The 551,728-nt window shown below is 43.1% G+C and overlaps 3 protein-coding genes and 1 long non-coding RNA gene across 5 annotated transcripts; 2 read left to right on the plus strand and 2 right to left on the minus strand.

Moving 5' to 3' along the window:
* Positions 1-32,530: 32,530 nt before the first annotated feature.
* rab35b (RAB35, member RAS oncogene family b) lies at positions 32,531-162,962 on the minus strand. The gene is made up of 6 exons (XM_063040919.1): positions 162,728-162,962; positions 119,666-119,716; positions 114,824-114,947; positions 52,659-52,783; positions 35,207-35,331; positions 32,531-35,099 (listed from the first exon to the last, which is right to left on the minus strand). Exons 1-6 carry the CDS (start codon positions 162,777-162,779, stop codon positions 34,971-34,973), a joined length of 606 nt encoding a protein of 201 aa, XP_062896989.1. The 5' UTR covers positions 162,780-162,962; the 3' UTR covers positions 32,531-34,970.
* A 72-nt stretch (positions 162,963-163,034) lies between these two features.
* Positions 163,035-190,314, plus strand: LOC134342599 (uncharacterized). The gene is made up of 3 exons (XR_010017048.1): positions 163,035-163,565; positions 172,976-173,101; positions 188,480-190,314. It is a non-coding gene; the product is annotated as an uncharacterized LOC134342599 (long non-coding RNA).
* On the minus strand, positions 185,542-363,768 carry gcn1 (GCN1 activator of EIF2AK4). Of its 2 annotated transcripts, XM_063040917.1 has the most exons (58): positions 363,750-363,768; positions 358,212-358,314; positions 357,330-357,393; positions 354,342-354,473; positions 352,452-352,560; positions 351,035-351,133; positions 347,515-347,649; positions 345,488-345,556; positions 345,084-345,192; positions 344,323-344,397; positions 343,932-344,060; positions 341,966-342,016; positions 338,716-338,814; positions 336,268-336,441; positions 334,797-334,949; positions 333,177-333,269; positions 327,937-328,000; positions 324,677-324,836; positions 323,763-323,952; positions 320,305-320,429; positions 316,725-316,903; positions 315,648-315,741; positions 315,131-315,244; positions 301,258-301,456; positions 297,257-297,412; positions 295,292-295,470; positions 290,707-290,787; positions 286,418-286,561; positions 281,180-281,307; positions 280,198-280,387; positions 279,286-279,356; positions 277,950-278,115; positions 274,711-274,905; positions 273,584-273,830; positions 272,463-272,584; positions 272,127-272,241; positions 262,968-263,147; positions 261,585-261,805; positions 257,542-257,610; positions 255,789-255,927; positions 252,433-252,629; positions 247,763-247,905; positions 236,116-236,233; positions 234,481-234,696; positions 221,337-221,501; positions 219,380-219,541; positions 219,039-219,131; positions 218,334-218,477; positions 217,689-217,958; positions 216,350-216,463; positions 212,039-212,269; positions 209,531-209,724; positions 208,321-208,435; positions 207,677-207,773; positions 205,598-205,746; positions 190,389-190,496; positions 188,049-188,267; positions 185,542-186,375 (listed from the first exon to the last, which is right to left on the minus strand). In XM_063040917.1, exons 1-58 carry the CDS (start codon positions 363,765-363,767, stop codon positions 186,250-186,252), a joined length of 8,001 nt encoding a protein of 2,666 aa, XP_062896987.1. In that variant the 5' UTR covers position 363,768; the 3' UTR covers positions 185,542-186,249. The 2 variants fall into 2 exon arrangements, with proteins under 2 accessions (XP_062896987.1, XP_062896988.1); XM_063040918.1 differs by lacking the exon at positions 345,488-345,556.
* Positions 363,769-363,821: 53 nt separating this feature from the next.
* Positions 363,822-465,106, plus strand: LOC134359841 (phospholipase A2, minor isoenzyme-like). Its single transcript, XM_063073570.1, has 5 exons — positions 363,822-363,926; positions 386,050-386,120; positions 433,719-433,875; positions 454,211-454,335; positions 460,354-465,106. The coding sequence occupies exons 2-5, from the start codon at positions 386,105-386,107 to the stop codon at positions 460,470-460,472; spliced, it is 417 nt and encodes a 138-aa protein (XP_062929640.1). The 5' UTR covers positions 363,822-363,926; positions 386,050-386,104; the 3' UTR covers positions 460,473-465,106.
* Positions 465,107-551,728: the final 86,622 nt, after the last annotated feature.

Raw genomic sequence — 551,728 nt, forward strand, 5'->3', positions numbered from 1 at the left:
GGAAAAAGAACCCTTAGGAGACAATGATCATAATATGATTGAATTCATACTGCATTTGAGAGGGAGACGCATGTCTCCTGTATTGCAGTGGAATACAGGGAATTACAGAGGCATGAGAGAGGAACTTGCCCAAGTGGATTGAAGGGGGATACTGGCAGGGATGATGGCAGAGCAGATAAGGGTGAAGTTTCTAGCAATAATTCACAAGGCGAAAGACAGATATGTCCCACAGAAGAAGTTCTCAAATGACAGGGGTAAGCAACTGCGGCTGACAAGGGAAGTTGAGGACTGCATAAAAAACAAGGAAAGGGCATATGATGTAACAAAAGTGAGTAGGAAGTTGGGTGATTGGGAAGTTTTTAAAATCCAACAAAAGGTAGCTAAAAAAGCCATAAGGGGAAGATGAAATATGAGGGCAAATAATATAAAGCAGGATACTAGAAGTTTTTTATTTCAGTTATATGAAGAGTAAAAGGGCGGTGAAAGTTGATATTAGGCCACTGGAAAATGACATTGGTGAGGTACTAATGGGGCAAAGAAACGGCAGATGAACTTTGCATCGATCTTCACTGTGGAACACACTAGCAGTGTGCCAGAGGTCTGGTGTGTCAGGGAGCAGGAGTGAGTGCCATTGCGATTACAAAGGAAAAAGAGCTAGGCAAACTGGAAGGTCTTAAGATGGATAAGTCATCTGGACCAGATGGGCTACATCCCAGAGTCCTGAAAAGAGGTTGTTGAAGAGATGAGAGGTGCATCATTATGATCTTTCAAGAATCACTTGATTCTGGCATGGTCCCGGAGGACTGGAAAATTGCAAATGCCACTCCACTCTTTGAGAACAGAGGAAGGCAAAAGAAAGGAAACTATAGGCCAGTTAGCCTAACCTCAGTGATTGGGAAAGTGTTGGGGTTTATTACTAAGGATAAGGTTTCTGGGTACTTGGAGACTAATGATAAAATACGTCAAAATCAGCATGGTTTTGTAAAGGGAAATCTTGCCTACAAATCTGTTAGAGGTCTTCAAGGTAGTAACAATCAGGGTGGACGAAGAAGAGGCAGTGGTTGTTACTGTATTTACTTGGATTTTCAGAAGGCATTTGATAAAGTGCCACATGTGAGGTACCTTAACAAGATAAAATCCCTGGAAAGATATTGGTATGAATAGAGGAATGGCTGACAGGTAAGAGGCAACGAGTGGGAATAATTTGGACCTTTTCTTGATGACTGCTGGTGACTAGTGGTGTTCCTCAGCGGTTAGTATTGGGACTGCTACTTTTCACATTGTTTTTCAATGATTTTGATAATGGAATTGATAGCTGTGTGGCAAAGTTTGAAGATGATCTGAAGATAGGTGGAGAGGTAGCTAGTGCTGAGGAAAACAGTGTGATTGCAGAAGGACAACTTGGAAGAATGGGCAAAAAAAGTGGCAGATGGAATACAGTGTTGGGAAATGTATGATTAAGCATTTTGGTAAAAGGAACAGTAGTGCAGACTTATCTCAATGGGGAGAAAATCCAAACTTGAGTGGTGCAGAGGGACTTAGGAGTCTTCATAGAAGAGTCACAGAAGGTTAATTTATGAATTGAGTCTGTGGTAAAGAAGGTAAATGCAATGTTGGCATTCATTTCAATGGGAATAGAATATAAAAACAAGGAGATGTTGTTTTATGAGTCATTGGTCAGGCCACACTTGGAGTATTGTCAACAGTTTTCTGCCCCATATCTCAAAGGATGTGTTGCCATTGGAGAGAGTCCAGAGGAGGTTCACAATGATGATTCTGGGAATGAAGGGGTTAACATATGAGGAACGTTTGACAGATACGGGCCTGTACTCAGTGGAATTTAGAAGAATGCAGGGGGGATCTCATTGTAACCCACTGAATGTTGAAAGGACTAGATAAGTGGAGAGGATGGTCCCTGTGGTGGGAGTGTCCAGAACTAGCCTCGAAATTGAGGGGCGACTATTTAGAACAGAGGTAGGGAGAATTTATTTTTAGCCAGGGAGTAGTGAATCTGTGGAATGCTCTGCCACAGACTGCGGTGGAGGCCAAGACCGTGGGTATATTTAAAGGCAAAAATTAATAGTTTCCTGATTGGTCAGGGCATCAAAGGTTATGGCAAGAAGGCAAGTGTATGTGGTTGAGTGGGATCCGGGATCAGCCGTGATGGAATGGCGGAGCAGACTTGATGGGCTGAATAGGCCAGTTCTGCTCCTGTGTCTGATGGTCTGATGGAGCCAGAATGTGGAACGAAACGGAGGGAAGGGGAGGGGGGAAGAAGTTATCAGAAGTTGGAGAAATCAATTTTCTTTCCTTCAGGTTGGAGGCTATCCAAATGGACTATGAGGTGTTGCTTCTCCAAACTGAGGGTGGCCTCATCTTTTCAGTAGAGGAAGCCATGGACAAACATGTCAGAATGTGAATGGGGAGTGGAATTAAAATGGTTGACCACCAGAAAATCCTCTCTGTGTGGAAGGAGCAGTCCTCAAATGTACATTGGGTCTCACTGATGTAGGGGAGCCATGTGGGGAACACCAGATATGGTAGAAGACCATGACATACTTGCAGGTGAAGTGTTGCCTCACCTGGAAGGACTGTTTGGGCTGTGAATGAGTGGTGATGAGGGAGGAGGTGAATGGGGAAGTGCAGCATTTGTCCTGCTTGCAAGAGTAAGGACCAGGAGGGAGTTCAGTTGGGACAAGAAGAACTCGATCCCTGTTAAGGTAGCGGGAGGATGGGGTGAGGGTGGAGGACTGGAAGTTAGAGGAGATGCAAGTAAAAAAGGCAGTATCAATGGTGGAGGGAGGAATGCCCCACTTTTTTTCTTGTTGAAGGAGCAGAGCATCTCAGATGTTATTGGAAGGAAAGTCTCATCCTGAGAACAGATTTGGTGGATGTAGAGGAACTGAGAAAAGGAATGGCATTTTTACAAGTGAAAAGGTGGGAAGAAGGATAGTCAAGATAGTTGTGGGAGTCAGTGGGTTTATGAAAGGTATCAGGAGATTGTCTGTCCCAATCAGTACATCTTTGGACTGTGGGAGGAAACCAGAGCACCTGGAGGAAAGCCACGCAGTGATGGGGAGAACAAAGACGGCATCGGGACTTGAACCTGGGTCAACTGTACTGTAATGTGTTGTGCTAACCACTACACTATTGTTGCACAGGGTGGAATTTAAGGGCAGGGTGGAAATCCGAGGCAAAGTTTATGAAATTGATGAGCTCAGCATGGGTGCATGATGCTGTACCAATGCAGTTGTCAATGTAATGCTGGAAGGGTTGGGGAACATTACCAGTGAAGGTTTGGCATATGGACTGTTCCATGTAGCCAACAACAAAGATATACGTAACTGGGGCTCAGAGTGCCCAGAGCTACATCTTGGGTTTGGAGGAAGTGAGAAGAGCCAGAAGAGAAATTGTTGTGTGTGAGGACCAGTTCTGCCAGTTAGAGGAGGAGGTGGGTGGTGGTGGTGGTGAGAAACGGGTTAGGTTTGTTGTCTAGAAAGAAGTGAAGAGCTCTAAGGCCTTCTTGAAGGGAGATATAAGTGTACAGGGACTGGACATCCATTGTGAAAATGAGGCAATCAGGGCCAGGGAACTGAAAGTTGTCGAAGAGAGCAAAAGCATGTGAAATGAGTGGGAAGGGACAGAACCAAGAGAGGATAAAATGGAGTCTGGATATGCAGACGTGAATTCAGAGACAGTGGGCCTACCAGGCCCTGAAGTATGTGGATCTTGGGTAGGAGGTAGTAACCAGTAGTGTTGGGTAAAGGAACAGAGGCTCGCTGCTCTGGAGGGGAGATCTTCAGAGTTGACAAGGTTGGTGACGGAGGCAATGGCCTGATGACCCTGAGTGGGGTTCTCTTCAAGGGGTAAGTAAGAGGAGGTGTCTGAGAGTTATTGCCTGATCTCAGGAAGGTCTGTCTGCCAGACTATAACAGCACCCCCCCCTCCTTTTTTGTGGGTTTGATGGTGAAGTTGGGAGTGAGGCAGAGAGAGTGGACGGCAGTGCGTTCATAGGGGGTAAGGTTCAAATAGGAAGGAGTGGTGCTGAAGTCGAGATGGTTGATGTCTTGTAGGCAGTTAGAGATGAAAAGATCCAGAGCAGAAAATACTGAAATGTTGCAGAGAAAGTGCAGTACGTGTGGATATACAAGGCTTAGGAACCATGAAGTTCAACTTTACTGTATCAGAGATCTTTCAAAAGTCTTAACTGTGGGGGAGGATCTGTCCTTGCATTGTGTGTTTTCAAACTTTTATATCTGCTGCCTGGTGGAAGGAGAGGGGAGAGAATGACATGGGTGTGATGGGTCTTTTGATAATGTGGGTGCTTTCCTGAGGCAGCGAGAAGTATTGAGAGAGTCAGTGGAGGGGATGCAGTCTTGAACAAAGCAGTCGCTACACCAAGTATACAAATAAAATGTGGTTCTGTGTGTAATCAGAGTAACAAGAGGACTACACAGGAGACAAGAGACTGCAGATGCTGAAAATGGAGTTGTTACTGTGAACTATTCACTTGAGACACTGATACAGAAGTTTTTGTTGAATACAACAAGCAGGCATCATTCTGGAGTCACTCTCCTTAAGGCTCACAAACACAAAGGCACATCACATTTTATCCCCTTAAGATCAAAGGTTACAGCAGATGACTCAATGCAATTTCATAGGTTACAATGGCATTGTTTCCTTTGATGTTTTGGGATGACAATGCTTCCTTTGAATTAGATATTCAATTCTGCCATTGTGTGTAAGGAGTTTGTTCATTTTCCCCATGATTAGATATCTATAAGGACAGACACCCCTGAATGTTCAAGCACCTTTATCACAAAGTAATTCAGAGTAATGGCCATGTTGCCTGGTTTGATGCAAGCCAATTAACACAACCTCATTGTCTTAATGTTTGGCTCTTGCATATCCAATCTCTTACTCTGTGGTGTAGCCTGTGCTTTTATCTTCAATTTAGACCATAAGACATAGGAGCAGAATTGGGTCGTTTGGCCCATTGAGTTTGGTCACCATTCAATCACGCTGATCCTTTTTTTCCCACCTCAGCCCAACTCCCCAGCCTTCTCCCCGTAACCTTTGATGCCGTGGCCAATCAAAGATCTATCAGTCTCCACCTTAAATACACCCAATGACCTGGCCTCCACTGCTGCTTGTGGTAACAAATTCCACAAATTCACCACCCTCAGGCTGAATAAATTTATCTCCATCTCTGTTTTAACTAGATGCCCCTCTATCCTGAGGCTGTGTCTTATTGTCCTAGACTCTCCACCATGGGAAACATCCTTTTGACATCTACTCTGTCTAGGCATTTCAACATTCAAAAGGTTTCAATGAGATCCCCCCACCCATCCTTCTGAATTCCAGTGAGTACAGACCCAGAGCATTAAAACATTCCTCATATGATAACCCTTTCATTTCCAGAATAATTCTTCTGAACCTCCTCTGAACCCTCTCCAGTGCCAGCACATCCTTTCTTAGACAAGGGGCCCCAAACTGTTCACAATACTCAAGGTGAAGCCTCACCAGTGTCTAATAAAGCCTCAGCATCACATCTTGCTCTTATATTCTAGACCTCTTGGAATGAATGCCTAGTCTGCCTTCCTCACCACTGACCTGACCTGCAAGCTAACCTTTAGGTTATTCTGCACGTGGACTCCCAAGTCCCTTTGCATCTCAGATTTTTGTATTTTCTGCCTGTTTAGAAAGTAGTCTGCACATTTATTTCTTCTACCAAAGTGCATGACCATGTGTTTTCCAACAACGTAATTCATTTGCCACTTTCTTGTCCATTCTCCTAATCTAAGTCCTTCTGTTTCTTACAGCATAAAAATAAGCAGTCCCAACACTAGTCTCTGGCAACATCCACTGCATCCCCTTTATCTATCCTACTTGTAATTTTCTCAAAGAATTCTAAAACATTCATCAGGCAAGATTTTCCATTAAGGAAACTATGCTGACTCGGTCCTATCTTATCCTGTGTAACTAAGTACTCTATAAACTCATTCTTAACAATTGACTCCAACTTCTCCCCAGCAACTGAGGTCAGGCTAACTGGTTTATAATTTCCTTTCTGATGCCTGCCTCCTTTAGCGTGGAGTGACATTTGCAATTTTCTAGTCCTCTGGCACCATGCCAGAGCCCAGTGATTTTTGAAAGATGATTTCTAAGGCCTCCACAATCTCTACCACTACCTCTTTCAGAACCCTAGGATGCAGTTCATCTGGTCCAGGCGACTTGTGCACCTTTAGGTCTTTCAACTTTTTGAGCAACTTCTCCTTTGTAATAACACCCTTTAACACCTGGCACACTGCTAGTATCTTCCACAATGAAGACTGGTGCAAAATACTCATTTAGTTCATCTGCCATCTCCTTGACCCCCTTTATTATTTCTCTGGCCTCATTTTCTAACAGTCCTCTAACAGTCCGCTCTCATCTCTCTTTTATTTTTTATACTAATAAAATCTTTTCTGTTCACTTTGATATTATTTGCTAGCTTGCTTTCATATTTCATCTTTTCCTTCCTAATGATTCTCTTAGTTGTTCTCTGTAGGTTTTTAAAAGTTTCCCAATCCTCTATCTTCTTACTAGTTTTTGCATTGTTGTATGCCCTCTCCTTTGCTTTTATATTAGCTTTGATTTCCCTTGTTAGCCACGGTTATACTGCGTTGCTATTTGAGTATTTCTTTGTTTTTTGAATGCATCTATTTTGTACTTTCATCATTTTTCCCAGAAACTCAAGCCATTGCTGCTCTGCTGTCATCCCTGCCAGCATCTCCTTCCAATTTAATTTGGCCAACTCCTCTCACAAGGAGATGACTAATGAACTAAATGAGTATTTTGCACCAGTCTTCATTGTGGAAGACACTAGCAGTGTGCCAGGTGTTGAAGGGTGAGAAGTGGGTGCAGTTACTATTACAAAGGAGAAGTTGCTCAAAAAGTTGAAAGATCTAAAGGTGCACAAGCCACCCGGACCAGATGAACTGCACCCTAGAGTCCTGAAAGAGGTAGCAGTAGAAATTGTGGCGGCATTAGTAATGATCTTTGAAGAATCATTGGGCTCTGGCATGGTGCCAGAGGACAGGAAAATTGCAAATGGCACTCCATTCTTTAAGAAAGGAGGGAGGCATCAGAAAGCATATTATAAACCAGTTAGTCTGGTTTATGCAACACACACAAAAAATGCTGGTGAACGCAGCAGGCCAGGTAGCATCTATAGGAAGAGGTACAGTCAATGTTTCGGGCTGGGACCCTTCGTCAGGACTAACTGAAGGAAGAGCTAGTAAGAGATTTGAAAGTGGGAGGGGTAGGGGAGATCCGCAATGATAGGAGAAGACAGGAGGGGAGGGATGGATCTAAGAGCTGGAAAGTTGATTGGCAAAAGGGACACCCGGCTGGAGAAGGGAGAGGATGATGGGAGAGGAAGCCTGGGGAGAGAGAGAAGGGGGGAGGGGAGCCCAGAGGGTGGAAAGCAGGCAAGGAGAGGGACAGAGGGAGAAAATAGAGAGAGAAAATAAAGGGGGGGGGGAATAAAAAATATGTTTAATAGATAAATAAGGGATGGGGTGTGAAGGGGAGGAGGGGCATTAGCAGAAGTTAGACAAGTCAATATTCATGCCATCAGGTTGGAGGCTATCCAGACGGAATATAAGTTGTTGTTCCTCCAACCTGAGTGTGGCTTCATCTTTACAGTAGAGGAGGCCGTGGATAGACATGTCAGAATGGGAATGGGACGTGGAATTAAGATGTGTGGTCACTGGGAGATCTTGCTTTCTCTGGCAAACAGAGCATAGGTGTTCAGCAAGACGATCTCCCAGTCTGCGTCAGGTCTCGCCAATGTATAGAAGTCTGCATCGGGAGCACCGAACGCAGTATATCACCCCAGCTGACTCACAGGTAAAGTGTCGCCTCACCTGGAAGGACTGTTTTGGGCCCTGAATGGTGGTAAGGGAGGAAGTGTAAGGGCATGTGTAGCACTTGTTCCGCTTACAAGGATAAGTGCCGGGAGGGAGATCGGTGGGGGGACGAATGGACAAGGGAGTCGCGTAGGGAGCGATCCCTGTGGAAAGCAGAAAGGTTGGGGGAGGGAAAGATGAGCTTAGTGGTGGGATCCCGTTGGAGGTGGCAGAGGTTACTGAGAATTATATGTTGGACCCGGAGGCTGGTGGGGTGGTAGGTGAGGACAAGGGGAACCCTATTCCTAGTGGGGTGGCGGGAGGATGGGGTGAGAGCAGATGTGCGTGAAATGGGAGAGATGCGTTTGAGAGCGGAGTTGATGGTGGAGGAAGGGAAGCCTCTTTCTTTAAAAAATGAAGACATCTCCCTCGTCCTGGAATGAAAGGCCTCATCTTGAGAGCAGATATGGCGGAGACGGAGGAATTGTGAGGAGGGGTTATCCCCCCTTGTTGAATCTCTTCCCACCTATGTTTGCGACACTTCTCACGCTCTGAATCTTTTCAATGATTTTAGGTTCCCTGGCCCCCACCGCTTTATTTTCACCATGGATGTCCAGTCCCTATATACCTCCATCCCCCACCAGGAAGGTCTCAAAGCTCTCCACTTCTTTTTGGATTCCAGACCTAATCAGTTCCCCCCTACCACCACTCTGCTCCGTCTAGCGGAATTAGTCCTTACTCTTAATAATTCCTCATTTGGCTCCTCCCACTTCCTCCAAACTAAAGGTGTAGCCATGGGCACCCGTATGGGTCCCAGATATGCCTGCCTTTTTGTTGGCTTTGTAGAACAATCCATGTTCCAAGCCTATTCTGGTATCTGTCCCCCACTTTTCCTTCGCTACATCAATGACTGCATTGGCGCTGCTTCCTGCACGCATGCTGAGCTAATTGACTTCATTAACTTTGCCTCCAACTTTCACCCTGCCCTCAAGTTTACCAGGTCCATTTCCGATACCTCCTTCCCCTTTCTAAATCTTTCTGTCTCTATCTCTGGAGATAGCTTATCCACTGATTTCTACTATAAGCCTATGGACTCTCACAGCTACCTGGACTATTCCTCTTCTCACCCTGTCTCTTGCAAAAATGTCATCCACTTCTCACAATTCCTCCATCTCCACCGCATCTGCTCTCAGGATGAGACTTTTCATTCCAGGACGAAGGAGATGTCCTCCTTTTATAAAGAAAGGGGCTTCCCTTCCTCTGTCATCAACTCTGCTCTCAAATGCATCTCTCCCATTTCATGCACATCTGCTTTCACCCCATCCTCCCGCCACCCCACTAGGAATAGGCTTCCCCTTGTCCTCACCTACCACCCACTCCGGGTCCAACATATAATTCTCTGTAACTTCTGCCGCCTCCAACGGGATCCCACCACTAAGCACATCTTTCCCTCCCTCCTTCTCTCTGCTTTCGGCACGGATCACTCCCTATGTGACTCCCTTGTCCAATCGTACCCCCCATCCCTTCCCACCGATCTCCCTCCCGGCACTTATCCTTGTAAGCGGAACAAGTGCTACACACGCCCTTACACTTCCTCCCTCACCACCATTCAGGGCCCGAGACAGTCCTTCCAGGTGAGGCGACACTTCACCTGTGAGTCGGCTGGGGTGATATACTGCGTCCGGTGCTCCTGATGCAGCCTTCTATATATTGGCGAGACCCGATGCAGACTGGGAGATCATTTCGCTGAACACCTACGCTCTGTCCGCCAGAGAAAGCAGGATCTCCCAGTGGCCACACATTTTAATTCCACATCCCATTCTCATTCTGACATGTCTATCCACGGCCTCCTCTGCTGTAAAGATGAAGCCACACTCAGGTTAGAGGAACAACACCTTATATTCCGTCTGGGTAGCCTCCAACCTGATGGCATGAACATTGACTTGTCTAACTTCCGCTACCCCATCCCTTACTTATTTAATATATTACCCCCCCCCCACACTTTTTTTCTCTCTCTTTTTTTCTCCCTCTGTCCCTTTCACTATAACTCCTTGCCGGCTCTCCATCCTCCGGGCTCCCCTCCCCCCTTCTCTCTCTCCCCAGGCTTCCCGTCCCATCATCCTCTCCCTTCTCCAGCCTGGTGTCCCTTTTGCCAATCAACTTTCCAGCTCTTGGCTCCATCCCTCCCCCTCCTGTCTTCTCCTATCATTTCAGATCTCCCCCTCCCCTCCTACTTTCAAATCTCTTACTAGCTCTTCCTTCAGTTAGTCCTGACGAAGGGTCCCGGCCCGAAACGTCGACTGTACCTCTTCCTATAGATGCTGCCTGGCCTGCTACATTCACCAGCATTTTTTGCGTGTGTTGCTTGAATTTCCAGCATCTGCAGATTTCCTTGTAGTCTGGTTTATAATCAGTGGTTGGGAAGATGTTGGAGTCAATTGTTAAGAATGAGTAGTATCCAAATTGGTATATTTACTATTGAGGGGAATGATCATGGGGTACTCCGCACTAACTGCCTGTTGACATTTCCATTTGTCCTGACGGTCACCCAGCTACCTGCCTCTGCAACTTAGGGGTGACTACTTTCCTGTAACTCCAATCAACGATGTCTTCACTATCCCATACAAGCTGAAGCTCATCCAGTTGCTGTTGCAGATCCCTAACACAGTTTTCGAGGAGCTGCAGCCGGATGCACTTCATGCAGATGTAGTTCCCTGGGAGACTCCCAGTCTCTCAGGACTCCAACATCTGTCATGAAGAACACATAATGACCATTTAAACTCGGCTAAGTACCTGGCACAGTAAGAAACAAGGGAAACTTAACAGAAACTTACCCGGTCACAAACAAAAGGAAATCTACAGATGCTGGAATTCCAAGCAACTGAGAAACTTACCCGCAGCCAACGCCTCTTCCGAGCCAAAGCCTGACACTTGCACTCTCACCACTGGCCCACTCCCAACAATGGCCGCTCCACTTACCCCTTCTGTGCTTTTACTTACTCCTCTCTGTGCTGCTCCCACCGCTGGAATGACACCAGGCACCTGTGAAGCTCTCCTTTTAACCGAGCACTGCCAACCTGGGAGAACCCCTCCTCACTTTGCGCTGCTCCCACCACTGATTGGGCCACTGCAGTTTACTGCTTTCAATTTACAAAAAAAATTCTAAAATTTTTTTTAAAAATGCAAGAATCAGTGGATCGAGTGAGCAGAAAACAATTGCCAACATTTTGGTTTGGTCTGAAGCTGCCCGTCTTTTCCACTGCTGACCCCTCAATTCAGACAGATGTGTTCTCCTAACCTTCCCTTCCAGAAGCCCACAATCAAATCCTTGGACTTTCTGATGTTGAGTACAAGTTTGTTGTGATACCACTTGACCAGTCGATCTATTTCCCTCCTGAATGCCACCTTGTTGCTGTTTGAGACTCTGTAAACAGTGGTGCCATCGGCAAATTTATCCGTGGCATTTGAGCTGTGCCTAGCCACATGGTCATGAGTGTAGACAGAGTCGAGCAGCAACTTGAGGTATGCCAGTGTTAATTGCTGGTGAGGAGGGGCTGTTACCATTCTCCTGATTGGGAATTAAGAATCCACTTGCAGTGGATTCCAGAGTCCAGAGACCGTGGATCTTGAAGCTTATTGATTAGTACTGAGGGGATGATGGAATTGAACGTCAAGCTATAATCAAACTTCAGCCTGCTATAAGATGGCATTTTAATGTTAAGTTGTATTGCTGGGGCTGAAAACAAAACTGCTGATGTTTGAAATTTAAAATAAAATCAGAAAATGCTGGAAAAACTCAGCAGGTCAGGCAGCGTCAGTGAAACAAACAGCTAATGTTTCAGGTCAATGACTCTGTATCAGAACGGAGAACATCGGCAACACATTACATGGACAGGAGATCAACTGCTCTTAATGGCTTTACTTCAGCTGATCACAGATTCCATATCTTTACATCTCCGTCTCTTTCCCCTTTCCACAGGGATTACTCCCACTGTGATTCCCTTGTCCATTCGCCCCTCTCCATAAATCTCTTTCCTCTACATTGGTGAGAACCACCATAAATTGGGGGACTGCTTCATCGAACACCTCTGCTCCATCCACCAAATGCAGAACTTCTCGGTGATCAAACATTTTAATTCCAATTCCTATTCCCTTTCCCATTTTGACATGTCTGTCCCTCAGTGTGGAAGAACAACATCTTGTATTCTGCCCGGGTAGCTTCCAACCTGATGGCATGAATATCAATTTCTCCTTCGGGTTTAAAACAAAATTCCCTCCCCTTCCCCTCTTCTATTCCCCAGTCTAGCCCCTTACCTCTTCTGCCTATCACCTCCCCTCCTCTTCTTCCTATGGTCCACTCTCCTGTCAGATTCTTTCTTCTCCAGCCCATGACCTTTCCTACCCACCTGGCTTCACCTATCACCTTCCAGCTAGCCTCCTTCCCCTCACCCTTTTTATGTTGGCATCTTCCGCCTTCCATTTCAGTTTTGAAGAAGGACCTCAGCTTGAAAAGTTGACAGTTTATTGATTTCCATAGATGCTGAGTTCCTCCAACATTTTGTGTGTGTTGGTACAGATTCCCTTTGACCCACCTTCTGTTACTACAACTAACTTGCTTTCACTTTCTCGGTTCTGATGAAGAGTGTTCGACCCAAAACAGTAACTATTTCTCTTTTCACAGATGCTGCCCAATTTGCTGTGTTTGCAGCTTTTCCTGGCTGTACCTCAGTATTTCAGAGGAAGATGGTAGGTGCTCGGGACCATATTTCAAGTGTTGAATGTGGTAGGCAGGAGGCTTTCTGCAAGCTGCAGAATGTAGAACAGGGAGGCAGAGTTTCAGCCGGGAACTGTTTCTGACAAGGCAGGTACTTCTTGAAATTGGAGTGGTAACCAGGAATCAATCATAATAGGGGGATAGCTCGATCTTCCCCAGTCTCACTATGCTGATATCACTAATTATGTTGCTATGGGTAGGCAAGTCATTAGTCATAGTCATACTTTATTGATCCCAGGGGGAAATTGGTTTTTGTTACAGTTGCATCATAAATAATAAATAGTAATAGAACCATAAATAGTTAAATAGTAATATGTAAATTTATGCCAGTAAATTATGAAATAAGTCCAGGACCAGCCTATTGGCTCCAAGGGAGGAGTTGTAAAGTTTGACGGCCACAGGCAGGAATGACTTCCTATGATGCTCTGTGTTGCATCTCGGTGGAATGAGTCTCTGGCTGAATGTACTCCTGTGCCCAACCAGTACATTATGTAGTGGATGGGAGACATTGACCAAGATGGCATGCAACTTGGACAGCATCCTCTTTTCAGACACCACCGTGAGAGAGTCCAGTTCCATCCCCACAACATCACGGCCTTACGAATGAGTTTGTTGATTCTGTTGGTGTCTGCTACCCTCAGCCTGCTGCCCCATCGCACAACAGCAAACATGATAGCACTGGCCACCACAGACTTGTAGAACATCCTCAGCATCGTCCGGCAGACGTTAAAGGACCTTAGTCTCCTCAGGAAATAGAGATGGCTCTGACCCTTCTTGTAGACAGCCTCAGTGTTCTTTGACCAGTCCAGTTTATTGTCAATACGTATCCCCAGGTATTTGTAATCCTCCACTGACCCCCTGGATGAAAACAGGGGTCACCGGTACCTTAGCTCTCCTCAGGTCTACCACCAGCTCCTTAGTCTTTTTCACATTAAGCTGCAGATAATTCTGCTCACACCACGTGACAAAGTTTCCTACAGTAGACCTGTACTCGACCTCATCTCCCTTGCTGATACATCCAACTATGGCAGAGTCACCAGAAAACTTCTGAAGATGACAAGACTCTGTGCAGTAGTTGAAGTCCGAGGTGTAAATGGTGAAGAGAAAGGGAGACAAGACAGTCCCCTGTGGAGCCCCAGTGCTTATGATCACTCTGTCGGACACACAGTGTTGCAAGCACATGTACTGTGGTCTGCCAGTCAGGTAATCAAGAATCCATGACACCAGGGAAGCATCCACCTGCATCACTGTCAGCTTCTCCCCCAGCAGAGCAGGGCGGATGGTGTTGAACGCACTGGAGAAGTCAAAAAACATGACCCTCAGAGTGCTCGCTGGCTTGTCCAGGTGGGCGTAGACACGGTTCAGCAGGTAGACCATGGCATCCTCAACTCCTAGTCAGGGCTGGTAGGCGAACTGGAGGGGATCTAAGTGTGGCCTGACCATAGGCCGGAGCAGCTCCAGAACAATATTGTAATCAATGTGAACGTCAACAAGATCCCATATGGCCTATGGGATCCAGGGCAAATTAGCAAGTTGTATCTGAAGCTGAGTTGGTAATAGCTGGGTGTTGATTTTGAGATTAGAAGCCTATGATCAGTGGTATAATGTAGGGATAAATATTGTGACCCTTGTTTGTTATAAACTCTAATGATTTAGATGTATAGGTACAAGGTTTGATGAGTAAATTGCCAATACAAGGTCGGAGCACACAATGGGTATTTTGTCCAGCCTAGTCCTTGTTGAATGGTTATTCTGCCCAGTCCGTTAACCCATAACCCTCCATACCTCTCCCATTCACTACTTACCCAAACTTCTCTGCAATGTTGAAATCAAACCCATATCCACCACTTCCACTGGCAGCTTGTTCCACACTCTGAATCAAGAAGTTCCTCCTCGGGTACCCTTTGAATATTTCACTGTCACCGTAAAAAAGAGCAAATTTGCAGATGCTGGAGACCCAAGCCCCACACACAAAGCTGGAGAAAGTAAGCGGCCAGGTGACATCTATCGAAAAAAGTACAGTTGACATTTCAGACCGAGACCCTTCATCAGGACTGGAGAAAAAAAATGAGAAGTCAGAGTAAGAAAGTGGGAGGAGAGAAAGAACCACAAGGTCAGAGGTGAAACTGGAAGGGGGAGGGTTGCAGGAAAGAGTTGGGAAGTTGATTGGTGAAAGAGAACAGAGCTGGGGAAGGGGGAATCTGATAGGAGAGGACAGAGGTCATGGAATAATGGGAAGGGGGAGGAGCACCAGAGGGAGGTTGATGGGCAGCTAAGGAGGTAAGGTGAGAGAGGGAAATTGAAATGGGGAATGGTGAAGGGTGGGGTTTGAAGTTTGAGAAAGCAATGTTCATGCCATCAGGTTGGAGGCTACCTTGACGGAATATAGGGTATTGCTCCTCCAACCTGAGTGTGGTCTCATCACAACAGTAGAGGGGGCGATGGAGTGACATGTTGGAATGGGAAGTAAAATTAAAATGGGTGGTCATTGGGAGATTCCACCTTTTCTGGTGGAACATGGGTGCTTGGCGAAGCGGTCTTCCAATGTGCTTCAGGTCTGACCGACGTACAGGAGGCCACACCGGGAGCACCAGATACAATAGATGACCCCAACAGACTCACAAGTGTCACCTCACCTGGAAGGACTGGTTAGGGCCCTGAATGGTGCTGAGGGAGGAGGTGTAGAGAGGCAGGTGTATTACTTATTCTGCTTGCAAGGACAAGTGCCAGGATCAGTGGGGAGGGACGAATGGATGGGGGGGTGGGGGTCATGGAGACAGACTTCCCTGCAGAAAGCAGAAAGTGGAGGGGGAGAGAAAGATGTGCTTGGTGATGGGATCCCATTGGAGATGGCAGAAGCTACAGAGAATTATGTGCTGGATGTGGAGGCTGGTGGGGTGGTAGGGAAGGACAAGAGGAACCATATCCCGGGTGGGTGGTGAGAGGATGGGGTGAGGGCAGACAAACACAAAATGGGGGGGATGCATTTGTGGACAGTGTTGATGGTGGAGGAAGGGAAGCTCCTTTCTTTAAAGAAGGAGGACATCTCTTTTGTTGTAGAATAAAAAGCCTCATCATGAGAGCAGATGCAGCGGAGATGGAAGAATTTAGAGAAGGGGATGTCATTTTTAAAAGTAACAGGGGAGAATAGTCCAGGTAGCTGTGAGAGTCAGTGAGTTTATAACAGACATCAGTAGATAAACTGTCTTCAGAGATAGAGACAGAGAGAGATTGAGAAAGGAGAGGGAGGTTTTGGAAATGGATCAGGTAAATTTAAGGGCAGGTTGGAAGTTGAAGGCAAAGTTAATGAAGTCATCAAGCTCCACAGGGGTGCAGGAAGCAGCACCAATGCAGTCATTGATGTAGCGCAGGGAAAGTACTGGATGGTCACCAGTGTAGGCTTGGAACTTAGACTGTTCCACGTAGCCGATAAACAGGCAGGTATTGCTGAGATCCATGTGAGTGCATATGGCTGCACTTTTTGTTTGAAGGAAGCCAAAGGACAAATTATTGAGAGTGACGGAGGAGAGTGGTGGTGGTGGAGGGGAACTGGTTGGATCTGGTGTCCAGAAAGAAGTGGAGAGCTTTGAGGCCTTCTAGTGGGGAGGTGGAGGTATATAGGGACTATCACCCTTAACCCATGACCCTTAGTTCTAGTCTCACCCAATCTCAGCAGAAGAAACCTCCTTGCATTTACCCTATCTATCCCACTCATACTTTTGTATACCTCTATCAAATCTCCTCTCATTCTTCTACACTGCAGGGAATAAAAGGCTTAATTTAATCCATAAAACATGAGTGCAGAATTAGGTCATTTGGCCTATCAAGTCTCCTCTGCCATTCCACCATGACTTATTCTCCCCTCAACCTTTGACATCCTTGCTAATCAAGAACCTATCAACCTCTATTTTAAATATACCCAATGACTTGGCCTCCACAGCCACTGGTGGCAATGAATTTGCTGGCAGAAGCACTTTAGTGTTGTACAGCACTTCATGCATAAGGCATGGCAGAACTAGTAAGCCACATCTCACGGAAATATTTCCTGGTCTGTTTTCACTTTCTCTTTCATCATAGGAGCTTCTGTCCTTTCAGAATCAGAACAGGGCCCAAATAGATAAAGATTTGCTTGCAGGGAGAGCAGTGACAATCCAAGCAATGCTGTAACAGGCTGAAGATGCTAAACCGCTATTTCCAAGGCTGTCAGTTTGCAAACACCAGCTCATTCATTTTGCGAGTGATTTGAGGGCATTCTCTGCTTCCAGCTACTCCAGTGTGGGAGTGTGAAGCTAAAGAGATGCCTGGCACTAGCAGCCTCAATGACATCTATGCTATTTAATTTTCCATTTACTCATTTTCATTTTCTAGACTCAGGTTGTTAATTTAAGGGTCAAGTGCAGATTTGAAACTCAGGTAATGCTGGTCATAGTGATTTTTAAATCACAAATTAGTTTCAAACATGAGATTCTGGAAATTTAGAGCAACACACGCTAGGACACTTTGAAGAATGCTGACAGTGCATTTCAAGGCCAATTATCTCAAGATCCATCCAGCACCTGATACACCAGCTCTGGATTTGGGCTGGATATACAGTAATCTCCCTGGTGTCCTAAGAAATGCTTCAAACTTCCCAACCTAAAATACTGACAACCTGTTTCGTAAGCCTGTTGCTGTCTGTGGGTCTCAGCTGTAGAAAAACTGGCTAATGTGTTTTCTACCGTGCTTTAATAATGTGGAAATAGTTCTCCATCGTTTCCCCATCTTTAACAGTTCAGCTATATTACCATTCGATGTTTTCACTCCAGAATACAAGTCTTCAGAATTCGTCAACTTGATAATTTAACTTTTTCACCCATCAGCCCTGACCTTCACCAACCTTGTCTATTGCATTTGATGCTTTTAATATGACCTCCTCTACATCATGGGCCGGGTGACTGTTTGGCAGAGCAATGATTTTTTCAAGCTTTCCCTGTTACTCAGGTCCTCAAGTCATGGCAACGTTCTTGTAAATTTCCTGAGTACTCTTTCAGTCTTATTGATATTTTTCCTGTAGGTAGGTGACCACACTGCACACAGTAACTCAGCACTCCACATTAGGTCTCACCAAATGTCAACACAACATCCCACCTCCTATACTAAGTACTCTGATTTACGAAGGCCACTGTACTAAAAGCTCTCCTTACGACCCTACCTGCCTGTGATATCACCTCCAAGGAATTATGGATCTGTATTTCCAGATACCTTCTGTTCACTGTGCAAGGACTACCTTGCTGTGTCCTCCCAAACTACAACACCTCACAATTGACTGCTTTGTTGTTTATACCAAGGCAGGTAGTTTGTGGCTGCAGAATAATGTTGATGAATTGGTCAACTGGGCAAAGAAATGGCAGATGATGTTTCATTAAATTCTTAGGTGATGCATTTCTGTAGAATGAATGGCTAGAGAAGTGTTTCCCAACCTTTTTGAGTGCAACGCCCCTCCTAAAGCACCTTCTCATTTGCCAATACCCCTCTTGGGCACCATATACTTTCCTGTGTTCCCATAGCGTAAAAACATGTACCATATGCTAACATGAGAAAAATGATTCTGCTTTAAATTTTATTTCTTTAAACCTAGTTTACACAGTCAGCTTCAATATGTATCAATGTGATCCCTGAGCTTGATGGATTTTAGCAAGAGTTGAAACATTTGGTTCAAGTTCTGACAGCAAAAGCTGTTCCCACGTGTAACATGTTCATGTGGTTTCTGTTCTTTGTGAGTGTGTGGTTCACTGCACAACAAGGTAGGAGGATGGAAATGCAATGACGAGCAGTTTTGCCTTTTCTCCAAAGATCAGGAAAATTATATGACAGTGTAGTCACATACCACAAAAGCTGACATTTTTGAAAAGCATTTTTTCTTGTTCATCATTCTGAATTTCAATGATTTCTTCTTGCAAGCTCTCTTCCTTTTCTTCCACCTTGCAAAGAAATTGGTTAATTATCCATTCTGGAATTTCCAGATTGTTCAAATCCTTGAATTGATTCTGAACATCCTTCTTCAGTGACTGCAGGTGCAGATGGAATACTTTTATCCTCATTACACATTTTGAGCTTGTCATAGATTGATTCCCTGTTGATATTTGTTTTTCTCTTTTTACAAAAGAGAATCTCTTCATAAACTTTTCCATTTTTAATAAACTGTACATATGCCATTTGCAATGCCTCGTTGTCTCACACAGTTGACTCATCCTCTTGTATCCCAGGTTGTTTTTCGTAGCTCTGCATAGTTGATACTTAATGTCTTTGCTCAGTTTGTCAATACGATGAGCTACAGCGTTATTACTCAGAGGAATTGATTTTAAAATAGTGGTGAGCACTTCTGATACAGCAGGTACTATTAATCTTTCACCAATTGTATGAGATTTTCCACACTTTGCTATCACTTTGGAAGTGTTACAGGAAGCAATGAGACCACTATCAAGGTCATTTTTAGCTTTCTTGGCAAATGACTCGAGTGTGCAACGCTTTTCAAATGCTTCTTTCATCTTCTGGAACTGAGTAATACCATGAATAGCCTTTTCAGGTTGTTCTTTGCTGAAGTGTTCCTGCAATCATGGCTTCATTAGACGGTACAGTATTACAAATACTGTACATGGGGATCTGACGGGACAGAATAAAACCATACTCCAGGTCTGTAACATTGTATTGATGCACTTTCTGTAGTTTGTTTCTCAGCAGCATTAGAATTCATGGCCTCACTGCCTTCAGACTTGTAGAGATTGTGCCGAACGTATCTATGAATCATTAACAGGACTAAATTAAAACAAAAATAACACAAACTGGTAATGCCTTTTGGATGTCGATGTGGGCGAGTTGACACAGTTGGTCAGGCCTCCTGTCTCAAGTTAAGGAGTCGCTTACCGTTTTCCCTCTCCCCCACACCGAAGAATCTAGAGAGGACCTGAATTATGGACGATCCCCAGGGCAGACAGTGAGGAAGCGGCTCTACCAACTGCGCCACCCTCAGTGTGTGGAGCAGGCTGGTACACTCACGATATTTTAACAGGGAAAAGATGGACAGGCGCACTCGTCCACAAGGACACTTGGTGGCGGCAGCAGGTGGTGAGGAGAGGGAGGTGGGAGAAGCTGAATTTTAGGCGAACATCCCAAGGACCTGCAGCCACTGGCCACGTATGGCCCCACACCACCCATCCTTGTACTGCTTAACCCAGGGCAGTACGGGAGACGCAGCATCGCGTCACTGGAACTCGAGCGCATTTTCTCTCTCACACGCACATGACAAATGCACCAGGACCTAATGCGTGTCAGGAGGAAGGCAGGATGTGGATCCTGGAGGTGAGTTGATCCCTTCGTTCCCACAAGGACCCAGAACATGGTTTTTGGCTGCTTCTCTGGCGCCCCCTCACTGTGATAACTCACAGTGACACCATGCTGGTTGTTCTGCCCATGTTTTTCCTTCTGCAGCAGTCCCAGAAAGAGGCCAAAGTTCATAACCCAGGGCTTGGTTGCAAGGGGAGCCATGTGGAGACATGCGGCGACAGCTCGGAGAAAGGGACTCCCTCGTCTGCCCCCAACCACTGATCCTTCAGGTCCAGCGTATGGGACCTCTGCGAGAGACGCATTGAAACTGCACACAACCACTGCAAAGGGCACTACCACACACAAAGTGTTGGACCTTGCGTTAATACCTCATAAACAAAGCAGAAAAGGTTAGACACCATCTGTTGAACAAACAATCAGTTAATAGTTTTGGATTTGGAACCCTGCTGCAGAACAAGACACTCAACATGTAGTTGTAGTAAATGTTATATTGCCCATGACAGGATGAAAATATTGATTAAAAGATTCAAAGTCCATTTATTATTGTGTAATGTATAAATTATGCAACCTTGATGTGTTTGCGTACAGGCAAAGGAACCTGGAAGAGCCCTATTTAAAAAAGTGAGACCAATCTCCAGTACCCACAGAGAAAGAGGGAAAAAAACACGAAAACAAATCATGTAAATGGTAGCAGTGAGCAACAACAGCAGCATTCTGAACCCAGTCGAGTCCTTGGATCCAAATCGTAGGGCAAAGCTTGCAGACACCAAGCACAGCAGCCAGGGGCAGTCTCAAAGCCTTAGCTATTGAATTTCACAATCATAAAACGGTGGCTCCCAAACTATTTTTCTGTTACCGCCTACTTGGCTCCCAGACGACATCCCCAGTGCTCCCTCTCCCTTTCCGGCCATCCCATAGAACTATAAAGAATGTTTACTTATGGCGCACAGTGAAAGAAAATAGGAATGCAAATTCAAAGCAGTGACAAATAATTGGGAAGAATATTCAAATCTATTTAAAAGCTACAAGTAAAATTATTTAATAACAGTAAAAATAATTTATCAACAATTTGAGCTTACATTAGTCCAACTGTTCACTACTTCATTGCTTTTTCACCTTTGAATGTGATGGATGGGCTTGATGCAGTGATATCAGCTGCTCAACTACAGGCTAAATGACACTCAGCAGTCTCAGATCCCCATGTTCAGTAATTTGTAGCCTTTCGTTGTTTGGAGACAGGCTGGGCAACTGCACTCGTCTACTCGCCCACTCGTCTAAACATAATGTTGGAGAGGCAATAAAGAACATTTTGACCTTTCCACAGAGCAGGATGGCATTCAGAGATTTCTTTCTGCAATCACAAGTCTTGCCCTCACTTCAGCGAGTTCAATTCCTCCTCAATCCTGGAGGTTAATTCTTCATTACAAGTGTTCAAGAATGGATTTATTACCCAATCTGGAATGAGGATTGAGAGACGATCCTGAAATCTCTCTTACCACACTCAGAATGCTGGAGGACCTGTGCAGCCCTAGGGAAAGTACAGTGGATGTTTCGGGCCGAAACCCTTTGCCATGATTGCCTGGCCTTCAGATGCTGCCTGGTCTGCTGAGTTCCTCCGGCATTTTGTGTGTTGTTCTGATTTCCAGCCAGTGCAGATTGTCTCTTATTTCTGAAATCTCTCTGATATATCTTTATACAGCTCACCCAGGTGGGCACAGTAGACTTGAAGATCACCATCTGGTATTTTTTCTTTCTCTTACAATTCAGAGAGGCTTGGAAATTGGAAAAGGTCACAACTGCCAAAGTTGCACTTAAATGCGTTTGAGGTGGAAATGGGTGTTTTGACTTTGATAAGGTTCACATCATTTCCTTGTAAATGAAGATTTATTTCATTAAACTTTACAAATAATTCTGACAAAAGGGCAACTTCACGCCCAATTCTTGAGGTGATTACTGATGAGGCATTTCTTTACTGAGTTTTCAAAGAATTTTATCATAGTTTCAAAAAGTGCATAAAGGTGTCTCAGGCAGATTCCTTTTGAGAGCCATTCGACTTCTGCGTGCGACGGCAAGTGTTCAAACTGTTCATCATTCTCAATACAAAGCTCTCAAAATAGTCAACAATTGAGAGCATGGAACTGGATTTTATTTACTGCTGCAGTAATAGCATTTATCGCCGCTAATCGGCGCATCAGTGGCAGACCAATTGATTTGAAGGGAGAGAGCTTTGCACATATCGAGAAGTTTTAAAAAGTGTTTGTCGGGGATCAGCACATTAACAGCGGATCTGCGCATTAGCAGCAGACCAATCGATTCGCGGTTTATTAGCAGGAGCAAATAAAAATAAAGCAGGGGAGTGGCCATTGTGTGAGTGGAGCAGTGTAGGAGCAACACACATAAAAGTTGCTGGTGAATGCAGCAGGCCAGGCAGCATCTCTAGGAAGAGAGCATCTGCAGATTTCCTTGTGTTTGCAGTGTAGGAATGTCGCTTGCCTGGTGCCCGAATTCAGGACATCTTATCTGACCTGCAGAGGAACTTGCAGCGTGAGGGGAAAGATCCAGTTGTCGTGGTCCATGTGGATACCAGAGACATAGGCAGAACAAGGAAAGAGGTTCTGCTGAGGGAATTTGAGCAGCTAGGGACTAAATTCAAAAGCAGAAACAAAAAGGTGGTAATCTCTGGATTACCTGAGCCACATGCAAATTGACATAGGGTCAAGAAGATTAGAGTTAAGTGAGTGGCTCAAGGATTGGTGTGGGAGAAATAGGTTTGAATTCATGGGAAATTGGCACCAGTATTGGGAAAGGAGCAAGTTGTACTAATGGGACGGGCTCCACCTGAACCGTGATGGGACCTGGATCCTAGCGAATCACGTAACTAGGGCTGTGGATAGGGCTTTAAACTAAATCATAGCGGGTTGGGTTCAACAGATTGGAGTAGTATGGATAACATAAAAAAACAACAAAAGTGTGGATAAAGATAAAGAAAAAACAAAAGATAAAAAAGTAAGAGTGGAATGAAGGAAAGTTAAGTGTAAAAGAATAAAAGAGTACAAGATTTAAAAAAAACAGCAAGTGCAAGAGCACTTTATCTGACTGTCCTTTATTTGAAACAAGGTCAGTGAACTTGTGGCACAAATCAGTACAAAGAGATAATGATTTAGTGGCCATTACAGAGACGTGGTTGCAGGATGGACAGGATTGGGAATTAAATATTCAAGGATGTCAGGTAATACGGAAGGATAGGCAGGAAGGTAAGGGAGGTGGGGAAGCGCTCTTAATTAAAGATGAGATCAGGGTGACAGTGAGAGACAGTACAAGATCTAAGGAGCAGAATGTTTGAATCCATCTGGGTAGAGATCAGGAATACTAAAGGGAAATGATCACTGGTGGGAGTTGTCTATTGGCCACCGAATAATAACATTACATTGGCACAGGCAATAAACAGAGAAATATCTGAGGCATTAAGAATAGAACAGCAGTTATCGTGGGGGACTTTAACTTGCAATAATGGGGTGAATCAAGTTGGTCGAGGCAGTCTTGAGGAGGAATTCATAGAATGCAACCACGATGGCTTTCTTGAACAGCATGTTACTGAACCTACAAGGGAATGTGCTACCTTAGATTTAGTCCTGTGCAATGAAACAGATAAAATTAGTGATCTTGTAGTTACAGATCCTCTTGGAAAGAGTGATCACAGTATGATTGAGATTCTCATACAAATGGAGGGTGCAATAGTTCGATCTAAAACCAGTGTATTATGCCTAAACAATGGAAACTACAATGGGATGAGGGAGGGTTTGGCTAGTGTAGACTGGGCACACAGGCTATATGGTGGGACAGTTGAGGAACAGTGGAAGACTTTCAAAGAGATTTTTTGTGGTGCTCAACGAAAGTATATTCCAGTTAAAAGCAAAGGACAGCAAGGGTGGGGAGAGCCACCCTCGGATAACTAAGGAAATAAAAAAAAGCATCAAATTAAAAGCTTGTGCGTACAAATTCGTCAAAAGTAGCAGGAAACTGGAAGATAGGGTAAACTTTAAAAGCAACAAAGTAGCACTAAGTGAGCAATAAAGGAAAGGAAGCTAGATTATGAAAATAAACTAGCACAAAATAAAGTGAGTATAGGTCCCTTGGAGGACAAGAAGGGGGAATTGATATTGGTAATAGTCATAGTCATACTTTATTGATCCCAAGGGAAATTGGTTTTTGTTACAGTTGCACCATAAATAATTAAATAGTAATAAAACCATAAATAATTAAATAGTAATATGTAAATTATGCCAGTAAATTATGAAATAAGTCCAGGACCAGCCTATTGGCTCAGGGTGTCTGACCCTCCAAGGGAGGAGTTGTAAAGTTTGACGGCCACAGGCAGGAACGACTTCCTATGACACTCAGTGTTGCATCTCGGTGGAATGAGTCTCTGACTGAGTGTACTCCTGTGCCCAACCAATCCATTATGTAGTGGACGGGAGACATTGACCAAGATGGTATGCAAGTTAGACAGCATCCTCTTTTCAGAAACTACCGTGAGAGAGTCCAGTTCCATCCCCACAACATCACTGGCCTTACGAATGAGTTTGTTGATTCTGTTGGTGTCTGCTACCCTCAGCCTGCTGCCCCAGCACACAACAGCAAACATGATAGCGCTGGCCACCACAGACTCATAGAACATCCTCAGCATCGTCCGACAGATGTTAGAGGAAATGGCCAAGGCTTTGAATGACTATTTTGTGTGAATGACTATTTGTGTATTTCATGGTGAATGATACATCTAACATGGCAAAGAGAGACGTTATGGATGCGATGGGAGGTGAGGACCTCGATACAATAGCTATCACTAAAGAGGTAGTGCTGAGCAAACTTGTGGTCCTGAAGATAGATAAGTCCCCTGGTCCTGATGGAATGCATCCTAGCGTACTGAAAGAAATGGCAGAAGTTATAGTACAGGCATTGGTGACAACTTACCAAAATTCTCTGGAAGACAGCGACTGTCATGCCACTGTTCAAAAAAGGATATAGATAAAAGGCAGGTAACTATAGGCCAGTTAGTTTAACATCTGTAGTTGGGAAAATATTTGAAGCTATCATTAAAGAAGAAATAGCGAGGCATCTGGAAAGAAATGAATCCATCGGGTATGCACTGCATGGATTCAACAAAGGCAGGTCCTGTTTGACAAACTTACTGGAATTATTTGAGGATATAACGAGTGCAGTGGGTAGAGGGCAACAGCTGAACGTTATTTAATTGGATTTTCAGAAGGTGTTCAATAAGGTGCCACATAAAAGACTTATCCACAAGATAAGGATACATAGAGTTGGGGGAGATGTATTAGCATGGATAGAGGATTGGTTAACTAATAGAAAGCGGAGAGTTGGGATACGTGGGTGTTGCTCTGGTTGGCAACCAGCAGTGAGTGGTGTGTCGCACGGGTCGGTGCTGGGCCTGCAACTGTTCATGATATACATTAATGATCTAGAAGAGTGGACCGAGTATAGTGTATCTAAGTTTGCTGATGAAACTAAATTGAGTGGAAAAGCAAATTGTGCAGAAGATATGGAGTTTCTGCAGAGAGATATAGACAGGTTAAGTGAGTGGGCAAGGATCTGACAGATGGAGTACAATGTTGATAAATGCCAGGTCATTCACTTTGGAAGGAATAAGCCAAGTTCTTGTTTGCTTTACAGAGTGTATTTTCTATAAATGTTCAAGGAGTCTGGATGGTTTCATTTACCTCATTTGAGAAAACATTTTCACACAGCAGCTGCTGTAGCTTGTTTGGAGCTTGTATAAATCCATATTTCAGATACTCTATACTACTTTTTCATTTTGTCTGCTTCTGCCATTTTCATTATGGATTAATAACCATGGTCAATTAACTATTGTTTCAGTCCAACCTCAAGTACTGCACTCAATAAGGGTGAAAATTGTGACACCATCACAGCTCAGGTGAAGTCTGACTCTCTGCCTCAAGGTACATAAAGTGGGGCAGCAATATCACGTTTGGGTCGTGGGCTGGAGAAATGCAGTTAAGACCATTCAAAAGGGCAGATTCAGAACTTTACCCCATTGAATGCCATACCCTAATTCACAAGAATTGCATCACTGAGTATGGGGATTGTACTAGCTGGCACTGTACTACAGTAGTGAACAGCAGTGATGCGTGGGTCAGTCCAGATTTATCATTATATTGCAAATATAGAAGTGTCACATTGCTTGAAGCACTTTATAGTTGTTGAAAAACAAAGTCTTAAGAGGGTGGTGGGTTAGCAAGAGATGAGGTGATTACATGATCATTGTAATCAATTATGAGGCACTTAGCTCTTCTAAACACTCCCTAATTCAATTTAAAGTTGTCCATAGAGCACATATGTCTAAAGATAAGTTAGCTCATTTTTATTCTCATATTAACCCTCTTTGTGACAGATGTCATGGGGAGATAGCTTCCTTAACTCATATGTTTTGGTCCAGTCCTACTTTGGAAACTTTTTGGAAAGTCATTTAATATTATTTCAAAGGTATTGAATATAGATATTTCTCCCCATCCTATTACTGCTATCTTTGGATTATCTAAAATTTCCAGTAATCTTTCCCCTTCAGCCTGTAGAATGATTGCATCTTACTTTAATGGAGAAAAGATGTATTTTACAACATTGGAAGGAGATTAATGCTCCAACTATGTTCTTTTGGTTTTCCCAGACGATACTATTTTTAAATTTGGAGAAAATTAGAAGTAATCTTTATGATTCTTCAGTTAAATTTGAACAGACCTGGAGATCTTTTATTCAACATTTTCATTTAATGTAACTTTTTTTCTCTCTCTGTCCATATTTACATTCACTTCTTGCTTTATAACTGTTTTTAATGGAGGTCGGGTTTGAGGATGTGATTGTTTTAAGTTGTTTAACTCTACTTGATACCTAGTTAACCCATTGCTTTGCTTTGCTTTTTAGATTAGTTGCACGGTGGGTTTTTTTGGGTTTTTTTTTTCTTTTCCTTATTGACATGTATGAAAATTAGTATACTATTATATTACCTTGTTATTTTATATCTAAACTGCACTGTTTGTACTAACTTCTTTTTGTGTATTAATATCTCTTGTAAAGTTATATTGCTACAGTGTACTAGTGCCTACATGGTTTACCTTTTGTGTACTAATTCAATAAAGAGATTTAAAAAGAAAACAATTATGAGTCACTGAGGATTAAACGCTTATAAGAAATAATTCATTTCTTAAATTAAGCCGGTAATCCGTCGTCTACCAAGTGTCCCCCACCGCCTCCTCTCTTTATTGAAACTCCTTAGAAACTCCCACTGCCTTAAGGGGGAGGGGGCAAATATTGCCAACTTTGGGAATATCTCTGATCTAAAAGTTACAATGTGGAACTAGCTGACCCTGAAATTGGCATGATTAAGCATGATGGTGCAGAATCAGGTTTATTATTACTGACATATTCCGTTAAATTTTGTTTAGAGGCAGCAGTACAGCACTACATAAATATATGAAAAAAGAAACATTTCAAAAAACATTAAATGGGTAGAGTAATGCACAACATTCCTAAAATGTTGAGCCTGTGGCTTCAGGCTCCTGTACCTCCTCTCTGATAGCAGTAACAAAAAGAGGGCACATCCTGGGTGGTGGGGTCCTTTCTGAGATATTGCCTTTTGAAGTTGTCCTCCACGGTGGAAAGGCTCCCGCTCATGATGGAGTGTCTGCAACAGTTCGTGCTGTTACCACCACACACTAGGTGGAGTTTGTACATTTGCCATTTCCCCTCCAGTATTTGGGTTTCATCCAACACCACAAAAATGTGGTGAATCGGTCACTACAAATTGCTCGTGGTGTAAATAGGTGGCAGGGCAAGAGGCAGCTGATGGGAGAAGAGGTTACAGGGGAATCAATGGGGAGTGGGGCTGGATTGAATGGGCTTCTGTAAGGAAATATGAGAATGAGGAATTCCATGTGAATTGACCTTGTGAGGAGATGCAGAGATTTGAGATCATAAGTCAATGAGCAAGCAAATCAAGTTGATACAACCCCAAGAGGACTAGAAAACAAACACACACACACACATACACACGATGGGTACAGTGAAGGTGAAGGCACAGAAACTAGAGAAGGTTGGATACAACAGAATGATTCACAACTCCTTTGCTGATATATTTTCTTACAAGTACAGAAATTTAAAACTGAATGCTAGGGAAAACTGAAAATAGTTGTCTAAACACAAGCCAGAAAACCTATTTAAGACACATAAGAAAGATTACCAAAAATGAGATAATTCTCAGATAGATCATCTCCTACAGGATTGATACCACAGTCACAGATTTGCAAGATCAAATTACCCATGCACTTCAAGAACCTTTATATACTGTATCTTGCCAACACGGGCTTGACTACAAATACAGATCAGCAAGGTGACGGCACCCTAGAAACACACTGATATAAGTGTCCATCCTGTAAATAAAAGTTTAGGCTGTTTGGAATGAAAATGAAAGACGTGTTCAGTCAGAGTAGTGGATCTTTTGAAATCTTGAGCCTGCAGGATTAAATTGGTTTAGCCATTGATTGCATTGATAGAGCTACTACCTAAGAGGTGTTATATCTTAGGACTATTGCATATGTCTTGCAATCTGAACCAAGGCACATTTACCCATAACATAACACTTGCAGAACTCCCACTTATTCATGAGTGCTATTCATATTAAGTAATGACACCACTCATTTGTCATTACAGTAGGCATCACTACCAAGGAGATTTGCTTAAATGTGCATTCAGGGCCATCTCTTGTAGGTAGCTCAAGCCAGGACCATTTTCTGCAAAAAAAAACACCTTGCAATTTCAATTCAGCACTGGGTTAATGTTCATTAGTTTAAGGAAGAATTCAATTAGACTCTTAAAAACTTCGGACTCTGAGCTCTTTGTGGTTATTTCTGCTTTGAATAATAGTACTTTTACCACCACCATCACTAATCCCAATATATAACATTAATTTCAGATAGTAATTGTTCACCAGGATCTTTCAAGCCTACTTACCTAGATTGTGAAATACCCATCTGGTGCATATAACTTAATATTCTCTTGCAGCAATACTTTCTGAAGCCTTCCTCAAACTTTGGTAGCACTCATCAGTTTAGTAGATGAACATACCTACTGCATTCGAGGTAACTATACTTGCGGACCCATTGGTCTCAACATTTGAGTGTTGTCCATTGCTCACTTTTGGAACCTGAGATGGTTATGACACTGAGGAACACAGCTCCTTTAACATGTCTGGTGACACGAAACTCTTCAGATCCCATGACGGATGTAAAAGTCACAACCTCTATGTGACCTGTCAACATTTTGAATGCTTCTGATTATCCTGTCATTGAGAAAGAATTAAGTTAAATATGTTTCTTAAATATTATTCTGAAATCAATTAAAACTACTTTCAAGCTGAAGTTAACATTAAATCAATGATAAATAATATTGCTAGTCATGTAAAATAGGTAGATGTGGTCACATGAGGAACCTGCGAAACAAAGAGAATTATACTCATGGACAGATGTCAAAGAACATAACTAATTCTTCAAATTCATATCTCCTTATTTTTCAACTTTTGTCTCTACAGCTGTACATTAAGGTTAATAGAGTCTTGGATCCTGTTGTTGGTCTGAAATGGGACAGGTTCCAAGAGCAGATTCTGTGGTGTAAATTCAGCCTGCTCCTGCTCCATTGCTGGATAGCACATGAGATTTATGGCACATACTGGATTCCCAAACCTGCCATCCCTTGTGATGAAAAATGCCAGCAAAGGTTTTGTGGTGCAGTGCCATAACAGCACAGTAAAACTCAGCCCCAGTTTGCATCAACATCTACAAATTTCAAAAATGCCTTGTGGTATGCAACGCATTTGTAAACACAATAAGGAGTTTACAAATGGCTTGAATGTAAAGACAATGCACTACATTTAGAAAAATGGACAGACAAACCACAAACAATAGCTGTTGGTATATGTACACAGGAGGCATTTGCAGACACCTGCATTCACCACAGTCCAATAATTACTTCCTGTGACTGTAAAATGGTGTGTGGACTGTCCTGAAATTGAAAATAGCACTGTAGAAATTAACTTCTCTTTAATCTGCCTCCCTCCACATGAACAACTTACAAGCACAGGCAAACTAAAGAGGAAACACAAAACGAAAGCACTTTCTAAACATGGACAATACTAACACACATGTACTTCGTCAAATAAACAATACAGAAATCATGCACAAATAGACAAAGGTAATTTTTATCCACATCATCATCACAGTATAAATGATATAAAAGCACAATCCTGGGATAAAACAAAATACAGATGGCCTGAGAAAACGAGGTCTGGACATGCACTATGCATACACAGATACCCAAAATACACATGCTCAACAATACAAATACGAATTGGATTTGCAAGCATGATTTGAACATGGAGATATGAAGTAGGGATGAGTCAAATAAGGTCAGAGTTCAAGAACATACTCTAGGTTAGAAGCTTACACGAACCTTGCACACAAAGGCATACACATAAATCACAAATACTGAACATTGACACTTCATACCTTGCAGGGTTGGTGCATGCAAACAGTGTGCATGCAGACCTCCAGTGTGATTGTAAGCACATCTTCCTCCCCCTCCCCACCCATAGGCATTTAGAAAGGACCATCCCTGGCTCGCTCTTCAGTCACCTCCCCATCACAAATCACCTTCACATTCTAGAAGAGGTGATATAACACCCGTTATCTTACTTACTGTTCCAGATCCATGCCCTCCAAAAAGGGCCACACATTATTCAAACTGAATTTTCTGCCATTGGTTTTTAAAAAAAAAAATTAAGATCTGGGTTACGTTGCTAAGGCCTCCATTCTGCCTGCGGGTTTGACCCTGAGATTCTATTTGATCCCCATTTTAAATCTCTCTTGCAATCAAACTGATCTCTATGGCAACACAAGCCCAAGTAATGATACATTGTGCTTGATTAGGTGCTGGCTTAAATTGAGTTCAATAATTTCAAACTATTCCCACCATTCCTATGTTTCTGCTTCTCTCTCCTACGCACCCTCTACCAATCTTTTGTTTTTAACTTGTACCATGACAATTTCCTTCCATTCGATTTACCACTTCACTGGGACTTGATGAGCATTGTGTACAACTTTGGTCTCCTTACAAAAAGATACACTTTCTACAGTGAGAGTACATTAAGAATCACTGGACTGACTCCAGGGATGATGGGTTTACTATGTAAAAGGAGGAGGCTGATTCTGCATTCTCTGGAGTTTAGAAGAAAGTGAAATCTCATTGAAGTGTATATTTGTGCTGGGTTTGACAGCCTGAATGAAAGAAACATGTGCTCCCAGACTGAGGAGTCCAGAACCAAGGGTCACAGTCTCTGAATAAGGGTCAGCTGTGAGAAACTCCTTCAGGCAAGTGGTGACCATCTGGAATCCCCTACCTTTCAGTAATCCAGGTCATACAATACAGAGTTCTAAACTTTGATATAATTACAGGATAAGGAACAGTGCAGGAAAATGGAGCTGAGGGAAGTTAACCATGATCCTGCTTAAAAACAATGGACCAAATTTGAGCTACTTGATCCATAAAGGACCAGTTGGTTTTCTCCCACTCCTACTTTTATGTTCATATTTAATCTCCTGGGACTTTTACCCTCTCACAGAATTTTCACGGTTCAAAATCCATATTAAAGAAATACTTTGTCCCATCTTGTTAGAAGAGGTACAGTACCTAATGAGCTCCACTCCCTCATGGTCCACTAAAAGTCTATTCAATTCTTTCTGAACATTGCTGGCTTACTCTCACCCTCTTTCAGGGCACCTCTTTTGCCAATTGTAGTTCAGTGTTCTTCTGCCACCAAACCAACTTCTCTTAGCTGCTTTGTTAAATCCCACACTGAATTTGAATGCTTCCAATTAAACTAGTCTTTTCTACTCCAAGAACTTTCTCAGATTTTCCCTGTCATTCAATCCTCCGATCTAGCCACAACTCTTCTGCATGCTACCTAAAGGGCAAAATGTTCAGAATTAACCACAATACTCCAGCGGGAAGAATATATATGCATTTAATTTTATAAGATCACAAGACACAGGAGCAGAATTAGGCCAATCGGCCCATTGAGTTTGCTCCACCATTCGATCATAGCTGATTCATTATCCCTTTCAACCCCATTCTTCTGCCTTCTCCCTGTACACATTAGCTAATCAATAACCTATCAACATCCACTTTAAACATACCCAGTGACTTAGCCTCCACAGCTGTATGTGGAAATGAATTCCATAGATTCCTTCCTATTGACCCCAATCCATCCCCACTGGCCCGGTTCCTCCAATCCCCATCATCCCTCCAAACACCACACCTCTGTCTCCTCACTGAGCCCTCCCCATGACACTATAGACCTACAATGACCCCCTTCCCCACAGATACTGCCTCCAGTGATACCCACCATCCAATAGCACACCTATCCCCCATCTCCCTCACTGACCCCTCCTACTGATCCTAACCCCACCTCCACAATGACCCTGCAACAACTGCCTCTCCCATTGACCCACCTCTCAGTCCCTCTTCCCTACTCACTCACCCTGACCAATAGGACTGACATGCAGTCACTCCCACTTCCCTCCCATTTCAGTACAACACACACATAACCAAGATGGACACCTTCCAAGCTACATTCACAAGCATCCAAACAAGGGAACAGTGCAGGTCAGGCACTTCTGCAGAAATTTTCTCAACCCGTACACAGGCACAATGGATGTACAAAGCGAAGAGCAGATGAAAGATGCACATACTGGAAAAATTGAGAGGTGCACATGTATTGCATGCTGGTGGCATACATAGGGACACTTGTCAAACAGATTTTGTAACCCGCACATTTTGTAATAACTTCTGTGTTTTAATACATAATCGTCATCACAAACAGTCAAATAACCAAGTGCCACAGGATTTCAGATATTTTAAGATACACCTTTGAACAGATGGGCCTCCACAATATAACACCATATAAAACAGACCTTTTCCTTTGATGTAATTACCAGTATGTGCACAAATACATGATATCCTTTCTTTAAAACTGTCAGTAAATAGTAACCCCAAAACAAAGGTTATTTAAGTCACTTTTTATCCTACATACCAATAAAAAATTCATCCGCTATTCCTAATCAAGCATTTACCAGGTCAGGTAAATCACAGGATTACTTCAGTGTGATTGATGTGGTATTACCCCTTATTCAGAGTGTTTAATTCCTGCACCGGGTGACCCTTCCACACCCTGTACTAGCCATCTCCATAAGCATTAGACTCTTCACTTAGTGGCAATTACTGTCTTTCTCAATTTTGGGCAGTTTTATTTTTGCAGATTCCACCCACCCTGATTGCATTCAGATGAGAGGCAGCTCACCACACTGTCATCATAAGGGAGATCTGTACACAGAATGAGGCAATGACAGGCTGAACTGTAATATGCAGAGCAGAGGTTGTTCATCTATCAAGGTGCAGGATGTTAAAGTTTGGGAAAAGGACACTCCCGTTTCAGGCACCCAATGTCAACGTCAAGTATAGAATTATTAGATGTAAAACTGCTATATTTTCTTATCAGCTCTCTGTATCATAACGTGGGGCACACAGAATTGTGCTTCAACTTTAGTATTGCGTACCACACTCCCCACGACAAGTTTCATCCGCCTTGCAGCTTCTCAGGTGAAGTTGTCAAACTAGCAATAAACTGGGGTTTCTCAACTGGATTGGGATTGCAGAGACTCACTCCAAGCAAGGGTCCTCACACCCAGTGGCAGACTCCAATTGCCCTCAACTCCCTCACACATCGCACAGATCTGATGATCTCTCCCATTGTGAAATGCAATGACCTCCTTCCTCCCAGTACAAGATGGGCTGTTGCATTTATTTTGCAGTAGGACAGACACTATATGCTGTTTAGAAGAAGGCACCATCAAAAATCGAACACTTGCCTTCTACATTGATGGGCTGAGGCATTCATTAACAGACACGATTGAGATATTAAAAACACCGTTCATTCACCTTACCTGATTTCACACTTTATTTTGTTACTTTTTTCCTCATTACTTCCCTGCCCCCACCCCTCCCACCCACCCATCATAGTAGAAGGCTAATTACCATCCTAGAGCTGAGTCCATAGTCAAAATCTCTGGATCCATTTTTAATATAAATAATGGGAGTAGTTAATTGATGATTTAAAAAAAAACTCCAAATCAAAATAGGTCTCTGATTCCATTCATAAAACAGCTGAGCCCAATTAGCAACTCAATGTCCCTTTCTCCCTTCATAAAAGTTGCCTTTCCACATTGCCCACACCTCTTCCCCAACCACAAATAATGAGTCAGACAACAGTGCGAGTAACAGCAGAAACGGTGCAAAATTGGAAGCAGCTAGTGGCCACCGTGCATCAACATTAGTCAGCAGCTTGGAGAATTTTACTTATTAAAAATCAAAACAGATGAGAGAATGAAGGTGCTTCATGATTTCTTGGCATTGGAAAGTATTAGGCGAAGCGATGAGGAAAAGGGTGGCATTAAAGCTGTACATTATGTACAGGGTTTTTAAATCCCTTAAGCGAGACAAGTCACTCATTTATTTTCTCTGTAGAACTGTAGAAATCAAATGGAATGAGACGATCTGCTCTGGTCTTGGCACTGAGCTCCATTGGCGCAGTCACTTTCAATGGAAAAATAATAATTCGGAATCTGAAATTGAGGAGCAACAGCACCGAGCCAACAAGATCCCACGTCTGTTCTCAAACATTACCCTCCCAAGGCTTGGGGTGAAGGTGTGGGTGTGGGGACAGTTGTGGGGGAGAGATGGGGTGGGGGATGAAAAATAATGTTTGTTTCTGAATTTGTGATATACAAGTCCATGTGAAAGGGACTGTTCATTGCAAAGAAGTCCATTTATTTTGTTCCTCGTTAGCAACACTTCCTCTTCTTTTTACTGGTTTTCGACAGTTTGATGACATCGTTCTGCTGCTGTTGCTGCTGTTTGGCTAAGTTTTCTTTCTTGGCACGCAGCACGAGCTCTGTGATACAGTTGAACATCTGAAAACAAAAAGCCAGACTGTGAACCAAGCGAGCAGCACCTGGAAGGAAAATAGCAGCAGATAATGGCCAAACAATCACCAAACCCCGTCAAGGTCAAGGCTTACCTCTTCGACATTGAGGTTCTCCTTTGCACTAGTTTCAAAGAGTTGAATGCCCATCTGTTCTGCAAACTTCTGTGCGTCATTGGTCTCTACCACCTTACGTGCAGGATCGTCATTCTTGTTACCAACTGAAATAGAAGAGAAGGTATAAATATTCATTAAAAAACGGGTTGACACTGGTGGGAACAGGATAAGGAAGTCAGTGAATGGGAAGCAGCACACATGTGAATGGGGGTGGGTGGTGGGAGAAACAGTATGAATGGAGGAGTTAAGTATCTATATGACTAGAGGGTAGAAGAAAATGTTATTAACAGGGTAGGGTAGGGAGGAAAGCAGTATATGGTGAGGGGACTGTATACATACATGCACACTAATGTGGTTGGTGGGAGTGGGAGTTTTAAGTACACATAGCTTAGGGATCTGGCCATGAACAGAGGTCAAGTATGGCCTGCATTGGCTCTCAGATAAGCAATTGAGCAATGAAGTTAAGCATTTTCAAGCGATTTCCATTCTTTACAATGACATTAAGGCCTTGTCTCGTATTTCACAATCTTCCTTAGCCCTACATGTTATATGATAGAAACATAGAAAACCTGCAGCACGAGACCCCGCCTGCTGCCCAATGGAGTGACACACATTTTGTGTGGCTGCGTTTAATTTCTTCCTTTTCCCCAGTTTTAACTGCAACTTTAACTTTTATTTGTCAGATCTTAGAGGGGAATAGTTGTTATGTCACAATCTTTAAGAAGTGGGAAGCAGCTCTCTGAATCCAGCAATGGAAAGGGGAAAAGCTTCGAAAGAAAAATCAGAGGATATGCCTGTTTGGGCTGAGCGTTTAGAACATAAGTTAATGGTTCTCGACAAGAAAATAGATTACAACACTTCTGAGATGAAGTCATTACGAGACAGTCTTCAATTTGTAGAGGAAAATATTATTTCCTTGAATTCTGAACTTAAAGAGTTGAAGCGTCAGATAGTGGATATTTCAGCCTGCTTGGAACAGTCTCAATTTAAGATTATCAATTTGGAAGCTAGATCTCGTCGGAATAATATTCGGATTGTTGAATTGAAGGAAGGATCTGAGAGTGGGGATTTATTGGACTATTTTGCTAATTTGTTTCAATCTCTGTTTCTGGATATTTTACCTCAGCCTCCTGATATTAAAAGAGCGCATAGAATTTTCACTTCGAAATCTCGAGATCCGAATAAACCACGGTCAGTTTTGGTCTGCTTTCTTCGTTTCAAAGTTAAAGACCAAATCATGAAATATGCAAGGTACACAGAGTTTTTAAATTTAAGGATTCATTTTTATGAAGATTATCCACGGGAAGTTATGGACCAGCAGTTCAAATTTGCTTCAGCTATGAAGATAGCCTTTGATAAGGGATTATTCCCATCACTTCATTATCCAGCCCGATTAAAAGTATTTCCTAAGCATTCGACTCAACGTGTTTTTCTGGATCCCAAAGCGGAATTGGACTATGTTAATTCTACTCTGGAGGTGGCTGAGGTTTGAATGGCTTCAGGTCTGCTGAACAACTGTTATTTCAAAAAGAAAACAAGCTTTGAAGATTTCTGATCTGTTGAAGATGTCCTTTGATTGATGGACCATTTAAAGATGTGAACTTTTTGATCTGACTGATGTATGACCTTTCCGAAATCTGTTTGGTTTACTGAGTGAATTAACACAGCCGACAGATTGTTAACCGGTTTGATTATCTGTTACTATCCTCCTTTTTTTTCATTAATTAAGTGATAATTCTCATAGCTTATAAGGACTTATATATATATATATAGCGGGGAGTGCTTAGTAGATAGATAATTAGTATTTCTTCTAAAGAGTTTTTTTTATTGGGTGTGTAAGTTAAATGGAAAATGGCGCCAATTTTTCTTCGTTAGAGATTACATAGACATTTTTGGAGACTGTTTTTGCATTCCCCAGTTTATTTTTAATGATTAAGTATAAACATCTCTTTTTCTTTCTGCAGGGCTTTCTTATTTTAGGGCCGTGTGTTTTTTTTTTGTAAATGAGGGTGGGGGGGAGAAATTAAGGAAAACTTTTAAAATTACTATTATAAAATGGGCAGCTCGCACAGTCTGCTTCTCTTTTCTTATTTCTATGGGAACGCATTTCGGCTTTTTTTTTGCCGAATTTCGGGCTTTTGGGGTGGTGGGAGGATTGGGGTTAGTTTTGAGTTATAGGATTCATTGTAGGATCAATTTTAGTGGTTTTGATTTTATTTTTTTTCCCCATTACAGAGTTCCGGAGCATACGTATTTTGTATATGGTTATATTTATCACCGCCAGTTTTGATTAGCCTGTGTTGGTATGTGTGTATTTATGTATTAAAAAAAATAAATTTTTTTATGGTAGCTAAACAGATAAACGTTATTAGTTGTAACGTACGTGACTGGAATCATCCTATTAAGCGAAAGAAGACTTTTAAAATCATTAATCGATTCCAACTTGATATAATTTTTGCTCAAGAAACACATATCAGAACGGGAGATCAAAATGGATTTTTTAAAATGTGGAAGAGCCTTCAATTTCATGCCACTTGTCAAACTAAAACAAAGGGAGTATCTATTTTTATTAAATCTAATATTCTATTTATCCAAGAAGACATTGTGTCAGATACTAATGGTAGATTTTTAATTGTTAAAGGAACAATTTGTAAAAGAAAAATTGTTCTGGTTAACCTAATGTAGATGATCCTTCTTTTTAAAAAAATGTATTTGCTTTATTGCCGGATTTAAATGAATATATATTGTTAATGGATGGTGATTTTAACTGTTGTTTAAATCATCTGATTGACAAGAGTTCAACCAGTCAGTGGCTTCCAAGTTGTTCTGCACCACTTATTAACTCTTTTTTAAAAAATCGATTATGGCCTGGTTGAAGTTTGGAGACATCTACATCCTAATGACAGAGATTATTCATTTTTTTCCCCACATGTTCACAAAAAATATTCAAGAATCAATTATTTTATAGCTGATTTTCGATTTTTGTCCAAACGTCCAGAAATGTGAATATGATGCTATCGTTCTTTCGGATCATGTGCCTTTAAGCTTAGCTTTTGAATTGAATGATGTTGGTATTGCAAATTTGCCTTGGCATTTTCCAGAAAATTTATTACCAAGTTTGGACCTTGTCAAATTTATTGAGACTCAGATAAAAGATTTTTTTCTTTTTAGCGATACAGGAGATGTGTCAAAATTGATTATATGGGATACATTTGAAGCATATTTGCGCGGTCAGATAATCTCCTATTTAGCTGAACTTAAGAAACAGACAAAAAGGGAGTTACACAAGATTTCAAAACAAATTAAAGACTTGGATAATATTTATGCAATCTCTCCTAACATTGATTTATTTAAACAAAGGATTGAACTCCAATCACAATATACTTTATTACTAACTTACCCTATTGAAAGAAATTTGCTTAAATTGAAAAGTCAATTTTATGTGTTTGGAGATAAAAAATAATAAGCTATTAGCATCTCAATTAAAAGCAGCTAGAGCCAAAAGACAAACTTTTAAAATTCGTAAGGGAGACAGTAGTTTAGCATGTAATTATGAAGACATTAATAAAATTTTTCAAGACTTTTACATTGAACTTTATAAATCCCAGTTTCCAGCTGATCCTTCCAAAATGAATGTCTTTTTACAAAAGAGTGATTTTCCTTGAATTTCTGTTGAAGATCAACAAACTCTTGATACTCCTATTACTGAAAATGAAATTCAGAAAGCTATTCTTTCAATGCAATCTGGTAAAGCTCCTGGATTGGATGGTTATTCTGTAGGATTTTATAAAAAAATTTGAAAAATTGCTTTCTCCATAAATGTTGGAAACACTTAAAGATTCTTTTTTGTTAGGAGAGTTAACTCCCACATTTTATGAAACTTCTATTTCTTTAATTGTTGAGAAAGATAAAGGCCCTACTGACTGTGCTTCATATAGACTTATTTCATTATTAAATGTGGATGCTAAAATTCTTTCAAAAATAATGGCTAATCGACTAGAGAATATTCCAGCTAAAATTATCTCTCAGGCCAAACAGGTTTTGTAAAGGGCCGTTACTCCTTCTCTAATATTCAGAGACTGTTAAATGTTATATACTCATCCTTTTCTAAGACTTCCCAATGTGTTGTTTCTCTCAATGCTGAAAAGGCATTTGACAGAGTTGAATGGAAATACTTATTTAACGTTTTAGAGAAATTTGACTTTGGTATTAATTTTAATAAGTAGATTAGAATGATATATAAAAGCCCTATTACTACTGTTGTTACTAATAATTGCAGATCTTTTTTCAACTTAGGAATGTATTATTGGGCTATTAATATACATTGTGTGTGTTTTTGGTTATATTGGGCTGATAAAAATGAACAACCACCTTGGGCTAATTTGGAATTGAAAGCTGTGAAACAGTTTCACTTAACCTCATTATAAGGAGCTTCTTTACCTGTACGACTGGCCAAAATTGCGAATCTAAATTTATATCCTGTGATTAAGCAGTCATTACGAATTTGGTACCAGTTTCGTAATTTTTTTAATCTCAAAAAATTTAAACTTAGTTTAATTTATCAAAATTATTTATTTAAACCTTCACTTAGTGATCCTACCTTTCTTCTTTGGAGGAATAAAGGAGTTTATTCCTTCATGGATCTGTTCCAAGATGGTCGATTGATGTCTTTTGAGAAATTAGTAACTAAATACTCTCTCTCGTATTCACATTTCCTGCAGTATCTTCAGGTCAGACATTTCTTACAAGGATATTTAAGTAATTTTCCATATATACAGGATTCTGACCTGTTAGATATTATTTTAAAAATGAACCCTTTAGTGAAATGTTTTATTAGGAAAATTTATAATTTACTGTTACAACAGCACAATTACCCTTCACTTAAGATTAAGCAAGATTGGGAAAGAGATAACAGAGGATTGGTTGCGAATTTTGAATTTGGTTAACTCTTCTTCGATCTGTGCCAGTCACTCTTTAATTCAATTTAAAGCTGTACATTGTTACTATTTGACAAAGGAGAGACTGTCTAAAATGTTTCCTAATGTTGATAGTCAGTATGATAGATGTAAAACCGAGACAGCTACATTAACACATATGTTTTGGTCGTGTTCTGTATTGAAACATTTTTAGAAATCTATTTTCTCTACAATTTCTAAAGTTTTAAAAATTAATTTACTACCTAATAAATTGACAGTTTTGTTCGGTATAATCCCTCAATATATTCATGGTATTTCTATATCAGACCAACATGTAATTTCATTTGTTACATTATTGGCTAGAGGGCTATTTTATTGAAATGGAAAGATGCCTCTGCTCACACTTTGATACAATGGTTCTCTCAGGTGATGCTATGTCTTATTTGGAGAAAATCAGAAGTCGAACTTTTGATCCTCGATTTGATTTTGAGAAAAGGTGGGGTTCATTTGCCTGCTACTATCATCTGATTTGAGTTAATTAGGATGGTTTCCTTCTGATTTTTGTTTAAGTGAATTTGAGTTGGCAGATTGATGTTTTTCTTTTATGGAAGCTTGTATGGCGTATAGCTCCGGGGTTGTGCTCCCAATGGTTTTTTTTTCCATTTTTTTTTGAGTTAGTAGGGTTTTTTTGTTTTAGTTAGTAGGGGTTCTTTTTTTTTCCTTTTTTCTTTCAAAAAAATATTCTTAACACTATTTTTTCTTATTATTATTGATATATTGTTTAGGTTTGTTAATCAGTTATTTGGAAATTTAATTTTTCATTGTACATTATTTGAACAGAATCTGAAAAGTTCCAGTGTACACATCCTGCTTTAATCACATCACCATCCCACCCCAGACGTTACTCCTTAAACATCTCCAGCTCTCTTCTCCAATATAACAATTCTTAAATCCTACATCTTGACTCTGCATTGCTGAAGAACATTGTAGCCTTCCTGGACTATAGTAGCTCTCTTAGAAGGAACATTGAACATCTTTGGGTAGAACTCAGAAACAGGCCCCAAATAGTCAGCAAAAATCAGAGGAACAAATACGTCATTAAAATTGCAGATAATTTTAGGAATAATAGGGGATTTTAATTTCCCTAATATCAAACTGGACATCATAGTGTTAAAGGATTAAATGAGGTAGAACGTGTCAAGTATGCCCAGGAAAGTTTTCTGAAGCAATATGTAGATGATCCTTCTGGAAAAGGGGCTGAACCCAACCTCCTCTAATGAAATGAGGTTGAGCAAGTAACTGAGGTGTTAGTGGGGGAGCACTTTGATACCAGTGATTGCAATTCCATTACTTTTAAAATAGTTTTGGAAAAAGACAGGACTGGTCCACAGGTTAAGTCTTAATTTTGATGGTATTGGATAGGAACTTGTAAACTTGATTGGGGGGAGGGGGGGGGGGAATTAGATGGTAAAGCAAAGTGGGATGTCATTAAATGTATGATAGAGAGAGTTGAGTTCCAGACCAGCCTGCTCCTGAAGGGCAAGGCCGGCAGAATTCATGAACCCTGTTTGACCCTGAGGAATACAACTTCAGGAAATTAGGAAGGTGAAATACAGACACAAGATACTCCTCACAGGTAGGGTAAAGGAGAATCCCAAGAGATTCTGTAAGTATATTGACCAAAAATATGCAGTAACTAGGGAGAGAGGAGATCCCTTAAGGATCAGTGCAGTAATCTATGTGTGGACGCAAAGATGATGTGAAACTTGATGGTCAGCTAGAACTCGATGAAGAGCAGGTGGATGGAATTAATAGGGGAGATCAACTGTGATTTTATTGGATGTTTTTTCCCCTTCAGGTTGGGTGAGACTAGACATGGAGATAATATGGCTTATGGTGAAAGGTCAAATATTTAAAGGGAACCTGTGGGGGAACTTGCTGACTCAGAGGGTGTTGACTGAGCAGCCAGTGGAAGTGGTAAACGCAGATTCATTTGTAACATTTAAGAGAAATTTGAGTAGGTACGTATATGGAAAAGGGCTTGGAGGGCTATGGTCCAGGTGCAGGCAGATGGGACTAAGCAGAATGGGCCTAAGGGCCAGTTTCTGTGTGGTCGTACTCTATGGCTCTAATACTTCTCATGTGTTTTCACCGTGGCATTAGTAAGCTCAGGCAACAGTGCTGTCTTGAAGCACACCGACATTACAAAACAGGAGATGTCGGTCTTGAAATCTATAGAAGTTAATAAAGCAGATGAATTGAAGGATGTTGTGGGATGCAAAAGATGAATTACTGGGGAATCTGGAAGAGATTTTAGAACCTTTGCTAGCCATAGTGGAGTACTGGGAGACTGGAGCATGGATAACGTTGTGCCTTTATTCAAGAAAGGCTGGAAGGGCCAATCAGAGAACTAGTCTCACTGAGTCTTATGTCAGTGGTGGGAAAGTTACTGAGAGACAGGATTTTTTAAATTTGCAAATAAGGGATCAGCAATAGTCAGCATCTTCGTGCATGGGAAGTCTTGCCTTATGAATACGAGTCTGATTTTTGAAGAGGTGACAAAGCAGGTTGAAGAGGGCAGGGTGTAGGCACTGTCAATATGGATTTTTGCAAGGCCTTTGCCAAGTTCTCGCATAGTAGGCTGATATGGTAGGCTAGTACCCAGATAAGCTAGCAATTGGTTACAAAATTAGGAGGTACAGGGTGCTAGCTGAGGGTTGTTTTTCCAGATAGGAAGCCTGTGACCAGCAGTGTACCCCAGGGATCAGTGGTGGGTCCACTGTTATTTGCTATCTATGTTAAATGATTTGGATGAGGAAGTACATGGCCTGATAAATTTGTTGTTGACAGGATTTTGACCAACTAGGAAAGTGGCAAAAGCATGGGAGATGGAATTTAATTTGGACAAGTGCAAACTGATGCATTTCGCAGGTTAAATAGGACCAGAACATACATAGTGGATGGCAGAGTCCTGGGGAGTATTGAACAGAGACCTAGGGGTAAAAGTACACAGTTGAAAGCAGCAGCGCAGGTAGATAGGGAGATGAAGAAGGTGCATGTCAAGCTCACCCTCATGAGTAAAGGAGTTGTAAGAGTATTATCTTGCAATTGTACTAAATGTTGGTTCAGCCACACTTGGAGAAGTTTGTGCAGTCCTACAAACGTGGTTACCAAACTACAAAAAGGATGTAGATAGGATAGTGAAAAAAAATTATTTAATTTTTTTAAAAATGTAAAAATTGACATTGCTGGGACAAAAGAAATTGAGTTATAAGGAGAGACTGGATGGGCTGAGGACAAACAATCACAAACAAGAGAAAATCTGCAGATGCTGGAAATTCAATCAGCACATACAAAACGCTGGAGGAACTCAGCAGGCCAGGCAGCATCTAAACAGTAAACAATTGATATTTTGGCCCGAGACCCTTCATCAGGACTGGAGAAAAAAGATGAGGTCAGAGTAAAAAGGTGGGGGGAGGGGAGGAAGAAATACAAGCAGTAGGTAATAGGTGAAACCAGGGAGCAGGGTGAAGTAAAGAGCTGGGAAGTCGATTGATGAAAGAGATAAAGTTCTGGAGAAGGGGGGAATCTGTGGAGAGGACAGAAGGCCATGAAACAAAGGGAAGGGAAAGGAGCACCAGAGGGAGGTGATGGGCTGTAAGGAAATAAGGAGAGAGGGGGAAATGGGAATGGGGAATGGTGAAGGTGGGGGTAGGGTGGGCGGGGAAGGCATTACCAGAAGTTAGAGAAATTGATGTTCATGCCATCAGGTTGGAGGCTACCAGACAGAATATAAGGTATTGTTCCTCCAATCTGAGTGTAGCCTCATCGCAGCAGTAGAGGAAGCCATGGACCGACATGGAGTAACCTTATAAAATTTCATAAAATAATGAAGGGCACAGATAAAGCTTGTCACAGACTCCTCCCCCCCCCGGGGTAGGAGAGTCCATAACTAGACAGCATAGGTCGAAGATGGGAAGGATTTAAGGGAGAAACGAGGGGCATGTTTTTCCCTATACAGAGAGTGGTGGTGGATGTTTGGAGCAAGCTGCCAGACGAGATGGTAGAAGCAGATACAATTACAATATTTTAGAAACATTTGGACAGGTACGTGAATAGGAAAGAATATTTCTATTTAACTGCATTTACTTGATCTGTCATACTCGTTGACTCCATTAGAAACTAACTACCTAATAACTAATACCTAATACCTTCTCTCCTCTTTTTTGCCTTTAATTGGCCTTGTACTGTATATCCTTTATACCAGGGGTCCCCAACCTTTTTTGCACTGCAGACCGGTTTAATATTGACAATATTCTTGCGGACCGGCGGGGGGGGGGGGGTGTTCAAGTAGGGTTAAACTCACCTCAAAATGTCTTTTACAGTTAGGATTGCCAACTTTCTCACTCCCAAATAAGGGCCAGAAGTAGCAGTCAAATTCCGGGACACTTTACCCCAGGAAAAACTACCATGACCACGAAGCCTTGCACAGGCACCGGTGTGCGCATGTGTAACGTGCTGCGCGTACGCCCCCATTTTCTCCCACAAATTGGCTTTGCCTTCATCTTCCCGACTATACTGTACATACATTTCTACTTTATATAGGCTGTGTATTTATCATATAATTCCTGCTTTTACTATACCTTAGTTATTTATTTTCAGTTTTATGTATTATTTGGTATGATTTGTTAGGTTAGTTTTTTGGGTCTGGGAACGCTCAAAAATTTTTCCCATATAAATTAATGGTAATTGCTTCTTCGTTCACGCCATTTCGGCCGACAGGTTTCATAGGAACACTCTACCTTAGCGGGGGAAATACGGGACAGTCAGCAACCCTATGTTCAAGTTCAACAGTGCGTGACAGGGAATGAGGAAAGGTGCAGCTGACTCATATCGTGTCCTCACGGCCCAGTAGCACATGCTTTGCGACACGGGACTGGTCCGCGGCCCGGTGGTTGGGGACCACTGCTTTATACTAGTCAAATTTATTAGGCTTCCATTTAGTTTCTGGTCTTCCTTTGATGTTAGCCATAATGCTATTCTCATACTCCCGTTTTCCATTTTCTTCCTGTAATTGCTCTGGTTAGTTACTACACATCTGTATTTATCACAAAGATCCTCATTTCCTCAAGTTCCCGGGATCACTGAGGAAGAGTTTTGGACAAATGCATTTTTCTGATTTGCACCTCATTTCAATCCATCATTTGTTTCTTTTGTTGCTGTGTTACTTCCCCTTTTGCCTTGCACCACATCCCCATCATTTAATCTCTCCACCTTCCACTTTATCACACACCTTCCTGCTTCTTCTTTCCTCCTTTTTTTCTGTGCAACTCAAAACTTCTTATAATGTAATTTTTTCCCCTCCCAATTAAAAAGTCACCAATTGGAATATTATATCTGTTTTTCCTTTCACATATGTTTCTTAACAATTAGCATTTCTACCATTTCCTACTTTGATCACTGGTTTTAGGAAATATCAGCCAAGCCAGAGGCAAGGTGAGAGAAAGCTGCTCTGAAATACATGGGGTATTGAACAAACAGATTCACAATAGTTCCCCAAAGAGAATTGGATAAACACAGATGAAAATATTTCTAGACTGATGAGGAAAAGCAGCAAGTCTGGTGAACAAAACGGCCACCTTCTGAGATAACTAGTTTGTTTCTATTCTACAATTTACCAAACTTCCTTCATAGTCATAGTCATATTTTATTGATCCTGGGGGTAATTGGTTTTGGTTACAGTTGCACCATAAATAATAAATAGTAATAAAAACATAAATAGTTAAATAGTAATATGTAAATTATGCCAGTAAAAGTCCAGGACCAGCCTACTGGCTCAGGGTGTCTGAACCTCCAAGGGAGGAGTTGTAAAGTTTGATGGCCACAGGCAGGAATGACTTCCTATGACGCTCTGTGTTGCATCTCGGTGGAATGAGTCTCTGGCTGAATGTACTCCTGTGCCCAACCAGTACATTATGTAGTGGATGGGAGACATTGACCAAGATGGAATGCAACTTAGACAGCATCCTCTTTTCAGACACCACCGTCAGAGAGTCCAGTTCCATCCCCACAACATGTTGTTGTTGTTGTTCGTCCATCGTAGACGTCGAAGGGGACCTCGACACCATAATGATGGTGTCGGACTAGCGCATGATTTGGATTTAAGTGAGGGAGAGTTGCGCAGTGTCAGCCTCACTCTCTCTTCCCAATTCCCATCTGGATCCAGTGGCAAGACAGAGTCTAGACGGCTGGAGATGGGGACTAGGCGCAGTGGATGACCAGGACGTCTTCTGTGTCTTGTCCTGCTCTACACGTTCCACGACGCTTGCAGAGACCGCCTTCTTGACCGTTGGACCTTCCGCTGGTCTCATCTGCTCAATCCGCTGGAGTCTGTCTTCACATGCTGGGATAGACAACTCCCTATCTCACCGAGGGTTTGAGACCCATCGGCTACCCTCACCTGGTTTAGCCGGCTTGTCCAGATGTTAAAGGACCTCAGTCTCCTTAGGAAATAGAGACGGCTCTGACCCTTCTTGTAGGCAGCCTCAGTGTTCTTTGACCAGTCCAGTTTATTGTCAACTCGTATCCCCAGGTATTTGTAATCCTCCACCATGTCCACACTGACCCCCTGGATGGAAACAGGGGTCACCGGTACCTTAGCTCTCCTCAGGTCTACCACCAGCTCCTTAGTCTTTTTCACATTAAGCTGCAGAAAATTCTGCTCACACCATGTGACAAAGTTTCCTACCGTAGCCCTGTACTCAGCCTCATCTCCCTTGCTGATACATCCAACTATGGTAGAGTCATCCGAAAACTTCTGAAGATGACAAGACTCTGTGCAGTAGTTGAAGTTCGAGGTGTAAATGGTGAAGAGAAAGGGAGACAAGACAGTCCCCTGTGGAGCCCCAGTGCTGCTGAACACTCTGTCGGACACACAGTGTGGCAAGCACACGTACTGTGGTCTGCCAGTCAGGTAGTCAATAATCCATGACAGCAGGAAAGCATCCACCAGCATCGCTGTCAGCTTCTCCCCCAGCACAGCAGGGCGGATGGTGTTGAACGCACTGGAGAAGTCAAAAAACATGACCCTCACAGTACTCGCTGGCTTGTCCAGGTGGGCTAGACCCGGTTCAGCAGGTAGACCATGGCATCCTCAACTCCTAGTCGGGGCTGGTAGGCGAACTGGAGGGGATCTAAGTGTGGCCTGACCATAGGCCGGAGCAGCTCCAGAACAAGTCTCTCCAGGGTCTTCATGATGTGGGAGGTCAATGCCACTGGTCTGTAGTCATTGAGGCCGCTGGGGCACGGCATCTTCGGCACAGGGACGAGGCAGGACGTCTTCCACAGTACAGGAACCCTCCAGAGCCTCAGGCTCAGGTTGAATACATGGTGAAGTACTCCACATAGCTGAGGGGCACAGGCTTTGAGCACCCTGGTACTGACACCATCCGGTCCTGCAGCCTTGCTTGGGTTGAGACGTTTCAGCTGTCTTCTCACCTGTTCAGCTGTGAAGCCCACCGGGGCGGTTTCATGTGGGGAAGGGGTATAGTCATGAAAGCAGGGTGGGGGACTGTGAGGAGGGTAGGAGGGGCGAGTGGAATATGTGTTGGTTGGGGGAGGGGGCAACAACAGATAGCTCATGTGCAGGGGCAGGGATGGGCAGGGGCCACAATGTCAAATCTGTTAAAGCAGGGGTCCCCAACCATTTTTGCATTGCGAACCGGCCAATTGGGGAGGGGGGTGCGGGTAGGGTTGCCAACGGACAAGAGTAGAGCCAAATACATTGTTTACACAGAGAGACTACAATGACCATGAAGCCTTGCGCGGGCACCAGTGCACATGCGTGCTGTGCGTATGCGTGTACGTGCCGATGTTTTCTACAAATCGTTTTTGGCGATTCTGTTTGGGGGGGGGTGGGATGTTAATCACGTCCAGAATATAGGTGATAAGTGGCTAATACACTCAATTTCGTTCCTAAAAGGGTTTATCTAACGAATTTAATATTAAACACACAGCGCATATTTTCCTCGCATGAATATAGCAATGTCAATTATCAGGGAAGGACAGGGGAACTTGAAGTAAGTGTTGAACGAACTTCCAGTAGAAGTGGTAGAGGCAGGTTTGATATTATTTAAAGAAAAATTGGATAGGTATATGGACAAGAAAGGAATGGAGGGTTATGGGCTGAGTGTAGGTCGGTTGGACTAGGTGAGAGTAGCGTTCAGCATGGACTAGAAGAGCCGAGATCACCTGTTTCCGTGTTGTAATTGTTATATGGTTATATAAGCAAGTCAATAGCATCATAACATTTTAAGTAACGTTTGGATATTAAACACACAGCACATATTTTCTCCGTATGAACATATAAAATCATTGCAACGCACCAATATCGCTGAATCAGTGGGAGCCCTGGACTGAATACTTGTTTTCCTGCAACAAGATGGTCCCATCGAGGGGTGATGGGAGACAGTGATACTCGAACGGGGTTCCTTATGTCCAGTCTATTACGCAATTTGGTTTTCGTTCCATTCATTGCAGAGATATGTTGGAAATGGAAGCAACGTTTTCAGTGCTTTCGTGGCTATCTCAGCCTTGACTTTGATCCAGAATGGCGGCAGAGATCTTATGTCAAACATACTTTTCAGCCCACCGTCATTTGCAAGCTCGAGGAGTTGATCTTCTTCCCGTGCTGACACGGATGACGCGCGGGTAATGACCTCGCATGCGTAATGGCTCAACAGTGGGCATGACAAGCAATGAGGAAAGGTGCAGCTGACTCCTATCGCCAAATCATATCGTTTCCTCGTGGCCCGGTAGTGCATGCTTTGTGGCCCGGTACCAGTCCGCGGCCCGGTGGTTGGGGACCACTGTGTTAAAGAACAGGTTAAGGAGCAATAGAGCAATAACCTGGGAAAGTTTTCTAATGATGTAACATTTTTAAGATAGCAAGAATTAGGGAAATTCGAAGCTCCAGTTGTTCACAAAATTAAGTGAAAGGCTGAGAATGCTATCACTAAAAAAATCAGCTGGTAAGCGATTTAACACACTGACCCTTCAACCAAGGTTTGAGTCCAGTGCAGATGAAACAAAGACATTCTGTTCAGTGTCAGCCCATGTTGATTACAAACACTCTCAATACAGCGAAAGACCACAAGGAGGCCATTTGGCCTATTGAGTGTGCTTCACCATTCCATCATGCATGATTTATTTTTCTATTAAATCCCACTCTCTTGCCTTCTCCCCATAACCTTTGATGTTCTTACTTATCAAAAACCTATCAACGTTTGCTTTAAATACACCCAGTGACTTGGCCTCCATAATTGTCTGTAGCAATGAATCCCACAGATTCGCTACCTCTGGTTAAAGGAAACCCTCCTCATCTCTGTCCTTAAGGGACATCTCTCTATATCCACTCTATCTAGGCCTTTCAATATTTGATAGGTTTCAATGAGGTCCCTCTTATTCTTCTAAATTCCAGCAAAAGCCACAAATGCCAACAAGTGAGTGCCGATGGCAATTTTATCTAAAGCCAAAAGTACTCCGAGTACACAAGTGAGACAAGTGCCAGGGTGAGCACACTTTGAGACTGCACACAATGTGGTGTCACTGCATAATAACTTGGTAGTGGGAAGGGGAATGCTTGAAGAGTTTGCATTGATGCATGGATCACAAAGCCAATTCACTCTGCTAACCATGATAATACAATAAAACCGTAAAGGTAGAGATAAATGGTTCCTAGATTACAATTGTAACAAAATAGAGAAGACTTTTTACATTTAACCCATAACTTTACAACATTGACTCAGAGGCCCTGCTGATCAACCCTTTGAAGATTAAATCCCTTTGATCCACATGTTCAGTTGTTCATGTTGTTAGGATTGAATGGGCTGAAGGCATCTTTGTCTTATTGGTGTACGATTCCAAAAATCAGATAACCAACACCCCTGTCAAGATGTGCAGACTGCGATATATGAAAATTAATAAAAGCTGAGATTTCAAGTTTATTGGTGGCCCCGAATAAGAAGGTACATAGTCATCATAAAGCAATAGTTCAAAGTTTAAAGTAAATTTATTATCAAAGTACATATATATCAATAAGCTTCAAGACCTTGGCCTCAATACCTCCTTGTGCAAGTGGATCCTCGATTTCCTCACTTGCAGACCCCATTCACTTTGGGTTGGCGACAACATCTCCTCCACAATTTCCATCAGCACAGGTGTATCGCAAGGCTGTGTGCACAGCCTCTGCTCTGCTCACTTTATATTTATGACTGTGAGGCTCCAATGCCATATTTAAGTTTGCTGATGACACCACTGTCATTGGCTGAATCAAAGATGGAGATGAATCAGCGTAAAGGAGGGAGACTGAATATCTGGCTGAGTGGTGCCACAACAACCTCTCACACAATGTCAACAAGACCAAGGAGATGATTATTGACTTCAGGAGGAGGAAACTGGGGGTCCTCATTGGGGAATCAGAGGCAGAGAGGGTCAGCAACTTAATTTCTTGGTGATATCATTCCAGAAGATCTGCCCTGGGCCTAGTACGCAAGTGCCATTACGAAGAAAGCATAGCAGCACCTGTACTTCCTGAGAAGTTTACAAAGATTTGGCATGTCATCTAAAACTTTGACAAAGTCCCAACAGATGTGTAGTTGAGAATATGTTGACTGACTGCATCACAGCCTGGTATGGAAAAACCAGTGTGTTAAGTATCAGCATGTGAGCCACTTCCATCAGTTTTTAATGAGTGTAGGAAAAATAACAAAGGAAACACATTATCTAAATGGCAAAAGACTGCAGAATTTTGAGGTGTAGAGACATTCGGGGGTCCTAGTGCATGATTCCTGAAACAATAGTAGGCAGGTACAACAAGTAGTTAGAAAAGATTATTAAATGTTATTTACTGCAAGTAGAGTTGAATACTGAACTGGGAGGTTAAGCTTCAGTCCTTCAAGGTCTTATAAAAGGCATTGAGTCATAGACCTCGGAGAAGGGCCTCCTAACCCACATCCACACTGATCATTAAGCTCTTGTCTACATTAATCTCACTTCCCCCACCCTTGCAACCCCATTAATTCTGATTCTCCGTTATTTCCCTAATTTATAGTGGGTAATTAACTCAAAATCAGCATAGCTTTGATATGTAGAGAAAACTAAAGCATCTCGGGCAATGCAAACTCCACACAGGGAACACTTAGAATGCTAATGGTTTGCAAGCAGTTCAAAGTAAATTTATTATCAAAATACATATTGTATATGTCACCATATAAAACCCTGAAATTCAATTTCTTGCTGGCATTCATAGTAAATACAAAGAAACAACAGAATTAATGAAAGACCACACAAGACGGACAAACAACAGAGAAATAGAGAAAGAACCACAAAAAAACAAATAAATAAGCAATAAATATCAAGACCATGAGACGAAAAGTCTTTGAAAGGGAGTCCGTAGGCTGAGGGAACAGTTCAGTGATGGGGTGAGTGAATAAGTTATCCCCTTTGGTTCAAGAGACTGATGGGTAAGTAGTAATAATCCTGGAAGTGTGGGTCCTGAGGCTCCTGTACCCGCTTCCTGACAGCAGCAGTGAGAAGCCAGCATGTCCTGGATGGTGGGGGGGGGGGGGTGGGGGAAGGATCCTTGATGATGGGTGCTGCTTTCCTGCGACAGCACTCCATGTGGATGTGCCCAATGATGGGGAGGGCTTTACCTGTGAGGGACTGGGCTGTATCCACCACTTTCTGTCGGCTTTTCAGTTCAAGGTGTTTTCATACCAGATAAGGTTTGCTACAGCAATTCTTAGGGTGGGCAGGCTTCTATTCAGAGATATAGCACAGCAATTGGCCCTTCTGGCCCAATGAGCCTATGCCACCCAATTACACCCATGTGACCGTTCTATACATCCAGTGGAAACTCACCTGGCTATGGGGAGAACGTACAACTCCTTACAGACAGTGACAAAATTGAACCCTGGTCACTGGTGCTGTAATAGCATTATGCTACCTGCTACTCTACCATAATACTCTACTCCCATCATTGAAGTTTAGGGAAGTAGGATGCTATGTTTGAAGAGTAACATCCCAAGGGGTCTTGACAGGGTGGATGTGGGGATGTTTCCTTTGGTGGGAGATTCTACAAAAAGGGGTTACTGCTGTAATATAAGGGGTTGCCCATTTAAGATGGAGATGATGAGAAATCTCTTCGAGGGTCCCAAGTCTTTGTTTTCATCATCCTTTGAGGAACAGCTGTCCAAAATTTCTGAATATCTTTAGGACTAAGTTTGGTAAGCATAGGGTGCGCAGATGGGAATACAGAGTTAGTGACACTCAGGTCAAATACAATTTTATGTAATGATGGAAGAGAAGGGCTGAGCAGTTCTATGTTTGTAAAAATGCCGCATCTTCCCTTGGGAAATGGAGCGACGTAGGTGGACAATGGCATTCTCATCAGGTGAAAAGTGATTCAAATAATTTCCCGATTTTATTCCAATGAACGAAGATCATTATTTACATACCCAGTATCCGACACACATCGTCACAATTCTGATTTATTTCATGTAACCACCGCTTGACGTTAACAAATGATTCGGCGCTGGTGACGTCATATACCACTATAACCCCGTGAGTGCCTCTGTAATACCTGCCAAACAAAATGAAATAACATTTGAGTTACTTGCAAACAACAGGAATTCTGCAGATGCTGGAAATTCAAGCAACACACATCAAAGTTGCTGGTGAACGCAGAAGGCCAGGCAGCATCTGTAGGAAGAGGTGCAGTCGACGTTTCAGGCCGAGACCCTTCATCAGGACTAACTGAAGGAAGAGTGAGTAAGGGATTTGAAAGTTGGAGGGGGAGGGGGAGATCCAAAATGATAGGAGAAGACAGGAGGGGGAGGGATAGAGCCAAGAGCTGGACAGGTGATAGGCAAAAGGGGATACGAGAGGATCATGGGACAGGAGGTCTGGGAAGAAAGACGGAGGAGGGGGGACCCAGAGGATGGGCAAGAGGTATATTCAGAGGGACAGAGGGAGAAAAAGGAGAGTGAGAGAAAGAATGTGTGCATAAAAATAGGTAACAGATGGGGTACGAGGGGGAGGTGGGGCCTTAGCGGAAGTTAGAGAAGTCGATGTTCATGCCAGCAGGTTGGAGGCTACCCAGATGGAATATAAGGTGTTGTTCCTCCAACCTGAGTGTGGCTTCATCTTTACAGTTGAGGAGGCCGTGGATAGACATGTCAGAATGGGAATGGGATGTGGAATTAAAGTGTGTGGCCACTGGGAGATCCTGCTTTCTCTGGCGGACAGAGCGTAGATATTCAGCAAAGCGGTCTCCCAGTCTGTGTCGGGTCTCGCCAATATATAAAAGGCCACATCGGGAGCACCGGACGCAGTATATCACCCCAGTCGACTCACAGGTGAAGTGTTGCCTCACCTGGAAGGACTGTTTGGGGCCCTGAATGGTGGTAAGGGAGGAAGTGTAAGGGCATGTGTAGCACTTGTTCCGCTTACACGGATAAGTGCCGGGAGGGAGATCAGTGGGGAGGGATGGGGGGGACGAATGGACAAGGGAGTTGCGTAGGGAGCGATCCCTGCGGAATGCAGAGAGAGGGTGGGGAGGGAAAGATGTGCTTAGTGGTGGGATCCCATTGGAGGTGGTGGAAGTTACGGAGAATAATATGTTGGACCCGGAGGCTGGTGGGGTGGTAGGTGAGGACCAGGGGAACCCTATTCCTAGTGGGGTGGCGGGGGGATGGAGTGAGAGCAGATGTACGTGAAATGGGGGAGATGTGTTTAAGAGCAGAGTTGATAGTGGAGGAAGGGAAGCCCCTTTCTTTAAAAAATGAAGACATCTCCCTCGTCCTAGAATGAAAAGCCTCATCCTGAGAGCAGATGCGGCGGAGACAGAGGAATTGCGAGAAGGGGATGGCGTTTTTGCAAGAGACAGGGTGAGAAGAGGAATAGTCCAGATAGCTGTGAGAGTCAGTAGGCTTATAGTAGACATCAGTGTCTGATAAGCTGTCTCCAGAGACAGAGACAGAAAGATCTAGAAAGGGGAGGGAGGTGTCGGAAATGGATCAGGTAAACTTGAGGGCAGGGTGAAAGTTGGAGGCAAAGTTAATAAAGTCAACGAGTTCTGCATGCGCGCAGGAAGCAGCGCCAATGCAGTCGTCGATGTAGCGAAGGAAAAGTGGGAGACAGTTACCAGAATAGGCACGGAACATAGATTGTTCCACAAACCCAACAAAAAGGCAGGCATAGCTAGGACCCATACAGGTGCCCATAGCTACACCTTTAGTTTGGAGGAAGTGGGAGGAGCCAAAGGAGAAATTATTAAGAGGAAGGACTAATTCCGCTAGACGGAGCAGAGTGGTGGTAGAGGGGAACTGATTAGGTCTGGAATCCAAAAAGAAGCATAGAGCTTTGAGACCTTCCTGATGGGGGATGGAAGTATACAAGGACTGGACATCCATGGTGAAAATAAAGCGGTGGGGGCCAGGGACAACTCCCTTGTCCATTTGTCCCCCCCATCCCTCCCCACTGATCTCCCTCCTGGCACTTATCTGTGTAAGCGGAGCAAGTGCTACACATGCCCTTACACTTGCTCCTGATGTGGCCTTTTATATATTGGCGAGACCCGACGCAGACTGGGAGATCGTTTTGCTGAACATCTACGCTCTGTCCGCCAGAGAAAGCAGGATCTCCCAGTGGCCACACATTTTAATTCCACATCCCATTCCCATTCTGACATGTCTATCCACGGCCTCCTCTACTGTAAAGATGAAGCCACACTCAGGTTGGAGGAACAACACCTTATATTCCATCTGGGTAGCCTCCAACCTGATGGCATGAACATCGACTTCTCTAACTTCCGCTAAGGCCCCACCTCCCCCTCGTACCCCATCTGTTACTTATTTTTATGCACACATTCTTTCTCTCACTCTCCTTTTTCTCCCTCTGTCCCTCTGAATATACCTCTTGCCCATCCTCTGGGTCCCCCCCCCCCCGTTTCCCAGACCTCCTGTCCCATGATCCTCTCGTATCCCCTTTTGCCTATCACCTGTCCAGCTCTTGGCTCTATCCCTCCCCCTCCTGTCTTCTCCTATCATTTTGGATCTCCCCCTCCAACTTTCAAATCCCTTACTCACTCTTCCTTCAGTTAGTCCTGACGAAGGGTCTCGGCCTGAAACGTCGACTGCACCTCTTCCTACAGATGCTGCCTGGCCTGCTGCGTTCACCAGCAACTTTGATGTGTGTTATTTGAGTTACTTGGGCTGATTTCAGTGGAGTTAAAGCCCAATTTATTCAAAACAGTTAATTCAGTCTAACGCTGAGGGAGTGCTGTGGTGTCAACAGTGTTATTTTTCCAGTTGAGAAGATCCCATAGCAAAATTTGAATAGCAGAGAGATTTGCTTAGCCAACATCTTTCAAGATCAAATACACATTATCTAATCAGCGCTTGTTTGTAGCACATTGAAATGCTGTGCTTTTTGCAAGGAGAAGCACTAGAAATGTATTGGCTGTCAAATGCTTTAGGGTTTCAAAGTTGCAAAAGACATTTTGAAATGTTGAGTTCTCTCAGATTTTGAATGCCTTAAAATAAGGGTATTTTTATCCAATTTCCATTTCCTTGTCCTTTTGCACCACTTCTGACCATAAGACCATGAGATGTAGGAGCAGAATTCGGCCATTCAGCCCATCAAGTCTGCTCTGCCATTCTATTACGGCTGATCCTGGATCCCACTCAACTTCCTACACCTGGCTTCTTGTTATATTCTTTGATGCCCTGACCGATCAGGAAACTATCAACTTCCGCCTTAAATATACCCATGGACTTGGCGTCCACCGCAGCCTGTGGCAGAGCATTCCACAGATTCAGTACTCTTTGGCTAAAATATTCCTCCTTACCTCTGTTCTAAAGGGTCGCTCCTCAATTTTGAGGTTGTGCCCTATAGTTCTAGATACCCCCATAATAGGAAACATCCTCTCCGCATCTACCTTATCTAGTCCTTTCAACATTCAGGAGGTTTCAATGAGATCCCCATGTATTCTTCTAAATTCCAGTGAGTACAGGCCCAAGTCTGTCAAACACTCCTCCACGTCCACATGAACCTCCTCTGGACTCTCTCCAATGACAACACAGCCTTTCTGAGATATGGGGCCCCAAAACTATTGACAATACTCCCAAGTGTGGTCTGACTAGTGTTTTATAAAGCTTCAACATTATCTTCTTGCTTTTATGTTCTGCTGCAAGAAGTTTTAACAGGTTTCTTTGTGTGAGCAGATGCCAAAGTGTTTGTTTAAAAATTAACCAGTCTACCTTGACTATGGATGTGCCCATCTCTGGCTTGCTCTGAACATTGCAGTAGAGGGTAATATCTCTGAGAACTCTAAACTCCAACATTTCCACATGGGTAGGCCCTGCCAATGAACAGTAAACTTGCCATGACATTGTGAAGATAAAGTGAAAGTGCTGTGTATTATTAAAACTCATTTATTATAAAAATAAATTATGTTACTTTTACAGGAACACTATTCAATAAAACATATGCCAGCAGGATGGGAGTCAGATCTTGCAGAGGCGTATTTGGGCAGAGAGTAGCACTGTATTTGCTGGTGGCAGTACAGAGGATTTACCCAACCACTGTTCTCTTAAATTGCAAGGGTGCATGGCTGCACGGCAACTGAAATGCTCCCATGCACAAAGCTGTCGCTGCCGTATAAAAATTTCTTGCTCAGAGAAATGGTTGGTCCATATAGCCATAAAACAAATTAGAGGGACCATTGACCTCAACCTATATTTTGGATATTATTCAGAAGTGGCTCCATAGCATTTGGTAACATCCTGATGTTATGAAAAGTACTATGTAAACAGAAGACTTTTTATTACAATTATTACAACACAACGATTAACAGCATTTCAGCATCTTCTACAAAATCCCACACAGCAGAAAGACAAACACACCACCATCAATGCCACAGGGTCACAGTTACATGGAAATAGGCTCTTCAACTTGTCCAAGACACCAATGTAAGCCTGTCTCATTTGCCCCTTGTTTGGGGTTCCCAACCTTTTTCATGCCATGGACCTCTACCACTAATTGAGGGGTCCGTGGACCCCAAGTTGGGAACCTCTGTTCTAAACCTTTTCTATTCAACTATCTACCTAATTTTTTAAACAAATTGTTGATGTACCAGCCTTTACCGCCTCCCCTGGCGACTCCATATACACACCACCCTCTGTGTGACAAGGTTGCCCCTAAGGCTCCTCTCACCTTAATCCTATGGTCTCCAGTTCTTGATTCCCCAGCCCTGTGTACATTCACTCTATCTTTCATACACTTCTCTAAGATCACCCCTCAGTATCCTATACTGAGAAATTCCTAGCCTGACCAATCGCCCTCTATAACTCAGTCTCTCAACTTCTAGCAGCATCCTTACAAACAATTTCTGCACTCTTTCCAATTTTATGGCAGGGTGTCCAGAACTGAACAGTATTTCAAGTGCAGCCTCATCAACATCTTGTACAACTGCAATACAACATCCCAACGTCTATAATCAATTTCCTGACTGAAGGCAATATGCCAAATGCTACCTTTGTCAACTGTCCACAATCCAAAATCTTATTTTCCATGTTAATATTTTTCTATGATTCTATTGACATGGGGTTTGGTGGGGGCAGAGACAAAGCAGAGATTGGGCTTCAAATGGGGGGTGTGGGGAGGGTAAAGAGCTTGGGTTATCCAAAATGCACAAGAGAGTTGTACAACCTAGCAACTGGAGTATCCCAGATGGCTCTTGGGTTGTGTTTGCCATCTGGCGTGGTACTTACTGAGACCAGATGGTGTCAGATTTGACTTCTGATCTGTGCTGAGTTAGCTGTTCTGCACAGAACAGAGTTGAGGATATACAGTTTGCAACAGTGCTCAAAACTAATTTATGTTTTTCTGGTGATGGTATTGGGGATCAGGGAAGTAGACTGCCATGGTTCTTAACTAATTAAAAGGATTTGAAACACCCCAAGTTCCTGGAAATAAAATCAAAAATACACTGATCATTTAAAGTAACTAGTGTGACAAGCAGAGATAATCAACTGATGAATTAATTCCAAGCCATGGTTTTCTTGGTGTGCTTGTGGCTGTGAGTTTCACAGGTGCTGTCACAGTAGCCTGGCCAAGTAACTACTCAAGAGGTTACGGGGAGAATGGGGTTTGAGAGGAATAATAACTCAGCCATGATCGAATGGCAGAGCAGACTTGATGGGACAAATATGCTCCAATGTCTCATGGTGATTTCCCAGAAACACTGATCTCCCAGCTACAAAACCTGCATCAAGCTGGGGAAGGGAAACCCTGTCAGCTGTGGCTTAACTGAGAAATGATGAATCACCTGAAGGTAGGGATTGTCCAACTTCCTTAATGAGCTTGCAGAAGGAGGCTCTCCATGCTTGGCTCAATACAGCAAGCACAACTCAATCAGTTTCTCAAATCTGTTCCATCATCCAATTAGATTTTGTTTAGTACACCATCAACTCCACTTATCCTTTCCCATTATCTTTAACTTACAACTCTCCTTCTCAAGCCTTGAATTTCAAGAGCATTCCTCCCTACACCTGCCTATCCACAGCCTTTTGGAGACAAATTTCAAATATCCATTGTCCTGTGGGTGATACCAATGCTTTCCCATTTCACCCCTGAATGCTAGAGATGTAGTTTCAGAACTGTGTCCCTTGCTTTGGACATCTCTCACCAGATAAAATGGCACCTGATCTGCCAAATGCTATTTTGAACAGTTCAGCTTTACCCTGGGAATTCCTGTGCCACTAAAGTTTGGACCAATTTGGCATAAAATTTAAAGTCTGTTCAAGACCTCAAATGAATAACAACATTGGATAGGATTTTCCTATCTATGCATGCTTATATTTTTAATATAATCACCTATTTACATGTAATTGTTCAGTGAATTTTCCAATAATTACAGTATAGTTACTTCTATACAGTGGTATGCAAAAATTTGGGCACCCCTGGCCAAAATTTGTGTTACTGTGAATAGCTAAGTGAGTAGAAGATGAACTGATCTCCAAAAGTCATAAAGTTAAAGATGAAACATTCTTTTTAATATCTTAAGCAAGATTAGTGTTTTATTTTTGTTTTGTACAATTTAGAGTGGAAAAAAAAAGGAAAGGAGCACCATGCAAAAGTTTGGGCACCCCAAGATATTTGAGCTCTCAGATAACTTTTACCAAGGTTTCAGACCTTAATTAGCTTGTTAGGGGTATGGCTTGTTACCGTCATCATTAGGAAAGGCCAGGTGATGCAAATTTCAAAGCTTTATAAATACCCTGACACCTCAAACCTTGCTCCAACAATCAGCAGCCATGGGCTCCTCTAAGCAGCTCCCTAGCACTCTGAAAATTAAAATAAATGATGCCCACAAAGCAGGAGAAGGCTATAAGAAGATGGCAAAGCGTTTTCAGGTAGCCGTTTCCTCAGTTCGTAATGTAATTAAGAAATGGCAGTTAACAGGAACAGTGGAGGTCAAGTTGAGGTCTGGAAGACCAAGAAAACTTTCCGAGAGAACTGCTCGTAAGATTGCTAGACAGACAAATCAAAACCCCCATTTGACTGCAAAAGACCTTCAGGAAGATTTAGCAGACTCTGGAGTGGTGGTGCACTGTTCTACTGTGCAGCGATACATGCACAAATGTGACCTTCAAGGAAGAGTCATCAGAAGAAAACCTTTCCTGTGTCCTCACCACAAAATTCAGCGTCAGAAGTTTGCAAAGGAACATCTAAACAAGCCTGATGCATTTTGGAAACAAGTCATGTGGACTGATGAAGTTAAAATAGGACTTTTTGGTCGCAATGAGCAATGTGCAATGGAGAAAAAAGGGTGCAGAATTTCATGAAAAGAACACCTCTCCAACTGTTAAGCACGGGGGTGGATCTTGTTGCAGCTTTGGGCAGTGGCACGGAGAACATTTCACTGGTGGAGGGAAGAATTAATTCGATTAAATACCAGCAAATTGTGGAAGCAAACATCACACCGTCTGTAAAAAAGCTGAAGATGAAAAGAGGATGGCTTCTACAACAGGACAATTATCTTAAACACGCCTCAAAATCCACAATGGACTACCTCAAGAGGTGCAAGCTGAAGGTTTTGCCATGGCCCTCACAGTCCCCCAATCATCGAAAATCTGTGGATACACCTCAAAAGAGCAGTGCATACAAATCGGCCCAAGAATCTCACAGAACTAGAAGCCTTTTGCAAGGAAGAATGGGTGAAAATCCCCCAAACAAGAATTGAAAGACTCTTAGCTGGCTACAGAAAGCGTTTATAAGCTGTGATACTTGCCAAAGGGGGTATTACTAAGCACTGACCACGCAGGGTGCCCAAACTTTTACTTCGGGCCCTTTTCCTTTTTTTGTTATTTTGAAACTGTAAGAGATGGAAATGAAAAAGTAATCATGCTTAAAATATTAAAGGAATGTGCCATCTTTAACTTTATGCCTTCTGGAAATCAGGTCATCTTTTACTCGCTTAGCTATTCACAGTAACAGAAATTTTGACCGGGGTGCCCAAACTTTTGCATGTCACTGTATTTTTCTAGAAGCTGCTCTTTCTTGTTTACTGTCTGTTATAAAGCTAATAAACCTTATTTCTTAGAATTGTTTCCTGCCTCATTCTTGATTTCCCAAGAAATTTTGGATCACAGAACTATCAGGATCCAACACTAACACAAGGAATTCTGCAGATGCTGGAAATTCAAACAACACACATCAAAGTTGCTGGTGAACGCAGCAGGCCAGGCAGCATCTCTAGGAAGAGTTAGACTGTACCTCTTCCTAGAGATGCTGCCTGGCCTGCTGCGTTCACCAGGATCCAACACTGATGATTTAGACAGATCTGCAGAGAGTGGAACCTGCATTGTTGCTAAATGGTGTATGAATTTCAAATTCAGCAATAAGGGTTGTTTCAAAAAATCTTAAGGTGGCATAACTCCCAACATTTTGGAATTAAAAATGAATAAGTAAACTGCTCATGTCTTGGAAGGATTACAATCTGTGTTGTGCGCCCTTCCTGGCTTCCTGGACTAGCATCTAATAATTTGCTTGCCTTTCCTCACACACATTAGCTTGCCCCATTCCAGGGATTTCTAGTATGATGGGAGTCACATTCAAGCAATAGAAAGTAAACGGGGCTGGGAATGGAGATAATCAAACCACCCCACCAAGTGAAAAAGTAACCCGAGACTTAAAAAGTTATTTTTGGGATCTGGATGCCACCATCAAGAGCAACATGTTTCTTGAACTGCTGGAATCCTCATTTTTTCCAGATTCAGATTCATCACATGTACATCAAAATATACAGTGTAATAACCAACACCCCCAAGGACGTGTTGGGGGCAGTCCACAAGTGTCACCACACATTCCAGTGGCTATATAGCATGCCCACCATGCTCGGCAGTTCAATACAGAAAACAAACAGATCACAATTAAACAGAACCTACCAAATGACAAAGCAACAACAGTAAAACAAGCCCCGTTTCTCCCTCCCATCTACCCACATATACAGTTCTCCAACCCCAGGACAAGCCACCTTCTTCAACCTCCAGCAGACTCACAGGCCTTTGCTTCCCCAGCAGATTCACAGACGCAGGGCTCCGACCATTGGGCCTCGACTTCCAACCGACTTTTGGGCTTTGATCTTCAGTGTCAATCCACAACTCGCCGATGACTACAAATGAAGATCCAAATTCCAGGCCTTGAGTTCCAATGATGGTACCCCAAACAGACCTCAATCTCCAGTCTCAGAAATTTGTGTACCTTCTGCCTCCTGCCCACATAGAACTCTGATCTCTGAACATGCCAATGATGCACTGAACTGGGGGATGGGAGTCACCTGCCTTCAATGTCACAGGTCTGCTGGCCCAACATTCAACCACATTGCTGGCTTTCAAACATGGAGCGGAGGCTTAGACTCTAACCTGTCCTCAATTCCCCCATATTCCTGTTGCTAAATCCTGACTACACCCCATCACCATTAGAGATGAGACAACCTACAGAGAGGAGGTGGAAGAGCTCGAGGTCTGGCACCAGGTGAATAACCTCTTCATCAATGTCAACATGACAAAGGAGATGGTTATCTACTTCAGGAGAACTCATACCACTCACACACTCTCTTTTCATTGGTGGTACAGAAATCAAAACTGTGAGCATTTTCCAACTCCTGGGAGCGCACACCTTACAGAACTTTTCATGGTCCCAGATTGAATCCTACTCAATCAAGAAAGCTCACCAAAACCTCTGCTCTCTGAGGAGGGTGAAAGGAACTGGACAATGCATAACAATACTCACAACCTTCTACAAAGTAGAAAAGCTACATCACTACATGGTTATGGAAACTGCCCACTGCAACTCTGGAACCAGCCTACCTGCCATCAGACTTAGATAAAGAAAGGTGCAGGGAAAAGGTGAGCAACATCATGAAGGATCCCATCCCATCCACCCTGTTCATGGACTGTTTGTTCCACTCCCATCAGAGAGGAAGCTACGTAGCATGCACGCTAGGAACATCAGATTCAAAACAGTTACTTTTCCCAAGCAGCAAGACAGATCAACATTTGTACCTACTAACCCACCCCACCACGTTATCATTTCCTGTCAGTCACCTGATGTATACAGATATATAATAACTGTGTGCATTTTTTTGTTATTGTGTTATCTTACAGTGTTTTTTTGTGCTGCATCAGATGAAGTGCAACAACTATTTTGTTCTTTTTTACACTTGTATACTGGAAATGCTGTTAAGCAATCTTGAACTCCCCTCCTTATCCCCAAAGCCACCTGTACAAATCTGAAAAAAACCTGCAAGTCTGAGCTGTGACCTTGACGGAGACTACAGTTCGGCACCATCTTGAGTGGTGAAAATACTACCACAATGCTGTGAGGCAGAGCCTTTCAGACATTAGATGCATTGTCAACAAAGAACTGGTTTATTTCTTATATATATATTTCCAAGCTAGGATTGTGTCTGAGCTGGAGCAGTACCTGTAGGTTATTGCTTTCTCATGTCCTCACTGGCAATGTTTTGTCAGTTGGTCACTTGTGTGGGACTTAACACGTTTGAATTTGGTGCCTAGATTGATGCCGGTGAACTGTGCATTTTATTCATTTTCGGTTTAAATGGAGCATGACTGGTATGACAAAGCAGCTTGCTTGGCCACTTCAGAAGGTGTTTAGAAGTCAACCACATGAGGTGGATCTGGAGTCACATGTAGACCAGAATGGCAGATGACCAGCTGTGAACCGGAGGTGGTCTGACTACAGTCAGGGAGATTTCCATGGTCTCCATTACCAACCAAGTTTTGGGTTATCAACTGAATTTAATTTCCACAGCTGCTGTTAAGGGACTGAGTTCAAGTCTTTCTGATGTCTGGGTCTGTAAAATATAGCTAATGCAAAGTACATCAACACAAGGGGGACATCTTTGTAATTGTTTATCATCAGAATACCCAAAAGTCTGAGGACTGCGAGTTCAAATCATACACTAAAGATGTCTAAGATAACACCCCATTGATTATTGCACTTTGTATATTTGCAGGTGATGTCCTATATTATTACTAGTACTAGTTGCCATCCAAGGATTGTCACCCTGGTGTGGTGGAAATACTTGAATTCCTGAAATCCTGAGAGTGATGCCATCTGAAGCTGAGGTCCTGGTAGGGTCTAAGGTCAAGGGCGAGGTTACAAACAGGACCTAAGGTGGAGCTGGTGCAAGATGATGACACATCACGATGGCAGCGAAGACGGAGAAAGGCTGCAGCAGTGAAGAGTCCCCTGTCTTTTTGCATTTCATGCCATTGACCCGGACCCCGATCTGTCAAGGGTAGTGTGGCAGCTGCCTGTGCATCAGCCTCTCAACATTAAACAAAGTCATACACAAGTGTTCTACATTAAGAGATAACTTCTTAGTAGAACATCGTATTTGACTGAAGTGGTGGCATTACACTACTATCTATATCATTAAACAATACTTGCCCGCACTCAGTTGTACTTATTCTGAGGCACTCCCAAAGAGGAATCCTGGCCATTATTCATCCATCAACAATTGTTCATTATCTTGGATTTACTAATGAGAACTTGGAGTGAGCAAATCTTTTGCCAAATTTCCAATGCTGTAACAGAGACTTTTCAAAAGTATGTCATTCGTGCAAAGCGCTTTGAAAGGTTGTTACAAAGGCTGTATAATTGCAAGTCCCTTTTTTTTCTGATATGCAAGATCCCTATCTATCAATTCTAATTATCAAAAAGGCAAAACTGATCAGAAACCAGTTTTTGCTTAAATCATTTATGAAAGGAGATTAACCAGGTGTACATCTCCCACAACAAATTTTTCCCACAACTAAAGGTATTTAATGTACATTTAAAAAATGGTCCTAACTTAATTTTTGTTTCCATTTAGACTGTCACAAAATAGTCTCAAACTCACTAAAGGAAGCTGAGCTACGGGGGAAACCACAGAGACTGACTTTACATTTTACAGCAGCACAGCTGCAATGAACATCTCTGGCACACTGTGAAACTAAAACCTGTACATGCACCTGACCACATTCACCATTGAATAGCAGCCAGAAAACAAAAGATCACTGCAGATAATTATCAGCAATACAGGCATTTATTGGGCATAATGAATTACTCAGGAAGACGGCAGTGAAACAACTCTTGAAGCACTGACATCCTTCTGATGGGAGTATTTTCACAGTGCTGCTGGAGAGGGAGTTCAAAGATCTAGATCTGGTAATGAATAAACATTTATTGCCCTTGTAATTTGAAAGACACCAAGTATATCTTCCAGCTAACTTTTCATCTATTGTATACACTGCAGATAGAGTGTGGCAGTGCTGGAAGGATTTAGTCAAGAGATGAGTCACTTGCATCTGACCAGCTTTTGTACCAGTAGTAGGTTTCTGACCAGGATGGTGATGGTTGGAAACCCACTCATTGTAATGCCATTAAACATTAATGGTAGGTGTTTTGCCCTTTGTTTATAGTCATAGTTATACTTTATTGATCCCGGGGGAAATTGGTTTTTGTTACAGTTGCACCATAAATAATAAGTAGTAATAGAACCATAAATAGTTAAATAGTAATACATAAATTATGCCAGTAAATTATGAAATAAGTCCAGGACCAGCTTATTGGCTCAGGGTGTCTGACCCGCCAAGGGAGGAGTTGTAAAGTTTGATGGCCACAGGCAGGAATGACTTCCTATGATGCTCTGTGTTGCATCTCGGTGGAATGAGTCTCTGGCTGAATGTACTCCTGTGCCCACCCAGTACATTATGTAGTGGATGGGAGACGTTGACCAAGATGGCATGCAACTTAGGACAGCATCCTCTTTTCAGACACCACCGTGAGAGTCCAGTTGCATCCCCACAACATCACTGGCCTTACGATTGAGTTTGTTGATTCTGTTGGTGTCAGCCTGCTGCCCCAGCACACAACAGCAAACATGATCGCACTGGCCACCACAGACTCGTAGAACATCCTCAGCATCGTCCGGCAGATGTTAAGGGACCTCAGTCTCCTCAGGAAATAGAGACAGCTCTGACCCTTCTTGTAGACAGCCTCAGTGTTCTTTGACCAGTCCAGTTTATTGTCAATTCGTATCCCCAGGTATTTGTAATCCTCCATAGATGATCAATGCGTAGCCTTGTGTGACACAATTAGCCCTTACTATGTATCTGCCCTTGCCTGAATACTGTTTAGGTCTTGCTGCATGCTGACATGATCCACTTCATTTTCTGAGGAGCCTCATTTGGAATCAGAGGGAATTCCTCCTTCTGACTTTGTCAAGGAGAGGTCATTAATGAAACAGATGAAGATGGCTGTACCTTCAATGGTGCTCTTCTGCCACAAGGACCTGGGGTGGGGGGGGGGGTAGGATGACTGACATTCAAAATCAACCAAGTTCCTGTATGCAGATAATGGCTCTATCTTATGGAGAATGTTCTCTTTGATTCCTGTTGATTTCGATGTTACTAGAGCTCCTCGAGACCACTTCAGTGTTAATACGACTTTGGTGTCAAGGCTGTCACTCTAACATTGCTTTTGAGATTCAACTTTTTTTTACTGTTCGAACGAAGGCTTTAATAAACTGGTCCTGATGTAACCCAGACTGAGGATTGGTGCCACATTATTAATTAGTGTGTGGAATTTGACAGCATTTTCAATGCCAACTTTCTTCATTTTCATGACCAGAACCGAGAAAGTAAGTAATTCAATTAGATTTGATCTTGTTTTTTTCTGGATAGACATGCCTGAACAATACCCCACATAGTCAGGTACATATTGTTCTGGAAGAACCTGAGTAGAAGTGAGTATCTCCTGACTAGGAAATTTTCATCACAGTTATGAGTATGCTGTTTGGTCCTGTAACTCCAGATTATGCTCAACCCAATATTTATAATCACATGCCGCCAACTGAATTAGCACAAGGCCTGGATTCTGTGATGATAGGACTGAGACTGACCATTTTATAGGGGGTATGGTATGTTGGCAATACTTGTTGGCTGCCCATCACAATCCTCGCTGATTTGACATAAATGAATCATGCATATTTCAATGTACATGTGATGTGACAAAGATAATATAATCTCTGACCACATTCAGCTAGACTTTCTGGTGGGCAAGTTGTTGGAGAAGATCCTGAGAGGTGGGATTTATGAGCATTTGGAGAGGCATAATCTGATTAAGGATAGTCAGCATGGCTTTGTTAAGGGCAGGTCATGCCTTACAAGCCTGATTGAATTCTTTGAGGACATAACAAAATACATTGATGAAGGTAAGGCAGTGGATGTAGTGTATATGGATTTCAGTAAGGCATTTGATAAAGTTTCCCATGCAAGTCTCATTCAGTAAGGAGGCATGGGATATAAGGAGACCTTGCTTTGTGGATCCAGAATTGGTTTGTCCACAGAAGGTAAAGGGTGGTTGTAGATAGTTTGTATTCTGCAAGGAGGTCGGTGACCAGTGATATTCCACAGGGATCTGTTCTGGGGCCCCTTCTCTTTGTAATTTTTATAAATGACATGGTTCAGGAAGTAGAGGGGTGGGTTAGAAAGTTTGCTGATGACAAAGGTTGGGAGTGTTGTGGATAGTTGGCGGGTTGTCAGAGATTACAGTGGGACATCGACAGGATGCAAAACTGGACTGAGAAGTGGCAGATGGAGTTCAACCCAGATAAGTGTGAAGCTGTTCACTTCGGTAGGTCAAATTTGAAGACAATATAGTATTAATGTTAAGACTTTTGGCAGTGTGGAAGATCAGTGAGATCTTGGAGTCTGTGTCCATAGGGCAGTCAAAGCTGTTGCACAAGGTTGAGTGTTAAGAAGGCATATAATGGTCTTCATCAACCGTGGGACTGAGTTCAAGAGCCGTGAGGTTATGTTAAAGCTGTACAAGACAGATTAGAACTGATTTGAAGTACTATGTTCAGTTCTGATCACCTCACTACAGGAAGGATGTGGATACTAGAGAGAGAGTGCAGAGGAGATTTACAAGGATGTTGCCTGGATTGGAGAGCATGCCTTATGAGAATAGGTTGACTGAACTTGCCCTTTTCTCCTTGGAGTGACAGAGGATGAGAGGTGACCTGGTAGAAGTGTACAAGATGATGAGAGGCATTGAATGTGTGGATAGCCAAAGGCATCCCCCCCAGAGATGAAATGGGTAACACACGAGGGGGCATAGTTTTAAGGTGTTTGGAAGTAGGTAGAAGGGAGATGTCAGAGATTAAGTTTTTCCACACAGAGCGTAGTGGGTGCACGGAATGCACTGGCAGTGACAATGGTAGAGGCGGATACAATAGGGTTTTTTAAGAAATTGTTAGATAGGGACATGGAGCTTAGAAAAATAGAGGGTTAGGCAGTTTCTAGGGTAGGTTACATGGCTGGCACAGCATTGTCTGGTGAAGGGCCTTTAAAGTGCTGTAGATTTCTATATTCTACATTTGTCATTTATGATCTGGGCTCTTTCATTAGGCAGTTTTGGATTCACTCCCTCCTGTAAAAGGTAGAGGGCAGAACTGGATGCAGAACTTGGTTTTAAAAACACCATCACGAGGAAATCGGCAGATGCTGGAATTTCAAGCAACACACATAAAAATGCTGGTTAACGCAGCAGGCCAGGCAGCATCTATAGGAAGAGGTACAGTCAACGTTTCAGGCTGAGACCCTTTGTCAGGACTAACTGAAAGAAGAGATAGTAAGAGATTTGAAAATGGGAGGGGGAGGGGGGAGATCCGAAATGATAGGAGAAGACAGGAGGGGGAGGGATGGAGCTAAGAGCTGGAAAGTTGATTGGCAAAAGGAATACGAGGCTGGAGAAGGGAGAGGATCATGGGATGGGAGGCCTCGGGAGAAAGAAAGGGGGAGGGTGGATGCCCAGAGGATGGGCAAGGCGTATAGTGAGTGGGACAGAGGGAGAAAAAGGAGGGGGGGGGAAAAAAAAAATTAATAATAAATAAATAAATAAATAAACAACGGATGGGGTACAAAGCAGAGGTGGGGCATTAACGGAAGTTAGAGAAGTCAATGTTCATGCCATCAGGTTGGAGGCTACCCAGACGGAATACAAGGTGTTGTTCCTCCAACCTGAGTGTGGCTTCATCTTGACAGTAGAGGAGGACGTGGACAGACATATCAGAATGGGAATGGGACGTGGAATTAAAATGTCTGGTCACTGGGAGATCCTGCTTTCTCTGGCGGACAGAGCATAGGTGTTCAGCGAAACGGTCTCCCAGCCTGCGTCGGGTCTCGCCAATATATAGAAGGCCGCATCGGGAGCACCAGATGCAGTATATCACCCCAGCTGACTCACAGGGACTCGGAGCTGGGACCCATACGGGTGCCCATGGCTACACCTTTAGTTTGGAGGAAGTGGGAGGAGCCAAATGAGGAATTATTAAGAGTAAGGACTAATTCCGCTAGCCGGAGCAGAGTGGTGGTAGAGGGGAACTGTTTAGGTCTGGAATCCAAAAAGAAGCGGAGAGCTTTGAGACCTTCCTGGTGGGGGATGGAAGTACATAGGGACTGGACATCCATGGTGAAAATAAAGTGGTGGGGGCCCCCACTTTCAAATCTCTTACTATCTCTTCTTTCAGTTAGTCCTGACGAAGGGTCTTGGCCTGAAACGTCAACTGTACCTCTTCCTATAGATGCTGCCTGGCCTGCTGCGTTCACCGGCATTTTTTAATGTGTGATGCAGAGCTTGGTTTGATTTGTTGGTTGTGGAATTGAATAGTGATGTCTATTGACATCTGTTCCTGATGTTTAACAAGCAAAGGTTTTGCTTTTCATTTAGGTAGGTATCTTTCTTTAAAGTATGCCTGGTGCTGCTCCTGACAATTCTCACTGATCAAAACTGCTCACCTATCTCAACAGATAGCAGCCAGACTAAAAAAACATAAAAGACTGGTGCCAAGGGTCCATGATCTCTTGCGCCAATACACCAGTAATGTCTTCACTAGAAGCCAAGGAACATAATTATAGGTGTCCTCACTGTGACAACCCTTTTCACAAGAACTCTACAATGGTCACTCTCACAATCACTGCTCTGCAGAGATACAACTGCGACTCCTTTCTGACTGGGGGCAGTGCAGTCATGAGCACAGGGATATAATGGAGGAGCTTGGGACACTGGCCAAAGCAATCACATTGCCAGTGATTCGATCAAACTGCCTTTTTTAAAACCAACTACTGGTTTCATGGTTGAATTAGTAATGCTCCCTTTTTTTAAAAAAATCTAATTAAGTGAAGTTAAATTCCTTCACTGTTGCATTGGGATTTGAGCTGGTGATAACAGCCCAGGTCTCAGGATAACTAGCTCAGTAATTAAACCAAAATGGAACCATTCCCAGGGAGGAACGTATGTCTCCTATGCAAGTTAGTTCCTGGGTACACTGAAACATTTTCTATGTAAATCAGATCTTAAATAAATCACAGACACCACCTCTTTAAGTAGATCCTGAGTGTATTGTAGCCAGCACAACAGGGCCAATTTTGTTGTCAAAAGCAAACGGTGAAACTAAGGAACTCATTGTTAACTAAGCTTAAATGGTGTAACAACTTTTGGAAAGGGCAGATCTTCAAATAAATATGAATATGTAAACAGTGGTGTACCAGTTGTTCTGCTGCACTGATTGCTTTTTATAAGCAGTGTTGCTGTTTTTGCCTGGTAGGTATGGATTAAGCCTGAGGTTGATGAGTAACTACCAGCTTTTTAACAATCTAATCAGGTGTTAATGACTACCAAGGGACTGTATTGATAGTGACATAACATGCCATTGGATCTACTTTTACTGGTGATCCTTAATGCTCTGTCAAAACTGCAAAGTCTAAACAGAGTTGAAACCCTACGAATTTAGCAAATGAGTGAGAAATCCAGTTGCGTTTCCCTGAACCATCAGGGAGGTGACGCAAAGTTCGAAGTAAAAATAGATGCAAGTTAATAAATAGAATCTGCAGGTGATTTTCTCCCAACAAAAACACACCTTTTATAGTTAGAGATGTTTTTCCCTTTGTTTTCTATATTTTGGCTCTGAGGCAACATCAGAAGCAATCAGCAGTGACGGATGCACAGCCACACACTGTTAAATATTGGCACTGGCTGATTTCAGTGGAAGCTCTACAACATGACTGATGCAATGCCAGTGCCATCAGTGCAATCCCCGAGCTGCTATCATGTTGTGGTGTCAGCAACAACCAGAGAGGGAGGTGCAAGCATCCAGCCACCATTTTGCAGGACAGGAAAAACTGTAATGCTGAAAAATCCCTCAACTCCTCCCAAGATAACAAAAAACATCATCTACATCTGGTGACTATGACTTTCAGAACATAGAACATTACAGCACAGGCCCTTTGGTCCACAGGTGTTGTGCTGACCTTTTAACCTACTCTAAAATCAATCTAGCCCTTCTAGCCCTCCATTTTTCTATCATCCATGTACCTATTGAAGAACTTTTTAAATATCCCTAATGTAACTGTTTGCAGCACCCCCCTTGACAGCACATTCCATGCACCTACCACTCTGTAAAAAAAATACTTACCTCTGACATCTCCCTATACTTTCCTCCAATCACCTTATTGTTCCCTCCCTCATAATCAGCAGATTCTTTAATCTGCCTTGCAACACAATGAAAAATAAACTTTGCAAACCCAAAATAGCACAAAATAATTTGAAACTCAAATCTGTCCAAGTAGCACAGGAGGTAGGAATCTAATGAAAGGAGTAAATGCAAAAGACTTAACGTGCTGAAATGCTAAAAAGGTAGGGAAGAAGCACGGATAAACAGGCTCCATTTTAAACTATTGCCAAAGGAACAATTCCCAGCTAACTTACATAACACCCATATCATCACTACTTTTAAAAACAGAAGCCAACAGTGATAATTTACTGAGGCATTGCTCTCCTTTCTGCTGCGAAGACTTCTTGGATCTCAGTCTGCCTTTTAGACCATCACTGGTCAGATTTTCGCAATCAAGCGGATCCAGAAAAGAGTGCTCAGAACAACAATTACATGGCTTTTGATTTGATGTTCTTTAACATAGCTATTTGAGAGGCTCTATGAAAATTTGCATCGAAGTCTGGTGCATAAATAACTTTACCACTGTTTTAAGTTTCTTCCTCAATTAACTGACTGCGTCCATATGGCGGATTTACTTTGAAGCCCCTTGCCATCCAAACTTGGGGAAAACAGATAGTGGTACTGCTGCCCTACCCTCTTCTCCATTTTCCAAGCAGTTGGGGAGGTTTTAGTCCCAATTCAACATCAGATTGAGCTAATGGCCAAATTCACAGGCCATTAGCAATCTGGTGTTGGACTGAAAGCAACTTCAACTGCTCACAGCTCTGTAATGCAATTACATTGACAACAATGAGCAAATTCCAGAAGACAAGATGACTACGCTCTGGTTACACACACAGGAAGACCCACAGAGCCCTTAACTATATCCCTGATGCCCTTAACAAATTTGAGCTACCCCTAAATTTCAGTAAAACAGGACTTTACCAGCCTTCCCCCTTCACTCTTTTTCCATTCCTCATTCCGGCTCCTCTCTTACCTCTTCTCACCTATATATCATTTCCCTTAAGTGCCCCTCCTCCTCCCCTTTCCCCCATCATCCACTCTCCATCTCCCATCAGATTCATCTTTTGGTAAAGATGACGCTGGTGAGCCAGGGCAATGTTTTACAGGCAGCAAATAAAACTACCTTTTCCATTAATTACACTTTTTTCTGGACTATGATCACTGCAATCCACAGACTAACTTATTGTTGGAAGATGTGCTTTTGAATCAATTGCATGACCTGGCGACTTTGCAGTGTTCTGAAAGATCCAGTGAACTGGACTCTATGGCCCCAGTGGCCATTGCTGGAGCGGACTTGGTGATGGGTCAAAGGTGTGGGGCTTGGGCCTGAGAGCGAAAAATGAAACAATGTTTGGCCATTGCTGGAGTGGACTTGAAGGCGGATCAAAGCAACGGGTCCAGACCCAAGAGCGAGAAACAAACTTATGTTTGGCCAACTTAAGTGCCAGGCCAATTAAAAAGCTCAAGGCAGAGGGTGAAAGATGAACCAGTATTCAACTCACTAGTCTGTGAGGTCTACTCGCCTCAGTGCCAAACTGGCTCCGTGGTTTGTAGAACCGGGTCCCTGGATCGTTTCACTCGCCTCAGCGCTGAGTATTATTATTTTGGAGGACTCATCCTGGCTTAGCATGCAAGTACAATTATGTGGAAAGCAGAGCAGCGCTTCTACTTCCTTAGGAGTTTGCAAATATCTGGCATGACATCTAAAACTTTGACAAACTTCTATAGATGTGTAGAAGAGAGTATATAGACTGGTTGCACCACAGCCTGGTATGGAAACACCAATGCCTTTGAACGGAAGATCCTACAAAAAGTAGTGGAGTTGGCCCAGTCCATCACAAATAAAGCCCTCTCCACTGTTGAGCACATCCACATGAAACACTGTCGCAGGAAAACAGCATCCACCATCAGGGACCCCCACCACCGTGGACATGCTTTCTTCTCACTGCTGCCATCAGAAAGAAGGTACAGGAGCTTCAGGACTCACACCACCAAGTTCAGGAACAGTTATTACCCCTCAACCATCAGGCTGTTGAACGAAAGGAGATAATTTCACTCAACTTCACTTGCCTCATCTTCAAAATGTTCCCACAACCTGTGAACTCACTTTCATCTCTTGTTATTGGTATTTATTGCTTATCTATTAATTATTTCTTATTGTATTTGTACAGTTTGTTATCTTTTACACATTGGTTGAATCCCAAATTGGTGTGGTATTTTATTGATTTTGTTTTGGCTATTATTCTATAATGAATTTATTGAGTATGCCTGCACAAAAATGAATCACAAGGTTGTACATGGTGACATATGTGTACATTACTTTAATAATAAATTTACTTTGAGCTATATCAGTGACTGTGGCCAGCAACTATTGGGTTCCTGGACTGGCTTCACTCACCTCAGTTCTGAACTGGCTCTCTAATTTTGGACTCTCTTTCAGGGGCTCTTGGACTCGTGTTCTAGTGTTAATTGTTTACTTTTAATTGTTTGCACAATTTGTTCTTTTCTTGCACATTAGGTGTTTGATGGTCTTTGTGCATTTTTTTAAAAAATGCCTGCAAGACATCGAGTCTCAAGTTGTATACAGTACACATACTTTAATAACTACTTTGAACTTACTTTTTCTTCAGCCCTTTAACTTTTCATCTACCCAGCTTTTCACTTCAAATCTCCCCCCCCCCCCAATCCACCTGCCTTCTCTCTCATCTTCCAGCTTTTATACCTTCTCCCCCTACCACCTTTTTATTCTGGCTTCTTCCCCTTTACAGTTCTGAAGGAGGGTCTCTGCTTGAAACGTTGACTCTGTATTCTTCTCCATAGAAGATCCTGGATCCATAGAGTTCCTCCGGCATTTTGTGTGTAACTCCACCAGCCTGCTTCCTGTCATTCATTATTCCCAGTGAAAGACAAATAAGTAACAAGCTCATTTGACTGCCTGCGACAACATTTCCAGAGGACGTTTTCTCTTAGCAGCTCTGCAGTTTTTGAGACTGTCCTGCAAATCACATGGCTGCCTAGACAGTCAGATGTATCTAGTCATATAATTTCAGCTGTGAAGCGTGTAGGACGGGCTAGATGATAGAACTGGTATTTTGCAGATTATATTTTTAAACAATACTTGAGGGAAACATTTCCACACACACAAAAAAAAATTAATGATGATTTGGCAGTTCTTGGACACTTCCTCCAAAACCCTCTTCCCCAACTTAGTCAGTGAACTGTTCACAGCCTAGCCTTCCATATTAGGGTTAGTTTAAGTGATATGAAACTGGCAGAGAGCATTAATTGAAGTTTTTTTCCCCTCAGAACTGTCTTGTCAGCTTTGTCCATTAACGTAACATAAATGTACACTTAGTCCATAACCTAAAATAAAAACAAACAGGTACTTGGGTCACATCCATAGGAAGGGAACCAGAGTTAACACTTCAGGTCAAAGGCCCTTTGTCAGAATTGGGAAGGAGAGAGCGGGTCAGGTCATTAAATAACTTGTGGCGGGGGGGGGGAGGAGGAGAGGCTGGGGTGCAAAACCAAACGAGCCATGAGACCCTGATAGACATTGGCAATATAAAATACTGCAAGTCCGGTTCATTGGAGAGACTGATGGTGGGAGACCATGTGGCTTCCATTGACCAGGCACTTTGGATTGGCGAGTCTCACATCAGTGGTAAGGGAGTTGCTGGATAGGATTTATGAGCAAATGGAAAAGCATGCCTAATTAGGGACAGTCAGCAAGGCTTTGTACAGAGCAAATTGTGTGTTACAATTGATTGAGTGTGTTACAATGGATTGAGCTTTTTTTAAAGGAGGTGATTGCAGCTAGAGCTGTGGGTGTTGTCCACATGGATTTCAATAAGACCTTTGACAAGTCCCTTATGGCATGCTCATCCAAAAGATTAAAATGTATGGGATCCACAATGTATTGACCAATCAAATTCAGAATTGGCTTTAAAAACAGGTAGAAAATTGGTAGAAAACAGAGGGTAGTGGTCAATGGGATTTATTGTTTGTAGGCCTGTGATTAGTGGTGCTCCATGGAGATCCATAGTGGAAACTTTATTGTTTGTGATAACAAGTGAACTGGATGAAAATGTAAATGGTTGAGTTAGTAAATTTGCACATGACGCAATGATTGGTGCTGTGGATAGCAGAGAAGACGGTCAAGGATATAGTGGGATAGAGATCAGTTACAGATGTGAGCAGAGAAGTGGCAAATGGAGTTTAATCTGGCCAAATGCGAGTGTTGGACTTTGGGAGAGCAAACGTACACAGCCAATGCAAAATCCTAAACAATGTTGATGTGCAGAGGGATTAGTTTAGTTGGACATTTGATTCCTAATTTAATTAGTTCTGCACAACATAGTGGGCCAAAGGACCTGGTGCTATTCTATGTTGCCTCTATAGTCTCTGTCTGGGTTGAATATGGGAATAAATTTCATTTTGTTTCTCTTTCATAGGATCTGCATTCTCATTCGTTAACTACTCCCGTTCACACAGTGAACAGATTAGCTTCTTATTCCCATGGTCACCCAAGTTTCAACTCTCAGACCACCTTCCTGTCAACAGCTCAACAAGCTCTCGGCCTGAAACGTCGACTGCACCTCTTCCTAGAGATGCTGCCTGGCCTGCTGCGTTCACCAGCAACTTTTATGTGTGTTGCTTGAATTTCCAGCATCTGCAGAATTCCTGTTGTTTGAGCTTTTCTCTTTTAATGGTTTTGACAAAAAGCCTTCAACCTGAACCGTTAACTGTTTCATTTCACTCAGATGCAGCCTGGCCTGCAGAATTTTCCAGTATTTCATGTTTTTATTTTAGATTTCCAGATTCTGCAGCTTTTTTAAGCTTCCATTTACTGAGACCTGTACTATATGTGAAGTTCACAGTAAACAGTATACGTAATAATCCATACAGCAACGAGCACAAAACAGAAAAATGGTGCAACGATTGTAGTGCAGTCTGAAGTAGTGTAAAAAGAACTGTTAAGGTGAGAATAATGGAGGAGGTAAAACTAAGAGTCCAAGAAAGTGGCAGCACCACTGAGGAGGGGATGTGAAAGAGGTGATTAGTTCAGGAAGTGTGACAGAAGTGGGGGGAAGAAGCTGCTCTTCTAGCCAAAACAGGTTCTTATATACACAGCAGGTAATTAACAGTCAGGCACAGGTCTGTCTTGATATGACCCTTGATTTTATCATGTGATAATCCTGGATTTCAGTCTCTGAGGCCTACATGCGAGCAGCCTTCAGGAGGGCAAACTCACGAAAAGCACCCGGCCCAAATGTGTACCTGGGCAAGTACTAAAGACTTGTACTGATCATCGGGCTGGAGTGTTTACCGAGATCTTCAACCTCTCGCTTAGGTAGTCTGAGGTACGCCCCTGCTTCAAGGCAGCTTTACTCATACTGATGCCCAAGAAGAATGTGGTAACTAGCCTCAGTGTGACCATCATTCAGTAGCACTTAGAATACATTCACAGTCATAACACGCTGGAGGAACTCAGCAGGTCAGGCAGCATCTGTGGAAACGATCAGTCAACATTTTGGGCCGGAACTCTTCATCAGGGTTCCAGCCCAAAACATTGACTGATCATTTTCACGGATGCTGCCCGACTTGCTGAGTTCCTCCAGTGTGTTGTGAGTGTTGCTTTGACCCTAGCATCTGCAGATTATTTTGTGTTAACATCCACAGTCATGTTGTTTTGAGAGATTGATGTTGAAATACCTTGACTCCTGCCCGAGAAATGACTTGGATCTGCCTCAATTTGCCTCCCGGAGCAACAGGTCCCCAGCAGATGCCACCTCATTGGCTCTTCACTCAACACCAGAACATCTGGATAGTGAAGATGCATACATAAGGATGCTCTTTATGGACTACAGCTTGGCATTCAATACTATCACCCCCTTAAAACTAATCAATAAGCTTCAAGACCTTGGCCTCAATAACTCCTTGTGCAATTGATTCCTCGATTTCCTCACTTGCAGAATATTGACTTTAGGAGGAGGAAACCAGAGGTCCACGAGACAGTCCTCATTCGAGGACAAGAGGTGGAGAGGGTCAGCAACTCTAAATTCCTTGTTGCTATCATTTCAGACAACCAACCCTGGGCCCAGCATGCAAGTGCAAATATGAAGAAAGAACGGGATCACCTCTGCTTCCTGAGGATTTTGCGAAGATTTGACATGACATCTAGAACTCTGACAAACTTCTATAGATGTGTGGTGAAGAGTATATGGACTGGCTGTAACACAGCCTGGTATGGAAACACCAATGCTCTTGAACTGAAAATCCTACAAAAAGCCCAGTCCATCACTGGTAAAGCCCTCTCCACTATTGAGCACATCTATATGAAGCATGGTCAAGGAAAGCAGAATCCATCGTCAGGGACCCACACCACCAGGTTGTGGAACAGTTATTACACTATCAGGCTCTTGGACCAAAAGGTGATAACTCCAGTCAATCTCAGTTGCCGCATCATCGAAATGTTCCCACAACCTATGGCCTCACTTTCAAGGACTATTCATCTCACATAATTGATATTTATTGCTTATATATTTACAACTTTGTATTATTATTTCTTTCTTTTTATGTTTGCACAGTTTGTTGTCTTTTGCATAATGGTTGAATGCTCAAGTTGGTGCGGTCTTTCATTGATTCTATTTTGGTTAGTATTCTATAATAGATGTACTGAGTATGCCAACAAGAAAAAGAATCTCAGAGTTGTATATGGTGACACATGTACTTTGATAATAAATTTACCTTGAACTTTGAAAGGAAAAGAAAAAATATCTTTAAAATGAGAAAGAAAAATATCAAGTGGTGGCTTACTGTGGTAGTTAAAAACAGGATTAGAATGTAACAGATTAAATAATTTTATTTGACTATAGTTCATTTGCAACACCAGCAACATTCATTGGCTTATTGCTTTCACTCTGATATCATGGCGTTGTCATGGAAACAGATTATTCATTCCTACACCTGCAACCAATAGGGTCCTCTTATCATCGACAACTTGCAATAGGTATTTGCACCACACAAAATGAGGAAAGCATAATACTTTGTACTGAGCTGGTGTTGCTGATACCTGGTGGGCCAGAGATAGCAGGAAAACAACATCTGCTGGATCTGTTTCAGCTTTGTACAAATACAGAAGCACCTTTACTCACAGGACAAGATAAGTAAAGGTGGACAAAGGATGACCAGAGCAACGAGGTTCTGTAGATTGGGAAACATGTTGTAAATCTGAGTTTGAGATGTGCACACTGATCTGTCATGTGTTCTTTGCAGTGGACCACCAGATATATTGACTGAATGGTTCTATACTTCTGAATCAACATTAAAAGTTTACGTTCTCTGGCTAGATCATGTCCACCAGCTGACCTCATATACCATTGCATGTACTCTAAGACCTATGACCCTATTTGAAGATAATGACAAGTTTCTGTTTTTACAAGTTGGCAGTCTTTGATGTTGGTACCAAGTTGGACAAAATAGCATAAGATTATTCCATCAAATTTGAAAATCCATTTTGGGTCACCAAGTTTAAAATCTCCACCCCCTCCCCCCCATTTACTACAAACAATCAAAAGACTGATTGCACTACTCAGCATTCAGTTAAGGGAGAAAGATGAAACAACTAGTTAACTGCAATTTAAAAATTCCCTGGACTGCTACTAAAAAATTGCCCATACCGTGGAATTTCTATCAACTTGTAGAATAAAAGGCTTTTACTAATGATATCTTCTGCAATTTGCAATTTAAAAATAAACATCTCATGCATATTAATTGTGTTGGCAAAATCTGTTCTTTGAGAAGTTTGCTGCTTACTCAAAGAACAGATAAAATAGGTTGCTCTGGTTAGCTTAAAGTATATTCTTACTAAACTAGAACCAGGAATACATTGGGTGGGAAGAAGCAAGGGAGGAAACTACAGAATGCAGAATGAAAAGCCAACATTTTAACAGCTGCACATGTATTGCAAATGCAAGACAAATGTACGTTCAATGACTTTCACTCTATTGATCTGAAGAGAGTGCTTATAAATAACAACACATACATTTACTTATGTATGATGCTGTAGAATGATGGGTGCAGTCAATGCTGTGTGCACGGTTTGAGGAGTCAAGTCAAGTTTACGCATTGGTTGGAAAGTTGTTTTGGATTACAGCCCAGACTGTCAATTACTGGACAGGAGATTCATAACCAGTGACTCTACTAGGAACTGTCTGAGGAGGCTAAACATAATGGCCAGCATCTGCAGAATTCCTGTTGTTTACATAATGGAGCTGTACGTTTTCCCTGCTAATCCAACAATGGCTGACTGCAAGGCAGCATAAATAAAAAAGGGCTATATGACCGACTGCAAAATGATGATGCATATATACAAGGGCCAGCAAGTAACCTCATATGTAAAACTACGACTACTGGCACACTTGTATGCAATACAGGAGCAAGGCATTTAGCAATCCCATCCTTTGCTTGCTTGCTGCTATCCCGGTGGTTCACTTTAAATACTACTCGTTCAAACATATGTAGGTTTTCATTAATTGCCTCCATCCTGTATTTGCTTCTCTCTGGTTGCCAGATGATTCAAATGTTGAATTCATCTTTTAAGTATTGTTCAAATTTTATACCCAGAACCAGTAGTGATCTGCACTAACTGAATGGAAGTAACAGGTTGACATTTCTCACAGGCATGTTACTATGGCAATTGCCTGATGCAGGATGGCAGGTCTCCAACTGGTGCTTAAAGAGCAAAGTAACCATAATACATAGGAACAGAATTTGGCCATTCGGCCCATCGAGTCTACTCCAAAAGCCTTATCCAAAGCGTAGTTTGCAGGCTGCGGAGTGAGCCGGGAGCAGAGTGAAGGCTTAAGGGCTTCGGCTCAACAGGCGAGGCGAGGAAGGTTTGGTATTCATTTTCTGTTGTTATTTGAGGAGGGGGGCAGTATGAGTGTGAGGGCAGTTTGTTGTTCTCGGTGTCGGATGTGGGAGGCCCTGGAGTCTCCAAGCCTCCCGGACGTCTACATCTGCGCCAAGTGCATCGAGATGCAGCTCCTAAGGGACCGCGTTACGGAACTGGAGCTGCAGCTCGATGACCTTCGTCTGGTCAGGGAGAGTGAGGAGTTGATAGAGAGGAGTTACAGGCAGGTGGTCACACTGGGGCCACAGGACGCAGACAAGTGGGTCACGGTTAGGAGGGGGAAGGGGAAGAGTCAGGTAATAGAGAATACCCCGGTGGCTGTGCCCCTTAACAATAGGTACTCCTGTTTGAGTACTGTTGGGGGGACAGCTTACCCGGGGGAAGCGACAGTGGCCGTGCCTCTGGCACAGAGTCCGGCCCTGTAGCTCAGAAGGGTAGGGAAAGGAAGAGGAGGGCAGTTGTGATAGGGGACTCGATAGTAAGGGGGTCAGATAGGCGATTCTGTGGACGCAGTCCAGAGACCCGGATGGTAGTTTGCCTCCCTGGTGCCAGGGTCCGGGATATTTCTGATCGTGTTCAAGATATCCTGAAGTGGGAGGGTGAGGAGCCAGAGGTCGTGGTACATATAGGTACCAATGACATAGGTAGGAAAAGGGAAGAGGTCCTGAAAGGAGAATAGAGGGAGCTAGGAAGGGAGTTGAGAAAAAGGACTGCAAAGGTAGTAATCTCAGGATTACTGCCTGTACCACGTGACAGTGAGAGTAGGAATGCGATGAGGTGGAGGATAAATGCGTGGCTGAGGGATTGGAACAGGAGGTAGGGATTCAAGTTTTTGGATCATTGGGACCTCTTTTGGCACAGGCGTGACCTGTACAAAAAGGACGGGTTGCACTTGAATCCTAGGGGGACCAATATCCTGGCAGGGAGATTAGCGAGGGCTACTGAGGTGACTTTAAACTAGAATGGTTGGGGAGTGGGAATCAAATTAAAGAGGCTAGGCGAGAGGAGGTTAGTTCACAACAAGGGGATGGGAACCAGTGCAGAGAGACAGAGGGGTGTAAAGTGAGGGTAGAAGCAAAAAGTAGTAAGGAGAAGAGTAAAAGTGGTAGGCCGATAAATCCAGGGCAAGCATCAAAAAGGGCCACTTTGCAACATAATTGTATAAGGGTTAAGAGAGTAGTAAAAGAGCGCCTGAAGGCTTTGTGTGTCAATGCAAGGAGCATTCGTAACAAGGCGGATGAATTGAAAGTGCAGATTGTTATTAATGATTATGATATAGTTGGGATCACAGAGACATGGCTCCAGGGTGACCAAGGATGGGAGCTCAACGTTCAGGGATATTCAATATTCAAGAGGGATAGACATGAAAGAAAAGGAGGTGGGGTGGCGTTGCTGGTTAAAGATGAGATTAACGCAATAGAAAGGAAGGACATAAACCAGGAAGATGTGGAATCGATATGGGTAGAGCTACATAACACTAAGGGGCAGAAAACGCTGGTGGGAGTTGTGTACAGGCCACCTAACAGTAGTAGTGAGGTCGGAGATGGTACTAAACAGGAAATTAGAAATGTGTGCAATAAAGGAACAGCAGTTATAATGGGTGACTTCAATCTACATGTAGATTGGGTGAACCAAATTGGTAAAGGTGCTGAGGAAGAGGATTCCTTGGAATGTATGCGGGATGGTTTTTTGAACCAACATGTCGAGGAACCAACTAGAGAGCAGGCTATTCTCGACTGGGTTTTGAGCAATGAGGAAGGGTTAATTAGCAATCTTGTCGTGAGAGGCCCCTTGGGTAAGAGTGACCATAATATGGTGGAATTCTTCATTAAGATGGAGAGTGGTGACATAGTTAATTCAGAAACAAAGGTTCTGAACTTAACGAGGGGTAACTTTGAAGGTATGAGACGTGAATTAGCTAAGATAGACTGGCAAATGACACTTAAAGGATTGACGGTGGATATGCAATGGCAAGCATTTAAAGATTGCATGGATGAACTACAACAATCCCAGTTCATCCCAGTTTGGCAAAAGAATAAATCAAGGAAGGTAGTGCACCCATGGCTGACAAGAGAAATTAGGGATAGTATCAATTCCAAAGAAGCAGCATACAAATTAGCCAGAAAAGGTGGCTCACCTGAGGACTGGGAGAAATTCAGAGTTCAGCAGAGGAGGACAAAGGGCTTAATTAGGAAGGGGAAAAAAGATTATGAGAGAAAACTGGCAGGGAACATAAAAACTGACTGTAAAAGCTTTTATAGATATGTAAAAAGGAAAAGACTGGTAAAGACAAATGTAGGTCCCCTACAGACAGAAACAGGTGAATTGATTATGGGGAGCAAGGACATGGCAGACCAATTGAATAATTACTTTGGTTCTGTCTTCACTAAGGAGGACATAAATAATCTTCCAGAAATAGTAGGGGACAGAGGGTCCAGTGAGATGGAGGAACTGAGGGAAATACATGTTAGTAGGGAAGTGGGATTAGGTAAATTGAAGGGATTGAAGGCAGATAAATCCCCAGGGCCAGATGGTCTGCATCCCAGAGTGCTTAAGGAAGTAGCCCAAGAAATAGTGGATGCATTAGTGATAATTTTTCAAAACTCGTTAGATTCTGGACTAGTTCCTGAGGATTGGAGGGTGGCTAATGTAATCCCACTTTTTAAAAAAGGAGGGAGAGAGAAACCAGGGAATTATAGACCGGTTAGCCTAACGTCGGTGGTGGGGAAACTGCTGGAGTCAGTTATCAAAGATGTGATAACAGCACATTTGGAAAGCGGTGAAATCATCGGACAAAGTCAGCGTGGATTTGTGAAAGGAAAATCATGTCTGACGAATCTCATAGAATTTTTTGAGGATGTAACTAGTTGAGTGGATAGGGGAGAACCAGTGGAAGTGGTATATTTGGATTTTCAAAAGGCTTTTGACAAGGTCCCACACAGGAGATTAGTGTGCAAACTTAAAGCACACGTTATTGGGGGTAAGGTATTGATGTGGATAGAGAATTGGTTAGCAGACAGGAAGCAAAGAGTGGGAATAAACGGGACCTTTTCAGAATGGCAGGCAGTGACTAATGGGGTACCGCAAGGCTCAGTGCTGTTTACAATATATATTAATGACTTGGATGAGGGAATTAAATGCAGCATCTCCAAGTTTGCAGATGACACGAAGCTGGGCGGCAGTGTTAGCTGTGAGGAGGATGCTAAGAGGATGCAGGGTGACTTGGATAGGTTGGGTGAGTGGGCAAATTCATGGCAGATGCAATTTAATATGGGTAAATGTGAGGTTATCAAATTTGGTGGCAAAAGCAGGAAAACAGATTCTTATCTGAATGGTGGCCAATTAGGAAAAGGGGAGGTGCAATGAGACCTGGGTGTCATTATACACCAGTCATTGAAAGTGGGCATGCAGGTACAGCAGGTGGTGAAAAAGGCGAATGGTATGCTGGCACCTATACACCAGTCATTGAAAGTGGGTATGCAGGTACAGCAGGCGGTGAAAAAGGCGAATGGTATGCTGGCACTTATAGCGAGAGGATTCGAGTACAGGAGCAGGGAGGTACTACTGCAGTTGTACAAGGCCTTGGTGAGACCGCACCTGGAGTATTGTATGCAGTTTTGGTCCCCTAATCTGAGGAAAGACATCCTTGCCATAGAGGGAGTACAAAGAAGGTTCACCAGATTGATTCCTGGGATGGCAGGACTTTCATATGAAGAAAGACTGGATGAAGACTAGGCTTGTACTGGTTGGAATTTAGAAGATTGAGGGGGGGATCTGATTGAAACGTATAAAATCCTAAAGGGATTGGACAGGCTAGATGCAGGAAGATTGTTCCCGATGTTGGGGAAGTCCAGAACGAGGGGTCACAGTTTGAGGATAAAGGGGAAGCCTTTTAGGACTGAGATTAGGAAAAACTTCTTCACACAGAGAGTGGTGAATCTGTGGAATTCTCTGCCACAGGAAACAGTTGAGGCCGGTTCATTGGCTATATTTAAGAGGGAGTTAGATATGGCCCTCGTGGCTATGGGGATCAGGGGGTATGGAGGGAAGGCTGGTGCAGGGTTCTGAGTTGGATGATCAGCCATGATCATAAGAAATGGCGGTGCAGGCTTGAAGGGCCGAATGGCCTACTCCTGCACCCATTTTCTATGTTTCTATGTTCCGCCAATGATCATTGTAACATAAAACAAAGTGATTTTTAAAAAAAAGATCACTTGTCCAATCTCCACTGTGATAGGAGTTCTTTCAATCAGAAGTATTCTTCTGTGATCAAATATCAAAGTGCTACAAAGATCTTTGATGTTTAAAATGGACTCTTAGCAAAGTGGCAAGACTTTTGCAGAAATAACATTTGCAGACCAAACAGCTCAAGATATAAACAAAGAAATGTGTAAATGAACAAAATACAAGAAATAGAAGCAGGTGGCCATGCACCCTAAGCCATTCAATGACAACAAAGCTAGTTCTGTTCAACACCTACTCTTCTAATTAATCGTCAGATTTCTCAACTCCTTTAGCATCCAAAATAAAATAGTCAAAGCCCTGTGTGGTGAATTGCAAAACTTAACAGCGCTCAGCATTTCCTCCCATCATTCTATGGGGCTTGGGAGGGACAAGCTTGCCCCTCTAACCAGCCTCAGAGTAAAAACTGGCAAGAGAATTAAAAGAACTGCTTTACTGAAAGGGTCAGAAAATTCTGGAATACTCAAAATAGACAAACTCACTCAGTATATTCGAGCAGAAAATAAGTCTTTTGAAAATTAAGTGAGGGTTAATTAATTGAGGGTTCCGGGTTGAAAAAGGCAGCACTGAGGTAGAACGCTAGCCGTAATGACAATGAAAAGCACAGAAGGTGTGAGGGCCAAATGTCATTTCCTAGTTATACTATTCATATCCTCATGTTTTGACACAATGTGTAGAAGTTGATCTTGTTCTTTTTCTTCTCAAACATCCCCAGCTCTTATTGCCTCCCACTTTGGTTGGGGGTTAGGGGTTAGGGGTTACTTTCCATTACAAAAACAAAGCATTAAATCCAATGGCAGAAAGATCAAAGGCACAAAAAAATCTGCAGAATCCAAGGCAAAACACACAAAATGCTGGAAGAACTCAGCAGGGCAGGTAGCAACTATGAAAATGAATAAGCAGTCAATGTTTTGGGCCTAGACCCTTCATCAGGACTTGCGAAAAACAATTGAGAAGGTGGGGGGAGGGATGAAGTAAAGTGCTGAAGGAGGGGGAAATCTGATAGGAGAGGGTAGAAGATCCTGTGGGCGAAGGGGGGGGTGGCAAGGTGGGGGGGGTGAGAGGGTGAGAAGGGGGGGGTGAGAGGGTGAGAGTAAAGGGTGAGAGAAAACAGTAATGGGGAATGGTGAAGGAGAGGGGGCAATTACCAGAAGTACAAGAAAATGATGTTCATGCCATCAGGATAGAGGCTACCCAGATGGAATATGAGGTGTTGCTCCTCCAACCTGAGTGTGCCCTCATCACAGCAATACAGGAGGCCATGGACTGACATGCTGGAACAGAAATGGGCGGCTACCAGGAGATCCCGCTTTTTCTGGCGGACGGAGTGCATAGCTACTTGGCAAAGCAGTCTCCCAACCTATGTTGGTCTCACTGTCTTACAGGTGGCCACACTGGGAGCACCAGATACCCGGATGACCCCAGCAGACCTACAGGTGAAATGTTACCTCACCTGGAAGGACTGTTTGGGGTCTTGAATGGTAGTGAGGGTGGTGGTGGTGTAGGTCAGGTCACTTGTCTGAGTGCTACTGGTACCATGCAACCCAGTACTACTTGTCGCATGGTCGGGTGATCGGCAACTAAACTGGTACCCCCACCAGGCTTGCCTGGTGAGGAGGGTGGCTAGACACCCTGCAGGATGAAAAACAAGACCTGTCAAAGGGCAGATGAACCCTCTCGTAGGGTTAACGGCCATCTAGCAAACACGTGCTGTGAAGCGCAGAAAGGGCATCCCTTGCATTGAAGCTTGGTCTGGCTATTCACTGCAACAGAACTTCCCCCAGCCATCTTGGACCCCACCATGCCGCTGGATCTAGGAGGGGACGTCGAGAGGGTGGATCTGGACCTGTGCAACCCCCTACTCACCTAAAATCCACTCATGCACACGCTGTTCCTGAGGAGTGGGGTACCACCCCACTAATTGACTGAAAGGAACCATCATCATCCTATGGGATGGATAGCCAGACAGACAGAGAGAGGGGCAGGTGTGGCATTTCTTCTGTTTGCATCTTCCCTTTCCTCCTGGCACTTATCCTTGCAAGTGGATCAGTTAGTAGCAACCCATTTCAATTCCACTTCCCATTCCCACTTTGACATGTCAGTTCATGGCCTCTTCAATTGTTGTGATGAGGCCACACCCAGGTTGGAGGAGCAACACCTTATATTTCATCTGGGTAGCTTCCAACCTGATGACATAAACATCAATTTCTTGAACTTCTGGTAATTGCCACCCCAGTTTCACCACTCCTGTTTCCCCCTCTCTCTCTCCCCCACCCCCATCACCTCCCTCTGGTGCTCCTCCACCTTCCCTTTCTTCCATGATCTACCCTCTCCTATCAAATTTCCCCCTCCTCCACCCTTTTATCTCTTTCACCAAACAAATTCCCAGCTCTTCACTTCACCATTTCCCCCTCTCTAGATTTCACCTATCACCTGCCACCTTGTACTTTTTCCTCCCCTCCCTCCATCTTCTTGCTCTGACTTCTCATCTTTCTTTCCTAGTCCTGATGAAGGGCCTTGGCCCAACATTGACTGTTTGCCCATTTCCATAGATGCTACCTGACCTGCAGAGTTCCTCCAGCATTTTTTTTGTTTTGCCCCAGAAAAAAAAATCAAAGGTTTTGAGATGCGACAAAGCAATTTCCAACTCAAGAATAGCACATATCCCCCTTCCCACCATACCACACTCACACCCGCTGGTTTACCTGTTCTCTATCAGTCTCTGCATTTAATATTAGAAAGCTGGAGACAGCATCACATCTGGGTTTGTAGCATATCTACACACACAGGTACACCCAGTAGATCAATAATTTCATAACAGCCACCTCAGAAACTGTTTAAAATCAAGGTATTCCAGCCAAAACAAACTCTCTAAATGTTGACAGATCTAAAACCAGTTGCTTTAGAAAATTCTGTACTCTAACCATCAATATATTATCACATATTCCATCTTATTGTTTAAAGCAAACCTCCAGCTGATTCCCACAACCCATTCTCTAAACATCATTTATCTGTAACAGTCATTTTCAAGTTTGATCTTTCTAATGTTCTCCTTTCTGGCTTCTCAACCAACACCACGTATAAATTCCAATTTATACAGAACTCCACTGTACAAGTTCCGTTTATTATCATCCTTAGCGCCAGGTAAGGTACTGGAGAATTGGAGGATAGCTAATGTTGCTCCACCGTTTAAGAAAAGCTTCAGGTAATTATAAGCCAGCAAGCCTGACATCAGTGGTGGGTAAGTTAATGGAAGGTATTCTAAGGGGCCAGATATAGGAGTATTTGGATAGACGTGAACTAATTCGGGATACTCAACCTCGCTTCATGTGTGGTAGGTTGTGTCTAACCAACCTTAGAGAATTTTTCAAGGAAGTTACCAGAAAAATTGACGAAGGTAAGGCAGTGGATGTTGTCTATATGGTCCTTATCATGCTGTCTGACTAGGTCCCACCTGGGAGGTTGGTCAAGAAGGTTCAATGGCTTGACATTCAAGAAGAAGTTGTAAATTGGATTAGATATTGGCTTTCTGGGAGAAGCCAGAAAGCGGTACTAAATGGATGCCTTTTTGACTGGAGGTCTATGACTAGTGGTGTACCGCAGGGATCAGAGCTGGGTCCGTTGTTGTTTGTCATCTATGTCAATAATTTGGATGATAATGTGGTTAACTGGATCAACAAATTTGGGGATGACACCAAGATAGGGGGTGTAGTGGACAGCAAGGAAGACTGTCAGAGGTTTCAGTGGAAGAAATGGGCTGAAAAAGGGCAGATGGAATTTAATGCAGACACATGTGAGGTATTGTACTTCAGTAGGACCAACCAGGGTAGGACTTACCCAGTGAATGCTAGGGCACCAAGGATTGCTGTAGAACAAAGGGATCTGGAAATATAGCTCCATAATTCATAGACAGTGGTGTCACAGGCAGATAGGATCATAAAAAAAAGCTTTTGGCACATTGACCTTCATAAATCAAAGTATTGAGTACATTAGATGGAACGATATGTTGATTGGTAAGGCTTAGAGTGGAGCATTCCATGCAGTTTTGGTCACCTACCTACAGGAAAGGTATAAACAACGTTGAAAGAGTACAGAGAAAATTTACAAGGATGTCACTGGGACTGGAGTACCTGAGTTTGCCTGAACAGAGAAGATGGGGGGGGGGGGGGAAGAGAAGATAAGATTTGATAAATGTATACAAAATTATGAAAGGTATAAATAGGGTAAATGTAAGCAGGCTTCTTCCACTGAGGTTGGGTGGGACTACAACTAGAGGTTATGGGTTAAGAGTGAAAGATGAAAAATTTCAGGGGGAATACGAGGAGAAACTTCCTTAGAGGGTTGTGAGAGAATGGAATGAGTTACCATAACAAGTGGTGCATACAAGCTCGATTTCAATGTTTTAAGTGGTCTGGATAGGTACATGGATGGTAGAGGTACAGAGGGCTATAGTCCCAGTGCAGGTCAGTTGGAGTAGGCAGTTTAAATGGTTCAGCATTGACTACATGGACTGAAGGGCCTGTTACTGTGCTGTACTTTTCTATGACTGTACTGTACATATAAATTAAACAACCTTCCTCTGCACCAACGAAACATACATCACAGGTAAACAGTAAACAGGGTCCATGCCGCAGCTCATACTAAATCCACTCATCTAGTCTTGTCCAACTGACCTCCACTGGCTAAGGGTGCTATGGAAATTAATATACAGGTGTCCCCCGCTTTTCGAACGTTTGCTTTATGAAACCTCACTGTTACAAAAGACCTACATTAGTACCCTGTTTTTGCTTTCAGAAGGTGTTTTCACTGTTACGGAAAAAAATCAGTGTGCGATAAAAGGCAGCGCACTCCCCGGATTCAGAACTGCATTCTCGCCAGTATTGCTTAAACACGTGCCTGTGAGCAGTCGTTTGCAAGATGAGTTCTATGGTATCGGAAAAGCCTAAAAGAGCTTGTAAGGGTGTTACACTTAGCATAAAACTGGACATAATTAAGCGTTTCGATCGTGGTGAACAAAGTAAGGACAACGTGAGTTTGGCTTGTGAAAGTTGACGAAGATGATGTTGAAGAGGTTTTGGCATCCCATGACCAAGATCTGATAGATGAAGAGCTGATGCAATTGGAGGAGGAAAGGATAACAATTGAAACCGAATGCAGTAACAAACTGAACGTGAAGCAACTATGTGAGATTTTCGCTGCAATGATGAAGTATGACTTTAATTTTGAAAGGGTATGTAGGTTTAGGGGATATTTGCAAGATAGTTTTAGTCCTTACAAAGAATTGTGTGATAGAAAAATGCGCGAGGTTCAGCAGTCAAGCAAGCCTTCCACATCAGCTACAGCAGACTACGAACCTTGATCTTCAACATCGAGGCAGGCAGAGATAGAAGATGACCTGCCTTCCCTAATGGAAACAGATGATGACGAGATGACACCCCAGTGTCCCACCACCCCAACACCCAGGCCACGGACAGATACCGATTCGCGGAGAATGCAGCGGTAGCCGGGAAGCACACAGCACATCTTTAAGAAAAAAGCCGAAATAAACATGCTAATTAGTATGTTTGTTTCGGCTTTTTTCTTAAAGATGTGCTGAGTGCCTCCTGGCTACCGCTGCACCCCTGCGTGCTTTCGCGGATCAGTATCGTTCGGTGGCCAGGAGGGTGGGGGCCACTGCACCACCCCAACCTGTGATGACTCAGCCTAACACACCATCAGTGTGCTTGGCGCTGTCCCAATTCCGGTAAGTGATACTACACTGTACACACATTATTTCTACTTTATATCGGCTGTGTATTTTTACGTGTTATTTGGTATGATTTGGCAGCTTCATAGCTTAAAGGTTACTGGAGAGCGCTTGCGCCATGTTTTTGCCAACAGCGCTTGCGTGTTCTGCCGACGGCACTTGCATGAGATTTTCGCTACGGAGAACAATGCAGTAATGATTGTGGAAAAGTATTTCTACTTTATATAGGCTGTGTATTTATCATATCATTCCTGCTTTTACTATATGTTACTATTATTTTAGATTTTATGTGTTATTTGGCATGATTTGGTAGGTTATTTTTGGGTCTGCGAACGCTCACAAAATTTTCCCATATAAATAAATGGTAATTGCTTCTTCGCTTTACGACATTTCGGCTTACGAACCGTTTCATAAGAACGCTCCACCTTTGGACGGCGGGGGAAACCTGTATCAACAATTTGCATTTGGTTGTATTGCCCCTAAAGTATGAGCAAGAATGGAATAGGAGAAGGCAGTTCAAAAATTATGGAAAGACTTGATCAAAATATACTTTAAAATTTCCACATGCAGGAAGAAACAATTGCCGAGATATGTTTGGCAAAAGCTGCTAAAATAGTCAAAAATGAAAGCGAAAGTGCTCTAAAATGAGTAGATTTGATGTGTAATATAGTCAATTAATAAAAAGAGGCAAAATTATACAAGGCAAAGGAAAATGCAATCGAAGTGGACTTCAGTTCTGGTTGCCAAGGCATGGAAACATTACTGTAATAGAGAATCCAATCCTTATCATCACTGGTCAGACCTAGGAGGAATACCATAGACTTTGTCCTTACAATAAGGATTCTATTACTGACAGTGAAGAATATGGTTACGGAAGTGGAAGAGTGTAAATCCAAACCATAGTCCTTAAATAGCAAACATCAGACAAGTAAATACAAATTAACACCAGTGAAATGACTAAGCAAGAGCAGTATAATCAACACGTCAACCAGGAAGACGAAGATTACATTTTTTAATTGTTTAAGAAAAATTAGAACACAGCAAAGCAAAATGTTGGATATTTCTGAATGAACTTAGATGAATCAAATTCCTTTCCACAATTCTGTGTGTGTTTACTTCGGTCACCCACCAATTACTGTTTGATGCCTGATGCCCTTGGATTTAAAATCAATCTACAACATAATCTGCACCATATTACATAGGGTAATATGTCCAGATTATATTCTTATGCTCAGCCCAACAAATGGAACCCTTTCATCATGACTTCAATGTTTTGAGAACATTAATGAAACCCTTTCAAAGCAACATACACAAAATGCTAGAGGAACTCAGCAGACGAGGCGGCATCTATGGAAGAGTACATTCGACATTTTGGCCCGAAACTTCCACTGTACTCTTTTCCTAGATGCTGCCTGGCCTGCTGAGTTCCTCCAGCAGCATTGTGTGTGTGTTCCTCAGATTTCCACCATCTGCAGACTTTATCTTGTTTGTGATTGGAACCCTTTCATATTTCACATTTTTAAATGAAGTTACTAAAAATAATGTGGCAACACCAAGTAGGTTCAGACATCTATATTCTTTTTCAAACTTCCAGCTCCAACAGTTAAAAATATATACCTAAATTCAATATGCTACATTTTTCTGCATTCAGACTGTGAGAGAGACAACCACAATCTACAATCACTCAAACCTAAAAATGCAGCAGCTGTGGCTCAGATGATAACACACTTACTGTCAAAGGCAGAAGATTCCTGCTTCAACTTTCAATGCTGAAGTGTTAACACAACAGAGTAGGGCAACACTCCTGTACAGAACTGAGAGAACTCCACTAAGATGGTGTCATTTTTAGGTTTATTAGTAAAGCAAGAATTACATATCTACCATCTTGTGTGGACATGGAAGACTACTACAGATTATAGATCACATGATTTCAAAGAACAAGACTTCTCTTTGCTGCTCCAACTAATACAGGGCCTTTATTAAAAAGAAACATTTTTTGAACAGTATCAGTCTAGTACTTGTGCGAGGTGGCTGTGTGCAACAATGATTGATGCTAACTTTATATACAAAACCTTCCTTTCACATTTTTCTTCTCTGAAGGTGACCAATGGAGCTATTTTCCCCTCTTTGTCTAACAGTGCAAACTGGTGTTTCTTTTAAAATTTCATTTAGAAATCCAAATAATTAAGAGTCCCGCCACCACCCCAGCATAAAGACTAATATAAAAATTAAAAGTTTGTCTGGAGGCTGACTGGCGTCAGCAAAATGCACCCTTCTAATGGAGACTTAACTTCCTGTCAGTGAACAAGTGTGGTTTTCACCAGCGGATGTCTACAACAGGGAGTGCCTTTGAAGCCATTGTGCAAAATTAGAATAAAGTGCCGTAACAGCAAGTGTTGAAATATTGTTTAAAACAACCACATCAAAAAGTTCTCCACTGACAACTGATGAAAAAAAATTGTAGCGAAATTCCAATTCCACCCCCTGAATGATTTGCATCCTACCAACAGTCATATTAAAAGCATCAAATAAAAACAGTATGAGGAACAATCTAGCAAGATAAACATATCACTATGCATCAAGATATTGTCACATTATTACAGTTTACCAGTCCTATTTGCTATAAATACATATTGATACAAGTTGGTCTTTTCCGTGATCACTTCAGCAGTGAGCTTTTACACATCTTAAGTAGCCACTTCATGCGATACATATGACAGAAAAGGAGGAAACAAACAATTGCCCTAGCTACCAAAAGAGATCTTAATATAGCTACATTTTATTCAAACTTTCAAGCAAATTGTGCAAATATTATCTTGTGTGAAATGTTGCTGGGACTTGAGGACCTGAGTTATAGGGAAAGGCTGAATGGGATAGGACTTTATTCCCTGAGCGTAGGAGAATGAGGGGAGATTTGATAGAGGTGAACAAAATTATGAGGGGTATAGGTAGAGTAAATGCAAGCCGACTTTTTCTATGAGATTGGGTGAGACTATAACTCATAGATCACAGGTGAAATACTTGAGGAGAATCTGAGGGAGAACAGCTTCACTCAGAGGGTGGTGCAAGTGTGGAATGAGCTGCCAGCGAAGTGGTGAATAGGGGTTCAATTTCAACATTTAAGAGAAATTTGGATAGGAAGGGTATAGAGGACTATGATCCAGGTGTGAGTTGATGGGACCAGGCAGAATAATGATTCAGCATGAACTAGATGGGCTGAAGGGCCTATTTTTGTACTAATAGTGCTCTATGACTATGATCCTACCAGTGCACCTTTCATATTGTATGAATGAAGTATAATTAGATTAAACCCATAAATTTATCTTCACCATAATTCCAAAGCAGACCTTTCAAAGAAGCTAATTTTCAATACATTTTTCAATTCTCATTCAATGGGCCATGGCTCAGTGATGGGACTCTAAGTGGCAACTCAGTTGTAGTGGATTTTAACCCAATTCTGGAGCTTCCTTATGATCCAACATGACATCAAGAGAGTGCAGCACTGCCACCTTACTAATGAGTCCCCATTTACCATTTTGGATGGATGCAAAGGATCCTACTGTTCTATTTTAAAAAGCAGTGCGATTCTTTGTGTACTCAGTCCAGGCTAAATCTTATTTCTTAATTGTCAAAAAAAAAACAGATAATCACTTCATTCCTTTCATCAGCATTTGCAGGACTTTTCTGCAGACAATCTGCCTGCTAGGTTTTCTATATTACCACAACAAATAATCTTCAATGAGACTACTTTAGCTATGATGAGCTTCAGAATATCCATTGGTCAAAGATGGGCCTAAATTCTTACTTCCTTATAGAAATTGTTACTTCCCTATTCTGTCCTTTGACAATAAACAAATCAGCTGTGAAACACAAAAATATAAAAACAGACATTTATTTACTCAGTTTCAAATTGCATTATGTTTTGGAAAAAAAACTTTAAACACATATTTTGGTGAGAAAGGAACTCTCAGAAGTGCACATATTAGAGAACATGGATGGGAGGGGTATGGATGGTAGGGCGAAGGAACCATGGTTGGCAAGGGATGTAGGACTTTTGTCAGGAGGAAGAAAGTTGTTTACTTAAATTTTAGGAAGCAAGGGTCAAACAAGATTCTGGAGAGTTACAAGATATCCAGGAAGAAACCGAAGAAAGAACAAGGCAGAGAAAGGACCCGGCAAATAAGAATAAGGAAAACCAAAGGAATTCTACATGTGACAAACAAGAGAATGACTAGAATGAGGGTAGGACTAATCAAGGATAGAAGAGGAAACATAGCTGGAGTCAGAAGAGGTAAGGGAGGTCCTTAATGAATACGTTGCTTCAGGGACCTTGACATTTGTGACAAAAGTGTAAAACAGGCTGAAATGCTAGAAGAAGTCAATGTTAAGATGGAAGATGCACTGGAACTTTTGAAAAACTTTACGGTAGATAAATCCTCAGAGCTGATGGGATATAATCCTAGGTTACTAAGGGAACCAAGGGAAGAGACTGCAGCACCTTTGGTGATGATCTTTGTCTCCTCACTGGCCAGATGATTACTGAGTGACAACTGTTATTCCTTTTTTTATGTAAGGGAGTAAGGAAAAATCCTAGGAATTAAAAACCAGCCAGTCTTATATCAGTGATGGGCAAATTATTGGAGGAGATTCTTAGGGACAAGATTTACGAGCATTTGGAGATGTACAGTCGGCATGAATTTGCGAGGGGCAGGTTATGCCTCATGAGCACGACTGAATTCTCTGAGGATGTGACAAAGCCCAATGATGACAGTACAGCAGTGGATGTAGTGTATATAGACTATAGTAAGGCACATAAGGCTCCCAGTGGTAGGTTCATTCAGTAAGACAGGAGGCGTGGGATCTGAAGAAACTTCGTTGTGTGAATTCAGAATGGCTTTGCCCATAGAAGACAAAGGGTGGATACAGATGAAGCTATTCTGCCTGAATGCTGGTGATCAGTGGTATTCTGCAGGGATCTGTTCTGGGAACCCCAATGTTTCTGATTTTAATAAAGGACAGATGAAGTGCAAGAGTTGGTTTGTAAGTTTGCAAATAATACGAAGGTTGGTGGAGTTACAGATAGTATAAAAGGTTGTCATAGGTTACAATGGGACATTGAGAGGATGCAGAGCTGGGCTGAGCAAATGGAGTTCAATCTGGAAAAATGTGGAATGATTCACTCTGGAAGGTCAAATTTGAAGGCAGAATACAGGGTTAAGGGCAAGGTTCTTAGCAGTGTGTAGAAGCAGAAAGATTGGAGTACACGTCCATAGATCCAAAGTTGCTGTGCAAGTTTAGAGGGTGGCTAAGGTGTATGGTGTGTTGGCCTTCATTAATTGGGTTCAGGAGCCATGAGGAAATGTAGCAGCTGGAATTAATTGGAATATTGTGTTCAGTTCTGGTCACCTCATTATAAGGGTGCAAAATGCCTATGAAAGTTCTCAGTTATCCAGGTCAAGCAGTAGTGAATCAAGGCAACTCGACTTGTTGTGTTGCCTGGAAGACATTTCATCACTCATCTGAGAGGCTTCTTCAGTTTTGATCAATGGTGGGTAGTTTTCTGGCTCATAAACTCTGAGTTGTTTAAAGGCATAGCAAACACCTGAGAGTCGTTAAAGAGTCATAAAGGTCATGCAAGGGTTATTAATCTTATCTTTGCATGAATGGAAGTGTAAACTGTGGTGGAGACACCAGGGTAGAGATGTTAGGACTATGGCTACGTCTATACTACGCCGGATAATTTTGAAAATGCCGGTTTCGAGTAAAAACGACAGGCATCCACACTAAGTGTTTTTCAAAATATCTCTGTCCACATTAGACGGATATTTGGGCAAATCTCCTCCTACTGGGCATGCACAGGACACACAGAAAACAAGCGAAGAGGAAATGATATACTTGGTGCACGTTTGTCCAGTTACGGAGTAGAAAAAGTTAAAAGGAATTGCTCTTGGCTCTCGCACAGGTGGACTTCAAACTAAAAAAAACAAATACTGCAGCGTATGGAGGCAACCGAAAGGGAGTTCACAGACAGTACGACCCGGCTGACGACGAACATTGAAAAACTGACCAACTCTGTTGCATTAATAAAGTACCTTGTTAAATGTATAAAAAACGTCTGCATCAGTGTTATCTTGTACTTCCATACAATGTTACATTAGACTGTTACACATCTATTGTCAGAGAAGTACTTGCATAAGTAGGTAAACCACCTTGGTTCTTGATCCTCCAAAATATCCCACATGGAATTTAAACTGGAGGTGGTGGAGGGTGTTTTCTGTCCTTACCTTCATACAAGCAAGGACAGAAAACAGGGCAAAGTGAGTATACTTATTTATTCAGTAAGCTGTGGGTCAAAGTATTTGGTTGGTACATTTCTAACTTTTCTGGCTTCAGTTTCGTTGCCGTCTGTTCTTAAATTGTTAGGTTCTGCAAAGCGCAGAATCAAATATTGCTGTGATGATTGTACGCTCTAGTATCAACTGTTTGGCGACAATAAAGTAATCATAATAATAATAAAACAATGAAATGCCGTGCTGCCGCCATCTGTTGCGGCACGTCATGGCAGCGGTTTTAAAAAGCTCCGGTTACCCCATACACACTGCTACGGATATTAGGTGTTTTCAGATTTATTCAGTCTGGAGACCGTTTCTGAAAATCTCAGTTTTCAGAGGCTGAAAACGCCGTTTCAGTGTGGACGGAAGGTCAAAACGAAGAGAAAAGGCTTCGTTTTCAAAATTATCTGGCATAGTGTGGACTTAGCCTACATTGCAAGTGGCTGGTAGGTGGTGTCATACCCCTTTATTCAGAAAAGTGGGATTCAAATTCCTACACATGCCCTTACACTTCCTCCCTTACCACCATTCAGGGCCCCAGACAGTCCTTCCGGGTGAAGCGACACTTCACCTGTGAGTCGGCTGGGGTGATATACTGCATCTGGTGCTCCCGATGTGTCCCTCTATATATTGGCGAGACCCGACGCAGACTGGGAGACCGCTTTGCTGAACATCTACGCTCTGTCCGCCAGAGAAAGCAGGATCTCCCAGTGGCCACACATTTTAATTCCACATCCCATTCCCATTCTGACATGTCTATCCACGGCCTCCTCTACTGTAAAGATGAAGCCACACTCAGGTTGGAGGAACAACACCTTATATTCCATCTGGGTAGCCTCCAACCTGATGGCATGAACATCGACTTCTCTAACTTCCGCTAATGCCCCACCTCTCCCTCGTACCCCATCCGTTATTTATTTATATACACACATTCTTTCTCTCTCCTTTTTCTCCCTCTGTCCCTCTCACTATACCCCTTGCCCATCCTCTGGGTTTTTCCCCCCTCCCTCTTTTCTTTCTCCCTAGGCCTCCTGTCCATGATCCTCTCATAATCCTTTTGTCAATCAACTGTTCAGCTCTTGGCTCCATCCCTCCCCCTCCTGTCTTCTCCTATCATTTTGGATCTCCCCCACCCCCTCTCAAATCTCTTACTAGCTCTTCTTTCAGTTAGTCCTGAGGAAGGGTCTCTGCCCGAAATATTGACTGTACCTCTTCCTAGAGATGCTGCCTGGCCTGCTGCGTTCACCAGCAACTTTGATGTGTGTTGCTTGAATTTCCAGCATCTGCAGAATTCCTCGTGTTTGCAGACAGAAACTCGTCCACCCTGAGGATCCTACACCCAAACATAAATTGCTATCCAATGCAATGAGAACTGCACAAATTTGTACATCAGTGAGACAAACAACCACTTCACAAACGGATGGCCCAATACAGATCAAGATTGGACTGTATAGCTACACCTAGAGGACAAAAGAGCACATTTTGGACAGGGAAGACAGAATATTTGAAAGAAGGGTTAAGGAAGCCATCTTTGTCAAAATGGAAAACCCATCCCTGAACAGAGGGAGTGGAGTAACACCACCTATCAGCTACTTACAATGCAGTTCTAACATCCCTTCCCCAGTGTCTTCACAACAGTACACACCTCCATTCATGCAAAGATACAACTAATAACCCTCTACTGTACTCTATGACTCTTAATGACCCTCATGTGATTGCAATACCTTTAAACAACAGAACCAGAAAACTACCCACCATGGATCAAAACTGAAGAAGCCTCTCGGATGAGTGAGAGTCTTCTAGACAACACAACAAGTCCAATTGTCTTGATTCAGTACTGTTTCAAGGGTGCAAAAGCTTTAGAGGGGGTGCAGAGGATGCTGCCTAGATTTGAGAACATATCTAACGAAGATATCTAACGAAGATAGGCTTTTCTCTTTGGAGCAATGAAGAGTGAGATGTAATTTGATAGAGGTATACAAGATGACAAGAAGCATAGATCAAGTGGCTAGCCAGAGACTTTTTCCAAGGGCAGAAATGGTTAATACCAAGGCGTCATGGTTTTAAGGCAATTGGAGGGAAGTATAAAGTGGGATGTCAGAGGCAAGTTGTTATTTTTAATAAACAGAATGGTTAGTGTGTGCATCACCCTACCGGGGGTGGTGCTAGAAGCAGATACATGAAGGGCATTTAAGAAATTCTTAGATAGCACATGGATGATAGAAATATGGAGGTTTACATAGGAAGCTGGATCAATCTTTGAGTACGTTAAAGGTTGGCACAACATCGTATGCTGAAAGGCTTGTACTGTGCTGTGGCATCCTATGTTCTACAGTATTCCTTTATTATTTATGCTGAAATACAAAGTAGCTTTGGGAAAATACCTAAGGATAGGGAACAATAGTTTAATAAGCACAGGCCAAAGAGTTTGGATGTTGCAACCAACTATGGTGTGTGAAAACAAAGTGTGGAAAAATGCTATTTTAAGTAATAGCTAGAAAGATTCTTTGCTCATCTTCATAGACTAAACAAAATAGGAATTCAGATAAAATACTCATAACTTTCACTTCAATATCACTACAGCTGTTGGCAAGCTAAGCAGGCAAGAGATTTTGGTAATGAGAAATACAAAATAAGTAGCAAACAAGACACTTTCAGCACAAGTATAACCAATCTATTTTGCCTGTCACGATCATAATCAACTCTAAATTCCAAATGCCATCTATATGAACCTTGAACATGCAAGAGACTTCACTTTCCAGTAAATAGTAAGTACACACAAAAGACCTTCCTTCAATAAATTCAGGGGTCAGCCTAGTTCTCCAATCAGGAGAAAAACAGATTCAAGTCACCATTGTTACATCTGATTACCAAACTATTGTCCAAACAGGACAGATTTAAATGGTAGAAGTCTTGAAGTTAGTTCTGACTATTATTACCAGCAGTCAGCCCTCCTTTATCAATCGTGGTCTCTTTGCAGGATGATCATCTAACAGTGAACACACAGTTTTTACAGAACTAGTTTCATCTTAATTTGCAACTGTTATGATAAACTGGACCATTATTTAATGCAGCAAGTGAAATTTAAAACCCTGGTCAGAAAGGCAGACAAAGATGATTGCAAAGGTCATGTTAAAGGAGACAGACAATTCAGGGAACAATTTAAGTTAACAGTTCGAAAGACTCAATCTGCTGTCAATTTCCTGCCTGTTGTCCTCAACAAGAATGCCAAAGGAAATGACATCATGAAAGTTAAACCACAACCAATTATAACCAAATTAAGGCTTGTAATATCTTGCAGGTAAAACAGGATAGCTTACCATTCATAGGATTAAATCATCACCTAAAACACTATTTAAACTAATTGTTTTTAAACTATAGGGAAATCAATGATGACCTGTAACAATTAAGCACAATACTGGCCATAAGATTGTGAACTGAACAAGGGATCATAGATCAGATAACAATCCCCGGTATAGATTGTACAGAGAAACCCCCCAAAAACTGATGCAACATGCTTAGTTGGATTACCCCTGCTCTATAACTGAAATACGTTTCTCATACACACAAGTCATAGAGAGCATCACATAGTTATGACGGCTTATTTCAACCTTTGTTTCTTTAATTTTAACAACATAAATGTTTCAGTGCATGTGTCTGTTCACGCCTTCATCGTATGCTGGAGAAAGTGGTTAGGAAACCACAACTCAATAACAGGAAGGTCATACTTAGCTGATTTTGTCAGAGTCCAGCTTATGGGACACTCTTAAAATGAGCTACTCTACTTGGAGAAGTCAATAAGCATTTCCTCACACAAATGATGGAAATAGGAAAATCTCAGCTACTCAAAATAACTGTGGAGATTGAGTTCAAAATCAATTTAAAAGGAGCTTTCTGTTGTTAGGGAGGCAAGTAAAAACTTTGGAACCAAAACTGCCACAGGAAACTAATGGATCAGGCAGGATCCTGGTGATGGCATGTATATTGCGAGGCTCAGTGTCTTATCAGATTTTGAAAAATAGTGTTAATTTATCTGCTTGTTTCCTGCGTGTTCACTCGATTCGGCAATGCGAATTACACTTACAGCAAACAGTCACTTTTGGACATGAACTATCGGTGCACCAACACAGTTTTGGACTATTCATTCAACTTCGACCAACTACCTCTGAAGTAAGGACACCGCGGACCTGCATTCAACTCACTCCAACCGGAAGGGCCCGGCACTGACTTTGAGATCGTAAACAAAGACGGGGAAGCGTGGAGGTCTGCGTGCTTGGCTAAGGCGAAATCCACACCGGCCAGTGCTACCTAGCATCTTCCTCGCCAATGTTCAGACTCTGAAGAACAAGCTGGACGAACTAAGGACTTGGACCCTCACACAAAGAAGGCTTATGAATTGCAACGTCATGTTTTTTATGGAAACATGGCTAAACAGTGATGTCCCAAACAATGTGGTGGAACTGGACGGGCGCACGGTCTTCAGGGCTGACAGAGCTGCAACAGCGACAGGTAAAAGTAGGGGAGGTGGTTTATGTATCTACATGAATCAATCATGGTGTTAACTTTACCACTGCTGACACTTATTGCTCTGCTGAACTGGAATACCTGATTATTAAGTGCAGACCTTTTTATCAACCTCGAGAGTTTACATGCATCATTGCTGTCGCAGTTTATGTTCCACTGGATACTAATGCTAAAGTAGCCATGAAAGACCTTAGTGCCACCATTGGCAAGCTGCAGACATTGTATCCAGACGGAGCCTTTATTGTCGCTGGGTACTTTAATCATTGTAACCTACGTACCGTGCTTCCAAGATTTTACCAAAATGTATCATGCACCACAAGGGGTAATAAAACCTTAGATCATGTCTACACAAGTGTAGCTGACACTTACAAAGTCACTACCCTCCCCCACCTGGGACAGTTGGACCATCTTTCATTGTTTCTGCTTCCCAAGTAGAGCCGGTCAATAAACATGTGAAAGCCACAATGAAGACTATTAAGATCTGGTTGGAGGGTGCTGACTCTGCTCTTCAGCACCAATTCCAGCACACAGACTGGAGCGTGTTTGCTGCCCATGCCACCACAGACTCTCAGACTAACATTGATTTATATACCAACTCTGTCCTTGGGCACATCAACAAGTGTGTAGATAGAGTGACATCACAAACACAAAAGTTTTCCCCAATCAGAAACCATGGATGAACAGAGAAGTTCCCCTCCTGCTCAAAGCCAGAGATTCAGCCTTCAGGTCTGGAGACTGGAAGGCTTACAGCTCAGCCAGGGCCAACCTGAAGATGGGAATCTCTCAGGCTAAACACATATACAAACAGAGAATCGAGGAGCATTTCAACTCCTTGGACCCCCGGCGCATGTGGCATGGAATACAGGTCATTACAGACTTCAAACCACCTAGTGCTGTGCCCCCCTTCCAGCTCTGCTTCCCTCCCTGATGAGCTCAATTACGTCTACTCTCGTTTTGACCGAGAGAACCAGGTGGGAGATCCTCAAAGCGGATCTCCCACCTGGTGAACTGCCTCTCTCACTTTCCACCTCCGATGTTTGCGCCACCCTGAGCAGAGTGAATTTATGGAAGGCAGCTGGTCCAGATGGAATACCTGGCCATGTGCTCGGAGTCTGTGCACATTAGTTGGCCAGGGTCTTCATGGACATTTTTAATCTGTCCCTGGCACAGGCAGTTGTCTCCACAAGCTTCAAGGTTGCCACCATCGTGCCAGTGCTGAAGCATTCCACTGCCACTGGCCTGAATGACTTCTGTCCAGTTGCATTCACCCCCATCGTTGCAAAGTGCCTTGACAGACTGGTTCTATCACATCTGAAATTCTGTCTACCCACTACCCTGGACCCCCATCAATTTGCCTATCACACCAACAGGTCAACAGAGGACGCCATCTCCACAGCACTTCACTCTGCCCTGACCCACCTGGACAGAATGCTGTTCATTAACTTTAGTTCAGCATTCAATACTGTGATCCCCTCCAAACTTTGCCAGCTTGGTATCAGCTCATCCCTCTGCAACTGGACCTTGGACTTTCTGACTAACAGACTCCAATCAGTTAAGTTAGACAACCTCTCCTCCTCCACTCTCACCCTGAACACCGGCGTGCCTCAAGGCTGTGTGCTGAGCCCTCTTCTGTACTCCCTTTTCACCTATGACTGCGTTCATGTACATGATTCTAACTCCATAATCAAGTTTGCAGACGAAACCACTGTGGTTGGCCTGATCAGAGGGGACGACGAGACAGCCTACAGGGATGAGGTCCAGCATCTGGCCGCGTGGTGTGCCGAAAATAATCTGGCCCTTAACACCCACAAAACCAAAGAAATCATTGTGGACTTTAGGCATGCTAGGAGCCACACGCACGTCTCCATCTACATCAACGGAGCTGTAGTGGAGCGCGTATCAAGCTTCAAATTCCTTGGTGTCCACATTTCCGAGGATCTCACCTGGTCCCTGAACTCCTCCATCCTGATCAAAAAGCTGCAACAGCGCCATTATTTCCAACGGAGCATCAAGAAAGCTCACCTCTGTTCCAGGATACTGACGGACTTTTACCGCTGTACCATTGAGAGCATACTCACCAACTGCATCTCAGTGTGGTATGGCAATTGTCCCGTATCGGACCGCAAAGCACTCCAGCGTGTGGCGAAAACTACCCAGCAGATTCTCAGCACCCAATTGCCCACCACTGAGAACATCTACCATAAACGCTGCCTGGGCAGGGCGAAAAACATTATCAAGGATGCATCTCACCCTAACCATGGACTTTTTAACTCTCCTCTCATCTGGTAGGTGCTACAGGAGCCTCCGTTCCTGCACCAGCACGCACAGGAAGAGCTTCTTCCCCGAGGCTGTGACCCTGCTGAACCTCTCATCATAGTGCTAAGCAGTATTACGCCCATATTGTACCGTCTCAGTACTTTTATATTTGTGTGCTGTAGCACTTACTTTTTATTTGCAGTTATTTTGTAAATAACACTATTCTTTGCATTTCTGGTCAGATGCTAAATGCACTTCATTGGCTTTGTATCTGTACTTGGCACCATGACAATAAAGTTGAATCTAATCTAATCTATAGAAAGATGAGGAATAGAACAGCAACGATATAACAGTCAATATGCTTGAAGCAGTGAACTTTTCTCCATTTCACACTTTCATGTGCCTTAAGACCAGTGAATTGCAGCACGTTATATGCAGAAACCACTTCACTCAGTGATAGGCTACTGTCAATAACGCATTAATGAGATGGAATACAGACCTCCAGAAGCAGGGGATCAGAACACAGTTGCAAGAAAAAGTTTATGAACCCTTTGCAATTACCCAGTTTTCTGCATTCATTACACATAAAATGTGGTCTGATCTTTATCTAAGTCACAATAATAGACAAACACAATCTGCTTGAACTAACAACACACAAACAATTGTACTTTTCATGTCTTTATTGAACACATTGTTTAATCATTTGCAGTCCAGGCTGGAAAAACTATGCGGACCCTTGTATTTAATAACTGGTAGAACCTCCTTTAGAAGCAATAACCTTCACCAAATGTTTCCTGTAGCTGCTGAACAGACTTGCACAGTGTTGAAGAGGAATTTTAGACCATTCCTCCATACAAAACTGTTTCAGTTCATCAATATTTCTGGGATACCTTGCATGAACAGTCTTCCTCAGATAATGCCACAGCATCTCAATTGGGGTTAAGGTCTGGACTCTGGCCATTACAACACACAAATTTTCTTCTTTTTAAACTATTCTGTTGCTGATTTACTCTTCTGCTTTGAACCACTGTCTTGTTGCATCATCTAACTTCTATTAAGCTTCAGGTGATAGACCACTACCCTGACATTCACCTGTAAAATGTTTGACACAATTTTGAATTCATTGTTCCCCAAGGATTGCAAGCTGTCCAGAACCTGAGGCAGCAAAGCAGCCCCAAACCATGATGCTCGTTCCACCATGCTTCACAGTTGGAATGAGGTTTTGGTGTTGGTGTGCACTACCCTTTTCCTTCCAAACATAGCAATGTGCATTTTCTGCCAAAAAGTTGACCCAGAAGCACTCTGAAACATCCAGGTGGCCTTTTGCAAACTTGAGATGTGCAACAATGTTTTTGTTTGGAGAGTAGTGGTTTCCTCAGTGGTGTCCTTCCATGAACGCCATTCTTGTTCAGTGGTTTTCTTCTAGTGGGCACCACTTTAACAAGTTCTAGAGATTTCTTACAGTATGTGTCCTTTTTATAGGGCAGGGCACCTCTACAACTCACACCTCCAATCTCATTGATTGGAACAGGTGACTCCAAATAGCTTTTGTAGAAGGCATTACTCCAGAGATTCACATACTTTTTTTGAACCTAGGCGGTGATTGTTTAAATGGCATTCTCAGCATTGATGAGAAGTAGTACAATTGTTTGTGTGTTATTAGTTAGGCAAAGTGTTTATTATTGTGACTTCGATGAAGATCAGACCACATTTCATGAGCAATTAATGCAGAAAACCATGTAATTGCAAAGGGTTCACAAACTTTTTCTTGCAACTATAGCTATACAGTCATTGAAAGTGGGCATGCAGGTACAGCAGGCAGTGAAAAAGGCAAATGGTATGCTGGCATTTATCGCAAGAGGATTCGAGTACAGGAGCAGGGAGGTACTACTGCAGTTGTACAAGGCCTTGGTGAGACTGCACCTGGAGTATTGTGTGCAGTTTTGGTCCCCTAATCTGATGAAAGACATCCTTGCCATAGAGGGAGTACAAAGAAGGTTCACCAGATTGATTCCTGGGATGGCAGGACTTTCATATGAAGAAAGACTGGATGAACTGGGCTTGTACTCGTTGGAATTTAGAAGATTGAGGGGGGATCTGATTGAAACGTATAAGATCCTAAAGGGATTGGACAGGCTAGATGCAGGAAGATTGTTCCCGATGTTGGGGAAGTCCAAAACGAGGGGCCACAGTTTGAGGATAGAGGGGAAGCCTTTTAGAACCGAGATTAGGAAAAACTTCTTCACACAGAGAGTGGTGAATCTGTGGAATTCTCTGCCACAGGAAACAGTTGAGGCCAGTTCATTGGCTATATTTAAGAGGGAGTTAGATATGGCCCTTGTGGCTACGGGGGTCAGGGGGTATGGAGGGAAGGCTGGGGCGGGGTTCTGAGTTGGATGATCAGCCATGATCATAATAAATGGCGGTGCAGGCTCGAAGGGCCGAATGGCCTACTCCTGCACCTATTTTCTATGTTTCTATATTCTGAGGGAAAGAGTTCAATAGCAAAATGTGTGATAAAGATAATCAAAAAGAGCTAGAGATGACTAAAAGTTGTAAGTGAATTTAGACTGCAATATTTGGGCAATACCAAAAGTCAAGATCTAATTGATGGTTTCTTCAACCTTTGTAATTATTCATATTTGAACAAAGGGTGGAAACTATTTTTACTCAGTCCTTTGATTTTTTTTTGTTCAATATACATCTAATAACCTGTAAACATTTATGGGCTTTCTGAATCCTTCTGAAAGCAAACCTTTAATAAGCTTCAGTGATATTCGCCAAATACCTAATCAACTCTAGAACAAAAGGGCATACCTATAAAGCTCTACCTCCTGAACTCAATAGTTACTACAATGCCCTAGCATCAGCTCGCTTTATTTATTTATTTATAAAAAATCTTTTTATTAAATAAGTATACAAAAAGGTAAGCCATATAGACACTAATACACTGTTAGAATATAATAAAATTACAGAAGATATTAATACAAAAAAAATACTACAAACAATGTAATTTAAACATAACATACCAAGGTAACATAATAGTATACTAATTTTATATATATATATCAATAGACAAAAGGAAAACCCCCCCCCAAAAAAAAAACCACCGTCCGAATTTGAACGAGTTTTCATTGATTTGGGGCGGAGATCTTAATACCTGTTTATCTCCAGCTTTGGACCGTTCGGCTCCTTTACGGACTTTACCTAATAAATCTGCAAATTTGATTAATTTTTTCCTTTCTGATTCTGGGTCGACGGACATTTGGCGTTTTCTGCATCCTCAGGAAAAAGATTTTTCCTTTTTTTCACATGTTCATCATTCCTATTCAAGAATTGATTATTTTTTTATTGATTCTCGTCTCATTCCTTCAGTGATTAAATGTGATTATGATTCTATAACCATTTCGGATCATGCTCCACTTAAGCTTTCTATTAAAATTATGGCCAATATACCAAACAATAGACAATGGCGTTTTAATTCGCTGTTGCTTCAGGACTCGGACTTTGTTAATTTTATGAATGAACAGATTGAGCTTTTTTTTACAATTAACCATACAGAAGATATTTCGGTTAACACTCTTTGGGACACTTTTAAAGCCTATATTCGGGGTCAGATTATTTCGTATTCCGTTGCTTTGAGGAAGAAACAGAAGCAGGAGGAGATGGCAATTGTGGACAAGATTAAAGAAATTGATAAGAAATATGTTATGGCTCCTTCTGAGGAGCTATACAAACAAAGAACTGAACTTCAAATGGAACACAGTTTACTACTCTCGTCCTCGATTATAAACCAATTAAAGAAAACAAGAACAACAGGAATTCTGCAGATGCTGGAAATTCAAGCAACATACATCAAAGTTGCTGGTGAACGCAGCAGGCCAGGCAGCATCTATAGGAAGAGGCGCAGTCGACGTTTCAGGCCGAGACCCTTCGTCAGGACTAACTGAAGGAAGAGTGAGTAAGGGATTTGAAAGCTGGAGGGGGAGGGGGAGATGCAAAATGATAGGAGAAGACAGGAGGGGGAGGGATGGAGCCGAGAGCTGGACAGGTGATAGGCAGAAGGGGATACGAGAGGATCATGGGACAGGAGGTCCGGGAAGAAAGACAGGGGGGGGGTGACCCAGAGGATGGGCAAGAGGTATATTCAGAGGGACAGAGGGAGAAAAAGGAGAGTGAGAGAAAGAATGTGTGCATTAAAAAGAGTAACAGATGGGGTACGAGGGGGAGGTGGGGCCTAGCGGAAGTTAGAGAAGTCAATGTTCATGCCATCAGGTTGGAGGCTACCCAGACGGAATATAAGGTGTTGTTCCTCCAACCTGAGTGTGGCTTCATCTTTACAGTAGAGGAGGCCGTGGATAGACATGTCAGAATGGGAATGGGATGTGGAATTAAAATGTGTGGCCACTGGGAGATCCTGCTTTCTCTGGCGGACAGAGCGTAGATGTTCAGCAAAGCAGTCTCCCAGTCTGCGTCGGGTCTCACCAATATATAAAAGGCCACATCGGGAGCACCGGACGCAGTATATCACCCCAGTCGACTCACAGGTGAAGTGATGCCTCACCTGGAAGGACTGTTTGGGGCCCTGAATGGTGGTAAGGGAGGAAGTGTAAGGGCATGTGTAGCAAGCTGCTGGCTAATCAATTGAAATCTAATTATGTTAAATCTCAAATCAATCAGATTTATAACCAAAATGATCGATTGATATTGGATCATGTGGGGATTAATCAAACCTTTTGTGATTTTTATTCTTCTTTATATCAATCAGAGTCTCCTCGAGATTCTAAATATATGAATGATTTTTTAGATAAGTTAGACTTCCCTCAGATTTCACAGGATATGTCTTCTTTATTAGATACTTCCATTACAATGGATGAGATTAAGAATGTTATTTTTTCTATGAATCTGGGGAAAGCTCCTGGCCCTGATGGGTTTACCGTTGAATTTTATAAATGTTTTGCTTCTTTATTGATTCCTTGGCTCTATAAGGTTTTTGAGGCTTCTTTGAAACTTGGTAAACTTCCGGAATCTTTTAATAGAGCATCAATTTCTTTAATACTAAAGAAGGATAAAGACCCTGCTCAATGTGCATCTTATAGACCAATATCTTTATTAAATGTTGATTCTAAAGTTTTTTCTAAGTTATTAGCAAATAGACTAGAAAAAGTACTTCCTTCTATTATTTCGGAAGACCAAACGGGTTTTATTAAAGGTCGTTACTCTTTTTATAATATTCGTACATTGTTAAATATCGTTTATACTCCCTCACAAAATGTTCCTGAGTGTGTTATTTCTTTAGATGCCGAGAAAGCTTTTGATAGAGTAGAATGGCCTTATTTATTTAAGGTGCTTGAAATGTTTAATTTTAGCTTGAAATTTATATCCTGGATTAAACTGTTATATCACTCCCCTGTAGCCTCGGTTCGTACTAACTCTTTAAACTCACCTTTTTTTCCTCTCTTTCGTGGTACTCGACAAGGCTGTCCTCTTAGTCCCCTATTATTTGATATTGCATTAGAACCTCTTGCAATTGCTATTCGAGAATCTTCAAATATTACTGGGATAACTCGGGGATTAAAGTCCCATAAATTATCACTCTATGCTGATGATTTACTTTTATATATTTCTAATCCTGAGAGATCTATTCCTGCTGTTTTAGAGTTATTAGCACAATTTGGTCTTTTCTCAGGTTATAAATTAAATCTTAGTAAGAGTGAACTTTTTCCGATTAATAAACATCTTCCCTTATATTATAAATTTCCATTTAAATTGATTAATAATTACCTTTCATATCTTGGGATTAAAATTACTTGTAAACATAAAGATTTATTTAAGACTAACTTTTTACCATTAATAGACCATATTACTCAACTTTCATCTAAATGGTTTCCCTTATATTTAACTTTGATTGGTTGTATTAATGCAGTTAAGATGTTTTTTTTGCCAAAATTTTTATATGTGTTTCAGGCATTACCAATTTTCGTTCCTAAATCTTTTTTTGATAAAGTCGACTCTAAAATTTCTTCATTTATTTGGCAGAATAAGAATCCGAGACTGGGTAAAATACATTTACAGAAAGCTAAGAGAGATGGAGGTTTAGCATTACCTAACTTTAGATTTTATTATTGGGCTATTAATATTCAACATATGAAATTTTGGTTACTTGACCGGGACATACTATCTATTCCTAAATGGGTAGCATTGGAATTACAATCTGTTCAGGGTTATACACTTGGTTCTATTTTAGGTTCATCTCTTCCTTTTGATTCGAAACGCCTCAAGCAGGTCTCTAACCCGATCGTTAAATATGCTTTGCGTATTTGGTTTCAATTCAGAAAATTTTTTGATCTTAATCAATTCGGGTTAGCGATTCCTATTTTAGGTAACATATTTTTTCCTCCCTCTTTTACGGATCGCGCTTTTCAAACTTGGAAGACTAAGGGTATTTCACGGTTTTTGGATTTATTTTTAGATGGTTCCCTTATGTCTTTTGAACAATTATCTAATAAATATAACTTATCAAGAATACATTTTTTTAGATATTTACAAGTTAGAAATTTCCTAAGTACTATACTTTCTTCCTTTCCAATGCTTCCTCCTATATATATTTTAGATTCGATAATTAACCTTAATCCATGTCAGAAAGGTGCATCGGCTATGATTTATAATATTATTATGAAACTTAGGAAAGCTCCATTTGATAAGATTAGGGTAGATTGGGAACAGGAATTGGGGCTTACCATTTCTGTGGATGATTGGGGGCAGATTTTACAATTAGTTAATACTTCCTCTATCTGTGCTAAACATTCCCTAATTCAATTTAAAGTGGTTCATAGAGCACATATGTCCAAAGATAAGTTAGCGCGTTTTTACTCGCATATTAATCCTTTCTGTGATAGATGTTCGGGGCAGATAGCCTCTTTAACTCATATGTTTTGGTCTTGCCCTACTTTGGAAACTTTTTGGAGAGATATTTTCAATATTATTTCTAAGGTATTAAATATAGATATCTCTCCTCACCCTATTACTGCTATCTTTGGACTACCTAAAATTTCTAGTAATCTCTCCCCTTCATAATGATTGCAGTAGAATGATTGCATTTCTTACTTTAATGGCGAAAAGATGTATTTTACAACATTGGAAAGAGCTTAATGCTCCAACTACCTTTTTTTGGTTTTCTCAGACGATTTTATGTTTGAATCTGGAGAAAATTAGAAGTAACCTTTATGATTCTTCATTTAAATTTGAACAGATTTGGGGACCTTTTATTCGATATTTTCATTTAATGTAATATTTACCCTTCTTGTTTTTTTTTCACTGTTTTAATGGAGGTCGGGATTGAGGACGTGATTTTAAGTTTAACTCTGTTTGGTTTCAAGTTAGCCCATTGCTTTGCTTTGCTTTTAGTTAGTTGCACGGTGGGTTTTTTTTTGGGGGTTCTTTTTTCTTTTTTTCCATTGATATATATAAAATCTAGTATACTATTATGTTATCTTGGTTTCTTATGCTTAAATTACATTGTTTGTAGTATTTTCTTTTTGGTATTGTTATCTTTTGGAATTTTATTATACTTTAACATTGTATTAATGTTTATATGGCTTACCTTTTTTGTATACTTACTCAATAAAAAGATTTAAAAAGAAAGAAAGAAAAAAAAACCACCGTGCAACTAACTAAAAGCAAAGCAAAGCAAAGCAATGGGCTAACTTGAAACCAAACAGAGTTAAACTTAAAATCACGTCCTCAATCCCGACCTCCATTAAAAACAGTAAAAAAAAAGGGTATATATTACATTAAATGAAAATATTGAATAAAAGATCTCCAAGTCTGTTCAAATTTAAATGAGTCATAAAGATTGCTTCTAATTTTCTCCAGATTCAAGCATAATATCGTCTGAGAAAACCAAAAAAAGGTAGTTGGAGCATTAAGCTCTTTCCAATGTTGTAAAATACATCTTTTTGCCATTAAAGTAAGAAATGCAATCATTCTACGGGCTGAAGGGGAGAGATTACTGGAAATTTTAGGTAGTCCAAAGATAGCAGTAATAGGGTGAGGAGAGATATCTATATTCAATACCTCGGAGATAATATTAAAAATGTCTCTCCAAAAAGTTTCCAAAGTAGGGCAAGACCAAAACATATGAGTTAAAGAGGCTATCTGCCCCGGACATCTATCACAAAAAGGATTAATATGAGAATAAAAGCGCGCTAACTTATCTTTGGACATATGTGCTCTATGAACAACTTTAAATTGAATTAGGGAATGTTTAGCACAGATAGAAGAAGTATTGACTAATTGTAAAATCTGCCCCCAGTCATCCACGGAAATGGTAAACCCCAATTCCTGTTCCCAATCTACCCTAATCTTATCAAATGGAGCTTTCCTAAGTTTCATAATAATATTATAAATCATAGCCGATGCACCTTTCTGACATGGATTAAGGTTGATTATAGTATCTAAAATATATGTAGGAGGAAGCATTGGAAAGGAAGAAAGTATAGTACTTAGGAAATTTCTAACTTGTAGATATCTAAAAAAATGTATTCTTGATAAGTTATATTTATTAGATAATTGTTCAAAAGACATAAGGGAACCATCTAAAAATAAATCCAAAAACCGTGAAATACCCTTAGTCTTCCAAGTTTGAAAAGCACGATCCGTAAAAGAGGGAGGAAAAAATGTTACCTAAAATAGGAATCGCTAACCCAAATTGATTAAGATCAAAAAATTTTCTGAATTGAAACCAAATACGCAAGGTATATTTAACTATCGGGTTAGATTTTTAAGGCGTTTCCAATCAAAAGGAAGAGAGGAACCTAAAATAGAGCCAAGTGTAAAACCCTGAACAGATTGTAATTCCAATACTACCCATTTAGGAATAGTCCAGTAACCAGAATTTCATATGTCGAATATTAATTGCCCAATAATAAAATCTAAAGTTAGGTAATGCTAAGCCTCCATCTCTCTTAGCTTTCTGTAAATGTATTTTACCCAGTCTCGGGTTTTTATTCTGCCAAATAAATGAAGAAATTTTAGAGTCAACTTTGTCAAAAAAAGATTTTGGAACAAAGATTGGTAATGCCTGAAATATATATAAAAATTTTGGCAAAAAAAAACATCTTAACTGCATTAATACGACCAATCAAAGTTAAATATAAAGGAAACCATTTAGATGAAAGTTGAGTAATATGGTCTATTAATGGTAAAAAGTTAGTCTTAAATAAATCTTTGTATTTACAAGTAATTTTAATCCCAAGATATGAAAAATAATTATTAATCAATTTAAATGGAAATTTATAATATAAGGGAAGTTGTTTATTAATCGGAAAGAGTTCACTCTTACTAAGATTTAATTTATAACCTGAAAAAAGACCAAATTGTGCTAATAACTCTAAAACAGCCAGGATGGATTTTTGAGGATTAGAAATATATAAAAGTAAATCATCAGCATAGAGTGATAATTTATGGGACTTTAAGCCCTGAGTTATCCCAGTAATATTTGGAGATTCTCGAATGGCAATTGCAAGAGGTTCTAATGCAATATCAAATAATAAGGGACTAAGAGGACAACCTTGTCGAGTACCTCGAAAAAGAGGGAAAAAAGGTGAACTTAAAGAGTTAGTACGGACCGAGGCCACAGGAGAATAATATAAGAGTTTAATCCAGGATATAAATTTCGAGCTAAAATTAAACATTTCAAGCACCTTAAATAAATAAGGCCATTCTACTCTATCAAAAGCTTTCTCAGCATCTAAAGAGATAACACACTCAGGAACATTTTGTGAGGGAGTATAAACGATATTTAACAGTGTACGAATATTATAAAAAGAATAACGACCTTTAATAAAACCCGTTTGGTCTTCTGAAATAATAGAGGGAAGTACTTTTTCTAATCTATTTACTAATAACTTAGAAAAAACTTTAGAATCAACATTTAATAAAGATATTGGTCTATAAGATGCACATTGAGCAGGATCTTTATCCTTCTTTAATATTAAAGAAATTAACGCTCTATTAAAAGATTCAGGAAGTTTACCAAGTTTCAATGAAGCCTCAAAAACCCTACAGAGCCAAGGGATTAATGAAGGAGCAAAACATTTATAAAATTCTACGGTAAATCTATCAGGGCCAGGAGCTTTCCCCAAATTCATAGAGAAAATAACATTCTTAATCTCATCCATGGTAATGGGAGTATGCTTTATTTATTGAGATAGGTCCTTCAGCCCTTTGAGCCTCGCCACCCAGCAATGCCAAATTTAACCCTAACCTAATCACGGGACAATTTACAAGGCCCAATTAACCTACCAAGCAGTACGAGTAGCACGAGGGCTACAGGAGGAAACCCACAGGGGGAACGTATAAAACCCCTTACAGACAGTGGTGGGAAATGAACCCGGGTTGCTGGCATTGTAAAGAGTGCTAACCACTGTGCTTTCACCCACCCCTTTAGACACACTGCTGCCAGATTTTGCCTTTCATAGTACAGCTATGGAATTAAGGCCAATTGGATATTTGGGATTAGAGGATGAACTTTGTTCAGCACATTTGAAGTCTGCTGTCCTCTCATTAATATACCTGATTTTGCTCGTAAGATTTGCCATCACAAGATCAACATAAACTCACATCAATTAACATCAACAGTTGCTTAACACTGAGTAGGAGAATTAAGGGATGGTTGTCCAAGGGCAGTTTCAATTTACCTGCCACACCTGAAGGGTGTGTCACAATGAGAGAAGGCTCCAAGAACACTGGTTGACCGAACTAAAAATTCCTGGTTTCAATTCTGGAAGTAAAACTTTGAGGGTTCTGATTCTGATTATGTTCAGATCTGGTCGCTCATTATAGGAAGGAAGTAGAAGCTTTAGAGAGGACACAGAGGAGTTTTAGCAGGATGCCTGGATTAGAAAGAGTGAGCTAGGGCTTTTCTCTTTGGAGAGAACGATGACAGAGAACTTAATTTTAACTTTATAATTTATAGTATATTTTATGTATTGCACTGTACTACAGCCACAAAACAAATGTCACAACATTTGTCAGTAATAATAAACCTGATTTTGAAACTTCAACCTTTTCTATTCAAAAAGGTAACCATGTCTGTAATTCGGTAATGCAAACTGCACTACACTTCTCAACTCACTCAAAGAAAGAATGAGATTTGATTCCAAATAATGCCTATTTTTGTATATTTTGTTAAGTGCTCTTGATACAAGCATTCTTTTACATAGTAGAAATATTAAGATGAGTATTTTAAATCAACCTTCTATGCTTCCATATGGAAGCAAACATGTTCAATTTATACAATGTGAAAAATTGTGTGTTTGGATTCCCTTTGTACTTTGTAGAAAGCACAATCCTCCTAGGCAATGATAATACATGGCTCCCATAATTCCATTACAACTCAAGCTACAACATTCAGATAGCAAACAGTCAACTGCCCAACCCATCAACATGAAATCTGCTTAAGGGTTAACAGCACAAGTCTACAAAGTGGGCTGGTTGGGAAGTGGACTCACGTGGAGGTGATGGTTCGAAATCGTTCTTGCCCAGCTGTGTCCCAGATCTGCAACTTAACTTTCTCGCCATTGATTTCCACTGTTCTTATCTTAAAATCCACCCCTATTGTAGTTATGTAGCTGCCTATGGATAAAGGAAAGTAGAGCACAATTGCTTAAAATTCAACAGAGATATTATTCTGGTCCAAGTAGAGAAGTCAAAATAGACTAGTGAATAGCTGAAGGAAGCAATTAGAATCATTACATTCTAGCATAAACAGTATTTCTGCAGATTGTAGCAAGGCTTTTCATCGAATGTTATGTATAAACATTGGCATTCCATTCCCCATAAAGTATAAATCATTCTAAATAATTGAAGTGGCTTAAGAAAAAGAATCCTATAAAGATTGCAAATTTGAAATAATGGAAAATGCTGCAAATACTTTGACTAGGCAGCATCTGAAGAGAAAGAAACTACATTAACACATCAAGCTGTGACTTTATATTGAAAGATAATGGATCTAAAATTTTAACCGTTTCTTTCTCACATATGCTCAACTTTGAACATTTCCAACATTTTCTACTTGAAATTGGCTTTTGACCAGATCAAGATAATGTTCCACAGTAGTTGCAGCTACTGTTTTGGGAATCTTACACTCATACAGAGGAAAAGAGAAAAGTATTGATTAATCCATAATATTTCTGGTCAAACTGTTGCTCCTACACTAGAAAAAGCTTCTTCCACTTAGATGCTGGTACATCATTTGGAAATGCCAACAGGATCAAAATTTAGTTTCAAACGAAGTTTAAACATCACGTACATGTGCCAGTTTTAGAAAGTATTTCAGCATTGACAGTACACAGGTGAGCCAAGATATAGCTGCACAAATCACTGTGGAATGAATGAATAAAGGAAAGGAACAAAATGGCCAGTGGGAGGCTTTTAAGAACGTGATCCCAAGAGCCCAGGGGCAGCATAGGGTGAAGGGTAAACCTGGCAAGTTTAGGAAACCCTGGCTAACAAGATACATTGAAGCTCTGGTGAAAAGAAAGAGGCACATATTGGGTTTAGATCAGGGATGAGTGATACCCTGATAGATATAAAAAAAATTAGGAATATACTCAAGATAGAAATCAGCACCATGAGGTGGATCTAACAAGGAAGGTTACAGAAAATCCCAAGATGTTCTATAGCTGTATTTATAGTTGTTGGGGAGGCCATAATTGGAGTAGTGTGTAGTTTTGGTTACCATGTTATAGGAAAGACGTAGTTAAACTGGAAAGAGTACAGAAAAGATGTTGCAGGGATTAAAGGGGCCTAGGTTACAGGGAATGGTTAGTTAGGCTCAGTCTTTATTTTCTTGTAACATAGACATTCTACAAGTATGTGAAGAACAAGAGGATAAGACCTGAGAGAATAGGACCAATCAAGTGTGACAGTGGAAAAGTGTGAATGGAACCGGAGGAGATAGCAAAGGTACTTAATGAATACTTTGCTTCAGTATTCACTATGGAAAAGGACCATGGCGACTGTAGGGATGACTTACAGCGGACTGAAAAGCTTGAGCATATAGATATTAAGAAAGAGGATGTGCTGGAGCTTATGGAAAGCATCAAGTTGGATAAATCACCGGGACCGGATGAGATATACACCAGGCTATTGTGGGAGGTGAGGGAGGAGATTGCTGAGCCTCTGGCAATGATCTTTGCATCATCAGTGGGGATGGGAGAGGTTCTGGAGGATTGGAGGGTTGCAGATGTTGTTCCCTTATTCAAGAAAAGGAGGAGAGATGGCCCAGGAATGTTGGTAAGGTGATGGAGAAGATCCTGAGAAGCAGGATTTATGAACATTTGGAGAGGCATAACAAGATTAGGAATATTCAGCATGGCTTTGTCAAAATATGAGCCTGATTGAATTTTTGAGAATGTGACTAAACACACTGATGAAGGTAGACCAGTAAATGTAGTGTATATAGATTTTAGCAAGGCATTTGATAAGGTACCCCATGCAAGGCTTATTGAGAAAGTAAGGAGGCATGGGATCCAAGGGGACATTGCTTTGTGGATCCAGAAATGGCTTGCCTACAGAAGGCAAAGAGTGGTTGTAAACAGGTCATATTCTGCATGGAGGTTGGTGAGCAGTGGTGTGCCTCAGGGATCTGTTCTGGGACCCCTTCTCTTCAAGATTTTAATAATTGACCTGGATGAGGAAGTGGAGGGATAGGTTAGTAAATATGCTGATGACACAAAGGTTGGGGGGGGTGTTGTGGATAGTGTGGAGGGCTGTCAGAGGTTACAGCGGGACATTGATAGGATGCAAATCTGGGCAGAGAAGTGGCACTAATCAACCCAGATTAGTGTGAGGTGGTTCATTTAGATAGGTGAAATATGATGGCAGAATATAGTATTAATGGTAAGACTCTTGGCAGTGTGGGGGATCAGAGGGATCTTGGGGTCCGTGTCCATAGGACACTCAAAGCTGCTGCGCAGGTTGACTGTGTGGTTAAGGCAGCACACGATGCCTTGGCTTTCAACAAACATATGACTGAGTTCAAGAGCTGAGAGGTAATGTTGCAGCTGTATAGGACCCTGGTCAAACCCCACTTGGAGTACTGTGGTCAGTTCTGGTCACCTCACTACCGGAAGGATGTGGAAACCATAGGAAGAGTGCAGAGGAGATTTACAAGGGTGTTGCCTGGATTGGGGAGCATGCCTTATGAGAATAGGTTGAGTGAACTCGGCCTATTCTCCTTGGAGCGGCAGAGGATGAGAGGTGACCTGATAGAGGTGTATAAGATGATGAGAGGCATTGATCATGTGGATAGTCAGAGACTTTTTCCCAGGGCTGAAATGGTTAACATGAGAGGACACAGTTTTAAGGTGCTTGGAAGTAGGTACAGAGGAGATGTCAGGGGTAAGTGTTTTTTTGAAAACTCAGATAGAAGTGTGTGGAATGGGCTGCCGGCAACTGTGGTGAAGGCGGAATCAACAGTGTCTTTTAAGAGGCTCCTGGATAGGTACACGGAGCTCGGAAAAATAGAGGGCTATGGGTAACCCTAGGTAATTTCTAAAGCAAGTACATGTTTGGCACAGCATTGTAGGCCGAAGGGCCTGTATTGTGCTGTAGGTTTTCTATGTTTCTATAGAGTAAGGGACAGCATTATAGAAGTGTTTAAAATTATGAGGCATAGATTAGATGGATGGTAACAGTCTATTTCCAAAGCAGAGGAGTCCAGAACAAAAAGCACAAGTTTAATTGGGAAGGAGATAGTTTAGAAGAGACATGAGGGGCAACTTTTTCCACACAGAGGAATGAGCTGCCAGATAAAGTGGTTGTGGTAGGATAATAGATCTGGAAAGGAACAAAAGGAACAATAATGAGGAAAAAAAACTTGCATTGACAGGGCCGTAACTTTCTGAAAAAAAAATTCAGTAATGTTAAGATAATGCTGATGTTGGGACTGATGACTTTGTTGCAAAGTTTGTAGACGAAATGAAGGTAGCTGGAGGGGCAGGTAGTTTTGAGGAAGTAGTGAGGCTACAACATGACTTAGATTAGGAGAATGGCAGATGGAATACAGTGTCAGGAAGTGTACAGTCATGCACTTCGGTAGAAGAAATGAAAGGATAGACTATTTTCTAAATAGAGAGAAAATACAAAAACTGAGTTGCAAAGGGACTTGGGAGTCCTTATGCAGGATTCCCTAAATATTAATTTGCAGGTTGAGTCTGTGCTTAGGAAGGCAAATGCACTACTAGTATTCATTTTGAGAGGACTAGAACATAAAAACAAGGATGTAATGTTAAGACTTTGTAAAGCACCGGTGAGGCCTCACTTGGAGTACTATGAGCAAGTTTGGGTCCCTCATCTTAGAAAGGATGTGCTGAAACTGGAGAGGGTTCAAAGGAAGTTCATGGAAATGATTCCAGGCTTGTCACATGAAGAGCGTCTGATGGCTCCACTAGAATTCAGAAGAATGAGGGGTGACCTCATTGAAACTTATCAAATGGTGAAAGGCCTTGATAGAATGGATGTGGAGAAGAGGTTTCCTATGGTGAGAGAGTCTAAGATCAAAGGACACAGCCTCAGAATAGAGGGGCATCCATTTAGAACAGAGATGAGGAGGAATTTCTTTAAACAGAGGTGAGGAATCTGTAGAATTATTTGCCATAGGCAGCTGTGGAGGCCAAGTCTATGTATATTTAAGGCATAGGTTGATAGATTCTTGGTTGGTCAGAGCAGGAAGAGATGTGGGGAGAAGGCAAGAGATTGGGGCTGAGGGGAAGAATGGATCAGCCATGATGAAATGGTGGAGCAGACACGATGGGCAAAATGGCCTAATTCTGCTCCTATATCTTATGGTCTTATTATGATTAAAATGTGAGGAAATTTCACTTTACATTTAATAAAAATTATTTTACCCTTGTAGTGCAGTCATTGTTGCAAACTAAGGAACGATAATCCATGAATAATAATAATATTAACAATATATTTATAGAGCACTTTTCACAAATGATGTAGTTCAAAGTGCTCTACAATGGCATGAAGTGCAAACATGAAAATAAATGACAAAATGTTAGTTAACTGCAAGGTTAAATGGATTTCGATTTGCCGTTTTAAAGTGTCAACAGAGTCTGCATCCCTTAAGTTTTAGGTATTGAGTTCCACAGTGTAGGAGCATAGTTCAAAAAAGCTGACCTGCTAATGAAGAACTCTACTGTGATTAAAAACAAAAGGACAGAGAGCAGACAAAACCTGAAAGGAAACTGCGAAATGCAAGTGCTATAAAGGGAAAACTCCTGTTCATACAGGAATGAAGTGCTGCATTTTACAGATGAAAATGAAAAACCAGCTGTGCTTACCTGAAAATGTGTTATCTGCAAACCGTAGTAGAAGACTACTTTTCCCTACACCTGTAACACAGAGCAGAACAATCAAGAGATGCAGCCTTGATCAAACACACATTTTATAGAATGAGAAGCAACTCCATACATACGATTTCTTCAAGTGGAAACTGATATTTTACCGCTGCATTGAATTATAACCATAGGAAGCTGCACATTTAATACACCAGAACTGCATCATCTATATGCATATACATTCAGCACCCACTGTAATGTACCTCTTGTACCCAACAAAGTGGCCACAGACCAAATTCATGGTCATCTACTGCTGTAGCCCATCCACTTCAAGATTCAACATGTTGTGCATTCAGATATGCTCTTCTGCACACCACTGTTTTAACTCAAGGTTTTTTGAGATGCTGTCACCTTCCTGTCAGCTTGAACCAGTCTGGTCAGTCTCCTCTGACCTTTGTCATTAACAAGGCATTTTCACCCACATTACTGCCACACACTGGATGTTTTCTTTTGTTTTTTTTGCACAATCCTAAGTAAACTCGACTGACTGTTGAGCATGAAGATCCCAGGAGATCAGCAGTTTTTGAGATACTCAAACCACCCCATCAGGAACCAACAAACCATTCCATGGTCAAAGTCACTTGAATCACATTCCTTCCCATTCTGATATTTGGTTTGAACAACAACTGAACCTCTTGACAAGTCTGAACGCCTTTATTCATTAAGTTGCTGCCAAATGATTAGTCCATTAGATATTGGCATTAGCGAGCAGGTATCCATATGTGCCTAATAAAGTGGACACTGAATGTATACAAGTACAATGTCTAGAAAAATATGTATATAACACTTCACCATCAGCTACCAGTCCTTTATAACAAGATGAATAAAGTTTAATTTTTGGATGACTTCCACAGGGCAAGCAGTGCTAAGAAAGCAGAGATTTAACCACAGACATGAGACAATGCACATCAACTCCAAACTGACAGGCAGCGGGTGTTATAAACTGAAATGGATATTAAAGGCAAGCACAACATGGGTAACTAGTTTGAGCCTTGAAACAAGCAGGATTAAAAAAAAGTTAAGATAAAAGCATTAGCTAATTACCTCAGCTACAAAATGTATGCCTGCACAAACAAAATGGCATGGTCACATTTAGTAAACCAAAATAAATTGTTTCAATCTTTTAATGATTAGTAATTTGGTCCTATAATTGTCCACAGGAGAATAATTATTTCCTCAAGTTCGAGGACAAACAATATGATCCCAATTATCTATGTGGGAAACTGTGCTTCCAATTCACGCACCAACCTTTAAACCAGGAACAGGAAGGAAAATGGGTTCGACATGAGTTGGAAAAGAACTAAGGCATTAGAATCGAGGGTAAATAAATTAAGAATGACTTTACTTAAGGGTAATCTAGGAGAGGCAGAAGGGTAAGAGTGGCGGGAAATTCAAAGAGACACATAAGTGAATAATTGTTCTAAATCAAACACCAATTGGAAACACTCATGCCCATAAATGAATTAACCTATGAAAAGTGGTGGCTAGAGCCCAGTCCATCACAGGAAAAGCCATCCCCACCACTAAGCACATCTACAAGGACTACTGCCACAAGAAAACAGCATCCATCAAGGACTCCACCAACCAGGTGACACTCTCGTCTCACTGCTGCCATTGGGAAGGAAGTATAAGAGCCTTAGGTCCAACACTACAAGGTTCAGGAACAGTTATCACCCTTCAACAATCATGCTCCTAAACCAGTGAAGATAACTTCACTCACCCCAAAACTGAACAGTTTCCACAAACTATGGATTCACTTTCAAAGACTCTACAACTCATGTTCCATTTACTTATTCATTATTGTCATTTGTTATTTTTGCATTTGCACACTTTGTCTTCTTTTGCACATTGGTTACACGTCCATCTTTGTGTGTAGTAGTTTTTCATTGATTCTATTGTTTTTTTGTATCTACTGTGAATACTGCAAGAAAATAAATCTCAGGGGAAAATATGGTGACATACACTTACTTTAAATGTTATAGGAATAAGGTTGAAGTCAGAAATTACAGTGCAAGGGAGACATTGAAGATTGAAGTCAGCTGCCCAAGTAAGCATTCTTCACCTAAAGGTGTATGAAACAAATTTAATAAACAGCAGGCACAAATTTACATGCTCGATGCCATCTGCGAGGAGAACAGTGATGGTTGCAAAACAGTCAGGACTGGGAATTAAGTATTGCAGGTTTAGAGTTTACAGGAACAAATATTAGAAAAGTAACTATAATCAAGCATACATGACTTCATTGAAAAGGAAGTAGAAGAGTGAAGACCAAGGTAGAATTATAATTATTTAATATTGTAGTGGAGGTTACATACCCCTTGGTAGCATCTTTGTAGATTGGATGTACAAGGTGAAAATTAGACTTCTTTATGGCAAAAGAAAAGTTGCTTTATTGAGGTATTTTAATTTCCATATCATTTGAGTTAAGCACACTAGCTCATGACAAAGTAAACACAAAATACTCTGCAGATGCTGGGTTCAAAGCAACACTCACAACACGCTGGAGGAACTCAGCAGGTCGGGCAGAATCTGTGGAAATGATCAGTCAACGTTTCGGGCCGGGAACCCAGTCCTGACGAAGGGTTCCGGCCCGAAACGTTGACTGATCGTTTCCATGGATGCTGCCTGACCTGCTGAGTTCCTCCAGCATGTTGTGAGTGTTACTCATGACAAAGACAGTAAATCAAAGAGAAAAGAATAAAGGTTCTAAGGCTAACCGTTTTAGATTAAGAAGTGAGTTAGCAAAAGTGGACTGCATCAGCTATTTGAGGAAAAACCAGTATCGGATCAACAAAAGGCATTGATGGAGGAGATTCAAGGGTTTCAGGCAAGAACGTTTCCCAGAAAGAGAGTTGATTGCGGAATCTAGATGAACGATAAGACGCAGAGGTTAAGATAAGGCAAAGAAAGGAAGCATACATCAGACACCACACAAAGCTGGAAAACTTCATACAGTACAAGAGTAATTAAAATGGAGATGACAAAAAAAGCAAGAGCAGGTGTGAAAAAAAAACTGGCAAATAAAATTAAAGAAAATGACCCGTTGGGGCACCCTTTGAGAGAAGGGTAGTGCAGTCTGATGTGACCAGAATGAACATTAAATTTTCCTGAATGCTATTGGTATCGCTTTGCTTTAGAAATTGAAGAAAACCTCAGTTTATTAAAGAAGAACAATGCATAGCAAGGCAAATATAGCTCCTCATCGTTTAACGAAAGACACTTTTGATGGCATCATTTATGGTTGACCTGCCATCCTTGTGCCTCGCGTTGTCATTCTGGAGACGTGCAGTGCTTTCTTTCTGCCGTCTCTTCATCTCTTCTGCTGTTTATTCTTTGTCTCTGATCTTGGAGACGTGAATTTCTCTGCTCCTTTGTCTCTTCCTCTCTCCTCCTCCTATGCCTGTTTTTGTCATTCTGGAGACATGCAGCCCTTTCATCCCCTGAATCTTCATCTCTTCTGCTGTTTGTTCTTTGTCTCTGATCCTGGAGATGTCCATTTCTCAGCTCGTCTCTTCCTCTCTCCTCCTTCTGTGCCTGTTTGTTATTCTGGAGACGTGCAGCCCTTTCATTCCCCCTCTCTTCATCTCTTCTGCTCTGTGTTGTTTGTCTCTGATCCTGGAGACGTGCAGTTCTCAGCTCCTTTGTCTCTTCATCTCTCCTCCTTCTATGCCAGTTGTTGTCATTTTGCCTCTCCTCCTCTGTCTCTTCTTCTCTCATCTTTTTTTATCCTGACTCTTTGATCCTGGAATCTTGCGGCCATGGTTTCATCCGATTCTTGTTCTCTCCCTCTCCTTGCCGCTTCCCGACGACGTTTGGCGTCATCTCCTGACCATATTGTTCCCCTTCTCTTTCCACGCGGCATAATTAGGCTGACCATATTTTTTTTTACCCTAATGCTGGATAGAAGATACAAAGCAGTAACACCAAAGCCTCCAGGATGCTGATTATTCTTGATGATGTGGTTGGTGCTCTCCTAAATGGACGTGATATAGTCACCGCTGTCCTTTGACTGCAGCAAAGGGTTTGATGGGTGTCTCGAAGTACGTCATTACAATAAGATTTAATTATCTCTTATTGATAGGTGGCAGTTTGATCACATGCTGATAGCGATTAGCAGAATGTGACTGCTCGAAATAGAGCTACCTTGCCCTTTTGCTCCAGTTGGTGTCGCTGCTGTGAGCATCGTGAGTTGCTTCTGAGGCTGGCCATGTGCATGTGTCGTGGTGTCGCATCGCGGTTTCCATCATGGCTGACATCGGCTCTTGGGTGAAAGCGGGGCTGTTGATTTTTGGCAAGTGAGCAATTTTATCTGAATATATAACCCTGAACTTAAAATGCGCTAACTTACAGAATGCCGGCTAAGTCGATTTAGCCAAATAGTGCCGCTGTAAAGCACCCTTTACGCTAATTGGAGGTCACAAACAGACAGAGCATGAGAGTTTTAGTAGTATATAGATCCAAAAAACATTTATTAGTTGCTTTTTAAGTCCCTTTAGTGCTTTAAAAAGCAAGGAGATTGGAGGATGTGGAAAATCTTTTAAATGAACTTTTTTTTGAGGGGGAAATGAATCTGATGTTTTAATTGTGGCAAACAAGAGTGGAACATCATAAATGAGAAAGTATTAAAATATATCTCAGCCTGTTAGAAGAACAAGAGATGAAATAGTGGAGGATGAATAAATCTATCAAATATTCCCAGGCTATAACACTGCTGACATAGAATCATTGCTTAAATAAGGAGGAAATGATATAATAAGGAGTCACAAACAGGTCAATTCAACTGACATCTTGGGAAGACTGTTAGAATCCATTCTAAACTACAAGTGTAAACTTTTCTTTAGAAAGGCGCATATCAAAGACAGCATTTTTTTTAAAACCAGTGTGATTGTTTGTCAAAGAAAGACTGATCAATTTAAATAAATTAATTGAAGTAGTAACATGGAAAATCAGTACTTTTGAAGCAGTCTATGTAGATTTCAACAAGACTCTTGACAAGACCCTGTACAGCAGTCTGATTAAAGAAATAAAGGACCATTGTATTGTAGAGATTGGCAAATTATATCCAATGATGGCTCAGTGCAGGAGGCAAAGGATAATGGTAGACAGATGTTTTCATGATTGGAATGGGCACAATGTTCAAAACTTAGTCCCTTGCTCTTTGTGGTTTATTAATGATTTACACCGGAATGTAAGGGCAAGATGATGAAATTTGAAGATCACATGTAGTGGCTAACAGTCAGAAGGAAAGCTTTAGACTGAGAGAAGGGAAATGCTTTAGCAATTTTGGCACAAAAATGGCAGATGTAATTTAATGCAAAAGAGTGTGAAGAGTTGGTTGCAACAAGGTGGGCGAAGATACTGAGGTGAGGAACACTAAAGTAACACATGCACAGATTCCTAAAAGGCGGAACAAATAAAGTGGTTAGAGAAAGCATAGAAAATACTATCCTCTATTTACCAGTGTGATTGGCACTCCATCACTGTACACACTAGTTGCAGTGTGTTCCATCTAATGAAATGCAGTGCAATTGTTTCTCTAAACTACCCTGACAACTCCTGCCAAACTTGTGACTTCTGCTGAGAACAAGGGCTTCAGTGGCATTGGAACATCACCTGTAAAACTCATACCATCCTGATGTGGAATCACTATTCCTTGTCACTCTGTCTGAATCTTAGAACTTCCCAATAGCACCATGGCAGCACCTTTATAAGGACTCAAGTAGGTGGTCTCAGCACCACATCTGGCAGAAATTAAGAATGTACAATAAACTGTAGTCTTTCTACAACTTCCAACATTAAAAACAAGCAAAAGAATAGTCAATTGATAGAATAAATCAGGTTATGTCAGAACTAAAGATCAGTTAGATCATTGTTCGTGCAGTGCATACAGTTCTGGTCACCAATTCACAGGAGACTCGTGATTGCACTGAAGGGGTCCCAGACGAGATGTCTACATGAATAACTATGACAGATGAGCCATAGACCTGGTACTGCAAGGTGGCATCAGGGTAGGGAGCTCTTCTGAGACTAGCACAGGCATGATGGGCTGAAAACCTATTTTGTCAACATTCTCCTGAGGAGGTTCAGAATAATACCCAGTGACAGTATGTTCCAGAGCTAACAGACCACATAGGATTTAATAACCAGTACTGAGTCAGAGCGATGTTAACAATGCTTGAACGTTAGTTGTCATAACACGATGGAGTTAAGGTTCCTAAACCGGCTGTCATGAGAGGTGTGGTTTATTCTGCCAACCGCTTCTCTGGTCTAATTATAAAACCAAAAAGAAAACATTAAAAAATTATTACTGCACCCCACTTCTGATTTTACCACAGCGCACAAAGTGGCGTCTGAGTTTGAAAATGTAATTGACAGAGCTTAATATAGTGTTTGGAAGGGAAAACCATTAAGCCATTAAGATTTTAGATTGAGGCAAGATTAACTTTAATGTACTAAAGCAGACTGACCAGACTAAACTATGCAAATTTGCTAATGGATAAGATGACAGATGATCAGTAGGAGGTGTTGCAGAGAACTAAAATGTGATATACAGACAATTTAGCTTGGCAAGATAACTTTTCTGATCACATCATGGAGTCAAACAACATGAAAACAGGCCCACTGACCCAAGGTCTACCAATCACCTACTTAGACTAATCCTACATTCCCATCAAAACACACACAAAATGCTGGAGGAACTCAACAGGCTAGGCAGTGTTTATGGAAAAGGGTAAATCGCCGATGTTTTGGGGAGAGTGGAGAGGGCAGGAGGGTGAAGACAGTTGATGGCAACGTGAAATGGAGAACTCAATAAACGGAATTGACTGGAATTCATACATGAATTTACAAAGCAATTCAGCTGATTGCTTGTTTTTTTTTCTCAATCATTTATAAAGGTTAGGTTGTACCTAATGAAACTGAATGAAATTTTTGAAGCTGAGGTTTAATGAGCAGAAACATTTGAAACTTAAGAAACAGGAGCAGGCCTTTGAGCCTGCTTATCATTCATTTAAAGCTCTGTCCATGCCAGCACATTATCCCCAATTTCACATGTTCTGACCACATTGACCATCTTCCTGACTGATAATTCACTGAAAGCCTTCTAAAAATCCAAATCCACCTTTTCTCCTACCTGTCACGTTCTCAAAGAACCCCAGCTGCTTAGATCTTTCATAATGCCATATTAGCCAGCCCTACTCTTTTCAGGATTTTATATTAGCACATTTTCACGACAGATTTCAGTATTTTCCCTCTCACTTTTCGCACTGTTGGTATTCTTTCTTTAAATGCGAACAAATGCCTGTCTACCATCACATGCCTTTTAATACATTCTCCAAATCAACCACAGTCAAAGCTGTGTAATTTTTCGCTTTGTTTCGATTTATTATTCTAGTTATGATACAAAGTAAAATTATATTTTTGTGTCATCACTCTTCCCCAAAGGGCACTTAACAACAAGATCAATCAACTTTTTCCTCAGTCCAGGAAATGTGATCCAAATTAGCCTGTTCCATCAAAATATTTATTCAGAGAAGTATGAACTGATCTTTTTCCCTTTTGCAACAAATTTGATTCACTCACTAGATAGAGGTTAGAGCATTTCATGATAAATGTATTCCAATGTAAATTGCTTAATTTTCTCAGTTACTGCTATGTTCAATGCTACAATTACTATTTGGTGGCCCAAAGAATCTCTTGCCAATACTTTCGGCCCCTTGTTTCTTGGAACTTAAGTTAACTTTGAACATCAAAAGGTTTTTGGGTCTCATGGTGAAGGCGGCAAAATATTTGATGTGGATAGATTGACTGGTATCAGATGGTAGTGTACATATACAATATTTCCCTGGTTGGCAAAATGCAATTTTTTAAATATATTTAAATAAATTGGATGAAGGAACTATAGGCAAGTTTGCTAATGGCACTAAATATAGAGTACTGATGAGTTCTTATCTGAATGACAGTTAAGAGCGTTAGTCTCATCATTTAAGAAAGGGTATAAATGCTTTGGAAGCAGTTCAGAAAGGTTTGTCATACTAATGGGCAGAATAGGTTTGATTGAAGCATGCAAGATCCTGAGGGACCTTAATTAACATGGTGAATGAGAAAAAGATGTTTCTTCTTGTGAAAAATTTGGAACTAAGGGTCACTGTGGATACAAGGCACAGTAATTAGGTCCCCCTTGCAAGGCTCATTCAGAAAGCAAGGAGACATGGGATCCAAGGAGACCTTGCTTTGTGGATCCAGAATTGGCTTACCCACAGAAGGAAAGTGTGGTTGTAGATGGCTTGTATTCTGCATAGAGGTTGGTGACCAATGGAGTTCTGCAGGGACCCCTCCTCTTTGTGATTTTTATAAATGACCTGGATGAAGAAGTGGAAGGGGGGGGGGACTGGCAAGTTTGCTGACAATGTGGTCAGTCTGGAGGGTTGTCAGAGGTTACAGTGGGACACAATCGAGTGCAAAACTGGGTTGAGAAGTGGCAGATGGAGTTCAACACAGACAAGTGTGAAGTGGTTCATTTTGGTAGGTTAAATTTGAAAACAGAATACAGTATTAATGGCAAGATTCTTGACAGTGTAGAGGTCCAGAGAGATCTTGGGGTCTGTGTCCAAGGGACACTCAAAGCTGCTGCGCAGGTTGACAGTGTTGTTAAGGCGTACGGTGTGTTGGCATTCATCAACCATGGGATGGAGTTCAAGTACCATGAGGTATTGTTACAGCTATTAAAGACCTCGGTCAGACCCCACTTGGAATACTGTGTTCAGTTCTGGTCAACTCACTACAGGAAGGATGTAGAGAGTGTGCAGAGGAGATTTACAAAGATGTTGCCTGGATTGGAAAGTGTGCCTTATGAGAATACGTTGAGTGAACTTGGCCTCTTCTCCTTGGAGCGACAGAGGATGAGTGGTGACCTAATAGAGGCATACAAAATGATGAGAGGCATCGATCGTGTGGACAGCCAGAGGATTTTTCTCAGGGCTGAAATGGCTAACATGAGGGGGCATAGTTTTAAGGTGAGTGGAAGTAGGTACAAGGGGAATGTCAGAAGCAAGTTTTTCCACATGGAGAGTAGTGGGTGTGTGGAATGCACTGCCAGTGACTGCGGTGGAGGCGGATACAATAGGGTATTTTAAGAGATGCTTATATAGGACATGGAGCTTAGAAAAATAGAAGGCTGTGCAGTAGGGTAATTCTAGGCAGCTTCTACAGTAGATTACATGGTTGGCACAACATTGTGGGCCGAAGGGCCTGTAATGCGCTGTGGATTTCTATGTTCTATGTTACCCTTGCCATGATCTCACAGGGTACATCCACACTATGCCGAATAATTTTGAAAACGCCGGTTTCGAGTAAAAACGACAGGCGTACACACTAAGCGTTTTTCAAAATATCTGTCCACACTAACACATATATTTGGGCGCATCTCCTCTACTGGGCACGCGCAGGACACACAGAAAACAAGCGAAGAGGAAACGGTATACATCGTGTGCGTTTGTCCAGTTACAGAGTAGAAAAACTTCAAAGGAATTGCTCTTGGCTCTCGCGCAGGAGGACTTAAAACTAAAACAAAAACAAATGCTGGAGCGTATGGAGGCAACTGACAGGGAGTTCACGGACAGTATGACCTGGCTGACGACGAACATTGAAAAACTGACTAACCCTGTTGCATTAATAAAGCACCTTGTTAAATGTATAAAACATGTCTGCATCAGTGTTATTTTGTATTTCCATACAATGTTACATTAGGCTGTTACACATCTATTGTCAGAGAAGTACTTGCATAAGTAGGTAGACCACCTTCATACAAGCAAGGACAGAAAACAGGGCAAAGTGAGTATACAACAGGAATTCTGCAGATGCTGGAAATTCAAGCAACATACATCAAAGTTGCTGGTGAACGCAGCAGGCCAAGCAGCATCTATAGGAAGAGGCGCAGTCGACGTTTCAGGCCGAGACCCTTCGTCAGGACTAACTGAAGGAAGAGTGAGTAAGGGATTTGAAAGCTGGAGGGGGAGGGGGAGATGCAAAATGATAGGAGAAGACAGGAGGGGGAGGGATAGAGCCGAGAGCTGGACAGGTGATAGGCAAAAGGGGATACGAGAGGATCATGGGACAGGAGGCCTAGGGAGAAAGACGGGGGGGGGGTGACCCAGAGGATGGGCAAGAGGTATATTCAGAGGGACAGAGGGAGAAAAAGGAGAGTGAGAGAAAGAATGTGTGCATAAAAATGAGTAACAGCTGGGGTACGAGGGGGAGGTGGGGCCTAGCGGAAGTTAGAGAAGTCAATGTTCATGCCATCAGGTTGGAGGCTACCCAGACGGAATATAAGGTGTTGTTCCTCCAACCTGAGTGTGGCTTCATCTTTACAGTAGAGGAGGCCGTGGATAGACATGTCAGAATGGGAATGGGATGTGGAATTAAAATGTGTGGCCACTGGGAGATCCTGCTTTCTCTGGCGGACAGAGCGTAGATGTTCAGCAAAGCGGTCTCCCAGTCTGCGTCGGGTCTCACCAATATATAAAAGGCCACATCGGGAGCACCGGACGCAGTATATCACCCCAGTCGACTCACAGGTGAAGTGATGCCTCACCTGGAAGGACTGTTTGGGGCCCTGAATGGTGGTAAGGGAGGAAGTGTAAGGGCATGTGTAGCACTTGTTCCGCTTACACGGATAAGTGCCAGGAGGGAGATCAGTGGGGAGGGATGGGGGGGGACGAATGGACAAGGGAGTTGTGTAGGGAGCGATCCCTGCGGAATGCAGAGAGAGGGGGGAGGGAAAGATGTGCTTAGTGGTGGGATCCCGTTGGAGGTGGTGGAAGTTACGGAGAATAATATGTTGGACCCGGAGGCTGGTGGGGTGGTAGGTGAGGACCAGGGGAACCCTATTCCTAGTGGGGTGGTGGGAGGATGGAGTGAGAGCAGATGTACGTGAAATGGAGGAGATGCGTTTAAGAGCAGAGTTGATAGTGGAGGAAGGGAAGCCCCTTTCTTTAAAAAATGAAGACATCTCCCTCGTCCTGGAATGAAAAGCCTCATCCTGAGAGCAGATGCGGCGGAGACGGAGGAATTGCGAGAAGGGGATGGCGTTTTTGCAAGAGACAGGGTGAGAAGAGGAATAGTCCAGATAGCTGTGAGAGTCAGTAGGCTTATAGTAGATATCAGTGGATAAGCTGTCTCCAGAGACAGAGACAGAAAGATCTAGAAAGGGGAGGGAGGTGTCGGAAATAGACCAGGTAAACTTGAGGGCAGGGTGAAAGTTGGAGGCAAAGTTAATAAAGTCAACGAGTTCTGCATGCGTGCAGGAAGCAGCGCCAATGCAGTCGTCGATATAGCGAAGGAAAAGTGGGGGACAGATACCAGAATAGGCACGGAACATAGATTGTTCCACAAACCCAACAAAAAGGCAGGCATAGCTAGGACCCATACGGGTGCCCATAGCTACACCTTTAGTTTGGAGGAAATGGGAGGAGCAAAAGGAGAAATTATTAAGAGTAAGGACTAATTCCGCTAGACGGAGCAGAGTGGTGGTAGAGGGGAACTGATTAGGTCTGGAATCCAAAAAGAAGCGTAGAGCTTTGAGACCTTCCTGATGGGGGATGGAAGTATATAAGGACTGGACATCCATGGTGAAAATAAAGCGGTGGGGGCCAGGGAACTTAAAATCATCGAAAAGTTTAAGAGCGTGAGAAGTGTCACGAACATAGGTCGGAAGGGATTGAACAAGGGGTGATAAAACAGTGTCGAGGTATGCAGAAACGAGTTCGGTGGGGCAGGAGCAAGCTGAGACAATAGGTCGGCCAGGACAGGCAGGTTTGTGGATCTTGGGTAGGAGGTAGAAATGGGAAGTGTGGGGTGTGGGAACTATAAGGTTGGTAGCAGTGGATGGGAAATCCCCTGAGCGGATAAAGTCGTTGATAGTGTGGGAGACAATGGCCTGGTGCTCCTTAGTGGGGTCACGATCGAGGGGTAAATAAGAGGAGGTATCCGCGAGTTGTTGCTGTGCCTCGGCAAGGTAGAGGTCAGTACGCCAGACTACAACAGCACCCCCTTTATCAGCGGGTTTAATAATAATGTTAGGATTAGTGCGGAGGGAGTGGAGAGCAGAGTGTTCCGAAGGAGTGAGGTTGGAATGGGGACAAGGTGCGGTGAAGTCGAGACGGTTGATGTCCCGTCGGCAGTTGGCAATAAAGAGATCCAGAGCAGGCAGAAGACCAGAGCGGGGTGTCCATGAAGAAGAGGAGGGTTGAAGACGGGAGAAGGGGTCATCGGTGGGGGTGGAAGAGTCCTTGCCGAAGAAGTAGGCTTGGAGACGGAGACGGCGGAAGAAAAGTTCCGCATCGTGGCGAACATGGAACTCGCTGAGGTGTGGGCGAAGGGGGACAAACGTGAGGCCCTTACTGAGAACAGAGCGTTCTGCCTCCGACAGTTGAAGGTCGGAGGGGATGGTAAAGACCCGGCACGGATGAGAGCTGGGATCAGAGGGGGGAGGGGGGAGGCTGGGGGTGTCAATGGAGAGGGGAGGGTTGGGGTGAGAGGAAGATGGAGCCTCTGAGGGCCCAGGAGTTGACGGTGGGATCTGAGGAAGACGGGGCTGCGGAGTGGTGGTGGGGGAAGGGGAGACGGGAGTCACAACAGCAGCACATAAAGACCCGGCCTGGAGTTCAAGGCTGGAGTCGCAGTTGGTGGTTGCGTAATCATTTCGAATGTGTCCATGGTCGTTGCTGGAGTCCGGGTTTTGAATATGTCCTGAGGTGTTGGAGCCGCCGAGATCAATGGCAGGCGCTGCAATTGAAAGTTCATGCCTGCTAGTGTCGGGGCCGGCAGGCTCTGGAGTCCGTAGATGTAAGATTTTAGGATCTTTGCCTAACATGACAAAGTCAAAAAAACGGCGATTGCAGGCGTGGATCCGACGGAGGATGAAATAGCGGGTAGGACCATTACAGACGGCGAAGAAAGTGTCCCGAAGGTGTGGAAGGGTCTGGGATAGGGACACCAAGTACCTCCTCATGGCGGAGAGCGTCGCCTTCAGAGCTTGACGGGAGAAGCGGCGAGAGGCAGAGTCAATAAAATGTGAGTACCTGGGATCCTCAGAAGGTCCAAATTGAGAGGCTTGGAAATGAATCCTAAAGCCAACTGGAGTAAGTTGGCGACGGAGGCACGTTCCAAGAAAGGATACATGGCTGTGATAGCGAGTCTGAGTCAAAATGTGGTCGAAAAGTTGAAGAGCCGAAGAAATTACAGATGGGGAGCAGTGAGAGATGGTTTCACTGAACTCCCGTCGAAGAGAGGATCTAAACTTCTTCGGTGTAGGCATCACCGGAAGAGGCTTCGCAGTAGTGAATTTAAACGTAAACAACAGGAATTCTGCAGATGCTGGAAATTCAAGCAACATACATCAAAGTTGCTGGTGAACGCAGCAGGCCAAGCAGCATCTATAGGAAGAGGCGCAGTCGACGTTTCAGGCCGAGACCCTTCGTCAGGACTAACTGAAGGAAGAGTGAGTAAGGGATTTGAAAGCTGGAGGGGGAGGGGGAGATGCAAAATGATAGGAGAAGACAGGAGGGGGAGGGATAGAGCCGAGAGCTGGACAGGTGATAGGCAAAAGGGGATACGAGAGGATCATGGGACAGGAGGCCTAGGGAGAAAGACGGGGGGGGGGTGACCCAGAGGATGGGCAAGAGGTATATTCAGAGGGACAGAGGGAGAAAAAGGAGAGTGAGAGAAAGAATGTGTGCATAAAAATGAGTAACAGCTGGGGTACGAGGGGGAGGTGGGGCCTAGCGGAAGTTAGAGAAGTCAATGTTCATGCCATCAGGTTGGAGGCTATCCAGACGGAATATAAGGTGTTGTTCCTCCAACCTGAGTGTGGCTTCATCTTTACAGTAGAGGAGGCCGTGGATAGACATGTCAGAATGGGAATGGGATGTGGAATTAAAATGTGTGGCCACTGGGAGATCCTGCTTTCTCTGGCGGACAGAGCGTAGATGTTCAGCAAAGCGGTCTCCCAGTCTGCGTCGGGTCTCACCAATATATAAAAGGCCACATCGGGAGCACCGGACGCAGTATATCACCCCAGTCGACTCACAGGTGAAGTGATGCCTCACCTGGAAGGACTGTTTGGGGCCCTGAATGGTGGTAAGGGAGGAAGTGTAAGGGCATGTGTAGCACTTGTTCCGCTTACACGGATAAGTGCCAGGAGGGAGATCAGTGGGGAGGGATGGGGGGGGACGAATGGACAAGGGAGTTGTGTAGGGAGCGATCCCTGCGGAATGCAGAGAGAGGGGGGGAGGGAAAGATGTGCTTAGTGGTGGGATCCCGTTGGAGGTGGTGGAAGTTACGGAGAATAATATGTTGGACCCGGAGGCTGGTGGGGTGGTAGGTGAGGACCAGGGGAACCCTATTCCTAGTGGGGTGGTGGGAGGATGGAGTGAGAGCAGATGTACGTGAAATGGAGGAGATGCGTTTAAGAGCAGAGTTGATAGTGGAGGAAGGGAAGCCCCTTTCTTTAAAAAATGAAGACATCTCCCTCGTCCTGGAATGAAAAGCCTCATCCTGAGAGCAGATGCGGCGGAGACGGAGGAATTGCGAGAAGGGGATGGCGTTTTTGCAAGAGACAGGGTGAGAAGAGGAATAGTCCAGATAGCTGTGAGAGTCAGTAGGCTTATAGTAGATATCAGTGGATAAGCTGTCTCCAGAGACAGAGACAGAAAGATCTAGAAAGGGGAGGGAGGTGTCGGAAATAGACCAGGTAAACTTGAGGGCAGGGTGAAAGTTGGAGGCAAAGTTAATAAAGTCAACGAGTTCTGCATGCGTGCAGGAAGCAGCGCCAATGCAGTCGTCGATATAGCGAAGGAAAAGTGGGGGACAGATACCAGAATAGGCACGGAACATAGATTGTTCCACAAACCCAACAAAAAGGCAGGCATAGCTAGGACCCATACGGGTGCCCATAGCTACACCTTTAGTTTGGAGGAAATGGGAGGAGCAAAAGGAGAAATTATTAAGAGTAAGGACTAATTCCGCTAGACGGAGCAGAGTGGTGGTAGAGGGGAACTGATTAGGTCTGGAATCCAAAAAGAAGCGTAGAGCTTTGAGACCTTCCTGATGGGGGATGGAAGTATATAAGGACTGGACATCCATGGTGAAAATAAAGCGGTGGGGGCCAGGGAACTTAAAATCATCGAAAAGTTTAAGAGCGTGAGAAGTGTCACGAACATAGGTCGGAAGGGATTGAACAAGGGGTGATAAAACAGTGTCGAGGTATGCAGAAACGAGTTCGGTGGGGCAGGAGCAAGCTGAGACAATAGGTCGGCCAGGACAGGCAGGTTTGTGGATCTTGGGTAGGAGGTAGAAATGGGAAGTGCGGGGTGTGGGAACTATAAGGTTGGTAGCAGTGGATGGGAGATCCCCTGAGCGGATAAAGTCGTTGATAGTGTGGGAGACAATGGCCTGGTGCTCCTTAGTGGGGTCACGATCGAGGGGTAAATAAGAGGAGGTATCCGCGAGTTGTTGCTGTGCCTCGGCAAGGTAGAGGTCAGTACGCCAGACTACAACAGCACCCCCTTTATCAGCAGGTTTAATAATAATGTTAGGATTAGTGCGGAGGGAGTGGAGAGCAGAGTGTTCCGAAGGAGTGAGGTTGGAATGGGGACAAGGTGCGGTGAAGTCGAGACGGTTGATGTCCCGTCGGCAGTTGGCAATAAAGAGATCCAGAGCAGGCAGAAGACCAGAGCGGGGTGTCCATGAAGAAGAGGAGGGTTGAAGACGGGAGAAGGGGTCATCGGTGGGGGTGGAAGAGTCCTTGCCGAAGAAGTAGGCTTGGAGACGGAGACGGCGGAAGAAAAGTTCCGCATCGTGGCGAACATGGAACTCGCTGAGGTGTGGGCGAAGGGGGACAAACGTGAGGCCCTTACTGAGAACAGAGCGTTCTGCCTCCGACAGTTGAAGGTCGGAGGGGATGGTAAAGACCCAGCACGGATGAGAGCTGGGATCAGAGGGGGGAGGGGGGAGGCTGGGGGTGTCAATGGAGAGGGGAGGGTTGGGGTGAGAGGAAGATGGAGCCTCTGAGGGCCCAGGAGTTGACGGTGGGATCTGAGGAAGACGGGGCTGCGGAGTGGTGGTGGGGGAAGGGGAGACGGGAGTCACAACAGCAGCACATAAAGACCCGGCCTGGAGTTCAAGGCTGGAGTCGCAGTTGGTGGTTGCGTAATCATTTCGAATGTGTCCATGGTCGTTGCTGGAGTCCGGGTTTTGAATATGTCCTGAGGTGTTGGAGCCGCCGAGATCAATGGCAGGCGCTGCAATTGAAAGTTCATGCCTGCTAGTGTCGGGGCCGGCAGGCTCTGGAGTCCGTAGATGTTAAGATTTTACGATCTTTGCCTAACATGACAAAGTCAAAAAAACGGCGATTGCAGGCGTGGATCCGACGGAGGATGAAATAGCGGGTAGGACCATTACAGACGGCGAAGAAAGTGTCCCGAAGGTGTGGAAGGGTCTGGGATAGGGACACCAAGTACCTCCTCATGGCGGAGAGCGTCGCCTTCAGAGCTTGACGGGAGAAGCGGCGAGAGGCAGAGTCAATAAAATGTGAGTACCTGGGATCCTCAGAAGGTCCAAATTGAGAGGCTTGGAAATGAATCCTAAAGCCAACTGGAGTAAGTTGGCGACGGAGGCACGTTCCAAGAAAGGATACATGGCTGTGATAGCGAGTCTGAGTCAAAATGTGGTCGAAAAGTTGAAGAGCCGAAGAAATTACAGATGGGGAGCAGTGAGAGATGGTTTCACTGAACTCCCGTCGAAGAGAGGATCTAAACTTCTTCGGTGTAGGCATCACCGGAAGAGGCTTCGCAGTAGTGAATTTAAACGTAAACAACAGGAATTCTGCAGATGCTGGAAATTCAAGCAACATACATCAAAGTTGCTGGTGAACGCAGCAGGCCAAGCAGCATCTATAGGAAGAGGCGCAGTCGACGTTTCAGGCCGAGACCCTTCGTCAGGACTAACTGAAGGAAGAGTGAGTAAGGGATTTGAAAGCTGGAGGGGGAGGGGGAGATGCAAAATGATAGGAGAAGACAGGAGGGGGAGGGATAGAGCCGAGAGCTGGACAGGTGATAGGCAAAAGGGGATACGAGAGGATCATGGGACAGGAGGCCTAGGGAGAAAGACGGGGGGGGGGTGACCCAGAGGATGGGCAAGAGGTATATTCAGAGGGACAGAGGGAGAAAAAGGAGAGTGAGAGAAAGAATGTGTGCATAAAAATGAGTAACAGCTGGGGTACGAGGGGGAGGTGGGGCCTAGCGGAAGTTAGAGAAGTCAATGTTCATGCCATCAGGTTGGAGGCTACCCAGACGGAATATAAGGTGTTGTTCCTCCAACCTGAGTGTGGCTTCATCTTTACAGTAGAGGAGGCCGTGGATAGACATGTCAGAATGGGAATGGGATGTGGAATTAAAATGTGTGGCCACTGGGAGATCCTGCTTTCTCTGGCGGACAGAGCGTAGATGTTCAGCAAAGCGGTCTCCCAGTCTGCGTCGGGTCTCACCAATATATAAAAGGCCACATCGGGAGCACCGGACGCAGTATATCACCCCAGTCGATTCACAGGTGAAGTGATGCCTCACCTGGAAGGACTGTTTGGGGCCCTGAATGGTGGTAAGGGAGGAAGTGTAAGGGCATGTGTAGCACTTGTTCGTACTTATTTATTCAATAAGCTATGGGCCAAAATATGTGGTGAGTACATTTCTAACTCTTCTGGCTTCAATCTCGTTGCCGTCTGTTCTGAAATTGTTAGGTTCTGCGAAGCGCAGAATCAAATATCGCTGTGACGATTGTACGCTCTAGTATCAATTGTTTGGCGACAATAAAGTAGTAATAAGAAGAAGAAGAAGAAGAAAACAATGAAATGCTGCGCTGTTGCCATTTGTTCCGGCACGTCATGACAGTGGTTTTAAAAAGCTCCGATTACCTCGTACACACTGCAACAGATATTAGGCGTTTTCAGATTTATTCACTCTGGAGACAGTTTCTGAAAATCTCTGTTTTCGGGGGCTGAAAACGCCGTTTCAGTGTGGATGGAAGGTCAAAACGAAGAGAAAAAACTTCGTTTTCAAAATTATCCAGCGTAGTGTGGACGTAGCCACAGAATGGTAGAAAGCTTAGAGGCAAAATGGCCTACTCTTACAATGGAGACAGCAATAATGATTTCACTGAATATTTCACAGATCCTGCTGCACTGAGAAAGGCGGCCTTGCCAAGTGTGATAAGTGCAAACTTTCTTTTAATTAAACATGCCAAGCAGTCATCTTGAACAATGTAAAAGCCAATGAAATACTCTGAAATGCAATCTCTGCTGCTATAATCTTAATTCCTGACGTGACTTGTGTTCTACTGCATATTATCAGTTTGCGTGCATTAGACAGGTTACTTAATGTTCAGCACATTTAAGCATGCTCACAATATAATGAATACCAGCCAATACCTAAACATGCTGATAATAAAGCTTTAGGGATATTAAATTAGGTGCAGAAGCCATCCAAAACATCTTTGGTTTCAATACTTTTGCGGACTTATGTCTAGTCAGAAATGTATTAATAGTTCGCTTATAAACATTGAATCTTAAATTAGGTTTTTCTCCTAGCTTCCAACTCTAAAGACTTCAGAATCAGGTTTAGTATCACTGTCATATGTCGTAAATTCTGTTGTTTTGCAGCAATGGTACATTCTAATACATAATAATTAAAAACTATAAATTACAATAAGTAGTGCAAAGAGAGAAAATGGAAAAAAAGTAGTAAGGTCATGTTCATGGGTTCATTGTCCATTCAGAAATCTGATGAAGGGAAAGCTGCCCCTGTGATGTTGAGTGGGTGCCTTTAGGCCCCTGCATCTCCTCCATAATGGCAGCAATGAGAATCGGGCATGTCCTGGGCAATGGGAGTCTTTAACGATGGATGCCGACTTTTCGAGACATTGCCTTTTGAAGATGTCCTCAACACTAGGAAGACGTGCCCATGATGAGTTTAGAACTTTCTGCAGTTTTTTCTGAACCTGTGTAGTGGCCCCTCCATACCAGACAGCAATGCAACCAGTTAAAATGCTCTTCACAGTACATTTGTAGAAATTTGAGAGTTTCTTTGGTGACATACCAATTCTCCTCAAATTCCTAGTGAAATATAGCCGCTGTCATGCCTTCTTTGTAATTATGTCAATGTGTTGGGCCCAGGATAGATCTTCAAGATGTTGACACCCAGAAATTTGAAACTGTTCACCCTTTCCACTGCTGATCCCTCGATGAGGATTGGCATGTGTTCCCAACTTCCCCTTCCTGAAGTCCATAATCAATTCCTTGGTCTTACTGATGTGGAGTACAAAGATGTTGTTACAACACTACTTACCTATCTTGCTCCTGTATGCCCCTCATCACCATCCAAAATTCTGTTAACAATAGTTGTGTTGTTGGCAAATTTATTGATGGCATTTGAGCTGTGCCTAGCCACATAGTTGTTGGTGTAGAGCAGGGATTCACAACCCTTTTGTGTCATGGACCCCTACTATTAAATGAGTGGTCTGTGGACCGCAGGTTGGGAACCTCTGGTGTAGAGAATGTACAACAGTGGGCTAAGCATCCTTGAAATGTGCCAGTGTTGATTGCCAGCGAGGAGAAGATGTAATTTTTGATCTGCACAGATTATGGTCTCCGGTAAGGAAGTCAAGGATCCAGTTTCAGAGGGAGGTACACCATATCCTCGTTATATGCGGGGGATACGTTCCTTGCAGTCGATGCATAATGTGAAATCGTATAATGTGAATAATTATTTAAATGGTGAAAATAGGAATGCGTTCCAGAGGGCTTCCTAAATGTGTTTTATCTGTAATTTATTTACATTTTCATACCAATACGACACAAAAGCAGTACCACAAGACAACATTTGTATTATATTTCATCAATTTAAGGTAATATTCAATGTAATAAATCATAGGAAGTTAATATCCTAGGGTGTACGGTACTCACCAACAGTGGCAGGTGTGTTTGAGTGGTTGTTGTGGTGTCGGGCAGCTTTACATGTATAAGGTGGATGGTTGTGGTCGTCAGGATCATATCAAGCACAGCAAGGGGTGAAAGAAGACTCACAGAACTCTTAGAACTGCCAGCAGCAGGAGATGACACCGATTTGAAGAAAGTGGTGAGGGTTGTTTGCTTGGCAGCATTTTGTTTATCAGCATAAATTTGCTTGTAGGGAAGAAGGGTTGATGGCAGGGAACGACTGAAATGCTGACTCCGTTCTAAACTTGGGTCCATGTCCATCGCCATTTGCGCCAAGTGTTCTGACTTCCACCATTCCCTCACTGTTGGTAAACTCCCAGGATTTTCAAAATCGTCTGTTGCTTGCAGCATCTGAGAGATAGCTCGCCGTAAAAAAAAACGTATGCTTTGAATGTGGATCACACGTTGGTTGAGTGGCTGAATCAGTGATGTTGTGTTTGGCGGCAGGAAACGCACTGTTATGTTAGGATGAATGCTGTCCAAATGTTTAGGATGGGCTGGCACATTGTCAAGCAACAAAAGAACTTTAAAGGCAAGATTCTGTTTTCGGCAGTAGATGCTGCGCTGTTTATAATTTCCAACTTTTTTTCAAGTGTTAAAGCGGTTCTCTGCTGCTCGGCTGATGGCCCAGGATATGACATCGGACGCTTAGGAGGCATAGTTAAATATTTCAAACACAAAATCACTGCACTGTAGGTAAAACCAACAAAAGTTTAAGATCGTGCATCCACACCTTGCCAAAACCAATGCGATACTGGCGGGAGTGAGAGTGTGAGGTGTGCACAGGTGACGTGTATTGGCGGGAAAGCAGTGCTCCTCGTATAACTGAGTTTCGGACGCATATAAGGAGACGTTGGTAGACAGAGGTTCCTCGCATAACTGAATCCGCATTGTCTGAAGACGCATATAATGAGGATAAGGTGTACAGAGGTCCAGGTTTTGGAGCTTGTTGACTGGAAGTGAGGATATGATTGTGTTGAATGCTGAGCTGTAATCAATGTACAGGAGCCTTACGTAACGTATTCAATCAACTATTAGATTGAAAGGTTGCTTGTTCCAAACCACAAGAATAATCTTCCGTATAGCAATGTATAAATACTACAGCAAGTACCATACCCTTTCTTAGAGATATTCCCACAGTATTTAAGCAGGAGGGAAAGGTTATTCAGGAGCACAGTCTGCTTATGTCTGAGCTTCCTAATAACTTCAGTAATTTAAGCAATACTCCCCTTCTCCAAAGTACCTCAGTCATAATAATGTACTGTTCTCATATTCAACCAACTACTTATTATTTACAAGCATGTTAACAGTGTTCAATTGACTACAGATAAACAATGACAAATATTTAAAATACTTCCAATAAATGTACATTCCATTGAGAAATAAAAATTCATCAGGAAAAGCTCTAGTTAGCCACAGCATTTAAGGATAGCATTAAATTAAAAGCTGACAACATTCTCGAGAAAATCAGCATGCCTGAGGTTTAATAAACACCAGTGATGTTGGAAAACTAAGAGGGTGAATTTAGAATATGAAAGCGAGTCAGAAAATAAATATCTTCTATTAGTTTGGTCGGCAATAATAGTAGGAAAGATAAATGTGAGTCCCTTTGAGAAAGATTCAGAGGAAATTACGATAATAAAAACTCCTCTCCAGTCCTTTACTTTTCCCTTCTACCTAGCTATCACATTCTAGCCATCCTTCTTGCCCTCCCTTAAATTTTTATTATGGCATTTTCCCCCTTCCTTTCCAGTCCTGAAGAAGGGTCTCGGCCTGAAATGTCAACTGTTTGTTCATTTCATGGCTGCTGCCTGACCTGCTGAGTTCCTCCAGCACGTTGTATATGAGGCATCAGGGATTGCCAAGAAGCTGTTTACTTGGGCTACATTGTTTAACCCTATGGATATATCATGAGCCTATGGTCATGATCTTAAAGTGGCAGATGATGAGATAAGCATTTACTCACTAACCCAGAGGGTAGTGTATACTCAATGAATATACTGAAATCTATAAGCGATAGAATTTTATGGACCAAAAGTACAGGAATGTGGATGAAGTACGGAATTACTCATGGGCTTATTGAATGATGCTGTAGATTATGTGCTTGTTATGAATTAGTCATGATAATATTTTCGCAACTGGGGATCACTACAGAATAGAATCTTAACAGCACCATACTTAATGTGGTCAAGAGCAGGATATCTTGACATCACTCACTCAACTGACTCTCTCTCCAACCCAAAGTCTTTCCACTATCTGTAATGCAAGTTAGTAAGGTGATGGAACATTCTCCATTTGCCAAACAGCACACAAACTCAACAATACACAGGACAGTTGTCCAACTGACCAGCACCCCAATCAATGACTTCCTTCAGACCCAGCATGGTGGCTGCTGAACATACCACCGACAATATGAACTGTAGCTGTGCCTTTGATAGCACAACCCAAGCTCATGACTTCCATTGCCTAGAAACACCCGAAAAGCAGGTACATGGGAACGTGCAAGGTCCTCTCTAAGCCACATACTATACAGATTTGGGAAATATATCACCATTCTAGGTCTACGTAGACAAACATGGTTCCCTGAAGGACATGGGGCTGCCTTCACCATGGGATCAACAGCAGTTCAGTGCAACTCCCCTCCAGTTTCTTAAGGGTAATCAGAGAAGGACAAAAGGATCTTTCCAATCATGTCCAAATCCTTTAAAGAATGATCCAAAAAATTCCCTACTATACATAAATCTTTCTCACTTTATCTATTCTGCTGCTAAGAGACTCAAACAGCAAACATGGCCAGGCAATAGGTAGTTTTCTTGCTAGCATGCAATGTTCAGAGTCTGAGAGTGTTTACACTGGGATATTTTAAAACCAGACATCATAAATATAAGGCAGACACTGAAAATTCTAATTATCATCTCTGGAAAAACACCTTTACTCAGTGCAAGCAATATGCTGACAGCATGAGAAAGAGTGCCAGGAGGAGCAAAAATGATAGCAAAGACTAGTTGGAATGAGCTGTTTAGATGCAGATTATATATGCTGATCATATTTGTTATATTGACTACTTAAAATTCTTTTCAAGATATTCAAGAAATAGAGCAAGTGAACCTCATTTTAACACTCACAGAAAACCTCTCATTGGATTCTTCATCATGTGCCATGTGATAAGATGTAGGTAATCATGGTCTCATGACCACTGGCAAATTTTTCTACAGGACTGGTTTGCCATTGCCTTCTTCTAGGCAGTGTCTTTACAAGGTGGGTGACCCCAATTATTATCAATACTTTTCAGAGGTTGTCTGCCTGGCATCAGTGGTCACATAACCAGGACTTGTGATATGCACCAGCTGCTCATACGACCATCCACCACCTGCTTCCATGGCTTCACGTGGTCCTGATCTGGGTGGAGTGGGGGGGTGCACCTTACACCTCCTTTAGCAGAGTTGTTTCTCCACCCCGCCACCCAACTGCACACCATCATTGGGTGAATTGTAATTTTTCTTGTAGCGTAATCATCTTTATAGTATGCATGCAGTTTAGTGAAATTTTCCAGCAATTACAGTAGTCACTTCTGTATTTTTCTAGAAGCTTCTTAGTTTTCTGTAGCAGATGTTACACCACTTGAATCTGGCTACTTTATAGGTTAATTGTAATCACTGGGTTTTAGTTATCTCTAGTCTGAGCACAAGATGACCACAACTGCTTTTTCCTTTCACACAAAAAATGCTAGTGAATGCAGCAGGCCAGGCAGCATCTATAGGAAGAAGTACAGTCGACGTTTCAGGCCGGGACCCTGATGAAGCGTTGGAAAGCCATGCAGTAGCTATTAAAAAAACTTTGGTTAGGCCAGTTTGAAGTATTGTGTGCAGTTCTGGCTGCCGCACTATAGCAGGAGTTCCCAACCTGGGGTCCACAGACACCTTGCTTAATGGTATTGGTGCACAGCATAAAAAAAGATTGGGAACCCTGCACTACAGGAAGGATGCAAAGGCTTTGGACAGGGCGCACAAAATAGTTACCAGAATCTTGCCTGAGTTGGAGTGCATTAGCTACAAGGATAGGTTGGAAAAGCCAACTTGGCTTGCTTTCACTGGAGAGTCAGAGACTGAGGGGCAACCTGATAAAAGCATTTCAAATTCTGAGAGGCACAGACAGGGCAGATAGTCTTGTTCCTCCCATGACAGAAAGACCAGAAAAGTTAAATTTAACTGGCTTTCAGCTGACAGATCAGTTATTTGCTCTCCTGTGCCTTACCAGCTTAAATTTTGCTTTCTCCTAGACAGCATCTCAATTGCTCCACTCTTATCAGATTCATATCAGCGTATTCTTGCTCAGATCCTGCTCCAAATGCAACAACTGTTGATTCTTGGTGCCACACTTTGCTCCTTTTGTCAAATGCCAGCTCTCATTCCTATTCACAAGCATTCCATTGGACCTGAAATATTAGTCTCCTTTTCATTCCGCAGTTAGAAGGTAAGGTGACACTTCACCTGCTAGTCTGTTGGGTTCCAGGTGAGGCAACACTTCACCTGTGAGGCTGTTGAGCTTATCTACTGTATCCATTTCTCCTGGTGTGGCCTTCTGTATATCGGCAAAATCCAGCGAAGATTAGACCACTTTGCCGAGCACTTATGCTCCATCTGCCAGAAGAAGCAAGATCTCCCCGTAGCCAGCCATTTCAATTCCACTTCCTACTCCAACATGCCAGTCCAGGGCCTCTTCTACTGCCGCGAGGCCACACTCAGGTTGTAAGAGTAGCACCTTATATTCCATCTAGGTAGCTTCCAAACAGATGGCATTAACTTCCTAAACTTCTGGTAACTGCACCCCCCCCCACCTTTCACCATTCCCGATTCCCCTCTCTCACCTTATCACCTTACCTGCCCATCACCTCTGTCTGGTGCTCCTCCCCCTTCCCTTTCTTCCATGGTCTTCCATCCTCTCCCATCAGATTCCCCCTCCTCCAACCCTTTATCTCTCTTACCTCTCAGCTTCCCAGCTCTTCCCTTCACCCCTGCCCCCGGTTTCACTTATCACTTTCCACCTGTTACTTTGTCCTCCAACTCTCCCCACCCTTTTTAACTCTGACTTCTCCCCTTCCTTTCCATTCCTGATGAAAGGTCTTGGGCCGAAATAACTGTTTACTCTTTTCCATAGATGCTATCTGGCCTGCTGAGTTCCTCCAGCATTTTGTGTGTGTTGCTCTGGATCTCTAGCATCTGCAGATTTTCTCATGTTAGTCGTGCTTCCAATATCAGCATAGACATCCTGGGATAGTGGTAGTCAATTTGCAATAACTACCTTCTTTACTCTTTTTGCTAGATGTGGTTCCAGCCCATTGAAGATTGAACTTTGTTTATTTTATACTACACGCAGCCAAATGCTACTTGATATCATGAGTAATCACTTTCACCCCATGAACTTAGATCTTTTATCTATGTGTTGATAAGGAGGGGTGGGGGGGGGGGAAATATCACAAAATCCATAGCCAAGTAGTACTTTGAGAACCTGTGCTCTGCATTAATATATAGGCATCCGTTAGACTCGTGAGACCATGGATTTGCGCCTTGGAAGATTTCCAGGGCGCAGTCCTGGGCAAGGCTGTATGGAAGACTGGCAGTTGCCCATGCTGCAAGTCTCCTCTCTCCATGCCACCGATGTTGTCCAAGGGAAGGGCACTAGGGCCGATACAACTTGGCACTGGTGTCGTCGCAGTTAAGTGCCTTGCTCAAGGACACAACACGCTGCCTCAGCTGAGGCCCAAACTAGCAGATCACTAGACCGACGCCTTAACCATTTGGCCACGTGCCTAGATTAACAGCCTAGCCACAAAACCATTAAATGGTAGCAAGGTAATTAGTGCAATGCTAACACAGCTCAGGGCTTTGGAGTTCAGAGATCAATTCCGGCGACCTCTATAAGGTGTGTGTACATCCTTCCTGTGAGCATGTGGATTTCCTCCGGGTGCTCTGGTTTCCTCCCACAATACAAAGACATCCTGGTTAGTAGGTTAACTGGTCATTATAAATTGTCCTGTGATTAAGCCAGGGTTAAACTGGTGGGATGCTGGGCAGTGAAGCTCATTGGGCTGGAAGGGCCTGTTCCATGCTGTATCTTAAATAAATAAATATTGTGGAATAGATTGTTTGGGATGAGAGAGAGAAATTTCCTGATGTAGGGCTTTGACCGAAACATCAACAGTGCATTTCATCCTATAGATGCTGCTTGACCTGCTGGGTTCTGGTGGCAGATCATTAATTGCAAGAAGAATTACCTACTTTTATGGCTTCTTTCCTACAAACCAAACCATAATTTTTGTTGACCTTACTTGCAGCTACTGGCTGGTTACTCAGTCATCATCAATGCCTCGTATCACTGATAGTAAGTATTATTCAAGGATGAGTCTCTAATAGTTACCAGCTCTCCAAATACGATATGTTTCTAAGACCAGGAAGTGAGCATCATGGTAATCAACTTGGGTCTTTCCCAACGCTTTCACTGGGAATTAGCACATTACTTGTAAGCAGCACCACCCTGCTTGTTACACTTTAAATGACATCATATTCTATTAAGAATTGCACTTTTGACCATAACTTTATTGTTCAACTGAAGGCTGTGATTTTTCACCCCAAATCATAGTCATAGAACACTACAGCACAGAAACAGGCCCTTCAGCCCATCTAGTCCATGCCAAATTATTTTGCCGAGTCCCATTGAACCGCACGTGGACCATAGCCCTCCATATCTCTCCCATCCATGTACTTGTCCAAACTTCTCACATCCACCACTTCCACAGGCCACCCTGACAGTTCCACACTCACCACCCTGAGCGAAGAAGTTTCTTCTCATGCTCCCTTTAAACTTTTCACCTTTCATCCTTAACACACAGCCTCTAGTCCTAGTCTTACCCAATTTCAGTGGAATTACCCCGTCTGCGTTTACCCTATCTATACCCTTCAAAATTGTGCATACCCCTTTCAAATCTCCCCTCATTCTCCTATGCTCTGGGGAATAAAGACCTAACCTATTCAGCCTTTCCCTATAACCCAGGTCCTCAAGTCCTATCAACAACTTCATAAATTTTCTCTGCACTCTTTCAATCTTCTATCAATCCTGTAGGTACGTGACCAGAACTGCACACAATGAACTAAATTAGGCCTCACCAATACCCCACATAACTTCAACAAAACATCCCAACTCCTGTACTCAGTATTTTATTTATAAAAGCCAATGGACAAAAGCTTTCTTTATGACCCTATCTACTTGCGATGCCACTTTCAAGAATTATGGATCTGTATTTCAGGTCCCATTGTTCAAGCACACACCTCAGTCCCAACCATTCGCCATTTAATTCCTACCTATAATTTTCCATCTTATTCTCACAGCCTTTCTTAAACAATCAAACATTAGCTATCCTCCAGTCCTCTGGCACCTTACTCATGGCTGAGGACATTTTAAATACCTCTACTAGGGGCCCTGCAATTTCTGCATTAGCCTCCCACAAAGTCCAAGGAAACACCTCATCAGGCCCTGGGGATTTATCCACTTTAATTTGCCTCAAGACAGCACACACCTCATTTGAACTTATCTCCATTCAAGTTTAATTACCATTCAACCATACATGAATACAGCCAAGTGAAGCAGTGCTCCTCTGGGGCCAAGATACAGAACACAGTATCAACTATATCAAGGCTGATATAGCACATAAGAAAGCAGAAATCATACAGTCACACAAAAAATTAATATAACCCAAGTCCGAGAGACACGTCTTACAGATTGATAGTGCATGGGTGATTGTTGGCAAGAACAAGCCCTCAGCAGTCCACAGAAGAATGCACACACACAATCCGCCTCATCTTCCATCAAGCGAACACTGGGTAGTAGCACAGACAGGGGGAGGGCCAGCCCCCAATCCAGCATGGATACCATGTCACAGCACCTGCATTGTCTCCTCTCCTAGATGGCTGAACAGGTAAGCCCACAGCAGGAGGACTAGTCCACGCTGCAACTAAGGCCACACAGTTACCCCACGGCGCCAATAAACCATTGAACCAGACTTGCAGTATTCTACATTACCAATGTCCAAGTGTCTTGTGATCACAAGAAAAATGTCCAAGACGATCACTCACTGTTAGACTGAACGTTGCCATCATGCACTGACTCTAATGCCTTTCTGTAATAGGCAGCAACATGGTCAGCACCAAGTCCAGATCCTCCAGCTCCCCCACCATCGAGCAACTACCTGATGGCGTAGACCTGAAGAACCTGAAGTTCTTGATGTCCAGCAGTGTCTTGTGATTGTTAAAGAAAAAGACTTAAAAGAAAGTCAAAAGCACCTTTGGTTGGCCCCAGAGAAACCATTGTGGCCGAGTATGCTGCCATCTTACTAGAGAGCTGCTATCTCACTGGAAGATGATCCCCTAACTTCCCACTAAAGCTCTCCTGGTGATATTCCAAAACCACACAACTCAAAACCCGCTGGAACATATCTGGGACAGCAAAAGACAGCTGGAAGCTGGCAGGGTAGAATCCAACACGCGGTGGTGGCTGTCTGTTATGTCCAATGATGACAGGAAACCTGTGCAGGAGTTTTTAAAATTGGAAAAGCCATTGCACTGGAGCAGTTCCACTCTCCTGACCTCAGAAGTCCGAGCAAGCATCACGAACTGGCTGCAGAGGATGAACAGGACTCTGTGCCTTGTCATGCCCTTTGCTCTCCTTGGAGTGTTGCAGTACCACCTGCTTGGCCGTTGGATCTCAATGTAGATTTCATCCGCCCAGTCCACCGGAGCCGACTTTGCAGGCTGGGACGGGTATACCTCCAACTCACTGGAGTACGAAGCCACTGGCTACCCTCATCTGATTTAGCCCGCCTGTCAAAGACAAGAGTACTGGGGTGTGGCTGCTGTTGCATGCAATCAGCTACTTGAAGCCACAGGTGAGAGCTGAGTGACTGCACCCAACAGGACTGACAAACAACTAATGTGCAAAAGGGTAGCAAAGTATAGTACTCAAGGTGTTGTATCTCAATGCATGGAGTATAAGGAATAAGGTGGATGATCTTGTTGCACTATTACAGATTGCCAGGTATGATGTTGTGGCCATCACTGAATCGTGGCTGAAGGACGGATGTAGTTGGGAGCTGAATGTCCAGGGTTACACGTTGTATCCGAGGGATAGGAAGGTAGACAGAGGGGGAGGTGTGGTTCTACTGGTAAAGAATAGCATCAAATCAGTAGAAAAATGTGACACAGGACTGGAAGATGTTGAATCCTTGTGGGTTAAGTTAAGATCTGCAAGGGTAAAAGGACCCTGTTGGCAGTTATATACAGGCCTCCCCACAGTGGCTAGGAGGTGGACCACAGACTACAACAAGAAATAGAAAAGGCATGTCAAAGGGGCAATGTTATGATATTCATGGGATAGTCATGGGAGATTTTAACATGCAGGTCGATCGGGGAAAATCAGGTTGGTAATGGATCTCAGGTAATGGATGCTGTCCAAGTTGCATGAGCTGCCATCTTGGACAATGTCTCCCATCCACTGGGTGGGCACAGGAGTACATTCAGCCAGAGACTCATTCCACCGAGATGCAACACTGAACGTCATAGGAAGTCATTCCTGCCTGTGGCCTTCAAACTTTACAACTCCTCCCTTGGAGGGTCAGACACCCTGAGTCGATAGGCTGGTCCTGGACTTATTTCCTGGCATAATTTATAATTTACATATTACTATTTATTTATAGTTTTATATTGCTATATTTATACTCTATTCTTGGTTGGGACAACTGTAACGAAAATCAATTTCCCTTGGGATCAATAAAGTATGACTATGACTATGAGAGCGAGTTTGTTGAATGCCTAAGAGATGGCTTTTTAGAGCAGTTTGTCGTTGAGCCCACTAGGGGATCAGCTATACTGAATTGGGTGTTATGTAATGAACCGGAGGCGATTAGGGAGCTTAGGGTAAAAGAACCCTTAGGTACCAGTGATCACAATATGATTGAGTTCAACTTGAAATTTGATAGGAAGAAAGTAAAGTCTGATGTAGCAGTATTTCACTGGAGTAAGGGAAATTATGGTGGTATGAGAGAGGAGTTGGCCAAAGTCAATTGGAAGGAGCTGCTGGTAGGGATGTCAGCAGAGCAGCAATGGCGTGTGTTTCTGGGAAAAATGAGGAAGGTGCAGGACATGTGTATTCCACAAGTGAAGAAATACTCAAATGGCAAAATAGTACAACCATGGCTGACAAGGGAAGTCAAAGCTAATGTAAAAGCAAAAGGGAGGGCATATGACAAAGCAAAAAAATTAGTAGGAAGTTAGAGGATTGGGAAGTTTTTAAAACCCTACAGACAGCAACTAAAAGAATCATTAGAAGGGAAAAGATGAAATATGAAAGTAAGCTAACAAACAATATCAAAGTGGATGGTAAAAGTATTTTCAAGTTTGTAAAAAAATAAAAGATGAGAGTGGATATAGGACAGCTAGAAAATGAGGCAGAAGAAATAATAACAAGGGAAAAGGAAATGGCTGATGGACTAAATGAGTATTTTGCATCAGTCTTTACTGTGGAAGACACTAGCAGTGTGCCAGATGTTGTAGTGTAAAGGAAGAAAAGTGGGTGCAGTTACTATTACAATAGAGAAGGTGCTCAAAAAGCTGCAAGACCTAAAGGTACACGAGACACCCAGACCAGATGAATTACACCTTAGGGTTCTGAAAGAGGTAGCATTAGAGATTGTGGCAGAATTAGAAATGATCTTTCAAAAAATCATTGGACCCTGGCATGGTGCCAGAGGACTGGAAAATTGCAAATGTCACTCCACTCTTCAAGAAAGGAGGAAGGCAGCAGAAAGGAAATTATAGACCAGTTAGCCTGACCTCAATGGTTGGGAAGATGTTGGAGTCGATTGTTAAGGATGAGGTTTTGGAGTACTTGGTGACACAGGACAAGATAGGACAAAGTCAGCAAGTGAAAATCTTGCCTGACTAACCTGTTGGAATTCTTTGAGGAGATTACAAGTAGGATAGTTAAAGGGGATGTAGTGGATGTTGTATATTTGGACTTTCAGAAGGTGCCACACATGAAGCTGCTTACCAAGCTTGTGGTATTACAGGAAAGTTACCAGCATGGTTAGAGCTTTGGCTGATTGGAAGAAGGCTGCGAGTGAGAATAAAAGGATCCTTGTCTGGTTGGCTGCCGGTGACTGGTGGTGTTCCACAGGGGTTGGTGTTGAGACCGCTTCTTTTTATGCTGTATATCAATGAGTTAGATGATGGAATAGATGGCTTGGCTGCTAAGTTTGCAGGTGATAGGAAGGTTGGTGAAGAGGCAGGTAGTATTGAGGAAACAAGTAAGCTGCAGAAGGACTTAAGACAGATTAGGAGAATGGGCAAGTGGCAAATGAAATACAATGTTGGATAATCCATGGTCATGCACTTTGGTCATAGGAATAAATGTATGGACTATTTTCTAAACGGGGAGAAAATCCAAAAATCTGAGATGCAAAGGGACTTGGGAGTCCCCGTGAAGAGCACCCTAAAGGTTAACTTGTAGGTTGAGTCAGTGATGAGGAAGGCAAATGCCATATTAGCACTCATTTCAAGAGGTCTAGAATACAAGAGCAAGGATGTGATGCTGAGGCTTTGTAAGGCACTGGTGAGGCCTCATCTTGAGTATTGTGTACAGTTTCCCATGGTGGGAGAGTCTAGGACAAGAGGGCACAGCCTCAGGATAGAGGGGCATCCTTTCAAAACAGATGAGAAATTTCTTTAGCCAAAGGGTGGTGAATTTGTTGCCACATGCAGCTGTGGAGACCAGGTTGTTGTGTGTATTGAGGCAGAGATTGATAGGTTCTTGATTGGACATGGCATCAAAGGTTACGGGGAGAAGGCCAGGAACTAGGGTTGAGGAGGAGAAAAAAAAAGGATCAGCCGTGATTGAATGGTGGAGCAGACTCGATGGGCCAAATGGCCTAATTCTGCTCCTATGTCTTATGGTCTTGTGGTCTAAAAGACAAACTGCAAATAAATAAACAAACAATAAATAGCAAGAACATGAGATGAAGAATCGTTGAAAATGATTCCATAGGTTGTGGGAACATTTCAGTGATGGGGCGAGTGAAGTTATTCCCTCTGGTTCAAGAGCCTGATGGTCGAGGAGTAATAACTGTTCCTGAACTTGGTGGTGTGGATTCCGAGGCTCCTGTACCTTCTTTCTGATGGCAGCAGTGAGAAGGGAGTATGTCCTTGATAATGGATGCTGCTTTCCTGCCAGAGTGCACGAGGTAGATGTGCTCAACGATGGGGAGGACTACCTGTGATGGACTGGGCCACATCCACTACTTTTTGTAGAATTTTCCATTCAAGGGCAAGGGCCAACCAAAATTCAAAGTAAACCAGCAACAGTACATGTTAATTAGGAATAGGCTGAAAGAATTAAAGCCCTTCACCAGCTCACCATCCTAGTCCATGCTTGCCTCCATATCATGGATAAAGTCCTTTAATCTTTTAATCAGTTTGCTTATCTGTTCATTTTGTCTTTCATTCTGCCTCAAGCTACAGGACTAAATTCAATGTTATAAGTCAAACAACAGGAATTCTGCAGATGCTGGAAATTCAAGCAACATACATCAAAGTTGCTGGTGAACGCAGCAGGCCAGGCAGCATCTATAGGAAGAGGTGCAGTCGACGTTTCAGGCCGAGACCCTTCGTCAGGACTAACTGAAGGAAGAGTGAGTAAGGGATTTGAAAGTTGGAGGGGGAGGGGGAGATCCAAAATGATAGGAGAAGACAGGAGGGGGAGGGATAGAGCCGAGAGCTGGACAGGTGATAGGCAAAAGGGGATACGAGAGGATCATGGGACAGGAGGTCCGGGAAGAAAGACGGGGGGGGGGGGCGGTTGACCCAGAGGATGGGCAAGAGGTATATTCAGAGGCACAGAGGGAGAAAAAGGAGAGTGAGAGAAAGAATGTGTGCATAAAAATGAGTAACAGATGGGGTACGAGGGGGAGGTGGGGCCTTAGCAGAAGTTAGAGAAGTCGATGTTCATGCCATCAGGTTGGAGGCTACCCAGACGGAATATAAGGTGTTGTTCCTCCAACCTGAGTGTGGCTTCATCTCCACAGTAGAGGAGGCCGTGGACAGACATGTCAGAATGGGAATGGGATGTGGAATTAAAATGTGTGGCCACTGGGAGATCCTGCTTTCTCTGGCGGACAGAGCGTAGATGTCTCTACCTTGCCGAGGCACAGCGACAACTCGCGGATACCTCCTCTTATTTACCCCTCGATCGTGACCCCACTAAGGAGCACCAGGCCATTGTCTCCCACACCATCACCGACTTTATCCGCTCAGGGGATCTCCCATCCACTGCTACCAACCTTATAGTTCCCACACCCCGCACTTCCCATTTCTACCTCCTACCCAAGATCCACAAACCTGCCTGTCCTGGCCGACCTATTGTCTCAGCTTGCTCCTGCCCTACCGAACTCATTTCTGCATACCTCGACACTGTTTTATCACCCCTTGTTCAATCCCTTCCGACCTATGTTCGTGACACTTCTCACGCTCTTAAACTTTTCGATGATTTTAAGTTCCCTGGTCCCCACCGCTTTATTTTCACCATGGATGTCCAGTCCTTATATACTTCCATCCCCCATCAGGAAGGTCTCAAAGCTCTACGCTCCTTTTTGGATTCCAGACCTAATCAGTTCCCCTCTACCACCACTCTGCTCCGTCTAGCGGAATTAGTCCTTACTCTTAATAATTTCTCCTTTGGCTCCTCCCATTTCCTCCAAACTAAAGCTGTAGCTATGGGCACCCATATGGGTCCTAGCTATGCCTGCTTTTTTGTTGGGTTTGTGGAACAATCTATGTTCCGTGCCTATTCTGGTATCTGTCCCCCACTTTTCCTTCGCTACATCGACGACTGCATTGGCGCTGCTTCCTGCACGCATACAGAACTTGTTGACTTTATTAACTTTGCCTCCAACTTTCGCCCTGCCCTCAAGTTTACCTGGTCCATTTCCGACACCTCCCTCCCCTTTCTGGATCTTTCTGTCTCTGTCTCTGGAGACAGCTTATCCACTGATGTCTACTATAAGCCTACTGACTCTCACAGCTATCTGGACTATTCCTCTTCTCACCCTGTCTCTTGCAAAAACGCCATCCCCTTCTTGCAATTCCTCCATCTCCGCCGCATCTGCTCTCAGGATGAGGCTTTTCATTCTAGGACGAGGGAGATATCTTCCTTTTTTAAAGAAAGGGGCTTCCCTTCCTCCACTATCAACTCTGCTCTTAAACGTATCTCCCCCATTTCACGTACATCTGCTCTCACTCCATCCTCCCACCACCCCACTAGGAATAGGGTTCCCCTGGTCCTCACCTACCACCCCACCAGCCTCCGGGTCCAACATATTATTCTCCGTAACTTCCGCCATCTCCAACGGGATCCCACCACTAAGCACATCTTTCCCTCCCCCCCCTCTCTGCATTCCGCAGGGATCGCTCCCTACACAACTCCCTTGTCCATTCGTCCCCCCCATCCCCCCCCCACTGATCTCCCTCCTGGCACTTATCCGTGTAAGCGGAACAAGTGCTACACATGCCCTTACACTTCCTCCCTTACCACCATTCAGGGCCCCAAACAGTCCTTCCAGGTGAGGCATCACTTCACCTGCGAGTCGACTGGGGTGATATACTGCATCCGGTGCTCCCGATGTGGCCTTTTATATATTGGTGAGACCCGACGCAGACTGGGAGACCGCTTTGCTGAACATCTACGCTCTGTCCGCCAGAGAAAGGAGGATCTCCCAGTGGCCACACATTTTAATTCCACATCCCATTCCCATTCTGACATGTCTGTCCACGGCCTCCTCTACTGTGGAGATGAAGCCACACTCAGGTTGGAGGAACAACACCTTATATTCCGTCTGGGTAGCCTCCAACCTGATGGCATGAACATCGACTTCTCTAACTTCCGCTAAGGCCCCACCTCCCCCTCGTACCCCATCTGTTACTCATTTTTATGCACACATTCTTTCTCTCACTCTCCTTTTTCTCCCTCTGTCCCTCTGAATATACCTCTTGCCCATCCTCTGGGTCACCCCCCTCCCGTCTTTCTTCCCGGACCTCCTGTCCCATGATCCTCTCGTATCCCCTTTTGCCTATCACCTGTCCAGCTCTCGGCTCTATCCCTCCCCCTCCTGTCTTCTCCTATCATCTTGGATCTCCCCCTCCCCCTCCAACTTTCAAATCCCTTACTCACTCTTCCTTCAGTTAGTCCTGACGAAGGGTCTCGGCCTGAAATGTCGACTGCACCTCTTCCTATAGATGCTGCTTGGCCTGCTGCGTTCACCAGCAACTTTGATGTATGTTGCTTCAATGTTATAAGTACTGGTTTTCTCCTCCCCATCACCCTCTTCTGACATTTAATGAAGATAAACCAATCAAGTGCAACTTAACAACAGTTGAACTTCAAACCAAAGCTTTAATTAAAAAAAATACATTTCTCTTCCCAATCTTTATTCTATAATCCTCCACAACAGCACATTTGAAAGAGCACAACCTCTTTCCAATGGACACCTGAACACAGGTCTATTATTCACTATGAAAACAGTCTACACAGTGAAAACATTTTTCAAAGCTTTCACTTTGTGGAAAGAATAGAACAGGTGTAATGGGTATCAGATGATTGGCACGAACTAGATGGGCAGAAGGGTTTGTTTCTATAGGGAGTACACTTCCATGATTCAGTCAGTAAAGCTCATGAGGGCACATTTTAGGTTGCCAGTCTTCACTGTAATCCACTAGACCAGCAAACTCATCCTCAAGCCAACTTTTAGCAACAGTGAGGTGAAATCACAATTCTTCTCAATTTGCATATTCAGAGCCATATAAGTATGCAGGGTATGGCAACCAGCAGTAAATAGTGACAAAATGTCATCACCTTGCTGAATAATTTTAGGGTACTTTCATTTTTGTCTTGGTAGCCATAAATATTATCAGGATTTCACATTTTCTAGAACCAAACCTCACTACATTACTCTAACCTATTTCTTTGCAACAAAGCGCCTCTTAGTTTTTTAAGCTTGTCATTTAATCTCAAGACATAACTGGAGATGGCTACACAGCCCCTTCAACCTGCTCAACATTCGACAAGATCACCCAGGCTTCAGCTCCCCTTTTCTGTCTATTTCCCTACCAAACACACTTGAGTACCATGACATTTAACATATTATTCAATCAGTCAACTGCCACAGGTCCTGGAATAAATTCTTGATCATCAAGATAAGAAATTCCTCCTTATCCAAATCAAAACCTACTCATTCCAGATTCTCTTTTGAGGAGGAAGCAACCTTTCGGTATTTTCCTTGCCTTGGTACCCACAAAATTTTGGATAGTTTTATAAGATAACCTACCTTTCTTCTAAACTGAGAAACATGGCCCAACCTTTTCTCATAAAGCAATCTCTTCATTCTGGGGATCAGCTATCTGAACATTCACTGAACTAACTCTAGTGCAGGTATATCCTTTCTACAATAAGGAGACCAAGATAGTATGTGGTGTTTTAGGAGCAATTGCATCAGTGTTCTGTACAGTCAAAACAAGACTTTCCTATTTTTATACTATGTACCTCTTCGCAATATGATCATTATTACATTTGCCTTCAGTTACTGGCTGCACCTCCAAACTGTATTTTATGTAGAAGAACATAAAGATCCCTCTCCTCCATTTAAGCAACACTCTGTTGCTCTAAGTGCATTATCTCACACTTGTACAAATTTATGCCAGAGTTATACAGCAGGGGAATACATCCTTCAGCCATCTGGTACAGTTCAACCAAGATACCTTCCTGAGTTGGTCCTATTTGCTTGTATTTGGCCCAGATCTCTATAAAACTTTTCTACTCATGAACCTTCTTAACACACACAAAATGCTGGAGGATCTCCACAGCTCAGGCAGAATTAATGGAGATGAACAGTGGATGTTTTGAGCTGAGACCCTTCATTGGGACTTGAAGAGGGCAGCAGCCAGAAGAAAACGGAGGGTAGGAAGCACAGGGTGGTAAGTGATAGGTGAGTCCAGGTGAGGAGGAAGGGAATGATGTGACAAGCTGGGAGATGAATGACAGAAGAGGCAAAGGGCTGAAGGCAGCATCTGATACGAAAGGACAGGAGGAAGGAGGTGGGAAACCAGAGGGAGGAAAGTGAAGTTGATGGGCAGGTTGTGAGGGCAGGGAAGGGAAAGAGAGGGGGTAACAATGCCACAGGGTTAAGAGAAATGGGGGGGGAGGAGGAGGAAAGGAGGGGAGTGCTTATCAGAAGTTAGAGAAATCAGGTTGGAAACTACTAAAACAGACTATGAGCATTGCTCCTCCAATCTACATTTTGGTATCAATGTGGCAGTACAGAAGTCTGTGGACAGATGTCAGTGGGAGAAAAAGGGAAGTAGAATTCAAATGGCTGTCCACTGGGAAATGCTGCATCTTGTAACAGATGGAACAAAGGCGCTTGGCAAAGCAGTATCCCAATCTACGTCAGGTCTCACTGATATACAAAAGGCCGCACTGGGATTGCCAGATACAATGGATGACACTGCTGGATCCACATGCAAAGTGTTGCCTCACCTGGAAAGACTGCTTAGAGCCCTGAATGGTGGTGAGGGACAAGGAGTAGGGGCAGGTCTTACACTTAAGACTGTTGAAAGGGTAAGAGCTTAGAGGAGGATCACTCGGAAGGGACAGGTGGACAAGGAAGTTGCAAAGAGAGAGATCACTGCAGACAATGGAGAGAAGGAGAGGGGAGGACGTACCTGGTAGCAGGATTCTGCTGGAATGGCAGAAGTTGCTGAGGCTTATGGAGTGGTAATAAGGACAAAGGGAAGATTATCCTTGTCATGTTGAGGAGGGTGGAGTGGTATGGACTGAGGACAGACGTGCAGGCAATGGAGGTGCAGGAACAAGCCAACTTTATAGCAGCAGAGGGGAAACCCCTTTTTTTTTAAAATAAAGAGGACATCTTTGATGCTCTAGAATGAAAAGTCTCATCACGAGAACCTATAGGGCAAAGATGGAGGAACCAGGAGAAGGAATAGCATCCCTACAAGTGACCGGGGGGTGGGGGGAAGAGTGGGGAGTGTTATCAGGGTAACTGTGGGAGTCAGTGGGTTTGTATCATTAAACATCAAAATAAACATCCACTGTTCATTTCCCTCCAGAATGCTACCAGACCTGCTGAGTTCCTTCAGTATTGTGTGTTATTGTACATTTGCAGCCGTCTACAATGAACCCATCTATACATCTTTCATTGTACCCACGTGTAACACTTCCTCTGAAAGCTCATTCCATTACACTACCACACTGTAAAAAAAAACTTGCTTCTCAAGTCCCTTTTAAACCTTCCCCCTCTCACCCAAAACCTATGCCCTCTAATTTTACCCTACCCTACCTTGGGAAAAAGACTGTCTATCCACCTTATCTATGCCACTCATGATTTTATAAAATTCTCCAAGGCCATCTTCAGCTCCCTTCATTCCAAGGAAAACAACCACAGCCTATCCAGTCTTCCCTGACAACTAAAGCATTTCAGTCCCAGGAACATTCTTGTGAATCTATTCTACACCTTTAGAATAATTACATGGTTCCTATAGAATGGTGACAAGAACTGCATGCAATATTCCAAGTGTGGTCTCACTAAATGTTCTATACAGTTGAAACATGATATCCCAGTTCTTTTGTTTAGTGGCCTGTCCATTGAAGGCAAGCATACTAGATGGCTTCTTCACCACTTTATCTACCCGAGTTGGTACTTTGAAGTAGGCATTTGCCCCTTTGGGCACGTTAATTACTGTGCAACTACTACTCTGGTTTAACTTCCCAAAATTCATCATTTCACATTTGTCTGAGTTAACTTCCATCAGCCATTCCTTTGCCCACTTTCCCAATTGACCCACATCCTGTGTCAATCCTTACCTCAGTGGAAACTTACTAAGCAAGCCACCCAAATTTTCAATATGTGACCAACAGCAGGAGACCCTGCACCGATCTCTACAGCACACCAATTGCCACAGGCCTCCAGTCTGAAAAACAACCTTCAACTAACACCCTCTTATTCCTTGAGTCAATTTTGCGTCTACTGACATTAGCACAACAATTTATATTTACAAATGTTTGCCCCCTTATTAAACCAGACTATACCTCTTCATTGACTCAGGGTACTACTCATTACTCTCTTTCACTTGCCGACAAGAAGATCATGACCAAAGTAGCCACTTGCCCTAACATGGTCAATGATCCAGGGGATTTAATGGCCTTTCATTCTATTAGCTTGCCAGTAACGGCGATTGCTTTATGATTTCCTGGCTATTTTGTTGTTTTTAAACAGTTTGTCTGGCTTAAATTGAAATAGATTGAACAGGCATAGTTTTAATGTCATTGAATGAGTCTTACTAACATAATCAACACTTTAAAAGCGAGAATGCAATGAATCACCACTTTAATTCTCCTATACTTTCTGCAATACAATACAAAAATACCTTTTTCTACAGACTCAATACAATTTTGTAGATCTGATCCATCAACATTAGAATTTCCATTAAATTCTAACTGCTGAATGTATTGGGTACTCTTCAGCATTCTTTGTAACTAGACAATGTACAAAAAGAAAGACAGGTGAGAGAACACACTTTTACCATGACACACACCTTGTCTCAAGTTGTTACTAACATTAGTGACTGACAATAATTACCAGTAACTAACATAACTATTTCTCAATGGCACCTACGAAGTCATCAACATTTGGAAAGAAAATCTCCAATTGTTCTTTCAGATGTTTATCCATCCAGAATTTAAATGCCAAAAGTGGGAAGTTTTAATTCTCCATTCTCACTAGCCTAATTCTACTGAACTGTACTACAAGTGTCAACACTATACAACTAGCCAAACCTGTGCACTTCTGAATTTAAACTAAAACTCACAGGAAGAAAAGGCATCTATTACTCATATCCATTGCCCTAAAATGGTAGTGGCCCACCCTGTGTAACAGTTTGACATACTGAATGACTTGGAGAGAACAAGCAAAAAGTCTGATTTATTGGTGAGAGACTGTAGTTATTGAAGTGCCAAACCAGATAACGATGGATTGTTTCCTTGTTGAATTAACATTAGTGAACAATTTGAACATAGAAAACTTAGACATAGAAAATAGGTGCAGGAGTAGGCCAGTCGGCCCTTCGAGCCTGCACCGCCATTTATTATGATCATGGCTGATCATCCAACTCAGAACCCTGCACCAGCCTTCTCTCCATACCCTCTGATCCCCCTAGCCACAAGGGCCATATCTAACTCCCTCTTAAATATAGCCAATGAACTGGCCTCAACTGTTTCCTGTGGCAGAGAATTCCACAGATTCACCACTCTTTTAACTACAGAATGATACAGTTTTTATTAGCTCAAATGTCAGATTACTTATGGTGCAGTTGGAACTTTGATTATTAGCTCTATAATTTACCCATCATTACAGAATAGTCAATCACTAAACAAATTGTCAAGCAGCATCTTTAATCCAATGAATCTCAGTTGTACAAAGTCTTTAGTCCATCACAAAGCCAGGGGTCTAGCACATCATAGAGTTACACCTAACTCAGGGCAAGCAGTTCACAGTCAAAACTTCCTGCACAGGCCCATGTTATGGGACCATCAAGGCACATTAAGCTGAAACACAGGGTTTCATAATGATCCAATACCATTCGCTACAGGTTCTTACCAAGACTACCCTCCCTCAGTGCCTGTGCTACAGTGGCCACCAGCAAAAGAACACCCATCTCCAATAATTTGTCAGATGCCTTGTCCAATTTCTAATGAGTACAGTATCATACTGGTTATGAATTCAGAGGCGTGGCCTAATGATCTGAGGACACAAGTTAAAATCCTGCCCTGGAAGCTGGATTATTTAAGCTTGGTTAATTCTGAAATGAATACTTTACCAATCAGCACAGAACCATTGGACTAATTTAAACAGTAGAGACACAAGCAACTCCAGAATCTGGAACAAAAAAAAACTAAGGGAGGAAGTCAGCAGGTTGAGGGATATCTGTGCTTAGGGTCTATAATTTGTTAGATAAATAGACTGGGTATTTTTATGTTTAAAAGGCCACTTCTGAGGAATCTGCTGGTCTGCTCAAACCATAAGCAACCTGGTCGAATTAAATAAAATGGCCACAAGAACCATGCAGCTTCATAAAGTTACGCTTCAGACAACAAAGTTGCCACCACAAACTCCATTCGTCTCCAGCTCAGTCACCCTGGAAATCATCCCTTCAGCCTTTTAGGTCCTAGACTCACCTCTCTTCCGCGTGCATGATCAACACCTGCTCAACAACACAACCATCTGGTTCCCACCCACACTTGCAATCAGTCCCTTAACACACCCAATTCACACAAGCAAAATACCAGTCATGTCCCTGTGTACTGAGAAAGAAATTCACACATAAAAGGGTCCTTTTGCTGAGGCAAGCAGGCACACAACTGACCCAGTGCTTAAGCGCAGTCCTCACTGTATTTATGCCTGGGAATAGTTACTGACACCAGTCCATTCCCAAACGTACATCCTCACTGTGACAGGTGATACCTTCAGCAGGCACTTATACTCACCAATGATCAATTTCCAATTTAGTAACTTAAACACATAACTCATCTTTACCACATCTAACCATGGAGGTTTATTACACTCTGCTAAGCTTCATTACCATCACACTCCTTTGCCATTCACCCTAATACACAAATCCAGCTTGTTCTCAGACATTCTGATGGAGCACTTTTATACCCAGATTCTTCAAAACAATAATATTCCCAGCTTTCAATGTCAGTGTAAAATTTACTCAGACATTCATTCACCGTTCGGGACATACTGTAGACTAATAAACTCTTCTCGGGCTTCCAGCGGGTACAGGTATCGATTATACCTGACATTTAGACCCGACAAACTCTGCCATCTTCATCAGCGAAGATCCCGGATCAAGGCGGCAGAGTTTGTCATGGGAACGTCAGTTATAATCGACACCTGTACCCAGCTGGAAGCCGCAGAGGAGTTTATTCGTCATATACGTGGGAAAGCACTAGAACCTTTCTCATATAGTAGACTCGTGAAATTTCTTGTTTCCAATTAATCAATTTTCCCAAACCACCACAATGAGAGTCCAGACTTCCATTCATTCAGTTGCACTCCCTCACTCAACGAGTCTACCCCGTCCCAGGCTCTCCCTCCTCCCCTCAATCTGACAGCCTGCTTTGTCCCAGACCCTCCCTCTCACTTCCTGAGCGTCTGCCCTATCCTGGATTCTCTCTCCCTCACTCAGTGAGAGTCTGCCCCGTCCTGGACCCCCACTCCCAGAGCCTGCTCTGTCCCGGACCCTTTCCCTGCCTCACTCACTCACTCTGCCCAGTCCCGGACCCTTCCTCTCTCACTCCCAGAGACTGCCCTATCCCCGATTCTCTCCCCTTCACTCACTCCCTGAGTCTGCTCCGTCCTGGTCCCACCCTCCCTCATGACCGAAAGTCCTCCCCGTCCCTGACACTTCCTCCCTCACTCTCTGAGAGCCTATCCTGTCTCGGACGTTCACTCACTCACACCTTGAGAATCTGCCCCATCTCGGAGTCTCTCTTCCTCCCTCCCTCACTGAGGGTCTGCCTTAGCCCAGACCCTCTCACCAAGCCTCCCATGTCCCTGCACCCTTCCGGAATGGATTTGTGTCTGCCGTTTAGCCCCAGTGCCCGCGCCCCGAAAGGCATCATCTGACAAGAGAGAGTGATGCCTCCGGCGGCTGCGGCCTGTCCGCCCTCCCTCACTCTGTCCTGGGCTTCCATTACCCGGCCTATTCCGCCAACAGCGTCGGGCCTTCCACTTAACCCGTTTCCTGCCGCCGCCCCGGTTCCGCCACTCCGTTTCCCCAGCTGCTTCTTACCGCTGTCTCCGATGATGAGGAGCTTGAAGAGGTGGTCGTAATCCCTGGCCATGTTCGCGGCGCAGAGCGAGCAGCTCAGCTCAGTGTCTCGGTGACGGCGCCGCTTCCTTCGAATCTTTTGAGCTGGGCGGCTTCGGCTCTCCGCTCCGGCTCCCGCTCCGATCGGCTGTTTCCGGAAACGCTCGGCTCCCAGCGGGGTCTCCCTGCGAATTCAGCTACTTCCGGAAATGGTAGCGGCTGCTTCCGCGCGCTCCTTCGCTTCGGCCGCCCTCGATAATATTCGGTTCCTCGCTCCAGCGTTCGGATATTTCCGGAAGCACTTCTCCCTGCTCCTTGAACTCGGTTATTTCCGTGAAGTTGGTTCGGCTCCTGGGCCGCCAGTGCTCCGGAAGTACTCTGCTGTGTGTTTGCCTGGGTTCGATAAGAATAGTTATTAAAAGTTTTGTGGGAAACTGCCGACCTGGTGGAACTGCCGCGTCCAGTCCATAAGTCGGCTTTTGAATGAGGGAAGTACATAGTTTCGGTTAGGTTAATATGTTGTGAAAGGTTTGCCAAATTCTTGCTTCAGTTGACAAATCTGCGCCCAGGATTGAATCCGACATCGAATGTTTTTCGGTAAAGAAACGTTACATGAAGTTTAAAGAAATCCCGCGCTGGTGACGACGAGACATAGAGTATTTTGGACTTGAAATGCGATGTCTGGCCATTTATCTGGCTGGCTCATTGCTGATGTGAAGAGAACCGCTAATTTTCCCAATGCTGCATCGCCAGTCTGCTTACACCGGGGTAATCCGACGACAATACAGAACGGGAAGGCTGCCAAGCGTTAAGAACTTAAGTATGTAAATACCTTCAAGAGGCGAATGCATATTAAAATATAAACCTCTTCTATAAATTCGCTACAATAGTTGGGTAAACGAAGACAGCCTTGCTCTCCTTTATAAAGTGTTTTTTATATCAGTCAATTAAAACTAATTGGGCTAGATCTCCCACCAATTGAAGACATTCCCTTCGTCCTTTGTGTTCACCAGCCCACACATAAAATTAACTTATTTTCACACTTTCCCAGTTCTGAAGAAGGATATTTGACCTGAAACGTTAATAATAATTTTCTCTCTCCATTGATGCTATCTGGCCTGCTGCATCATACCAGTGCCCATGAAGTGACTGTGATGAAGTTCTTTGAGCGATTGTCATGGCCAGAAACAACTCCTGCCTAACAAGGACCTGTGCTGCTGCAATTTGCCTTTTACAATTTCACTGGCTCCCCACTTGGCCTTGGATCGCCTGGACGATAGCAATTTCTACGTCAAGTTGCAGTTTACAGCTCAGCGTTCAAAGCCATCATAACCTCAGTTCTAATCAACAAGCTCTAAAACATGGGCCTCTGTACCTCCCTCTACAACTAGATCCTTGTCTTCCTCACTGGGAGACCATAGTTTGCTGATGATACAAAGATTGGAGGTGTAGTGGACAGTGAGGAAGGTTTTCAAAGCTTGCAGAGGGACTTGGACCAGTTGGAAAAATGGGCTGAAAAATGGCAGATGGAGCTTAATACAGACAAGTGTGAGGTATTGCACGTTGGAAGGACAAACCAAGGTAGAACATACAGGGTTAATGGTAAGGCACTGAGGAGTGCAGTAGAACAGAGGGATCTGGGAATACAGATACAAAATTCCCTAAAAGTGGTGTTACAGGTAGATAGGGTCGTAAAGGTGTATAAGGTGAGGAGTAAAGATGTATATTGATGAGGTTGTATAAGGCCGAATCTGGAGTATTGTGTTCAGTTTTAGTCACCAAATTACAGGAAGGATATCAATAAGGTTGAAAGAGTGCAGAGAAGGTTTACAAGGATGTTGCCAGGACTTGAGAAACTCAGTTACAGAGGAAGGTTGAATAGGTTAGGACTTACTCGGAAGGTGCAGATTCTTTATGGGTTGAGCTAAGAAATTGCAGGGGTAAAAGGACCCTGATGGCAGTTATTTATAGGCCTCCAAACACCTGCAGTGATGTGGACTACAAATTACAACAGGAAATAGAAAAGGCTTGTCAGAAGGGCAGTGTTATAATAATTGTGGAGGATTTTAACATGCGAGTGGATTGGGAAAATCAGGTCGGCACTGGATCTCAAGAGAGAGAATTTGTAGAATGTCTGCGAGATGGCTTTTTAGAACAGCTTGTTGTTGAGCCCACTAGGGGATCGGCTGTACTGGATTGGGTATTGTGTAATGAACCGGAGATGATTAGAGAGATTGAGGTGAAGGAACCCTTCGGAGGCAGTGATCATAACATGATTGAATTCACTGTGAAATTTGAAAAAGAGAAGCCGAAATCTGATGTGTCAGTATTTCAGTGGAGTAAAGGAAATTACAGTGGCATGAGAGAGGAACTGGCCAAAGTTGACTGGAAAGGGACACTGGCGGGAAAGACGGCAGAGCAGCAGTGGCTGGAGTTGATGCGAGAAGTGAGAAGCTGCAAGACAGGTATATTCCAAAGAAGAAGAAATTTTCGAATGGAAAAAGGATGCAACCCTGGTTGACAAGATAAGTCAAAGCCAAAGTTAAAGCAAAGGAGAGGGCATACAAGGAAGCAAAAATTAGTGGGAAGACAGAGGATTGGGAAGTTTTTAAAACCTTACAAAAGGAAATTAAGAAGGTCATTAAGAGGGAGAAGATTAACTATGAAAGGAAGCTAGCAAATAATATCAAAGAGGATACTAAAAGCTTTTTCAAGTATATAAGACAGGTGAGAGTAGATATAGGACCAATAGAAAATGATGCTGGAGAAATTGTAATGGGAAATAAGGAGATGGCGGAGGAACTGAACGAGTCTTTTGCATCAGTCTTCACTGAGGAAGACATCAGCAGTATACCGGACGCTCAAGGGTGGCAGGGAAGAGAAGTGTGCGCAGTCACAATTACGACAGAGAAAGTACTCAGGAAGCTGAATAGTCTAAAGGTAGATAAATCTCCCGGACCAGATGGAATGCACCCTCGTGTTCTGAAGGAAGTAGCTATGGAGATTGCGAAGGCATTAGCGATGATCTTTCAAAAGTTGATAGATTCTGGCATGGTTCCGGAGGACTGGAAGATTGCAAATGTCACACCGCTATTTAAGAAGGGGGGCAAGGAAGCAAAAAGGAAATTATAGACCTGTTAGCTTGACATCGGTGGTTGGGAAGTTGTTGGAGTCGATTGTCAAGGATGAGTTACAGAGTACCTGGAGGCATATGACAAGATAGGCAGAACTCAGCAAGGATTCCTTAAAGGAATATCCTGCCTGACTAACCTATTACAATTTTTTGAAGAAATTACCAGTAGGCTAGACAAGGGAGATGCAGTGGATGTATATTTGGATTTTCAGAAGGCCTTTGACAAGGTGCCATAGATCTTTTTTTCGTCTTTTTCGTGGTACTAGGCAAGGATGTCCTCTTAGTCCTTTACTATTCAATATCGCCCTTGAACCTTTAGCAATTGCTATCCGCAACTCGCCCAATATTTTTGATATTACCCGCGGAAACGAAATACATAAATTATCACTATATGCAGATGATTTGTTGTTATACATCTCTGATCCGGAGAAGTCAATTCCTGCTAATGTAGGTTTGTTGGCTCAATTTAGTAATTTTTCTGGTTACAAATTGAATCTTAATAAGAGTGAATTATTCCCCCTAAATAAGCAGGTACCTATTTATTGGACATTTACCATTTAAATTGGTTACTGATTCATATATATATTTAGGGATAACAATTACGAAAAAGTATAAAGACTTATTTAAAGCTAATTTTTTTACCTTTAATTGATCAGATTAAACTTTTGTTTACTAAATGGTCACCAATCTCTTTGTCTTTGATTGGTCGGAGTAATGCTATTAAGATGATCATTTTGCCCAAATTTCTATATGTATTTCAATCGGTTCCAATTTTTATCCCAAAATCTTTTTTCGATAATGTAGACTGAAAAATTTCCTCATATATATGGCAGAACAAAAATCCTAGGTTAGGTAAAAGGTATTTACAGAAATCTAAAAAGGAGGGGGGGCTCGCCCTCCTGAATTTTAGATTCTATTATTGGGCAATTAATATTCGATATTTAAAATTTTGGTTACGAGATTTGGATGTATTTTTAAATCCACATTGGGTAAATCTTGAATGTAATTCATTAAAAGGGTTTTCTTTGGGTTCAGTTTTAGGAACTTCGCTTCCTTTTACTACTTCTAAATTCTATACACAAATGAATAATCCAATAGTTAAGCATACTTTACGTATATGGTTTCAATTCTGAAGATTTTTTGGGTTTAATCAATTTATTTTAGCAAGTCCTATTATATCTAATTTCCTTTTTCAACCTTCCACTATGGATCAAGCTTATTTTGTTTGGAAAACCAAAGGTATAATACGTTTTCGTGATATATTTTTGGATAATTGTTTCATGTCTTTTGATCAACTTTCTAATAAATATAACTTACCCAGATCTCACTTTTTTAGATATCTACAGATTAAAAGTTTTTAATTTGTTTCGCCTAATTTTCCACACCCATATCCAATGGACACTTTGGAAAAAATTTTAGATTTAAATCTTTCTCAGAAAAGTGTTGCAGCAATTATATATTTATGAATTTATGTCCTGATGTTTCCAATAAAATTAAAGCTGATTGGGAAAGCGAACTTAAGATTATTATACCGATTGAAAAATGGAAAAAAATTCTTCAATTGGTTAATTCATCCTCTGTATGTGCTAAACATGTGTTGATACAGTTTAAAGTAGTGCACTGGGCTCATATGTCCAAAGATAAACTATCTCGTTATTACTCTTATATTAATCCAATATATGACAGATGTCATTTCGAGATAGCTTCTTTATCCACATGTTTTGGTCATGTCCTTTGTTGGAACAATATTGGAAAGATATTTTTGACATTATTTCAACGGTTTTGAATATAGATTTACAACCTCATCCAATTACTGCTATTTTTGGATTACCAATGATAGATTCAATTTATTTAACCTCTTCAGCACGCAGGATGATTGCATTACTTACTTTAATGGCTAGAAGATCCATTTTGCTGAATTGGAAAGAGATTAACCCTCCTACTGTATTTCATTAGTTTTCACAAACTATGGTGTGTTTGAATTTGGAAAAAAATAGAAGTGCAGTTTATGACCCTTCCATTAAATTTGAAAAAATTTGGAGGCCATTCATTCAGCATTTTTATTTGATGTAATTTGACCATTTCCAAACTTATTTTATTTCTCTGTACTGTTGGTTGAGAGGAATGGAGTCGTTGACACTAAGGTTTTCTTCTTTCCCATTTTAAAGTTGTTAGAATTGCCCAAGTCTTTTAGTTTAGTTGACTAATTCTGTTTGGTTTTTTTTTTGGGATGGTTTTTTTTTTCTATTTTTTTTCCTTTTTCATGATTTTCTTCTTTTTTTTTTGCCCTGTATTATTCATTGTTATTCTACACGATTGGGAGCTTTGTCAATTTATACTATTTGGTCTTATAATTATTCATTTTAAGTGCAACAATGTATCTCCTACTATTTGTATTATTACTATGTTATGTTTTCATTCTATGAAATTAATAAAAAGATTGAAAAAGAAAAGAAAGGCAAGGTGCCACACATGAGGCTACTTAACAAGATAAGAGCCCATGGAATTACGGGAAAGTTACATACGTGGATAGAGCGTTGGCTGATTGGCAGGAAACAGAGAGTGGGAACAAAGGGATCCTATTCTGGTTGGCTGCTGGTTACCAGTGGTGTTCCACAGGGGTCCGCGTTGGGGCCGCTTCTTTTTACATTGTACATCAACGATTTGGATCATGGAATAGATGGCTTTGTGGCTAAGTTTGCTGACGATAGTGGAGGGGCCGGTAGTGCTGAGGAAACGGAGAGTCTGCAGAGAGACTTGGATAGATTGAAAGAATGGGCAGAGAAGTGGCAAATGAAATACAATGTTGGAAAGTGTATGGTTATGCACTTTGGCAGAAGAAATAAACAGGCAGACTATTATTTAAATGGGGAAAGAATTCAAAGTTCTGAGATGCAACGGGACTTGGGAGTCCTTGTACAGAATACCCTTAAGGTTAACCTCCAGGTTGAGTCGGTAGTGAAGAAGGCGAATGCAATGTTGGCATTCATTTCTAGAGGAATAGAGTATAGGAGCAGGGATGTGATGTTGAGGCTCTATAAGGCACTGGTGAGACCTCACTTGGAGTACTGTGGGCAGTTTTGGTCTCCTTATTTAAGAAAGGATGTGCTGACGTTGGAGAGGGTACAGAGAAGATTCACTGGAATGATCCGGGAATGAGAGGGTTAACATATGAGGAATGTTTGTCCGCTCTTGGATTGTATTCCTTGGAGTTTTGAAGAATGAGGGGAGACCTCATAGAAACATTTCGAATGTCGAAAGGCATGGACAGAGTGGATGTGGCAAAGTTGTTTCCCATGATGGGGGAGTCTAGTACGAGAGGGCATGACTTAAGGATTGAAGGGCACCCATTCAGAACAGAAATTCAGAGGGTGGTGAATTTATGGAATTTGTTGCCATGGGCAGCAGTGGAGGCCAAGTCATTAGGTGTATTTAAGGCAGAGATTGATAGGTATCTGAGTAGCCAGGGCATCAAAGGTTATGGTGAGAAGGCCGGGGAGTGGGACTAAATGGGAGAATGGATCAGCTGATGATGAAATGGTGGAGCAGACTTGATGGGCTGAATGGCTGACTTCTGTTCCTTTGTCTGATGGTCTTATGGTCTTACTCCCTGGAGCATAGAAGAATGAGGGGAGATTTGATAGAGGTATATAAAATTATGATGGGTATAGATAGAGTGAATGCAAGCAGGCTTTTTCCACTGAGGCAAGGGGAGAAAAAATCCAGGGGGCGTGGGTTAAGGGTGAGGGGGGAAAAGTTTAAAGGGAACATTGGGGGGGCTTCTTCACACAGAGAGTGGTGGGAGTATGGAATGAGCTGCCAGACGAGGTGGTAAATGGGGGTTCTTTTTTAACTTTTAAGAATAAATTGGACAGATACATGGATGGGAGGTGTATGGAGGGATATGGTCTGTGTGCAGGTCAGTGGGACTAGGCAGAAAATGGTTCGGCACAGCCAAGAAGGGCCAAAAGGTCTGTTTCTGTGCTGTAGTTTTTCTATGGTTTCTATGGTCAGAAATAACATCTCCTTGCTAACAATGAACATTGGCACATTTCAAGGGTGCGTACCTTGTCCACTGGTCTACACTCTATACTCATGAACGTGTGGCTAGGCACAGCTCAAACACCATCTAAAAATTGCTGACAACCTTACTATTGGCAGAATTTGAGATGGTGACGAGGAGGCATAAAGGGACAAAACAGATCAGGTGGTTAAGTGGTGTTGCAACAAGGACCTTGTACGGAATATCAGTAAGATCAAGGAATGGACAAGGAGAAGTCAAGGGAACACACACAATTGATGATGCAATTACAAAGAAGGCATGACAACGGCTATATTCCATCAGGAGTTTGAGGAGACTTGGTATGTCACCAAGGATGCTTGCAAATTTCTACAGTGTACCATGGAGAGCATTCTGACTACTGTAGTTGCGTCACCATTTTGTACAGAGGGGCCACTGCAGGAATGGAAAAAGTGGCAGGAAGTTGTAAACTCAGCCAGCTCCATCATGGCACAAGTTTTCCCAGGGTTGAGGACATCTTCAAAAGGCGATACCTCAAAAAGTCGGCATCAATCATTAAAGACTCCCATTGCCCAGGACATGCCCGATTCTCATCGCTGCCGTTATGGAGGAGATAAAGACACCCACTCAACATCACAGGGGCAGCTTTTCCTTCACCATCAGATTTCTGAATGGACAATGAACCCATGAACATGACCTTACTACTTTTTTCCCCTCTGTCATTGCACTACTTATTGTAATTTATAGTTTTTAATTATTATGTATTAGAACGTACCATTGCTGCAAAACAACAGAATTCACGACATATGACAGTGATATTTAACCTGATTCTGAAGTCTTTAGAGTTAGAAGCTAGAGGAAAAACCTAATTTAAGATTCAATGTTTATAAGTACAAGAATAGAGAGAGTTGCAGCAACTTGTAAATTCAGCCAGCTCCATCATGGGCACCAGCCTCCCCAGCATCAAGGGCATCTTCAAAAGGCGATGCCTCAAAATGGTGGCATTCATTATTGAGGACCAGAGTCCTGGAGAATTGCACACCTAGGGTTTAAAACTAATTAGTAAGGATGGGTTCAACAATTGGAAACATATGGCTAAAGTGAAGGAGAAGTTACAGAAGTTTTCAGAATGAAAAAGAAGATTAAGAGTTAAGAAAGGGATCAAAATTTTAGGTAATTATAGAGACAAAATTGGAAAGGATAGTGAATACAGGACAGAAGACATTAATGTGAAACCATGCAGCGAATGTAATAAGGTAGATGATTTTGTAGCATAGTTAGAAATTGGTAGGTATGAGCATCACAAAGTCATAATTAAATGAAGATCACAACTGGGAGTTTAACATACAAGGTTAAGAACGTAAGAAATAGGAGCAGGAGTAGGCCACCTGGCCCATTGAACCTGCTCCGCCATTCAATAAGATCATGGCTCATCCGGCCATGGACTCATCTCCACCTACTTACCTTTTCCCCATAACCCTTAATTCCCCTACTATGCAAAAATCTATCCAACCATGTCTTAAATATATTTACTGAGGGAGCCTCCACTGCTTCATTGGGCAGAGAATTCCACAGATTCATCACTCTCTGGGAAAAGCAGTTCCTCCTCATGTCGGCCCTAAACCTACTCCCCCAAATCTTGAGGCTATGTCCCCTAGTTCTAGTCTCACCCACCAGTGGAAACAACTTCCCTGCCTCTATCTTAGCTATCCCTTTCACAATTTTATATACTTCAAAAAGATCTCCTCTCATTCTTCTGAATTCCAGCGAGTACAGTTCCAGGCAACTCAATCTCTTCTCATATGTTAACCCCATCACCTCTGGAATCAACCTGGTGAATCTTCTCTGAACCGCCTCCAAAGCCAGTATATCTTTCCTCAAGTAAGGAGACCAAAACTGCACGCAGTACTCCAGATGTGTCTTGACCAGTACCCCATACAGTTGCAGCATAACCTACCTGCTCTTAAATTCAATCCATGTAGCAATGAAGGCCAACATTCCATTTGCCTTATTGATAGCCTGCTGCACCTGCAAACCAACCTTTTGTGATTCATGCACAAGCACTCCCAAGTCCCTCTGCAGAGCAGCATGCTGTAATTTTTTTTTACCATTTAAATAATAATCTGCTCTTTCATTTTTCCTTCCAAAGTGGATGACCTCACATTTACCAACATTGTACTCCATCTGCTGGACCCTTGCCCATCTACTTAACCTATCTATATCTCTCTACAGACTTTCTGTATCCTCAGCACAATTGCTTTTCCACTCAATTTAGTATCATCAGCAAACTTAGATACACTATACTTGGTCCCCTCTTCCAGATCGCTAATGTATATTGTGAACAGTTGCGGGACCAGCACCAACCCCTGTGGCACACCGCACACCACTGATTGCCAACCAGAGTAACACCCATGTATCCCAACTTTCTGCTTTCTATTAGTTAACCAATCCGCTATCCATGCTGATACATCAACCCCAACTCTCATGCAGCCTTATCTTATGGATAAGTCTTTAATGCGGCACCTTATCAAATGTCTTCTGGAAATCGAAGTGAATAATGTCCATCTGTTCCCCTCTATGCACTGCGCTTGTTATATCCTCAAAGAACTCCAGTAAGGTCACATGTCATATTGAAAAGAAAAATTGAAATAAAATCCTTAGAAATGACATAGGATCAGAAGATGTAGAATCTGTGGGTAGAATTAAGAAACTGCAAGGGTAGAAAGACCCTGAACAGTAACCTGGATATTGGGTACAAATTACAACATGACTTAGAAAAGCCATGTAAAAAGGGCAATGTTAAATGGTCATTAATTGGATTTAAATATACAGATAGATTGGGAAATGAGGTTGGTGCTGGATCCCAAGGGAGGGAATTTGTAGAATGCCTACAAGTCAGCTTGTGGTTGAGCGCACTAGGGAAAAGTAAATTCTGCATAGAATGTTGTGTAATGAACCAGATCTGATTAGGGAGTTTAAGGTAAAGAAGCCCTTAGAAGGCAGTGATCATTATATGAAAAAATTCACCCTGCAGTTTGTGAAAGGGAAGATAAAATTGGATGTTTTGTTATTACAGTGGAGGAAAGGAAACTACAGAGACAGGAGAGAGGAGCTGCCCAACGTTGATCGGAAGGGAACACCATCAGGGATGATGGCAGAACAGCAATGGCTGGAGTTTCTGGGAGCAATTTGGAAGATGCAGGTTAGGTTAATCTCAAAGATGAAGAAGCATTCTAAAGGGACAATGAGGCCAGCTAACAAGGGAAGCCAAAGACAGCCAAAAGCAAAAGAGAGGGCATACAATATAGCAAAAACTAGTGGGAAGCTAGAGGATTGGGAAGCTTTTAAAAATCAACAGAAGGCAACAAAAAAAAGTAAAAAGATTAAATATGAGGGTAAGCTAGCCGATAGTATAGGAAACACGAGGAATTCAGCAGATGCTGGAAATTCAAGCAACACACATCAAAGTTGCTGGTGAACGCAGCAGGCCAGGCAGCATCTCTAGGAAGAGGTACTAGTCGACTTTTCAGGCCGAGACCCTTCGTCAGGACTAACTGAAGGAAGAGCTAGTAAGAGATTTAAAAGTGGGAGGGGGAGGGGAGATCCAAAATGATAGGAGAAGACAGGAGGGGGAGGGATGGAGCCAAAAACTGGTCAGGTGGTTGGCAAAAGGGATATGAGAGGATCATGGGACAGGAGGCCCAGGGAGAAGGAAAAGGGGGAGGGGAGAAAACCCAGAGGATGGGCAAGGGGTACAATCAGAGGGACAGAGAGAGACAAAGGAGAGTGAGAGAAAGAATGTGTGTATATAAATAATGGATGGGGTACGAGGGGGAGGTGGGGCATTAGCGGAAGTTAGAGAAGTCAATGCTCATGCTATCAGGTTGGAGGCTACCCAGACGGAATATAAGGTGTTGTTCCTCCAACCTGAGTGTGGCTTCATCTTTACAGTAGAGGAGGCCATGGATAGACATGTCAGAATGGGAATGGGATGTGGAATTAAAATGTGTGGCCACTGGGAGATCCTGCTTTCTCTGGCAGACAGAGCGTAGGTGTTCAGCAAAATGATCTCCCAGTCTGCGTCGGGTCTCGCCAATATATAGAAGGCCACATTGGGAGCACCGAACACAGTATATCACCCCAGCCGACTCACAGGTGAAGTGTCACCTCACAGGTGAAGTATAGGAGAAAGTTTTTTTTAAGATATATAAATAGTAAAAGAGAGAGGCAAGAATGGACATTGGACCACTAGAAAGTGATACTGGAGAGGTAGTAATGAGGGACAAAGAAATAAAGATGAACAGAATCAGTATTTTGCATCATTCTTCCCTATGGAAGACACCAGCAGGATGATGGAATGTTGGTGCGTAGGTGAGTGTACCTGCAACTGCTAAGGAGATGCTTAGAAAGCTGTATGACTTGAAGGTGGATAAGAAAGGGATGACCATGGTAATGGAATTATATTATAGACAACCCAATTGTCAGCAGGGGCAGCATTTACAGAGAGATCACAGACTGTTACAAGAAACATAAGGTTGTGATAGTAGGCAAATTTAGCTTTCCACGTATTGACTAGCACTTCCATACTGTAAAAGGGCTGGATGGGATAGAGTTTGTGATATATGTTTAGGGAAGTTTCCTTAATTAATATATAGAGGGCCCAACACGAGTGACTGTGATACTGGATCTCCTATTAGGGAATGAGACAGGGCAGGTGACAAGTGTGTAGAGGAATCCTTTGGACATAATGATCATAATGCCATTAGTTTCAAGATAATTATGGAGAAGTATAGGTCTGATTCTTGGGTAGAATTCTAAATTGGAGAAAGGTCAATTTTGATGGTATCAGGAAGTATTTGGCAAGTGTGGATTGAGACAGGCTGTTTTCTGGCAAAAGATGTACTTGGTAAGTGGGAAGCCTTCAAAAATGAAATTTTGAGAGTATGGAGTTTGTATGTCCCTGTCAGAATAAATGGCAAGGTTCACAGGTGAGGGAATCTTGGTTTTTGAGAGATTTTGAGGCCCTGATTAAGAAGGAGGTGCATAGCAGGTATATGCAGGAAAGAACAAATTAAGAACTTGAGGAGCATAAGAAATTCAAGAGAACATCTAAGTGAGAAATCAGGAGGGCTAAAAGAAGGCATGAGGTTGCTCTAGCAGATAAGGTGAATGAGAATCCCAAGGGCTTCCACAGATATATTAGGAGCAAAAGGATAGCAAGGGACAAAAAGATCAGTGGTCACCTGCGCATGGAGCAAAAGAGATGGGAGAGATCTTAAATGGATTTTTTGCACCTGTAATCACTCAAGAGACAGGCAAAGAGTCTATAGCAGTGAAGCAAACCAGCAGTGAGGTCATGGACCCTACACAGATTACAAAGGAAGAGGTGCTTGCTGTCTTGAGGAAAATTAGGACGGATAAATCCCCAGGGCCTGACAAGGTACTTCCTCAGACCTTGTGGGAGGTTAGTGCAGAATTGCGGGGATCCCAGCAGAGATTTTTAATATGTCCTTAGCCACGGGTGAGGTGCTGGAGGATTGGAGTTTAGCTACTGTTGTTCTGTTATTTAAGAAAGATTCTCAGAATAAAATGGTAAATTATAGGCTGGTAAGCCTAAAATCAGTAGTGGGTAAATTATTGGAAGGTGTTCTAAGGGACGATATATATAAGTATTTGGATAGACAGGGACTGATATGGGATAGTTACCATGGCTTTGAGCATGGTAGATTGTGTCCAACTTATCTTTTTCTAAGTTTTTTAAGGAAGCTACCAGGAAAGCTGATGAGGGAAAGGTGGTGAATGTTGTCTACATGGTCTTCAGCAAGGCCTTTGAGAAGGAGGTCGGTCAAAAAGGTTCAGTCTCTTGGCATTCTTGATTAGGTAGTTAATTGGATTGGTGCGTGGCCAAGTGGTCTAGTGACCTGAAGGTCACTAGTTCAAGCCTCAGCTGAGGCAGTGTGTTGTGTCCTTGAGCAAGGCGCTTAACCACACATTGCTCTGCAATGACACCAGTGCCAAGCTGTATCAGCCATAGTGTCCTTCCCTTGGATAACATTGGTGGCGTGGAGAGGGGAGACTTGCAGCATGGACAACTGCAGGTCTTCCATACAACCTTGCCCAGGCCTGCACCCTGGAAACCTTCCAAGGCACAAATCCAAGGACTCATGAGACTAACGGATAATAAATATATATATAAGTTAATTGGATTGGACATTGGCTTTGTAAAAGAAACCAGAGAATAATAATAGATGGTTGCCTCACCAACTGGAGGCTTGTGAAAATTGGACAGCCACAGGGATAGGTGTAGGGTCTGTTGTTATGTCATCAATATCAATGATCTGGATGATAATGTGGTAAATTGGATCAGCAAATTTGCAGATGATACTAAGATTTGGGGTGTAATGAACAATGAGGAAGGCAATCATGGTTGGCAGCGGGATCTGGGCCAGCTGGAAAAATGGGTTTAAAAATGGCAGATGGAATTTAATGCAGATAAGTGTGAGGTGTTTCATCTTGGGAGGACAAACCAGAGTAGGACTTACACAATAAACAGTAAGGCAATGAGGTGTGCAGAGAGATCGTGGAATACAGATCCATAATTCCTTGAAAGTGTTGTCACAATACATAGGGTCATGGAGAGATTTTGGCACATTGGCCTTCATAAGTCAAAGTACAAAGTACAGCAGTTGGGATGTTATGTTGTTCTATTAGACATTGGTGAGATCTAGTTGGGAGTATTGTGCCCAGTTCTAACTATCTAGAGGAAAGATATCAATAAGATTGAAAAAGTGCAAGAGAAAATTCACAAAGACAAGAAAATCTGCAGATGCTGGAAATCCAAGCAACATACACAAAATGCAAGGGAACTCAGCAGGCCAGGCAGCATCTATGGAAGAGAGTAAACAGTTGATGGGTCTTGATGAGGGGTCTCGCCCGAAATATCAACAGTTTAATCTTTTCCATAGATGCTGTTTGGCCTGCTGTGTTCCTCCAGCATTTTGTGTGTGTTGCTGAGAAAAGATGTTACTGGGACTTGAGGACCTGGGTTCTAAGGAAAGGTTGAATAGGTTAGTACTTTATTCCCTAGAATATAGAAGATTGAGGGGAGATTTAATGAAGGTATACAAAATTATGAAGGTATAGATAGGTTAAATGCAAACAGCCTTTTTCTATTGAGGTTGGGTGAGACCAGTAGTAGAGGTCACAGGTTAAGGGTGAAAGATGAAATGTTTAAGGGGAACTTCTTCACTCAGAGGCTGGTGAGAATGCGAAATGAGCTGCCAGTGGAAGTGAATGCAAGTTTGGTTTCAACATTTAAGAGAAATTTGGGTAAGTACATGGATAGGAGGGGGATGCTCTAAATACTTACACACATATATAGGTTAGATCCAAGAGTCAGTGGATGTTGTTTACTTTGATTTTCATGAGGCCGTTGGACAAGATGCCATACATGAGGCTACTAAACAAGATAACAGCCGCTGGTACTAGCAAGATTGGCTGACTGGCAGGAGCAAAGAGTGGGAATAAATGGAACCTTTTTAGTTGGCTGCCAGTGACAAGTGGTGCTATTTTCATGTTATATGTCAATGGTTTGGATGGTGGGATTGATTTGATGGCTTTTGGGCCAAGTTTGATGATACAAAGATAGGTGGAGGGGTAGTCTGTGTAGAAGAAGCAGGGAGTCTGCAGAAGGCCCAAATTGGGAGTGTGGGCAAAGAAGTGGCAGATGAATTTCGGTGTAGGGAAATGTATGGTAATACACTTTGCCAGAAGGAATATAATCATAGACTATTTTCTAAATGAGGAACATATTCAGAAATTGGTTGTGTAAAGGTATTTGAGAGTCTTATTGCACGATTCCCAAAAGGTTAACTTGCACGTTAAGTCCGTAGTAAGGAAGGCAAATGCAATGTTACCATTCATTTTGAGAGGCTTAGAATATAAAAGCAAGGATATAATACTGAGGCTGTACAAGGCATTGGTCAGACAGCACCTAGGAGTATTGCGAGCAGTTTTATTTATTTATTGCGATACAGCATGGAATAGGCCCTTCGAGAGGGGCTGCCCAGCAAACCCCAATTTATCCACTGCCTAATCATGGGGCAATTTACAATGACCCATTGATTTACTAACCGGTACGTCTTTGACAGTGGGAGGAAAATGGAGCTCCTGGAGGAAATCCATGCATTCCATGTAGACTTCTTACAGATTATGCCAGAATTGAACTCTGATCTTCGATGCCCAAGCTGTAATACTGTCGTGCTAACTGCTACACTACATGGCACAAAAGGATGTGCTGGCATTGGAGAGAGTCCAGAGGAGGTTCATGAGAATGATCCCAGGAATGAAAGAGTTGATGTTTGAGGAGCGTTTGATGGCTTTGGGCCTGTACTCATAGGAATTTAAAGAACGAGGATGATCTCATTGAAATTTACTGAATATTGAGTGGCCAAGATGGAATGGACACTGAGAGGATGTTTCCAGAGGGCAAAGCCTCAGAATAAGGCACTCCTTTAGAAAAGAGATGAGGAGGAATTTCTTCAGCCAGTGGGTGGTGAATCTGTGGAATTCATTGCCACAGACAGCTGTAAAAGCTGTGTTTGGGTATATTTAGAGTGGAAGTTGATAGGTTCTTGATCAGAAAGGTTGTCAAAGTTTACAGGAAAAGGCAGCAAAATGGAGTTGAGTTAAAATATATCAGCCATGATCAAATGGATGGGCTGAATGGCTCAATCCTGGTGTTGTGTCTTATGAGAATTAAAATAAAATATAGTATACTATTGGTCTGTTTCTGACATCAGTCAATGTTTAAAAGCACGACAGTTGTAAAACAAAACATAGTGGGCACATATCTGTAATAACACAACACTGCTTCACATTGAACTGATACTGTACAGTATTCAACAAATGGTGACTGGTCTGTCAGCAGACAACACAGGAGACCTCATAGAAACATTTCGAATGTTAAAAGGTATGGACAGAGTGGATGTGCAAAGTTGTTTCCCATGATGGGGGAGTCTAGTACGAGAGGGCATGACTTTAGGATTGAAGGGCGCCCTTTCAGAATAGAAATGCGAAAAAATTTTTTTAGTCAGAGGGTGGTGAATCTATGGAATTTGTTGCCATGGGCAGCAGTGGAGGCCAAGTCACTGGGTGTCTTTAAGGCAGAGATTGATAGGTATCTGAGTAGCCAGGGCATCAAAGGTTATGGTGAGAAGGCGGGGCAGTGGGACTAAATAGGATAAAACGGATCAGCTCATGATAAAATGGCGGAGCAGACTCGATGGGCCGAATGGCCTACTTCTGCTCCTTTGTCTTATGGTCTTATGGAGTTAAGAGGCAGCAGCTCAACTTGAGATACAGCTAATTGGGTTGGTGCCTTATAGTTCAGCAACCCAGGTTAAGTCCTGATCTCTCTGTGAAGGTAGGTTTCCACCAGTTGCTCCTGTTTCCTCCAACATTCCAAAAATGGGTCGTTATATTGGCCTGAATGGTAGAACCTAGAGGATGGAGGGATAGCAAAATGGGACTAGTGAAATTGTGTTTGATGGTGTAAAGGACCTGTCTGGGCTGTATGACTCCATTGCATTCTCAGTCAACTAATAAAAACTATAGAATTGCTTTCCATCTGCATGCCTCCATCCTGTCAGGACATTGGACACAGTTTGCCCTCATCCATCCTGAAAAATTATGGTACTTCCTAACAGTATGCTTTGTTTGGGTATCTCCCAAATTGTGCCTGTCTTTCATAAGAGTTGTATTTGGACAGCGGCTAGGGGGAGGTTGGTAATTCAAATTATCTTATAGTCTGTAATGCTCCTGAAATTGCATTTAATGACAGAAATAGATCTCTGCCGAGGAATACTGTGCCCAAGTGTTATAATGGTAATTCCTCACCATTAGGATTATACATTGAAAGGTGTATTCAGCAGTACCGCATCCTAGAATTATAGTGAATTACCTGTACCCACTTGTATAGCACTCTCATGAGTGCCCTCTGCACCATCGTTACTGCTATTATAGTGACAATCTTCTGTCTCCCAGTAATGTGCAAATTTACAGTGACAGTATGTACCCATTTTAACAACATCCATTTTTGGTAGACCTGGCAGATATTTATTTCTGACAAGTGCAAGGTGGTGTATTTTGGGAAGTCACATTGGGATTTTCAGTAAATAGTAGGATGCAGGAATGTTGGTGGACAGTGGGATATTGAGAATCAGGTCCATTATTTTCCGAAAGTTGCAACATAGTTATAGCAGCACGTGGCACGCTCACCTTCATAGATCAGGGCATCACCATAGAAGTTGGGATATTAAGTTGCAACTTTACAGAGTGTCACATGTAGTTCGAGTGACCGCCGCATTCCGGAAAAGATGTGGTTTTGCTGGATAGTGCACAAGTTATTCACCAAGATTTTGCCTAGAATTGACGACTTTAATCATGGTGAGAGATTGGAAAGCTGGGTGTATTTTCCCAAGAGTGATATGGGTTGAAAATACAAAAGGTATAAATAGGTTGGAAGAAAACCTTTTCCTCGTGAATGGGCTATCAAAACATGAGGGCATTGATTCAGGTAAGCAGGAGTTGTCCACACTTTGAAATAATATCTAGAATTTGCTGCCAGAAGACGTTCTGGAATCAGTTTACAGTCACTGATTTAAGAGACATTTGGGCAACTGAATTGGCATAGCAATGCAGATATGGACAAATGGGATGGGTGTAGATGGGCAAACTGGTTGGCATGCATATGGTGGTCAAAGTACTCATTTACAGTGGCATGCAAAGGTTTGGGCACCCCTGATCAAAATTTCTGTTACTGTGAATAGCTAAGCAGGTAAAAGATATGATTTCCAAAAGGCATAAAGTTAAGGATGACCCATTTCTTTAAAATTTTAAGCAAGAAAATGTTCTTATTTCTATCTTTTACAGTTCCAAAATAACAAAAAAGAAAAAGGGCCCGAAGCAAAAGTTTGGGCACCCTGAATGGCAGTATTTAGTAACACCCCCTTTAGCAAGTATCACAGCTTGTAAACACTTTTTATAGCCAGCTAAGAGTCTTTCAATTCTTGTTTGGGGGATTTTCACCCATTCTTCCTTGCAAGCGGCTTCTAGTTGTGAGATTCTTGGGCTGTCTTGCATGCACTGCTCTTTTGAAGTCTATCCACTGTGACGAGAATACACATAAATTAAGATGTTTGCTGGCCTGGGCTTGCACCAGTGGCATCAGCAGTGTCCTGTCCTCAGGGGAGGGAGAGATAAGGAACAATGAAGCAGCATTTGGAGATGTTAATGAAGGAGCCATCAGTCTGGGTATTGTCAAGATCGGCTCTCCCTTTGAACCCTGAACTGTTTGAAGTGATGGACAGGCGATACCCCAGCAGGGGGATAAAAAGGGATAAGTTCGCTAAGGCAGGTCACACATGACACCCGAGGTAATGAGACCCTGGAAGCGGTGCGCCTCTCACAAGTCAGTGGGAAGTACCGGGCCATAAACGCACAGGGTCATAAACGCACAGGGTGGAAAGGTACGATCAGCGGGAACCCGGTGTGTGTCCACCCTCGCTTGGGTGCCGGGTTCACTGCAGAGGATCGACCGCATCTGGAGGAGGGGTCACAGTCGGTGACCTCAGGTGACATCACAAAGGACTCGCCCGAAAGCTACTTGTGAGCAATATCGCCGGTCTGTGAGTGGAAGCCGTGTCTGAATGATCAGTCGTTCCCGTTCTCTCTCTCCTTCCCCCCACATTGTCCATCGTCATGGCAACGATTACTGCGAACTGAACTAAATTGAACTGGACTTTGTGTCACTTTGAAATTGGTCATTTACCCCTAGACAACGATAGAGCTTGATTGATGCCATTATCTTAATTCTGTGCACATGTGTGTTTATCATTACCGAACTGTTGCATTTATTATCCTTTTGATTACTGTGTTGCTTGTTTCTTTAATAAAACTTTCTTAGTTCTAGTAATCCAGACTCCAACTGAGTGATCCATTTCTGCTGGTTTGGCAACCCAGTTACAGGGTACGTAACACCACAGATTCTCGATGATGTTTAGGTGAGGGGACTGTGAGGGCTATGGCAAAACATTCAGCTTGTGCCTCCTGAAGTAGTCTATTGTGGATTTTGAGATGTGTTTACTTTTACTTTATACTTTATTGTTGCCAAACAATTGATGCTAGAATGCACGTTTGTACAATCATCATGGCAATACTTGATTCTGCGCTTCACTTTCCCTGGATAGTAAATATTAAAAATTTAAATTATAAATCATAAATAGAAAATAGAAAAGGGGGAAGTAAGGTAGTGCAAAAAAAAACCGAGAGGCAGGTCTGGATATTTGGAGGGTACGGCCCAGATCCCGGTCAGGATCCGTTTAGCAGTCTTATCACAGTTGGAAAGAAGCTGTTCCCAAATCTGGCCGTCCAAGTCTTCAAGCTCCTGAGCCTTCTCCCGGAGAGAAGAGGGACGAAAAGTGTGTTGGCTGGGTGGGTCGTGTCCTTGATTATCCTGGCAGCACTGCTCCGACAGCGTGCGGTGAAAAAGTGAGTCCAAGAATGGAAGATTGGTTTGTGTGATGTGCTGGGCTGTGTTCAAGATCTTCTGCAGCTTCTTCTGGTCTTGGACAGGACAACTTCCATAACAGGTTGTGATGCACCCTAGAAGAATGCTTTCTACGGTGCATCTATAAAAATTAGTGAAGGTTTTAGGGGACAGGTCAAATTTCTTTAGCTTTCTCAGGAAGTAAAGGCGCTGGTGGGACTTCTTGGCAATGGACTTTGCTTGGTTGGACCAAGTCAGGTCATTTGTGATATTGACCCCGAGGATTTAAAGCTTTTGACCTGTTCCACTTGCGCACCACCGATGTCAATGGGGTCGTGCGGTCCGCTACTCCTTCTGAAGTCAACAAGCAATTCCTTCGTCTTTTCGTCTTGCTGACGTTGAGAGATATGTTATTGTCTTCGCACCATGCCACCAGGTTCTTAATTTCCTCTCTATACTCAAACTCATCATTACCCGAGATACAGCCCACAATTGTGGTGTCATCAGCAAACTTATGTATAGAGTTAGATGGAACTTGGCTACACAATCATAGGTGTACAGTGAGTACAGCAGGGGGCTGAGTACACAGTCTTGTGGGGCACTGGTGCTCGGAGTGATTGTAGAGGAGTGCTTGTCCCCTATTTTTACAGCCTGGGTCCTGTCTGTGAGGAAGTTGAAGATCCAGCTGCAGATCTGAGTGCTGAGGCCCAGGTTCTGGAGCTTAGGAATCATTATTAGGATTTTAGGATTTTTTTTTTTGCTTTTGGTGCCCAAACTTTTGCTTCGGGCCCTTTCCCTTTTTTGTCATTTTGAAACTGTAAAAGATAGAAATAAAAAAGTTTTCTTGCTTAAAATATTAAAGAAACATGTTTAGGATCATGATCCTGTTGTAGAAACCATCCTCTTTTCTTTTTCAGCTTTTTTACAGACGGTGTGATGTTTGCTTCCAGAATTTACTGGTATTTAATTGAATTCATTCTTCCCTCTAGCAGTGAAATGTTCTCCGTGCCACTGGCTGCAACACAAGCCCAAAGCATGATCGATCCACCCCCACGCTTAACAGTTGGAGAGGGGTTCTTTTCATGAAATGCTGCACCCTTTTTTCTCCAATCATACCTTTGCTCTTTGCGGCCAAAAAGTTCTATTCAAAAGGTTCAAAGGAACATCTAAATAAGCCTGATGCATTTTGGAAACAAGTCCTGTGGACATGAAGATAAAATAGAACTTTTTTTGTTCCCCCTCATGTTACCCCTAAACTTTGGCCCTTTAACTCTCAACTCATGTCCTCTTGTTTGAATCTCCCCCACTCTCAATGGAAAAAGCCTATCCACGACAACTCTATCTATCCCCCTCATAATTTTAAATACCTCTAGCAAGTTCCCCCTCAACCTTCTGCGTGCCAAAGAATAAAGACGCAACTTGTTCAACCTTTCTCTGTAACTTAGGAGATGAAACCCACGCAACATTCTAGTAAATCTTCTCTGTACTCTCTCAATTTTGTTGACATCTTTCCTATAATTCAGTGACCAGGACTGTACACAATACTCCAAATTTGGCCTTACCAATGCCTTATACAATTTCAACATTACATCCCAACTCCTGTACTCTGATTTTAAAGGCCAGCATACCAAAAGCTTTCTCCACCACCCTATCCACATGAGATTCCACCTTCAGGGAACTTTGCACCATTATTCCTAGATCCCTCTGTTCTACTGCATTCTTCAATGCCCTACCATTTATCATGTATGTCCTATTTTGGTTAGTCCTACCAAAATGTAGCACCTCACATTTATCAGCATTAAATTCCATCTGCCATCTTTCAGCCCACTCATCTAACTGGCCTAAAGCTCTCTGCAAGCTTTGAAAACCTACTTCATTATCCACAACTCCACCTATCTTAGTATCATCTGCATACTTACTAATCAATTTACCACCCCATTATCCAGATCATTAATATGTATGACAAACAACATTGGACCCAGTACAGATCCCTGAGGCACACTGCTAGACACCGGCCTCCAATCTGACAAACAGTTATCCACCACTACTCTCTGGCGTCTCCCATCCAGCCACTGCTGAATCCATTTTACTACTTCGATATTCATACCTAATGATTGAACCTTCCTAACTAACCTTCCGTGTGGAACTTTGTCAAAGGCCTTACTGAAGTCCATATAGACAACATCCACCGCTTTACCCTCATCAACTTTCCTAGTAACCTCTTCAAAAAATTCAGTAAGATTTGTCAAACATGACCTTGTTTCCAAAATGCATCAGGCTTGTTTAGATGTTCCTTTGCAAACTTCTGATGCTGAATTTTGTGGTGAGGACACAGGAAAGATTTTCTTCTGATGACTCTTCCATGAACATCATACTTGTGCAGGTGTCACTGCACAGTAGAACAGTGCACCACCATTCCAGACTGCTAAATATTCCTGAAGGTCTTTTGCAGTCAAACGGGGCTTTGATTTACCTTTCTAGCAATCCTATGAGCAGTTCTCTCGGAAAGTTTTCTTGGTCTTCCAGACCTCAACTTGACCTCCATCGTTCCTGTTAACTGCCATTTAATTACATTATGAACTGAGGAAACAGCTACCTGAAAACGCTTTGCTGTCTTCTTATAGCCTTCTCCTGCTTTGTGGGCATCATTTATTTTAATTTTCAGAGTGCTAGGCAGCTGCTTAGAAGAACCCATGGCTGATGATTGTTGAGACAAGGTTTGAGGAGTCAGGGTATTTCTAAAGCTTTGAAATTTGCATCACCTGGCCTTTCCTAATGATGATTGTGAATAAGCCATAGCCCTAACAAGCTAAATAAGGTCTTAGACCTTAGTATAAGTTATCTGAGAGCTCAAATCTCTTGAGGCACCCAAACATTTGCATGGTGCTTCTTTTCTTTTTTTTCCCACTCTAAAATTGTACAAAACAAAAATAATACACTAATCTTGCTTAAAATGTTGAGAAGAATGTTTCATCTTTAACTTGATGACTTCTGGAGATCAGTTCATCTTCTACTCACTTAACTATTCACAGTAACACAAATATTGACCAGGGGTGCCCAAACTTTTGTATGCCACTGTATAAACACCATGCTTAAAATTGGGTTCAAACCCTTGTCACTGGAGTTTAGAGGGAACATCACAACTATTGAGCCCTGATGAAGGGTTCCGGCCCGAAACGTTGACTGATCGTTTCCATGGATGCTGCCCAACCTGCTGAGTTCCTCCAGCGTGTTGTATCACAACTATTGCAGCAGCCTTATCTACATGACTGTGCACAAGTTAGTCTGTATGTCTGTCTGTGAGTGAGAGAGAGAGAGAGAGAGAGAGAGAATGTATGTGTGTATGTATGTATGTATATATACATATACACACACACACACACGTTCCTGGCTTGTGCTCATTTGTCTTTGTGCATGTCCCCCCGTGCCAGTTCAGTGTGCATGCCTGTATTAAAAATTAAGCTGCAGAAATTCCCAGAAGTTATTCACAACAAACTACAAAGGAAATTGGGTACCAGACATTCAACCTGCTAAAGTTTTTATTGAATGATTATTTTTTTGGAAAACCTGAAGGCTGTCATTCTCTGGATTTTTATAAGCAGTCCCTTGCTCTCCCATTAATGGCAACTTTTGTTGTGGCACCACAAACATCTCTATTCTGTTTTCACACAAACCTAGTGCAGCAATACTAAAACAGTCTCTTGTCCGATTCCAAGAGCCTGCTATAATGGTGACTGCACTTAGAAACAAAATTAAAATCGGAACTTTTCACTTAAATTTATGCAGCAAAAATATTCATATCTTCATGTCAGAATAGTGTCGTCGACCTGTTCCATTGAGTCTGCCTGGCTAGCGAGCTTCTTCAAGCTTCTTCGATAACTTTCAGTCAATAGATCCAAACTTGCAGTATCAAGAATTTTAGAAATACTCTGTAGTGAAAGAAAACAAAAAGTTTACTTTTCACTGTTTTTTAAGTACATGGAGTTTTCAAATCTTAAGAAGTTCAACAGCAATTTATTTCTAAAGTGATTAAAAAATAGAGAAAAGGCAAGCACATGTAGGAGAGGGAATGGGGCTTGTTTGCTACTGTTGTTTCATTGTTCTGCTGAGCATTGTGGGTGTGCTCTGTTGGTGCCGGAATGTGTGGCAACACTTGTGGGCTGCCCCCAGCACACTCTTGGGTGTTTTGGTTGTTAACACAATCAACACATTTCACTGCATATTTTGATGTACACATGATAAATAAACTTGAATCTTCAACAGGTCACAGCACTCAGTAATCTAGAGACCATACTCCTGTTTGATCCTTGTGTGTTTCAAATCTCAATCTATTGATTCAAATTTGAATATACTCAAGTGAATAAACAGCAGCAGGCCTTTAAGAAAGAGAATTCCAAAGATTTTACCAAGAAATTTCTCATCCCAGCCTTTCATGGTAAAAGCTCTCCTTCTCAACTGTGCTTTCCAATTCCAAAATATCCTGCTCAGAGGAAGCAGCTTCCTTCTATGAGCTTGCCAGTCTTCATGTTGACATACTGCAGCAAGTACAGGTTAATCATACTTGCTCATTATTTCTGGGACGATTTTCCCAGTGCAGATATCAATCTAGTGAACTGTGCTATACCCACACCAAGGCAAGTGTATCCTTCCTTCAGGCCTGAGACTTTTCAAAATACTGTGATGAGCAAAATCGTAAAGTTAATGTTCATTTAATGTCGCCTCATTCTTTTGATCATACAAATGAATTACACCAAAGTCAATCAGAAAATAAATATGAGGCCTTGGGTATTAGGAGAAAATTTAGAGAAAAGTACTCGGATACTGAAGATACACGTGGTATACAGTGACATCATAGCATGATGTAGGCATTTGATCTGCTCAGGCAATCCCTGAAGGAATGCAATCAAATACTAGCCTCCCCAGTTGGGTAGATTACCAGACTTCACCAAACTTCTGATGTTGTACAAGTCATTGAGAGATAGAGGCTGGAAATAGGCCCTTTAACCCAGTGAGTCCATGACAACTATCAAACCTAATTTTTCACATTCATCTTTCCCTAACCCATTTTATTATCCCCACATTCCCATTAAATCTGCCCCTACCCCAACCAAAGACTCTACTATTCCCCTCCACACTAAATTGAAGATTTGTTACTGAAGATTTGCCACAGGATGCAAATGTTGGTAACCTTGCGTTGAATTTTTGCCTGCTTTTTGTTGTTCAATAATACAGAAACAATACAAATTTGGGGTGATATTACAATAGGGTCAAAGACTGATATCTCCCTCTGTACCGTATCGCTGCTCACCCTCCCCCACGCAGCCTAGATATGATTTAACCAGCAGGCTGCGTGGACTACATGACAGTATATGATTTAAGGCTAAATCTCCAAGGTCAATTCCTGTTGGTCAAAGTTAAGAATTAGTTAATGACTAAAAGGAGACAAAACTAATATACAAGACCAATTCACACATGCCTGACCCTATTAAAATATTCTCGAAAGACAAAGAGATTCATTTGTTCACAAAAGTCAAGCAAGAAATCCTTTCCAATAGACAATATTCTTTCCACAGAGGGTAAATATTTAATACATTCCACATACCTGATACAACTCCTCTCCTTCCCTTAACCTCAGCAGGCTGACAATGGCTTGTTCACTGTATGCCCGCACACTGGTGTTTTTGTCTTTCGTATTATCCAGCAAGGCTTTCAGGATCGGTTTGATTATCTGAGAGTCGAGCTGGTTCGAAGTGTTTTTAGTACACAACCAGATCATCTTCTCTGCCACTAGTTTCACATCACTTGATGAATTCTGTAAACTCTGCAAGGCAAGAATTAGTGTTGAGTATCGATCAATAGACCAAAAACTATTTATGCAAGAGCACTTCAAATTGATGATGATGATGTTGACTCAGGCCTGACAGGCTAGCGTTGGGCATTTTTATGCCTTACAAAGCGTGGATTAGAGACCATGAGGCACGCCACTCCTCACACAGACATTCCACAGTACAATATGTTTCTCTATTTTACCAGGTCGAGTTGCGAGCTCAACACTCAACCCAGCACAGATGGAAAGCGTACTCGGGAACAGCCTGACTGGATTCGAACCCAGAAACCTCCGTTCTGGACTCCGGCACTGATCTCACTGTGCCACCAGCCGACTTCAAATTAAATATTTAATATTCATCAGTTGAAAAGATTACATGAATTATTTTATCTTAGCCCTTTTCCTTATCCTTCACTATTAAACTTCATTCCCAGTGTCAGCTATCATCGTCAACCATTTTGGTCTTGTTCTTTAAACCTACGCCCCCTGCTTCTTTTCACATGTAGAAAGCAAGAATCTCATTCAAATGCCGGTTCATACTTCACACCTTCCCTTCCCAAATTCCACCCAATTTGCTCCCCTCTACTAGTAGCTGTCCTTAGCAAAGTCCTTAACCTTTAGAAATAAGTGTAGTTACTGGGTTTTAGATTTAGTAAACTAGAATCTATTACATCACATAGGTGTGAGGTTTGTTATTTCTAAGGCTTTTGGTATCTTTATAAATGACAAACCATACAAGATAATGCATTTTTTTTTAACAGTGAAACAGACTTTGAAAATAAGATTCTGAGTTGCAATTCATTTGTCCAGAGGGCGCAGAGAGTGAGATCTACAACAGCACATCGTTCCCCTCCCCTCTCCAAGTATAAAGCACTTTGATACAGGTCCAATGTCCATATTAAATTGTATTTGAACGCTCTATCCACTCCAATTCTTATGAAATAGTTCCTTCTGTTTTGCACACAACTGCTCATTCCAATTGCCTCCCCATGCAGGACAAGCTTATAGTGCCCCATCCCCTCAAATTCAGCTTGCACTGTCAATGGATTGTCCTCTGCAATGTGATACACCACCCTCCTCTTTCAGCACTGAGGATGATCATTTCATCTTGTCCAGTCATCCAGTACCACCGATAGCTATTCCTCTTCTCACAGCACCTTCCTATCCAAACTGTCATCCAGGACCCTAACTTACTGACCTCTGATTTAGTACACTTCACCTGGTTCTTATGATGCGGCCTCTCCTACACTGAGCGAAAATGCAGTCTGGATAACCACTTTGCAGAACATCTTCATTCAGTCTCTAATTCTCTATCCCCCTCCCACTGTTCCCTCTTGGCCTTTTACACCGGTTCCATTAAGCTCAAGAAAAACCACCTCATTTTCCATCTGGGCATGTTACACTTTCCAGATCCAACAATAAGTTTAATAATCTCCACAGACTGGTCATTCCAGCAACTCTTACATTTCCACCATTCAGATCAGTTTATCTCTTCCTTCTTGTTAATATCCTTCCAGTTACAGATCTCTAGACAAGCCTTTCAATGTCCATTAGCTTTTGTCACTCTGGACAACTCCACAGGGAATTTCATTCCTCCTGCTCTCCACTCCATCTTAGACCTTCTGTTCTCTTTGCCTTTTTCTCTTTATCTATAACTCATTTTACCTACTACCTTTTCCCAATTTCTGATCAAGAATCACTAACTTGAAATGGTTAATTTTTCCTCGTTCCAAGGACGTTGCCTGAGTAAATTGGTTTATTATTGCTACCAAGGTACAGTGTTTTATGTGGCATCCATTTCATTACAACAATGCATTGCGGTATTGCAAGGAAAACAGTAAGAGAATGCAGAACAGCGTTGCTGTTAGAGAAAGTGCAGTGCAGGCAGACAAGAAGGTGCAAGCACTACAACGAGGTACACTGAGCTCATGAGTTCATCTTTTCATACTAAGAGCCATTCAATTGTTTGATAACAGCAGGATAGAGCTGTTGCTGAGCCTGGTTGTATGCGTTTTCAGGCTTTCATATCTTCAGCTCGAAACTTGTATCATTTTCTACCTTATTTTCCATCATTAACACTGAGGAGTATTCTTCAATGGACTTATTAGGTTTTACCTTCACCAGTTGTGTGATAAGTTTCGGAGTTATTACTCCGCCTTCATTTTGTATTTGATGTTTCATCAGGAACCCCATTGCTCGGATTCCACTGGTAGCGATGGGAATCTACAAAACAAAATGCGGTTTCAGTTTGAGCTACTGGTGTAATGAATACTTGGATTTTCAAGATATTATAACTAAATACTTACTGCAGTGAAACAGTCACTATAAAGCAACTTTATACAGCTTTGACACCACCCACTTTCACACTTGTAATGATTCATTTTAAGTGAGTGGTTCTCAAGATTGAGTTTAATGTATTCAGAAATACTACAGATCTACTACAGCAGAAGCCTCTTCTTTTGTCCAAGGAACAAAACAAAGCATGTCCAAGGATTAGCGTTTGTGTATTTCGGATAAGGTTGCAGGGAAATTCAGGCATTACCAGATCATCTCACATAATCTTGGAAATGGCTGTAATTAATTGCTTAATACTGGGAAAAAAATGTTAAGCGATGGTAAACACAAGTGATTCTGCAGATGCTGGAAATCCAGACCAATACACACAAAACACTGGAGGAACAAGGCAGGTCAGGCAGAGGAATAAAGAGAAGATATTTCGGGCCAAGACCGTTCATCAGAACTGGAAAGGAAGGGGGAAGAAGCCAGAATAATAAGGAGGTGAGAAGGAGTCCAAGCTGGCAGATGCTAAATGAAATCAGATGAGGGAGGTGGTGGGTGGGGAGGGGGGATGAAGCAAGAAGGTAGAAGAGGCAAAAGCCTAATAGAGGAGAAATCTGATAGGAGAGGACAAGGACCATGGGAGAAAGAGAAGGAGGAAGGCCACCAGAGGTGATAGGTGAGGAGAAGAGAGGGGTAAGAGGGGAACTAGAATGGGAAATGAAGAGAGAAGAGGGCAGGGCAGAAATTACCAGAAATTAGAGAAATTGATGTTCACGCTAACAGGTTGGAGGCTACTCAGACAGAACATGAGGTGTTGCTCCTCCGACCTGAGAGTGGCCTCATCATGATCGTAGAGGAGGCTGTGTACCAACATATTGAAACAGGAAGTCCAATTGAAATGGGAAACTGTCTTAGCAATGCCCCTTCATGAACATTATTTATTTATTAATTATTTGGAGATACAACACGGTGAAAGACCCTTCTGACCTAACAAGCCCACGCCGCCCAATTACATCCATGTGACCAATTAACCTACTAACCCACAAGTCTTTGGTATGCGGAAGGAAAATTGAGCACCCAGAAGAAACTCATGCGGTACAAACTGGTGCTACAATAGCTTTACGATAACCACTACACTACCGTGCCACACATTTTGCAGATATACAAACAACAACGTAAACAAATCAGCAGAGTGGGCAGCATCTTGGGGAAGAGAAACGGAGACGAAAGATCACCGACATGCAGCAGTCTTTTTCTTCCCTTCCCACAGATGCAGCCTGACCTGCTATTTCCAGAAATCTATTTTTATTTCAGAATTCCAGCACACATGGCACAGGAATATACTTGCTTATTTGGCATTTGTGAGTTCTCAAGTAAATAGCAAAAATTTCTAAGAATATTAAGCAATTTCATAAAATCTTTGTAAAAATTCAGATCAGGATTTGGGGCGATGGGTTCCAATGTGATTTTATTCGGTCTCCTAACGGCCTACAGTACAGCAGGCCGCCCTCAATCACTCACGTGTTTACACACTGTGTTTCAGAAATTGTCCTGCATTTCTCCCATCTATCCACCATGCCCACTTAAGGCAGCTGGAAAGTCCTATATCTTCTCAGTCTTCCACTTCGACATAGTTCTGATGAAGCTGATGAAATGCCATTAAAGCATCCAGAAGCAACAAATACATTGCTGCACACACAAAATACTGGAGGAACTCAGCAGGTCAGGCACTGTCTATGAAAATGAATAAGAAGCCGACCTTTTTGGCTGAGACCCTTCTTCAAGACTACCTTTTTGATACTGAGAATTAAGAGATTTTAGACTAATTAGTGGCCTATTCAAATGTTAGGCTATGCACAAAAGTTTAGGCCTAGCCTAAATAAGACTTTTTTTTTAATGAAAATGAGCTCAAACAGTGAATTTTACTGTAGGCACTACATTTAATAGTCTTTATATAATTTTATAGTCTTTCATCAAAAGTATCTCAGTGTCATCATGAATGACTAAGCCCTGAAGACTTAGCTGTCGAATTGATAAGAGACAACACAAGGAGAAAATTCCACTGGATACAGTATTGGTAGCAGTGACAGATAGGCTTATTCAGAAAGTCAGAAGGCATGGGATCCAGGGAAGTTTGGCCAGGTGGATTCAGAATTGGCTTGCCTGCAGAAGGCAGACAGTCGTGGTGGAGGTAGTACATTCGGGTTTGAGGGTTGTGACTAGTGGCGTTCCACAAGGATCGGTTCTGGGACCTCTACTTTTCGTGATTTTTATTAACGACCTGGATGTGGGGGTAGAAGGGTGGGTTGGCAAGCTTTTGATGAAAAATCTGATGAAAAATCTGATAATGATAAGAGTGACGCAGGACTGGGTAGCCTTGAAATTTACAATGTGAAAACTAACAATAGACAAGCAAAATGGCTTACACCAGAAGTGAACAGCAAATTAAGTACAATGGAAGTGGCAACAAAATGAGTTTGAACTGCATTTCAAAGATGCTGGAGTAAAGCCTGCAGATACCCATCTAAGAACTTATACTGGAGAAAATCTCCTGTGGGGATGACAGTGAAATACAATATCCAACAAGCTCCATTGGGCTTGTATGTGGTAAAAACAAAGGTCAGCATTGTGGGGACGTAAGTGACCAAGACAACTACAACTTGATTGGAGATCCATCCACAATTTGCATACCATGTCCCCTGCAATGGAGTCAACTGAAAGCAAATTAAGAAATGTACTGGATGATGCCACAGCAGTGTTCAAGGATGGCACTGAAAACCTCAATCATATCAAGGGGAAAATAGTGTTAAACAAAAATGCCACACTCAAGTTTTACAAAGCTCATCCGGTTCCAAAGTAGCCAATGAGCTAGATCACATGGAGGCCGATGGAGTTCTTTCCAAAGTTGAGTGGAACCCATGGGCGACACCAGGGGTCCTAGTAGCCAAGAGGAATGGGTCTGTCAGGATCCGTGGTGGTTTTAAGGACACCATCATATCAGTACTAGAAGTAGATCAATACCCTTGATGGATGCTATCTTTGCAAACCTTTCTGGAGGACAACACCTCATCAAAATAGATTTAACTGAGGCCTCGCTACAGATGGAGATGAAAGAAGAGTCCAAAGTGTTCCTCACCATAGACACTCACAAAGGGCTTTATCACTAATATAAGTTTATATTTGGAGTAGAATCTGCACCTGCACTTTGGCAGGAAGCTATGGACCAGGTGCTACAAGGCTGCCCAGGCACTCAAGTGTTACCTGGATAACATCATTGTTACCAGTAAAGATAATCAGGAACATCTCCAAAATCTCAAAGCAGTGTTAAAATGATTAGAAAATTACCAGTCCAAGATTGTCCTCACACATTATGACCTAAGTTGCCCAGTGAAGCTTGCCTTATGGTATGTATAGGTATAGTCATGTCACATGTTATGAGTGATGGAGACAAACACCCCTAGCCTTTGCATCACATTCCCTTACCACTGCAGAGAAAAATTACTCACAAACTGACAGAGGCCTGGAGTCTGCTTTGGGGTGTGAAGTGTTTCAACCAGTACTTGTATGGGAGAGTGCTTACCCTCATTACTGATCATCAACCACCATTTTCCATTTTCAATCCATGGAAGGGTGTTCTACTAATAGCAGCAACCACAAGACTGAATTCAAGAGAACTACTAATCATGGAAATGCTGGAAGTCCTGTTTACTCTTAGAAAAGGAAGTATCTGAAAAATTTACAAACCGAGTATTCTTTCGACTCTGGACAAATTTTTCCACCAAGCCATTTATAGCTGGGTGATATGGCGTAGATGTAATATTCTTATTCCATTCATTTTCAGGAATGACTGAACCTGTTCCGCAACAAATCATGGTCCATTGTCACTACTAAGTGTTCTGGAACACCGGTCCTTAAGAAGAGGCTTCTCAACACATCAACAGTGCACAAGGCTGTAGTGGAGGCTATTGGGATCACTTCTGGCTACTTTGTAGTTGCATCCACTATTACCAAGAAATCTGTGCCCATGAAAGGCCCAGCAAAATCCACACGAACTGTCTACAAAGGCAATGCAGGCCATACGCAGGGACAGCAAGCTGCTCCTCTTAATGTATTCTCTCGAATACAATTCGAAAGTCTCCCTATTATGGCAGAGAAGAATCAAAGGGAAACCAGAAAGGACCCCACACTGTCTCAGGTCTACCCAAATGACTGGAATGTGCAACAGAAATTCCAATCCCCCATTTTTACCAGCGCTGGGATGAACTGCCCTTGAAGTTACCTTATTGAGAGTTGTTGTACCAAGCAAGTTGAGAGTGAAAGTGTTGGAGGAGCTACATGCTGGTCATTTAGGCATGGTCAAAATGAAAATCTTGGGTCAAAGCTTTGTCTGGTAGCCTGGGATAGATTAACAGGTTGAGCAGCTTGCCGTGCACTGTTCTGGATGCGATAATGTTAAAGTACGTGAATGCTATACATCATACGCATGTGCATCAATTAAAGTCAAAGGGACAGAGGGAGAAGAAGGAGAGAGAGAGAAAGAATGTGTGTATATAAATAAATAACGGATGGGGTACGAGGGGGAGGTGGGGCATTAGCGGAAGTTAGAGAAGTCCATGTTCATGCCATCAGGTTGGAGGCTATCCAGACAGAATATAAGGTGTTGTTCCTCCAACCTGAGTGTGGCTTCATCTTTACAGTAGAGGAGGCCGTGGATAGACATGTCAGAATGGGAATGGGATGTGGAATTAAAATGTGTGGCCACTGGGAGATCCTGTTTTCTCTGGCGGACAGAGCGTAGGTGTTCAGCAAAACGATCTCCCAGTCTGCGTCGGGTATCGCCAATATATAGAAGGCCACATCGGGAGCACCGGACGCAGTATATCACCCCAGCTGACTCACAGGTGAAGTGTCGCCTCACCTGGAAGGACTGTCTGGGGCTCTGAATGGCGGTAAGGGAGGAAGTGTAAGGGCATGTGTAGCACTTGTTCTGCTTACAAGGATAAGTGCCAGGTAGGAGATCAGTGGGGAAGGACAGGGGAGGACGAATGGACAAGGGAGTCGCGTAGGGAGCGATCCCTGCGGAAAGCGGGGGGGGGGGGAGGGAAAGATGTGCTTAGTGGTGGGATCCCGTTGGAGGTGGTGTAAATTATGGAGAATAATATGTTGGACCCAGAGGCTGGTGGGGTGGTAGGTGAGGACCAGGGGAACCCTATTCCTAGTGGGGTTACGGGAGGATGGAGTGAGAGCAGATGTGTGTGAAATGGGGGAGATGCGTTTGAGAGCAGAGTTGATGGTAGAGGAAGGGAAGCCCCTTTCTTTAAAAAAAAAGGCCAACTCCTTCGTCCTGGAATGAAAAGCCTCATCCTGAGAGCAGATGCGGCGAAGACGGAGGAATTGCGAGAAGGGGATGGCATTTTTGCAAGAGACAGGGTGAGAAGAGGAACAGTCCAGATAGCTGTGAGTCAGTAGGCTTATAGTAGACATCAGTAGATAAGCTGTCTCCAGAGATAGAGACAGAAAGATCTAGAAATGGGAAGGAAGTGTCGGAAATGGGCCAGGTAAACTTGAGGGCAGGGTGAAAGTTGGAGGCAAAGTTAATGAAGTCAACGAGCTCAGCAGGCGTGCAGGAAGCAGCGCCAATGCAGTCGTCGATGTCACAAAGGAGAAGTGGGGGACAGATACCAGTATAGGTTTGGAACATAGATTGTTCCACAAAGCCAACAAAAAGAAAGCCCATAGCTACACCTTTAGTTTGGAGGAAGTCGGAGGAGCCAAAGGAGAAATTATTAAGAGTAAGGACTAATTCCGCTAGACAGAGCAGAGTGGTGGTAGAGGGGAACTGATTCGGTCTGGAATCCAAAAAGAAGCGGAGAGCTTTGAGACCTTCCTGATGGGGGATGGAAGTATATAGGGACTGGACATCCATGGTGAAAATAAAGCGGTGGGGACCAGGGAACTTAAAATCATCGAAAAGTTTAAGAGCGTGAGAAGTGTCACGAACATAGGTAGGAAGAGATTGAACAAGGGGGGTTAAAACCATGTCGAAGTATGCAGAAACGAGTTCGGTGGGGCAGGAGCAAGCTGAGGCAATAGGTCTGCCAGGACAGGCAGGTTTGCGGATCTTGGGTAGAAGGTAGAAACGGGAAGTGCGAGGTGTGGGAACTATAAGGTTGATAGCAGTGGATGGGAGATCCCCTGAGTGGATAAAGTCGGTGATGGTGTGGGAGACAATGGCCTGGTGCTCCTTAGTGGGGGTCACGATCAATGGGTAAATAAGAGGAGGTATCCGCGAGTTGTCGCTGTGCCTCGGCAAGGTAGAGGTCAGTACGCCAGACTACAACAGCACCCCCCCTTATCGGTGGGTTTAATAGTAAGGTTAGGATTAGTGCGGAGGGAGTGGAGAGCAGAGCGTTCGCAAGGAGTAAGGTTGGAATGGGAACAAGGTGTGGTGAAGTCGAGACGGTTGATGTCCCATCGGCAGTTAGCAATAAAGAGATCCAGAGCAGGCAGAAGACCAGAGCGGGGTGTCCATGAAGAAGAGGAGGGTTGAAGACGGGAGAAGGGGTCATGGGTGGGGGTGGAAGAGTCCTTGCCGAAGAAGTAGGCTCGGAGACGGAGACAACAGAAGAAGAGTTCCGCCTCATGGAGGGAGAAGAGTTCCGTGTCATGGCGAACGCGGAACTCACTGAGGTGTGGGCGAAGGGGGAGAAAGGTGAGGCCCTTGCTGAGGACAGAGCGCTCTGCCTCAGACAGTTGAAGGTCAGAGGGGATGGTAAAGACCCGGCATGGATGAGAACTGGGATCGGAGGGGGGAGGCTGGGGGTTTCAGTGGAGAGGGGAGGGTTGGGGTGAGAGGAAGATGGAGTCTCTGAGGGCCCAGGAGCTGATGGTGGGATCTGAGGGAGACGGGGTTGCAGAGTGGTGGTAGGGGAAGGGGAGATGGAGTCACAATAGCAGCACATAAAGACCCGGCCTGGAGTTCAAGGCTGGAGTTGAAGTTGGTGGTTGCGCAATCGCTTTGAAGGCGTCCGTGGTCACTGTGGCAGGACTTGTATGCTCTCACCTCCTACAAAGTGAAACCAAGTCACAAAAGTGGTAAGCAAGTTTTTGCTCCCAGATGAGTTGATGTTTTGGACAGAGACCCTTCATCAGGATTGGGAAAAAAGATGAGAAGTTAGAGCAAGAAGGTGAGGGAGGGGAGGAAGAAGTACAAGGTGGTACGTGATAGGTGAAACCAGGAGACAGGGAGGGGTGAAATGAAGAGCTGGGAAGCTGATAGGTGAAAGAGATAAAGGGCTGGAAAAGGGGGAATCTGATTGGAGAGGCTAGAACACCATGGCAAAAAGGGAAGGGGGAAAGAGTATCTGGGTAGATGATGGGCAGGTAGACACCAGACAAAGTTTTGAGCCAACACTTTCATTTTGACCATGCCTCAATGACTAGCATGTGCTTCCCCTGCTCTCTCTGCACGTACCGCTCTCCACTTTCTCTGCACTAATTCTAACTTAACCATCAAATCCACAGATGGGGGGGGGGGATGGTGGTGTTGTAGTAGTCTGGTGGACTGACTTTTACCTTGCTGAGGCCAGGCAACAACTCTCAGACACCTGCACGAGCCTACAAAGTACCCAGGACTTCTTCAAGGAGCGGTGTCTCAGAAAGGCAGTATCCATTATCATTATTAAGGACTTCCAGCACCCAGGGCATGCCCTTTTCTCACTGTTACCATTAGGCAAGAGACACAGAAACCTGAAGGCACACACTCAGCGATTCAGAAACAGCTTCTTCCCCTCTACCGTCTGATTCCTAAATGGACTTTGAACCATTGGACACTCCCTCACTCATTTTAATAAATAATATTTCTGTTCTTTGCATGATTTTTAATCTATTCAATATATGTATACTGTAATTGATTTAATTATTTAGTTATTATTTTATTCTGTTTTTGCTTCTTCTTCTTCTTTGTTATGAATTGCATTGAACTGCTGCTGCTAAGTTAACAAATTTCACATCACATGCTGGTGATAATAAACCTGATTCTGATGCTCTGGGTCTTTTCAATGACTCCAAGTTCCATGTCTCATTTTCACCATGTACGGCCAGACCCAATACAACTCCATTCCCCCATCAGGAGGGCCTTAAAGTTCTCTGCTTCTTTCATGATAATAGACCCAACACGTTCTGGTCCACCACCACTCTACTCCGTCTGGAGGAACTGGTTCTCACTCTCAATAGTTTCTCCTTTGGCTCGTCTCACTTCCTCCAAACCAAAGGTATAGCCATGGGCACTTGCACGGTTTCCAGCTATGCCTGCCTTTTTGTCAGCTACGTGGAACAGCCTATGCTCCAAGCCTACACCCTGCAACTTTTCCTATGCTACATCAACAACTGCATTGGGACTGCTTCCTGCACCTATGCTGAGTTCACTGACTTCATCAACTTTGCCTCCAACTTCTACCGTGCCCTCAAATTTACCTGGTTCATTTCTGACACCTCCCTCCCCCTTCTCGATCTCTGTCTCTATCTCTAGAGGCCGTTTATCTACTGATATAATTTATAAATCCACCGATTCTCACAGCTGCCTGAACTATACCTCTTCCCATCTTGCCACTTGTAAAAATGCCAACCCCGTCTCTCAGTTCCTTCATCTGACGCAGCTGTGCTCAGGATGAGGCTTTCCATTCTAGGACTAATCAGATGTCCTCCTTCTTCAAGGAAAGGGGCTTTCCTTCCTCCATCAATGCTACCCTCACCCGCATCCCATTTCACACACATCTGCCCTCACCCCATCCTCCCACCACCCCACCAGGGACAGATAGGGTTCCTCTTATCCTCATCTACCATCCCAGTAGCCTCCACTTCCAGCGCATAATTCTCTGTATCTTCCATCACCTCCCACGGACCCCACCACCATCACATCTCCCTCCTGCCACCCACCCCCCAATTTCTGCTTTTCACAGGGATTGCTCCCTACGCGACTCCCTTGTTCATTCATTCCTCCCCACTGACCTCTGTTCTGGTACTTATCCTTGCAAGCGGAACAAGTGCTACACCTGCCCCTTCACCTCTTCCCTCACTACCATCCATGGGCTCAAACAGTCCTTCCAGTTGAGTCAACACTTCACCTGTGAGTCTTTTGGGGTCATACACTGCATCTGGTGTTCCCAGTATGGCTTCCGACGTAGATTGGGAGACTGCTTTGCTGAACACCTGTGCTCCTTCCGTAGGAAAAAGCATGATCTCTCAGTGGCCACCCATTTCATTTCTATTTCCCATCCCCATATGCCAGTCCATGGCCTCCTCTACTGCAGCGATGAGGCCACACTCAGGTTGGAAGAGCATCACCTTATTTTCCATCTGGGTAGCCTCTAACCTGATGGCATAACCATTGATTTCTTGAACTTCTGATAATTGCCCCCCCCCACCCACCATTCCCATCTCTCACCTCATCTCCTTACCTGCCGATCACCCCCATTACTTCTCTCTGGTGCTCCTCCCCCCTTCCCTTTTTCCCATGGTCTTCTACCCTCTCCTAACAGATCCTCCCCCCAGCAGTTTATCTCTTTCCCCCATCAGCTTCGCTGCTCTTTACTTCACCTCTCCCACTCCCAGTTTCACCTATCACCTTCCACCTTGTACTTCTTCCTCCCCTCCCCCCACCTTCTTGCTCCAAATTCTCACCCTTTTTTTTCCAGTCTTGAAGGGTCTTGGCTCAAAACATCTACTGCTTACTCTTTTCCTTAGGTGCTGACTGGCCTGCTGAGTTCTTCTAACACAGGGGTCTCCAACCTGTTTTGCTCTGCGGACCGGTTTAATATTGACAATATTCTTGGAGACCGGCCGACCCGTTGGGGGGGGGGGGGTGGTAGGGTTGCCAACGGACAAGAGTAGCAGTCAAATATGTTGTGTTTACCCAGGGAAAGACTACAATGACCATGAAGCCTTGCGCTGTCACCAGTGCACATGCGTGTCCTGCGCATGCATGTACGTGCCGATTTTTTTCTGCAAATCGTTTTTGGCGATTCTGTTCGGGGGTGGGGGGGCGTCTTAATCAAGACCGGAATACAGTATAGGTGATAAGTGGCTAGTACATTCAATTTCGTTTCTAAAAGGGTTTATCTAACGAATTTAATATTAAACACACAGCGCATATTTTCCATGCATGAATATAGTGATAAGTCAATTATCAGGGGAGGACAGGGAAGCTTGAAGTAAGTGTTGAACGAACTTCCAATAGAAGTGGCAGAAACAGGTTCGATATTATCATTTAAAGAAAAATTGGATAGGTATATGGACAGGAAAGGAATGGAAGGTTATGGGCTGAGTGCAGGTCAGTGGGACTAGGTGAGAGTAGTGTTCAGCATGGACTAGAAGGGCAGAGATGGCCTGTTTCTGTGCTGTAATTGTTATATGGTTATATAAGTCAATAGTATCATAACATTTTAAGGAACGTTTGGATATTAAACACACAGCACATATTTTCCCCGTATGAACATATAAAATCATTGCAAAATACCAATATCGCTGAATCAGTGGGAGCCCTGGGTTTGTTTTCCTGCAACAAGACGGTCCCATCGATGGGTGATGGGAGACAGCGATACTCGAATGGGGTTCCTTATGTCCAGTCTATTCCCCAATTTAGTTTTCGTTGCATTCATTGCAGAGATGTATTGGAAATGGAAGCAACGTTTTCAGTGCTTTCGTGGCTATCGCAGGATACTTAGCCTTGATTTTAATCCAGAATGCCGGCAGAGACGTTATGTCAAACATACTTTTTAGCCCGTTGTCATTTGCAAGCTCGATGAGTTGATCTTCTTCCCGTGCTGACATGGATGATGCGCAGGTAATGACCTCGCGTGCATAATGGCTCAACAGTGGCCGTGACAGGGAATGAGGAAAGGTGCAGCTGACTCCTATTGCAAACCATATCGTCTCCTCGCGGCCCGGTAGCACATGTTTTGCGGCCTGGTGGTTGGGGACAGCTGTTCTAGCATTTTGTATGTCTTTTGTGCTCGTTTTGACTGTCAAAACATGAAGGTACCTTCAGAAACTCTCACAGCCCCCAATGACCCTGTGGTTTTGGTCTCTGAGGCCAATGTGAGAGCATCCTTCAGGAGGATGAACCCACAGAAAGCATCTGGTACAGATCGGGTACCCGGTCGAGTATTAAAGACCCGTGCTGATTATCTGCCGGAGAGGTCACCAAAATCTTTAACCTCTTGCTTTGGCAGCCTGAGAAAGCAGGCTTCAATAATACTAGTACATCAATGACCATCATCCAGTCGCACTTACACACGCCGTGACGAAATGCTTTGAGGTTGGAGATGAAACCTATCAGTTCCTGCCTAAGAAGCAACAGATCAACTATAAATGCCATTTCATTGGCTCTTCACTCAACCCTGGAACATCCGGACAGTGAAAAGGCATACAAGAGGATGCTCTTCATTAACTACAGCTTGGCATTCAATACCATCATCTTGTCAAAACTAATCAATAAGCTCCAGGACCACATCCTCAATACCTCCTTGTGCTACTGGATCCTTGATTTCCTCACATGCAGACTCCAGTCAGTTTGGATTGGCAGCAACATCACCTCCACAATCTCTGTCAGCACAGGTGCACCACAAGATTTTGTGCTTAGCCCCCTGTTCTACTTACTTTACTAAGCACAGCTCCAATGCCAAGTCTGGCTGTGTGGTGCCATAACAACAACCTCTCTCTGTCAGCAAGACCAAGGATCTGATTTGTTATTAAAGGAGGAGGAAACCAGAGGTCCATGAGCCAGCCCTCATTGGGAGATAAGTGGAGAGGATCAGAGACGCTCTCCTGGGTGCAGTATACAAGTGCCATTACATAGAAAGCAATGTAGCAAATCTACTTTGTTATAAGTTTGTGTAGATTTGACATGTTCAGATTCAGGGACAGTTATTACTCCTCAAACATCAGGCTCTTGAGCCAGAGGGGATAACTAGAACTAGGGGACACGGAGATGAGGAGAAACTGTTTTTCCCAGACAGTGGTGAATCTGTGGAATTCTCTGCCCAGGGAATGACCTATCAGAACAACGAGTCGGACTAATATAAACGCAGGCACTTGGTAGAAACAACACTCAATTGTGCACTGAAGATGTTACCTTGAGTGGTGACGAAACATTTGTAACCTAACTTCCAGGCTCAGTGAACAACCCTACAAACAAGCAGCCAACCTCAGCTACCAATCTTCTATTTCAGAAGGATTTGCTTCTCAGGGCAGAAATGGCTAATACAGGAGCATAATTTTAAGGTGATTATTGGAGGGGGGTGGTGGCGGGGATGTCAGAGTTAAGTTTTTTTTTAAAATACAGGGAATGTGGGTGCGTTGTGCACCTGCAAGGGGTGGTGGTGGTAGAGGCAGATACAGCAGGAATATTTAAGAAAGGCACACATACGATAGAAAAATGGAGGGTTGTGTAGGAGGGAAGGGTTAGTTTGACCTTACAGTAGGTTATAATATCATTGGCCAAGGGGCCTGTTCTGTACTGCAGTGTTCTATGTTCAATGATTGCATGGACTGAAAAGCAAAGTCTTTAGTGTTATGTGTATTTTTTTAAAAAACCATTGAAAAGTCAAGATTTTCATTTAGGCATGTACAGTGCCTATAAAAAGTATTCACCCCCCTTCATGTTTTATCATTTTACAACACTGAATCACAGTGGATTTAACTTGGCTTTTTTTTGACACTGATCAACAGATAAAGACTCTTCTGTGTCAAAGTGAAAACAGATCTCTACAAAGTGATCTAAATTAATTACAAATATAAAACACAAAGTAATTGATTGCGTAAGTATTCATCTCCTTCAAGTCGGTATTTAGTAGATGCACTTTTGGCGGCAATTACAGCTTTCAGTCTGTGTGGATAGCTCTCTATCAGCTTTGCACATCTGGACTATGCAGTTTTTCCACATTCTTCTTTACTAAACTGCTCAAATTCTGTCTGGACTCTGACTTAGCCACTCCAGAACATTAACTTTGCTGTTTTTAAGCCATTCATATACAGCTTTGGCTTTATGCTTGGGGTCTTGCTAGAAAACAAATCTTCTCCCAAGTTGCAGTTCTCTTGCAGACTGCATAGAGTTTTCCTCTAGGATTTCTCTTTTTGGCTGCATTCATTTTACTCTCTATCTTCACAAGCCTTCCAGAGCTTGCTGTAGTGAAGCATCCCCCACACCCATAATGCAGCCACCACCATGCTTCATGGTAGGTTTAGTATGTTTTTGATGATGTGCAGTGCATGGCTTACACCAAACATAGCACTTAGTCAGATGGCCAAAGAGCTCAATTTTGGTTTCAGCATACCACGGAACCATCTTCCAGCTGATCTTGGAGACTCCCACACGGCTTCTGGCAAACTCTAGCCATGATTTCATGTGAGCGTTTTTCAACAGTGGCTTTCGCTTTGCCACTCTCCCATGAAGCTACGACTGGTGAAGCACCCAGGCAACAGTTGTTGTATGTGCAGTCTCTCCCATCTCAGCACTGAAGCTTGTAACTCCTCCAGAGTTGTCATAGGTCTCTTCTTGTACAGTCACTGTTTTTGAGAACGGTCTGCTCTAGGCGGATTTACAGCTGTGCCATATTCTTTCCATTTCTTGATGATTGAATTAACTGTACTCCAAGGGATATTCAGTGACTTGGATATTTTCCTGTATCCGTCTCTGACTTGTGCTTTTCAATAACCTTTCTGCGGAGTTCTTGGAGTGTTCTTTTGTCTTTATGGTGTAGTTTTTGCCAGGATATTGACTCACTGGCATTGGACCTTCCAGATACAGGTGTACTTTTACTACAATTGAAACATCTTGACTGCATACAGGTCTCCATAAATAGATCACCAATTGGCTGCACCAGTGATGATTTGGTGTGTCGTATTAAAGGGAGGTGAATACTTATGCAATCAATTGCAGGTGGAGCTTAGGAGACAACGGCACCCAACTGCGACTCCTTTGCTTGCATCTTTGGAAACAGCTCTACTTCTATCTTTAATATCTCTATCTTTCCCTTTCTGGGTTCTTTTGAAGACCCTGACCCGGAGTTACACGCTGACTTCAGTTCTTTGCGGGAATGGGACCCACTCTTGGGGTGTCATGACTGGCCATTATTCGATATACCAAGGACGTGGCTGAGAAGATTAGCTCGCCTTTGGAGTTTCAGAATTTCGAGGCTCTGGAGGCAAGCAGATTAGAGGTAGGTGCCCCTGCAGGAAATTGGTGTGTTGTGGGAGACGGAAGATCAAAGAACCTGGGTCGCTGGGCCCACACAGCTCAGAAAAAGTGACACAACTGACTTTTAACATTGTAAATCAGTGAGTTGTTTGTTATGTCTCCCCTCTCGCTGTGAAACTGAGACATCTCTTTTTCCCTTATTAGGGAGAGAGAGAGCCTGTGGTATGTCAAATTACCAGGTGAATGAGTAGTTTTTGGGGTACTGCAAGTCTGTGTCTTTATGATGCATAGCTGCATGCTTGGGTGCTTGATGGAGGGTGCCGATGCTTTTTTTGCTGGTGGGGAGGGGGGATCGATGCTCTGCTGCTGCTTACATGTGGGAGGGGGGAGCTGGGGGGGTATTTGGGGTTCTAACATTTAATTGTCATTCACTCTTTGGGGCACTTTTCTGTTTTCATGGATGGTTGCAAAGAAAAAGAATTTCAGGATGTATATTGTATACATTTCTCTTACATTAAATGCACCTTTGAAACGTTTGAACAACTTGGTGTTTTATATTTATCATTAATTTAGATCACTTTGTAGATATCTGTCTTCACACAAAAGGTCTTTTTCTGTTGATCAGTATCAAAAAAACAAATTAAATCCACTGTGACCCAATGTTGTAAAACAATAAAACATGAAGACTTCTGGGGGGGGGGGGGGTGAATACTTTTTATAGGCACATTAAATGTATTTAATGCAAAGGAAAGATCTCCACATGCTCATAGATCCAAGTAATGTTTGACTATGGAATAATTTAATTGTCAGCGAAGGTTTGACAAATAACCTGGATATCCCTGCTTACCCGGTCAGCTGTAGCACTGGCAAAAATCATGTCCAATATACTTGCATTGTACTCAAGTGTACACAGCTTGCTGGAAGCCGCTTTCATTGCAATTGAAAGGGCCACGCTCCGTCCATGCCTCACCATCCAGTCAATACCAGATATATCAGCTACAAAATAAAGACAAGCAACATCAATAATTCTACCCATACAACAGTTATCTGTGTTTAGGAAATATAGTCTACAATCAGGTGAAAGAGCAGATAAAATTACCCGTAATTTATGCTCTTGATAATTAATCATATAAATACAGTATTGTGTAGTTGGGGGTAACACACCAAAAAGACATGAGAGTTCACATCTTCAATGATAAGTGTCATCTCAAAGGAAAGCAAGAGACAAGACCCAAGCCCATTTGCTACGTCTTTACTTTTAAAAAGGGGGACATTTTATTCTTCATATGAAATACTGTTGAATGCTGAATCTGAAATTATTTTCCAAAGTTATTTTTTGATGGATGCAAATTCTGTGATATTGAAAATCATTTTGAACAGAAGTTTATTTTTAACTGCTCTAAACCACGAATGATGTGAACATTTGGGACACTCGGTTTTAAAGAAACAAAACTTGAGCTAAATTTTCAAGAACTGATTATCCTTAGTTAACACCCCGACCGTGGACTGTAGTAAACTATTTGAAGTGTGACGAAGTCTTGAATTTAAATAGTATCTTTCTCAAACTTTAACTCAAAATGCTAAGAGGCATAGTGTGTAGCTATTCACTAATGAGTCAGAAGATCAGAGGTTCTTGAAAATTCAGCTTTCTTTTTGTGACTGATGCAGGGTTTATAGAGATTAAACTCCAAGATGAAAATTCACTTTCTACAATCTGAATTTACAAATTTCAAAAGTGGTTGGGGAAACAAGTTTATAATAGGTGCAAAACTACAGGAAAGAATAAAATCAGGATAGACCCAGTGCCAGAAACTAAATGGGAAGTGGAAAAACCCAACTCTGCCAGGCTAATAAAAGCATCATTATTTGAGTATACCAAATTGCCTACTGTAGTACTTAAGGACAATTCAAGTTAACCCTTACATGCATGTCTCACTATAACTTTCTCCAACCCCAAACCAGGTGTTAAATGAGCTTCCCCTTGATACCCCTACAATAACTCTTGTGACCTCAAATCTCTCGTTCTTTTCTGGATGCCCTGCAAATGTGGAGGCAATTTTTGACAGCTATTTCCCAGAAAAAACCTTTCATAATCTTACAGGCTTCCTTTAAGAGACAGAAGAGACTTGGTTTGTTCAATCTTTCCTGAACATTCCAGATCTCTTTGCTCGAGTAATCTGAGTGAATGGAGTCTTAAATAAACAATGCCTAATATTGTGAATATGGAGCAGCACATATCTGGGAGTGATTCCCCTCCAACAGTACAGTCACTTGTGGAGATTCTGCATGACATCTAAAATTTTGACGAACTTCCACACATGTGCAATAGAGAGTATATCGACTGGTTGGTATGTAAACACCAGTGCCCTTGAACAGAAAACCCTACAAACCCTAGTGGCTTTGGCTAAGTTCATCACACGCAAAATCCTCCCAACCACTAAACCACTAAACACATCTCCATGAAACGCTGTCACAGAAAAGTAGCATCCATCATCAGGGAACCCCACCACCTCGGACATGCTCTCTTCTCATTGCTGCCATCAGGATGAGGGTACAGTAGCCTCAGGACTCTCACCACCAGGTTCAGGAACAGTTATTAACCATCAGGCTCTGGAACTAAAGGGGATAACTTTACTTGCCCCATCATCGAAATGTTCCCACAACCAACGGACTTACTCTCAAGGACTCTTCATTTCATGTTATCAATATTTAATGTTCATCTATTTATTATTATTTCTTCTTTTTGTATTTGCACAGTTCGTTGCCTTTACACTCCGGTTGAACACACTAGTTGGGTGGTCTTTCATTGATTCTGTTATGGCTGCTATTCTATAGATTTATTGAGAATGCCCACAAGAAAATGAATCTCAGGGTTGTATATGGTGACATGTATGTACTTTGATAATAAAATTTACTTTTAACTTACCCAAAAGGTCATTTTTGAGTACTGCACTGAGTTCATCATCTGGTAAAAATGAACACAGTTCTCCTAAACAACCAGCAGAAGCCATGCGTGTGGCATCCTGAGAGAAAGAAGATTCAACCATCAGCCTAGTACATAAAGAAAATTACAAAATACTCCAGCACTTTCACAAAGTCCTTGTAAATAGAATAACTGATGCACTGTCCCTGGGTTCTGCTTTTAGTAACATCCATGAATTGGAAAGTGCACAAGAAAAAGATCACTGGATAAGGTAATCATGACTACATAATATTATAATGACCAGCATCAAAAGCACACAAGACTGATAATAACAATTGCTAAAACTGGAGAGGGAGAGGACAGAAGTTCTGCTGTTCAAAGGAATGAAGCATATATGACAGACTTTTGAATTTAATAATATTATGGCAGCTCTTCTGCATGTGGTGGTGTCCATAAATCACGTGTTCTTAACTCAAGGATGGCCTATATTATATTTTATAGCCTGTGTAAAACTGTTTGCTCAAGATACTACTTCATAGTGCACTTAGAGCAGATGAACATGTCATTTAAATGATTTAACTGACTGCTTTCCCAATTTACTGTGCATTATTAGGAGAACCAAGTATTTTCTGACAGGCCTGTCATACCTCATCGTGCCCCAGCATTCCTAACAACCAAGTGGTGAGATTTTTACGGATATTTCCATCAACCTTGGCACCAGCTCCTTGGATGACAAATCGCAGGGCCTGAAGTTGAGTCTCTCTGAAAGTAGAGATACAGATTACTTTAAAATACAGCGTAATTTTAATTCAAAGATTCTGATGACAAAGAAGACCTGAAAAAGAAAACCCTGGATGATTTAATATCCTTCCCAACAAAATACTCTGAACAGATGTTCAAACACCAGATTTCTAAATTATAGCCTCCTTATTATTTATGCACAATTTCACTGCCCCAATGGACTGCTACACCCGATTAAAAAAGTAGAGCCAAAACAGACTCTCACTCTTCTCTCAGAACCATTCTAATCTTCAGACATTTTGAATGTACACTCAGTGGCCACCTATACACCTACTCGTTAATGCAAATATGCAGCTGATCATGTGGCAGCAATTTAATGCATAAAAATTTGCAGGCATGGTCAAGAGGTTCAGACCAAACGTCAGAATGGGGAAGAAGTGACTGAGACATGGAATGATCATTGGTGGTTTGACCATCTCAGAAACTGCTGATCCCCTGGGATTTTCACATGCAACAGCTTCTACAGTTTACAGAGAACTGTGCAAAAAAAAATCCAGTGAGCGGCAGTTGTGTGGGCGAAAATACCTTGTTAATGAGAGAAGTCAGAGGATAATGATTCAAGCTGACATTTTAACTCAAATAACTACGCATCCCAACAGTGGTGTGCGGGGGGCACTATGGAGCCACGAACCAAGATGGCAGCTTAACGTGGAACCTTGCACTAAACAACTTTAAAACCCTAAGTTAACAACAGTGCTGTGCAGAAGAGCATCTCTCAATGCACCTGTCAAATCTCGAAGTGGGTGGGCTACAGCAGCAGAAGATGACACCAGTTCCACTCCTGTATGTAATAAAGTGGCATGTTACATATTTAAATTAACTTTACAGTTCCTCCTGCTCCGCAACACCAACATATTTCTATCATGGAACAGTCTCTGTCCAAATACAGTATGCCTATTACCTGGAGCAAGATCACTCCAAAGGAAAGTCCTTCATGTTCCACGCACATGAGATTAAGGCAATTCACTACACACTTGGAATTTTCTGGAAGAAGAATCCTATTTATCACACCTGTTGCAACAAAATTCATTTTTCCCTTTACTTTATGGCACATACCTGACACTAGAATCATCTGCATTCCGTGCTAGATTCAGCAATTCAGTAAACAACGGGTCCACCTTGGTGTGAATAACTATCAAATTTCCAAGAGCTTCTGCTGCTTTTAGGCGGACAGCACGATTTGTATCAGACAGGGCTTTTGTGAAGGTGGTCTGAAGCTGTGGAAGGAAGGGCTTCAGTGCAATCCCCACCTGTATATCAGAAATATATCATAAAACATAGCAATTATGCAAACTTTGAGTCAGCATTGAAAAATATTTCAGCTAGGAAAACCTCTTTTGACTGTGATATGTACTACTTTAACAATAGCCAAGCTAGCCCCAGTACTAAAAACACATCAAAAATTACTGGATATAACAGAAGCAATTATGGTGTCAATGTATGTTATTTGCTTCAATAGGAGACGTGTGAAAAGTCACACAGCATACAACAGCAGAAATGCTTTATAGGGGACAATTCTCAGTTTAACTCAAAGACCATCAACTGCACCACACACACTTAGATACTGATGGGTACAGAGGGCTGTGGAGGTCAAGACACTGGGTATATTTAAAGGGGAAGTTGAGAGGTTTTTGATCAGTAAGGGCATCAAAGTTACAGGGAGAAGGCAGGAGAATGGGGTTGAGCAATATAATTAATCAGCCATGGTGGAATGACAGAGCAAACTCAAGAGGCCGAATGGGCTAATTCTGGTCCCATGTCTGATGGGTGGGTCCAGGATGAGACGTTCAGTATCTGAATCAGAAAAAAAGAAGCACTGCTCACATTAACACACATAAAATGCTTGAGGAACTCAGCAGGTCAGGCAGCATGTGTGGAGAGGAATAAACAGTTGACGTTTCGGGAAATGACCACAGCTCACATCATTAGGATGCATACACAGTGCACATTGTATGTCATAGTCATTCAAGAAGATTTTTATCAGTTGTGAATTTGAGTAGATTGCTACAACATTTTGCCACGAGAGGGCATAATCTGGTCACTTGGGATGTATTTATTTGGGTGGCAGGGGCTCATTGGGCAGGAAGGGTCTGTTATCGTGCTGTATCGCTAAATAAAAATAAATAATACTTCTGTCTTGTCCATTTCGTGTTCAATAAGATGCAAGGTTATCCATACTGAGACTTGGCTAGCTAGCAAGAAAGGGAAAACTGCAGATATACAATCGATTTACAAAGTTGGAAAGATTATATATACTAAGCAAAAGCAGGAAACTGTTCATCTTTGTAGCTTTGTTATCAGGTTTGATGTTAGAATACAATTTACTTGACAGAATTGTTTGCAGGTGTCCAATAGTATACCTGTTGAATAGTATGTGGCTTATGAACTGGGAGCGGAACATTATAAACTGAGAAATTACTTTTGTCAAGAAGTTATGGCTCCACTTCAGGAAAATGGGAAAAATTGTTGGATACACAAGGAAAAGTTGGAAGGGATCCAAGAAGAGCAAGGGACAGAAGATAATGATGAGAAGTTCTAGGTGGATAACCACACTGAGACTGTCTGCAAGTCATTGTGCCTCTTCTATTTTGTGGATCTCCACAGCCCAACGGTAAAAATCAGTGAAGCTTTATTAATGTTCTAATGTTGTAAATATATTTTAGCAATCAAAAAGGCGGGAGGAGAAGATAGCAGCGCGCCATGCGCGCGCAGCTCTCCAGTAAAATTGATATTGTATCCGTTAAATAGGGGCCGTGGACAATTCTGATTTGATGGAGACAGACGTGAAAGCACAGAGGAACATCTGGAGAAATTTCTGAAACGCCGGTTCACTGCCGCTGTTACTGTGCAATTGAGAATCTTTCGGAGGAAAGGCCTCAAAATCCCCGGCTTTGCCTGCTGCTGGCGACCGAGACTAAGGTCCAACCGTTTGGATAGAGATGGTACTCGGTACTCGGTGCCGGAGGGCTGATCGGAGGCTCGAAGTTTTCGGATGACTCAGAGTCAGACTGTGGTCGGGCATGGCAGGGAGAGTTTTCTTCCTTCTCCCATCTGCGTGAGATGTGGGACTTTTGAGAAACTTTGAACTCTTTACTGTGCCATGGACTGTTCTTCATCAAGTTATGGTATTGTTGCACTGTTAACTATATGTTATAATTATGTGGTTTTGTTAGTTTTTTCAGTCTTGGTTTGTCCTGTGTTTTGTGATATCACACCGGAGGAATATTGTATCATTTCTTAATGCATGCATTACTAAATGACAATAAAAGAGGACTGCGTGTCCTCATTATCTAAATCTAATCTAAATATGTAATACATCTCTATTACAGTTTCTGAAACAGTAACTGTTTCTCCAGTCTCCTTGCTTATTTTCAGTATATCTTGTTATTGGTTCTTACTATAAACATTTAAAAGTAATTTTTTTTTGCTACATACAGTTTCATAAGACCACAAGACATATTTTCTTTGTACATGTATGATGGGGGAGATGGGCAGGCATCACTGGGAAGACAAAATAAAAAAACTGGATGGGATGTATTTGGTATCCAAGGCTTCTGTTCTTACCTTACTGAGCAATAAACTGAGGGTGTCCAAGAGAGCCACCTTAACATTCCAGCTGAACCGATCACCCAATATACGGATTAGAGGTCCAGTGATGTTCACCACAGATGGCTTCAGTGCTTCTGCAGAAGTTAGCTTGATTACAAGCCCAAGGGCTTTGGCAGCTTCCTCCTTCTGGTCAGGGCTTCCAGTTAATACGCCTTCTCGTAGAATAGGCAAAATGGATGTAACACCCTGCAATAACATGCTATGTTGACTTTCTATCAAACATCAACAAAATTAAGTTATTATAGCCATTAGACTTGGTTGAGGAGTGGCAATGTTCAGGGGACTCCATGATTTTAGACATGATAGAGGGGGAGGTATTAAAGGGGAGGGTTTGGCATTACCCTTAAGAGAAAATGTCATAGCAGTACAGACAGGATAGACTGAGAGCTTCGTCTACTAAAGCTATATGGGTGAAACTGAAAGATAAGAAAGGGATGACCACATTAATGTGATTCTATTATTGATCACCCAGCGAGATTTAGATGAAAAAATTTGTAGAGATATTGTAGAAAAATAAAATTGTGATAGTAGGTGATTATAACTTTCTACGTATTGACTGGGACACCCATTCTGTAAAAGGACTAGATGGGACAGAGTTTGTCAGATATTTTCAGGAAACTTTCCTTAATCAATATATAGAGTTTCCAAATAGAGAGAGTGCAATACTGGATCTCCTACTAGGCCATGAGACAGGGCAGGTGACAGAAGTATTTGAAGGAGAACACTTTGGATCTAGTTATCATAATTTCTTTAGTTTCAAGATTATTATGGGGAAGAACAGGACTGGTCCTTGGGTTCAGATTCCAAATTGGAGGAAGGCCAATTCTGACAGCATCAGAAAAGATCCGGCAGGTGTGGATTGGGATAGGTTGTTTTCTGGCAAAGGAATACTTGGTGTGTGGGAGACCTTCAAAAATAAGATGTTGGGAATACAGTGTTTGTATGTTCCTGTAGAATGAAAGGCAATTGATTTTCAAGAGATATTGAGGACCTCGTTACGAAAGTGGTGCAGAGCAAGGAAAAAAATAGGTGCTTGAGAAGTATAAGAAATGCAAGAGAACACTTAAGAGGGAAATCAAGAGGGCTAAGGGAAGTCATGAGATTGATCTGGGAGACAAGGTAGAGAAAAATCTCAAGGGCTTCTACAGTAATCTTAAGAGCAAAAGGATAGCAAAAGACAAAATTGGTCCACTTAAAGATCAGTGTGGTCATCTACTGTGTGCATGAAGCTGAAAGAGATGGTGAGATGATGAGATCTTAAAATGGAGTTTTTGCATTTGTATTTATTCATGAGACGGACAGTCTATAGAACTGAGGCAAAACAGAAGAGGTAATGGACCGTATACTGATTACAGAAGAGGAGGTGCTTGCTGTCTTGAGGCTAGAGCAGATAAATCCCCAGGACTTGACAAGTTGCTTCCTTGGGAAGCTAGTGCAGAATTTATAGGGGCCCTAGCCAAGGTACTTGAAATGTCCTTAGTCATGGGTGAGGTGCTGCAGGATTGGAGGACAGTTAATGTTGTTCCGTTGTTCAAGAAAGGCTCTGAGAATTATAGGCCGGTGAGCCTACATCAGTAATGGTAAATTATTGGAAGGCATCATAAAGGACACGATATATCAATATTTGAATAGGCTGAGCCTGATTAGGGATAGTCAAGCAACACACATAAAAGTCGCTGGTGAACGCAGCAGGCCAGGCAGCATCTCTAGGAAGAGGTACAGTCGAAGTTTCGGGCTGAGGCCCTTCGTCAGGACTAACTGAAAGAAGAGCTAGTAAGAGACTTGAAAGTGGGAGGGGGAGGGGGAGATCCAAAATGATAGGAGAAGACAGGAGGGGGAGGGAAGGAGCCAAGAGCTGGCCAGTTGATTGGCAAAAGGAATATGAGAGATAGATGAAGGAAAGGCAGTGGATGCTGTCAACATTGATTTTAGCAAGGCCTTTGACAAAACCCTGCATGACAGGCTGATCAATGAGGCTCAGCTGCTTGACATTGAGGACGAGTTAGTAAACTGGATTCAATATTTTCATCATCTAAACGAAAGGATACTGAGGAGTGTGGCAGAAAAGAGAGATCTGGGAATACAGATCCATAATTTTTTGAAAGTGGTATCACAGGTAGATGGGGTCATAAAGAGAGCTTTTGGCATATTAGCCTTCATTATCAGAGTATTGACTATTGGGGTTGGGATGTTGAAGATCTATAAAACTTTAGTAAGGCCAAATTTGGGAGTATTGTGTGCAGTTCTGGTCACCTGCCAACAGGAAACGTATCAATTAACTTGAAAGAGTACAGAGAAAATTTACGAAGTTGTTGCTGGAACTTGAGGACATGAATTACATAGGGAAAGGTTGACTAAGTTAGGACATAATTCCCTGGAGAGTAGGAGAATGAGCAAAGATTTGATAGAGGTATACAAAATTGTAAGAGGTCTAGATATAGTAAATGCAAGTAGGTTTTATGCACTGAGGTTGGGTGAGAATAGAACTAAAGGTCATTGGTTAGAGGCCAGAGGTGAAATAGTTAAGGGGAACATAAGGGGGAACGACTTCTCTGAGACGGTGGTGCAAGTGTAGAACAAGTTACCAGTGGATGTGGGTTGCAACATTTAAGATAAGCTTGAATAAGTACATGGATGGGAGGAGTATGGAGGGCTATGGTTCAGGTGTGGGTTGATGAAACTAGGCAGAATTACAGGTTGGTATGGACTACAGGTGCTGTAGTGCTCGATGATTCTAAAACTATACTGAATATCCACCATCTATCCTTAGGCATTTTGAGTAGAATCTTAAAACACATTATGTTACTGAGTAACACACATCAAAGTTGCTGGTGAACGCAGCAGGCCAGGCAGCATCTCTAGGAAGAGGTGCAGTCGACATTTCAGGCCGAGACCTTTCGTCAGGACTAACTGAAGGAAGAGTGAGTAAGAAACTTTCAAATCTCTTGCTCACTCTTCCTTCAGTTAGTCCTGACGAAGGGTCTCGGCCTGAAACGTCGACTGCACCTCTTCCTAGAGATGCTGCCTGACCTGCTGCGTTCACCAGCAACTTTGATGTGTGTTGCTTGAATTTCCAGCGTCTGCAGAATTCCTGTTGTTTATGTTACTGAGTGCTCTCTTGCATCACACTTAATTCCTTGGATTCAAACCTGACCCCATTCTGCCATGTGAAGTACAGTCCGAACAATACATCTACTTCATGAAGAGGAAGAAAATTACACCAAACAATCCCCCTTTCCAACTCTCACCTTCTGTTAGTAATTCTCCATTAACTGAAAACCAATGAAACTATTTCACTCTAATCACTTCCACCTTTTAATTTGTACCCTAAAATATTGAAGCAGAAACCCACCATTACTTAAAATTCCTCCTGCTTTGGCAGCCCCAACATATACTGTATTTCTGCACCAGAACACCGCAAGACCATAAGACAAAGACAAAGGAGCAGAAGTCAGCCATTCGGCCCATCGTGTCTGCTCCACCATTTTATCATGAACTGATCCATTCTCCCATTTAGTCCCACTCCCCCACCTTCTCACCATAATCTTTGATGCCCTGGTTACTCAGAAACCTATCAATCTCTGCTCTCTCTCTCTCTTCCCCTCCCCTTCTCTCTCTTCCCCTCCCCACTCTCTCCCTCGGAAGGAAGAAAGGAAGGAAGAAACCTTTCAATCTCTGCCTTAAATACACCCAATGACTTGGCCTCCACTGCCGCCCATGGCAACAAATTCCATAGATTCACCACCCTCTGGCTAAAAAAATTTCTTCACATCTCTGTTCTGAATGGGCGCCCTTCAATCCTTAAGTCATGCCCTCTCGTACTAGACTCCCCCATCATGGTAAACAACTTTGCCACATCCACTCTGTCCATGCCTTTCAACATTTGAAATGTTTTTATGAGGTCCCCCCTCATTCTTCTAAACTCTAAGGAATATAGGCCAAGAGCGGACAAACATTCCTCATATGTTAACCCTCTCATTCCTGGAATCATTTTAGTGAATCTTCTCTGTACCCTCTCTGACGTCAGCACATCCTTTCTTAAATAAGGAGCCCAATACTACCCACAGTACTCCAAGTGAGGCCTTATAGAGCCTCAACATCACATCCCTGCTCCTATACTCTATTCCTCTAGAAATGAATGCCAACATTACATTCACCTTCTTCACCACCACTTTCACTACCAACACCAAACATAATAAAACATTATTTGGAGTATTTGCCACAGAACAATTATTGGTTGACTTAAGACCAAAAAGATTTTCTTACTTTCTTGGGAAGGCAGAATCCCAGTAAATGCTCCCCTTTGGCCTCTGCTGCTGCTGCTCGGATGTCTCTGTGTAGATCATCCACAAGTGATAACTGGCTTCCAGCATCCAACTTCTGATACATGAGAAAGAAAAAGATAGAAGTATTACGTTTGTTGGGAGATCTTTGCATCCAAATCAGTATTCTAAAAATACAGTTTCATCATATCTATTGTAATTTCACTTTTAAATAAACTAGATAATGAATTACTTGGCAAATCCATCAGCGACCTATTGGGTCTGACCCAGAGAACAGCGATAAGCCCTGAACAGTAACAGGGCCTCAAATGAAGCAGAGCAGAAACCACTTCACTGACAGATCTGGTAAAAAGCAAACCGTGTCACCACCTTTGATGTCTTTCAAAGTTGCCTGGGATTTTATATTGTCTTTGACAATTTGAAAAACCATCTTAAAAGCAACTAATTGCAAAAAATTGAAACATTCTAGAATTTAAAAACACATAAAATTAATTAATTATATACTATACATAATGTAGATATATACATAGTATATACTTTTACATACTATATATACACAAGAGTACAATGTAGTGAAACAAATAACATCAACTAATGATCTCTTCCTGCTGCTGCCATCAGGAAGGTGGCACAGGACCCTCAGGACACGCACCACTAGGTTCAGGAACAGTTATTACTCATCAGGCTCCCAAACCAGAGGGGTAACTCACTTGCTCCATCACTAAACTGCTCCCATAGCCTATGGGCTCTCTTTCCAAGGACTCTTCAAGTTATATTCTCGATATTTATTTATTTATTTCTATTGTTATTATTTTTCTTTCTTTTCATATTTGCAGAGTTTATTGCCTTTTGCACACTGATTGTCCACCCTGTTGGTGCTCTCTTTCATGACTCTATTCTGGTTATTGGATTTATTGAGTATGTCCACAAGAAAATGAATCTCAGGATTATTTGTGGTGATATATATGTACATTGATAATAAATTTACTTTGAACTTTGAATAAACTGCATAAAATTAATCAAGAATTGTGTACTAGAGCACAGAGTGCAATGTATTGAAACCTATAACGTCAACTAATGGGGAATAACTTCAGGATTTCCACATAATTGTGGAAGTGTGGAAGTCTTGGATCTTCAATTTTGGGACTTTGTTCAGAACTACAGACATTTACCAGTAAAGTCTGACTTACTGCCTGAAGGCAGATGAAAAATTCTTAATCAAGGCTACCCACTGCAAAGCTTCAGTGCTATTTAAGCAACACAGCACTCAGCAGGGAATCCCACCCTGCAGGCACACACACACATACAGATACATACAATACCTTGGTTATTGCATTTAGAGCATCCCAACTCTCATTCAGGACAGTCGTATCAGAGTCATTGAGCAACCTGATCAAGCCAGACATCAAGTTCCTGACATGGGCAAAGTAATCAGCCTTGGTCTTCGAGCAGTAAATATTGATAATTGTCGCTGCAGCTTTGCGCATTCCAACCTCTGAACTCCTCGTTGCTTCTAGGAGGTCCTCTAGAATGACTCTTTGACCAACCTCATCTCCCACAGACAAGATTACTGTCTGACAGTTGGCCAGCTCCTGCAGAAAAGGGAAATCTCAGTGGTGCATGACTGAATGGTAAGAACGGCCACAGCACTGAAGGTAAAGGAGGATAGTGGTGGCTAACAGACAGTTGCACGTGGGATCTACAGTAACAGCAATGTGACATGTTAGAACAAAGTAGGTTGAAATATGGATGCAATATAACTGACATAACTTCATTTAAGATGTTAATATTTAGGATATGTGGCTGATTTTGAACTACTTAGGAACTTTAAAAACCTTTGCACTCACAGATACCCAATGAAAGAAAGGACCGTGCACTACGTTAAGGCAACTCGTATACTTATTCAATGACAACGATCAAAACTTCCATTAGAGCTCCTTTGCAGCATTTTTCCTGCAGATTCTCACCTCTTGTTCTTCATCAGTTCCCATCTTGTTCTTCAGCGCATTCATGACAGCAGGGAGGATCACATTGAGGTGGCGTGTGAGTGAATCACCTGCCACTGAAGACAGGAATGCTAGCACTTTTGTGTTTACCGGTGGCGTTATAAGCTAGAGAACAAAAAAAATTGCAGAGGGAATGAGAGCAACACCTATTTTTCTCATGCAAGATTCCAAATGAAATTACTAGTGATCTGTTGGGAAAAACTCGCAATGACAAGTCTGTGCCATTTTATATATCTACAGGATCTTTCCTTGGTTTTGGAATGCATTACTAGAAGGACGAGCTCTTACAAAGATCAAAGAACTGAAAGTGTAACTACTTTTCACTCTTCATAACTGCCTCCAATCTGCTAAATTCTGCCAGAGCCTTCTGTCCTTTTGTCAACCTTTAAAGGACACTTAAACACAAGAGATTCTGGAGATGCTGGAAATCCAGAGTAAAATTACAAAATGCTGGAGGAACTCAGCAGGTCAGGCAGCATCTATGGAAAGGAACAAGTCAATGATTCGGACCAAGACCTTTCATCAGGACAGATTCGGAGGTCCTGATAGAAGGGACTCAGTCCGAAACATCAACTTTGCAAACCTTTCATTTTGTCCTATACTCAGTGGTCTTATGATTTGCTGTATGGCTGGATTTCTCTCATGCTGAACTCATGTTCGACATACCTTTGGCACTAGGTAGGGAAGAACAACTCGACTCTTTACTCCCATCACTTGCTTCAATCCATCCAGGGCAAATTCAGCCATTTCCACTCCATTCTGCAATGGACAGAATAACCAATGATACTGGTTCATTCCCAACCAAACTCGTAAACGCGTATCTATTTGCATTTATATACAAATCATCTCAAATAATTTACAAAATACAGCACTCAACCACATATGGAAGAGAAAGGCTTAAAACAGGGCTTAAGAAGAGGGGTAGAATCACCAAGGGAACAAATTCCAAAGCTTATGCAAAAGTATAAACACATCTTCATCTGCACTTCCCCTGCTCCAACACTTACAAGTTGCTCCAGAAGGAATGGAAGAATATCTTCAAGGGCCTGATGCCCAATTGTTGAGTGAAGCTGTTCAAACGTCTTTGAAGCAGCTTCTCGGACTTCTTCGAGGGGGTCGCAGAGAGCTTTCCGCACGGTGGGAACAAGCGACTCAGAGAAAACAAGTACCTAGTGGGAGAGGAGAGAAATAGTCAGAATCAGTAATATTCTATATCGCATGATTGAATAATAAATATCAGATCTTGGAATTTTCAGAAATAACATAAATGACTATCAGTTGAAGGAATGAGAGCTGTACCCAAGAGGAAAACATGACCATATCAGCTAACAAGGGAAGTTGGACTGACAGCAATGAAGAGAAAGCAAGATTATCTTGTGCATTCTAATGTATAATTATCCATTACTTGCAGAGATGAACAGGATGTGGTTTTTTTTGTTTTCTTCCAAATCCCAGTGGCCGGCTGGTAGCGCAATGACATCAGCGCCGGGCTCTGGAGCGAAGGCTCCCGAGTTCAAATCCAAGTCGTCCCCCCACCCCCACCGAGCATGCTTTCCATCCGTGCCGGGTTGAGCGTCGAGCTAGCCACTCGGCCTCGTAAAAAAAAAGGGTCCAGTCAGGAACGTTCATATCGTGACCCAGTTAATCCGAAAGGAGACCAATCCTGACACCACGCGCCAGACAAGAATGGCTGACTGTCTGGTGCGACATACTGAAAAAAATTTTTAAAAAACCAAATCCCCACAAGAATTGTTCAACTATTTGCTCACCTCACAAAATCAAATCTGCATTCACAGTAATGCAGAAAAGGCGGTTATTCCAAAGTAGAGACTGGTGTGAAGAAGTGATGACTTTAATTAAAGAACATGGTTAAGGTCAGGTGCAGCCACACACCTGTGCCACAATGAAGACCACTTTTATCACCCAGGTCATTAACTGCTGAAATCCTCAACTATCCTTTGAATCATCTCCAGATTTAACCCTTCCCTTGTTAGTGTCCATGCTTTTAGCCTCAAGGTCTCAAACTCCAGAATTCTCAGCCCCACTTTCTACCTTTAATACTCCTCAAATCTACCTCTTTGACTCAAGCTTCATTTGACTGTCCAAAACTTTGAATGATAGAAAATCTCTCCCTCACAAGGCAGCGGAAGGAGTCTTTGAATATTTTTAAGGCAGAGGTAGACAGATATTTGATGAGCAAGGCCTCTGGAAGTAGATGAGAATTGAGAGTTGCAGTCAGATCACCAGTGATCCAATTTAAGTTGTGGAGCAGTCTCAAGGAGCCAAGTGGCTTACTCTTGCTGCTAATACTTGTGCCTCACTTTAATACATCTGTTAGATAATCCTGTCAGGATCCTTGGGAATTTTGCTGTGCTGTCATTCCTACAGAAATACAAATCTTTATTGCAATTGAGCAGATCAGTAGTTGTATACACATTGAGATGAATGGGAGATCATCTGAATTGCTGGGAATTTGAAAGTGCAACTGTTCAGAAATTTAGCAGAAACCTTTCCTCCAGCACTGGAAGGAAAGGTCTGGCCTTCAGAAAGGAATGGGGATGATTGACACAGGAAAACAATAAAAATAAACAATAACAGAACATGAATTGCTATGTCCAGAGGCAGTCGTGAATATAGGCAGTCTGAGGGAGAGATTCATGAGAAGGGAAGGCCAAGTTGAAGTAGAAATTAAAACTAGGGCAAGTATGGCTAAATGCAAAATTTGAGGGTGATGTCATTACCCTTGCTCCATTTTCACTGAAGTTCAATTAAAGTTTATCAGCTGAGTCAACAGTTTAGCTTCTATTTACTGATGTACAAAACCCTCTCCCCAGAGGAACCATAGTGCCTCCCACCCACCCTGTGGGAGCCCTCTGGGTCCATCCTGCCCCTTCATTTTAACAACCACCATGGACTGGCTAGGGAGAGCAATGATTCAAACTCAATATGACATGATATACTCACCGCATCTTTGCTGGTGGATTTCATGATCTCACTGAGACCGATACAAACACCCTGCCTTTCATCGCTCTTCTCTGATTTTAAACCTGCTTCCAGGATTGGAATAATTTCTGGCAAAATCTTCTCCCCAAGTTTTCGTACAAGATCACCCAACGTTCTTGCCGCAATCTGCAGGTGGAAGATGAATCACTTGTTAATAAAAACCCTTCCAGATTTCAGAATTCATGAGAGTTTTGAGGTGATCAAAGCCTCCACATGAACCATATTACACAGTACGGTGTAGCACCTCTGAACACAACCTTTCTTTGGTTTGTCTCATTTGTTCGAATAATTTGATATCTGAGTGATTTCTTTTTACAGCTATAAAGGTTTCATCATCTATAGCAATCTAATTATCAAACTAGCTTAAGGAAATTTGTAATGCAAACTGCACTGATCAGAATCAACTTGGAAAAGTCCAAAATCCAACAATGGGAATGGTATTGGTATCTGAACATCCAATTGTCACATCCCTGGAGATGCATAACTAAGTAGCTGCTATGAAATAGCAAAAAGCAGCACATGGTAATAGGAACATCAGAACTTGGCCCATTTGCCTTTGAACACTGACCACATTGCTAAATGGTATTTTTGCTCAAATCTGGAAAACATTCAATAAAGGTGAAGAGGATTGATCACACAATGAGCTTGGCTTAAATATTTGCAACATGAGTCATTTTACCATTTTATCATGGACCAAGTGTTATATGACAGCTGGTGTAACCTCATTCAAACTATCACCTTTGCCAGCAGATCCAACCTCCTCAGTACAAAACTAACAAAATTATAGCCCTGTTAACAGTTCAGCACCATAAATGCACAATTTTGAAGCACACTTGAACTGAAGGCAACAGTTGCTAGTGGTGATTGCTTTGTGATTTATGCAAGGTTGCCTGTTACTCAGTAGCACATCACACATACACTTAATGACCACTTTATTTGATACAGGAGAGGAAACCAGTGTGGTTTCCTGCTGATGTAGCAAATCTACTTCAAGGTTCAATGTGTTATGCACAGCACTATAGTAACTGATGGTTATTTGAGTTACTGTTGCCTTCCTATCAGCTTGAACCAGTCCAGCCTTCTCTGATCTTCCTCATTAACAAAGTGTTTTCATCCACTGAATATTTTTTGTTCTTTGTACCATTTCCTGTAAACTTCAGGGATCATTGTGCATGAAAATTCCAGGAGATCAGCCGTTTCCAAAATACTCAAACTACCCCGTCTAGCACCAACAATTATTCCATAAGATATAGGAGCAGAATTAGGCCCATCAAGTCTACTCCACCATCCAATCATGACTGATCGTTTTTCTCCCACCCCTCAGCCTTCTCCCCATAACCTTGGATGCCATATTCAATCAAGAACGCATCAAGCTCTGCCTTAACTACACCCAAGGACCTGGCCTCCACAGCTGCCTGTGGTAACAAATCCCATAAATTCACCACCAAGGGCTAAAGAAATGTCTCCACATCTGTTTCCAATGGACACCCCTCTATCCTGAGGCTGTGCCCTCTTGTCCTAGACTCCCCCACCATGGGAAACATCCTTTTCACATCTACTCTGACTAGACCTTTCAACATTCGAAAGGTTTCAATGAGACCCCCCCCATCCTTCTAAATTTCAGTACAGACCCAAATCTATTAAACGTTCCTCGTATATTAACCCATTCATTCCTGGAATCATCTTTGTGAACTTCCTCTGAACCCTCTCCAATGCCAGCAGATCTTTTCTTAGATGAGGAGCCCAAAACTGTTCATGATACTGGTGAGGCCTCATCTTGAGTGCCTTATAAAGCCTCAGCATCACATCCTTGCTCTTGTATTCGTGAAATGAATGCCTACATTGCATTTGCTTTCCTCACCACTGACTCTACCTGCAAATTAACTTTTAGGGTGTTCTGCACAAGGATTCCCACGTCCCTTTGCATCTCGGATTTTTGGATTTGTTCCTCGTTTAGATAATAGTTTGCACATTGATTTCTACTATCAAAGTACATGACCATGCATTTTCCAACATTCTATTTCATTTCCCACTTTCTTGCCCATTCTCCTAATCTGTCTTAAGTCCTTCTGCAGCCTGCTTGTTTCCACAATGCTACCTGCCCCTCCACCAATCTTTGTATCATCTACAAACTTGGCAACAAAGCCATCTATTCCATCATCTAAATCATTGATCATCTAAATCACCACTAGTCACTGGCAGCAAACCAGAAAAGAATCCTTTTATTCCCACTTGTTGCCTCCTATCAATCAGCCAATGCTCTAATCATGCTAGTAACTTTTCTGTAATACCATGGGCTCTTAACTTGGTAAGCAGCTTCATGTGTGGCACCTTCTGAAAGTCCAAATATACAAAATCCACTGCATCCCCTTTATCTATTCTACTTGTAAGCTCCTCAAAGAACCCCAACAGGTTAGTCAGGCAGGATTTTTCCCTTGCTGACTTTGTCCTATCTTGTCCTGTGTCGCCAAGTACTCCAAAACCTCATCCTTAACAATTGATTCCAACATCTTCCCAACCATTGAGGTCAGGCTAACTGGTCTATAATTTCCTTTCTGCTGCCATCTTCTTTTCTTGAAGAGTGGAGTGACATTTGCAATTTTCCAGTCCTCTGGCACCATGCCAGAGTCCAATGATTTTTGAAAGATCATTTCTAATGCTGCCACAATCTCTACCACTAGGGTGCAGCTCACCTGGTCTGGGTGACTTATGTACCCTTAGGTCTTTCAGCTTTTTGAGCACCTTCTCCTTTGTAATAGTAACTGCACTCACCTTTCTTCCCTCACACCCTTCAACACCTGGAACACTGCTAGTGTCTTCCACTGTGAAGACTAATGCAAAATACTTATTTAATTCATCAACTATCTCCTTGTCTCCCAATATTATTATTTCTGCGGCCTCATTTTCTAGCGGTCCTACACCCACTCTCATCTCTCTTTTATATTTTACATACTTGAAAAAGTTTTTACTATCCATTTTTATATTGTTTGCTAGCTTTCTTTCATCTTTTATCTTTTCTCTCCTAATGATTTTTTAGTTGCTCTCCGAAGGGTTTTAAAAGCTTTCCACTCCTCTGTCTTCCTGCTAGTTTTTGCTTTGTTGAGTGCCTTCTCTTTTGCTTTTACATTAGCTTTGACTTCCCTTGTCAGCCACCGTTGTACTATTTTGCCATTTGAGTATTTCTTCGATTTTGGAATACATATATCCTCATTTTTCCAAGAAACGCACGTCATTGCTGCTCTGCTGTCATCCCTGCTAGCAGCTCCTTCCAATTTACTTTGGCCAACTCCTCTCTCATACAACTGTAATTTCCTTTACTCCACTGAAGCACTGCTACGTCAGACTTTACTTTTTCCCTATCAAATTTCAAGTTGAACTCAATTATATTGTGATCACTGCTTCCTAAGGGTTCTTCTACCTCGAACTTCTTAATTACCTCCGGTTCATTACATAGCACCCAATCCAATATAGCTGATCCCCCTAGTAGACTCAACAACAAACTCCTCTAAAAAGCCATCTTGTAGGCACTCAATAACTCACTCTTGAGATTCATTATCAACCTGATTTTCCCCAATTGAACTGCATGTTGAAATTTCCCTTTTGACTCTAATCTGGCTACTGTTCGGAGGCCAGTATATAACTGCCATCAGGGTCCTTTTACCCTTGCAGTTTCTTAACTCACCCACAAGGATTCAATATCTTCCGATCCTATGTCACTTATTTCTACTGATTTGATGCCATTCTTTACCAGTAGAGTCACACCACCCCTCTGCCTACCTTCCTATCTCTCCGATACAATGTGTAACCTTGGACATTCAGCTCCCAACTACAATCATCCTTCAGCCACGATTCTGTGATGACAACATTATACCTGACAATCTGTATTTGTACAACAGATCATCCACCTTATTTCTTGTATCCCATGCTTTGAGATATAACACTTTGAGTGCTGCATTTGCTACCCTTTTTGATTCCCTATTGCAATGATAGTCACCCTGCTGGCTGCTATTTTGTCCTGCCCTCCTTGACAGTCTGAATGTATGCTATATTTGCTTTTTTACCATCTGTTGGACCCCGAGTCCCTTTACTCCGGTACCCATCTCCCTGCCAAATCAATTTAAAACCTCTCCAGCAGCTCTAACAAACCTGCCTGCTAGAATATTGGTCGCACTTGAGTTCAGGTGCAGCCCGTCACTTTTGTCCAAGTCGTGTCTCCCCCAGAAGAGATCCCAATGATTTAAGAACCTGAAGCCCAGTTCCCTGCACCAACCACTCATTAATCGGCCAGTCATTCTGTTTCTACCCTCACTGACACGTGGCACAGGCAGCAATCCAGAAATTACTACCCTGGAGGTCCCGCTTCTCAGGCTTCTGCCTGGCTCTCTACATTCTCTTTTCAGGATCTCTTTGCTTTTCCTTCCTATGCCATTGGTACCAATATATATCAAGACATCTGACTGCTCTCCCTCCCCCTCCAGAATGCTGTGGACACGATCCACGATGTCCCTGACCCTGGCACCTGGGAGGCAACATACCATTTATGTGTCCAAGGTCAAAATCACTTAAATCACATTTCTTCCCCATTCTGATGTTGGGTCTGAACTACAACTGAATCTCTTGACCATGTCTGCATGCTTTTATGCACTGATTTGCTGATGAGATAAGGAGCAGGTGAATAGGCGTATCTAATAAAGTTGCCACTGAGTGTATATTGGTTTATTTCATCTTGCCTTACTGGAACACCAGTATGTAAAGTGTTATAATTTTGTCACATTCCTCCTGCCAAAACTCCAACATGATGCATGTTGAAGACTCGCTGAGCAGCAGGGGAACCTCCTCTGGTAGTTCATTTACAACTCTCGGATTTTTGCTTCCATCCCACCCCTCCCCCCACCCAAACTGTTGAGAGCCTTTTCTTCTAGCGTTCTCTTTCTCTTACTACACTGCCCAATAGGTACATTTTGTCTCACTACTTGTCAGACAAGATTTGTCCCTCTTTAGAACATAGAACAGCACAGCCCACTACAGTACAGGCCCTTTGGCCCACAACGCTGTGCTGACCTTATACCTTGCTCTATGATCAATCTAACCCTTCCCTGTTGCAAATCCCTCCATTTTCCTATAATCTATGTGCCTATTTGTCTCCATAATCAAATATCTATCTCATCCTTGAATATATTTAACGGTCTATTATCTGTCTAAAATACAGAATTGCAAAGAATCACACTTGCAAAGAGCATGTGAAGATGTACGGAAAGAGTTAATTTGATTCCTCCTTGATACATGCTGAAATAAAATGGATGTTTGTAAGACAAAATGTTGTTAGCCTCAAAGTGGGAATGTTTTGACGAAAAGAGTACCAGTCTACAGCCCTGAGAGTAGATGATGATGAATACATGTTTGGGGAAGGTAAGATCATGTGCAGGAACTAAATTGTAGCTTATCACAGGAATGTACTAGTTTAACATAGAACACAGAAATCTACAGCACATTACAGCCCCTTCAGCCTACGTTGTGTGACCATGTAACCTACTCTACAGACTGCCTAGAATTTCCCTAGTGCATAGCCCTCTATTTTTCTAAGTTCCACGTACCTATCTAAGAGGCTCTTAAAAGACCCTATTGTATCTGCTTCCATCACCACCGCCGGCAGTGCAATCCACGCAGCCATCAGTCTCTGTGTGAAAAACTTAACCCTGACGTCCCCTCAGTACCTATTTCCAAGCACCTTAAAACTATGCCCCCTTGTGTTAGCCATTTCAGCCCTTGGAAAAAGTCTCTGACTATCCACACAATCAATGCCTCTCATCATCTTATACACCTCTATCAGGTCACCTCTCATCCTCCGTCGCTCCAAGGAGAAACGGCCAAGTACATTCAATTTATTCTCATAAGGTACACCCTCTAATCCAGGCAACATCCTTGTAAATCTCCTCTGCACTCTCCCTATAGGATCTATATCCTTCCTGTAATGAGGTGACCAGAACTGAACACAGTACTTCAAGTTTAAGGAGTTTGTGAAATCTGGTTTCTTGCGTCATTGTGCAGATCAGATTAAGTGGACGATAAGTATTAGTTTACTTTCTGTACTAGTATCTCATTAAACATAAGGTATAGGTAAGCCTGCCGACTGGTGGCGTACTGGCATCAGCACTAGACTTCGGGGCGAGAGGTCCTGAGTTCGAATCCAGCCGGCTCCATCCGTGCTGGGTTAAGAGCTGGTAATCTCTTTAAAAAAAAAACTCACCTGGCAGAAGGCAATGGCAAACCACTGCTGTAACTTGCTGTAACTTGCCACGTACATGATTTCCCAATATGTCAAAGTGGCGTGGAGGGAAATCGTCCGCCAACTGGAAAATTCCAGATGCAACGTACCGACAATGATAGATAAGCCTAGTAATTTCTAAGGTAGGGACATGTTCGGCACAACTTTGTGGACCGAAGGGCCTGTACTGTGCTGTAGGTTTTCTATGTTTCTATATGTTTTTCTTTCTGTAATCTATGTCTTATATAACTTTAATAAAGCGATTTCTTGTGGTTTAACATGTATACAATGCCTCCTTTACAAACACCTCATCCTGCCAAATCAGATAAGAATACAGAACAAATTTTACAAGCTGCAGAAGGGGATAAAAGTTTCTCAATGTCTCAAATGGGCAATTGTTTCATCTGAATCCATGCTCCCAAGTTTTAGGATTCTCCTATGGTGGGAAATAGCCTGAAAAGACCCTCAGAATTTTGCAGTTCAGTAAGATCATTTCATATTCTTCTTCATCTCTAATGAGCAAAGGTCCTATTTGCTCAACTTTTCTTGATAAAGCAACTGCTTCATCCCAGGAATCAATCAAGCAAACTTTCTCTGCACTGTCACTTACACATGTATATCAGAGATCAAACTGTAGAGAGACAGGTATCCTTTGCACCACGGTCCATGTCAACTACCAACTGCCATTTACACTAAACTTACATTCATTCCACTTTTATTCACCCCATGTTTAATCAACTCTCTCCAGATTCTACCACTCACATAGAGCAGGGGTCATTTACAGTAGCCAATTAACCTACTGTAAATCAGAGCACCTAAGCAAACTCGTACATTCACAAGGAGAACATGCATTCAGTACCAGAGGTCAGGATTGAACGTGGGCCTTTGGTGCTATGAGGCAGCAGCTGAACTAGCTGCGCCACTGTGTGTCGTTCAACTTGCAGTGTTTCAGGTTTGGTTAAACTTGCGCCTTGTGCCCCATACAGTTACAACAAAATGTCCAGACATGCCCATCTTCTTAGTTGCTTGCTGGACTTGCATGCTAACTTTTGTGTTGTACATCAGCATGGACGTACGAAATGCAAATTGTGTTTGACAACTTCCCTATCAGTTTTCAGGATGTAACCGGATGATTGTATCTGAACATTTAGAAGACATTTGATTAAGTGGTTAGTGTGCAGACATTAGATTATAGGTGATATACTGCTGTGGGTACTCTCACTGCTCTACTCTCTCTACACCCAAGACTGTAGTTAGGCATAGCTCAAATACCATCCATAAATTTGCTGATGATACAACCATTGTTGGCAGAATTTCAGACGGTGACAAAAGGGCAACAGGAGTAAGATATACCAGTTAGTTGAGTGGTGTTGCAGGAATAACCTTACACTCAATGTCAGTAAGACCAAAGAGCTGATTGTGAACTTCAGAAACGGTAAGGTGAGGAAAAACAAACCAATCCTCATAAAGGGTTCAGAAGTGGAGAGAATGAGCAATTTCATGTTCCTGGGTGTCAATATTTCTGAGGACCTAACCTGGACGCAATATATTGATGTAGCTTTACGAAGGCAAGACAGTAGCGGTATTTTATTAAGAGTCTGAAGAGATTTGGTTTGTCAACTAAAACACACAAAAACTTTGGTAATTGTACCCTGGAGAGTGTTCTGACTGGCTGCATCACCATTTGGTATGGGTGGGTGGTGGTTTCTACTGTACAAGATCAAAGTAAGTTGCAAAAATGTGTAAAACTAGTCAGTTCCATCATGGGTACGTGTCTCCGGAGTATCCAAGACATCTTCAAGGAGCGGTGCCTTAGGAAGGCAGCATCCATCATGAAAGACCCCCACCACCCAAGACATGCCCACTTCACACTGTTACTGTCAGGAAGGAGCACAGAAGCCTGAAGGAACACACTCGGCTATTCAGGAATATAGGTGTCCCTCGCTTTTTGAACGTTCGCTTTACGAAACCTCACTGTTACGAAAAACCTACATTAGTTCCCTGTTTTCGCTAACAGAAGGTGTTTTCACTGTTACGAAAAAAGCAGCACACGAAAAAAATCAGCACGCGATAAAAGGCAGCGCGTGCCCCGAGCAGCCGCTCTCTCCCGGATTCCGAACTGCACTCTCGGCGGCACTGCTTAAACACATGCCTGTGAGCAGCCATTTGCAAGATGAGTTCTAAGGTATCGGAAAAGCCTAAAAGAGCTCGTAAGGGTGTTACACGAGTAAAATTAGACATAATTAAGCATTTCGATCATGGCGAACGAAGTAAGGACTAAGTGAGTTTGGCTTGTGGAAGCTGACGAAGATGATGTTGAAGAGGTTTTGGCATCCCATGACCAAGAACTGATAGGTGAAGAGCTGATGCAATTGGATGAGGAAAGGATAACAATCGAAACTGAATGAGTAATGATAAAGTACGACTTTAATTTTGAAAGGGTATGTCGGTTTAGGGGATATTTGCAGAATGGTTTGGGTGTTTACAAAGAACTGTATGATAGAAAAATGCACGAGGCTCAGCAGTTAAGCAAGCCTTCCACATTAGCCACAGCAGACGACGAACCTCGACCTTTGACATTGAGGCGGGCAGTCATAGGAGAAGATGAGCTGCCTGCTCTAATGGAAACAGACGACAAGATGACACCCCAGTATCCCACCACCCCAACACCCAGGCCGCGGACAGATACCGATTCGCGGAGAATGCAGCAGTAGCCGGGAGACACACAGCACATCTTTAAGAAAAAAGCCGAAATAAACATGCTAATTAATTAGGTGCCGCCCGACACGTAATTGTCGGCCCAGATCAGAGGCCACACAATCGGCAATCGGCACTGATCTGGGCCGACAATTATGTGCTGGGCGGCACCTAATTAATTAGCTTGCTTATTTCGGCTTTTTTCTTAAAGATGTGCTGGATGCGTCCCAGCTACCACTATACCACTGCATGCTTCGCGGCAATGTATCGCTTGGCGGCCTGGAGGGCAGGGGCCACTGCACCACACAAACTCCAACAAGTCTAACACACCATCATCAGTGTGCTCCGTGCTTTCCCAATTCCGGTAAGTGATACTACATAGTACACACATTATTTCTACCTTATATCGGCTGTGTATTTTTATGTGTTATTTGGTATGATTTGGCAGCTTCATAGCTTAAAGGTTACTGGAGAGCGCCTGCGCCGTGTTTTTGCCGACGGCGCTTGCGTGAGATTTTCACTATGGAGAACAGTTCAGGCAATGATTGTGGAAAAGTATTTCTACTTTATATAAGCTGTGTATTTATCATATCATTCCTGCTTTTACTGTATGTTACTGTTATTTTAGGTTTTATGTATTATTTGGCATGATTTGGTAGGTTATTTTTGGGTCTGCGAACGCTCACAAAATTTTCCCATATAAATAAATGGTAATTGCTTCTTTGCTTTACGACATTCCGACTTTCATAGGAATGCTCTACCTTCGGATGGCGGGGGAAACCTGTAGCTTCTTCCCCCATGCCATCAGAGTTCTAAATGGACATTAAACACATGAACATTACCTCACTACTTTTTTATTTATATTAGGCAGGAAATGGTGTTGGATAGACTGTTGGGTCTGAAGGCTGATAAGACCCCGGGATCTGATGGTCTGCATCCCAGGGTACTTAAGGAGGTGGCTTTAGAAACCGTGGATGCATTGGTAATCATTTTCCCATGTTCTATAGATTCAGGATCAGTTCTTGTGGATTGGAGGGTGACTAATGTTTTCCCTCTCTTCAAGAAGGGAGGAAGAGAGAAAACGGAATTATAGACAGGTTAGCCTGACGTCGGTGGTGGGAAAGATGCTGGAGTCAATTATAAAAGATGAAATTACGACACATCTGGATAGCAGTAACAGGATCGGTTCGAGTCAGCATGGATTTACAAAGGGGAAATCGTGCTTGACTAATCTTCTGGAATTTTTTGAGGATGTAACTATGAAAATGGACAAGGGAGAGCCAGTGGATGTAGTGTACCTGGACTTTCAGAAAGCCTTTGATAAAGTCCCACATAGGAGATTAGCGGGCAAAATTAGGGCACATGGTATTGGGGGCAGAGTACTGACATGGATTGAAAATTGGCTGGCTGACAGAAAACAAAGAGTAGCGATTAATGGGTCCCTTTCGGAATGGCAGGCGGTGACCAGTGGGGTACCGCAGGGTTCAGTGCTGGGACAGCAGCTGTTTACAATATATATTAATGATTTAGATGAGGGAATTAAAAGTAACATCAGCAAATTTGCCGATGACACAAAGCTGGGAGGCAGTGTGAAATGTGAGGAGGATGTTATGAGAATGCAGGGTGACTTGGACAGGCTGGGTGAGTGGGCAGATGCAGTTTAATGTGGATAAATGTGAGGTTATCCACTTTGGTGGTAAGAATGGGAAGGCAGATTATTATCTAAATGGAGTCAAGTTAGGAAAAGGGGAAGTACAACGAGGTCTAGGTGTTCTTGTACATCAGTCACTGAAAGCAAGCATGCAAGTACAACAGGCTGTAAAGAAAGCTAATGGCATGCTGGCCTTCATAACAAGGGGAATTGAGTATAAGAGCAAAGAGGTCCTTCTGCAGCTGTACAGGGCGTTGATGAGACTATACCTGGAGTACTGTGTGCAGTTTTGGTCTCCAAATTTGAGGAAGGACATTTTTGCTATTGAGGGAGTGCAGCGTAGGTTCACAAGGTTAATTCCCGGGATGGCGGGACTGTCATATGTTGAAAGATTGAAGCGACTGGGCTTGTATATTCTGGAATTTAGAAGGCAGAGAGGGGATCTTATTGAAACATATAAAATTACTAAGGAATTGGACACGCTGGAGGCAGGAAGCATGTTCCTGCTGATGGTTGAGTCCAGAACCAGAGGCCACAGTTTAAGAATAAGAGGTAGGCCATTTAGAACGGAGTGGAGGAAAAACTTTTTCACCCAGAGAGTGGTGGATCTATGGAATGCTCTGCCCCAGAAGGCTGTGGAGGCCAAGTCTCTGGATGCTTTCAAGAAAGAGATGGATAGAGCTCTAAAGATAGCGGAATCAAAGATTAAGGGGATAAGGCAGGAACTGGATACTGATTATGGATGATCAGCCATGATCACAGTGAATGGCGGTGCTGGCTCGACGGGCCAAATGGCCTACTCCTGCACATATTGTCTATTGTCTATTATTTCTGTTTTGCACTATTTATTTTAACTTAACTACTTAATAGACAAATATCAGCCATGATCTTATTGAATGGCGGAACAGGCTCAATGGGCCAGATGGCCTACTCCTGCTCCTATTTCTTATGTTCTTTTATATATATGTCTATCATATAACATATGTAATATATACTAATAACATATGCTGGTGATATTAAATCTGATTCCGAGGGGGTTTGGTTGTGAGGAAACAAAAAAGGATTTACTTAAAGTGGCAGGCAGTGACTAGTCTGGTACCACAGTGATCAGTGCTCAGGGCTCCAGCTATTCAGAATGCATTATCATTGATTGGATGAGAAACTAAATGTGATATTTGTATGAAATTTGAGTGAGACAGGCACGTGTTGACGACACAATGAGGCTTCAAGGTGATTTTGACAGCCTGACTATGTGGGTAAGTGGTATGCTGGCCTTCACTGGAACTGGTTCTGAGTACAGTAGGAAGGACAGCTTACTTCGATTACACAGGGTTATGGGAAGACCACATCTGAAGTACTGCGTGCAATTCAAGTATCCTAACCTGAGCAAGGAGACAGGAGTAGACCAAAGGTTCACTAACTTGCATCATGGTTATACAGGGACAGCAGTAGTTTGATTTTTTTCTGATATTTCATTACAATACAGGAGGCTTGGGTTAACGGGTCTCTGCTGTTTTACAACCCCATCCTGTTCTCCTCTTGGGACCCATTCTCTCCTTATCACCACCCCGATTCTATCACACACCCACCATACCAGCACCTGCTGTCTTTCAGATTTGGGAGGGAACTGGAACTACCAGAGGAAATCCACGCAGCTATGTAAAGAAAGTCCAAACGACACAGACACTACTGGGATTCAGCATTGAATTCAGCTCACTGGAGCTTTGAAACAGTAACTCCACTGTTTCATTCTAACATTTCCATGTGTATTATTTATGATAATAAAAGCAGCAGTTTAGAAGTAATTTCTGGAATTAAGCTGTCCAGAAAGAAGGATAGTTACAGTAGAAGGATGGGGTATATGGGGTGCCCAGGGAGAGATAGAGGATTGTCATATCTACTCTGGAAACGCTTACCTTTAGTCCCCACTGGATGCTCAGCTCTCACCTGTGGCTCCAAGTAGCTGTTTGTATGCGACAGTGGCCACAACCCAGTACAACACTTGTTCAGATGGATTAAACCAGGGTGGGCCTTGTACCCTGGTGAGATAGGGACATACACGTGAACTCTGTTCTAGCAGAGTGGGTCGGTCAGACCAACAGTGAGATCCAATTGTTGGAAGGTAGTTCTACAACACCTCATGGAGAGCGAAGGGCATGACAAGGTACAGAAGTAGTTGTGGTCATCCACTACAACCAAGGAAGACCTCATTTGTAACGACTATTAGTACCACTGGACCCAGACTTCCAAGGTCGAGTGGAACTGCCCTAGTGTAATGGCTTTTCCGCTTTAAAGCCTCTCCTGCATAGGTTTCTCTGTTATTGTCGGATATAACAGACAACCAATTAATCAGCTATCGTTATCAATTATCATTATTACCCTTGGGCTACTAAGTAGACTAAACAATCAAAGATCTCAATATAATGAAGGTTATCCCAACAAGTCAATTTAGAGCAATACTTAAATCATTTATCATTAACGTCTGAACTCACCGTTCTCTTGTCAGAGCAGGTACTGGCCAAGAAACCCAACAGCAAAGTGAAGAGTGTTGGCAAGATCTCGCGGAGGGTACGTGGAGTGTTGGACACAACAATTTTCCAGACATGTAGTGAGGCCTGACGCACCACTAATTGTGTGTCAGAACGGCCCATATACAGCCCAGCCAGTACACGATTCCGCCTCTCCTGTCCAAGTGCAGTAATTATAGCCTGAAAGAACAAAAGATCATGTTATAATCAACCACAATTTGTACCACCTGATACATTGAATTATACTAAATTTGTGCACAGAGCAATTCACTTAGTCCAGTTGGAATGTGCCTCTGTTCACTTTCAATAAGAATCTCTCACCATCCAATCCCATCAACATATCTTGTTATTCTCCCTCATAATGAGTCTATCCAGGCTTCAGCTACTCCGCATGGTAGTGCGTTCCACATTGTTAATGTTATAAACAAAACTTCCTTCTGATTACTTTTTAGATTTATTAGTTACTGTTTTGTTTACGGCCCTTAATCTTGAACTCCTCAAATGAAATTATCTTCAATAGTTCCATTTAATGTCAGAGAATGTATATAATATACAGCCTGAAATTCTTGTTCTTCACATCCACAAAAACAAAAGGATATCCCAAAGAATGAGTGACAGTAAAAATATTAGAACTGCAAAGACCCCCACTCCCCCCATGCACAAGCAGCAGCATCAACCCTCCCCTCCCTCACTTAACGACAGCAAAAAGCATCAACACCCACAAGAAAGCAATAGAAAAGCTCCCAAGATAGAGACCATGATCTACACAATAACAAAAACTAATCATTCACCCGACAATTTGACATGCCACAGGCTCTCTCCCTCTGTAATAGGCAGAGAGGTGTAAAACAAGCGAGAAGGGAGACTAACAAAACAAAACAAAAAAAAAACTGTGTGCTTTAGTGACTGAACCATTTCATTAATAAGATTTCTATCAGATCACCTCTAAGCTTTCATTCTTCAAGAGAAAAATTCCAGTCCGGACATATTTCGTGGAGTCCCTGTGAATGGCAACTCAGAGCCAGGTCCACAAATTCAATGGATAAAGCAGCTTGTCCATATGGCTTGTAAACTGACCCAGACAGCTAATATAACTGTTGATCTGTCCACTGAGTTAACCCACATGAAAGACACATCGAGGCATGTTAAACTGACCAAAACCAACAACAACAGAATAGTAGATATTGAGGGAACCAAGGAATATTGAGTTATTGAAAGTGGCATGAAGGAAAATGACAATCTTTTTGAACAACAAGTGTACAAATAGCCTATTCCACTGTTCACTCACTCCAGGTACAAAAAGATCATTGAGCAACATACACAAAATGTTGGAGGAAGTCAACGAGTCAGGCAGCATCAAAGAAGGGGAATAAACAGTCAACATTTTGAACCATTACCCTTCATCAGGACCTTCAGTACTTTTTAACCATTGCTCAAGATTTCCAGATCTGCAGAATCTCTTATGTTTACAAAAAGATAATTACTTTTTTCCTTATGCCTCTACATCATTGATAATGGGAGAGTCAGTTAAACAAAGGCTTTACAAGTGTGCACAGCCCATAATAGATCTCACAACACTCGTATCAATATGTGCTTCACCTTATTAGACTGTGCGGTGCCAAAGTTATCATCCTCTGAGGCAGTCTCTGTTGTCATCTTTCCAGTCACCCCTGACACATGGAACAGCAAATCTCCTAGCAACTGGACTGAACTGAACCTGAAACCCAAAGGGAAAAAAAAGTCATGTTTCATTAATTTGACTGTTCTTTTCATATAATCCAACTTCTTTCAAAAGAATCCCCCATGCAAACTGCACCACACTAGGCTGGGATGTGGTTTAGGTAAATGGGACTAAACAAGCTTCCCCAGTCTGCATGGAAAAAGGCCTGCCTCCTCTACTGCGACTAAACACTGAAGGAAAACAGAGACAGTTGAAACAAGATGCAAATTTAAATCAAACAATCAAAGGGGTACAACAGATGGAGATTTGCATGTTAGTGAATCAATTTATTCAGTGTCTAAAATCGACTACATTTAAACCATGGATTTTAACCTTTTGCCACGTGTTATAAATGAATCATGTATGCACAAAATAAGTACAGACATGAATGACAGTTTTGAGCACAACTTAGAAAAAAGTACTGCAGATGGATTTTCCAATGTAGTTTACAAGAAATCAGATAAGAGAACTTTTCTGTCTCACAAAGTTGATTGAGTTTGTTTAGGTGTTAATGGAGATGTTTGATGAGGATAGGACAGTGGACATTGTCTGCGCTGACTTTAAAGCATTTGTCAAAAATTCCAGCAGATCAAGTCACATGGTAAATTGGATACAAGACTGGCTTGGGTGGCGGTGCATGGGTGTTTTTCTGATTGGGAGTTCTTTGTTTTTTGCGTAAATAATTTGGATGAAGCTATAGATGGTCTGATTATTAAGTTTGCAGATGACACAAAAGTTGGTGGAGTTGAGGTTAGTAAGGAAGTTTGTCAATGGACATAGATGACAGATAGAGTTTAATCTGGACAAGTGTATGATGATGCATGTTGGTAAGAGGAAAGTATGTAGTACATGGCAGGACTCTTCGAAGCATTGATCTTGGAATGCAAATGTACAACTCCCTGACTGTGGCAACACAAAATGGACAGAGTAGTAAACAAGGAATACAGCATGCTTGCTTCATCAGTTGGGACACTAAATGTAAAAGTTGGAAAATCCTGTATAAAACTTTGGTACTGTCTGCATTTCTGGTTGCCACACTATAGAAAGTATATGGAGACTTTAGAGAAGGTGCAGAAGAGGTTCATTAGCATTTTGCCTGAATTGGAGTATGTTATCCAGAAGAGGAGGTTGGACAATGTTGGATTGTTTGTTTTTATATAGCTGGAGGTTGAAGGGTGACCTGATAAAAGCATATAAAGTTGTAAGAGGGATAGGGTTAGGGTTGCTGATCTTTTTGCCAGACGTTTAAAAATGTCAAAAATTAGAAGGCATATGTCTAATGTGAGGAAGGGTAAGTTTAAAGGAGATGTGAGAGGATACATGGAGAATGGTAGGTACGTGGAACACCCTGCCACGCAAGGTGGTAGGCGTAGATTGATAGCAATGTTTAGGAGGTAGTTGGAAAAACATGAATAGGAGGATGTAGAGGGATATGCAGCACACTCAAACAGGAGTAGCTAAATTGGTATTATTGCTGGTGCACACATGCTGGATCAAAGGGTCTGCTCCAGTGCTAAGTTTTGTGTTGTGCAGACAACAGGAAAATAAATTGTGATGGACTTCAGCAATTTATTTGTCACCAGTCTGGGTATTTCTATGCTATAATAAACTGTGTTGCTTGTGCTGATTCCAGTTGGGTTGACAGCTTTCACTCCTTGCTAAGTAATAAAAAGTTAAATAGTTGCTACCAACGACTGTCTTTTGGATCGGGACTACAGAGCGGCGTGGGAGCTGAATTCTGAAGGAAGGCAGTTTTTTAAAAAACTTCTTCGAGTGCAAGAAAGACGAGACTGCGCAGGCGTGTGACGTCAACAGGACAGCGCGGAGAGTTTAAAAAGGAAGGTTGCTACCAATGGCTGACTTTTGGATCGGGATTACAGAGCGTCGTGGGAGCTGAATTCTGAAGGAAGGTAGTTTTCTTAAAAACTTTCGAGTGCAAGAAGGACAGGACTGCGCAGGCGCATGACGTCAACAGGACAACGCGGAGAGTTGAAAAAGGAGACCACCCTATACAGCGGGCAGCGGAGTGAGCGGTAGCAGAGCGTAGGGCTTTGGCTTCAACGGGCTTCAGTGGTAAACGGGAAGAGGTGAGAGCAAAGCACCAACTCTTTTTTTCTCCCCCGCCCCTCCACTTTGCGAATCAGCCCAGACAGACAGGAACAGCAGGGCTCTCACAGCTAACGGTTTAATAAGTTCATCTGTTTGGCAAGGTAAGTGGGTGAGTAGACTTATTTTTCCTGTTTCATTCCTGTAGAATTAGATAGCATGCCTGCAGGGTTAGTGCTTTGTTCAGGGTGTCAGATGTGGGAATCCTGGGAGACCTCCAGCCTCCCTGATGGCCACATCTGCGCCAGGTGCACCGAGATGCAGCTCCTCAGAGACCGTGTTAGGGATCTGGAGCTGCAGCTTGATGACCTACTACTTATCAGGGAAAGTGAAGAGGTGATAGACAGGAGCTACAGGGAGGTAGTCATCCCTAGGCTACAGGGGTCAGAGAACTGGGTCACTGTCAAGAGAGGGAAGGGAAATGCCCGGATAGTGGAGAGCACACCTGTGGCTGTCCCCCTCAGCAACAAATATCTTGTTCTGGATGCTGTTGAGGGGGATGACCTGACAGGGGACGCCCACGGTGACCAGGTCTCTGGCACTGAGCCTGGCGCTGTTGTGCAGGAGAGAAGGAGGGAGAAGACGAATGCGGTAGTCATAGGGGATTCCATAGTCAGGGGAATGGACAGGAGATTCTGTGAGCCTGATAGAGATAACCGCATGGTGTGTTGCCTCCCAGATGCCAGGGTACGGGATGTCTCGGATCGGGTCCTGAATATTCTGAAGGGGGAGGGTGAGCAGCCAGTTGACTTGGTACATGTTGGTACCAATGACATAGATAGGACAAAGGAGGAGGTCCTGAAGAGAGATTTCCAGGAGTTAGGAAGGAAACTGAGAAGCAGGACCTCCAGGGTAGTAATCTCAGGATTCCTACCTGTGCCACGTGCTAGCGAGGGCAAGAATAGCAGGATCAGGCAGAGGAATGCATGGCTGAGAGACTGGTGTAGGGGGCAGGGCTTCAAATTCTTGGATAATTGGGATCTCTTCTGGGGAAAGTATGACCTGTTCAAAAAGGACAGGTTACACCTGAACCCGAAGGGGACCAATATCCTGGCAGGAAAGTTTAATAGAGCTGTTAGGGAGGGTTTAAACTAATTTGGCAGGGGGATGGGAACCGGAATGACAGAGCGGAGGAAGGGGAAAACAGAAATAAATCTAAGATAGTGAGCAGTAAGGATGTCAGGAAAGACAGGCAGGTGATGGGGCAAATTTGTAGCCTTTGGGATAAGTTGCAGTGCAACAGAGTTGTAGTGCAATAAACTTACAGTGAAATCAAAGCGAGAAGTACCAAATACTGGTCTTAAGGTGTTATACTTAAATACATGCAGCATAAGGAATAAGGTGGATGATCTTGTCGTACAACTACAGATTGGCAGGTATGATATTGTGGCCATCACTGAGACGTGGATAAAGGATGCATGTCTCTGGGAGCTGAACGTCCAAGGAAACACGGTGTATCGGAAGGATAGGAAGGTAGGCAGAGGGGGAGGTGTGACTTTATTGGTAAGAAATTATACTAAATCATTAGAAAGAGGTGATATAGGATTGGAAGGTGCAGAATCTTCATGGGTTGAGTTAAGAAATTGCAGGGGTAAAAGGACCCTGATGGCAGTTATTTATAGGCCTCCAAACAGCTGCAGCGATGTGGACTACAAATTACAAAAGGAAATAGAAAAGGCTTCTCAGAAGGGCAGTGTTATGATAATTGTGGGGGATTTTAACATGCGAGTGAATTGGGAAAATCAAGTCGGCACTGGATCTCGAGAGAGAGAATTTGTAGAACATCTGCGAGATGGTTTGTTAGAACAGCTTGTTGTTGAGCCCACTAGGGGATCGGCGGTACTGGATTGGGTATTCTGTAATAAACCGGAGGTGATTAGAGAGACTGGGGTGAAGGAACCCTTAGGAGGCAGTGATCATAACATGATTGAGTTCACTGTGAAATTTGAAAAAGAGAAGCCAAAATCTGATGTGTCGGTATTTCAGTGGAGTAAAGGAAATTACAGTGGCATGACAGAGTAACTGGCCAAAGTTGACTGGAAAGGGACACTGGCGGGAAAGACGGCAGAGCAGCAATGGCTGGAGTTTATGCGAGAAGAAAGGAAGGTGCAAGACAGGTATATTCCAAAAGAGAAGAAATTTTCGAATGGAAAAAGGATGCAACTGTGGTTGACAAGAGAAGTCAAAGCCAAAGTTAAAGCAAAGGAGAGAGCATACAAGGAAGCAAAAATTAGTGGGAAGACAGAGGACTGGGAAATTTTTAAAACCTTACAAAAGGAAACCAAGAAGGTCATTAAGAGGGAATAGATTATCTATGAAAGGAAGCTAGCAAATAATATCAAAGAGGATACTAAAAGCTTTTTCAAGTATATAAAGAGTAAAAGACAGGTGAGAGTAGATATAGGACCGATAGAAAATGATGCTGGAGAAATTGTAATGGGAAATAAGGAGATGGCAGAGGAACTGAACGAGTATTTTGCATCAGTCTTCAGTGAGGAAGACATCAGCAGTATACCGGACACTCAAGGATGGCAGGGAAGAGAAGTGTATGCAGTCACAATTACGACAGAGAAAGTACTCGGGAAGCTGAATAGTCTAAAGGTAGATAAATCTCCCAGACCAGATGGAATGCACCCGCATGTCCTGAAGGAAGTAGCTGTGGAGATTGCGGAGGCATTAACAATGATCTTTCAAAAGTCAATAGATTCTGGCATGGTTCCGAAGGACTGGAAGATTGCAAATGTCACTCCGCTATTTAAGAAGGGGGCAAGGAAGCAAAAAGGAAATTATAGACCTGTTAGCTTGACATCAGTGGTTGGGAAGTTGTTGGGAATCGATTGTCAAGGATGAGGTTACAGAGTACCTGGAGGCATATGACAAGATAGGCAGAACTCAGCATGGATTCCTTAAAAGAAAATCCTGCCTGACAAACCTATTACAATTTTTTGAGGAAATTACCAGTAGGCTAGACAAAGGAGATGCAGCGGATAAGCAAACAAGAGGAATTCTGCAGATGCTGGAAATTCAAGCAACACACTTTATCACAGTTGCTGGTGAATGCAGCAGGCCAGGCAGCATCTCTAGGAAGAGGTACAGTCGACGTTTCAGGCCGAGACCCTTATGTTGTATATTTAGATTTTCAGAAGGTCTTTGACAAGGTGTCACACATAAGGCTACTTAACAAGACAAGAGCCCACGGAATTACAGGAAAGTTACATACGTGGATAGAGCATTGGCTGATTGGCAGGAAACAGAGAGTGGGAATAAAGGGATCCTGTTCTGGTTGGCTGCCGGTTACCAGTGGTGTTCCACAGGGGTCTGTGTTGGGGCCACTTCTTTCTACATTGTACATCAACGATTTGGATTATGGAATAGAGGGCTTTGTGGCTAAGTTTGCTGACGATAGTGGAGGGGCCGATAGTGCTGAGGAAACAGAGAGTCTGCAGAGAGACTTGGATAGATTGAAAGAATGGGCAGAGAAGTGGCAAATGAAATACAATGTTGGAAAGTGTATGGTTATGCACTTTGGCAGAAGAAATAAATGGACAGACTATTATTTAAATGGGGAAAGAATTCAAAGTTCTGAGATGCAACAGGACTTGGGAGTCCTTGTACAGAATACCCTTAAGGTTAACCTCCAGGTTGAGTCCGTAGTGAAGAAGGCGTAGTGAAGTTGGCATTCATTTCTAGAGGAATAGAGTATAGGAGCAGGGATGTGATGTTGAGGCTCTATAAGGCGCTGGTGAGACCTCACTTGGAGTACTGTGGGTAGTTTTGGTCTCCTTATTTAAGAAAGGATGTGCTGACGTTGGAGAGGGTACAGAGAAGATTCACTAGAATGATTCCAGGAATGAGAGGGTTAACATGTGAGGAATGTTTGTCCGCTCTTGGATTGTATTCCTTGGAGTTTAGAAGAATGAGGGGAGACCTCATAGAAACATTTCGAATGTTGAAAGGCATGGACAGAGTGGATGTGGCAAAGTTGTTTCCCATGATGGGGGAGTCTAGTACGAGAGGGCATGACTTAAGGATTGAAGGGTGCCCATTCAGAACAGAAATGCGAAGAAATTTTTTTTAGTCAGAGGGCGGTGAATCTATGGAATTTGTTGCCATGGGCAGCAGTGGAGGCCAAGTCATTGGATGTATTTAAGGCAGAAACTGATAGGTATCTGAGTAGCCAGGGCATCAAATGTTATGGTGAGAAGGCGGGGGAGTGGGACTAAATGGGAGAATGGATCAGCTCATGATAAAATCGCAGAGCAGACTCGATGGGCCGAATGGCTGGTTCTGCTCCTTTGTCTTATGGTCTAAATACATTTGGGTAGCTTCAATTTATCAGCCCAAGTAGATTTAGATGGCAATATTTAAAGGTCCTGATCCAGTTTGGGATTACACCAGGGCATAGAACTTTAAAACTGCCGAGTGTTTTGCTTGCGTGTCTTATCTGTTATTTTATGAGGCACCATCAAGTAAACATATACTCAAACCCTATGCCCTCTGCAGATACTTCCATTCAGAAAGTAAAGAGAAGTTTTACTCAAGAGTGGTAACAAGACAACAGCAACAGGAGTGAATGTCTGGAGAGAAGATCTGGGCAAGAAGCAACAGAAACCGCACCTTATAAGGGACTGTTGGCCAGAAGAAACTACAGTCTAATCATGGACAGGAGAAGGAGACAAATCAGTTGTCTTTGTTTCCCCCCATTTTGTGGACTCTACACTGATTCTTGCTCTTGGATAATCTAATCACAGCAATTGAATGTGGGCACAAGAAGCTTCAGGTAATGACCTGCTAAACCTGAGACCATTCTCAGACAAGTAGCTATTTGTTATGTAAAGGGATTGGACTCCGAACTGATTCTGGCTCTGGGACAATCTAATCAGAGCAATTGAATGTTGACACAATGAATCTCAAGTATTGAACTGCTAAATCTGAGGCCATGTCCACACTAGACCGGATAATTATGAAAATACCGGTTTCGTGTAAAAACGATAGGCGTCCACACCAGGCGTTTTTGAAAATACCTCCGTCCACATTAAAGCGGATATTAGGGCAAATCTCCTCCTACTGGGCATGCGCAGGACACACAGAAAACAAGCGAAGAGGAAACGGTATACTTGGTGCGCGTTTGTCCAGTTACAGACTAGAAAAACATAAAAGGAAATTGCCAAACGAAAGACTTGGTGCACGTTTGTCCAGAAACATTTCTTACAGCCATCGTCTCTTCACCGATGAAAGGGATGACAGCTACAACTAAACGCAGTAAGGCTTGTTACTGGGCAAAAGTGAAATTTGCTGTTACCTCATTTTGTTTGTCTTTACTTTTGCCATGTCTTTGTGTATTATTTTGCTGTATTTAACATGTGCAATAAAACGAGTTACTGGGGCAAAAGTGACAATTGCATCTAATGAATATTTGCACAAGCAATACATTAATAAAGCACCACATCAATAAAGCACCTTGTTAAATGTATAAAACATGTCTGCATCAGTGTTATCTTGTATTTCCATACAATGTTACATTAGGCTGTTACACATCTATTGTCAGATATCGTTGTTGTGGTGTTGGAGGTTGCGTTCAGGAAAACAATGAAATGCCGCACTGCCGCCACCATTTGTTCCGGCACGTCATGACAGCATTTTTAAAATTAGCCGGTTACCCCGTACACACTACAATGGCCAACCGGCATTTTCAGATTTAAACACTCTGGGGAGTGTTTTAGAAAAGCTCCATTTTTGGGGAGGAAAACACTGTTTCAGTGTGGACAGAGGGTCAAAATGAAGAGAAAAAGCTTTAGTTACGGATTTATACGGTCTAGTGTGGACGTAGCCTGAGACCATTCTCTGAGGAGAAGCTACTTATTATGTAAAATGCCATACCTACCAAAGAAGCAATCCGTAATCTTGTTAGACTTTGTCTGGGTTGGTTCATATAACTGGTTTGGACCAGTCAGAGTTGAAAGACAAATACACAAGGCTGGGGTGGGCAGAATCATGAAACAATTTTGGTTGTAGCCTTGTACAATGACCAGTAAGAAGGTGAGCCAGGTAGGTCAGGTAACCCTGAGTCAATGGGATGGAGATCCACCAATTCAATTGATAAGGAACTCTATAAAAGTCAGGAACTCCAAATATACAGGGGCGATAACTCTCCAGCAACCAGAGACCAACCATTACGGATAAGGAGGGCCTCACGGACACATGTAGATTGGGACTACAAGGAACGCTTGCCGGCACAGACTCCTTTCCCAGGTAATACCTTTTCTCTTCATTGACTGTTCATGGAGGGTCAGAGATTCTAGTAGGGTACACACAGGTAGCTAGTTTGTGAACCCGCATGGTTTTTAGTTGAAAGAATAAAAGTTACTTAGTTGTAAATACACATTCTGTGTCTCACTGATCATTATTACAAGGGGCAATTATTAACAGGACATACTGTAAACTAATTTTCTTCTCCCATCTAAATATTAATTGCTCATATTGTATACTCAATGAATGAAGACCAATTTGAAGATTAAAAGCAATTCAATCCATCAGAAGGTCAAAAGATGGAAGCAAGATTACTTATAGAATGGGAACTGGGGCGTAGAATGCATAATTAAAATACGTATTTAATTAGTTAATCTCAATACCAGAAAAGACGAAAAAAATCAGTATTTATCACTCTTCCTAAGAAACCTGAAGCAATAGGACGTGAATTACATGGGACCATAAGTTTAATGAGTCATATCACGAAGATACTTCTAAGAATTCTGATGACAAGAGCTAAAAGTAAGTTACAAGCTGAAATAGGTAAAGAACAATGTGGTTTTGTGAAAGACAAAGGTACAAGAAATGCGATATTGATGTTAAGGATACTATCAGAACGAGCTATTCAAGTGCAAAAAGATTTGTTTGTTTGCTTTACCGACTACACAACACCATTTGATAAAGTGAAGCACAATAAGTTATGTGAAATATTACAGGAAACTCTAGATCTAGATTCGAAAGACCTCCGCCTAATCAGAAATCTGTACTGGGAACAAACTGCCGCTGTAAGAATAGATGGAGAAGTCAGTCAGTGCACAAAAATCAAGAGAGGCATTAGACAAGGGTGTGTTTTCTCCCCTGATTTGTTTAATGTATACTAGACAATGGGGTGACCCGTTGGGGCACCCTTTGAGAGAAGGGCAGTGTAGTCTGATGCGACCAGAATGAACATTAAATGTTCCTGAATGCCAATTGGTATTGCTTTGCTTTGGAAACTGAAGTAGAAAACCTCAGTTTATTAAAGAAGAATGACGCGTAGCAAAGCAAATAGAGCTGCTCCTCATTTAATGAAGGACACTTTTGATGGCATCATTTCTGGCTAATCTGCCATCCAGTACATCTCAAATGTCCTCTTTCTTTAAAGATCATGGTTTCCCTTCTGCCGTCATCAATGATGCCCTCACTCGCATCTCCTCCATTTCCCGCACTTCGGCCCTCACCTCCTGTCACCACAACAGGGACAGAGTTCCCCTTGTCCTCATCTATGACCCCACCAACCTCCGGATCCAGCACATTATCGTCCGCAACTTCCGCCACCTTCAACAGGACCGCACCACTAAGCACATCTTTCCCTCTCCGCTTTCCACAGGGATTGTTCCCTCCGCGACTCCCTGGTCCACACGTCCCTCCCCACAGATCTCCCACCAGGCACTTATCCCTGTAAGCGTAAGTGCTACACCTGTCCCTACACCTCCTCTCTTGCCACCACTCAGGGCCCCAAACAGTCCTTCCAGGTGAGGCAACACTTCACTTGTGAGTCTGCTGGGGTCATCTATTGCATCCGGTGCTCCCGGTGCGGCCTCCTCTACATTTGTGAAACCTGACGCAGATTGGGGGACTGCTTCGTCGAGCACCTCCGCTCTGTCCACCAGAACAGACAAGATCTCCCAGTTGCCACACACTTCAACCCCGCTTCATGTTCCCATTCAGATACGTCCATACATGGCCTCCTCTACTGCCAGGATGCGGCTAAACTCAAGTTGGAGGAGCAACACCTCATATACCGTCTGGGTAGTCTCCAGTCCCTGGGCATGAACAATGAATTCTCCAACTTCTGGTAATTCCCCTCCCCCAGCTGCCTATCACCTCCCTCATGGTTCCACCTCCTTCTACTACTCATTGTGCTTTCCCCCATTCCTTTTTCACCTTTCCTGCCCATCTCCTCCCTGCTTCCCCTCCCCCACCCTTTTATCTTTCCTCTTACTGGTTTTTCACCTGGCACCTACCAGCCTTCTCCTTCCCACCCTCCCCCCACCTCCTTTATAGGGCCTCTGCCTCCTCCCTCTTCAGTCCTGACGAAGGTGTCTGGCCCGAAACGTTGACTGATCATTTCCACAGATGCTGCCCGACCTGCTGAGTTCCTCCAGCGTGTTTTGAGTATTGCTCTGCCATCCTTGTGCCTCTTGTTGTCATTCTGGAGACGTGCATGGCTCTCCTCCTCTGTCTCTTCTTCTCTCATCTTTTTTTGTCCTGACTTTTTGACCCTGGAGTCGTGTGGCCCTGGCCTCATCCGATTTTTGTTCTCTCCCTCTCCTTGCTGCTTCCCGACGATGTTTGGCGTCATCTCCTGACCATAATGTCCCCCCTCTCTTTCACGCGGCATAATTAGGCTGACCTTTTTACCCTAATGCTGGACAGACGATACAAAGCACTAACACCAAAGGATGCTGATTATTCTTGATGATGTGGTTGGTGCTCTCCTAAATGGACGTGATATAGTCACCGCTGTCCTTTGACTGCAGCAAAGGGTTTTATGGATGTCTCGAAGTACGTCATTACAATAAGATTTAATTATCTCTTATTGATGGGTGGCAGTTAGATCTGTCCCAATCCTGCACATGCTGATGGTTATTAGTAGAATGTGATCCCTCAAAATAGAGCTGCCCTAGGGTTTGTTAACTCTGCTTCTGGACATTCCAATGAAGTGAAACATCAAACTTCTATTTGACCCGTCAAGTCCTTTGAGAACGCAATGAAATTATTATTATAAACTTCAGAGTATACACCTATACTGCTTAATCTCTCCTCATACAATAAACCTGTAATTTCAGGAATCAATCTGATAAACCTTGCTACACACTCTGCATCTTTCCTTGGGTGGGAAAACAGAACTGCATACAATATTCCAAAAGTTCCATTAAGGCTCTTTATAATTAGAGCAGGTGTGAAGTATTGATCACAATTATTCCTCAGATTTTTGTGTCAACTAATTTAACACTAAATAGCACAGCATAAACCTCCTGGAAGAGTTACACCCAGATGTTACCCCACTATCTTTACACCCACCATAGCATTTCCATTTTTCAAAGTTTATACCCATACATCTATTTGCTTTTCAGTGCACAGTTAACACAAGAGTTGATTGAAAGCTACACAGAATATACATGGTACCTGATTCGCCAGTTATCATCAAACAATCCCTGTTCCAGCTCTGGAAGCAGTAGTGCGATGGCAGTCTCTGCATACATGCTAATAATTCGCTGTCCAGCACGTAGAGCAGTGTCACGAACAAATTCATTCTCATCTGCCAAAGCCTGTACACAAAAACTGACATGTTGATAAACCATACAGTTTGCAATTCTTTCCTACTGCCTCAAATGTGTATTTACATTGTGGTCATTTGGCCACATCTATTGCTGATGAAAACTGATGGCTCAGGAACTGCTTCTACTTTTCAGCCACTCAGAATAATCAACTGATTATCCAGCTGTTGACAGCTCTGAACAACTGGAGTACATATATTGGTGACCTTCTGATGGCTATAGTGCTACCTTTGCAAAAACACAAAATAGAGTGCCAAGAGCTATGCTGTCAGAATAATACAGAAAAAAATTGCCCATCAGCTTATATTGTGCATGCAAGAGACATCCATCCCTAATAATCCCATTTTTCAGCACCTATCCAATGGCCTTCTATGCCATGGCATTTCATGTGCTCATCTAAACATTCTTAAAGACACTATGCCTCAAACAGACAGTGCATATTATTTTGTACCACACTCTGGATAGAAAAATCCTAAAATCTTTCCTAAATCCCATAACCTTAGTTTAAATCCATGCCCTCTGGTCACAGGTAACTCTTCTAAGGGAAATTTCATATTCTCAGTCAGGCCCTCTCTCAGCCTCTTCTGCTCCAGGGAAAGCAAACCCAGCCTGTCCAGTCTGGAAATGTTCCATCCCAGGAAACATCTTAGCGAACCTTTTCTGCACCCTCTTCAATGCCACATCCTCCCTGTTGTGTGGGGACCAGAACTATAATACTCTGACCTAACTGATGGAGCATAACCTCTCTGCTCTTTTATCCCCAGGAGGTGGTGCCTCAAGAAGGTGGCATCCATCATTAAGGACCCTCATCATCTGGGACATTCCCTCTTCACATTTCCACCATCAGGGAGATGTAACAGGAGCCTGAAGACACCCCCCCCCCATCAACAATTCAGGAGCAACTTCTTCCTCTCCATCACTCATCAAATCTCTGAATGTTCCATGAAGACCATCTTATAGTTTTTGCTCCATTTCTTTTGTAATTTATAATTTTATGTCTTTGCACTGTCCTGCTGCCACACAGTAACAAATTCAAAATCAATTATCATAATAAATTTGATTCTCATGCCCAAGCTAATGATGGCAAATATCCTATGTGTTTCTAAACCATTTCTCCCAACCCCTCGGACCATTCAAATTGTTAGAGGCAAAGAAAGTACCACAAGGTACCACTAACAGCAGTAAAACAAATAATTAAGTCTAGAGTCTGAGAATATTTTGCCAGGATTCTGGGATCATTCACATTCATCCTGAGATGGCAAAGGACCTTAAGTACATACTTGAATCTTTAGAGAAAGGAAAAAGGGCCACAACATTCATTTACACTGAAGCATCAACACAGCTTATGAATGTCCATCCTGTATAAGGGTTAAACTTTAACTATATGAGTTTGATTTCGATCAGTGTGTTACCAACCAATACAACATTACTGAGCAAAGGGCAGAATCAATTAGAGTTGTGGATAGTGAGGAAGACTGCCCAAGGACACCACAAGATAAAGCAGACACAAAGTGCTGGAGGAACTCAGCAGGCCGGACAGCATCTATGGAAAAAGACGTTGTGAGCCGAGGCTCTTCCGCAGGACTGGAGATAAAAAGATGAGGAGTAGATTTAAAAGGTGGGGGAGGGGAGAAAGAAACACAAGGTGGTAGGTGAAACCAGGGGGGTGATGGGAAGTTGATTGGTGAATAAGATGCAGGGCTGGAGAAGGGGGAGTCCAGTAGGAGAGAACAGAAGACCACAGAAGAAAGAAAACGGGGGAGAAGCACCAGAGGGATGCGATGGGCAGGCAAATAGAAGGAAAAGGTGATGGAGAATGGTGAAGGACAGGGGGAGAGTGCCATTACCGGAAATTTGAGAAATTGATGTTCATGGCTTCAGGTTGGAGGCTACCTAGATGGAATATAAGGTGTTGTTCCTCCAACCTTAGTGTGGCCTCATTGTGACAGTAGAAGAGGCCATGGATTGACATATTGGAATGGGAATGGGAATTGGAATTAAAATGGGTGACACTTCACTTGTGGGTCTGTTGGGGTCGTATACTGTACCTGCAGCTTCCGGTGTGGCCTCCTGTACATCAGTGAGACTTGATGCAGATTGGGAGACCGTTTTGCCGAGCACCTGCTCTCCAACCAGCAGAAAAAGCGGGATCTCCCTGTGGCCACCCATTTTAATTCCATTTCCCACATTTAAGCCACATTTGCAATATTGCATGAAGAATCAGAATCAGATTTAATATCACCAGAATATGTTGTGAAATTTGTTAACTTAGCAGCAGCAGTACGTGATACATAACAAATATAGAAAAAATTCAATTACAGTATGTATATATGTACTTTAAATAGTTAAATTAAAAATAGTGTAAAAACAGAAATAATAAAAGTGAGTTAGTATTCAAGGGTTCAATGTCCATTTAGCAGAAGGGAAGAAGCTGTTCCTGCATCGCCGAGTGTGTGCCTTCAGGCTTCTGTACCTCCTTCCTGACAGTAACAATGAGAAGAGGACATGTCCTAGGTGATAGGGGTCCTTATAATGGACGCTGCCTTTCTGAGGCAACGTTCATTGAAGATGTCTTGGATTCTATGGAGGCTAGTACCCATGATTTTACAACTTTCTATAACTTCTTTTGAACCTGTGCAGTAGCCCTCTCATACCACTGACGCAGCCTGTCAGAATGCGCTCCACGGTACATCCGTAGAAGTTTGAGTGTTTTAGGTGACAAACCAAATCTCCTCAAACTCCTAATCAAAACAGACACTGTCTTGCCTTCTTTTTTAGCTGCATCGATATGTTGGGACTAGGTTAGATCCAAAGAGATATTGACACCACACTATTTAGAAGATACAGAGTTGCAAAGAGATTTACTGGGATGCTGGCTGGCATGGAGTGCATTGTTATAAGCAGTTTAGGAGGCACTTAGATAGACCAAGGAAGAGGGGGATACAGACCACATGCGGGAAGTGGGATTAGTTAGATGGGAACCATGGTCAGCATATACATGTTGGGCTGAAGGGCCTGTTCCTACACTATACTGTTCTCTGTAGTTGTACCTTTTATGTGCAATCATAGCATTTATTTGGCCTGTCATTTATGTGTAAAATTATATCAGCAGCTTATCCATGATGGCACTAAAAGGCGACTTCTTTGCTTGCATCTTCGGAAACAGCTCTATTTCCATCTTTAATATCTCTATTTTTCCCTTTCAGGGTTCTTCTGAAGACCCTGTCCTGGAGTCACACGCTGACTTTGGTTCTTTGCGGGGATGGGACTTGCTCTTGGGACTTCATGACTGGCTGTTATCCGACATGCCAAGGATGCGGCCCAAGAGCTGACCTTACCTTTGGAGGCCTGGGATCTCATGGCTCTGGAGACAAACGGATCGAAGGTCGGTGTCCCGACAGGAGATCAGTGTGTCATGGGAGTAGGAAGATCTTTGGCTGTGTGCCCAGAGACCTGAGATCTTTGGGCGCAGAGCTCAGAAAAAGCGATGCAACGGACTTCTAATGTCATAAATTAACAAGTTGTTTGTTATGTCTCCCCTCTTGCTGTGAAACGGAGACACCTCTTTCTCCCTTACTGGGCAGAGAGAGAGCCTGTGGTATGTCAAATACTGGGTGAACGAGTACTCTTTGGAGTACTGCAAGTCTGTGTCTTTTGCTGTTGCTATGCTGCACGCTTGAGTGCTCGGTGGTGGGTGCTGATGCTTTTTTTTGCTGGTGGGGGAGGGGGGATCGTTGCTTGCTGCTGCTTACTTGCGGGAGGGAGGGGAGCTGGGGGGGACTTTGAGGTTCTAACATTTAACTGTCATTCATTCTTTGGGGCACTCCTCTGTTTTCGTGGATGATTGTGAAGAAAAAGCATTTCAGGATGTACATTGTATACATTTGTCTGGCACTAAATGTACCTTTGAAACCTTGGAAATTTCCACAGATAACGCTAAGATAAATTTAAGCTGCATTTTTAAGACAGACAGAAAATTAAAAATTCTAACTGAAGAAAATCCATCTCGGTAAAGATTGACCTGAATCACAGCATGTTAATACATCACTATCTCCCAGATATGCAGGCTGTCAAATTGTTAAACTCGCTTCACAGTAACAGCAGGGATGGTATTTAGAAACTGACACTTGTGTGTAGCTTCTCTGATGATTGCACATGGCAGATCAACTGCAGTGGTACAAGACCAGATAGCAATTTAGTTGGATTTGTATTGATCTGTATGGGGTGAAAGCCAAATGAATTGATGCTTAAGGGGTTTGTTCCTTGTGATTTTTTAGGCATATATTAATGCTCATGTTATTGTTCAAGGATATCTTGGGAAGAATTATTGCCCCAATGGTCCATTCTTCTCAGCATCTTAAAGTGGCTAATGGATATATTTCTGGATTTTAACAGGTATGTTCAATGCCTGAATATGATCATTTCTTGCTGAACTTCAAAATCTTCTGACAGTGCGAGGTTAAAAATTCAGAATGCACAAGTGGAAGGAAATTTGTCAACCCACTACTGGTCTTTTACCTTCAGAATGCAAGGTATGATGGCTCCTACGTATGCAGTAAACTTGTCACCAAAGGTGACAGGCAGATAGATGAACATCATCATGTAACCATCACGGACATGTGGGGCAATCTCCACTTTGCTGGCAGTGGCCACAATGTCTGGCATGAGCTTTTCCAGCTTTTCAACTCCAAGCCCAGCCATTACCTCAGCCAAGCCTAAAAAACAAGAAAGAGGAAATAAAATCTTTTTCTCTGATATTGAAAAGGAAAGTGTATGAGATGGAAGTTTTTAATCAATCCTCACAAGGACAGTTGGAAAGCCTTCCAAAGAGTGCATGAAAACTCACCAACTGAATGTTACCATCAAAGTTCATTTTTAGAACGCCTTTCTTCATTTATCACACCATAGATAAACATATACATCAAACTGATAGAAAACAACAGGAATTCTGCAGATGCTGGAAATTCAAGCAACATACATCAAAGTTGCTGGTGAACGCAGCAGGCCAAGCAGCATCTATAGGAACAGGCGCAGTCGACGTTTCAGGCCGAGACCCTTCGTCAGGACTAACTGAAGGAACTTTGATGTATGTTGCATCAAACTGATAGACTGTTTCTTGGTAATTACAGAGTTAGAACACTTGCCATAGTTAATTACATTTCTTAGTTCTGACATCACATCTCCATTTCATTGAGGTACCTATTAGATAATCATCTCAAGACTTTGTCAAAGACAATTTCACTGATGTGTAATGTCAACTGCAAGGCCAAGAAAACTTTGTAATTTTCCGTCAACAATTGTTTGGCAATGCCATTTGAACATGCAGCAGATTGAATGTGCAAGACCTGAGGCAGTAGAGAATTTGGGAGAGGGAATAACTCAATTTTGTCTCTGTTACCATTGGACTTGATTATTTCAATGCTTTCCTGGCCAATAATGCTCATTTTAGACTTCCAAACTTCTGACATGTTAACTCTGACCATGACACCAACTTCTATCAAGTTCTCTTCATCTCACTGACAGAGTCAAAGAATACTACAACACAGAATCAGGCCTTTTAGCTCATCTAGTCAATGCCAAACTGTTATTCTGCCTTTTCCCATTGACCCACACCTGGATCATAGCCCTCCACACCCCTCTGATCCATGTACTTATCCAAAGTTTTCTTAAATATTGTAACAGAACCTGCATCCACTACTTCCACTGGCAGCTCGTTCCACACTTACTCCACCATGAGTGAAGAAGTTCCCCCTCGAGTTCTCTTTAACTATTTCACCTTTAATCTATCACATAAATTTGTAGTCTCATTCAACCTCAGGGGAAAAATCCTGTTTGCACTTCCTTTAACTATACCAATCATATTTCTCTATACTTCTTTTAAATCTCCCCTCATTCTTCTACGCTCCAGGGAATAAAGTCCTAAATTACTCAACCTTTCCTTGTAATTCAAGTCCTCAAGTCCCAGCAACATTCTTGTTTATTTTCTCTGTACCCTTTCAATCTTATTGACAACTTTCCTGTAGATAGACCGGAACTGCTCACAATACTCCAAATTAGGTCTCATCAAGGTCTTATACAACTTCAAAATAACAACCCAACTGCTGTACTCAATTCTTTGATTTATGAAAAACAACGTGCCAAAAGCTCTCTTTATGTCTGTCTACCTATGACACTGTTTTCAAGGGATTATGGAGATGTAATCCCAGATTCCCTTTGTTTTAATATACTCCTCAGTGTCCTACTGTTCACTGTGTAAGTTCTACCCTGGTTTGTCCTCCCAAAGTGCAGCAAGTGTATTCTTAATTTTGGTCCCTTGAACACCTCCAGATTTTGTCACTCCCACCAGTCACTGCACCAGACAACTCCCAAGATGTTCAATTTTCACCCAGAACCTTTTCACTTCCTCTCTCTCTCTCTCTCTCTCTCCAGGAATTTCGTTTGCTTAATCTACTGGATATACACACTAACGTCGTTGGTGATTCATGTGTTCAGATTTACCTCAATGATCTAATGAAGAGCTGGAACGCTTTATTTGATTAAAGCACAATGCGAGACCAATTTCTTACATACCACACTGAATCTGAGTGAAAAATAAAATGGAAGTGATCACATCTTTCCTTGTCTGCTGACAACAGACTGTTGTTCACACCCCGTGTAGGATGAACACAGAAGAATTTTAGCATGCATTTCCTATTTAATCAATTCTTGTACCATAAACACGAATGGGAAGTTGCTCAGCTGGGAGCCATTATAAGTTAGTGAAGAGATTGACATGAAGAGAACTTGGTGGAAGTTCAATGACCTGAAACAAACTGTTTCTCTCCACACAGATGCTGCCTCATCTGTGAAGTACCACCATCACTTTCTGTTTCTATTACACTGGACAACAAAGATTTTGCTTCCCGAATACTTTTGGCATACCTTATGGATTGTGGGCTGCTAACCATGAAAATCATCAAGAAATTTCTCTATCACGCGTCACTTATGTAAAATTGCCTATATTTGTTATTTCAATTCATAATTCAAGTCAGAATAACTAATACCAAGATTAAGGAAGACATGTGGTCCACAAAACAAACAGGTCATCAATGACAGGCAATTCAAAGAACTTCTAGTGGGCTGGGAGAAAAATCGCATGGAAGGTATTCATCTATGATGTTTAAAATTTTCTTGGCAACTACAGGGCACCAAACTTCTTGCAGCTGGTTGACAACATGCTTCAAGCAGACAAAACCATGAAGTGCAACTAATGCAAACAACAGGAATTCTACAGATGCTGGAAATTCAATGTCCTGACGAAGGGTCTCGGCCTGAAACTTCGACTGTACCTCTTCCTAGAGATGCTGCCTGGCCTGCTGCGTTCACCAGCAACTTTGATGTGTGTTGCAAGTGCAACTAATGATTCATTTTCTGCATTCCCCTTTAGACTTTTTTCCTGCAAACCTTGGTACTGTCAGTGACGAACATGATGGAAGATTTCACGAGGACATTGTGGTCAACAGAGAAACGTTAACATAGTCATAGTCATACTTTATTGATCCCGAGGGAAACTAGTTACCCATAACAGGGATAACAGGGCAACTGTATCCATAAATGCTGGCTGATTATTGTTGGACACTTAAAGAGAGAAGTCTCAGACACTGAGTACAAATGAAAATCATCAAAGCATTTTTAGCTTCGTTGAACTAGTCAATAAAAGTTAGTTTCTTGTTTCTCCAAATTCCTATGTGATACAAGTAGTCTGAAATTATATTTGTGTTCAGCTTTATGTGGTCTATCATAATCAAAAACAAATTCTGAGAAGCAACACTTACAAAAAAAATTTGTTGTCTAGTGTTATGGAACTCTCCCTCTTACCAAAGTTCTCAACTCACCTTGTGCGGCACCAGATCGATCAACTGAACTCTGCTCCGATGCCAGCATTTCCATGAGCCAAGGCAGCAGGTCATCAAAGCATGACTCGCCCATTCCCTTCACCATAGCTCCCAGAGCCTTTGCTGACACTGTGCGGACCTGGCATATGACAGAAGGACAAGTCATATAATTAACAAGATAAAGCAGAAAAGTAAATCTTTCACACTGTGCGTTACTCAACAGCACAAAATTCGGTGGTGAGAAAGAAGACAATATACAAGTTAGAATTCTGGCTTAATAGTAGCAAACTGACTGAACCATATAGGATCGATTGCGAGTGAGCAAAGAGGGTATGTGTCCAAATAATCACATAGTGAATCGATTGGGCCTCCTACAAAGTGGCTTTCTTTTTGGGCGGGCTTTCAAATGCATTATGTTTTGTCTTTGTGGGCTTGGTCTGTCGCTCCCATATTTTAAGCTAACAAGCATGTACCTTGACTAACACGATTCAGTAAAAATACTTAACACTACTACGTTGTTATTCTTGCTCTGTGCATATGTAACACTGACCAATGGCCAGCCTGAGAATGGTTAGCTTAGGTGCTTCAGTAACTAAACTAGAAAATGGATGATTCCTATGTAGTTTAAACAACATACTATGATACATTTACAAAATGTGGTTAATTCAACGATCACCAACACTTTTAACTCATGAGATAGAATGAGAAATGAACTAAGAAAAAAGGAGAAACAGTAGCTGTTCTAAGTTTGGATTTCCAAAAGACTTTGATGAGGTTCCATTCAGGAGGTAGACTAAGTTATAGAATAGGAATTGGTACATTGGTTTATTGTTGTCACGTACCAAGGTACAGAGAAATTTGTCTTGCATCCCGTTCATACAGATAATTCATTTCAAAGGTATACAAGGTAAAACAATAAGATCAGAGAATAAAATGTTACAGTGCAGAGAGCAGTGCAGGTAGACAGTAAGGAGTAATGTCATAACAAGGTATATTCTAAGGCCAAGAGTCCATCTTATCACATTTGGATTATTAACTGGTTGTCTGTTGTATTTACAACGACAGAGAACCCTGTGTGGCAGAGTTTTTGAAGTGGAAAAGCTGTTGCATTGAGGCAGTTACACCCTCTCAGGTTCAGAGGTATGGTAGTTGTCACAAATTGGGTCTTCCTTGGTAGCAGTGGATGACCATGACTTCTTCTGTGCCTTGTCATGTTCTTTGCTCCCCACGAAGCTTTGCAGAACCTCCTTGCTGGATGGTGGATCACACAGTTGATCTAATCCACCCAGTTCGCTGGAGCTGACTATACATGCTGGAACAGACATGTCCCTGTCTCACTGGGGCATGAAGCCCATTGGTTACATTCACAAGGTTTAGCCAGTCTGTCAAAGCTGTGTACTCGGATGTGGCAGCTGTTGCATACAAAAAGCTACTTGGAGCCACAGGTGAGAGCTGACTGTCCAGTGGGGACCAAAGGCGACTGAGCGGGCCCAGAATGGACGCAACAGGGCCCTTCACCAGAGATGCCATCCTTTCCTGGTAACCCATACACGTACTTTGGGTCATGGAAAGAAACCCAGGGATAATCCACACAGTTGTAGGGAGAATGTGCAAAGACCACACAGAAAGCACCCAGTATTGAGATCACATTTGAGTGACTGGAAATGTACAGGTGCAGCCCAGTGATTACAATATTTAAGTAGCAATTAGAACTTGGCTCCAGGTAATCAGTCATTCCAACAAAGGTGCTTACCTCTGGAACAGGGTCCAACAGGCTCAGCTTCAATCCTGGCATCACACTGGGAAGGTACGGTGCAAGATCCTAGAATCATGCCAACAGAAATTAATTAGTAAATTTGATTAACATTTCTCTTTATTAATCTTATTGATTAATGGAGCAATGGAGGATGAGGTGACCTGATAGAGATGCATACGATGATGAGGGGCATTGATCGTGTAGATAGCCAGAGGCTTTTTCCCAGGGCTGAAATGGCTTCTAGCTCATGTCAACGTCACAATTTTTCCATTAGGTAATTTTACACTAGCTCACTGGTTAAAAAGCTACTCCTCGATGTTGACTGTGGATGAAAACGATGCATTATACCTAGCTATCCAGAAATTATTTGATCAAGTGCCGCAGAGATTATTGCCAAAATGCTCAGTAACACATTAGCATGGACAGAAGAATGAATGGCTAATAGGAAGCAGAGAGGAAGCATAAACCATCTGGTTGGCAAAAGAAAATGAGTGGTGAGTACTGTGCCATAGGAATTGGTGTGTGTGTGAGGTCTTAAACTTTAATAATCTATATAAATGATTTTAATTAACTCATTGAAGGCTTGGTTGCTAAACTTACTGATGACACAAAGATAGGTTAGAAATTGTGAAAAGGACGCGTACTCAGTGACCACTTTATTAGGCACATCTGTACATATCCATATATCTAATCAGCCAGTCATGTGGCAACAACTCAATACATAAAAACATACAGATATGGTTAAGAGTTTCAGTTGTTGTTCAGACCAATCAGAAGAAATGTTATCTAATTGACTTTGACCATGGAATGATTGCACCCAAGGGTTCTGAAGGAGGTGGCTTTGAAGATTGTGGAAGCATTGGAAATGATCTTCCAGGAATCAATAGACTCTGGCATGGTTCCGGAGGACTGGAAGGTCGCAAATGTAGTTCCGCTATTTTAGAAAGGAAGGAGGCAGCAAAAAGAAAATTACAGACCTATTAGTCTGACATCGGTGGTTGGAAAGATATTGGAGTCAATCCTCAAGGACGAGGTTATGAAATACTTCAAGGTGTATGACAAGATAGGCCGAAGCCAGCATGGTTTCATGAAGGCAGCATGGATCCTGCCTTAATAAGATGAGAGCCCATGGAATTATAGGAAAGATATTGAAATGGGTGGAGCATTGGCTGATAGGCAGAAAGCAAAGGGTGGGAATAAAGGGATCCTATTCTGATTGGTTGCTGGTTACTAGTGGTGTTCCGCAGGGGTCGGTGTTGGGGCCGCTTCTTTTTACAATGTATATTGATGATTTGGATTATTGATTAAATGGTTTTGTGGCCAAGTTTGCGGATGACACCAAGATAGGAGGAGGAGCAGGAAATGTTGAAGAAACGGAAAGGTTGCAGAGAGACTTAGTCAGTTTGGGAGAGTGGGCAAAGAAATGGCAGATGAGATACAACGTTGACAAATGTACGGTTGTACATTTCGGAAGAAGAAATAATCGGGCAGATTATTATTTAGATGGGGAGAAAATTCGAAAATCAGAAGGGCAAAGGGACTTGGGGGTCCTCGTGCAGGATACCCTAAAGGTTAACCACCAAGTTGGATTGGCGGTAAGGAAAGCGAATGCTATGTTGGCATTCATTTCAAGAGGAATAGTGTATAAGAGTAAGGAGGTGTTGATGAGGCTCTATGGGGCATTAGTGAGACCTCATTTGGAATACTGTGTGCAGTTTTGGGCCCCCAATCCTAGAAAGGATATACTGATGTTGGAGAGAGTTCAGAGAAGATTTACAAGGATGATTCCTGGAATGCAGGGGCTAACATATGAGGAGCATCTGTCGGCTCTTGGATTGTATTCATTAGAGTATAGAAGAATGAGAGGGGATCTCATAGAAACGTTTCGAATGTTGAAAGGGCTGGACAGAGTAGATGTGGAAAGGTTGTTTCCCTTGGTGGGTGAGTCCCGGACAAGAGGCAATAGTCTTAGAATTAGAGGGTACCCAGTTAAAACAGAGATGAGGAGAAATTTTTTTAGCCAGAGGGTCGTGGATTTGTGGAATTCGTTGCCACATATGGCTGTGGAGGCCCGATCATTGAGGGTGTTTAAGGAGGAGATTGACAGGTATCTAGTTAGTCAGGGTTATCAAGGGATATGGGGAAAAAGCCGGAAATTGGAACTAGATGGGTGAATAGTTTAGCTCATGGGGGAGCTGCGGAGCAGACTCGATGGGCCGAATGGCCTACTTCTTCTCCTTTGTCTTGTGATCTTGTGATTGTTGGTGCCAGACAGGGTGGTTTGAGTATTTTAGAAACTGCTGATCCCCTGGGATTTTCACATACAACAATCTCTAGTTTACAGAGAATGGTGTGAAAAACAAAAAAACATCCAATGAGCAGTAGCTCTGTGGGCAAAAACGTCTTGAAAACAAGAGAAGTCAGAGGAGAAATACCAGAATGGTTCAAGCTGACAGGAAGGCAACAGCAACTCAAGTAACCACGTGTTACAACAGTGGTGTGCAGAAGAGCACGAACATACACTCAGTTTGGTCACTTATTAGGTACAAGAGGCATCAAATAAAGTGGCCACAGAGTGTATGCAAATAGGTTTAAGTGAATGGTCAAAGATCCAGCAACTAGAATATGTCAGAAATTTAAATTGTTTTTGCAGAAAAAAAATAAAAAAGCCTTTTTCTGAAAGTGAATGATTGGAGAGCTCTGTGAGGCCGAGGGAAATCAAATGTCATAGTGCATGATTCACAGAAGGTTGGCATTCAGATATTGTTTATTGCCTGGTAAATAGAATGGCATGGCAAGAGGTTATGTTTTAGTTAATAGGCACTGGCAAGACCATCTGGAGCATGGTGCAAAGTACAGGTCTTTTTTAAAAAAAGAAAAACTGCAAACATATTGGAAGCAGTTCAGGGGTTAATTGGACTGATATCCTAAACCAGTAGTATATCTTATAAGCAAAAGTTAATTAACCCAGATGTACCTTCCAAACCCATGACATCTACCATAGGAACCATAGGCATGGGAAGACCATCAATTGGAAGTGACCCCCGAGTCACACACCACCCTGACTTGGAAATATATCACTGCTCCTTCAGTGTCACTGGGAATTAATCAATCCCTACCATCCAGACCATGCTTTCTTCTCACTGCTGCCAACAGGAAGGAGGTACAGAAACCTCAGGATGCACGCCACCAGGTTCAGGAAGTTATTACCCCTCAACCAGCAGGCTCTTGAACCAGAGGGGATAACTTCACACAACTTCACTCACCCCAGCACTGAACCGTTCTTACAACCCAAGAATTCACTTTCAAGGGCTCATTTCATTTTCTCAATATTTATTTCTTATTCATTTATTATTATTATTTTGCCTGTTTTTTCTTTTGCATTAGCACAGTTTGTTGCCTTTTGCATACTGGTTATCTGTCTGTTGTGTGCAGTTTTTCATTGATTCCATTGTGTTTTTTGTATTTACTGTGAATGCCAGCAAGAAAATGAATCTCAGAGTAGTATATGGAAACATATGTACTTTGATTACAAAATTTTCTTTGAACTTTGAAAAGATAAGCTTTGAGCATCTTGACCGGCTGGATGTGAAGAGAAGGTTTTCTCTTGTGGAAAAGCCTAGAAGTAGAGTTGCCTGTTTTAAAGGGATTGTCTATATTAGATACAAGGTGAAATGTTTTCTTTCTTAGGGTAACAAGTCTTTGGAATTCTTTTCCTTAAGGCGGTGAATATATAGTCATAGAATAATTTTAAAGCACAGGTAGATAGATCAATAAAGGGGATGAAATGGTATTTCAAGATCATGAAACCAAGTTTACAACCAGATCAGGTGTGATCTTATTAAATGGAGGAGCAAGCTTGAAGAACCAAGTGCCTTACTTCTGCTCCTATTTCTTATGGTTGCATGCACCTCCAGGTGTAATGCTAAAATGGCTACGTTGTCTCTGGACAACATTACAGTGATTAAATGTACTTCCAACTCTTTTCACTACGCCGGAAAGCATGAAGCTCTTGTCACTTCTAACATTGCAAGCATTACCTTCTGGTCTGTAAGGGAGTACATGTTCCCAATGATCTGGGCTGCCATCTTACGGGTGTCTGTGGATCGATCCTGGAATGCTCTCTGCACAATTGGCATGATCAGGGCTAGAGATGGTGCATCAATAAAGTGGACAAACTTGGTATCGAGCAAAGTCTGAAGACATAACTGTGTCCTCCTGGATGGATCTGTGAGGGCATCTAGTAGAACTGGTGTGATTGCTGTTTAATAAAAACACACAGTGCATTACTTTAGTTATTTCCATGCACATTCAAATCAGAATAAAATAGCTAACCAAAGCCCTTCATACTCTACCTCAGTGCATTTAATATGAGATGCCAAAGCCTATTTTTGGCTACTTGGTTATTGGTTACAAACAGAAACTCATCACTATATTTGACAGTCCCCATGAGGATGCTTAGAATTAACCATGTGCTTTGGAGTAGTCTCAAAGTACAGGAACAAATTGTTCATTTCAACTGTGACAGACAAGCACTAGAACATTACACCAGGATATCGTACTGAATTCTTCTGGAGTGTAATCAAATAGTGAGCTACTCCCATTTCTTGACGACAAGTTAGGTACTCGATGGGGCTATAGCCTGATTGTTCTACAATAACCTTGGTTTTACTCATAGGTTTGATGAGTAAGCCATAGTAACAGGTCGATTTGCAAAATGTGAAACATCCAGTTCATGTATTGGATTAACTGCATTCTCAAGGAGGATTTATTATTTCAGTGCTCATCTTGTGCCAGGTGTTTAATTTTGGGATCTATCTCAACAAACCTGATAGCCCACAAAATCCGACCATCCCAAGATGACATCTCTACAATTAACCAGCTGTGCTTCCTTCGTGGTACAGTACTGTGCAAAAGTGCAAGGCACCCTAGATTTTTCATAGTTTCAGATGGTATTGCCCCCTTTGAACCCTATTCCAGAGGGATTACCTGGAGAGACAGAAGCAAGTGAGATAGCCAGTCTGCAGAAGAACTGTGGCAAGTTCTCCAAGATGCCTGGAACAACCTATCAGCTGGTCTTATAAAACTGCTTGACAGTGTACCTAAGAGAATTGATGCAGTTTTAAAGGCAAAGGGTGGTCACGCCAAATATTGATCTGTTTTAGTTTTTTTTTTAAACTGTTTACTCACTTTATAATCTTTTTGCTATTTAGAAACTTTTCATTTCATTATTTTTGACAGCATCTTCACTTTACAGATTTTTTACGTGCCTAAGACTTTTGCATAGTACTATACATCAGAGAGCTCCATGCAGTAAAGAACTGGTTTAATTTGACGGAATATAATCCAGAGGTTTGTAAAGCACATAACAAAGCACAAGAAAAGCACAAGGTGTCCATTTACTTCATGTGCAATAAACTCACCCAATATCTCTGGGTTCCTGATAACAGAGCCAATCTGTCGTAAAGCTTGCTGCCCTGCTTTCTGCACCTTCACGTGGGAATCCGTCAGGACCTCAGTCAGCTTGGGTACAATGCTTGGCAGACAGGACGACAGCTGCTTGGGGGCACAGTAAGCCATGGCACCCAGCAGTTCAACAGATCCTAAACATTACAGAATGAACAAGTTCAAGAATGCACCCAATACAGACTGATCTGCACAAAAACAAAGACCCAGCCACAAGCAATTTCTGGGCATAATTTCATTTAATTGAAAATTAATTAAGAAATCGAAGAATTACATTGCAAACACTAATATGCGTTAGGGCATATTTTGAGGAGAGGGGGTAGGAATGCAGTCACTGCTTCAGAATGAGCAGAGTTTTAAACGCTGTCTGACTTTCCACTTTTTCCTGGCACGATAGTAAGCAGCAGCAGCACTTTCTATATGTATTAAAGCTGTGCAGTAGTTGAGTGTGTCCTTCTGGTGCCACCTAAGGGAAGGGTTTGATGTGGGCTTGGCAGAGGGCTGGGCCTTGTGGGACTGGTGGGCAATTCTTTCCCTTTTCGTTCCATGAAATGTAACTGAGGAAAGGTTCTTAACTTGGTTCTCAACTCACTATAGGAAGGATGTGGAAGCATTGGAAAGGGTACAGAGGAGATTTAGCAGGATGCTGCCTGGTTTAGAAAGTATGCATTATGATCAGAGATTAAGGGAGCTAGGGCTTTACTCTTTGGAGAGAAGGAGGATGAGAGGAGACATGCTAGAGGTGTACAAGATAATAAGAGGAAGATAGAGTGATAGCCAGCGCCTCTTCCCCAGGGCACCACTGCTCAATACAAGAGGACATGGCTTTAAGGTAAGGGGTGGGAATTTCAAGGGGGATATTAGAGGAAGGTTTTTTACTCAGAGAGTGGTTGGTGCGTGGAATGCACTGCCTGAGTCAGTGGTGGAGGTAGATACACTAGTGAAGTTTAAGAGACTACTAGACAGGTATATGGAGGAATCTAAGGTGGGGGCTTATATGGGAGGCAGGGTTTGAGGGTTGGCACAACATTGTGGGTCGAAGGGCCTGTACTGTGCTGTACTGTTCTATGTTCTATGTTAAATGGCTTCTCTTTCCAATGATTCTGCCTGACTGGTTGAGTTCCTCAGCACTTCCTGAGCAACATACACAAAATGCTGCAGGATATGAGAAACATCATATCCATCAATAGGTTTCAATGAGATCTACTCCCCCTATCCCCATTCTTTTAAATGTCAGTGAGTACAGGCCCAGAACCATCAAACACTTTTCATGCATTAACTGTTTCACCCTCTCCAATACCAGCACATCCTGCCTTAGATAAGTGTATCAGCAGAGTGCCACAGGAATTGGTACTGAGTCAGTTGTTGTTATCTATATCAACGATCTGGACCAGTTGGGTAACTGGGCAGATGGAATTTAATGCAGACACGTGTGAGGTGTTGCACTGTGGGAGGACCAACCAGGGTAGGTCTTCACTGGTGAGTGGTAGGGCACTGAAGAGTGCAAGAGAACAGAGGAATCTGGGAATACAGATCCATTATTCCTTTAAAAGTGGTGTCACAGGTAGATAGGGCCATAAAAGTTTTTAGCACATTTGCTTTCATAAATCAATGTATTGAGTACAGGAGCTGAAATGTTATATTGGAATTGGTGAGGCCCAATTTGGAGCATTTTGTCCAGTACTTTTAACAATCTACAGGAAAGATGTCAAGAAGATTGAAAGACTGCAGAGAAAATTTACAAGGATATTGCTGGAAATTGAGGATCTGAGTGAAAGGGAAAGTTTGAATAGGTTAGGACTTTATTTCCTAGAGCATAGAAGAATGAGGGAGATTTGATAGAGGTATACAAAATTATGAAGATATAGATAGGATAACTGCAAGCAGGCTTTCTCCACTAAGGTTGAGACAGACTACAACTAGAAGTCATGGATTAAGGGAGAAAGATTCAATACTTAAGGAGATCCTGAGGGGGATCTTCTTCACTCAGAGGGTGGAGTGAGTGAGGAATGAGCTGCCAGTGGAAGTGGTGGATGCAAGTTCTGTTGCACCATTTAAGAGAAGCTGGATATGTACATGGATGTGAGGGGTACGATCCAGGTGTGGGTCAATAGGAATAGGCAACTGAGAATTACTTGGTTTCACTCTGATCTCATGGGTTCTGAACTAGCTTATGAAGCCAACATGGGAAATGCAGACACTGCTTTGGACGGACAAGTCAGTTTCTTTGATGGGTAAAAATGTAACTACAATAGTGATGAAGCTGACTTTTGGATTTGATTAAAGGTGCCCACAACCTGCAGCCTTCATGCAGCTTCAGGACAGGGTTTTCAGTGGAAGCAAGCAGCTGAAGAAGGGAGTGGAAGAATTCGGGTAGAAAAAGTTGTTTTTTTTTCTTAAACACGGCTCGGGGTCAAGGGTCTGCACTGCGCAGGCGCGTGATGTAGCGCGCCAAGCTTTAAAAGCAGACCACCATATACAGCGGCCATCGTCGGAGTGGACTGAGTCAGAGTGGGGCAGCTTTGGCTCAACAGGCTTCGGCGAGAACAGGCAGAGGCCAGGGTAGGTTCTGGTAAGTTTTTTATTCAGATTGTCTAGCGTAGAGAGAATGCCAGGCAGGATGTTGGAATGCTCCTCTTGCAGGATGTGGGAAGTCAGGGAGCCCTCCGGTGTCCCTGACAACGACACCTGCAAGAAGTGCATCCAGCTGCAGCTCCTAACAAACCGCGTTAGGGAACTAGAGCAGCAGCTGGATGACCTGCGGATCATTCGGGAGAATGAGGAGATTATAGATAGTAGCTACAGGGAGGTAGTTACGCCAAAGGAGCAGAGCACAGAAAATTGGGTCACTGTCAGGCGAGGGAAGAGGGAAGGGCAGGCAGAGCAGGGTTCCCCTGTGGCCATTCCCCTCAACAAGTATACCGCATTGGATACTGTTGGGGGGGATGACTTACCTGGGACAAGCTGCAGTAGCTGGATCTCTGGCACTGAGTCTGGCTCTGCAGTGCAGAAGGGAGGGTGGATAAAGAGGAGAGCAGTAGTGATAGGGGACTCGATAGTTAGAGGTACAGATAGGAGGTTCTGTGGTTGTGACAGAGAATCCAGGATGGTTTGTTGCCTCCCGGGTGCCAGGGTCAAGGATGTCTCTGATCGATTGCATGACATTCTGAAGTGGGGGGGTGATCAGCCAGATGTCGTGGTGCACATCGGTACCAATGACATAGCAAGGAAGAGTGAGGAGGTCGTGGAGAATGAGTATAGAGAGCTTGGTAGGAAGTTGAAAAGCAGGACCTCGAGCGTGGTAATCTCCAGATTGCTACCTGTGCTACGTGCCAGTGAGGGTAGGAATAGGATGCTCTGGAGGATGAACAAGTGGCTGAGGAACTGGTGTAGGGGGCAGGGTTTCAGATTTCAGGATAATTGGGACCTCTTCTGGGGCAGGTGGGGCCTGTACAAGAGAGACGGGTTACACTTGAACTACAGGGGGACCAATATCCTTTCAGGGAGGTTTGTTAATGCTATTGGGGAGGCTTTAAACTAGATTTGCTGGGGGATGGGAACCAGAGTGCCAGAGCTGACAGTGTGGCTGGGGTGAAAATAAATGATGTTAAAAGTTCAAGCAAATCCGCTAATAGAAAGGTTGTGAGTGGTGGTAAAAATCTTCTGAGGTGTATATACTTCAATGCTTGGAGTACTGCGGGGAAGGCGGATGAGTTGAGGGCGTGGATTGACATGTGGAATTATGACGTTATAGCAATTAGTGAAACTTGGCTACAGGAGGGGCAGGACTGGCAGCTTAATATTCCAGGGTTCCGATGTTTCAGATGTGATCGAGGCAGAGGAATGAAAGGTGGGGGAGTAGCATTGCTTGTTAGGGAAAATATTACAGCAGTGCTCAGGCCGGACAGATTAGAGGGCTGGTCTACTGAGTCCTTATGGGTGGAGCTGAGAAACAGGAAAGGTATGGCCACATTAGTGGGATTGCATTACAGACAACCCAATAGTCAACGAGAATTGGAAGAGCAAATCTGCAGAGAGATAGCAGGCAACTGCAGGAAACATAAAGTTGTGGTGGTAGGGGATTTTAATTTTCCATATATTGATTGGGTCTCCCATACTGTTAGGGGTCTAGATGATTTAGAGTTTGTAAAATGTGTTCAGGAAAGTTTTCTAAATCAATATATAGAGGGACCAACTAGAGAGGATGCAATATTGGATCTTCTGTTAGGAAACGAGTTAGGACAAGTGATGGAAGTCTGTGTAGGGGAGCACTTTGGTTCCAGTGATCATAACACCATTAGTTTCAACTTGATCATGGACAAGGATAGATCTGGTCCTAGGGTTGAGGTTCTTAACTGGAAGGCGGCCAAATCTGAAGAAATGAGAAAGGATCTAAAAAGCATGGATTGGGACAGGTTGTTCTCTGGCAAGGATGTGATCGGTAGGTGGGAAGTCTTCAAAGGAGAAATTTTGAGAGTACAGAATTTGTATGTTCCTGTCAGGATTAAAGGCAAAGTGAATAGGAATAAGGAACCTTGGTTCTCAAGGGATATTGCAACTCTGATAAAGAAGAAGAGGGAGTTGTATGACATGTATAGGAAGCAGGGAGTAAATAAGGTGCTTGAGGAGTATAAGAAGTGCAAGAAAATACTTAAGAAAGAAATCAGGAGGGCTAAAAGAAGACATGAGATTGCCTTGGCAGTCAAAGTGAAGGATAATCCAAAGAGCTCTTACAGGTATATTAAGAGCAAAAGGATTGTAAGGGATAAAATTGGTCCTCTTGAAGATCAGAGTGGTCGCCTATGTGCGGAACCAAAGGAAATGGGGGAGATCTTAAATAGGTTTTTTGCGTCTGTATTTACTAAGGAAACTGGCATGAAGTCTATGGAATTAAGGGAAACAAGTAGTGAGATCATGGAAACTGTACAGATCGAAAAGGAGGAGGTCCTTGCTGTCTTGAGGTAAATTAAAGTGGGTAAATCCCTGGGACCTGACAGGGTGTTCCCTCGGACCTTGAAGGAGACTAGTGTTGAAATTACAGGGGCCCTGGCAGAAATATTTAAAATGTCGCTGTCTACAGGTGAGGTGCTGGCGGATTGGAGAGCGGCTCATGTTGTTCCGTTGTTTAAAAAAGAATCGAAAAGTAATCCGGGAAATTATAGGCCAGTAAATTTAACATCGGTAGTAGGTAAGTTATTGGAGGGAGTACTAAGAGACAGAATCTGCAAGCATTTGGATAGACAGGGACCTATTAGGGAGAGTCAACATGGCTTTGTGCGTGGTAGGTCATGTTTGACCAATCTATTGGAGTTTTTCGAGGAGCTTACCAGGAAAGTGGATGAAGGGAAGGCAGTGGATATTGTCTACAAGGACTTCAGTAAGGCCTTTGACAAGGTCCCGCATGGGAGGTTAGTTAGGAAAATTCAGTCGCTAGGTATACATGGAGAGGTGGTAAACTGGATTAGACATTGGCTTAATGGAAGAAGCCAAAGAGTGGTAGTAGAGAATTGCTTCTCTGAGTGGAGGCCTGTGACTAGTGGTGTGCCACAGGGATCAGTGCTGGGTCCATTGTTATTTGTCATCTATATCAATGATCTGGATGATAATGTGGTAAATTGGATCAGCAAATTTGCTGATGATACAAAGATTGGAGGTGTAGTAGACAGTGAGGAAGGTTTTCAGAGCCTGCAGAAGGACTTGGACCAGCTGGAAAAATGGGCTGAAAAACGGCAGATGGAGTTTAATACAGACAAATGTGAGGTATTGCACGTTGGAAGGACAAACCAAGGTAGAACATACAGGGTTAATGGTAAGGCACTGAGGAGTGCAGTGGAACAGAGGTATCTGGGAATACAGATACAAAATTCCCTAAAAGTAGCGTCACAGGTAGATAGGGTCGTAAAGAGAGCTTTTGGTACATTGCTCTTTATAAATCAAAGTATTGAGTATAAGAACTGGAATGTTATGATGAGGTTGTATAAGGCATTGGTGAGGCTGAATCTGGAGTATTGTGTTCAGTTTTGGTCACCAAATTACAGGAAGGATATAAATAAGGTTGAAAGAGTGCAGAGAAGGTTTACAAGGATGTTGCTGGGACTTGAGAAACTCAGTTACAGAGAAAGTTTGAATAGGTTAGGACTTTATTCCCTGGAGCGTAGAAGAATGAGGGGAGATTTGATAGAGGTATATAGAATTATGATGGGTATAGATTGAGTGAATGCAAGCAGGCTTTTTCCACTGAGGCAAGGGGAGAAAAAAAGCCAGAGGACATGAGTTAAGAGTGAGGGGGGAAAAGTTTAAAGGGAACATTAGTGGGGGCTTCTTCACACAGATAGTGGTGGGAATATAGAATGAGCTGCCAGACGAGGTGGTAAATGCGGGTTCTTTTTTAACATTTAAGAATAAGTTGGACAGATAAATGGATGGGAGGCATATGGAGGGATATGGTCCGTGGGACTAGTCAGAAAATAGTTCGGCACAGCCAAGAAGGGCCAACAGGCCTGTTTCTGTGCTGTGGTTTCTATGGACAGGGCAATGAATGAAAGAAAGCACAAACACAAAGCCACTTGACTCAGGATCTCAGAACAGTTAGTAAATATTGATTGTGGCAAATTTAATATCCCTCATTGTATTTGTTGGCTATGCTGATTTAATTTCTTTCCCTTTGTGTGGTTACTTTTCCTGACAGCACTGTGGTTCAATTTCTGCAGTGGTTTAAATTCAAGTCTTCCATATCTAAATCTAAATATCATTCCATTAATCATTGTAGAACATTATAGTTCTTAAGCTCAAATTAGAGTTAGCTTGCAGATCCTTTTTTTTTTAAAATGGCCAAGCTTTTAATTCTCTCCTAACTCTCTCAGCATCAATATCTGTCTTAACTGTTTCTCTCTTGGGGAATTTTACTATGTTAAAGGTACCATAGGACATCAGCTTTTTGCTGATGTTGAATAACCAGAACTGTACAGTACCTTGGCACATTGGTCTTCGTAAATCAACGTACTGAGTACAGGACTTGGGATGTTATGTTAAAATTGTTGAAAACATTAGTGAAGCCTAATTTGGAGCACCTAACTACAGGAAAGATATCAATATAATTGAAAGGTATAGAGAAAATTCACAAGGGTATTGTTGGGTCTTGAGAACCTGAGTTATAGAGTAAGATTGAATAGGTTAGGATGCTATTCCCTGGAGAATAGCAGGTATACAAAGTGAGGGCTATAGATGCAAGCTGGCCTTTTCAACTGAGGTTGGGTGAAACTAAAACTAGAGGTCATGGGCGGGGTATGGAGGGCTATGGTCCAGATGCAGGTTAATTGGACTGGCAGATTAATGGTTCAGCATGGATTAGGTGGGATGAAGGGCTTGTTTCTGAGCTGTAGTGTTCTATGACACTATCAGGGGCTCAAAACAGCTCAGTGAAGTCCGAACAAAGTGTTGTAAACCCTCAGCATTACCAGAGGTCACAGCCTCGGAACAAGGACACTTTAAAACTGAGTTGAAGAGGAATTTCTTTAGCCAAAGGATGGTGAATCTGTGGAATTTATTGTCACAGAAGATGTGGAGGTAGAGTCGTTGGGTATATTTCAAGCACAGGTTAACAGGTTCTTGATAAATAAAAGCATCAAGGGTTACAGGGAGAAGGGAGAAGGCAGAAGGATAGGATTGTGAGAGATAATAAATTAGCAGTAATTGAACGGCTGGGTAGACTTGGATTGAATAGTCCAATTCTGCTACTGTCTTAAGGTCTTAACTCAGCAAGCCAGGCAGCATCTATGGAGGAGAATCAGACGATATTTCAGGCCAAGACTCATTTCCTGTTTTTGTTTCAGGTTGCAGCATCTGCAGTTTTATTCCCCCACCCCTCCAATAAATTTATCCCGTGCTCTTTTCATTACTAAGTACAGAGGAGGTGTCAGGGGTAAGATTTAAAAAAAAAACGCAGAGTGGTGAGTGCGTGGAATGGGCTGCCGGCAATGGTGGTGGAGGCGGATACGATAGGGTCTGTTAAGAGACTTTTGGATAGGTACATGGAGCTTAGACAAATAGAGGGCTATGGGTAAGCCTAGTAATTTCTAAGGTAGGGACATGTTCGGCACAACTTTGTGGGCCAAAGGGCCTGTATTGTGCTGTAGGTTTTCTATGTTTCTATTATTGCCCTCTTACCCACTTGTAGTGCATTCTGCATTTCAGTAATATTGTAAATATTTTGTTTGATTAAGTTGTGCTTGTTTCCATAATTTATTATGGGTTTATATGTAAGAAGCACGTGAATCACATACACCACCATGACATAGGTGATTGCCTCATTAAAAGAAGGGGGAAAAAAAACTAAGTAGACAAGTATCTTGTCTCCTGTGTTTTTCTTTTAATTGGCTTCTGGAGTTACAAAAAAAATAAGTCTTTGGAAGGGGAGAGAGACATTCAAGTTTAAAAAAAAAAGGCAGAAGCAAATGAAATAGCCGATGAAAAGCAACTGCCAGTGTTGCTGGGTGCAATGGGTGGAAAAGCATATAGTTCCAATAGAAGTTTAACTGCTTCAATCAAAATGAGCTTTGCTGATATCATGAAAGTAATGGAGGAACATTTAGAACCAAAACCATTATTCAATGCAGAACACCTCAGGCTCATAAGCAGAATCAAAAGGAAGGGGAGTCTATTTCACCTTACGTGACTGAATTGAAGAAATTATCTGAGCATTGTCAGTTCAGCGATATGCTTAACGATGCAGAGAGATTGTTTAATTTGTGGACTCTTACAAGAAAGCATTCAAAAATAGCTCCTAGCTGAAGCATAACTCATGTTTAAAGAGCAGATGAAATTGTATCATTGAAAACACAGTCAGAGATGCAATAGAGTCCCAGTTAGGAATGAAAGGTACCGTTGTGGTAAATAAAATGGACGCTGATGAAGGGTCTCGCCTGAAACTCAACTCTTTGTTCCCCTCCATGGATGCTGCCTGACCTGCTGAGTTCCTCCAGCATTTTGTGTATGTTACATTGGATATCCAGCATCTTCAGAATCTCTTGTGTTTATAAAGAAAGTGGACACGTTTTCATCTGCTCAGTTCCTGTTAGGTGGATGGAGTTAAAATCACCTCATTTATTCAATGATACCTGCTTTAGTTCTCCAGGATTCCTCCTCCAGAGCAACAAGTAACGATGGCAGCACAAGCTTTACTCCATGTGCACTCAGATTACGCATCACTGCCTTTGCAGTATCATCTGATGCCTGTGGATAAAGCAAGGTGCGGATACGGGTGTTACTCCAATTTGAGACCTAAGCAGAGGTTACACCATCGATCTCCTCCCAAAAGAGCATTCGTGCTATTTATCTGTAACCTTTTAGATAGCTGACAAGAGTGTTGTTACTCATATTTCATTTTCACCACCAAATGATCAGGCTATGTATACAAAAATAAAGAGATATATACAAATACAAGATTCACTGACCTCTCGGACATACTGGTTGCCATCACCAAAACATAACAGCAAGTGAGGGAGCACGTGCACCACATACGGCTCAAAGAGTTTCCCCAGCATATTGCACAACATCTCAAAAGCAAACAAAGCACCTACAAAGAAATGAGAAATGGAAGTAAATGGTTCTACCGAGACTAATAGGATACCAGTGCTAAACACTTTATGAGGAAAATGGGGACATTACCAGGCACTTTATTGGCCACATACTGCAAGGCCAAGTGAGTTGCACTTGTCTGTTAGTTAATTATTCAAAAATTAGGTTTTGGAGTCAGTATTAATTCAGAATTATATTTATTTAGGGTTACGTCATCACTTCATAAAAGTTTTCTATGGTACTGATCAGTATTCATGAAAAGAAGTGTAAAAATAATTAATGCTGAGACTTGGTGCAGACACTGAAATGTAAGCATCTAAGAGGTCTCTGTACCCCATGGGGTCTGCATCACCATCAGCTCTGTGCCAGCACCTTTCCAACATTCTCTCAGTCATTCTGTTTATCACTTCAACTTAAATCAAATCAGTTTCTACAGGAATTCCCCATTCTTATAACCTTTATGCAGAGGGTTCTACTTTTCCCTTTGGGTTGATCCTAAATACAGATCACTTTGAAACAGAATTATCAATACCTGCAAGTAATCTTTCATTACATTTCTTGCATTACCTTCATAATTCTAAACATTTTAAACTAATTTTTGCTTAACCTTTGCTATTCTATCAATGTAAGTCTTTAATCAACAAATGCAATGTGAAAAAGAGTCATGTGCTGTAAAACTGGTGTATTATATCAAAAGATTATAAAGACAAAAAGCAAATGTGCATTTACCCTTCAGGTAGTTAAATGGTACTAACATTTCAAAAAACTCCAGAGGAAAGCCAATGCTCACTTTACAATGTGTTGTCACTGTTGTTTGTGATGGCATTTAAATGATCATCTGCGCACAGAAAATAAGTCAGCTATAAAAGCAATTGGAGCTGTCGCACTTGCAAAAGGTCTTTGATGTTGAGGATGGTGTCTCAACCAGCACATCAACTAGTCATTCAGTGTGGATTTCAGAGGTTTAAACATAGAAGTAAGCAGATGCACATCTCACCTTCCCTTCTCCGGAAGTTCTTCTTGTCCTGAATGGCGTCTGTCAATGTCACCATTATCTCTTGCTGCTTCAGGGCGAGTATCCCTAATCCCTTTACCAACCCAGCCAGTCCATACGCTGCCCCTTTCCGCTCAGCATATTTATCTGACTCCAGTAATAGCTGCAGCAGCTTCTGAACCATGTCGGCAGCATCATCTCTGATGGCAGGGACCAGTGGTGGCAGGCAGCTGGCCACTGACTCCTGAACCTACAAAACCAAACACGCTCACTTTAGCAGTGATAAGCTTGCAGTGAATCATGGAAGCTCGCAGTCAAAGACAATTTCTAACTTTGTGAGTAAGTTTAGAATAATATAAAATAGTTGGATCCAAATTAGAAATATTACAGATTATATTGAAATCTGTAAATCAATTTCCAATTGTAAATCTTTGAAGTTAAGAAAGAATGCAATTTATTTACTGAGCTCAGGACGTTACAAAGAGCTTTACAATTAAAAACTTCTTGAAGTGTGGGCACTGTTTCAATTACAGTCAGAGTCACACAGTTAAAACACAGAAACAGGATCTCAAACCCATTAAGCCTGTGTTGACCATTAGCCATCCATTTACACTAATCACAATTTTTAATTCTTCTTCATTCTTATCAACTCCTCTAGCCCTGCCTCCACATTCTACCATTCACTGATATACTTAGGGTAATGCCTGTGTCTTTGGGAGGTTGGATGAAACTGGACCTTAGAAAAAAATGGCAGGGAGAAAATGCCAACACCCAAGGTCAGGGTTGAATGCAAGTTTCTGGTGAGAGAGTGGCTCTATTAGCTGATCAACTGACCATCCTGTTTCGCAAGCAGCAAGGATCCAAAACCTGCAGAATGATAGTGACAAAATTAAGGGATGAGAGACAAATTTTAGCTTGTGAGAACTTCCCTGATCTTCTTTGAATAATGCCACAAAGTCCTTTACAATCTTTCTGATAGTGGATGGGTCAATGAGTCGGATGGGGCAGCAGTTGCCCAAACCACTTCGTAATGCCAGCTTTGGTTTCATCTAGAGTTGGAACTTATCCTCACACAATGAGCCAGGGGAGTGTTATTACCTCTACAACTCTGGAGAACATTAGCACAATACCTGTTGGGATGGCGTTGAGAGTGCAGTGATGAGCTTTGCCACAATGGGCTTCACTTTGGGATCACTCTTATCCAAATGCTTTGCCAGAGAACCCATGAGAATGACCACGCTTTGCCTCACAGCATCATAACTAGCATCATTAGGGGCATTCCTCAGAAATTCTTCAAATACAGGTAGGAGCGAAGTGACATTATCCTGCAGGGAAAAGAAATCGGTGGGTCACTGGAAAGATTACTGAAATCTTCCAAGTCATCATTACATAAAAAAAATCACACAAATTTACAATAGCAAAGGCAGCCATGGGGAAAAACTGGCCAATTTCAGTTAATCCCACTTGTAGTTTCTTAGTCCAAAGCTGTGGACATCGAGTTCCATATCCCCACCAGTCAATGAGCGCAAGTATTTTTCTTCGCCTAATCCTTCCAACTAGTTCCAATTGTTATTGTCCTGCCCCACTATAGATTCTTCATTTTTATACACCTCAATTAAATCTTGGTTCCAAAGGAAACAACCACAGCCTCAAGAGTTTCTCTGCACATCTGTAATTTCATAGCCCTAGAAACATTCTGCATTCCAATGTTTGCACATCCTTTCTCAAGTATGGTGTCCAGAAATGTATAAAGTACTCTAGCAGTGGCCTAACATTTATCTAATACTAACAGATCCAATAAGCCTTATATTCATGCCTATGCCAATAAAGGCAATCACATATGCCTTAATCTATGTGCGCCGTTACTGCGAAGCATCTATGGACTTGCGCTCCAATCTCCTCCACTCTTCTTCTGTTGTGATTTCCGTCACTTTGCTTGGCGTCTCTAAATGGACTAATTCACAATTTTCCAAACTGAATTTCACTTACTACTTTTGTGCCCAACCAACCATTCCATTTTCACTTTCCTGTAGCCCAGGACAATCTTCTTCACTACCCGCCAGTTTGTCAGTTTGGTGCCAAGTTTTTTGTCATCTTGTCATTAGATCCAATTTTATCTACAACGGTAACAGCTAGGGTGGTAAAGTCACATTTATTTACTCAAATCAAACACTATTTGGTCCAATAGATATAATGAGCTCAAAGCTTCTTTTCTTGGTTTTTGTTTTAAATTGCATATATTAAACACACCTCAGAACTTTAAAAATAAAGGAGGGTACAAACAAGATGATTTGAAGAGACCCCAAAGGCACACCTTCTGGAAGATCTTTGGAACCAATGAATGAGGTTTCAGGCGTAGGGGAACTTGACCATCAGAACTAAGCTTACAAACATGTTCACAATCTGTTAACCGATTATATTAATTCCTTCTTTAAAATTCTTATGCAAAATCCAAGAAACAGAGTTTGCAAATTAATTTTTCAACAATTCTTTTTTACAACATTGGAAAGAGCTTAATGCTCCAACTACCTTTTTTTGGTTTTCTCAGACGATTTTATGTTTGAATTTGGAGAAAATTAGAAGTAACCTTTATGATTCTTCATTTAAATTTGAACAGATTTGGGGACCTTTTATTCGATATTTTCATTTAATGTAATATTTACCCTTCTTGTTTTTTTTTCACTGTTTTAATGGAGGTCGGGATTGAGGACGTGATTTTAAGTTTAACTCTGTTTGGTTTCAAGTTAGCCCATTGCTTTGCTTTGCTTTTAGTTAGCTGCACGGTGGGTTTTTTTTTTGGGGTTTTTTTTTTCTTTTTTTCCATTGATATATATAAAATTTAGTATACTATTATGTTATCTTGGTTTCTTATGCTTAAATTACATTGTTTGTAGTATTTTCTTTTTGGTATTGTTATCTTTTGGAATTTTATTATACTTTAACATTGTATTAATGTTTATATGGCTTACCTTTTTTGTATACTTACTCAATAAAAAGATTTAAAAAAAAACAAAAAACAATTCTGGTGTACAAATAATGAACAATGGCATCTACAAATAAATTGTTCCAACCTATATCCCAGTCCTTTATTTCTAGTAAAGTATACAAGTATTTTCTTATTTCTGTCCCATTAACTAGGGTATTATTTCAAGAATACCTCAGCCACAAATTTAATGAATACCTTATTGAATCATTTAACAGCAACCCTCACTAAACAATCTCCTTGAATAAATAAATATATATAAACATACAAACTTATGGTATATTTTATGTATTGCTGCTGCAAAATGACAAATTCGCGACATATGTTAGTGATAATGAACCTGATACATTTACAATGTATTCTTCCATTACCTCAGCATCCCAAAACACTTACAGCCAGTTAAGTACTACTAAAATGAATCGACTAAAACTAGTACAATCAGCTAGAGGCATATGCTGGCCAGAACACCCTTGCTATTGATCAGATTGTGACTTGGGGACATTTACTCTCATGTGTGGAAGCAGTTTAATACAGCACTTCTAACAACACAGCATCGCTTCAGAAGAGCTGAAGAGTGTCAACCTAGAATAGTCAAGCTCAATGGTCCAGTCCTCTGCTTCAGTGGCAAAGTTCTTAGCAACGAGGCACAGTTGACCCTCACGCTAAGATCACGGGTGACAATAAGGTATCACGCAATCGCATAACGCATCATTCTTGAAAGACAATTGGTCAATCATTATATAAGCATTAAGGATCAAGGATCAAATTTATTCGCCATATACATTCACATGTATTAGGGATTTATTGTGGTGTGTTGGTCAGGGTGCAACATGCAACAAATCACAACAACATTCAACAATTATAAAAATAAAGAATTGTATAAAGCAAATTTAGAAGTTAAAATACATATATGGAATAAAATGTGCATAAATACCAGCATGCATTTACAATGCAAACAGCATAATAAAAAGTGGTCTAAAGTGTTTACAGTGCAGTGCAGTGACTGAGGTAATACAAAGAGGGGGTGGGGAACCAGAATGGTTGATCAGATTAATTGCCTGGAGGAAAATTGTTAAAATTTTGTCTTAGTAGCCCTATAGCATTTTCCAGAAAGGGGCTTTTAGAAAAGATAGAGTGGGTAGTGTACACAATTTTTCTTGCCCGCTTCCCTGTCCTGCACACATACAAGTCCTGCAGTGATGGTAAACTGCAGGCAATGACCTTTTCTGCTGACTGTAGTTTTTGTATCTTGTCAAACGATGCTTCACTTAACCAGACAGTAATGGCTGATGTGAGGATATGTAGAATTGCACCAGTATGCATGTTTGTACACCATGAATCCATTGCATTTCAGGGCACGAAAAGTTGTGGTTACTTCATGCCTACCTTTCCATGGGTATTAAGTGCAGCTAGAGCTGCATCTAACATGCATTTCCTGACTTCAGAATGGCGGTCGTTCAAGGCTTCAGGCACATAGAATTGGAACAGCAGCTTGACCTGTGATCCATCAAAATACTCAGAGAGTTTGTTCAAAGCTAGAGCAATTCCACACCTGCAGAAGAAGGAGCTCACCATTACTAACTTCACCTGCGTCAAAAATGATTTAAAGTAAAACTGCATGTAAAAATGGTAGATCAAAGTTTCACTGTAACTGCTGGATGAAATGAAGGAAGGGGAACCAGCAGGAAAGTCAAAAATGGCTTTTGGTTGAAGAAGCTGACCTCTGCTGGATGGTATACGTAGTCACAGAAACCAAGGACTGACCGGCTCAGCAACCCTCCCTTTTAGTCGCAACTTTGGTCAAATAAAATTAGCCATTTGGATGAAATCCAGAAGGAAAAAAAAGACATTAATATACCACCATGTTCATATTCCCTATAAAGTACACAAAATACTATTTTGTGCCACGTGGCCAAGATCCCAAAATTTCACAGTGGACAGTGCAAAGTATAGCTATAGTCCAGATATAAAGGAGTTAAGAACCTGAAACAAAATCTTAAGTCACTTGTTTGTCAGTTGAAATATGGTCCACGGACCCTGTGCTTCTGAGGCTGGTGCCCCTCTTCCTTCCCTTTTCCGACCATGGTTCCCCTCTTACCTCTCCTTACCTGCCATCACCTCTCCCAATGCCCCTCCCCCCACCCGGCTTCCCTTTTTCCCCCAAGGTCTACTCTCCTCTTCGATTAGATTCCTTTTTCTTCAGCCTTTTTTCTTTACCACCTATCACTTCTGCTTCTCACTTCATTCCCCCTCTCCCAGTCACTTGGCGTAACCTTCTAGCTTGTCAGAGTCAGTTGCTTTGCCTTAACTTTTGATTTCAATTAAATCTCTAAACTAAACACTGACATTCACAGCAGGGCTTCATGAAATGGTCACAATCTGTTTGTTCACTTTTTATTAAAATTGCTATGTGCTGAAGCCTCAGTGACAACTTCCATACTTGGGAATGGTTGAAGTATAAATGGACAACGCTTCAGCTCTTTACAAATTCAAACATTTCTGCCAGGGTGTATCAAACCTCTGTGCATGAACTGAAAGCTTCAATCGCTTGATAGGGAAGAAATCCTGGTCCTGGCAATGTTGCACACATGCCACGAATTAACATACAAAAATAAATTCCAGCTCCGAATGAGGTCAGGGAACATGAAGGTCCACAAAGGACAAAAAGGAGGGAGTGGAAACATTAACTACCTTTCACAATCAAACTCTCAAGACACTGTACCTGGCTTCCCACTGATCAGGTGGAGATTCTGATATTACTCGACCAAGGGCATCCAACACCGGAGGAGGCCTCTGTATAAAACAGATTTAATCAGCGATTTCAAGCAATTAAATGTTAACCATTGATAAGCACTCAAAGCATGAATGAAAGAAACCATTTTCAAATAAATAACTTTTTCTTCCTTGTACGTTTCATCCTCCTTAGATGATAGCTTACATCTATTGCAGTATGATATAGACAGCAAACAGTTCCTATGACCTTGATGACACAAATGAGGCGTCTATTTGTGAAGCATCAAATCTCTACCTCTCGAAACTTTCTCATAGCAGTGTCAATACATAAAAACCTCCATATTTCTGTATTTCTAAAAGTTTAAATGTTTGAAAATTAGTACATCTAAATTCACCCTACCAATAGCTTTTCAACTCTGCCATGGATGGTCCTGTGAATGGAGGAGGGTTGGCCATGGGGCTAGCAACCCCATCCTGTAAAAACCCAGAGCTACAAATATGCCAACAGAAGATCCAAAGACCTCACTGATGGGAAAGGAAGGATCTCCAATGGGCTACACCCGGGGACATCTTGAAAGATTAGCCCAGGATGAAGGACTCTAGTGAGCTACTATCAACAACCTATGCCCCAGTGGAGGTGATGGGCTTAAGTACAATGCCTGTTCACTATCATCTCTTCTTTGATACTTTTGACTCTTGATTTCTCCTCACTGATGTCCTTCTCAACTGTACTTGGTACCATCACCCAAAGGAAACAAGTTGATTTGGGATGAACTGACCACCCTCCCCATTTGGTCCTTTGCATAATCCAGAAAGCGAAGAAAAGCCAGGTATTTTATTTTCCAAACATAGGCAAAAAGCTACTCTATTCTTTTTCTACATTTTTCACAAGTGAGCTTACATAAAGTTTCTCCTGGTAAATTTCAATAAGCTTAGACATCACTCCAGCAGCCTGCTGGTGATACTGTGCCACAGCTTTGGACAGTGCTTCTGCTCCTGCTTGACGTATTGCTTCCTCATGATATATCACATCTTTAATCAGCAGTGAGCAAATGTCTGGCTGCAGCTCCAGCCCCATGGTGTCCCACAACCTGAAACAAAAAAAGGGACGACAGAAGAACACTCAGATGGAGAAAATGGAGAGTCCCACATTATAGTTTGTCTGATACAAAGCCTTAACATCGGACATAGAAATATCTAGCTCTTAGCTAGATCAATTTTCCTTATTATTAGGCAATTTAATATCTACTAAAAGTATTAACTCTCTAGCCAGATAATGGCACTACCATCCCACTCCTCAAAATGCCACAACTGAACAAATGATTTTCCTCTTTACTAATATTTATAACATGAACAAATATGCAATTAAATATAAAAGTTTCAGCATCTTGAATACTTTACTTAAAATAACAGTTTTCCATATCATAAATCTTTTATATGGAACCAATGGAGCCATAGAATTTATAGTGCACCTATTATACTCAAAGGAAATCCAATTATTTTATAGATAATTTCACTAACCAGACTAATTAAATTCATTTTACTAATTGTGGAAAGTAGTACTGTCTCAGCCAGCAACTTCCATTTCTTTTAACTAGCGCCATGGAATCTTTTACAATTAGCTTAGGGAGCAAAGTTTAACATCCCTTCTGGAAGAAGACATCCCCAGAGTTGGTAGCATTTCCTTACTATTGTACTTAAAACCACACCAGCACAAAGAACAATAAAATTATAAATTATAATGACTTCTAGAAGATGGATAATAGATTGGTTTAAGACGTACACAATGTTAACAAAAGGTTAGCCTTGCTACTTTTACTAACATCTTGCAAGGAAACATTAAATTACGAATATTCTCATTTTGAAATACTGCTAGTCTTTACTTTTTAGCTTGCATTCTGCTCTCGTCATCCACATCAAACTGGGAAACCCAAAGTCTGCGCAGTAGTTTCAATCCATTCTTCTCATCACTATCTGGTGTGGGCAGCACCATGTTCATCTCCAGCAATCCCTGCAAAACATCAGAGACACAAGATAACTTCCACCATCTACAGAACCTGTTGTAAGCCTCAAAAGAACAAATTGCAGGACTTTAAAAGGTGTCAGTCATAGGTCAGTGATAGTAGATGTCAAAAGGCTGCAAGTTCACATTTCAGAGACCCAAGTAATAATCGCAAGGTGACAAACTGCATACTGGGGATGATCTCACCATTGTGTAAGTGTATAAGACTCAGTTCTGTGTATATGATTCCACTGCACTACAGTGATGTGTAGCAGATAGAATCCTCCTGTGACCCCATCCAGTCAACCATCATCCTTAGAATGGATGGTCTAGTTCACATGAGAGTGCAACTTGTGCAACCCAGTTTTATACTCTAGTGCACCTCAAGGATGTGTGCTCAGTCCAGTGTTCTTCTTTCTCTCTGCACCCACCGACAACTTTGCCAATGGCTTAACTATTGTTGGCAGAATTTCAGAAGGTAATGTGGAGACATGAGTGAGATAGATCAGCAGGCTGATTGGTGTCAAAACAACAACCTTGCACTCAACATCAGTAAGACCAAGGAATTGATTATGGACTTCAGGAAGGGAAGTCGAGGCATCACATTGAGGGACCAGCAGTGGAAAGGGTGAGGAATTCCAAGTTCCTGGGGTCAACATCTCTGATGATCTATCCTGGGCTCAGCATATTGATGTAATTATAAAGAACACGACAGCAGCTATATTTCATTAGGAGTTTGAGGAGATCTGGTATGTCACCAAAGACTCTAGCAAATTTCTGCAGTTGTACCATGGAGAGCATTCTGACTGGTTGCATCAGCATCTGGTATGGAGGGGCCACTGCACAGGATGGGGAAAAAGCTGCAAAAGGTTACAGATGTATTTATTATTGTGATTTATAGTGTACTGCTGCTGCAAAACAACAAATTTCATGGCATATGTCAGTGTTAGTAAACCCGATTCTGATTATGGATTGCTGCTCATTTCTCATATTGCTCAATGTAAAGTGGAAGTGCTTTTCACTGGCTAAAGTGCACTTTGAGACACTCCAGTGTAAGCTTTCTCTGCACCTCACATACCCTCCACAGAAATGGCAAGGCACATACTCAGCATTAGCTATCCTCATTTATTAAGTTCTGTGAGTCTTTACCTTTCCAATAATACAGAGAATGGAACAGAGTTGTGAATGTGCTGTGGATGAAAAGTATTCAAAAGTCACAACAGTGATAAATATAAGATCATGAAGATTTCTGCAACTAGAGACTGCCCCTTGAAGATGTCCTTGATGGTGGGGAAGATTGTGCCTGTGATGGAGCTGGCTGAGTCTACAACCTTCTGAGGCTTCCTGTGATCCAGTGCATTGAAGTTTTGATGCACCCAGTCAGGATGCTCCCCACCGTACATCCATAGAAAACAGCTATAGCCTTTGGTGACATACCAAATCTTTAACTCTGAATGAAGTAGAGCTTCAATCAAGATGTTGACCACACAGGAACTTAAAGCTGCTCAACCTTTCCACCACTCGCCCCTCAACAATGACTGGTGAGTGTTCTCTCAACTTCCCCTTCCTGAAGTTCACAGTCAATTCCTTGGCCTTGTTGATGTTGAATGTAAGGCTGTTGTTGCAACATCACTCAACCAGCCGATCTAGCTCACTCCGGTATGTTTCCTTGTTGCCCTCTGAGATTTTACCAATACCGGTGCCATTTGCAAACATATAAATGGCTTTTGAGCTATGCTCAGCCACAGTCATGAATGTACTGAGAATAGAGAAGTGGGCTATGCACATTTCTTTGAGGTGTGCCTGTGCTGACAGCCAGCTAGATGCTATTACTGATTTGTACTGACTGTGGTCTCCTGGTGAGGAAGTTGAGGACCCAGTTGCAGAAGCCCAGTGGTATACAATGCTGTGCTGTAATCGATATAAAGCAGCCTGACATGTGATTTGCTGTTGTCCATGTGCTCCAAAGCAGAGTGGAGAGTCACTGAAATTGTGTCAGTGGTGTTAAGCGAATTGCAGTAGTCTAGGTTCTTACTCAGGCAGGAGCCATAACCAGCCCACTGAAGCTCTTCATTATGGTACATGTAAGTGCAACCAGTCAATAGTTGTTGAGGCAGCCCACCCTTCTCTACACATTCATCGAGGTCTTGGTGAAGTCAGTGACAGTTGCGGCATATTTACTCAGATTCCAGGATAAATCCCTGAATATGATCCAGTCTATTGATTCAAGCCAGTCCTGCACACGTCTCTGCTTCTCTTGTCCATACCTTCACTGTCCTCATCACCGGTGCTGTGGCCCTCAGTCTCCTCCTATTTGCCAGGAGCAGAGTACAGCCAGGCCACTGAACTTGCCAAAGCGTAAGCACGGGATGGCATGGCAAGTGTTAGAGTGATCAAGTGTGTTGGCTGCTCTGGTCCTATAAGTGACACGTTGGTGGTAGTTTGTCAGAGACTTCTTCAAGCTGGCTTGGTTGAAATCCCTCACAATGATTGGGAAGGCATCACAGTTGACTCTCTCAGTGCTTCTGATCACGGTGCTCAGCAACTCCAGTGCCAACTTGACACTTTCCAGGGTAGAATGTACACTGCAACCAGGATTATGGCAGAGAACACCCTTGGCAGATAGAATAGAGTACAATCAACTGCCGGACCTTCCAGATTGAGTGAGCAGTACTAAGACAGAACTGCCAGATCTGTGCACCACAGTGAGTTAATCATGAAGCAAAGACCACCTCTACCTAATCCGATGCCTTCAAGCAAACTAATTTCTCTGGACAGGGAAAAAAATCTCCTCCATTATATTGATTTAACAATTACTTGTAACTTTACGCTCCCCTCTCCCACTAATCCGTTTTTTATTCTTCCTTTAAGGGAAATAGGACCTTTCCAACCAAATTGCCTAATTTAGTCTGGTTAAGTGGCACTGAGGTAAAGAATGGCAAAAGATTATGGGCTGATGGCTTATTTCTATTTCTAATGTTCTTACATAAAGGAAGAGATCATAGTGATGAAAAGTTTGATCTACAACCTACATTTATAGGAAGGTCCTGTGAGAAAGGCAGACATTGGTTAAGGACAATACACCATAAAACTGTGCATTTCCTTACTTAGGGTTTTCTCTCTCCCAATTTATTCCCTGAAACTTGTGGACTGAACCCTATTTTCAACTCTTCTGCTCAATTTACCAGCTGACATCCTCCTCTAGCCTATTGTTTTAATATCTGTATTTTGAATAATGCAGGATTTTTGGATCACATACAAATTTGGAATCATTCCTTCCTTTAAGATTAAGACAACAAGCTCTCTGAAATTCCACCAGAAACATTGTTTCTGTTAAAATGGGATTAGTATAGATAGGGCTCAAAGGGCAGAGGACATTTTGATATAACAGCTGCAAACTAATACATTAATCACTCAGTTTTTTCCCCTAAATAAATATGATAATAGCTCCTATTATTTACAATGCTAGTGCATATTTCTTCTAGGTGATTTGAATACGGACACTTTAAAAATATTCTATCCACCATGTCATGATCCTCCCCAATAATATCCTCTGCTTTTGTGAAGATAGACAAGTATTAATTAGAAATCCACATCTTCCATCTCTGTGGAGATTATATTTTTTGGTGTCTTAAGGTCCTTGGTATCCCTGTTTTTTTTTCAGTTCCAGTTCTGTTCAATTTAAAAGTCAAACAGCACAGATCAATCTCTTCAGCCCAACTTGTCCACTCACAAGTTATGAGTTGTAAGTTTCCCCACATCCCTCTAAATTTTTCCTATTCATGTATCCTAAATGTCTTTTAAACATTATAATTGTACCCCTCTCTACTACTTTCTCCAGCAGCTCAGTTCATATATCCACCATCCTGTGTGGACAATATTGCCTTTCAGATCCCTTAAAAAATTTTCCTCTCTCACATTGTCTAAGCTCTCTGGTTTTAGACTCCCCTACCCTGGGGAAAATCCTCAAATTTATAAACTTCTACACTCAGCCTCTTTTGTTCCGGGAACAAAGTCCCACGTTAGCTCAAACCCTCCAGTCCTGGTACCATCCTTGTGAATCTTTTCTGTACCATTTCCAGCTTACACCCAGACACCCAGAACTGTACACTGTACTCCTCTTAACTTTCTGTGGAGATATGCCTTCATATCAGATGAAGAAATTTACTTTCTTGCCTTATCCCTCCTATTGGATTAGGGTCTAAAATACTATTAAAGTTGTTATTTTTCTTAAAGATAACTTTCTTTATGCTTTATGCTTGCTTGTTCAATATCTTGTTTGTCAGTAAACTTTTTGTAGATTTTCAAGTTTTTTTTTTGCAGGCCTGAGATGTCATTGCAGTGTAAATCAAAACTTCTCTTGTTGTTCAGACTATTCCTGTCAGACAAGACCCCTTTAACTAACAAGCTCAAATTAATTTGCAGAATAAAGGGAGAACACGAGATCTCCAGTCCTCTGTCATCTTGCCTTACTTCTAATTGCCAGTACAGACTGACCCTCTCTGACATGTATTATGATGAATATCTAATAAAACATAAGATTTTTATCTCAATCTTGACTTCTGAAGAACCTTCTGGACAATATAATCCCCAACACACACCTCTTACAATTTTTGCTTTCCTTTCCCTATCTTTCTTAAAATCTCTCCTGTTTATCAAGCTTTTGATCATTACTATTATCTTCTCTACACAAAAGGATGAGAAAGCAGAATAGGCTATTTGACTTCTCATAACTGCCCTGCCATTCAAAGAGATTGTGGCTGTGCTATTACTTCAATGCATAAGCACTGTATGCCTCAAATCCCTTAATATCAACATATCTAGTGCTCTGAATAATTCCACAAGAACTTAAATGAATAAATCACTTCAGGAAATACTGAACCCTTCCTATTTTGAAAAGGTTAAGAGATTCCTGAATTTAGGCCTAAAGGTTGAGATCAGAGCTAAAATAATGCAGAATCCTGACATGGTAGGAAAGCTGGAGAATATTACAGAGGTATGGAATAACGAGGCCAAGGAGGGATCTGAACCCAAGCGGATTTTGGAACAAGTGCAGCCACCTACCCAGCATTAGCTTATCAATGTTAAAGAGCATATAAACTAATGGAAGTTGTGTTACCCTTAGAGCAGCATCCCGCACTGCAGAACATGGTGACAGCAGAGCTTGCAACAGAACATCAATCTCCTCCTGTTCTGCATACGCACATCCTTCCCCTCCACTGCTGCTGGCACACAAAGATGTCAAAGTATTTGAAGCCAGTACCTGAAGAACAGATATAATTTTAAGATTTTACAGATAAACTGGAACTCACATTTTCCTCTTTCTATCTACTTGCTGTTTTCCCAAAGTCATGAACACGTACACTACTTGCAGAATTGGGGAACAAATGTAGAAGATGATAGCACTGTTCAATGGAATTCCTGGATCTTGCAATGGGAGCCCACCCAACTGTACAGCTTACCAGGTAAGTCACATAGCAGTGTTATCTGTTAATCAATATGCAATGTTATATTTAATACTTTAAATATTCATACCTTCCAACTGCATTGTTCAAATTACCAACCAAAATAGGTGGCTACTTATAACAAAATGGTTAGCTTGCAATCCCAAAGCCCTTTGCTGCCAATTTTCCTGTCATTTTGGTGAAAATTTTAACCAGTACTGAAACAGGTTAACTGAGCATTTACTGTATCTCATTGCTTTTTGTAGAATCGTGGATACATTGACATTTTTGATTCATACAATAGCAACTGAGTTGAGTCAGGCCTCCATCGGTCAGGGTTGACCCTGCATGTTGCGTCCGAGTTGTCTCGATACACTAGACTGGGCAGGACGATATGGAGAGCAAGCTGTTGCCCATGTAGCAAGCTCCCCCTCTCTACACACCTGATGCACCCGAAGGATGGCAGAGACTGATACAGTTTGGTACCAGCAGCATCGCAGGAGCTGCCAGTCAGTGTTGAACTCAACATAGGACCACCTGAGGGACTCCAGCTCTGGATTTCCCACCCCTCAGGGTTCACTCCTGAAGCCTTCCCTATGAGTGGGTATAGCTGCAAGGCAGCGGAGTTTTGAGATCACAGTTTTCCTTCTCCTAGATGAGCTGCCAACCACGGCTGACGAGCCCCATCTGCCTAAAGCGACTGGTTTTAAGGCGTCCCTGATATGCCTTTGCCCCTTCTTCTGACAGTAGGAAAGGCTCTAACAATAATGACTATTATCCTACAGTATAACAGTGACTATTGTCCTACAGTATAACAGTGACTATTGTATGTGGACTTCAATAGAATGAAGTTGCACTGTTAAAGGAAAAAAGCAATATTAGAACCTCATTCAAACAAGCAAAAAATCAAGAGTCCAATGGGACAAACGGTCTACTCAGAACTACTTCATTATCTGCCAATCTCCAAAAGCACTTATTTTACTTACAAATTTAATCTCTATCAAGCATGAAAAGACAGGAAAACGCAGTTGAGAGTGATAATGCGGAGAGCCCAGTACATCTGTGAACTTCCCACTATTCAGGACGTTTGCAAGGACAGGTGTATAAAAAGGGCCCGGAGGATCACTGGGGACCCCAGTCACCTCAACCACAAACTGTTCCAGCTGTTACCATCTGGGAAAAGGTACCACAGCATATAAGCCAGGACCAACAGGCTCTGGGACAGCTTCTTCCACCAGGCCATCAGACTGCTTAATTCATGCTGAAGCAACTGTATTTCTATGTTATACTGATTATCCTGTTGTACATATTTATTATAAATTACAGGTCGACCTTCTATAATCCAGCACCATTGGGACCTGAGGAGTGCCAGATTAGTGAAAATGCCAAAATACAGAAGGATCACATTAAGCAATAGCTAACCCCCTCATCATACCTTTAAAATATCAAGGGATTCAAAATCAGAGAAATCTATACACTATACAGCCTGAAATGCTTTTTCTTTGCAACCATCTACGAAAACAGAGGAGTGCCCCAAAGAATGAACAACAGTTAAATGTTAAAACCCCTAAGTTCCCCGACCTGCTCCCCTCCCTCCTGCGTGTAAGCAGCAGCGAGCAACAATCCCCCCTCCCCATCGGCACAAAATAAAGCGCACCCACTACCAGCACTCAAGCATGAGCTAAGTGATAGCAAAGACACAAACTTGCAGTTACCCCAAAGACTACATTGCACTCACAGTTACTGAGGGAATCCTCGTGAGTTTCTTTTCCTCCGCTTAGTAATATGCTTAAATTCAGCGGGTCACCATGTCTGACCTGAGGTCATAGGCAGAAGAGAACGGAGCACCGGCCGGGTGATGCCGGAGGGCAGTGCGCGACTGCCGGCAGGCGGGCAAGAAGGTGGACCGACCCAGCGCGCGTCAGCTTCCCCGCCGCTGGCAGGTGAGACGGGTGGGTGCTGGGCGGCCACACCTCATGCAAATGATATTAATAAATGCGGGAAAACTAGCAGGAATTGGCTGTCTGTGCTTACAAGAGTGCGCCAACACATGAACCGATCTAGTGCAAACAAAACAATGCACAGCAGATTGGTATGTTGGCTCGGAAAATTTGAAATTACAGTTGCGCGTAAAATTTGAAATTAGTGCAGATTATTGAAGGAACCGGATTACAGGTAGTCGGATTAGTGAAAGTTGGCCTGTACTATAAATTGCACATTGCACATTTAGATGGAGACATAATGTGAAGATTTTCACTCATGTATATGAAAGGATATATGCAATAAAGTCAATTCAATTCAATAATAAATTAACCATAAGAGTAAACCTGGCAACTATCGGCCTGTGAGTTTGACGTCAGTGGTGGGTAAATTGATGGAAAGTATTCTTAGAGATGGTATATATAATTATCTGGATAGACAGGGTCTGATTAGGAACAGTCAACATGGATTTGTGCATGGAAGGTCATGTTTGATAAATCTTATTGAATTTTTTGATGAAGTTACTAAGAAAGTTGATGAGGGTAAAACGGTGGATGTTGTCTATATGGACCTCAGTAAGGCCTTTGAAAAGATTCCACACGGAAGGTTAGTTAGGAAGGTTCAATTATTAGGGATTAATATGGAAGTAGTAAAATGGATTCAGCAGTGGCTAGATGGGAGACGCCAGAGAGTAGTGGTAGATAACTGTGTGTCAGATTGGAGGACGGTGTGTAGCAGTTGTGCCTGTGTGGTGTGTAGAGAAAGGTTGAACAAGTTAGGTCTTTATTCTTTGGAGCGTAGAAGGTTGAGGGGGGACTTAATAGAGGTGTTTAAAATTATGAGGGGGATTGATAGAGTTGACGTGGTTAGACTTTTTGCATTGAGAGTGGGGAAGATTCAAACAAGAGGACATGGGTTGAGAGTTAGAGGACAAAAGTTTAGGGGTAACATGAGGGGGAACTTCTTTACTCAGAGAGTGGTAGCTATGTGGAATGAGCTTCCAGCAGAAGTGGTTGGGGCAGGTTCTTTGTTGTCATTTAAAGATAAATTGGATAGATACATGGACAGGAAAGGAATGGAGGGTTATGGGCTGAGTGCAGGTCGGTGGGACTAGGATAGGGTAAGAGTTCGGCACGGACTAGAAGGGCCGAGATGGCCTGTTTCTGTGCTGTAATTGTTATATGGTTATGGCTATAATGCAGACTCAATGGGCCAATGGCCTAATTTTACTCCCATGCGTTATGAACATTACAAATACCTGATACATACAGAATTACAGAATATAAATTGACTCTAGCCATGAAAGAAGAAATGGAAGTCCAGGGAGACTGGAGTGGTACTAGTTCAAGTAGAAAGGAGGTGTATGAAATTGTGTGTGTGCTATTACTGATCAGATCATGACAATTTAGGGATAGAGGGGAACAGTCCTGAATTATTCACATACTACGACAGTATTCATGGTCCTTTTGAAAACAACCTTTTTTTTAAATGCTTTTTATAAGTTATTAGATGAATTAATGAAAGACTAAACTTGTAGTTTAATCATTTGTACTTTTTAAATAAATTCATGTATTTTTCACAGTATGTGGTGGTTTATCCCCACTTTTGGCAGAAAGCAGTAAAGCAGTTACACTAACGATTTATCACCTTTCTCATTTTTCATTGGCTAAGTGTTAGCACATTACCTATGTGATATAATCATGCAAGCAGTGATTGGTTTATTTTATCTGAGGAATTTCTCTTTGAATGACTCCCCAAAGAAAATAACAGTGATTCAACAGTCCAGAGCAATTTTTCTGGAGTGGAGTTCTACCACAAGCTGTGATATAAAGAACATAACTTCTGTGAATGAAATTATTCCAATGGAGATCAAAAAAGGCAAACTTGTCAGCATGAAGTTAAATAAAACACAAAGCGCATGGAATCACTAAACACAAGGAATGAAATCTTAACCTGCGCTCAGCAGGATGAAGTAGGAGTTTACCTGGAGTCGTGGTGCACCTGTAGCCATGACCCTGGTCAGCAGGAGTAGCATTGCCTTCCGTGGCAGCAGTTCAGGTCCACTCTATCAAAATAATTATCCAATTTAATATTTTAGATGCTGTAAATTAACATTTAATAGTTACGAGTTTGGGCTACAGGCTACTCTAGCACTTGCTTTGTTTTGGACCTTACTCTCTACTTCATCAAGGGTGGTATCAGTAAAGGTTGCTTGCACTTGAAATCAAACACATACACCTAATACCAAGCTGATTATCAGGCCCTATGTTCCTCACCACAACAGTTAGACAATTCACACTGCACGCAACCATATGTGATCACAGTTTAACTAGCATACTCTCCATTCATAATGTCCCATTTGTTCATCTGTTTCACCAATCATAGCTCCAATAAAACAACACTTATTCCTTTTTATCCTCAAGATACTTTTCATTATTTGTGGCCTCATTTTCCACTCTTGCTTTATATTTAACTTCTTTTGTTCATCTCTCTTCTCTCCTTTCAGCACCCCAGCTCTTGCTTTGATGTCTTTCCAGTTCTCCAAATATCTCAACTTGGAAGACTGAATGGGCTCAGAAAGATGGGAGCTTGCACTGTTTGTGAAATGAATTTGGACTGTCACAGCTCATTCACTGAGTATCACACATTATTATACTTCAGAAGTTATTTACTGAATATGTAAATAACAGGTAAATAAAGCCTGACAGCAAGAATAAGTACTATTTCTAATATGTTTTTTCTTTCACAAATAGCATCAGAGTTTGTAAAGGTCAGGCAAAGATATTGCAATTTAGCACAAAACATTTTCACATCACCCCCAGCAACTGGGAGGAAGTAGTCCATGTTAGAGCATGTCCAAAGAAACTCTCAGAAAACCAGCAAAGAGAAACTTCAGTCAGAGAAAGCAAAAAAAAACAGCTTAAGGTTAAGCTTTTTTTAAACCTTCCCTTCTTTTACCAGTAACCAACCCAGACATCAGAAGTTTGAGAGAGGTGATTTCACTCAGGTCCACTGCCCGAGTAGAAAATGGCAGTCATCACGAACAGGAGGTTCTGTGGAAGAGAACAAGAATCCCAGAAGGCATGTTGCCTCCCGTGTACCAGGGTCCAGGACATTTCAGATTGAGTCCTCAGCATTCTTAAGTGGGAGGGTGAACACCAAAGGTCGTGGACTTTCCGCTCCCCACATGCTTCTCACCTCTCAATCGTCTCGACCCATCTCCCTCAACCCTCTCTTCTCGCTTCCCCAAACACTCATCTCTCCTTCATTGCAGGTACCAATGACATGGGTAGGATGAGTGACAAGGTTTTGTAAAGACAATTCAGGGAGTTAGGTCCTAAGTTAAGGGCAGGACCTCCAGGGCTGTGATCTGAAGATTGCTACATGTGCCATGTGCAGGTGACGCCAGAACTAGGAAGATTATACAGTTTAATATGTGACTAAGGAGCTGGTTTAGGAGGGACAACACAAGATTTCTGGATCATTGGGCTCTCTTCCAGAGCTACATATATTTCAATGCAAGAAATATCACAGGAAAGGCAGATGAGCTCAAGACATGGATCAACACCTAGGAATATGATATTGTAGCGGTTAGTGAGAATTGGTTGGAGGGGCAGGACTGGCAGCTCAATATTCTGGGGTCCTGTTGTTTTAGACGGGACAGAGCAGGAGGGATTAAAGGAGAATGGCTGATGTTACTTGTCAGGGAAAATGTCACGGCAGTGCTCAGTCAGGACAGACTGGAGAACTCAAATAGTGGCACGTTATGGGTGGAAGTGAAAAATAAGAAAGGTATGACCACATAATGGGACTATGTTACAGACCACCCAAAAGCCCAAGGATTTAGAGGAACAAATTTGTAAAGAGATTGCCACAGAATGTTGCAAGAAACATAATGTTGTTGTAGTAGGTGACTTTAACTTTCCACATATTGACTGGGACTCCCATATTGTAAAAGGACTAGATGGGATAGAGTTTTTTTTTAAGATTATGAGGACACGCAGTCCTCGTTTATTGTCATTTAGTAATGCATGCATTAAGAAATGATATAATTAGTAAGGTATTTGATAAAGTCCCCTTGGGAGGTTGGTTAAGAAGGTTCAGTCGCACAGCATTCAATATGAGGTTGTAAAATGGAAGACGTTGGCTTTGTGTGAGAAGCCAGAGAGAGGTAGTAGAGGTTTGCCTCTCTGACTGGAGGCCTGTGACTAGTGGTGTGCTGCTGGTATTGGTACTGCGTCTCTTGCTGTTTGTCATTGATGTCAATGATCTGGATGATAATGTGGTTAACTGGATTAGCAAAATTTGTGGGTGATACCAAGATTGGGGATGTGGTGGACAGTGAGGAAGGCTATCTTGGCTTGCAGAGGGATCTGCATCAGCTGGAAAAATGGGCTGAAAAATGGCAGGTGGAATTTAATGCAGACAAGTGTAAGGTTTCACACTTCAGCAGGACCAACCGGGATAGGGGGTCTTTCACAGTGAACGGCAGGGCACTGAGAGGGCGGAAGAAGAAAGATCTGGGAATACAGGCCCAGGCCCATAATTCACTGAAAGTGGTATCACAGAGAGATAGGGTAAAGAAAGCTTTTGGCACCATGGCCTTCATAGATCAATGCACCGAGTACAGAAGATGGGATGTTATGATGAAGTTGTATAGGACATTGGTGAGGACTAATTTAGAGTACTGTGTGCAGTTTTGGTCACCTACCTACAGGAAGGATGTAAATAAGGTTGAAAGAGTAGAGAAAATTTACAAGGATGTTGTCGGGTCTGGATGACCTGAGTTATAAGGAAAGATTGAACAGGTTAGGTCTGTAAACGCAAGCAGACTTTTTCCATTGAGCGCAAACACGAGGAAATCTGCAGATGCTGGAATTTCAAGCACACACATAAAAGTTGCTAGTGTCCTGACGAAGGGTCTTGGCCGAAACGTCGACTGTACCTCTTCCTAGAGATGCTGCCTGGCCTGCTGCGTTCACCAGCAACTTTGACGTGTGTTGCTTTTTCCATTGAGGTTGGGTGGGGATACAACCAGAAGTCATGGCTTAAGTGTGAAAGGTGAGAAGATTAAGGGGAACATGAGGGGAAACTTCTTCACAGAGGGACGTGAAAGTGTGGAACGAGCTGCCAGCAAAAGTGGTGCATGCAAGCTCAATTTCAATCATTAAAAGAAGTTTGGATAGGTACACAGATGGTAGGGATATGGAGGGAAATGGTCCCGGTGCAGGTTGATGGGAGTACGCAGTTTAAATGGTTTCGGGATGGACTAGATGGGCCTGGTTCTGTGCTGTACTTCTCTATGACTAAACAAATGTGAACACAATCCATGCATGGCCAAGATCTTGTCAGCCAGGTTTGCTGGTCCTACTGCAATTTGGAGACCTATTCAGATATTGAGAACTCCTGCAAAAAGAAACAGCTCTTTGTTGTAATAAATGTACAGCATAAAGATGAATAGACTCCATTCAAAATAAATTATTCATTTTGTTACCACTTTGCTGAGAGAATTGAATCATGAACAAAGTACCTCAGAGATCCATCAGTGCAAACCAACTCCACAAATGTACCGATCCCCCACCGACTCCCCAAATATATCACCAATTCCACAAGTGTACCGATCCATCAACACCGACTCCACAAATGTACCGATCCCTAACCGGCTCCACAAATATATCATCGATTCCACAAGTGTACCGATCCATCACCAAAGACTCCCCAAATATACCGATCCGCCACCGACTCCACAAATGTACCGATCCCCCGCCGACTCCACAAATGTGCCGATCCCCCGCCGACTCCACAAATGTGCCGATCCCCCACCGACTCCACAAATGTGCCGATCCCCCACCGACTCCCCAAATATGTCACCGATTCCACAAGTGTACCGATCCATCACCACCGACTCCCCAATGTACCGATCCCCCACCGACTCCTCAAATGTACCAATCCCCTGCCAACTCCCCAAATGTACCAATCCCCTGCCAACTCCCCAAATGTACTGATCCCCCGCCGCCTCCACAGATGTACCGATCCCCCACCGACTCCCCAAATATATCACCGATTCCACAAGTGTACCGATCCATCACCACCGACTCCCCAATGTACCGATCCCCCACCGACTCCCCAATGTACCGATCCCCCACCGACTCCCCAATGTACCGATCCCCCACCGACTCCCCAATGTACCGATCCCCCACCGACTCCACAAATGTACCGATCCCTCACCGACTCCCCAAGTGTACCAATCCCCCGACTCCACAAATGTACCGATCCCTCACCGACTCCACAAATGTACCGATCCCTCACCGACTCCACAAATGTACCGATCCCTCACCGACTCCCCAAGTGTACCGATCCCCCGACTCCACAAGTGTACCGATCCCCCACCACAAACTAATCCTCAGGGTGTTTTGAAACAACTCATTTAGAAAATGCTTATAGATACATTAATAACACCAAACGCACAGATTCACTCTTTGCTACGTTCAAGGCAATTTTGTACAATAACTTTACAACATATGTGCATTATTTTTTCATAAGACTGAAAGGAAATACATAAATGTTACCTCATCAATCAGTTGAGAGCTGTCAGTTGTTGATCGGAGCTGAGCATGTTCATTGATTATTTGAAGTGCCTGAATCAACATTCCCTCCTTTTCCTCACTGTCGTTTACTGTGTCTGTTAAGACCATCTTTAACAACGGGAAGCAATATGCAAAGGCAGGAGCTGTAAGGGGCTTCACATCTGCAAGAGATGATAAAAAGTGAATAACATTCAAAGTGGTATTCAAACCCTGTTTTCCAGAAGCTCAATTCCCCCCCCCAAAAAAAAAATCAGTTCAACTAATAGGCATAGAGAAAGTGCTACAGATGTCCAACTTACAGTGCTATAAAAAGTATTTGCCCTCCCCTAGAAGTTTTCATATTTTATTGTTTTACAAAATTGAATCAGTGGATTTAATTTGATGTTTTTGCACTGATCAACAGAAAAAGACTCTTTTGTGTCAAAGTGAAAACAGATCTCTACAAAGTGATCTAAATTAATTACAAATATAAATCAGAAAATAATTGCTCGCATAAGTATTCACCCTCTTTAATATGACACACCAAATCATCACTGGTGCAGCCAATTGGTTTTACAAGTCACATAATTAGTTAAATTGAGATCACCTGTGCATTCAGGGTGTTTCAATTGATTATAGTAAAAATACACCTGTGTCTGGAAGGTCCAACTGCTGGTGAGTTGGTATCCTGGCAAAAACTACACCATGAAGACAAAAGAATACTCCAAGCAACTCTGTGAATAGGTTATTGAAAACCACAAGTCAGGAGATGGATACAAGAAAATTTCCAAGTCACTGAATATCCCTTGGAGTACAGTTTAGTCAATCACCAAGCAATAGAAAGAGAGTGGCAAAGAGAAAGCCACTTGGAAAAAAAACTTCACATGAAACCTTGGCTAGAGTTTGCCAGAAGGCATGTGGGAGACTCTGAGATCGGCTGGAAGAAGGTTCTATGGTCTGTTGAAACCAAAATTGATGGTTTTGGCCATTGTACTAAATGCGCCAAACACCACACGTCATCAAAAACACACCATCCCTACCATGAAGCATGGTGGTGGCTGCATCATGCTGTGGTGATGCTTCACTGCAGCAGGCCCCAGAAGACTTGTGAAGGTAGAGGGTAAAATGAATGCACGGAAATCACAAAGGGAAACTTGATGCAATCTGCAAAAGAACTGCAACTTGGGAGAAGATTTGTTTTCCAGCAAGACAACAGCCCCAAGCATAAAGCCAAAGCTGCACAGGAATGACTTGAAAACAACAAAGTTATTGTCCTGGAGTGGCCAAGTCAGAGTATAGACCTCAATCCAATTGCGAATTTTCAAGTCCAGCCACAAAGGACTGTTCACTCAAGATCCCCATGCAATCTGACAGAGCTTGAGCAGTTTTGTAAGAAAAATGGGGAAAATTTATAGTGTCCAGATGTGCAAAGTAGATAGAGACCTATCCAAACAGAGGCTGTAATTGCTGCCAAAGGTGCATCTACTAAATACTGACTTGAAGGGGGTGAATACTTATGCAATCAATTATTTTGTGTTTAATACATAATTAATTTAGATCACTTTGCAGAGATCTGTTTTCACTTTGACATGAAAGTTTTCTTCTGTTGATCAGTGTCAAAAAAGTGCCAAATTAAATCCATTGCGATTCAATGTTGTGAAATAATAAAACATGAAAGCTTCCGGTGGGGGTGGGGAATACTTTTTATAGACACTGTACATTAGAGATTCAGCATGTCATGTAAATATGTACAAGACATGGACTTTCTAACTGGACTATAAACTTAACTTCGAATCATACAACTGCCAACATAGGAATTAATGAGAAGAAAAGGTATATTTATTAATTGAAACTCTGTTTTTATTATCATTAAATTTAGATTTATATTTATTTACAACTAAAGGTCACTCAGTTTAATAAGAGATGACCACAAAAAAGCACTGCAATTTCACTATGTGAATGACATACCTGCTTCAACTTTGTCAGCACGATTGGGCACAGTACGTGAACGCAATAGACACACAGCACGGGCAGTAGCTGTTAGGAGTTCTTCTTGACACCAAGCTTCATCCAACTTGCATGCAGGTTTTACCAGCCGGAGCGTCACATTGCCAACCAGGCAGCCTGAATCAAAAACAGAACGCAAAATCATTTGCCATCATGGAGTTGTGAAGCACTGCAGGCACTGCCCACGAGTGCCCCTCTTCTGAAAGTAGTCTTAACATAATAACGGTTGCTCCTATGTAATAATGGTTTCACTTTCCCATAACATTTCTTTATCATTCGGTGCTATCATTTGGCAGTAACTTTTGATAGACTGCACCCCATTGCTATCCTAAGGCAGTGGTCCCCAACCTCTGGACCACGGACCGATGTTGCCTCTGATCTGGGCCGACATTTACGTGCCGGGCAGCACCTAATTAATTAGCTTGTTTATTTCGGCTTTTTTCTTAAAGAGGTGCTGGGTGCGTCCTGGCTACCGCTGCATTCTTTGCGGCCCGGTACCGGTCTACGGCCCGGAGGTTGGGGGCCACTGTCCTGAAGAATGCATACCAGTGTCTCTTAGGTTAAGGAGATCCAGCTTATTATCAAGCACTTTAACAAACTTCTACAGATGCCCTGGTTTGCATCATGGTCTGGTTTGGCAATTCAAATGAGAAGCAATGTAATAAAATGTGAAGAGTAGTGGACCATCACTCTCCACCATTGGGAGGTGCTGCTTTAAGGCAGCAAAAATCTATCAAAGATTCCCACCATCTGGGTCATGCCATCTTCAGGAGGTACAGAAGCCTGAAAACCCACAAAACTAAGATCAAAAATAGTTATAGTACTTCCCTTCAACCATTTGGTTCCTAAACCTACCAGTAAAATCCTAAACACTATCATCATATTGATCACTTTGCACTAAAATAGACTTTTGCTCTAATTGTATTTTCTTGTAAAAATTGTGCATAGAGAGAGCACTATTGCAGAGGTCCTTTAGTATTTCTAGTCCATCTGAAGTGTTTTTCACCCTAGTCCCATCTACCCACACCCAGATTATAGCCCTCCATATTCCTCTCATCCATGTACCTACCTAAACTTCTTCGATGTTGCATTTGAACCCATATCTACCACTTCCACTGGCAGCTCGTCCACACTAGCACCACCGAGTGAAGAAATTCCTCATACTTTATTGATCCCGAGGGAAATTGGGTTTCGTTACAGTTGCACCAAACAAGAATAGAGTATAGATAATATTAAACCGTAAATAATTAAATAATATGTAAATTATGCCAGGAAATAAGCCCAGGACCAGCCTATTGGCTCAGGGTGTCTGACCCTTCAAGGGAGGAGTTGTAAAGTTTGATGGCCACAGGCAGGAATGACTTCCTATGACACTCAGTGTTGCATCTCGGTGGAATGAGTCTCTGGCTGAATGTACTCCTGTGCCCAACCAGTACATTATGTAGTGCTTGGGAGACATTGTCCAAGATGGCATGCAACTTGAATATTCTCCTTAAATATTTTACCTTTAGCCTTAAAACTATGACCAGTGCTCCAGTCTCACACAACCTCAGGGAAAAAGCCTGCATATATTTTCCCTATTTAAACCCCTGATAATTGTGTACACACCCGTAAGATCTCACTTCACTCTCCTGTGCTCCAGGGTATAAAGTACTACCTTATACATTCTTTCCCTATAAGATAGGTTCTCAAGTCCCAGCAACATAGTTGTAAATTTTCTCTGCACTCTTTCAAGCTTATTGATACGTTTCCTGTACGTTGGAGCGCAGAACCGCACAAAATACTCCAAATTTGGTCTCACCAACATCTTATACAACTTCAACATAACATCACAACACTTGTATTCAATGCTCTGATTTATGAAAGCCAACATACCAAAAGTTCTCTTCATGACCCAATCTACTTGAGACGTGACCTTAATGGAATTATGGATCTGTACACTCAGATTCCTTTGTTCTACACCACATCTCAGTGCCCTACCATTCACTATGCAAGTCCTACACTGGTCTGTCCTGTCAAAGTGCAACACCTCACACTTGTCTGCATTAAATGCCACCTGCTGTTTTTCGGCCCATTTTTCCAGTTGGCCCAGATCCTGCTGCAAACTTTACTAAGTCTTCCTTGCTCTCCAATATGTCCTAATTGTGGTGTCATATGCAAATTTGTTGATCCATTTTACCACATCATCTAAATAATTAATGTACTTGACAAACAACAACGGACCTAGCACCAATACCTGAGGCACATCACTAGCCAGTCAGGGAGACAGCCATCTATTAACTCTGACTTCTGCTAATCCAATGCTGAATCCAATTTACTCCTTCATCCTGAACACCAAGCGACTTAACCTTCTGGACCAACTTTTATTCATTTATGTTTGCCTTGTGAATACTGCTTACAAGATGCTATAGGCACATAATGCTGCTGCAAGTTAGTTTTTCACTACGTGCATGTGCATATGGCAATGAATTCACCTTGACAAATCACTCAGAGATTCACTTCTGACGGGATTATCAATATTTTCATAAATTAGGCAATAATTACATTACAGGTTTTTATGACAATATTTCTACCTAGTAAGAAAAAAACTATATATAGAGCTTAGAAAGTAGGCTTTATTGAAGAAACAAGCTGCTGAAATGAATATAGCTGGACTGCATTCATTTAACAGGAAAAGCTTGCATAAGGCAGTAAAGGCATTCTGGAATATCTAAACCAGACAGAGAAAGTGGACAGCTCCACTCCATTCTCTTGCTGTGGAACTTGCTTGGTCTTCCCATGAATTGGCCTTGAAGTGGCAGAGAATTCAAAGGACGAAGACTCTTGACGAGGTACTTTGATGATTTAGTGCAAAAAAGACTCTACCTCCAGTTTCCCACTATTGAGATCACAAAGGAAGTTAATTTGAGATTGTGTGGAGGTTCGACATCGGGCAGAAGATTAGTACATGGCTAGTGGGGGTTGGCCACTACCCCTAAGGACATTAGCTTCACATCCAACCTGCTGACAATCAATATTAATGGCAAGTAAAGACAGAAACTAACCTATTCCATAAAAGTTTAGAATGAAATGTGAAGCATACAGAAGTCCAACAGAACCTGATAAAATAGATGTGAAGTTGATGTTTCCCTTGGCTGTGCTGTCTACAGTTGGGAGGCGGGGATCACAAATTCAAGAAATGGGACTAGCCATTTAAGACTGAAATGAGAAGAAATTCCTTTACCCAGAGCACAATGAATCTTTGGAATTCTTTGCCCAAGTAGAGGCTCAGTTACAGACTATATTCAAAACAGAGACAGAAAGATTTTTCACCATTAAGAAATTCAAGGGATCTAACAAAGTAGTGCTTGAAAGTGGTACTCAGATGAAAGATCAGCCCTAATCTTAATGAACAGCAGAGCATGCAAAGGGCTGTCATGGCCTCCTCGTCCAGATTTTGTGTCATCTGAAACAAATTTGATTACTCTGCAAAGAAATTTTTCATATTCTAGTAATGGTCTTGCTAGGGAAAGGAGATCTTATTAACAAGTTAATTCACACAAGTTTAAAGTCAGCAATATCCATTGAGCTCATATGGGTGACAGAACTTTCTACATACCATTAAACAAATATTGTACACCACCTGATGTAACTGCTCATACCCAGCAGTCTCCATATTTCAGAGCACTGTATGCACTGCCAATAATTTAAGCCAAGTCATCTGCTCCAATCTGGATTTGGCTTTCCAAATCTGGAAGTTTCGGCACCCTTTGCCTTAAAGTAATGATACAACTCCCTCCCAAACTGCACTCTGGGAATACCTTCACCAGAAGATATTTTGTTCAAGAATGCAACAGTATTATCATATCAATGGAACTATGGGATGGACAACAAATACCAACAAAGTCCCAGTCCCAAAAGATACACAAATACAAAATAAGATCAGCCATTAATTTCAGGATAAATTGGTGACTAATACATACCCAGGTTTTTTAGATCTGCGGAAAAGACACACGGACTCAAAGCCAGGAATGTTTCTTTAAGTCTTGGAGCAGCTAGCGGTGATTGGAACAGTGGCAGGAACACATGAATGAGAGCAGGAATCTGCTGTGATAAACCACATGGGTTCTTCTTGATGACTTTGTTCAGTACGTTCAGAGCAGACTGTAAATCTTCATCCAACTGTGTGGGAACATGAGATTGGAAACCATTTCTTCAAAAGCTCATAAATTTTGGCAACAGTTTGTCAGTGTAAGGAGAACAGATATTCAAATGTAGAATAGCAGCCCAGCAATATTTTGCATACACAACGCAGATTTGATCTGAAACCAGCTCTGGCAGAAGATGTGCATTCACATAATGTAACACAGGAATTAGCAACTCTATATCACTCCCAAAAAAAAACTTTTATTCCCTGCATAACAGATAACCTTCAATCCAAGTCCTTCAGCAGTCCGGAAGACTATAGGATCATAACCACACATGGTCACTTTCTGGGTTTTTTTGTATCACAATTAATTAATTCCCATTTGACCTCTCCCACCAACTCTCTAAGTGTTTACCTTCAAATATTTATCCAATTTCTTCTACCATAACACCATAAGATATAGGAGCAGAATTAGTCCATATGGCCTATGTGTATGCCCCGCCATTCAATCATGGTTTTTTATCAACCCTGCCTTCTCCCCATAACCTTTATCCCACCCAACCCGTACCAATCAATAAAGGGACAATTCTTTATTTGAGGCAGCACCCTTGGATCTAAAGACTCTCCGAATGAAAACATCATCTCCATGCTTACTCTATCCAGACCTTTCAGTATCTCAATGAGATTCTCCCTCATCCTTCTGAATTCCATCAATCTTTATTCTTCCTATCTACATACCCTGCAGTTCCCTAAAGTGCATTCTGTCTGCCATTTCTTTGCAGGAGAACTTGGACAGGTCAGGAGAGTGGGCAGACTACCTGTCATGGTTACACACATGAAAAGCTAGAGGAATTCAATAGATTACTCAGCATCTATGAAGGAAAATATATAATTAATATCTCAGGTTGAGATTCTTCATCAAGATGGCTTTGCTACAGATTTCCAGCATCTGTAGACTTCTGTATTTCCATTATGCTGCTGCCACTGTGATACTACCCATTCCTCCACCTCCCTTGGAATTATTTACAAACTTGGCCACAATGGCATCACTTCCTTCATCCATATCATTCATGTACAAAGTGAAAAAAATCGCAGTACCAAGACTGATCCCTACAGAACTCCATGAGTCACTAGCAGCATCCTGAAATTCCCATTCTATTTCTGGCAGCCAGCCAAACTTCTATTCATGGTAGTACATTGCCTCTAAAACCACGTGCCTGATTTTGTTTAGCAGCACTTGCCAAAGTTCTTCTGAAAATTCAAGAAAATAGCACCCAGTGACTCTCTTTTGTCTAACCTGCTAGTTACCTCCTCAAAGAGTTCAAACAGATTTGTCAGACAAGATCTCCAATCTTCCCATACAAAACCATGCTGACTTTGCCCTATTTTATCGTGTACTCTGAAACCTTCTCCTTAACAATGGATTCTACCAACCACCGAGGTCACACCTATAATTTCTCATCTTCTGCCTCCCTCACTTCCTAAACAGTAGTATCACATGCGATTTTCCAGTCTTCTGGGACCCTCCCTTTCCCTACTGAAAGCAGCACATTAATCCATAGTTCAGGGCAGTTTTTTTTTATCATAACGACTCATTGCTTACAATAGCATTTTTCCCACATTATTTTTGATCTGTTTTCAATCACTTTAAATTGCCTTTTTGTCTCTGATCAATCTGCTATCAAGAACAGCTCCTGTCTATTTACCTTCTTAAACATACAAAATAGGAGCAGGAGTCAGCATCTGACCCATTGCCCCTGTTCCATCATTCAATACGATCATGGCTGATCTGGCTGTGGACTCAGCTCCACACACCTGCCTTTCCCCCCACATCCCTTAATTCCCCTGCTATGCAAGAATCTACAACATCTAATTGTATCTTAAATATATTTAATGAGGTAGCCTCTAATGCTTCCCTGGGCAGTGAATTCCATGGACTCATTACTCTCTGGGAATTGTAGTTTCTTTTAATCTCTGTCCTAAGTCTGTTCCCCCAAATCTTAAGGCTACGTCCCCTAGTTCTCATCTCAATTACCAATGGAAATACCTTTGTTGCCTCTATCCTTCCCATAATTTTCATGTTTCTATGAGATCCCCTCTCATTCTTCTGAATTCTAGCAAGTATAGTCCCAGGTGACTCAGTCTCTCTTCATAAGTTAATACTCTCATCTCACTGCACTGCCTCTAAAGTCTTTCCTCAAGGAGACCAGAACTGCATGCAAAGTCCTCACCAGTACGCTGTACAGATGCAGCACAACTTCCCTGCTCTAACAATGAAGGCCAGCACTCCATTTGCCTTCTTGATATCCTGTTGCACCTGCAAACCAACCTTTTGAGGTTCATTCACAAGCACTCTCAAGTCCTTCTGCCCAACAGCAGGCTGCAATCTTTCACCATTAAAAAAAAACTCATCTTTTATTTTTCTTATCAAAGTTGCTGACCTCGCATTTACCAATGCCTCCACCTGAAAGACACTTGTCCCTTCAATTAACCTATTAAAATCTCTCTGCAGACTGTATAATTTGTTTTCCCACTAGTGTCATACTTGGTCCCTCTTCCAAATTGTTAATGCCCGTCCTAACGGTTGCAGGTCCAGCACCACTGCCAACCAGAGAAATACCCGTTTATTCCACCTCTCTGCCTACTATTGGTTAACCAATCAATAGAACTCCATACTGGGACCGGCTAGTGGCACAACGACATCAGCGCCGGACTCAGGAATGGAGGTTCCCGAGTTTGAACCCAGCCGGGTCCGCTCTCCAGTACGCTTTCCATCTGTGCCGGGTTGAGTGTCGAGATCGCAACTCGACCTCGTAAAGTAAAGGGAAAAATGCCGCAAAACGTCTGTGTGAGGAGCGACGTGTCACACAGTCTCTCTCTCTCGCTCCGCGCCTTGTAGAGGCATGAAAAAGCCATCGTCCCGCCAAAATCACACACGCACAGATGCAGATGCACACACGCAAAAAAAACTCCATGCTAATACATATACCCCAACTCACCTTATCGAGTGCCTTCAGGAAATGGAAGTAGACAACATCTACTTGTTCCCCTCTATCCACTGCGCTCATTATATATCAAAGAACTCCAGTAAGTTTGTCTAACAGGACTTGCCTTCATGAATTTATGCTGCTCTGCCTGATGAAACTATCTATATTCAGATTTCTCGCTTTTTCTTCCTAATCACAGACAGGCGAACTGGCTTATAGTTGCAACACACATCAAAGTTGCTGGTGAACGCAGCAGGTCAGGCAGCATCTCTAGGAAGAGGTACAGTCGACGTTTCAGGTCGAGACCCTTCGTCAGGACTAACTGACGGAAGAGCTAGTAAGACATTTGAAAGTGGGAGGGGGAGGGGGAGATCCAAAATGATAGGAGAAGACAGGAGGGGGAGGGATGGAGCCAAGAGCTGGACAGGTGATTGGCAAAAGAGATATGAGAGGATCATAGGACAGGAGGCCTAGGGAGAAGGAAAAGGGGGAGGGGGGAAAAAAAACCCAGAGGATGGGCAAGGGGTAGAGTCAGAGGGACAGAGGGAGAAAAAGGAGAGTGAGAGAAGGAATGTGTGTACAGGTTTCCCCTGCTATCCGAAGGTACAGCGTTCCTATGAAACGGTTCGTAAGCCGAAATGTTGTAAAGCGAAGAAGCAATTACCATTTATTTATATGGGAAAACTTTGTGAGCGTTCGCAGACCCAAAAATAACCTACCAAATCATGCCAAATAACACATAAAACCGAAAATAACAGTAACATATAGTAAAAGCAGAAATGATATGATAAATACACAGCCTATATAAAGTAGAAATACTTCTCTACAATGATTGCCTGCACAGATCTCCGTAGCGAAAATCTCACGCAAACGCTCTCGGCAGAAAATCTCACGCAAGCGCTGTTGGCATAAACGTGCTCTCCAGTAACCTTTAAACTATGAAGCTGCCAAATCTACCAAATAACACGTAAAAATACACGGCCTATATAAAGTAGAAATAATGTATGTACCGTGTAGTATCACTTACCGGAATTGGGAAAACAGCGCGGAGCACACTGATGATGGTGTGTTAGACTGAGTCGTCGCAGGCTGGGTGGTGCACTGGCCCCCACCTTCTGGGCCGCTGACCCGATACATTACCACGAAGAACGCAGCAGTCACCGGCAGACACACAGCACATCATTAAGAAAAAAGCCGAAATAAACATGCTAATTAATTACGTGCTAGGCGACACCTAATTAATTAGCATGTTTATTTCGGCTTTTTTCTTAAAGATGTGCTGTATGCCTCCCGGCTACCGCTGCATTGTTCGCGAATCGGTACAGTATCTGTCCAAGGCCCGGGTGTTGGGGTGGTGGGACACGGGGGTGTCATCTCATCATTGATCAGGGCAGGCAGCTCATCTTCTCCTATGACTGCCCGCCTCGATGTCGAAGGTCGAGGTTCATCATCTGCTGTGGCTGATATGGAAGGCTTGCTTGACTGCTGAGCCTCGCGCATTTTTCTAGTTGTTCGTAAGCACTCAAACCATCTTGCAAATATCCCCTAAACCTACGTACCCTTTCAAAATTAAAGTCGTACTTTATTATTGCAGTGAAAATCTCACGCAGTTGCTTCACTTTCTGCATTCGGTTTCGATTGTTATCCTTTTCTCTTCCAATTGCATCAGCTCTGCATCTCTGCCATGGGATGCCAAAACCTCTCCAACATCATCTTCGTCAACTTCCACAAGCCAAACTCACTTTGTCCTTGCTTCGTTCACCACGATCGAAACGCTTAATTATGTCTAGTTTTACGCTAAGTGTAACACCCTTGCTCTTTCAGGCTTTTCTGACACCTTGGAATTCATCTTGCTAACGGCTGCTCAATGCAACGTGTTTAAGCAATGCCGTTCCGAATCCGGGGCAGAGCGGCTGCCTTTTATCGCGCGCTGCCTTTCTTCGTAACACTGAAAACACCTTCTGAAAGCGAAAAGAGGGTACTAATGTAGGTCTTTCGTAACAGTGAGGTTTCGTAAAGCGAACGTTCGAAAAGCAGAGGACACCTGTATATAAATAAATAACGGATGGGGTACGAGGGGAGGTGGGGCATTAGCGGAAGTTAGAGAAGTCAATGTTCATGCCATCAGGTTGGAGGCTACCGAGATGGAATATAAGGTTCCTCCAACCTGAGCGTGGCTTCATCTTTACAGTAGAGGAGGCCACGGATAGACATGTCAGGATGGGAATGGGATGTGGAATTAAAATGTGTGGCCACTGGGGGATCCTGCTTTCTCTGGCGGACAGAGCGTAGGTGTTCAGCAAAACGATCTCCCAGTCTGCGTCGGGTCTCGCCAATATATAGAAGGCCACATCGGGAGCACTGGACGCAGTATATCACCCCAGCTGATTCACAGGTGGAGTGTCGCCTCTGTCCCTCTGACTATACCCCTTGCCCATCCTCTGGGTTCCCCCCCCGCCCTTTTCCTTCTCCCTGGGCCTCCTGTCCCAAAATCCTCTCATATCCCTTTTGTCTTGGCTCCATCCCTCCCCCTCTTGTCTTCTCCTATTATTTTGGATCTCCCTCTCCCCCTCCCACTTTCAAATCTCTTACTAGCTCTTCCTTCAGTTAGTCCTGACGAAGGGTCTCGGCCTGAAACGTCGACCGCACCTCTTCCTAGAGATGCTGCCTGGCCTGCTGTGTTCACCAGCAACTTTGATGTGTGTTGCTTGAATTTCCAGCATCTGCAGAATTCCTCGTGTTTGGCTTATAGTTACCCGTCTTTTGCCTACATCCTTTTTTAAACAGTGGAGTGACATTCGCTGTCTTCCAATCTACCAGGACCTGCTCAGAGCCCAGAGATTTTAGTAAATTATCACAAATACATCTACAATAACTTTAGCTATTTCTATCATTATTCTGGATGCATTCTATCAGGATCAGGGAACTTGTCTACCTTTAGACTCACTAGTTTGCTCATCACTACTGTTTTAGTGACACTAAAATGAGGTTCTCACCTCACATCACATCCACAAGATCTCTCTGTGGCATTTTAGATGTGATCTCCACTGTGAAGACCAACACAAAATAGTCGTTCAAAGCCTCAGCAATTTCTAATTACCCAATATTAATTTCCCTTTCTCATCTTTCAAGGAACCTACATTCACTTTAGCTACCCTTTCTTTCCTATAATAATAAAAACTTTTACTAACTGGTTTTACATTTTGTGCTGGTTTACTTTCATAATCGATATTTCCTTTCCTCATTGCCTGCTTAGTGGTTCTTTGCTGCTTTTTAAGATTTTCCCAATCTACCATGGGTGACAAGTGAGGTGGAAAATCTAGTCAGGTGGAAGAAGGTAGCATACATGAGGTTTAGGAAGCAAGGATCAGATGGGTCTATTGAGAAATATAGGGTAGCAAGAAAGGAGCTTTAGAAGGGGCTAAGGAGTGCAAGAAGGGGGCATGAGAAGGCCTTGGCGAGTCGGATAAAGGAAAACCCCAAGACATTTTTCAATTATGTGAAGAACAAAAGGATGACATGAGTGAATGTAGAACCAATTAGAGATGGGAAGATGGGAATATTAAAGGTGGGAAGATGTGCCTGGAGGCTGTGGAAGTGAGAGAGGTCCTCAATGAATACTTCTCTTTGGTATTCACCAATGAGAGGGAACTTGATGATGGCGAGGTCAATACGAGTGAGGTTGGTGTTCTGGAGCATGTTGATATTAAGGGAGATGAGGTTAAAATACATTAGGACAGTTATGTCCCCGGGGCCTGACGGAATATTCCCCAGGCTGCTCCACGAGGCAAGGGAAAAGATTGCTGAGCCTCTGGCTAGGATCTTTATGTCCTCGTTGTCCATGGGAATGGTGCCAGAGGATTGGAGGGAGGCGAATGTTGTCCCCTTGTTCAAAAAAGGTAGTAGGGATAGTCTAGGTAATTATAGACCAGTGAGCCTTGCGTCTGTGGTGGGAAAGCTGTTGGAAAAGATTCTTAGAGATAGGATCTATGGGCATTTAGAGAATCATGGTCTGATCAGGGACAGTCAGCATGGCTTTGTGAAGGGCAGATCGTGTCTAACAAGCCTGATAGAGTTCTTTGAGGAGGTGACCAGGCATATAGATGAGGGTAGTGCAGTGGATGTGATCTACATAGATTTTAGTAAGGCACTTGACAAGGTTCCACACGGTAGGCTTATTCAGAAAGTCAGAAGGCATAGGATCCAGGGAAGTTTGGCCAGGTGGATTCAGAATTAGCTTGCCTGCAGAAGGCAGAGGGTCGTGTTGGAGGGAGTACATTAAGATTGGAGGTTTGTGATTAGTGGCGTCCCACAAGGATCGGTTCTGGGACCTCTACTTTTCATGATTTTTATTAACGACCTGGATGTGGGGGTAGAGGGGTGGGTTGGCAAGTTTGCAGAAGACACAAAGGTTGGTGGTGTTGTAGATGGTGTAGAGGATTGTCAATAGACAATAGGTGCAGGAGTAGGCCATTCGGCCCTTCGAGCCAGCACCGCCATTCACTATGATCATGGCTGATCATCCACTATCAGTATCCAGTTCCTGCCTTATCCCCATAACCTTTGATTCCGCTATCTTTAAGAGCTCTATCCATCTCTATCTTGAAAGCATCCAGAGACTTGGCCTTTACAGCCTTCTAGGGCACAGCATTCCAAAGTTTTTCCTCAACTCCGTTCTAAATGGCCTACCTCTTATTCTTAAACTGTAGCCTCTGGTTCTGGACTCACCCATCAGCGGGAACATGCTTCCTACCTCCAGCATGTCCAATCCCTTAATAATCTTATATGTTTCAGTAAGATCCCCTCTCGGCCTTCTAAATTCCAGAGTATACAAGCCCAGTCGCTCCAATCTTTCGACATATGACAGTCCCGTCATCCCGGGAACTAATCTTGTGAACCAGTGCTGCACTCCCTCAATAGCAAGAATGTCCTTCCTCAAATTTGGAGACCAAAACTGCACACAGTACTCCAGGTATGGTCTCACCAGGGCCCTGTACAGCTGCAGAAGGACCTCTTTGCTCTTATACTCAATTCCCCCTTGTTATGAAGGCCAGCATGCCATTAGCTTTCTTCACAGCCTGCTGTACTTGTATGCTTGCTTTCAGTGACTGATATACAAGAACACCTAGATCTTGTTGTACTTCCCCTTTTCCTAACTTGACTCCATTTAGATAATAATCTGCCATCCTGTTCTTACCACCAAAGTGGATAACTTCACATTTATCCACATTAAACTGCATCTGCTATGTATCTGCCCACTCACATTTATCCACATTAAACTGCATCTGCCATGCATCTGCCCACTCACCCAGCCTGTCCAAGTCACCCTGCATTCTCATAACATCCTCCTCACATTTCACACTGCCACCTAGCTTTGTGTCATCAGCAAATTTGCTAATGTTACTTTTAATTCCCTCCTCTAAATCATTAATATATATTGTAAACAGCTGCGGCCCCAGCACTGAACCCTGCGGTACCCCACTGGTCACCGCCTGTCATTCCGAAAGGGACCCATTAATCGTTACTCTTTGTTTTCTGTCAGCCAGCCAATTTTCAATCCTTGTCAGTACTCTGCCCCCCATACCATGTGCCCTAATTTTGCCCACTAATCTCCTATGTGGGACTTTATCAATGGCTTTCTGAAAGTCCAGGTATACTACATCCACTGTCTCTCACCTCTTCCTAGAGATGCTGCCTGGCCTGCTGCGTTCACCAGCAACTTTTATGTGTGTTGCTTGAATTTCCAGCATCTGCAGAATTCCTGTTGTTTACTGTCTCTCCCTTGTCCATTTTCATAGTTACATCCTCAAAAAATTCCAGAAGATTAGTCAAGCACAATTTCCCCTTCGTAAATCCATGCTGACTCGGACCGATCCTGTTACTGCTATCCAGATGTGTCATAATTTCAACTTTTATAATTGACTCCAGCATCTTTCCCACCGACGTCAGGCTAACCGGTCTATAATTCCCTGTTTTCTCTCTTCCTCCATTCTTGAAGAGAGGGACAACATTGGCCACCCTCCAATCCACAAGAACTGATCCTGAATCTAGAACATTGGAAAATGATTACCAATGCATCCACGATTTCTAAAGCCACCTCCTTTAGCACCCTGGGATGCAAACCATCAGGTCCCGAGGATTTATCAGCCTTCAGACCCAACAGTCTATCCAACACCATTTCCTGCCTAATATAAATTTCCTTCAGTTCATCCATTACCCTAGGTCCTTTGGCCACTATTATATCTGGGATATTGTTTGTGTCTTCCCTAGTGAAGACAGATCCAAAGTACCTGTTCAACTCGTCTGCCATTTCCTTGTTCCCCATAATAAATTCACACGTTTCTGTCTTCAAGAGCCCAATTTTGGTCTTAACTACTTTTCTCCTTTTCACATACCTAAAGAAGCTTTTACTATCCCCCTTTACATTCTTGGCTAGTTTACCTTAATACCTCATTTTTTCTCCACGTGTTGCCTTTTTAGTTACCTTCTGTTGCTCTTTAAAAGTTTCCCAATCCTCCGGCTTCCCACTCGTCTTTGCCATGTTATACTTCTTCTCTTTTATTTTTATACTGTCCATTACTTCCCTTGTCAACCACGGCCTCCCCTTACTCCCCTTAGGATCTTTCTTCCTCTTTGGAATGAACTGATCCTGCACCTTCCGCATTATTCCCAGAAACATTTGCCATTGCTGTTCCACTGTCATCCCTGCTAGGGTATTGTTTCGTTGAACTTTGGCCAGCTCCTCCCTCATAGCACCATAGTTCCCTTTGTTCAACTGTAATACTGACACTTCCGAGTTTCCCTTCTCCCTCTCAAATTGTAGATTAAAACTTATCATATTATGGTCACTGCCTCCTAATGGCTCCTTTACCTTGAGGTCCCTGATCAAATCCGGTTCATTGCACAACACTAAATCTAGAATTGCGTTCTCTCTGGTAGGCTCCGGTACAAGCTGTTCTAAGAATCCATCTTGGAGGGACTCCACAAACTCCCTTTCTTGGGGTCCAGTACCAACCTGATTCCTCCAGTCTACCTGTATGTTGAAATCCCCCATAACAACTGTAGCATTACCTTTGCGATATGCCAATTTTAACTCTTGATTCAACTTACACCCTACATCCAGACTTCTGTTTGGGGGCCTATAGAAGATTGCAGAGAGACATTGATAGGATGCAGAAGTGGGCTGAGAAGTGGCAGATGGAGTTCAACCCGGAGAAGTGCACGATGGTACACTTTGGAAGGACAAACTCCAAGGCAGAGTACAAAGTAACTGGCAGGATACTTGGTAGTGTGGAGGAGCAGAGGAATCTGGGGGTACATGTCCACAGATCCCTGAAAGTTGCCTCACAAGTAGATAGGGTAGTTAAGAAAGCTCATGGAGTGTTAGCTTTCATAAGTCGAGGGATAGAGTTTAAGAGTCGCGGGGTAATGATACAGCTCTATAAAACTCTGGTTAGGCCACACTTGGAGTACTGTGTCCAGTTCCGGTCGCCTCACTATAGGAAGGATGTGGAAGCATTGGAAAGGGTACGGAGGAGATTTACCAGGATGCTGCCAGGGCACCACTGCTCAATACAAGACATGGCTTTAAAGTAAGGGGTGGGAAGTTCAAGGGGGATATTAAAGGAAGGTTTTTTTTCACTCAGAGAGTGGCTGGTGTGTGGAATGCACTGCCTGAGTCAGTGGTGGAGGCAGATACACTAGTGAAGTTTAAGAGACTACTAGACAGGTATATGGAGGAATTTAAGGTGGGGGGGTTATATGGGAGGCAGAGTTTGAGGGGCGGCACAATATTGTGGGCTGAAGGGCCTGTACTGTGCTGTACTATTCTATGTTCTATATTACCAGTATCCTACTCTTGGCGACTTTTAGTTTAATGCCTTCTTTTATTTCCTTAGGTATCCAAGGCTTTTTCTTCCCATCCTTACTGCCCTTGCTTTTAACCAGAATACACAGTACTTTTAAGCACAATGAAAAATCTCTTTGAAAGTTTTCCACTGTTCCTCAAACGTCCCACCATATAGCCAGTGTTCCCAGTCAACACTCCCTCATCCTGTTGTAGACTCCCTTGATTAGGCATAATACACTGGTCTTAGATCGAACAATTGCACCCCCCGTTTGTATGAACAATTCAAAGATGCTGTGATCACTTTTCCCAAGAGAATGCCTAACAACAAGGTTGTTAATCTTACCTATATCATTGCACAGGAAAAGAACTAAGATAGCATTTTCACTTGTAGGTTCACCAACATGTCTTTCAAGAGAGCTAGCACAAGTGCATTCTATGAAGTCCTCCTCAAGACCCCCTTGACCAACTTGATTTGCCCAATCTATGTGCAAGTTCAAGTTCCCCATGACAACATGATTCTTACATACGTCAGATATTTCTTGGTTTATTGCCTGTGCCACTGTAGTGCCATTATTTGGTGGTCTATAGACAACTCTCACCAGTAGCTCCCCCCCCCCACCACATTTACTATTCTTAATCTTGACCCAGATGAACTCAACATTCTGCCCCTTAGATTGTCCCCTCGTTATTGCCCTGATATCATCCCCCAATTAAGAGCGCTACCCTACCTCCCTAACCTTCCTGCCTATCCTTCTGCATTACCTAATATTCTTGGATATTTAATTCCTAATCATCTCCATCCTGAAACTATGGTTATGTAATAGTCACTAAATCAAACTTGTACTGATCTGAACAAGTTCTCTGACTGTTTTGAATATTATGGGCATTCAGATCGAGTGTCCTTACATTCAGACTCTAGTAACCTTTGTGTACTTTGCATTTGACATTACTGTACTCCACTCTAACTTTGCTTCCCTCTGTCTTTCTGTCTGGATGCCCGCCGCCACACCCTCTCCCTTCCCTGCCAGCATGATAATATCTTAAACCCTTTATTTGGTCATTTACCCATGTTATGATTTTGTTTTCCTCTCAAGCTTCTTGCTCCAATCACAAGTTCCCCTGTCTATCCTTATAAACAAATCCTGCAACTGATACAATAATTCTAGTACATCTTTTCTGCAATCTTCCTAAGATGTCTGCATCATAGAACCATAGAAACTACAGCACAGAAACAGGCCCTTTGGCCCTTCTTGGCTGTGCCGAACCATTTTCTGCCTAGTCCCACTGACCTGCACAGAGACCATATCCCTCCATACACCTCCCATCCATGTATCTGTCCAATTTGTTCTTAAATGTTAAAAAAGAACCCGCATTTATCACCTCGTCTGGCAGCTCATTCCATACTCCCACCACTCTCTGTGTGAAGAAGCCCCCCCTAATGTTCCCTTTAAACTTTCCCCCCCTCACCCTTAACCCATGTCCTCTGGTTTTTTTTCTCCCCTTGCCTCAGTGGAAAAAGCCTGCTTGCATTCACTCTATCTGTACCCATCATAATTTTATATACCTCTATCAAATCTCCCCTCATTCTTCTACGCTCCAGGGAATAAAGTCCCAACCTATTCAACCTTTCTCTTAATACTTTATGGTTTTAACAGTGTTTCGCAAAATCTCAAGGCAACCTCTCTTTTTGGAAACCCAGGTAATACATGCTTATTTTTGTCAAACTACTCCAACACTTTTGAAGGTAAATGAAGATTCACTGCCTCTCTGTATCACTATAGAACTGTGCCAGCGATCATTATCAATCTTTCCTCATCATCCTTAAAATGGATTACTTTCATATGCCACATGACTGCTACTTTACAGTTGCTCTATCATATTTTCAATCAAGTGTTATCTGCAAAATTTTAAAATTCACCCACCATATGTAATACTATAGAAACAGCGTACCCAGACTGTCCCCGAGGAAACAGTCTCTCCAGTCTGAAGAACTACTTCCCAAAACATTTTTTCCACCCACCCTTTGCCAATTTCCTATCTGTACTGTCACTGACTGAAGACTGCTCAGCAGCCCTTTCATTCGGAATTCACTGTTCACTTTTTGAAAGTCTGAGTGTATGTCATCTGTCCGCTTACCTTCATCAAATCCTCTGTCATCCAAATCTGGTTATTCTAATGCAAATGATCTTACTCTGTCCATTCTAGGTCTTAGAATACAGAACAACACAGCACAACAACCAGGCCCTTCAGCCCATGATGTTGTGCGAACTAATTAAGCTAATGACACCAAATACCTTCTGCCTGCACATGACCCACAGCCCTCCATTCTCTGCATATTTATGTACCTACCCAAGAGTCTCTAAATGCCTCTATTGTGTCTGTCTCCATCACCACCCCAGGCAACGCATTCTACTATTAGATATTTTGACCCTAGAGAAAATGTTCTGACTGTCTCCCTGATCTATGCCTCTCATAATTTTCTAAACTTCTATGAGGTCTCCCTTCAGCCTCTGTTGCTCCAGAGAAAACAACCCCAACTTGTTCAACCTCTCCTCATAGCACAAGCCCTCTAATCCAGGTAATATCCTGATAAACAAACACAAAATGCAGGAAGAATATTTATTAATATAAATAAGTCTTATTTATTAATAGTCCCTGAGAGATCCGAATTGTTATTCTTTCTCCATATTAACCCTAAACCTTCAACAGCAAGGAGGTTAAGCTCTCTGCTTTACAACTGACCCATTGTCCTTGCACCCTTCTTTTGAATAAGTGGTATAAGAAAATAAAATCACCAAAAAAAAATCCCCTGCAAATTTTGAACGGTGCCAAGGTATTAGAGCTTTTCTGTGGTACACATTTTTTCTCTCTACCTGTTGCAATTGCTTCCTGATCACAGATTCTTTTTCCAGCTGGGCCTGCAGCATCTCCTTCTGTTTGTTGCTCAATTGCACCTCGTCTTTCAAACCTTTCTTCTTCTTTATCTCCTGTCAGAAATGATGTTTAAAATACATTTAATTCATAACTGTTGAATGTTAAAGAAATTTAATAGAATAAACTAATAGAAACTAAAATTAAATTGGCCTATGCTTAGAAAAGTGAAACTATCTCACACACCTTCAACATCTCAGTGTTGGACTCTGCTCAATAAGTCACAATAACAAAAAAAAACTGCCATCTTTTAAGAAGCCATATTAAAAATGCCATAAGCTTCTGGAATTTGAAGATGGTACTGATCTACCTGAATCAGAAAGAAAACCCATGGTGCAGGGAAGATGCATTTCCAATGGTGTATGCTTACGGTGAAAATGCTGAAAGCTAAAGGATGTTTTTGGGATACAAAGGATCACAATCAAATTAAGAGGGCTAAGAAAACATATTGCCAATTACCTCTTTAAGTTCCAAATCAATAATTTGCTCCTTGAATGAATAAGCTTTGTTCTCCCGTTTCATATTGGATTTCTTTACAGTTTCCTGTTGAGCCCTAGCACAGAATAGAAGGAATGTTAAAGTACAATTGCAAGAGCAGTTGATTCATCAAGTCTGCTTCTCACCACCATATAAATAACAGGAAGCAGAACACCAAAGGAATAAATGAAATAATTTTGTGGGTTCTGTTAGCCCCTTACAAAACTTGGCTGCTGATCTATTTCATTGAAAATATTTATCATCACCCACCCAAGTATGATATGGAAGAAGAAAGTATAGGAGAGATAAGATCCTTTTAACAGCATAGTCAAATTATTAACAGGCAAGTTTTAAAGGAATATTGTACAAAGTGCTAAAGAAATCTCAACTTTCATATCTTCATTGCACCAAACTGCTTGTATGAATTGATAAGTTGCAAAACCAACAAATAATAGCCTTTGTAACACATACAAAATGCTGGAGGAACTCCACTCCTGCTGAAAGGTCTCAGACTGAAACTGTACTTTTTTTCCTCATAGATGCTGCCTGGCTTGCTGAGTTCCTCCAGCATTTTATGTGTGTTGCTTTGATTTCCAGCAGCAGCGGATTTTCTCTTGTTTGTGAAAAATAGCCTTTTTTGCTCATTAAACTAATAGAGAAAATGTTTCATAAAGTAACATTAATATCAATATTGCACCCCAAGATACAAGCTATATTCAAAGATCTGCTGCATCCAATAGTTTTATGGCTGCAGCATGAACTCCTGTGATATATCTTGCAGCACCTTTGGTTATGCGTTAGGCAGAAGCAAAAACTAAAAATAGTGAAAGCATTGACATCTTGTGAAATGTTGTGAAAAAAACTAACAGCATGGGCTACTGCATCAAGAAAATTTCACTAACACACAGAACAGGACAATTTTAGAACCTTGGTCAACAGAATAACAGGTGCTGATCACTGTAAGGTTTTATTACTCTGGGATGACCATCCATGGATAAAAGTTTTCACTGACTCCGCAGACTGATATGTGACGTAATGGGTATTTTTGTCATTACTTACGTTTGAATTAATGACTTATCATACAGCACTCCCTCAGGAACCAGCATGATCTCATATTCCTCTTTGGTCACCTGGTGGAAGGCATGGTTTTCCAACATGCTTGTGATCAGGCTGCACAGGTGCGGTAAAACAACTGATGAAGCATGAATGGACAGCGAGGCCACAGTGTTTATGACAGCCTAGAAAATGAAAGGCATATAGCATTACAAAATACAAGCCAAAGAGAAATGTAGCTAAAGCCCAATTTTCCCAAATCACCATTGGTAAAGCTTTGATTTCATCTCATCATTCATATCATAACCAAACAGTGGCTTGCTCACTTACAGACAAGCTTGGGGGGAGGGGGGGCGGGGGGTGGTAGAATGGCAAATTCTAATACTGCGATGCAAAGCTAATGCCTTAATTTCACCTTTCAAAGGTGGAAATCAAACTAAGGCCCAACAGATCCCACTGTATTTGATAGCCTGTCTTTGAAGGGATGCTGGTGAAGGGGTCAGAAACAGGAGCTTGGAACAAGGAGATGTGTCGGACAGAAAAGGCTGGGAGAAGGGTCAAAAATTGTGGCAAGGGGTATTTTATGCTGAGGGGCAACAGCGTGGACTGAAAGAGATGGGTTTCTCTATGCACTTTTGAACATACAATCAGCCTATGTACATTAGCTAATCTTATATATATATATATATATATATATATATATATATATACACACAGTCACATACAAAGTTACTTGTACTTTGTGTTTTATAGGACTGTTTTATACTTGTATTTTTTGTTTTTTTATTGTCCTTTATGTTCATTGTGTTTATTTTTTATTTGTTGCACCGGATCTAGAATAACAACGTTCCATTCTCACTTGTATACTGGAGAATGACAATAAACAATCTTGTCAGAAGAAGATGGCAGCAACGAACAACACAACCAGATGACGTCTTTCAGACAATTCACAAACTACTTCTTTCAAATATAATTCTGCTACTATTGGAACTCGCAATTTACATTTTGACGGTGTGATTTTGGATCGATTGAGCGATCTGGCACGTTGTCATCTCTGAGGGAGTTCAGTGAGGTCTGGAGCAGAGTGTATAGCCTGTAGGCCAAGAAGCCTGGAAACAGGGCACAGGCCCATGAACTACTCAATTTCTCCCTGATCTTGCTGATTAAAGCATTCAGCAAGATTGAAATAAATGAGAGCGGAAGGCGAGTGGGTGTTCAGCACCGTCTGCCTGCTTATGACCAGTCTCTCTCTCTCTCTTTCTTTGCTGCCAGAGTCTTGGGTCTTGGGCAAGGTTTGATCTGTGATTGCTCTAAAAATTTGCTCCTCTAAATCCCACACACATTTTTCCTGACTTGTAACGCCACCCCTCCTCCTTTAATCCCTCCTGTTCTGTCGCGTCTAAAATTACAGATCTCCAGAATATTTTAGTGCCCCTTCTTCAACCAAGTCTCAGTAATAGCTACAATATCATAATTGTAGGTGTTAATCTATGCCCTGAGCTCATCTACCTTTTCTACAATACTGCTTGCATTGAAATATACACAGCTCAGAATATCAGTTGCACTATGCTCAACCTTCTGATACCTGACTTTGTCTGAGGTCTTAACAACATCTGTCTCCACAACCTCTCTACTATCTGTTCTGGCACTCTGATTCCCATCTCCCTGCAACTCCAGTTTAACACCGCACCCCCCCCAACCCCCACATTCAGCACAAGCAAACTTTCTCGTTAGGATATAGCTATCCTCCAGTTCATGTACTGTCTCTTCTGTACAAGTCCCATCTTCCCTGGAAGACAGCCCAATGATACAAAAATCTTATGTCCCCCCCCCCCCCACACCAACTCGTGTTAAACTGTATGATCTTCCTACTTCTGGTCTCATTAGCATGTGGCACAGATAGCAATCCTGAGATCACAACCCTGGACTTCCTGTCCTTTAACCTAGCACTTAACTCTCTGAACTTACTCTGCAAAACCTTGTCACTCTTCCTACCCATGTCATTAGTACCTACATGGACCACAACCTCCAGTTGCTCACCCTCCCATTCCTTCTTCCAAAATGGAAAAGCTCACTTTTTCCCAATATCATATGCTATCTGCTAACTTCCTATATTATCAGTGATTTGTCCTACATTACAATCTGTTCATTGTAATAATGGAGGCCCTAGCAAAGATACCCATGAAACCCCACTAGCTACTGACTGACAATTCAAGTCACCCATTTATCCCAATACTGCTTTGTTAGTTAGCCAAAGCTGTATAATAGCAACATACTAACCACAAACCTATGAATTCTCATTGTGTGCAGTAACATTTTGCATGGCACCTTACTTAGTGCCTCTCAGAAATGAGTACACTACCTCGCCTTTATCCATCTCAAAGAATTCAGCTAATCAGTTACACACTATTTCCCTTTCATTAAACAGTATTAACACTGCTAGTTTGTCATCTGATTTCCTATATGTCCTCATACTAACTCCTCAATAATTGATTCCAGCATTTTCTCTATGACAGATATTAAGCCACTTGGCCTATAGTTCCCTGCTTTCTGCCACCTTCCTTTCTACAAAAATAGCATTATCTTAGTATTGTTTTCAAGTTTGCAGGATCTCGCCAGAATCCAGCAAATTTTGATAGATTACATCCAACTTCCCTCCAACCTCTTCATTTAAGACTCTACGAGGTCAGCCACTGACTTTCCAAATTTCAGCCACAATTATTCAGTAATAGAGATTGTTCAAAGTTCTTCCTTTCCTGCAGCATTTTGATTATCAGTTATGGCTAGAAAAATTTTATTGCCCTCTATGTGAAGACTGATCCAAAATAATTATTCAGAAATTCTGCCTTTCTAATTTACCAGTCTCATTCTGTAAGGAACTAATGTTTACATTAACTCATCTTTATAAATACCTATAAAGATCTTAACATCTGTTCTGTATTATTAGGTTTACAATTGTGCCATTCTCCTTTACTGTAATATTTTTAGTTACCCTTTGGTGGTTTCTAAAAGTTTTCCAACTATCTGAATGAATACACTCTTTTTTTGCAATATCACATGAATTTCTTTTCCCAATTTGAAACCATCATTAGTTAACTGCACCTCCACGTCATTGAGCCTCACTTTCTCTCTGGAATGTACCTTTGATGAGATTCATGAAATATATCTTTAAAATGTCTGCCATTGCTGATCATTTTTTTTATCTTAATCTATTTTCTCAGTCCATTTTTCTCATACAATTGTGATTGTTTTACTTATGTTTAGGACACTAATTTAAGACTCATATCTTCCAAGGAAACAATTTATTTAAATGCTGCAACTGACACAATTGCCTGGATTTTTATGAAACTTTTATTAAAGCAATGGGCAATTCCTTATTCTTTCACTGTTAACCATAAAAATTAAGCCTACTACCATTTGTTGGAGTGCTGCACAGGTTTAGGCAATGAGCATCCAAAACAATTATGAATGCTGTAAATACTGCTTGGCTAGTACATCAAGTGACATCGGACATTGAGCACCATCTAATCAGTTGCATTTTACTAAGAAGTTGCAAAGGATACAGCTTAAAAAGACACTCCCTCACCTGGCTGTTGACTGTCTGAGAGTTTATGCTGGGCAGAATGTCAGTTAGATGTTTTTTAATGAATTCTGATGGGTCCAGCTTCAGTCTCAGGAGAATAGCTGACCAAAGTCCTGTTTGAGCAGCCTCTACAAAAAACAAAACAGCCATTAGAGACATATATGACAGCCTGCATGGAATGATGAATTACTCAGCCCAGACAAGGATTATTTCATCATCAACTTAAATGAGAATCTGCATCACACAAAATTACTGAGAGTTTAAAACCAAGTGTTAGGGTAACCTAACCTAGTCACTCCTGTTTCAAATCACAGGTGTGCAAGGAGAAGCCACGTGGCCAGTGCTTTACTTGAATCAACAATATTTCAAAGAAGCACGTGCAAGGAACAATCCACATCAAAGGCTTGCAACTCAAAGAATGCCCATTACTCAATACTGCCTTGCAATTTGTTAAAGGATGCGGCTACCATTTACTGGTTTTAGTTCTGGCATTGAATTGCAACAGAAGTGGTAGCTAATGCAAAATGTAGCTTTAATCATGTTTTTGGATTTTCATTACTTAAGCTTTCCACCTATTGGACTCAGCTAATCAACAACCGCCAAAACAAATTCAACTGCTAATTTGATTTGTAAAGATGAAAACATTAAAAAGCCATGAACGGACCCTGATGCACCAGGACCTGATGGTGTACTTGGTAGGGAAATGAAAATCTGTGCCAACCAACCGGTGGGAGTGTTCAAGGACATCTTCAATCTCTCACTGCTGCAGCCAGGGTTCCCACCTGCTTCAAAAGGGCGACAATACCACCAGTGCTCAAGAAGAGCAGTGTGATCTGCCTCAACATCCATCGCCCAATGGCACTCACATCTTGTGATGAGGTTGGTCATGGCAAGAATCAACTCCTCCCTCAACAAGGACTTGGACCCACAGCAATTTGCCTATCGCCACAATAAGACTACAGTGAATGCAATCTCACCACACTCTACATAGCCTTGGATCACCATCAGGCTGCTGTTTACTGATTACAGCTCAGCATTCAACACAATCATACCCTCAATTCTAGTCAACAGGTTCCAAACCTAGCCCTCTGTGCCTCCCTCTACAACTGGATTCTTGACTTCCTCATCAGAAGTCGTGCGGATCAAAAATAACATCTCTTCCTCACTGACAATCAACGCTGATGCACCTCAAAGATATATGTGCTTAGCCCACTGCTTTACTCTCTCTACAGCCATGACTGTGTGGTTAGGTACAGCTCAAACACCATCAATAAATGGCTGATGACACAACAATTATTGGCAGTATTTCAGATAGTGACGAGGTGGTGTACAGGAGTGAGGTAAATCAATAGGCTGAGTGGTGTTGCAACAACCTTGCACCTAACATCATTTGACCAAGGAATTAATTGTGGGCCAGGAAGGGGAAGTCAAAGGAACATACACCAGTTCTCATCGAGGAATCAGCAGTGGAAATAGTTAAGGTGTTTCAAGTTCCTGCGTGTCAACATATCTGAATATCCACCCTGTGCCCAACATATTGATGCAATTACAAAGAAAGCAAGACAGCAGCTATATTGCCGTAGGAGTTTGAGGAGACTTGGTGTGTCACCAGACTCTCGCAAATTACCCTGGAAAGCATTCTAACTGGTTGCATTACCATCTGGTATGGAGGCGTCACTGCATAGGATTGGAAAAAGCTGCAGAAAGTCGTAAACTCATGATGGGCACTAGCCTCCCCAGCAATGAGGACACTTTCAAAATGCAATGCCTCAAAAATGTGACATCAATCATTAAGGACCCCGATCACCTAGATGTACCCTCTTCTCATTGCTACCATCAAGGAGGTGGTACAGAAGCCTGAAGACACACACTCAACATTTCAGGAATAGCTTCTTCCCCTCTGCCTTCAGATGTCTGAATGGATAATGAACCCACTTACACTACTGATCTTTTTTACTCTCTTAAACTACACATATATTGTAATTTGCAGTATTAATTATTTTATATTGCGATGTACAGCTGCCACAAAACAACAGATTTCACGACTTATGCCAGAGATATTAAATCTGATTCTGATTCTAAAAATAAGATCAAAATTTCAAAGGACTTAAGTGTAATAAAATTAACAGGTGAAGATGAAGACAAAGATGAAAATGTGGTAAGGACAGAGAAGAAATAAGAATATTTACTAAGCAAGTGCCTACCAAGACAGGGAGAAATTGGGATCAAATTTATCACTGTATGACACCATGGCTATCATATAAATCTTTAAATTGCAAAGTTTGGCAAGACAGATCAATATGTCTGCATACAGATTTCTCAGGAATTACTGAGCCACACAGTCGGAATATGTTCAATTTTGAAGGTACAGTACGGATGAGGTGTGCAGGAGCCTAACCCATCAGAGGTTAGTAACAATGAGTTCCGCCAACAGTTTGTTGTGTGCTCCAGATTCCAGCATCTGCAGTCTTATGTCTCTGGCTAAAATAGAAAGATGGCATCATGGGCAGGTGGGATATATTAATTTTGATTTTGAACTCTGTGCAGCTTCTATATTATAGTGTTTATTTTTAGAAGTATAAAGGCAATTGATTCTCCTACTTTAGGGTTAGGTTTACCTCTCTAAAGGTTAAGAATTTTAATCAAGTATAGGCAGTATAGAAATTCTGATGTTTGACCAATTTGATAAGAGCAAAGCTAGCATATACGTTAAGTTGTGAAATATTTGGAAGAAAATGCTATTAGCCGAATATGTTTTAAACCATGTGGAGAAGAGATATCATGTGGCTGGGCTGTTAAAAGGAACTTTAAAATTCCTCTCATATTGTGTTATATCAGGGGTCTGAATGTACTTCTGTCACCCAACAATCAGAAATCACACTTCAGTTGTTAGGACTTTTTCTGTACAATATAGAGTTAACTTACCTCTAAATAACATAAAATAAATTAAAAACTTGACATAAGTAAAAAGGTACAAATAAGGTAAACAGGGATGGTTATTTTCAGATTGGTGAGATTGTCACAAGGCAATGCAAATGTAAAAGTCAGGAAAGTAGGCAAAGAGGAAATTATTTCAAGCGCTAATTAGAAGGCAAAATAATTTGCCACAACCCACTTGTGAAGAAATCATAAACTCACTGAGAAGCGGAATTAGAACTGTTGTAAAAGGAGAATATCAGCAGATTAGGGACAAAGCAGAAGAGTGACATTTCACTGCTGGCTCCAAGAGTAACTTACACATATTATTATAATATAGAAATATTCGACAATTCTTCTAAATGTTAGCTTGTAACTGAGCAATTTAAGTCTCAAGAAACGTGTGTAGTATAGACAGTAAGTTGTTATGCTATTTGAAGACAGCATGCTGTGCTGATAATAGATAATTAGCTTTGCAGGTCCATTACCTTTGAACAAACAAGTTAGAGAAGTGCTTCAAAGTAAGTGCACTTTTTCAACCCTACCTATGGATGGGTGGTGTGCCATGAATACAATATCTCCAGCCAATTTCTCAGCCTCGCTGACGTCATTTTCCAAACCTGGAATACTTGTTATCACACACAATGCCTCCACCAGTACACGAGGGGGGATGTAAGACTTTGCAGCTTCTGTGGGTTCACCCGACTCTGATATTAACTGCTCCGGAGGGATCACCTATCAGAAGGATGCATTATTTTTGACTTGTTGCAGAATAAAGAAACCAATACTCTTTTAATAATAACCCACATTAATACAGTGCTCTACAAACTAATAATTAAATCTTTACAGAACTGTGACATCGAACAGCTACATACACTGAGAACTTTACAAAGCTTTCAGTCGGTATATCTGACAAAAGGAACAATTCTCCCTGAACATTCAATGTCCAAATGTGGATCCTGTTCACATTACACTAACCATTGCATAAAAATCCACAGAAAAGTGCATTATAAAGTTTCAATGTATAATTTCTTGGAAGCATGTAGTATTGAAAATTAAAACAGAACATGCAATCATTTAATGGAATAAAATCATATGGCTGGATGGTTGGGGGTGGGGCAGTGTGCACCAAAATGGTAAATATGGCCTAAAATTAGCTTATGCTCTTCAAAGACATTTTGCCAAATGTGCGGATAGTTGGCCTTCATGTGAACCTTGATTTGGGACTTGTCACCAAGATGTCTGTCTGCATTGATCGTTGGCACAAGTGCTCTGAAATGATATGGAAAGAATGGGTGCACAGCTATGTTTTATCTGGAATCAAATTTTGAGCCACACAACTATTGAAATATCTCAGAGCCCACTGCAGATAGCTGATTAGCAAGCTTAAAATCCTTCTAGATTTTCCACTAATATTTCAAAATTCTTAGCCATATGCACACCAAGAAAAAATATAGACCTTGTGGGTGTTCAGAACAGCTTGGAGCTCTTCCAGTAGTCCATATGCTAATTTAACACCACCCAGTGATGAGAGCAACTTTCTGATTGTCTGCTGAGCCTGTTTTCGAACTCGCCACACTTTGCTCAGCAGCACAGCCACTAAGGCTTTGTGGTACATCCTGTAAATAGCAGAGATAACACAGTTTGCAGTGAATGGATGCATCACTATCACTCAGCACATTCAGAACAGATCTTAAAACTGACTGATACAAGGAGCTTATTACGACATCATCATTAGATTTGTATCAAAACAGTACATTAATCAAAAATCATGTCAAACAGTGCTTACAAAAATTAAGATGGAGGTTTGAGAACAATTCTATTTTGAAATCCAAAATTCCAAATCAGAGATCCAACCCCACCACCAGAAGTAAATTCAGGAGTCCATTTTGGTAGCTGGGTTGTGCTGCTGATTGGAGCGTTAGACAGGTTTCTTTTAAACCTGCCTGTTCACTCAAAACATGCCCTCTTCTCATTGCTACCATCAGGAAGAAGGTACAGGAGCCTGTAGAGAGAATGATTTAGGAACAGCTTCTTCCCCTATGCCATCAGATTTCTGAATGGTCCACAAATCCATGAACACCACCTCACCATTTTACTTTAGTTTTGCACAACTTACTTTTGTGTTGGGCACATGGCCAAGTGGTTAAGGCATTCGTCTAGTGATTTGAAGGTCGCTAGTTCGAGCCTTAGCTGTGGCAGCATGTTTGTGTGCTTTTGCAAGGTACTTAATCACACATTGCTCTAGTGTCTGTGCGAGGAGTGGTGCCCCACACAGGCTTCCAATCTGTGCCTTGTAAGGCATGAAAATGCCCGACGCAGGCCTCTCATGGTCTGAGTCAACGTTCCCTTCCTCCCTACGTTTTAAATACGTCGCAGTTACTGGGCCATCAGTTAATTAGGGCAGCTGCTTATTTAGGACAAATCCTAAAGAACAAAAACTAATTGAGAAAATAGCCAAGATTCCCTTTGTTTATTTGGACACTATGCCGCTTAATTGGGTCTGGAGACTGTTGCTGAATAGTTTCGAACTAGTGTACTTGTGTGGCTGTTATACACTACACTGTGCTTAGAGCAAACGGTTTTCAAATAGTGCTCAAAAAGGAATAATTTTTATCTTTGATTGTTAGTGAGAAATAAAAAGTAGACAATTTGGAACTGTTTTGTTCACTGTGTTTTCAAGCATTTGGGCTTGGAGATACCAGAAACAATTGGGAGTGAAAATTAAATAATTGCACTACTGCAAGTTAGGTACTATGAAGAATTTGAAGCTATCGACAGTCATCTTGAATGTTACAGTGAACACAAAGATTTGAAGGATGCTATTGTTGAAAGCATTGTATGGAGGTAGTCCATTATCTGCACTGTTCCCTCTAAGCTGTGCAAGTGCAAGGCCATACAGTAACTGAAAAACTCCCACATACATATGCTTTGTTGCCGCACATGTGGAATTTTATATAATATTAATATAATTTAAAAATCTATGTAATATAATTGTGAAATACCCTGTGTCAGGGAATATAATACATAAATTTCATAATTAATAAATGTACCACAACCTTTACTTTAGAGCTTCAATGTAACAATAAACACAGAATGGAAATTGGTAGCTCCAATAAACCACCAGCCAGCTGAACATCGATGTACATTACAAAGAAAAAAACATTTATAGTGCCACACAGTTATCAGACTCTGTAAATACGTTCTCCTCAGAGGAGTGGTTAATCTGCGCAGCTGTAAAAAAAATTAGAGGGAACTTTGATTATCTGCACTAGGTGTCTGAACTGATCTTCATTCATTTACAGTGAAGAGAACAGCAGTGCACACTGGATAAATTCCTCCTTTGATAACTATTAGACCATAAGACAAAGGAGCAGAATTGGCCCTTTGAGCCTGCTCCGCCATTCGAACATGGCTGATTTATTATCCCTCTCAACCCCATTCTCCTGCCTTCTCCCTGTAACCTTTGACCATTCTCACCAATCCATCCTCTGCAGATACAAGACAATTTTATGAAAGGGGCTCCATAAATCTCCCCATTCTCAAAAAATATCACAGCCCAGCATGTAGATGCAAAAGACACGGCTAATTACACACCATTTCAGCTAAAACTGCAGGGGAATAAGGAATCTCGGCATCTTTCTAAGGTCTTTACATCACAAAAGGCATAATTCAGCCAACTGGATTCACTGCACGTCAATATATAGAAACATTTGAGAAAATTGGGCATTGCAAAAGAAATAGGAACTGACATTATCCTGGTTAACTTCAGAAATAAGTGCATCACTAGACATGTTGTGATACTAAGTTACAACACTATTATTGTTCTGAGAATATGGGAAAATCTCCAGGTACATTCTGTCCTTAAAAAGACAAATCCAATCACAGTCTCAACAGTCTACTCTCAATCATTAGCAGAGTGATGAAGCTGTCATTAACAATGTTATCTGTAGCCTGAATAATGATGACACAAGAGACTGAAAATGCTGAATATGGGCCAACAAGCAATCTGATGCACAGGGTTTCCATGTGGAACATGGCAATTCCTTTCCTTTCCGGAACTAATTCACAGTTTTATAATACTGTTGCAGTATTGGTAGTGTTCTAATTTGTTCTGTATTTTATTTAAATATCTCTGAAAGGACCACAACCTTGTAGCGGCTTGGAGGCTTGTGTGCCTCATGACCCAGAGGGCTATGTTGGCTGGAGTCAGGGCTTTATGTTTTGGTTCTCGGTAGGGTCACCCATGCCAAGCAGGTCAAAGGGTAGAGGACAGATTAAGAGTGGTCTACCGGTTCTCCAGGTTTGGGGGTTCAGCTCAGTGATAGAGGACTTTCATTGCTGCCCTAAACACCAGCGATGTAACGGGGAGTAAATAAAGTTATTTAAATACAGAATTTGTTACAGTGTCTTTTTAAAATACTTTTAACTATTTCCATGAAACTGGCTAATTGGCGCAGCTACTTAGTTAGGCCAAAATGTACCAATCCTGAATTAACCAGCACCTACGACATTTCATATTTCTTATTGTAACTTACAGAAATGTTTTTACGTATTGCACTGTACTGCTGCTGCAAAACAACAAATTTCATGATTAGGACTAGGAAGAATAGCTCAGAGTTCCTGATTACTCTGGTTATAAACATGTTCAAGCCGTATGTTGGTGAAAACACATGACACTACAGCACATGAAGATGAATTTAATTATTTAATACGTACTGGCCCTTGATTTCTGGAAGGTCCAAAAGCAGTCTCACTGAGAGTTGCAACACTGTGCAAAGAGCTGTAAAGCAAAGTAAAAAATAATCAATGGAAAAGAAAGATCAACAAGTACACAGTGTAACAAATGTGGTTCTTAAACTAAAGTTCACAGCAACAAAGGTAACTCATGAAAAACAGTTGTTTTTAATCACCAAAAGTTCCACTATTATCGTGCGAGTTGATCTGGTTCTGAATTTACTTCCAATTAATTTAAGCTTTTGGGTTCTATTTCCTGTCAAAATTTGAGATAACATAATCATTGTTTCTATCACTGAATTCAGTCCATTTCACAATGTTGCCTGACAAAGCTGTCCTCTGTCATTTCATTCTAAAACGTTGGGTAAAGATTTAAACTCCTCAGACTTTTAGAGCACATTATTAAACAAAATTAGCCTTGTTTCTCCTTTCTTTCCACTGTGAGTATTTAGTATAGCTGTACCACTCTCCTATAGATCGAAGATCATTCTTGGCCTGCACCACAATCTCTTTGGGATGGAGACATTGTCAGTTCCAGCCTGCTCATGAGAAGAGATTTTGTTTACTGGTTACAAATAAATTTATTGATCAGTTGTAAATGATAATTGCCTGGATCAGCCTGCCAGTTTTTACATCCACAGAACTTCAATAGCACCCCATAGCTCATAGTTAACCAATTTTTAAGGACATTTTGAATGTACTGGATCTCTCTACCACAGCTAGTGTGACGAGAATACACATAGATAAGATGTTAGCTGTCCTGTGTGATCAGCAGTTGGTCTGCCACCTGTCTTCAAGAGAGAGATAAGGAACACAACGAAACAGCACCTGGAGATGTGTAGAGAGCTGTCTGGAGCGGCTCCCCCCTTTGAACCCTGAACTGTTTGAAGTGATGGACAGGCGATACCCCAGCAGGGGGATAAAAAGGGACAGGTTCGCTAAGGCAGGACACACACGACACCCGAGGTAACGAGACCCTGGAAGCGGTGCGCCTCTCACGAGTCGGTGGGAAGTACCGGACAACGCACAGGGTGGAAAGGTACGATCAGCGGGAACCCGGTGTGTGTCCGCCCTTGCCTGGGTGCCGGGTTCACTGCAGAGGATCGACCGCATCTGGAGGAGGGGTCACAGTCGGTGACCTCAGGTGACATCACCAAGGACCTGCCCAAAAGTTGCTTGTGAGCAATCTCGCCGGTCTGTGAGTGGAAGCCGTTTCTGAGTGATCAGTCGTTCCCGTTCTCTCTCTCCTTCCCCCCACCTTGTCCATCGCCATGGCAATGATTACTGCGAACTGAACTAAATTGGACTGAACTTTGTGTCACTTTGAAATTGGTCATTTATCCCTAGACAACGATAGAGCTTGATTGATGCTGTTATCTTAATTCTGTGCACATGTGTGTTTATCATTGCTGAACTGTTGCATTTATTATCCTTTCGATTACTGTGTTGCTTGTTTCTTTAATAAAACTTTCTTAGTTCTAGTAATCCAGACTCCAACTGAGTGATCCATTTCTGCTGGTTTGGCAACCCAGTTACGGGGTACGTAACACTAGCTATGCAAAAATTTTACTCCAGTTTACTGGTGCCCGATTGCCATGGATCTGTCAAGGGCTCTCTGAAGGAGGAACTTCTCCTCTGAGAGGGTTTCGCTAAAGAAACTATATAAAGGCATATTGCTGCTGTGGATGTGTTCACATAACTATAAAGAGCAACCAGAAAAATGTGACTGAAACTGAGAGCCACCTCCCCATTACCTAAACCAGATTACATATTACAAAGCCTTCTTTTAAACTGATCTCTCTCTCTCTCTAATTGGAGGAAAAGCCCACCTTTCATCAAGTGCAGTAGGTAGGATCAACAGCAAAAGCTCAATTTCTCACTTTCTCAATTTCAATATACATAGCTAGGGTGTCTAAGACTTTGGCACAGTACTGTAGTAATTCTATGTATTGCTCTGTACTGCTGTCGCAAACAAAGAACAAATTTCATGATTCTGATATGGACCTCCAATGTGGACAGAGAGTGGGAAGCAGACATTGAGAGGAAAATCATGGCTGGGAAAAGGGAGGGAACTAGAATAACCACAGAGACATTCTGTAATGATCAATAAACCAATTGTTTGTAATCAAATTACTCTGTCTGGTGTCTCAGAGCTGAACGTATCTGCACCTGCCACACTCCCCACCCTTGGCACTCCTCTGCCATCTATCACACACCCCTCCCGCTGCGTTCCACCTACCCTCACCAGTCCCAACTTCCTTTGCTTCTGCCAGATTTATAAACATGCTCCCTCCTCCACGATGACAAATACAGCACTGTGCAAAAACCTTATACACCTTAGCTATACATATGAGCCTAATACTTTTGAGTGGGCACGTGGCCAAGTGGTTAAGGCATTGGACTAGCGACCTGAAGGTCGTGAGTTCAAGCCCCAGCCAAGGGAACGTGTTGTGTCCTTGAGCAAGGCACTTAATCACACACTGCTCTGCGACGACACTGGTACCAAGCTGTATGGGTCCTAATGCCCTTGCCTTGGACAACGTTGGTGTCGTGGAGAGGGGAGACTTGCAGCATGGGCAACTGCTGGTCTTCCATACAACCCTGCCCAGGCCTGTCCCCTGGAGAGTGAAGACTTTCCAGGCGCAGATCCATGGTCTCGCAAGACTAGCGGATGCCTTTATATGAATACTTTTGGACTGAATGAAGTAAAATTTTTGGTTAGAGAAGAAATTGATGCAGAAAGGGTTCATCCATTGTGAACAAACAAAGAACAAATTTCATGATTCTGATATGGACCTCCAATGTGGACAGAGAGTGGGAAGCAGACATTGAGAGGAAAATCATGGCTGGGAAAAGGGAGGGAACTAGAATAACCACAGAGACATTCTGTAATGATCAATAAACCAATTGTTTGTAATCAAATTACTCTGTCTGGTGTCTCAGAGCTGAACGTATCTGCACCTGCCACACTCCCCACCCTTGGCACTCCTCTGCCATCTATCACACACCCCTCCCGCTGCGTTCCACCTACCCTCACCAGTCCCAACTTCCTTTGCTTCTGCCAGATTTATAAACATGCTCCCTCCTCCACGATGACAAATACAGCACTGTGCAAAACCCTTATACACCTTAGCTATACATATGAGCCTAATACTTTTGAGTGGGCACGTGGCCAAGTGGTTAATGTATTGGATTAGCGACCTGAAGGTCGTGAGTTCAAGCCCCAGCCAAGGGAACGTGTTGTGTCCTTGAGCAAGGCACTTAATCACACACTGCTCTGCGACGACACTGGTGCCAAGCTGTATGGGTCCTAATGCCCTTGCCTTGGACAACGTTGGTGTCGTGGAGAGGGGAGACTTGCAGCATGGGCAACTGCTGGTCTTCCATACAACCCTGCCCAGGCCTGTCCCTGGAGAGTGAAGACTTTCCAGGCGCAGATCCATGGTCTCGCAAGACTAGCGGATGACTTTATATGAATACTTTTGGACTGAATGAAGTAAAATTTTTGGTTAGAGAAGAAATTGATGCAGAAAGGGTTCATCCATTGTGAACAAACAAAGAACAAATTTCATGATTCTGATATGGACCTCTAATGTGGACAGAGAGTGGGAAGCGGACATTGAGAGGAAAATCATGGCTGGGAAAAGGGAGGGAACTAGAATAACCACAGAGACATTCTGGAATGATCAATAAACCAATTGTTTGTAATCAAATTACTCTGTCTGGTGTCTCAGAGCTGGGGTTAGTGCAACACAAGAAAATATTAAAAAATTTGCCTAGTACCTACTCACTTAGCATGTTTTTAAATTGGGGGAAAAAATCTAGAATTAAATATATAAAAGGCTACAAGACATAAGAGCAGAATTAGGCCATTCAGCCGTGTCTGATCTACCATCCCATTATGGCTTATTTATTGACACCTTGACTAATCAAGAATCTATCATCCTCCACTTTCAATATACCCAAATGACTTGGCCTCCACAGCCCTCTGTGGCAATAAATTCCACAGATTCATTACCCTTTGGCTAAAGAATTTGTCAATGATTTCCCTGCTCATTCGTGAGGTGGAGGAGCAACACCTTATTTGGATAGCCTCCAACCTAATGAGACGAATGTCACGTTCTCCCTCAAGTAAAAAATATTCTCCCCCCACTTCCATTTCCTTCCTCTCACTGTACCAATGGAAACCGTGTCTAGAATATGACTTTCAGTTAGATGTTTACCCCCCAAAGCTCTCATCCTTCTGCCCATAATGATGATAGTAATGAGAGGATGTGACACCTAGGCTCCGCTTGCTGTTTCATCATTTCATACCTGATACTCCCCAAACAGTATTTCTTGTCTATTATTTCCCCAGTGGTTTTGCTCTCAACAATTAGATTTAACCTTCTTCCACCGACCTCCAATTTTAAAGTCCAATAAGTTTCGTGGGTCGATAACAAACCATATGGGACACTTGATTCTGCTCACAAAGGATTTCTTTTCTCTCCAGTCTTGACAACGTCACCTGCCAAAGTAACCTTCCTCTCCTATTCTATAATACTATGGTTAATCTTCTTCTATTCCCCAGTCTGGCTTCTTTCTTCTTCTCACCTGCCTATCATTCCTCTGGGTCCCCTCCTCCTATAATTCACTAACGTCACCTACCAAATTTCCTCCTCTCCAGCCTTTTATCTTTCCTACCCACCTGGCTTCACCTATCACCTTCCAGTTATCCCGTTCTCTCCCCTCAGCTTTTTATTTTGGCACCTTCCCCCTTCCTTCTTAGTCCTGAAGAAGGGCCTTGGTCAGAAACAGACTGTTGGTTCATTTCCGTAGATGCTGCCTGACTTATTGAGTTCCTCCAGGTTTGTCTGTGTTGCAGAACAGTGTTTAGTTCAAATTTGTGTTTTATACAAACAGACTCCCCCATCACCCGCCTTCCCAGAGTTTATGTTTTTGCTTCAGCACTTAATATTCTGTAGAGTAATTATTGAAGAATTAAATGAAATGAGGTGCAGGTAAGTAAAAAGAAAGCTGGGCCACAAGTCTGTTGAACAGTGGAAAAGACTCAAGGGATTAACTACAAAACTTTTTCCCCTATATTGCTGTTGCCCTATGACATCACACCTACTGAGGTATGTAATGTAAATTTGCTTCACACCTAATAAAATTATAACATTGTTCTTGGAACCATTGACAGACAATTAAACAATGGTCATCACAAAATTACAAATACTCACCATCCTCTGAAGCGAGAGAAAGGAATTTTTCAGAGGTAAAGAATTGCTTCTTCTCATCCAAAATTAATGCCCAGAAAGATGTTAACTTGCTTTCTGAAAATAAAATTAAAGAATCAAATGAATTACTTCAAATTTAGTATCTTTGCCTTACAAAATTATATACATTTTCCCAACTAGATGGGAAACTGGAGGAATCCAACATCGTGTAAGGAATGGAGAGAGGAGTGAGCCACTTCTATCATATATAGCTAATATTTCAGGTCCAGCTGAAACATTAGCCACCTCTTCCCACAGACTGAGCTGAGGTGATTTATTTACCTTCAGATCTTTCAGTTTCGCAAGTACATTCTCCCTAGTAAAGGCAACATCACATACTCCTGACACTCTCAAACTCCCACAATACTGTTAGTGTCGTGCACAGTCAAGACTGATGCAAAATACTTATTCAGTTCATCTGCCATTTCCTCATCCCCCATTATACCTCTCCATCATCATTTCCAGTGGTCTGTTAGCCACTTTCATTGCCCTTTTACACTTTATGTATCTGAAGAAACTTATGGTATCCTCTTTAGTATTATTGGCTAGCTTAATTTTATATTCCATTTCTTCCTCCTTAATGACTTTTTTAGTTTCTTTTTCTTGGTTTTAAAAGCTTCCCAATCCTACTAATGTTTGCTCTTTTATATGCCCTCTCCTTGGCTTTGACTTCTCGTTAGTCATGGTTCTGTCATCTTGCCTTTAGAATATTTCGTCCTTTTTGTGATGTACATATACTGTGCCTTGCGAATTACTTCCAGAAATTTCAGCCAATGCTGCTCTGCCATCTGTGTACTTTCTCAATCAATTCTGGCCAACTCCTATCTCATGCCTCTAATTCCCTTTACTCCACTTTAATACTGATACATCTGACTTCAGCTTCTCCTGAAATTTCAGGGTGAACTCAATCATATTATGATCACTTTCCCCTAACGGTTCTTTTACCTTAAGCTCTCTAATCAATTCTGTTTCATTGCACAACATCCAATCCATAATTGCTGGTCCCTTAGTGGGCTCAACCACAAACTGCTCATAAAAAAACCAGCTTGCCAGCATTCTAGAAATTCCCCCTGTTGGGATTCAGCACCAACCTGATTTTTCCAATTTACCTCAATGCAGGTCCTTGGCTTAATCTAATTAGTCATCAGGAACAAGGTTATTAATGGTATGAGACCACTGCATCATATTTAAAAAAAACTCTGCACGTAGCTGAGTTTAAATAAAAACAAAATTACAAACAAAAAGCTGGAGGAGTTCAACAGGTCAGGCAGCATCTATGAAAATGAATAAACAGTCAATACTTAGGGCCGAGACCCCTTTTCAAGACTAGAAAGGAAGGGAAAGATGCCAGAAACCAAAAGTTGTTGGAAACTGTCAAGCAGGTCAGACAGGTCTGTGGAAAATGAAGTAGTTTTCAAAATCAAGGCCAACAGAATAACTGTGTTCTTGCCACAGATGTTGTTGGATTTGAGTACATTTGCCATTTTCTTTCTATTTCATATTTCCAGCATTTCATTTTGCTCTTGGGAATTAAAAGGATTACCAATTTAGTTCTTGATGCTGAAATCAAAGAAAGCCACTTACCAATTTGTGTGTCCACCAAAGATAACCTGCAGATCAAAACGGCAGCTGCAACACCTTCTGTTACAATGGAAACCTGGGTGTTCTGTGAGGCCACCTTTTCAACAGTCTGCAGGAATAGCGGCAATAGTTCTAACGCTTGAAGTAAAGTGTCACCTGATTGGGTGGAAAAGTATCACTCAACAGTGAGTGAAAATGTTAAGCAATGATTTTTTTCCCCTCGAGTTAAGAATTTTAATGCAGTGCATAAATCAATGAAAACAATGACTACAATTACAAAAGCTACTCAGTTAAGAGCAAGCACAAAAAAGATTAATGTACTGATGAACAGCACTAATTCACACCTCTGTTGGCACCCCGTCAATCTCATAGAGAAAATGCTTACGAGAATGCTTTGGAGACTGCCATCTCCAAAAAAAAGTCACAAGGAGCTGGGTGTCTTTGAAAGTAACACATACAAAATGCTCAAAGAACTCAGCGGGTCAGGAAGCATTTATGGAGGGAAATGAACAATGTTTTAAGCTGAGAGCCTGATGAAGGCATTTTGTGTGTGTGTTAAATTGGATTTCCAGCATCCATACAATCTCGTCTTTATGGGGTGCATTTGAAAGGTCACTTAGCTCCTACATTTCCTTCTCATGCCATGCTTTCAATCCCAACCAACCTTCCCTTCCACACTTGAAAATAGTGTCTTACAAATGTTCCAATGGAAGATATCTTTTTATATTTCAGATAACCAAACTCCCTCCAATTATCCATGATCCCTAGCAAAATTGAAGTTATGATCAAGGGGCAATTCTCACTGGTTGGAGATGTACCTTGTGAAAAAAGAGTTTGAGATATGTAGGCATTCTATCTCATCACCAGGATGCCAATGCAGGGGCCCCAGAGGTAACTGTTCTAGGTCAGCATCATCAGCTCTCAGAAGTGGACATGTTCATTGTCAACTGCAACTGCTCAATTCCATTTGCAACTCTGCAAATAATGCAGCAGACTGTTCCCACAGCACCAAGACATGGATAACATCTAGGTTTCACCTGATAAATGGTAATTAACATTCACACCACAGAAGTTCCAGGACATGTTCATCCCCAAAAAAAATTGTCCAACTATTTCCCCATGCCATAAGACACCATCTTGAATTACAGCTGTTCAACCAGTCATCTTTCTCTACATCGTCACGGGATCAACTCAGAGCTTTGCATTTCAGTTGATTTTCTCTTAGCTTGAAGATTCAACCAGTTCTTTAGGTAAGTAGGAAGAAATCCACCAAGAACTCAAATAGTAGCTACTGATGTGAACTGCCAAGGCTAGAACTAGTTAATACCCTACAGCATAGATTACAATTTGCACATTTAATCTTTTTCCAATTGGACTGGTAAACATTAAAACATTAACAACCTATCAACAGATAATTATTAGGAGACACTATGCTAATATAAAATAATCGTAGGAATTTTAAAACTGTACTCACCGTGGAATGAGACTAGCATGCACTGTAAGTATGCATGCCTGATAGCTGAAGTTGATGTTTTCAGGGTAAAAGCCTTTTTGAACCATTCCACTAGCTTCTTCGGAACCTCAGTCGTGAACTTGCTGCACCAAAGCGCAAGAATGGAAATGGCATGAAGCAAAGTGCCCTCGTGAACTGGAAGGAGAGCACGCCCATGAACATAACTCAAATACAGGTACAGGAAAGTTTATTCATGTCAGCTTGGCTCACGATATCAAAAACCCCCTGTATAATACAAAAACACCCACTGTACTACATATGAGCATCTTTTAAATGATCCCATGGCTTTTGACAAGATAACAAATTGAAAAGACTTCTTAAATATTAGAATACTTCAGAATATTTATCCTTGATCTTCCACAAGCATTATTTTCATCCCTCAAGATGTTAATTTCTTGGGGTAGATGTGTCAGTGAGGAATTATTCAGATTTAAAAATATATCAGAAAGAACATTTCAGGATATATATTGTATACACTTCTGACATTAAATTTGACCTTTGAACCTTTGAATATCTGTTCTACAGCAGTGAGCACAAGACAACGAAGAGATTTCAATTGTTTGTTCCTCCCTCACTCCAACCACATAGCAAGCGGGAGAGATCAGAAATGAAAGGAGGTGCATGATTAAAAACCAGCTACTTTCTTACCATCTCAGTCATTTCATCTGCACTGAAATACATCTTTGCTAAGGTGGGTATCAACTAAACTGCCACACTGAACATACTCTCCTGTGCATATCTAATCAACATTTTCCTCTTCAACCTGTTTTTCTCCTGGGCCACTTATTTTTGCAGGAGTACCAAAACCTGTACAAGCATCCTAATAATTAATATTTTGGGCTGTGATAGGAGAGGATAATGCATAGTTTTAAAGCCCTGTTTGCATTAGACTTTTTTCTATTATCAGGAAAAATGTACTGGAAAGAAAGTATAATTAATCTGCAGAAAAGGATAATTGAAACAACTTCGGTCACAATACAGGAAGGACAATTGGGCATTGTACAACATTCAAAAAAATAGCAAAATGCTTCACCCCAAATGTAAAGCGAGGAGCAGTTGATAATGATTAGACACTCTCAAGCTTTGCAGTTTAAATGATAACTCTACTTGGACCCTCCATACAAAAACAAAGCAGTCAACTTACTAAGACAAAGGGTTATTTTACATTGAAAAGATGTTAAGAACATAGCAATGGATTATTATGTCCCTTGGGCATGTTCTGCCATTAACTTTAATCATGGCTGCTCCTAATCTCCTTTATGGTGGGTGCTAGCTCATCATCACAAGTCTCTTAGAAGTTGATGGCAAACTACCTTCTTCAATCACTACCAGTGGTCTGGTCAAGGTAGTCATTTTCGACCAGAAGAATGAGCTCAAATGTTTTTTTTAATCCTCAGTTTCAACTGTTCAGTGCTTAAAGATGCACAAAAGGGCTCCAGCAAATTAACCATATACCTTAACATAGAATATAGAAACCTACAACACACTACTGGTCCTTCAGTTGTGACAAGAATACACATAGATTAAGATGTAGCTGTCCTGGGCCGGCACCAGTGGGATCAGCAGTTGGTCTGCCACCTGTCTTCAGGAGAGAGAGAGATAAGGAAAACAATGGAGCAGCATTTGGAGATGTTAATGAAGGGGAAGGAGAGCTGTCAAGATCGGGTCCCCCTTTGAACCCTGAACTGTTTGAAGTGATGGACAGGCGATACCCCAGCAGGGGGATAAAAAGGGACAGGTTCGCTAAGGCAGGACACACACACGACACCCGAGGTAACGAGACCCTGGAAGCGGTGCGTCTCTCACAAGTCGGTGGGAAGTACCGGGCCATAGACGCACAGGGTGGAAAGGCACGATCAGCGGGAACCTGGTGTGTGTCCACCCTTGCCTGGGTGCCAGGTTCACCGCAGGGAAACGATCATATCTGGAAACGGAGGGGTCACGGTCGGTGACCTCAGATGACATCACAAAGGACTCCCCGAAAGCTGACTGCGAAGGGCTGTGTGGAAGCCTTGAATATTCATTCGTTTTGCTCTCTCTCTCCTTCCCCCCACTGTCCATCGCCACGGCAGCCATTACTGCGAACTGAACTAAACTAAATTGAACTGAACTTTGCGTCACTTTGAAACTGGTCATTTACCCCTAGACAACGATAGAGCTTGATTGATACTGTTATCTTATTTCTGTGTACATGTATGTTTATCATTGCTGAACTGTTGCATTCATTATCCTTTTGATTAGAGTACTGTGTTGCTTGTTTCTTTAATAAAACTTTCTTAGTTCTAGTAATCCAGACTCCAACTGAGTGATCCATTTCTGCTGGTTTGGCAACCCAGTTATGGGGTATGTAACATAGCCCACAATGTTGTGCTACAATGTAATTTTGTGTCAAGAAATGAAGTTACTCACCTTCTTGTTGCAGGAAGGGAATAAACAGCTCAGCAACTGTCCCACTCAGGGCTTGACTTGACAAAGCACTGACTGTATGGTGACTACAGCTTCCAATACCTAAGCATAGGAACAACTCTGCATCAGACATTTGGTGGACAAACCAACAAAACTCATTCTATTATCAAAACTTAATAGCAAGATGTGTCTCTTTTTTCATTCACCAACATATTAAGCACTTGGGGAACTGGAAGGGGCAGCCATTTAGATAAATGTCAAGAGCCTTTATGGATAATATAATAAGACATGCTACCGGTTAAGAGCATTCACAAAATGAAAGGGTGAGGAGATCAACGTGAAGAGGTTCCATAGCACTTCGTGTCACTGGATCAAGCGGCATATAGATACATTATCTATCTGGTTGGAAAACAAATAGAGGTCAATAAAAGGAGGCATAATATTTACTCTTACAGACAAGTCTTAGAAAGAAAAAATATAACATTCTCTAATGGAATGATAATGGAGTGAAACTGAACAGATGAATATGCACACAGCTTTGTACAATTCCACAACCAGAGTGAAATTCCAGTCTCCTTTAAGAACAGATATATCTGCATATTGCAGCATTCAAACACAGGACATGTTTCATGCCCAAAGTGCAAAATTACAATGTGCATCAGAAGCAGCATTTGCAAAATAAATACAAAGAATAGGCATGATAAAGTCATGTCCAGCCCAGCTAACCCACCTGGAAAGACACAAGTGCAGAAAGTGCTCTAGGTGGAGAACATAAGGTCTATTATTAGGAATAGCTTAGAGGCACCATCTCTGATCAAACTGGTCAAGTACAGAAGGACATAGCTGCTGGAATGGATTTGCTGCAGAATAAAGGGGTGAACCTGTATGACTATAAAACATAGCAGCAGAATAAATAGGCATTTTCCCCATTGAGTCTGCTCCACCATCCAATCATAGTTGATTTATTTTCCCTCTCAACCCCATTCTCCTGCCTTCTCTCTTCAGCCTTTGACCATTCTCATCAATCTATCCTCGCCAGATATAAGACAATATTATGAGGGAGATTCCATGAACATCTCCATTCTCAAAAAATATCACAGCCCAGTATGTAGGCATACAACAAAGCCAAAATTAGCAGCAAGATAGAGGATTGGGAAGCTTTAAAAACCTTAGAGAGCAACTAAAAGAATCATTAGGAGAGAAAAGATGAAATATGAAAGCAAGCTAACAACAATATCATGGAGGATAAAAAATCTTTATGAAGTATATAAAAAAAATAAGAGATGAGAGTGGATATAGGAACACTAGAAAATGAGGCTGGAGAAATAACACCTGGAAGGCCATGGGCAGGCAATAGTTGTTCACACCACCGCCACAGTGCTTCCCTCAATGTCTCACACAATTCTAACCAGGGAACACACATTGCTCTTTCATCAAAATTCTGCAGCTCTACTATGGGAACACCTCTATTATGAGAGCACTAATACCACAACATGGTTAATCTCCATCGAGTTATAGAATCTGCGCACAAGAACCTGGCCAAAGGTTGTAGTGAAGCTGCATGAGACACAGGAACAAAGAAAATAAAAGAAACTCATTAAATTATAGTAAAGGAATCCTTCAAATTAATAAAAACAAATGAGCTCTCTCAATATACCATTCTAATACAGAAACAAATCCTAACAAGACTGAGTTGGCATATTGAATCGATTCGAATGACATCACTATAAGCACAAGTCTTGTTGAAGTGGACAGAAGGCGTTCAAGAGATTTTATAAGCAGATATGCTGGACTCAACTACACATTCATACTTACCAGTTGAAGATGCAGGACTTCAGAAGAGTTTGTGACTTTCCCTTACGTGAAAGATTCTGGCATGGATAGTGAAATGGCTGACAGGCAGGAGGTAGTGAGTGGGGATAAAAGGGGCCTTTTCTGATTGGCTGCTGGAGACTAGTGGTATTCCTCAGGGATCAGTATTGGGACCTCTACTTTTCACATAGTTTGCCATTGATTTGGATAATGGAATTGATGGCTCTATGGCAAAGTTGCGGATGATACGAAGATAGGTGGAGGGGTAGTGCTGGGGAAGCAATGCAATTGCAGCAGGACTTAGAGAAATTGGAAGAATGGGCAAAAAAGTGGCAGATGGAATACAGTGTTGGGAAATGTATGATATTGTATTTTGGTCAAAGGAACAAAAGTATAGACTGTAATCTGAACGGGGAGGAAATTCAAACATCAGAGGTGCAAAGGGACTTGGGAGTCCTGTGCAAGACTCTCAGAAGGTTATCGGTTGAGTTTGTGGTAAAGAAGGCAAACACAATGTTGGCATTTATTTCAAGGGGAATAGAATATAAAAGCAAGGAGATATTGCTAAGTCTTTATAAGACACTAGTCAGGATCCACTTGGAGCATTGTTAACAGTTTTAGGCCTCATATCTCAGAAAGGACCTGTTGTCATTGGAGAGAGTCCAGAGATGATTCCATGAATGAAGGAGTTAACATGAGGAGCATTTGGCAGGTTTGGGCCTCTGTACTCACTGGAATTTAGAAAAATGTGGGGCGGGGTGGGGGGGAGAATCTTATTGAAACCTACTGAGTGTTGAAAGGACTAGATAGGGTGGATGTGGAGAGGATATTTCCAACGGTGGAGGTATCCAGAACTAGAGAGCACAGCCTTAAAGTTGAGGGGCAACCTTTTATAACAGAGGGAAGGAGGATTTTTAGCCATAGAGTGGGGAATCTGTGAGTACTCTGCCACAGACTGCAGTGGGTGCCAAATCCCACAGGTATATTCAAGGTGGAAGTTGATAGTCTCCTGATCAACAGATGGTGAGAAGACAGGTGTATGGGGTTGAGTGGGATCCAAGATCAGCTATGATGGAATGGCAGAGCAGACTCGATGGGTTGAATGGCCTAATTCTGCTCCTATATCTTATGCTCTTAAAATCAACAGTGGAAAGACCTTACCAGATTTTGGTCATGCATTAGGCTCCTGTGACTCCAACACAGACTAAGGCAGTGTCACTGCCTTGCATGACATTGGAAGTCAGGTGGCTCTAGTCACTTTGACAATCAGAGGTGGAGGTGTACAGGCAACAATCTTCATCTACTTCAAAGCATCAAGCACAAACAATCTAATTCATCAAACACCTTCACAGAGTTTCATTTCCTTCTACAAACCAAAGAAGTTGTTGATATAGATCTTGCACATTTTTTGATTTAGTATGAAGTGATTTCAATCACTAACCTGACAATACACTCATCTTCTGAGCCACAGCAGTCAGTTTCCCCTCAGAACCTACAGGATAGAAACAAGTTTTGATCAAATTTAACACCCAATACAAGTATTCAGTGAAATTAATAACCACACATTCATACAGCACCTTTCACATCAAGTTTCAAGATTGTTTAATATCATTTCCAGTACACAAGTGTAAAGGAGAATGAAATGATTATTACTCCAGTTAAGATGCAGCACAAAAGAAAAACCCACAACAAATATACATACATGAGATAGCTGATATACAGGGATTAATTGTATGACTATAAAATGATGCCAGGCACAGAAGTACATTAAGTGACTGGCAGAAAATGATAAAGTAGTGGTGGTTGGGGGTGTGGAGGAGTGGGTTAGTGGATGGAGGTGTTGATCAACCTTTCTGCTTGGGGAAAGTAATTGTTTTTGAGTCTGGTAACCTGGCATGGATGCTATGTAGCATCCTCCCCGATGGGAGTGGGACAGTCCATAAACAGGATGGGTGGGATCCTTCATGATGTTTCTGGACCTTTTCTGTTTTTACGTCCTTGATGGCAGGTATGCTGGGGCCAATGATGAGTTGGGCAGTTTTGACTACCCGTGGTAGAGCCTTCCATTCTGTCTCAGTGTGTTTTCATTACCATGCAGTGATGCAGCTTGTTAGGATGCTCTCTACTGCACATCTGTAGAATGACGCGAGCATAGATGTGCATAATCCAGCTCTCTTCAGCCTCCTCAGAAAGTAGAGGCAATGGTGAACTTTCTGATTGTGCCTTGTGACCGTGAGAGGTTGTACGAGATGTGAACTCCAAGAAGTTTGAAACTGTTTACAGTTTCACTGCTGTGCCACCGATGTAAAGAGGGGTATGAATGGTGCGAGTTTATTTCCTTCACCTTACTGACATTGCGGAAAAGGTTATTTGGTTGGCACCAGGCCGTGAGCTCTTCGACCTCCTCTTAGTAGGCAAGCTGATTGTTCTTGGTGACAAGCCCCACCACTGTCATGTCATCAGCGAACTTTACAATGTGATTATTCGGGTTTTTGGCCGTGCAGTCATGTGTGAGCAGACTGTACAGCAGCGGGCTCAGCACACAGCCCTGGGGTGCACTCGTGTAATGGATAATAGGGAGGGAGGAGTGGTTGTGCATCCTCACTATCTGAGGTCTCTTGGTGAGCAAGTCTAACACCCAGTTGCACAATGGTGTATTTAAACCAAGGAATAGAAGTTTGTTCACCAAGGTCTCTAGGACAAGTGTTAAATGCCAAAATTGAAATCCAAAAACAGCATTCTGACACAAGAGTTCTTGTTTTCTAGGTGTGTCAGGGCCAGGTGCAGGACAGATGCACCTTGTTATAATAAAATCCCCTTGCACATTATGACACTTCAAACCAAAAGTCCCATTAAAGTATAATTGCTGTGGCAATGAAGTGGAACAGCTAGCAAATGGACACAAATGTAACTAAGTGAAACATGACTGTGTACTATTAAGGAGATGGCTTCTCAGGCCCTTGGGTCTACCCTGCCTTTCAATATCATGGGTGATATGAATGTAACCTCAACACCTTCTTGCTTATGGGAGGGGGTGAGGGGGTGGTGGGAGATCAGAGAATGGCCAGACTGGTTCAAGCTGACAGGAAGGTGCCAGTAACTCAAATACCACACATTACTCTGGACATAGTTTCATGGACATAGCCTCACCAGTTTCGTAGAAATGAAGCATAACCCACAATCTCCCAACTTTTGCAAAAAACTTGGGGTTGAAGGGAAGATAATTTAGGCTCTTAGACTTGGGGTTAGTGCTGAAGGATAGGTTTCAAATGGAGAAGAAAATGAATATAGTAGTAAGTATAAGTTAGGGGAAAAATGTTGAAGTCCTCTCCAAAAGATGTGCTAAACTAAACATGCCTGGGATGGGGAGTATGGAAGAGTTTTCTAGGTTTGTATCCAAACATTACCTCCAAGAATGGCAAAGAGATGTCTGACGAGTGATTCAGCAGCAGAAGGATCACTGCACTGATGGGTCAAATTGCGTAAAGCGATCACAGCCTCATCCATCAGCTGAGGATTGTTAGACTTCAACTGGCCTGGACAAAGGAAAAAAAGTGCCAAAGTTGGAAAGTTAAATTGTTAGGCATCAACTCCTCTCAGTGACAGAATCAAAATAACAAAAAATTTACTTTTGATTTAACTGGATCATAATTTGGAGATACAATCCATTAACATTAGATGCCCTTAATCAGCTGATGATGCAAATTATCAAATCTACACAAACCTTTCTATTAAAACAGTGATACATACAAATTATTAAAACAGATCTTTTCTTATAAGGTTCTGTCTGACACTTACTTGCAAGGCCTTTGGCAATATCCACTGCATATTGGCTTAGATCAAGGTTTACTGAAGATAATAGGTAGGAGATAGCTGAAAAGAACAAAGTCAGAAAGTGATTGCTCCTCATCCTTCCAAGCAAAAGGAAATCTAACATATCATTACATTCAGAAGAAAAAGTGTGTAACAGTAGAAATAAAGATAGATGCACTTTCAAAAAAAATTGTACCCATCCTTAATGCTTTACGGTTAACAGTGCCATCATCATCAGTACTGCAGCATCCCCATTTGTGTAGAAGCCTTTTTAGGAAATGCACCAAAGTGTCCCCATGGGAAGGACTTAATCTCACAACTTTTGAGTTCTGCCAAGAGTCAAAGCCTACAAAGATTCTGCAACTGTATTAAAAATGCTATTAACAAAAAGATCACAATTTGACACATGATCTACAAGTCATAATATCGCAGCAAATTATTACAAGCTTTCGTGCTTCAAGTCTATAGGATTGATTTTGGGTCGAGTGAGGATCACCAGAAGTTATAATAACTTTATAGTTCCCTTTTATAGAACTATACATGCAAACAGAATCAGGATCAGCAATAATATTCAATATGGTTTAACAGCTTGACGACAGCATTGCCCAGTTTCGTAAGAGAAACAAACTAGTGCTATGCATCAGAGGTCTGAATGCACCCAGGGAGCAAACTACAACTTGACAAGAAAATGTAAAATGACAAAGTATGATGCGTCAGCTCTTTGAGCCAGTGGGCACTTCACTTACTCTCAATTACATTTTCAGGGCTGCGCAGAATAGATTTATGCACCATAGGGAGCAAGGAGTCCTTGAACTCTTCATGGGACACATGGCGAAGTAGAGGCTGACAGCGTTCCTGCAACACAGAACCACCACAGTCTGAACAGCCAGTTCCGTCTGCACTAAATTATTCATTGTAAACAATTTCTTCATACTGTTACATGGCTGCATTGAAACCACAAAAAGCCTATTAAAGTTTTCAAATAAGTTAAAATAATTAATTCACCCCCATTAATTAAACATGTTGGTAATCACAATGACATTGAACATGAAGTTTGAGATACTAATTTTACTGAAGAAACCCTGTGGTCATTTTATTCAGCCTTTTTTGGATGCTATCAAATTTTGAATGTTACCAAATCTTTCCTCACCAGTAGGTATTTTGGAGGTTTTATCTTGCTTAAGAGAACCGTCTTCACATAGAGCTCCAAAATGTTACTCTGCAACACAATCAAAAAAATTCTTGAGACTATTTTTTCCCCAGGAGAATCTGACCGACACATTTGACTGCATCACTGGAAAACATCTTCAAATGATGAACATTTGTCACTTCTGCACTGCTTTATTCCTAAGTTCAGGAATCTCTAAAGACACTGCAAAACATCTTTGAAAGTATATATTGGTCTTCCAGAAGGGTACAAAAGAGATTTTCTAGAACTATACTGCTGTAGAAAGGCTATAGTCATGTTGTGCAACAGCATAAACATGGCTTGTATTCCTTTAAAGGATGAAGCATGATTTTACTGAGAGTTGCAAGCTGAAAAAAAAGTTAGGGAGAAAATATTTCCTCTGTTGGAGGAATAACCTTCAAATTAGAGTCAAACTAGTTAGGAATGAAAACAAGTAGAAATATTCATAAAAATGGTAAGTGAAATTTGCAAACCCTCTCCCAAAATATTAAGGCCAAATGCAGCAGGTAAGATCAATAACCGTGTTAGGTACAGGTATTAACAATTTATAGAATCAAGCTGGTACTATTAATAAACAGGTAGCAATGATATAACCATTCATTGGCATTTTAAGCCCAATTTCCCTTACTCCTATACAAGTCATAGCTGAAGACAATCTTTCAAATTTCATTTTGTCAAGTCTTCACTGTCGAGGGAGATTCTAAAATAGAATTACAGTTTTCCCATAAAATCACTCAAGACTGAAGACAGAAAGACCGTTATCACTACACAAGCTATTTGATTTAATTCCATTTCATCCACTTACTTTTAATTCAAAGCCCTATAACTTTATTCAAGTGTTCTTGAAGTACCAGTGATACCGGCTGCCAATGGACAATTTCTCTTTATTTGCTTGATTAAAACCTTAACCGTCTCTGTTCCAAGAATGACAGTCAGACCTTAACTACTCCAAGAACTTAACATCATACCTGAAGTGCGACACAAGGAACTGACATCTGTTGCCTAAGCAGTGATTTAAAGATCTGAAGTATTTCCTTGATTTCAAGGTCTAAAATTAAGGATCCCAAGTGATTTTGAACTTGTTCTGCCATCTACAGATTCTGAACAAACTCCAAATATGTCTGTCAAGACACTGACCCTTTTAAAATTACAATTTTCAGTTATCTTGCCTCTTTTTATTCATTCTTTTAAATTACATCTTCTTCACAGTTTCACCTCTCTCATCTTTCCTGTCTTAGCTATTTTCTTCATCACTGTTTCACAGTAAATAATGAAATTGACATATATACCCAAAGATGGCCAGAGCCCCGAGTCTGCAAATCTCTGTATCTCAGCTGGAAAAGTTGACAGCCGAACGTCTGCAAGTTCAAGACTCCTGGAGGCTGAAGCCGCCCTGTCCTGGTGTTAGAGGACTGTGCATCTGTGTGAATGGGTGGGGGGCAGGGAGGAACAGAGCTTGTTTTGCTGCTGTTTTGTTACCTTGTGGTCCATTGGTTTGTGTTCCATGTGTTGCTTTGCTGAGCATTGTGGGCATGCTGTATGGGTACTGGAATATGTGGCTACATGTCTGGGATACCCCCAGCATATCCTTGGGGGAGTTGTTAAGGAAAATGACACATTTCACTGTGTTTCAATGTACAGATGATAAATAAATCTGAATCTTGAATCTTAGAACACAAGAAATAGGAGCCAGAGTAGGCCATCTGGCCTGCCGAACCTGCTCCTACATTCAATAAGGTCATGGTTGATCTGGCCATGGACTCATCGCCACCTACTTGTCTTTTCCCATTACCATTAATTCCCCTACTGTGCAAAAATCTATTCAACCTTGTTTAAAATATATTTACTGAGGCACTGCTTCATTGGGCAAAGGTGTATATATATTTTTAAGATCTCTTCAGTTAGTCTAGGGATGAGCAAGCTGCGAGGAAGTAGCTCCTTAAAACTAAGGAGCAAAGTCAAGTACCCTGTGTTGATAGGTCACATACCTTATATTTGTTAATGGTGGCAATGTCTTTTTGGTCCGTACAGTACTGAACCAGTAGTCCTAGCATTGCTAGATATAATGGGTTTGGTTCCAGACCCACAATTGTTGTCAGATATTGCTGTACAAGTTCAGGATTCTGAAAGGCAGGAGACGATGAAGTAAAACACAAGACAATCAAAGCAGACCATCACCCACAAGTAGTATGACATTCAAGGGCATACCAATGTATTATTCCTAATAAGACTGTGAGACATAAGAGAAGAATTAGACCATCTGGCCCATCACGTTTGCTACGCCTTTCCATCATGGCTGATTTATTATCCCTCTCCACCCTTCTCCTAACCTTTGATACCATCACTAACCAAGCCTATCAACCTCCATTTTAAATATACCCAATGACTTGGCCTTCATAGCCATCTGTGGCAATGAATTCCACAGATTCCCTACCCTCTAGCTGAAGAAATTACTCTTCATTTCTGTTCTGAAGGGATGTCCTATCCTGAGGCTATGGCCTCTGGTTCTAGATTTCCCCATTATAGGAAACATCATCTCCACATCCACTGTATCTCGGCCTTTCAATATTCATCTCAAGAACAGTCTCTGTACAAAGAGGTTAAGCCATGTTTCTTACATTATAAGTATTGCAAAACGCAGACATCCTATGGCTGCTTGCAACAGAAAATCACTTCACTGCAACTTTCTAAATGAGGCACTCGATCCCCACTGCTATAATGACAGAACATAGAACAGTACAGCACAGTACAGGCCCTTCGGCCCACAATGTGCCGACCCTTAAACCCTGCCTCCCACGTAACCCCACCTTAAATTCCTCCATATATCTGTCTAGTAGCCTCTTAAATTTCACTAGTGTATTTGCCTCCACCACTGACTCAGGCAGTGCATTCCACGCACCAACCACTCTCTGACTAAAAAACCTTCCTCTAATATCCCCCTTGAACTTCCCACCCCTTACCTTAAAGCCAAGTCCTCTTGTATTAAGCAGTGGTGCCCTGGGGAAGAGGCGCTGGCTGTCCACTCTATCTATTCCTCTTAATATCTTGTATACCTCCATCATGCCTCCTCTTATCCTCCTTCTCTCCAGAGAGTAAAGCCCTAGCTCTCTTAATCTCTGATCATAATGCATACTCTCTAAACCAGGCAGCATCCTAGTAAATCTCCTCTGTACCCTTTCCAATGTTTCCACATCCTTCCTATAGTGAGGCGACCAGAACTGGACACAGTACTCCAAGTGTGGCCTAACCAGAGTTTTATAGAGCTGCATCATTACCCCGCGACTCTTAAACTCTATCCCTCGACTTATGAAAGCTAACACCCCATAAGCTTTCTTAACTACCCTATCTACCTGTGAGGCAACTTTCAGGGATCTGTGGACATGTACCCTCAGATCCCTCTGCTCCTCCACACTACCAAGTATCCTGCCATTTACTTTGTACTCTGCCTTGGAGTTTGTCCTTCCAAAGTGTACCACCTCACACTTCTCCGGGTTGAACTCCATCTGCCACTTCTCAGCCCACTTCTGCATCCTATCAATGTCTCTCCGCAATCTTCGACAATCCTCTACATTATCTACAACACCACCAACCTTTGAGTCGTCTGCAAACTTGTCAACCCACCCTTCTACCACTACATCCAGGTCGTTAATAAAAATCACGTAGAGGTTCCAGAACCAACCCTTGTGGGACACCACTAGTCACAACCCTCCAATCCAAATGTACTCCCTCCACCATGACCCTCTGCTTCCTGCAGGCAAGCCAATTCTGAATCCACCTGGCCAAATTTCTCTGGATCCTATGCCTTCTGACTTTCTGAATAAGCCTACCGTGTGGAACCTTGTCAAATGCCTTACTAAAATCCAAGTAGATCACATCCACTGCACTACCCTCATCTATATGCCTGGTCACCATATCAAAGAACTCTATCAGGCTTGTTAAGACACGATCTGCCCTTCACAAAGCCATGCTGACTGTCCCTGATCAGACCATGATTCTCTAAATGCCTATAGAACCTACCTCTAAGAATCTTTTCCAACAGCTTTCCCACCACAGACATAAGGCTCACTGGTCTATAATTACTCGGACTATCCCTACTACCTTTTTTGAACAAGGGGACAACATTCGCCTCCCTCCAATCCTCTGGTACCATTCCCGTGGACAAAGAGGACATAAAGATCCTAGCCAGAGGCTCAGCAATCTCTTCCCTTGCCTCGTGGAGCAGCCTGGGGAATGTTCCTCAAAGTTGCTGGTGAACGCAGCAGGCCAAGCAGCATCTATAGGAAGAGGTGCAGTCGACGTTTCAGGCCGAGACACTTCGTCAGGACTTGACGAAGGGTCTCGGCCTGAAACGTCGACTGCACCTCTTCCTATAGATGCTGCTTGGCCTGCTGCGTTCACCAGCAACTTTGATGTATGTTGCTTGAATTTCCAGCATCTGCAGAATTCCTGTTGTTTGGAGAATGTTCCGTCAGGCCCCGGGGACTTATCTGTCCTAATGTATTTTAACAACTCCAACACCTCCTCTCCCTTAACATCAACATGCTCCAGAACATCAATCTCACTCATATTGTCCTCACCATCATCAAGCTTTTGATAAACAAAAGTAAAAGAGGTCAGAAATATTAACATCACCTTCAAATAAGCAAATCTGGTCAGCTTGGGCATACCAAGCGCAGATGTGACATCTCAGCAATTGACATCCACAGAATAGCAGCACAGGTGTACAGCATTCAGCATAGCTGCTCCTGGAAATTTAGTACCATACACTACAGATCCAAATACAAACCTGTGCAGAATGTAGCACGAAATATTGTATCATTTCTTAATACGTGCACTACTAAATGGCAATAAAAGAGGACTGCGTATCTTCATAACCTAAACAAGAAAATCTGCGGGTGCTGAAAATCCAAGCAACACACACAAAATGCTGGAGGAACTCCATCAGGCCTGCTCTTGGCCTGAAACATTCCATCGATGCTGCCCAGTCTGCTAAATTCCTTCAGCATTTTATGTCTGCTGCGTCACATGTCCTTTGTTGTTAGAACCAGAGGCCACAGTTTAAGAATTAGGGGTAGGCCATTTAGAACGGAGTTGAGGAAAAACTTTTTCACCCAGAGAGTGGTGGATATATGGAATGCTCTGCCCTAGGAGGCTGTGGAGGACAAGTTTCCGGACGCTTTCAAAAAAGAGATGGATAGAGCTCTTAAAGATAGTGGAATCAAAGGTTATGGGGATAAGGCAGGAACTGGATACTGATAGTGGACAATCAGCCATGATCACAGTGAATGGCGGTGCTGGCTCGAAGGGCCGAATGACCTACTCCTGCACCTATTGTCTATAATCCTTACCCTCCCCCCCCCACCACAACTTTCTCATCTCTTCTTCTAACCATCCAGCGGCAGCATTCTCTCAACAACTCCATCACCCTACCACAGCAAACACACTGCAACATCATCAGACAAGCAACATTCCCTGCTTTCTCAGCATAGGGATTCATCTCCTCCTTACCTCTTTCCACAGGTGCCTGAACTTTTTCAGAACTCCATTCACTGCGTGCTTTTTCCCACCACCCAGGACTTGTGTTAAGAGCAGACACTGTACCTCCACCTGTTGGGAAGCACAGTACATGGTGATTAGACCAATTCAAATGCACTAACTGCAAAAATAGAAATTTCACCATAAATATCTCCATGAATTTCAAAACTTTGCTTCACGACACAATGTTTTTGTTCAGCTTATTTCAAAACAAAATCTTTTCACATCTTGGGTACTTCAATTTGGAGTAAATGACTGCAGATATTAGAAATCCAGGACAAAAATAGAGGATGTTGAGTATATTAGGCAGTATTAGCGGAAAGAGAAAGAGTCAATATTTCAGGAGAAGGGTTCTCATCAAAATTGCAAAAGTGAGAAAACAAGTGTGTTCTAGGTTGTAACAGAGGAGAGAACAGAGGGAACAGCTGACCAAAGTTATCAACTCAGTAACTTCTCTGGCATCTGTGACGAGAGATGGGTAAAGGTTATTTAGCCGAAATTGATAAAATTCAATACATATTCCTGAGCATTGCAACTTACTCAAGATTGGTATCTGTTTATTGTCACATGTACCGAAATACAGTTGAGGTAGTAAAAAGAAAACATAATGCAGACTACACAAAGTGTAATGCAAGTAAACAAATAAAAGTACATATAGGTACACTGGGAGATAAAGATCTCATCTTAAACGTATGAAAGGTATGTTCAGAGTCTGATAACAGCAACATAAAAGCTGTCCTTGAGTCTGGTGGTATGCAATTTCAAGTTTTCGTATCTTCTGTCTGATTTGGGAGGAGAGTATAACCATTATGTTTGCTGCTTTCTCAAGGCAGCCAGAATTGAGAGTAAATGAAGGAAGCTGGTCTGCATGATGGACATAGCTGCCCTCAAAACTCTGGTACTGCTCCTCAACCTTACATTTGGCATTGATGAATCGCATTTCAGAAACTAGGTGCAGAGAAATCACAGTGGTAATAGCATGGAAATTTTAAAGCGGTAAGTGAATGAAAGCTCAGACTGAATGGAGCTATTCTATACTGGCTGACCAATTTCAACCAACCATCTTTTTCTCCATTCACTCTCTCCATAGATGTGACTAAACCTTTGTTTCCATTTGATTCTTTCTTTCTTGTCTCTCTCTAATCTCTGCCTTTAATTGTAGACTTTGCCATTGTGAAAACTCCAGCACCACCCAAAAGATGAAGTGAACAACATAATGATAAATTACTATATCTTATTTTACTTATTCAGGGTTAGCTATTTTGTTACAAGCAAAGACACAACACTCTCATAACCTCTATTTCTACTATGAAGTCCTTTAAACCCAATCCATTCCTTGTCTCAGTCACTACGCAGAAACAGCACTCATTTCTACTTTGCATCCACTCACCATCTTTATCCACATCTCCATTGCTTGTTTCTCAGGCGCTGTATCGGCTGTCTTGACCAGCAGTAGTGTCCAATTGAGAGCAAGGGATGCTGCTGATGCATTGCTCTTGCTGTGATACAGAGAGGGTTCAGGAGTCAATGACTTTAACTTTTCCATCATCACAATTGCTCAAATAGTCCTAACTCCACATATTCATACATAAAAGATCATACCACTGTTATTTCAAATTCTTTGACTTGCCATTTTGGGCCCCTTGACAGACAATGTTGCCGTTGCCTCTAGTCTGAGAGCTCAGCAATAAAGTGACTGAACTGGGAAACAGTACCAGGTTCTGTCACCCAGAGACATCAGGTAACTCCCAACTTCAGTAAAATACGCCAAAGGACCTGAAGAAAGTGTAACCAGAAACACTGGCCTTTATGGTCCACCATGCAAAAGTAAGCTGTCATGATTCCCCTTTTCTTCCTTGCTCTAGTGTCATTCTCTACCCTCTAGTGTAATTCTCCACCCTACGTAGCTCTGACCAACTACATAGACGAATCCCCTTTGAAAATCAACACAAGCTCTACTTTTACTCCATTGTCATGAGGAAGAATGGCGCTCCAGCTTCCTCTGCAGTTTCATCAATATTGACTTCAACAATTTCGGTTAATATGTTTTCCCCATCTGTATTAAAACTGGCCAGTCCTGTCATAACACAGATTTTCTCTCTTCAGTAACACCACTGGATTTCTGTATTTGTAAATGTCTTGAAGTGCATTTCAAAGCTCTTGTATCCAGTTGTTTTCTCTCCTGTTAATTGTCCTTATTAACCGAGGATTCATCAGCATCATATTGTCACAAAAGCACTGTCAGAAATATTCCCTTTGTCCTATCCTATCACTTACCCTTGCTGCAACCTCACACTAACTTAATTCCCCTCTTACACTTCTCAAAAAGGACCTGAAGCATTTGGATTTGCCCAACCTGCTCAGTATTTCCAGCATTAAGGACGACATAGCTTGTCAGAAATCATGTTTCATGCAAAGGCACATATTGATAGCAATTTAATTTTGTGGAAAATGTTTCCACTAACCAAATTTCCTGATACACTCCCATCATTCATACAACTAGTCATGGTCTCAATCAGTGGCAATCAAGGATATTTCATCAACAGTGTCAATTTCTGTCTCTGTCAGACCCTGACTTGATGAGTACATAAACCCTTCAATAATTAAAACAAGCCCTATATGGCTTTATCAGTCCACTTTAAATGTATATGACATTGTCAGTAGAGTATTAGATTGAACAGATCACTATCTGAGATCAGTGTGGATGGTACTGGTGTACAGTCTCTTTAATATGGCTCATTTACCATACAACTGTGAAGTTTCTATAATGGTTTGCCTTGTGTAAATTACTGGTACACAGCTTCTGCATCACTTAACTAAGTTTACAACATAGAAGTTCAGCTTCTGCATCTTGACCCAGTTTAAAATGTGAGAAGGCAGTGGACAAAGTAGTTTTTGTATCAATTGCTCCAGAGTACAGGATAAGAGTGCAGTTTCTACCATGTATGCAGAATGGATGCACAGTTCCTCTATTACCTGGTTTAGTGTACAGTACAAGCACAAAACTCCCACTTTACTTAGATCAATGTATGGTAAGAATACATTGTTCCTTTCACTTAAAGTTGTGAAGTGTATATGTGCAGTTCTGCTATCACACAAATCTATACAGCATGGATACACAGTTTACAGTTCACATAGGTGTCAGCTGAAGCCTCGCAGAAGAGGTGTCCTGCAAGTAACTGTCAGTAAAATGTTCTGGTAAACACAAAGCCATTGCATTTAGATCCACATAAATGTACCACACTCCACATTCCAAGTCTTTAATCTGTGCTTTGTGTACCTTGGACTGCCATTCTTACAGGTGATTCCCGTTGACTGCAAACACTGCACTAAATGTTTTGTTGTTGCTGCAGGATGTCTTTCAACCAGCTGTTGAATAACTGCCCGAAGAGCTCTCTGGGACGTTGCATCCCTGCCAAATGACAACAAATCTTTTGTTTAATACATTAGTACTTCACCTCACTTCAAATGTTCAAACAGCTCATTGAGATGGAAGATTTGTACTTGCACAGGAGAGTCCTAAGCAGCCGCCAGGTTTGAGAAATACTACTGCGTAAAGTTTCAGTAAATCCATAACTGATCTCTGCTATATTCTACACCTTCCCAACTTATATTCCTGGGCCCCATGTTATTTGATGCTACTAATGGTTCACTTCCCTAAGCATATGCACCAATTTCCCAATTAAAAATATGCTCAGAATCACCTCTCTTCAAATAAAACCTAAACTCTATCCTTACAACTGCAATTTTTTTTTACAACTCCCTCTTTAAAAATGCTGTCTCCCAAATTCTTGACACTTTCCCATTGTTCATTCATGTAATGAAACAGCTCTCACCAAACTCACAAATGGCATTTGTTCTGATTGTGACCCACCTTCACATTTTTCAAACACACAGTCTTCTTATTACATTATCCTCTGATAACAGGTCATCCTGCATCATCAACGGAAGAGGAAGAGGAAATGCTGTTGTACAGTTCCATTCAAAAGCGAAGAATCACAGCCAGATAATCATCTTACCCTGCCTCTGTCCAATTCACTGGGCACTCTTTGCACCTATTTCCCATCACTACTACATCCCTTTGCGATACTGAGTAAGACCTCAACTATCACAAACATTCAAGAAATTCAGAATATACCTCACCAATACTTCTCTTGACCCTTTCACTTTCTTAATGACTAACAATGCTTCTCTTGACATCAAATAATGGATGGGATGCCATTGTTTCTCCACTGAATCAAACATCAATTTGACACATCCTTATGCAGAGGTGGTCTGCTTGCCACCTCAGTGAGCTTGAGAAAGTGTCTTTAAGGAGACTGGGTGGTTCATGATCACTCAGTGGACCAAAGGGCCTGACCCCATGCTATATTGCTCTATGACTCTACAAGCTCCTGACCCCACACCTCCACTGCAAGACGAACTACTATCAACTCTCTAACAGCCAGGCTTATTCCTTAACTCAGATCATCTGCTGCTGAAGCCTTCATCAATGTTTAATTTATCTCGGAGCTTCATAATTCCAATGCTCTTCAACCAGACCTTTTACAAATCCACAGAAACTTGTGCTCATACAGAATTCTTACTATATTTTATCCAATTCAGCTATCAGCCAAGATTGCAGACATATGTTTTAATAAGGATGAAATCCTAATTTTTATTCTTAAAACCTTCTCTGAATTTACCTCTCCCCAACTTCAACCTCTACCATAAACTTTCAAATCTCTGTGCTCCAAGCATGGCATTATGGCAAGGATAAAAACTAGTCAGCCCATCAAGTGTATGCCAGCTCTATATGGACACACCAGTCATACCCATTCCTTGATTCGTTCAGCAAAGCATTAATGAAATAGTGCAACTGCCGATTTCCAACATTATCAATGGCTTCTGTACTTGAAGAATCTCTCTAAAATCTCTCTCTATGATCAAGCCTTAGATCACCAATCCTTATAACCCTAAGTGTAGCTCACTGAGAAAAAAAACATTTTTACAAGGTCAAAGGATACTTTGCTACTTTGAGTGCACTGTGTAAGTACAAGTAGATCTCTTTCAGTCATGCATTGACCCAAGTAAGACGTTCCATAAATCACATTTGCCATTAGCTAGATTAGATCTTACAAATTTCAGTTTGAGAAATTTTTTGTGCTAAGTTGCTCAAAGTTTCAATATATAAAAATGACGAAGATAAAGCAGCTGAAACCTAAAAGAACAGTACAGGCAATTCTGCAAAACCTGAGTCTCAACCAGACTGAAGGATTATAACATTAACAATGCAACCAAGAAGAAAGTGTAAACTGAAGTGAAATAAAAAGAGAATATGTCTAAAAAACTCTAGCCAGGCAATACCTGTGAAGTTTCATAGTGATAATATTTTACCTTAATTGAGAAACTTCACAGAGAAAACAAGTTTTTAAGTTATGCTTGGAATGGAAGTAGAGGTGGAGGAAATAACAGATAGGAAAGTCTACGTTGAGACAGACTGGAGAAATGAAAATGACATGTCACTCCATTCAAACACAATTAGGGATGTACGCATGTCAGCCTTGCTAACAGTAACCAAACAGCAGCGTAGTGGTTAGGACAGTGCTTTACAGTACCAGCGACCCATTTCTGCCACTGTCCATAAGGACACTCCGGTTTCCTCTCTCAGTTCACAGACGTACCGGTTGGTAGGTTAATTGGTCATTGTAAATTGTCCAGTGATTAGGCTACGGTTAAATTGGGGGCTTCTGGGCAGTGTGGTTCGAAGGGCCAGAAGGGCCTGTTCTGCGCTGTATCTCAATAAATAAAAAATAAGTAAATTAAGAAATAATCCAGAATAAAAACTGAGCATTATTAAACCAGCAGGGAGATGATATAAGCTCACGTGGTTTACCAACATCTCCTGCCCTTCTCTGCATGGGCTAACATGAACCCTCCTAAGCTACTCTTTCAACCCTCTCAGAAATGGCCTTATAAGCTGCTCAGTAGTTACTGCAGTTAGTATGAACAAACAATGACAGCAATGCTCACATCTACTGGACAGATACAAAAAAAATACATTCAAGTCAAGCTTGATTTAGAATGAGTGAACATGACAGGTAACACGAAGATAAGAATGGATACCTTCACGCTGCTGCAAATGGATTGTAGAATTATGAAATGACCAACAAAAACAGTAACAACTAAAAATGTAATATATCAGGATAAAATATGAAACCAGTAATCTCATATTTAATTACATACAGCTGCCGAATACATAAATTAAACTGGAACTTCTGGAACTAACCTATAACGATGAAGTGTTAAGCAGAAAAGTTTGCACAGGCCTTTCACAGCAGCGTCAGGCAGATCTGAAAGAACAAAATAAATCAACAACAATCTGCACCTGGTTTATACCCACCCCAATGGTTATCTCTTCATCTGTATTCATGAACCGAAAAGCCCTGACATCATATGGACTACTGGGAAGCATCATACCTGCCACATTATAACAGCATTTTTACAGCACAGTACAGGGCCTTCAGCCCACAATGTTGTGCAGACATTTTAACCTACTCTGAGATCAATCTAACCCTTCCCTCCTATACAGCCCTCCATTTTTCAATTATCTGTATGCCAATCTAAGTGTTATTTAAATCTGCCTCCACCACCACCACCGGCAGGGTGATCCATACACCCATCACTCTCTTTGTAAAGAACTTACCTTTAACATCCCCCTTTACACTCCTCTCCAATGCACTCTAAACTGTTACTCTGACCAACTCCACCGGTACTGTTTACACTGGTACCTAACTCAGTACACAGGAATGAGTGCACCAAACCGCATCCATACTAGAACGTATCATCATCGCATGACAAGGAAAAAAGCATCACTGACAGTGCTGCTGGTGCTCAGCCTAGCTTGAATCCAGCCATGTGCCCCCCATGATTCCATCAGCCTCGGCTGCCTGCGAGGGCTGCAGCCACTCAGCACTGAGAAGCGGGGGCTAAGGGCCAGCACAGTAGATATAGGACATTACTGGGAACTGAAACACCTACCCCAAGTGCCTAAAGTTACCGTCCCTTTCAACATTTTCATAACTACAATTCTACTTCAGGATCTACAAGGTCTCTCCAACAAAACATGGTTGCTTACTCCTAGAGAAGACATAGTTCAGCATTTACCTACCTTTGTCGTTAACACAGCTCCCAAGATCAGAAAGTATCTGCTGTCTCTCTTTAACACTGGCTGTAGTCACTCTAGCAGCAAACCTCCTGAGAGTGTCTGAAACCTGAAAATTAATCACATTATTTTCATTTTGAATTTCCCTAATTTATCCCACGGCTAATGACAAAAAACCACTGGCTGGGCCACAGTCATTGGTTCATAATGGATATTATGAAATAATGAACAGAACCAAATCTATCTGCACAAAAGAAGTGAACTCAAGGCATTGAAGTAGCAAAATGTGACTTGTACATCAGTCTGTGGCACAGGAAGGATCATTCAACATGTGAAATAAACTAACTGACCCTAGCATAGGGTAGAAGACAATACTGACCTAACCAAGATATTAAAAATGCCAAATATGCACAGACCGTCATTGTGCCAACCTTCATATCTGATAGGTCAACAACTGTTACAATTTGAATAGCTTTCTCGAATGGAGATTCTTACCGCTTGTGCCAATGTATAAATTTGAAGCTGCAATTCTAGCAGTTTTATTGTGAAAATACTCTGCAGCTTACTGCAGCAGTGAAAGGTAACTCAAATAGCAGATCAGGAATGCAAATCCTGACCGAAAGCACCCTGATAACCTCCTGCTTCATTATTGCACTGGTGTGCCTCTTTGGCTCCCATGCACAATGAACGTGCCTCCAGTTGGCACTATTCAACAGACTAAGGTGCCTCACATTTCCTAATGGGAGCACTCTTCTACCTATGCCCCCCCCCTCCCATGCCCAACTATCATTACAGCATCCATTCATTGACAGCTACTTTAGAGCAGACTGTTTGTGTTGTCCTGGTTATGATAGAACATAGAATAGTACAGCACAGTACAGGCCCTTCGGCCCACAATGTTGTGCCGACCCTCAAACCCTGCCTCCCATATAAGCCCCCACCTTAGATTCCTCCATATACCTGTCTAGTAGTCTCTTAAACTTCACTAGTGTATCTGCCTCCACCACTGACTCAGGCAGTGCATTCCACGCACCAACCACTCTCTGACTAAAAAACCTTCCTCTAATATCCCCCTTGAACTTCCCACCCCTTACCTTAAAGCCACGTCCTCTTGTATTGAGCAGTGGTGCCCTGGGGAAGAGGCGCTGGCTATCCACTCTATCTATTCCTTTTATTATCTTGTACACCTCTATCATGTCTCCTCTCATCCTCCTTCTCTCCAAAGAGTAAAGCCCTAACTCTCTTAATCTCTGATCATAATGCATACTTTCTAAACCAGGCAGCATCCTGGTAAATCTCCTCTGTACCCTTTCCAATGCTTCCACATCCTTCCTATACTGAGGTGACCAGAACTGGACACAGTACTCCAATTGTGGCCTAACCAGAGTTTTATAGAGCTACATCATTACATCGCAACTCTTAAACTCTATCCCTCGACTTATGAAAGCTAACACCCCATAAGCTTTCTTAACTACCCTATCCACCTGTGAGGCGACTTTCGGGGATCTGTGGACATGTAACCCGAGATCCCTCTGCTCCTCCACACTACCAAGTATCCTGCCATTTACTTTGTACTCTGCCTTGGAGTTTGTCCTTCCAAAGTGTACCAGCTCACACTTCTCCAGGTTGAACTCCATCTGCCACTTCTCAGCCCACTTCTGCATCCTATCAATGTCTCTCTGCAATCTTTGACAATCCTCTACACTATCTACAACACCACCAACCTTTGTGTCGTCTGCAAACTTGCCAACCCACCCTTCTACCTCTACATCCAGGTTGTTAATAAAAATCATGAAAAGTAGAGGCCAGAACAGATGCTTGTGGTACACCACGTCACAATCCTCCAATCTGAATGTACTCCCTCCACCACCACCCTCTGCCTTCTGCAGGCAAGCCAATTCTGAATCCACTTACCTTCTAACTTTCTGAATAAGCCTACCGTGTGGAACCTTGTCAAATGCCTTACTAAAATCCATATAGATCACATTCACTGCACTACCCTCATCTATATGCCTGGTCACCTCCTCAAAGAACTCTATCAGGCTTGTTAGACACGATCTACCCTTCACAAAGCCATGCTGACTGTCCCTGATCAGACCATGATTCTCTAAATGCCCAGAGATCCTATCTCTAAGAACCTTTTCCATCAGCTTTCCCACCACAGATGTAAGGCTGACTGGTCTATAATTACCAGGACTATCCCTACTATCTTTTTTGAACAAGGGGACAACATTCACTTCCCTCCAATCCTCCAGTACCATTCCCGTGGACAACGAGGACATAAAGATCCTAGCCAGAGGCTCAGCAATCTCTTCTCTTGCCTCGTGGAGCAGCCTGGGGAATATTCCGTCAGGCCCCGGGGACTTATCTGTCCTAATGTATTTTAACAACTCCAACACCTCCTCTCCCTTAATATCAACATGCTCCAGAACATCACTCTCACTCATATTGTCCTCACCATCATCAAGTTCCCAATAATGTTCCCATTATTAATGGCACATTTAGTTTAAGATTGCACCTACTCTGCCGTATGTTGAATATATTAGCAGGGAGATTTGTATTGAAAAAGACAACATTTAGGACAACCCATGATGAAAATTGTGTTAAAAAAATAAACATTTGTCAGATCTGTACTCCATTTGCTGATGAACTATCTGCCATTTTCTCCTCATTCACTATTAACATCTTAACCTTTGCCTGTAAGGAAATAAAGATTGACAACACCCCCAATCTTTCAAAATTGTGGCGCACAAAATATTCTAGCTGGGACCCAACAGTGAGGTATAAAGATTTAGTCTAACTAGCTAGTTTTATTTTTCTTAAAAGTAAAGATCTCAAGTATTGCCACATTTTGCCAACAGCTTCTATATGCAAACCTGAACTCCCCTTTCCTGCATCACCTTTAAAACAACATCATTAGGGTTATTATATTCCAGCTATATTTTCCCAGAATTCATTACTTCACATACATTATGCTGAATTTCATCTGCCTCCGTTTCCCATCTCAGTAAGCTGCCCTCTAAAAGACTACTTTTATTCTCTATGTTCTTAATACTTTAACTGTACTTTAGCACATTAAATGTAGTTCTTGAAATTACGTCCTGTAGACTCCTGGTCCTATAATAAATAAAAGTGTTTCTCATGTTAATGGATACAGTTAATCCTTCACAATGATTAGTTAGAAACAATAAACTAAAATAACGGCACATTGATCTGGTTGGACAATCTCTGGGGCAGATTCACTCAATTTCTGGTCGTGCATTTATGGAAAGAATGAAGAAATGGAAAACGATCAATTCAATCTCCATTAAAAAAGGCAATCTCGTAACACCAAGGCACACAGTTGCAACTTGTACTCTACTCTGTAACTTAGGAAAGACACATTAGAAAGATATTTGTACATATTAAACACATTCATTTTAAACCTCTTCAATGGTCTATTGCCTCCGTTCTTTGCTTTTTTCAAGTTTATTTTTCCTCTCAATGTTCCACCCTACACAAGGTTTGACGGTCACAATGAGTAATACTGACTTGGTTTTTCGTTGGAAAAGACTTACTGCATACACATAATCCACTTGAGAGTAAGAGCAATAGAAAAGCAAAAGGTGGTACAAATAAGTGCTTCAACACAGATACTCAACCTTTCTTTCATTTGTCTGTGAATGAACAAAGTTGCCAAACATTTACTGAAAAAAGTACAGTTGGACTCGTACCAGCAGTTCTGGGCATCTTACCTTGGGAGAGGTAACATTAGCCTTCAAGAGAATGCACTGTGCATTTGCCAGAAATACCTGGACTGCAAGAATTTAGAGTTAATGAACGTGGCTACGGTTTTACTCCCCGGTAAGGTCAAGAAGTGATTTGACTGTAATCTTACAGATAGTATAAATAGGACTCCCTGCTTATAGAATCGACATCAGGTGGTTGCCTAAAAAATTAAAGCCAGGGCTCTCAAGGACAAAGTTAGAACACACTGCTACATGCAGAGCTTGCCAAATTTGTAATTATTTTTTTCAACCAACAGCAATTGATGCTAATCCAATTGTGACATTTTTAAAGTTAATATAGTTAACAAAATTCTATTAAAAGAATATGAAAAAAATTAAGATACTGCTAGGTCACAAATGCCTCATGATCTTTCTGAAGAGCAAAACGGTGTGAAAGGTCTAAATAACCTGCTCCTGTTTCAATGTCATCTGGAAAAATGTTATTGCAACATAAACTAAATAAACCAACACTGCCAAAACTGTCCAAGGTTTAACTTAAATTAAACAACCATAAACCTGCACCAGTGGCAACCATCAGGAATCTTGGAAACTCCCAATAAATTGTATTTCTTCCTCCTCCCTCTACAGAAATTGTTCTCTCAAAATAACCCAGTGAAAGATAAGGAAGTAAAGTTACTACCACATCATAACTGGAAGTATGCTAAGTCACAAGAACAAACAAAATTACCATCAAAAAAGCAGTAATTTATACATATTTGAAAATGAATTATACAGATTTCAATTGAAAATAACTCTTAAAACCCAGCCAACTAAGACTTCGTTGAGGCAACAAATACGGACTGCTGTCCAGCAACAGGTGGCTTTGTCAGATCAAAGACAGAAGGACCACACTAAGTGCTGGGGTTTGGCCAAAAAATGTGCGGGGGGAGGAGGAAAAGAGGAAAAATTCACGATTAATTCCTCATGTATTGCTGAAAACAGATATGCACATGTCAAGTAAGCCATGATCAACTCTCCACAGGATTGAGTAGCTTGCTGACATGCAATTTTAACTAACCCACAATGAATAATGTTTTGGATATGAGGAAATTGGTGGCTCAGATCCTATTTCCAAGAGAAGTTGAAAGGGGAGTCAAAATGTCCTTCAGTGCGATAAGAAACAAGCAAGCAGATAAATCAATATATTCCTCTGTTGTACCAGCCTCACAAGGTTCACACAGTCAACATACAGGGTATATCGACTGAAGTCTAAAGATGAACATGGATTTACCAAATATACAAAAAGGAGACCACTGCTTCTCATCTCTAACTTCAACTCAGTGCTAAGCTTCTCGCCATTTCATTCAGGGATGCTCATCTCTCATCCATAACCTGCCTTCATATTGTTTTTCCGTTATAATTTCCCTCCACTGCATCAATACTGTGTTTGAGAACGTCAATCTCCAAAGTAACTGTCATAGATTTCCTTTCCATCACCCGTCAACTCCATCCTGCTCCCTGCCTCTCTACAAAGTTATGAGACTCCGATCGCTTGTCAGTCTTTCTCTTCAAAGTGTCCCCCACTCTAGAGGACTCGCGTCGAGTTTTCTTCCGCTGTTCATCCCTTGAGTTCTGCTCGTTCCTCCAACTCCACCTCCCTCTCACACCCATTCCCCAGACGTGGATAAGTCTGGCCCTCTCTCCCGCCCGGGCCGTATATTCTGGGACTGTGTCTATCCGTCTCTCGATCACTTTACTAACTCAGTCTTTCATCGTGCACCAGACAGGCCACAGCTCCGAGGAGAATCACTTAAACTTTAAAACTGCCAGCACAGACCTGCGTGTCCGTCGCCATTTCCCACTACACGCCGGAAGAGAAAGAGCAATAACTTCCGGGTTGCGTATGAGTCGGCCCGGGAGCAGGAGGAGGGACAGTTGCTGGGACCAGTGGTTGCCCGGCAACGGCCCAGGTCTTCTCCATCAGCATCGGGCTGCGGGTGCAAACTACAAAAACGTAAGTTTGTCAGTTAAGGACAAATCCAACTGACAGTTTAAAATATTTTTATTCTTGGCTCAAAGGTTCATTAATTCTTATCTCATAGAGTCACACAGCAGGAAACCAGGCCCTTCAGCCTCATGTCCTTAACTTACTGAGCCAGTTCCATTTACCTGCATTTGGCCCATATTCCTCTGAACCTTTCCTATCCATAAACCTGTCCTACCTGTCTTTTAACAGTAATTATATCTGCCTCTACCATTTTTTCTGACGGGTCGTATCACTTAACCATCATCCTCTCTGAGAAAATGCTTCCTCCTCAGGTCCCCTATACAGCGGTCCCCAACCACCGGGCCAGAAAGCATGTGCTACCGGGCCACGAGGAAACGATATGAGTTAGCTGCACCTTTCCTCATTCCCTGTCACGCACTGTTGAACTTGAACATAGGATTGCTAACTGTCCCATATTTGCTGGGACATCCCGTATATTAGGTTAAATTGGTTTGTCCCATACGGGACCGCCCTTGTCCCGTATTTCCCCCGCTAAGGTAGAGCCTTCCTATGAAACTTTTCGTGCCGAAATGGCGTAAAGCGAAGCAGCAATTACCATTAATTTATATGGGAAAAAATTTTGAACGTGCCCAGACCCAAAAAGCAACCTACCAAATCATACCAAATAACACATAAAACCTAAAATAACACTAACATATAGTAAAAGCAGAAAAGCAGGATAAATACACAGCCTATATAAAGTAGAAATAATGTATGTACAGTATAGTCGGGAAGATTAAGCCAAAACCGATTTGTGGAAAAAAAATTGGCACGTACGCGCATGCGCGCGTCACGCATACGTACACAGGTGCCCGCGCAAGGCTTCATGGTCATGGTAGTCTTTCTCAGGGTAAAATCAAGTGACCCATATTTGACTGCTACTTTTGTCCTTTATTTGGGAGTGAGAAAGTTGGCAATCCTAACTGTAAAAGACATGTTGAGGTGAGCTTAACCCTAGATGAACACCACCTCCCCGCTCCCCCCCCCCCCCGGTCGGCCATTTAATAATTGTCAATATTAAACTGGTCTGCGGTGCAAAAACCAAGTGGGTTGATGTAAGAAACTGCAAGGGAAAAATGACCCTGATGGCAGTTCTATCCAGGCCACCCAACAGTAGCTGGGATGTGGACCACAGATTACAATGGGAAATAGAAAAGGCATGTCACAAGGGCAATGTTATGATATTCATGGGAAAATCAGGTTGGTAATGGATCTTAAGAGAGTGGTTTTGTTGAATGCCTAAGAGATGGCTTTTTAGAGCAGTTTGTCATTGAGGCTACTAGGGGATCAGCTATACTGGATTGGGGGTTATGTAATGAACCAGAGACGATTAGTGAGCTTAAGATAAAAGAACCCTTGGAGGCAGTGCTCACATTATGACTGAGTTCAACTTGAAATTTGATAGGGAAAAAGTAAAGTCTGATGTAGCAATATTTCAGTGGAGTGAAGGAGGTTACAGTGGTATGAGAGAGGAGTTGGTCAAACTAAATTGGAAGGAGATGGTGGCAGGGATGACAGCAAGCAGCAATGGAATGAGATTCTGGGAAAAATGATGAAGGTGCAGGAAAGATGTATTCCAAAAATGAAGAAATACTAAAATGGTAAAATAGTACAACTGTGGTTGACAAGGGAAGTCAAAGCTAATGTAAAAGCAAAAGAGAGGGCACTCAACAAAGCAAAAAAATAGCGGGAAGTTAAAGGATTGGGAAGCTTTTAAAAACCTACAGAGAGCAACTGAAAGAATCATTAGGAGGGAAAAGATGAAATATGAAAGCAAGCTAACAAACGATATCGAGGTGGATAGTTAAAGCTTTTTCAAGTATCTAAAAAAAATAGAGAAATGAGAGTGGACATAGGACTGCTCGAAAATGAGGCTGGAGAAATAATAACAGGAGACAAAGAGAAATAAGTATTTTGCATCAGTCTTCACTGTGGAAGACACTAGCAGTGTGCCAGATGTTGAAGGGTGTGAGGGAGGAGACATTAATGCAGTTACTATTAAAATGGAGAAGGTGCTCAAAAAGCTAAAAGACATAAGGGTACTTAAGTCACCCAGACCCGATGAACTGCACCTAGGGTTCTGAAAGAGAGAGCAGCAGAGATTGTGGAGGCTTTAGTAATGATCTTTTAAAAGTCATTAGACTCTGGCATGGTGCCAGAGAACTGGAAAATTGCAAATGTCACTCCACTCTTTTAAAAATGAGGAAGGCAGCAGAAAGGAAATTATAAACCAGTTAGCCTGATCTCAGTGGTTGGAAAGATGTTGGAGTCAATTGTTAAGGATGAGATTTTGGAGTACTTGGTGACACAGGACAAGATAGGACAATGTCAGGATTGTTTCCTTAAGGAAAATGTTGGCTGGTGAACCTGTTGGAATTCTTTGAGGAGATTACAAGTAGGATAGAGAAAGGGGATGCAGTAGATGTTGTATATTTGGACTTTCAGAGGGCCTTTGACTTTCATAAGGTGCCACACATTGCTTACCAAGTTTAGAGCCCATGGTATTACAGGAAAGTTACTAGCATGGTCAGAGCACTGGCTGATTGGTAGGAGATTGTGAGTGGAAATAAAAGGATCTGGTGGGCTGCCAGTGACTAGTGGTGTTCTGCAGGGTTTGGTGTTGGGACTGCTTTTTATGCTGTATATCAATGTTTTAGATGATAGTCTAGAAGGCTTTGTTGCCAAGTGTTGCAGATGATACAAAGATTGGTGGAGGGGCAGGTAATGTTGAGGAAACAGGTAGGATGCAGAAGGACTTAGACAGATTAGGAGAATGGGCTAGAAAGTGGCAAATGAAATACAATGTTGGATAATCCATGGTCATGTACTTTGGTCATAGAAATAAATATGACCACTTTTTTCTAAACTGAAAGAAAATCCAAAAATCTGAAATGCAAAGGGACTTGGGAGTCCTTGTGCACAACACCCTAAAGTTTAACTTGTAGGTTGAGTCAGTGGTGAGGAAGGCAAATGCCATGTTAGCATTCATTTAAGAGGTCTAGAATACAAGAGCCGGGATATAATGCTGAGACTTTATAAGGCACTGGTGAGACTTCACCTTGAATATTGTGAACAGTTTTGGGCTCCTCATCTAAGAAAAGATATGCTGTCATTGGAGAAGGTTCAGATGAGATTCACAAGGATAATTCTGGGAATGAAAGGATTATCATATGAGGAATGTTTGATGGCTCTGGGTCTGTACTCGCTGGAATTTAGAAGGATGAGGGGGGATTCTCATTGAAACCTTTCAAATGTTGAAAGGCCTACATATGGTAGATGTGGAAAGGATTTTTCCCATGATGGGGAGTCTAGGACAAGAGGACACAGCCTCAGGATAGAGGGGTGTCCATTAAACACAGATGCGGAGAAATTTCTTTAGCCAGACTGTGGTGAATTTGTGGAATTTATAACCACAGGCAGCTGTGGAGGCTAGGTTGTTGGGTGTAGTTAAGGCAGAGATTGGGAGGTTCTTGATTGGACACGGCATCTAAGGTTACAGGATGAAGGCTGGAGAGTGGTGCTGAGGAGGGAAAAAAGGAACAGCCATGATTGGAACAGACTCGATGGGCCAAATGGCTTATTTCTGCTTCTATATCTTATGGTCTTATGGACTGAGATACAGGAGAAAGCTTTTATTTCATGTGCATTCCAGATAGATCATGGCGTCAAGGTGATAAGAAAAACAGAATGCAGAATATGGTAAATAGGAGAGATTCTGCAAAAGCTGGAAATCCAAAGCAACACACATAAAATGCTAGAGGACTCAGCAGGTTAAGCAGCATGGAAATAAATAAACAGTCAACATTTCAGGCCAAGATCCTTCGTCAGAATATGGATTTGCAGGTACAGAGAAAATGCAGTTGCTTCACATCCCCATCTTTAATCCAAAATGAATGAGTCCTGAAAAAGAGAATTTGAACAATAACATGGGTTCTGGTTCTCTTCCCATCTGTAGAATGATTCCAATTCCTTCTGTTTCTAACTGTCATTGGCTGTTGTGTAAATTCTGGAAACTCTTCCATCTCTCTGTGCCTCCATATTTCAGATGACCTTTGGTGGAGCGCAGAACTTTATTTACCCTGAGCTGTCAAATATAGTTTGATGGTGCTCCTGTGCATTGCCTTTGAATGCCATCATTTTTACTTAAATGGTAGCAATGGATGGCCGTGGTGGAGTAATTAGTGCTGTTGTCTCATCTGGAGGGACCTGACTTTCCACCTAGCCTGAGATAGGTGAAGTGACAAAGTGCTAAATTACTTTCATTGCCTTGTGTCACTTCCACCTACCCCAGGCCTTTGTCACTTCCATCTATCTCCTCGCAATTTCTGGTGTCATTTCCACACTCTCCCCTTCCCTATTTGCTTACCAACACGTCCTCCTTCTCCTCCCGCCCTACCCCTACTCACCTATATGCTCCTATCTTTACTCCAGCCTTTCTCTCCATCTTTTTACACTGGCAACACACATATAAATTGCTGGTGAACGCAGCAGGCCAGGCAGCATCTATAGGAAGAGGTACAGTCGACGTTTCGGGCCAAGACCCTTTGTCAGGATGTGGTGGGGGCAGCCCGCAAGCGTCGCTCACATTCCAGTGCTAGCATTGCTTCCCCAGAATGCTTAGCAGAGCAACACAGAACACAACAAGCAAGAAAACAATAACAGCAAAACAATCCCTGTTCCTCCCTCATACCTACCCACCCGCATTCAAGGTCCTTCAAACTCAGGACAGACTTTCAGCCTCCAGCAGTCTTGGACTTGCAGGGATCCAGAGACTCAGGGCTCCAACCATCAAGCCTTGACTTCCAGACTTCCAATTGATCTTCAGGCTTCAATCTTCAATATCAACCCCAGGACTCACTGATCACTGAACACTAGGTCTTGAACTCTGGATTCAAAAGTTCAAAGTTCAAAGTACTTCATTAACAGATAACGGATTACATCATTATCCAGGAAACCATTTGGGCAAATAATCAAATTAAAATTAAAGACCAGGGATAAGATAGCTCTTGAAATAGGTAATCAGCAGACAAGATCAAAGAGTAAAAGCGCATCAAGTATGCTAGAGATAATGGAAAAGTAAATGACTAAAAGAGAACCTGCAGCAGATAGGACACAGTAAGAGAGAAGACCTGAATAGGAGGGTGTTCCTCTAAGGTTTAGAGGACCAGACTGTGTGTATCATCTCTGTTAAAGTTAAAATGTCAAAATCGAGTTTATTGTCATATGCATAAGTGCAAGGAAAACTTATTTGTAGCAGCATTACAGGGACCGAGCATCAGATAAGCAGTATTCACAAGTGCATAAATTGTTAAAAATTTTTACAAGAAAGAACACAGTTAGAACAAAATAAACCAAGTCCATTTTAGTACAAAGTGATCAAGGCAGTCTTAGTGTTGCTATTCCTAGGTAGTGACTCAGATTGTGCTGTTTGGTTTAAGAAATGAATGGTTGGAGGGAAGTAGCTGTTGTTGAACCTGATGCCAACATCAGTTCCTGGGTGTCAACATTTCTACAGATGTATCATGGAGAGCAGTCTAACTGGCTGCACCACCATCTGGTGCAGAAGAGACACTGTATCGTGGAGAGCAGTCTAACTGGCTGCACCACCATCTGGTGCAGAAGAGACACTGTATCGTGGAGAGCAGTCTAACTGGCTGCACCACCATCTGGTGCAGAAGAGACACTGTATCGTGGAGAGCAGTCTAACTGGCTGCACCACCATCTGGTGCAGAAGAGACAATGTATCATGGAGAGCAGTCTAACTGGCTGCACCACCATCTGGTGCAGAAGAGACAATGTATCATGGAGAGCAGTCTAACTGGCTGCACCACCATCTGGTGCAGAAGAGACAATGTATCATGGAGAGCAGTCTAACTGGCTGCACCACCATCTGGTGCAGAAGAGACAATGTATCATGGAGAGCAGTCTAACTGGCTGCACCACCATCTGGTGCAGAAGAGACAATGTATCATGGAGAGCAGTCTAACTGGCTGCACCACCATCTGGTGCAGAAGAGACAATGTATCATGGAGAGCAGTCTAACTGGCTGCACCACCATCTGGTACAGAAGAGACACCGCACAGGATTGGAAAAAGCTGCAAAAAGTTGCCAACTCAGCCAGCTCTATCATGGGCACTTGCCTCCCAAGCATCCAAGACACCTTCAAAAGGTAATGCCTTTAAAATACTGTATCCATTATTAAGAGCCACCATGACTCAGGGCTTGCTCTCATTGCTACCATCAAGGGGGAGGTACAGGAGCCTGAAGACACACACTCACTGTTTCAGGAACAGCTTCTTCCCCTCCGCGATCAGATTTCTGAATGGGCAATGAACCAATGAACACTTCCTCAGTATTTTTCCCTCTCTTTTTGCACTATCTATTTAATTTATTTTTTAGTATATAATTCCTACTGTAATTTATAGTCTTATTGCATGTATTGCAATGTACTGCTGCTGCAAAACAACAAATTTCATGACATATGCCAGTGATATTAAACCTGATTCTGATTGTGTGGTGTAAGTGTTGTTTTTTTGGATGGATGCAGCACAGTTAACAAATTTACCTCACCTATAGTGGTTTGATATAGTCACGAACAAATGTTTTGAGGTGGATTAAATTTAAAAATGAGTTATCAAATCTTACAATACAGACCTGACCTCTGTGATTGTACATTTGCAGATCTCCAAGGTTTCCTGATGGGAGAACACTTCCCCTTGAAACTGCCAGCTAGAAGTCAGCACGATTTATCTATTAAAGTGCACTAGGATATCCTGAGGTGGTTTGCAAATGCAAGACTTATCTTTTGTGTTCAGTACTCACAGTGCAGTTTCCTGGGTAGATCAAATACAGGTGATGTGTTTACATAAGACCATAAGACATAGGAGCAGAATTAGGCCATTTTGCCCATGGAGTCTGTTCCGTCATTCAATCATATGTGATCCTTTTTTCCCCTCCTCAGCCCCACTCCCCATACTTCTCCCCGGAATCTTTGATGCCATGGCTAATCAAGAACATATCAATCTCTGCCTTAAATACACCCAACAATCTGGCTTCCACAGCTAACTGTGGCAACAAATTCTGCAAATTCATCAGACTCTGGCTAAATAAATGTCTCCGCCATCTGTTTTAAATGGACGCCCCTCTATCCTGAGGCTGTGCCCTCTTGTCCTAGACATCACCACCATGGAAACATCCTTTCCATATTTACTCTGTCTAGGCCTTTCAACATTTGAAAGGTTTCGTTGAGATTTCCCCCTCATCCTAAATTCCAGCGAGTGCAGACCCAGAGCCATTAAACATTCCTCATATGATAACCCTTTAATTCCTGGAATCATCCTTGTGAACCTCATCTGAACTCTCCCCAATGTCAGCACATCTTTTCTTAGATGAGGAGTCCAAAACTGTTCACAGTACTTAAGATGAGGCCTCACCAGTGACTTATAAAGCCTCAGCATCACATTCTTGCTCTTATAATATAGACCTCTTGAAATGAATGATTAAATTGCATTTGCCTTCCTTACCACCTACTCAGCTTGTAAGAATCTTTAGGGTATTCTCCACTAGGACCCAAGTCCCTTTGCATCTCAGATTTTTGGATTTTCCCCATTTAGAAAATAGTGTGCGCATTTATTTCTACCATCAAAGTACATGACTATGTGTTTTCCAACATTGTATTTCATTTGCCACTTTCTTGCCCATTCTCCTAATCTGTATAAATCCTTCTGCAGCCTACCTGTTTCCTCAACACTACCTGCCCCTACACCAATCTTTATATCATTGCAAACTTGGCAACAAAACCATTTATTCCATCATCTAAATCATTGATATACAGCATAAAAAGAAGTGGTCCCAAAACTGACCCCTGTGGAACACCACTAATCACTGGCAGCCAACCAAAAAAGGATCCTTTTATTCCCATTTTCAGTCTCCTACCGATCAGCCAGTGCTGTAACCATGCCAGTAACTTTCCTGTAATACCATGGGCTCTAAACTTAGTAAGCAGCCTCACGTGTGGCACTTTATGAAAGTCAAAGGCCTTCTGAAAGTCCAAATATACAACATCCACTGCATCCCCTTTATCTATCCTACTTGTAATCTTCTCAAAGAATTCCAACGGGTTAATCAGGCAAGATTTTCCCTTAAGGAAACCATGCTGACTCTGCCCTATCTTGTCATGTGTCACCAAGTACTCCAAAACCTCATCCTTCACAATTAACTCCAACATCTTCCCAACCACTGAGGTCAGGCTAACTGGTCTATAATTTCCTTTCTGCTGCCATCTTCTTTTCTTAAAGGGTGGAGTGACTTTTGCAATTTTCCAGTCCTCCAGAACCATGCCAGGGCCCAATGATTTTTGAAAGATCATTACTAATGCCTCCACAATCTCTGCTGCTACTTCTTTCTGATCCCTAGGGTGCAGTTCACTTGGTCTGGGTGACTTATGTACCCTAGGTCTTTTAGCTTTTTGAGTACCTTCTCCGTTGTAATAGTAACTGCATTCATTTCTCCTCCCTCACACCCTTCAACATCTGGAACACTGCTAGTGTCTTCCACTGTGAAGACTAATGCAAAATACATGTTCGTCTGCTATCTCCTTTTCCCCTGTTATTATTTCTCTGGCCTCATTTTCTAGTGGTCCTATATCTACTCACATCTCTTTTATTTTTTACATACTTGAAAAAGCTTTTTCTATCCTCTCTGATATTGTTTGCTAGCTTGCTTTCATATTTCATCGTTTTCCTCCTAATGGTTCTTTTAGTTGCTCTCTGTAGGTTTTTGAAATCTTACCAATTCTCTAACTTTTTGCTAATTTTTGCTTTGTTGTATGCCCTCTCTTTTGCTTTTACATTAGCTTTGACTTCCCTTATCAGCCACAGTTGTACTATTTTGTCATTTGAGTATTTCTTCATTATTGGAATACATCTATCATAGAATCTCCTTATAATTTACTTTGGCTGACACCTCTCTCATACCACTGTAATACACCTTACTCCACTGAGATACTGCTGCATCAGATTTTACTTTCTCCCTATCAAATTTCAAGTTGAACTCAATCATATTGTGATCACTGCCTCCTAAAGGGTTTTTTTTAATCTTAAGCTCCCTAATTGCTTCTGGCTCATTATGTAACACACAATCTAGTACAGCTGTCCCCTCATAGGTTCAACAGCAAACTGCTTTAGAAAGCCTCTGCATAGTTATTCAACAAACTCACTCTCTTGAAATCCATTACCACCCTGATTTTCCCAATCGACCCGCATGTTAAAATCTCCCATGACTATCATAGCATTGCCCTCCTGACATGCCTTTTCTATTTTCTGTTGTAATCTGTGGTCCACATCCCAGCTACTGTTGGGAGGGCTGTATATAATTGCATTATTGCGAAGTCTTCACTTCTTCATGTGACATCTATCACTTTTCTTACCTCCTTTTCGAGACCAAACTCCTTTTGACCTATGCAACTCTGATAACGCTCAACATAAGGATTGGGTGCAGTCCTGAAGAAGGGTCTTGGTCCAAAGCGTCAACTGATTATTCATTTCCATAGATGCCGCCTGATCTGCTTGGATCTTCTAGCATATTTGTGTGTGTTGCTTTGGATTTCCAGCATCTGCAGAATTAGGAGCCACATCTCATCTTTCACCTTGGCAGTTTTGAGAAATAATTTGAGAAACTTAAAATATTACAGAATTCCTTTCCATTTACAGAAGAATCTAGGCTGATGTGGAGTATACCTTAATGTTTTTGGGGTCTACTGTGGGCAGGTCAAAGAAGCAGGTTGTTGCTTTTGATGTGAACTTAACTGGGCTCTAGTGGAGTTGAGGTGGACTCCTGTTCCCAGAGATCAGAATTTGCTTCTCTGGATTCCAACATTTCTTCTTTTCATTTCTAATTTACAATGGTTTTTCCAGGGGTGGCAAGGTAGCATTCAGTGGTGCTAGGAAGTTTGTGAACTCTGTAAAATTTTCTCCATTTCTGCATAAATATGTCCTAAAATGTGTGATCAGCTGTTCACGCAAGTTCTAAAACTAGATAAACAGAACCCAATTAAATAAGTAGCACAAAAATATTATATTTGTTCATATTTATTGAGAAAAGTGAACCAAATATTATATTTGTATATTTATTGAGAAAAGTGAACCAATATTACATGTATTTGTTGGAAAAAGTATGTGAACCTCTGGGATAATGCCTTCTACAAAAGCTATTTGTAGTCAGGTGTTCCAATCAATGAGATGAGATTGGAGGTGTGGGTTGTAGAGGTGCCCTGCCCTCTAAAAAAGACACACAAAGTCAGGTTACTGATGGAGCCTGCTCTTCTCAAGAAAGATCTGTTTATGTGCACCATGTCTCCATCAAAACAACTTTCAGGGGACCTTAGAAGAAGAATTGTAGAGATGCATGAAGCTGGAAAACACTACAAAAACATTTCTAAAGACCTGAGTGTTCATCAGTCCTCAGTAAGAGAAAGTGTCTACAAATGTAGGAAATTCAGTACTGTTGCTACATTATCCTAGGAGTGGGCATTCCTGCAAAGATCACAACAAGAGCACAACGTGCAACGCGAAGGAGGTGAAAAAGAACCAAAGGGTAACAGCAAAATACCTGCAGAAATCTCTAGATAAAGTCTCTGTTCATGTGTCCACTATAAGAAAAACACTGAACAAGATTGGTGTTCATGGAAATACACCACAGAGGAAACCACTGCTCTCCAAAAAAAAAACATTGCTGCACATTTCAAGTTTGTAAAAGACCTCCTGGTTGTTCTATAATACTTCTGGGTTGATGTTCTGTGGACAAATGAGACTAAAGTTGTACTTTTTAGCAGAAATGCACATTGCTATGTTTGGTGGGAAAAGGGCACTGCATACTAGCACCAAAACCTTATCCCAACTGCAAAGCATGGTGGAAGGGGCATCATGGTTTGGGGCTGGTTTGCTGCCTCAGGGCCTGGACAGCTTGCAAACATTCAAAGTTGCATCAAGATGTTTTACAGGAAAATTTCAGGACAGCTGCCCTTCCCATGAAGCTTAATAGAAGTTGGATAATGCAACAAGACAATGATCGGAAAGACAAAAGTAAATCAAAAACAGAATGGTTTAAAAAGAAGAAAATTCATGTTTTGGAGTGGCCGAGTCAAAGTCCTAACCTTAACCCTATAGAAATGTTGTGGAAGGACCTGAAGCAAGCAGATCATGCAAGGAAGCCCACCAATATCCCAGAGATGAAGCAGTTTTGTAAGGAGGAATGGCCTAAAATTCCACCAAGCTAGTGTGCAGGACTGATCAACAGTTACCAGAAACATTTGAAGTTATTGCTGTGCGAGGGGGTCACAGCAGTTACTGAAAGTAAAGGTTCACATACTTTTTCCAACAAATACATGTAGATCATTTTTCTCAATAAAGAAGTGAACAAGTATGTGTTGTTTACCTAATTAGGTTCTCTTTATCTAGTTTTAGGACTGACATGAAGATCTGATCACATTTTAGGTCATATTTATGCAGTGATAGAGAAAATTCTACAGGGTTCACCAACTTTTTAACACTACTGTAACAGTTAGCATGCTTTACAGCATGAGCTGTAAGATCAGAGTTTGTTCTCCACTACTGTCTCTAGGGGTTTGTACATTCTTTCCATGACTCTGTGGGTTTCCTCTGGGTGCTCTAGTTTCCTCTCAGATTCTAAAAGATGTACAGTAAGGGTTAGTGAGTTGTGGGCATGCTATAATAGCACTGGAAGCATGGCAACACTGGCTGCCCAGTGCAATCCTCAGGGGTTTAACTTGATGAAAGTGACACATTTCACTGTATGTTTTGATGTACATTTGACAAATGAAGCTAATCTTTAAAAAGACATGCAGCGCAGAAAAGATAACAATGTTGCCTGGACTTGAGGGACTGCGTTATGGAACAAGGTTGAGCATGTTGGAACTTTTATTTCTCGGAGTACAGGGGGCGAAGAGATAACCTGATAGAGATGTACAAAATCATGAGAGGCGGAATAGAGTAACTGCAGAGTTTTCCCCAGGATTAGGGAATCAAGAACTAGAAGATATAGGTTTAGGCTGAGAGGAGAGAGATTTAGTAGGAACCTGAGGGGCAACTTTTTCACCCAGAGCATGTTCTGTAAGTGAATGAGCTGCCAGAGAAAGCAACTGGGGCAGGTACAAACATTTAATAGGCCCTTGCACAGGTGCAAGACATTTAATAGGCCCTTGCACAGGTGCAAGAATAGAAAAGGTTTAAAGAGATATGGGACCAGCTTAGATGTCAATCTGGTCAGCATGGACCAGTTGGGCAGAAAGGCCTGCTTCATGTTATATAGTATGTCTCTATGATCAGCCATGATGAAATGGTGGAGAGGTTTAAAGGGCCAAATGGCTTAATTCTGCTCCTATGTCTTATGGTCTTGACCTAAAACTTTGACAGTTCCTCTTCCTCTACAGATGCTCTCTGTTGCACTGAGTCCCTGAGTTTGGCAGATTATTCTTCTCTCCAGATTCTAGAATCCACAGTCTCTCTGTGTCTCTAGTAATGATGTTTCTCTTTGTGCTTCACCTCCACTGATCTTCCATATGAAACCATTCTGTCTATCCCTTTTCACGTGGGTGTATTTATCATAAATGCCTGCCCACTATATTTAATATTCACCACCAGATAGCAGTGCTAACGTAGTGTTGCACGATTACTAGCAGGTCCAATACTACCATCCAGTGGCCTTTTATTGAATTGTTTCAGAGTTACATATTGAACGTATTTTAGTTAAGAAGAAGGGGAAAGTTCAAAGCTCAAAATAAGTGTATAATCAAAGTACGTATATGTCACCTTATGCTACCTTGAGATTCACTTTCTTGCAGGAAAATAAAGAAATACAATAAAATTTATGAAACAAAGACTGACAAACAACTGTAGTGCAAAAGAAGACAAATCGTGCAAATAATAAATAAATAGACATAAATAAACAGACAGATAAGTAAATAAATCGATAAATAAATAAATAGATAGATAATACAGAGAACATGAGTTGTGGAGTCAGTTCCGAGTTGAGGTGAGTGTAAGATCACAGGTGAGTAAGATAACAAGCGAGGTAAAGTTAATAGAGTAAAGTTAAGAGTGAATTGGTGAGAAATTAGGTTAAGAGAAAGAGATGAGAGAGAAGTGGGTGAATTCTAAGCAAAGGCTGCTGGAATTTCCATTTCTTATGAATGATTAAGGATTTGTGGCTCAAAAACAAAGAGCAAGGCAAGAGTGAATCACCAAGGACAGACAGCATTACAATATGAACTGATGATTCTTTTAGAAACTACTCTGGACTACTAACCCAGCATGAAGAATGAAATTCTGCAAGTTCAAAGGAATTGGATTGTTTTGATTGGAGGGGATACCTCCAAAAATATGTGTTGGGGAAGTGGCTGCAATATGAGGTGCTTGTCGGTCACCCTGGCTGTGAAGGAAAAACTGTTGAGGATACCCTTTGGAAAATCACCCGAAGGAAGCTGTTGGACAGGAAGTTTAAATAATCACAAAAGAATGATAAGACCATATGATAGAGGAATAGAGGCCATTTGGCCCATCAAGTCAGCTCCATCATTTTATCATGGCTGATCCTATTTTGCTCTCAGCCCCAGTCTCCTGCTTACTCCCTGTATCCCTTCATGCTCTGACCAATCAAGAATCTATCAATCTCTGTCTTAAAAATACATAAAGACTTGACCTCCACAGCTGTCTGTGGCAAATAATTCCACAGATTCACCACTCTCTGGCAAAAGAAATTCCTCCTCGTCTCCGTTCTAAAAGGATGCTCCTCTATTCTGAGGCTGTGTCCTCTGGTCTTAGACTCTCCCACCATCCTTTCCACATCCACTCTATCAAGGGCTGCCACCATTCGATCGGTTTCAATGATGTCAGCACTCATTCTTCTGAATTCTAGTGAGTACAGGCCTAGAGCTATCAAATGCTCTTAACGTGACAAGCCATTCAAACCTGGAATCATTTTTGTAAAACTCATTTGAACCCACTCCAGTTTCAGCACATTCTTTAAAGAAAAGGGGCCCAAATCGGCTCACAATACTCCAAGAGGGGCCTCACTAGTGTTTTATAAGATCTCAAGATTATATCCTTGCTTTTAAATTCTACCTCTCTTGAAAATGAATGTACTTTGCATTTGCCTTCCTCACCACAGACTCAACCTGCAAATTAACCTTTAGGGAATCCTGCACAAGGACCTCCAAGTCTCTCTGCACCTGAGATTTTTGTATTTTCTCTCCATTTAGAAAATAGCTAACCCTTTCATTTTTTTATTAAAGTTCATGACCATACATTTCCGACACTGCATTCAATCTGCCATTTCTTTGCCCATTCTCTTAATCTATCTAAATCCTTATAGCCTCTCTACTTCCTCAAAACTACCTGCCCCCCTCCTATCTTCATATCATTTGCAAACTTTGAAACTAAGCCATCAATTACATCATCCAAATCTTTGACAGATAATGCAAAAAGAATCGGTCCCAACACATATCCCTGCAGAACAGCACTAGTCACTGGCAGCCAACCTGAAAAGGTACCCTTTATTCCCACTCTTTGCTTCCTGCCAATCACCCACTGCTTTATTCATGTTAAAATTTTTCCTGTAATGCCATGGGCTCGTAGCTTGTTAAGCAGCCTCACGTGTGGCACCTCATCAAAGACCTTCTGAAAATCCAAGTACACAACATCAACCATTTCTCCTTTGTCTATCCTTCTTGTTATTTCTTCAAAGAATTCCAACAGATTTGTCAAGCAAGATTTTCCCTTGGGGAAATCAATTTAACTACTTTATCATGTGCCTCCAAGAACTTTGAGACCTCAGCCTTAATAATCGACTCCAACATCTTTCCAACCACTGAGGTCAGACTAACTGGCCTATTGGTTCCTTTCTTCTGCCTCTCTCCCTTCTTGAAGTGTGGCGTGACATTTGCAATCTTCCAGTCTTCCAGAGCCATTCCGGAATCTAGTGATTCTTGAAAGATCATTACTAATGCCTCCACAATCTCTTCAGCCACCTCTTTCAGAACCCTGGGGTGTACAACATCTGGTCCAGGTGACTTATCTTCCTTCAGACTTTTCAGTTTCCCAAGAACCTTTTCTCTAGTAATGGCAACTTCGCACAATTCATGACCCTTGACACATAGAACTTCCACCATACTGCTAGCAGTACTTATTCAGTTCATCGACCATTTCATTGTCCCCCATTGCTGCCTCTCTAGCATCGTTTTCCAGCATCCAATATCCACTCTCACCTCTCTTTTACACTTGATGTATCTGAAGAAACTTTTGGTATCCTCTTTAATATTATTGGCTAAATTCCTTTCAGATTACATCTTTACCTTCTTAATGACTTTTTTAGTTGCATTCTGTTGGTTTTAAAAGCTTCCCACTCCTCTAACTTCCTACTAATTTTTGCTCTATGATATGCCCTCTCTTTGGCTTTTATGTTGGCTTTGAGTTCTCTTGCTAGCCATGGTTGTGTCATCTTTCCTTTAGAATACTTCTTTGGGATATATAAATTCTGTGCCTACCGAATTGCTTCCAGAAATTCCAGCCATTACTGCTTTGCCATCATCCCTGCCAGTGTTCTTTTCCACTCAATTCTGCCAACTCCTCTCTCATGTCTCTGTTATTCCCTTTACTCCACTGTAATACTGATTACAGTCGCAGCTGGCTGTTTAATTGAGGATTTGATAATTTTGACAGGATGGCAGAACGGCACAGATTAGGAATGGAAAGTGAATGTAGGTTTCCACAAATAAAACAAAGTGAGGCATTTTATGTTTAATGAAACCCGTAACATATTTTATTGAACTCCAAAACCTACAAAACAGAAGCGCGCTAAAAAACCTTTAATGCATTCACTTCATCACATCAGTCCAGCCTCTTAAAGCAAAGGAAGGGAACATCGACTCAGACCATAAGAGGCCTGCGTCGGGCATTTTCATGCCTTACAAGGCGTAGATTGGAAGTCTGTTGGGTGCCACTCCTCGCACAGACACCAGAGCAATGTGTGATTAAGAGTCTTGCTCAAGGGTACAAACATGCTGCCACAGCTGAGGCTTGAACTAGCGACCTTGAGGTAACTAGACGAACGCCTTATCCACTCGGCCACATGCCTAACACCCCAAAACCCCAGAAAAACCCCAACTCAATGTCGGTGGTTTCTCCCAATTACATTTCCCTACACAAATGTCAGCATGAAGCAATGGCTGAGCGAGATAAGTTACAGCAGGAAATCCTAGGATATCGGCAAAAAGCAGAAGCAGAGCGAGATGGGTGAGGAGAACATAAAAGAATCCAAAAGGAGGGAGAAACCTTCAGAGAAAGGGTTACTGATTAACAGGGTCAGAGAGGTATGGACTTGAGTTTCAGTTGAAGTGTGAGAAGTTATTTAAAGAAAAAAGAAAAAAAAAGAGGAAGCAGCCGAGCTAGCAAAGGATGAAATAGAAGGATAAAGGAAACAGTGCCTTGATTTAAAGATGGCCTTGACTGTGATTTAGAAAGAAGTACAGGAAAGGAAGAGTAACGCTAGCAATCGTACAAAGTGTTTAAAGCAGATTTAAAAGCTTCAGGACCAACTTGCTGCACAGCGATGAATAATATGTGCTTTTAGATCTGAAAGAGGGGAGGAAGGTTAATATGGAGATATTGAATGGAGTGGGTTAGCAGATGAAGCTACCGGATACAGTTAGAATAATTATGAAACACCATTTCCGGGGGAACTTCCACAGACACACTGCCAACGGGAGCTGGTGCTACGGTCAGCATGATTGGCACCACTAATTTACTATCAGAGGGAGGAGAAACGGGGCAGGAATTCAAAATCAGAATACAACATACCACCGTTTGTGGTACAGCAGTTTAGAGATATTGCTAAGGATATGCGTTCAGAGACGATCTTCGAGGGCTGTTCCAAGCAACTATCATCAATTCGTAATACAGGGCCTGGATGACTCAGAGGAAAGGAAATTGATTATAGTGTTTGCATCCGAATATACACTTAGCTTTGCCAGATATACGACATTGGGGGGGCAGGGGTGGAGACAAGTGGGGAACTGAAAAACACAATATTGAGTGTTATGGGTGTTAGCAGAGAGGACGCACCAGCTAGATGCTACCAGAGGAGAGGTGAACATCCCACTGCATTTACATCCCGTTTATGGACTGTGTTCCAAGGGGTGTATGGAACAGCATTAGATCGAGACCACTTAGGATCAGAGGCCTCAAATAGGTTGTTGAGGACACTGGTATCTCACTGTACTGATGAATCTAAAAGGCATTGGAAATCCCGCTGAACCATGGGATATTCATACTCATACTCATTAGATTATGAGAACACTCAGCCCTCTTTTATTGTCATTTAGAAATGCATACATGCATTAAGAAATGATACAATGTTTCTCCAGAGTAATATCACAGAAAACAGGACAAACCAAAGACTAACACTGACAGAACCACATAACTATAAGACCATAAGACAAAGGAGCAGAAGTAGGCCATTCGGCCCATCGAGTCTGCTCCGCCATTTTATCATGAGCAGATCCATTCTCCTATTTAGCCCCACTCCCCCGCCTTCTCACCATAACCTTTGATGCCCTGGCTACTCAGATGCCTATCAATCTCTGCCTTAATTACACCCAATGACTTGGCCTCCACTGCTGCCCATGGCAACAAATTCCATAGATTCACCACCCTCTGACTAAAAAAATTTCTTTTCATTTCTATTCTGAAAGGGCGCCCTTCAATGCCCTCTCATACTAGACTCCCCCATCATGGGAAACAACTTTGCCACATCCACTCTGTCCATGCCTTTTAACATTCGAAATGTTTCTATGAGGTCTCCCCTCATTCTTCTAAACTCCAAGGAATACAGTCCCAGAGCGGACAAACGTTCCTCATATGTTAACCCTCTCATTCCCGGAATCATTCTAGTGAATCTTCTCTGTACCCTCTCCAACGTCAGCACATCCTTTCTTAAATAAGGAGACCAAAACTGCTCACAGTACTCCAAATGAGGTCTCACCAGCGCCTTATAGAGCCTCAACATCACATCCCTGCTCCTATACTCTATTCCTCTAGAAATGAATGCCAACATTGCATTCGCCTTCTTCACTACTGACTCAACCTGGAGGTTAACTTTAAGGGTATCCTGTACGAGGACTCCCAAGTCCCGTTGTATCTCAGAACTTTGAATTCTTTCCCCATATAATAATAGTCTGTCGGTTTATTTTTTCTGCCAAAGTGCATAACCATACACTTTCCAACATTTTACTTCATTTGCCACTTCTCTGCCCATTCTTCCAATCTATCCAAGTCTCTCTGCAGACTCTCCGTTTCCTCAGCACTACCGGCCCCTCCACCTATCTTCGTATTGTCAGCAAACTTAGCCACAAAGCCATCTATTCCATAATCCAAATCATTGATGTACAACGTAAAAAGAAGTGGCCCTGACACTGATCCCTGTGGAACACCACTGGTAACCGGCAGACAACCAGAATAGGATCCCTTTATTCCCACTCTCTGTTTCCTGCCAATCAGCCAATGCTCTATCCACGTATGTAACTTTCCCGTAATTCCATGGGCTCTTATCTTGTTAAGTAGCCTCATGTGTGGAACCTTGTCAAAGGCCTTCTGAAAATCCAAATATACAACATCCGCTGCATCTCCCTTGTCTAGCCTACTGGTAATTTCCTCAAAAAATTGTAATAGGCTTCTCAGGCAGGATTTTCGTTTAAGGAATCCATGCTGAGTTCTGCCTATCTTGTCATATGCTGCCATGTACTCTGTAACCTCATCCTTGACAATCGACTCTAACAACTTCCTAACCACCGATGTCAAGCTAACAGGTCTATAGTTTCCTTTTTGCTTCCCTGCCCCCTTCTTAAATAGCGGAGTGACATTTGCAATCTTCCAGTCTTCCGGAACCATGCCACAATCTATCGACTTTTGAAAGATCATCGCTAATGCCTCCGCAATTTCCACAGCTACTTCCTTCAGAACGCGAGGGTGCATTCCATCTGGTCCAGGAGATTTATCTACCTTTAGCCTATTCAGCTTTCTGAGTACTTCCACTGTCGTAATTGTGACTGCGCACACTTCTCTTCCCTGCCACCCTTGAGTGTCCGGTATACTGCTGATGTCTTCCTCAGTGAAGACTGATGCAAAATACTCATTCAGTTCCTCCGCCATCTCCTTATCTCCCATTACAATTTCTCCAGCATCATTTTCTATTGGTCCTATATCTACTGTCACCTGTCTTTTACTCTTTATATACTTGAAAAAGCTTTTAGTATCCTCTTTGATATTATTTGCCAGCTTCCTTTCATAGTTAATCTTTTCTCCCTTAATGACGTTCTTGGTTTCCTTTTGTAAGGTTTTAAAAACCTCCCAATCCTCTGTCCTCCCACTAATTTTTGCTTCCTTGTATGACCTCTCCTTTGCTTTAACTTTGGCTTTGACTTCTCTTGTCAACCATGGTTGCATCCTTTTTCCACTCGAAAATTTCTTCTTTTTTGGAATATACCTGTCTTGCACATTCCTCATTTCTCGCATAAACTCCAGCCACTGCTGCTCTGCTGTCTTTCCCGCCAGTGTCCCTTTCCAGTCAACTTTGGCCAGTTCCTCTCTCATGCCACTGTAATTTCCTTTACTCCACTGAAATACTGACACATCAGATTTCAGCTTCTCTTTTTCTAATTTCACAGTGAACTCAAATCATGTTATGATCACTGCCTCCTAAGGGTTCCTTCACCTCAATCTCTCTAATCACCTCCGGTTCATTACACAATACCCAATCCAGTACAGCTGATCCCCTAGTGGGCTCAAAAACAAGCTGTTCTAAAAAGCCATCTGGCAGACATTCTACAAATTCTCTGTCTTGAGATCCAGTGCTGACCTGATTTTCCCAATCTACTCGCATGTTAAAATCCCCCACAATTATCATAACACTGCCCTTCTGACAAGCCTTTTCTACTTCCAGTTGTAATTTGTAGTCCACATCCCTGCAGCTGTTTGGAGGCCTATAAATAACTGCCATCAGGGTCCTTTAACCCCTGTTATTTCTTAGCTCAACCCATAAAGATTCTGCACCTTCCGATCCTATATCACCTCTTTCTAATGATTTAATATCATTTCTTACCAATAAAGCCACGCCTCCCCCTATGCCTACCTTCCTATCCTTCCGATACACCATGTATCCTTGGACGTTCAGCTCCCAGAGACATGCATCCTTTAGCCACGTCTCAGTAATGGCCACAATATCATATCTGCCAATCTGTAGCTGTACAACAAGATCATCCACCTTATTCCTTATGCTGCGTGCATTTAAGTACAACACCTTAAGACCAGTATTTGATACTATTTGCTTTGATTTCACTGCAACTTTATTGCACTGCAACTCATCCCAATGGCTACAAATTTGCCCCATCACCTGCCTGTCTTTCCTGACATCTTTACTGCTCACTATCTTAGATTTATTTCTGTTTTCCCCTTCCTCCGCTCTATCATTCCGGTTCCCATCCCCCTGCCAAATTAGTTTAAACCCTCCCTAACAGCTCTATTAAACTTTCCTGCCAGGATATTGGTCCCCTTCGGGTTCAGGTGTAACCTGTCCTTTTTGAACAGGTCATACTTCCCCCAGAAGAGATCCCAATTATCCAAGAATCTGAAGCCCTGCCCCCGACACCAGTCTCTCAGCCATGCATTCATCTGCCTGATCTGACTATTCTTGCCCTCGCTAGCATGTGGCACAGGTAGCAATCCCGAGATTACTACCCTGGAGGTCCTGCTTCTCAGCTTCCTTCCTAACTCCTGGAAATCTCTCTTCAGGACCTCCTCCTTTGCCCTATCTATGTCATTGGTACCAACATGTACCAAGACAACTGGCTGCTCACCCTCCCCCTTCAGAATATTCAGGACCCGATCCGAGACATCCCATACCCTGGCACCTGGGAGGCAACACACCATGCGGGTATCTCTGTCAGGCTCACAGAATCTCCTGTCTGTTCCCCTGGCTATGGAATCCCCTACGACTACCGCATTTCTCTTCTCCCTCCTTCTCTCCTGCACAACAGCGCCAGGCTCAGTGTCAGAGACCCAGTCACCGTGGGCGTCCCCTGTCAGGTCATCCCCCTCAACAGCATCCAGAACAAGATATTCTGGAAGATATTCAGAACAAGATATAACATATAGTTACAGCAGTGCAAAGCAATACCATAATTTGATGAAGAACAAACCATGGGCATGGTAAAAAAAAGTCTCAAAAGTCCCCGAGTCGGTCGACTCTCGAGTCCCCGATAGCAGGCAGCAAAAGGGAGGAACTCCCTGCCATAAACCTCCAGGCACCGTCAACTTGCCGATGCATTGGAAGCAGCTGACCACAGCTGACACTGAGTCCATCCTTCCGAAAACTTCAAGCCTCCGACCAGCCCCTCCGATACTGCCTCCCGAGCGTCATCCTCTGCCGAGCGCCTTCGACCTAGCCCCGGCTGCTGAAACAGGCAAAGCCAAGGATTCAGGGCCTTCTGTTCCGGAGATTCCGGATCACACGGTAGCAGTGGGCAGCGAAGCGGGCATTTCAGAAGTTTTCCAGATGTTCCTCCGTACTCTCATGTCCATCTCCATCAAATCAGAATTGTGCACGGTCCCCTACTTGACAGATTACAGATATTCATCACTGGAGAGACCGCGCGTGCTGCCGTCGCGCCGCCATCTTCTCCTCCTGGCATGATTAGAGATTGGGAAAAGGCGATACAAATCTAACCAGGTGACCGTTGAATATATCTTATTGTTAAAGCGCACTTATGTATTCACCCTGGTAATGCTAAAAGAGCAATCCTGCCGGCTCCCTTGCATGCTGTCCATCCGTGCCTGGGTTGAGTGTCGAGCTAACAACTCGACCTCGTAAAAAAACCTGGAGAGGGATGTGCAATGCCAGGTTTCAGATGCCCAAGGTATGCCATACGATGAGCATACCAAAAAAAGCTTGGCATGACGGCGCCTAATGACTCCACGCACTGTTTCATGGCCTAATGTGAATGTGTTAATCTCTGTTTACGTAGCCTGAGCGAGGAGAATTCGTTTCGGGATCTGCCTACATGCGTTTGGAAGTTAAGCATGTGTGTGTCAAATGGTGAGATTCATACTTTTGTTGTGTATAAGATACAGGGTTGGTGGGATTCTAATGTTGTTTGTTTTGTGTTTTTTTAGAATAGCCACTACCATATTGGTTTTGTATAGTTTGTTTTATTTATTTTCATGCTGCATACGTAACAAGGATGTGGACCGAAATTAAACTGAGGTTGTAACAGCAGGAACTGCTTTTTAAAAAAAAATCATTTTGTTGTTTTTATTTTGATACCGTCTTTCTGCATTAAAACATCTAAAACAGATAAAGGAGTTAAAGACTCAAAAAAGTTTTGCTGCCCTGCCTGTGTATTTTCACCCAGAGTAGAAATCAAAGGCCAATTGAACCCTCTAATGCAGGGTTTCTCAGCCGGGGTTCAGTGAGAGATCTGATTTAAAAAAATAAATATTGTTTTTTTGAACTTCACGCGGTGCCAGCACTCGCAGTGGTGGGCAGTGACCGAGCAGCCCCGTTAGTAATTTCATTAGCGGTCTCTCAGCCCCGTGTGGCAGTGCGCAGTAGGATCGTGTTTATTTGCTTGAGTCCATTCTCAGTTTTTGACGCGTGATAGGGGAGGCCGTTGATAATTGGAGAGCACTGTATTGCACAGAGGGGAGGACGGTAGGCTGATGAGGAGCGTGGAGTGCATTTTCCGAGCATTAAATGGACTCGCCCAACTTGGGCTGTGTCGTCAGTCTCTCCCTCCCTAATTTCCACCCCCGCAACATCCCCTGATGTGCCGCCGACTGACTTAATGGGTGTGAGCAAACTACCAGTGTAGAAGAGAATTGGAGGGAAATTTTCATGCTAAGGGAATTTTTACACGAGGCGATTCAGCTGTGGACCTGCCACTTTGCTACTGTAAATGTTGCAAAAGGTGAATTATGTAGGTTAGAAGTGAATTGCATTGTGAAATTTTTGTTTTTTTTTGCGATTTTCTCATTTAGTTATTTATTATGCTGTTCTTTGTTATATTTTGTTATCCCCTGTGTTTTACAGACATGTCTGACTGTACAATCTTCTGAGTCATTTCACTACACTAGTGACACAAAGGACAGAAACTACCTGTCTTTACAATAAAGGCTACTTAGCAATGGATTTTACATGGACTGGTGATCCAAGTTGTCCTATTCCATTGTGCCTAGTCTGTGACAAACAACTTACAAATGTAGCAATGGCTCCAATAAAACTGAAAAGGTACAACTACAAATTATAGCCGTATGACTCGTAAAAGTGCTGATTATTTTAAATGACTATTGGAATTTCAAAACAAACCGAGTAAAGCTTTTGGCAATGAAGTCACAGTCAGTAAAAGAATTCAGGAAGCAAGTTATTTCATAGCAGAAATTATTACCTAGAAAAGGAAAAGTCACACAGTTGGTGAGAACGGAATAATGCCAACATGTAGAATTATAGTGGGTAAAATGCAAGGACAAGATGCAGTACGGGAAATTGAAAAGATTTCACCCACAAATGGTATGATAGTCGATGTATTGTTGACATGTCACATAATGCACATAGACAATATGAGTGAGCTTCATGTTCTGGAGCATGTTGATATTAAGGGAGAGGAGGTGCTGGAGTTGTTAAAATACATTAGAAAGGTTAAGTCCCTGGAGCCTGACGGAATATTCCCCAGGCTGCTTCACGAGGTGAGGAAAGAGATTGCTGAGCCTCTGGCTAGGATCTTTATGTCCTCGTCGTCCACGGGAATGGTACCGGAGGATTGGAGGGAGGCGAATCTTGTCCTCTTGGTAGTAGGGATAGTCAGGGTAATTATAGACCAGTGAGCCTTATGGGAAAGCTGTTGGAAAAGATCCTTAGAGATAGGATCTATGGGCATTTAGAGAATCATGGTCTGATCAGGGACAGTCAGCATGGCTTTGTGAAGGACAGATCGTATACCTGATAGAATTCTTTGAGGAGGTGACCAGGCATATAGATGAGGGTAGTGCAGTGGATGTGATCTATATGGATTTTGGTAAGGCATTTGACAAAGTTCCACACGGTAGGCTTATTCAGAAAGTCAGAAGGCATGGGATCCAGGCAAGTTTTGCCAGGTGGATTCAAAATTGGCTTGCCTGCAGAAGGCAGAGGGTCATGGTGGAGGGAGTACATTTGGATTAGAGGTTTGTGACTGGTGGTGTCCCACAAGGATCTCTTCTGAGACCTCTACTTTTCCTGATTTTTATTAACGACCTGGATGTGGGGGTAGAAGGGTGGGTTGGCAAGTTTGCAGATGACACAAAGGTTGGTGGTGTTGTAGATAGTGTAGAGGATTGTCAAAGATTGCAGAGAGACATTGATAGGATGCAGAAGTGTGCTGAGAAGTGGCAGATGGAGTTCAACCCGGAGAAGTGTGAGGTGGTACACTTTGGAAGGACAAATTCCAAGGCAGAGTACAAAGTAAATGGCAGGAGCAAAGGGATCTCGGGGTACATGTCCACAGATCCCTGAAAGTTGCTTCATAGGTAGATAGGGTAGTTAAGAAAGGTTATGGGGTGTTAGCTTTCATAAGTCGAGGGATAGAGTTTAAGAGTCGCGGGGTAATGATGCAACTCCATAAAACTCTGGTTAGGCCACACTTGGAGTACTGTGTCCAGTTCTGATCGCCTCACTATAGGAAGGATGTGGAAGCATTGGAAAGGGTACAGAGGAGTTCTACCAGGATGCTGCCTGGTTTAGAGAGTATGGATTATGATCAGAGATTAAGGGAGCTAGGGCTTTGCTCTTTGGAGAGAAGGGGGATGAAGGGAGACATGATACAGGTACAGGTGTCCCTCACTCTTTGAATGTTCGCTTTACGGAACTTCACGGTTACGAAAGACCTACATTAGTTACCTGTTTTCGCTAACAGAAGGTGTTTTCACTGTTCTGAAAAAAGCCAGCGCAACAAAAAAGCAGTGCGCTCCCCGAGCAGCCAAGCTGCTCCCCCGGAACTGCATTCTATCCGGCATTGCTTAAACACGTGCCTGTGAGCAGCCGTTTGCAAGATGAGTTCTAAGGTATCGGAAAAGCCTAAGAGAGCTAGTTAGGGTGTTACATTTAGCGTAAAACTAGACATAATTAAGCGTTTCGATCGTGGTGAACGAAATAAGGACAAAGTGAGTTTGGCTTGTGGAAGTTGAGGAAGATGATGTTGAAGAGGTTTTGGCATCCCATGACCAAGAACTGGTAGATGAAGAGTTGATGCAATTGGAAGAGGAAAGGATAACGATCAAAACCGAATGCAGTAGCGAACAGACCGAAAGTGAAGTCATCCAGGAACTGAACGTGAAGCAACTGCATGAGATTTTGCTGCAATGATTGCAGAAAAGTACGACTTTAATTTTGAAAGGGTACATAGGTTTAGGGCATATTTGCATGATGTTTTGAGTGCTTACAAAGAACTGTATGATAGAAAAATGCGTGAGGCTAAGCAGTCAAGCATACAGTACCGTCGTTTTTCAAGCCTTCCACATTAGCCACATCAGACGACCAACCTCAACCTTCGACATGGAGGCAGGCAGACATAGAAGAAGATGACCTGCCTGCCTTGATGGAAACAGACGATAATGAGATGACACCTCAGTGTCTCACCACCCCAGTGGTCCCAACCTCCAGGCCGCGGACCGATACATTGCCGCGGAGAATGCAGCAGTAGCCGGGACGCACCCAACGGCACCTAATTAATTAGCTTGTTTATTTTGTTTTTTTTCTTAAAGATGTGCTGGGTGCATTCCGGCCACGATTGTACCGCTGCATTCTTCGTGGATTGGTATCGGTTGGCGGCCTGGAGGTTGGGGGCCACTGCACCACCCCAACCTAATAACTATAGTAAAAGTTATCATATAAGTGTGTGAGTGTGTGTGTGTGTGTGTGTGTGTGTCGGGTGTGTGTGTGTGTGTGTGTGTGTGTCGGGAGTGTGTGTGTGTGTGTGTGTGTGTGTGTGTGTGTGAGAGAGAGAGACAGAGATAGAGAGAGTTTAAGAGAATAAATATCAATGCATAATTGCTGTATCAAGTTTTTATATAAAATAGTGTATTTTCTTGGTCATCTGCTGCTGTAACCCATCCACTTTAAGGTTCGATGTGTTGTGCATTCAATGTCTTGTTCTACACACCACTGTTGTAACACATGGTTATTATTGTTACTGGTGTCTTCCTCTCAGCTTGAACTAGTCTGGCTATTCTCCACTGACCCTTTTAATTAACAAGGTGTTTTTGCACACACAACTGCCACTCACTGGATGATTTTGTTTTATTTTGCACCATTTTCTGAAATCTCAAGAATCAGAATCAGAATCAGGTTTATTATCACCAGCATGTGACGTGAAATTTATTAACTTAGCAGCAGCAGTTCAATGCAATACATAATCTAGCAGAGAAAAGAAATAATTATAAATAAAATTTTAAAATAGTAATAAATAAGCAAATCAATTACTGTATATGTATATTGAATAGATTTTTATAAAGTGCAAAAACAGAAATACTCCTCATAAAGTATAGCCGCTGTCTTGCCTTTTTTATAACTGCATCGATATGTTGGGACCAGGTTAGATCCTCAGAGATCTTGAAACTGCTCATCTCTCCACTTCTGATCCCTCTATGAGGATTGGTATGGAGCCTAACCCTACCTCTTACCCTTCCTGAAGTCCACAATCAGCTCTTTCGTCTTACTAATGTTGAGTACCAGGTTGTTGCTGTGGCAGCATTCCACTATGTGGCATATCTCGTTCCTGTACGTCCTCTCGTCAACCCCTGAGATTCTACCAACAATGGTTGTGTCATCAGCAAATTTATAGATGGTATTTGAGCTATGCCTAGCCACACAGTCATGTGTATATAGAGAGTAGAGCAGTGGGCTAAGCACACACCCCTGAGGTGCACCAGTGCTGATTGCCAGCGAGAAGGATATGTTATCACCGATCTGCACAGATTGTGGTCTTCTGGTTAGGAGGTCGAGGATCCAACTATAGATGGAGGTACAGAGACTGTTGTGCTTAAAATTTCCTGGAGATCATTAGTTTCTGAAAAACAGAAACCACTCCACATGGCACCAACAATCATTCTGTGGTCAAAGTTACTTTGATCACATTTCTTCCCCATTCTAATATTTGGTCTGAACAACAACTGAACTTCTTGAACATGTCTGTGTGCTCTTATGCATTGAATTGCTGCCAAATAAATGGCCGTTTTGCATAATCTTTCTTTTTTGCTCCCACTCACTTGCCCTCCTCCCTTTTTGAACTCTCTCAAAGAAGTAATGGGTTCATTGGCTATGTTTAAGAGGGAGTTAGATATGGCCCTTGTGGCTACAGGGGTCAGGGGGTATGGAGGGAAGGCTGGGGCAGGGTTCTGAGTTGGATGATCAGCCATGATCATAATAAATGGCGGTGCAGGCTCGAAGGGCCGAATGGCCTACTCCTGCACCTATTTTCTATGTTTCTATGTTTCTAACCTCCGACGACTCAGCCTAACACACCATCACCAGTGTGCTCGGCGCTGTCTTCCGGATTCCGCTACGTGATACTACACTATACATATATTATTTCTACTTTATATAGGCTGTGTATTTATTATATCATTCCTGCTTTTACTATATGTTACTGTTATTTTAGGTTTTATGTGTTATTTGGCATGATTTGGTAGTTTATTTTTTGGGTCTGCGAACACTCACAGATTTTTCCCATATAAATAAATGGTAATTGTTTCTTTACTTTACGACATTCCGGCTTATGAACTGTTTCATAGGAATGCTCTACCTTCGGATGGTGGGGGAAACCTGATATTAAGATATCAGGGGAAACAAGATATTAAGAGGAGTAGATAGAGTGGATAGACAGCGCCTCTTCCCCAGGGCAGCACTGCTCAATACAAGAGGACATGGCTTTAAGGTAAGGGGTGGGAAGTTCAAGGGGGATATTAGAGGAAGGTTTTTCACTCAGAGAGTGGTTGGTGCATGGAATGCACTGCCTGAGTCAGTGGTGGAGGCGGATACACTAGTGAAATTTAAGAGACTACTAGACAGGTATATGGAGGAATTTAAGGTGGGGGTTATATGGGGGGCAGGGTATGAGGGTCGGCACAACATTGAAGGGCCTGTACTGTGCTGTACTATTCTATGTTCTATGCCGAAGAAGTTTTGTGTGATAAACTGAAAAACAACAGCTTCTGTAAACTGTCTGCGAGATGGCTTTTTAGAACAGCTTGTTGTTGAGCCCACGAGGGGATCGGCTGTACTGGATTGGGTATTGTGTAACGAACCGGAGGTGATTAGAGAGATTGAGGTGAAGGAACCCTGAGGAGGCAGTGATCATAACATGATTGAGTTCACTGTGAAATTTGAAAAAGAGAAGCTGAATACCACATGAGCAATACACCAATCCTCCAGTACCATCCCTGTTTCTAATGACATTTGAAGTATTTCTGTCAGAGCCCCTGCTATTTCCACACTAACTTCCCTCAAGGTTCTAGGGAATATCTTGTTTGGACCCGGAGACTTATCCATTTTTATATTCCTTAAAAACACCAGTATATCTTCTTCTTTAATCGTCATACTTTCCATAACTATCCTTTTTGTTTCCTAATTCAATATTTTCTATTTCCTATTTCACAATTCAATATCCTTCTCCTTAGTGAATACTGAAGAAAAGAAATTGTTCAAAATCTCCCCCATCTCTTTTGGCTCCGCACATAGCCATTCACTCTGATTCTCTAAGGGACCAATTTTATCCCTCACTGTCCTTTTGCTATTAACATAACTGTAGAAACCCTTTGGATTTATTTTCACCTTACTTGCTAAAGCAACCTCGTATCTTTTAGCTTTTCTAATTTCCTTCTTAAGATTCTTTTTACATTCTTTATATTCCTCAAGCACCTCATTAACTCCAAGCGGCCTATATTTATTGTAGATCCTTGTCTTTTTCTGAACCAAGTTTCCAATATCCCTTGAAAACCATGGCTCCCTCAAACTTTTAACCTTTCCGTTCAACCTAACAGGAACATAAAGATCCTGTACCGTCAAAATTTCACCTTTAAATGACCTCCATTTCTCTATTACATCCTTCCCATAAAACAAATTGTCCCAATCCACTCCTTCTAAATCCTTTCGCATCTTCTCAAAGTTAGCCTTTCTCCAATCAAAAATCTCAATCCTAGGTCCAGTCCTATCCTTCTCCATAATTATATTGAAACTAATGGTACTGGACCCTAAGTGCTCCCCAACACATATCTCCATCACCTGCCCTATCTCATTCCCTAACAGGAGATCCAACACTGCCCTTTCTCTAGTTGGTACCTCTATGTATTGCTCCAAAAAACTATCTTGCACACATTTGACAAACTCCAAACCATCCAGCCCTTTTACAGTATGGGCTTCCCAGTCTATGTGTGGAAAAGTAAAATCTCCCACAGTCACAACCTTGTGCTTACTATAAATATCTGCCATCTCCTTACAAATTTGCTCCTCCAGTTCTCGGTCCCCATTAGGTGGTCTATAATACACCCCTATAAGCATCACAACATCTTTCCTATTCCTCAATTCCACCCAAATAGCATCCCTAGACGAGTCCACTAATCTATCCTGCCAGAGCACCACTGTTATATTTTCTCTGACAAGCAATGCAACACCTGCCCCTCTTGCACCTCCTATTCTATCACACCTGAAGCAACGAAATCCTGGAATATTTAGTTGCCAATCACACCCCTCCTGCAACCACGTTTCACTAATAGCTACAACATCATATTTCCAGGTATCAATCCATGCTCTAAGCTCATCCACCTTTCTTACAATGCTCCTAGCATTAAAATAGATGCATTTAAGAAACTCTCCACCTCCTACTCCCCGTTTATCCTTAATGGAGCAAACAATTTTGTTATCTTTTTCTTCCTTGTCCCCTGCATCTTTGCTCTGAGTGCTCTTGATCTCTGTCCCCTGCCTATCCTCCCTCACACACTGTCTACCTGCTTTCTCTATTTGTGAACTAACCTCCTCTCTCCTTGTCTCTTTAATTTGATTCCCCCCCCCCCAACCATTCTAGCTTAAAGTCACCTCAGTAGCCCTTGCAAATCTCCCCGCCAGGATATTGGTCCCCCTAGGATTCAAGTGTAACCCGTCCTTTTTGTACAGGTCACGGCTGCACCAAAAGAGGTCCCACTGATCCAATCAGTGATGAATGTTTTAACTATTTTAAGTATTCCTATTTATTGTGTTTTTTATTATTATTGTTGTTGTAGTTTAATGTTTTTTCTCAGCTCTACCTGGTTAAACCTGAGTTATGGGCATATCCAAGCACACTTATGTCTCAATTACTAGGAACTTTTGGACTATTACAATGGTGTTTAGTATTGTGGTTTTCTGGAGATTTACATAAATACACTGGCCTAATTGTTTAATCGTGTAGTGACTTTAGGATGTTACCAGTTGCAGATATTTCTATTGGGACAATATTGATGTTCCATATTCTTTCAACTTCCCTGTTTAATTTAACATATCTCTTGTGTTTTTCACTGCCTTACTCTGCTCTCTCCTCAGGTTTGGACATTATCTCTTAACGTGACCCTCTTGACCACAGTTATAGCTTTTAACTACTTGGACTTTTAGCTCTTCCTGTTCCACTCTTCTGCTCTTCCTTGCCCCATTTCACCAGGCAGGTGCCTGACTCTTAATAGGCAACACTTTCCCATTAGAGCAGCCTTTCTCAACCTTCTTACCCTGGAGGAACCCTTGAAGCAATTTTCAGATCTCCAGGAACCCTGCGTAGAAATTATTATATCTGCATCTCACGGTACATTAGCGTGATCAGTAAGTTGTAGATATAATAATCCAAAAATAATTGTCAATGCTCTTTTGAGTAGAGAATGAATTTTCAGCCAATGTTTTTGATAAAAACAGGTAGTTAAGCTTAGCTTACTTTTCTTGAAATTAATCTCTTCCTTTTCCTTTCATAAATTTTAAAAACTCCAAAGGCAAAATAATAAATATCTGTTAAATAACTGGCTTAAGGCAAAATGGTATTAATTTTTCTGAAGGTAGACTTGGTCAATTTAATTTAAATAAAGGCTGTAAATTGATTTTAGTTAATGCTACGTACAACATTAAACTTTATTGAAAAAGTTGAATGATAAAGTTACTAAAAACCATAAGCCAAAGCAACAGAGTTCCTCCAAGACAGACCTTTTGTTTCCAGATATGAAGACAAACATTAAATATATCTTGGCCCTTGCTTGTTTTGGGCAGCTCTTTGCAACAGAAAAGGTTTTCTTGAATTTCACCATCATTTACAAATCTTACAAATGCTACAACATAACATTTATCGGTAAAATCCGTTGACTCATCAACCTGGATAGAGAAGACCATAAGACCATAAGACAAAAGAGCACAAGTTGGCCATTCGGCCCATCGAATCTGCTCTGCCATTTTATCATGAGCTGATCCATTCTCCCATTTAGTCCCACTCCCCCGCCTTCTCACCATAACCTTTGATGCCCTGGCTACTCAGATACCTATCAATCTCTGCCTTAAATACTCGCAATGACTTGGCCTCCACTGCCGCCCGTGGCAACAAATTCCATAGATTCACCACCCTCTGGCTAAAAAAATTTCTTCGCATCTCTGTTCTGAATGGGCGCCCTTCAGTCCTTAAGTCATGCCCTCTCGTACTAGACTTCCCCATCATGGGAAACAACTTTGCCACATCCACTCTGTCCATGCCTTTCAACATTCAAAATGTTTCTATGAGGTCCCCCCTCATTCTTCTAAACTCCAAGGAATACAGTCCAAGGGATGAGAAACGTTCCTCATATGTTAACCATCTAATTCCCAGAATCATTCTAGTGAATCTTCTCTGAACCTTCTCCAACGTCAGCACATCCTTCCTTAAATAAGGAGACCAAAGCTGCCCACAGTACTCCAAGTGAGGTCTTACCAGCGCCTTATAGAGCCTCAACATCACATTCCTGCTACTATACTCTATCCCTCTAGAAATGAATGCCAACATTTCATTCACCTTCTTCACCACCGACTCAGCCTGGAGGTTAACCTTAAGGGTATCCTGCATGAGGACTCCCAAGTCCTGTTGCATCTTTGAATTCTCTCCCCATTTAAATAATACTCTGCCCGTTTATTTCGTCTGCCAAAGTGCATAACCATGCACTTCCCGACAATGTATTTCATTTGCCACTTCTTTGCCCATTCTTCCAATCTATCCAAGTCTCTCTGCAGGCTCTCTGTTTCCTCAGCACTACCAGCCCCTCCACCTATCTTTGTATCATCAGCAAACTTAGCCACAAAGCCATCTATTCCATAATCCAAATCATTGATGTACAACGTAAAAAGAAGCGGCCCCGACACGGACCCCTGTGGAACACCACTGGTAACCGGCAGCCAAACAGAATAGGATTCCTTTGTTCCCACTCTCCGTTTCCTGCCAATCAGCCAACGCCCTATCCACGTATGTAACTTTCCTGTAATTCCATGGGCTCTTATCTTGATAAGCAGCCTCATGTGTGACACCTTGTCAAAGGCCTTATGAAAATCCAAATATACAACATCCACTGCATCTCCCTTGTCTAGCTTACTGGTAATTTCCTCAAAAAATTGTAATGGGTTTGTCAGGCAGGATTTTCATTTAAGGAAAGCATGCTGAGTTCTGCCTATCTTGTCATATGCCTCCAGGTACTCTGTAACCTCATCCTTGACAATCGACTCCAACAACTTCCCAACCACCAATGTCAAGCTAACAGGTCGAGAATTTCCTTTTTGCTTCCTTGCCCCCTTTTTAAATAGCGGAGTGACATTTGCAATCTTCCAGTCCTCCGGAACCATGCCAGAATTTATCAACTTTTGAAAGATCATCGCTAATGCCTCCGCAATCTCCACAGCTATTTTCTTCAGAACACAAGGGTGCATTCCATCTGGTCCAGGAGATTTATCTACCCTTAGACTATTCAGCTTCCTGAGTACTTTCTCTGTTGTAATTGTGACTGCACACACTTCTCTTCCCTGCCACCCTTGAGTGTCCGGTATACTGCTGATGTCTTCCTCAGTGAAGACTGATGCAAAATACCCATTCATTTCCTCCACCATCTCCTTATCTCCCATTACAATTTCTCCAGCATCATTTTCTATCGGTCCTGTATCTACTCTCACCTGTCTTTTACTCTTTATATACTTGAAAAAGCTTTTAGTATCCTCTTTGATATAATTTGCTAGCTTCCTTTCATAGTTCATCTTTTCCCTCTTAATGACCTTCTTAGTTTCCTTTTGTAAGCTTTTAAAAACTTCCCAATCCTCTGTCTTCCCACTAATTTTTGAAAAGGGTTCTAAGAGTAAACCTAGCAATTATCGGCCTGTGAGTTTGATGTCAGTGGTAGGTAAGTTGATAGAAAGTATTCTTAGAGATGGTATATATAATTATCTGGATAGACAGGGTCTGATTAGGAACAGTCAACGTGGATTTGTGCATGGAAGGTCATGTTTGACAAATCTTACTGAATTTTTTGATAAGGTTACTAAGAAAGTTGATGAGGGTAAAGCGGTGGATGTTGTCTATACTCAGTAAGGCCTGTGACAAGGTTCCACACGGAAGGTTCAATCGTTAGGCATTAATATGGAAGTAGTAAAATGGATTCAGCAGTGGCTAGATGGGAGACGCCAGAGAATACTGGTGGATAACTGTGTGTCAGATTGGAGGATGGTGTGTAGCGGTGTGCCTCAGGGATCTGTACTGGGTCCAATGTTGTTTGTCATATATATTAATGATCTGGATGATGGGGTGGTAAATTGGATTAGTAAGTATGCAGATGATACGGAGATAGGTGGTGTTGTGGATAATGAAGTAGGTTTTCAAAGCTTGCAGAGAGATTTAGGCCAGTTAGAAGAGAGAGCTGAAAGATGGCAGATGGAGTTTAATGCTGAAAAATGTGAGGTGCTACATTTTGGTAGGACTGATCAAAATAGGACATACATGGTAAATGGGAGGGCATTGAAGAATGCTGTAGAACAGAGGGATCTAGGAATAATGGTGCACTGTTCCCTGAAGGTGAAGTCTCATGTGGATAGGGTGGTGAAGAAAGCTTTTGGTATGCTGGCCTTTATTAATCAGAGCATTGAATATAGGAGTTGGGATGTAATGTTGAAATTGTATAAGGCATTGGTAAGGCCAAATTTGGAGTATTGTGTACAGTTCTGATCACCGAATTATTGGAAAGATATCAATAAAATTGAGAGAGTACAGAGGAGGTTTACTAAAATGTTGCGTGGGTTTCATCTCCTAAGTTACAGAGAAAGGTTGAATAAGTTAGGTCTTTATTCTTTGGAGCATAGAAGGTTGAGGGGGCACTTGATAGAGGTGTTTAAAATTGTGAGGGGGATAGATAGAATTGACGTGGATAGGCATTTTCCATTGAGAATGGGGGAGATTCAAACAAGAGGACATGAGTTGAGAGTTAAAGGGCAAAAGTTTAGGGGTAACATGAGGGGGAACTTCTTTACTCAGAGAGTGGTAGCTGTGTGGAACGAGCTTCCAGCAGAAGTGGTTGAGGCAGGTTCGATGTTGTCGTTTAAAGTTAAATTATATAGATACAGAGACAGGAAAGGAATGGAGGGTTATGGGCTGAGTGCAGGTCGGTGGGACCAGGTGAGAGTAAGAGCTCAGCATGGACTAGAAGGGCTGAGATGGCCTGTTTCTGTGCTGTAATTGTTATATGGTTATGGTTATATGATTGTATGCCTATAAAGTGACCCTAGGCACAGGAATGTATATACGTAAGGTAACTGACAGTGGTGGTGTTAGTGGGTGGAGATGTTGATCATTCTTACTGCTTCGAGAAAAAGTAACAGTTTTGGAGTCTGGTGGTCTTGGAATGGATGCTGCGTCACCCCCTCCTTCATGGGAGTGGGCACAGTCCATGAGGCAGGTAGTTGGGATCCTTCATGATGTTGTTGGTTCTTTGCTGGCAACTTTCCGTATGTGTCCTTGATAGCAGGTAGGCTCCGGTGTTGGTCAGTTTTGACTATCCGTTGTAGAACCTTCCTGTCTATCTCAGTGCAGTTTCCGAACCATGCAGTGGTGCAGCTTGTCAGGATGCTCTCGGCTGCGCATCTGTGGAATGATGTGAGTATAAATAAGACCATAAAACATAGGAGCAGAACTAGGCCATCTGGCCCATCGAGTCTGCTCCACCATTCAATCATGGCTGATCCTTTTTTCTATCTCTTTCTCAACCCCAGTTTCCGGCCTTCGCCCCATAACCTTTGATGCCATGTCCAATCAAGAACCTATCAATCTTTGCCTTAAATACACCCAACGACCTGGCCTCCACAGCTGCAAGTGGCAGCAAATTCCACAAATTCACTACCCTTTAGTGAAAGAAATTTCTCTGCATCTCTGTTTTGAAAGGATGCCCTTCTATCCTGAGGCTGTGCCCTCTCGTCCTAGACACTCCCACCATGTGAAAACATCCTTTCCACATTTACTCTGTCTAGGCCTTTCAACATTCGAAAGATTTCAGTGAGATCCCCCTCATCCTTCTATATTCCAGCGAGTACAGACCCTGAGCCATCAAATGTTCCTCATATGATAACCCTTTCATTCCCAGAATCATCCTTGTGAACCTCATCTGAACCCTCTCTAATGCCAGCACATCTGTTCTTAGATGAGGAGCCCAAAACTGTTCGCAATACTCAAGGTGAGGCCTTACCAGCACCTTATAAAGCCTCAGCATCACATCCTTGCTCTTGTATTCTAGACCTCTTGTAATGAAAGCTGACATGGCATGTCCCTTCCTTACCACCGACTCAACCTGCAAGTTAACCTTTAGGATGTTCTGCACAAGGTCTCCCAAGTCCCTTTGCATCTCAAACTTTTGGATTTTCTCCCCATTTAGAAAATAGTTTGCACATTTATTTCTTCTACTAAAGTGCATGACCATGCATCTTCCAACATTGTATTTCACTTGCCACCTTCTTGGCCATTCTCCTAATCTGTTTAAGTCCTTCTGCATCCTACCTGTTTCCTCAACACTACCTGCCTCTCCATCAATCTTCGTATCATCTGCAAATTTCGCAACAAAGCCATCTCTTCCATCATCTAAATCGTTGATATACACCATAAAAAGAAGTGGTCCCAACATCGACCTCTGCAGAATACCACTGGTCACTGGGATGTGCATAGTGCAGCTCTCTTCAGCTTTCTCAGAAAGTAGACGCGTTGGTGAGCTCTCCTGACTGTGTAGGATGTGTTCTGGGACCACAAGAGTTTGTGTGAAATGTGTACACCCAGGAGTTTGAAACGGCTTGCTGATTCCACTACAGTGTGCCATTGGAAAGGGGGTGTGAGTGGTGTGGGTTCTCCTAAAGTTGGTAACGATCACCTTTATCTTGTTGACATTAAGGAAGAGGCTATTTGCCTGGCACCAGGTCTTGAGCTCTGTTATGAGAAGACATACTTTAAGGCGATTGGAGGCAAGTTTAAGGGAGATTTTACACAGGGTGGTAAGTGCTAGGATTGCACTGCTGGCGTTGACGCTAGCGGCAGATACATCAGGGATATTTAAAGAGTTTCTTCAGCACCTGACTGAACAAAACGTGGAGGGCTATATGGGAGGGAAGGGTTAAATTGATCTTAAAGTAGATTAGAAGGCCATCACATCATTTGCTAAAGGGCTATATTGTCCTCTGTTCAATGTACATTAAGTGTTCCTGCTACTCATCCACTGGAAAAGAATGTAAAAACAAGAAATTTGTTTCAGAGACTCAGTGGCAAATGTTGTTAGAAAGCAACCTCCTGTTGGAATTGTCACGGCTGGTACTATGAGTCTTTACAGCTGGGTAACATACAAAGCAAGCATGAGTTTAACACTTCAATCTTCAAAATTGATATTGGTCAGGGTGTGTGCTCGCTACCCAACAGAACAGGAGGATTTGCAAACTTTAATCATTGCTTGAACAACAAAACATTACAAGCAGGTTGTCTCTCGGTTGTTAATACCTCACAGGATGTGGGCATGACTAATTATGTTTCTTTCTCCAGCTGCCCCTAAAACCAGGAAGCAGTTAAGAGTAAGTCCAGGCTAGATAAGGATGAATGATTCCCTCTCCTCAAGGACGTCAGTGAAACAGATGGTTTATTTTTTTTCTCAGTGCACCCTGGTTGCTATGACCTTGCAGCTGTGTGTGTGTTGGATGCTGATCCAAAGGTTCTTTGGAAATCAAGAACGAGGGATAAAACTTGTTGCTTACAATCGTTTTATGGTGCTGCAAGAGCACTGATAACAGAAAGTTCCATTGATAACAGTTAACCAATAAGATGGCCAGATTCAAGTAATGTGGCACCTGCCACTGAAACCAAAAAGTTTCCAGAAAAATAGAGGCAACTTTAAACACTGGAAAATTCACTGAATAACCTCATGTTCTGTATATAAGTGATTGTATAGAATACAGGCAAGTATGAGAAAGTGAAACTACAGAAGAGTAACAGTTCCACCGCCCAATCTAATACGAAGTTAGCAGTTTTTAAATTCAAAATTTATTTAGTTATTTGAATTTTATAGCTTTCATGGTGGATTGACCCAGATACTTGACTATTGGTCCTGTAACCACCATAAGACATAGGTGGGTATAAGGACTTTCAATGTTGGATTAATGTCATTACCGACATTACTGTCTAGTTTGGTGCATCATCCTCAACAAAATTGAAAACTACAGCAGACTGTCAAGTCAGAAGAGGTCATTGGTGCAACCTACCATCACTGCAGGACTTGTATGTGTCTGGAACAAAGAAGCAGGCAGGAAAATCATTATCCACCCAGCAAACAGCCCTTTCCTAAAGCTTCTGCAAATCGCTATAGGGATGTTAAATCAAAAACTTCACACTATCTTAAAAGTTTCTTCCCCCAGGTAGTTAATGTGATCATGCATCCTAGTTAGCTGCCCACTCCCCTCTGTCTATTACCTCAGTCACAGTGTTGCACTATCTACGCTTGTTGGTAGTCCCAGAGGACTGGAAGATTGCAAATGTCACTTCACTCTTTAAGAAGGGAGGAAGGGAAAAGAAAGGAAATTGTAGATGAGTTAGCCTAACCCCAGTGGTTGAGAAAGTGTTGGAGTCTATTATTAAGGATGAGGTTTCGAGGCTAATGATAAAATAAGTTAAAGTCAGCATGGTTGCTGTGAAGGGAAATCTTGCCTGACAAATTTGTTAGAGTTCTTCAAGGAAGTAACAAGCAGGGTGGACAAAGGAGAGGCAGTGGATGTCATCTGCATGGATTTTCAGAAGGTATTTGATAAGGTGCCATACATGAGGCTGCTTAACAAGATAAAATCCTCTGATGTTACAGGAAAGATACTGGCATGGATAGAGGAATGGCTGATAGGTAGAAGGCCTTTTCTGATTGGCTACCGGTGACTAGTGGTGTTCCTCAGGGGGGTCAGTATTGGGTCCGTTATTTTTGACATTGTTTATCAGTGATTTGGATAATGGAATTGATGGCTTTTTGGCAAAGTTTGTGGGATGATACGAAGATGGAGGGGTAGGTGGTGCTGAGGAAGCAATGCGAGTGGAACAGGACTTGGATAAATTGGAAGAATGGGCAAAAAAGTGGCAGATGGAATACGGTGTTAGGAGATGTAGGATAATGCATTTTGGTAAAAGAAACAATTGTGTGGGCTATTATCTAAATGAGGAGAAGGCTCAAGTATCAGAGGTGCAGAGGGACTTAGGAGTCCTGTGTAAGTCTTCAGAGGTTTAATTCACAGGTTGAGTCTGTGGTAAAGAAGGCAAATGCAATGTTGGCATTTATTTCAGGGGGAATAGAATATAAAAGCAAGGAGATAGTGCTGAAGCTTTATAAGACACTAGTCAAGCCACACTTGGAGTATTGTCAACAGTTTTTGGCCACGTATCTCAGAAAGGATGTGTTGTTATTGCAGAGAGTCCAGAGGAGGTTCACAAGGATGATTCTGGGAACTAAAGTGTGAACATAAGAGCATTTGACAGCTTTGGGCATGTACTCACTGGAATTTAGAAGACTGTGTGGGATCTCATTGAAACCTACTACTGAATGTTGAAAGGACTAGATAAGGTGTATGTGGTGAGGATGGTGAGGGTATCCAAAACTAGAGGGCACAGCTTCAAAGTTTCAGGGTGGCCTTTTAGAACGGAGGTAAGGAGGAACATTTTTATCCAGAGAGTAGTGAATCTATGGAATTCTTTGCCACAGACTGTGGTGGAGTCGAAGCCCATGGGTATATTTAAGGCGGAAGCTGATAGTTTCCCAATTGGTCAGGGCATCCAAGGCAAGAAGGCAAGTGTATGGTGTTGAGTGGGATCTGGGATCTGCCATGATGGAATGGCAGAGCAGATTCGATGGGCTGAATGGCCTAATTCTACACCTTTGTCTTATGGTCTTATGGTTTTATGCCTCCAGTGGCTGGACAAAGTGAATTCTGGAAACCTCTTAGTTTCTTTGCTCTTCCATTAAGTGAATTAGTATTTTCTCATTGGTTAATTTTTACTGTAGCTTTGAATAAGTATTTTCTAATTGGACTATTTTTAACGATGGAATTTTCTTGTCTTTGGGTATAAAAGAAGCTGTCTTATGCTTGGTGTCATCTTTAGTTCCTCTCTTTTCAAGTAGCAGTGACCCCCTGTCAGTGTCTGTTCCTGTCCTCTTTATTCTCAATAAAACGACCGTGAAGCTACAAGTTTTATGCCTTGTTCCTAATTTCTAAAAGAACTTTGGATTTAAGTAGCAGAATCTAACAAATTCGGTGTCGTCAACTAGCAGGTTTGCGAAGATTTAGAGCTTGGAGGGATGATCCAGACAGAGGGAATTTTTGTTGCCTGAGGTGACTACACCTGCAAGAGGTGCATCCAGCTGCAGCTTCAAACCAACTCCATGAAGGAGTTGGAGCTGGAAGTGGATGAACTTCAGATCATGAAGGAGGCTGAGGAGTTGACAGACAGAACATGCAGGAAGTGGTTACATGCAAAGTGCAGGACACGGGGAACTGGGTGATTCACAAACATGAGAAAGTCTGCAGATGTTGGAAATCCAAGCTGCACACACAAAATGCAGAGGAACGCAGCAGACCAGGCAGCATCTATGGAAAAGAGTAATAGTCGACATTTCAGGCCAAGACCCTTCATCAGGACTGGAAAAACAGATGAAAAGTCAGTGTAAGAAGGTGGGGGAGAGGAGGACCAAGTATAAAGTGATAGGTGAAACAAGGGGAGGGATGAAGTAAAGAGCTGGGAAACTGATAGGTGAAAGAGGTAAAGGGCTGGAGAAGGGGGAATCTGATGGGAGAGGGTAAAAGACCATGGAAGAAAGGGAAGGGGGAAGACCACCAGATACAGTAGGTGACCCCCACAGACTCACAGGTGAAATGTCACCTCACCTGGAAGGACTGTTTGGGACCCTGAATAGGTAGTGAGAGAGGAGGTATAGGGGCAGGTGTGGCACTTGATCAGTGAGGGAGGAGGCGTAGGGGCAGCTGTGACAATTGTTTGTGTGCTTCACCAAGCACCTATGTTCCACCCGCTAGATAAAGCTTGGATGTTTACTGTGATTGTCCGGCGGGCGGGGGGAAGGGAGGATTGTCAGGAGGCAGCCAGTGCAGAGTACCCCTGTGGCCATTCCCCTCAACGATAGATATACTGCTTTAGGTACCATTGGAGGGAAGGACCTAGCAGAGGAAAGTCATGGTGCTCAGCTCTCTGGCCTGGAGTCTGGCTTTGAGGCTCAGAAGGAAAGGGAGAAGAAGCAATGAGCTGTAGTGCTCTGGGATTTATTGGTTAGGTGAGCAAAAAAGTGCTGTGGATGAGAACAAGAGTCCCAGATGGTTTGCTGTGGCCTGGAGCCAGGGTCAGGGACATCTCAGATTGAGTCCACAGCATTCTTAAGTGGGAGAGTGAGCAGCCAGAGGTCGTGGTCCGTGTCCACATGGGCAGGTGGGGTGACAAGGTTCTGCACAGGGAGTTAGGCGCTAAGTTAAAGGACAGGACCTCCAGGGTTGTGATCTCAGAATTGCTACCTGTGCCACATGCTAGTGAGGCCAGAAGTAGGAAGATGGCTAAGGAGTTGGTGTTGGAGGGAGAGCTTCAGATATTTTGGATCATTGGGCTCTACTGCAAGGAGGGCAGGACCTGTACAGAAGGGATTGCTTGCACCTGAATGGGAGGGGGACTATATCCTAGTGGGAAGGTTTACAAGTGCTGCACGGGCAATTTAAACTAGAGTTGCTAGGGAACCAGAGCATCGGAAACAGATAGTGGAGTAGTTGTGGAGAAAAGTGTTGTTAAGCTTACGCACAAAGCCAGAAATCAAAAGGTTGAATATGGTGGGGCTAATGTTCTGAGCTGCAAATTTCAACGCAAGGAGTATTGTTGGAGAGATGGATGAGTTTAGAGCATGGAACTGCATATAGATTATGAGATTTAGCCATTAGTGAGACTTGGTTGCAGAAAGGGCAGGACTGGCAGCTCCAGGGTTCAGTTATTTTGGATGTGACAGAGAGGGAGGTATTAAAGGGATAGGTGTGTAAGGTAATGTAATTGGTGATATGAACATAATTGACAATCACTGACATTGAATTGGGCTTCACTTTAAGAGATGGGTGCGAAAAGATGACGTTAGATAATTACATAAACAATTTTTTTTAGCATGCTCTTTGTTCAGGTTTTGGAGTTCAGTAAAATGTGTTACTGTTTTTTTCTTAAACATAGAACGCCTCACTTCATTTTATTTGCAAAAATCTACAGGCGTTGCTAGTTAGGGAAAATGTCACAGCAGTGATCAGTCAGTACAGACTGGTGAGCTCATCTAGTGAGGCTTTATTGATAGAAATGAAGTATAGGAAAAGCACTGTATAACCACATTATCGGGATTATATTAGAGACAGTTGAACAGTCCGCGGGATTAGAGGAACAAATTAGTAGAGAGGTTGCAGACAATTGTAAGAAACATAAGGTTGTGATAGTAGGTGATTTTAACTTTTTACATATTGACTGGGACACCAATACTGTAAAAGGACTGGATGGGATAGAGTTTGTCAAATGTATTCAGAGAAGTTTTCTTAATCAGTAGATAGATGTCCCAACTAGAGAGTGTGTGATACTGGATTTCGTATTAGGGAATGAGACAGGGTAGGTGACAGAAGTTTCTGTAGGGGAACACTTTGTATTTAGTGATCATAATGCCATCAGTTTCTAGGTAGTTATAGAAAAGGATGGGCCTGTGCCTTGGGTTGAGATTCTAAATTGGAGAAGGACCAATGGTGGTATCGGAAAGGATCTGACAAGTGTGGATTGGGACGCTGTTTTCTGGCAAAGGTGTGCTTGGTAAGTGGGAGGCCTTCAAAGGTGATATTTTAAGAGTGCCGAGTTTGTCTGTTCCTGTCAGAATAAAAGGCAAAGATAACAGGTTTAGGGAACATGGTTTTTGAGAGATATTGAGGCCCTGGTCAAGAAAAAGGAGGTGTATTGTGGGCAGGAAGAAATGAGGTACCTGAGGAGTAGAAGAAATGCAAGAGAACACAAGAAGGAAATCAAGGGAGCTAGAAGAAGACATGAGGTTGTTCTAGCAGACAATATGAAGGAGAATCCTAGAGGCTTTTACAGATACATTAAGAGCAAAAGGATAGCAAGGGACAAAATTGGTCCTCTGGAAGAGCAGAGTGGTAATCTATGCAAGAGATGAGGGAGACCTTAAATAGATTTTTTGCACCTGTATTTACTTGGGTGATGGACACAGAGTCTTTGGATGTAAGGCAATGCAGCAGTGAGGTCATGAACCCTATACAGATCAGACAGGAGGAGGTGCTTACTGTGTTGAGGCAAATTAAGATGGATAAATCCGCAGGGCCTAACAAGGTATTCCCTCAAACCCTGTAGGAGGGAAGTGCAGAAATTTCAGGGGCCCTAGCAGAGAGATTTAAAACACCCTTAGCCACAGGTGAGGTGCCAGAAGATTGGAGGATAGCTAATGTTCAATTGTTTAAGAAAGCCTCTAAGAATAAGCTAGGAAGTTATAGGCTGATGAGCTTGTTGTCAATAGTGGGAAAGTTATTGAAAGGTATTATAAGGGACCGGATATAGTGTACAAGTATTTGGATAGACAGGGACTGCTTAGGGATAGTCAGCATGGCTTTGTGTGTGGTAAGTCTTATCTAACCAATCTTGTGGAGTGTTTTGAGGAAGTTACGAGGAAAACTGATAAAGGCAAGCTTTTGACAAGGTTCCGCATGGGAATTTGGTTTCAGTTGCTTGGCATTCAAGATAAAGTAGTAAGTTGGATTAGACATTGGCTTCACGGGAGAACAACTAGAGAGTGGTTGTTCTTGGTTGCTTCTCTGACTGGAGGCCTGTGACTAGTGCTGTGCACAGGGATTGCTGTTGGGTCGGTTGTTGATTATCTATATCAGTGATAGAATATAGAATAGAATAGTACACACATTACAGGCCCTTCGGCCCACAATGTTGTGCCGACCCTCAAACCCTGCCTCCCATATAACCCCCCCCCACCTTAAATTCCTCCATATACCTGTCTAGTAGTCTCTTAAACTTCACGAGTGTATCTGCCTCCACCACTGACTCAGGCAGTGCGTTCCATGCACCAACCAATTTCTGAGTAAAAAACCTTCCTCTAATATCCCCCTTGAACATCCCACCCCTTACCTTAAAGCCATGTCCCCTTGTATTGAGCAGTGGTGCCCTGGGGAAAAGGCGCTGGCTATCCACTCTATTTATTCCTCTTATTATCTTGTACACCTCTATCATGTCTCCTCTCATTCTTCTCCTCTCCAAAGAGTAAAGTCCTAGCTCCCTTAATCTCTGATCATAATGCATACTCTCTAAACCAGGCAGCATCCTGGTAAATCTCCTCTGTACCCTTTCCAATGCTTCCACATACTTCCTATAGTGAGGCAACCAGAACTGGTCACAGTACTCCAAATGTGGCTTAACCAGAGTTTTATAGAGCTGCATCATTACATCGCGACTCTTAAACTCTATCCCTCGACTTATGAAAGCTAACACCCCATAAGCTTTCTTAACTACCCTATCTTCCTGTGAGGCAACTTTCAGGGATCCGTGGACATGTACCCCAGATCCCTCTGCTCCTCCACACTTCCAAGTATCCTGCCATTTGCTTTGTACTCTGCCTTGGAGTTTGTCCTTTCAAAGTGTACCACCTCACACTTCTCCGGGTTGAACTCCATCTGCCACTTCTCAGCCCACTTCTGCATCCTATCAATGTCTCTCCGCAATCTTTGACAATCCTCTACATTATCTACAACACCACCAACCTTTGTGTCGTCTGCAAACTTGCCAACCCACCCTTCTACCCCGACATCCAGGTCTTAATAAAAATCACGAAAAGTAGAGGTCTCAGAAGAGGTCCTTGTGGGACACCACTAGTCACAAATCTCTAATCCAAATGTACTCCCTCCACCATGACCCTCTGCCTTCTGCAGGCAAGCCAATTTTGAATCCACCTGGCAAAACTTCCCTGGATTCCATGCCTTCTGACTTTCTGAATAAGCCTACCATGTGGAACCTTGTCAAATGCCTTACTAAAATTCATATAGATCACATCCACTGCACTACCCTCATCTATATGCCTGGTCACCTCCTCAAAGAACTCTATCAGGCTTGTTAGACACGATCTGCCCTTCTCAAAGCCATGCTGACTGTCCCTGATCTGACCATGATTCTGTAAATGCCCATACATCCTATTTCTAAGGATCTTTTCCAACAGCTTTCCCACCACAGACGTAAGGCTCACTGGTCTGTAATTACCCGGACTATCCCTACTACCTTTTTTGAACAAGGGGACAACATTCACCTCCCTCCACTCCTCCGGTACTATTCCCGTGGACAACGAGGACATAAAGATTCTAGCCAGAGGCTCAGCAATCTCTTCCCTTGCCTTGTGGAGCATCCTGGGTAATATTCCGTCAGGCCCCTGGGACTTATCCGTCCTAATGTATTTTGACAACTCCAACACCTCCTTTCCCTTAATATCAACATGCTCCACATCATCAGCCTCACTCATATTGTCCTCACTATCATCAAGTTCCCTCTCATTGGTGAATACCAAAGAGAAGTATTCATTGAGGACCTCGCTCACTTCCGCAGCCTCCAGGCACATCTTCGCACCTTTATCTCTAATCGGTCCTACCTTCACTCCTGTCATCCTTTTGTTCTTCACATAATTGAAGAATGCCTTGGGGTTTTCCTTTACCTTACTCGCCAAGGCCTTCTCATGCCCCCTTCTTGCCCTTCTCGCCCTTCTCAGCCCCTTCTTAAGCTCCTTTCTTGCTTCCCTATATTCCTCAATAGACCCATCTGACCTTGCTTCCTAATCCTCATGTATGCTACCTTCTTCCACCTGACTAGATTTTCCACCTCACTTCAAATTGTATAAGACATTGATGAGCCCTAATTTGGAGTATTGTGTACAGAAAAGATGTAAATAAGATTGAAAGAGTGCAGAGAAAATTTACAAGAATGTTGCTGGAATTTGAGGACCTGAGTTATAGGGAAGGTTGAATAGGTTAGAACTTTATACTGTAGAATGTAGACGATTGAAGAGAGATATGATAGAGCTTGTAGTGATACTTAATAGTGTTATTCCTATGTCACTCAGTTAGCCACTCCCACATGGGAGGACTTCACATACTGTTCAGGCAGAGTGATCAATAAAGTTCAGTTGAATATCCTGCATGCTGGCATCTTGGTGTGCTCTGCACTAGCCCTCAATATCAAACACAACATGCTGTCAGAGGTGGCTGATTGATGAATTGGTGCTACAGAACAAATGAGATCCCCAACCAGAAAGAATTTACTTAAGACTGTTCTTGTTTGCATATATCTATGAAAAATATCTGAGGACTTCTCAATTAAGCTGCCTATGCTAGTTTTCTAGTTTGTATGTACCATGAGGTATGTGCTGAAAATTGGCCAGGGTTCCTTTCTACACCCAAAATCGATACATTATAATAATACATGGGCCACTAGCCTGGGGAAGTGAACAGAGGCACAGACACAACAGAGAAGTTAGAGAAGCCAGTCAATCCTTCAGGGAGAGAAAAGAAGGTTTTTGTAGTCTAAATAAATAAAATAATAAATAAACAGGAAAATGAAGCAAATACATGCAGTATCTACATCTACTTAACAGCCCCCCCCACCCCCGAAGACATCGATTTCTCTAAATCAGGGGGCCTTGAGAGATGGCTCAGATGTTCTGAGAGATTTAGGGTTGCAAGCCATCTCACTCAGGCTTCAAAAGAGCATCAAGTAAGCATACTGATGTACTGCATGGGTGACAAAGCAGATGACATCCTGGGTGGATAAGGATTGATGGATGCTCAGGAAAAGGAGTACAAAGCAGTACAGGAAAATTTAAAGAACATTTTACAGGTAAGCAAAATGTGGCGCATGAGAAGGCAAAATTCACCTCCAGAAAACAGGAGCCAGATGAAATCACAGCATTGTATGACATGTCCCACAGCTGTGCAGAGGGAAATCTGAGAGATGAGCTCATTAGAGATTGGATTGTTGTCAGGCTACTAGACACCAAATTCTCAGAGACTTCAGTTGCAGGCAAATCTCACACTAGAGAAAGCTATTACTATGGTCAGGCGGAGTGAGTAACAGGCAGAACTCAGGCACGAAAACGATGCTGAGGTAAGGCAGGAAGCTGTACAAAAAGAAAGGCACAAAGAAAGTGCAGTCGGAAAGACTACAGAAAGAGGTGACAGTAGAGCTCAGCTCAAACGAAACAGACAAGTGAAACAAAGAGCAGGTAAAATGTCCAAATGTAGGAGATGTAGCAAGTCCATGTAGGGCTTTCCTTGGGGCTCTAGATTCAAACAGACAAGACTGGTGCACTGTGGTTCGATTGCAAAATGAGGTAGTGATGTTCAAAATGGACACTGGAGCAGAAGTCACAGCCATTCCCGAATGTCTGTTCATGAAACTAGTGAAGAAAACAGGCGTTACATTAAACCCTACAAGGAAAGTACTCATAAGGTCATTGTGAAAGAATGTTTACTACTTTCATCTGTAAAAATGAGGAAGTTAAGAGGACGTCTATGTTGTTCAGAATCTCTTCTCACCACTCATGGGATGACATGCCATTGAGAAGCTGAACCTCATTGCAAAGTTGAATTCACTAAACAATGTTCGGTGGTAGGAGAATTACCTGCAGTCGTTCACAGGCTTGGGGGTACTGAAAGAAGTGTATCTTATCCAGCTGAGGCCAGGAGTGATGTCCTACTCTCTGACCACAGCAAGGCACATACAAGTCCCATTGATGAACAAAGTCAAAGCTGAACTTAAGAGAATGGAGGCACTTGACATCATAACTAGAGTGAATGGACCTACTGACTGGTGTGCAGGCATTGTTCCTGTTCCCAAGCCAGAGGGCACAGTGAGGATCTGTGTTGATTTAACAACATTGAATAATGCAGTGAGGCAGGAGAAGTTTATTCTGCCCTTTGTTGAGCTCACATTGGGTATGCTTGGTGGAGGAAAGCTCTTCACCAAACTAGATGCAAAGTGAAGATTCTGGCAGATCCATTTAGATCCTGAGTCACAGAAGCTCACAACCTTTATCACACCATATGGCGGCTCTGCCTTCAAGAGACTCGCTTTTGGCATCTCATCAGCCCCTGAACTGTTCAGATGAGGAAGAACCAAATTCTGGAGGGACTGGAAGGAGTAGTCTGCCACATGGACGATATACTCACCTTTGGAGCCTCAAGTAAGGAATCTGACAAAAGAGAGGAAGCTGTTTTGGAGAAACTGTAACAGGCTGGAATCACCCTGAACAAAAATAAATGCGAATTTTCAAACGCAAACATGAGGAATTCTGCAGACGCTGGAAATTCAAGCAACACACATCAAAGTTGCTGGTGAACGCAGCAGGCCAGGCAGCATCTCTAGGAAGAGGTACAGTCAACGTTTCGGGCCTAAACCCTTCGTCAGGACTAACTGAAGGAAGAGCTAGTAAGAGATTTGAAAGTGGGAGGAGGAGGGGGAAACTGAAGGAAGAGCTAGTAAGAGATCCTATCATTTTGGCCATCCCTCCCCCTCTTGTCTTCTCCTATCATTTTGGCCATCCCTCCCCCTCCTGTCTTCTCCTATCATTTTGGCCATCCCTCCCCCTCCTGTCTTCTCCTATCATTTTGGCCATCCCTCCTCCTCCTGTCTTGCCCTATCATTTTGGCCATCCCTCCCCCTCCTGTCTTCTCCTACCATTTTGGCTATCCCTCCCCCTCCTGTCTTCTCCTATCATTTAGGATCTCCCCCTCCCCCTCCCACTTTCAAATCTCTTACTAGCTCTTCCTTCAGTTAGTCCTGACGGAGGGTCTTGGCCTGAAACGTCAACTGTACCTCTTGCTAGAGATGCTGCCTGGCCTGCTGCGTTCACCAGCAACTTTGATGTGTGTTGCGAATTTTCAAAGTTGGAGATGAAGTTCTTAGGCCAGCAACTGTCCTCAGAGGGAGTGTAACCAGATTCAGACAAACTGGCAGGAGTTCAGAATATAGAGCAACCTGCGAATGTGGTGAGGAAGGCAAATGTGATGTTAGCATTCATTTCAAGAAGACTAGGATATAAAAGCAAGGGTGGAACGTTGAGACTTTATAAAGCACTGGTGAAGCCTCACTTGGAGTATTGTGAGCAGGTTTGGGCCCTTTATCTAAGAAAGAATGTACTGAAACTGGAGAGGGTTCAAAGGTGGTTCACGAAAATGATTCCAGGATTGAACGGCTTATCATATGAAGAGTGTTTGATGTTTCTGGGACTGTACTCACCAGAATTCAGAAGAATTGAAACTCATTGAAACCTATCGAATGGTGAAAGGCCTTGATAGAGTGGATGCAGGGAGGATGTTTCCTATGGTGGGTGTCTAAGACCAGAGGGCACAGCCTCTGAATGGAAGGGCATCCTTTTAGAATGGAGATGAGAAGGATTTTCTTTAGCCAGAGAATGGTGAATCTGTGGAATTCATTGCCTCTGGCAGCTGTGAAGGCCAAGTCATTGGGTATATTTCAGGTAGAAGGTGATAGATACTTGACTGGTCAGAACATGAAGGGATATGGGGGAAGGCAGAAGATTGGGGCTGAGAGGAAAGTGGATCAGCCATGATGGAGCAGAATCGATGGGCCAAATGGCTTAATTCTACCCCTATATTTTATGGTCTTACAGTCTTATGGTATCAGAGATCCGCAGTTTCCTTGGCATGATAAATGGGCTGGGTAAGTTCATTCCAGATTTTGCAGAGAAAACAAGGCCACTACATGATGTCCTATCTCAGAGAAACATTTGGATCTGAGACACCCCACGAGAGTCTTTGATCCAAACAAAGCAACCAATTTCTCAGCAGACACTTCTTCCTTTGGCCTGGAGGAATGCTTATGCAAAACTGCAATGGTGAATGGAAACTGGTGGCATATGCATCAAGAACACTGACTCCTACTGAACAGTGTTACACTCAAATCAAAAAGGAAACACTGGCTCTCATGTGGGCTTGTGAACACTTCAGCTGCGACTTGTTGGCACTAACTTCCTACTTGAAACAGACCACAAGCTTCCTCAGTTTGAGGTACTTGGATGACTTACCTCCACGTCTGCAAAGACTCAGAATGAAGCTCATGTGATACAGTTCTGACATTGAACGTGTCCCTGGCAAATCTTTCACAGCACCAGATACTCCGAAGATGTCATGCAAAAGTAAGTGGATGGAATCTGACTCATCCCTTATGGAAGATACCTACATCTACCTACCTGAAGTACATGAAAGCTTTCCTGCATCACACAGTAAACTGGAGGGAATTCGCACTGAGTTGAGAAAGGACCAAATCTGTAACAAGGTCATGCAATATTGTGAGCATAGGTGGCTAGCTGTTCCAAACAGAGCTCATGAACTCAGACTTTACTGGCTTGAAAGAAACACACTCATTGTTTAAAAACGCAAACACGAGGAGATCTGCAGATGCTGGAAATTCAAGCAACACACACAAAAAATGCTGGTGAACGCAGCAAGCCAGGCAGCATCTATAGGTCAACGTTTCGGGCTGAGACCCTTCGTCAGGACTAACTGAAGGATGAGATAGTAAGAGATTTGAAAGTGGGAGGGGGAGGGGGAGATCCGAAATGATAGGAGAAAACAGGAGGGGGAGGGATGGAGCTAAAAGCTGGAAAGTTGATTGGCAAAAGGGATACTAGACTGGAGAAGGGACGGGATCATGGGACGGGAGGCCTAGGGAGAAAAAAAGTGGGGGGGGGGAACCCAGAGGATGGGCAAGGAATTATAGTGAGAGGGACAGAGGGAGAAAAAAGAGGGGGGGGGGAATAATAAAGAAATAAATAAATAAGGGATGGGGTACGAAGGGGAGGTGGGGCATTAACGGAAGTTAATGGGGAAATCTCCCTGGGAGGGGGAGAAGATGGTGGCACGACGACAGCACGCGCGGCCACTTCGGTGATGAATATCTGTTATTTGTCAAGTAGGGGACCGTGCACAATCCTGATTTGATGGAGACAGACGTGAGAGCACAGCGGAACATCTGGAAAGCTTTTGAAATGACTGCTTTGCTACTGCTGCTACTGTGTGGTAACCGGAATCTCTGGAGCTGAAGGCCCCAAAATCCTTGGCTTTGCGTGTTTCAGCAGATGGGGAGAGGTCAAAGGCGCTCAGAGGATGGCGCTCGGGAGGCTGTATCAGAGAGGCTGCTCGGAAGCTCGGAGTTTTCAGACGGATGGACTCAGGGTCGGCTGCTTCCAAAGTATCGGCAAGTTGACGGTGCCTGAAGGTTTATGGCAGGGAGTTTCTCCCTTTTGCTGTCTGCTATCGGGGACTCAGGAGTCGATTGACTCGGGACTTTGAGAATTTTTTTTTAACTGTGCCTATGGTCTCTTCTTTATCAAATTATGGTATTGCTTTGCACTGCTGTAACTGTATGTTATAATTATGTGGTTAGTCTTTGGACTGTCTTGTTTTTTGTGATATCACTCCGGAGAAACATTGTATCATTTCTTAATGCATGTATGCATTTCTAAATGACAATAGAAGAGGACTGAGTGTACTGATAATCTAAATCTAAAGTTAGAGAAGTCAATGTTCATGCCATCAGGTTGGAGGCTACCCAGACAGAATATAAGGTGTTGTTCCTCCAACCTGAATGTGGCTTCATCTTGACAGTAGAGGAGGCCGTGGATAGACATATCAGAATGGGAATGGGACGTGCAATTAAAATGTATGGCCACTGGGAGATCCTGCTTTCTCTGGCGGACAGAGCGTAGGTGTAGAGCGAAACGCCCGATCTTGTTTTGTGTGAGGAGGGGGTTTTGGGGTTGGTGTGCCTGATCCTTTTTTTGTGTGGGGAGGGGGATTTGAGGTTGATGTGCCTGATCCTTTTTGTTTGTTTTTTTGTGTGGGGAGGGGGATTTGTGGTTGATGTACCTGATCGATTCTGTTTGTTTTTTTTGTGAGGGGAGGGGAATTTGGAGTTGATGTGCCTGATCCAACTCGTACGTTTTTTGTGTGGGAGGAGGGATTTGGGGTTGATGTGCCTGCTCCAGTTTGTTCGTTTTTTGTGTGGGAGGAGGGATTTGGGGTTGATGTGCCTGCTCCAGTTTGTTCGTTTTTTGTGTGGGAGGAGGGATTTGGGGTTGATGTGCCTGCTCCAGTTTGTTCGTTTTTTGTGTGGGAGGAGGGATTTGGGGTTGATGTGCCTGATCCAGTTTGTTCGTTTTTTGTGTGGGAGGAGGGATTTGGGGTTGATGTGCCTGATCCAGTTTGTTCGTTTTTTGTGTGGGAGGAGGGATTTGGGGTTGATGTGCCTGCTCCAGTTTGTTCGTTTTTTGTGTGGGAGGAGGGATTTGGGGTTGATGTGCCTGATCCAGTTTGTTCGTTTTTTGTGTGGGAGGAGGGATTTGGGGTTGATGTGCCTGCTCCAGTTTGTTCGTTTTTTGTGTGGGAGGAGGGATTTGGGGTTGATGTGCCTGCTCCAGTTTGTTCGTTTTTTGTGTGGGAGGAGGGATTTGGGGTTGATGTGCCTGATCCAGTTTGTTCGCTTTTTGTGTGGGAGGAGGGATTTGGGGTTGATGTGCCTGCTCCAGTTTGTTCGTTTTTTGTGTGGGAGGAGGGATTTGGGGTTGATGTGCCTGATCCAACTCGTACGTTTTTTGTGTGGGAGGAGGGATTTGGGGTTGATGTGCCTGCTCCAGTTTGTTCGTTTTTTGTGTGGGAGGAAGGATTTGGGGTTGATGTGCCTGATCCAGTTTGTTCGCTTTTTGTGTGGGAGGAAGGATTTGGGGTTGATGTGCCTGCTGCCTTTCTTTTCTTGCTTGGTTTCATGGGTAGCTAGAGAATTGAAGAATTTCAGAGTTCTATACTTTGATAATAAATTAACTTTTGAACCTTTGAACTTTTGTCCACAATTATGCTGTTCAGAATTCCAAGCCTTTGCTTGGGACTGAGTTCAAACACCAGACAAGCGTTCCATGGTACACACAGGAAAATGGAGAAGTGGGAAGAGCAGAGCAAACTGTTAGAATCTCCTACTGAAGGCAAAGGACCCCTCTCAAGCACTGCTAGTTTATCGCTCCATGCCTCCTGTGAATGGCTATAGTCCATCAGAGCTGTCAATGGGCCGGAGACTGAGAACAAGCCTACCCTTTCTTCCTTTCCTTCTCCAACCTCACTTACAAAGTGTGAATTTTGAGACAACAGAGCGTGTGAAAACGAAGAGCGTGCATGATCTCAGACACAGAGCAAAATCTTTGTCGCCGCTCAGGAGTGGTGAAGCTTTTTGGGTTTCAGACCAACTCACCAAAGGAACAATAGCCCGGCAGCATGGACCACGATTGTTTGTGATCAGAACATCACAAGGTGAAATGAGGAAGAACAGGAGTGCGCCCATGCGCCTTCAAAGTCCACAATAGGTAGAAGATGAAATAGAGTGGCCTGACCCCTCTGACAAGAACCATTTAACTGAGGTGGACGCACCTGTTCAAGAATCTCCATCTGCTCCAACACTCCGTGGAACCTTGAATGGTCTTTTCATTCTCCACAAGGCCCAGAATCATCAGAACAAGTCGAATGAATGAATGGAATCATTAAACATTGACTAAGTATCATGAGGAAGGCATACCATGGCCTACAGCTCTTTCTATGGTCTTGTGTAGAATGAGAACAACCCCAAACAAGAAAATTAAACTAAGACCATTCGAGGGGTAACAGGACATCCTGTGTCACTGCCGGGAGTCCTCGATCTCAGAGAGGCTGATATACTCATTAGTTACGTTACCGAAGCTGTACAGTCTGTTTCTCAACAGGTTTCTGCTGCTTGGGAAGAGCCAGCGAAAGGAGGACAGACCTGATCCCTGACGAGTGGGTCCTGATTAAGAAACTGCATAAATAACTACTGGGAGCTGGATGGGAACAATCCTTAGCAAGTGCTGTAAATTACCAATTTGGGAGTGAAAGTAGAAGGTAAAAGCAAGTGGATACATGCCAGACGCTGAAAGCGAGCTAAAGTGGTGTCCGACAAGACAATAAGTGCTGTGGTTAATGTACTAGTAACCTCTTACTCACAGTCACTATACTGAGGGGCTACAGTGAGCAAATCACTGACCAGCCAGTAAACTTCCAGCAAGTTGACAACTACTGGACATTATGAAGTTTATTCTAATATTATCTGTTATATTTTTGTCAATTTTTCTTACTCATAATGTGCAAGTTGAGATGACTCATAATATATACTTATATTATTGACGGTCAGGAATATTACAATTCAGCAAAGCTCCTGTCAAGTAATGAGAAATGGTCTAAGTTCATGGAACAATAGGTACTTTGTGCAGAAATGGAGCCTACATTTCCATGTAATGAGTCAGGATCTTGTTATTTAGGTTATGTTTTTCCAGCCATGAGATAAACACACACCTTAACTTTACCTCGCAAGTCCAGAAGTAAACGAGACATTTCAGAAGGAGATCTTTTTGCTTCAATTTTATTCCCATTTTTTGGTGTTGCAAAGGAGTATAAAAGAAGTTTAAAATGTTGCTGCAGCCTTAGAAAGAGTACGCAATGATACTGCCGAAGCTTTGGAAAAGATAACAACAGAAATGGTTGCCATGCGTAAGATGGATCTTCAAAATCGTATGGCATTAGATCTTCCCTAGGCATTGGGGGAGGGGATGTGCAGTCATAGGCAAGGAGTGTTGTACTTACTTACCTGATGAGTCTGAAGACAATAATTTAACTGATCATATTCATAACAAAGTAGCTAAAGTACATCAATCAGATGGGTGAGATTTCTTTGATTGGATTCACTTCAGTCTCTGAAACTGGGGTTACTCAATATCACGAGTCATAATATTCGTACTAATATGCCATCATTATTTACACCCTTTTTACTTGTTTAAAGGCGATCATTGTCAATATAGTTCAAACTTGCAAAAGCGTGCCTACTAATCTGTCTAACCAAGACATAATGGTACGTTGAAGAATATATACACTTTGATATGTTATTAACAAAGTTGTTTTTTGACAACTTTATAGGTAATGTAGATAGCGCAAGCTTTTCTGTTGGTGAATTTTCAGATGTAGTGATTCTAAATGTGCGATTTAGGATCGGTGGGAGGGGATTGTTGAATCCCACTGTTTAATTTTAATTGTCATTTTCTTTGCAGTTCAACTACCAATTATCTGCTTATATTTTAAGCAGCCTTCATATGCGTAACAGTTTAATATGCCTCCAGTGGCTATACAAAGTATAATCCTGGTAGTTTCTTAGCTTCTTTGTTCTTTCTTTAAGTGAATGAGTATTTTCTCATTGGTTAATTTTTACTATAATGTTGAATAAGTTTTTTTCCTAAATGGGTTATTGTTATCCATGGAATTTTCTTGTCTTTAGGTATAAAAGTAGCTGTTTTATTTTATTTTGAAATGCTGCATGGAATAGGTGCATCCACCCCTTTGAGCCATCCTGCCTAGGCTGATCACCGGACAATTTACAATGGCCAATTAACCTACCAGTTGGTATGTCTTTGGACTGTGGGAGGAAACCCATGTGGTCATGGGGAGAACATACAAACTCCTTACAGGCAGCGGTGGGATTTGAACTTGTGTTGCCTGTCCCGTAAAGCGTTGAGCTAATTACTACGCTATCGTGCCTCCCCAATGCTAGGTGCCATCTTTAGTTCCTCTCTTTTCAAGTGGCAGCGACCCCCTGTCATTACTCTGTTCCTGTTTTCTTTGTTTTATCAACTCTTAATAAAACTATCGTGAAGTGACAAGTTTTATGCCTTGCTCCTGACTTTGAAAATGACCTTGGATTTACACAGCAGAATCCAACACATTTTAAACCACTTTCTATAATGCTGTTTGCATTTTAAATATATGCTGGTATTAATGTATTTTTGCACATTTATTTCATTTCCATACTTCTAAATTTATCTTTATATAATTCTTTATTCTTTATGATTGTTGAATATTGTTGTTCACACCAACACATGTTACATGTCGTACCAACACACCACAGCAAGTTCAGACTGCATGTAAGTGTACATGGTGAATAATGTTGATCCTTAATCCTTGATCCCTGATCTTTGATGACAGCAATACAGCAGTGCAGATGTGTGATCTGGGAGTACTGGTGTTATGGTGGATGTTCAGTGCAATTCTATTTTATTCTCACCAGATCGGCTCCTGTGCCTTAAGTCTTATTCTTTTGTGGACAGAAAGGCTGAAAGTCAAATCTCACCCTCCTCCTCCTCCTTGTGTCCTCATTTCCTATCCTGCTTCTCATTGCCAATGAGACTAAGGACAGGGTGTCAGAGATTCACATTATTGTGGCACAAGGCCCCACAGATTTGTTCTTTTCATACTGACGGACCTCACTCACATTCTCATTCACTTTCTCTCCAACTGTAGTTTCAATCCATTTTACACTACATCCCTCTGAAAGACGATTTAGCCCACCTTGTTCTGATATTTCAGATAAATGTTTTAAAGAAAAGAAGCTTACAAATTAAAATAAAAACTGGTTCACAGTCACTCAGTCAAACTCAGCTTATTTTTCACCCTGATCCTGCCTACAATGTTTCATTTTCTCCCTCTTTCCCTAATGATTCATGGTGAAAGTTCCTGAAAATTAACAGATGTTAATCTGTATGGGTAAACAAGCCACAAGCCCTAAACTTTGATAAGATTTGTATTCACTCCTACAGCTGACTGGGTTCCCAGAAGAGAAAAAAATCAAAAATCTTAATAATGCAAATCTAGCTTGTTTTGGAATGGGGATCCTGACCCTTTCAGATTGGGGAAGGAGGGGGTTTACCTCAGGTCATCACAGTCCCTTTGGTTTCTGGAGTGAAAATTAGGCTTCAGATTAATAGGCTTCCTGCGTGGAATGAACAGAATGCCAGGATCTGCTTGGACAGAGTGACAAATACACAGAATACCAGTGATTAATTGGACAGAGTATCTGCAACTGATTGGACAGAATATCAACGACTGATTGGCCAGCACCCATTGCCTGTATTGTCCATTGACTTTAAACATGCTATTCTACATCAGCTCTTCTGCATGGGTCACATGTGAAGATTGACTGGATAAGCAGTGAATACCAAGAATGCCTGAATGTCCAGCTGAGGTGGACCACGTGCAGAATATGTTACCTCCACCTAATACCTGGAGAGCAGGCACACAACAGTTAGGCAACTGAACAGTCCTAAAGTAAGGCAGTGTTATCTGTTTTCTGACCATCTGGTTCCTGACAGAACATTTACTTAGTGTTGAGTCTATCTAGAGCATCTGAAGAGCAGAAGGCTCACTTATTAAGAACTCAGTTGCCTGATGTAAACTGGGCTGAACAAATGAGCAGTAAAATGGAGAAGATGCTGGCACGATGCAGCTCGCAGCGGCCACTCCGGTGCTGATGTCTGTTATTTGTCAAGTAGGGTGCCGTGCACAATTCTGATTTGATGGAGACGGATGTGAGAACATGGAGGGACATCTGGTGAAACTTCTGAAATGCCTGCTTTGCTGCTGCTGCTACTGTGTGATCCAGAATCTCCGGAACGGAAGGCCCCGAGTCCTTGGCTTTGCTTGTTGCTCGGTGGCCGGGGTGGGGTCGAAGCACTCGGCAGAGGATGGTGCTCGGAGAGGCTGTGTCGGAGGGCTGGTTGGAAGCTCGAAGTTTTCAGACGGACTCAGAGTCCACTGCAGTCAGGTGCTTCCAATGGCGCTGTATCAGCAAGTTTGCGGCGCTTGGAGGTTCATGGCAGGGAGAGTTTCTACCTTCTACTGTCTGCATGAGATGATAAGGCTATCAGGACTTGGAGACTTTTTTTTACCGTGCCCATGATCTGCTCTTTATCAAATTACGATATTGCTTTGCACTGTTGTAACTATACGTTATAATTATGTGGTTTTGTCAGTTTTAGTCTTGGTTTGTTCTGTGTTTCTTGTGATATCATTCTGGAGGAACAATGTATCATGTTTTAATCCATGCATTTCCAAATGACAATAAACGGGGACTGAGTGTCCTCATAATCTAAAAAAAAAGCCGCAGATCCTAGAAGCCGAAAGCAAAAAATGCTCGTTGACAAATTCTCCACAGATGCTTCAGGTTTCAGGTTGATGACATTCAATCAGAAGTAAGATTGAGCAAATCAACTCATGATCTGAAGTAACATTTCCACTGTTTGCTCTTTTGTAGTGGGGCCTCACAGTATACTCCAGACCCAGTCTCCAGAGCTCTGATAGCTTTGTTCATCTACCACGTTGGTGATGGTGTGAGCTCATCCCTTGCTGGTGGAACAGGAAAGGGAGGAGGAGGAAGATGACAGCAAGACTGCTGCTTTAGCAGGGCAGCCACAGAGCAGCTAATCTGAATCCAATTTCGTTCAACATAGTTTTTATTTCCCATTTAACAAATACTGTCTGATTATGCTTTGTGATTCCCCTTTCCTAGTGACCAAAGTTCAGAGTAAAACTTATTATCAGAGTACATTCGTGTTACCACATAGAACCCTGAGATTTGTTTTCCTTTGGGCATACTCAGCAAATCTATAGAACAGTAGCTATAACAGAGTCAATGAAAGATCAATCAGAGTACAGAAGATGACAAACTGTGCAAATGCAAATATAAATAAATAGCAATAAATAACAAGAACATGGAATAACAAGATGAAGAGTCCTTAAAGTGAGATCATTGACTGTGGGAACACCAGAAGTAGAATGAGTGTAGTTATCCTCTTTTGTTCAAGAGCCTGATGGTTGAGGGGTAGTAACTGCTTGTGAACCTGAACCTGAAGCACTTGTACCTTCTACCTGATGGCAACAGTGAGAAAATAGCATGGCCTGGGGGTGAGGGTCTTTCATGACCGATGCTGCTTTCCTATGACAACGTTTCATGTAGATGTGCTCTATGGTTAGGAGGGCTTTACCTGTGATGGACTGGGCCAAATCCACTACCTTTCATAGGATTTTTCATTCAAAGGCATTGGTGTTCCCTCACCAGGCCATAATGCAGCCAGTCAGTGCACTCTCTACTACTCATCTATAGAAGTTAGTCAAAGTTTTTGATGTCATGCTGAATCTACGCAGACACCTGAGGAAGTAGAGGCACTGTTGTGCTTTCTTTGCAATTACATTTATATGATGGGTCCAGAACAGGCCCTCTGAGATAGTAACACCTAGGAATTTAAAGTTACTGACCCTCTCCACCTCTGATTCTCCAATGAGGACTAGCTCATGGACCTCTGGTTTTCCTCTCCTGAAATCTACAATCAGTTCATTGGTCTTGCTGACATTGAGTTAAGAGGTTGTTGTTATGATATTACTCAGACACATTTTCAATCTCCCTCCTGCATGCTGATTTGCCACCACCTTTGATATGGCCTACGACAGTGGTGTCATCAGCAAACCTAAATATGGCATTGGAGCTGTGCTTAGCCACACAGTCATAAGTGTAAAGCAAGTAGAAAAGGGGGATAAGCACACAGTCCTGTGGTGCACCTGTCCTGATGGAAATTGGAAGGGATGTTGTTGCCACTGCAAACTGACTGAGGTGTGCAAGTGACCACCGCCACCCACTCTTAGTCCCATTGTACCTGACAGTTAATAATTGGATTGACTCCAGCCACTCAAATCTACTTTGGATGGAAACAGGGATTTTATAAAAGTTTCCATGTTCTGCAATCACATATTTTCTGTTATCAGTTTACATGATGTGATATTTTCGTTCAAACATGTCACACGAACTTGGGAAAAGTCCATGTGTATTTATCTGAATTTACACTTACAAGGCCAAACCTCAGGTATAAATTGTTGGGAATTCGAAGAACTGTCTTGAGGATTGCAATGGAACTGAAAATGAAATCCCTGTTTCTTGTTGTGTTGCTTGCACGTATGTAGGAGGAATGATCACAGTACCATTAGTTTCAATATAATTATGGAGAAGGATAGCACTGGATCCAGGGTTGAGATTTTTGATTGGAGAAAGGCTAACTTTGAGGAGATGCGAAAGGATTTAGGAGTGGATTGGGACAATTTGTTTTATGGGAAGGATGTATTAGAGAAATGGAGGTCATGTAAAGGTAAAATTTTGAGGGTACAGGATCTTTATGTTTCTGTTAGGTTGAAAGGAAAGGTTAAAAGTTTGAGAGAGCCATGGTTTTCAAGGGATATTGGAAACTTGGTTCGGAAAAAGACAGGGATCTACAATAAATATAGGCAGCTTGGAGTTAATGAGGTGCTCCAGGAATATAAAGAATGTAAAAAGAATCTTAAGAAAGAAATTAGAAAAGTTAGAAGAAGATACGAGGCTGCTTTGGCAAGTATGGTGAAAATAAATCCAAAGGGTTTCTACAGTTATGTTAATAGCAAGAGGATAGTGAGGGATAAAATTGTTCCCTTAGAGAATCAGAGTGGACGGCTACGTGCAGAGCCAAAAGAGATGGGGAGGTTTTGAACAATTTCTTTTCTCCCGTATTCACTATGGAGAAGGACATTGAATTGTGTAAGGTAAAGGAAACAAGAAGGGTAGTTATGGAAAGTATGACGATTAAAAAAGAGGAAGTACTGGCGCTTTTAAGGAATATAAAACTGGATGAGTCTCTGGGTCTGGACAAGATATTCCTTAGGACCTTGAGGGAAGTTAGTGTGGAAATAGCAGGGGCTCTGACAGAAATATTTCAAATGTCATTAGAAATGGGGATGGTGCCGGAGGATTGGCATATTGCTCATGTTTAGGGGTAACATGAGGGGAACTTCTTTATTCAGAGAGTGGTAGCTGTGTGGAACGGGCTTCCAGCAGAGATGATTGAGGCAGGTTCGACATTGTCATTTAAAGTTAAATTGGATAGATATATGGACAGGAAAGGAATAGAGGGTTATGGGCTGAGTGCAGGTCGGTGGGACTAGGTGAGAGTAAGAGTTCAGCATGGCCTAGAAGGGCCGAGATGGCCTGTTTCCGTGCTGTAATTGTTATATGGTTATATGGAATGCTGATTACTGCCAGCATACGCATATCAATAATGCCTTTTATAACTCTGGAATGACTGGGTGGGATAATATTTCAGACGGTTTACTTGCGCTGGAATTGGTGATCTTGTGATTTTCATTGCTGTTTGTGCAGGAGAGGTTACAGGCTTGAAATATAGAAAGATGACCTGTTTAAAAACAAAACAGTTGAGCTCATAAAGTTAGCGGAGTTTCACATAAAGAAGGATATGATATTATAATATTTTAGTTATCATATATGCACAGAAGGTATTGCGCCATATGCATCTCAGACAGTGACAAAGTTGAAAATTCAATTATGTCTGCAGTTGTACAGACCATAAGTTGTACGAACATAAAAGATACGAACAGAATTAGGCCATTCAGCCCATTGAGTCTGCTCTGCCATTCCATCATGTCTGATTTTTTTTATGCCTCTCAATCCCATTCTCTTGCCTTCTCCCGGTAAACTTTGATGCCCTGACTAACCAAGAAACTATGAACCTCTGCTTTAAATATACACAATAACTTGGCCTCCACAGTCGTCATGTCTATTCTATATGCACAACCCTATATTCTGACTCTGTGCCCTCTGCTTCTAGACTCCCTGCTAGAGGAAACGTCCTTTCAATATCCACTCTGTCTAGGCCTTTCAATATTTAATAGGCCTCAATGAGATCCCCCTGCCCCCCATTCTTCTAAACCTGAGCAAATACAGGCCCAGAGCCATCAAATGCTCCTCGTATGTTAACACTTTCATTCCTGGAACCATTCTTGTGAACCTGCTTTATGAAGCCTCAGCGTCACATCTTTGCTTTTATATTCTGCTCCTATCAAAAGGAATGCTAAGATTGCAGTGATTCACCCAACAAGTTTATCCTGCATAAGAGCTCCCAAGTCCCTTTGCATCTCTGATTTCTGAATTATCTCCTGGCCTACGCCTTTATTCCTTCTACCAAAGTGCATGACCAAACACTTCTCTACACTATATCCTATTTGCCACTTCTTTGCCCATTCCAGCAGCATAGTGGTTAGCACAATGCTTTACAGTACCAGTGATCCGGTTTCAATTCCTCCCACTCTCTGTTAGGAGTTTGTGCCTTCTTCCTCGTGGCCACATTGGTTTCCTCCGGGTGCTTGGGATTTCCTCCCACAGTTCAAAGGCATAGGAGTTGATTGGTTAATTGGTCATTGTAAATTACCCCGTGATTAGGGTTAAATTAGGTGGTGCAGCTCAAAGGGGGAAGGGTCTGTTCCACGCTCAACAAATAAATAAACTCTCCTAATCTGTCCAACCATGCATGTGAGAGTGTCAACTCCTGGGAACTAGATTGTCTACTGGATTAGAGCTGCTACAAACAAAACAGAGCAGGACAGGGATAAAACACAGTGAGACAGTCTTTGCATGGGCACGGAGGATGTACAAATAACAGACAGTTCCCGTATTCTGACCAGTTCAATATGTTGTGAATTAACACCTGCATTTCTAAACATCTGAGCAGGAAGAGGATGGAATTAAGGGGGTGATGAAGAATAAGTAGATCAAAATGGAGAACGGTGGGACTTCATGATATTGATATAATTACCATTTTTGCTGGTAATCTATGCAGATAACATGCTTCCAAAATAAAGATAAATGTAACCAAAATGTACAGTGTTACTAATTAGAAGATTCCCATTGCTCGAAAGGGTATGTGACTTGATTTTAAATCTACTTTCTATGAATCATTATGTGGAGTTGGAGTGAATGTTTTGTCTCATGACCTTTAGAAATCAGGGGCAGGCCTGTCTCCTGTTGCCCAAAATTGGGCTTTGGGTGAACTACAGCTACCTCCTATTAATGAGTGGGATCACAGCCCATGGTGCTTACTTACACATAGCATAGTTTTTCATAGGGATGAAGTCTCTCCATCCAACAACCCTTCTGCCTGCTCCTCCATAACTATAGTCTCAAACAGCTGGAATGTCAGTGACCCTGACTTGAGCAACCTCTCTTGCACAAAGACCAGAATAAAGCTCTGATTTGCAACTTCTCCTCTTCCCATCAATTTTCTCAGCCCTTGTGCTGTGTTACCTCCGGTCCTGATGTACCTTCTATTTTCAGATTAATTTCCACCTTCCATCCTCTGTAAAACTTCCACTGACCAGAATCATGTATATCATGCAACAAATTCTGCTCACTTCTCAGCCCTGCCCTCGTGTACGTATATCAGGGCATGGCTTCATCCCTTCACATGGTTAAATCCCTTCAGTTCTCTCCTTCAATTGCTGTGGCTGCTTTAGCCTCAGAACATCCCCAGCCAAATTCTCCAGCCACCCATCTGTGCCCTTTGGTGAACTGTCTTTCCTCTTGCCTGGGTCTTTCGTTATCTAGGCCACACTCTCCATCCCCAATCCTCCCTGCTCATCTGTCACTCCTTTTTTAGAACCCTGCTTCAACCTATTCTTCTTGATTATACACTTGCTCATCATATTACATGTGATTTCTCTAAGCCCTCCAACAATCAGCTCAGGACATTTTCTACTTTAAAGGGCAAATTATTACCTCTTCTTCTAAGTCTAAATGTTGCTGTACATACTTTTAAGGTAATTATTTTATTAAATACTCATCAATTTATTTTTATTTAAGATATGATTCTGGAAATTGTTCAGCAACATGGCCTTGTCTGTTATTTTAATAGACATTTGAACCATTTAGAGACATAGAGCCGTGGAGTAATACAGCATGGATATAAGCCCTGTGACCCAACCTGTCCATGTTGGCCACAGTCCTAATTTCCTGCATTTGGCTCATAAGCCCCCAAGCCCAATCTCTCCAATTCCTCCGTAAGTGATACTATTATACCTGCCTCAACCATTTCCTCTGGCAGCCTGTTCCATGTACTAACTACCCTTTATTTGAAAAAGCTGCTCCTCAGGGTCCTTTTAAATATTTTCCCTCTCATTCTAAACCTGCACCTTCTAGTTTTGTGCCTCCTACCTTGGGAAAAGGCTGTTTCTATCCACCTTATCCATGTCTCTCGTAATTTTAAACACTTCTATAAGGACACCTGTCATTCTCCTATGTTTCAAGGAATAAAGACCTGCCCTGGGCAACCTTTTCCTATAACTCAGGACCTCCTGTAATTTTCTTGTAAACCTTTTCTGCACCCTCTCCAATAACAGGGTGACCAAAACGGTACACAACACTCCAAGTGTGGCTTCACTAATGACTTGTACAATTGCAGCATAATGTCCCAAACCCTGTACTCAATAACCAGACTGATGAAGGTCAGCGTGCTAAATGCGTTTTCCACCGGGTGACACCAATTTCAATGAATTATGAACTTGTATTCCTAAGTCCCTCTGTTCCTTTACATTCCCCAATGGCCTACCTTTCATTGGCACGGTAGTGTAGTAGTTAGCATAATGCTTTACAGTCCCAGCAATCGGAAGATTGGGGTTCAATTTCCGCTACTAACTGTATGGAGTTTGTATGTTCTCCCCATGACAGCTATGGGCTTCCTGTGGGTAGGGTTAGTAAGTTGTGGGATGCCAGAAGCAGAGTGACATTTGCGGACTGCCCTTAGCACATCCTCGGACTGTGTTGGTTGTTGATGCAAATGATGCATTTGACTAGATGCTTTGATGTTTCAATATACATGTGCCAGATAAAGCAAATCTTTATACATTTCATGCTGGGTTGACTTTCCAAGATACATTGCCACATACTTATCTGTACTGAAGTTCACTTGGAAGAGGTAACCAAAATGGGCCAACTTCCCCAACTGATCAAGATTCCCTTGATCAGGTCAATAAATAACCTTCTTCACCATCAACAATCTCCTAATTCTGTGTCCTCTGCAAACTTACTGATCATGCCTTACGAATTCACGTTAAATCATTTATACAAATAGTGAATAGCAAGGATCCCAACACTGGCACAACACTAGTCCCCTGCCTCCATCCCAAGAAACAACTTTCAACCACCATCCTCTGCTTCCTACCTCGAAGCCAGTTTTGAATCCTCTCCCTGAATTCCATGGGACCTATCCTTCCAGACCAGTCTATCTTGCGAGACTTTGTTGAAGACCTTACTAAAGTCCAAATATACGACATCCACTACCCTACCCTCATCTACCATTTTGGTTACCTCTTCCAAAAACTACTATAGATTTGTCATGCACGACTTACCATGCACAAAGCCATGCTGACAGCTCCCAATCAGAATTTGTCTATCCAAAAGCTGGTAGATTGGTAGATCCTGTCCCTCAGTACCTCCAGTAATTTCCCCACTGCTGCTATCAGGCTGGTGGCCCGTAGCTCTTCGGTTTGCCCTTGCTAGTTTTTTTTAATGTATGGAACAACATTAGCTACCTTCCAATCTTCAGAGAATCTTCAGTGCCTATTGATGCAAATATCTCAGCAATGTCCTCTGCAGTTTTCTCAATAATCCCACTCAGGATGCATTTGATCTCCTGGGGTTTACTCATGTCAATACACCGTAAGGTTCCAAATATATCCCTCCTTGTAATATGAAGGTTTTCCATACATCTCTATCATCATTTTCTCCTCAGTAAACATGAGAGGAAAAATTGCTAAAAATCCCTCCCATCTCCTGTGGTTTGAGACATAGGCAGTACTAAGGGGCGGGGGGGGGCTACTTTCTCTGGGCAAGGTGTGACCTGTACAAAAAGGATGGGTTACACCTGAACTCGAAGGGGCCCAATATCTTTGTGGGCAGGTTGGCTTGAGTTGTTTGGGCGGGTTTAAGCTAATTGGTAGGAGGATGAGAACCAGTGTAATAGTGCTGAGGATGAGGTAGTTAGTTTCCAAACAGACGCAGTGTGTAGTGAAACTAGGAGCAAGGAGAGGCTGATGATAGGGCAAAATTGCAGTCAACAGGATGAGTTACAATAAAAAAGGTGGACAAAATTGAAAAGGGAGAATACAGGACTGAAGTCTTATATTTGAATGCATACAGTTTATGGAATAAGGTAGATGATCTTGTAGCACAATTACACATTGGTAAGTATGATGTTTTAGGCATTACTGAATCATAGCTGAAAGAAGATTATAATTGGGAGCTTAATGTCCAAGGACACATTGTATCAAAATGACGGGCAGGAAGACAGAACTTGTTGTGGCTTGTTGTAAGAACTCATTAGAAAGAGATGACATAGGGTCAGAAGGTGTTGAATCGTGGATAGAGCTAAGGAACTGCAAGGGTAAAAAGCCATTGATGGGAGTTGTATACAGACCCTCAAACAGTAGCAAGGATGTGGTCTACAAGTTACAATGGGAGATAGAAAATGTATGCCAAAAGGGCAATGTTACAATAGTCATGGGGGACTTCAATATGCAGGTAGATTCTAAAAATCAGGTTCGTATTGGAAGCCAACAGGGAGAATTCCTACAATGCCTTCAGGATGGCTTTTTAGAGCAGCTCATGGTTGAGCCTACTAGAGTGCAATGAACCAGAATTGATTAGAGAGCTGAAGGTGAAAGAACCTTCAGAAGAAATTGATCCTAATATGATCGAATTCACCCTGATATTTGAGAAGGAGAGGCTAAAGATATATCGGTATTACAGTGGAGTAAAGGAAGTTATAGAAGCAAGAGAGAGGAGTTGGCCAGAATTAATCAGAAAAGAACACTGGCAGGGATGATGGCAGAGCTGCAGTGGTTGGAATTTCTGGAAGCATTTTGGAAGGCACAGGATATATACATCCTAAAGAGGAAGAAGTATTCCAAAGGTAAAATGTCACAATCACATTCAACAGGGGAAGCCAAAGAGAGGGTATATAATAGAGTAAAAATTTGTAGTAAGTTAAAGGATTGGGAAGCTTTTGCAAACTAACAGAAGGGAATTAAAAGGGTCATTAAGGAACTAAAGACAGAATATGAAAGTAAACGAGCTGGATCGGCTGGTGGCGCAATGACATCAGCGCCAGACCCGGGAGTGGAGGTTCCTGGGTTCGAAACCAGTGGGTCCGCTCCCGAGTACGCTTTCCATCTGTGCCGTGTTAAGTGTCGAGATCACAACTCAACCTCACAAAATAAATGGAAAATACTGCAAAAATATCTCTGGGAGTAGTGGTGCGTCAGTCAGTCTCTCTCTCTCTCTCTCTCTCTCTTTCTCTCTCTCTCTCTCTCTCCGCTCTCCCCCCCTCCCTCCCTCCCTCTCTACCCCCTCTGTCTCTCTCTCTCCCTCTCCCCCCCTCTCTCTCTCCCTCCCTCCCTCCCTCCCTCTCTACCCCCCTCTCTCTCTCCCTCTCTACCCCTCTCTCTCTCTCTCTCTCCCTCTCTACCCCTCTCTCTCTCTCTCTCCCTCTCCCCCTCTCTCTCTCTCTCTCTCCCCACCCCCCTCTCTCTCCCTCCCTCCCTCTCTACCCCCCCCTCTCTCTCTCTCTCTCCCTCTCCCCCTCTCTCTCTCCGCCCCCCCTCTCCCTCCCTCCCTCCCTCCCTCTCTACCCCGTCTCTCTCTCTCCCTCTCCCGCCCTCTCTCTCTCTCCCTCTACCCCCCTCTCTCTCTCTCTCTTTCCGCACCCTGTAAAAGGTCATAAAAATGACATAATCAAGGATGGACGCGCAGATGCACAGACACGCACACGCCAAAGAAAAGAAAGTAAACTAGCCAATAATATTCAAGAGGAGACCAAAAGTTTCTTCAGATACATAAAGTGTAAAAGAGAGGTGAGAGTGGATATCGGATGCTGGAGAGGTAGAAATGTGGGACAAGGAATTAGCAGAGAAACTGATAAGTATTTTGCATCAGTCTTCACTGGAAGACATTGTAGTAGAATTTCCAGGTGTTAGGGTCAAGAAGTCTGTGATGTTACCATTACTAGCGAGAAGGTTCTTGGGAAACTGAAAGACCTGGAAAACTGAAGAAGTAACAAGCAGGATAGACAAAGGGGAATCGGTTGATGTGTACTTGGATCTTCAGAAGGCCTTTGACAAGGTGCCACACGTGAGACAGCATAATAGGAAAGATTCTAGCATGGATGAAGCAGTGGCTGATTGGCAGGAGACAGACTAGGAATAAATGGAGCTTTTCTGGTTGACTGTTGATGACTAGTGGTGCTCTGCAGGGTTCTGTGTTGGGGCCAATTCTTTTACATTACATTTCAATGATTTGGGTGATGGGATTAATGGCTTTATTTCAAAGTTTGCAGACAAAACAAAGATAAGTGGAGGGCAGGTAGTTTTGAGGAAGTAGAGATGCTACAAAAACACTTGGATTAGGAGAATGGGCAAAGAAGTGGCAAATGGAACACAGTGTCGGGAAGTGCATGGTCATTTCAAGAGGACTAGAATATAAAAGCACGGATGTAATGTTGAGACTGCAAAGCACTGGTGAGGCCTCACTTTGAGTATTGTGAGCAGGTTTGGGCCTCTCAGAAAGGATGAGGGTTCAAAGGAGGTTCACAAAAATGATTTCAGGATTGAACGGCTTGTCATATGATGGCTCTAAGAATGAGGCGTCTCTTCCTCGAAACCTATCAAATGGTGAAAGGCCTTGATAGAATGGATGTGGAGAGATAGTGGGAGTTTCTAAGACCAGAGGACATAAGCTCAGAATAGAGGGGTGTCCTTTTAGAACAGAGATGAGGAGGAATTTTGTTTCCTAGACAGTGGTGAACCTGTGGAATTCATTGCCACAGGCAGCTATGGAGGCCAATTCTTTATGTATATTTAAAGGTAGAGATTGATAGATTCTTGATTAATCCAGGCATGAAGGGATAAGGGATGGGGCTGAGAGGAAAAGTGGATCAGCCATAGTGAAATGGTGGAGCAGACTTGATGAGTCAAATGGCCTAATTCTGCTCCTATCTCTTAAGGTCTGATGAATCCCCGCAAACAGGTAAAGACATTGTTGTGCTTTGTTTGTAATCGCACTTACATGCTGGACCCAGGAATGATAACATCAAGGAATTTAAAGTTGCTGACTCTTTACTGCTCTGATCCCACAGTGAGGACTGGCTAATGGACCTCCTGTTTACTCCCTCTGAAGTCAATAATCAGCTCCTCGGTTTTTCTGAAATTGAGTGAGGTGTTGTAGTTGTGGTATCACTCGGCCAGACTTTCAATCTCCTTCCTATATGCTGATTCATCATTCTAAAGTTAAATACAACAGTTGTGCCGTCAACAAACTTAAATGTAGCATTGGAGATGTGCTTCTCTGCACAGCCATAAAGTGAGTAGCGCGGGGGGCTAATCATGCAGCCTTGTGGTGCACCTGTGCTGGTGAAGATTATGGAGGAGTTGACGTCTATCTGAAGTGACTGGGGTCTGCAAGTGAGGAAGTTGAGGATCCAATTGCACAAGGAGGTATTGAGGTCAAGATCGTGGAGTGATTAGTTTTGAAGGGTTGATGGTATTGGATGCTGTGCTGTAGTCGATAAAGGGCTGCCCCGATGTCTCAGGATTGAGTGAAGAGCCAGTGAAGTGGTATCTACTGTGGACCTATTGTGCCAGTAGGCAAATTGGAGTGGATCCAAGTTGCTTCTCAGGCAGGTGTTGATATGTTTCATCACCAACCTCTCAGAGCACTTCTCCATGTCTTAAGTGCTATTAGATGATTGGAATGAGGGAGGTTACTATGTTCTCCTTAGGCACTGGTGTAAATAAAGCCTGCTTGAAGCAGGTGGGTACCTCAGCCTGCCAAAGCAAGAGGTTAAAGATGTCAGTGAACTCTCTAGCCACCACAGATGGATCAGGCATTCCATCTGTGCTGGATGCTCTCCGTGGGTTCACCCTCCTGAAAGATGCTCTCAATTCAGCCTCAGAGACTGAAATCCCAGGTCATCAGGGGTTGTGATAGTTCATGAAGGTTCAGCAAATGAAATACAAGTATTCCTAGATTGCATTTTGAAGAAGTGTGTATTTTGCTTAAATTGTGGTCTAATGTGGAAATCAGGATGGAAGCTCTCACTTTCTATAGTTCAGTTTTTCTCAAGCTGCATGCTCCCCCCAAAAAATAGAGCAATGAATTTTCACTCACCAAACAAAATGATCTTTTGAATTAAAATCATAAACATGGCTGCAAATTTGAAAGGTGCAAACGTAAAGAGTTGTTAATAATTCTTGTTATTAAGACTGTGCGTCTCTTCACAGCTGTTGCAAGTGCCAGCATTACACCTTACGCTCTCTGGCAGTTCAGGAAGATGATAAAGTGTGTGCTTCCTGACAGTTCTCCCATCCTGGACTTCAATAATTATGGGTGTAACTGTGGCTTTGGCGGTACTGGAACATGTGTTGACGAGTTGGACAGGTATGTCAGTCAATGTCAATATGCAATTGTTGCCATCCTATCTCAGGCTAAACCTGTGAAAAGTTAGTTAGGTTTGATAGAAGTACTTGCCTCCAAAGTTACAATGCTGAGCTGAGAAGGAAGGCAATAAGATTAATTTCAATCTGGTAATGTTTCTGCAAAATTACCTATAAATGTGGTTGACTCAAAATTCTCATGGCCTGAGATAGTGTTTCCATCGGAATCCATCAGTCATCCTTTGATAGGCAGGCATGCATGAAACTCCAGGCTACCAGTGGGACAAAAGTTCTGGTGTTCAGAGCTCCTGCTTACACTCATGCTTATCTTAAGGTGAAAGCCTTTAGGGAGCAGCCAGTAAACTTAGACTCAAGATTGAATTTGTGAATTGCCATCTGAAATTTTGCAATTAAAACTTCCCTGCATTATCTGCTTCGTTTATCTTAGTGCCTTCTCAGTGTTCAGCCTCTTGTAGCATTCCTGTAAAATGCTTGGGATATTTTTGAAGGTTTTACAAGTTATATTAATTCTTTGCTGCCACCAATTTCCTAAATCTTAACCAGCTTTAACATTTTCAAATCATTTGCAGTCTTTGAAACAGTAAGTTGCTTACTTTTTCAGAGTGTACATTTAATTATAACGCACAACTTTGTGCTTCTAAATTCGAGCCAGTTGAAGCTTCTGAGCTCTGTGCAAATGGGTATTATTCATTCAGGCCCTTGATGGAAGAACATTTAATGCAAAAATGTCGGAAGGGATAGGACAGTAGCAAAGCCCACCATGCCACAAAGTAAGATCACAGGAAATTATAGTTAACTGAATGAGAGGAAAATGAAGCTCTTGAACCTCACATGAAAAGCTGTTGTATAAACCAGCTATAGCAATTAGAGGTTTTGGAAATTTCCTGCTTCCTTCGAGCTTTCTATCACTTGCCCTCACTCTTCCACAGCCATGGTTTCTTATGACTTGTTAGAGGATGTAATAATGGCCATTTTGTGCATTTTTGAAGTGCCATATCTCAGCTTTGTAAAAAGATATTACTTGAACTTACTTGACCTCTCAGCTCCATTTATGAAAGCTAATAGTTTTCTCTGTGTTTAGAGTACATGGCAATTTTAACAAGCAGACTGCATTTCTGGACCAATGCTTTGCAAATTGTTCTTGGAGTGTTGACAATGGTGGCTGACACAGACAGAATTCTCCAGAATTGGCTGTTATTTACATGGATGTTGAAATAATCACCACAGTGAAATGATCGGACAAAGTCAGCATGGATTTGTGAAAGGAAAATCATGTCTGACGAATCTCACAGAATTTTTTGAGGATGTAACTAGTAGAGTGGATAGGGGATGTGGTATATTTGGATTTTCAAAAGGCTTTTGACAAGGTCCCACACAGGAGATTAGTGTGCAAACTTAAAGCACACGGTATTGGGGGTAAGGTATTGGTGTGGGTGGAGAATTGGTTAGCAGACAGGAAGCAAAGAGTGGGAATAAACGGGACCTTTTCAGAATGGCAGGCGGTGACTAGTGGGGTACCGCAAGGCTCAGTGCTGGGACCCCAATTGTTTACAATATATATTAATGACTTGGATGAGGGAATTAAATGCAGCATCTCCAAGTTTGCGGATGACACGAAGCTGGGTGGCAGTGTTAGCTGTGAGGAGGATGCTAAGAGGATGCAGGGTGACTTGGATAGGTTGGGTGAGTGGGCAAATTCATGGCAGATGCAATTTAATGTGGATAAATGTGAAGTTATCCACTTTGGTGACAAAAATAGGAAAACAGATTATTATCTGAATGGTGGCCGATTAGGAAAAGGGGAGGTGCAACGAGACCTGGGTGTCATTATACACCAGTCATTGAAAGTGGGCATGCAGGTACAGCAGGTGGTAAAAAAGGCGAATGGTATGCTGGCATTTATAGCGAGAGGATTCGAGTACAGGAGCAGGGACGTACTACTGCAGTTGTACAAGGCCTTGGTGAGACCACACCTGGAGTATTGTGTGCAGTTTTGGTCCCCTAATCTGAGGAAAGACATCTTTGCCATAGAGGGAGTACAAAGAAGGTTCACCAGATTGATTCCTGGGATGGCGGGACTTTCATATGAAGAAAGACTGGATGAATTGGGCTTGTACTCGTTGGAATTTAGAAGATTGAGGGGGGATCTGATTGAAACGTATAAGATCCTAAAGGGGTTGGACAGGCTAGATGCAGGAAGATTGTTCCCGATGTTGGGGAAGTCCAGAACGAGGGGTCACAGTTTGAGGATAGAGGGGAAGCCTTTTAGGACCGAGATTAGGAAAAACTTCTTCACACAGAGAGTGGTGAATCTGTGGAATTCTCTGCCACAGGAAACTGTTGAGGCCAGTTCATTGGCTATGTTTAAGAGGGAGTTAGATATGGCTCTTGTGGCTACAGGGGTCAGGGGGTATGGAGGGAAGGCTGGGGTGGGGTTCTGAGTTGGATGATCAGCCATGATCATAATAAATGGCGGTGCAGGCTCGAAGGGCCGAATGGCCTACTCCTGCATCTATTTTCTATGTTTCTATGTTTCTATGAAACTTTTGGTGGCCAATGAGATCAAAGGGATACTTTCAAATGGTTCCATTTATTATCAGAGAATGTATACAGTATACAACCTAAAATACCTGTCTTCTCAGACATCCACAAGAAACAGAATTCCCAAAAGAATGAATCAGATAAGCATTAGATCTCCGAAGCCCCCCTCCCCTGCGTAAGCAGCAACAAAGCACCAATGCATCAACCTTCCCCCTCCCCCCACCATTTCTGCAAAATGCATCAGTGCCCACCACCCAAGCAATAGTAAAGCACACAAAGAGAGACCATGATCTGCAAACAACAAAAATTTATGTGTACCCAACAGGCTCTCTCTCTCTAACAAGGGACAGAGAGATGCTGCCCGTTTCGCATCCATCATGAACTATCACAGTGACCCTGTGATCTGACGTGAGAACATCCTTCAGGAGGGTGAACCCACGGAAAGCATCCAACCCAGATGAGATACCTGGCCAAGTACTAAAAACCTGTTCTGGCTGAAGTGTTCGCTGAGGTCTTTAAGGTGAGACGAGCAGTCGCTGTTATGATATTACCACGTTGCTTTTTATTTTGAGAATCTCAGACTCTGGAATCGGCAGCAAACTCACCTACCATAGAGAGAGAGCGAGCGAGGAGGGGCGTGGGGGGAGAGAGAGAGAGCGAGCGAGGAGGGGCGTGGGGGGAGAGAGAGAGAGCGAGCGAGGGGGGGCGTGGGGGGAGAGAGAGAGAGCGCGCGAGGGGGGGCGTGGGGGGAGAGAGAGAGAGCGAGTGAGGGGGGGCGTGGGGGGAGAGAGAGAGAGCGAGCGAGGAGGGGCGTGGGGGGAGAGAGAGAGAGCGAGCGAGGGGGGGCGTGGGGGGAGAGAGAGAGAGCGCGCGAGGAGGGGCGTGGGGGGAGAGAGAGAGCGAGCGAGGAGGGGCGTGGGGGGAGAGAGAGAGAGCGAGCGAGGGGGGGCGTGGGGGGAGAGAGAGAGAGCGCGCGAGGGGGGGCGTGGGGGGAGAGAGAGAGAGCGAGCGAGGAGGGGCGTGGAGGGAGAGAGAGAGAGCGAGCGAGGGGGGGCGTGGGGGGAGAGAGAGAGAGCGAGCGAGGAGGGGCGTGGGGGGAGAGAGAGAGAGCGAGCGAGGAGGGGCGTGGGGGGAGAGAGAGAGAGCGCGCGAGGGGGGGCGTGGGGGGAGAGAGAGAGAGCGCGCGAGGAGGGGCGTGGGGGGAGAGAGAGAGAGCGAGCGAGGAGGGGCGTGGGGGGAGAGAGAGAGAGCGAGCGAGGAGGGGGCGTGGGGGGAGAGAGAGAGAGCGAGCGAGGAGGGGCGTGGGGGGAGAGAGAGAGAGCGAGCGAGGAGGGGGCGTGGGGGGAGAGAGAGAGAGCGCGCGAGGAGGGGCGTGGGGGGAGAGAGAGAGAGCGCGCGAGGGGGGGCGTGGGGGGAGAGAGAGAGAGCGCGCGAGGGGGGGCGTGGGGGGGAGAGAGAGAGAGCGCGCGAGGGGGGGCGTGGGGGGAGAGAGAGAGAGCGCGCGAGGGGGGGCGTGGGGGGAGAGAGAGAGAGCGAGCGAGGAGGGGCGTGGGGGGAGAGAGAGAGAGCGCGCGAGGAGGGGCGTGGGGGGAGAGAGAGAGAGCGCGCGAGGAGGGGCGTGGGGGGAGAGAGAGAGAGCGAGCGAGGGGGGGCGTGGGGGGAGAGAGAGAGAGCGCGCGAGGAGGGGCGTGGGGGAGAGAGAGAGAGCGAGCGAGGAGGGGCGTGGGGGGAGAGAGAGAGAGCGCGCGAGGAGGGGCGTGGGGGGAGAGAGAGAGAGCGAGCGAGGAGGGGCGTGGGGGGGAGAGAGAGAGAGCGAGCGAGGAGGGGCGTGGGGGGAGAGAGAGCGAGCGAGGAGGGGCGTGGGGGGAGAGAGAGAGCGCGCGAGGGGGGGCGTGGGGGGAGAGAGAGAGAGCGCGCGAGGGGGGGCGTGGGGGGAGAGAGAGAGAGCGCGCGAGGGGGGGCGTGGGGGGAGAGAGAGAGAGCGCGCGAGGGGGGGCGTGGGGGGAGAGAGAGAGAGCGAGCGAGGGGGGGCGTGGGGGGAGAGAGAGAGAGCGCGCGAGGGGGGGCGTGGGGGGAGAGAGAGAGAGCGCGCGAGGGGGGGCGTGGGGGGAGAGAGAGAGAGCGCGCGAGGGGGGGCGTGGGGGGAGAGAGAGAGAGCGAGCGAGGAGGGGCGTGGGGGGAGAGAGAGAGAGCGCGCGAGGGGGGGCGTGGGGGGAGAGAGAGAGAGCGCGCGAGGGGGGGCGTGGGGGGAGAGAGAGAGAGCGCGCGAGGGGGGGCGTGGGGGGAGAGAGAGAGAGCGCGCGAGGAGGGGCGTGGGGGGAGAGAGAGAGAGCGCGCGAGGGGGGGCGTGGGGGGAGAGAGAGAGAGCGAGCGAGGGGGGGCGTGGGGGGAGAGAGAGAGAGCGAGCGAGGAGGGGCGTGGGGGGAGAGAGAGAGAGCGCGCGAGGGGGGGCGTGGGGGGAGAGAGAGAGAGAGCGAGCGAGGGGGGGCGTGGGGGGAGAGAGAGAGAGCGCGCGAGGGGGGGCGTGGGGGGAGAGAGAGAGAGCGAGCGAGGGGGGGCGTGGGGGGAGAGAGAGAGAGCGAGCGAGGAGGGGCGTGGGGGGAGAGAGAGAGAGCGCGCGAGGGGGGGCGTGGGGGGAGAGAGAGAGAGAGCGCGAGGGGGGGCGTGGGGGGAGAGAGAGAGAGCGAGCGAGGGGGGGCGTGGGGGGAGAGAGAGAGAGCGCGCGAGGGGGGGCGTGGGGGGAGAGAGAGAGAGCGCGCGAGGGGGGGCGTGGGGGGAGAGAGAGAGAGCGAGCGAGGGGGGGCGTGGGGGGAGAGAGAGAGAGCGCGCGAGGGGGGGCGTGGGGGGAGAGAGAGAGAGCGAGCGAGGGGGGGCGTGGGGGGAGAGAGAGAGAGCGAGCGAGGAGGGGCGTGGGGGGAGAGAGAGAGAGCGCGCGAGGGGGGGCGTGGGGGGAGAGAGAGAGAGCGCGCGAGGGGGGGCGTGGGGGGAGAGAGAGAGAGCGAGCGAGGGGGGGCGTGGGGGGAGAGAGAGAGAGCGAGCGAGGAGGGGCGTGGGGGGAGAGAGAGAGAGCGAGCGAGGAGGGGCGTGGGGGGAGAGAGAGAGAGCGCGCGAGGAGGGGCGTGGGGGGAGAGAGAGAGAGCGCGCGAGGGGGGGCGTGGGGGGAGAGAGAGAGAGCGAGCGAGGGGGGGCGTGGGGGGAGAGAGAGAGAGCGAGCGAGGAGGGGCGTGGGGGGAGAGAGAGAGAGCGAGCGAGGGGGGGCGTGGGGGGAGAGAGAGAGAGCGAGCGAGGAGGGGCGTGGGGGGAGAGAGAGAGAGCGAGCGAGGGGGGGCGTGGGGGGAGAGAGAGAGAGCGAGCGAGGAGGGGCGTGGGGGGAGAGAGAGAGAAAGCGCGAGGAGGGGCGTGGGGGGAGAGAGAGAGAGCGCGCGAGGAGGGGCGTGGGGGGAGAGAGAGAGAGCGAGCGAGGAGGGGCGTGGGGGGAGAGAGAGAGAGCGAGCGAGGAGGGGCGTGGGGGGAGAGAGAGAGAGCGAGCGAGGGGGGTCGTGGGGGGAGAGAGAGAGAGCGCGCGAGGAGGGGCGTGGGGGGAGAGAGAGAGAGCGCGCGAGGGGGGGCGTGGGGGGAGAGAGAGAGAGCGCGCGAGGAGGGGCGTGGGGGGAGAGAGAGAGAGCGAGCGAGGGGGGGCGTGGGGGGAGAGAGAGAGAGCGCGCGAGGGGGGGCGTGGGGGGAGAGAGAGAGAGCGCGCGAGGGGGGGCGTGGGGGGAGAGAGAGAGAGCGCGCGAGGGGGGGCGTGGGGGGAGAGAGAGAGAGCGCGCGAGGGGGGGCGTGGGGGGAGAGAGAGAGAGCGCGCGAGGGGGGGCGTGGGGGGAGAGAGAGAGAGCGCGCGAGGGGGGGCGTGGGGGGAGAGAGAGAGAGCGCGCGAGGGGGGGCGTGGGGGGAGAGAGAGAGAGCGAGCGAGGGGGGGCGTGGGGGGAGAGAGAGAGAGCGCGCGAGGGGGGGCGTGGGGGGAGAGAGAGAGAGCGCGCGAGGGGGGGCGTGGGGGGAGAGAGAGAGAGCGCGCGAGGGGGGGCGTGGGGGGAGAGAGAGAGAGCGCGCGAGGGGGGGCGTGGGGGGAGAGAGAGAGCGCGCGCGAGGGGGGGCGTGGGGGGAGAGAGAGAGAGCGCGCGAGGGGGGGCGTGGGGGGAGAGAGAGAGAGCGCGCGAGGGGGGGCGTGGGGGGAGAGAGAGAGCGCGCGAGGGGGGGCGTGGGGGGAGAGAGAGAGAGCGAGCGAGGGGGGGCGTGGGGGGAGAGAGAGAGAGCGAGCGAGGGGGAGCGTGGGGGGAGAGAGAGAGAGCGCGCGAGGGGGGGCGTGGGGGGAGAGAGAGAGAGCGCGCGAGGGGGGGCGTGGGGGGAGAGAGAGAGAGCGCGCGAGGAGGGGCGTGGGGGAGAGAGAGAGAGCGCGCGCGGGGGGGCGTGGGGGGAGAGAGAGAGAGCGCGCGAGGGGGGGCGTGGGGGGAGAGAGAGAGAGCGCGCGAGGGGGGGCGTGGGGGGAGAGAGAGAGAGCGAGCGAGGAGGGGCGTGGGGGGAGAGAGAGAGAGCGCGCGAGGGGGGGCGTGGGGGGAGAGAGAGAGAGCGCGCGAGGAGGGGCGTGGGGGGAGAGAGAGAGAGCGAGCGAGGGGGGGGCGTGGGGGGAGAGAGAGAGAGAGCGAGCGCGGGGGGGCGTGGGGGGAGAGAGAGAGAGCGCGCGAGGGGGGGCGTGGGGGGAGAGAGAGAGAGCGCGCGAGGGGGGGCGTGGGGGGAGAGAGAGAGAGCGCGCGCGGAGGGGCGTGGGGGGAGAGAGAGAGAGCGAGCGAGGGGGGGCGTGGGGGGAGAGAGAGAGAGCGCGCGAGGGGGGGCGTGGGGGGAGAGAGAGAGAGCGCGCGAGGGGGGGCGTGGGGGGAGAGAGAGAGAGCGCGCGAGGGGGGGCGTGGGGGGAGAGAGAGAGAGCGCGCGAGGGGGGGCGTGGGGGGAGAGAGAGAGAGCGCGCGAGGAGGGGCGTGGGGGGAGAGAGAGAGAGCGCGCGAGGAGGGGCGTGGGGGGAGAGAGAGAGAGCGAGCGAGGAGGGGCGTGGGGGGAGAGAGAGAGAGCGAGCGAGGGGGGGCGTGGGGGGAGAGAGAGAGAGCGAGCGAGGAGGGGCGTGGGGGGAGAGAGAGAGAGCGAGCGAGGAGGGGCGTGGGGGGAGAGAGAGAGAGCGAGCGAGGGGGAGCGTGGGGGGAGAGAGAGAGAGCGCGCGAGGGGGGGCGTGGGGGGAGAGAGAGAGAGCGCGCGAGGGGGGGCGTGGGGGGAGAGAGAGAGAGCGAGCGAGGAGGGGCGTGGGGGGAGAGAGAGAGAGCGAGCGAGGGGGAGCGTGGGGGGAGAGAGAGAGAGCGCGCGAGGGGGGGCGTGGGGGGAGAGAGAGAGAGCGCGCGAGGAGGGGCGTGGGGGGAGAGAGAGAGAGCGAGCGAGGGGGGGCGTGGGGGGAGAGAGAGAGAGCGAGCGCGGGGGGGCGTGGGGGGAGAGAGAGAGAGCGCGCGAGGGGGGGCGTGGGGGGAGAGAGAGAGAGCGCGCGAGGGGGGGCGTGGGGGGGGAGAGAGAGAGAGCGCGCGCGGAGGGGCGTGGGGGGAGAGAGAGAGAGCGCGCGAGGGGGGGCGTGGAGAGAGAGAGAGCGCGCGAGGGGGGGCGTGGGGGGGGAGAGAGAGAGAGAGGGGCGTGGGGGAGAGAGAGAGAGCGCGCGAGCGAGCGAGCGAGGGGGGGCGTGGGGGGAGAGAGAGAGAGCGCGCGAGGAGGGGCGTGGGGGGAGAGAGAGAGAGCGCGCGAGGGGGGGCGTGGGGGGAGAGAGAGAGAGCGAGCGAGGAGGGGCGTGGGGGGAGAGAGAGAGAGCGAGCGAGGAGGGGCGTGGGGGGAGAGAGAGAGAGCGAGCGAGGAGGGGCGTGGGGGGAGAGAGAGAGAGCGAGCGAGGAGGGGCGTGGGGGGGAGAGAGAGAGAGAGGGGGGGCGTGGGGGGAGAGAGAGAGAGCGGCGAGGGGGGCGTGGGGGGAGAGAGAGAGCGAGCGAGGGGGGCGTGGGGGGAGAGAGAGAGAGCGAGCGAGGAGGGGCGTGGGGGGAGAGAGAGAGAGCGAGCGAGGAGGGGCGTGGGGGGAGAGAGAGAGAGCGAGCGAGCGTGGGGGAGAGAGAGAGAGCGAGCGAGGAGGGGCGTGGGGGGAGAGAGAGAGAGCGCGCGAGGGGGGGCGTGGGGGGAGAGAGAGAGAGCGCGCGCGAGGGGGGGCGTGGGGGGAGAGAGAGAGAGCGCGCGAGGGGGGCGTGGGGGGAGAGAGAGAGAGCGCGCGAGGGGGGGCGTGGGGGGAGAGAGAGAGAGCGAGCGAGGGGGGGCGTGGGGGGAGAGAGAGAGAGAGGGGGGCGTGGGGGGAGAGAGAGAGAGCGAGCGAGGAGGGGCGTGGGGAGAGAGAGAGAGCGAGCGAGGAGGGGCGTGGGGGGAGAGAGAGAGAGCGAGCGAGGGGGGGCGTGGGGGGAGAGAGAGAGAGCGAGGGGGGCGTGGGGGAGAGAGAGAGGCGCGAGGGGGGGCGTGGGGGGAGAGAGAGAGAGCGCGCGAGGGGGGGCGTGGGGGGAGAGAGAGAGAGCGCGCGAGGGGGGGCGTGGGGGGAGAGAGAGAGAGCGCGCGAGGGGGGGCGTGGGGGGAGAGAGAGAGAGCGCGCGAGGGGGGGCGTGGGGGGAGAGAGAGAGAGCGGCGAGGGGGGCGTGGGGGAGAGAGAGAGAGCGCGCGAGGGGGGGCGTGGGGGGAGAGAGAGAGAGCGAGCGAGGGGGGCGTGGGGGGAGAGAGAGAGAGCGCGCGAGGGGGGGCGTGGGGGGAGAGAGAGAGAGCGAGCGAGGGGGGCGTGGGGGGAGAGAGAGAGAGCGAGCGAGGGGGGGCGTGGGGGGAGAGAGAGAGAGCGAGCGAGGAGGGGCGTGGGGAGAGAGAGAGAGCGCGCGGGAGGGGCGTGGGGGGAGAGAGAGAGAGCGAGGGGGGCGTGGGGGGAGAGAGAGAGGGAGGGGGGCGTGGGGGGAGAGAGAGAGAGCGAGCGAGGAGGGGCGTGGGGGGGAGAGAGAGAGAGCGAGCGAGGGGGGGCGTGGGGGGAGAGAGAGAGAGCGAGCGAGGAGGGGCGTGGGGGGAGAGAGAGAGAGCGAGCGAGGATGGGCGTGGGGGGAGAGAGAGAGAGCGAGCGAGGGGGAGCGTGGGGGGAGAGAGAGAGAGCGCGCGAGGGGGGGCGTGGGGGGAGAGAGAGAGAGCGCGCGAGGGGGGCGTGGGGGGAGAGAGAGAGAGAGCGAGCGAGGGGGGGCGTGGGGGGAGAGAGAGAGAGCGCGCGAGGGGGGCGTGGGGGGAGAGAGAGAGAGCGCGCGAGGGGGGGCGTGGGGGGAGAGAGAGAGAGCGCGCGCGAGAGGGGAGCGTGGGGGGAGAGAGAGAGAGCGAGGGGGGGCGTGGGGGAGAGAGAGAGAGCGCGCGAGGGGGGCGTGGGGGGAGAGAGAGAGAGAGCGAGCGAGGAGGGGCGTGGGGGGAGAGAGAGAGAGCGCGCGAGGAGGGGCGTGGGGGGAGAGAGAGAGAGCGAGCGAGGGGGGGCGTGGGGGGGGAGAGAGAGAGAGCGAGCGAGGGGGGGCGTGGGGGGAGAGAGAGAGAGCGAGCGAGGAGGGGCGTGGGGGGGAGAGAGAGAGAGCGAGGGGGGCGAGCGAGGGGGAGCGTGGGGGGAGAGAGAGAGAGCGAGCGAGGAGGGGCGTGGGGGGAGAGAGAGAGAGCGAGCGAGGGGGGGCGTGGGGGGAGAGAGAGAGAGCGCGCGAGGAGGGGCGTGGGGGGAGAGAGAGAGAGCGAGCGAGGGGGGGCGTGGGGGGAGAGAGAGAGAGCGCGAGCGTGGGGGAGAGAGAGAGGCGGCGTGGGGGGAGAGAGAGAGAGCGAGCGAGGGGGGGCGTGGGGGGAGAGAGAGAGAGCGAGCGAGGAGGGGCGTGGGGGGAGAGAGAGAGAGCGCGCGAGGGGGGCGTGGGGGGAGAGAGAGAGAGCGCGCGGGGGGGCGTGGGGGGAGAGAGAGAGAGCGGCGAGGAGGGGCGTGGGGGGAGAGAGAGAGAGCGCGCGGGGGGGCGTGGGGGGAGAGAGAGAGAGCGAGCGAGGAGGGGCGTGGGGGGAGAGAGAGAGAGCGAGCGAGGGGGAGCGTGGGGGGAGAGAGAGAGAGCGAGCGAGGGGGGGCGTGGGGGGAGAGAGAGAGAGCGAGCGAGGGGGGGCGTGGGGGGAGAGAGAGAGAGCGAGCGAGGGGGAGCGTGGGGGGAGAGAGAGAGAGCGAGCGAGGAGGGGCGTGGGGGGAGAGAGAGAGAGCGAGCGAGGGGGGGCGTGGGGGGAGAGAGAGAGAGCGCGCGAGGAGGGGCGTGGGGGGAGAGAGAGAGAGCGAGCGAGGGGGGGCGTGGGGGGAGAGAGAGAGAGCGCGCGCGGGGGGGCGTGGGGGGAGAGAGAGAGAGCGCGCGAGGGGGGGCGTGGGGGGAGAGAGAGAGAGCGAGCGAGGAGGGGCGTGGGGGGAGAGAGAGAGAGCGAGCGAGGGGGGGCGTGGGGGGAGAGAGAGAGAGCGCGCGAGGGGGGGCGTGGGGGGAGAGAGAGAGAGCGAGCGAGGAGGGGCGTGGGGGGAGAGAGAGAGAGCGAGCGAGGAGGGGCGTGGGGGGAGAGAGAGAGAGCGAGCGAGGAGGGGCGTGGGGGGAGAGAGAGAGAGCGAGCGCGGGGGGGCGTGAGGGGAGAGAGAGAGAGCGAGCGAGGAGGGGCGTGGGGGGAGAGAGAGAGAGCGAGCGAGGGGGAGCGTGGGGGGAGAGAGAGAGAGCGCGCGAGGGGGGCGTGGGGGGAGAGAGAGAGAGCGCGCGCGAGGAGGGGGGGCGTGGGGGGAGAGAGAGAGAGCGAGCGAGGGGGGCGTGGGGGGAGAGAGAGAGAGCGCGCGAGGAGGGGCGTGGGGGGAGAGAGAGAGAGAGCGCGCGAGGGGGAGCGTGGGGGGAGAGAGAGAGAGCGCGCGAGGGGGAGCGTGGGGGGAGAGAGAGAGCGCGCGCGAGGAGGGGCGTGGGGGGAGAGAGAGAGAGCGAGCGAGGGGGAGCGTGGGGGGAGAGAGAGAGAGCGCGCGAGGGGGGGCGTGGGGGGAGAGAGAGAGAGCGAGCGAGGGGGGGCGTGGGGGGAGAGAGAGAGAGCGCGCGAGGAGGGGCGTGGGGGGAGAGAGAGAGAGCGCGCGAGGAGGGGCGTGGGGGGAGAGAGAGAGAGCGAGCGAGGGGGAGCGTGGGGGGAGAGAGAGAGAGCGAGCGAGGAGGGGCGTGGGGGGAGAGAGAGAGAGCGCGCGAGGAGGGGCGTGGGGGGAGAGAGAGAGAGCGCGCGAGGAGGGGCGTGGGGGGAGAGAGAGAGAGCGCGCGAGGGGGGGCGTGGGGGGAGAGAGAGAGAGCGAGCGAGGGGGGGCGTGGGGGGAGAGTGAGAGAGCGAGCGAGGAGGGGCGTGGGGGGAGAGAGAGAGAGCGAGCGAGGGGGAGCGTGGGGGGAGAGAGAGAGAGCGCGCGAGGGGGGGCGTGGGGGGAGAGAGAGAGAGCGCGCGAGGGGGGGCGTGGGGGGAGAGAGAGAGAGCGCGCGAGGGGGGGCGTGGGGGGAGAGAGAGAGAGCGAGCGAGGGGGAGCGTGGGGGGAGAGAGAGAGAGCGCGCGAGGGGGGGCGTGGGGGGAGAGAGAGAGCGCGCGAGGAGGGGCGTGGGGGGAGAGAGAGAGAGCGAGCGAGGGGGGGCGTGGGGGGAGAGAGAGAGAGCGAGCGAGGGGGAGCGTGGGGGGAGAGAGAGAGAGCGAGCGAGGAGGGGCGTGGGGGGAGAGAGAGAGAGCGAGCGAGGAGGGGCGTGGGGGGAGAGAGAGAGAGCGCGCGAGGAGGGGCGTGGGGGGAGAGAGAGAGAGCGAGCGAGGGGGAGCGTGGGGGGAGAGAGAGAGAGCGCGCGAGGGGGGGCGTGGGGGGAGAGAGAGAGAGCGCGCGAGGGGGGGCGTGGGGGGAGAGAGAGAGAGCGAGCGAGGAGGGGGCGTGGGGGGAGAGAGAGAGAGCGAGCGAGGAGGGGCGTGGGGGGAGAGAGAGAGAGCGAGCGAGGAGGGGCGTGGGGGGAGAGAGAGAGAGCGCGCGAGGAGGGGCGTGGGGGGAGAGAGAGAGAGCGAGCGAGGGGGAGCGTGGGGGGAGAGAGAGAGAGCGCGCGAGGGGGGGCGTGGGGGGAGAGAGAGAGAGCGCGCGAGGGGGGGCGTGGGGGGAGAGAGAGAGAGCGCGCGAGGGGGAGCGTGGGGGGAGAGAGAGAGAGCGCGCGAGGAGGGGCGTGGGGGGAGAGAGAGAGAGCGAGCGAGGAGGGGCGTGGGGGGAGAGAGAGAGAGCGAGCGAGGAGGGGCGTGGGGGGAGAGAGAGAGAGCGCGCGAGGGGGGGCGTGGGGGGAGAGAGAGAGAGCGAGCGAGGGGGGGCGTGGGGGGAGAGAGAGAGAGCGCGCGAGGGGGGGCGTGGGGGGAGAGAGAGAGCGGCGGGGGGAGCGTGGGGGAGAGAGAGAGAGCGCGCGAGGGGGGGCGTGGGGGGAGAGAGAGAGAGCGAGCGAGGGGGGGCGTGGGGGGAGAGAGAGAGAGCGAGCGAGGGGGAGCGTGGGGGGAGAGAGAGAGAGCGAGCGAGGGGGAGCGTGGGGGGAGAGAGAGAGAGCGAGCGAGGAGGGGCGTGGGGGGAGAGAGAGAGAGAGAGGGGCGTGGGGGGAGAGAGAGAGAGCGAGCGAGGAGGGGCGTGGGGGGAGAGAGAGAGAGCGCGCGAGGGGGGGCGGTGGGGGGAGAGAGAGAGAGCGAGCGAGGGGGGGCGTGGGGGGAGAGAGAGAGAGCGAGCGAGGAGGGGCGTGGGGGGAGAGAGAGAGAGCGCGCGAGGGGGAGCGTGGGGGGAGAGAGAGAGAGCGAGCGAGGGGGGGCGTGGGGGGAGAGAGAGAGAGCGCGCGAGGGGGGGCGTGGGGGGAGAGAGAGAGAGCGCGCGAGGAGGGGCGTGGGGGGAGAGAGAGAGAGCGCGCGAGGGGGGGCGTGGGGGGAGAGAGAGAGAGCGCGCGAGGAGGGGCGTGGGGGGAGAGAGAGAGAGCGCGCGAGGGGGGGCGTGGGGGGAGAGAGAGAGAGCGCGCGAGGAGGGGCGTGGGGGGAGAGAGAGAGAGCGCGCGAGGGGGGGGGGCGTGGGGGAGAGAGAGAGAGAGCGAGCGAGGGGGGGCGTGGGGGGAGAGAGAGAGAGCGAGCGAGGAGGGGCGTGGGGGGAGAGAGAGAGAGCGAGCGAGGGGGAGCGTGGGGGGAGAGAGAGAGAGCGCGCGAGGGGGGGCGTGGGGGGAGAGAGAGAGAGCGCGCGAGGGGGGGCGTGGGGGGAGAGAGAGAGAGCGCGCGAGGGGGGGCGTGGGGGGAGAGAGAGAGAGCGAGCGAGGGGGAGCGTGGGGGGAGAGAGAGAGAGCGCGCGAGGGGGGGCGTGGGGGGGAGAGAGAGAGCGCGCGAGGAGGGGCGTGGGGGGAGAGAGAGAGAGCGAGCGAGGGGGGGCGTGGGGGGAGAGAGAGAGAGCGAGCGAGGGGGAGCGTGGGGGGAGAGAGAGAGAGCGAGCGAGGAGGGGCGTGGGGGGAGAGAGAGAGAGCGAGCGAGGAGGGGCGTGGGGGGAGAGAGAGAGAGCGCGCGAGGAGGGGCGTGGGGGGAGAGAGAGAGAGCGAGCGAGGGGGAGCGTGGGGGGAGAGAGAGAGAGCGCGCGAGGGGGGGCGTGGGGGGAGAGAGAGAGAGCGCGCGAGGGGGGGCGTGGGGGGAGAGAGAGAGAGCGAGCGAGGAGGGGGCGTGGGGGGAGAGAGAGAGAGCGAGCGAGGAGGGGCGTGGGGGGAGAGAGAGAGAGCGAGCGAGGAGGGGCGTGGGGGGAGAGAGAGAGAGCGCGCGAGGAGGGGCGTGGGGGGAGAGAGAGAGAGCGAGCGAGGGGGAGCGTGGGGGGAGAGAGAGAGAGCGCGCGAGGGGGGGCGTGGGGGGAGAGAGAGAGAGCGCGAGGGGGGGCGAGCGCGCGAGGGGGGCGTGGGGGGAGAGAGAGAGAGCGCGCGAGGAGGGGCGTGGGGGAGAGAGAGAGAGCGAGCGCGCGAGGAGGGGCGTGGGGGGGAGAGAGAGAGAGAGGGGCGAGCGAGGAGGGGCGCGAGCGGGGGGGCGTGGGGGGAGAGAGAGAGAGCGAGCGAGGGGGGGCGTGGGGGGAGAGAGAGAGAGAGCGAGCGTGGGGGAGAGAGAGAGAGCGCGCGAGGGGGGGCGTGGGGGGAGAGAGAGAGAGCGCGCGAGGGGGGGCGTGGGGGGAGAGAGAGAGAGCGCGCGAGGGGGGGCGTGGGGGGAGAGAGAGAGAGCGAGCGAGGGGGAGCGTGGGGGGAGAGAGAGAGAGCGAGCGAGGGGGAGCGTGGGGGGAGAGAGAGAGAGCGCGCGAGGAGGGGCGTGGGGGGAGAGAGAGAGAGCGAGCGAGGAGGGGCGTGGGGGGAGAGAGAGAGAGCGAGCGAGGAGGGGCGTGGGGGGAGAGAGAGAGAGCGCGCGAGGGGGGGCGTGGGGGGAGAGAGAGAGAGCGAGCGAGGGGGGGCGTGGGGGGAGAGAGAGAGAGCGAGCGAGGAGGGGCGTGGGGGGAGAGAGAGAGAGCGCGCGAGGGGGAGCGTGGGGGGAGAGAGAGAGAGCGAGCGAGGGGGGGCGTGGGGGGAGAGAGAGAGAGCGCGCGAGGGGGGGCGTGGGGGGAGAGAGAGAGAGCGCGCGAGGAGGGGCGTGGGGGGAGAGAGAGAGAGCGCGCGAGGGGGGGCGTGGGGGGAGAGAGAGAGAGCGCGCGAGGGGGGGCGTGGGGGGAGAGAGAGAGAGCGCGCGAGGAGGGGCGTGGGGGGAGAGAGAGAGAGCGCGCGAGGGGGGGCGTGGGGGGAGAGAGAGAGAGCGAGCGAGGGGGAGCGTGGGGGGAGAGAGAGAGAGCGCGCGAGGGGGGGCGTGGGGGGAGAGAGAGAGAGCGAGCGAGGGGGAGCGTGGGGGGAGAGAGAGAGAGCGCGCGAGGGGGGGCGTGGGGGGAGAGAGAGAGAGCGCGCGAGGGGGGGCGTGGGGGGAGAGAGAGAGAGCGAGCGAGGGGGAGCGTGGGGGGAGACAGAGAGAGCGCGCGAGGGGGGGCGTGGGGGGGAGAGAGAGAGAGCGCGCGAGGAGGGGCGTGGGGGGAGAGAGAGAGAGCGAGCGAGGGGGAGCGTGGGGGGAGAGAGAGAGAGCGCGCGAGGGGGGGCGTGGGGGGAGAGAGAGAGAGCGCGCGAGGGGGGGCGTAGGGGGAGAGAGAGAGAGCGAGCGAGGGGGGGCGTAGGGGGAGAGAGAGAGAGCGAGCGAGGAGGGGCGTGGGGGGAGAGAGAGAGAGCGAGCGAGGAGGGGCGTGGGGGGAGAGAGAGAGAGCGCGCGAGGAGGGGCGTGGGGGGAGAGAGAGAGAGCGAGCGAGGGGGAGCGTGGGGGGAGAGAGAGAGAGCGAGCGAGGAGGGGCGTGGGGGGAGAGAGAGAGAGCGCGCGAGGAGGGGCGTGGGGGGAGAGAGAGAGAGCGCGCGAGGGGGGGCGTAGGGGGAGATTACTCAACTCCATAGACCTTCGTCCACACATCCACCGTATTGAAATTCAGTTCTAAGACCACATTATTTTTCTGGCCTTTGAACTATCACTGCAAACCAAATAATCTTTAGCTTTCTGTGGTAATGCTGAGTCGAAATAGACAACTGAGCCAATTTCCACATACAGTATCAATTTCTTCTGTCCCTCATTACAGGAATCAATGCCTGCACATTCTCAGCACTTCCTTCCAGCTCCAGAATATTATAGGTTCTGGGAAATATCTCCATCCTTTCTGTGTAGGAAGTGAATGATCCACATTCTCCCAGGCTGCCAACAAAGCCTGCAAGTGGCATGAGTAATTGCTGCAGCTGAACCAACAACCATTCCCCACACAACTGTACTTTTTAAAAGTCTAGGTGTGGGTAATGTCAGGAGAGTGCTCATGTAACAATAACAAACTGAAGAACCAGGGAGTAGATAAGAGTGCGGTTTTGAATGCAACACCTTGAACAAAAATAATGACAAATTTATAGGAAGGCACATATAGGAATCTGCACAATATTACCACTACTGTTCTTCTTGTGATTAAAATTGGTTCATCATTGTCACATGTACTGAGATACAGTGAATAACTTTGTTATGTGTGCCATCCATATAGATAATTTTAAAACACAAGTACATTTCAGAAAAAGTAATAACAGGATGCAGCATAGACTTTATGTAACATCCATGCTACATGTAACCATACTGTGAGACAACATGACTTCAAGTTTACCGTCCAGATTGAAGGAAAGTCAGCAGAGACAGAGGCTTCTCCCTTGAGTTACTCATCGATACTTACTAAAGTAGAAGGTCAGTTAGAAGAATTGTTCAAGCAAGTTCTGGAAGTTTTAGGGCAGATTCCATGACCAGTATGCTTAGATGGCCAGGGTCTTGAGGCTCCCAGAGTTATTGTGAACTATACTAGTTAACCAGTGTTAACAGTGGAAGATTGGTTAACAAACCAGAAATTGTTTGGGTTTAAATATTTACTACTTGAGCTGATTCTGTCTCCATTTTCAGTTGAATTGACCAATAGTAGTAAGATTTGACTTTCACACTGCAACTAAATTGACTTTGCAAGATATAATTTGAAAGCAGGTCCATGGACATTGGAATATGGATGCATTGCCACAAGTTTGGCCTAAGGGCAATAAAGAGTTGGAGCAAGTTGTATCCCCATGTGGCTTTTGCCAGCAATGTAAAGCCATACCTTTGAAGATATCATTACCACCATGGGAATTGCTTTGGAACTATTCCAACAAATTCATGTTAAGTTTGTCAGAAGGGGAACCATCATTTCCTTCTGCTCAAGAGCTTGTGCTCAAAATGGAATCAAGTCAGACAGACAGGTACTTGTACAACAGCAAATGAAAGAATTGAGAGGGAACTTCGCTATGCTTGAAATACTGGAATATTTGGTATTTAACCAAATGAGCAAAGTTCACTTCACACTTGAAAGTTTTATGCAATGTAATCAAGAATCTATCAACCTCTGCCTTAAATATATAAAAAGACTTGGCCTCCACAGCCACCTGTGGCAATGAATTTCACAGATTCACCACTCTCTGGCTAAAGAAATTCCTCCTCATCTCCATTCTTAAAGGATGTTCTTCCATTCTAAGGGCATGTCCTCTGGTCCTAGAATCTTCCACCATAGGAAACATCCCCTCCACATTCACTGCTTCTCACACAAATTCAACTCTACCCAGCACCATTATGGAGAAGGAGACTGGTTTTGGAGAAATGGGGAGAGAATTCAAAATGCAAAGATGCAAAGGGACTTGAGAGTCCTTGTGCGAGATACCATAAAGGTTAACCTCCAGGTTGTGTTGGTTGTAAAGAAGGCAAATGCAATGTTGGCATTCATTTGTAGAGGTATAGAATATAAGAGCAGGGATGTGATGTTGAGGCTCTGTAAGGCACTCGTGAGTCCACACTGTGTGCAGTTTTGGGCTCCTTATTTTAAAAAGGATATACTGACTTTGGAGAAGGTTCAGAGAATATTCATGAAAATGATTCCAGGAATGAAAGGGTTACCGTACGAAAAATGTCTGCAGCTCTTGGGCTGTATTGGACTGGAAGAATTGGATCAGCCCATGATTGAATAGCGGAGCAGATTCGATGGGCTGAATGGCCTACTTCAGCTTCTATATCTTATGGTCTAACTAGAGACATTGTCTGAAACACTGAGCCCTTCCTGATCTCAACTCAACTCAACTCAACTCATGCCATTCTCACTGGGCCCTCTTCTTTGAGCACTTTTTTCCGACTCCGCTCCAAAACCACTAAGGCAGAGGCCCTGTCGGGACAGTTTGACCCAACTGAAATGGAGATCCATCATTCCATCCTCACAGATCCTCGCCCAGATCATCTGGTACCTTGAAATCTGATTCGCCAGGCCCTACAGCACCAAGCTGATCCAACTGACACACCTAATAACCGCATGTATAGTACGAGTTAGCAGCATTCAATCTGAGGTGCTCCAGTGGGCTTACTCCTCACCCCTCTCTGGCCAACCAGGTGCACAATGAACTCTGGATTTTCTGCAATGCTGGTTCTGGCGGCCCACCATGATTGCAGATGTACAGTATGTAAGTTCTTCGCTGCCTGCCCCAATTGCCAGTCTAGTTCCTCTAACCAAGGGCCCTCTTTGCTCCTGCAGCCCCTAATGATCCCTCGATACCCCTGATCCAACAATGCCATGGATTTCATCACGACTTTGCCACGTTCCATGGGGCACAGTGATCATGACAGTGGCGGGCCGGTTCTCCAAGGTGGTCGCTTCATTGCCCTCCTCAAACTTCTGTCAGCTGCTGAGACAGTGGACCTGGTTCTCCATGTAGTTGCCTCCATGGTTTCCCTAAGGACATTGTGTTGGACCTGAGCTAACAGTTCATCGCCTGCTTCTGTTGAGCCTTCTGCTCCCTCCTCCTCACATCGTTGTGGACGGGGTGTGCAATATCTGGTTGTCTAAGAAGGGTATGGCCTGGAGGAAAGGTCTGGGGGGCCGTGCAGTATCATCTTGGATTCCTTGCTGATCAAGGAGTTCCACCAGAGCTATCTGGATCGTCCTGGGCCGTTGTGTGCCGGCCATGGGGTGGTGTGGTGGTCCAGTCAGGGCTGCACAGACAGGCACCTCCCAGTCTCCAGTCTTCACCACAATTTCAAAGGGACAATTTCAGAGAGGGACAGTAGCTTCTGTTTTATCATGAGGGTCAGCTTTTCTGAGTATCTTATACCCAATCTGTAAAGAACTTTCTTTTTACAATCATTCTCATGATTTGGACAATGCTGGTAATACCAACATTAATTGACCATACCTCATTGCCCCGAAACGAAGGAGGTTCTACATCAACCACAAGGAACATAAAATCAGCTGGGTAAAGGTAGGAGATTCTGTTCGCATTAGCAGTCTCATTGATTCCTCAACACTTGTATTTACCAAATTGCAAGTGTATCTAACTGAATATGATGTATATTCCCTCGTTACTGCATGGGATTTAAACCTCTGTCAGTACATCAATGGCCACAACCAGCTGATAGCTGAGTAAACTAACAACTACAACAGCAAGAAATTTATGTTAAAAAGATTTAAACATCCTAAACTACCTCCCAGGGCATAATCAGGTAAACTTAGATGACAAGCCTAATTAGGTATGTAAGAGTACAGGTAATGAGATGTACTCTATAGAAGAGATCATGTTAGTAATTTTGATGGATGGAGGAGTTAAAGGTGAGGAGCAGCTTGTTCCTTGGGCATACCAGCCAATATTCACACCTCAATCTAAGTTATTACACCAGGTTTACCTGACCATGAACAGCTTGGAGATTGTTGGACCCTGATCTTCATTGATTATAAAATGCTTTTTGATGTCTGGAGATCTTGAAAAGCCCTAAATAAACACAACTCTTCCTTGCCTCTAGCATAGAATTAAAAGCAGAACTTTCCCACTGGACATAAGGCTTGCTCAAGCAGTGCATTGTTGTGGGAACATCAGAGTACAAGCTGGAGATGATCAGAGTATGGAAACTCCTGAAGGGACATGAAATATGCCAATGACGCTTTCCTTAGATACCTCTCATTCCTTGGTAACATCAAAGTACAACAGTGCTTGTCTTGGTCATCATAAGATACTGGAAGCAAGTACACTTAGATCAAGTTACTCATCCCATTCACTTTCGGTCTTTTTCCTTTACAGGCGTTGCCTGAATCATGACAGATGCTATGCGAATGCAAAAGCTGATCACTGCAGTTCTCCGGCAGACAGCCCTTACATTGAAAGTTATCACTACTCTTGCTCTGGGAATCAGATCTCCTGCAGCAGTAAGTATCCAGTCATGTCACATCTGCACAAATTGGCATGAAAATTCTTCAATGATGTGCATGTACTGACAAATAAGGTCAGGGTGTGTGTTGTGAAAAGTAAGGTCAGGATGTGCTTTATGGCAAGAAATATTTGTATAATTATTTTTTAAATAATATTTCCTAAAAACACATCCTTGATCAGTACCTGTAAGTGCACAATATAATCGGTGTGGTATACTCTGCTTTGACATTAAATTGTCACAAGGGCAGCACAGTGGCACGGTTAGCTGACCCTCATAATGAATTCAGTCCCTTGAAGAGTTTCAAAAAGAATACTTCATATCTAGGTACTGCAAAGTTGTTTATCTGTTTCTTTTTAAAGCACAATTACTAAAGGAAAGACTCTGGTGTTGAAAACTATATTTAAAAATAGTGCCTTAGCTGGAAATCAAGAGCACATGTTTTGGATTTTTCATCCAAAGGAATTGAGGACATTTTACTTGAAAGTTTCTATTTTCCTTAAATTCTAACTCTAGTTTGTAAACAGAGCAGAATTAGGATCCAAGAAAACACTGTCTTTGATTTATTGAGCATTATGACTTGTGTAATAGATCAAGACAACTAAGAGGTGGTCACAGGAGGCAGGGGAATGATTGCCTTGAGTCTGTGGACTGGGTCGTGTTCAAGAACTTGTCTGAGGACCTGGGTGCCTACACCAGGGTTATAGCAGACTTTATTAATAAACAGCTGTGGATGAGTGTGTCCCCACAAAATTATTCAAGATTTTCCCCAATCAGAAAGCTTGGATGAACCATGAATCCAGAATTTGGTGAGGGCCAAATGAGAGGCATTCAAATCTGGAGATTAACAATGCTACAAGAGGTGCAGGTATGATCATTGGAAAGTCATCTCAAAGGCGAAGTGGAGATTCAGGACTAGACTGGAATCAGTTAGGGATATTCAGCAGCTGAGACAGGGTTTGAATGCCATAACCTTCTACAAAGTTAAATCTAGCAACATGGGGGACAGCAGGGTTTCACTTCCAGTTGAGCTGAATGCCTTCTATGCTCGTTTTGACTACCAGAACAGAGAGGAACCATCACACACCCCCATGTCTCCCGATGATCCTTTGTTCTCTGTATCTGAAGATGATGTGTGGGCTCTCTCCAAGAGAGTGAATCCAAGGGAAGCATCCGGTCTGGATGGACTACCAGGTCAAGTACTGAAGACCTGTGCTGACCAACTGACTGGTGTGTTCACAGGTATCTTCAGTCTTCTCACTCTGGCAGTGTGTGGCACCCACCTGCTTCAAGCAGGCTTAAATCATACCAGTGCCCAAGAAGAGTGTGATAACCTGTCTAAATGACTATCACACGGTGGCATTTACATTCACAGTGATGAAGTGTTTAGTGAGGCTGGTGTTGAAGTCTCCTGTCTGAGTGGCGACTTGGATCCGCTCCAATTTGCCTACTGGAGCAACTGGTCTACAGTGGATGCCATCTCATTGGCTCTTCACACAACCCTGGCATACACCAGGATGCTCTTTATCAACTACAGCTCAGCATATGACACCATCATCCCCCCAAAACTGATCAGTAAACTCCAAGACCTGGGCCTCAATACCCCCTTGTGCAATTGGATCCTGGATTTCCTCACTTGTAGATCCCAGTCAGTTCGGATTGGAGAAAATATTTCCTTCACAATCTCCATCAGCACAGGAGTACCACAGGCTGTGTGCTTACCCCCTGCTCTGTTTGCTTTACACCTCTGACTATTTGGCTAAGCACAGTTCCAACACTAAATACAAGTTCACTGATGACACCACTGTTGTGGGCCGTATGAAAGGTAGTGATGAATCAGCATACAGGAGGGAGTCTGAAACTTTGACTGAGTTGTGCAGTAACAACAACCTATCACTTAATGTTAATAAGACCAAGGAACTGATAGTATATTAAAGGAGAGGGAAACCAGAGGTTCTTGAACCAGTCCTCATCGGTGGATAAGAGTTGGAAAGGGTCCATAACTTGAAATTTCTGGGTGTCACTATCTCGGAGGTCCTGCCCTGGACTCACATTTAAATATAGTTGTGAAGAAAGCATGGCAGCACCTCTACTTCCTTAGGAATCTGCAGGGATTCAGCATGTCATCAAAAAGCTTGGCAAACTTCTATAGATGTATGGTGGAAAGTGTTCTGACTGGCTGCATTACAGCCTGGTATGGGAACACCAATTCCCCGAGTAGAAAATCCTCCAAAAGGTAGTGGATTCAGCCCAGTATATCATGGGTAAAGCCCTCCCAACCATTGAGCACATCTACGTTTGTACATGAAATGTTGCTGTAGAAAAGCAGTATTCATCATCACCACCTAGGCATGGTGTCTTCTCGCTGATGCCATCAGGTAGAAGGTACAAGAGCCTCTGGACTAGGTTCAAGAACAGTCACTACCCCTCAACCATCAGGCTCTTGAACAAAAGGGGATATACTCCTACTTGTGGTGTTCCCACAACCGATGGTGTCGCTTTAAGGACTCTTTATCTTGTTATTTAGTATGCGTTGTTTATTGCTATTTATTTATACTTGCACTTGCACAGTTTGTTGTTCATTGTTTGTTTACAGTTACTGTTTTATAGATTTGCTAAGTATGCCCACGGGAAAATGAATCTCAGGGTTGTATGTGGGGACTCTGATAATAAATTTTACTTTGAACTTTGAAATGTGTACTGCTTCATGATGCACTTTCCAGAATACTACCAAAATTCCCCTTTTATTCAGCTCTAAACTCCAGAAGGTACAGGACTAATCTGTTCAATTTCTCTTGATTGTAAAACCCTCTCATCCTAGGAACAGGTCTAATGCATCTATCTATACTGCAGTTTCTGAGACAATTATACCTTTCCTTGGGTATAGATCTGAACAATTTAGCAAGGATTCTATACTCTTATTGGAAACTACTTGCATTCCTAATGTTAAACTTCTGTAGTGTATCAATAAGAACAAACAAATCCTTCTGATACAAACATTGAACTGTTTATCATCTTAAAATGTACCATTTTTCTATGTTTCTTAAGAAAGTGATTGAACTCACACTTTCCCATTTACTCCACTGGGTATCCGCTCACTTAGCCTGCTCTTAGACCTTTGCAGCCACCACAAGCAGCCTTGTTGCAACTTAAATTTCTACATAGCTCAGTATTGGTACTACTACTACTAATTCCTATCTGAATGCGTCCGTGATCTATTTAGCATCTAGCTAGAAAGTTATTGGCTATGAACATCATTGATCTCTCCAGCACCTTACTTTTCACAATTCGATCCCCAGTAGTTCTGGGGTATTTTATCTGCTTTGAAGATAGATTCAAGATATTTGTTTAGGAGCTTGTCCATTGCCACAGTTTTTGTTATAATCCTTTCTGCCTTAGATCTCCCCCCATGGATTTTGCTGTTCTTTGGGTAGATGTGGAAGCTCTTTTGTCTTATTCCTTCTCATATTTCCTTTATCAATTTCTTTTTATTTTGAGTCATCCTGATTGGGTTTTTAAAACTTTCACAATACTCAGGTTTACTGTTCCTTATAACATTAGTTTTTTAAAAAAATTTCATCTTTAACCTGATTAACCTGTTTAGTTAGGAAATGTCATTTATGGATTACATTTCCTGTGGATTTCTTACTTTTGAATGCTCTATGTTCATTCAGAGTATGAAATATTTCTATAAAAATTAGCCATTGTTTAACCTACATCACAACCTTTAATCTAGTTCCCCAGTATACCAAAGACAACAACCCTCAAACCTATGTAATGGGCATTTATGTAAGTTTAAGGGGAGAAGTTTTGGATTAAAGTACATAACCTTCAAACTTAATTTCTTCCATCTCTATTATATTCCAATTGACACCTAATATGCATATTAGTCCTTTTGCAAAATGTAATTTCCTTACCTCTGTGAAGTAATATATGGAATAAAGTGACACAATAAGCAACTATTTCAAATTTATTTATCACAAGTACCTCAAAACATACAGAGAAATGTGTTGTTTGCATTAACAACACACACACCCAAGGGTGTGCTGGGGGCAGCCCACATATGTCACCACATTTAGTAACAGTATTTAATCCAAATGGAACATGCCTCATTCAGACACTTGTTTTAAAAACAGGTGTTTTTGTCTTGAGTAATATAAAAAAGTCAGAAGATTGAATAAATCATCAACCCAATCAAAGCTTGATGGCTTAATCAGATTCTTTAAAATAAAGTCTTTGACAGACATAACCAAAGTGAAAAGTTTATGAGAAGAAACTTTGAATGCACAGCGTAGTTACGAGCTGAAATTTACTGAGGGTAATAGCAGGAAGTTTGATAGTCATTCCAAAATATAATCGGATAGGCACTCCAAAGGTTAAAAAAAATGCAGGATTACACAGCTATGACATGGGATGTACTTTCAAACACACATAGTGGCACATGGGCTAATTTGCTCCCTTCAGTGACATAATCCTTCATGACGAAACTCTGACACATAAAGCCACCTAGCAGAGATTCTCACTGACATCTTCAACATCTCTGTGAGCAGCGCCATCTTCCCTATGTGCCGAAGAAGCCTTCAGCGTCCTGCCTCAACGACTACCATCCCGTTGCATTCACATCCATCATCATGAAGTGTTTCGAGAGGCTCATCATGAGGCACATCAAGATCCTGCTGCCCCCCCTCACTGGACTCCCTGCAGTTCGCGTACCGTCCCAACCGTTCAGCAGACGACGCCATTGCCATCACCCTCCACCTGGACAAAATGGACTGACAGACCTCAGTCAGTCTGGATTGGAAGCAGCATCTCCAACATCATCACACTGAGCATGGAGGGCCCCCCAGGGCTGTGTGCTCAGTCCACCGCTGTTCACTCTGCTGACCCACGACTGTGCTGCAACACACAGCTCGAACCACATCATCAAGTTCGCCGATGACACGACCGTGGTGGGTCTCATCAGCAAGAACAACGAGTCAGCGTACAGAGAGGAGGTGCTGCGGCTAACAGACTGGTGCAGAGCCAACAACCTGTCTCTGAGTGTGAACAAAACAAAAGAGATGGTTGTTAACTTCAGGAGGACACGGGGTGACCACTCTCCGCTGAACAATGACGACTCCTCTGTAGAAATCGTTTAGAGCACCAAATTTCTTGGTGTTCACCTGGCGGAGAATCTCACCTTGTCCCTCACTGCCTGGTTTGGAAACTGCACCATGTCATATCGCAAGATCCTGCAGCGGATAGTGAGGCCAGCTGAGAAGATCATCGGGATCTCTCTTCCGGCCATTACAGACATTTTACACCGCACGCTGCATCCGCAAAGCAAACAGCATTATGAAGGACCCCACGCACCCCTCATACAAACTCTTCTCCCTCCTGCCATCTGGGCAAAAAGCACCGAAGCATTCAGGTTCTCACAACCAACTATGTAAGTTTCTTTCCCCAAGCCATCAGACTCCTCAATACCCAGAGCCTGGACTGACACCAACCTACTGCCCTCTACTGTGCCTATTGTCTTGTTTATTATTGTAGTGCCTGCACTGTTTCGTGCACTTTATGCAGTCCTGGGTAGGTCTGTAGTCGAGTGTAGTTTTTGTGTTGTTTTACGTAGTTCAGTGTAGTTTTTGAATTGTTTCATTCAGCACCATGGTCCTGAAAAACATTGTCTCGTTTTTCCTGTGTATCTTACCAGCAGTTATGGTCGAAATGACAATAAAAAGTGACTTGACTTGACTTAAATAAACATCTGAAACTTTGAAAGATGCGCAGTTGGCTGAGGACACATTGAGCGCAGTTGTACTGATAGAATAAATTGGTAATTAACAAATTGACTGACAGATAAATGGTGCCATGGAAGATGATATAACATACCCTGTACCTTTCTTTAGCCATAATTTTCAGGAATAGGCAGGTACTTTAGATTGTTCAGTTGAAGAATCTGACCTTTTCTTGATAAATTGATGAGGTAACATAAAATACAAAGCTGAAGTATAACCACCATTTTTATCTTTTCCAGGCATGAACGATCCCTGTAAGGCTGCTATTTGTAACTGTGACCGCACAGCAGCCATCTGCTTCTCCAAGGCCCTTTATAACCCTCAGCATAAAGATCTGGAGAAGAATAAGTACTGCTGACAGCTGGGCAGAGATAAGAATCGAACAAAAATTAATAAAACTTTTCTTGCTGTTTCTTTGTGCATTGAATCTTGAATTCAAGAATACTGAAACAACGTAGGAATGTAGCTACGATAGGAATTGGAATTACATATTGGAAACAGCACATTTTCTGTTTGTTTAATTTGTATGTTATCTCTGCAAAAGTAATGCAACCAATCCCACTCTCTTTCTTTCTCTGAGCTCTACAATTTTTATTCTTGTTTATAGCAGTTGTAATATACCTGTAGATGACCTATCTGCAAGACAAATGTATCTATTTACATTATCTGTCAAATTCACAGTGTCCTAAATCAAAGGCAGAGATGACAACCCACTGGCATTCAGTGAATTTATAGCACAAAACTTTATTGGAGTCAAATTTAATATTAAAATCATTCTCCAGCACTCTGTCTTCCATGTGTAATTTTTCACACATCTCAGCTGAGACATTTTCTGATTGGAAAAGATGGCACTGGAAGGGAGTGACTTTTCTGTGTAGCTCCTGAGGGAATTACCAAACACTCTTGTCTACAGTAAGTAACATTGTTTAAAGTTATTTCATAGAACTAGTGACCTTCAGAACTGATAGTCTGGGGACTCCAGACCAGCCAGGGAATGAGTGCAGCTGGGGAGGAGATACAGGAGCCTTAAGACACACAGTCAATGTTTTAGCAACATTCCACCATCATATGTCGGAATGGTCCACGAACACCATCTCCTTCGTCCTCTATTCTACTATTTCTTTTTGTAAAGTGTGGTAATTTGTATGTCTTGTACTACACAGTTGCCGGAAAACAAATTTCACAACTACGTCAGCGATAATAAACCTGATTCTGAGATCTAAGCAGTAAATGACTTTCAAAAGATGCAAGGTAAATTGAAAAGTGATTCTTAGATTTCATTTAATTTAAGCATTTCACATAATTTCATACAGAGCAACTAAAACATTTTCCAATTAAATGATCACTATTTCTTTATGTGATCAAGCTTTTAAAAAGGATCCTTGTTTTCATTTTCAAGTTTTTCCTTTGCAAATGTAACAAGTCTACCAAACGAACATTATGATTAAGGCAGTAGGACTTATATTGACAACTTATGCATGCTTACCTTTTATAATTCAAAAGATAATCCAAAAGGAACATAGAAATTAGGAACAGGAGGTGGTCCTTTGGTCCTCCAGACCTGCTCTGCCATTCAATATGATCATGGCCGAATCCAATACTCTGTTCCTGCTTTTTCTTGCTTGTTGCCCCAAGATCAATATCTTTCACTTTGTTGAAAAAGACATAGGAGCAAATTTAGGCCATTTGGCCTATTGAGTCTGTTCTACCATTTGATCCTCATATTTCCCGACATTGCTGACATATTTCCCTCATACCCATTCACCTTCCTTTTCCCAACAACCTTCTATACCCTTACTAATCAGGAACCTATCAACTTTCAATGTAAATATACACAATGGCTTGGCCTTCACAGCTGCCTGTGGTAATGAATTGTTCAGATTCACCACCTGGCTAAAGAAATTCCTCCTCATCTGTTCTTAAGGGACGTCCTTCTATTCTGAGGCTGTGTCCTCTGGTTCTAGATTCTTCCACTATTGAAAACATAAGTTTCAATTAGATCCCTTGTCATTCTTCTAAACTCCCTCGAGTACCGGCCCAGAGTTACCAAGCGCTTTCATTCCCAGGATCATTCTCAACCTGGAGCCTATGGACCCTCTCCAATGACAGCACATCCTTTCTTAGGTAAGGGTTCAAAACTACTCGCAATACTCCATATATGGTCTGAGCAATGCCTTATAAAGCTTCAGCATTACATCTTGATTTTATATTCTAGTTCTCTTGAAATTAATGCTAATATTCTACTTGGCTTCCTTACTACCAACTCACACTGCAAGTTAACATTTCGGGAATCCTGTACGAGGACTTCCAAATCCCTTTACACTTGCAATTTCTGAATTCCTTCCCCTCCTTTGGGAATATCCTTCTTGTAACAGTGTGCCTAATTCTGTTAGAATTTTATAGCTTTCAATGTGATCCCCTCTCATTCTAACACTACTGAACTTAAGCCAAATCAACCCACATTCTCTTTATACATCAATCCTGCCATCCCAGAAATCAGTCACTGTACACCCTCCATAGTAGGGGCATCCTTCCTCAGATAAGGAGATAAGAAGTGTACATACACATTGTTCAATGCGCTTTCATCAATGGCCTACATTAGAAACTGCTTAAAATTTCCCTAGTGTTACATAGAATTCTATGTTTCTAAGCTCCATGTACCTATCTAAGAGGCTCTTAAAAGACCCTATTGTATCCGCTTCCACCATCACTGCCGGCAGTGCATTCCATGCATCCACCACTCTCTGTGTGAAAAACCTACCCCTGACACCCCCTCTGTACCTATTTCCAAGCCCCTGGACTCAAATTCTCTGCCACAAAGGCCAACATACCATTTGCTTTTCTATCTGCCTGCTGCACCTGCACATTTACACCCATCACTAGGGTACATGAACAAGTGGGTCTCCTTGTAACCCCCACTTTCCTAATCTATCTTGGAGGACAGCACAGAGACACTCCTGTAATCACTCCTTCTCTGTGATTACTACTCTACCTACCGGTGTTCTGTACTTTTTCTCCCTGTGCAGCCATGACAGCCTCAGACACAGAATCAGGTTGAGACGTGACAGCCTCAGACTCAGAATCAGGTTGATTATCTCTGTCGTATGTCATGAAATTCGTAGTTTTGTAGCAGCAATACAGTGCAAGGCATAAATGTTATCAGTGTAAAAAAAGCAATAGCAAGATATTGTTATGGGTTCATCAATGTTTGGCCCAAGGTAGAGCCTCAGTGTTGTCGACGATCCAAAGTGGGCTCATTTGCAGTTCCAGCTGCACAATGTGGTCAGTCAGGAGCTGCAACTGGATGCGCTTCCTATAAGCATGGTGACCTGGGAGACAAGTTGCTAATTTCACAAGAGACTATTCCATTCTAAACACTTCCTGCTACAATCCTGAGTCCCAACATTTACTTCAGAGAATGAAAGATGTATTAAAAGGTAGAAATACCCATTTGTTACTTCTTACCGAACAACTGTCTCCCCTTGGAATGCACTACTCTTTGAACTGTGATGTTCCTCACAGTCTCTTTGAATGCATGAGGGTCTGCATTTCCTTCCTCTAAACCTCTCACAGCCCACTGGCACTCAACAACCTGTTAATGGCTAACTTATGAGTTTCAATCCTTGACATTTAATTATGTTCAATTTTAAAAACTGCAGTTGAGAAATAATGTCTAAATATAAACTTGGTTTAATTTTTCAAAATCAGTAAAAAAGTATGAATTCTGTTAAAAGATGAATGCAACTGAACAGAAAGTTAAATGATATTCCATTTCAATTTGTCATCTTTGCCATCAAATCCCTGATCTCACAGGAATATATTACTTGCCAGTCTTTGCTAAGTAAATGATTTTAATGTAATTAAAACACTTTCTCTAAAGTTTCTACTCTCCTTCAAAACGTATCACGGATATCAGTGTCTCTTACTGCTTCCTCGCATTTCAGCCATGATTGAGTTTGACCAGTAAATGTTGATAGGCGACAGACAACACAATCTCCAAGCACATGGACTTGCCATCCCTTTTTAGAAATTGGAAGCATTGTTATTTTGCCCTCCCAATCCTGCAATACCACTGCAGTGATAAAGCCCTACCACTGTCTCTGCTGCCAAACACTTACTCAGCATTGACAAGTTGAGAGTTTAATGCTGTGTCAGCTGGTACAGTTTATCAAGAGATAGGAAGCATCCAAACATTAACTCCAAGGCAATATTCATATCCTCAGCTATGGAAATTCAACCTTGGAAGACTAGCTGACACAAAGGGATCTGTATTCACCAGTTTGTCCAGATGTACGTTACTGCCCTTAGGGATTTGGAAACAGACTTTTTCAAACTGTTTGGCCTCTACACTCCAAATTAAAACACTGAAACCTGTTAACATCAGCAACTAATGGATTTAAAATTCAAATGTGGTTGTGAAATTCCACACTGTGTAATCACATGGAAAGAAATCAGAATCAGATCAGATTTAATATCACTGGCATATGTTGTGAAATTTGTTAACTTCACAGCAGCAGGACAATGAAACACATGATAAATATAGAGAAAAATACTGAATTACAGTAAGTATATGTCTATTCAATAGTTAAGATAAATAGTGCAAAAACATTTAGAAATCTGATGGCAGAGGGGAAGAAGCTGTTCCTGAATCGCTGAGTGTGTGCCTAATGGCGACAGTGAGAAGAGGGCATGTCGGAGTAGAAAGCTAATGTGTGTATATTGCTAGGCTTGGAGGAAGTTTTACTTTTATTGAAGTTTACAGCAAATATTCAAGTAGGTTCTTAAGCAAAGAAAGAAAATGCTGCAGAATATTTTGATTTACCAAATTTTTTGATTTAAATTTTCAATTGCCTTGAGGTCTCCCTGTGTAATCCTTGACTTCAGTGGTGTCATTTGCCATAAAGTGGCCAATGTTGTTGAACTTGTCATCTGCCACTCATCTCTGATTTGATTTTTGGATTGTAACCCTAAATAATTCAGATGAAAAATGGAAGGAACCATAGATAATAAAATGTTGTAGAACTTGAATTGACACAAAGATTTTGCTGTCTTCTTTAACATTTCATGATACTAAGAGGCTGTCTTTTCAACTTCATAATTTCTTCAAAGCAGCTCAGTAAATCAATTCTTGCAATAAAATTATATTTGTCTACACCTGTATTTTCATTAAAACTTTGAGGTTGCAGGATGTAATTGACAAAATCAAATGGATCAATGCAATCAGTCTTGAGACTCATATCTGACTGAGTCTCTGGGCTTTTTTTAAAAAAACAGTACCATATTACATTCTGTGGATATTTAAGGGAATAATGTCTAGCAACTAGTCCTCAAGCGGGCAAAGTGGGATTAATATAGATGGTCAAAAATGTTAGTATGGATGTGGGGAGCCAAAAAGTACATTTCTGTGCTTTATGATTCCATGAATGTCCAAAACTGAAGGCCGAATCACCTGAAATAGTCATCACATTTGATATACAAGTGAAAAACTTCACAAGCCCGGCATCCATTGTTAGAATTGCTCAATAACTATTAGCCCACCAAAGGACCTTCACTACAGGTTTCATATTCTCTTGTCACTCACAAAACAAACGTGATAGATTCCTATTCTCAGAGAGGCATCTTTTGGATTTTGATCATTAAAACAACGTTCATCGTTCAAAATGGCAGCTTAAATCAATAGCTCCTCTGGAAAAAGGCATATTTTGCTCCGTTAATCCATCAAATACAAGATCTTTGGAAAATATCTGAATTGATAAGGGAGACAAGAATGGGGAAAAAGAATGGAGATTAAAAAAAGCATCACTGCGGAGCCTATGGAAGAGAGAGGTGCAACGTGCGGCTCTCCTACATGTGCGCGTGGTGGCGAAGCTGACGCTGGGCCTTGTGCTGGTGAAGCGGCAAATATAATAAGGATTCTGGAAGAGATAGGGAAGTCCAAAAAGATATAAAACAGCAACTAAATGATATAAAGTCAGAGCTCGCCAACGTCAATCAGAAAATAGCGGTGGCAGAGACTTGAATTGAGAAGAAGGAAGATTGTGTACAAAGCATGGAACAGATACTAAGTAAGACGATAAAAATATTAAATCAACAGGATCGTCCCGAGGCCTCACGAAGACAGAGAAAGTAAGCCGCGCTCAATAGTACTTAGATTCCTTCAATTTAAGAGCAAGGCGGAGATTCTACGAAAGGCCTGGGGTAAGAAGAGGGTTTTTTGGAACAGGAAGTTAATATAGTTCGATCATGATTACCTTCCGGCGGTCCTACAGAAACAGAAGGAATATTCCGAAGCAAAACAAATACTAAAGCAAGAAAAGATTAGATTCCAAACCCCGTACCCTGCCAAACTGAGGGTATTTTACCAAGAAGGGATACGACTATATCAGATGGTGGAAGAGCCGACTACAGACATGAAGAGCAGAGGGCTGCCCATTAGTGTGGTCAAACCAAGGGAAAGTCTGGCTGAGCAGTTATCCCGATCTGCTTGGGAAATAGTAAGAGAACCGAGAAAGCAGGGGATGGGAGCAGGACGAGAGAAGGATATTAGGAAGAGACTGTGAATTCTCCGAGGACAGCCCTCACCTCCTCCAGAAAAGCCTAAGGTTTGGCTAACTTTAAAAGTGCTGATAAACCAAACGGAAGCAAAAATAGACGGTGATATACCTATCTCAAGAAATACGTACTGTAATGTGGATTTTATATTGCTCAATTTTTAAAAATTCATTCATTCATTCCTTTTTCCCCCACCTAAATGAGAAGATATACATGGGAGGAATACACAGGGAAATCACTTCTGTGTAATGGACATGGAATTTTTTAACTTACTTTTATAGGTACTGCAACGGGGGCCCTCAACTCACAGGTAGGGGGGACTATCCCCCATGGCTAGACATTTCTTCTAGCTCAACCCAGGGTCATCTAGAGACCCCAGCCTTAGAATCACACCTTCGTTACCTTTTTATTATTCACGTTTCTTGGCTCTTACTTGTTCAGGGAGTAGATCAATTAAGTTATATTCTGCAAATTTCAATGAGACACTAACAGATAAATGATACGCATGGCTAAGGACAAAGTAAAATTCATTTCTTTTAATGTCAGTGGGCTGCTGAATCCAGTCAATCACAGTAAAATTCTATCAAAAATGAAAAAAGAACAAGCCCATGTAGTATATTTACGGGAAATTCACTTAAGTGATAATGAGCATGGAAACTTAAAGAGAATGGGCTTCACTAATTTGTTTTTCTCCTCATAAATCAGGACATAGAAGAAGAGTTGCTATCCTCATCTCAAGCAAGCTAAATTTTGAAAAAGTATTCGAAATGGGAGATAAGGAGGGTAGATATATTCTGGTAAGGGGGAATATAGATGGAAATCTAGTGACTTTATTGAATATATACGCACCCCCAGGAAGTGATATTAGTCTCTTCCAGAAAATTACTAATATTATGGTAACAGAAACAGAAGGTTCCTTGATATGTGGGGGAGACTTAAATTTACAATTACAACCAAAGTTAGACTCTTCCAATAGAAAAACTTATGAAACAAAGTCCTTAAATCAGAAAGTTAACATTCTTTTTGAGGATGTTGGTCTAATTGATATATGGAAGGACCTTTTCCCCGACAGAAGGAATTACACTCATTATTCTGCCCCCCATTCCATATATACAAGAATAGACTATTTCATAACATTTGGAAAAGATAGAGACAAAATAATCACCTGTGGAATTGGGACAATAGATGCAAGTGACCATGCACCTATATATACTTATCTGTTGATTTTGACCTACTGTCTTAAGCTGGGCGTTGGTGGCGGACCCAAATGCAAGACACAGACACTGAAGTATTAGGAACAGGACAGGACTAGAGACTAGAGATAGGGACGTGACTGGATGCAGACTAGGAGCTGGGACAGAACACAGACTTGGGCTAGGACATTGGCTAGGCAAGCAGGACCAGGACTAGGAACTGGGAACTAGGAGCCTGGGCTTGGACTCCGAGCCAGAGACTGGACGAGGACCCAGAGCCTCAGTCTTGACTTGGGCTCGGACCCCAGAACTAGGCGAGGACATGACGTGGCTACAGGACTGGAGGGCATGACAAGGTTTGGGTGCCTCGAGGCAAGGACATGACAAGGCTTGGGTTATGGACTCCAAGCCAGAGACTGGGCAAGGACCCAAAACCTGGATCTTGACTCGGGCTCGGACTCCAGAACTAGACGAAGACATGATGTGGCTACAGGACTGGACAGGATGAGGACGCAAAGCCGTAGCTTGGACAGGTCGAGGACCTTGGACGTGGCTTGGACAGGTCAAGGGAATCCCAGCACCAGGCTGGGCGAGGTGCATGGACAGGATGAGAACACGAAGTCTTGACTATATCGAGGGAGACAGGAATGCAGAGCCTTGATCTTGGGAGACAGGAGCACAGAACATAGAGCCTTGGTCTTGGGAAACAGGAACACAGAACACAGAGCCCTGGTTGAGGGAGGACAGGAACACAGAGCCTTGGTCTTGAGAGGACAAGAATGCAGAGACATGGAACACACAGCCAGGACCCCTCCTTGGGAACAGGACTTGGAGGCAGGGCTCTACACAGAGTCAGAACCCCTCCTAGGGAGCAGGATGTAGGGCCAGAACTCGTACACAGAACACAGAGACGGTTCCCAACACAAGGTAGCAGCAAACAGCCGGACCTACCTAGTGAAGGCGTGGACACAGAGACGGTTCCCAGCACTAGGTAGCGGCAAACAGCCAGACCCACCTAGTGAAGGCAACGACAGAGAGGCAGTTCAAAACAACAATAGACAGTTCCTTATCTTGCTCCAGCGGTTGAACTTGACAGCAGTGGAGGCAAGGCTCCAGGAGGAAGAGGAAGGGAAGGGAACAGTCCAGCAAATGAAGCCTCTTCTTCTTCAAGTTTTTACGGCAGTTGGCATCCACACTATTGCATTACTGCCATCTTCAGGATTTATTGTCCTTCATAGGCCATTCACTTTAAAGCTGTCTTTCCAGTCCCGTCGCCCTTAAAAAACTAAAAAACGATTTCCTCCCCTGATCACTCTCCTCCCATTCCAATAAACCTTTAACACTGTTCTCTACCAGTCCTATTTTGCGTAATTGTTGTAACGTTTGTTGCCTTTCCTGTGCAAATTTCTGACATGAAATAAGGATATGCTCTACTATTGCAGTCTCCTGACATAGATCACAAAAACCTGTTGGATGCTTATTTATGATGGCCAGAGTGCCATTAAGGTTGCTGTGCCCAATTCTCAGTCTACTTATAATTACTTGTTCCTTCCGCTTTACTCCCCTACTTCTTCCCATATCTACTCTGTTCTGAACTGAATGTAAATGTCTTCCTTTTATTGCTCTATCCCAATGCTGCTGCCACTGTTGATTTATCCTTCTCCACACTATGCTCTTCCCCTCTGATTTTGATAGTTTAATATTGACCTCTATAGATCCTTTTTTGACTGCTGCTTTTGCCAGCCTATCTGCTGTCTCATTTCCCATAATACCCGAATGTGCTAGAACCCACATGAATGTGATATTTTTGCCCTGTCTAGCCAGTCTTGAATTTGCAAACAAGATTTCATAAAGCAGATCCTGGTGACCTCTAGCTGTACCCGCCTTAATGCTTGCAAGGGCCGATGCAGAATCGCTACATACCACAATATTATTACAATCTATTACAATTATTACAATGCTCACTCCATTCTAGTGCTAACAATATGGCAAACATTTCAACTGCATATACACTCAAGCAATCAGGTGTTCTCTTGCTAATTTCCACTCGATAACCTGGTACAACAATTGCAGACCCTGTTGCACCTGTTTCTGGATCCTTTGATCCATCCATAAAAATCTGTATGCCTTTATACTTACATTCCCTATAACTCTGATATTCACTGAGTATATCAGCCGTCTTATTACTGTGCTTAATCTTAAGCAATTCCAAATCTACAGAGGGATTTTCTAATACTCAGAAAGGTCTGACAGGCCATACCACACTTGGAGAAAACTCTTTATCGTATACACTCATATCTTTTGCTGTTTGCTCTCCTATCCAGTCAAAACTTTCTTTTTGTGTCCTCTCCTTCTCCCAGCATGTCTGCAACACCCTCTTTGTAGGATGACTACCACCATGCCCCCTTAAATTAATCCAGTAATTGGCCTCCAGCTGTTTACGCCGCAGCCCCAATGGCATTTCATTTGCCTCAACTTGGAGTGCACACACTGGGGAAGTTCTAACCGCTCCCAAGCACACCCTTAGAGCCCGAGCTTGCACGATATCCAGTTCTGCCAGCACAGATTTTGCTGCCAACTGGTATACAATACTTCTATAGTCTAATCTTGATCTTATTAATGCTACATAAATATACTACAGTGATGCAAAATCAGCACCCCATTCCAATCCAGCAAGACACCTCATGACATTTATCACATTTTTACATTTACTAACTACGTATCTAACATGTTCTCTCCATGTTAATCTCAGGTCAAAGTGCACCCCCAAAAACCGAAAACTTTCAACTCTCTCCAGGTTACTTCCATACAGATTCAAATTAAGTCCCCTGAACTTTTTCCTTGTAAAGAACATGGCTTTTGTCTTCTCCACTGAAAATTTAACACTCCACTTTGTCCCCCACTGTTCAACTTGATTAATTCCATCTTGCATTTTCGTAACTATATGTTCAATATTTCTCCCTCTTTTCCACAAAGCCCCGTCATCTGCAAACAATGACCTCCCCACTTCCGTTGGAATATTTACGAATATATCATTTATCAAAATGGAGAATAAAGTTGGACTCACTACACTCCCCTGAGGCATCCCATTTTCTATAACATACTGGCTTGGTAGCTCTGATCCTATCTTCACCTGAATAGTTCTCCTGTTTAAAAAGTCCTTAACCCAATTGAATATCGTCCCCCGCCCCATTCCCATTAAATGAGGCTTGATTAGGAGTCCCTCTTTCCATAACATGAATTGGGCTTGTACTCGTTGGAATTTAGAAATTGAGGGGGGATCTGATTGAAACGTATAAGATCCTAAAGGGATTGGACAGGCTAGATGCAGGAAGATTGTTCCCGATGTTGGGGAAGTCCAGAACGAGGGGTCACAGTTTGAGGATAGAGGGGAAGCCTTTTAGGACCGAGATTAGGAAAAACTTCTTCACACAGAGAGTGGTGAATCTGTGGAATTCTCTGCCACAGGAAACAGTTGAGGCCAGTTCATTGGCTATATTTAAGAGGGAGTTAGATATGGCCCTTGTGGCTACGGGGATCAGGGGGTATGGAGGGAAGGCTGGTGCAGGGTTCTGAGTTGGATGATCAGCCATGATCATAATAAATGGCGGTGCAGGCTCGAAGGGCCGAATGGCCTACTCCTGCACCTGTTTTCTATGTTTCTATAAGCTTTCTCAACATCAAAAAAACTGCAACCACTGTCTCTTTATTTACTTGAGCTTTTCTTATTTCATCCTCTGGACGCAACACTGGATCCATAGTATTCCTTCCTTTCCTGAACCTGCTTTGATACATAGCCACCATACCTCTACTTTCCAAGAAATACACTATCCTCTCATTTATCATACATTCCATAAATTTACATACATGTCAAGGCAATTGGCCTGTAGTTTTCTGGCCTGCTGGCATCTTTCCCAGGTTTCCTTATTGGAATAATTATTGCCTCTTTCCAGCTCCCTGGTATTCTCCCTTCATCCCAGACTTTGTTATACAGAAGCAGTAGTTTCTCCAGACTTCCTTCACTCAAGTGTTTTATCATATTGTAACATATTTCATCTTCACCTGGCGCAGTCTTTCCTGTTTTATCTAGTACCTTTCTTAATTCTCCCATGCTGAAAGGGAAATCTTGCACACCGTCAAGGTTAGTTTTCCTACATAAAGCCTCCATATTTTCAGCTTTTGTTCTCTCCCTACCTCTTCTTCCCTTCTCAGATAAATTATCAGAACTATGTACCATAACAAAAGTGTTTGCCAATGTGACAAGAATACACATAGATAAGATGTTAGCTGTCCTGTGTGATCAGCAGTTGGTCTGCCACCTGTCTTCAAGAGAGAGATAAGGAACACAATGAAACAGCACCTGGAGATGTGTAGAGAGCTGTCTGGAGCGGCTCCCCCCTTTGAACCCTGAACTGTTTGAAGTGATGGACAGGCGATACCCCAGCAGGGGGATAAAAAGGGACAGGTTCGCTAAGGCAGGACACACACGACACCCGAGGTAATGAGACCCTGGAAGCGGTGCGCCTCTCACGAGTCGGTGGGAAGTACCGGACCTTAAATGCACAGGGTGGAAAGGTACGATCAGCGGGAACCCGGTGTGTGTCCACCCTTGCTTGGGTGCCGGGTTCACTGCAGAGGATCGACCGCATCTGGAGGAGGGGTCACAGTCGGTGACCTCAGGTGACATCACAAAGGACCCGCCCGGAAAGCTGCTTGTGAGAAATATTGCCGGTCTGTGAGTGGAAGCCGTTTCTGAATGTTCAGTCGTTCCCGTTCTCTCTCTCCCCCCCCCCCACGTTGTCCATCGCCATGGCAACGATTACTGCGAACTGAACTACTAAATTGGACTGAACTTTGTGTCACTTTGAAATTTGGTCATTTACCCCTAGACAACGATAGAGCTTGATTGATGCTGTTATCTTAATTCTGTGCACGTGTGCTTATCGTTGCTGAACTGTTGCATTTATTATCCTTTCAATTACTGAGTTGCTTGTTTCTTTAATAAAACTTTCTTAGTTCTAGTAATCCAGACTCCAACTGAGTGATCCATTTCTGCTGGTTTGGCAACCCAGTTACGGGGTACGTAACACCAACAACTCTGCCTTTTCCTTATTTGTTACTGCAGTCACATTTCCATCAACCAGAACTAGGTACCTCCACTCTCTCCTGTCCCCTCCCATCCTTTTTATCATCCCCCACACCTCTCATACTTGAGTTGTGTTTCCGACTGAATCACAATACTTTCTCTAGTGCGTTCTTTTAGCATGTCTTATTCTCCTCCTTACTACTGCCTGAGCTTGTTTGTACTGAAGCAAATGAAGCTGAACCCAGGAGCTATTTATGTAGCAGCCCAAAATCAGAATCATGTGCTTCAATTAAGGCACACAACAGGACAAGGGAAAACTGGAAAACCTGTAATACGGATTGATGGACCGGACCGTCAACCGGAATACGGACTTTACGGACCGGACCATGACACCTACAACCAAAGAAACTAAATTCAAGTCTACTCAATGATCCCTATTTTAAGGAACAAATTAAAAAAGAAATTAGTCTTTACTTAGAATTCAATGATAATGAAGAGGTTTCACCTCCCATTCTATGGGATACTCTGAAGGCTGTCTTAAGAGGGAAAATTATAGTGATATCTTCATATAGGGAGGGGAGGAGAAGATGGCAGCGTGACGCAGCGTGCGTGGCTGCTCCGAAATGATATCGGTATTTATTAAGTAGGTACTGTGCACAATCCTGATTTGATGGAGACAGACGTGAGAAGCACAGAGGAACATTTGGAGAAACTTTCTGAAATGCCTCCTTCGCTGCCGCTACTACTGTGCGATCGAGAATCTCCGGAGGGGAAGGCCCCAAATCCTCGGCTTTGCCTATTGCCTGTTGCCAGGGCCAGGGTTGAAGCACTCGGCAGAGATGGTGCTCCGTGCTTGGTGTTGGAGGGCTGGTCGGAGGCTTGAAGTGTTTGGACGGGCTCAAGAGTCGGCTGTGGTCGGGTGCTTCCACGGTGCTGCATCGGCAAGTTTGCGGCGCTGGAGGTTCATAGCAGGGAGAGTTTTTCTTCCTTCTACAGTCTGCATGAGATGATGGGACTTTCGAGAGACTTTGAGACTTTTTTTTTACCGTGCCCTTGGTCTGTTCTTTATCAAATTACGATATTGCTTTGCACTGTTGTAACTATATGTTATAATTATGCGGTTTTTGTCAGTGTTTTTTAGTCTTGGTTTGTCTTGTGTTTCTGTGATATCATACTGGAGGAACATTGTATCATTTCTTAATGCATGCATTACGAAATTACAATAAAAGAGGACTGTGTGTCCTCCTAACCTAATCTATAAGAAAAAAATAAGGAATAAAACATTAGAGGAATTACAAAATAAGCTGAAGGAACTAGAAAAAAACACAAATTGAGTTTGGCACAGGATACACTAGAGGAAATTTAAAAAATTAGGAATGAAATTAATAGTTTGGCTGCACAAGAAATTAGAAAAAAATTAATGTTTCTGAAACAGAGACTCTGTGAAAATACTGGCGTGGAAACTGAAAAAAACATAGCAGAAAATACAATTCATAGAATTAGGGATCCAAGAACAAAAGTGATAAAAAAAAAATAAGCTAAGTAAAATTCAAGAAGCTTTTGAAATGTTTTACAAAACTCGATATTCCAAAGTTTCAGGGGGAAGCATAGCCCAGATTGACACCTTCCTGAATTCTTTAGAGTTACCCACTTTAAGCAAAGAACAAAATAGAACGATGACTGCTGACATAACTGAAGCTGAACTAAAAACTGCAATTAATAGGGTTAAATTAAGCAAATCACCAGGATCAGATGGATATACGGCAGAGTGGTATAAAGAGTTTAGAAGTGAGTTAATTCCTGTTTTACTCCCCACACTGAACTGGGCCCTAAGAAAGGCTCAAATGACACCCAGCTGGAAGGAGGCGATAATCTCAGCTATACCGAAAGAAGACAAGGATAAAATGGAATGTGGGTCATTTAGACCAATATCTGTTCTTAATGTGGATTATAGAATCCATCATGGCCAAACGATTAGTAGAGTTTCTACCCACACTGATACATAATGATCAGGCACGTTTTATACAACAACGCCAAACACAAGACAATATACGAAGGACATTTCACATTATGGATCATATAAAAAAATGAAATTGAAGCGATAGTGATAAGTGTGGACGCTGAAAAGGCATTTGAATCGGTTAATTGGAATTTTCTTTACAGAGTTTTACATAGATTTGGTCTACATGACACAATTATTAAAACTGTACAGGCACTATACAACAATCCTACTGCCAGGATTAAAATCAATGGATATTTATCTAATAGTTTTACTCTAGAAAGGGGCATGAGACAGGGTTGTGCATGGTCACCGCTACTCTTCACATTATATCTGGAACCATTAGCACAATACATCAGACAAAATGAAGATATCAGGGGAATTACTATTAAAGGGACGGAGCATAAATTGGCCTGTTTCGTGGATGACATTTTGATCTCTTTAGGGCAACCAACATAACCTTTACCTAAATTGATGCAATCCTTTGAACAATATAGCTAATTATCAAGATACAAGATCAATATAAATAAAACTCAACTACTTTCATATAACTCACAACACGCGGGAGGAACTCAGCAGGTCGGGCAGCATCCATGGAAAAGATCAGTCAACGTTTCTGCCTGGAACCCTTCGTCAGGACTGAAGAAGGAAGGGGCAGAGTTCCCATAAAGAAGGTGGGGGGAGGGTGGGAAGACAAAAGAGCAGAAATTGGCCATTCAGCCCATTGAGTCTGCTCCGCCATTTTATCATGAGCTGATACATTCTCCCATTTAGTCCCACTCCCCTGCCTTCTCACCATAACCTTTGATGCCCTGGCTACTCAGATACCTATCAATCTCTGCCTTAAATACACCCAATGACTTGGCCTCCACTGCTGACCGTGGCAACAAATTCCATAGATTCACCACCCTCTGGCTAAAAAAATTTCTTCCCATCTCTGTTCTTAATGGGCGCCCTTCAACCCTTAATTCATGCCCTCTCGTACTAGGTTCCCCCATCATGGGAAACAACTTTGCCACACCCACTCTGTCAATGCCTTTCAACATTCAAAATGTTTCTATGAGGTCCCCCCTCATTCTTCTAACCTCCAAGTAATACAGTTCAAGAGCGGACAAATGTTCCTCATATGTTAACCCTCTCATTCCCGGAATCATTCCAGTGAATCTTTTCTATACCCTCTCCAATGTCAGCACATCCTTTCTTAAATAAGGTGACCAAAACTGCCCAAAGTACTCCAAGTGAGGTCTCACCAGTGCCTTATAGAGCCTCAACATCACATCCCTGCTCCTATACTCTATTCCTCTAGAAATGAATGCCAGCATTGCATTCGCCTTCTTCACCACTGACTCAACCTGGAGGTTAACCTTAAGGGTATCCTGCACGAGGACTCCCAAGTCCTGTTGCATCTCAGAACTTCAAATTCTCTCCCCATTTAAATAATAGCCTGCCCGTTTACTTCTTCTGCCAAAGTGCATAACCATACACTTTCCAACATTGTATTTCATTTGCCACTTCTTTGCCCATTCTTCCAACCTATCCAAGTCTCTCTGCAGACTCTCCGTTTCCTCAGCACTACCGGCTCCTCCACCTATCTTCGTATCGTCATCAAACTTAGTCACAAAGCCATCTATTCCATAATCCAAATCGTTGATGTACAATGTAAAAAGAAGCGGCCCCAACGCGGACCCCTGTGGAACACCACTGGTAACTGGCAGCCAACCAGAATAGGATCCCTTTATTCCCACTCTCTGTTTCCTGACAATCAGCCAACACCCTATCCACGTATGTAACTTTCCCGTAATTCCATGGGATCTTATCTTGTTAAGTAGCCTCATGTGTGGCACCTTGTCAAAGGCCTTCTGAAAATCCAAATATACAACATCCACTGCATCTCCCTTGTCTAGCCTACTTGTAACTTCCTCAAAAAATTGTAACAGGTTTGTCAGGCAGGATTTTCCTTTAAGGAAACCATGCTGAGTTCTGCCTATCTTGTCATATGCCTCCAGGTACTCTGTAACCTCATCCTTGACAATCGACTCCAACAACTTCCCAACCACCGATGTCAAGCTAACAGGTCTATAATCTCCTTTTTGCTTCCTTGCCCCCTTCTTAAATAGCGGAGTGACATTTGCAATCTTCCAGTCCTCTGGAACCATGCCAGAATCTATTGACTTTTGAAAGATCATCGCTAATGCCTCCGCAATCTCCACAGCTACTTCCTTCAGAACACGCGGGTGCATCCCATCTGGTCTGGGAGATTTATCGACCTTTAGACTATTCAGCTTCCTGAGTACTTTCACTGTCGTAATTGTGACTGCGCGCACTTCTCTTCCCTGCCACCCTTGAGTGTCCGGTATACTGCTGATGTCTTCCTCAGTGAAGACTGATGTAAAATACTCGTTCAGTTCCTCCGCCATCTCCTTATCTCTAATTACAATTTCTCCAGCATCATTTTCTATCAGTCCTATAGCTACTCTCACCTGTCTTTTACTCTTTATATACTTGAAAAAGCTTTTAGTATCCTCTTTGATATTATTTGCTAGCTTCCTTTCATAGTTCATCTTTTCCCTCTTAATGACCTTCTTAGTTTCCTTTTGTAAGCTTTTAAAAACTTCCCAATCCTCTGTCTTCCCACTAATTTTTGCATCCTTGTATGCCCTCTCCTTTGCTTTAACTTTGGCTTTGACTTCTCTTGACAACCAAGGTTGCATCCTTTTACCATTCGAAAATTTCTTCATTTTTGGAATATACCTGTCTTGCACTTTCCTCAATTTTCGCATAAACTCCAGCCACTGCTGCTCTGCCGTCTTTCCCACCAGTGTCCCTTTCCAGTCAACTTTGGCCAGTTCCTCTCACATACCATGATTTCTTTACTCCACTGAAATACTGACACATCAGATTTCGGCTTCTCTTTTTCAAATTTCACAGTGAACTCAATCATTTTATGATCACTGTCTCCTAAGGGTTCTTTTACCTCAATCTCTCTAATCACCTCCGGTTCATTACGCAATACCCAATCCAGTACAGCCGATCCCCTAGTGGGCTCATGAGATCCAGTGCCGACCAGATTTTCCCAATCCACTCGCATGTTAAAATCCCCCATAATTATCATAATACTGCCCTTCTGAGAAGCCTTTTCTATTTCCTGTTGTAATTTGTAGTCCACATCACTGCAGCTGTTTGGAGGCCTGTATATAACTGCCATCAGGGTCCTTTCACCCCTGTGATTTCTTAGCTCAACCCATAAAGATTCTGCACCTTCCAATCCTATGTCACCTCTTTTTAATGATTTAATATCATTTCTTACCAATAAAGCCACGCCTCCCCCTCTGCCTGCCTGCCTATCCTTCTGATGCACCGTGTATCCTTGGACGTTCAGCTCCCAGAGACGTGCATCTTTTAGCCACGACTCAGTGATGGCCACAATATCATACCTGCCAATCTGTAGCTGTACGACAAGATAATCCACCTTATTCCTTATGCTGCGTGCATTTAAGTATAACATCTGAAGACCAGTATTTGGTACTTTTCGCTTTGATTTCACTGCAACTTTATTGCACTGCAACTCATCCCAATGGCTACAAATTTGCCCCATCACCTGCCTGTCTTTCCTGACATCTTTACTGCTCACTTTGTTAGATTTATTTCTGTTTTCCCCTTCCTCCGCTCTATCACTCCGGTTCCCATCCCCTTGCCAAATTAGTTTAAACCCTCCCTAACAGCTCTATTAAACTTTCCTGCCAGGATATTGGTCCCCTTCGGGTTCAGGTGTAACCTGTCCTTTTTGAACAGGTCATACTTCCCCCAGAAGAGATCCCAATGATCCAAGAATCTGAAGCCCTGCCCCCTGCACCAGTCTCTCAGCCACACACTTATCTGCCTGATCTGACTATTCTTGCCCTCGCTAGCACGTGGCACAGGTAGCAATCCCGAGATTATTACCCTGGAGGTCCTGCTTCTCAGCTTCCTTCCTAACTCCCGGAAATCTCTCTTCAGGACCTCCTCCCTTGTCCTATCTATGTCATTGGTACCAACATGTACCAAGACAACTGGCTGCTCGCCCTCACCCTTCAGAATATTCTGGACCCGATCCAAGACATCCCGTACCCTGGTACGTGGGAGGCAACACACCATGTGGGTATCTCTATCAGGCTCACAGAATCTCCTGTCTGTTCCCCTGACTATGGAATCCCCTATGACTACCACATTCCCCTTCTCCCTCCTTCCCTCCTGCACAACAGCGGCAGGCTCAGTGCCAGAGACCCGGTCACCATGGGTGTCCCCTATCAGGTCATCCCCCTCAACAGAAGGAGAAGGCTGATAGGTTCCAGGTGAAAAGCCAGTAAGGGGAAAGATAAAGGGGTGGGGGAGAGGAAGCAGCGAGGGGATAGGCAGGAAAGGTGAAGAAGGAATAGGGGAAAACACAATGGGTAGTAGAAGGAGGCGGAACCATGAGGGAGGTGATAGGCAGCTGGGGGAGGGGGCAGAGTGGAATAGGGAGCTGGATGACCTGCGGAACATTCGGGAGAATGAGGAGATTATAGATAGTAGCTACAGGGAGGTAGTTACGCCAGAGGAGCAGAGCACAGGAAATTGGGTCACTGTCAGGCGAGGGAAGAGGAAAGGGCAGGCAGAGCAGGGTTCCCCTGTGGCCATTCCCCTCAACAACAAGTATACTGCATTGGATACTGTTGGGGGGGATGACTTACCTGGGACAAGCTGCAGTAGCCGGATCTCTGGCACCGAGTCTGGCTCTGCAGTGCAGAAGGGAGGGGGGAAAAAAGAGGAGAGCGGTAGTGATAGGGGACTTGATAGTTAGAGGTGCAGGTAGAAGGTTCTGTGGTCGTGACAGAGAATCCAGGATGGTTTGTTGCCTCCCGGGTGCCAGGGTCAAGGATGTCTCTGATCGCTTGCATGACATTCTGAAGTGGGAGATGTCGTGGTGCACATCGGTACCAATGACATAGCAAGGAAGAGTGAGGAGGTCCTGGAGAGTGAGAGCTTGGTAGGAAGTTGAAAAGCAGGACCTCGAGGGTGGTAATCTCAGGATTGCAACCTATGCCACGTGCCAGTGAGGGTAAGAATAGGATGCTCTGGAGGATGAACAAGTGGCTGAGGAACTGTTGTAGGGAGCAGGGTTTCAGATTTCAGGAAAATTGGGACCTCTTCTGGGGCAGGTGGGACCTGTACAAGAGAGACGGGTTACACTTGAACTACCGGGGGACCAATATCCTTTCAGGGAGGTTTGTTAGGGCTATTGGGGACGGATAAAACTAGATTTGCAGGGGGATGGGAACCAGAGTGCCAGAGCTGACAGTGTGGCTGGGGTGAAAGTAAATGTTGTTAAAAGTTCAAGCAAATCCGCTAATAGAAAGGTTGTGAGTGGTGGTAAAAATCTTCTGAGGTGTATATATTTCAATGCTAGGAGTATTGCGGAGAAGGTGGATGAGTTGAGGGCGTGGATTGACACGTGGAATTATGATGTTATAGCAATTAGTGAAACTTGGCTACAGGAGGGGCAGGACTGGCAGCTTAATATTCCAGGGTTCCGATGTTTCAGATGTGATCGAGGCAGAGGAATGAAAGGTGGGGGAGTAGCATTGCTTGTTAGGGAAAATATTACAGCAGTGCTCAGGAAGGACAGATTAGAGGGCTTGTCTACTGAGTCCTTATGGGTGGAGCTGAGAAACAGGAAAGGTATGGCCACATTAGTGGGATTGTATTACAGACCACCCAATAGTCAACGAGAATTGGAAGAGCAAATCTGCAGGGAGATAGCAGGCAACTGCAGGAAACATAAAGTTGTGGTGGTAGGGGATTTTAATTTTCCATATATTCATTGGGACTCCCATACTGTTACGGGTCCAGATGGTTTAGAGTTGGTAAAATGTGTTCAGGAAAGTTTTCTAAATCAATATATAGAGGGACCAACTACAGCGGATGCAATATTGGATCTCCTGTTAGGAAACGAGTTAGGACAAGTGACGGAAGTCTGTGTAGGGGAGCACTTTGGTTCCAGTGATCATAACACCATTCGTTTCAACTTGATCATGGACAAGGATAGATCTGGTCCTAGGGTTGAGGTTCTTAACTGGAAGAAGGCCAAATTTGAAGAAATGAGAAAGGATCTAAAAAGCGTGAATTGGGACAGGTTGTTCTCTGGCAAGGATGTGATCGGTAGGTGAGAAGCCTTCAAAGGAGAAATTTTGAGAGTGCAGAATTTGTATGTTCCTGTCAGGATTAAAGGCAAAGTGAATAGGAATAAGGAACCTTGGTTCTCAAGGGATATTGCAACTCTGATAAAGAAGAAGAGGGAGTTGTATGACATGTGCAGGAAACAGGGAGTAAATAAGGTGCTTGAGGAGTATAAGAAGTGCAAGAAAATACTTAAGAAAGAAATCAGGAGGGCTAAAAGAAGACATGAGGTTGCCTTGGCAGTCAAAGTGAAGGATAATCCAAAGAGCTTTTACAGGTATATTAAGAGCAAAAGGATTGTAAGGGATAAAATTGGTCCTTTTGAAGATTAGAGTGGTCGGCTATGTGCGGAACCAACGGAAATGGGGGAGATCTTAAATAGGTTTATTGCGTCTGTATTTACCAAGGAAACTGGCATGAAGTCTATGGAATTAGGGGAAACAAGTAGTGAGATCATGGAAACTGTACAGATCGAAAAGGAGGAGGTCCTTGCTGTCTTGAGGAAAATTAAAGTGGATAAATCCCCGGGACCTGACAGCGTGTTCCCTTGGACCTTGAAGGAGACTAGTGTTGAAATTGCAGGGGCCCTGGCAGAAATATTTAAAACGTCGCTGTCTACAGGTGAGGTGCTGGAGGATTGAGAATGGCTCACGTTGTTCCGTTGTTTAAAAAAGGATCGAAAAGTAATCTGGGAAATTATAGGCCGGTAAGTTTAACGTCGGTAGTAGGTAAGTTATTGGAGGGAGTACTAAGAGAGAGAATCTACAAGCATTTGGATAGACGGGGACTTATTAGGGAGAGTCAACATGGCTTTGTGCATGGTAGGTCATGTTTGACCAATCTATTGGAGTTTTTCAAGGAGGTTACCAGGAAAGTGGATGAAGGGAAGGCAGTGGATATTGTCTACATGGACTTCAGTAAGGCCTTTGACAAGGTCCCGCATGGGAGGTTAGTTAGGAAAATTCAGTCGCTAGGTATACATGGAGAGGTGGTAAATTGGATCAGACATTGGCTCAATGGAAGAAGCCAAAGAGTGGTAGTAGAGGATAGCTTCTCAGAGTGGAGGCCTGTGACTAGTGGTGTGCGACAGGGGTCAGTGCTGGGTCCATTGCTATTTGTCATCTATATCAATGATCTGGATGATAATGTGGTAAATTGAATCAGCAAATTTGCTGATGATACAAAGATTAGAGGTGTAGTAGACAGCGATGAAGGTTTTCAGAGCCTGCAGAGGGACTTGGACTAGCTGGAAAAATGGGCTGAAAAATGGCAGATTGAGTTTAATGCAGACAAGTGTGAGGTATTGCACATTGGAAGGACAAACCAAGGTAGAACAGACAGGGTTAATGGTAAGGCACTGAGGAGTGCAGTGGAACAGAGGAATCTGGGAATACAGATACAAAATTCCCTAAAAGTGGCGTCACAGGTAGATAGGGTCGTAAAAAGAGCTTTTGGTACATTGGCCTTTATTAATCAAAGTATTGAGTATAAGAACTGGAATGTTATGATGAGGTTGTATAAGGCATTGGTGAGGCCGAATCTAGAGTATTGTGGTCAGTTTTGGTCACCAAATTAGAGGAAGGATATAAATAAGGTTGTAAGAGTGCAGAGAAGGTTTACAAGGATGTTGCTGGGACTTGAGAAACTCAGTTACAGAGAAAGGTTAGGACTTTATTCCCTGGAGCGTAGAAGAATGAGGGGAGATTTGATGGAGGTATATAAAATTATGATGGGTATAGATCGAGTGAATGCAAGCAGGCTTTTTCCACTGAGGCAAGGGGAGAAAAAAACCAGAGGACATGGGTTAAGGGTGAGGGTGGAAAAATTGAAAGGGAACATTGGGGGGGCTTCTTCACACAGAGAGTGGTGGGAGTATGGAATGAGCTGCCAGACGAGGTGGTAAATGCGGGTTCTTTTATAACATTTAAGAATAAATTGGACAGATACATGGATGGGAGGTGTATGGAAGGATATGGTCTGTATGCAGGTCAGTGGGACTAGGCAGAAAATGGTTAGGCACAGCCAAGAAGGGCCAAAAGGCCTGTTTCTGTGCTGTAGTTTCTATGGTTTCTATGGATAGGGGAAGGGAGGGGGAGGGAATTACCGGAAGTTGGAGAATTCTATGTTCATACCAAGGGGCCGGAGACTACCTAGATGGTATATGAGGTGTTGCTCCTCCAACCTGAGTTTAGCCTCATCATGGCAGTAGAGGAGGCCATGTATGGACATATCCGAATGGGAGTGGGAAGCAGAGTTGAAGTGGGTGGCTACTGGGAGATCCTGTCTGTTTTGGCGGACGGAGCGGAGGTGCTCGATGAAGCGGCTCCCCAATCTGCGTCGGGTTTCACCGATGTACAGGAGGCCGCACCAGGAGCACCAGATGCAATAGATGACCCCAACAGACTCACAAGTGTTGCCTCACCTGGAAGGACTGTTTGGGGCCCTGAATGGTGGGAAGAGATGAGGTATAGGGATAGGTATAGCACTTACACTTACAGGGACAAGTGCCGGGTGGGAGATCCGTGGGGAGGGACGTGTGGATCAGGGAGTCGCGGAGAGACCGATCCCTGCAGAATGCGGAGAGGGGTGGAGAGGGAAAGATGTGCTTAGTAGTGGGGTCCTGTTGAAGGTCACGGAAGTTACGGAGGATAATGTGCTGGATCCGGAGGCTGGTGGGATGGTAGGTGAAGACAAGGGGAACTCTGTCCCTGTTGTGGTGGTGGGAGGATGGGGTGAGGGCCGAAGTGCAGGAAATGGAGGAGATGCGGGTGAAGGCATCATTGATGACGGCAGAAGGGAAACCACAATCCTTAAAGAAAGAGGACATTTGAGATGTCCTGGAACAGAAAGTCTCATCCTGGGAGCAGATGCAGCAGAGACGGAGGAACTGGGAATAGAGAATGGCATTTTTGCATGTGGCGGGGTGGGAAGAGGTATAGTCGAGGTCGTTATCAGAGTCAGTGGGCTTATAGAAGACGTCAGTGGACAGTCTGTCTCCAGAGATGGAGACTGAGAGATCGAGAAAGGGGTGAGAAGTGTCTGAGATAGACCAGGTGAATTTGAGGGCTGGGTGGAAGTTTGAAGTAAAGTCAATGAAATTGACGAGTTCAGCATGGGTGCAGGAAGCAGCACCAATGTAGTCGTCAATGTACCGAAGGAAAAGTTGGGGAGCAGCACCAGAATAGGTTTGGAGCACAGACTATTCCATATAACCAACGAAGAGGCTGAGGCCCATGCGAGTTCCCATAGCTACACCCTTAGTCTGAAGAACTAAGGGTTTTCATATAACTATAGCCCACCAAGAGAAATTGAAAGTAGATATCCTTGAGCATGGCAATCAGAGTCCATCAAATATTTGGGCATCATTATGCCAAAACATTTGGCAAAATTATCAGAATGCAATTATCAGCCTATATATGTATATAAATTAAGGAAGATATAACATGATGGAACCTAATTCCTTTTGTTGGTCTCCATTCAAGGACTACTATATGGATAGCATCTTGTTCCATTCATTGAATTGATTTTGGTTAATCTCTATTGGTAGAGTCTGGAAGAGATATAGTAGTCTGGGACTGCCCAGATTATTGTATCTCTTTCAGACCCTACTAATAGAGATTAACCAAAATGAATTCAATGAATGGAACAAGATGCTATCAAGATATATACGGCAAGGTAAAAGACCTAGAATTCATCTCAAAACTTTGCAATTAGCCAAAGAAAAGGGGGGATGGGGCCTACCTTCTCTTCGAGATTACTATTTTGCAGCACAGTTGAGAGCTGTGATATGCTGGAGCAACCCATTATATGACACTCAATGCAAAAACATTGAGGAGAGGATACTTTCCATCCCCATATAGGCAATTTTAGCTGATAACAACCTACAAAGTTACATAAATAATATTGACAATCTGTGGGTGAAATGGACTCTTAAAATATGGAAAACTATTATAAAGGAATATAAACTAGAGAGAGACATTGCAATTCTTAAATGGTGTGCATATGATTTGGATTTTACCCAAATAAACTGGATGTTAGATTTAAGGACTGGACAGCTAAGGGAATAACAGCTATTTGCAATATAATGAAAGAAGGAACACTGTTCAGTTTTGAAATGCTCAAAGAGAAACACTTATTAGAAAAACAAGACTTTTACCGGTATTTACAGATGCGACAGTATGTTAATAGGACGGTTAAAAATGTAACCAAGGCAAGTACATGTCTGATAGAGCTATTTAGAAAAGCATATAATTCAGACAACAGTAGTAGAATACTTTCAAGCGTGTATAAGGGTTTGTCAAATCTTAAACACATTCGACTTCATACATTAAAACACAATGGGAGAAGGAAGAAGGGATAATAATATCGGAGGAAGACTGGACAATAATATGGAGGTATCACTGGAAGTGTATCAGTTCACAGAAATGGAGAGAGTTCAGGTGGAAAAACTTGAGAAGATATTTTATTACACCCTCTCAGAAATCTCATTATGATAGTAACCCCCCTGTTTGCTGGAGAAATTGTGGAAGTCAAAATGCAAACTATTATCATATTTTCTGGGAATGCCCCATTATCAAAGACTATTGGAGTGGGATACATAATGCCCTATATCCTACAAGACATCTTTAAATGTGAAATACCCTTAGAGAGTAAGACCATATCTTTTGGGTATATACCTCAAGAATGGTTAAAAAGAGATAAATATTTAATAAATGTACAGCTGGTGGCTGGTAAAAAGACCCTTACAAGGAAATGGTTATCACAGGAGAGCCCAACTTTAAATATATGGATGGAAACTACAATGAACATTTACGAAATGGAGAAGATAATAGCATCTGTTAATCATAAGTTGGAACAATTTTATTCATGCTGGAAAAATTGGTTTAACTACATAACACCTCATAGGCCTGATTTTATTCTCACAAGTCAATGAATATGTTGTAAAAAAAAGATCACGGATTTCAGCCTTTTATGGAGTAATACATAAATTTTGCGGCTGCCTTTAATTCCTCCTTTTCCCCAGTTTAAATCTTGAATTTTTAACTTTTATTTCTCGGATCTAAGTGGGAAATAGTTGTCATTATGTCATATCCTTTAAGAAGTGGAAAGCTGCCTTTTGAATCCAGCAATGGGAAGGGAAGAACTTTGAAAGAAAAATCAGAAGATATGCCTATCTGGGCTGAGCATTTGGAATGTGCGTTGATGGCTCTCCACAACAAAATAGACAATAACACTTCTGAGTTGAAGTCGTTCCGACAGAGTTTTCAGACTATTGAGGAAAATATCATTTCCTTGAATACTGAGTTTATAGAATCGAAACGTCAGATTGTGGATATTTCAACCCGCTTGGAACAGGCTCAACGTAAAATTGTCGATTTAGAGGCGAAGTCTTGTCGGAATAATACACAAATTATCGGACTCAAGGAGGGTTCTGTGAGTGGGACTTTATTGGACTATTTTGCCAATTTGTTTCAATCTTTGTTTCCGGCTATTCTACCTCAACCTCCCGATACTGAAAGATCTCATAGAATTTTCATATCAAATTCTCAGACTTCAGGTAAACCTCGGCCTATTTTGGTCAACTTTCTTCGCTGTAAAGTTAAAGACCAAATCATAAAATGTGCAAGGAAACAGAGAGTTTTAAAATTTAACGGTTCCAAGATCCATTTTTACAAAGATTATCCATGGGAAATTGTGGGACAGCGGATCAAATTTGCCCCAGCGATGAAAACTGCTCATGCAAGGGGACTTTTTCCATCGCTCCGCTCGATTAAAATTATTTCCTAAAGATTCTACACCTTGTGTGTTTTCAGATTCCCAAGCAGCATTGGACTTTGTTAACTCTATTGTGGAGTCGGCTGATGCATGAAGGATATTTGGGTTGCTGAATAATTTTCTGAAAGAAAACAGGCTTTGAAGATTTTTGATATGCTTTGATCGATGAACTATTTAAAGAGGAGGTGAACTTCTTGGTTTGACTAATGAATTACTTTTTTGAAGTCTGGTATATAGAGTGAACCAACACAGTGGACAGATTATTAACTGGTTTGATTATCTGCTTCTTTCTTCCTTTTCTTTTATTAATTAAGTGATAGCTTTCATAGTTCATATAGACTCTTTCTTATATAGTGAGGGGTGTTTAGAATAGATAATTAGCTTTAGTTTTAAGCTAAAGGAATAATGGTGTCTTTTTCTTGTTAGAGAATGTATTGTTTAGGTTTAACAGCTTGTTTTGACGCCTCTGGAGACTGTTTTTACGTTCCTAGTTTATTTTCAATGATTAATGATAAACGTCTTTTTCCTGCTTCTCTGCCGAGCTTTCCTATCTTAGGGTCACGTGATTTCTCTGTAAAGGGGAGTGGGGGGGAATTGGGAGAAAAACTTTTAGATCACTATTTATATTGAGCCACACACGGAGTTCTGCTTTTCTCTTCTGTTTGGGGAAGCATTCCGGCTTTTTCCTTCCTTTTTGCCGGATTTCTACCTTTTGGGATGGGGGGAGGATTCAGGGTTTTTTTTTGCATTTTGGTGTTTATTATAGGATTTCTTATTCAGGTTTTTTCCCATTATGGCGCTCTGGAGCATGCGTGTTTTCTATATGGTTATATTCATCACCACCATCTTTGATTAGCCCACGATGGTATGCATGTATTTTCGTGTTTAAAACAATATTCTATGGTTATTAAATAGATAAATGTTATTAGTTGGCACGTACGTGGCTGGAATCATCCTATTAAGCGAAAGAAGACTTTTAAAATTATTAACCGATTCCAGCCCGATATAATTTTTGTTCAAGAAACGCATATCAGAATGGGCGATCAAAATAGATTTTTTAAGACGTTGAAGGGCCTTCAATATCATGCTACTTGGCAAAATAAAACAAAGGGAGTATCTATTTTTATTAAAGCTAATATTTTATTTATCCAAGAAGATATCGTCTCAGATATCAATGGTAGATTTTTAATTATTAAAGGAACAATTTGTAATAGAAAAATTGTCTTGGTTAATCTACATGGACCTAAAGTAGATGACCCTTCTTTTTAAAAAATGTATTTGGTTTATTACCAGACTTAAATGAATATATGCTGCTGATGGGAGGTGACTTCAACTGTTGTTTAAACTCTTTGATTGACAAGGGTTCAACCAATCAGCAGCTTCCGAGTTGTTCAGCAACACTTATTAATTCCTTTTTAATTGATTATGGTTTGATAGAAATCTGGAGAAATCTACATCCTAATGATAGAGATTATTCTTTTTATTCACGCCCATAAAAATACTTGCGAATTGATTATTTTATAGCTGATTTCCAATTTTCACCCAAAGTCCAGAAATGTGAATATGATGCTATTGCTGTCTCGGATCATGCACCTTTAAGCTTAACTTTTGAATTGAATGATGTTAGTAATGTAAACTTGCCTTACCGTTTTCCAGAAAACTTATTACAAAGTTTGGACTTTGTCAAATTTATAGAGATTCAAATGGAAGATATTTTTCTTTTTAACAATACAGAAGATATGTCAAAATTGATTATATGGGATACATTTAAAGTGTATTTGCAAGGTCAGATAATCTACTGTTTGGCTAAGCTTAAGAAACAGACAAGAATAGAGTTAGATAGGATTTCAAAACAAATTAAAGACTTGGATAACACTTATGCATGATTTATTTAAACAAAGGGTTGAACTTCAATCACAATATAATTTATTACTAACTTCTCCTATTGAAAGAAATTTGCTTAAATTAAAAAGTCAATTTTATGTGTTTGGAGATAAAAGGAATAAGCTACTAGCATCTCAAATGAAAGCAGCTAGAGCTAAAAGACAAATTTTAAAAATTCGTAAGGGAGATGGTAGTTTAGCTTGTAACTACGAAAATATTGATAAAGGATATAAATATAAATAATAAGATATGCACCTTTATAAATCAGAGCATTGAGTATAGGAGTTGGGATATAATGTTGAAATTAGGTAAGGCATTGGTAGGGCCAAATTTGGAGTATTGTGTACAGTTCTGGTCACCGGATTATGGGAAAGATGTCAATAAAATTGAGAGAGTACGGAGGAGATTTACTAAAATGTTGCCTGGGTTTCATCTCCTAAGTTACAGAGAAAGGTTGAACAAGTTAGGTCTTTATTCTTTGGAACGTAGAAGGTTGAGGGGGGACTTGACAGAGGTGTTTAAAATTATGAGGGGGATTGATAGAGTTGACGTGGATAGGCTTTTTCCATTGAGAGTAGGGGAGATTCAAACAAGAGGACATGAGTTGAGAGTTAAAGGGCAAAAGTTTAGGGGTAACATGAGGGGGAACTTCTTTACTCAGAGAGTGGTAGCTGTCTGGAACGAGCTTCCAGCAGAAGTGGTTGAGGCAGGTTTGATGTTGTTGTTTAAAGTTAAATTGGATAGATATATGGACAGGAAGGGAATGGAGGGTTATGAGCTGAGTGCAGGTCGGTGGGACTAGGTGAGAGTAAGAGTTCGGCATGGACTAGAAGAGCCGAGATGGCCTGTTTCCGTGCTGTAATTGCTATATGGTTATATGATTATATTAATAAAATTTTTCAAGACGATTACAGTGAACTCTATAAATCTCAGTTTCCAGCTGATCCTTCTAAAATGAATGCCTTTTTACAAAAGATTGATTTTCCTAGAATATCCGCTGAAGATCAAGAATTTCTTGATACTCCTTTTACTGAAAGAGAAATTCAGGAAGCTATTTTTTCAATGCAATCTGGTAAAGCTCCTGGACTAGATGGTTTTTCTGTAGGGTTTTATAAAAAGTTTGAAAACTTACTTACTCCTTATATGTTGGAAATATTTATAGATTCTTTTTTGTTAGGAGAGTTACCTTCTACATTTTATGAAGCTTCTATTTCTTTAATTCTTAAGAAAGATAAAGACCCTATGGATTGTGCTTCATATAGACCTATCTCATTATTAAATGTAGATGCCAAAATTCTTTCTAAAATAATGGCTAATCAGTTGGAGAATATCCTAGCTAAAATTATTTCTCAGGATCAAACAGGTTTTATAAAAGGTTGTTATTCTTTTTCTAACACTTGGAGACTGTTAAATGTTATATACTCATCCCCCTCGAAAACTCCCCAATGTGTTGTTTCTCTTGATGCTGAAAAGGCATTTGATAGATTTGAATGGAAATATTTATTTAACATTTTAGAGAAATTTAGCTTTGGTACTATTTTTAATAAGTGGATTAGAATGATATATAAAAGCCCTATTGCCACTGTGATTACTAATTACTGTAGATCCCCCTTTTTCAACTTTCGCGGGGTATGAGACAAGGATGTCCGTTAAGTCCTTTGTTATTTAATTTGGTGCTGGAACCTTTGACTATTGCACCTCATGAAGCTAAGGATATTCAAGGAATTTCCATAAATGGGATTATTCAAAAGATTTCCCTTTATGCTGATGATCTCTTAGTTTTTATTTCGAATCCTGAAGAATCTATTCCTAGTTTATTGAAATTATTAAGTGAATTTGGAAAGTTTTCAGGATATAAATTAAACTTGCATAAAGGTGAATTATTTCCTTTAAATGGTTCTGCTTTTATATATGATGATAATCCTTTTAAAGTTACGGATTCTTTTAAATATTTAGGTATTATCATCACTAAAAATTATGGAGACCTTTATAGAGCTAATTTAGTTCCCTTAGTGGATTTTATGAAGCAATTATTTTCTAGATGGAATCCTCTTACACTTTCATTAGTTGGTTGAATTCATGCAGTTAAAATGACGATCTTACCAAAATTTTTATATGTATTTCAAAATATTCCTATTTTTTAACTAAGAAGTTTTTTGATCAGGTTGACTCTATTATTTCATCTTTTGTTTGGAATAATAAAAGGCCAAGAACTGGATAATGTCATTTACAAAAATTAAAAAAGGATGGAGGTCTTGCTTTGCCTAATTTAAGAATGTATTATTGGGCAGTTAATATACGCTATGCGTGTTCTTGGTTATATTGGACTGATGAAAGTGAATGTCTACCATGGGTTGACTTGGAATTGAAAGCTGTGAAACAATTTTACTTAAGTTCATTATTAGGAGCTTCTTTACCCATACAACTAGCCAAAAATTCTATTTGAAATATTAATCCTATGATTAAGCAGTCATTACGAATTTGGTACCAGTTTCATAAGTTTTTTAATCTTAAAAAAATTAACCTTTTTAGTTTAATTTATCGAAACTATTTATTTAAACCTTTACTTAGTGATCCTACCTTTTCTCTTTGGAGGAATAAAGGAATTTATTCCTTTATGGATTTGTTTCAAGGAGGCCGATTGATGTCCTTTGAGAAATTAGTAACTAAATACTCTCTTTCATACTCACACTTTTTGCAATATCTTCAGGTCAGACATTTTTACAAGAATATTTAAGTAATTTTCCATATATACAAGATTCTGACCTGTTAGACATTATTTTAAAAATCAACCCTTTAGTGGAAGGTTTTATTGAGAAAATTTATAATTTATTATTACAACAGGATAATTATCCTCTATTTAAGATTAAGTAAGATTGGGAAGGAGAGCTTAACATGACTTTGATAACAGAGGATTGGTTGCGAATTCTGAAGTTGGCCAACTCCTCTTCGCTTTGTGCCAGTCATTCTTTGATTCAATTTAAAATTGTACAAATGTTTGTACATCATTATTATTTAACAAAGGAGAGACTGTCTAAAATGTTTCCTAATGTTAATAGTCAGCATGATAGAGGTAAAACTGAGATAGCTACATTGACGCATATGTTTTGGTCATGTTCTGTACTAAAATCTATTTTTTCTACAATTTCTAAAGCTTTAAAAATTAATTTACAACCTAATAAACTGATAGTTTTGTTTGGTATAATTCCTCAATATATTCATGGTATTTCTATATCAGACCAAAATGTAATTGCATTTGTTACATTATTGGCTAGAGGGCTATTTTATTACAATGAAAAGATGCCTCTGCTCCCACTTTGATACAATGGTTTTCTCAGGTGATGCTATGTCTTAGTTTGGAAAAAATCAGAAGTTGAACTTTTGATCCTCGATTTGACTTTGAGAAAAGGTGGGGCTCTTTTGCCTGCTACTATCATTTGATTTGAGTTAATTGAGATGGTTCCCTTCTGATTCTTGGGTAAGTGGATTTGGTTGGCGGATTGATGTCTTTTTTTTTTATAGAAGCTTGTATGGCATATAGCTCTAGGTTTGTGCTCCAAATGGTTTTTTTTCTCATTTTTTTTTGTTTGTTAGCTTTTTTTTGTTTCAGTTAGTAGGGGTCCTTTCTTCTTCTTTCTTTCTTTTTTAAAAAAAAAGCTTTAACATTTTGTTTTTTAAAAATTATTATTATTGATGTACTGTTTATCTTGGTTAATATATTGATATATTGATTTGATTTTTTTTGTTGTAAAATTTCAATAATAATAAAAAGATTTAAAATAGAAAAAAAGATCTATCCCTACTCTGTACATAGTTTTCTTCCTTCGATTGTTCTTTCTTTCCTCCCCTTTCTATAAGTGTATACCTCAGATAAATATTATGTGGAGATCTGTGGCAAATATGATTCTATGATCTATATGTACAGTATCTGAAATACATCTTATGGAAATGTTTGTTTGATGATGAAAGTTAATAAAAAATAAATTACAAAAACATCAACTTTTCAATGATTAGGAGCAATACTTTTACAAAGATTACAAATAAAAAGCTCATAAACTTTGCCATCTTGCAAAATATTTACTGTTTTATAAAAGAGCAATTTCAATGATGTTTATTAATCACAGGCATTAAAACAGATAGAGGTGTCCTTTGACATGAGTAGTCCAAATTAGTAAATGATTGATTAGCAGAGCTAACCATTGCTTAAATTCTTGCTTTGTGTATATTTATAAAGTAGTTACATTGATGTTATTAATGATTTTTTTCAGCTCATACAGGACAAATTTTATTTCAGAACATTTAGCTTGGTTTCTGAAGTTTCCAGTCATCCTAGAATTTTCCTATTTCTATAAATCACAAGTAATGCATTTCCTAACCTGACATCTGATTGCATTCTTTGTAGTTTATGTCCTGACACCCTGGACTTGTGAACACAGGATGCAAATTACACAGGGGGAAAGAGTCAACTTCACACAAAGCTGGCAATTGAACTTCAGCAGAAGCTAGTGGCAGAGTTTGACGTGTTTTCCAAGTCTTCAGCTGTGGCTCTTTCAATGCCTGTGTTTTAGAGGAAAAGAAACGTACACCAATTTGCAAGAGATTTTATGTACTTCCCCTTTTAAAAATCCCGATCGCATTTTGTCCCTACCTTTAGATACATCATCTCTACATTTACTGTCTAGTTGGCAGCCACACAACTATGTGCACCCTCAATTGTTTCTAATAAATGTGTTAAGAATCAGAAGAGATTTTTTAATTAGATATCCCTTCCTGTCCCCCATCCCTACTCCCTGTCATTTGGTTGATGATGGAGCAAACTGAGCCTTGTCCACTTCATGGATATAGCTATTACTGCATTATAATTCAGTAACTTTAGAAATGTCTGCAGGTTACTTAGCACAATTAAAATTTATAGTCCTAGAGTAATCTTACTGGATTACAAAACCGGTGCAGAAGAAGAATATGGAAGTATTTTTCAACCTTGTTGTTAAAAAGGAACTTATTGCAGACTTATACCATTATATGTGGGTGCTAATGTACACCTACGGATTAATGTTCATACATATATATCTGCGAAAGCTTGGCAAAAATAATAAACATGCTTTTATTTTCTTAGCTTTAAAGACAACTTAAATAGTTGGCTCAAGTCCTATGGGAATAATGAATTTATTTACCCAGACAGAAAGTCCATGGCTATTCTCTAGGTTAAAGTTTAAATAGGATGAGAACCTAACAGAACCCTCAGGAAATGGTTAAATTTATTATATCAATCATAGGGCAGGTAAATTAAACTTTACTGAATGTCACCCTTATGACTGTTTTGAAGTTCATGGTCATCTTCTCACCTAAACCACCAGTCCAACTTGCATCTAAGTGCTTTCAATAAGATTTGCATTATTCTCACACAGCATAATTCCAACACCAAATAAATACCTATAGTGAAATGTACGTAACTTATTAATGACGAAGGGTCTGAAACGTCGACTGTACCTCTTCCTATAGATGCTGCCTGGTCTGCTGCGTTCACCAGCATTTTTTATGTGTGTAACTTATTAATATTTTGTTTTCCTAAAATTAAACCCACTCAAGTTGAAAAATTACCTTTTTTTCATATTACTGTAATATCTCTAAAAAATAACTGTACAAAGTGCCTTAATAAGGCAATCCAGTCTTGTCTAAAAGCTTGATGCTGGTAGTCATTTGATAATATCACAGTTGATCTTTATAATCAGCACCACCTTCGTACTTTAACCCTATACTCCTTAATTCTCAGTATCTCTAACATGAAGGGTAGTGTAGCGGTTAGCGCAATGGTACCACACCGCCAGCAACCTAAGTTCAATTCCACCGCTGTCTTAAACTAAGCAGTTTGCATGTTCTTCCGTCACTGTGTGGGTTTCCTCTGGGTTCTCTGGTTTCCTCTCAGGTTCCAGGGATGCAGGGGTCCATTGTTATTTGTCATCTATATCAATGATCTGGATGATAATGTGGTAAATTCAGTTGCTAGGTATACATGGAGAGGTGGTAAATTGGATTAGACATTGGCTCAATGGAAGAAGCCAAAGAGTGGTAGTAGAGGATTGCTTCTCAGAGTGGAGGCCTGTGACTAGTGGTGTGCGACAGGGGTCAGTGCTGGGTCCATTGCTATTTGTCATCTATGTCAATGATCTGGATGATAATGTGATAAATTGGATCTGCAAATTTGCTGATGATATAAAGATTGGAGGTGTAGTGGACAGTGAGGATGGGTTTCAAAGCTTGCAGAGGGATTTGAACCAGCTGGAAAAATGGGCTGAAAAATGGCAGATGTTGTTTAATACAGACAAGTGTGAGGTATTGCACTTTGGAAGGACAAACCAAGGTAGAACATACAGGGTAAATGGTAAGGTACTGAGGAGTGCAGTAGAACAGAAGGATCTGGGAATACAGATACAAAATTCCCTAAAAGTGGCATCACAGGTAGATAGGGTCGTAAAGAGAGCTTTTGGTACATTGGCCTTTATTAATCAAAGTATTGAGTATAAGAGCTGGAATGTTATGATGAGGTTGTATAAGGCATTGGTGAGGCCGAATCTGGAGTATTGTGTTCAGTTTTGGTCACCAAATTACAGGAAGGATATTAATAAGGTTGAAAGAGTGCAGAGAAGGTTTACAAGGATGTTGCCAGGACTTGAGAAACTCAGTTACAGAGAAAGGTTGAATAGACTTTATTCCCTGGAGCATAGAAGAATGAGGGGAGATTTGATAGAGGTATATAAAATTATAATGGGTATAGATAGAGTGAATGCAAGCAGGCTTTTTCCATTGAGGCAAGGGGAGAAAAAAACCAGAGGACATGGGTTAAGGGTGAGGGGGGAAAAGTTTAAAAGGAACATTAGGGGGGGTTTCTTCACACAGAGAGTGGTGGGAGTATGGAATGAGCTGCCAGACGAGGTGGTAAATGCGGGTTCTTTTTTAACATTTAAGAATAAATTGGACAGATACATGAATGGGAGGTGTATGGAGGGATATGGTCTGTGTGCAGGTCAGTGGGACTAGGCAGAAAATAGTTTGGCACAGCCAAGAAGGGCCAAAAGGCCTGTTTCTGTGCTGTAGTTTCTCTATGGTTTCTATGGGTAAGTTAATTGGCCAGATGGGTGTAATTGAGCAACATGAGCTCATTGAGCCTGAAGGGCCTGTCACCATGCTGTGACTCTGAAAATTGTCACAATTTTGTAACGTACCAGCAGCAAGAGATGACAAATTGAGTCGGGTTTTAATATTAAAACCACTATATTTATTTACATCTACTCAAAAATATAGAAAATTAAATTGTGACGACAAACCAAGTTATCAGAAGATTGATGCTGATGAGAGAGATAAGAGAGACAAATGGAGAAATGTTCAAAATGTTAATGAGAGAGGAGAGAGAGAGATAACAAAAAGAGACACCAGTCTGAGTATTGACAGACTGGTTGCTTTGAACCTGAACTGTTTGAAGTTTGATGGACAGGCGATACCCCAGCAGGGGGATAAAAAGAACAGGTTCGCTAAGGCACGACACACACCACGAGATCATGAGATAACGAGACCCTGGAAAAGCGGTGTGCCCCCACAAGTTGGTGATGTTGGAGGTCTGGTCGCGGGAACCGACCATAGACGCACAGGGTGAAAAGAGGACGATCGGTGGGCACGTGGGGTGTGTGTCCGCCCTTGCCTGGGTGCCGGGTTCATCGCAGAAGAACGGTCGTATCCGGAACAGAGGGGTCACAGTCGTTGACCACAGAAGACATTAAAAGGGTTCGCCCGAAAGCTAACCGCGAAGAACAAAGGTCTGTCTGAATCAGATTTGCATATTATCTCTCTCTCTTTCCAACGGCACAACAGCGATTACTGCGAACTGTACTAAGCTGAACTGAACTCTGCGTCACTTGAGACTGATCATTTTACCCCTAGACTCCGATAGAGCTTGTTTGATTCCTATTACCCTAGTTCTGTGTATGTGTGTGTTTTATCATTGCTAATCTGTTGCATTCCTATCCTTACGATTAGAGTACTGTGTTACTTATTTCTTTAATAAAACTTTCTTAGTTCCAGTAATCCAGACTCCAACTAAGTGGTCCATTTCTGCTGGTTTGGCAACCCAGTTACGGGGTACGTAACATAAGTGGCGATCTCGTCCGCGATTTTGAACGCCAAATTTGGGACTGGGTAAATTGATTGGGTTAAAATTCCCGAAAGAAAGAAAGGGCAAACAGCAGAAATGGAGATTGAGGAATTCCTAAAGGCGCCAACCTTGGAGGCATTAGAGGATGCCAGGAAATCAGAGTTGGTAACTGTTGCCAAAAGGTTGAATCTTTTTAAGGGGAAGTCGACAGTGAGGAGAGCGGAGATAAACAGAGCTATCGTTGAACATTATGTACCTAAAGGGGTGTTTCCCCAAGGGGCGCTGGAGGTGGTATCTATGGGCAAACCTGGTAGAGAAGCAGTACAGCTGCAGATTGAAAAGTTGAGACTCAAGCACGAGTTCCGGGTAAAACAGCTGGAACGAGAAGAGAAGGACAGGCAGTTAGAGTGAGAAACCATAGAAACCATAGAAACTACAGCACAGAAACATTATTATGAGAAGAGAGAATAAAACAGCTGGACCGAGAAGAGAGGGACAGGCAATTAGAACGACAAGAGAGAGAGAAACAGAGGGAAAGGGAATTTGAGCTGGAAAAGTTAAAGATGACGCTAGCGCAGGGGCCCATGCCGAATCAAGGTGGAAGGTTCAGGGTGACCCAGGAGGTTAGGCTGGTTCCCCCATTTGAGGAGGCTGATGTTGATCGGTATTTTCTCCATTTTGAAAAAGTTGCTGCAAGTCAGGACTGGCCGAGGGATAAGTGGGCTGTGTTGCTTCAGAGTGTACTTAAAGGAAAAGCCCAGCAAGTTTACTCGGCCTTGTCCGCAGTAGATGCCCAGAGGTATGACGTGGTGAAAGAGGCCATACTCAGGATTTATGGGTGGGTCCCAGAGGCATACCGGCAGAGGTCCCGGAATGCGAGGAAGCAGTAGGGCTGCACGTATTTAGAGTTTGCCTGTGAGATGCAGATGTATTGTGAGCGTTGGTGCACCTCGAAAGGGGTCAATGGGGATTATGACAGACTGCTATAGCTAATACTGATTGAGCAGTTTAAAGGTTGTGTCCCGGAAGGTTTGAGACCCTACCTAGATGAGAAAGAGGCAGACACTTTAGCTGCAACTGATAAGTTAGCGGATGAATATGCGTTAACGCACAAAGCGAAGTTTACCCTGAGTAAAGGCTACCAGAAGGGTAGTCAAGAGGGTGGGGAGAGTCCGCCAGAAAAGTCAGAAAGTAAGCCGGGGACTAGTGAGAGGGATAAGGTAGACTGGGAGCAGTTTGGTGGGAAGTCTCCTGGGGTCGTATGCTATAATTGTGGGAAAGCCGGACACTTTGCGTCCAGGTGCTTTGCCCCAAAGAAGGAGACGGGGAAAGGAAAAACGACGGTTCCAACTGGCTGTTTTGAGCTGGTAAACAAACCGCTAGGGGAGAAGAGGTCTGATAGAGTTCTGGAAGGGCGCGACAAGTTTATTTTGGCCGGATTGGTGTTGGTGAAGGAGGGGTTAAACCCAGTTCCAGTGCGGATCTGGAGAGACACTGGAGCTTGTCAGTCACTGATCTTAAGGACTGTCTTAGACTTTAGTTCAGAGACCGAGACTGGGGAGGTCAATGTGATAAAGGGCATTGGGAAAGGGACTGAAGCAGTACCTTTGCACCAGGTACACCTAAAAAGCGACTTGGTCTCCGGACCAGTCACAATCGGGGTGAGGCCCGAACTACCGATGGAAGACGTGGAGGTCTTACTCGGTAATGACCTCGCCGGCGGAGAGGTGTACCTAGCAGTAAGATTGACAAGCCAGCCTGCTAGCATTGAGGCCCTGCCCATGGACTCACAGGTTTATCCCATTTGCACAGTGACTCGGCGCACGTCCAGAAAGGCTGCCAAAGCGAATGTAGATTTAGCGGAGATGTTTTTACCAGCCTTGTACCGGGGGGGTTAGAAAGTAAGAAGAAGGGGCATAGTGAAACAGAAGGAAGTAAGGGAGTTGAGTTAGATTTATCATTAGCATGGAAGGATTTTGTACAGGCACAGGAATGAGACGAGGAGCTGATGGTTTTGACGGAGACAGCTCTCTCTGAAGCAGAATTAAAAAGGGAGCCAGTGGGCTATTATGTGAAGGAGGGAGTACGAAGGAGGAAATGGAGACCAAGTACCGTGCCCGCAGATGAGGAATGGGGGGTGATAGTGCTGAAAATTTATGGGGGTGAGATTTTTAACCTGGCCCACAAGATACCCCTCGGTGGACATTTTGGGGTGAGGAAAACAGTCAATAGAATCATGAAGGAGTCTTACTGGCCGCACAGGAGGAAGGATGCTATTGACTATTGTAGATGTGAGCTAACGCAGTTACAGGCTATTGATATGCTAACAGCTTGCCACGATAGGCAAGCAGACCTAGTCAGTGTTACATGAAAATTAATGAGGCTAGGGTGCCACCTGATAAGGGGAAAACCCATTTTGAAGAGATAAGTATGGTGCCGACCAGATGGGAGAACTCTATTGTTTTGGCCAGCTTTGCTGATAAGGTCTCTCCCTTAACCCCCAAACAGAGCGACCCGCTGAGAAAGATAATTAACCGGCACGCACACGTATGTCTGGATGTCCCGAGGTGATGCAAAGAGCCAGTACATGGTGTTGTTGTCACATCAGGTCAGCCCAGTGAGCAACACCCCTATAGGATGATTAATTCAGTGACAAAAGGGCTAAAGAACGCAGAAGTGTATATTGGCAATTTATTTTTCATTTTATTTATTTATTTATTTATTTATTTAAATTTTATTTTTATTTGGATAAGGAGTTCACAATTATCATGTACTTTTTTCACACATATAACCTTTTCCATTTTTTTATATGTATAAAACTACAATTATTTATACATTCTTAAGTACACATTGAGATGATATAAAAGCAAAATAAACATTTAAATAGATAATTATGTACTGTGGTAAATCTAACCTATTAGGCTAAATAATGAAATTAGTTGTTAAGAAAAATGGTAATAATAGTTTCCATACAACCCTTCTGGACCATTTCCACTGGTCCAAAATGTTGCATACAAGCCTATATACCAACCATTGTAGGTGGTTATATCCCAATTTGTTCGTGCTTGTTCCTGCCCGCAGACATAATTATCCAATCCCTATGTACTTATTTACTTAATTTTTTCATTTTTTTTATCCCTTTCCCAAATCTTTCCCTTTACTTGTGTTAATTTACTTGTGTTAATTGTATATTGGCAATTTAATAGTCTGGAGTGACACGTGGAAGGGGCACATTGTGGCAGTAGAGGAGCTGTTTAAAAAGCTCTTTGAAGCCAGCCTGACAGTGAACCTCGCAAAAAGTGAATTCGGCCACAGAAAGATCACTTATCTGGGATTTGTGGTAAGACAGGGGCAGCTGGCACCGATGCAGGCTAAGGTGCGGGCTATCTCTGAAGTCCCCACCCGGACAGACAAGAGAGCCCTGAGAAGGTTCTTGGGGTACTATCGGAAGTTTTGCAAAAACTTTGTGGATATTACCCTCCCTCTTACTAAGCTCTTGCCAAAGAATACTAAGTTTGTGTGGGATGACCTTTGTTATATTTGTCCGGGATGGAAACCACTGAGAGGTTACACTGATCACAACCCATTAGTGTTTTTGGCCACTATGAGGTTTGCTAAGTTGGAGCCTGGTCTTAGAGGATATTAAAATAACACATATAAAAGGAACGAAAAGGTGATTGCTGACTGTCTGTCAAGGTGTTGACAACTTAAAGTTCTCTGTATTAGCCGAATAGCTGATGACCCTGTATATTAGTGTGTATCTAATAATGTATTCATGCCTATAATTTTTACCCCAGTAAAAATCCTTTGAAGGATAGGGGTGTGACGACAAACCAAGTTATCAGAAGATTGATGCTGATGAGAGAGATAAGAGAGACAAATGGAGAAACGTTCAAAATGTTAATGAGAGAGGAGAGAGAGAGAGATAACGAAAAGAGACACCAGTCCGAGTATTGACAGACCAGTTGCTTTGAACCTGAACTGTTTGAAGTTTGATGGACAGGTGATACCCCAGCAGGGGGATAAAAAGAACAGGTTCGCTAAGGCATGACACACACCACGAGATCACGAGATAACGAGACCCTGGAAAAGCAGTGTGTCCCCCACAAGTTGGTGATGTTGGAGGTCTGGTCGCGGGAACCAACCATAGACGCATAGGGTGAAAAAGGTACGATCGGTGGGAACGTGGTGTGTGTGTCCACCCTTGCCTGGGTGCCGGGTTCACCGTGGAAGAACGGTCGTATCCGGAACAGAGGGGTCACAGTCGGTGACCACAGAAGACATTAAAAGGGTTTGCCCGAAAGCTAACTGCGAAGAACAAAGGTCTGTCTGAATCAGATTTGCATATTATCTCTCTCTCTCTCTCCAACTGCACAACAGCGATTACTGCGAACTGTACTAAGCTGAACTGAACTCTGTGTCACTTGAGACTGATCATTTTACCCCTAGACTCCGATATAGCTTGTTTGATTCCATTACCCTAGTTCTGTGTACGTGTGTGTTTTATCATTGCTAATCTGTTGCATTCATATCCTTATGGTTAGAGTACTGTGTTACTTATTTCTTTAATAATACTTTCTTAGTTCCAGTAATCCAGACTCCAACTAAGTGGTCCATTTCTGCTGGTTTAGCAACCCAGTTACGGGGTACGTAACAAAATAAACTACTTTCTTAACCAGAAGTTAACAGCGTTATGCGTCTATAGCTCCCTTACAGTCAAACTTTGAACCCGTTCTTAACAAATCTTACTCAAGCGCAGTCGTAAAATGGCAGTTCAGAGTCCCAATAATTCACGAAATTGGTGAGAGGAGAGACTTGTGGATTCACAGTGCAGCAATGAGGCTATCACGACGAATTCCAAAGATTCCATGGCTAACGAACGAAGAAACCGTTACTGCAGATCCCAGCCAAGGAATACTGTTCTGAAGTCCACAAAGAGCAATTTCACAAAATGACTGTCATGAAATCCACACCGATGGATAATATGAAGGACAGACGCGTCTCCACAATGCACAGCGTGCCGCTGATTAACCTAATCCTTTGGGTCTGGGTAAGCATTAGACTTTACCCTTCTCGTTCGTGAGCTGTTCCCGGATAGCTCGATGTCTGCAATCTTCACTCTCCCTCTCTTTCCTTCAACTCCTCCTCAACACTACGCCCACATTTCTTTTATACTGTTGGCATACATCATAAGGTAATGCTCACAGAAACGAAACTGGGGACACGTGACGACCACAGTAAACAAAACTATGGACGCCCAGGAAAATGTAACTGTGGACACGTATCACCTGCCCCCAAGAGGAGAAAATTTTGATCTGTGAGAGCAAAATTTTAAGTACAATCTACAGTATGTGGAACAATCATCATCATCAGGTGTTTTGCCCAGTTTGAGCTTTGACTGCCATGGCCCACACACTCCGGTTTCCGGTCAAGTGGATCAATTGATTGGTATTCATTTCCATTTCTCTGGCTGCTGTCTCCATCATCATTTGTCTTTGTCTTCCTCTTGCTTTCTTCCCTTCAATCTTTCCCATAAATACCGTGCATTCTAACTTCTCTCTCCTAATCACATGTCCAATGAAGTTATGTTGCCTTTTCATGATCTCATACATTATTTCTCTTTTTGTGTTTGCTCTGTTCATGACATCCTCATTAGATATTTGTTTCATCCATGATATCATTTGCATCCTCCTCAAAAACCACATCTCTGCTGCTTCAATTCATTTCCTCATGTTACTATATATTGTCTGACATTCTCAGCCATATGACATTGTGGAACAATACATATACCGTTATCATACAGCACACTACAAACTAATACAACATATTTCAGGACCATATACAAATATTAAATTCCACTCCATTATTAAAATTACATTGCAAGTTTAACATCTGGGAAGACAATTGGCAAAACAAGCTGCAGCAGCCAGATCTCTGGAACTGAGTCTGGTTCTGCAGTGCAGAAGGGAGGGTGGAAAAAGAGGAGAGCGGTAGTGATAGGGGACTCGATAGTTAGATGTACAGATAGGAGATTCTGTGGTTGTGACAGAGAACCCGGGATAGTTTGTTCCCTCCCGGGTGCCAGGGTCAAGGATGTCTCTGATCGCTTGCATGACATTCTGAAGTGGGAGGATGATCAGCCAGATGTCGTGGTGCACATCGGTACCAATGACATAGCAAGGAAGAGTGAGGAGGTCCTGGAGAGTGAGTATAGAGAGCTTGGTAGGAAGTTGAAAAGCAGGACCTCGAGGGTGGTAATCTCAGGATTGCTACCTGTGCTACATGCCCGTGAGGGTAAGAATAGGATGCTCTGGAGGATGAACAAGTGGCTGAGGAACTGGTGTAGGGGGCAGGGTTTCAGATTTCAGGATCATTGGGACCTCTTCTGGGGCAGGTGGGACCTGTACAAGAGAGACGGGTTACACTTGAACTACAAGGGGACCAATATCCTTTCGGGGAGATTTGTTAGTGCTGTTGGAGAGGCTTTAAACTAGATTTGCAGGGGGATGGGAACCAGAGTGCCAGAGCTGACAGTGGGGTTGGGGTGAATATAAATGATGTTAAAAGTTCAAGCAAAGCTGCAAATAGAAAGTTTGTGAGTGGTGGTAAAAATCTTCTGAGGTGTATATATTTCAATGCTAGGAGTATTGCGGGGAAGGCAGACAAGTTGAGGGCGTGGATTGGCACGTGGAATTATGATGTTATAGCAATTAGTGAAACTTAGCTACAGGAGGGGCAGAACTGGCAGCTTAATATTCCAGGGTTCCGATGTTTCAGATGTGATAGAGGCAGAAGAATGAAAGGTGGGGGGGGCAGGTAGCATTGCTTGTCAGGGAAAATGTTACAGCAGTGCTCAGGCAGGACAGATTAGAGGACTTGTCTACTGAGTCCTTATGGGTGGAGCTGAGAAACAGGAAAGGTATGGCCACATTAGTGGGGTTGTATTATAGACCACCATTGCGAGAATTGGAGGAGCAAATCTGCAGAGAGATAACAGGCAACTGCAGGAAACAAAGTTGTGGTGGTAGGGGATTTTAATTTTCCACATATTGATTGGGACTCCCATACTATTAGGGGTCTAGATGGGTTAGAGTTTGTAAAATGTGTTCAGGAAAGTTTTCTATATCAATATATAGAGGTACCAACTAGAGGGGATGCGATATTAGATCTCCTATTAGGAAACGAGTTAGGACAAGTGACGGAAGTGTGTGTAGGGGAGCACTTTGGTTCCAGTGATCATAACACCATTAGTTTCAACTTGATCATGGATAAAGATAGATCTGGTCCTGGGGTTGAGATTCTAAACTGGAAGAAGGCTAAATTTGAAGAAATGAGAAAGGATCTAAAAAGCGTGGATTGGGACAGGTTGTTCTCTGGCAAGGATGTGATTGGTAAGTGGGAAGCCTTCAAAGGAGAAATTTTGAGAGTGCAGAGCTTGTATGTTCCTGTCAGGATTAAAAGCAAACTGAATAAGAAAATACTTAAGAAAGAAATCAGGAGGGCTAAAAGACGACATGAGCTTGCCTTGGCAGTCAAAGTGAAGGATAATCCAAAGAGCTTTTACAGGTATATTAAGAGTAAAAGGATTGTAAGGGATAAAATTGGTCCTCTTGAAGATCAGAGTGCTCAGCGGTGTGCAGAACCAAAAGAAATGGGGGAGATCTTAAATGGGTTTTTTGCATCTGTATTTACTCGGGAAACTGGCATGAAGTCTATGGAATTAAGGGAAACAAGTAGTGAGATCATGGAAACTGTACAGATTGAAAAGGAGGAGGTGCTTGCTACCTTGAGGCAAATTAAAGTGGATAAATCCCCAGAACCTGACAGGGTATTCCCTCGGACCTTGAAGGAGACTAGTTTTGAAATTGCAGGGGCCCTGGCAGATATATTTAAAATGTTGGTGCCTACGGGTGAGGTGCCGGAGGATTGGAGAGTGGCTCATGTTGTTCCATTGTTTAAAAAAGGATTGAAAAGCAATCTGGGAGATTATAGGCTGGTAAATTTGACGTCAGTAGTAGGTAAGTTACTGGAGGGAGTACTAAGAGACAGGATCTACAAGCATTTGAATAGACAGGGACTTATTAGAGAGAGTCAACATGGCTTTGTGCGTGGTAGGTCATGTTTGACCAATCTATTGGAGTTTTTCGAGGAGGTTACCAGGAAAGTGGATGAAGGGAAGGCAATGGATGTTGTCTACATGGACTTTAGTAAAGCCTTTGACAAGGTCCCGCATGGGAGATTAGTCAGGAAAATTCAGTCGCTAGGTATACATGGAGAGGTGGTAAATTGGATCAGACATTGGCTCGATGGAAGAAGCCAGAGAGTGGTGGTAGAAAATTGATTCTCTGAGTGGAGGCCTGTGACTAGTGGTGTGCCACAGGGATCAGTGCTGGGTCCATTGTTATTTGTCATCTATATCAACGATCTGGATGATAATGTGGTAAATTGGATCTGCAAATTTGCTGATGATATAAAGATTGGAGGTGCAGTAGACAGTGAGGACGGGTTTCAAAGCTTGCAGAGGGATTTGAACCAGCTGGAAAAATGGGCTAAAAAATGGCAGATGGAGTTTAATACAGACAAGTGCGAGGTATTGCACGCTGGAAGGACAAACCAAGGTAGAACATACCAGGTTAACGGTAAGGCACTGAGGAGTGCAGTGGAACAGAAGGATCTGGCAATACAGATACAAAATTCCCTAAAAGTGGAGTCACAGGTAGATAGGGTCGTAAAGAGAGCTTTTGGTACATTGGCCTTTATTAATCAAAGTATTGAGTATAAGAGCTGGAATGTTATGTTGAGGTTGTATAAGGCATTGGTGAGGCTAAATTTGGAGTATTGTGTTCAGTTTTGGTCACCAGATTACAGAAAGGATATTAATAAGGTTGAAAGAGTGCAGAGAAGGTTTACAAGAATGTTGCCGGGACTTGAGAAACTCAGTTTCAGAGAAAGGTTGAATAGGTTAGGACTTTATTCCCTGGAGCGTAGAGAATGAGGGGAGATTTGATAGAGGTATATAAAATTATGATGGGTATAGATAGAGTGAATGAAACAGGCTTTTTCCACTGAGGCAAGAGGAGAAAAAAAACCAGGGGACATGGGTTAAGGGTGAAGGGGGAAATGTTTAAAGGGAACATTTGGGGGGGGGGCTTCTTCAGACAGAGAGTGGTGGGAGTGTGGAATGAGCTGCCAGACAGGGTGGTAAATGTGGGTTCTTTTTTAACATTTAAGAATAAATTGGACAGATACATGGATGGGAGGTGTATGGAGGGATATGGTCCATGTGCAGGTCAGTGGGACTAGGCAGAAATTGGTTCGGCACAGCCAAGGACCAAAAGGCCTGTTTCTGTGCTGTAGTTTTTCTCTATGGTTTCTAATTACATTATCTTTGCCTTTAATGTGAGTTATCATGAGATCATACTCTTGCAAAATCAAACTCCAATTCAGCAACCTTCTATTTTTGTTTTTTCAGCTTACTCAAGAACACCAATGGATTATGATCTGTATAAACCACAAGTGGTTTGCACAGCTCAGAAACATACACATCAAAATGCTGCAAAGCCAAAATAAGTGAAAATAATTCCTTCTCTATGGTGGAATAATTTCTTTGATGCTTATTGAATTTCTTTCAAAAGTAAGTCACAGGATGGTCAACATCATCCTTTGTTGTAACACTGCTCCTGAATCTTCATCACTGGCATCCACAGCTATGGAGAATGGCTTGGCAAAGTCAGGTGACTTGAGAACAGGTTGGTGACATAAGATGGATTTCAATTTATCAAATGCCTTCTGACAGGGTTCTGTCCAAACAAACTGTTATCCTTCTTCAGGAGATTAGTCAATGGGAGAACAATATCAACAAAGTTCTTACAGAACTTGCGATAATATCCGGCCATCCCCAGAAATCTTCCAAGAGTCCTTTTCCTGGTCGGAATGGGAACCTCAGAAATTGTCTGAACTGTTGCCTGAACAGGAACCACCCTGCCTTGACCTACAACACAACCAAGATAGGTCACAGTGGCATGGCCAAATTCACTCTTAGCTAGGTTAATTGTAAGGTTGGCTTTTGAGAGCCTTTCAAACAGCTTTTCCACTGCAGAGATATGGGCTTACCAGGTGCACGGTGACTAAATTATCAATATTGGCATGTGTTCTAACCCTTGAATTACAGAATTAATCATTCTCTGGAATGTTCCTGGAACATTTTTCATTCCAAGTGGCAGAACACTATATTCATACAACCCAGAAGGCGTCACAAAGGCAGAAATTTCTCTACCTCTATCCATTAATGGAACACACCAAAATCCTTTTAACAGACCACTGTGTTAGAAACTTAGCTTTCCCTACCTTGTCTATGCAATCATCCACTCTAGGGATTGGATAAGCATTGGTTTTTGTTACAACATTCACCTTTCGGTAATATGTGCAGAATCTGATACTACCATCTGGTTTAGGTACCATGACACAAGGTGAACTCAAATCCAAAGTAGAAGGTCTAATAATATCATTTTTCTAACATATACTCCATTTCCTGTTCAGCAAGTTTACATTTTTCAATATTAAAACGATATGGATTTTGTTTTATAGGTTTGTTATTACCCACATCTCCATCATGTAAGGCCACAGTAGTTCTTTTTGGGATATCAGGAAATAAATCCTTAAATTTCATAATTAACTGCTTCATCTGCTGCCACTGCTGTGGCTGTAAATGAACTAGTTTCTCATCAATATTTTCCAAAATAGTCGAATTTGTCAATCTGGCTGAAATAATGTTCGGTTTAAAATAGGCCTCAGATGGATCAGTTAATAAATTTCCAGAGAGCTCACATCCATCTTTGTTTACAGCAACTGCCACAGCTGCAGTTTGTTTTTCATGATACAGCTTAAGCATATTTATGTGACAAAGCTGCGTTGGCCTTCGACTATCTGGTATTTTAACTACATAGTCCACATCATTAACTTTAGCCACAATTTCATAAGGACCATGATACTTAGCTTGTAGAGGGGTTGTTTGTACAGGAAACAAAACAAGCACTTCATCTCCCAGCTTGAATGACCTCATTGTGGCTTGTTTATCATACCAAGTTTTCATTCTTTCCTGGGCTGATTTTAAATTTTCCTTTGCGAGGTTGAAAGCCTTTTGCAATTTGTCCTTGAACTTCAAAACATAATCTAGCAAATTAACATGCAGGTCATTGTTAACCCACTGTTCCTTTAAAAATGCCAAAGTTCCTCGGACCTGGTGACCAAACACAAGGTCAAAGGGGCTAAGGCCTAAGGACTCTTGTCCTGACTCCGTTACTGCAAATAAAAGCAAATGAACTTCCTCATCCCAATCCTTCTCATTTTCAATACAGAAAGTCCTGATCATGGTTTTGAGGGTAGAATGGAATCTCTCTAAGGCCCCTTGGGATTCTGGATGATACACAGATGACGTAATCTGTTTGGCCCCCAGTTTGTAAAGTACCTGCTGGAATAATCCTGACATAAAATTACTCCCTTGATCAGACTTAATTTCTTAAGGCAAACCAAATAAAGTGGAAAAAAAAACTTTACGAGAGCCTTCGATAGAGTTTTGGCTTTTATATTTCTGAGAGGTATTGCCTCTGGAAATCTAGATGCTGTACACATGATAGTTAGCAAATACTGATGACCAGCTTTAGTCTTTGGCAATGGGCCAACACAATCCACAATAACTTTAGAAAAGGGTTCACCAAATGCAGGAATAGGCTGCAGTGGGGCCACTGGGGTGATCTGATTAGGAAGGACTACCCACAACCTGACAAGTGTGACAAGTCCTGCAAAATGTTGCAACATCTTTCCTCAAACTAGGCTAGAAGAATTGTTTTAAAACTTTGTTCAGTTTTCTTCACATCTAGATGGCCACCCAAGGTTTACTATGGGCCAAAGTTAAAATCTTATTCCTATAGGCTTTACCTGGTGAACAATTGCCCATTCTATCACAAAGGGTGCTGGGTATGGACCCAAATTCAAGACACGGACACTGAAGTACAAGGAACAGGACTTGACTAGAGTAGGGACTTGACAGGATTCAGGCAAGGAGCAGGGATAGGAATGGAGAGTTGGGCTAGGGAAAATGGGATCAGGACTAGGAAACATGGACTAGGAGACAAGGCTTGGACTCCAAGCCCGAGACTGGACAAGGACCCAGAACTGGGGTCTTGCCTCGGGCTCGGACCACGAAACCAGGCAAGGACATGACATGGCTTCAGGACAGGACGTGGCTGGGGTCTAGAGGCCTGAGCTTAGAGACAAGGCAAGGCTCGGACTCTGAGCCTGAGATTGGACAAGGACCCAGAACCTGCGTCTTGCCTCGGGCTCGGACCCCAGAACCAGGGAAGGACATGACGTGGTTTGAGGCTGGGGTCTTGGGTCTTGAGCTTGGCTTGTGATCCTCGAGGCTTGGGGTCTTGGGTCTTGAGCTCCGCTTGGGATCCTCGAGGCTTGGGGTCTCGGGTCTTGAGCTCCGCTTGGGATCCTCGAGGCTTGGGGTCTCGGGTCTTGAGCTCCGCTTGGGATCCTCGAGGCTTGGGGTCTCGGGTCTTGAGCTCCGCTTGGGACCCTCGAGGCTTGGGGTCTCGGGTCTTGAGCTCCGCTTGGGACCCTCGAGGCTTGGGTCTCGGGTCTTGAGCTCCGCTTGGGACCCTCGAGGGCTTGGGGTCTCGGGTCTAGAGCTCCGCTTGGGACCCTCGAGGCTTGGGGTCTCGGGTCTAGAGCTCCGCTTGGAACCCTCGAGGCTTGGGGTCTCGGGTCTAGAGCTCCGCTTGGGATCCTCGAGGCTTGGGGTCTCGGGTCTAGAGCTCCGCTTGGGACCCTCGAGGCTTGGGGTCTCGGGTCTAGAGCTCCGCTTGGGACCCTCGAGGCTTGGGGTCTCGGGTCTAGAGCTCCGCTTGGGATCCTCGAGGCTTGGGTCCTTGGAGCTCGGCTTGGGATCCTCGAGGCTTGGGTCCTTGGAGCTCGGCTTGGGATCCTCGAGGCTTGGGTCCTTGGAGCTCGGCTTGGGATCCTCGAGGCTTGGGTCCTTGGAGCTCGGCTTGGGATCCTCGAGGCTTGGGTCCTTGGAGCTCGGCTTGGGATCCTCGAGGCTTGGGTCCTTGGAGCTCGGCTTGGGATCCTCGAGGCTTGGGTCCTTGGAGCTCGGCTTGGGATCCTCGAGGCTTGGGTCCTTGGAGCTCGGCTTGGGATCCTCGAGGCTTGGGTCCTTGGAGCTCGGCTTGGGATCCTCGAGGCTTGGGTCCTTGGAGCTCGGCTTGGGATCCTCGAGGCTTGGGTTCTTGGAGCTCGGCTTGGGATCCTCGAGGCTTGGGTTCTTGGAGCTTGGCTTGGGATCCTCGAGGCTTGGGTTCTTGGAACTTGAGCTTGGCTTGGGATCCTCGAGGCTTGAGGTCTTCGTCTTGAAATGCGGAGGCTGATAACTTGGAGACTGGAGCTGAGAGACAGACTGGGAACTGAACATCAACATAGATCCAGGACTTATCCTTTGACAAGCCAGGACTCATCTTTAACACAACACAAACATGAGACAGGACAGAACATAGACATGGAGTCGGGACTTATCCTACGACAAGCCAGGACTCAACTTCATCTCCACACCAAGGTGGGACAGGTCTCGCCGTCAGGTAATGGCAGAACGGCCAGACTTACCCAACAGAGGCAAGGACAAGACAAGACAGGTCCCCCCACAGGGCAACGATAAAACAGCCTGGCTTACCCCAAGAAGCAAGGACAAGACAAGGCAGATCCACCTGCAGGGCAACAGCAAAACAGCCTGGCTTACCCCACAGAGGCAAGGACAAGAAGAGACAAACACCAAAGAACAACAGACAGTTCCATCTCTGCTCCAGGGAAGCTCCAAGTCTCAGTTCGGCCAGCAACCTCAGCTGGCTGCAGAAACAGCCGGATCCCTACCTAGCTTGGAGTGGTTGGCAGCCACTCAGCTGGCCTGGGAAACAGCCGAATTCATACCACAAAGACCACTCCAACGAGTGGCAACAAGGCTCCATGAAGCAGTGGTCCTGCAACCAGGCCTAAAGATCACAAATGGTTTCACTAGCCTTCCATCAGCAGGCTGCTCCAAGTGGAACTGACAAGACAAACCAGCAACCCACACTCACTCCCAAGGCTACTTAAATTGCAAGCCCAAAGATGGGAATCAGGTGCCTATGATTAACTCAAACAAGGGACAGCTGGAAGACCCAGAGTCCTGAGTCCACGGACCGGACCATGAACTGGAATGCGGACTTCACGGACCGGACCATGACACATTTCTCACTTGCAGGAACATCAGGTGGTCTCCACTTCCTCAGTAACAGTCCATCTTTGAAATAACACCCTACTGACACTTTATCAATCTCCTCACCTGAGAAAACGTTTTCCCTTAAAGCTTCAATCTCAGGGTCTCTGCTCTGTTCTGCTATAAACTCCTTCCTAGACAGAGATAAATCTTTATTTCAGATGTAATAACTGGATCCTGGTGAAACAATGAAGGCAGAAAAGTCCCTGACAAATCATCAAAATCTGATTCCCTATTTGGGCTATCATGAGTAGCCAAATCATGCTGCATAGGACCATCTGCATTGGAAAGTTTCTTGGCCCTAGATCGAGTTACTGCACACGAGGGATAAATGTTAGGGTCTATCTTTGAATCATCATTGAATGGCTTAGCTGTCAGCTGCACTGCAGGAACAACTTTACCACCTGCTAGGACATTCCCGAACAACAAAGAAATACCTTCCACCGGTAAACTGGGTCGTAGTCCTATTTTAACAAGTCCTGAAACTAATTCTGACTTCAAAATTACCTTGTGCAGAGGTACAGAAACAAAGTTGCACCCAATACCTTCAGTAAGATTTACCTCACTAGTGACAGTCTCATCACCAAACTTTAGAACACTGTCTAACATAAGTGACTGAGAAGCACCAGTATCTTGAAGAATTTTCACTGGTACCAGGGTTGACCCTTCCTTTACTGAAACAAACCCATCTGACATAAAAGGAAGAAATTCTTTCCTAACCTGACCAGACGTTTTAGCCTTTGACAGAGCTTCATCAGGATGTTCAGAACCCCGTGGGTTCACAGGTGTTTCAACATTTTGAACACTGGCATCTGGAACTGCCTCCTTTTCCTTCTTCTTTTTCAGAAGGAAACAGTTAGCCATAACATGACCAGGTTTCCTACAATAGTGACAAGTAGGACCAGAGGGCTTCTCCTTTTATTGTTTCCCTTCATCCTTACCTTTGTCACTAGACCCAGTTTTGATTTCTGGTTTACCCTGACTATCCATGCTACTCTTTTGGAAGGTCTTACTCGGAGTAAACTTAAACTTGTGGGTTAAGGCAAACTCATCTGCTAATTTAACAGACTCTTGCAAAGTGGCAGTATCCTTTTCATCCAAATACATCTTTCTGTCATTGTAAACACAAAATACTCTGCAGATGTTGGGGTCAAAGCAACACTCACAACACGCTGGAGGAACTCAGCAGGTCGGGCAGCATCCATGGAAATGATCAGTCAACGTTTCGGGCTGGGACCCTTCGTCAGGACTGTAGATGGAAGGGGCAGAGGCCCTATAAAGAAGGTGGGGGGAGGGTGGGAAGGAGAAGGCTGGTAGGTTCCTGGTGAAAAATCAGTAAGGGGAAGGATAAAGGGGTGGGGGAGGGGAAGCAGGGAGGGGATAAGCAGGAAAGGTGAAGAAGTAATAGGGGAAAACACAATGGATAGTAGAAGGAGGTGGAACCATGAGGGAGGTAGTAGGCAGCTGGGGGAGGGGCAAAGTGAAATAGGGATAGGGGAAGGGAGGGGGAGGGAATTACCGGAAGTTGGAGAATTCATCTCTGCTCCGTCCACCATGTTACGTACCCCGTAACTGGGTTGCCAAACCAGCAGAAATGGATCACTCAGTTGGAGTCTGGAGTACTAGAACTAAGAAAGTTTTATTAAAGAAACAAGCAACACATTAATCGAAAGGATAATAAATGCAACAGTTCAGCGATGATAAACGCACATGTGCACAGAATTAGGATAACAGCATCAATCAAGCTCTATCGTTGTCTAGGGGTAAATGACCAATTTCAAAATGACTCAAAGTTCAGTCCAGTTAGTAGTTCGCAGTAATCGTTGCCATGGCGATGGGCAACGTGGGGGGAGAGAGAGACAGAGAGAACAGGAACAACTGATCATTCAGAACGGCTTCACTCACAGACCAACGGGATGGCTCACAAGCAACTTTTGGGCGGGTCCTTGGTGATGTCACCTGAGGTCACCGACTGTGACCCCTCCTCCAGATGCGGTCGATCCTCTGCAGTGAACCCGGCACCCAGGCAAGGGCGGACACACACCGGGTTCCCGCTGATCGTACCTTTCCACCCTTGTCGTTGTCTGGCACTTCTCACCCATTCGTGAGAGGCGCACCGCTTCCAGGGTCTTGTTACCTCGGGTGGCGTGTGTCCTGTCTTAGCGAACCTGTCCCTTTTTATCCCCCTGCTGGGGTATCGCCTGTCCATCACTTCAAACAGTTCAGGGTTCAAAGGGGGGAGCCACTCCAGACAGCTCTCTCTCCCACATCCCTTCATTACACATCTCCAGACGCTGCTCCATTGTTCCTTATCTCTCCTTCCCCTGAGGGCAGGTGGCAGACCAACTGCTGATGCCACTGATGCTAGCCCAGGCCAGCAAACATCTTAATTTTATGTGTATTCTCGTAACACTTCCCCCCTTTAAGGATTTTTACCGGGAGGTAAAAATTACAAACATGACTACATTATCTGATACATACACAATATACATCTTTAACAGTTATTTAGCTAATACAGAGAATTTGAAGCTGTCAACATCTTGACAGACAGTCATCACATTTTCTGTTCCTTTTACACGTGTTATTAATAATCCCTTAGACCAGGCTCCAACTCAGCAAACTTCATAGTGGCCAAAAACACTGATGAATTGCGACCAATGTAACCTCTCATTTGGTTTTGTCCCGGACCACAACAACAAGGGTCGTCCCATTCCGGCTCAGTTTTCTCTCGCAAGGGCTTAGTAGGAGGGGGACGGGTATTGACCGCAGAGTTATTGCAAAACTTCCTGCAGTACCCCACCATCTCCAAGAGCCTTCTGAGGGCCCTCTTGTCTGTCGGGGTTGGGAGGTCAGCGATAGCCTGCACTGTAGCTTGCATCACTGCCAGCTGCCCCTGTGTCACCACAATTCCCAGGTAAGTGACCCTCGTGTGGCCGAATTCATTTTTTCAAGGTTCACTATCAAACTGGCTTCAGACAGCCGTGTTAAATTGCCAATACACACCTCTGTGTTCATCAGCCCTTTAGTCACTGAATTACTAGAAAAATATGGGTGTTGTTTACTTGGCTGCCCTATTGTAACCACAATCACCCAACGTCCCAGTTCTTTGCATTTCCTCGGGACAATCAAACACATAGATGCGAGTCGTTTAATTACTCCTTCTAAAGATTCGCTTTGTTCGGGGATTAAGGGAGAGACCTTATCAGTAGACCTGGCCAAAACAATAGCCTTCTCCCATCTGACCGATCCCATCCTAATCTTTTCAAAATGGTTTTTTCCTCTTATCAGGGGGCCCCTAGCTTCATTGATTTCCACGCTAACACCGACTAGGTTTGTTAGCATATCAAAAGCCGGTGACCGTCTCAGTTCGCGTCGGTCATGATCAATAACATTCTTCCCCCTGGGCAGCCGGTAAATCTCTTTCATGATTCCACCAACTGTTTCCTCCAGCACCGCAAAATGTCCACCGGGGGGTACCTCGTGGGCCATGTTAAAAACCTCATCCCCATAACTCTTTTGCACCACCCCCCACTCCTCATCTGCGGATGCTGTACTTGATTTCCCTTTCTTCCTTAGCACTTCCTCATCCGCACAATAGCTTGTCAAGGCTGTGTCAGAGAGAGCGGTCTCGGCAAAAACCATCAGCCCCTCGTCTCGCTCCTGCGTCTGCACAAATTCTTTCCCGGCTCCCTCACTACCACTTGTCTCACTACCCTCTTTCTTATACAAGGTTGGCAGAAATGTTTCAGCCAAATTCACCATCGCGGGCGGGGCCTCCATGCTGGCAGGCTGACCCGTCAATCTCACGACTGGGAACACGATTCCTCCGGCGATGTCATTACCGAGCAAGACTTCCACGTCTTTCATCGGTAATTCGGACCTCACCCCGATCGTGACTAGTCCAGAGACCAGGTTGCTCTGTAAATGTATCTGGTGCAAAGGGACTGACTCTGTCCCTTCCCCAACACCTTTGACCTCTACCTCCCCAGTCTGGGTCTCTGAGCTAAACTCTAATACACTCTTCAGTATTAGTGACTGACACGCTCCCGTGTCTCTCCAGATCCGCACTGGAACTGGTTTTAACCTCTCCTTCACTGACACCAGTCCGGCCGAGATAAACCTCTCGCGCCCTTCCTGAACTTTTTCAGACCTGTCCTTCCCTAGCGGTTCGCTTAACAGCTCAATACAGCCATTCAAAATTTCCGCTTTTCCTTTCCCCGTCTCCTTCCTTGGGGCAAAGCACCTGGACGCAAAGTGTCCGAGTTTCCCACAATTATAACAGACGACCCCAGGAGACTTCCTACCAGTCTGCTCCCGATCTACCTTATCCTTTTCACTAGTCCCCGGCTTACTTTCTGACTTTTCCGGCGGACTCTCCCCGCCGTCCTGACTACCCTTCTGGTAGCCTTTACTCGGGGAAAACTTCATTTTATGCGTCAACGCATACTCATCCGCTAACTTAGCAGTTGCGGCTAACGTGGCTGCCTCTTTCTCATCGAGGTAGGGTCTCATACCCTCAGGGACACAACCTTTAAACTGCTCAATCAGAATCAGCTGCAGCAGTCTGTCATAATCCCCCTCTACCCCTTTCGAGGCGCACCAACGCTCACAATATGTTTGCATCTCACGAGCAAACTCCAAATACGTGCGGTCCCACCGCTTCCTCGCATTCCGGAACCTCTGCCGGTATGCCTCCGGGACCAACTCATAAATCCTGAGGATGGCCTCCTTCACCACCTCATACTTCTGGGCATCTTCCGCGGATAAAGCGGAGTAAGCTTGTTGGGCCTTCCCTTTCAGTACACTCTGAAGTAAAACAACCCACTTATCCCTCGGCCATTCCTGACTTATAGCCACCTTTTCGAAGTGGAGAAAGTACCGATCCACATCGGTATCGTCAAATGGGGGAACCAGCCTAACCTCCTGGGTCGCCCGGAACCCTCCACCTTGGTTCGGCACGAGCCCCTGCTCGGCCCTTATCTTTAACTTCTCCAGCTCAAATTCCCTTTCCCTCTGTTTCTCCTCTCTCTCCAACTGTCTGTCCCTCTCTCTCTCTCTTCTCTCTCCAACTGTCTTTCTCTCTCTTGCCTTTCTACCTCTTTCTCTCTCTCTTGCCTTTCTACCTCTTTCTCTCTCTCCCGCCTTTCTAACTCTTTCTCTCTCTCCCGCCTTTCTAACTCTCTCTCTTTCTCCTGCCTTTCTAACTCTCTCTCTCTCTCCTGCCTTTCTAACTGTCTCTCTTCGTGTTCTAACTGCCGTATCCGGAACTCGTGCTCGAGTCTCAGTTTTTCAAGCTGTACCTGTACCGCGTCTCCAGCAGGTTTTTCAATAGACACCATCCCCAGCTCACCTTGGGGAAACACACCTTTAGATACATAGTGCTCTACAATAGCTCTGTGTATCTCCTCTCTCCTCATTGTCGACTTCACCTTAGCAAGATTCACCCGTTTGGCCACAGCTATCAATTCCGATTTCCTGGCATCCTCTAATGCCTCCAAGGTCGGCGCCTTTATAAATTCCTCAACCTCCATTTCTGCTGTTTGTCTTTTCTTTCTTTCGGGAATTTTAACCCAATCAATTTACTCCGTCCCAAATTTAGCGTTCAAAATCGCGGACGAGAACCCCACTTATGTTACGTACCCCGTAACTGGGTTGCCAAACCAGCAGAAATGGATCACTCAGTTGGAGTCTGGAGTACTAGAACTAAGAAAGTTTTATTAAAGAAACAAGCAACACATTAATCGAAAGGATAATAAATGCAACAGTTCAGCGATGATAAACGCACATGTGCACAGAATTAAGATAACAGCATCAATCAAGCTCTATCGTTGTCTAGGGGTAAATGACCAATTTCAAAATGACTCAAAGTTCAGTCCAGTTAGTAGTTCGCAGTAATCGTTGCCATGGCGATGGGCAACGTGGGGGGAGAGAGAGACAGAGAGAACAGGAACAACTGATCATTCAGAACGGCTTCACTCACAGACCAGCGGGATGGCTCACAAGCAACTTTTGGGCGGGTCCTTGGTGATGTCACCTGAGGTCACCGACTGTGACCCCTCCTCCAGATGCGGTCGATCCTCTGCAGTGAACCCGGCACCCAGGCAAGGGCGGACACACACCGGGTTCCCGCTGATCGTACCTTTCCACCCTTGTCGTTGTCTGGCACTTCTCACCCATTCGTGAGAGGCGCACCGCTTCCAGGGTCTTGTTACCTCGGGTGGCGTGTGTCCTGTCTTAGCGAACCTGTCCCTTTTTATCCCCCTGCTGGGGTATCGCCTGTCCATCACTTCAAACAGTTCAGGGTTCAAAGGGGGGAGCCGCTCCAGACAGCTCTCTCTCCCACATCCCTTCATTACACATCTCCAGACGCTGCTCCATTGTTCCTTATCTCTCCTTCCCCTGAGGGCAGGTGGCAGACCAACTGCTGATGCCACTGATGCTAGCCCAGGCCAGCAAACATCTTAATTTTATGTGTATTCTCGTAACAACCACAACAGACAAGATTTCCCGGTTGCCACCCACTTCAACTCTGCTTCCCACTCCCATTCGGATATATCCATACATGGCCTCCTCTACTGCCATGATGAGGCTAAACTCAGGTTGGAGGAGCAACACCTCATATACCATCTGGGTAGTCTCCAGCCGCTTGATATGAACGTAGAATTCTCTAAGAATCTACCAGCCTTCTTCTTCCTACCCGCCCCCCACCTTCTTTATAGGGCCTCTGCCCCTTCCCTCTTCAGTCCTGATGAAGGGTTCCGGCCCGAAACATTGACAGATCGTTTCCACGGATGCTGCCCGACCTGCTGAGTTCCTCCAGTGTGTTGTGAGTGTTGCTTTATGTCATTGTGGATGCACCTTTTAAATTCTTCAATTAAAATTAACTCTTTCTGTTCCTCAAAATTATTATCCACATTTTTAGATGTGCACCATCTTTCAAAACACACAGATTTCTTATAAGCAAATTCCAAATGAGTCTGGTTCACAGATTTTTTCAAATTCCTAGACCTTTGCCTATAGGCTTCTGGAACCAGTTCATAGGCTTTAAGCACAGCCTGTTTCATAATCTCAGACTTAACTGCATCTTCAATTGATAGGGCAGAATAAGCCTGTTGAGCCTTACCCTTAAATACACTCTGCAAGAAGAGAGGCCAGCTTCCTTCCAGCCAATTTAGGCTCTGAGCCATTTTCTCAAAATGCTGGAAGTATTTATGAACCTCAGTTTCATCAAATGGAGGGACCAATTTAACTTACTGACTGGCAACAAACTTATCACCAGAGTCAAATGCTAGACCCCTTTGCTGCAACTTCTCTATCTTCTCTAACTCAAACCTCCTTTGTCTTTCTGCTTCTTTGGCAGCAAACTGCCTCTGTTTCTCTGCTTCCTCAGCCTCAAGCTGTTTTTGTCGTAACTCAATCTTGAGCTGTTTTCCTCTTAACTCAGCCTCAAGCTGTTTTTGTTTTAACTCAGCCTCGAGCTGTTGCTGTCTTCGCCTATTCCCAGCCTCCATCTTTCATTTTTCCAACTTGTACTGGAGCTCAAGATCACTGGGTTTACTTTCGGGAAACCTTTCTAACACCCCCTCTTTAAACGTCCTCAAAGAAATATAGAGCTCAGCTATTACCCTCTGAATCTGTACCTTTTTCATATCCCATTTTACCCCAGTAAGTTCCAGCTCCCGAGCAATGGCCAACAAGTCATCCTTTCTGGAATTCCCTAATGCCTTAGGGTCTGGTGATGCCAGAAATGCCCCAATATCCATTGCTGCTGGTTCCCCCACAGAAGTCAATCAAAAGCGTAGTAGCCAATGAGATCGAAAACCAATCAATCAATAAGCTCTAATTTTGTTCGTATCCCGGATGAGCCCCCAATTTTGTCACAATTTCGTAATGTACCAGCAGCAAGTGATGACAAATTGAGTTAGGTTTTAATATTAAAACCACTATATTTATTTACATCTACTCAAAAATATGGAAAATTAGATAAACTACTTTCTTAACCAGAAGTTAACAGAAAAAAAGATGAGGAATAGATTTAAAAGGTGGGGGGAGGAGAGAAAGGTAGTTTCCAGGCTGAGTCTGCGGTGAAGAATGCAAAGGAGATGTTAGCATTCATTGCAATTGTATTCCATCTGCCATTCCTTTGCCTATTCTCTTATTCTGTCTAAATCCTTCATAGCCTCTCTACTTCCTCAAAACTACCTGCTCCTCCACCTATCTTCATATCGTCTGCAAACTTTGAAACTAAGCCATCAATTACATCATCCAAATCTTTGACAGATAACACAAAAAGAATCGGTCCCAACACATACCCCTGCAGAACACCACTAGTCACTGGCAGCCAACCAGAAAAGGTACCCTTTATTCCCACTCTTTGCTTCCTGCCAATCACCCACTGCTTTATTCATGTTAGAATTTTTTCTGTAATGCCATGGGCTCGTAGCTTGTCATGTGTGGCACCTCATCAAAGACCTTCTGAAAATCCAAGTGCACAACATCAACCAATTCTCCTTTATCTATTCTTCTTGTTATTTCTTCAAAGAATTCCAACAGATTTGTCAGGCAAGATTTTCCCTTGAGGAAACCAAGTTGATTAGTTTATCATGTGCCTCCAAGAACTCTGAGACCTCAATCGACTCCACTATCTTTCCAGCCACTGAGGTCAGGCTACCTGGCCTATAGGTTCCTTTCTTCTGCCTCTCTCCCTTCCTGAAGTGTGGAGTGACATTTGCAATTTTGCAGTCTTCCAGAGCCATTCCAGAATCTAGTGATTCTTGAAAGATCATTACTAATGCCTCCACAACCTCTTCAGCCTCCTCTTTCAGAACCCTGAGGTCTACACCATCTGGTCCAGGTGACTTATCTTCCGTCAGACTTTTCAGTTTCCCAAGAATCTTTTCTCTAGTAATGGCAACTTCACACACTTCATGACCTTTCATGAAGAACTTCCACCATACGGCTAGTGTCTTCCACAGTGAAGACTGATGCAAAATACTTATTCAGTTCATCACCATTTCATTGTCCCCCATTGCTACCTCTCCAGCATCATTTTCCAGCATCCAATATCCATTCTCACCTCTCTTTTACACTTGATGTATCTGAAGAACCTTTTGGTATCCTCTTTCATATTATTGGCTGACTTCCTTTCTTTACCTTCTTAATGACTTTTTTACTTGCCTTCTGTTGGTTATAAAAGCTTCCTCTAACTTTCTACTAATTTTTGCTTTATGATATGCCCTCTCTTTGGCTTTTATGTTGGCTTTGACTTCTCTAGCTAGACATGGTTGTGTCATCTTTCCTTTAGAATACTTCTTTGGGATGTATAAATTCTGTGCCTTCCGAATTGCTTCCAGAAATTCCAGCCATTGCTGCTTTGCCATCATCCCTGCCAGTGTTCTTTTCCAATCAATTCTGCCAACTCCTCTCTCATGACTCTGTTATTCCCTTTACTCCACTGTAATACTGATTACAGTTGCAGCTGGCTGTTTAATTGAGGATTTGATAGAATTTTGACAGGATGGCAGAATGGCACAGATTAGAAATGGAAAGTGAATGTAGGTTTCCGCAAATAAAACAAAATGAGGCGTTTTATGTTTGACGAAGCTCATAACATATTTTGTTGAATTCCAAAACCTACGCAACAGAAGTGTGCTAAAAAAACCTTTAATGCATTCACTTCATCACATCAGTCCAGCCTCTTAAAGCAAAACCCCAACAACTCAATGTCAGTGGTTTCTCCCAATTACATTTCCCTACACAAATGTCAGCATGAAGCAATGGCTGAGCGAGATAAGTTACAGCAGGAAATCCTAGGATATCGGCAAAAAGCAGAAGCAGAGCGAGATGGGTGAGGAGAACATAAAAGAATCCAAAAGGAGGGAGAAACCTTCAGAGAAAGGGTTACTGATTAACAGGGTCAGAGAGGTATGGACTTGAGTTTCAGTTCAAGTGTGAGAAGTTATTTAAAGGAAAAAGAAAAAAAAGAGGAAGCAGCCGAACTAGCAAAGGATGAAGTAGAAGGAAAAAGGAAACAGTGCCATGATTTAAGGATGGCCTTGACTGTGATTTAGAAAGAAGTACAGGAAAGGAAGAGTAACGCTAGCGATCGTACAAAGTGTTTAAAGCAGATTCAAAAGCTTCAGGACCAACTTGCTGCACAGAGAGGAATAATATGTGCTTTTAGATCTGAAAGAGGGGAGGAAGGTTAATATGGAGATATTGAATGGAGTGGGTTAGCAGATGAAGCTACCGGATACAGTTAGAATAATTATGAAACACCATTTCCGGGGGAACTTCCACAGACACACTGCCAACGGGAGCTGGTGCTACAGTCAGCACAATTGGCACCCCTAATTTACTATCAGAGGGAGGGGAAACGGGGCAGGAATTCAAAATCAGAATACAACATACACTACACCGTTTGTGGTACAGCAGCTTAGAGATATTGCCAAGGATATGTGTTCAGAGACGATCTTCGAGGGCTGTTCCAAGCAACTATCATCAGTTCGTAATACAGGGCCTGGATGACTCAGAGGAAAGGAAATTGATTATAGTGTTTGCATCCGAATATACACTTAGCTTTGCCAGATATACAACGACATGGGGGAGGGGTGGAGACAAGTGGGGAACTGAAAGACACAATATAATTGACTGTTATGGGTGTTAACAGAGAGCATCCGGTAGACGCGCCAGCCCAGTGCTACCAAAGGAGAGGTGAACATTCCATTGCATTTACATGGAACAGCATTAGATCGAGACCACTTAGGATCAGAGGCCACAAGTAGATTGTTGAGGACATTGGTATCTCACTGTACTGATGAATCTAAAAGGCATTGGAAATCCTGCTGAACCATGGGATACTCATACTGAGGTATGATTACTGGGGAAAATGAGTAGAGCATGGGAAAAGGAGATACAAATGTAACCAGGTGACCGTTGAATATCATATCTTATTGTTCAAGTGCACTTATGTATTCACCCTGGTAACACTAAAAGAGCAGCCCGTGTCTTTAAGGGAAATCAGTGATGTCATTATGCATGTGTGGAGTAGAAAGAGTTTGAGGTTCAAGAAAGAAAGTTAAATGCTAGTCGTATGGTGAAGAAAGGTGAATAATATTTTTTAACATCCATGTAAACTCGTTTACACTTGTTTGTAATATCGGTAATTTGACATGTTCTACACCTGGATGCTTTAGATTTTCGCGAGTAAGGTGTCGGCACTGGATAGTGTGGTTGTGCGAAGTTCCTTATCAGCCTAGTAGGTTTGTACTTTGTAATTTAAACCAAGGTAACAGTTTTTGTAAAAATTTATTTTTGTCTTTCTTTATTGTTTCATGTCCGAATGTGAATGTGTTTATCTCTGTTTACGTAGCCTGAGCGAGGACAATTCATTTCAGGGTCTGCCTATATGTGTTTGGAAGTTAAGCACGTGTGTGCCAAATGGTGAGATTTATTTATTCATTCTTTTGTTGTGTATAAGATACAGAGTTGGTGGGTGTTTAATGTTGTTTGTTTTGTGTTTTTTTAGAATAGCCACTACCGTATTGGTTTTGTATAGTTTGTTTTATTTATTTTCATGCTGCATATGTTACAAGGATGTGGACCTAAATTAAACTGAGATTGTAACACCAGGAACTGCTTTTTAAAAAGAAATCATTTTGTCATTTTTATTTTGATACCCTCTTTCTGTATTAAAACATCTAAAACAGATAAAGGAGTTAAAGACTCCAAAAAGTAATTGCTGTCCTGCGTGTGTATTTTCACCCAGAGTACATATCAAAGGCCAATTAAACCCTCTAATGTGGGTTTACTCAACCGGGGTTCCACGAGAGATTTGCTTTTAAAAAAACATTGTTTTTTGAACTTCGCGTGGTGCCAGTGCTCGCAATGGTGGGCAGTGATCGAGCAGCCCCGTTAGTAATTTCATTAGAGGTCCCTCAGCCCAGTATGGCAGTGCGCAGTGGGACCTTGTTTTTACACGAGGCGATTCAGCTGTGGACTTGCCGATTTGCTGCTGTAAATGTTGCAAAAGGTGGATTATGTAGGTCAGAGGTGAATTGCATTGTGAAGTTTTTGGGTTTTTTTTTGTGGTTTTCTCACTTAGTTATTTATTATGCCTTTCTTTTTTATATTTTGTTAACCCCTGTGTTTTACAGACATGTCTGATTGTACAATCTTCTGAATCATTTCACTGCACTAGGGAGACAAAGGACACAAAAAATCCCATCTTTACAATGAAGGCTACTTATCAATGTGTTTTACACGGACTGGTGATCCAGGTTGTTCTATTCCGTTGTGCCTAGTCTGTGACAAACAACTTACAAATGTTGCGATGGCTCCAATACAATTGAAAAGGTACTTAACTACAAATCACAGCCATATGACATGTAAAAGTGCTAATTATTTTAAATGACTATTGGAATTTCAAAACAAACAGAGTAAAGCTTTTGGTAAAGAAGTCACAGTCAGTAAAAGGATTCAGGAAGCAAGTTATTTCATAGCAGAACTTATTACCCAGAAAAGGAAAAGTCACACAGTTGGTGAGAACCTAATAATGCCAACATGTAGAATTATAGTGGGTAAAATGCTAGGATAAGATGCAGTACGAGAAATTGAAAAGATTTCACCCACAAACGGTATGATAGTTGATGTATTGCTGACATGTCACATGATGCTGAAGAGGTTTTGTGTGATGAACTGAAAAACAACAGCTTCTCTATCCAGTTTGATGAGTCAACAGGTTTTTACCAATAAATGTCATGTTGTAGCATTTGTAAGATTTGTAAATGATGGTGAAATTCAAAAAACCTTCTCTGTTGCAAAGAGCTGCCCAAAACAAGCAAAGGCCAAGATATATTTAATGTTTTGTCTTCATATCTGGAAACAAAAGGTCTGTCTTGGAGGATCTCTGTTGTGTTGGCTTATGGTTTTTAGTAACTTTATTCAACATTGTCAATAAATTTTCATGTTGGAGTAGCATTAATTAAAATCAATTTACAACCTTTATTTAAATTAAATCCACCAAGTCTAACTTCTACTACTACTACGTCGGCTCAGGCCTAGGGGGCCGGTGTCGGATACGATGATGGACTCTCCACTTCTCCCTCTCTCTCATCAGTGTGTTCAGTTCATCTACATTAGCCGCGCCGCTGTCTTCTAGGAGCGTGTTGACCATAGTCTTGGGAGGGCACCCAGGGTTCATCCTCCCATGCTTGGGCTCCCATATGATGACTCGGCTGGCAGGTAACTCGGGGTGGCGTAGACAGTGTCCCGCTAGTTGCAGTCTTCTCGCCTCGATTTTAGTGGTGAGCATCGGTAGGTCGTTATAGAGCTCGATGTTCGTCATGTGCTGTTGCCAACTGACGTCAAGAGCCATCCGGAGCATTCGTGTATAGCAACCATCTAGAAACTTCCGCATAGTCTTGGTGAGTGTCCATGTCTCGCATCCGTATGTGAGAATGGACTCTATGACTGCTATGAAAACCCTCTTTTTAAGCCCTCTGGTCAGGTTCAACTTCCAGATTTCCTTCATGTCATTCATAGCCCTCCACGCCAGTGCCTTCTGTATCTTTATGTCCTTCTCCGAACTCATCACTCTTGACCCGAGGTACTTGTAGTCAAAGACTTTCTTAATGTTATCATTCTTTACGGTCTTGAGAGTACCTTCGTCACAGTTAAACGCCATGTACTCTGTCTTCTTAGTGTTTAGGCGAAGTCCAACTTTATTGCACTCAATTTCCACTTTTGTCAGTAGCTGCTGTGCTTCCTCCATCTGGTCAGAGGGCAGGACTATGTCATCTGCAAAATCAAGATCTGTGAGCGTAACTGGTCTGACCCTTTTGGTTCGTCCTGGTTTTATGGTAAAACCAAGCATGATAAGGTCTACCTTCAGCAAAATTAAATCCTATTTTGCCCTAAGGCAGTTATTCAACAGAAATTTATTATTTTTCCTTCTGTGTTTTTAAAATTTATGAAAGGGAAAGAAAGAGATTAATTTCAAGAAAAGTAAGCTAAGCTTAACTACCTGTTTTTATCAAAAACATTGGCTAAAAATACATTCTCTACTCAAAAGAACATTGACAATTATTTTTGGATTATTATATTGTGACGAGAATACACATAAAATTAAGATGTTTGCTGGCCTGGGTTAGCATCAGTGATGAAAAGTGGTCTGCCACCTGCCCTCAGGGGAAGGAGAGATAAGGAACAATGGAGCAGCGTCTGGAGATGTGTAATGAAGGGACATGGGAGAGAGAGAGCTGTCTGGAGTGGCTCCCCCCTTTGAACCTTGAACTGTTTGAAGTGATGGACAGGCGATACCCCAGCAGGGGGATAAAAAGGGACCGGTTTGCTAAGGCAGGACACACGCCACCCGAGGTAACGAGACCCTGGAAGCAGTGCGCCTCTCACGAGTGGGTGAGAAGTATCAGACAACGACCAGGGTGGAAAGGTACGATCAGCGGGAACCCGGTGTGTGTGTCCGCCCTTGTCTGGGTGCCGGGTTCACTGCAGAGGATCGACCGCATCTGGAGGAGGGGTCACAGTCGGTGACCTCAGGTGACATCACCAAGGACCCGCCCAAAAGCTGCTTGTGAACCATCTCGCCGGTCAGTGAGTGAAGCAGTGTCTGAATGATCAGTTGTTCCTGTTCTATCTCTCTTCCCCCATGTTGTCCATCCATGGCAACGATTACTGCGAACTGAACTACTAAACTGGACTGAACTTTGAATCACTTTGAAATTTGGTCATTTACCCCTAGACAACGATAGAGCTTGATTGATGCTGTTATCTTAATTCTGTGCACATGTGTGGTTAACATTGCTGAACTGTTGCATTTATTATCCTTTCGATTACTGTGTTGCTTGTTTCTTTAATAAAACTTTCTTAGTTCTAGTAATCCAGACTCCAACTGAGTGATCCATTTCTGCTGGTTTGGCAACCCAGTTACGGGGTACGTAACAATATCTACAACTTTCTGATCACATTAACGTACCGTGAGATGCAGATATAATAATTTTTACGCAGGGTCCTTTGAGATCTGGAAATTGCTTCAAGGGTTCCTCCAGGGCAAAAAGGTTGAGAAAGGCTGCTCTAATGGGAAGGTAACATACATCAAAGTTGCTGGTGAACGCAGCAGGTCAAGCAGCATCTATAGGAAGAGGCGCAGTCGACGTTTCAGGCCGAGACCCTTCGTCAGGACTAACTGAAGGAAGAGTGAGTAAGGGATTTGAAAGCTGGAGGGGGAGGGGGAGATGCAAAATGATAGGAGAAGACAGGAGGGGGAGGGATAGAGCCGAGAGCTGGACAGGTGATAGGCAAAAGGGGATACGAGAGGATCATGGGACAGGAGGTCCGGGAAGAAAGACAAGGGGGGGGGGTGACCCAGAGGATGGGCAAGAGGTATATTCAGAGGGACAGAGGGAGAAAAAGGAGAGTGAGAGAAAGAATGTGTGCATAAAAATGAGTAACAGATGGGGTACGAGGGGGAGGTGGGGCCTTAGCGGAAGTTAGAGAAGTCGATGTTCATGCCATCAGGTTGGAGGCTACCCAGACGGAATATAAGGTGTTGTTCCTCCAACCTGAGTGTGGCTTCATCTTTACAGTAGAGGAGGCCGTGGATAGACATGTCAGAATGGGAATGGGATGTGGAATTAAATGGAAAGGTGATGCCTATTAAGAGTCAAGCACCTGCCTGGAGAAATGGGGCAAGGAAGGACAGAGGCGATGGAACAGTGCCAGGAACAGGGAGAGCCGAAAGTCCAAGTAGTTAAATGCTATAACCGTGGTGAAGAGGGTCACGTTAAGAGATAATGTCCCACCCTGAGGAGAGAGCAGAGTAAGGCAGTGAAAAACACCAGAGATATGTTAAATTAAATGAGGAAATTGAAAGAATATGGAACATCAACAGGGGAAACATTGTCCCAATAGTAATATCTGCAATTGATATCATCCCAAAGTCACAACACAATAGCATTAAACAATTAGGCCAATACAGCAATATTTATGTAAATTTCCAAAAAGCCACAATACTAAACACCATTGTAATGGCCCAAAAGTTCCCAGCTATTGAGACATGAGTGTGCTTGGCTTTGCCCATACCTCAATTTTTTTCGAGGAAAAGTAACAGCTTTGGAGTCTGGTGGTCTTGGAATGGATGCTGCGTCACCCCCTCCTTCATGGAAGTGGGACACAGTCCATGAGGCAGGTAGTTGGGATCCTTCATGATGTTGTTGGTTCTTTGCTGGCAACTTTCCGTATGTGTCCTTGATAGCAGGTAGGCTACGGGTGATGTGTTGGTCAGTTTTGACTATCTGTTGTAGAACCTTCCTGTCTATCTCAGTGCAGTTTCCGAACCATGCAGTGGTGCAGCTTGTCAGGATGCTCTCGGCTGCGCATCTGTGGAATGATGTGAGTATAAATAAGACCATAAAACATAGGAGCAGAACTAGGCCATCTGGCCCATCGAGTCTGCTCCACCATTCAATCATGGCTGATCCTTTTTTCTATCTCTTTCTCAACCCCAGTTTCCGGCCTTTGCCCCATAACCTTTGATGCCATGTCCAATCAAGAACCTATCAATCTTTGCCTTAAATACACCCAACGACCTGGCCTCCGCAGCTGCAAGTGGCAGCAAATTCCACAAATTCACCACCCTTTAGTGAAAGAAATTTCTCTGCATCTCTGTTTTGAAAGGATGCCCCTCTATCCTGAGGCTGTGCCCTCTCGTCCTAGACACTCCCACCATGTGAAAACATCCTTTCCACATCTACTCTGTCTAGGCCTTTCAACATTCGAAAGGTTTCAATGAGATCCCTCTCACCCTTCTATATTCCAGCGAGTACAGACCCAGAGCCATTAAACGTTCCTCATATGATAACCCTTTCATTCCCAGAATCATCCTTCTGAACCTCATCTGAACACTCTCTAATGCCAGCATATCTTTTCTTAGATGAGGAGCCCAAAACTGTTCACAATACTCAAGGTGAGGCCTTACCAGCACCTTATAAAGCCTCAGCATCACATCCTTGCTCTTGTATTCTAGACCTCTTGAAATGAATGCTAACATGGTATGTGCCTTCCTCACCACTGACTCTACCTGCAAGTTAACCTTTAGTATGTTCTACACAAGGACTCCCAAGTCCCTTTGCATCTCAAATTTTTGGATTTTCTCCCTATTAAGAAAATAGTTTGCACATTTATTTCTTCTACTGAAGTGCATGACCATGTATTTTCCAACATTGTATTTCATTTACCACTTTCTTGCCCATTCTCCTAATCTGTCTAAGTCCTTCTGCATCCTACCTGTTTCCTCAACACTACCTGCCTCTCCATCAATCTTCGTATCATCTGCAAATTTTGCAACAAAGCCATCTCTTCCATCATCTAAATCATTGAAATACACCATAAAAAGAAGTGGTCCCAACATCAACCCCTGCGAAATACCACTAGTCACTGGGATGTGCATAGTGAAGCTCTCTTCAGCTTTCTCAGAAAGTAGACGCATTGGTGAGCTCTCCTGACTGTGTAGGATGTGTTCTGGGACCACAAGAGTTTGTGTGAAATGTGTACACCTAGGAGTTTGAAACGGCTTGCTGATTCCACTACAGTGTGCCATTGGAAAGGGGGTGTGAGCGGTGTGGGTTCTCCTGAATTTGGTAACCATCACCTTTATCTTGTTGACATTAAGGAAGAGGCTATTTGCCTGGAACCAGGTCTTGAGCTCTGTTATGAGAAGACATACTTTAAGGCGATTGGAGGCAAGTTTAAGGGAGATTTTACACAGGGTGGTAATTGCAAGGATTGCACTGCTGGCGTTGACGCTAGCGGCAGATACATCAGGGATATTTAAAGAGTTTCTTCAGCACCTGACTGAACAAAATGTGGAGGGCTATGTGGGAGGGAAGGGTTCAGTTGATCTTAAAGTAGATTAAAAGGCCATCACATCATTTGCTAAAGGGCCTATACCATGCTATATTGTCCTCTGTTCAATGTAAATTAAGTGTTCCTGCTACTCATCCACTGGAAAAGAATGTAAAAACAAGAAATTTGTTTCAGAGACTCAGTGGCAAATGTTGTTAGAAAGCAACCTCCTGTTGGAATTGTCATGGCTGGTACTATGAATCTTTACAGCTGGGTAACATACAAAGCAAGCATGAGTTTAACACTTCAATCTTCAAAATTGATATTGGTCAGGGTGTGTGCTCGCTACCCAACAGAACAGGAGGATTTGCAAACTTTAATCATTGCATGAACAACAAAACATTACCAGCAGGTTGTCTCTCGGTTGTTAATACCTCACAGGATGTGGGCATGACTAATTATGTTTCTTTCTCCAGCTGCCCCTAAAACCAGGAAGCAGTTAAGAGTAAGTCCAGGCTAGATAAGGATGAATGATTCCCTCTCCTCAAGGACGTCAGTGAAACAGATGGTTTATTTTTTTTCTCAGTGCACCCTGGTTGCTATGACCTTGCAGCTGTGTGTGTGTTGGATGCGGATCCAAAGGTTCTTTGGAAATCAAGAACGAGGGATAAAACTTGTTGCTTACAATCGTTTTATGGTGCTGCAAGAGCACTGATAACAGAAAGTTCCATTGATAACAGTTAACCAATAAGATGGCCAGATTCAAGTAATGTGGCACCTGCCACTGAAACCAAAAAGTTTCCAGAAAAATAGAGGCAACTTTAAACACTGGAAAATTCACTGAATAACCTCATGTTCTGTATATAAGTGATTGTATAGAATACAGGCAAGTATGAGAAAGTGAAACTACAGAAGAGTAACAGTTCCACCGCCCAATCTAATACGAAGTTAGCAGTTTTTAAATTCAAAATTTATTTAGTTATTTGAATTTTATAGCTATCATGGTGGATTGATCCAGATACTTGACTATTGGTCCTGTAACCACCATAAGACATAGGTGGGTATAAGGACTTTCAATGTTGGATTAATGTCATTACCGACATTACTGTCTAGTTTGGTGCATCATCCTCAACAAAATTGAAAACTACAGCAGACTGTCAAGTCAGAAAAGGTCATTGGTGCAGCCTACCATCACTGCAGGACTTGTATGTGTCTGGAACAAAGAAGAAACGGAGAGTCTGCAGAGAGACTTGGATAGATTGGAAGAATTGGCAAAAAAGTGGCAGATGGAATACGGTGTTAGGAGATGTAGGATAATGCATTTTGGTAAAAGAAACAATTGTGTGGACTATTATCTAAATGAGGAGAAGGCTCAAATATCAGAGGTGCAGAGGGACTTAGGAGTCCTGTGTAAGTCTTCAGAGGTTTAATTCACAGGTTGAGTCTGTGGTAAAGAAGGCAAATGCAATGTTGGCATTTATTTCAGGGGGAATAGAATATTGTTACATACTTCGTGGGTAGCTACGTGACTGTCTGATGACCATGATGTAATTGAGTATCTTGTGAGCATGATACTTGTGATGGTGGGGTGATGTAATTTTCCCGCCAGTGTGAGGTCACGTGATGACACGTTCTCAACAGGTATCTAACAGGAAACCCCTGTTGTTACGCAGTTGATTCATTGTTTAATTCGTCAGTTACTCTGTTATGCTGTGTATTCATCTCATGATGCAGTTTTGTTTTAATGTGGGGTTTTACTTTCTATTGTAAGTCTAGTATTAGAGAGTGAAGACCTTATTAAAGTATGGGAACCTGAAGAATTGAGTAGAGTTGGTGTCATTCGGCGGTTTCATATAGGATCGACCTTATTGAATCTTTATTCAGAAATAGTGGCCTGCATTTGAGATAATCCCTGTAAGATCAGGAAGGTTTGTGCAGTGTTCATTCACCAGGGAAAAGGTCAGTTCTTTTAAGCTGTTTTATTTCCTTCATCGTGAATCCTTTGGACAGTATCAGCAGTAATGTCACGTCTTCGAAGAAATCCGTTTCCAGAGAAGTCTCTCCTATTAACCGTGTAAATCACTTGGACTTTCAAATTTACCATTCTAAGGCTGTGTTCGAATTTGCCACTTTAAGACTGTGTTTGAATTTACCACTTTAGGAAATGTTCCAGAATTGCCGTATAGCAGTTAACTTCCGGTTAAGTTAGTGGTTTGAATACTTTTCGCCATTGTTGAGCAGAGTTTAATAAATGTTTATGTTTGTTTTTAAAACCTAACTCAATTCTATATTCATTGTTGTTGGTCACGTGAAAAAATTGGGAGCTCATCCGGGATTGTTCCAATTTTGAGCTTAAGTGCTTGTTTAATTATCAATCTGATTTGGAAAAGGGAAATACCTGATTCTCTTGTTTGATTGGTCTGTGGGTGGTATTGAGCAGCATTGAATATTGACAAGTTTACGGCACCGCCAGACCCGGAGTTATTAGCGAAGGCGAGAAAGGATGATGAATCCAAGATTGCTAGAAGGTTACACCTTAAGGGAATTACGAAGGTTACAACAAAGCCAGTAATGCAGAGAAAAATCGCGGCACACTATATAGAGTCGGGTGATTTTGATGAAGAAGTGTTAGATATGTTTCCAATGAGTAATCTAGAGATGCAGTTACGTATCGAACAAATAAAGTTAAAGCAATTAGAAGCTGATTTGGAATGAAGTCAGTTAGAAGCTGCAAATAAACAGAAGGAATTCAAAGCTAGAGAAGAAGATAAAAAGAGGGAGTTTGAGCTAGTGACGGAGAAATTAAATATGGAGAATCAGCCCTCTGGTTCTAGGAAACAGTTTGTTGCTAGTCAGGAAGTTATATTGGCTCCTCCATTTAATGAAATAGAAGTGGACAAATATTTCCAACATTTTGAATTCATTGCTCTGAGTTTGGAGTGGCCAGTGATGTTACAAAGTGTAATTAAAAGTAAGGCACAACAAGTTTATACAGCTTTAACTGATGAGCAAGCACTTGATTATGATATTGTGAGGCAGCATATACTGAAAGCGTATGAACTGCTTCCGGAAGCTTATAGAGAAAGATTCAGAAATTTGAAGAAATTCGTGGAAAAACCTTACGTAGAATTTGCCTACGCTAAATCTGTGTGTTTTGAGAGATGGGTTTCCTCTAAAAATGTAAATGGGGAGTATAATAAATTAAAAGAGTTGGTTCTAATGGAGGAATTTAAAAGGAGCATCCCTGTTGAAGTAAGGACATACTTAAATGAGAAGGACACTGCTACATTGCAGGAGTCTGCTAAATTAGCAGATGAGTCTGCTTTAATCCATATGAGTAAATTTCCTCCAGGTAAAACTTTTAAAAGGAAAAATAGCACAAGGTAAACCAGAAATTAAATCAGAAGTTAGTGAGAAAGGTAACGATGAAAGGAAACATGAAGGAAAGACATTTTGGTCCTATTTGTAATTATTTTAAGAAACCTGGTCACATAATAGCTAACTGTTTCCGATTGAAGGAGAAGGAGAAGGAGAAGGAGGCAGTCCCAGATGCTTGTGTGCAACATATTGAAACACCTGTAAATCCACAGGGTTCGATAAATACAAATGAAGCTTTGTCGGAGTCTGACCAAGTTAAGAGGGGATATGACCATTTTATAACCAAAGGATTTGTATCCTTGAAAGAGGGATCCACTCCAGTGTCAATAAAAATCCTTAGGGATACTGGAGCTTCTCAGTCACTTATGTTAGACAGTGTTCTAAAATTTAGTGATGAGTCTGACATTGATGAGGTAAACTACATACGAGGTGTTGGGAGTGCCCTTATGCCTGTACATTTGCATAAAGTAAATTTAAGGTTAGGGTTAGTTACAGGAGCTGTTAAAGTAGGATTACAACCAGTTTACCCGTGAATGATGTTTCTCTATTGTTAGGAAATGACTTAGCAGATGGACAAGTTTTTCCTGAAGTGCATTTGACAATAAAGCCCATCTCTGAGGAACCAAAGATGGATCCTAACACGGATTCCTCCTGTGTTGTAACCCAAGCTATGGCTAAAAAGATTGATGTGCAGGATGGGTCTGTTACACATGACTGTTCAACTCAGGATTCAAATTTTGAGGATGTGACAGAAACTTTCTTACCTTCATTGTTTGATCAAGATTCTTGTAGTAAGTCTAACCATAAATATTTGTCTCTGTCTCGGAAGGAGATGATAGCAGAGCAGAGTAGAGATCCTGAGATTATCAAATTAAAGGAACAAGCTCTTCTAGATAGTGAAATTGAGAAGGTGCCAGTAGGATATTATTTTGAGAAGGGAGTATTAATGAGGAAGTAGCGATCACCTACAATTCCTGCAAGTGAGGAATGGATGGTTTTTCACCAGGTAGTAGTTCCTAAAGTTTATCAGAATGAGATTTTAACTATGGCTCATAGTATGCCTTTGGGTGGCCATCAAGGTGTGAAGAAAACTGTGAACAAGGTTTTTAAATATCTTTACTGGCCTGGTTTAAGTAAAGATGTGGTGACATTTTGTCAAACATGTCATACTTGTCAGATTGTGGGTAAATCTAATCAAGTTACTCCAGTGGCCCCACTGCAACCTATTCCCGCCTTGGGTGAACCGTTTTCCAAAATTATTATAGATTGTGTAGGCCCATTGCCAAAAACCAAAACTGGCCATCAATATTTGCTGACCATCATGTGCACAGCGTCTAGGTTTCCAGAGGCAATACCACTTAGGAATATAAAGACTAAAACTGTAATAAAGGCGCTTATAAAATTCTTTACTTACTTTGGATTGCCTAAGGAAATACAATCTGATCAAGGTAGTAATTTTATGTCTGGATTGTTCCAGCAGATAGTCTATAATTTGTGAGCAAAACAGATTACCTCGTCTGCATACCATTCAGAATCGCAAGGAGGCTTGGAGAGGTTCCATTCTACCCTCAAAACTATGATTAGGACGTAATGTGTGGAAAATAAAAACGATTGTAATTTACTGTTATTTGCAGTATGGGAGTCAGTGCAGGAATCCCTAGGTTTTAGTCCTTTTGAACTTGTGTTTGGGCTTAGAGTTAGAGGACCTTTGGCCTTGATAAAAGAACAGTGGATTAAGAAAGAGGTACATACTAATTTGCTAGATTATGTTTTAAAATTTAAGGAAAGATTGCATAAAGCTTGTAGCTTAGCTAGGGAAAATTTAAAATTGGCTCAGGAGAAAATGAAAACTTGGTATGATAAAAAAGCTAGAATGAGGTCATTTAAGCCTGGAGATAAGGTGTTGGCTCTTTTCCCGGTGCAAACGAACCCTTTACAAGCTAAATTTCTTGGTCCTTATGAGGTTATATCTGAAGTTAATGATGTGGATTATGTGCTAAAAACACCAGATCGAAGAAGGTCAACACAGCTTTATCATAAAAATATGATGAAACCATATTATGAGAAACAGTCTGCTACTATGACTGTTGTGGTCAATAATAATGAGTTTGATCCCACTAGGAACTTAATGGGAGATTCATATGGAACTCATTTTAAACCCAACATTACTTCTGCCAGGTTACCAAACTCAACAATTCTGGAAAATATTGATGAGAAATTAGCTCATTTACAGCCAGAGCAGAGGCAGCAGATGAAGCAGTTAATTTTTAAATATGGGGATTTATTTCCGGACATTCCTAAAAGAACCACAGTAGCTTACTTTTCTAAGAAATTTAATTTGCATCAAAGAAATTATTCAACCATAGAAAAGGAATTATTATCTCTTGTTTTGGCTTTACAACATTTTGATGTGTATGTTGGTACAACTCAGAAACCACTCATAATTTACACCAATCATAATCCGTTATGTTTTTGAGTAAGATGAAAAATAAAAACAGAGGGTTACTGAATTGGAGTTTGATGTTACAGGAGTATAATATTTTGATCGCTCAGAGTTACAAAATACACGTGGACTAAAATGTTAACTGTCCTGTGCTATCACCAGTGGGATCATCAATTGACCTGCCACCTGTCTTCAGGAGTTTCGGCCCGCTTATGATCAAGACTCCCTCGAGGCGGTGGGCCAGCAGTGCTAAAGCACCACCTCCCACTGGTGAGCTTAAAAACTTGGCATCTGCCTCTATCAGAGTTGTTGGTCACTTCCATCCAACAGATAGTCTACTCTTCAGGTGTCTATGCAACTACTGAAGGGTTTGCAAGATATGTATACACTGACTATCTGCCCCTCTGGACATACTTGGTCCACACCCATGCTGATCCTTTCTCTGCTGCCTCAGCTACAGCCCTGCTGGTTGTCTTGATCTTTCTACTAGTGCAGCCAAGGTCACGCAGCCACTTCTGGAGAGTGAGTGCAATAAACCCACGGCAGTCTACTTTGAATGGATAGCATGAGACCTTCCACCCTCTATCTCTGCACTCTGATCTTAATTCTGCATACTTGGTTAACTTGCGCTCATGGGCTTCATCGATGTTGTCTTCCCAGGGGACTGTGAGTTCACCAATAACCGCTTCTCTACTGGTGTCAGACCATACGATTATATCTGGACGCAATGTTGTGAAAGCTATTTGCTCTGGGAAACTGCCTTTCCCGTCCAGGTCAGCCTTGACACACCAATCATTGGCTGAAGAAAGTATGCTTGATCGTGAGCCTATGCTGTACACCCTTGACTTGGAGCCTTCTTTCACAAATGATATGCGATGTTCTGTGCAGCATGGGGCATGAGATAAGTTGTGCTGCAGTACTCTCTGCTCAGCCGCTTCTGTTACAACTTTGAGAACGTTGTTATGTCTCCAAGTGTACATGCCGCTGGAAAGATTGACTCTGCATGCACTCAAGATACGCTGAAGTGTTCCCTTCTCACCACAAGCAGCACACCTGTCTGTCTTATCTTCATACCAGGTGCTGAGGTTGGCAGGTGTCGGGAGCAGATCGTACGCTGCTCCGCATAGAAAAGAAATGCGGAGCGGTTCCATCTGCCACAGAACATTCCAAGATAGATGTCGTTGTTCAACACTTTCCCACCAGGTCCAAGCCCTTTGTTTGGCCAGGCCAGCTGTTTTAGTTAACCTCTTCTACCTCTCATATTTCTTGTGTTACAAGCTCAAGGCACTACTTACCTGTAGAAGATGACCACCACTTGTGGGTTGTCCATCCAAGTCCCTGGCGGTCTAGCTGGATAGCCCCAACTGTCTTCTTGTGCTTCAATCTGGACTCTGCCTCATCAACTGCTACATGGGCTGACCACTTCCTGCCTGATCTCACATCCGGCTGGGTGTTCTTGATGACAGGGTCTTTTGAGTCTCGAAGCATCAAGAATGATCTTACCTTGGCTACATTGACCTCTTCAACAAGGGATTGCACTGAGATGGTAAGCTTTGTCTGGCTACTGTGGATTGCAACATTGGTGAGGCTGCTCAGTACTCCAAGCCACTTCTTCACATACTTGTTGATCTTCCGTTCCATTGCCTCAACATGGAACATTGCCACTTCATAGACAGTTAGTGGCCACATTATCCGTGGCATCAGTCCGTACTGCAAGCACCACAACTTCAACTTGCCGGGCAAGCCACACTGGTCAACAGACATCAGACCTCTGCTGATCTGTTCTCCTGTCTCTTGAACCCTCTTGGTGTCTCTCAGCTCCTCTGTGTACCATCACCCGAGGCTCTTAACTGGTTGGTCCTGAATGGATGGAATCTCTTCTCCACAAAGGGTGAAATGAAAGTCAACTAGCTTTCCTCTCCTAAGAACAAGGCTCCTTGACTTCTTGGTCTTGAACTTCATCCTTTCCCAATCCATTAGCTCCTTGAGTCTAGATAGTATATTTTCCACTGCCTCCGTGCTGGGACCCAAAAGGGTAAGATCATCCATGAACGCTCGTATTGGTGGTAACTCCTCTCCGCTATCATGTGCTACACCTGGTCCACCAATTCTGCAGCCCTCACAATAACCTCCATGGCGAACACAAAAAGGATGGGTGAAATTGCACATCCCATTGGGATTCCAACATCCAAGCTCTGCCACCTAATTGTAGACTGCTGAGTGGAAAACCTCACCCGGAAATTGCTGTAGTACTACATAACAAAGTTCCTCACCTTAGCAGGAATCCATAGGAATTCCATCGCAAACTCAATAAGGACATGGGGAACAGAACCATATGCATTTGCCAGATCAAGCCAAACTACAGCCAGATTTCTTCTCAACCTTCTTGACTCCTGGATGGTATACCATATCATATTGGAATGTTCAAGGCATCCTGGGAAGCCTTGCACTCCTGCCTTCTGCACAGGTGTATTTACTAATCCATTCTCTATCACAAATGAAGATATTCTTTCTGCCAGAATGCCAAACATGATCTTCCCCTTTACATTCAGGAGTGAAATTGGTCAGAACTGTTTCAATGTAGAAGAATTCTCTTCCTTCGGGATGTATACTCCTTCAGCCTCACTCCATGACAAAGGAACAACACCTTGTCTTCACACCACCTTTAACAATCTCCACAAGTATTTCCTCAGCTGTTCACACTTCTTGAACACCTTATACGGCACTCCATTAGGTCCTGGCACTGAGCCTGACCTTGCCTTTCTGATGAACCGTTCAACTTCTGCCAGTTTGGGTTCTGACAGATCGAACTTCACTCCTGGCTTGGTAGGCTTCACAAGCCCTGAAATGTCAAGCAAAGGAGCCTCCTGCTGTTTGTTAGAGTAAGTGCTTGCTAGGTGATCCTCAAGTTCTTGTTGAGAGATGTCACGCTGCCCGCTCTTACTTTGTTCAAACAGTTTCTTTGTGAACTCGTGAGGGTTCTCAAAGAACGACTTTCTTGCCTTCTCTCTCTTCTTTCTTTTTTTACGTTGTGACTCTGCATGACGGAGTGATGCTAACTTTATTCGAAAATGCTCTCGGAGATCAGCAAGCCCTGGCTTGTCACCCTCACTTGCTACCTTCCACCTCTGTCTCAATGATCTAAGCTCTCTCCTCAACCTACTAATCTCCTTCTGGTGCCTGCTTGGTTGCTGTGTAGGCTTTGTTTTCTTCAACTCAACCAAACCAAACCTGTACTTTCAAACATCGTAAATCATATCGCCCATCACTTCCAACCTTCTCTTTGATGTTCCCCTGAGAGTGTTCTCCAACATCATACTGATATCCTCATCAAATACACGCCAAGCCTTCTCATCTGCCATTGCTGGCCACGTGACCTTCCTCTTCTTCTCTACCTCCTCACCACCGCCATCGTGCGAAGGATCTACCTGGGTACTGTGGTCTGAAACATGACCTGGGTTATCTCTCGTCTGACCTGGAGTGTGATGACTCTCTCCAGAGCGAATCGCTGTGGCTTGTGAATCAGTGGTTGAAAAGACCACATCATCTGTGCTTGGTGAAGAAATCTCATCTTCATCCACTGGGATGGAATAGCACTTCAACTTTGCTTGGTGGACTCGTAAACCTTTAATGCTGGAAAATGCTGTCCCACACCAACACACTGGACACTCAGAGCCTCTTATCCTAGCTCTTGGTTGTAGTCATTCCCTGTAATTAACTGTATCCGTCCGATTGGGTCCATCATTCTCCCTCCCTCTCGGAGGACCCCGAGGGTATGTATCTCCATGTAAACTAGACGCTTCAAGAGGTGGGTGCTCTTCTGAGCTGGTGCCCGGACTGCCAATCCTGACACCCCCGGTGCCAGTCTTTCCTGGCTGTCCGATGTCTCTCCTCATATTAAAGGCAAAGATAATGTGATTGCTGACTGTCTATCTGGATGTTGAATGCACAATGTAAATATTTTTTACGGAGTTGTATTTTAACATTTGTAACACTCCTACACTATATTAGTTTGCAAGGTTCTGTATGATAATACTGTGTATATTGTGTATGCTGTAGATTTTATACATTTGCATTTTTTTTGTAAATAGTTGTTAAAATTTTGTTCATAAAAGACCAAAATTTTCCCTTTTTGGAGGGAGGTGTTACATACTTCGTGGGTATCTTATGACCATGAGGTAATTAAGTATCTTGTGAGCATGATGTAATGGTCTTGTGATGGTGGGGTGATGTAATTTTCCCGCCATTGTGAGGTCACATGATGACATGTTCTCAACAGGTATCTAACGGGAAACCCCTGTTGTTACGCAGTTGATTCGTTGTTTAATTCATCAGGTACTCCGTTATGCTGCGTATTCATCTCATGACACAGTTTTGTTTTAAAGTGGACTTCTACTTTCTATTGTAAGTCTAGTATTGGAGAGTGAAGACCTTACTAAAGTACGGGAACCTGAAGAATCGAGTAGAGTTGGTGTCATTCGGCGGTTTCATAAGGGATCGACCTTATTGAATCTTTGTTCAGGAATAGCGACCTGTATCTGAGATAACCCCTGTAAGATCAGAAAGGTTTGTGCAGTGTTCATTCGCCAGGGAAAAGGTGAGTTCCTTTAAGCCATTTTATTTCCTTCGTTGTGAATCCTTTGGACAGAATCAGCAGTAATGTCATGTCTTCGAAGAAATCCGCTTCCAGAGAAGTATCTCCTCATTGACTGTGTAAATCATTTGGACTTTCGAACTTACCATTTCAAGACTGTGGTTGAATTTATCACATTAAGACTGTGTTCGAATTTACCACTTTAAGAACTGTTCCAGAATTGCCATATAGCAGTTAACTTCCGGTTAAGTTAGTGGTTTGAATACTTTTCGCTATTGTTGAGCAGAGTTTAATAAATGTTTATGTTTGTTTTTAAAACCTGACTCAATTCTATATTCACTGTTGCTGGTCACATGGCAATATAAAAGCAAGGAGATAGTGCTGAAGCTTTATAAGACACTAGTCAAGCCACACTTGGAGTATTGTCAACAGTTTTTGGCCCCATATCTCAGAAAGGATGTGTTGTCATTGCAGAGAGTCCAGAGGAAGTTCACAAGGATGATTCTGGGAACTAAAGTGTTAACATAAGAGTGTTTGACAGCTTTGGGCCTGTACTCACTGGAATTTAGAAGACTGTGTGGGGATCTTATTGAAACCTACTACTGAATGTTGAAAGGACTAGATAAGATGCTTGTGGTGAGGATGGTTCCTATGGTGAGGGTATCCAAAACTAGAGGGCACAGCCTCAAAGTTTCAGGGCAGCCTTTTAGAACAGAGGTAAGAAAGAATATTTTTAGCCAGAGAGTACTGAATCTATGGAATACCCTGCCACAGACTGTGGTGGAGGTGAAGTCCATGGGTATATTTAAAGGCAGAAGCTGAGAGGTTCCCAATTGGTCAGGGCATCCAAGGCAAGAAGGCAAGTGTATGGTGTTGAGTGGGATCTGGGATCTGCCATGATGGAATGGCAGAGCAGACTCGATAGGCTGAATGGCCTAATTCTACTCCTTTGTCTTATGGTCTTATGGTTTTATGCCTCTTGTGGCTGGACAAAGTGTAATTCTGGAAGCCTCGTAGTTCCTTTGCTCTTTTGTTAAGTGAATTATGCCACGTAACCGGCAACAATGAATATCAATTGAGTCAGGTTTTTATAAAAACAAACAAACATCTATTAAACGCTGATCAAAATGGCGAAATGTCTTTAAACGACTAACTTAAACAGAAGTTAACTGCTATATGGCAACTCTGGAACAGTTCTTAAAAGGGTAAATGCAAAAACAGTTCTTAAAATGGTAAATTCAAAAGTCTAAGAGATTTATGCAGTCAATTGGGAGAGGTTTTCCTGAAGTAAAGAATACCTTGAAGACGTCACGTTACTGCTGATCCCAGCGGAACCTGCCTTGTCTGCAGAATTCTCGACAACAGAAATAAAACAGTTTAAAGGAACTGACCTTTTCCTCTGGTGATTAGACAGTGCACTATCCTTCCTACTTTAGTAAGGGATATCTCAGTTGCAGGTCACTTTTACTTAATCGAAGATTCAATAAAGATCGATCCTCTCCAAAACCGCCAAACAATATCAGCTTTACTTGACTCCTTCAGGTTCCGTACCTTAGTAATGTCTTCACTCTCCAATACTGCTGAAAAGGTACACCAACAAAGCTGGCAGCTATCGGTGAAACTGCCAGCCCAACACTTCTGTACCTTACGATAGAAAGTAAATCTCCGTTTTAAAACTAAACTGTGTCATTGGGACGAATACACAGCATAGCGTAGTATCTGACTGACGATCTAACTGAAAACTAACTGCGTCACTAGGGGTCTACCCTTATATACCTGGTGAGAACAGGTCATCACGTGACCTCACAACAGCAGGAAAATTACATCATGTGACCTCTGCAAGACCATTACGTCATCCTCATAAAACAGTCACAATATATCCATGAAGTATGTAACAATATGTATTTTCTCATTGGTTAATATTTACTGTAGCATTGAATAAGTATTTTCTAATTGGACTATTTTTAACGATGGAATTTTCTTATCTTTGGGTATAAAAGAAGCTGTTTTATGCTTGGTGCCATCTCTAGTTCCTCTCTTTTCAAGTCAATCCTTCAGGGAGAGAAAAGAAGGTTTCTGTAGTCTAAATAAATAAAATAATAAATAAACAGGAAAATGAAGCAAATACATGCAGCACCTACATCTACTTAACTAATACAGCCCCCACCCCCCCGAAGGCATCGATTTCTCTAAATCAGGGGGCCTTGAGAGATGGCTCAGATGCTCTGAGAGATTTAGGGTTGCAAGCCATCTCACTCAGGCTTCAGAAGAGCATCAAGTAAGCATACTGATGTACTGCATGGGTGACAAAGCAGATGACATCCTGGGTGGATAAGGATTGATAGATGCTCAGAAAAAGGAGTACAAAACAGTACAGGAAAATTTAAAGAACATTTTACAGGTAAGCAAAATGTCGTGCGTAAGAGGGCAAAATTCACCTCCAGAAAACAGGAGCCAGATGAAAGTGTAAGTGACTTAATCACAGCATTGTATGACGTGTCACACAGCTGTGCATAGGGAAATCTGAGAGATGAGCTCATTAGAGATTGGATTGTTGTCGAGCTACTAGACACCAATTTGTCAGAGAGACTTCAGTTGCAGGCAAATCTCACACTAGAGAAAGCTATTACTATGGTCAGGCGGAGTGAGCAACAAGCAGAACTCAGGCACGAAAACAATGCTGAGGTAATGAAAACATGCCTGAGTAGGTTTGATGTTGTCATTGCAGGTTCAATGCTGTCATTTAGAGTTAAATTGGATAGATATATAGACAGGAAAGGAATGGAGGGTTATGGGCTGAGTGCAGGTCAGTGGGACTAGGTGAGAGTAAGAGTTCGGCACGGACTAGAAGGGCCAAGATGGCCTGTTTCTGTGCTGTAATTGTTATATGGTTATATGGTAAGGCAGGAAGCTGTACAAAAAGAAGGGTACAATGAAAGTGAAGTCAGAAAGACTACAGAAAGAGGTGACAGTAGAGCTCAGCTCAAACAAAACAGACAAGCGAAACAAAGAGCAGGTAAAATGTCCAAATGTAGGAGATGTAGCAGTCTTCAATCCACGTCAAAGAGCTCTGTCCAGCAAAAGAAGTAAAATGCCACCAATGCACTAGAGTTGGTCATTATAAAAGCCAGTGTCACTCAAAAACAGTTCTTCTGTCATGGTCCGGATCGGGGTCCCTTTAAATTTACTTTGTTTATGTTACGAACCGGACCGTTAATTCCCTGTTTTCCCGTGTCCCTCGACTTTGGTGATTAGAGCCAAAGCGAGCCTGCAAAGTTTCCTCACCAAGGTGGATCCATCAGTTAACCCGCCGGAGGGAATCAAGAACTGCTGTCTACTGTTCGCGGGCCGAGTCGAGAGCTCGCCACTATCCGGAGGCTCCAAGTCAAGTCCTGGCCCTGGCAGCATTCAAGCACCAAGACAAGTCCTGGCCCTGGTGGCATTCAAGCACCAAGTCAAGTTCTGGCCCTGGCGGTCTGTGATTCCTGTCCTACCCTATTGTCTGAATCCCTTCTCTGCCCCTCTTGCCTCTAGCCCTCGTCTGCAGCCCCCGCCTGCACTTCAGTCTAGTTTCATCACCCAAGCTAGATAGGTACTGTCTGGTGCTCATTCGTGTTGGTCTTATCTTGTCTTGTCTTGTCTTGTCCTCGCCTCCGTAGGGTAAGTCAGGCCGTCTTGCCGTTGCTCCGCGGGGGGTGATGTCTTGCCTTGTCTTGTCCTCGCCTCCGTGGGGTAAGTCAGGCCGTCTTGCCGTTGCCCCGTGGGGGGGGGGGGGTCATGTCTTGTCGTGTCTTGTCCTTGCCTCCGTGGGATAGGTCAGGCCGTCTTGCAGTTGCCCCACGGGGGGACATGTTCTGTTTTGTCTTGTCCTCACCTCCGTGGGGTAAGTCAGGCTGTCTTGCCGTTGCCCCGCGGAGGGTTATGAGTCCCGGCCCTATGTCCTGTACCCAAGGAGGGGTCCCGACTCTGTGTTCTGTGTATGTGTCCATGGTTCCATGTACCTGCTCCCCAAGACCGAGGCACTGTGTTCCCATGTTCCTCCTCTCCCTAGCCCATGTTATGTCCTTGCCTGGTTCTGGGGTCCGAGCCCAAGGCAAGACCCAGGTACTGGGTCCTTGCCCAGTCTCTGGCTTGGAGTCCATACCCTAGCCTCTTCATGTCTCCTCTAATTCTGGGATCCGATTCCGAGTCCAAGCCCAGACCCTTGTCCCAGCCTAGTCGTAGTCCTGAGTCCTTGTCCAGTTCACTGCTCCTGCTCCTGCCTTGCTCTCCTGGTATCGAACAATAAATTAAATCTAAGTAACCTCACAAGATGTGTCTTGCATTTGGGTCCACCCTTGCTTCCAATGCCCTGCCACTGTGACATCTTCAGGAGGTCAAAAGACCATAATTCAGACAAAGAGAGTGCTTTCCTTGGGGCTCTAGATTCAAACAGACAAGACTGGTGCACTACGGTTCAGTTGCAAAATGAGGCAGTGACATTCAAAATGGACACTGGAGCAGATGTCACAGCCATCCCCGAATGTCTGTTCATAAAACTGGTGAAGAAAACAGGCGTTACGTTAAACCCTACAAGGAAAGTACTCATAAGGTCATTGTGAAAGAATGTTTACTACTTTCATCTGTAAAAATGAGGAAGTTAAGAGGACGTCTATGTTGTTCAGAATCTCTTCTCACCACTCATGGGATGACATGCCATTGAGAAGCTGAACCTCATTGCAAAGTTGAATTCACTAAACAATGTTCGGTGGCAGGAGAATTACCTGCAGTCGTTCACAGGCTTGGGGGTACTGAAAGAAGTGTATCTTATCCAGCTGAGGCCAGGAGTGATGTCCTACTCTCTGACCACAGCAAGGCACATACAAGTCCCATTGATGAACAAAGTCAAAGCTGAACTTAAGAGAATGGAGGCACTTGACATCATAACTAGAGTGAATGGACCTACTGACTGGTGTGCAGGCATTGTTCCTGTTCCCAAGCCAGAGGGCACAGTGAGGATCTGTGTTGATTTAACAACATTGAATAATGCAGTGAGGCAGGAGAAGTTTATTCTGCCCTTTGTTGAGCTCACATTGGGTATGCTTGCTGGAAGAAAGCTCTTCACCAAACCAGATGCAAAGTGAAGGTTCTGGCAGATCCATTTAGATCCTGAGTCACAGAAGCTCACAACCTTTATCACACCATATGGAGGCTCTGCCTTCAAGAGACTCGCTTTTGGCATCTCATCAGCCCCTGAACTGTTCAGATGAGGAAGAACCAAATTCTGGAGGGAATGGAAGGAGTAGTCTGCCACATGAATGATATACTCATCTTTGGAGGCTCAAGTGAGGAATCTGACAAAAGAGAGGAAGCTTACAGACCACCCAATAGTCAACGAGAATTGGAAGAGCAAATCTGCACGGAAATAGCAAGCAACTGCAGGAAACATAAAGTTGTGGTGGTAGGGGATTTTAATTTTCCATATATTGATTGGGACTCCCATAGTGTTAGGGGTCTAGATGGTTTAGAGTTTGTAAAATGTGTTCAGGAAAGTTTTCTAAATCAATATATAGAGGGACCAACTAGAGGGGATGCAATATTGGATCTCCTGTTAGGAAACGAGTTAGGACAAGTGATGGAAGTCTGTGTAGGGAAGCACTTTGGTTCCAGTGATCATAACAACATTAGTTTCAACTTGATCATGGACAAGGATAGATCTGGTCCTAGGGTTGAGGTTCTTAACTGGAAGAAGGCCAAATTTGAAGAAATGAGAAAGGATCTAAAAAACGTGGATTGGGACAGGTTGTTCTCTGGCAAGGATGTGATTGGTAGGTGGGAAGCCTTCAGAGGAGAAATTTTGAGAGTGCAGAATTTGTATGTTCCTGTCAGGATTAAAGGCAAAGTGAATAGGAATAAGGAACCTTGGTTCTCAAGGGATATTGCAACTCTGATAAAGAAGAAGAGGGAGTAGTATGACATGTATAGGAAGCAGGGAGTAAATAAATTGCTTGAGGAGTATAAGAAGTGCAAGAAAATACTTAAGAAAGAAATCAGGAGTGCTAAAAGAAGACATGAGGTTGCATTGGCAGTCAAAGTGAAGGATAATCCAAAGAGCTTTTACAGGTATATTAAGAGCAAAAGGATTGTAAGGGATAAAATTGGTCCTCTTGAAGATCAGAGTGGTCGCCTATGTGCGGAACCAAAGGAAATGGGGGAGATCTTAAATAGGATTTTTGCATCTGTATTTACTAAGGAAACTGGCATGAAGTCTATGGAATTAGGGGAAACAAGTAGTGGGATCATGGAAACTGTACAGATCGAAAAGGAGGAGGTCCTTGCTGTCTTGAGGAAAATTAAAGTGGATAAATCCCCGGGACCTGACAGGGTGTTCCCTCGGATCTTGAAGGAGACTGGTGTTGAAATTGCAGGGGCCCTGGCAGAAATATTTAAAATGTCGCTGTCTACAGGTGAGGTGCCGGAGGATTGGAGAGTGGCTCATGTTGTTCCGTTGTTTAAAAAAGGATCGAAAAGTAATCCGGGAAATTATAGGTCGGTAAGTTTAACGTCGGTAGTAGGTAAGTTATTGGAGGGAGTACTAAGAGAGAGAATCTACAAGCATTTGGATAGACAGGGACTTATTAGGGAGAGTCAACATGGCTTTGTGCGTGGCAGGTCATGTTTGACCAATCTATTGGAGTTTTTCGAGGAGGTCACCAGGAAAGTGGATGAAGGGAAGGCAGTGGATATTGTCTACATGGATTTCAGTAAGGCCTTTGACAAGGTCCCGCATGGAAGGTTAGTTAGGAAAATTCAGTCGCTAGGTATACATGGAGAGGTGGTAAATTGGATCAGACATTGGCTCAATGGAAGAAGCCAAAGAGTGGTAGTAGAGAATTGCTTCTCTGAGTGGAGGCCTGTGACTAGTGGTGTGCCACAGGGATCAGTGCTGGGTCCATTGTTATTTGTCATCTATATCAGTGATCTGGATGATAGTGTGGAAAATTGGATCAGCAAATTTGCTGATGATACAAAGATTGGAGGTGTAGTAGACAGTGAGGAAGGTTTTCAGAGCCTGCAGAGGGACTTGGACCAGCTGGAAAAATGGGCTGAAAAGTGGCAGATGGAGTTTAATGCAGACAAGTGTGAGGTATTGCACGTTGGAAGGACAAACCAAGGTAGAACATACAGGGTTAATGGTAAGAAACATAGAAACATAGAAAATAGGTGCAGGAGTAGGCCATTCGGCCCTTCGAGCCTGCACCGCCATTTATTATGATCATGGCTGATCATCCAACTCAGAACCCTGCACCAGCCTTCCCTCCATACCCCCTGATCCCCGTAGCCACAAGGGCCATATCTAACTCCCTCTTAAATATAGCCAATGAACTGGCCTCAACTGTTTCCTGCGGCAGAGAATTCCACAGATTCACCACTCTCTGTGTGAAGAAGTTTTTCCTAATCTCAGTCCTAAAAGGCTTCCCCTTTATCCTCAAACTGTGACCCCTCGTTCTGGACTTCCCCAACATCGGGAACAATCTTCCTGCATCTAGCCTGTCCAATCCTTTTAGGATTTTATACGTTTCAATCAGATCCCCCCTCAATCTTCTAAATTCCAACCAGTACAAGCCTAGTCTTCATCCAGTCTTTCTTCATATGAAAGTCCCGCCATCCCAGGAATCAATCTGGTGAACCTTCTTTGTACTCCCTCTATGGCAGGGATGTCTTTCCTCAGATTAGGGGACCAAAACTGCACACAATAAGGCACTGAGGAGTGCAGTGGAACAGAGGGATCTGGGAATACGGATACAAAATTCCCTAAAAGTGGTATCACAGGTAGATAGGGTTGTAAAGACACTTTTGGTACATTGGCCTTTATTAATTGAAGTATTGAGTATAAGAGCTGGAATGTTATGATGAGGTTGTATAAGGCATTGGTGAGGCTGAATCTGGAGTATTGTGTTCAGTTTTGGTCACCAAATTAGAGGAATGATATAAATAAGGTTGAAAGAGTACACAGAAGGTTTACAAGGTTGTTGCCGGGACTTGAGAAACTTAGTTACAGAGAAAGGTTTAATAGGTTAGGACTTTATTCCCTGGAGTGTAGAAGAATGAGAGGAGATTTGATAGAGGTATATAAAATTATGATGGGTATAGATAGAGTGAATGCCAGCAGGCTTTGTCCACTGAGGCAAGGGGAGAAAAAAAACCAGAGGACATGGGTTAATGGTGAGGGGGAAAATGTTTAAAGGGAACATTAGTGGGGGCTTCTTCACACCGAGAGTGGTGGGAGTATGGAATGAGCTGCCAGACGAGGTGGTAAATGCGGGTTCTTTTTTAACATTTAAGAATAAATTGGACAGATACATGGATGGGAGGTGTATGGAGGGATATGGTTCGTGTGCAGGTCAGTGGGACTAGGCAGAAAATGGTTCGGCGCAGCCAAGAAGGGCCAAAAGGCCTGTTTCTGTGCTGTAGTTTCTATGGTTCTATGGTTAAACTAACAGGCTGGAATCACCCTGAAGAATAATAAATGTGAATTTGCAGAGTGGGAGGTGAAGTTCTTAGGCCAGCAACTGTCCTCAGAGGGAGTGTAACCAGATTCAGACAAACTGGCAGGAGTTCAGAATATAGAGCAACCTGCGAATGTCGTGAGGAAGGCAAATGTGATGTTAGCATTCATTTCAAGAAGACTAGAATATTAGATTAGATTATATTAGATTAGATTATGAGGACACTCAGTCCTCATTTATTGTCATTTAGAAATGCATGCATTAAAAAATGATGCAACGTTCCTCCAGAATGATATCACAAGAAAACACAGGACAAACCAAGACTGAAACTGACAAAACCACATAATTATAACATTTAGTTACAACAGTGCAAAGCAATAACATAATTTGATAAAGAGCAGACCATGGGCACGGTAAAAAAAAGTCTCAAAGTCTCGATAGGCTTATCATCTCACGCAGGTGGCAGAAGGGAGAAACTCTCCCTGCCATGAATCTCCAAGCGCCGCCAACTTGCCGATGCAGCACCATTGGAAGCACCTGACTGTAGCCGACACTGAGTCAGTCTGAAAACTTCGAGCCTTCGACCAGCCCCTCCGACACAGCCTCTCCGAGCACCATCCTCTGCCGAGTGCTTCGACCCCACCCTGGCTGCCGAGCAACAAGCAAAGCCAAGGACTCGGGGCCTTCTCCTCCACACAGTAGCAGCAGCAGCGAAGCAGGAATTTCAGAAGTTTCACCAGATGTTCCTCAATGCTCTCACGTCCGTCTCCATCAAATCAGGAATGTGCACGGCATCCAACTTGACAAATAACAGACAGCACTGGAGTGGCCGCTGCGGGCAGTGTCGCGCCACCATCTTCTCCTCCCGCCGAAAATGAATACAAACGCAAGGGTGGAATGTGAGACTTTATAAAGCACTGGTGAAGCCCCACTTGGAGTATTGTGAGCAGGTTTGGGCCCTTTATCTAAGAAAGGATGTACTGAAACTGGAGAGGGTTCAAAGGTGGTTCACAAAAATGATTGAAGGATTGAACGACTTATCATATGAAGAGTGTTTGATGTTTCTGGGCCTGTACTCACCAGAATTCAGAACAATTAAAGGTGACCTCATTGAAACCTATCGAATGGTGAAAGGCCTTGATTGAGTGGATGCAGAGAGGATGTTTCCTATGGTGGGTGTCTAAGACCAGAGGCCAGAGCCTCTGAATGGAAGGGCATCCTTTTAGAATGGAGATGAGAAGGATTTTCTTCAGCCAGAGAATGGCGAATCTGTGGAATTCATTGCCACTGGCAGCTGTGAAGGCCAAGTCATTGAGTATATTTCAGGTAGAGGGTGATAGATTCTTGACTGGTAAGAACGTGAAGGGATATGAGGGGAAGGCAGGAGATTGGGGCTGAGAGGAAAGTATATCACCCCAGCCGACTCACAGGTGAAGTGTTGCCTCACCTGGAAGGACTGTCTGGGGCCCTGAATGGTGGTGAGGGAGGAAGTGTAAGGGCATGTGTAGCACTTGTTCTACTTACAAGGATAAGTGCCGGGAGGGAGACGGGGCCCCAGACAGTCCTTCCAGGTGAGGTGCGCTTCACCTGTGAGTTGGCTGGGGTGATATACTGTGTCTGGTACTCCCAATGCGGCCTTCTATATATTGGCGAGACCTGTAATAAAAAAGAAACGCAAGCCAGTAGAGCCATGTCGACTGCACCTCTTCCTATAGATGCTGCCTGGCCTACTGTGTTCACCAGCATTTTTACTGTGTGTTGCACTTATTGTTTCTTGATGTTTTGCTGCTAGAGGGCTCCAGGCTCATCATTCCTGCTTCTTTGCACGCCAAAATCATAAGTCAAATCTACCAAGGGACATCAAGGCATCAAAAAAATGTCACCTAAGAGCAAGGCAATCTGTGTGGTGGCCTGGTCTGAGCATGCAGCTGGGAGATTATGTAAAGCAATGTGAAGCATGCAGAAACTGCACCAAAATCATTGTGAACCTCTCTGTCCTTCAGAATTTCCAGACTCCCCATGGCAAATTGCAGGCACAGACATTTTCGAGCTGAAAAGAGACAGATATCTTCTCACAGTGGATTACTACTCACAGAATGTTGGGGTGTCCAAGCTGTCCTCTACCTCCTCAGCAGCAGTTATACAGCACATGAAAGTTGTATTCACTCACCATGGAATACCAGAGACTAATTAACTGTCTACTTGACCTCCGGTCAAGATGGTGTCTGAGTACAACGCTCCTTTGGTTGACATCTTCTGGACAGATCATAAAACCATCTTTTTCACTTCTTTTATGTCTTACATTTGTTTCTTGCCTTGAATGTGATTCAGGAACTGTTGGAGCCTGTGCTTTCTTGTTTGGAGATCGTTTGGATGTTTCAGCACTCTGCAGTCTCCAAGAGGATTCCGGGAGGGAGAGGCAGCATGTGTGAACCTTGTGGCGAGGAGGCTGCAAGAAGGTTTGTGAGCCGGTTTGACCCCATTTCGGCAATTAAAGGGACAAGGGAGATCAAAGCATCGAAGTGAGTGCAGAGGGGTGAGTGCCGGCTGCCTGTCTTTTGATCGTTTTGTACTGGCGAGGAAAAGGTCTGCTGCTGGGCCCACAGAGTGTTCCCCAGGTTTTCCTATGCTTTGGATTTGGAGTTTGGACTGTAGACTCATTTTTTCAGTCTTATAGTTTTTATATTCTGAGTTTTCTTTTCGCCCAATCTTGTTTTTTTTTGTGTGAGGAGGAGGTTTTGGGGTTGCTGTGCCTGATCCTTTTTTTGTGTGGGGAGGGGGATTTGGGGTTGATGTACCTGATCCATTTTATTTGTTTTTTTTGTGAGGGGAGGGAAATTTGGGGTTGATGTGCCTGATCCATTTTGTTTGTTTTTTTTGTGAGGGGAGGGAAATTTGGGGTTGATGTGCCTGATCCATTTTGTTTGTTTTTTTTGTGAGGGGAGGGGAATTTGGGGTTGATGTGCCTGATCTAGTTTGTTCGTTTTTGCGTGGGAGGAGGGATTTGGGGTTGATGTGCCTGATCCAGCTTGTTTGTTTTTTTTTGTGAGGGGAGGGGAATTTGGGGTTGATGTGCCTGATACAGTTTGTTCGTTTTTTGCATGGGAGGAGGGATTTGGGGTTGATGTGCTTGATCCAGTTTGTTTGCTTTTTGTGTGGGAGGAGGGATTTGGGGTTGATGTGCCTGGTCTAGTTTGTTTTTTGCGTGGGAGGAGGGATTTGGGGTTGATGTGCCTGCTCCAGTTTGTTCGTTTCTTGCGTGGGAGGAGGGATTTGGGGTTGATGTGCTTGATCCAGTTTGTTTGCTTTTTGTGTGGGAGGAGGGATTTGGGGTTGATGTGCCTGCTCCAGTTTGTTCGTTTTTTGTGTGGGAGGAGGGATTTGGGGTTGATGTGCCTGCTCCAGTTTGTTCGTTTTTTGTGTGGGAGGAGGGATTTGGGGTTGATGTGCCTGATCCAATTTGTTCGCTTTTTGTGTGGGAGGAAGGATTTGGGGTTGATGTGCCTGATCCAACTTGTACGTTTTTTGTGTGGGAGGAGGGATTTGGGGTTGATGTGCCTGATCCAATTTGTTCGCTTTTTGTGTGGGAGGAGGGATTTGGGGTTGATGTGCCTGCTCCAGTTTGTTCGTTTTTTGTGTGGGAGGAGGGATTTGGGGTTGATGTGCCTGATCCAGTTTGTTCGCTTTTTGTGTGGGAGGAAGGATTT

The sequence above is a fragment of the Mobula hypostoma genome, chromosome 2 (genome assembly GCF_963921235.1).
Source record: "Mobula hypostoma chromosome 2, sMobHyp1.1, whole genome shotgun sequence".
NCBI classification, from domain to species: domain Eukaryota; kingdom Metazoa; phylum Chordata; class Chondrichthyes; order Myliobatiformes; family Myliobatidae; genus Mobula; species Mobula hypostoma.

Excerpts from the sequence above, each read along its gene's own strand:
- LOC134359841 (XM_063073570.1), top strand. Across the intron at positions 433,876-454,210 it reads TGTGTTGACGAGTTGGACAG|GCGTTGCCTGAATCATGACA; the intron begins GTATGTCAGTCA and ends TTTCCTTTACAG. Across the intron at positions 454,336-460,353 it reads GAATCAGATCTCCTGCAGCA|GCATGAACGATCCCTGTAAG; the intron begins GTAAGTATCCAG and ends TATCTTTTCCAG.
- rab35b (XM_063040919.1), bottom strand. The coding sequence starts at position 162,779 with ATGGCCAGGGATTACGACCACCTCTTCAAGCTCCTCATCATCGGAGAC. Across the intron at positions 114,948-119,665 it reads TGCAGATAACACATTTTCAG|GCAGCTACATAACTACAATA; the intron begins GTAAGCACAGCT and ends CTTTATCCATAG. Across the intron at positions 52,784-114,823 it reads TTTCGAACCATCACCTCCAC|GTATTACAGAGGCACTCACG; the intron begins GTGAGTCCACTT and ends TTTGTTTGGCAG.
- gcn1 (XM_063040917.1), bottom strand. Across the intron at positions 247,906-252,432 it reads TCATACCTTGCATTCTGAAG|GCTTTGGCAGATGAGAATGA; the intron begins GTAAAAGACCAG and ends TTTTGTGTACAG. Across the intron at positions 221,502-234,480 it reads CCTGCTCTGACAAGAGAACG|ATTGCGGCAAGAACGTTGGG; the intron begins GTGAGTTCAGAC and ends TTCCACCTGCAG.